Below are 576716 nucleotides of genomic sequence, written 5' to 3'. Positions count from 1 at the left end.
ATTCAAATATGGACAAAACTGGGAAAAAAATTAATAGAAAGAACAAAGTAACCAAATTTATAATTAAATCGATGGAAGAAATGCAACTTTTGGATATATGGAGGAAACAACACCCAAAGGAAAAGGAATATTCATATTACTCGGCTAGACATAAAACATACTCAAGAATAGACCTATTTCTGTTATCAGCTCGTATGCAAGATAGAGTAAGAAAAACAGAATATAAAGCTAGAATACTATCGGACCATTCACCCTTAATATTGACAATAAAGTTAGAGGACATCCCTCCAAGAATGTATAGATGGAGATTAAACTCCATGTTACTCAAAAGGCAGGATTTTAGAGAATTCATTGAAAGACAAATTAAAATGTATTTTGAAATAAACACGGAATCAATGAAAGAAAAGTTTATACTATGGAATGCAATGAAAGCGTTCATTAGAGGGCAAATAATAAGTTATGTAACCAAGATGAAGAAGGACTATAATCAGGAAACAGAGCAGTTGGAAAGGGAAATAGTAAATATAGAAAAAGAATTAGCAATGAAGTGAAGCAATGCCTATGAATAATGCGGATTTCTCAAAATTTAAGAAGGAATCACCATTCAGATGGCAAATGCAAGCAATAAGATACCAAGGTATACAAATAAATAAAAACCTCGGCCAACTATATAAACTCAATTATTATCCACTAATGAAAAAAATTACAGGACGATTTAGAACATTGGAAAGATTTACCACTAACACTAATAGGAAGGATAAACTGTATTAAAATAAACATTTTTCCAAGGATATTATACCTATTTCAGGCATTGCCAATACACCTGACAGAGAAATTCTTCAAGGAGTTAAAGAAAATAATAAGGAAATTTTTATGGAAAGGGGGGAAACCGAGGATAGCACTAGATAAATTAACAGAATGGTATAAACAAGGAGGCTTACAACTGCCAAACTTTAAAAATTATTATAGAGCCGCACAATTAAAATACCTATCAGATTTTTATCAAACAAGGGAAAAGCCAGATTGGACTAGATTAGAATTAGATAAAATAGGGGAAAAGATACCTGAACACATATTATATAAATGGGATGAAAAATTGGTACAATATAAAAGTTCTCCAGTATTACATCATCTACTCAATATTTGGAAGAAGATTCATGTAGAAAGAAATAAAACAAATTATCAATTACCAAAACTAATATTGACGCAAAACAAGTTACTCCCTTTTTCCTTTAGAGAATGGAAGAAAAAAGGGATCAAAAGAATAGAAAATTGTTTTTCAGGAAATAGATTATTAACCTTTGAACAAATGAAAGATAAATACAATATAACTCAAGATACAGTGCTGGCATATTACCAATTGAGATCCTACTTGAAGGACAAATTAGGAAGTAGTCTGAGGTTACCGGAGGGAAGTAACTTTGAATATGTGATTACAGATACAATGATAATCAAAAGATTTTTTTAACAAATATGTATATTAAACTGCAAGAAAAGGAGAATGAGGAAATAAATGGTAAAACTAAACAAAAATGGGAACAAGATTTAAATATAAAGATAAAAAAGGAAACATGGGAGAAGTTATGTTCTGGAACGATGAGATATACAATAAATATGAGGTTACATATATAACTGGATACACAGGCTATACATTACACCTCAAAAGTTAAATAAATGGGACCCAACAGTATCTGATAGATGTTTTCGATGTAAAAAAGAAATGGGAACAACAATTCATGCAATCTGGACATGATAGAAAGTAGAAAAATTTTGGGAAGATCTAAACCAAATATTAAATAAAATTACAGAAAACAATATACCAAAGAATCCAGAGATCTTCCTCCTAAGTAACATAAAAAACAAAGAATTTGGAATTGATTTGGAGGATGCACAAAAAAGATTTGTTAAGATAGCTCTATCCGTAGCAAAAAAATGTATTATGTCAACCTGGAAATCGGAAGATAATTTGAAAATACAACAATGGTATATAGAAATGAATAAATGTATTCCATTAGAAAAAATAACATATAGTTTAAGAAATAATATTGAAATATTTGAACAAATATGGGAGCCTTACATGAAACACAATAGCGAAAACCTACCGGGGACATTCACTACCTAAATTAACGAAAGGAGAAGGAAATGAAAAGAATTGACTCAGTGGAATTTCTTGTTTATTTTTATTGAATGACAACATTGTTTGACTGGTTTAATGTATCCTAGATTTTGTACTTTAAATGGACAGGAGGGGGGAGGTAGGGAGGGTGGGATGGGAGGAGGGGGGGGGGGAGAAAATTGCACTGTATATATTTGAAAAGGAAAAAGTATGTATCATGGTTAATGTGGTTTATGGTGTGAAAAATAAAAAAATAAATAAATAAAAAAGAAAGTGGAGTCACGTGTAGATAGGGTGGTGAAGAAAGCATTTGGTATGTTGACCTTCATATATCAGAGTATTGTGTACAGGAGTTGGGATGCCATTTTGAAATTGTCTAAGGCCAAATTTGGAATATTGTGTGCAGTTTTGGTTGCTGAATTATGTTCAGTAATTGTTATACGGTTTATATGGAGAGCAGATTTTACACTCTGATTCCCAGAGTGTGTGTCTAACCTGTGCTTCTCCAGTCCCCTTTCGAGAAGAGGACTTAGTGTGTCAAAAGTCACTTGGTATAAACCAAGGCAGGGTTTTGGCAGAGAAGACTTTGTGTGACAGAGGGTCACCTGGTGCAACCTCAAAGAGGGCTTCAGGGGTGCAGACTTCATGCTAGTGACTAGGAGGTTACTGTAAGAAGCACCCATGTGAGAAAACCGAAGGTACTCGTTACCACACAAGAAACAAAGGAAAATCTCCTGTATTCACCTGCCAAGGTCTTAAATCTGCTCAGTGACAACAGTCTTATCTTTCCATGTTCGACTCAAAGACCTGTGCACAACTGAACTATGACATTAAATCCTGGAGACCAGATCCTGTGGACTGTTCTTTTGACTGACTTACTTGATGGGACTGACTTGGGGTTTTGTTTTGGTGGTTTATTTTGGGGCATTTGGGCTTAGACTGTAATGGTCTGAGTATTTTTTCACATACACACTATAAATTTACATTGTTAGTATATAGTTGCCATAAAAGTTTATGTTTGGGTATTAAGTTTATTGAGATAATTACATTATTGACAATTGTTAATAAATTTTGAGTTAAATTTAACCCATCTGTTTATGCGTCTTTCGATTGCTGCGGTGAGGCATAACATTATATTAATTCATGAGATGATCTTCTAGATATCATCTTTTGAATCACTGTCTCCTATTATGTTCAATGTTCACCACGTAGTAAATTTTGATATAGCATTGATTTGTGTTAGTTGGCATGAGCTAGAGCAGTATTTCTCAACCAGGGTTCCCCAGAACCCCAGGGTTCCGCAAGAGGTCACTAGGGGTTCCGTGAGAAACAGTGATAAACAGGCTAATGCAATTTTGAGTCATTTTTGTTTAATTTTATATTCGTAATTTTACTATACACAGATGGCATATTGTTGGAAAATCCTTGGTTATTATAATAAAGGCTTCAACCTCTTATTAATTAAAATGAAAACCTCGGTGTGGGGTCTCATAAACGAGCAGTATAATTTTTTTTGCATTTCCAATAAATTTGACAAAAAAGGGGGTCATTTTTTCCTTAAACAAGTTATCTGAAAAAAAATATATAATGTTTACCACATGAACTACGATAATAATATAAAATAGATATTAATAATGGTATATAATAATTGTTATGCAGGGGTTTCCTGAAACATGAAAACTATTTCAAGGGTTCCACAAGGGTAAAAAGATTGAGAAATGCTGATCTAGAGTGAACTCGATAGCATTCATTTTCAACTCAGTTCACAGCACTGAGGAGTGTATACTTCCTGGCATCAGTCACCCTTGAAACTTTGGCATGACTTCCATGTAAAGCTCCTTTAGAACTGATCACACTCTTCATGGGAGCATTCCTGGGACAATGTGGATTTGCACAGAGCTGAACAAGGAACTCCCAAAACTAACTTACTCCACTCCTCAAATATAATCTTCTGGGCTTCCCTGCAACCCATGCCTTTGATCTCAGCATGAAGTGTTCAGCAACTCCCTTTCCTCTCCAGAAAAATGTAAGTTTCCAGTCTTCCATGCCCAACCTGATATTATGATTCCTCAACATTAGATGCTGGTCTTAGATCCCCTTCCAAAAAGCAATTGCTGGTCTTAGCACCATCGAATACCTTTACAGAGCACTAAAAACTAAGCAGCCTCTCACCTACAAAATTCATCTATTTGATTTACTCCAGCTCATCCATATTAACAATTGTTGGTTATGTCCTTCTCACCACACCCTCTTCTGAGCCCAACCTTGCATTTCCAGCCACTAACATGACTCTTGAATTCAATCAGCTGGTGGTAGCAAAAAACTCCACCACTTGTATACTTGGAAACCATTGGGACTGAAAGATATTTCATGCTAAGTAAAATGCAGGAAGTTTCCTCTTGGCCCCTAAACTAGAGACCACCAATAATCCAGCATTCATAGGGTCCCAGGGCTCCAGACCTTAAATCGTCATGTATTACGGTATATTACAGGATTACTAATAAAGTGCACAATAACGGAGATTCATTTTGTTGTAAATAAGGCTACAAGTTTTATTTGTTTCAAAGAACGAAGGGAAGATGAAATTGAGGAAAGTTTCAAAATCTGCTTGAAAGAGAGAGAGAAAGAGATCATTGTGGATATTCCATAAAAGATAGTGACCCCAAACCCTGTTCATTTCACCCCTCAAAAACTGGGCTCCCCAGCAGCTCCAATCACCCAAACCTTTGTCCAAAAGCACAGGCTCTGTCATCAATTGGTCAATGACTGCCTGGGCCCCACCACAGGAATGGAGTCCTTAATTGCAATGGAAGCTTTCACTAGATAACCATTATCTGATTACTGCACCATTCTAGCACACCATAAAGAATGCACCTACATTCTAGGCATCCAGCTTTCAACATCTGTTTCGTGGCTATCATATTTATATAGAAAGAGCAGTCCAAGATGTTCCCTTTATGAAGTATTGCTCTAATGCAGGGCTTCCCAAACTTTTGAGGTCACAGAACTTTTTTGGGGAACACTTAGAATCCACGGAACCCCATCATCAATTACAGTTTAAAAGACCTGGTATATACACAAGCATAGTAAGAAAGTAAATAAACTCACCATTCTCCATATTGAAATCATTTGTTGTTGCCTCCAATTTACATTTAATGGGATGAATGAAATCGTTTCTTGTCCTCACAGATCCTCTTAATGTTGGGCACAATATTAGATAGCTGTATCCTTATGTCAGGAGTGGCATCAAGTCGGTTTCTGTATTTTGCTTGTGTCACTACATAATACAAAAATCTAGCCTCACACATGTAAGTCATGGAAAATGGCAATAGGCAATGCACCGCAGATTTTGCGAAGGATGGATATTCCTCACAGGCTAATCCAGAATTTTATTTAAAAATTTTAAAACCACAGCTACAATGATTATTATTAGTTGATACAATGAATAATTGAAAAAATAATACAAATGTGGTATATTCATATAATTAACAATCCCTCCCTCCCCAGCCCCCCTCCCACCCACCCACCCAACCCTACAAAAGAAAAAGAAAATAGGGAGAATGCCAAAAAAAAGAAAAAAAACTCATTAAACATCATATTGGACCTAAGGGATATCAGTGCAACAAGCTTTCTGAGAGTCCTTCAGATTTTCAAACCAACATATTGTAAGTATGGGCTCCATATTTTCAAAAAGAAATGATATTTATAATGTTATTTTCTTAATCTGTATTTGATTTCCAAGTAATGGCAATGCACTTTCTCAAAACTGCTAAAGCTAACCGTAAAAATTTAGTTTGATACATAGTTAATTTTAATCTAAAACTAATCATTTTAATATCACCCAACAAAAATAACATGGGATCTAGTGGGAGTTTTAACTTTAATATCTTCTCCAAAAATTTTTTTTACCTCTAACCAAAAAGATTTTACTCTCAGAATGAAAAATGAACCAATTTCTTGATCACATCTAAAACATAAATCTGATACTACTAAATTCAACTTTTTAATTTTTGAGGAGTTAGATATAATTGATATAAGAAATTATATTGAACTAATCTATATCTTACTTAATAATTTTCATCATACTATCCTTACAAAGTTGCTTCCAATCATTTTCATCTATTTATCTCCCTCAATCAACCTCCCATTTTAATCTTGATTTATTAATTCCTATTGTAAGAACTGTTTTCTGAAGTAATTTACACATCTTTGAAATAAATTTATTCATACTACCCTTAGTTATTAGGAATTCTAATTATTTTTTTCTAGCTTATCTCAAATTATGACCTATCTTATCAATCAAAAAATCTTTGATAATAACAAAAAACGTATTATTCAGGACATTAAATTTTTCCTTCATTCATTGAAAAGTAATAAATTCACCTGCTTCAAAACAATCTTCTATTCTTTTTATTCCCATTTGACTCCAAGTCCTTAAATATTGATTATTCATAGATAAAGGAAGAAGTCTATTTTGATATAAAGGTGTTCTACAAGAAATTAAACACTTGTAGCGGCTGCTAACGGCAGCGCTACTGAAATGAAGCATGTCCACCCAGCACGAGGGTGAACTAGTAACTGAACTTTAATTGAACCTCTCACACTGCTTTAAGGAGATAACCCACATCCTGCCTGAGGTGTACTGGTATAAGGGAGTGGCGTCATCTCCCGAGCAACGCATGTCACCAAACTTGGGCTTCTCTTGAGAAGGGATGGGGGGCCCATGCCATCTTGTCTCAACTGACTGGGGTGGCAATTCAGCCCATTTAACTATGCGGTGGCTAGGCCTGCTACCCCTTTCCTCCTATTTCATAATTTATTTTATTCCATAATTCAATCAAATGTCTCAAAGTAGGTGTATCTTTAATTCCTATTAATAATTTAGAATTTCATTTATAAATGAAATCCTGCATATAATCTTCACCTATTTTACTTATTTCTAATTTAGCCAAAGTTAAAGTATTCTCTAAATCAAATATTCCATTAATAAATATCAATTTATCTGTATCTCATTGATGTCTCATGCAGCACCTTATCAAACATTTTCTCAAAATCCAAATATACAAGGGAGTGACGTCAGAAAGATAGAAAGTTCCCCTCTATCTACCGCACCCATTATATCCTCAAAGAACTCCAGCAAGTTTATAAAATGAGACCTGCCCTTTCTGAATCCATGCTGTGTTTGCCTAATGGAACCCCTTCATTCTAAATGTCTTGCTATTTAATCCTTTTTTTTGTAACTTTTTATTTATCGCACTATGAACGAACCATATCAACCAAAATATGTACAAATATTTCTCATTAAATATACACAGTGACATTTTCCCTTTTCTGTTATATTTCATGTATGGTTCCCAAATTTGTTCAAACAATGTAATTTTGTCTTTTAAATTATATGTATTTTTTTTCCAATGGAATATACTTATTCATTTCCATGTACCATTGTATTTTCAGGCTCTCTTCCATTTTCCAAGTTGACATTATACATTTTTTTGCTACTGCTAAGGCTATCATAATGAATCCTTTTTGGGCTCTATCCAATTTGAGACCTTATATTATTTAAAAGAAAAATTTCTGGATTTTTTGGTATGTTGTTTTTTGTGATTTTGTTTAATATCTGATTTAGCTCTTCCCAAAAAGTATTCACTTTTGTGCATGCCCAAATTGTGTGTATTGTTCCAATTTCTTGTTTGCAGCGAAAGTATCTATCCGATATTGTTGGGTCCCACTCTTTTAATTTCTGAGGGGTGATATATAGCCTGTGTAACCAATTATATTGTATCATACATAGCCTTATGTTTATTGTGTTCTTCATAGTTCCAGAACATAACTTTTCCAATGTTTTGTTCTTTATCTTTATGTTTAAATCCTTTCCCCATCTGTCTTGAGGTTTGTATCTCATTTCATCATTTTCCTTGCCTTGCAGCTTAATGTACATGTTAGTTATAAATCTTTTAATTATCATTGTGTCTGTAATTACATATTCAAAGCTGCGTCCTTCTGGCAGTCTCAATCAGCTTCCCAATTTGTCCTTTAAATAAGCTTTCAATTGATGGTATACAAACATTGTACCATGAATTATTCCATACTTGTCCTTCAACTGTTCAAATGTTAATAAATTATTTCCCAAAAAACAATTTTCTATTCTTTTGATTCCTTTTCTCTCCCATTCTCCAAAAATTAAGTTGTCTATTGTAAAAGGGATTAGTGGATTTTGCATCAATAGCATTTTTGGTATTTCGTAATGTATCTTTTTTTCTTTTTACATGTATCTTCTTCCATATTTTAAGTAAGTGATGCAGTACTGGTGAATTGTTATATTGCACCAGCTTTTCATCCCATTTATAAATTATATGCTCCGGTATCTTTTCTCCTATTTTATCTAGTTCTATCCTAGTCCAATCCGGTTTTTCTCCCGTCTGGTAAAAAATCTGATAAGTACCTTAATTGCGCAGTTCTGTAATAATTTTTGAAGTTTGGTAACTGCAATCCACCTTCATTATACCTATCTGTTAATTTGTCCAGCACTACCCTCGATTTTTATCCCTTTCCATAAGAACTTCCTTGTTATTCTCCTTAGTTCTGCAAAGAATTTCTCTGTTAAGGGAATTGGTAATGTTTGAAATAAGTATTGTACCCGTGGGAATACGTTCATTTTAATGCAATTCACCCTCTCTATCAACGTTAGCAGTAATTCTTTCCAATTTTCCAAGTCTTCCTGTATTTTTCTTATTAATGATTGATAATTTAGTTTGTATAAGTGGTTTAGGTTGTTGTCTATTTTTGTATTTCTCCATACTCCTTCAATTTCTTGATTGATTTCTCTGGTTCTCTTAAGTATTATAAGATGTCATCTGCGAATAGACTGATTTTATACTCATTCTCCTTTATTTTTATCCCTTTTATTTTATTTTCCTTTCTCATCAGCTCTGCCAATGGTTCTATTGCCAAGGCAAACAATGAGAGGGACAATGGGCATCCCTGCCTTGTTGATCTGCTTAGTTTGAACTGGCTCGATACATATCCATTTACCACTACTTTTGCCAACAGTCCCTAATCCAATTAATATATTTTTCTGGCAGATTAAATTTCTGTAACACTTTAAATAAGTAGTTCCACTCTACCCTGTCAAAGGCTTTTTCTGCATCTAAAGCAACCGCCACCATTGGTCTTTTATTCCCTTGAGCTGCATGAATTAAATTAACACATTTACAAACATTGTCTGCTGTTCGTCTTTTCTTGACAAATCCAGTTTGATTTTGTCTTACTATTTTTGGTGCACAGTCTATTTGCTAATGATTGTTATTATCTTATAATCTGTGTTTAGAAAGGATATTGGTCTGTATGTTGCTGGTGTTAATGGGTCCTTCCCCGTCTTAGGTATTACTGTAATTATTGCTGTCTTGCATGATTCTGGTAAGTTTTCTGTTTCTTCCACCTGATTCATTACTTCCAGGAGGGGTGGGATTAATAACTCTTTAAATGTTTTATAAAATTCTATTGGAAATCCATCCTCTCCCGGTGTTTTATTGTTCGGTAGCTTTCTTAATATGTCCTGTTCTTCCTCTATTTCAAACAGTTTTATCAGTTTACTTTGATCCTCTACTTGCCATTGTGGCAATTCGATTTTAGCTAAAACCTCGTCTATTTTATCAATTTTTTTTTCCTTCATTCTCGGTTTGGTATAGTTGTTTATAAAATTCTTTAAAGTTTTCATTGATCTCTATTGGGTTGTATGTGATTTGTTTATCCTTTTTCCTTGTCGCCAATACGGTTCTTTTAGCTTGCTCTGTTTTAAGTTGCCAGGCCAATATTTTATGTGTTTCTTCTCCCAATTCATCATACTTTTGCTTTGTTTTCATTATGTTCTTCTCCACCTTGTATGTTTGTAATATTTTAGTTTTTTTTTGACTGCCAACTCTCTCTTTTTCTTTATATCCTCCCTTTTCACTAATTTCTTTTCTGTAATTGCTATCTCCCTTTCCAACTGTTCAACTTCCCGATTGTATTCCTTTTTCATCTTAGTTACATAGCTTATTATCTGTCCTCTGATGAAGGCTTTCATTGCATCCCATAGTATAAATTTATCTTTTACAGATTCTGTGTTTATCTCAAAGTATGTTTTAATTTGGTGTTCAATGAACTCTCTAAATTCCTGACTTTTTAGTAGCATGGGGTTTAACTTCCATCTATATGTTCTTGGTGGGATGTCCTCCAGTTCTATTGCTAATAGCGGGGTGAATGATCTGAAAGTAGTCTAGCTTTATACTCAGTTTTCCCGATTCTCCCTTGAATTTGGGCCGATAACAAAAACATATCAATCCTTGAGTATGTCTTGTGCCTACTTGAATAGCATGAATATTCCTTCTCCTTTAGATGTTGCTTCCTCCAGATATCCATTAGTTTCATTTCTCGCATTGATTTAACCATAAATTTGGCTACTTTATTCTTTTTGTTTGTTATCTTTCCAGTTTTATCCAACACTGGATCCAAATTAAGGTTAAAATCGCCTCCTATCAGAATGTATCCCTGTGTATCTGCAATCTTCAAAAAAAAATCTTGCATAAACTCTTGATCTTCATCATTGGGCATGTATATATGGAGCAAATTCCAAAATTCTGAGTATATCTGACACTTTATCATTACATACCTTCCCGCTGGGTCTGCTATTTCCTCCTTTATCTTGATTGGTACATTTTTGTTAACTAGTATGGCTACACCTCTAGCTTTTGAATTATAGGATGCAGCTGCTACGTGTCCTACCCAGTTTCTTTTCAATTTGTTATGTTCCGCCTCAGTTAGATGCGTTTCCTGAACAAATGCTATATCTATTTTTTTTCCTTTTTAAGTAATGTTAGTAGCTTTTTCCTTTTAATTTGGTTATGTATTCCATTAATGTTTATGTTCATATAATTCAACGTATCTTTTTTTCACTTCTTTTCAGCTTCCTCAGCACCCCCATTCCCTTTCTTCCATTATTGTTTTTTTTATCTCTATTTTCCTTTTTTATCTCAATATATGACAACATGCTTAAAACATAAAATACCCCAATAATCCCCTCAACCAATAACATTTTAACCCCAAATGAACCCCCCCCCCCCAACTCTTTGGATTGCCCCTTGTCCCTTGCTGGGCAACCACAACTCCTCCTTCCATTTGGTTTGCGATAATACTCGCAAGCATCAACCGATTTCACAGTGACGGTTTCCCCCCCTCCCCAGCCCTCCCAGAGAACACTATTTTTCAATACATTTAACAAAGCTCTCTTTTTTCCCCTTCTTTTCTTCCTTTCCCTTCTCTTTTTCATCTTTAAATCTCGATATATACATTGTCTCTCTTTTATATTATTACGTATTTTTATATATTTTCTTGCCAGTCTTCTTTCTTGTTACTCCTCTTCATCTCGTCTCCTGACCCACAAACGTTCTGTGAATTCTTGGGCTTTCTTTGGATCTGAGAACAATCTATTCTGTTCCCCAGAGATAAATACTTCAAGTACTGCTGAGAGTCTCAGCATAAAGTTATAGCCTTTCTTCCATAAAATCGTTTTCTCTGTATTAAACTCCTTCCTCTTCTTTAAAAGTTCAAAACTTATGTCTGGTACAAAATTATTTTTTGTCCCTTATATTCCAACAGCTGCTTGTTTTCTCTTACTTTATTCCTTGACCACTCCAGTTTGCTCTCTCTTGTTGTATATCTTAGAAGTTTTATTAAAATGGATCTCAGCTTTTGGTGTGGTTGCGCCTTCGGTACTAGTGCTCTGTGTGCCCTTTCTATTTCTATTTCTTCTTGTAGGTCTGTCGCTCCCAACACCATCGGGATCCATCTTTTTATAAATTCCTTCATGTCTATCCCTTCTTCGCCCTCTTTCAGGCCCACTATTTTTATGTTGTTTCGCCCACTGGAGTTTTCCAACATGTCAATTTTCTGAGATTACAAATCTTGTGTCTCCTTAATTTTTTGTCTCTTTCTTCCAATTTTCCTTTTAATTCATTTATTACCATTTCTACAGCAGTTTCTTGTTCGTCCACATTTTCTACTCTTTTCCCTATTTCTGTCATGATCAACTCTAAACTTTACATTTTGTCTTCTGTTCTTTTCATTTTTCTTTTAATTGCACTAAATTTCAAATGTTAGTATTTCTTTTAATGACCTAATTTGGTCTTCAAAAAAGGCTTTATCTATAGTCTGTCCATTTGCTTTACCTTCTTCTTTTCTGTGCTGATCTCGGTCTTCTTCCTCCTCTTCTTCTGTGTCTTCTTCTTCTCTTCTCTGTGGCTGTGTCTCTTGAGCTCTCTCTGATGATCCACTTCTGTTTCTTTGTCGGGCCCCCTGCCGCAGGTCGACCCGCTGCTGGACGCCCCGCTGTCGATTGCCCTCTTCCAACCCCTTGTTACTTTGCTCACCGCTCTTCTCGACTCTGGGCTTCCCCCAGCTGAGCGCCCCATTCTTGTCTGTCCCTCAGCTGGGGCCCCCTCCCGCCAGCGTCTTCTTGTTTTTTTGTTTGCACACTGCGCACTTTTGTCTGGCTCCATGAGCCATTTCTGTAGTCCACCGGTCGCAAGGTCACTGCTCCTCTGGGCACCTACCAGCTTCAGGGGTCGGTCGATCCTCTTCCTGGGGGCTCCCTGCTCCCGCGTGCAGGTAAGGCCTTTTTTTCCCCCTGGGGATTTTCTTTCTTCTCTTTTCTCTGTTATTCTTGCTTTCTCTTTTTTTTTGGTGTCATCTCCTGGCTCTTTCTTATAACTTTATCTTCTTTTTCCCGAGTTTTGTGTTTATTAAGCTCTGTTTTTTTCGGACTTTTTTCCTTTTCTCTGGAGAGGGCTGGCTCTACTCGGCCGGCCACTACTCCGTCACGTGCCTCCTCCTATTTCATCCTTAATGACAGCTTCAAGCATTTTCCCAGCTAACCGGCCGATAGTGACCCGTCTTCTGCCTGCATCCCATTGTAAAAAGTGGCGTGACATTTGCTGTCTCCCAATCCGCCGGGACCTGCCCGGAATCCAGAGAATTTTGGTAAATGACTACCAACAGTAGTCATAAGGATGAGGGCCATGTAGGGCATGTCCCCATTGCCCCTATCTTCTGGCGTTTGAGACATGGCGACCCTTTGGACCCTTTCCCACATCTCTGCAAAGCTGACCAATAGGCAGCAGGGTGCAAGTGGCGAGGTAGGTAGGGAGGTCCTCCCTGGCAGTCCCATTGAAGCATTCAAAACCTCAGTGTTACCACAAGCTGTGGCAGAGACAAGCATCACCCACTTCCCTTGAGCGCCAAATATTGCAGCAATATGGTTCCTTCTCAACAGTTCGATCACCCAGGAATGAGTTCTCCTGCTGTTGCCTGGGATGCACACCAATAATTGGAATTGTAAGAATTTGGCGTCCAATCGAAGAAGCCCGGGGATCAACTTCAAACCTGGCGACTGTTAGAGATAGAGAATTTAGGTTAAAATGGCTTAAGTTAAAATGTGATGATTAATCATAAAAAGGGAAGCCAGAACGGACAGGGAGCTTACTAGCAGCCAAGGACAAAAGGTTCAGCTGAGTATGTTTTTTTAAACCTATCTTTTCATGGTCATAGTGAGAGACATGCAGGAGACAAAAGATTGATAAGAAGGGTGAGAAACAGAATTTAGTGTATGTAGAGTTCGCAACGTGATAATTAAAAATGCAGTTGTACTTAGAATGCTTTTGTAATACTAACCAATTAAAACAGTATTAATAAGAAGGGGAAGGGCAAACAATAAGGGTATAAAAATCAATGCACTGTATGTATCGGGGCTTAACTGGTGAGAAACCAGTTGAGTCCAACTCTGCAGACTTGTAAATAAAGCTTGTCGTGTCATCAGTTTTAAAGAGACTCATGTGTGAGAAGTTTTATTTCTGACAGCGACCACCCAAAAAATCATTCCTCGACTCTCTTTCGAGTTGTTTACTGCTGGCGGGAATGCTGCTGCCTTAACTTGTGCGCCTGACCCTCGCGTCTGTTTACATTTTATGCAATAAACTATCTTTTCACGGGTCCAGATTTGCGGATCCACTAAAGTGCGAGACCCGCTTTGCTGGCGGAAAGTGGAAATCGCGGATAGGTGCGGACCATGGCGTTGAACCTCCCAGGGCCCAGGGCTCCACGCCCACGCCTTATATAAGGACCGCTGAGGCGACCCGATGGGAGGTTCTGCTGAGAAGCGGCGCGAGGTGAAGATGGGGATCCGCAGGCTCGAGAAGCTGGTGAGTTCGCGTTGGAGCTGAGCAGTTCCGAGGGCTGAAGCGTGCAGAGAGCATCGGAGCCGCGCTCGACACAGCGCGGGAAGGGGCTCTGCGAGCATTGCAGTGCCCAGATTCGGGGGTGCGCGCCCGCGGGCGCGGGAAGGGGGGGATCGCAGGCCAGCGCGGGAAGGACGGGATCCCGCCCGCCCGGCCGGAGCCGCCCTCGGGGCTGTAACGTCCGCGGGACGCGGTTGGGGTCGGGACCGCTGGAGGCAGGAAAACGTGGGGGGGGAAATCAGCCATGATTTGAAAAAAGCAGCAGGGTCTCGATGGGCCGAATGGTCTTGCGCTGCTCTTGGGGCGGGGCAGCCCCGTTGTGGGCCGCGATCGGCCTTCCATTCCCCCCGCCCCAGGTCCTGTGGGGGTGGGGGAGAGAGCGGCGCTGGAACCGATCTGAAGCCTTGGTAATAGGTTCCCTTAATTCTGAGGAGGGAGCAGGTGGAATGAGAATCGGTGTAAAATCGGGCGGTAACGGTTTAATTTTTGCCCCCCCCCCCTCCGGTGTGTTTTTTTTGGGGGGGGGGGAGGGCGCGGGAAACAAAATGTCTCCCCGGGACTGAGCGGATCCGCCATCTCGGCCTCCCTCAGTAAATGGCCGATCTCGCAGAACGTGGCCACTTGGCCTGGAGGGCGGACCTGCCGCCTCCGCGGTGAATGCCCCAGAGCGTTTTTAAGTTAGTTTTTTCTCCCCTCTCTCTCTCTCTGAATCTATTGTAATATGGGGAAAACGCTTAGTGTCGTACAGCTTAGAAAAGCGTTCCCTCGGCCCACCACTCCTTACTGACCCTTGTGCTCATTTACACTAATCATATTTGCTTACCTTGGGGCCATAACTTTCTATGCCTCGCCCAGTAACTATTTAAAAGTCTCTTGCACCCAGTAAAATCCCACACAGTGATGCAACTGTGATTGGGTTATCAGCTTTATTATCAGGGATTGGATCCGAAAGCTGCTGATCTTTCTCCAACCTGGTGATTGCTGCATTTTTTATTAACCGTATTCTGTAACTGAAAGTCATCCCAAATATTGATTGTCAGAAATAAAACTTCTCACACATGAGTCTCTTTAAAACTGATGACACGACAAGCTTTATTTACAAGTCTGCAGAGTTGGACTCAACTGGTTTCTCACCAGTTAAGCCCCGATACATACAGTGCATTGATTTTTATACCCTTATTGTTTGCCCTTCCCCTTCTTATTAATACTGTTTTAATTGGTTAGTATTGCAAAAACATTCTAAGTATAACTGCATTATTAATTATCACGTTCGTTACGTACGCTGTGAACTCTACATTCACTAAATTCTGTTTCTCACACTTCTTATCAATCCTTTGTCTCCTGCATGTCTCTCACTATGACCATGAAAAGATAGGTTTAAAAAAAACATATTCAACAGATCCTTCTGTCCTTGACTGCTAGTAAACTCTCTGTCCGTTCTGGCTTCCCTGTTTATGATTAATCATCACATTTTAACTTAAGTCTTTTTAACCTAAATTCTCTATATAACATTGATGTATTTATTTTGATTAGTGCACAAAGACTAAAAGTGAGGTCGTTCACTTTCTGTTCAGAAAACAGTGGACTTGATAGAGCAAAGATTCGTAACCAATGTTTCAGGCTTGACCCTGTCATTAAGGTGGGGGAAAATGTTGGCAGGCATCCGAACAAAATGGTGGGGGGCGGGAAGAAGGTTGGTCTCAAAGGCAGGAGGTAATAGATGGATGAAGGAGTGTTCAGCACTGAGCAGGGGAGGAGTAATGGGTCTGAATAGAGAGGAAAGGGATGGAGAGCTAAGAGAAAGAAGGCCAGGGGAGAGGAAGGGAGAATGGAGAGTGTGTTAGCAGAAACCAGAGATAATGATGTTAATGCCATCTGGTTGGAGAATGCCCAGGCAGAAAATCAAATGTTGTTCCTCCAATTTACAAGTGGTCTTGCTGGGATAGTATATGAGACCATGGATATACATGTGACTGGGAGTGAGATGCAGAGTTGAGGGGGTGTGAGTTTCCAGGCTCCTTGATGGCAGCAGTGATAAGAGCATGGCCTGGGTGGTGAGGGTCTTTGATGGTAGAGGATGCATTCTAAGACACTGTTTCTTAAAGATGTCCTTAATGGAGTGAAGACTAATGCCCATGATGCAGGCTGAGTTCACAGCCCTCTCTAGCATTTTCCTGTCCTGTGCATTGGTTGGCACCACCCTAGCAGATTATTATGCAATCAGAATCATGAGTAGATGGGGCAGCATCCTTCCATTTAAGTAAAATTGCACCTCTTGCCAAAAGAGAGGCAAAGGAGATAGCATGACTCTGAACTGGAGACTAGAATCATTTCTCTCCCATTGTACCAAAGAGAGCCACCAAAGGATTTGGCACCAAATCTATATTAAATATAGTAGACTAGGTCTGGAAATCCTCTCTTCAGTATTTTTCTAGACTAGGAAAAGTCCAGAACATATGAATTAGTGATGCTTCTCTGCTCTTACACCTGTAACAGCAGGGACTCATATTTGAGTAAAAGCAAGACAATTTCATTTTAGACACATGCCCTATGTACTACCTTAAAATGTAATAAACAATGATGGATCCATAATGAAGGGTATTAACCCAATCCACAACCAATATAGTCAAATTTAAATCCTATTCCCAAGCATTTTTAATTTTAACTAGTGAAGTCTGTTTTAAACATAATTTCTCATAAGTAATAGATATTAAACCTTTACGTGAGAGTATTAAACTAAAAGAAACTCCTACAAAATTTGTTCAGACTCTCTTGGAAAATCAGAAAACTGATTCAAGAAAATGCCAGATTTGCAAATTTTTTTAATTGAGATTTGGGCAGGTTAAATTTAGCAGAATGCAGTTCAAAATATCCATCAATGAACAAATCCATGAAATTTTGAATACCTACTCTATACCATTTCTGAAAATAGCATCATGCAAAGAAGGTTGAAAAGGGTGATTAGATCAATAAGGGTTGAAAGAGAAATTATGAAATTAAAAATGTTTTTTTTTTAATTGTGTTCAAATTCTCACAATGTTTAACAATGGGATTATCTATTAACTTAGTTGAAAGTGGAAGTGAAGGGCTGAGAACTGCTGAATTGGAAAAAAGGGAATTCGGCTCCATTGATAGCTATAATAGGCGGTCAGAATGATTCTGGGGGATGGGGGGACATTGTATATTGACTGCCCGATGATCTAAAATTAGGAGAGCCACACAATCTTTCTTGGATCTCTGTTTAAAAACTTTAAGGTGAGGATGCTTACCCTTGTGTAAGACAATATAGCCAAATCAAGTAAGGCAAAATGATTTAGGAATGAAAATTGGAACAGATTGAAATTATATTTTAAAAAAATGAGTAAAGTAATCATTTTAATGGAATTTGTATGGCCAAAATTATAAGGGGAACATGAGGGGAATTTTCTTTATGCAAAGGGTGGTGGGGATGTGGAATGAGCTTCCGACAGACGTGGTCGAGGTGGGATCATTGGTTACATTTAAGGAAAGACTGGATAGTTACATGGATAGGAGAGGGCTGGAGGTGTATGGACTGGGTGCTGGTCAGTGGGACTAGGAGGGTGGAGATTTGTTACGGCATGGACTAGTAGGGCCGAACTGGCCTGTTCTGTGCTGCAAGTGGTTATATGGTTAACTAAGGTTGTAGAGATAGGTGACCATTGAGTAAAGGGATGCTTCACTTGTTTAAACATGGCCAAGTGAAATCTCCGTAAGATGCTTATGACTGTGATACCAAGATGAGGAAACCTTCATGCATAAGATACAGAAGAGTTCAATGACGTTCACTTGTATGCAAATTCAATTTGTATCCTAAAATGACTAATTTGTGAAAATAATGACATCATATTGGGAAAGGGAGGCAACAGAATCCAAAATGAAAAGTGAGAGATCCTCTGCATAAAGGGAAACCTTTCTGCCGTATTCCCAAAATGTCTTTGCACTCTCCTAATGCAATTGGTAATGGTTCAATCACCAGATCAAATAAGGGACTTAATGGGCATCCTTGATAAGTGCCTTGTTGTAGATTGAAAGGCTGAAATTGTTGTAAACTAGAATTGTGGCAGATGGATGTGAATACAATAATTTAACCCATCTAATAAAATAAGAACCAAAATTGAATTTTTCAAGAATTGTTAACGGATAGGAGTCACGTGATGGAGTAGTGGCTGGTAGGGTAAAACCAGCCCTCTCCAGAAAAAAGTCAACAAAAGACAAAGTTCAACAAATATAAAATATAAGAAATAGAAGATAAAGTTGCAGAGAAGAGAAAGAAGATGGCACCCAAGAAGGAAAAAGTAAAAACGGGGGGGGGGGGGAAGAAGAAAAGCCACTGGAAAAGAAAGAAGGCCTTACCTGCATGAAGGAACAGGGACGTCCGTTCTCCGAGGTTGGAGCCAGTCCTGCAGAGTCGCAACCCCCTGACCGCTGGACTGCAAAAATGACTCTCTGAGCCAAACAAAAGTGCGCAATTGCGCATGCACGAGGAGTCGCACATGAGCAGTGAGCAATCAAAGGTAAAAGAAAACATCAACGGGAGGGGGGCTCAGCCGAGGAGCGGGCAACCACGGCGTGACCAGCTGAGGGACGCCCAACACCAGGGCTCTCAGCCGGAAGGTGAGGATGGCAACTGGAGAGGGAGTGAGGTACCAGACAAGAAAGAAAGTCGACGGGGTGAACGGCAAGAGGAGCAGCAGCAGGAGGCCTGTCAGATGAGCAGCCCAGAAGGGGAAGACCAACAGCAAGAAGAGGCCCGATAAAAATGAAACAAGAAACTCAAAAGACACACAGATGCAAAGAAGAGAACAAGAAGACACAAACACAGGTACAGACACAGAAGAAGAGGAAGAAGAAGACCAAGATCTTCACAGAGAAATAGAAGGAAATCAGATGGATAGAATATAGATAAAGCTCATTTTCAAGAACAAATGAGAGCATTAAAAGAATGGTTGTCGTTAGAATTTAGTGCAATTAAAAGGAAAATGAAAGGAACAGAAAATAAAATGCAAAGATTAGAACTAGTCATGACAGAAATGGGGAAAAGAGTAGAAAATGTGGAAGAATGAGAAATGGCTGTATAAATGGAAGTAAATGACGAGAGGAAAATTGGAAGAGACAAAAAAATTAGAGACACAAAAGTTATCTCAGAAAATTGATATGTTGGAAAATTATAGTAGGGGAAATAACCTAAAAATAGTGGGCCTGAAGGAAGGTGAAGAAGGCACAGACATGAAGGAATTTATAAAAGGATGGATCCCGAAGGTCCTGGGAATGATAGAAATAGAAAGGGCACTCAGAGCAATAGCTCTGAAACCGCAGACACATCAAAAACCATGATCCATCTTAGTAAAATTTTTGAGATACACGACAAGAGAAAATTACTGGAGCGGGCAAGGAATAAAATTAGAGAAGATGATAAACCATTGGAATACAAGGGTCAAAAATATTTTTTTACCCAGACATGTTTTGAATTCTTAAAGAAGAGAAAGGAGTTTAACACGGCAAAATCGGTCCTATGGGGAAAGATGGTTATAAATTCATGTTAAGACATCCAGCTGTGCTTAAAATATTTATACTCAGGGAGCAAAACAGACTATTCTCAGATCTGGGGGAAGCACAAGAATTCGCAGAATGCTTGCAGGACAGAAGGAAAGATGATGTAATAAGAATGAAAAAAGGTGATAAAGTAAATAAAGATGTAAAAAACAATGTATATGTAAAGAAGTAGAGGGAAAAGAGAAGGGAAGGAAGTAAGGGGAGAAAAGGGGAGATCTTTTTTATGTGTAAAACAAAAATAAAGTGTTTTCTGGGGGGGGGTGGAATAACCATCACTGCGAAATCAGTTGATGCTTGCAAACGATATTGCAATCCAAATGGAAAGAAGAGTTGTGGTTCCCCGGCAAGGGATAAGGGGCAACTCCGAGAGGGAGGGGGCATTTGGGGTTAAGGTAAAATTGAGTGTGGGAATTGTTGGAGTATTTTATGTTTTAAATGTGTTGTCAATCATTGAGTTTAAAAAGGGAAAACTGAGATTAAAAGGGGGGTGGAGGTGGCGAGGAAGCAGAAAAGAGGTGTAAACAAGATGTAAGATGGCCACGTTGAACTATATGACTATAAACATTAATGGAATACATAACCAAATTAAAAGGAAGAGGCTATTAAATTTACTGAAAAATGAAAAAAATAGACGTAGCATTTGTGGAGGAAACGCATCTAACTGAAGTGGAACATAAATTAAAGAGAGACTGGTAGGACACATAGCGGCAGTAGCATATAATTCAAAAGCTAGAGGTGTAACCATATTAATTAATAAAAATGTACCAATCAAAATAGAGAAGGAAATAATAGATCCAGCAGATATCATTATGTAATGATAGTGTCAGATATATTCAGAATTTTGGAATTTGCTCATTATATATGCACCTAATGAAGAGGATCAAAAGTTTATGCAGGATATTTTTTTGAGATTGTAGATACACAAGGAAATGTATTGATAGGAGGAGATTTTAACCTTAATTTGGATCCAATGTTGGATAAAACTGGACAAAAGACGAGCAAAAAGAGTAAAGTAGCCAAATTTATGGTAAAATCAATGCAGGAAATGAAACTTATGGATGTATGGAGGAGGCAACACCCAAGAGAGAAGGAATATTCATATTATTCGAGTAGGCATAAAACATACTCAAGGGTTAGTATGTTTTTGTTGTTAACCCATATTCAAGGGAAAGTTAGGAAAACTGAGTATAAAGCTAGATTACTATCTGGTCATTCCCTGTTATTAGCAATAGAACTGGAGGACATCCCACCAAGAACATATAGATGGAGGTTAAACGCCATGCTACTTAAAAGACAGGAATTTAGAGAGTTTATTGAATGCCAAGTTAAAACATTTTTTAAAATAAACACTGAATCAGTGAAAGACAAATTTATATTATGGGACGCAATGAAAGCCTTCATTAGAGGGCAGATCATGAGTTATCTAACTAAGATGAAAAAGGACTACAATCGGGAAATAGAGCAGTTGGAAAGGGAGATAGTAAGTACAGAAAAGGAACTAGTAAAAAGGGATGATATAACAAAAAAGAGAGAATGGCGGACAAAAAAATAAAATACGAAACATTACAAATGTACAAGGTGGAGAAGAACATAATGAAAATAAAGCAAAAGTATTATGAGCTGGGAGAAAAAAAACACATAAAATAATTAGTGTGGCAACTTAAAACAGAACAAGCTAAAAGAAATGTATTGGCATCAAGGAAAAAGGACAAACAAATTACATATAATCCAATGAAGATTAATGCGAACTTTGAGGAATTTTATGAACAATTCTACCAAACTGAGAACAAGGGGAAAGATTATAAAAAGAAGAGTTTTGAACTGCTGAAATTGCAAGAGGAATAAAACAAACTCATAAAACCATTTGAAATAGAGCAAGTACAGGATATATTAAAAAGCTGCCAAACATTAAAACACCAGGAGAGGATGGATTCCTAATCGAATTTTATAAAACATTTAGAGTTATTAATTCCTCCTCTCCTGGAAGTAATGAACCAGATAGAAGAAACCCAAAACTTGCCAGATTCATGTAAGACAGCAATAATTACAATAATACCAAAGATGGGGAAGGATCCATTAACACCAGCATCATATAGACCAATATCTCTACTTAACTCAGATTATAAGATAATAGTGAAATTATTAGCAAATAGATTAGATAATTGTGTACCAAAAATAGTAAAACAAGATCAAACTGGATTTATTAAGAAAAGACGAACAGCGGATAATGTCTGTAAACTTATTAATCTAATTCATGCAGTTCAAGGAAATAAGAACCCAACAGTGGCTGTTGCTTTAGACACAGAAAAAGCCTTCGACAGTAGAATGGAACTATTTAAAGTATTACAGAGGTTCAGTCTACCAGAAAAATATATTAATTGATAAAAGCATTGTATAATGGACCATTGGCGAAGGTAACAGTAAATGGCTATGTATCGAATCACTTTAAATTAAGTAGGTCAACTAGACATTGTTCTTCTTAGCAATAGAACCATTGGCAGAACTGATAACAGAAAATAAAATAAAAGGGATAAAAAATAAAGGAGGAGGAGTATAAGATAGAACTAGATAAAACAGGGGAGAAGGTACCAGAACATATACTTTATAAGTGGGATGAAAAGCTGGTGCAATATAAAAGCTCACCAGTATTGCATCATTTACTTAATATATGGAAGAAGATCCACTTAGAAAGGAAAAAACAAATTACCAAATACCAAAATTATTATTGATGCAAAATCAGCTAATCCCTTTTACAATAGATAACCTTTCCTTTAGAGAATTGGAGAGAAAAGGAATTAAAAGAATAGAAAATTGTTTTTTGGGAAATAATTTAACATTTGAACAAATGAAGTACAAATATGGAATAACTCATGATACAATGTTTGCATACCATCAATTGAAAGCCTACTTAAAGGATAAATTGGGAAATAGACTGAGATTACCAGAAGGAAGCATCTTTGAATATGTGATTACAGACACAATGATAATTTAAAGATTTATAACAAACATGAACATTAAGCTGCAAGGTAAGGAAAATTATGAAATAAGCTATAAATCTAAACAAAAGTGGGAAAAGGATTTAAACATAAAGATAAAAAATGAAGAATGGGAAAAGTTGTGTTGGAACTATGAAGAATACAATAAACACAAGGTTACGCATGATACAGTATAATTGTTGCAGAGGTTATATATCACGCCTCAAAAGTTAAAAGAATGGGATCCAACGTTATCGGATAGAAGTTTTCACTGTAAGAAGGTAATGGGAACAACAGTACATGCAATTTGGGTATGTACGTAACTGAAAATGTTTTGGGAAGATCTAAATCAGATATTAAATAAAATCACAAAAAAATCCAGAGATCTTTCTTCTAAGTAACATAAGTAAGGAATTAGGCCTCAAATTGGATGAAGCGCAAAAAAGATGTATTATGATAGCCTTAGAAGTAGCAAAAAAATGTATAATGTCAACTTGGAAAATGGAAGAGAGCCTGAGAATGCTGCAATGGTACATGGAAATGAATTGGAAAAAATAACATATAATTTAAAAAATAGTCACATTATTTGAACAAATTTGGGAACCATACATGGACCTCCACCCCCTAAAGTGATAAGAAGACAAAACTACTTGATTCAGTGTATAAAAGTAGATGACACATTTTTCATGTTTATTTTTCATTGTGTGAAGACATTATTTTATGGTTTTATTGTATATGTTGAATATTTATTGGTTTTGGAGGGGGGTGAGAAGAGGGGAAGGAGGGTAGGGGGTGAAAAAAGGGAGAAAATACCACTGTATATTTAATCAGAAATGTTTGTATATATTTGGGTTGATATGGTTCAGTGTGAAAAATAACAATTTTTTTATTTATAATTTTTTAACAGATATGACCATTCTAATTGATAAAAAGCTTTTTCTGCATCCACTGATAGAATGCACTCAGGAATTTTCCTGGAGTACAAATAAACTATTTGTTAGGCAACATATACTAAAATAGGAATATTAATTTTTAATAAACTCTGATCTTCAGAAATAACTGATGGTAGAATGTTTTCCATCCTATTCGATAAGATTTTAGTGTCAACATTCAGTAAAGAAATTGGTCTGCAGAAGGAACATTCAATTGTCTTTACCTTCACAATTAAAGATATGCAAGCCTCACGAAATGAATCTGGAAGTTCAATCTGCAGACACCACACTCAAGTAGGGTGTGAGCAATCGTGAAAATAATTTGAAAAATTTCACAGGGAATCCATCAGGTCTAGAGGCCTTTCCAGATTGTAATGAAGAAATTGTGTGCTTCTAAATAAACAATTAATGGACCACTACAACCCTATCAGACTTGACTGATCCTTTATAGAACCACAGAAAATTTCTAACTGGAAATCACGTGGCCAATATTGGTTGAAAATGTGTAACTCATGCTTCCCACTAATAGCAAGTCCCTGCTCTACACATAAGTAAATACTTGAATGTGATTTGGTTTCTACCCCCAAGGCAGAGACTTTAACTACTCTCTCATCTTCTGCCTTTGCTTTTCATTGATGCTGCATGATCTGCAGAGCTTCACCATCACCAATCTTTCCTTCCCACTGCCAACCAGATGGCCAGTTATCAGTCTAATCAGTGGGCTCAGGTTTCACAAGGCAGACACTCATCTGGAGTTTCTTTGGCTTGGCTTCGCGGACAAAGATTTATGGAGGGGGTAAAAGTCCACGTCAGCTGCAGGCTCGTTTGTGGCTGACCAGTCCGATGTGGGACAGGCAGACACGGTTGCAGCGGCTGCAGGGGAAAATTGGTTGGTTGGGGTTGGGTGTTGGGTTTTTCCTCCATTGCCTTTTGTCAGTGAGGTGGGCTCTGCGGTCTTCTTCAAAGGAGGTTGCTGCCCGCCAAACTGTGAGGCGCCAAGATGCACGGTTTAAGGCGATATCAGCCCACTGGCGGTGGTCAATGTGGCAGGCACCAAGAGATTTCTTTAGGCAGTCCTTGTAACTTTTCTGTGGTGCACCTCTGTCACGGTGGCCAGTGGAGAGCTCGCCATATAACACGATCTTGGGAAGGCGATGATCCTCCATTCTGGAGACGTGACCCACCCAGCGCAGCTGGATCTTCAGCAGCGTGGACTCGATGCTGTCGACCTCTGCCATCTCGAGTACTTCAACGTTAGGGATGAAAGCGCTCCAATGGATGTTGAGGATGGAGCGGAGACAACGCTGGTGGAAGCGTTCTAGGAGCCGTAGGTGATGCCGGTAGAGGACCCATGATTCGGAGCCGAACAGGAGTGTGGGTATGACAACGGCTCTGTATACGCTTATCTTTGTGAGGTTTTTCAGTTGGTTGTTTTTCCATACTCTTTTGTGTAGTCTTCCAAAGGCGCTATTTGCCTTGGCGAGTCTGTTGTCTATCTCATTGTCGATCCTTGCATCTGATGAAATGGTGCAGCCGAGATAGGTAAACTGGTTGACCGTTTTGAGTTTTGTGTGCCCGATGGAGATGTGGGGGGGCTGGTAGTCATGGTGGGGAGCCCGGATGGCAGTCTCTTCAATCTGAGGCGCCTGCAAGCTCACACCAAGACACAAGAGAAACTTGTCCGTGAACTACTCTTTGCAGACGGTGCCGCTTTAGTTGCCCATTCAGAGCCAGCTCTTCAGCGCTTGACGTCCTGCTTTGCGGAAACTGCCAAAATGTTTGGCCTGGAAGTCAGCCTGAAGAAAACTGAGGTCCTCCATCAGCCAGCTCCCCATGACTACCAGCCCCCCCACATCTCCATCTGGAGTACCAATGCTGCTTTTTCTCCCATGCTCCTTTATCTCTCTGTTTATCATCTGATCATACATGTATAACTTGACCAAACAGCATTTCTCCAGACCACAGTTCATACACAAATTCACTATACATAGTACATAAAGATCAGATAGATAACACTGGACAACCATTTTTTCCAAATAGTTTGCTTCCTGAAAAAAAAATTGGGGATTATGAAAGACAACTTCAAGCTGAACACACGGTAATTTTAGATTTGCTATATCACGCAAGTTGGAGAACAACAAACTTTTGTTGCATTTAACATTAAGTGTATACTTGCCACAAATGTAGCAGAATGTATCTCTGCTGTTGTGACATTAATGAGAGGTTTCTGCTGCATTGAAAACATTGTTGGAGAAGATCAAACAATGTCATTTCTGTAGCAAAGGCAAAAGGCAAAATTTTCATTTCAATCAGTGTCCACAGAATTTTTTTGAATTTTTTGCTGTATTAAATTATCTTGGAAACAATGCTATTGTTAAGTACACTCACTCACTATATTTCCTGAAGAATGTGTATCACATGTTCAATGTAATACACAGCATCCATATATGTGAGCTACTTTATAGACTCTGCATCTATCCTGACAAAGCATGCCCAGGCCTAAGACAACATTTGTACAGCTTGCTTTGTGGGCAATAAACTAGTAGACTTAAAATATGATAGGAAATCACAAAATCGGTTTAAAAAAAAATATTAAAAGTACGTGATAGGAAAATTTTAAGGTGATTTTCATGATCAGCTGCCCAAAATCCATAAAAATACACCCAACCGTGCTCAGGAAGAAAAATCTTTGTTGTCCAATGTAATTTATTTTTAAATATTGTTCTTGCACAACTATAATTTGTTGCAATTTTGCACCTGTAATGCTCAATACTGCTGCTCCAAAATAGCAAATTATTAACGTGTTCATGATAATAAACCTGATTCTGGCAATGCAGATCTGAAGAGTTTGCTGTAGGCTGTAATCAAGGGCATTTTCTTCAAAGATAGCATCCTATCTAATTAGATCTTTGATCTATTCTTTGCAATAGATGCAGCCTGATAGATCTTTAATACTAATTCACTGGCACTCGGCGTTTGAGCCTGAGATGGCCTTCACGGCTCAGAACAATCTACACATGCCACGATTGTTCAATAATAAACTGAAGATGGCTGTACTTTATTTAAGTCGTGGGCTGTCAGATAATGGAACAGTTTCTTTTGCTTTGTGATGGTGTTTAGAAATTTAAATTCAATTTAGAAATGTAGCACTTTCAGCCCACGAGCTTGTGCTGCTCCAACTAACCTACAACCCCAGTGTATTTTGAACAGTGGGAGAAAACCTAGGCAGAAATGGAGAGAAAGTAAACACTCCTAACACAGTGTGGGATTCAAATCCCAGATGCTGACACTAGCAGCGTTGTGTTAATCATACTGCCCTAACATTTGAACTTGTAGTTAATTCCTGGGGTCTTTGCAATTAAATCGTCTGCCCTATAGATGCTTGGGTGGTCAGTCACATGGCTCTGTGCATTGAATAGTAAATGTAGCTTCTCTTGTTGAATCTGCCACCTTTTGAATCCATTTGGAATTCAATTGCAAATATTAAGGATTTTTCACATTGGAAACCTGCTAAATTGGCATGTGAATGACCTGTTTTGAAATACCAGTGGGGCCATTCACACTGGACCAAGAAAAACCAGTTCTGTGTGCCTTTTCACATTACCAATCCAGTATCAAGGAGCTATCCAGCAGTGATGTCCTGAGTGATGCTATTACGTATTCACAGGCAGTGAATGCTTTATTCTATAAGATTACCCACACTTCACTCCAGTTTCTCTCTGGTTGGGTGGGGGGGGAATGTGGATGTTATGAGTGAGAAAATAGATTCAAGGGTCTCAAAAGCAAGGACTCTAAATGCAGTTTTGTTGTAAATGATTTTATTCCAAAAGATGGGCATGAGAAAATGGTAATGGGATAACACACAGGTGCACAATATATAGTGACCGTGGGAAAGTGGTAGGAATAAAACGTGTTCAAGCATGGGAAAGTCACACTGGCAATGAAACATATGCACAATTTATAGATGAATGTGAGAAAATGGCATTGGCAATGAAACATGTAAAAGTCTAGTTATCATATTCAGTTTGTAAAGGTTGCCTTGGCTGTTACCTGGAGATCTGACTCTCCGCTGAGCACCACACTTTGGACCATGGAGATGGACAATCTGATGGGAGTGCAGGGGTGGTATGGCATGCACGTTGAAGTGTGGCAACCATACCTGTGTGATTTTTGGAATGTGGGTAGGATTGCACCCAACCCCTCCATCCCCCAAATTTCTTTCTTTGGGGGGAAAAAAAATTAGTGGATGGTAAGTTCACGCCAGACCTGGAATGTCAAGATAGAAAAAAAATTACTAGACGCTGTATTGACTCTTGTTTTTTGGTGTACTTTAGGTTGCTCGGGTTATCATCTTGGCTTTGTTACCTTTGGAATATTTCTGTGATCCAATTGTAACCATTGTTATTTTGTGTTTTATTCTCTTTTGTAATTATTATGTGTTTGTTGATGTATTAATTTGGGGTGGGAAAGGGGTGAAGGGTGGGAATGGATAAAAGACTATTATGCTCTGTAAAAGGAGACGAATCTTCTTTGTGATTTTAAAATGCATGAGTCTTGTGAAATCAAAAATAAAATATTCAAAAAAAAAGTGCATAAAAATGGTATCTTGCTAGAATTAATTGAGGATTTTTTTTTAACTCCATACCACAGATGTTCAATTTGATGAACAGCAAGAATAAAAAGATAGTGGAGTGTTCAGTAGCTGACACCTTGTCTACCAAATTTAATGATAATTTTTTTGTTAATTTAGTGGTTCTTGGTTAGACAAAAGATCAGCCTTAAACATTGGCTTGTGTTTTGTGCCACTTTTTTATTGTACTTGAGAGAATTCCAACATCTTTTGGACTTTGTGCTTTTGTATAAATTTTAGATTGTTTGTTCAAGTTACAAAACAGTGTGATAATTTGACTTATCAATGCTTTTTATTGTTACTATAACCATAATCTTGCAGCATAAAAAGTGATCCTGTGGGCTTAAAAAAAAAGGTATAATATGGATACCTCATAACTGGGTGGATAAAATAAAACAAAATGACAATTTCATATTTATAATGGCCAAGGAGACTTTTAATGAGAATAGTACAATGTATTTTGTAGAGTGACTATCACTGAATTCATACTGTGATGCTTTTCAGGAAGATTTTGAAATGGTGCTGAAGGAGTCAGGAAGCAAACTAGTCATTATCGACTTCTCTGCAACATGGTGTGGGCCTTGTAAAATTATCAGTTCATTATACCTTGTAAGTATTCATAAAATTTTGTTTCCAAAAAACCTTAAAATTGTTAAGAGGGCTCCTGCACAAAGAGCTTTGTTTTGCATTCAACAGTTGGTAGATTTTTTTAAAGCCATGTATAAAGAGCCATGGAGATGTTGGATCATGTCATCTCACTGAATGACTAAGCATCAAAAAACTTGATGGCTTACTTCAGTTCTGAATTTTTTTTTTTTTTTTGTTGCTCCTCTTTCCCAGGTTGAATGTGGAATAAAGGTAATATGGGTTCAGGCTATTCCAGGGTAAATGTAAGATTTAACAAATGTTTGAACTTTATACAAAGGTCGATTTGAAATGAGTAAAGGTTGGATAAAAATTTATTGATTCTAGAGTTGATTGAGAGTGACACGGTTGGTATAGTGGTTAGTGCAATGCCTCTACAGTGCCAGCGATTGAGACTGGACCAGGGGTTGAAACCAACACTGTCTGTAAGGAGTTTGTACATTCTCCTTGTGTCTGTGGGCTTTCTCTGGGGGTTCTGGTTTCCTCCTACCTTTTAAAACTTACTGGGGGGTATTGGTTAATGGGGTGTAAACTGGGCTCAAAGGGCTAAATTGGCCTGTGACATTGCTGTATGTCTAAATTTTTTAAATTAAATTTAAGTGAACTGGGGTGGATGAAGGAAGAAATGTGTTTGACTTGATCTGCATATTCTGAGCAAGATGGTGATGCCCATGCTCAGCAGCCCAGGCCATGTGGATTGTGGAGGTGCAGCAGGCTGTCACAGGGTAGTAAAGCAGGAGAGCACCCACCCTTACTTCACCCACAGAGAAGCTTGGGAAGAACCCTATAGGGGAAGGGCCCACAGAACCAGACCAGCATGTGGCATGGTGATTGAAGGACTCTCACTAGTGGCTGTTGGCACTTTTCAGGGAACCAGTTATCAGAACCAGGATTTGAGAGTGCTATTGGTTAGCAGGGCTCCCAAAGGGCCATGGGCACTGACAGCTATTTAATCGCATTATGGTTCAGAACTGGGAGCCAAAGAGGGTGACTTATTGCAGCTATGGAAGGGTTGGGAGCATGAGCGGCATTGGCATCAGATGGTGGCTGGATCCATGGACAGTGTCTCTGAAGGGGCCATCTTTTGTTTCTCTTTCTCATCTCACTAGTGGCACTGCACTAATGGTGTCTCTCTGGGTGCCTTTACAGGGCAAACAAAGGAAAACTCCTTTTGCATGGTAATAAAGGAATCTTGTGATTATTCATCTGAGAGACCAGTTTAATTCCTGGATATAAACAGTACACTTATTATTCAATCTGTTTCTAAGGTTGGTCTTAATATTGAGAATTCTCTCTTCCAGTGAATTTTCAAGTACATGAGCTCTTTCATATTACAGTGCTGTGGTCTTTTTAAATATTCCCATGGACTTCTCCTTCATATAGGTTTTCTTGATTTGTTTTATGCAAAGGGACATTGAGTGGCTTTGAGCTAGTTGCAAGTGAATTTAAAAACTAAACTACAGTTGGATTCCTCTCAGGGGTGTTTGCTTTCCATTTCTGAATTTTTTTTATCTCATTATATGTATGATTGCAAATTAATCTAATTATATTTGGTCTATTTGTGTTGAATTTGGCCGAAAATGACGAGTACAGGGCCTTGATCCCACGATGTTGTGCCAACCTACTTAAACCAAGCCTTGCCTACATCATACCTATAAACCCTCTTATTTTCCTTGCATCCATCTGCCTGTTGAAGAGTATTTTAAATGTCCCTGTTGAAGAAGTCTCCACCACCTCTGGCAATACAATCCAATTCAATTGGTTCTGAGGCTTTTTTCCCCAAATATTGGATCAACTTTTCAATGATTTGTTAGGTTGTTGCATATGGCTTCCATGGAATTCAGTCAAGGAAATATTTTTATCAAAGATCTTTGCAGCCCTTCTATCCAGTAAGTGCTGATAATCCATCTGAGTAAATTTGACACATGTCCATGCCTATGTAGCAGGTTTTCTGGTTTTGCATGTTATTTCTAATATCCCAACATGCTTTTTTTTTCCAATGTTATAACAAATTTCCAGCAAACTGAGAAAGTGTAGAGAACAAGGAACTTGAGGCCCTGGGGAACAGGAAGGAAATAAGTAAATGCCACCTGGTGAACCAGGAACAAAACCATTGGCATTTGTGAATAGTTGGAGAGTGAATTTTTGTAGCTTTACTTTGTTGAACAGGAAAAGGTGGTGTTCAGCAGATCCTGTTTTCTATCCTTTGTATTTAAATAGATTTCCCCTTCAAGTTACTTTTCTGTTTGCATCATTTACTCCATGCAGCAAACTAAATGGCACAAGAATAGGCTCTTCGCCCCACTGGCTGCACCAAGCACAATGCCAACTTAAACATTCTTCCATCAGCACATGATCCATACCCCTCCATTCACTGCATTTTGATGTGTATTGAACAGCCTCTAAATGCTACTTTTAAATTGCTTCAACCCACCACACTGTAAAGAAAGACTTACCTTGCACATATCTTTTAAATCATCTCCCTTTCAACTTCAAAGCATGTTCTCTGGTTCTTAACATTTTTACCTGGGAGGGAAGAAATGGTTCTCTCTCATGATTTTATAAAATGTTCTACTATTTCTCCAAATCCCTTCAAAATGCTTCTCCAATTTCTGGATGTGATTTGATCTAAAGGTAGGTAAGTGGAGTCCAGATCTTGCCTATAAGCTACTATTGGCACAAGGGACTAAAGTAACCTCTTACTATGGATATGTTTCTCATTAGTTACTTGTGGCAAAACACTTTCTTCCCCCAAAAAAACCTCTTTACTCAAAATTTTTCCTTCAGATTCTCTCATTTGAGGTTGGTGATACCTCTTGCTGAAAAAATGCCAGTTTTAATCTTTCATTCCCAATGCTACTCTGATTAACTTCCAGTGTTCCCATATCAGAATTCTGTACTGTATATGCTAAATGTATTTGTTTGATATATTAGAAATTCTGAACAAAGGCCATAATTTAACCTCTAGTCTGTCTTTCAAAACTAACCTGTTTACAGAGTGAGATTGAAGAATAACTAATTTCATGTTCTAATTATGGAGGGCAGAGTATTCCTTGTAGTTTAGGCAAAACTAGAATGGGAGGGGAATGAGTTGGGTTACCACTGCAAAAGGATTTTTAGAGCTGGCAAAAGCATTACTCCAAATTTTCCTTGGAATTTTTGGGGTATATTACTGGAAGTCCATCATACATGTTGAAACCACTTTAAGGATATGATTTTCCTGTTCTGTTTTTTTAAATACATTTTGTTTAAAATAAATAGATAATTTGGAGTTTGACATATTGCTTTTCAAATTGATATAAATGTTAATAATTTATTAGTTTTTGCTGTAGGCACTTTTAGAAAATCCCTACTGCAAAAGGTGTAAATGTGCTTAAAATCTTATGGAGGTGGATATTTGGATCAGAAAAGTTGAACTAATGTACAAGTTAGCAAATGTGTATTCTAAAGGTACTCTCCATAGTAAGTGTTCAATAATAGATAACACAAGCAAAAAGAAATTTTGTCTTTCAACCATTTTTGCTTTTAATTTTTCTGTCCCAGTCAAGGAGGAGGAGAGAACAGTTGTTTCCACATTAACCCCTCCCTTCATGCATTGTACATAATTGAAAATATTTTATTTTTACAGAACCTGGCAGAATCCAATCCAAATGTGGTTTTCTGTGAAGTAGATGTGGATGATGCATCTGTAAGTCACAGTTCACTAGACTGAATATTTTAATTGTATGTATTACAATGAAAAAATTTATTCCCAAATTTTGGGGCCTGATATGGAAGTCTACATAACACCAGTTCCTTTGTTCAGATTTGCTGGCAAACTGCCTTGATCCCAAATGACCATCTCAGCCTTGATTTAAAAGGTTTGCCTATGCTCCCATATTCTAGTCTACAAAAAATTTGCTCTTTTATAGTTTTAATTTTGCTTTGTAAAATCTGAATTAGCATGCCTCAGAACTTCTCCATTGATGCCGATCCTGTTAGAGTTTTAAGATGATGCTTAAATTTAAGCTGCATGTATCAAGCTCTGGAGATGCAAGACACTATTGATGCTGATAACTAAAGGGAATTTAAAATGGTGGAAAAACTTCGTCAAGCAGCATCTGTGAAGCTAAAGGAATGATGAATGTTTTGCATCAAGGTCCTGCATCAGGACTGAGCGTAGAGGGAAGATGCGCACTATATAGAAGCAAGAGGAAGAAGTGAGGCCTGGCTGCAAGTAATTAGTGGAACCAGATGAAAGGGAGGTGAATGTTGAGCAGAAGGGAGGGAATGATACAAAAAGACAAGCAATTAATGGCAGATGGATTCAAATTGGGAACGATGAGGAGCTTCTGTAATGAGGGGGTACAGGAAGGGAAAAGGTGAGCAAGAGGAGAGAGAGACCATGGGAGGATTGCTGGGATTAGAACATTGGGTGTGGGTTACCTGAAACTGAGGAAAATTGCAAAATAAGAGGTGCTGTTAAAGTTTGTGTTTGGCCTTACTCTGGCAGTGGACAAGACAAATAACTTGCAACTAGAAGCTCAAGATGGCTACTGCAGAAACCGTGCAGATGTTAGGCAAATTTTGTCAACTCCACCCTTTTTCCCACCAGTGTAAAGGAGGCCATGTTGTGAGCATAAAAAGTAACAGAGTAAGTTAGAGGTGTACATGCCTCGCCTGGAAGGATTGCTTGATCTCTCTATGGTGGTGAGGGAGCAGGTGTAAGGACAAATGCTCCACCATGGTTGCAGAGAAAATTACCGTGGATGGATGGGAAGGAATGTGTGGACTAAAGAGAGTGATCCCTATGCATAGTAGGAAGGGTTGGGTGCATAATCCCAATGGAATTGGTAGAAATTGCAAAGGATGATGGGCTAGGTGTGAAGTGTGAACTGAGGACCAGGGATATCTGTTCTGTCTGAATGGAGGGTGAGAGCAGTCATGGAGGAAATGCATCATTTACGAAAGGGTCAGTCTGATTTCCAGAAGGAGCAGAATATTTCCCGAGCCCAAGAGTGAAAAATATCCTCTTGAACAAATGTGGAGACTGAAAAACATCACTTGTGTACCTCTCTGCCTGGATCTCTTGATGAACCTTCTTCATCTGGTTCCATCTGCATATTATTTCCTGCCCCTCCCCTTCCTTGGATTCTACCATCAGCCCTTGTCTCACCCCTCCCTATCCCTTCTGCACTATTGGCTATCTTTGCTCTGCCCTCGGTCCTGGACTATCCCTATTATCTGCAGGTTCTGTTGCTGAGTTCTTCCAGCAATTTATTTTTGTTGTATTGACCTCTGTATTAAATTGCAGTTTGTTGCTTTCAGGAAATCGCAGAGTACTGCAAGGTAAATTGTATGCCAACATTCCAGTTCTACAAGAATGGAGAGAAGGTAATGGAGTTTTGGGGAGGGGTTAGATAGTTGTCATAATGGTGTCTGTTTGAAACTTGTGCGCTACAATGTGAATCTCGATAAAAGACCATCTATGATGAGAGAACAAGTTCGAAGGGTTCAAAGTATCAATCCTGAACATGTGTTAGTGCTGAACCGTAAACTTCATTTGCATGCAGAGTGAATACGCAAAAGGATGTGCACACCCAGTAGGAATGCACAAACTATTCACATCAGATCCAAGTTGATTAATCATGATTACAACACACCAGTTAGCAAAGAAATGCAAATGAACTACTCTCTACAACAAATGTGACACTAGTCTCTCCTGGGTGTATGGCACAAATGGGGCCCTACTCTACTGGCAAACACTTGACAAATAGTCTGTAGCATTGCCCACAACTTGCAACCTGGAGTGCAACTCATTGGTGGCTTCAAGGGCAAAAGGTAGTGAACTTGCCTATGTGCTGGGTTTTTAATCCTGCAGCTGGCTTGGGGGGGATGGCCCATGTGACCTGGGAGGGGAGTGGGAACCAATTGGAAGATGTCTATCTGTGGGTGGGTCTGACTTTGATTGACATGGGGAAATGACTTTTGACCTGCCTGGATGGTGCAAACTCGTGGAAAATGTTGTTCTGACCAGCTTTCTGTCTGACCTGTTAGATCAGCCTCTGGGTTTCAGCAACTTCTGCTCATTTGCTGCCCAAAGATTGCTGAACCTGTGCATCTCCAGTGATGTTTTCTCTGTAACAGAAATGGGGAACAACCCAGTAGCCAACTAGGTCTTCTGTTGTCTATTTTCCTGGGTTCCTTTTTCCTTCCTTTGTGTCTAGCTGCCCCATAACTTCATATAAATTTGCATGAAAGAGCCCTTTGGTTTGTCTTCATGCCTGTTTGGATGATCTGGTGGGGAAGGTTCCAAAGTTGTTCTCCCTTACCACCCTCACCCCGGTCATTGATCACTCCCAAGTTTCCATAAGCTTGCCCTGGGTTTGCCTTTAATCTCCACAAGCTGAGGCAGGTTTTTGGTCCAGATGCTCAAGGTGTCTCACTGACTCTGATTTTTATCAAGACTCCATCCAAATGGTGAGGGTTCTGCAGAAAGCCAGTGAAGGAAAAATTGAGAGCTTCATTAGTGTAAACTGTAAAAGTCTGTTAAATTGAAAATGCTCGTACAAGTATTTGCCCTTGAATGGGCCTGGGACGGGGTAGTGTTGAACTTATAAAAATGTTGACTGGTTTTTTCTTCTCCCCCCCCCCCCTGGTTTAGTTGTTCTCATTTTCTGGAGCAAATGGCAAAACTTTGGAAGCTAAAGTGAAAGAGCTGCAGTGATCACTCATCCTATGAAATAATTCGTCTACAGTGTGAAAATGTTTCGGAGTTTCCAAGGGTTCAAGATTGACCTAGCTTGTGCAAGACATTATTGTAAAGTTTGCTAACCTTCCTAGATTGTTGCTTCAGAATATAGATAAGCTAATGCAACAAAAAAAAATGCACATATAAAGATAAAATAGCAGCCCAAACCAGAGTTCTGGAAGAACGATAGCAGTGAAGATGCAAGCTGTATGCCATGAGTTGCGCACGTCATTAGATTGGAACTATGTACAATTTGTTTTGATCGGGAGTGCAACATTTTTCTTCATGTGCTGAGATGCCCAATTAATAGGAACGATGAGCTTATTAGAAGCATCCAGGCTCTTGTAAACCGATCAATTAACTGGACCATTTGAAGAAAATTTACATTCTGATTTTTTTTTTGCCATCCATGGAACCAAATTTAGGATGTGGATTACCACCCCTACTATATTAAACATGTACATGTGCAAAGAGAGACCCATTTATCTCAAGCAGATATGATTATTTTTTTGGAATTGCCTTGTTGCCCAACAATGTTATAGATCATCAATCCAATTTTGAAGAGTCCACAGTCTTGCAAATAATAGTTGATCTTTTGTGCCATTTCACCCTCTATTCAACCAGTTATTTATGTAAAAGTTCCTTGAAGGATAGCAGTAATAAATCAATGATAGTAGAATTAATTGCTAGTTAAACAATCTTCGTCTGCAACAATTTGGATTTGTTGTATTAACTATTTGGGTTCTACTTTCTGATAACTTCAAAAGTCAGCACAGCATTTATCTTTGCAAGAACCAACTCCAGAACAAACTAATATTTAATATAGATTTGATGTCCTGATAGGCAAAGCCTGTAAATTGATCCATTGCCTCCTGAAAAGTTCCAGTGGTTTGATGTGGTCATTGTAGACATGATCAGTACCTGCAACAAATGATAAATTGATTTTTAAATGTTGTTTCCTGCCTCCTACTCTGGGTAGTTTTGAATGTATAGATGATGTATTAAAGAATGAAAACTCAATACATTAAAATATGTTAAAGAATTGAATGAAGTTTTTAGCAATTTAAGATCCTGTTATGTGTTCAAATAGAAATGTCACAACCACTTTCACTAAGCCTGTATCTTCTGAGTGTACCCATCTTATTGGTAAGTGTATTTTAAGACCCTCTTGTTAAATTTGCCTATTGCATATGTGTTTTATTAAACAAAAACATAATTCTTCATTGTTGAATGTTTATTGTTGTCTCCAACTGTTCCAATTGTAGCCTTGCACCTGTGAATGCTTCACATGGTGATGTTGTGTGGTATTTTTTTTTTTTAAAAAGAGCTCTACATATACCTTAGTGTAGCTATTTTCTCTCTCCTGCTAGCCCTTGAGCTCATTCTTTCCCATCCCATCATTGGGGACCCTTGATAACAGTTCCCCTCCACCAGCACCCTGTTCAGACTTGCAGAACTAGTAATTGCCCACAACAATTTTTCAATCCTCCATCATAGCAAAGGTGCAGCTGGAGATGCTCCCACAGCTGAGCCCGCCTTTGTAGGCTATGTGGCACATGATGCAAATGTACATATAATATGCACAACTGCATTGGTGCTATGTCCATGATGAGCTTGTCAATTTTATCCACTTTGCTGCCAGTGACCACCTGTCTTCAAATTCACTTGGTCCCTCTCCATCTGCTTTCACCTTTCTTGATTAGTTTCCATTGTGGGAGTCAATTCACTGTAATATTACAAACCCATTGCCTTCCACAGTTACTGCATTTCCCACCCAGTCTCCTGTAGGATGCTATTCCCTTCTTTCAGTTCCTCTGTCACTGCTTCACCTATTCTCGTGACAAGGCTTTCCATTCCAAAACCTCTTGAGGTTCAGTAAATGTTTACCCTCCATTATTATCAATGCAGCTTTCACCCACATCTCTTCTTTCTTCTCTTTCTTTCCCCCCCCCACCCCAATGTAACAGGGGAAGGGTTCTCCTTGTACTACCTCACTAGCTTCTGCATCTGACTTGCTATTCTCTGCAATTTCAGTCAACTCCAATGGATCTCTCAACTTTTGTCAACTCCCTTGTCCACTCATCCTTCCCCATTAATCACCCCACCCACAGGCACTTTTTACTGCATACCATGTGCTACATCTCCCTCGTTACCAAATAATCCTTCAAGTTGGGCAACACTTCAGCTGTGAATCCAAAGGTGTCATTTAAAGCATCTGACACTCCCAGTGAAACCTCCTCCACATTGGAAAGACTGGGCACAGATTGGCAATTGCTTCAGGAACACCTTCACTCTTTACCATGTGCCAGGATTTCCTATGGTGAGCCATTTTAATTCCACTTCCCTTTCCCATATTGTCTCGCTAGCTGACTGTATGGTCAAGTTGAGGCCATGTGCAAGTTACAATACCTTGTATTCCATCTTGGTAGTCTCCAATCAGAAGGCATTAGCATTGACTAATTTCTGGTAGCTTCCTTTCCGCCACCCCTGATTTTTCTCACCACCTTGCTTTTCCTGATCCCTATGGCTCTTTTAATCCTTCCCACCTGCTTGATCTGCATATCTTTCAGCTTCCCATCTTTCCTTTCCCCTCCACTCTATCTTCATCTACCTGTGTTCTCTTTACAAGCCCAGCTTAATTCTCTGTTAGTGCTTTCCACATTCTTGCCAGCCACTTCTCTTCTACTCTTTCACCTCTTTCTTTTATCAAGGCTCTTGTCTTTCTCAACAGATGAGGATTTTTGACCTTAAATGCTGATTTTTATTGCTTTCCATGGATGCTTCCTGACCCACTGAGTTCCTATAGCACTTTGCAAGTTGATCCTTCTGCTTTTAATGTGATGCTACCAGCCAACACATCTTCCCATCTCTGCAATGTCAAAGAGCTAGTTTGGTGCTGTCTGCACCAAAAACCACTCCCCGTGCCTTTCCTTAGAAGATGCAACACCAGCCTGTTAAATCCCTTCCTACTGCACAGAGACTCCTTCTAGGAAAGATAACTATTTGTTGCTATCCAATTTAGTGTTCTGCATTTGTGCTCACGATGTAGTTGTCTCTGCAATGGGGAAAACCTACCTGCTTCACAGACCAAAACGTGTAACAAAGTACTTTCTTATACCTGTAACATTTCAAGGAAATGTTGAAAAGAGTAAAATTTAGCCAAGTAAGCTCAATGTACTACCTTAAATTGTATAAGCAAATGCTGGGCACACAAAGATGAATTTTCCAATTTTGTGAGTACGGTGTGGCAACCCACTTACCAGCAAGCGAACTGGCTCCTGAAATGGCAGATGTGCTCAGGGAAACACAGAAACTTGACCTGCATCTGAGCTGATATCACTCATAATGTTGCTTTCTGTCTGTGTGACACTGGAGGTGACAGTCTTGCACTAGACTCTACAGTGTATACATCAACTTCCTTGTATATACATCAACTCAACGTGTACACAGATGTCTAGTTGCTCAGTATAGAATACTTTGCTACAACAGTTCCATCACACACATAAATAACAGTTTTCTCAATGTGTAAGAAGGCTGGGGCTTATTTTTTCCATAAATATACATATCAGAATTTTCCATTTTTTTAAATATATAATTTTCTTAACAAAAACAAAACATATCTTTCCCTCCCATCCCAGTCATGGCTTATAATTAGGTTTAAAAAAGAAAATCTTCATTGGGTAGATAGGTCACTTATATTTTTATAATGGCACCTTTTTAGATTTGGCCCTCTATATAAACTAAATATGGTTGCCATATTTTTATAAATACATCATTTATTTTTTAGATTGTGATTTTCTTTTTCTCTATAGGAGTACAACTATTCGTCTCTGTCCTCCATCGTACTACCTGTAGAAGGGAGTTGGATTTCCAAGTAATTGCAACACTTTGCCACTACTAAAGCTATTTTAACAAATAAAATTGGAATTTAGTTAGTTTATTACTTATTACAATAAAATTTCCCAAAAGATAAAAGTTCCAGGTCATTCACGAAGGCCACCCCTGTTATCCTTGTTAGTATTTCAGTAATATCCTGCCAGAAAGGTCTCACCCTTTCACACAACCATGTAGTATGCAAGAATATTCATATTTCTATCCTACACTTAAAACACATTACTGATATTTCAGATTTTGATGTATGCAACTTCTGTGCTTTGAGATATAATTGGTGTAGGAAATTATATTGCACTAATCTTACATTTATAATTGATGTCATACTATCCAAACACCAATCAGATCAGCATCTTTCCATTACTGTGAATCCTAGATCTGACTCCCATCTCTTGATCTCTGTAAACCTGGCTTTTCACTTTAATTTTGGAGAGCAAAGTACATCCAAGATAAAAATTTAGGTATATTTCCCCAGCTAAATTATTTGTTCCATCCCACTAACTTTAGGTGGGGCCAAGTTTGGTCCCCATCTTTCTCTTAAGAAAGATCTTAACTGGAGAAAGCAGAAGAATGTCCATGAGCTACTCCATACATGTTTCAAAGTTGTTGAAAGGACATAAGTGATCCTTCCACATCAACATCTTTTATTCCTTTGTCATACCATGAATTCAATATTTTGTTACCCAGATTCATAGGCAGTAGTTTTCTCAATGATACACCTTTTTTCCTCTGTTACATTCATTTATTTCTTGCCATATTCTAATTGTGTATTAATATAGGTTTTTTTGTTATTGACTTGGCATTACACATAAATAAAGTCCTTCATTGTCTCTTTTATTGAATTCAGTCCTATTCAAATCCACAAAGGGGACTATTTTCTTTAAAGAAAGATGATTAAAAAAATCTTGCCTGTGTTGATAGATAATACTTCTTAAAATCCAGGAGTCTAGGTCCTCCCATGTTAACTTTTCCAGTGAAATTCTTCGTACTCCATCGAGGACATCTACAAGAGATGGTGTCTTAAGAAAACTGCCTCTATCCTTAAGAACTCACCACCTTGCTGCTACCATCAGGAAGAAGGTACAGGAGCCTGAAGTCAAAAACTCAATGGTTCCAAAAACAGCTTCTTCCCATCTCCCATCGGTTTTTTGAATGGACAATAAACCAGAGACACTACCTCACTTTCTCATGCTCTAATTTATTTCTAAATGTAATTTATACCAATATTTGCACAGTGATCCTGCTGTAAAAATAAATTTTGTGACATGTTCATAACAATAAATTCTGATTCTGAGAGAATGGAACATGAACAGGGGATTCATTCTCATTATTCCAATTGTAATTGTTTAATCTATTCCCCTTTTATTCACATCGCCTGTTCTCATCCATGAAATGAAGTGCATGCTCAGCTCCTTGAAACATGATCAGTAAAATGGGTCATTACTAATGTGTTTCTATGTTGGCTCAGGCCCAGAACATCAGTAACATATCTTTACCTCCTATGAATGCTGCGAGACTGGCTGAGTTCCTCCAGCATTTCTGCATGTTTTTGCTAAATAAACCATTTGCATACTTTAGTATTTCACTTAAATAATCTCTCATAATCTAATTGGCTGTATTCAAATAATGACTGGGGTGCAACTGGTCAATCAAAGGTCAACAGTACAAATAAGGTTTTCCATTAAACAATAATTTAATAATGCTCGGCTCTTCGGTTATTAAGAGAGGATTTTCCCATGAATGCAACCTTTCCAGTTCTAGAATCCTTCGAAAGCACTAGGTGCTGCTTTGCGTGCAGTTGCAGCCTGACCAGTAGCCTAGTTCATTTCTGTTGAGCTCTTTCAGATAGTTGGAATTTCACTTGAATGTGCTTCAGTAGTTGAGCCTTTTAATGAAAGCAGAGCATAGGCAATGTGATACAACTTGCATGATTCAGCATTAATTTCTTACTGTATTGTGGTGTGGGGTGCAATTAAATTGAGGAAAAAGATTAGAGCAGTAAAACTGAAACACAAGAAAGATTTATAATGATCACTGGAATGTTGACTCCTTCTTTCTGCATTTGCCCTTCCCCTGAATTGAAGGCCAAAGTCCAGGAGGGCACTGAAAGCAAACTTATACATTTATAGGTTTTTTAAATCTTTGAACACTTTTGTCTATTTGATTTAAAAACAATTAGAATGAGGTAGAAGAGGGATCTTTGCCAAAAAAGATTAATCAGTTCAGCAGTGCTTTCAAGAGTAGGTGGGCCACCGTGAAAATAAACATTCTAGTTAAATAATGTCATGGTTGGGTCGAAGCCGGAATAAGGTGATGAAACCTCCAGGAATGTGCTAAGGTTGGCTACTGGAGGCCAATGGACTGACTTTAACAACATTCATTTACCTTATTTTAATCATAACAGGCTCATTGTTAATGATCTCAGTGTTGCAATTTGAATCAGACAAAATGCAAAGGTTTTGTTGATTAGGCTTTTGTTAACTATGGCCTCTTTGATGCCAATTTCTAATTGGCACATCATGATGCTCACATAAAAATTACTCTTTTCAATTAAAATACACCTTTCAGATTAATTCAAGATAAACCACATCTATTAAAATGTTGAATGTAGCAACAATTTATAGTCAACTATGTTTAAAGTTTGCATAATCTGCTTATATGCATTTTAGTAGCACCTTTCAAACCATCCTAAATCACATGCACTAATACTGTTGAAACACAGAAACCAGGATGTGTCCTCTGCATTTATTTCTTTTGCAAGATTTTAATTGAAATTGAAATTCACATTAAAAAAAATACAGAGTACATAAGAATACATATTAAAAATCAAAAATAGAAAAGTACAGAATACAATACACTCAAAATTTCATCCACATTCTTAATTAAGGTAATATTTTATTATTTTAAAAGAATTGAATCCCACTACTGTTTGCAAAGAAAAGAGAGAAAAATAATTTGCTGTCACAGTAATAAATTACCCTATTAACCAACCTTTGCATTAATACCAAATCAAAGGTTTTGAAAGTAATTTAAAAAGGGTCCTCACAGTGTTTGAAAATTTAAATTCAAATTGAATATTGAGCATCAAATCTCTAAATTTAAACATAATATTTTTTTAATTATCTTTTTTTTATTATATTTTTTTAAATTTAGACATACAGCACAGAAACAGGCCATTTCATTACTGTACATATAAGTCTTATCAGCCTATAACCTTCACACTTAGTGGGATCTCTCCCATCCTTATGAATAACAGATTTAGATTTCCTTCCAATAGGACATCATTATAGTTCTTAGCCAGAATCAGGGAGAGCTCCTCCCTATAACACATGTAGAGTTCTGCTGGAATCCCATCAATCCCCAGGAACTTATTATTCTTTAGTTTATTAATAGTTTTATTTATTTCCTATTCTTTTATATGTGCTGTCATTTTTATCACTTCTTCTTGGGAAAGGGAGGGTAGAGTTAATCTAGAAAAGAATGTTCTTATCTTTCTCTGTCTATGATTTCAGGGGAGTCAGATAGTACTTCATAAAAGGATGAAGATTCTTCTGCTATTTCTTTTGGTTGTGAGGCCAGGTGAACATTTTTGGAGCACACTCAATTAGCTTGCTCTTTACAAAGCTGAAATGCCAAGAGGTGACTAGCTCTGTTTCCCTTCTCATAATATTTTTGATTTGAAAATCTCAGAGCCCGCCCCTTCAGCTTTGTATTGTTATGAGCCCAGAGGACCCCAAAACCCAGCAGCAATAGATATTCATCGAGACAAATGGTTACTTAAACAAAAGTTGTTTTTAATTATCTTTAAATATGAAAACAGAATTACACTTTAACTTATCACTATTAACTTACTTTACCTAACTTAACCCCCTTCTAATTCTAAGCGCATGTATTGTGTGTGTGTAAGTTCAGAAAAGTTCTTTGGTTCACAGTCCAATCTCACTTTTCATTCCTCCAAGTTCACTGGTTGCATGCAATTCTTATACTGTGCACAGAATTTAACATATATAAAGTTCATCAGGCTTTGGTGCTCGAAAGGTAAATGGTTACGGCTCAGGAAGGTTCTTGTTGGCTTTCAGAAAGAGAGATGTGTTGTTCCAGGACATCCACAACTGATGTACTTTCATCAGTCACCTCAGTGTCTGGCCGATGAAACTTTTCCCCTCAGGGTTCTCCAGATGATAACCTATTTCTTCGAGGTCACCACAGAGTTCCTTTTTGTTTCCCTTATTCCAAGTGAAACATAGAAGATAGGAGCAGGAGTAGGACATTCAGCCCTTCAAGCCTGCTCCGCCATTCAATGAGATCATGGCTGATCTTAAAGTTCAGTACCCCATCCCCGCCTTCTCTCCGTAACCCCTAATTTCTTTATACTGAAGAAATATATCTAATTCCCTCTTAAATATATTCAATGAACCTGCCTCTACTGCTCTCTGTGGCAATGAATTCCACAGATTCACCACCCTCTGGGTAAAGAAATTCCTCCTCATCTCGGTTCTAAATGGTTTGCCTATTAAACATTAGAAAGCCAGACCTCTCCTCTTGCATGAACCACAAAGGCTGTGTCTAGGCCATCTTCCACAATGGGACTTCTTGCTAGCCTTTCCTGTTACAGTTCCAACTGCTCTTGCTAGATGAAACACAGTCAAGTGATCTCTTCTTCTATCTCTTACCCTGAGACTGAGAGAAGGCCTGTTTGACTCTCTCTCTCTGCTTGCAGAACCACATGACCCTCTTACAACAGCAAAACTTTCTTGCAGATAATAGCTGCTCCAGCCTGCTCTTTCATCTGTGGCCTTGATAAACAATAACCCATTAGTGATGTTTCTGGAGCACTCTTCAAAGCTCTTGCAAAAAGGTGTGAGAAGCCACAATGTCTCCATTATTTCAAATAAAATCTGTTTTAAAGTGTTTGCATGTGACCTACTCTAACAAACCTTTCCCAATTTATCTCCCAAAAACATTTCAATATACCCTATGGCGGTATGTCAAGAGCTCCTCTAATTCATGTCTTTTTGTCTTAATTCATTTAGGAGTTCTTCATTTTTATTGTTATTTTTATGTACTGACTTTGTTTTACTCTCTAGGTCTGATTGCTTCTTCAACCTGTTTTTTCTTATTCTACTTGATATTTCAATCATTTTACACCTTATTATTGCTTTAGCAGAGTCCCACAAGGTGGATGGTGTAACTTCGCCTTCATCATTGATATCAACACACTGTTTAATTTCCTGAGTCAATAAAGGGCCAGTCAACAGAGAAATGTTTGCTCTCCAAAACTTAAAACATTTTTATTTATTTTGAAACCCACGGTGAGGATTATAGGTGCGTGGTCATTGATTGTTATTGAATCTATTTTACAATCTACTACTTTATATTGTTTAGGAACACAAAACATATCCATGCATGAATAACTCCCATGTCCATTTGAGAAGAAAATAAAGTCCCTCCCCTTTGGGTTTCTGTGTCTCGAAGGATCTACTAACCCCAGCTCTCCTAACATGTTATGCAATATTTTAGATCTCTTTGATTGCATGTGATCTATCCAGCCTGCCTTCAGAACACCATTATTCACCAACAATTAGTGTTAATTGCAATTATGTTTGCAATGTCTCTGAAGAAAAAGGAAGCATCTTCCATTGGAGCATAAATATTCAGTATCAATATATTTTTCCCACTTAGTGTACTGATTACCATGAATATCTCCCCAGTGTGTCTTGGATCACTTTTTCTGCAGAGAAGACCACACTCCTATTGAATAAGATGGCCACCTGTCTCCTTTTCCCATAGGAGGCACTAAATACTTGGGTCTCCCACTCTTTCCTGAGCTTATTATGCTCAATGTCCATCAAATGGGTTTCCTGTATCATTGCCACTCCATATCCAAGTTTTTTTTTAAAGTTGGATAAGAATTTAATCCAAGAACATTATAGCTTACTATCTTGAAATTAGTAATTTTCCAACATTTTGTATTCTAAAATTAACTTTAGGTGTCATTTATGTTTCTTGTTTTCATTGGCCCTTATATGTCTGCAATGCCTCAGACAAAATTTATAGGACTGCATTGCTGGAATGCTGCTCCATGTATGAGAAAACTTTTGCAATACAAGCTAATGCAAGAAAAGAAGAAAAAGAGTGAGAGAGAAAAGAAAGGGTATTTCCTACTTAACCAACCCAACCCAGAACAAATTGGTGTGCCAGTTCTTTGTACAGAAGAGAAGAGATGTGACTAGATCTCTCCTGGGTGAGCCCACATTTTGTGTGATTTCAACTAAATGAGGTTGCTCAAAATTCTTCTTTGGGAATCCTAACAGTTATAAAGTATATATACCCCCTGCTCTGAGTAAACCCTCTCCGGTTCCTCTCTTATTGTTAAACATGGCATAGCCAACTTTCTTTAAAAAAGCAAACCAAGACATATATATACACACACACACACATACACATTTTTCATTGTCTGCTCCATAATGACAATAGCCTTTCATTTTCCATTTGACCATCATTTCTGTATTTGTTTCAAACCTGTCTATAGTTCTTCTCCAGTGGTGCCAAGGAAAACGCGAAGATCTTCCTCTAACGGAGTTGACGGTCCTCTCTTCCCCCTGGTTCTTCTGCTGACATCTTGACCAGTGATCCTATAGCAGTTCTCTATTCAGCTTCACTCTAGGATTCCTATCTTCTCCAGTATGGTTGTTGCCTTGGTCAGCGTCTTGAAAGCCTTAACTCCAGATGCTGGGAATGGAGACGTGATTTTGATGTTTTTCTCCCGCAGTTGCTTAATCACATGTCGTACCTCCTTGCACTTCCTCTGAATTTCTGAAGAGTAGTTTTGGTCGAAATGCACTCTGCCCCCTCGTATGTTATCTGCTGCTGTTTCCAAGCCTGCTGCAACATGACATTTTTCGTGTATAGTCTAAAAATCTAACTATGATAGATCATGATGGGGCTTGCTCCGCTCTCGATTTGTCTACAAGGGGCCTATGTGCTCTCTTTATACAAAAATTTAGGTCTTCTGGCAGATCTAGTGATTTCTTTAAGTGTTCAGTCACATACTGTCTCCTGTCATTTTTTCCCCCCTCTGAAACTTCATAAACCCGCATGTTTTTACATCTCAACCTATTTTCCAGGTGTAAACATTTCTCCGCTAGCTTAGCCTCTGTGTACAGGTCCTTGATAGCCCTCTCATGTCCCATTCCTCTGTGTTTTGTTGAGGTTACTCTGTCCTCTATTTCCTTAAGTTTCCCCTCTAGCTTTTCAACTCGAGCAGTTAATCCTTTCAAATTATTCTCCACTCTCGCTGGCCTCTGTTTAATACCTTCTGAGGCTGCTTTGTGTTCTTTTGTCAGTTCATGAATCTAGGAGAGAATTAATGATTCTTCCTTATCAGGACTCACTGCCATCATGTGGGGGATGTTGGGGTGCCTTCTCCGTCTGCCCCTATTCGTCACTCACTCCGTCTCCTCTGCGCTCATTAACCCTACGTCGGCTCATCACACTCAGTAATTAATACTGGAATTACATCATATCCCTTGGTATTTGTTTTATATATGGCTAGTTTAACAAAGGTTTTTCGATGAGCAAGTCGACCACACAGCTGCCACTTTCATGATGTCATCGGAAGTCTTTAAATGAACTTTTATTGAATTTAGCATATTTAATCACATAATGACGCTGACATATGTGTTAGTTCAACTAACCTAAAAATGTTTTGCCTCTGGATGTTGTTAGTGCTCAGTATCTGATCCCTCTCGTGTCAGTGTCCAACAATAGTTGGGCAGCACTGATGGATTTCAGTTGCCTTGATATTGCTTTTCCATGGTTGCCCTGTCCTGGTGAAACCTTTCACCATGTTCATCACTGACTGCACCAAGATCAGCGGGGAAGAAGTCCAAGGGCGAATGCAGAAAATGAAGTTTCAACGACATACTTCACTTTATGGTTTTGTATGCTTGAAGTGGATTTAAAATATGACAGAAAATCACAAAAATAGGTTATACCTAAAAATAATATGTGATAGGAAAATTTTAAGGTGATTTTTGTGATCAGCAACCCAAAATCCATAGAATTCACCTGAAAGTGTCCAAGAAGCAAAATCTTCATTGTCCACTATAATCAAAGATACATTCTTAACAATGCAGCATATTAAGTATCAGGGCTCGATTTCTGGAATGGTACTTAACTCTGTGATCATCTAACTCTGAGGCAAGTCTTCTGGTGATTAATCCAAAGTTGATACTTTTAATTTTGATTAAGATCAAAATGCACCCCAATCTTGAAAAATATCCTTCAAATTACAATTGTATCATTCAAAAACATATTGCAAAGGATTTCAAGAAACTACTTGAATGAGGAATGCAGTAGGTCAAACAGCATCCGTGGGTAGAAATGGTTACTCAATGTTTTGGGTATAAGTTATAGAAACATATAAATTATGAAAGGGACAGATTAGAATCTGAACTTTATCAATAAGTTCCCAATTCTTTTGAATTCCAGCAGGTGACCCAATGTCTCCTCACAGGTGCTAACCATCTCATCTCCAAAGTCAATCTCCTCTGCACCTCTCCACCTCCAAGTCTCAAGTAAGGAGATCAGAACTGTATGCAAACTGACCATTTTATTTTCAAAAGATTTAAATTAACAGGCCCTTCCAGCTCACAAGGGTGGGATGAAACCAGAACAACAGAAGGAAATCCACACAGACACAGGGAGAACTTACCATCATCTCCTTTCAGACAGTGCTGGATTCCTACCCATGGATGCTGTTTGATCTGTGAATTCCTCCAGCAATTCTTTGTCTGCTCAAGATTCCAGCATCTACAACTTTTGTGTTTATCAATAATTTTTTTTGTTTTTCTCTCCTTTGCTTTCTGTGGATTTTCTCCAGCACTTTTGTGTACTGTATCTGCAGATTTTCTTGCGTTTTTTTCGTTTTATTTCACCTCGTCTCCAGCAGATGGCAGTGCAGATCTGCAATCCTGATCTATGTATGTGGGTCTTGGATGTGTTTAGTCAGAATTTATTCTGTGTTGCTGGCTTACCTATCGGGAAACAGCAATAATTTTACATCTGGCTATTTAAGCCATGTAAATATGTAAGAGACGAACATTGCAATGATAAGGTAAAGTTCCATTCTTGCAATGTAATACTACATTTAGAATGTAACATACATGAAATTCTTTAACGTTTGTCTACTGTAAGGCAGACAGAGAATCACCAGTTTGTCCAGCACCCCTCACTGAAACCTACAGCACCTGGTGTCTCCCTTCCAAGTACTGACCAGTCCTATGCCTGATCAGACAATCCCAGGCATATTCATGCTAATAGATGCTGCAAAGATACTTCTTTCCTGTTTATAGGTAACCTGACATTTGGACCTCATCTGCTCCTGATGTTATTGGAGATTATGGTCCTAGCCCCAGGACATCATTACAGGAGTTCCACAGAGTAGTGTCTGGGTTAACCACCTCATCAATGATCTTCCATCATAAGGTCTGAAGTGTGGGATATTCACCTCTGTTCATTTGCAACTCATCAGAAAATGAAGGAGCCCATGCCCGCATGCTGCAAGACCTAGATTGCATATAGACAAGAGCTGATAAATTGCAAGGACTATTCACCCCACAGATGTGCCAGGAAATGATCATCCAAACCATCCATATGCTTGTCATTCAATTGTGTTGTTATTGCCAAATCTCATCCTCTCAACATCTAACAGGTTAACTGAGCAGAAACTTAATCAAACCAGCTACATAAATTCTGTTCAAAATTACATCAGAAGCAAGGTATATATACTATGGAGAATGTCTGACTTCCTAATTCTAAGAAGCCTTAATAAGGTTGGGGTGGGGGGGAAGAGTTTAAAAATGTGGAAGGAAGGGGTAGAAGATGGAAGCAAAGATGTGCAGCAGGCAATAGATCTGGAGTGGATAAAGAGTATTTGTAACAAGGCAGAAATCAGCCAAATACTATAGAGAAATAATTATTAGTTTATGCTATTTGAGGATGACTAGGACTGGGAATTCAATATTTCAGGCTATTTAAGATTCCAAAAGAAAGAAAAATAAGTGAGGCAGCTTTGTTAATCAGGAAGGTAGTTGTCATGGGGAACTTTAACTTGGGTGAATTAAACCGGTCAAGGAAGGTTGAAAAGTTTGTAAAATGGATCTGCAAAGCCTTTCTTGAACAGCATGGAGTATAAGGAAACATGATCTGTTAGATCCAGGCCTGTGCAATGAGTCAGGTAAAATGAATGATTTCGGAAAGAGTGATCTCAGTATGGTTGAATTTCTCATTCAAATGGAGTGTTCAATAATATGATCTACAACCAGTGTATTGTGCCTATATAAGGGAGACGACAATGGGATAGGGAAAATGTTGGCTAGCGTAAACTGGGAATACAGGTTATGAGATGGGACAGTTAAGGAATAGTATATTCAAGTTAAAAGAAAGGACAGTAAAAGTGGGAAGAGCTAGCCAGGGATAATTAAGGAAATATAAGAAGGCAATAAACTAAAAGCTCATACATTCAAAGTGGCCAAGAGCAATAGGAAATGGGAAGATTGGAAAACTTTAAAAGGTAACAGAACCATTAAGCAAACAATAAAGGAACAATGAATTCTGAAAGTAAACTACCACAAAGTATAAAATCAGATAGTAAAAGGATATATAACCATATCCAATGGAAAACGGTGGCCTAAGTGAGTGTAGGAAGATGAGAGGGGAGAATTAATATTGGGTAATGCAAAAAGGTCTTGAGCATCTATTTAATGTTTAATGTGGCAAAGAGATATTATGAATGCAGTGGGAGGTGAGGACCTTAATACTATCACTCTCACTGAAGAGTTGGTGCTGAGAAAATTAATTGGTCTAAGGTAAGTCCCCTGGTTCTGATGGAATGCATCCCAAGGTACTGAAAGAAATTGAGAAAGTTATAGCAGGGGCATTTACAGGGCTGGATTAAGATAGGGTGGGGCCTGTAGCAGATAATATAATCAGGCCCTAAATTATTTCGGCTGGCTCACGTACAGTCCTAAATAGTGCCAGCTGGTGCATGCCCAGTGAGGGGGGAGTTTGATGGCGGCGCTCCCTTCCCTCCCCCCACCCTGAGAGAGTTTCTGACATTGACTCTGCATGTCCTCCATTTTGGTAAGTTTGAAATAGACTTACTTATTTTTAACAAAATTATGCTAGCTTTCTCAGATCACTAAATATTCAGTGATTACATCCTTGATGAAAGGTTATATTAATTTTTGCTACTACCCCTTTAAGCTTTCATATTTCCCATCAATCCCTCCCCCTAAACCCAAACAACCATTATATAATTCCAGGTTCAAGAACAATATCTATCAGGCTCTTAAATCTGCTGGTACTATGCGTATCCAATCCATAAATTATGCCAAGACCACCTAAAGATCTGTCTACACAATTGAAACGTCACTTTTATTTTTCTTGCACTAACTTCTCTATCCTTTTATTTATTATCTTTTTCTATTTTGTATTTGTAGTGATTAAATGGGTTTCTAATTGTAGTTGGTATATCTTGGCTGCAGAAAGTAAAAATCACTGTGCGTCCATACGTTGTACTGATGTAATATGAAAATAACCTCATGTTATACATTGAATCCAGGACAGAAACAGAAATGTAGGAAGAATAAAAAGAGGTTGTTGCAAATTGGTGGTCAGTGGACAGCACAAACTCAATGGTCTGTGTCTGTTGCTCTGCCACCTGGAAAAACTGTGACATGGTTGTTAGTTTCCCTTTTGAAGCCAGCAGATTTTAACTTCTAAGTCCTGGCGACACCGGTAAACCAGCCCTAAGATGGCTGCGGTTGGACTCTTTGTAACATCCAAACAGAATTCCAACTGCTTGTTCTTTGAAGTCTGGTGTTGGTAGCACTGTTGTTCATTTGAAATTGGGAAGTGGTTCATTGCTGCGATCGGGAGGAACGGGTTAGAGTTTAAGTCATTAATGTTCTAAGTTGGATAATCCACGTAAAAGGATGGCCGTGGCGGTGTATTTTGGCTGCCTGTCATCATTTTGATAATAACCAGTTTATTCCTAATTGTATGCTCATTGCTTTGGATCCACATGCGTTGTGTTAAATGTGCTATATAAATAAATTACTACCACAGTCTCCATTTCCTTCATAAGTTGGGAATCAACAAATTGTGCAGCGGCTATGAGATACCACGCTCCCATAGTCCGTGTTAACATCCCCGATTAAAGATGATAATTGGCTAAAATTAATCTGTTTAAGGTCAGCAATTTTAGCCAATTATCACCTTTAATTGGTGTTATTAACGCAGACTATGGAGTGTGGTATCTCATAGCCACTGCACAAAGATGAAAACAAAATGTTTAAATTAAACACCCAGTCAGTGGTTCATAATTCATAGTACATAAAGTAACAGAGCAAGTCAGCAAGTATATAGCACGGGGCCCTTGAAAATGCAGGACCCATAGCATATGCTACTTTTGCTACTATGTTAATTTGGTCTTGGGCATTTATGGTAATTGAACAAAATTCTATGCACTCAGGGCATGTTGGAAGACAGCATTAATTAAAAAAAGTAAGGCAGGTAATTTTAATCCAGTTAGCTTCATCTCTGTAATCATAAAAATGCTTGAAGATGTTATTAATAAAGAAATAGTGAAACATTTGGATAGAAATTTGTTTCATGGGGCAGACACAGCATGGATTCAAGTTCAAGTTTATTATCACCTGATTGTACATATTCTTCTTTGGCTTGGCTTCGCGGACGAAGATTTATGGAGGGGGTAAATGTCTACGTCAGCTGCAGGCTCGTTTGTGGCTGACAAGTCCGATGCGGGACAGGCAGACACGGTTGCAGCGGTTGCAGGGGAAAATTGGTTGGTTGGGGTTGGGTTTTTCCTCCTTTGCCTTTTGTCAATGAGGTGGGCTCTGCGGTCTTCTTCAAAGGAGGTTACTGCCCGCCAAACTGTGAGGCGCCAAGATGCACGGTTTGAGGCGATATCAGCCCACTGGCGGTGGTCAATGTGGCAGGCACCAGGAGCTTTCTTTAGGCAGTCCTTGTACCTCTTCTTTGGTGCACCTCTGTCTTGGTGGCCAGTGGAGAGCTCGCCATATAACACGATCTTGGGAAGGCGATGGTCCTCCATTCTGGAGACGTGACCTACCCAGCGCAGCTGGATCTTCAGCAGCGTGGACTCGATGCTGTCGACCTCTGCCATCTCGAGTACTTCGACGTTAGGGATGAAAGCGCTCCAATGAATGTTGAGGATGGAGCGGAGACAACGCTGGTGGAAGCGTTCTAGGAGCCGTAGGTGATGCCGGTAGAGGACCCATGATTCGGAACTGAACAGGAGTGTGGGTATGACAACGGCTCTGTATACGCTTATCTTTGTGAGGTTTCTCAGTTGGTTGTTTTTCCAGACTCTTTTGTGTAGTCTTCCAAAGGCGCTATTTGCCTTGGCGAGTCTGTTGTCTATTTCATTGTCGATCTTTGCATCTGATGAAATGGTGCAGCCGAGATAGGTAAACTGGTTGACCGTTTTGAGTTTTGTGTGCCCGATGGAGATGTGAGGGGGCTGGTAGTCATGGTGGGGAGCTGGCTGATGGAGGACCTCAGTTTTCTTCAGGCTGACTTCCAGGCCAAACATTTTGGCAGTTTCCACAAAACAGGACATCAAGCGCTGAAGAGCTGGCTCTGAATGGGCAACTAAAGCGGCATCGTCTGCAAAGAGTAGTTCACGGACAAGTTTCTCTTGTGTCTTGATGTGAGCTTGTAGGCGCCTCAGATTGAAGAGACTGCCATCCGTGCGGTACCGGATGTAAACAGCGTCTTCATATACAACCTGATGAAAGAGCATCTCTCCAGACCATGGTGAACACACAAAAACACCCAATACACAGTACATACTGATCTCATAAATAATCAAAATAAATATATCTATGAATATTTAGATGATTTGCACGGTTATAGAATACTGTGAAACAGTCCCACAGCCTGCGGGAAGAAGCCATTCCCCAGCCTGGCAGTCTTGATTTTGAACCTGATGTATCCTCTTGATGGTAGTGGATTGACGATTCTGTATGCTGGATTGAAAGAATCATCTAAATTTTTAAATTAATTTTTAAAAAACTTAGACATACAGCATGGTAGCAAGCGCTTCCGGCCCAAGAGCCCATGACACCCAATTACCCCCAATTGACCTACATCCCCCATAGATTTTGAAAGGTGGGAGGAAAACCACACGGACATGGGATTATCACGCAAACTCCTTGCAGACCGTGCTGGATTCCAACCCAGTTCACTGGCCCTGTAACAGCATTGTGTTAACCGCTACACTAACCGTCCTGCCCACAAACATATGGCGGGGGGGGGGAGGGTTGGAGGCTAATTGCCGGTAGGGCCAGTTACCGAGCTGTATGTCTGAAAAAAATTCTTGGGGGGGGGGGAGTTGGAGGCTAATTGGTGTATTTGGGCAGCATGGGCTTGTGGGCCGGTAGGGCCTGTTACCGAGGTGTAGGTCTGAAAAAAACTTCTTGATCTCTTTACAGACAGCACTCCCAGCAAATGTCATTTATAAAGCCTCTCAGCTGCTTTAATGGTCCTTTGTATAACTTCCAGTCTGATGCTTTGTAGCTACCAAACTTCTCAACGATGCAGCCAGACAGGAAACCCTCAATTATGCTCCTGTAAAAGGTTGTCAGGATGCTCAGCTTCCTTTGGAAGGGTGGGAGCAGCTGAACGTTCCTGACTAATGAGGAAGTGTTGTGAGTCCAGGATAGGTTGTCCTTAATATGCACACCAAACAACTTTCCACTCTTTACACATTGTGATGTGTAGTGAGGAATAGCTGACCTTCGTCCTCCTGACATCCACAATCATCTCCTTTGTCTTGTCCATGTTAAGACTCAGAATGTTATTCTTGCACCACATTATGAGCCTTTCAACCTCCTCTCTGTAGTGCGACTGAACATTGTTGCTGATGAGGCTGACGACCATTGTATCATCTGCAAGTCTGATGATTCTGTTGGAGCTGCATCTGGTTGTGCAGTAGTTGAGTCAGCAGGCCTGAATAGTGGTGGGCTGAGCACACAGCCCTGATGTCCACCAGTCCTCAGCACGTTGGGACTTGAGGTTTTGCTGCCTATCCTGACAGGCTGTGGTCTTTCTGTCAAGAAGCCTGGAATCCAGTTGCTGAGAGCGGTGTCGGGTTATAGCAGGGAGAGTTTATCCATTAGTGTCTGAGGTATGATCCTGTTGAATGCCAAGCTGAAGTCAACAAACAATCAGCCTACCCTGTATGAGGCGGCATTCTTGAGGTGGGTCAGGACAGCGTGGAAGAGCAAGGCTGTTGCGTTATCTGTGGACTGGTTTGGGCTCTAGGCAAACTGGAACGGTTTCAATGTTGCTGGAAGGTCCACTTTAATGCATTCCATCATCTGCCACTTAAAGCATTTCATGATTATAGACATCAGTGCCACTAGGTGGTAGTCATTTAGTCTGATTACCATCACTTTCCTGGGCACTGGGATGATGGTGGCTGCCTTGAATCCTGTGGGGACAGGGGACTGCCGCAGTGAAATGTTGTAGGTGTCTGATACGACCCCAATCAGCTGCACTGTACAGACCATCAGCACCTGACCAGGTGTGTTATCTACCCTTGGCAAGTCCTGTTTGACAAAATTTCTTGAGTTCTCTGAAGATAATATGAGCCCAGTGGATAGAGAAGAACAGGAAGATGTTGTATACATGAGTTTCCAGTAGGCCTTCAATAAGGTTCACATAAAAGTCTTATCCATAAGGTAAGGATGCATAGAGTTGGGTAATGTATAAACATGGAGAGAGGATTGGGTAACCAATGGAAGCCAAGGAGTGGTAGTCCTTTTACTTGAAAGGCAACTCGCTGGCATCTTCTCCAAGCTTGTCCAACTTTGGCCTTGTCTTTGAAGTCTAGATCTCCTCCCAAAAAAGTTACAGTAAGTTGGGGACAAGGTTCACAGGCACTTGATCCTGATCTGGGCCATATCTATCCAGCTCACAGCGATTGCAGAACAAGAGTTTGATACCCCACCCCTCTTTCCGTCCCGCACCCAAGAAGTTTCGGTGAGACACCTGTTACTGCCCGGTGGTTCCGGTGTCCGCTATGAACTGTTATTGGATCCCTCCCTCCTCTCCCGAAGGCCAGATCTTCAGCAAACTCATCTGACGGACGGCGCATATTAAAACTTTCCTGTGTTTGGATCAAATGGTTCGCACTTGTGGCCCAAGGGTCGAAATGTAGATGCTAGGCTTGAGAAGGTGCCCATTTCCTCCACCCCATTCCCTCCGCCTCCCGCCCCCTCCAACCTCCCCATCTCTGCTCTGCACACTCGCCCGGGTCGCTCTGCGCTACAACGCACGCCCCCAGAACTGGCTGGTTCATTCTGTTAGCCATCGCCAACGACTCGATTCGTGTGGCTTTGCACAGCGTTGCGGAGGGCGATGTCAGCATCGAAGTCGGATAGATTTTCTTATTTCGTTATTTCCTATCTGCTGGTAGGTTTTACTTAATTAAAGCAAGTTACACGATCTCTATGCAACTGTGCAGCTGAGGGTTTCTGCTTTGCAGAATGGCCATTACCTTCTGAGCAAATCCAGACTTGTTACAAGTTGGAAGTCGCTACTTGCGTCTCTATTTCGTTCGCGAAGACGGATTCGCAGAGAGAATTGATTAATACCTTCCAACTGTCCACTGAGCGCGGACGTTTCGCACACTGGTTAGTTAGCAAGTGCCACAAATATTTTCAGTGCCACAAACGCCTGTGGGCTGAGGAGCTAGAAACAGAATGTATAACCAGAATGTTTCTGCGCACTTTCTTCTTCTCCCACCCCTCTCCATTAAGGCGACCCTAACAAGACGGACCCGAGGATGGCATGACCTGGACAACACCGAATATGACTGCTGGCCTTTGGAAAACCCGCATGAATACAATATGATAGACTGTCAAGGTGAGTGCCCGTCTTATTTTCCTAATGCGGGCAATTCCTTAGAATAGTAAACCATTGGTTCTGTACCGGTTCTTTTGTGGGAATTTCTGATGGAATGGAATAGTCAGGGGGTAACTTGACTGGTGTTTCATATGTGGTTCAACATAATCTCCCTGCTCCGACCTCTCTGGCCTTGACCTATGGATCCCTGGATTCTTTTTGTTACAATTATCTCCCTTTCAAGGCTGCTAATGCCTTATATTTAAACCTTTTTGTGTTATAAATGGAAATCCCAGGATGGTTAGGATTAAACAAGCATTGTCTGGCTTCTGTATCTCCAGCGTTTTTGGGATCAGTGCATTGTTTAAGAATGATTCTGCCCTGGTGATGAATTTCAATGCAAAATTTAATTTTTCAATTCAAGGCAAATAGCCTTTTACCAAATGTAAAAGTAACTCTGAGAAATTAATGCATAATGGCAGAGTTAAACCGCTTCCAAAAAGCACAGTGGCAAGAATTGCAAATTAAGGCCTGCATGTTGTTTCACTTGGTCAAAGAGTTGAGTTAATCTTACCACTGCAATGCACATGAATCAAATAATGATCTGTGAGCTGCACATTCAGAGACAGTGAGCTGGAGACAAAATGATGAGTGACTGTTGATCCCTCCCTCCAGCCTTGAAGCTGCGTGTCCATGAGTCTTTATGTAACCGTCTCTGGATGATGCTTACTGTCAACATGGAGAGGGATGGAGGGGAGTTTGTAAATCGTGCACCATTTAATTCTGCAGTGTGAATTTTTTTTTTCACATTGATAGGCGAGGAGTGTTGGCCAAAGTGGCAACTCTGTCTGCCTTACAGTAGACAAAAAAGTTAAAGAATTTCATGCATGTTACATTCTAAATGTTTCTGACAGTAATTACATGTCAGTAATGGAACGTTTACCTTTACCCTTTTCTCCTCCAGTAACTCTGGTCTCCCTCTTTGCATCTGTAACACCTGGCTTGGTTATAACATTAAAGGCAATAATCAGCTGCAATGCACAGTGTCAACCCCACTGGAAACACTCAACAGACTGCAATCCTTTAAATTAAACATGAGGGTAACAATCCATTTAGCAGGGTTACAGTGAGTAGGTTGCAATCAGTAGGTTGTAAAAGGAACACTTTTAATCAGCCACTCAAACAATGTAAAGAACAAAACAGGTTGGAGTGAGAAATATTGGACGTGGCAATGTGGAAGTGATTGATCTGGTGTAGGAGCCGTAGACTGACAGAAGCTATATGGTGGGTCAGTTAAGGAACAGTAGCAGACTTTCAAAGAGATTTTCCCACTGCTCGGCAAAAGTATATTTCAGTTGAAAGCAAGAACAGTAAGTGTGGAGAAAGCCAGCCAGAGATAACTAATGAAAATAAAAACACAATGCTGGGGAAACTCAGCAGGTCACACAGTATTCTTTATGCAGCAACGATAAAGGTACATCACCAACGTTTCAGGCTTGAGCCCTTCATCAAGGTGTGACAAAATGTAGGCAAGCCCTAGAACCAAATGCTGGGGTTAGAGGCAGGGGGAGGAGCATAGGTGGATAAGGGAGGAAGGGCATACCAGCAAGCAGGGGAAAGGGGAAGGCTCTATGAATGGATGTAGAGAAGACAACTCTACATTGGAGAGACTGGACACAAACTGGGAGATCACTTCACCGTGCACCTTCGCTTTGTTCGCATCAGTGACAGGAAACTCCCAGTGGCCAACCATTTCAATTCTGTCTCCCACTCCCATGCTGACATGTCTGTCCATGGCCTCATATGTTGTCATATCAAGACCACCCTTAAATTGGAAAAGCAACATTTAAGTTTCTCCGTCTTGGCTCTCTCCAACTGGATGGCATTAACATCGACTTATCTGGTTTCTGATAGCCTACTCCCTGTTCTCCTTCCCTTCCCATTCCCTCTATCTTCTTTCCTCCATCTCTCCACCCCTTCCCTCTCCATTCATAGAGCCTTTCTCCCCCCCCTCCCCCTGCTCTCACTGTTTGCTGGTGTGCCCTCCCTCCCTTCCTTCTCCATCTATTACCTCCTTCCTGAGGGACTGTGCTCCTCTGCCCCCCCCCACCAATTTGTTCAGGCACCTCCTACATTTTGTTCCTACCTTGATGAAGGACTCAAGCCAAAACATTGGTTATGTATCTTTATCTTTTCTCCATAAAGGACACTATTTGACCTGCTGAGTTTCTCCAGCATTGTGTTTTTACTTCAATCACAGTGTCATGTTTTAATCTTCTAACTAAGGAAAATGTCAAACAAATACCTTATGTATAAGACTAGTGAGAAACTGGAAAAATAGAAAAACTTCAAAAAGCAATAATGAAAGGGAAGGAAGATGAGGAAAGTTTAAAAGCAAAGGAATAGATTTTATAATTATATAAAGCTGAAAAGGGTGGCTAAAGCGGGCATCAGTCCCTTGGAAGATGATACAGGCCTTGGTTGACAATTTCATATCAGTCTTCATGATGAAAGACATGTCTAATGTTCCAAAGAGAGATGTAATGGATACAGTGGGAAATGAGGACCTCAATACACTTGCATTTACTAAAGAGGAAGTGTTGAGAAATCTAATGGGTCTAAGATAGATAAGTCCCCAGCCCTGATGGAATGCATGTCGGGGTACTGAAATAAATGATGGAAGTTATTGTACAGATGTTTGTGATAATTTACCAAAATTATCTGCAATCTGGGCAGATCCCAGCAGATTGGACGACAGCACATGTTACTCCACTGTTTAAAAAAGGATGCGGGCAAAAGGCAGGTAATTGTAGGCCAGAGAGCTTAGTGTCTGTAGTCAGGAAAATGCTTGAAGCTATAATTAAGGAAAAATATAACAGCATAGATTCAGGAAGAACAGGTCCTGTTTTACAAATTTATTGGAGTTCTTTAAGGATGTAACTAATGCAGTGGATAGAGAGGACCAGGTGGATGTTGTGTACTTGGATTTCCAGAAGGCATTTGATAAGGTGCCGCATAAAGAATTTTAATCAATGGAAGGCAGAGAGTTGGGATAAATGTGTGTTTCTCTGAATGCCAATCAGTGGTGAGCAGAGTGCCACAGGTGTCAGTGCTGGGACCACAACTGTTCATGATATACATTAATAATCTGGAAGAGGGGCCAAATGTAGCAAGTCCAAGTTTTCTCATGACACTAAATTGAGTGGAAAAGCAAATTGTTCAGTTGATGTAGAGAGTCTGCAGAGAGATATCAATAGGTTAAGTGAGTGATCTAAAGTCTGGGAGATGGAGGAGTACAATATTGTTAAATGTGAGGTCAAGCAATTTGGAAGGAAAAATAGAAGATCAGAATATTATTTAAATGGTGAAAGATTTCCATTGTTAATTCTATTAGGAGATGTTAAAGGAATTACATTTAAATTAAAACGGAATATATATCAAGTTAAATTTGTGCAAATTGCATTAACTATAGCTACAAAGTACATAACCATATCTTTGAAATCAGTTATCTATTTGGGAATGGAAAGAAAACATGCTGAAGTTTGGAGTTGTATACCACTTGACAAAATAACTTATAACTTATGAGATAAATATATATTTTTGAAAATATGGACCTCATATTTACAAAAGGTTTGTTAAAATATTGAAAACTCAATTAAATATTTAATTTCTTATAGGGTCTCTATATAAACAATATTATGAAATATTATAGTAATAAAACTCCTGTTGAAGTGCTCTGGATCCTTTATTTTTTTCAGTAAGGGGTTAGTATGGGATGTGGAGGGGGGTGGTCTGAGTAGATCTATACTTTTTTTTATTTTTCTCTTTTTTTATACCACGTGTATTAGGATTTGAATTATATATTTGTAAATTGAACAAATTTATTGTGGCTTTAAATCTATAAATAAAATATTACAAAAATGGTGAAAGATTACAGCATGCTGTTGTGCAGATGGACTTGGGAGTGCTGGTGCATGAATTGCAAAAGATTGGTTTGCAAATGCAACAGGTAATCAAGAATTCAGATAGAACATTGGCTGTCACTGCTTGAGGGATTGAGTTCAAGAGCAGGGTACAAGTGAAGGCCGCACCTGGAATACTCCATGCAGTTCTGGTCTCATTACTTGAGAAAAGATGGACTGGGTTTGGTGGCTATACAGAGAAGGTTCACCAGGTTGATTCCATAGTCGAAAGGGTTAGCCTATGGCGAGAGCTTAAGTTACCTGGGTCTGTATTCACTATAATTCAGAAGAATGAGAGGGGATCTCATATTGGCAGATGAATCATGAAAGGAATAGCTAAGGTAGAGTCAAGAAATTTGTTTCCACTGCATCCTAAGAAATGAGAGCCAGATGAGGTTGACCAGGCTTTGACCTGTTGTGCCATTTAGCAAGGCCATGTCAATCTTCCAGCTCACTACTAAACTTGTGCACTTAACACCCTTAATATGAATGGTGTACTGTCAAATACATAAGTACAATATACAGATGCAACAATAATGCAATATCAGTAATGAATTCATGTCCACAAATTCCAAGGGTCCCTGAATCATTGCTTCAACAAATACCTCATCTCTATATTAAATAGCCAGTCCCTTATTTTGAGACAGTGGCCTCTGAGTCTGGAATCTTCTGGAAGGGGAAAGTGGTCCCTACATCCAACCTGTAAGGCTAAAAACTTTGTAGGTTTCAATCGGATCATCTGTAATTCTTTTAAACTCCAATCTTCAGAATTACTCTATTGGATGTGAATTGACTTGGATGTCCGAAAAGTGTGAAAAGCATTTTAAAGAGACAAGATATCCTTCAGTGAATTTTGAAATAGATTTTTTTTAAACACATCAGGCCCTTTGCATCATGAAGCATTTTCTTTCTCCTGTAGGTCTGGAGATGGCTTGGGTCCAGAGACCCTCAGAGAGAGTGCTGAGTGGTGAAGAATTCAAAGTGATGTACGCAGTGACCGTGAACAATCACTTTTATCACTGGGCGGTGGAGAGCGGTGTTCTCTCACATGGGTGAGTGTTTCATTCCTGCCACTTGTTAGTGCTGACATTGCTGGGATCCCACGGCTCCAGTTGTAAGCTGGACAGGAATAGGACTGGAACTCAGTGAGGATTTCATCTACCACCTTCTGGGACAGCAGGATGAATAAATTGACCTTTTCCTTCAAGGTGTTTGCGGTGCTGATGAGATATTCAAGAGTGAGTGCTCGCAGCATTTCAGTTACTGAATCGGTAGGCTCCATATTTGAAAGCTTGGAATTGGAGAAAGAATGTTACACTAGGGCGATGAGGAGAGCCTTGGAGTGTGAGGGGAGTGACTGTTCACGTCCATTAGTGTTTAATGCTGTTTTTGCAACAAAGACTTCCCCAACTGAGCCACAACACCCTTCACTTGAATGGATTTTAAAATGTGACTGTGGAGGCTAACAGAAATCAATAGAAAGTCTACTTTTCTAAGTTGAAAACTTAATAAAGATTTTACATTTCCTTTGTGAATGTTACATTTGTTGAAAATGTTTGCCGTTAACTCGCAGAGTTTATTTTGCAATGCTCAGGAATGCTGAAGAAGCAAAGGCATTTTGTGAAGAGAAGGACTGTCCCTTGAACTGGAAGGATGCCAATGAAGACAACTGCTGTGTGCATCATGCCAACATACACTCCTGCCCATTGGCATTCATGGTTAGTGCTTGGTTTCTCACTGTGTAGGATTCTCTGATTAGGGATATATTGGGCCCATGTTACTACTCTTGGTCATACAACATGGCACAGGCCCTTTAGCCCAACTCATCCATGCCAACCAAATTAGCATTCTGTGTTAGTCTGATTTTCCTGCATTTGGTCCACATCCTTCTAAACCCTATCCATTTACCTGTCCAAATGTCTTTTGAAATTTGTGCCCACTTCTACATCTTCCTCTGGCAGCTTGTTCCAGATACAGACCACCCTCTCAATGAAAAAGTTGCCCCTCAGGCCCTTCTTTCCCTTCTCACCTGAATTTATGCCCTCAATTTGTTTACTCTGGAAAATTGACTGTAAGCATTCATTTTATTCATACCCATTAATATTTTACAAGATCACACCTCAGCCTCATCACTCAAGGGAATAAAGATCCAGTTGATCAACTTCTCCCTGTGTCTCAAGCCCTGCAGTTCAGGGCGTGGAGACTCTTCGGATCACCAATGTAGTGAGTTGTGAGCGAGTGCAGCGAAGAGACTGAGACCACAGGCTGTGAACTCGAGTATCACAGCTGCTTTTATTTGAATCTTGCACTGCAGCCTTTAAGCCTTATTCCGTTCTGCCCCCAACATCCTGATGCATGTGTCCCAATGACACAAGTGTTTACATAACCTTCTGATCTGGACCAGATGAGATGGTCCCATGATGCCATCCTTGCCGTGGCTGCCCTGTTGACCACGCGTGACAAGCAGGGCTGGTTCGCCGCTACAAAAATGTCCATCACCACAAAGGATTCATCTATTTCTTGAGGCTTATAAGTAATAACATTAGTATCAATTTTAATTGCATTAATTGTTCTCGATATTTACTCTGTTTTTAATTGCTAAACAAGTACTTTATGTGACATTTCACCGAATTCATAATATCTCTGTTTTGTTCTTCTCTGTCCTGTAAGTTTGTAATGTATTATACTGAAGTTTTTTAATAATTAACTGTTTATGCTTACCTTCAGAACCCTGTTTTTAAAGATCCTTTTCCAAAACGGTTATCTCTCTTTCTAACTAATCAATCTCTCATATATTCCTTTTTACATTTTTGAAGCTCTAATTTGTCCTTTTAAATACACTTTCAAAGCATCCCATATAATAAACTTATCATTTACAGTGTTCAAATTTACATCATAGAATATCTGAATTTGTCTTCTAACAAACTCACAAAAATCTTTTCTTTTCAATAATAATGAGTTCAATCTCTATCTATAAATCGTTTTTCCTTTATCAGGCATTTCAATCGTTGTTAATAAAGACAAATGATCAGATAAGATCCTCACTTTATAATCAACTTCAAGAATCCTAGCTTGCATTTGTGCCAAGATTAAAAATAGATCAATTCTAGAATAAGAGTCGTGTCTACTCAAATAAAATGAATAATCTTTCTCTCTAGGATGAATCCTCTTCCAGACATCTATTAAATTCAAGTCTCTCATTAATACCAATGTAGCCTTTGCTGCTTTTGTTCTTGTCACTATTTGGGTAGATCTATCCAACAATGGATCAAAACAAAATCTAAAGTCTCCTCCTATTAAAATATTTTCATTTGCTTCTGCCATATTAAGAATTGTTTCTTGAATAAATTTCTCATCATTAATATTTGGAGCATATAAATTTAGGAAAGTCCACAATTCAAAATATATTTGACAATGTAGCATTACAAATCTCCCTGCAGGTTCTATCACAACATTTTGAATTTTTAATTGGAATCCTATTGCCTTAGAATTAAAACGAAGAAGGTACTATATATTCAACCCAATCTCTTTTTAATTTCAAATGTTATTTTTCAGTTAAATGTCCTTTTTGGAGAAAAGCCATATCAACTCCCATTTTCTTAATATTGTTAATTCTCTCTTCCTTTTCACATTCCCATTTAATCCATTAACATTAAACTTTACAAGTTTCATTGTCTTACTCATCTTGATAAATTATATTCAATTCCTTTCATGTTACTTCCGTTACCTCCTCCCGCTAATCTCCTCCCATTCCCATGTGTCAGTACACATTTCCTCCAGCAATAAAAGAAAAATAAATAAACATTAGATAAATGTATAATCCCACAATTATGTGAAAAACAAAACCTCCCTATAGGTGTTGCTTAGATAATGTACATCACTACCCCCCTCCATTTTACAGGTTGTGACCAAGGTCACAAAAACACACATAATCCCACAGTAATCAGTACGAACCACTGCTCCCAACACCCTCGGTATGTTTACTATATAATCTTTAATTAACCAGTTATACACATCTAAAATAATTTCTCAAAAATAAAAAAGATAAAAATCTAAGATATATAGAGAAGAAGAAATAAAAAGATTAACTCTTATTCTTACTTTCATCATACAAACCTCTTCTTTGCCAAGAACAATGAAACAAAAGTAGGAAAAATAGTTAATTCTAATAGAGATAAAGATTCTTCTTGAGGTTGCACTGTCGAGAGACCCCAGGCAAATTCTTCTGCTTGAACAAAATTAGAGAAAAACATTTGGGTCTCCTGGTATGAAAGTTTTCAAAGTCGTAGGGTAGCATAGCATGAATTTATAGCCTTTATCAAAAAGATAGAATAAAATTCTATTTCTATCCCAAATGGATGCCATTTCATTCCCTTTCCCCTCTCACAGAAAGTCCATCTTCTCCACAGATCTGTCCAAGATACATCTACCAATGGCATCCTGGCATCTGATTATACAGTGTCCCCTTGTGTTCCCTTTAAACTCACTTGCAGCCCATTTTGCTCAATTCTTGGGTGCTTAATTGGAAAATTTGTTATACACGTACTCCCCCACTTACAACTGTAATTCGGTCGTATCTCGAAATAGACTTAAGTCGGAATTTTCCCACGCACGTGGAGTACCAAAGTCTTTAAGCAAACTTTTTAATAATTTTTTTTAAATCGTAGATTTGACAATAACAAATTAATGTTTCCTGAAGGTGGCGAATCATTCCACATTCTGGTCCATACTTGCCTTGTTAGTCGGCATTCCAGGGTCCATAGGCTGGGTGTGGCCATCTTGATTCCTGCACGCTTGCACGAATCTTCAATTGACACATGCACAGTGGGTTCGTCCTACCGATATTGAATTTGTGCCCTTAGCTCTTGTGCATGCACCAACCGAATTGCAATTAACAAACCCACCACACATGTGCCAACCGAAGACTCATGCATGCACATAAATCAAGGTGGCCATGCCCAACCTACAGACCCCAGAATGCTGACTAACAAGGTAAGTATGCACTTTTTCGCTCTTACATGCCCCGTATTCCTGTTATAATTTGCCAAATACAACATAACCCGTGTAAATTTTTTAATTTTCTTCATATTTTAAAAAAATAAATCAATCATATTTGAGGATGGATGCAAGTCATGTAGGTCGCAAATCGGGGAGTACCTGCATCAATAAATAACATTGTGTCTTGGGTAAACTTGTACCTCTCACTTTGTTCGTTTTAGATTGGTCACAGTGTTCGAGTTACCGAAAGAAAATAGACACACACCGAGAGCAGTTCAGTTTATACAAGTCTTTATTACTAAATCTAAAGCTGAATTCACACTACAACATGCAAGCCCTTCCCAATTATACTTATCAATGCCTGGACTGGTCCCAATTGCCAAAGCGAGGCGACGACTGCACACTTGTAGTAGGTTGTCGGGGCGCCGGTAACAGCTTCTCCACCTCCCCGGACCGGGTTGTTGGTTTGGAATCTTGAAGTTCTTCTTCTTGCTGAGAGATGTTGCCACCTCTTGGAGAGTCTCAAACTTCAGCAGTGGGACCATGGCTTATATTACCCGAAAGTTGTTTACTTCAGATCTTATTTCTTTGAACAAATGATTTAATTATCTTCAAGGTCTCCTGACAGTCTGCGACCAACAAAAGACAACTGCATCTCTGGGCCTCATGGTGAAAGTTAAATGTGTCTACTAAATATGCATCCTGGGCCTCATGGTGGAAATTAGATTATGTCTGCTGATTTTAAAAAAACAAGCAGGTTCTCAGCCTTGCAGAAGCAAAGGCTGCAAAAGTAAAAAAAAACACAGTTTAAAGTTTAAATCTTCCATTACACATTGAAAAAGTGAATTAGAAGTGTGTAAATACAGAAAAGTGCTGATGAATCCTAACAGGTCCTGTGGAGTCCATAGGAGCTAAAGATATATAACCAACAATTTGGGCCTAAGACTTTGGTCAAGGTATGAGCAAAAGGCAGACAGGCACCTGAATAAAAAAAAAACAGGGCAAGGAGGGAGGATGGTGCAGGGGGAGGAGCACAGGCCAAAAGGCCATAGGTGGACATGGATAGGAGGACAGGAGTGAAAAGCTGAGAATTGGTTGGGGAGGGGGGTGACTCTGTGAGTGTAGAGCTAAAGGGAAGGTGACAGAAGGATAAGAATAGCTTCTCAACCCTTGTCTCTCCCTCCCTCTTTCCCCATCCTTCTGGCTTCTTGGTTGCACAATTAAACAGTTGTAACAGAGATCCTCCACAGTAATGAGACATATCCTATAGCATTTAAGTATCCTGTGTCCCTCAGATGCACTCTCTTACCTTTGAGTCCAAAGCCTACGGGCTTAAGTCCCAGCACATAGACAGAAAAAGCAAGTCATGCATGATGCTCTTTTTGGCTCTGAACCAGTTCTACACTGTGCCTCACAGCTCGTTTCCTTTACTATCTTCTGGTAATTTCATATGTCACTTCCAGCTCTCTTCCCCCACCCCAAGAGCCTCTGTTTTCATTCAGCAACCTGCAGTGTCTCCGCCTATGCCACAATCTCTCCTTGTCCACCCTTCACAAACTTTCCCTGCTCACTCTGCCCTCCCCCTCCACCCAAAACTTTATTGGAACTGGCAAAAACTAGAAAACAATGAAAGGTTACTCCCCTTCCCAGATCTTACCTGCTTCTGAATATTTCCTGTAGTTTCTGCTTTAATTTCAGATTTTCGCCTACACTTTGATTTAATCTTTCCTACAAATTAGATTGTGAGGTTATTAACATATCCTGGTTTGGATAAATTGGCTGATGAATTTTGTGCATGTCATTGATGACTTCACTGGCTGTAAGATGCTTTGAGATGTTGTGAAAGGTGTCACAGAAATGCATATTTTTATCTTTAAACTTTGTACAATTTTGACGATGAACTCTCTGTTCCTCCGTTTTCCCTGACCCTAAAATCCTTGCTCTATCACCAGCAGCCATATCTCAGTAGCTTGTTGCCCAGGATCAGAAATTCCTACCTCCATGCAACCTCCCTCTTTGATATCTGGCCTTTGACCTCAGGTCCAGTTGCCTGTTGCACACCATTTCCAACTGGGCAACAAAATCAAAACATTTTAAGGCTTTTTCCAAAAAGAAGATAATGAATTCTCAACAGGCCCTTTGGGTGACACGGTTAGCGTAGCGCTGTTTCAGGACTAGTGATCTGGTTTGAATCTGGCGCTGTCTATAAGGACTTTGAAGTTTCTCCCCATGTGTGTATGGGTTTCCCCCAGGTGTTCCAGTTTTCTCCAAAAACGCCTGGGGTTTATAGTGTATCTGGTGTATCTGGGTGGCACAGGCTTGTGGGCCAGAAGGGCTTGTTACCGTGCTGAATTAAAAAATCAAATGAAAAGTAGATTTTTTATTTTGAAATATTTCAAAAAGAGCCCCAACCTAATGATGCAACTTATTATTCATTCTCTATTCATCAATGAAGGTGAAAGAGGGGATTTGTGGTCCTTGGATTCCAGATGATGGTCAGATAGTAACTCACACTGTGTCGACAGCAGGAAAAATGAGTCAAATTAATTGGACTGCCAAGGTAAGTTATGAGCATTTAATTGAATGCGCAATGAAGGAAAGGAAAAGATTTGTCTGACTATTAGACTCTGCAAGGATTTATCAGTGTGATTAAAGGCTGTGGACCTTTAGTCACATAGAGGGACTAAGTTAAACTCCTTTATAGAGGTGAGAAGGGATATAGGGAGCAATGCAAGAACAGAAGTGATGCTTTTGTCACTCTTAATGGGATTGGAACCAATGACTATTGCCAGCATCCTTGGCCCAATATTTATTCATCATTCAACATTACTAAAGCCAATTACCTGGTCGTTATTTGATGTTTGTGGGAGCTTGCTGTGCACAAACTCGCCACTACTTTTCCTACATAAGAAGAGAGTGACCACACCATAGAAAAGCTTTGCACTGTAAAGTGCCTTAGGAAATCGGAGCTGCTCTACGGCAAGAGGTAGAAATGTAGTCATTCAATGTGGTTTGCAATGCAAGCCAATCATTTTACTTTATTGCTTTCTGTTGTGAGTTTTAAAAAGAAAAATAATTTTGTTCAGTAATTGCTTGTTAATTCAGGAGGAATCCAGTTTCTTTGGAAGAAATGGAAAGTTGTCAAAACATTGAAGGATGTGTGGGTGTACGTATCCACTCATTTTTGTTTATTGTGTCTTCTGTCTGTAGGTGGTCCTTGTCCATGTTGGGGTAACCTCCCTAATAGCTCACATAAAGGTAGGAAGAATGCAAGCTGCATTGGAGGCAAAAACTTTGGTGCTACCTGCAAAAGGTAATTAAGAGGAAAATCGATTGTGCATTTGCAATAGAGTTTTTTAAAGCAATGCTTAATGAAACCAGAATAATTTTAGAGGGACAATGTTATCTCAGTGGAAAAATCCCTCTTGCAAACACAATGTGGATGGATTTTAATAGGAGATGTAAATCAACCATCCTTAGATTACACTGCTCCAAGATTCCAGCAGCACTGCAAGTTGAAAGGTATGACCTTTTACAGTGAGCCATTAAACTCAAGGGCCAAGTTATCTGAACTGCTGCTTTGTAGGTCAGTCTTCTGATTAATATGTAATGCTCAGTCAATATTGCGAAAGCAAATTACCTGATCATTTTCACATTGCCATTAGTGGGAGCTTGCTGGACACAGACAAGCCACTATAGAACACTAGAAAACAGAAACATGCCGCTTCAGCCCTTTTAGTCGGTGCCAAACCATTTTTCTGCCTAGTCCCACTGACCTGCACCCAGTCCATAGCCCTCCATCCATTGTACCTGTCCAAATTCTTTATAAATGTTAAAATTGAGCCTGAATTCAACACTTCAACTGGCAGCTCATTTCCACTACTCTCTGTGTGAAGAGGTTCCCCCTTGTGTTCTCCCTAAACTTTTCCCTTTTCACCCTTAACCCATGTCTTCTGGTTTGTATCTCCCCTACGTTAGTGGAAAAAGTTGACCTACATTTACTCTGTATATCCCCCTCATAATTTTAAATACCTCTATCAAATCTTCACTCATTCTTCTACGCTCCAAGGAATAAAGTCCTAAACTGTTTAACTTTTCTCTGTAACTCAGTTCCTGAAGTCCGGGCAATATCATTGTTAATCTTCTCTGCACTCTTTTTATCTTATTGGTATCTTTCCTGCAGTTAGTTGACCAAAAATTCACACAGTACCTCAAATTTGGCCTCACCAATGTCTTATACAACTTTACCATAACATCCCAACTCCTGTACTCAATACTTTGATTTATGAAGTCTAATGTGCCAAAAGCTTTCTTTACAACCCTATCCACCTGTGACATCACTTTCAGGGAATTATGTATCTGTATTCCCAGGTTCCTTTGTTTTACCATACTCCTCAGTTCCCTACCATTTACTGTGTATGTCCTTTCTTTGTTTGTCCTTCCAAAATGCAACACCTCATACATGTCTGCATTATATTCCATCTACCATTTTACAGCCCATTTTTATACGTGGTCCAGATCCCTCTACAAGCTCTGAAACCTTCTTTGTTGTCCACAGCACCTCCAATCTTAGTGTCATCTGCAAACTTGCTGATCCAATTTACCATATTATCATCCAGGTCATTGATTTGGATGACAAACAACAGTGTTCCCAGAACTGATCCCTAAGGCACACCACTAGTCACAGGCCTCCAGTCTTAGAAGCATTCATCCACTCCCACTCTCTGGCTTCTCCTTCAAAGTCATTGTTGAATCCATTTTACTACTTCACCATGAATACCCAGAATCTGAACCTTCCTGACCAACCTCCCATGTGGGACCTTGTCAAAGACCTTAATAAACTCCATGTACACAACATCCACAGACTTTCCCTCATCGACTTTCCTAATAACTTACTTGAAAAACTCTACAAGATTGGGTAAACATGACTTACCATGTTAAAAAGCCACGTCAGTCCATAGCTATCCAAATATTTTTATATCCAATCTCTTAGAACACCTTCCAATAATTTACCTGCAACTGACATCAGACTCAGCAACCTATAATTTCCAGCGTTACATTTGGAGCCTTTTTTTAAACAGTGGAACAACAGGAGCAACACTCCAATCTTTCGGCACCATACCCGTGACTAAGGACATTTTAAATATTTCTGCCAGAGCCCTGTAATTTCTACACTACCCTCCTTAAAGGTCAGAGGGAAAATCTTGCCAGGTCCTAGGGATTATCCACCCTTATTTGCTTTAAGACAGCAAGCACCTCCTTCTCTTTAATTTGTATAGGTTCCATGACCTCACTGCTTGTTTTCCTTATTTCCCTTGGCTCTGTACCAGTTTCCTGAGTGAATACTGATGCAAGTAACCCATTAAAGATTTCGCCCATTTCTTTTGGCTCTATTCATAGCCGAACACTCTGATCTTCAATGAGACCAATTTTGTCCCTTGCTATACTTTTGCTCTTAATGTATCTGTAGAAACCCTAAGGATTTTCCTTCACATTGTCTGCCAAAGTACCCTCATATCTTCTTTTAGACTTCCTGATTTCTTTCTTAAGGTGTTTCTTGCATTGTTTTTATACTCAAGTACCTAATTTGCTCCAAGTTACCTCTACCTGCTATACACCTCTCTCTTCTTCAGAACCATATCCCAATATCCCTTTAAAACAAGGAACCAAATGCATGTTAACTTTTCCTTTAACCCTGACGGGAACATACAAACTCTGTACTCTCAAAATTTCACCTTTGAAGGTCCTCCATTTTCCTCACTCATCCTTGCCTGAAAACAACTTATCCCAATCCATTCATTCTAGATCCTTCCTCAAATTTAGACTTTATCCAATTTAGAATCTCACCCTGAGACCTAGACCTATCCTTCTCCATAATTAACTTAAAACTAATGGCATTATGATCACTAGACCTAAAATCTTCCCCTACACACACTTCTGTCACCTGTCTTGCCTTGTTCCCCAATAGGAGATCCAGGATTGCACTCTCTCGAGTTGCTACCTCTATATAATGATTTATAAAACATTCCTGAACACATTTGACAAACTCCAAGCCATCCATCCCTTTTACATTATAGGAGTCCCAGTCAATATGTGGAAAGTTAAAATCTCCTACGATCACAACCTTATGTTTCCTGCAGCTGTCTGATATCTCTCTACAGATTTGCTCCTTCAATTCTCGCTGACTATTGAGTGGTCTATAATACAACCCCATGACTGTGCTTATACCTTTTCCCTTCCTCAGCTCCACTCATATAGCCTCAGTAGACGAGCCCTCTAGTCTGTCCTGCCTGAGCACAACTGTGATATTTTTCCCCCCCAACAAGCAATTTTATCCCCCTATTCTATCATGTCTGAAGCAACAGAAACCCAGAACTGTTGCTTTTTCACTAATGGCCTCAGGCATAATTTCACATGCCAATCCATGCCCTAAGCTTGTCTGCTTTTTCCTACAATACTCCTTGCATTGAAATAGATGAACCTGAGAACATTTCCACCACATACAACCTGTTGACTTGTAAAGGTGCATGCAATTTTCACATAATCTTTTCCCTCCTCTACTCCTCTATCTGCTCTAACACTCTGGTTCCCATCCCCCTGAAAATCTAGTTTAAACTCACCAAAGCAGCACTGGAAAACATTCCCGCAAAGATATTAGTCCCCCTCCAGACCTGTCGGAACATGTCCCGCCGTCCCTGGAAAAAAGCCCAATTCAGAAACCTGAAGGCTTCCCTCCTGCACTATGTCTTTAGCCATGTGTTAAGCTGCATTATCCCCCCACCCCCCCCCCCCATTCCCCCATTTCTAACCTCACTAGCACGCGACATGGGTAGCAATCCTGAGATCACTACCCTGGAACACTCCTCTCCAAGGCAGAGAGTGGCAGGAATGCTGACCTGTTTCCAAAAGGGATTGATTGAAACAAAGATCAGATGTGGATTTAAACAAAGTTGGAGAAACTGGGAGAAAGAAAAGGAAAGATGATCTGAGGTTGAGATGAAGAGGAATAGAAGGAGATTAGTGTGGAGCATGGATTCAATGGTGGAAATGGCCTGTTACTGTGCTGCAAGTTCTATGCAACCCCTGATGACGGAGCCCAGTTACAGTGTTTGAATGTTCCTCTTTCTGAGAGTCTGTGGAGATGATAACTGTGATGAAGAGGAAACATGCTCTACGTGCCCAGCAGACTGTGGTGATTGCACTGCGACCATCAAAATTGCCATAAGTTTCCCCATCTCGTTGGTCTGCACTGGTTTAATCCTCACCATTGCGGTAGGTTTATTTCTTTGATGTTCCACGCAATCTTTCACTAATTTTATCAAACTAAATATATCAATAACAAATGCTAACCTGATGCTTGTAGATCATTAGGATTGTTCGAGTAATTGCTCAGAAGCCAATTCGTCAGGCTTGGGAGTAACATACATGGGAGTCAATAGACAATAGACAATAGGAGCTGGAGTAGGCCCTTCGGGCCGTCGAGCCAGCACAGGGACTTAGTGTCAGGGTGAGAGATCGGCCATCGTGGAGGAACTTCTTCAGTAAACGTGATCATTTGGAATTCCATTCCGCATAGACTGAATGGACACAAGGCTGGGGCTATCAAAGGATAAGCAGACTGGACAGGAAGTTGGACTTGAGATGTCGTGATCTCATTGAATGGCAAAGCTGGCTCAAAGGTCCTGCCCCTGATCTCACTTCCAATGTTTTTTTTTAATCACAGTGGTTTCAGTACCAGAAGCAAAAGTTGTTGTGGGATGAGAGCTGGATAATCGACTTCAATCAAATTAAACAAGGTCCGTAACATGGCCACAAAACTGGAAATGTGTAGCTAATGATTGCGTTCTTTAATTTTAATTTATTTTTAATTTAGTCATACAGCGTGGTAACAGGCCCTTTCGGCCCACAAGTCTGTGCCACCCAATTGTACCCAATTGGCCTACAACCCCCAGTATGTGTTGAACAGTGGAAGGAGACCCATGCAGACACGGGGGAACGTACAAACTCCTTACAGATAGCACAGGATTCAAACTCCGGTTGCTAACCATGCCGCCCATTTGCTGCTGGAGGTGGCACATGTTTGGAATTGTCTGTGCAAATTGCACAGAATGTATATTAGGCTGAATATAAAAGGAAGAGAAATACACAGATTTTGTGTTCAGCCTTAAACTGACAGTGGACAAGCTGCAATGCAATCCTTGCACACCAAGGTTGGTCTTTGTTCATGGATGCTAAATGTGCAAGAGTGTCAGGTACCAGTCATATGCCTGTGCAAATACTGGGTTCCACTACAGACTATTGAATATGCAGAGATGAGTGGGGCTATTGGCTACTGAGCACAGATGAGAAAGGCAAGATTTCCCCCTTACATCTCTTAATTACTTTACTGCGCACATTCCCACAGGAGCCTGCATAAGAATTATGTTTCTTAACCAAAGCTCAGCCTGCTATGGTCATTGTCAACTTTTAAAAATTGATTCTGGGAATATTGACTTCTGATAACTCCTTAATTACACTTGAGAAGGAGAGGTTGAGCTACCTTCTTTAACCACTGCAGGGTGTAGTATAATATTTTTGACACAGCAGATAGGTATGATAGAGTGGTATATCAGAAGGGAGTCATTGATGTGATTGAAGTGAGAAACCGGCTAGACTGGGTAAGGATTGCTCTCCCAAATGGATTCTGAGAAGGTCTGTGGTTTCTTAGAACAGAACTGGTCAAAGACAAGTGGGTACTATGTTATATCTGTAACTGTAGTATTTCTTACTTTGCCTTGGCGAGTCTGTTGTCTATCTCGTTGTCGATCCTTGCATCCGATGAAATGGTGCAGCCGAGATAGGTAAACTGGTTGACCGTTTTGAGTTTTGTGTGCCCAATTGAGATGTGGGGGGGCTGGTAGTCATGGTGGGGAGCTGGCTGATGGAGGACCTCAGTTTTCTTCAGGCTGACTTCCAGGCCAAACATTTTGGCAGTTGCTGCAAAACAGGACGTCAAGCGCTGAAGAGCTGGCTCTGAATGGGCAACTAAAGCGGCATTGTCTGCAAAGAGTAGTTCACAGACAAGTTGCTCTTGTGTCTTGGTGTGAGCTTGCAGGTGCCTCAGATTGAAGAGACTGCCATCCGTGCAGTACCGGATGTAAACAGCGTCTTCGTTGTTGAGGTCTTTCATGGCTTGTTTCAGCATCATGCTGAAGAAGATTGAAAAGAGGGTTGGTGCCAAGGCAAATAGCGCCTTTGGAAGACTACACAAAAGAGTCTGGAAAAACAACCAACTGAAAAACCTCACAAAGATTAGCGTATATAGAGCCGTTGTCATACCCACACTCCTGTTCAGCTCCGAATCATGGGTCCTTTACCGGCATCACCTACGGCTCCTAGAATGCTTCCACCAGCTTTGTCTCCGCTCCATCCACAACATTCATTGGAGCGACTTCATCTCCAACATCGAAGTACTCGAGATGGCAGAGGCCGACAGCATCAAATCCACGCTGCTGAAGATCAAACTGCGCTGGGTAGGTCACGTCTTCAGAATGGAGGACCATTGCCTTCCCAAGATCGTATTATATGGCAAGCTCTCCACTGGCCACCAAGACACAGGTGCACCAAAGAAGAGGTACAAGGACTGCCTAAAGAAAGCTCTTGGTGCCTGCCACATTGACCATCGCCAGTGGGCTGATATCACCTCAAACCGTGCATCTTGGTGCCTCACAGTTCGGCGGGCAGCAACTTCCTTGGAAGAAGACCGCAGAGCCCACCTCACTGACAAAAGACAAAGGAGGAAAAACCCAACACCCAACCCCAACCAACCAATTTTCCCTTGCAACCGCTGCAACCGTGTCTGCCTGTCCCGCATCGGACTTGTCAGCCACAAACGAGCCTGCAGCTGACATGGACATTACTCCTCCATAAATCTTCCTCCGCGAAGCCAAACCAAAGAATATTTCTTAACCTCAGTTGCAGGAACTTGCTGTGTGATTCCTAGATACTGATAGTTCACAGAATTTGCCATCACCTCACAGGTTCCCTGGAGAGTTTGTTCCCTGTTCCACATAATAAATTGTCACAGATAAAATCCAAGAGTGGAGACAATTTCAAACCAAGCATATCTATATGAAACAGAATTCAACTGGAAATAGATGGGAGAGTGCAATGCTAAAACTGCAGGTGGCAGGAATTAATAACCCTGTTAAGAGAGAAAGAATTAGTAACAAAGGTGAAAAACCACCATAAGTCTGAGAAAGGCTCCCATCCCAGCATTCCCTCATTTCTCCAAGACTCCCATCCCAGTATTCCCTCATTTCTCCAAGGCTCCATCCCAGTATTCCCTCATTTCTCCAAAGCTCCATCCCAGTATTCCCTCATTTCTCCAAGGCTCCAAGGAAATAAAACGTCTTTGAGGAAGCAAATCTTGCCAAATCTTCTTGCAGTCTTTCCCCATTTGTTCAATGTAAAAACAGACACAAGATGGAGATGATTTGAATTTGAAAAACATGAGAAAATGGGTGTGATACTGAGTTTGGACTGTTAGTGTGAATCTGCTTGGGTAGGAATCTGTCAATGAGTCCCTCAGACAAGATCCCACCTACCACCAGGTATGTTGCTCTCCTTTCCTTCTCTTTTTCCTTTTTTTTAATTCCTTCCTTTCAAGTGCTCTCCATTGGTCTATGCAACCAGAGAGAATTCTGCTAACAGGATAATCAAACAGCTTGATGATATTGTGCCTAACCCATGCACCCTTCTTGATGGCCTGTTTTTCAACACCCTTGCAGATCACACCATGCTGGGCAGTGCCATCAGCATTCCTAACGGAGCCAGCGATTCTAATGCCAGCTGTATCACCGCTGTCAGCTCTTGTACGGGAGCTGCCGTTGCATCAAGGAAACAACACTTTACCCAGACAGGCATTTTGTAAGTGTACCTATCCAGACCACAAGGGTAGCCATGTCTTGGTTTCCACCGTGTCTCTTAATGACTGTTCATTTTTTTTTTGTTTTATTTTGTTCAATAATGACAGTATGTGTCACTTATATTAGGACCTGCTGAAAGTCAGAGGTGCCATCTTTAAGGTCGGATGTTAAAACAAAGCCCCACCTGACCTTTCAGAAAAGTGTTCAAGATCTCTTGGCACAGTTTTGGCAGTTGTCCTCCAGCCCAACATAGATAACACAGATAACATGATCTTTATCGTGCTACAATTTATGGGAGCCTACTGTGGCCAAATTGGCTGCTGCATTTCCCACATTATGACTGTGACCATGTCTCAAAAAATACTTCAGTGCCTTTAAGGTTTTAGACGAAATTTAACAAAGATAAAAAAGAATTGCAAGTTAATTTTTCACACATTTCAAAGTTTTACAGCACCATATACAAACTGTTGAGTTGACACATTATTACCCCTTTGGCTGATCCTGTTTTAGTTAGCTAGAAGGGAAACCACACAAGCAGGCTATTCAGCCCAACTGCTTTGTGCTGGTGACACAGCATATTTTCTGCCTTACTTCATTTGTCCTTGTAGAAGATCCTTTGGCCCAAAGATCACTGGTTCAATCTCAAACATGTAACTGATTCCATCTTGAAACTTAATGCCTCATAATGTTTTTCACGTCTGCAGAGGAGAATCATGACACGGCCACTGAGGAGAAAAGTTACTGAACTAGGAAATCGTATCACATAAAATGAAACATGAACATGCCAGTTCTCAGAAGATGAGCCAGTACCTGTGGGGGCAAGGTGGGGAGGGGGCCAATGAGAGTGAGAGGATTTACACCTCCACACAAACGCACAAGAACACGAATGCATGCATTTATACACCCTACCACACGGAAAGAAAAGAGTGCAGAGGAAAGAAATTCTTTGCTAAGACAGAGAGATTAGATGACAGAAGCAATAAAGTAACTGATGGGTACAAGGCAAAGCAGATGGTAGTGGACAAGTGGTGCAACAAAGGAAAGACCTGGAGGATGGAAATGGCAGTGACAGAATCATCGCCAGAAAGGAAAGTGTAAATGTTGGGAGCCTGGATTAATCTAAAATGGTTGAACACATAATTGGAAGGCTGTGGAGAGTTCAGATCACCACTGACAGTCATGGAACTGTCAGAGAGGAGAGAGGAAGGGTAGCGTGTGTGGAGTCATTACATTAGTGTTCCTGTGGTGTTCCATTGGTGAGGGTGAGTGCACTGAAAGGAATAGTTGTTCTCTGACACGAGTTTAGCCAGGCGATGGACACTGGTACGAGATAGGGGCTGCATGGTGTTTGGTTCAAGGAAGATAAGGCAGACCCTCAGGTCAGGTTAGATCATTTGATTAGTTTCCTGCACTAGATTATTATAACCTTTTGCTGATTCATTCCTTGTGTGGGATGGACGGATAGTGTAGAATTAATAAGCATTAGTCCTTATGTTAAGATGAATCCAGAGATTACAGATAAATACTAGCCTTGCCAAAGACACTGACATGAGTGAACACGTTCAACATAGATATACCCCCATTCCTTCTTGCTGTGGATTTGCAAATGTTTTTACTATATGATTTCAACGTTGTGTCAGGCCTCATGTGAACCAGTTAGGCTGGACCACTAGCCCTCAGAAATCTGACAATCCATCCTCATTACTCTTTATCTCATTACAGTGATGGTCGAACTGTTGCCATCAAGAAGATAAAGAAAAGAACTTTCACACTTTCAAAATCCATTCGCAAGGAGGTGAAGCACATCCGGTGGGTTGCAAACACTAGTATTCCTATTTCCAGTGTTCTCCATATGATAAGTTCAATCACCCAGGTCATCGGCATATTCATTCTCATGCACTCACCAACCTACATTGGGTCCCATCTAATCCACAAATCCAATTCTTTCACCATTAATTGCTGTGCCATCAGCTGTCTTAAGCAGAGGCTCTGGAATTCCCAATCAATGTCTCCATCACTTCTTTTACTTCCTGAAGTCTATTTAGATCCTGCCTGCTGGACTAAGCTTTTGATCAGCTGAGCAAATATCTCCTTACTTTGGTTTGGGACCAGTTTTTAATTGTGCAGTTTTCTCTCCTCGGGGATTTTTCTTGAACTGAACAGCATTTTATAACTGGAAAGGCCAATAGGTGTGGTGGAGGGTATGCTGTTGGTGAAATAAGATCATCCAGCTCTCCTACTCTGAGGTGCTTTGAAGAACCCAGAAAAGGAGTTGGAGTCAGGTCCCTGAGGGTCTTGGGCTATTTGGAAGACTGATTTTGGGTATTGCTGGCATTTAAAGAGCAAGAAGTTTAAAATGTTTCTTGGATACTCTAAAGCAAGCTTCAAATAGAAGCAGGTGATATGGATTCTTTACTGGCTCTTCAGCACCTTCAGTGGCAGGGGATCACAGTAACTAAAACAAGTGATGAAGGCCAGCAATGGACAGAGATTACATGGATTTGAGTTAAGATTTTGCTAAGGTCCCACACTGTAGGCTTTTCTAGAAAATTATGACATACAGAATCCGAGGCATGTTGACATATTAGATCCATATTTGGAGGCAGAGAGTGGTGTTGGATAGATGTTACATTGACTGGGTGTCAGTAATGAGTGTTGTGCCACAGGGTTCAGTCTGGGACTTTTTTGATTGTAGGATTATATTGTATATAAACGACTTGGATGAGAATTGGGAGCGTGATTGGTGATTTTGCAATGACACGAATATTGGTGGAAGTGTGACTAGCTTAGAAGATTGTCTGGATGAGATCAGCTTGTGGTGGTATGTCATGCGTGATGTCATTACACCACTCGGACACCAGGTGGTTTGTATATAGGCCCAGGGGGATCCCTTCCCCCTCATTCTGGCCTAGGCTTGTACAGAGGCAAGAACAAGGCCTCAAAGCTTAGCTGAATACCAATCTATTAAAACTAGGGTTTTACCTGCACTCTGCCTCGTGTGGTTTGATGCTTGTAGCCTACACAGCTGGAAAGTTTGGCAGAGTAATGAATGTAATAAGACCATAAAACATAGGAGCAGAAATTGGCTGTTCACCCCATCGAGTCTGCCCCACCATTTAATCATGAGCAGATCATTTTCCCCTTTGGCCACTGCCTGGCCATCTTCCCATAACTTTTGATGCCAAAAATGTGTGAGGAAATACACTTTGGGAGGTTAACGTTCCATTATTGTCATGTAACACTACACTTAGAATGTAACATACATGAAATTCTTTGTCTACCGTAAGGAAGACAGAAATTCGCCAATTTGTCAAATGACCCTCATAGGTCAACTTCTGGTTGTTTCTATAAGGATCTAGCAGGGATCTTGGGGTGCAAGTCCATGATTTCTTGAATGTGGATAGGTAAGTGGAAAAGACTGTGGTATCCTTGTGTTTACGTCTCCAGAATGGAGGACCATCGCCTTCCCAAGATCATGTTATATGGCGAGCTCTCCACTGGCCACCGTGACAGAGGTGCACCAAAGAAAAGGTACAAGGACTGCCTAAAGAAATCTCTTGGTGCCTGCCACATTGACCACCGCCAGTGGGCTGATAACGCCTCAAACCGTGCATCTTGGCGCCTCACAGTTTGGCGGGCAGCAACCTCCTTTGAAGAAGACCGCAGAGCCCACCTCACTGACAAAAGGCAAAGGAGGAAAAACCCAACACCCAACCCCAACCAACCAATTTTCCCCTGCAACCGCTGCAATCGTGTCTGCCTGTCCCGCATCGGACTTGTCAGCCACAAACGAGCCTGCAGCTGACGTGGACTTTTTTTACCCCCTCCATAAATCTTCGTCCGCGAAGCCAAGCCAAAGAGATTGGTTAAGACCTCGAGTGTAAGAGTTGGAACATCTTGTTGCATTTGCACTAAAATGAATTAGGTCACTCTCAGAATATTGTGTCTAGTTCTGGTTGTCAAGCTACATGGAAGGTTAAGGTAGAAACACAGGGAATGCAGAAGAGATTCATCAGGATGTTGCTTGGAATGAAAATCTGTAGTTATGAGAGATGGAATGGGCAGTTTATTCTTACTGAAATATTGTTAAAGTTCAGTGCATACCTTATAGAGATTTGTAAAGTTATGAAGGATATAGGTAGTCAGAATATTTTCATGAGGGCACAGGGGTCTAGGACTGGAGTTGTACATGTTTAAGGTGAAAGAGGAAGAATTAGAAAGGATATGTGAGGGGTGAGCTTTTCCACAGAGTGTGGCGAACATGTGGAACAAGGTGCCAGAGTGGGTGATGCAGGCAGATTACAATGTTTAAAAGGTATTTGGGCAGGTATTTGGATAGGAAAGGCCCAATGTTGGCATATGGGATTAGTTTAGTAATCACCGGCATGGAAGAGGTAAGTGGAAAGGGCCCATTTCCATGCTGCATGGTTCTGTGATTCTTTATCTTTCATTGATACACACACACACATTTTCTGTTAAACGGGAGCTTAAAGAAATGTTACACTCTGTGTATGTGTTCGGATTTGACAGGGAGCTCGATCACCCAAACCTCTGCAAGTTTATTGGTGGCTGCATTGCACTTCCAAATGTGGCAATAATAACAGAATATTGCCCAAAAGGGAGCTTGAATGATGTGTTGCTCAATGAAGACATTCCTTTGAACTGGGGGTTCAGGTATGCATTGTACAACCTTCTGATCATTCTCCCTACTCAAGTTGTCACTTGGTCCTTAAATTAATGTTGTATTTAAATGAGGCTTCCAGTGACAAAGATCAACTTCCAATGTTCGACGAGTGGCAGGTGAGGACCTTGGTAGGTCAGTGCTGCCCTCACTCTTTGACTTCTGGATTTATCATAACCAGTGTGCAGACATTCTCTCTCCCCACTCTCTCTCTTTCTTCCCTTCCCCTGTCCCACCCCTTTCCAGGCAGTGTTTAATGTAGTGATTTCAGTATTATACACACAAGGTTTCTGAGATTAACTTCTTTTGCAATTATGGAAATATAGTTTGGTGACTGGGCAGAACCCAGAGGCATGTAATGAATATACTTAGTGCTATCAAATGGAAATGCATTTCAAAGCAGAAAACTTCGAGTGGGATGTTAAACTGAGTCCTTGTCTGCTCTCCCTCAGGAGAAAATTTAAATTGCTCAACAAATTCAAAGAAGAACATTGGGTCCTAGCCAATGCACAACAAGCATGAATTACAATAAATTATCTGGTATTTAATACAATGTCTGTGGCAAGCTGTTGGCATAAAGCTGTTTCTGTCACATATGTTACAATTGTGACAACTCTTCAAGAAGTACTTTATCATTAGGTCAAAAATAAGAATGTCCACTGATAATCACATAAAGTAATTTCTGTGCTTGCATAAACCTATATAACATAGGAGCAGAATTAGGCCATTCATCCCATTCAGTCTGCTCCACCACTTGAAACATAGCTGATTTCCCCTTTTATGCACTAACATTGATGCAACGGGAACTGCAAACAAAATTAGCCTCACATAACAAAAGCTGCCCTGATGGGCACTTGTAAGCAAGCACAATAATCGTGCCATGAAGACATTGAACTGTGTCTGAAAGGGTTTCTCATCCTTCAGGCAGATAGGCTGTCACAGGCATGCTCAGCATTTATTATTCATTCCTATTTCCTGCTCTGCCAACAACTTCTTAGGCTGTAAAGAATTAAATTCAATTGACTTGTTTACCATGACATGTCCCAAAATACAGTAATAATCATTGTTTTGTGTGCTATCCAATTGCGTTAACCCACACTTAATCCCAGCAAATATCACAAAAAATAAAATGTGTGGAATCTTGTATCAGTGAGAAAAGTACTATTAAAAAACAATGCAAGAGCCGCACCAAGGTGGGGTTTTATGAGAAGAAGAAATCATTTTTATGAGAAGCCCATTTAGTAGTTTGATCACAGCAGGAAAGAAACTGTCCTTGTGCCTTTCAACCTGTGTACCTTCTGCTCAACGAGAAGGGCTGAGGGTCCGAATGAGAGAATATGATCATGGTGGGAAAGATATTTTGATATGTTGGCTTTTTCCCCAAGTAGCAGGAAGTCAGTGGAGGGAAGGCTCGGTTGCTTAGAGGCTGAACTATTTACAGTTTAAGTAATGATAATATTGAGAATCTGGACCTTCACACAGGCCAAATGTGAGGTGCATGGCAGCTTCCCTTCCCTGAAGACACTGAATTAGATGGGTTTTACTGTATTCCAGGACTTTTACAATGACCCTTACTGCAAATGACTTTTTATTCTGTATTATGTAATTAACTGGGTTTCCATTCCTACGATGAGATTTGAACTTATCTCTGGTCCATAGTCCAGGCCCTTGGACAGCTAGCCCAGTAATCTACACCCTTGTACCCCAGAGTTAAGGGAAGAGCTGAAAGAGCATTAACTGTGTTAGAGCCTTTTGTGGTTTTGGGATGAATGTTGGGTAAACCAGTGTGCTTTCACCCCAGATTCTCTTTTGCAACTGACATCGCTAGAGGGATGGCCTACCTTCACCAACGTAAGATTTACCACGGCAGGTTAAAATCCACCAACGCAGTGATCGATGACCGGTGGGTTTGCAAACTTGCAGGTGAGCATTGATAAACTATTCAGCCAGAAAACAAGATGGACAACAGACTTTAAGTTTAAGCTTTTAAGTTTTATGTATACCCTGTACAGTAAGAAGGGCTCTTCTGAGTGCAGTGCAACAGATTATCTCTAACATCCATACAGCTGTATAAACAATTACAGAGTTTAGAATTACAATGAAAAAAAATCAATTATTACAAAGCAAGGACAGCATCGAAACCCTTCTGTGGGGTTCATTCAGGAGCCTGATGGCTACAAAGAAGAAATTGTCTTTAAGGCAGCTGGTGCATGTTTCACACTGTTGAGCCTTCTCCCCAATGAGAGGGAGAAGGGAATGTATTTGGGCTGTGATAGGTCCTTGAGTATGTTGGGCACTTATCCCACACAGGGGGAGATGTAGATGGAGGGGAGGGAAGTTTGCTTTATGTTCTGTAGATGGAGGGGAGGGAAGTTTGCTTTATGTTCTGAGCTGCATTCTCATCCTTCTGTAGATTCTTGATGCATCCAGCAAGTAGAAGTTGCCAAACTTCCTTTATCCTCCAACAAAATAGAAGCATTCTATTTCCTGATGTGGTGGTCTCTTTCTTGACCATCACATTAATGTGATGGGTTCAGATCTTGTCACTGGGGATCTACTTCAGAGCCATTGATGTGGACAGGAGTGTGCCCGGTCATGAGATCATTGATCGTCTCCCTTATCTTATCGATATTGAGAGAGGTATTATTATCTTAGCAGCATGCCACTAGTCTTTCAATTTCCTTTGAAAAACATGTGAATTCTGAATATGCTATCGTAGTTATATAGAACAGAAAGAGGCTGTTCCACCTATCACCTTTGAAAGACCCATTTAAACATGCCAAGCACATCCATGAGGAAATGTTATACCAAACCCTGCTTTACTGCCTTTCCAGATCACCATTGTTCTCACTTAAAGGAAACTCTTTATATTTTATAGCTCAGATAAATACCTGAAATTTGTGTCGTGTGTTCATGAAATTTCCTGTCTTTTCTACCAGATTTCTGCTTGCCAAGTTACAGGAAGGAGGACCTTGTTGATCCCCCTACTACGTACCGGCAGAGGTTGATTCAAGTATACGTACCTCCTGAAGCCCATATGGCATCAAGCTTTGAACCCACCCCTGCTGCAGATGTGTACAGGTAACCGCACAATAAGGTCAATCGGCATTAAGCCATGTATTGATGCCTAGCCCTCTTTTGAGTTAGAAGACAGTCGGTTCAAATCCAACTACAGATTTAATTAATTGTCATTTTTAAGTCTAATTTAAAATGTCAAGAAGATTCCAAAACTGCCTTTTGATCGCAATCTCACAATGCATAGAAATCCAGCCGGAGATGATGTGGATGGAGTTGGAGTCAATGGCTTTAATGATTTTCAGAGGAGATAACTCTAGTCAGTTGGATTCAATGGTAACATGCAAAGAAGAGCTGGTGAGTTCTCCAAAGTATTATGGGCAGTTTATGAAGGTTCTGTTGTTAAGAGCTTCAGGTGGTCTACCATTGGGTGAGATGTCAGGTGAGCATAGACAACAATGGCCTCCTGTCAGTGAGAAATTACCTTTCTCCTTCTACTTATTGGTTGCATGCCTCATTGGTGAGAAGGGAGGAAGTCCAACCACAGAGAGATCAAGTAGTAGTGGGCAATTCCCTCCTCAAACTCTGCTTCTTTTCACATCATACTGAAGTTCCACCTGCTTGCAAGCCCAAATGGGTGAGTTTGATGCGTGCATGATGTGAGTGGTGACCATGACCCCAGTTTGGAGTTCCCGCTGTTAATGGATATCCTGTGCCCAGTTTGGGCTCCAGAAGGAGGGAGGTTTGCTGGGACAAATCCTTAGGACGTGGAAGTCCTTCAAACTAAACAAACAGTAGCAAAGTAGTGTGTGATTGCAGTGGAGTGAAACAGGAGTCATAACTGAAATTCAAGTTCATTTATTGTCATCAGATTGCACAAGTACAGCCTGATGAAACAGCGGTCTCTGGTCCTTGGTGCAAACATACACAAACAAACCAGACATAACACACATATGGGCAAGCGATACATATGCAGAACAAATATACATGTGTAAAAATAATTAAATATGTTTAATAAATAGTGGAGTCTCAGAGGGTTAGTGTGAGCAGTTCATTAGTCAATCAGCAGACTCACTGCCCGAGGATAGTACTAAAGATTTGCACGGTGTTCACTTCTAGGATGTTATTCTCATAGTCATAGAGTTTTACAGCGTGCATATTGGCCCTTTGGACTGTCTTAATCATGCCAGCCCAGTTTCCCACCTGATCTTGTCCCTTTGACCTGCATTTGGCTCATTTATCTACAAACCCTTTCTTTTAATGTAGCAGTTAGTACAACGGTATTACAGTGCCAGCGAGCTGGATTTGAATCCCACACCGTCTGCAAGGTGTTTGACCTATGTAGATTTTCTGCGGGTGCTCTGGTTTCCTCCCACCCTGGGTGTAATTTGGCGGCACGGGTTTCACATGCTGGATGGGCCTTCAACCGTGCTGTCTCGTTAAAATTTTTAAAAATATAATCATCTACCTTTCTAAATGCCTTTTAACCATTGGAATTATACCTGTCTCTATCACTTCCTCTGGTAGTTCATTCCAATACACTCTGTTTATTTTTTTGCAGCTATGCCATCATTCTACTGCAAATCGCAACCAGAAGTGACCCTGTGCCGGTAAGTTTAATTCAAAATCAAGGCAGACTCCAAAGCTATTTGGTTTGATCCCTGCAGCGTGCTGCTTCATACTTCATATCTCTGTAAGAAGCAGAGGGACTGGAAGCCATTCACCCATGCCTAGATTGGGTCTTGACTTTATCTTCCAATCCTTTAATGCATGAACAAACCTAAACTCTCAGTCTTGAAGTTTTCATTTGACTCCCAGATCGTTGAATGGGAGCCTTCCACCTTTCCACTCACCCTATTCTGCGGAATTGCCTCTCCTCTTCACCTCTTCTGACTGAAATCTCATGTTCTGGACACCCCATCTGAGAAAATCATCTCCTTTAAATCGTCCCTTAATCTCCCACGTTCAATACTTATCTGTCCAACATCTCCTCGTTACTTACCGTAATTCCTTTGGCTCCCTCATCCTTCAGATGTCGATTGTCATTGATAAGTCTAACAAACTGATTCCCTCAAATCTGTTCTTTACATTCTTTTGGAAAAAGAATTTATACAAATAAACTTGACCATATCGCGTTGACCATAGGGTGACATGGTTAACACAGCAGTTACCACAACGCTATTACTTGGGTTTGAATCCGCTCTGTCTGGATTTGCATGGGTTTCCTCTGGTACTCCAGTTTCTTCCCACCCTTCAAAATGTATGGGGGGGGTGGGGTGTTGTAGGTTAATTGGATGTATTTGGGTGGCATTGGCTCATGGCCTGTAAGGCCCTGTTACTGTGCTGTATGTCTAAAGAGAATAGTATTATTTTTGAGCTATTTCTTTTTTTAAATTTTTTTTATTTTTCATGCTATGAACCATACTGACCAAAATACACACAAACATTTCCCTCTTGAATATACACAGTGTCATTTTATCCCCTTTTCTCCCCTCCCTTCCCTCCCTCCTTCACCCCCCCCCCCCACCCACTCAACGTTCAACCTATATGATACATTAAACCCATTTAACAATGTCATCACACAATGAAAATAAACAAGAATGGGTTAAACTTGACCCCTCTCTCCCTTATGACATGAAGTATCAGCGCAAGTAAACTTGAGCACATGAATGAATCCATGGTCATCCCAAGAATGGTGAGAGGGCACCTATGAAAACAGTAAATTACTCTCTTTGGAAATGCTTTGATTAATTGGCAGAAAATCCAGCCAAATCGTGCATAACAAAATAGTCGGCCATTCGAGCCTGCATCACCATTCAGTAAGACCACGGCTGATCCTCTTATTCCTGCCTGATCCCATATCTCCTAATTCCCTCAGTTTCCAGTTTCAGCCACAAATACATTCAATAACCAAACATCTATAATCATCCAGAAAGTGAATTCACACTCTATCTGAGATGGGAAATTACTCTTTATTTCTGACTTAAATAATCCACTTCTAACCCTGTGGACTAGTTATGAAAGCTCGAAACATAACCAACTACACGTCTCACCTCAGGACCCACATCTGTTGTGGATTTCACATCATTTGCACAATTACCTTTCAGTAATCTTTCAAACCTCTCTGGATTCTCCTTGGGATGTTAATTGTCGCCATCTTGGTATCATTTCTCTGCTCATTAAATTTTCACTCTTTATTAGTTGAAGCCATGGCCCTCAGCAGCACTCATCATACTTCCAAGTAGCAGCAGTGAGCAGTGGGGAATTCAGTAGAAAGGCAGATTGGCAGCTTCACTTCCCACAAGGCATCATAATAGCTATTGGATGAGGATTGGCTGTTGGGCTTACCTCAGCACTTCCCCGAAGACTTTGGATGCCATATTGGTTGTCCCTGGATCTATCTATCTTTTTGGTCTTTATACCCTGTTCTTTATTTTTAATTCATATTTTTTTCAGGAGGTAGGCTTCATTGGCAAGTCCATCACCTACCAGCATCCCTTAATTGCCCTTGCAATTTAGGAAGGCATTGGTGTGTTTGAATTTCGAGATATCAGTGAGGGAATCTTGCCACTTGGTTGCAAGTGTACATGCTGAAGGACACACTGAGGCTTGGCGCAGCCAACATGAAAGCTTTGTGGGTAACAGCCACAGACGAGTTCTTCCACTACAAGGCATTGAAGAGCTGAGACTGGAGGGGAAGCCCCTCAAACAACTACAAATGGTCACGTTGATGGCAATGGTGCTAAATAGAGAATGTAACAATGTACAGTGATGGAAATGAATAGATGTGACACTGAGAAGTGAAAAAGTATATGAGAGTTCTTGGTAAATATTTTATTGTGAATAAAATTACTTTTAGGGGAAAATTGATGAGTCTGCATTCCATGTATCAAGTAAAGGGGCAAATTTCCTCCCCTTCAATCTTGTATTTATGTGATTATTATTAATATGTACATTTTCAAAATAATGCAGATTATTAACTGAACTTAGATCCTTCAGCTGCATGGTACCTGTCAAGTTGGACTGAGCCTTTATTCATTCAGTAATTATCAACTGTCCTTGAGATAAAACTTCCATTCCTAGGGCTTCTTCATTCCCAGGGCCTCTTCATTCCCAGGGCCTCTTCATTCCCAGGGCCTCTTCATTCCTAGGGCCTCTTCATTCCCAGGGCCTCTTCATTCCCAGGGCCTCTTCATTCCCAGGGCCTCTTCATTCCCAGGGCCTCTTCATTCCCAGGGCCTCTTCATTCCCAGGGCCTCTTCATTCCCAGGGCCTCTTCATTCCCAGGGCCTCTTCATTCCCAGGGCTTCTTCATTCCCAGGGCCTCTCCATTCCCAGGGCCTCTCCATCCCTGCCTCTGATGCTTCTGTATTTGACACTGTGGAGGGAAGTTCGTATAGCTTTGAAGGAAGGTTAATGGCTCTGATGAGTGGTTTGAGGGACAAGGTCCTGGGCCAATTCCAAATCAGATGCAATAAAACTCTGACGTCTTTGAAACAAAAATGATTGTTTAAATTATTGACTAACTCATCTCCTTGAATTATACTTCAGAGGGAAGATGGAAATATGGCTGAATGTGGGAAGTGCCTACCTTTACCTGAATTAATAAGTGGAAAATCAGAAAATGCCTGCCCTTGTCCCTCTGAATATGTCATGGTAAGTGAAGCCATGCAGGAAAAGCTGAGCTTGGAGCAAATCCTGGAATTAGTAAACGGCTTTTTCACAAACTTACTTTTGTCCTTTTGCTCCACAGGTGATTAGGAAATGCCGAGTACAAAACCCAGCTCACCGACCCTCGTTTGAACAGGTCACGAAGTACCTGCACAAGATCAATCCCAATAAAGTCAGCCCTGTGGACATGATGATGACTTTGGTACAGATACAGATGCAGAACTGGAATTTATTGGAAACACTCATCCTTTATAATTAGAGCTGAGAAGTTCAAAGTTTTAATTCACTTACCTTAGTTTTCAATTTATATTGCCATATGCAGAAAGGCCATTCAGCTCAACTGCTCTGTGTTGGTCTTATAAGAGCCAATCTCACCCTTCTCATTTCACTATCTCAATTCATCCTTCTATTTTTTTTCTGTTTCTCTCAGAATCTGACTGTACCCCTTGCACTGATAAACTCAAACCTCTCTCCTGGATGCCTTCTCTCATTCTACTCTCCATAAATTAGACGTCATTCAAAAATCATATCATTCATAAACATGCTGAGGAAATCCAGCAGGACACGCAGCATCCATAGGAACAACCTTCATCTGGACTGTGCTCCTTCAGTTCAGATTTCATGCTCATCCAAATTGAATTTTTCTCTCATTGTGCCTTCAGCTCCAGAACTTTCTCCTAAACATCTCCACCTCTCTTCTGCATCAAGATGGTCCATAAAATCTTTTTTTTTGCCAAGAGAGTCATATGCTTCAGTAACTCAACTTAATTTGGATTTGAATGGCTTGGATAATGCTGTTTTGTTCAAACTGCTCATTATCTTGATGAAGGGTTCCAGCCTAAAACATTGACCATTTGTTTTCTCTCACTGATGCTGCTTCACCAGCTGAGTTCCTTTCTCACTGGTGTGTTTATTAATCTCTTCAACCACTCTTTGCAAGGGAAAGTTCAGCATTTACAGGATGCCCTCAGTTAACCCACCTGTTAGTGGCGTTCCATTCATAAACTGGTCTGATTTTCTGGCCCACCACTTATCAGGGTTAACAAGGGTAAGAGGGCTGGGTCTCTGGTTGGAAGTGGGTTATTCTTCACGCACCAGTGAATGAGGTATTAGGGGCCAGTAGTAAGGCAGGGGCTGGTCTTGACACTTAGTTAGAACGCAGACATGAACATGCGCCCAACCCAAGACAAATGAAGTCATCTCTCCGAGTCCATAGTTCTGGCTAGAAATTTAGGTCAGGCTTTATTTCCAAATGTAAAGGAGTTTTGGGGTTGGAACTTGCCCGCTTTACAAAAAGATCTTTAACTGGTTTATATTCCTGTGCTTTAGATGGAAAAGTACAGCAAACACCTGGAAATTTTGGTAGCCGAGAGGACCCAGGACTTGGTCCATGAGAAACAGAAAACTGACCGTTTGCTTTATAGTAAGTCCTTGAAAAAGTCCATTCACATTCTGCCACTAATGAATGGAATACTGATTATTGAATGTTATTTTAAAGAAACTTCTCTCAATGTACGTTATTTGAATAAAACATTTATAAACCAGATTAAAACTAGAAATTATCAATATTAGTTTTTTTGAGCTCAAATGATATCCTCTGATATTAATTTGGCCTCTGTTTCATCAGAAGTTGTAATCATTCTGACATAAAAAAGGACTCACTGATTAAGTTTAAATGTTGATAAAGATAGCATAGACATTATGTGGTTAGAATGTTTTCCTGTCTTTTCTGAGAATCATCAAATTTCATGCAAAGAAAGTACTTAGTCATCTTAAATAATCTGTTTTCTCCTATGTACCTATAATTTTAAATCCTTTAATTTCATCTATAGACTGTATACAATAATCTGCTCAACTCTACTGGATTAAGATTTGAAGTAAAAATTCAAAACCATTCAGAATGAAATCTGTGGTTAGGGAATAGGATTTGCCTGCCTACATTTTGCTCAGATCTTGATGAAAGGCTCAAGCCTGAAACATTGGTTATGTTCCTTTATCTCTGCTATATAAAGTGCACTGTTTGACCTGCGAATTTCTCCAGCATTGTGCTTTATTGAAATCTGTGGTTAATGGGTCACAGCTTCTAGCTTTCAGAGGGCAGCAGAAGGAGGATTTCATTGACAGATTGTAATGCATTTGCATCTGGTTTATGTGACCGAAATATTGTCCATTCCAGGTATGCTGCCAAAGCAGGTAGCCGATGATCTCCGGCAAGGAATCATGGCTCAAGCTCAGAACTATGCCAGTGCCACGATATTCTTCAGGTAAAGGTCTCTGTGATTAGTCTGGCAAATGCAGAAATTGGGAACAGCTATTGGAAATTAACAGTCTTCCAAATGGCCCCATTTTGTAAACTTCTGTGCAGGGATGTCTGGCAGAGTGGGAGAGGGCAAAGTGAGGGGGATTCTATAAAAATAACCTTTATATCCTATGTGAATAGCAAAAAGTCAGCCAGGTGTTAGAGGTCTCATCTTTGAAGTGGAAAGCATCATTGCACATTTATATTCTTGCTGCCATCGTCAGCATCCCTTCCTGCTTGGGAAGTAGGCAATCCTCACAATATCACTGATATGTTAAAGCGTTGTACAGGGGGTATGGAGGATTGGGATTGTTATGACCCATGGTTGTACAGGAGAGACTTGAGTTGCACTCTGGAGGATATTTAGTAAAGGGGTTTAGAGATCTGGATTAGAAGGAGATAAGCTGTTCCCTTTGCTAAAAGATTTGGATGATTGGTAAAAGAATACCAGGTAACAAGAGGAAAGAGAACTTGGATGAAGGAGATGTAAAATAAACCAGATGAAATTGAATTGCTAACCTTGTTTACTTCCAACACATGCTGACCTCCTGAGTATTTCCAGCATTTTCTGTTTTTATAATTTCTATATAATGAATTATTAGGATTTGGAAGGAACTGCCTGATAAGGATTTATTTTTAATTCACATGATTGGGAGAGCCACTATTTATTAACTAAAGCCTAATTGCCACATTTTTGCATCCGAGCAGATTGCAAGACTTGACAACGTTGTGATTCTAAGGTCACATGAACTTCAGAGACAGAATATAGTAAAACTCAATGTGGCAAGCTCAATGGAGTTGGACCAGTAGATTTTGCAGATATTGGATGTTACTCCTTTTACTACCCCACTTTACTTCCAATACACTTTGTTTTAGATCATGGGTGGCCAAACTGTGACTCGTGGAGGTATCTTGGCTATAAAGTGCTAGTGGGCATGGCTTGCAATCATGTGACTATGGCTCATGTGGCCGTGTTGTACGCAATAGAATTAGCAGAGTGTAAGTGTGATCCAGACCACCTGCCCATCTAATGCCCCGGCCGTCTGTCCATCCGAGCGGCTGATACCATGGCCTCCCGCCCATCTAAGCTCCCAATGCCTTGACCATGGATCCTCACCCTCCCATCCAAGCTCCAGTGCCCTGACTGGTTCCCGACACCCCGCTGCCCTCCCATCCAAGATTGCGGCTGCAGATCCTCGCCCCTGCCTCTTGCCCATTCAAACACCCGATGCCCAGCCATTCTCCTATCCGAGCTCCTAAATTTTCCCCTAAAAATTGCTCGACAAAATTCGACTATTACACGAATATATGCAGACTGAATTCATTTTGATTATTAAAACTAATACTAATTAGCAGTTTAAAAAATGCATGTATATATTACATACTGATATATGTATTTCTTAATATTTATATAAAATATTTGTACCAATATTTGCTTGTAAGAGTAAAAATATGTAATATTTTTTCATGACTTGCGGCTCTCAAACATCTGAAGTTTATCATAACTCTTATGTTAAGCAAGTTTGGCCACCCCTGCTTTAGACTTTATGCAGGAGAATGATACAGTGTCTAGTAAGCTTCGTTGCAAACAGTATCAGGTGAGTTTTGCGGAAACCAGGAACCGGGATCCTGGTAGTCTAAAGAGAGCACAGATATCTGGGCTCGAGAGAAGGAAAGGGAGTGCAGGAACCAGGGCCCCACTGAGGGAAAGGGAGCAGGGGAACTGGGCTCCTTTGAGTGAAGGAGAGAGCACAATGGAAGTGCAGGACCCAGGGCCCAGTGGGAGTGCAGGAACCAGTAACTAGTGAGCCAGACGCTCATCCCTTGGGACATCTGAATAGTTGAAGAATGGATTATTGAATGGATTCCCCTACCATTCAAGTGTATAAGGAAGATTCCCTGTAGATTCATAGTTCAAGGAATCTCCTAACTGAATGAAATACTTGCACAACTTGAATGACTGCACGGTTCTTTCTTCCTTTCTAGAGTGCAGTATAGTCAAGGTTTCTTGATAGATCTCTGATCCATTATTTCCTCTGCAAAAAAAATTTCTGTCTGACTCTGATACATAATTTTTTTTATAGAAAGGAGCTCAGAACTCTCCATAACTTGGTCTAACTAATGTTACATAGAACAATGTTGTCAGTGTATGTTTCACAAGATTACAAATTTAAAACTGTGGAGCTCAGAGGCAAATAAAAAAATTTTTAAATGTCTGTCCCAAACATTATGGAGGGCCCTGTGTGGATCTTCCAGACACCTCTACTTTAAAAAATTAATACATTTGCACTGAATTTCTTCCTACAGTATTGAAAGTAATGAAAATAATTTTGTTTAAAATAAATGGGTTAACATGGTAGGATGTCATTAACCAGCTTTTTAGAATCAAACCATCTGCAGAGATATTAGGACAAGTGACCAGAAGCTAAGGGGTGGGTTTTAAGGAATACTTTGGGGAAGGAGAGAGAAGTGGAAAGGCTGTGGGGGTTGGAGAAGAATTCCAGACCTCAGGTCCATACCAACTGAATAACACCAAGCTTCTCAACAGCTCCACTATGTTGTGCCTCCCATATTTTTTCTAGCACTTTATGAAGGTTCATGTCACTTATATATTTCCCTGTTTCTTTCATAGTGATATTGAAGGCTTCACGCAGCTATCAAGCATGAGTACACCATATCAAGTTGTAGAATTTTTGAACAAACTATACACAACCTTTGATGAAATCATAGACAATTATGATGTATACAAAGTAGAAACTATAGGAGATGCATGTAAGTATAGCATAAAATGCATTGTACATCAAAGCAGTTGACTTCATCTAAAGCAACTAAAATTAGTACTCTGTTGCATGTGTGCTTTGTGGAATTTGGTGGATGTGTCCTTGTACAGAAATCTCCAAAATCAAGTTCCATTGAGTCAGTAGAAGTGAGTTTTAGAAGTGGTTTACAACACACAGTTGCTACTTAGACCTGTTGTCCCTGGCCTTAAGCAGGTCCTTTTATGGAATATCAAGAGGGTTCTGAAATTCAGTGTAACACAGCCACGTAATGAGTTATTAGACCAGATGGTGCCATAAGCCACATGGTGGCTCCATAGAGAGAGATTAGTGAGCTGTAATGCACTGGTCAGGGTGCTGTGGCCTTCCACATGTGCATGTTACAGCACAGGATCTAAAGTCTGTTCCAGGTCTTGAAACGTACAAAATTCTGATGGGGCTTAACAGGCTAGATGATAATTTGCCGAATGAGGAATCCAGATCCAGGAGTCACAGTTTTAGAATCAGGTGCATGCCATCTTTGACCAAAAAGAGGAGAAATTTCTGTCCTCGTAGGCTGGTGAATCTTTGGAATTCTCTGCCTTGGAGGAATGCAAAGGTTCTGTTGTTGAATTCATGCAAAACAAAGAGTAATGAATTTATGGACATTAAGGAAGTCAAAAGATTACAGGGACCATGTGATAAAATGGAACTCAGCCGATAAAGAGCCATGATCATTGAACATTCCTAAGGTTTCTGTAACATATTAATTAGTCAACCCTCAGCTTTACACCAACCGTGGCTGGCACGTTATTTGCAGCTCCACTTGTTAGTATGATGGTCAGTGACCTTTATTGAAAATGTAGTTGGAAGTAAGTAGCATTTTTTTATACTTTCATGAATGTTAATATTTTAAATTAATCTCATTGTTTGATTATGTTTTTAATTTATTTTAATTTTTTTTTACTTTGTTCAAATGTCTGCCCATTGTTTTCTAAATGTCTGATCTCGGAGAGATTAAGGAACAATGGAAAAGACCTTGGTCAGCACAAGCTGTTAGAATGCCATCTGGAGAATCCATGGGCTGGGCCTCACCAAGCGGCCGGAGCAGCAGGGTCAGCACATGATGGCATGGTTAGCGCAGCAGATAGCGTACCGCTGTTACAGCCCCTGCGATCGGGACTGAGGTTCGAATCCCCCGCTGTCTGTAATGAGTTTGTACGTTCTCCCCGTGTCTGCATGGGTTTTCTCTAGGGGCTCTGGTTTCTTCCCATCCTTCAAAAAAAAATATACTGGGTGTAGAGCTCGTCGAAAGAACCAAAGACTTGTTGATCCAAACCAAGGCTTTTATTAGCAAAAGACCGGAGCTCTTCACAGGTGGCCGACCAGTCCGGAATGATCCGACCTGGCTAGGGACACAACCCTTTAAGGCCCAAACAATAGGTGTGGCTTAGCTCTCAGCCAATCGCTGTAAGCACAGTCTAGATACAGTAACTATATACACTATGTACATTGGTGATAGATCTGTACTATCACATTCACCCCTTCTTGGAGAATTGACCCGGGAAAAAAAAAACAAAAACGAGGGAGAGAATGAAAAGGAAGGGGTAGGTCAAGGACTGTAGCGGTCAGGGGGTCTGACCATCCGGCGTGACCGCCGTGGTGCCGGGATTGGGGTCGCTGGAGTGGTGTCACCAGCGGCGGTAGCGTCGGCCCCGGGGGTGTCTGTGGCGGCGGCAGCAGCGGCGGTAGCGTCGGCCCCGGGGGTGGCTGTGGCGGCGGCAGCAGCGGCGGTAGTGTCAAGTGTTCCGCACGGGGGCGAGAGGCAGGCCATCACCATGGTTGCGACGGTGGGTTGCCCCTTCCGGGTTCGGCGTCTCCGTGACGTCAGGCGTTGCCGTGCAGGGGAGCCCTCGCTCTCATTGGACGAGAGCTCTGGGGAAGAAGAGTTTGAATGGGATAGTGGCGGTTGGGCTTCACACGAGGCACTGTGTTTGCTGGCGGCCATTTTAGACCTACAGACTGCAGCAAAGTGGCCCTTTTTAAGGCACTTCTGGCACCTGGCTTTTCTTGCTGGGCACTGGGACCTGCTGTGCTTGTCCCTCCCGCAGAAATAACATTTTGGGTTCGCAGGGGGCAGTGTAGCAGCAGCTGACAGGCTGTCAGGGGTAGGGTAGAAGGGCAATCTACTCACATCAGAACGAAGGGTCCAGTCCCTAGAGAGCTCGGTGGACTTTAAGGCTGCATCCTCCATTGTGATTGCAATCCGGGCCACGTCGTCTAGTTTTTCTACCCCTTGCTCGAGCAAGCGCAGCCTCACTTCGTTTGATCGGAGCCCGGCCACATAGGCATCCCGGACGAGATCGTTTGTGATCTCGGCAGCAGTTTTGTCCACACAGTTACAGTCCTTGCCCAATGCCTTTAATACTTGTAAATATGCTCTGCTGGACTCACCGGGCTGTTGCTTCCTCGACGCAAGCACGAGCCGGGCATGAACTCTGTTCACCGGTTGATCATACAGTCCTTTCAGTACCTTTATGGCTGCGGTGTAAGTGGTCTCATCCTGGATGTTCTCGTAGACTCTCAAGGACACCATAGACAGCAATGCTGTTAGACGCTGGTTATCCTCCTCTACCTGAATGAATCTCAGGAAGTTTTCAAAGTTCAGCAGCCAGAAGTTAAAGGCTTTGAAGGCTGTAGCTGACTGTGGGTCGATATCAAGTTTTTCTGGCCGAGTTAAACGCTCCATCCCTTTCAAAAAAAAATTCTTTTTGCTAATAAAATTGTAGAGCTCGTCGAAAGAACCAAAGACTTGTTGATCCAAACCAAGGCTTTTATTAGCAAAAGACCGGAGCTCTTCACAGGTGGCCGACCAGTCCGGAATGATCCGACCTGGCTAGGGACACAACCCTTTAAGGCCCAAACAATAGGTGTGGCTTAGCTCTCAGCCAATCGCTGTAAGCACAGTCTAGATACAGTAACTATATACACTATGTACATTGGTGATAGATCTGTACTATCACACTGGGGGTGTGGGTTAATTGGGCACATGGGCCTGTTACCATGCTGTGTTTGTAAATTTAAATTAAAATTGAAAAGTTACATTAAAATTAAAAATAAAATTGAATAAATTTAAAAGGAAAGTAGGAACTGAGTTAACTGCAAAATGATACAGTCTAGCCCGTCAAGACGGGCAGCCAAAACTTTCAAGGACTTGGGTTTTAAAGGAAGACTGGAAGGTTGAGCAAGGAAATCTTGGAACCCCGCAGCTTGGCAAGGGCACTAATGTCAGAGTACCCACGAAGCACAAGAGTCCATGAGCAGTTTGACAGGCTAGAAGAGGTTACAGAGAAATCCTGGAGGGATTGGCAGTTGATCACACAAGGGTAAACCATTGAGAGATGTTCTAGTACTAGGAGAATCTCAACAAGTCTGACAGCATTCATAGGAAGTAAAAATGAACCAAACTTTCAGACCTGGACCCTTCATCAAGTAATGAGCAAACCAGACAGGCACCTGGATAAAAAGGTGGAGAGAGGAGAGGAGGGATGAAGGGGCAGTGAGGGGGGGGGGGGAGTACATGCTAACAGGTAGGGTGATCATAGCTGGATACAGGTGAGAGGGTAGAAGGGAAAGAAGCTGAGGTGTGATGGGGACAGGCTAGCTCTGACAGGAGAGGGAAGGGGCCAGGGTGCTGAAGGAAAGAAGACAGAGGGATAGGTAAAAAGAGAGACTCAGGGGAGGTGTTAACAGAAATTGAAGGTCGATGTTAATGCCATCTGGTTGGAGAGTGCCCAGATGAAATATAAGTCACAAATGTGCTGGAGAATGTCTTCATTTTAGGGTAGAGTTAGTAAAATAAGCATGCCCTTATTAGATGACATTCATGGATTCCTCTGGAAGTTAAGGGTAACCTTCAGTGACAAAGAGAAATTAATTGTATTATTTTGGTTTACTTTGAGCATATTATATATATTTGCAAATATGTGTAACGGGCCCAGAGGACCCCAAAACCCAGCAGCAATAGAAATTCATCAAGACGAATGGTTACTTAAACTAAAGTTGCTTTTAATTTTTTAAACATTATAAAAAGGATCAAACTTTAACTTATTACCCTTAACTTAACCCCCTTCTAATTCTAAGCACACGTGTATGTAATGTGTATATAAGTTCAGAAAAGTTATTTGATTCACAGTCCAATCTCACATCTCACTCCTCCAAGTTCACTGGTATCAGGCAATTTGTATACTGTGCACAGAATTTAACATTTATGAATTTTCACCAGGCTCTGGTGGAAGCGGTTAAATGGTTACCGCTCAGTAAGGTTCTTGTTGGTTTTCAGAGAGATATTTAGTTATTCGTTGGACACACACAAACTGATTTACTTCCATCAGTCATTTCAGTGTCATGCTGAAGAAACTTGCCCTATCAGGGTTTTCCAAATGATAACCTCTTGTTTCAGGTGTAAGGTAAAACATCATGAGATGGGAATGTGTAGGGAGTTACCCTGTACAGGGCAGTAACAAGAAGGGGAGGTGTCCTTGTACTCCTGTTAGGTAAAACATCATGAGATGGGACCGGAGAAGGAGTCACCCAGTACTAAGGAGTAACAGAATGCATCCTTGTACTTACAAGATAAGAGAGACATTGATGGATTGAGAGGCAGGAAGCTAGCAGGGAAAGGATAGCAACAGTTTAAGAGAGACATTGATGGATTGAGAGGCAGGAAGCTAGCAGGGAAAGGATAGCAACAGTTTTAGTCATTGGACAAGTAATGATATGATGATGTTCTAAGCATGTATCCAAGGGTATAAAAAATCACCATTTTGCTGATAACGGCAGAATGCATTCTCCGACTAACCTGGTTGGTCGCAAGTGTTACAATCCGGTAATAAAGAACAAAGAACCCTGATTTCGACTCAGCCTGGTGTTTGTCTCACTCATTCATGAACAAAGCAGACCTAACACAGGTCACCACATAGTTCCTTATTTCAGGTGAAACACTCTAGCCAGCCATTTCCTCTTGTATGGAGCACAAGGGTTTTCAACAGGCTGAACTCAGAAGTCACATCCTGTCTTCAAAATGAGGTTTAAGCAAGCTGCCAGCTTGTTGTGCTGCAGTCTCCAGAAGCCACTTCAGAAAACTCTCTCTCTCCAAAGAATCACATGTTGTTTAATCTCACTGCTTGTAAAAACCAGAAACTCTCTTAAAACAGCAAACTGCCACCAAACAGATTGCTGGCTCCAAGATCAATTCCTCAAATATCTTCTCAGTTCCCCAAGATGGGCTCTTCTTTTTTCACCTCCTTGTGAGAACCTTCAACAAAGCAGTTTCCATTGTCTTTACAAAGGCCCTGGGCCCAGAGTGTCTGCTTTGAGCAGAGTTCTTGCATTTGAAATGAGATCTATTTTGTGAAGTGTTTGTTTCCGACACTAGGACTCCCACAATCTATCTCTTCCAAAAACATCTATACATAATATAAAATCTGTTATAATCCATCACAAATGAGTATTTTAAAAGTGTTCTATATTTGAGCAGAATTGTCAAAAGCAAAAGGTCACATCCTTCAGCAGTTCAAACAAAGTTGGCAACTCTGGAGAAAATGTTGGTGGATGATTAATGTGAATTAATGTGATCCAGTGATCTGTACACAAATTATTGGTGAATTCATACTAAGGAACTTTTGCAGGTTGCAGTGAGACCAGAGGGCACAGGCTCTGACTTATTTCCATGCCAAGCTGTGACATTGGGCGCACATATGATGCTTGGGGTATGGGATAGGGAATTGAGGAGTATTTTGGTCAGCCTTTTTTAAAAATATTTTTTTATTTTTCACACCATGAACCGTATCAACCAAAATATATACAAATGTTTCTCATTAAATTTACACAGTGGTCTTTTCTCCCCTTTTTTTCCCCCTTTCCCTCCCTCCCCTCTACCCACCCCCTTCAAAACCCATAAATATTCAACATATACAATACAATAAAACCATAAAACAATATCTTTACACAAAGGAAAATAAACAAGAAAAATGCGTCATCTATTTATTACACACGGAATCAAGTCATTTTGTTTTCTTATCATTTTCATTCTCATTTTAGGGAATGGAGGTCGTAGGCAAGCTCTCTCTGATATGTTCCATGTCTGGTTTCCAAATTTGTTCAAACATTGTGATTTTTTTTTTAATTGTATGTTATTTTTTCCAATTAAATACATTTATTCATTTCCATGTACCATTGCTGTATACTCATGCTCTCTTCCATTTTCCAAGTTGATATTATACATTTTTTTGCTACTTCTAAGGCTATCATAATAAATCTTTTTTGTGCTTTATCCAATTTGAGGCCTAATTCTCTACTTCTTATTTTACTTAAAAGAAATATCTCTGGTTTTTTTGGTATGTTAATTTTTATAATTTCATTTAGTATCTGATTTAATTCTTCCCAAAATGTATTTACTTTCGTACATGTGGCATGTAATGTTGTTTCCATTTCTTTCTTACAGCGAAAACATCTATCCGATAATGTTGAATCCCATTTTTTTAGTTTTTGAGGAGTGATATATACCCTGTGTAACCAATTATACTGTATTATGTATAACCTTGTGTTTATTGTATTCTTCATAGTTCCAAAACATAACTTTTCCCATACTTCATTTTTTATCTTTATGTTTAGATCCTTTTCCCACTTCTGCTTAGGTTTATAGCTTATTTCATTTTCATTATCTTGCAGTTAATGTACATGTTGGTTATAAATCTTTTAATTATCATTGTGTCTGTAATCACGTATTCAAAGCTGCTTCCTTTAGGTAATCTCAAGCTGCTTCCGAATTTATCCTTTAAATAAGCTTTCAATTGATGATATGCAAACATTGTACCATGAGTTATTCCATATTTGTACTTCAACTGTTCAAATGTTAATAAATTATTTCCCAAAAAACAATTTTCTATTCTTTTGATTCCTTTTCTCTCCCATTCTCTAAAGGAAAGCTTGTCTATTGTAAAAGGGATTAGCGGATTTTGCGTCAATAGTAATTTTGGTATTTGATCATTCATTTTTTTCCTTTCTAAGTGGATCTTCTTCCATGTATTAAGTAAATGATGCAGTACTGGTGAGTTTTTATATTACACCAGCGTTTCATCCCACTTATAAAGTATATGTTCTGGTACCTTTTCCCCTATTTTATCTAGTACTATCTTAGTCCAGTCTGGTTTTTCCCTTGTCTGGTAAAAATCTGATAAATACCTTAATTGTGTGGCTCTATAATAATTTCTAAAATTTGGTAACTGTAAACCACCTTGATTATACCTCTCTGTTAATTTATTTAATGCTACCCTTGGATTCCTCCCTTTCCACAAGAATTTCCTTATTATTCTCTTTAGTTCCTTAAAGAATTTTTCTGTTAAACGAATTGGTAACATTTGAAATAAGTATTGTATCCTTGGAACCACGTTCATTTTAATGCAGTTTACCCTCCTTATCAACGTTAGCAGTAATTCTTTCCAATGTTCTAAGTCTTCCTGCAATTTCTTTATTAGTGGCTGATAATTTACTTTGTACAAGTGACTTGTTATTATCTAACCTGATCCATATTGTATATGTTGCCATTTAAATGGTGATTCTTTTAAAAATTCTGTATAGTCTGCGTTACGCATTGGCATCACTTCACTTTTATTTGCGTTCATCTTGTACCCCAATATTTCTCCATATTCCTTCAATTTCTAATGTAATTCTTTTACTGATACCCCCGGTTCTGTTAGGTATACTTTGATGTCATCTGCAAACAAGCTGATTTTATACTCCTTCTCCTTTATTTTTGTCCCTTTTATTTTCTATTCTGCCAAAGGTTCTATTGCTAAGGTGAACAATAAGGGGGATAGTGGACATCCCTGTCTAGTTGACCTACTTAATTTAAAGTGATTCAATACAAATCCATTTACTGTTACCTTCGCCAATGGTCCATTAAACAATGCTTTAATCCAATTTATATATTTTTCTGGTAGTTTGAACTTCTGTAATACTTTAAATAAATAGTTCCACTCTACTCTGTCAAAGGCTTTTTCTGCGTCTAGAGCAACAGCCACTGTTGGTTTCTTATTTCCTTGAACTGCGTGGATTAGATTAATAAGTTTGCAGACATTGTCCACTGTTCGTCTTTCCTTAATAAATCTAATTTGATCTTGTTTTACTATTTTAGGTACATAATCGGCCAATGTGTTTGCTAATAATTTCGCTTTTATCTCATAGTCTGAGTTAAGTAGAGATATTGGTCTATATGATGTTGGTGTTAATGAATCCTTCCCCGTCTTTGTTATTATTGTAATCATTGCTGTCTTACATGAATCTGGCAAGTTTTGTGTTTCTTCTATCTGGTTCATTACTTCCAGGAGAGGAGGAATTAATAACTCTTTAAATGTTTTATAAAATTCTATTGGAAATCCATCCTCTCCTGGTGTTTCATTGCTCGTCAGCTTTTTTAATATATCCTGTACTTTCTCTATTTCAAATGGTTTTATTAGTTTGTTTTGTTCCTCTTCTTGCAATTTTGGCAGTTCAATTTTAGCTAAATATTCCTCTATTTTATTATCTTTCCCCTCGTTCTTAGTTTGGTACAATTCTTCATAAAATTCCTTAAAATTTTCATTAATCTCTGTTGGATTATATGTAATTTGTTTGTCCTTTTTCCTTGATGCCAGTATCATTCTTTTAGCTTGTTCTGTTTTAAGTTGCCAGGCTAATATTTTTCTCCCAGTTCATAATACTTTGGCTTTGTTTTCATTATTTTCTTCTCCACCTTGTACATTTGTAATATTTCATATTTAATTTTTTTGTCCGCCAATTCTCTCCTTTTCCTTATATCATCCCTTTTTACTAATTCCTTTTCTGTACTTACTATCTCCCTTTCCAACTGCTCTATTTCCCGATTGTAATCCTTTTTCATCTTAGTCACATAACTTATTATCTGCTCTCTAATGAAGGCTTTCATTGTATCCCATATATAAATTTGTCTTTCACTGATCCTGTGTTTATTTCAAAATATGTTTTAATTTGGTGTTCAATAAACTCCCTAAATTCCTGTCTTTTAAGTAGCATGGAGTTTAACCTCCATTTATATGTTCTTGGTTGGATGTCCTCCAGTTCTATTGCTAATAACAGGGGTGAATGATCAGATAGTAGTCTAGCTTTATACTCAGTTTTCCTAACTCTCCCTTGAATATGGGCTGACAACAAAAACATCAATCCTTGAGTAAGTTTTGTGCCTACTTGTATAATATGAAAATTCCTTCTCTCTTGGGTGTTGCCTCTTCCATATATCCATAAGTTTCATTTCCTGCATTGATTTAACCATAAATTGGGCTACTTTATTTTTTTTGCTTGTCTTTTGTCCAGTTTTATCCAACATTGGGTCCAAATTAAGGTTAAAATCCCCTCCTATCAATATATTTCTTTGTGTGTCTGCAATCTTCAATAAAATATCCTGCATAAACTTTTGATCCTCCTCGTTAGGCGCATATATATTGAGCAAATTCCAAAATTCTGAGTATATCTGACACTTTATCATTGCATACCTCCCTGCCAGATCTATTATTTCCTCCTCTATTTTGATTGGTACATTTTTGTTAACTAGTATGGCTACATCTCTAGCTTTTGAATTATAGGATGCTGCCGTTACGTGTCCTACGCAGTCTCTCTTTAGTTGTTATGTTCCACTTCAGTTAGATGCGTTTCCTGCACAAATGCTATATCTATTTTTTCCTTCTTCAATAAATTTAGTAGCCTCTTCCTTTTAATTTGGCTATATATTTCATTAATATTTATAGTCATATAGTTCAACATGGCCATCTTATATCTTGCATACACCTCTTTTCAACCTCTTTGCCACCTCCATCCCCCTTTTCCCCATTTTCATCACTTAGTTTTCTCTTATTACACTTAATACACGACAACACATTTAAGACATAAAGTACCCTCGCAGTTCCCACATCCACTAATACCTTAACCCCAAAAGGTCCCCCCCTCTCTGAGTTGCCCCATATCCCTTGTCGGGCAACTACAACTCCCCTTTTCATTTGGACTGCGATCTTGTTTGTAGCATCAATTTATTTTGCAGTGACAGTTATTCCCCCTCTCCCCAGCCCTCCCCAGAAAACACTTTTTTTAATCACATTTAACAAAGTTCTCTCTCTCCCCCCCCCCACTCCCTTCCTTCCCTTCTCTTTTCCCTCCTTAGTTCTTTACATATACATTGTTTTTACATCTTTATATATACCTTATTGTCGTTCTTCATTCTTGTTAAATCTCTTCTCCTGTCCTGCAAACATTCTGCGAATTCTTGCACTTTCCCTGGATCCGAGAACAGTCTGTTTTGCTCCCCGGGTATAAATATTTTAAGCACAACCGGATGACTTAATATGAATTTGTAACCTTTTTTCCATAAAATCAATTTCACTGTATTAAACTCCTTCCTCCTCTTTAAGAGTTCAAAACTTAAGTCTGGGTAAAAAAATATTTTTTGACCCTTGTATTCCAATGGTTTATTATCTTCTCTAACTTTATACTTTGCCCTTTCCAGTATATTTTCTCTTGTCGTGTATCTCAAAAATTTTACTAAGACAGATCTTGGTTTTTGATGTGTCTGCGGTTTCGGAGCTAATGCTCTGTGTTCCCTTTCTATTTCCATTTTTTTCCTGCATTTCTGTTATTCCCAGGACCTTCGGGATCCATCCTTTTATAAATTCCTTCATGTCTGTGCCTTCTTCACCCTCCTTCAGGCCCACTGTTTTTATGTTGTTTCACCTACTATAATTTTCCAACATATCAATTTTCTGATATAACAACTCTTGTGTCTCTTTAATTTTTTTTTGTCACTTTCTTCCAATTTTTCTCTTAAGTCATTTACTTCCATTTCTACAGCCGTTTCCCGCACTTCCACACTCTCTACTCTTTTCCCTATTTCTGTCATTACCAGTTCTAACCTCTGCATTTTATCTTCTGTTCTTTTCATTTTCCTTTTAATTGCATTAAATTCTAATGATCACCATTCTTTTAGTGATCTCATTTGTTCTTCAAAAAATACTTTATCTATATTCTGTTCATCAGTTTTACCTTTTATTTCTCTTTGTCCATCTGTTTTACCTTCTATTTCTCTGTGAAGATCTTGGTCTTCTTTCTTTTATTCTGTGTCTGTATCTGTTTTTGTGTCTTCTTCTCTTCTTTGTGTCTGTGTCTCTTCTGTTTTTCCTGATGAGCTGCTTGTATCTCTTTGTCAGGCCTCTTCTTGCTGGGCCTCTTGTTGCTGGTCCTCCCCTCCTGGGCTGCTCATCTGTTGTGCTTCCTGACGTTGGTCTTCTTGTCGGTCATCCCTCCATTTATCTCCCACGTCGGCTTCATCGCTCCCTCTTCTGCTGCCTTCCTCATCTTCCAACTGAGTGCCCTGGTGTCGGGCGTCCCTCAGCTGTTCACTCTGTGACAGCCCACTCCTCTGCTGAGCCCCCCTCCCACTGGTGTCCTCTTTCTCCTTTGATTGCGCAGTTGCGCACTTTTGTTTGGCTCTGAGAGCCATTTTTGTAGTGCACTGGCTGGTGGGTCATGACTCCGCAGAGCAGGCACTTGCCTCAAGGTTCGGGCACTCCTCACCACCACAGCTCCTGTTCCTTTGTGGAGGTAAGGCCTTCTTCTTTCTTCTCCGGTGACTTTTCTACTTTTTTCTTCCAGTTGTTTTTACATTCTACTTGGAAGCCACCTTCTTTCTCTTCTCTGTATCTTTATCTTTTATTTTTGTTATGCTTTACTTTTTCCTAACTTTTTTTCCTATTTTTCTGGAGAAGGCTGATTTTCCCGACCGGCCACTACTCCATCACGTGACTCATTTTGGTCAGCCTTGAGCCTGCCCTGGAAATTTTCCTCCATGCTGCAGTCTCCAAGCAAAATGCAAAGAGTTTGGTGCTTACATTCTCCCCAGTGGAGTCCAATTGAGCCTGGACTGGAACCTAGGCTTGGGTTAGGACTTGCACAATATTTCAGGGGTTCCCCCCCCCCCACCCCACCTACCTAACTGTCTTCCATTAGGGCCGCATGATTAGCATAGCAGTTAGCACAATGCTATTGCAGTGCCAGCGACTCGGGTTCAAATCTGGTGCTATCTGGAAGCAGTTTTTATGTTTTACCTATGTCTGCGTGGTTTCCTCTGGGTGCTCCCACATTTCAAAGGCATATAAGGTTAGTAGGCTAATTGGTCACATGGCCAATTATTTGGATGTCGCAGGTTCGTGGGCTGAAAGGGCCTGTAACCATTGTTGTGTCTCCAAATTAAAAATTAAACAGGTAAATGTAGGGAGAAGGGTGGAGTGATGCTCTGAAGAAGTGACCATGATAGGAAAGACCCCCAACTTCCATTCCTGTGGCTGATCATTGTCTGAACTTTCAAACGAGCAGAGATTCTAATGTGGAGAGTTGTCATCGTTCACTTGAATTTAACATGTAATATCATAGCACCTGCACCTTAAGTATTCATTTCCAAAACTTTGCTGCTTTGGATGTGTCTGGAAAAATCCTTTGGTGTGCCCTCCAGATAATTTGCTTTGTTTTTTAATGTCGTAGATATGGTGGTTTCCGGTGTGCCGAAGGAAAATGGCATTGCTCATGCCAGTCAGATCGCAAGCATGGCCCTGGATTTGGTAGCTGTGTGCAACACATTCAAAATTCCACACAAACCACAGACTAAACTCAAGATCCGGGCTGGAATCCATTCAGGTAACAAACCCCAGATACCAGTGAGCTTGGAAGAGAAGAGAAGGGTGGTACGGACACTATAATGAATACCGCAATGTTATTGCAGTGCCAGCAACCCAGGTTCAAATCTGACACTGTTTGAAGGGAATTTATATGTTCTCCTCATGACTGCATAGATTTCCTCCAAGTTCTCCAGTTTCCTCCTACATTCCAAAGGTGTACAGGGTTAGATTAATTGGTGTATTCAGATTACGTGCTGTATCTCTAAATTAAAATAAAATCCAAGTGATATTGAATGTATAAAAATATGAGGTCATTCACTTTGATTAGAAATTGGAAAACCAGATGGGAAGAAACAAGTAAATATGGTGTGAAACTGTATCTTGATATGTTAGCTCATGGAACAAAATAAATATGCAGTTACAACAAGCATTTAGGAAGATGAATGGTGGCCTTCATTTCAAGGAGGTTGGAATATATGAGTAAGGGAGTCTGGGAGACCACAACTGGAGCAAGGTGTAGTTCTGGACCCTGTAACTGGGACACTGGAAGCAGTGCTGAATTGATTGATGATTGCTATCTGGGATCAGAGGTTGTGCTCCCATTGGATGGGTTTGATGAACCGCCCAGGGCCAAAATGTTAGTTATATATCTTTGCCTCCCATGGATGCTGCAGAACCTGCTGAATTTCTCCAGCACTTTTGTGTACTAACTGCTTGCATTGGAATTTAGATTAATGATCTCGTTAACATGCAAGATTTTGCAAAGAAAGGGAAGTGGATATTGAAAAACTATCAGCCTAGCCATGGCATACAGAACCGTGGGACATAACCAGGATAAGGAGCTGAGCATTTAGAATGGAGGCAATTTCTGTAGAACCCTAGAAATATAGAGTATTGCAGCACAGAACTGACCCTTCGGCCACAATGTGTGCTGTCCATCATAATCCTATTCCACAACAATCTCGAGGTCAATAGGAACCCTTTCACCTCCGACATGAATTTTAATTTAATCCCACTTCCCAGCTCTTGGTTGATCAATCTGCAAGTTATAGGTCTTTGAATGTCACCTGGGTACCTCTTCCTCTGTCACCCCTTTTGGCTGAAAGTTCAAAATCTTCACTGAATGAAAATATTCTTCATTAACTCTCCTCTTATCCTGCTACTACCTAGCAAATGAATGATCCCTGGTTTTCTCAGGAAGATGTCATTCTCCATCCTGGGAATTGTGGATATAGTCACCCACTGAGTATATTCAATGCTGTGATGAAAGTTTCTTTTGAATCAAGAAATATGGGGTCAAATAATTATTAGAAACAATGTCAAAAGGATTCATGGAGATTATATTTCACATACAGGAGAACAGGATGGGAAAATGAACTTTGGGGTCAGGGTCTAATTGACAGAGCAAGCTGGAGGAGTTGTAATTGCTTTTCCTCTTCATGCAATCTTGGTTACAGCATTTCAAAGAAAATCATTATGAATCCCTTTGACATTGTTTTCATCGGGACATTGTCCTATTTGATGGCGTCATTGTGCCTGCAGCTATCAACATAGTGGAAATGTCACTGAGAGGTATTCTTGTTTGGGTCAAAGCATAGAAATGCTGGAGGAACACAGAGTCCATAGGAGGTAAAGATATATTACTGACATTTTGGACCTGAGCCCTTAAGGCTCAGGCCTGAAACATTGGTAATATATCTTTACCTCCTATGGATGCTGTGAGACCTGCTGAGTTCCTCCAGCATTTTTGTGTTTGACGATAATCGCAGCATCTGCAGACTGTCGTGTTTCACTCCGTTCTTGTTTCGGTAACATTGGTAACTAGGACCTGTGGTTGCCGGAGTGGTTGGGACAAAGATGCCTCGTTACTGTCTGTTCGGTGACACCGTAAACACAGCTTCAAGGATGGAATCAACAAGTGAAGGTAGATTGTATTCCGTGCATGCTTCCTCCCAACTTTGTCATCCGTACATAAAGCGATTATAAAACTGAAACCAGCAATTACCAACCGCCACAGACTCGAAACAGAAAAAGAAAGTTGTTAGTACATTGTAACATGTCTCAATCCTGGTCAGTAGAATCAGGAATCACGTAGTTTGTAGTGCAACAAACCATTTGGCCCACTTGGTCTATGCTAGCCACTCCTCACCTTCTTTGTCCTAACTTTGTCCTTCTATTCCTTCATGTATTTACCAGTTAGTCCTCAACTCTATCTTTCCTACTTGTCTCAGTGCAAGATGAGGGAGTAAATGCCACGTTCTCCACTCTCTGGGTGAAGATGTTTGTCCTGTTGGACTGCCCTATCTTGATTAACTCCAGTTTCATGTTCCGCACCAACCTATTCCAACCTGGATATGCTTCAGTATAGCTGATGTGGGAGCAGATCATATTTCCAGGTGTCAACAGCAGAGAAATAATTTAATTAAAGTAGCACCATGCAAGTCAAGCAGTGGACTGAGGGTGGTGAAATGATGAAAGACATTGAGGGTAGAAACTTGGTGAGATGTATGGCGACTTGGGTGATTGGGACTGATGGGCTAGTTCTTTCAAAGATCTGACACAGACTGAATTGGCTTAATGGCCTCCTCCTGTCCCATTAAACCAGGTCCTGAACAGCTTGTCTTCTTATATTTCAGCACTGAAGATACAGTGCAGTTCCAACACATACAGTCTACTTGAGCAGTTTGGAGGATACATCTTAATATGTCGTGGCACATTTCCAATCAAGGTATGTTATGCAATGAATTTTAGGGAACAAATTCAAGTATCACGATGAGTTGCAAAAAGTCCTTTATTTTAAAGAAGGTGAATGATTACACTCGTGGGCCATGCAAGCCATCGTATGTAATTGACATGCCAAATTCCTTGGGCCACTTTTTTGGGCCAAAATTGAGGGGTTTGACTTTTACACAACTTAAACTTTTGACCTCATGAAATATCTGTGTCGTTCAGGTGCAGGGCGCTCGGTGGCAGGGATCAGGTGGTAAGTCTATGGTCGGGGTGTTGGGAGCTCAGATGGGCGGTAGGTTTGGGGAGGACCCGTGGCCAGGAGTTTGGATGGGTGGGACGTCGGGGGTTCAGATGGGCAGGCGACCGGGGAGTGATTCCACGGTTGTCTGTTCAGATGGGTGTGCGGCTGGGGTGTCAAGAGCTCCAGTGGGTGGTTGGCCAGGGCTAGGGTCTGCTGCCGGGGCATCGGGAGCTCTGATAGGCAGGTGGCCATGGCGTTGGGAACTCATATAGGCAGACAGCTAGGGCGAGGGTCCACTATCAGGATGTCAATAGCTCCAATGGGCGGTTGGCCAGGGCTAGGGTCTGCTGCTGGGGCATCGGGAGCTCTGATAGGCAGGTGGCTGGGATGTCGGGAACTCTGGTAGGCAGACAGCTAGGGCGAGGGTCTGCTGTCAGGGTGTTGGGTGTTCCAGTAGGCAGACAGCTAGGGTGAAGATATGCTGTCAGGGTGTCGGGAGTTCGGATGGGTGGGTGGAGCCAAAAATGGGTTGGGGGGGTTGACTTTTTCACAGGTCATACAAACACACTCAATTTTGGGGCCAAAAAAAAGGGGATCAACTATTACACGGTATAATCATTACCCATGTATATACAGTAATAGTTTTGTGTTTTATTGTTATTTTTAACCTCGCTGAGTAAACAAATCTCAAACAATGAATGTTAGAAGCAACCTTAATGATACTACCATAGGATGGCATTTATCCATGTTCTGTAAAATTCAGAAAACTGGTGGTGCTGAACATTGTAGATTACTAACAATACTTCCGTTCACTTTTTATGTACATTACACAATAGTACAAGAGTACATGCTACATTTAAAAGGACTCTGGTTTTTCAAGAGAGCATGGGAAAGAGGCCCTCAGTGATTCAAAGGAAGCACAGGAAATGGGGCCATGGCAATTATGAAGGGAATGCGGAAACCAGAGCCCAAGTGAGTGGAAGGGACCGTGGCAAAAATGACTTGGTGAATCATTCACTGAACTATCAGGGATTCCAAATTGTCGGTTAATGGATATTACCATGGATCAATGAGAATGACTATACAGTCGCTGAGGGTAGTTGAAAACTAGGGTCCAATAGTGTATTTAGAAGCAAATTCTCACCCAAAGGTTGGTGAGAACATGGAATTCACTCCCACTGGTGTGAAAAGCAAAGATGTATTTAAGGGGAAGCTGATAAACAAATGAGGAGTAAAAGGAAGGGAAGAACATATTGACAGGGTGAGAAGAAGATGGAAATAGAGAAGGCTCATCACCAGCAAGGACCAGTTGACCAAACGGCCTGTTGGATGTTTCTCATTTGATGTACTTCTGTGTAATCTGTCTTAGAGCTTCTGTCTTTTGCAGGGTAAGGGTAACATGGTGACCTACTGGCTTGAAGGGAAGCAAAGTTCATCGTCGAACACATCAGCAAGTACACCAACAAAGACGCCACTGAACAAAGCACGACCAGAAAACACGATCCCTGTCCCAGTAGCTGAGAGAGAGATGTATAGTATCATTCCTGGGCTATTGACTACTGATGTAAAACACGAAAGTCTGCAGACACCGTGAATGAAGTAAAAACACAATCTCCAGCATTGTGTTTTAATTGACCTCCGATCTTCAATCCATTACCTGGTCACCCACATGTCCAAAGCTTGAGACACCAAGTAGACACCACTTAATGTTTACAGATACTGCATAGACTGTCTCTGAGGGGGCAAGGTCAAGGGTTCAAATTCCACTCCACACCTCTTGATACTCTTAATATCAAGGACCATGTTACCAAAAAAATATATTTTTAGAAATATAGCACAGTAACAGGCCCCTCCAGCTTAAATTACTTATTGTTGCATTAACCACTATGTGTTTATATTGTTGCCCTCAAGGCTTTGGAGTCTCCAAAGTGCTTTACAGTTAATATAGTATTTTTAAAAATATGTTTATTGTTGTAAAGTAGGAAATTTGTAAGTCAGTTAGTGAACTGCAAGTTCCCAGGCACTAAGACATGCGATTGGGAGACTGGCCTATTTTACTTTAGGACTGGTGCCATCACGCAGGAGAGTAGATTGGACCCAGTTTAACATCTCTTTCAAAAGATGCTCCCTCTGACAGTTCTACTGCATCTGAGGGATCAGCCTGGATTTTCCGCTCCAGTCGCTGGAGTTGGAATTCCAGAACCCTCTGACACAGCCCGATTCGCAACTCTCCCTTGCAACTGTTTTAATAAGGTAATTATCCCAATTTTCACCGTCTCGGAAGGGTTGGACCAGGCTACTTATTTAGTAGAAATACAGACTGATTTTATTTTTAAAATGGATTTGCTTTTTTAGACAGGCATCACTTGAATCTTTCTAGATGCCGTATAATTATCTTGCTGGTGTACACATGTCACACATACACCTATCTGTGTTTCATATACTGAGAAGCCATTTAGCAGTTCTAAGTGTAGGTAACATATTCTTTGTATTTAAGAACACGAGGACCTGTAGAGTATCAGTTGGCCTTCCAGTTCCTTGAACCTGCTCCATTGCTAAGACTAATAAGGTTGTGGCTGATCTTCAACCTCCACTCCACATTTCTTCCCAGTCTCCAAACCATTTGATTCCCACAGTCACCACATACATAGTGCTCTCTCTTGAAGATACGTCATAACCTGAGCTTCCTCCATCCATTGGGCTTGAGAACCTCCTGTTAGGTCTGCTTTGTTCATGAATGAGTGAGACAAACACCAGGCTGAGTCGAAATCAGGGTTCTTTGTTCTTTATTACCGGATTGTAACACTTGCGACCAACCAAGTTAGTCGGAGAATGCATTCTGCCGTTATCAGCAAAATGGTGATTTTTTATACCCTTGGATACATGCTTAGAACATCATCATATCATTACTTGTCCAATGACTAAAACTGTTGCTATCCTTTCCTTGCTAGCTTCCTGCCTCTCAATCCATCAATGTCTCTCTTAAACTGTTGCTATCCTTTCCCTGCTAGCTTCCTGCCTCTCAATCCATCAATGTCTCTCTTATCTTGTAAGTACAAGGATGCATTCTGTTACTCCTTAGTACTGGGTGACTCCTTCTCCGGTCCCATCTCATGATGTTTTACCTAACAAGAGTACAAGGACACCTCCCCTTCTTGTTACTGCCCTGTACAGGGTAACTCCCTACACATTCCCATCTCATGATGTTTTACCTTACACTCCAAGGCTTTAGAAAGAAAATTCTTCTCTCACCTCAAGAAGAATGCCTGCCTCTTACACTAGACCATTAACTCAGATGCCTCACTTTCCAACCAGAGGAAATTACTTATCGTTGTCTAAACCCTTATCAATTTTATACATTTCACTGTGATCACCTTTCATTCTTGTACAGTTGCTTATTTTGGATTATGCCTCAGCACAAAACTAGATCGAATAAGACTATTGAAAGTGAGTTCACATGTCGAAAGGAATCCATCTGCATGTTTATTTATCACATCTTACCTTCAACAATGAGGTTTCTTTGGCCAGCAGTCGAATTGGTTATCTCTAACATTCAGACAGATGTGTAGAGTGTCGTTTACAGAAAAGAAAGATCAACTAATACCAAGCAAGGGCATCATGGTAGCAATATTTAAGGAAGAAATTATCTTTATCCCTGTTTATATGTGCATTTGGGGAGGAGGAAGAAGAGTCCGTGGTGCGATGGATCCTTCAATGTGTTGGGTATCTTTCTGAAGCAGTGGAAGACGTAGATGGGGTCTATGGAGGGGAGGAAAGTTGGTGTTATGTTCTGAGTTGCATCACTACCTTCTGTAGCTTCTTCCAATGTTGAGCAGAGCTTTTCCTATATCACGCTGTGATGCATCCAGCAAGTGTTCTTTGGATGGTTCACCTGGAGATGTTGTTGAGGGTCATGGGGGTTAGGGGGCATGATCTTCCTAAGTGTGATGACATGTTCCATGAAAATGTCGGAATAAAGTGACTTTTTTTTTAAACTGACTTGTATCATGAATATGTACATCAACTGATCTCGTTATTTTGCTCTTCTCACTACAGGCTGTTAAGTTCTGAAAATAAACTTTGTGAATGTCTGGGGGGAGGTGTGGGGGGGGGGGCTTTTACTAGTTTAAGGAAGCTGCTACAGTTTGGAGCCACAGTCCTTAAAACAGATAGGAATAGAAAGTCATCTACATTAGAAATGCAGGACTCCATTTAATTAGCTTTACTTACAACCTTCGAACATCAATTCACAGCCAATGAAGGTTAAAATAAGGAAGTGTAGCAACCAATTTGCACATTGCAAGATCTCAGAGGGAAGTGCAATAATTTTAACCAATATCTGGTGATATAATGTTTCTGATCCTGATTGTGAATGTAAGTATTGGCTTGGTCATTTTTGACATTCAAAAGATTACATTAAAGCAATATTGCAAAAAAATTGAATTAATTTCTAGATTTTTTTCAATACAGAGCCTGCAACTAATGTTCCTATTGTATGGAGCAACTCCATAAAGCTCGATATAGATCCAGCACCTTGTATAATGGTCAATAGGTAGCCTTAGTAATAACTTCCTAAATAACAAAATAGTCATAAGAAACTTAGCAGGAGTATGCCATTTGGCCATTTGAGCATTCACCACCATTGATAAAAAATGACCACTGATCTCACCTTGACTTCAATTTCATTTTCTGCCCAACTCCCATTTAGTCCAAAAATCGTATCCATTTGGCCAAGCCAACCAACCATCCTGAGCTGGTCAAATTTGCTGGTATTTGGCCGATATTCCTCAATCTTTCTAATCCATGGAACTGCAACTTCCTCTGGAAGCTCATTCTCTTGATCCACGGTCCTCTGTGTGGGGGAAAAGAACTGCCTCTCAGGCCCCCTTTAAATCTTGACTCTCCTCCCTAAACCTTTGCCCTCAAATTTTAGACTCCCCTACCATGGGAAAAAAGACTGTCACCATCCACCTTATTTAATGCCCTTTGTAATTTTATAAGCCTCTTTCAGGTTACCACTCAGCTTCTTTTGGTCCGAGGAAAGCAGTCCCAGCCTGGCCAGCCTCTTAAGGTTTGAATTTGTCATTATTTATGTTTTGATTGCAAGTTATTCTTTATTACTTCTGAGTGTTAAAGAAAACAGGGTTATTTTATTCTACAAGAGCAACCAAGTTCTTGGTTGGTGCGATGTGTCTGTAATGATTCTGCAAACAATTATCTACATACCCTCACCTCAGAGGACACTAGTCAACTTTTTGGTCTCTGCTTCTGTAAGAAGGCAATGGATTTTGTCCACTTTTGCTGGTACTTTATTCAATGAGATGATGCAATCAATGAGACTTTGCAATCTGCCTGGAAATGGATTTAGTACTGTCAGACTTGGTGGGGGGGGGGGGGGGGGGGTGGGGGGGGGGGAGGGGGGGAAGAGGGGAAGAAAAAGTCTGACCCAAAATGTTTGACAGTCCATTTCTCTTTATGGATCCTGCCTGAAGTGCTGGGCCTCTTTTGTGCCTCTCTGCTTGCTCGAGATATCAGATATCGGCAGTATTTTGGTTGGTTTCCTTCTACTCAGGCCATTGTGGACAACAAGAGACTTAAGATGCTGGAATCTGAAGCAAAAAACCAACTGCTTGAAACCTCATTAGGGCAACCAGCATCTATAGAGGCAAAGGAATGGTCCACATTTCAGGTCAGGACTTGCATCAGGAATTAGAGTGTGGAGGAAGATATTCAGTGTAAAGAAGAGCAAAGAGCAGAAGGGCAGTCAATAACAGGACATCAGTGCAGGAGGAACTCGCACTGTTTCCTGTGTGTTTGTCATCTGGATGCTGTTTCCAAGACTCAGTGCCCCTGTTCTGGGCAAAATCCCTCAGATACAATACCTATGGTGAACTTTAACTTTTTGGTTTGTTTGATGCGACTACATACACCTTTAATTTACATCCCATTTCCACTTGCATTTTTTGCTTTCCCCCTCTTCTCATTTCTGACAGGAAATAAATTGGATTGGACATTAGTATTGAAGAATGGTTTGCAAATTATTTTTTTTAATTTAAATTTAAATTTTTTTTTAAATGAAGACATACAGCACAGTAACAGGCCATTTCAGCCCACGAGTTCCTGCCACCCAATTAACCTACACTCCTGGTACATTCCGAATGGTGGGAGGAAACTGGAGCCCCCAGAGAAAACCCACACAGACATGGGGAGAGCGTACAAACTCCTTACAGACAGCGTGGGATTTGAACTCAAGTCCCAATCACTGGTGCTGTAAAGGCATTGCGCTAACCATTATGCCAACTGGGCCACCCCAAATCATTAACAACATTCTGAAAGTAAAACACAACTTCTGGATACTTAACAACAATGTGGACAGAAACTTTTATTGGTGAATATAAATTGAAAATATTTTTCTTCGAGTAGCACTTCAGGGATGTTTCTTCAATTTTGAACAATTATACATAAAAGTTTTTATGTATATTTTAAAATTACACCCCCACCCACCCCCCCCCCCCCCCCACCGGCTCATCTGAGACTTAAATGGCCAACTCCTTCTCCCAAGTCTATGTCTCCTGCACTTGACTTCCCCAGTAGGGGCCAGTTCACCATCTACCCTGTCAGCAATTTGTTTGATTTTTTTTTTGTCTTGGGATCATAGATCCATTCTGAACTATATTTTCACATTTCAGAAGTTCCATGGAATCCATCAATAAACAAAGAGCTAGGTATCTGCCCATGGGGAAGGATTTGCATTCTTTTCTGTTTCTTTCACATCCCCGGGATGTCAGAAAACACTTAACAGCCCATGCCATATGTTCATGTGTTGATGTTGCTATAACACAGGAAACACAAAGTGGTTGATATCTGGAAATCTCTCCCAGAGGAGGTGGTGGAGCCAAGTGTAATCCTACATTTAATTTTGAGATACACCACAATAAAAGGGCCTTCTGACCCACGAGTCCACACCACCCAAATACATCCATACAACCCCTACCTCTTTGGAACTGGGCCAACCAACAATCCAGAGTGTTCACAGATATTTTCATTGATGCAGTCAGAGGTTCCCATCTGCTTCAAAAGGGTATCAATCATCCCAGTATCCAAGAAGAATAGTGTGAGCTGCTATCACCCAGTAACACTAAAATCTACTGTGATTAAATGCTTTGAGAGGTTCATCATAGCCAGAATAAACACATAGCTAAGCAAAGATCTGGAGACACTGCAATTCATCTATCGTCACAATTGGTCCAGAGCAGATACAATATTGCTGGCTCTCCACTCAGCTCTGGGTCACCTTGAAAACAGCAACTCATACATACGACTGCTCTTCATCGACTACAGCTCAGCCTTCAACACCATTATTCCATCAGTGCTGGTCAACAAGCTCCAAACCCTGGGCCATCGCACTCGCCTCTGCAACTGGACCCTTGACTTCCTCATCGGAAGACCACAGTCAGTACGAATCGGAAACAACGTCTCCTCCTCACTGACTATCAACACAGGCGTACCTCAAGGATGCATGTTTAACCCACTATTCTACTCACTATACACTCATGACTGTGCGGTGAAGCACAATTCCAATGCTACCTTTAAATTTCCCAATGACACCACAGTTGTCAGAAACAGCAATGAAGAAGTATTCAGGAGGGAGATAAATTAGCTCATTGAGTGGTGTCACAGCAACAACCTTGCACTCAACATTCGCAAAGCCAAGGAGATGATTGCGGACTTCAAGAGGAAGTCAGGAGTTCATGAACCAGTTCTGGGTGTTAACATCTCTGAGGATTTGTCCTGGAGCCTCCATGTTGATGCAATCACAAAGAAGGCTTGTCAGCAGCTATACTTTGTGAGGTGTTTGAGGAGATTCGGTTTGTCACCAAAGATCCTCAAAAGCTTCTATAGGTGTGTTATGGAGAGCATTCTGGCTGATTGCATCACTGTCCAATGCCAACACTCAGGATAAGAAAGAACTCCAGAGAGTTGTTAACTTAGCCTGTAACATCTCGGGCACCACACAAGACATCTACAAGAGGTGATGAGTCAAAAGCAGCCTCTATCCTCAAGGACCCCAGCACCCAGGCCATGCCTGCAGAAAAAAGGTACAGGAGTCTGAAGACGAGCACTCAGCGGTACAAGGTCAGTATCTTCCCCGCAACCATCAGATTCGTGAATGATCAGTGAACCGAAGACACTGCCTTACTTTAACTTTTTTAATTTATTTTCGCATGGTGATCTATATGAATGTTTGCACTGTAAAGCTCCCGAGAAACAACAAATGTTGGGACTTGTTCATGATAATAAATTCTGATTCTGTACTTGGAGGAAAACTGGATCACCCAGCAGACACGGGGAGAACGTACAAACTCCTTACAGATACTGACGGGTTGAACTTGGGTTGCTGGGACCATAATTTTGTTGTGTTAACAGATACACTAACCCTAACCCTAGAGAGACATTTAAATAAGCAAAGCATAGAAAAGCATGACTAGCAGGACTTGCGTACTGGGATAACAACAGATTAATGAGGAAAAGGAGGCATCCGTCCAATATAAATAAATGGAATCAAGTTAAATGGAATAACTTTGTTATTTCTTTTTCCAAAATATTAACTTCAGACATATATTCTTATTTTTAATCTTAGCTGTATAACTTATTATTTGCCCTCTTAAATAAGCCTTCATAGATTCCAAACCCACAAATTTAGTGGTTACAGTGTCTAGAAAAAATGTTATCTGTGTCGTATAAATTCACAAAAATCTTGCCTTTTTAACCTCTATCTATAACCTATATTTTGCTCTTCTTCCAATACAATTGCCGTAACTAAAGGTGAATGATCAGATAATATTCTTGCTTGATATTCAATCTTTTGAAATCTTGCTTGTAGTTGAGAAGAGATTAAAAACCTATCTATACGTGAATATGTCTTATGTCTGAAGGAATAAAATGAGTAGTCCCTAATATCAGGATCCATCTTTCTCCAACTATCAATGAGTTTCATTCATAAAATTCATCACAATTTTAACTACCTTGTTTTTAACCATAATACCACCTGATCCATCCAACTTTGAATCAAATGGGGGGGGGGGGGGCAAGCCACATGATGGCGTGGGGTTAGACTGGTAATCCCTGCTCTCCTCAAAAAAGTTGAGAAAAAGTGGCAAAAAAGACTATAAAAGTTACAGAAAGTATAGGAAAGAACTGTCTAATGACATACAGAAGACATTAACATGCCACCAAAGAAAGTTAAAGACCTTACTACAATACAAGAAATGGACCAAGAAAAAGAAAAGAGGCCTACCTTGAGAAAGGATCCTGGAGCTGTCTGCAAAGTAATATCCAAAGGAGAGAGGCCAGAAGCCAGAGAGATCTTGGAATCAAGTGAATCTCTTGAGGAGCCTGCAGGAATTAACTTACGAGGGAAATTAGGAGGACAAAGAAGGGATATGAGGTAGCTCTGACAAATAAGGTAAAAGAGAATCCAAGGAGATTCTATAAGATAATATAAAAGGAAAGGAGTAACGGAAGAGAATAGGGCTTCTTAAAGGTTAACAATGTTGTCTTTGTATAAACCTCAGTGGATGGGAGAGGTCTCAAATGAGTATTTTACATCTCTATTTACCATGGAGAAAGGCATGGATATGAGGGACTCGGAGGAAGCCAACAGGTATGTGCTAGAGTCTGCATTACAGAAGAGAGGGTGCTGAATATCTTAAAATGCAGCATTTATAAAGGCAAGAACTAATTGGAGAGAATCAGCATGGCTTTATGCAAGGGAAATTGTGCCTCCCAATCTGAGTGTTTTGAAGAGGTGACCAAGAAGATTGACATAGGCAAAAAAATAAAGGTGTAGAGAAAATGGCACCTAAGAAAGAAAAACCAAAAACAACAGGAAGAAGAAGGAAAGACACCAGAAAAGAAAGGTGAAGGCCTTACCTGCACGAAAAAGCAGGGATCCACTGTGGAAAGAGGAGCCCGTTCCCCGAGGTTAGTGGAGACCCCACAGGGTCACGACCCACTGACGCAGGACTTCAAAAATGGCTCACTGAGCCAAACATAGGTGTCCAACTGCACACGACAAGGAGAACACTGACGGGAGGGGAGACCAGCTGTGGAATGAAACTCCACAGCACGAACAGCTGAAAGGTGCCCAACAGCAGGGCTCCCAGCTGGAAGATAAAGAAAGCAACGGGAAAGGGAGGGGTGAGAAAGAAAAAAGGAAGCAAGAGACACAACAGATAACCAGCCCAGAAGAAGAGGACCAACATCAAGAAACCATGAAAAAAAAGACCCAACAAACTGAGACAAGCAGCTCAACAAGAAAGTCAGAAGAGACACAGATACAAGGAAGAGAAATAGAAGACACAAACCAAAGAGCAGACACAGAAGAAGAAGAAGAAGAAGATCACCAAGCTCTCCACAGAGAAAAAGGAGGTAAAATGAATGGACAGTACATAGATTTTAAAAAATTTCAAGAACAAATTAAAGCATTAAAAGAATGGTTGACACTAGAATTTAGTTTTTTTTAAACTTTATTTAAAATTTTATGACATGAATAAAATAAAAATTACATTTAAAGAAATAATAAAAAATAAGATAATAAAAATTAGAATACTACATCATTAAACTACACAAATTAACTCCCCCAATAATTATAACACAACATTAATCATCTAATTTAAAATTAGTCCAACCCTCCCCCCAAACTAAAGAGTGAAGAATTAATTAACAATGTTGTAAATAAAATAGAAAAAACCACACTTACAAAAAAAGGATAAAACTTAACAACCAAAAAAATTACTAACAACAAAAAAAAATATCAATACTAAAATAATACCCTTAAACATATATTTAAATCAAACATAATGCATGTATTTAACAAATGAAATCCACTTTAAAACTAAGTTCAAATATTAAAATCATATATCAACCACATATCTGTTATACAAAAAATCATAATTAATAATACATAAATACAGAATTTCCATTAATACCAAGTTTCCTTTATAATTCATCGAGAGAACAAAAACATCCCTTAGAAAAACAATCAGATAAACTTTTTATTCCCTTCCCCTCACCTTATATAAAAAAGAAAAAAAAGTTCAAACTCTTATAAAATTCTCCATATTCTTCATTTATTACATCTTCAAAATTCTCTATCGAAATTAACTTAATTTTATTAAACTCTTCTCCATCAATGTATTTGTACTTAATTTTCTTCTTTTTCTTCTTATCACCTTTCCCCTCATCTTCCTCTTCATCTAATTCAACATCCTCAATTTTTGACTTATTATCTTCTGTGACATCATCCTCTTAAAAAAGAAAGAAAAAAGAGAAAAAAAAACCCCAAAAAAAGAGAAAAAAAAACCTCCTAATTCCCTCTCAATTACAATCAGAAAACAAAAAGAGTTAAAAAAAATTATTTATTTTTTTAAAAAAATTAAAAAAAACCTTCTCTTCTTATCCCAAAAATTAAAAAGAAAAAAAAAACAGGTCGGAGGTCACAACTACCTCCTCCTGTTTAAACCGCCCAAAGCGGTAACTCCCCCAAAATATTGGGTGTGAGATAACTCACAGATAGCTGATGACTTCTGGAAACTAGTGCCCACCCAGTTCCCTCTCCCAACTCCCATTTCATTAAACTATCATCATTATTTAAACTATTTAAACTCTTCTCAAAAAAAAAAGATAAAAGATTTATTTTTTTAAATCAACGTTACCACTTCGGTCACCATTGCTTCCATTTCTTTTAAAAATCTGGATCCCACCTTACATCTCTACTCTCTTTGGAGACCTTGAAGGACTACATCGTTCCTGAAACTACATGATTAGTAGAGACTGAGCAAAGTCCATAACCTCTTTAGAATTGTCAAAGAACTTTGGCTAATTTCCATCCTAAAAAATCTTCAGTACCGCAGAATACCTGAATGTTGCCTTATGTCTTTTTTTCCACAACCGTTCTTTCACAGAATTAAATTCGCATCATTGAAACATAATTTCTTGACTCAAATCTTGATAGAAGAAAACAGGATTATTCTGAACAATCAAAGGAGATCTATTTTGCTGGGCATTTCTAATAGCCGTACATAAAATTGTCTCTCTGTCACAATAGTTTAAACAACGGATCAAAATAGATCTTGGATTCTGCCCTGAAAAAGATTTTCTTCTTAAAACTCTATAAGCACATTCCAGTATTAAACCTTGAGGGAATTTATCCTGTCCTAACACTCGTGGAATCCATTCAGTAAAAAATTTTCTTGGATCTGGTCCTTCTATGCTTTCTGGCAAACCAACAATTTTCACGTTGTTCCGTCTCGATTGATTCTCCACATAATCAACCTTTTTTGCTAAATTTTTATTTTGGATCTGCAATGTTTCAATTATTCTATTTTCATCTTGCAGTTGATCCTGTGCATCGACTAAACCTTGATCACACATTTCAAATCTTTCAATGGTTTCAAGCTTAAAAGCTCCATTGATGGCGTAGGGGGGTGTGGCAAGATGGCGTAAGGAACAGACGTGCCTTCCAGACCTCTCCTGACTCTGATTTATTGTTTTGTCTTTAAGTGCCCATTAAAGTTCTTTTTAAAGTTTATAAATAATAAGAGGTGTTGGATTAGTGCCTAATGGTTGATATGCAAAAAAAAAGGTAAAAGAAAGCATCAACAGACTGTTAAAAAACTACATTTTCCAAAATTGTCTGAGCCTACTTGTTTACAAGAAGCCAGGACTCAGCGTAGAATGGATCCAGAGGAAGACGTACAGAGTTCGGCATTGAAGCTCTGTTTTAAGCCGGTGAGGCTCTTTGAAGGTCGCATTCAACAGCTTTCAGACCAAAGAGCTGGACGGGTGCCAGTATTTCACACAATGGCCACTGTGAGTGCTGTTACTCAATCTTTGACAGTTGAATCAACTGGGGCGCCACCAGCTGGAGAGTTAAAGAGCTGTCATTCGACTGATACAGCGATGGCGCTGCAAAATGCATCTTTAATTACAACGGTTTTTCCAGACATCGATTCAGTGAAGATGATTAAAGAGATTTGGCTTAAAGATAACTCTGATCTTCAGTCTCCTGGCATTGCTGGGGGGACTTTGAGAGGGATTTTTATACGAAGTCAAACTGCTAGAAAAGATACTAAATTAAGGGAAGGGACAGAAGATCCCGTGGTCTCTAAGGAACAGCAAGACCCCATTATGCCTGAATCTACTTCTGTTGAAATGTCTGTTAAGGATCTTGAAGATAAGATATATTCTGTATCGAGTCACTTAGCTAATTTTGTGAACCTGTTTATTTCCAAGATTAATGCGATGGCGGAAGACACTAGAATTTAGTGAAATGAAAAGAAAATTGAAAAGTACAGAAGAAAAAGTGAGTAGAATAGAGCTGGTCATAGCAGATGTAGGGAAAGGATTAGAAAATGTGGAAGAACGTGTAATGGCTGTAGAAATGGAAGTAAACGACTTAAAAAGAAAATTGGAAGAAAGTGACAAAAAAAGTTAAAGAAACTTTTTTAGTTAGCTCACAAGATGGATATAATGGAAAACTATAGTAGGAGAAACAATATAAAGATAGTGGGCCTTAAGGAAGATGAAGAAGGCAAAGATATGAAAGAATTCATAAACGAATGGATCCCAAAAGTCCTGGGAATGTCAGAAATACAGGAAGGAATGGAAATAGAAAGGGCACACAGAACATTAGCCCGAAACCACAGTCACAACAAAAACTAAGATCCGTTTTAGTAAAATTTCAGAGATACACGACAATAGAAAAAATATTGGAGAAGGCAATGAATAAAATTAGAGAAGACAAGAAACCACTGGAATACAAAGTTCAAAAAAAATTTTTCTACCCAGACATAAGTTTTGAGCTCCTAAAGAAGAGGAAGGAGTTTAATGCAGCAAAATCAATTCTATGGAAACAAGGCTATAAATTTATGTTAAGAGATCTAGTGATGCTTTAAATAGTTATCCTGGAGCAGCAAAACAGACTGTTCTCGGATCCGGAGAATTTGCAGATTGCCTGCAAGACAGAAAGAGAGAAGAAGAGATGTAACAAGAACAAAGAACGACGACAAACGACATACAAGATGTAAAAATAATGTACAAGTAAGAACTAAAAGAGGGAAGAAAAGAGAAGTAAGGGAGAAGAGGGGGAAAAAGAAAGAGGAGGGGTTAAAAAAAATAAAACGAAGAAGAGAAGAAAAGAGGGGGAACTTTGCTGTAATGTGAAGATAAAAATATTTTCTGGAGGGGGTTGGGTGGGAGAGAATAACAATCACTGCAAAATCAGTTGACACTTGCGAACGAGTTCGCAGTCCAAATGGAGAGGGGAGTTGTGGTTGCCCGTCAAGGGATGAGGGGCGACTAAGAGAGGGGGGGGTTAAGGGAATTTTAGATGTGGGAATGGATGAAATATTTTATGTTTTAGAAGTGATGTTATGCAAGTGCATTCAAAAAAAAAGAAAAACTGAGAAATGGAAATGGGGAAAAGGGGAAAAGTGGTGGTAAGGAAGCAGAAATGAGATGTAAACAGAGTATGAGATGGCCATGTTGAACTATATGACTATAAATATTAACTGAATACATAACCAAATAAAAAGGAAGAGGCTATTAAATTTGCTGAAAAAAGAAAAAATAGATCTAGCATTCGTGCAGGAAAAGCATCTAACTGAAGTGGAACACAATAAATTAGGGAGAGACTGGTTAGGGCACGTAACGGCAGCATCATATAACTCAAAAGCCAGAGGTGTAGCTATATTAATCAATAAAAATGTACCAATCAAAATAGAGGAGGAAATAATAGATCCAGCAGGGAGATATGTAATGATAAAATGTCAGATATATTCAGAGCTCTGGAATTTGGTCAATATATTTGCACCTAATGAAGAGGATCAAAAATTTATGCAAGATATTTTTTTGAATATTGTAGACACGCAGGGGAATATATTGATAGGAGGGGACTTTAACCTTAATTTGCATTCAAACATGGATAAAACTGGACAAAAGACTAGCAGAAAAAACAAAGTAGTCAAATTTATGGTTAAATCAATGCAGGAAATGCAACTTTTGGATATATGGAGGATACAACACCCAAAGGAGAAGGAATACTCATATTATTCGAGTTGAAACATACTCAAGGATTGACCTGTTCCTGTTGTCAGCCCATATCCAAGGGAGAGTTAGGAAAATGGAATATATTAGCAATAGAACTGGAGGACATCCCACCAAGAACATATAAATGGACATTAAACTCCATGCTACTTAAAAAACAGGGTTTTAGAGAATTTATTGAGCGCCAAATTAAAATGTATTTTGAAATAAATATGGAATCAGTGAAAGACAAATTTATATTATGGGATGAAAAGAAAGCCTTCATCAGAGGGCAGATAATAAGTTATGTAACTAAGATGAAAAAGGACTACAATCATGAAATAAAACAGTTGGAAAGGGAAATAGTAAGTACAGAAAAAGAACTAGCAACAAGGAAAGATACAACAAAAAGAAGAGAATTGGCGGACAAAAAAAATAAAGTATGAAACATTACAAACGTATAAAGTGGAGAAGAACATAATGAAAATAAAGCAGAAGTAATATGAGCTCAGAGAAAAAACGCATAAAATACTAGCCTGGCAACTTAAAACAGAACAAGCTAAAAGAACTGTATTGGCATCAAGGAAAAAGGACAAACAAATTACATATAACCCAACAGAGATCAATGAAAACTTTAAGGAATTCTACAAGCAATTATACCGAACTGAGAACGATGGGAAAGAAGACAAATAGATGATTTTCTAGCTAAAATTGAACTACCAAAATTGCAAGAAGAGGAGCAAAACAAATTGATAAAAACATTTGAAATAGAGGAAATACAAGATATATTATAAAAGCTACCGAACAATAAAATGCCTGGGAGGACGGACTCCCAGTAGAATTCTATAAAACATTTAAAGAGTTACTAATTCCTCCTCTCCTGGAAGTAATGAACCAGATAGAAGAAACACAAAACTTCCCAGATTCATGTAAAACAGCAATAATTACAGTAATACCAAAGATGGGGTAAGTTCCACTAACACCAGCATCGTGTAGACCAATATCTCTACTTAACTCAGATTATAAGATAATACCAAAACTATTAGCAAACCGATTGGCCGACTGTGTACCAAAAATATTAAAACTAGATCAAACTGGATTTATTAAGAAAAGACAAACAAAGAACAATGTTTGTAAGTTCATTAACCTAATCCATGCAATACAAGGAAATAAGACGCGAACAGTGGCTGTTGCTTTAGATGCAGAGAAAGCCTTCGACAGGGTAGAATAGAATTATTTATTCAAAGTATTACAGAAGTTCAACCAACCAGAGAAATATATTAATTGGATTAAAGCATTATATAAGGGTCCAATGGCAAAGCTGACAGTAAATGGATATATAACGAACCAATTTAAATTAACCAGGTCAACTAGGCAGGGATGTCCACTATCTCCCTCACTGTTTGCTTTAGCAATAGAATCACTGGCAGAACTGATAAGAACAGAAATTAAAATAAAAGGGGTAAAAATAAAGGAGAGGGAATATAAAATCAGTCTATTTGCAGATGACATCATAGTATACTTAACAGAACCAGAATTATCAATAAAAGAATTACATAAGAAATTAAAGGAATATGGAGAAATATTGGGGTACAAGATCAACGCAAATAAAAGTGAAGCGATGCCAATGCATAATGCGGATTTCACAAACTTTAAAAAAGAATCACCATTTAAATGGCAAACACAAGCAATCCAAAACCTAGGTATTAGACTAGATAGTAATCTAGGCCATTTATATAAATTAAATTATCAGCCATTAATGAAGAAACTACAAGATGACTTAGAACATTGGAAAGATTTACCACTAACACTGAGATAGGAAGGGTAAATTGCATTAAAATGAATATCTTCCCAAGGATACAATACCTATTTCAATCATTACCATTTCCCTTAACAGAGAAATTCTTCAATGAACTAAAGAAAATAATAAGGAAATTCTTATGGAAAGAGGGGAAACCAAGGATAGTGCTAGATAAATTAACAGAATGGTACAAACAAGGTAGTTTGCAGCTACCAAACTTTAAGAATTATTATAGAACAGCACAATTAAGATATCTATCAGATTTTTATTAAACAAGTGAAAAACCAGATTGGACCAGGATAGAGTTGATAAAATAGGGGAGAAGGTACCAGAACATATACTTTATAAGTGGAATGAAAAACTGGTGCAATATAGAAGTTCACCAGTACTGCACCATCTGCTCAACATTTGGAAGAAGATTCACGTAGAAAGGAAAAAAACAAATTACCAACTACCAAAATTACTATTGATGCTAAATCAACTAATCCCTTTCACAATAGATAACCTTTCCTTTGAAGAATGGGAGAGAAAAGGAATTAAAAGAATAGAAAATTGTTTTTTGGGAAATAATTTATTATCATTTGAACAAATGAAGTACAAATATGGAATAACTCACGGTACAATGTTTGCATACCACCAACTGAAAACCTACTTAAAGGACAAATTGGGAAGCAAACTGAGGTTACCAGAAGGAAGCAGCTTTGAATATGTGAGACAAAATGAAATATGGGAAAAACTATGCTCTGGAACTATGAGAAATACAATAAATATGAGGTTACACATGATACAATATAATTGGTTATACAGGCTATATATCACGCCCCAAAAGTTAAATAAATGGGACCCAACAGTATCAGACAGATGTTTTCGCTCTAAGAAGGAAACGGGAACAACAGTACATGCAGTTTGGGCATGTGAGAAAGTGGAAAAGTTTTGGGTAGATCTAAATCAGGTATTAAATAAAATCACAAAAAGCAACATACTAAAAAATCCAGAGATCTTTCTTCTAAGTAATATAAGAAGTAAAGAATTAGGTCTTGAACTGGATGAAGCGCAAAAAAGATTTATTATGGCTGTAGCAAAAAAATGTATAATGTCAACTTGGAAATCAGAATAGAGCCTGAAAGTACAGCAATGGTACATGGAAATGAATAAATGTATTCCATTGGAAAAAATAACATATAATTTTAAAAATAAAGTCACATTATTTGAACAAATTTGGGAACCGTACATGGAACACAACAGAGAGGACTTACCGCGGACCTCCACCCCCTAAAATGATAGAATGACAAGACGAAATGAACTGACCCAGTGTGTAAAAGAAGATGACACAATTTTCTTGTTTATTTTCATTGTGTGATGACATTGTTTAATGGGTTTATTGTATTGTATATGTTGAACGTTTAATGGGTTTAGATGGGTGTGGAAAGGAGGGAGGGAAGGGAGGGGGGAAAAGGGGAGAAAATGACACTGTGTATATTCAAGAGGGAAATGTTTGTGTGTATTTTGATTAATATGGTTCATAGTGTGAAAATTTTTTAAAATTTTTAAAATAAAATAAAATATCAAAATTGTGTTGGTTAAATAAAAACATGTTATTGTTGTGTCATCTACAATGTTCCATTGTGTATTTTAACCAATGGAATATTTCTGAAATGAAGAAAAAATTGCAATCCAGAAAATCAAACACCCAATATTTACCCAGCAAGCTCCCACCAATATGTTAATGACCAGACCATCTGTTTTAGTGCTTGATCAATGGATACGAGGCAGAGCTTTTTATGCTCCTCTTTGAAGAGGTGCTGTCTGATATTCTATATCCACATGAGAAAGAAGACAGTATGTCAGTTGACAGATCTTCCCCAAATCAATGAAAAATGAAACTACAAAGGTGTTTCTGAAAATAAAACGTTCCCATTTATATTATGAATAATACACTTTTTTGCTATGTTTCCTTCTATCTTGATTGAAGCTGGCTGAAAATGCTCTTTTGCCCAGCCGAGTCTCAGCTGTAGGTAGGTTCTTCTTAATGGATCAGATGCTAAACCAAAAGTGTTGCCAGCTGTGCAATGACTTGCATTTTCTGGATTTGGGGTTAACTCTGGCATCAGGTCATGTTTTTTGCGTAAATTGGTCCCTGTCACAAGGTTAACTCTCAAGCCTACATTTGGTTCATCTTAGTGAGAATATTTGTGATTGGTCTTTCCTCTGCTAAGTTTACTGGCGACAGCTCAAGTCAAACTGGTAAATGTCCGAGGTCAGTGGCGGATTAACCATTAGGCTAACAAGGTTGAAGCCTAGGGCCCCAGAAGGAAAGGGGGCCCGTCAAACAAGAATAGAAATAAGAGATTCAACAATAGAGATAAAAGATACAACAATAGAAATTTAACTTTAATGGTGACAAAGGGAACTAAGCCACAATATTAAAAGTATTTTAAAATTGCAACAGTTTGTAGCTTTCAATGCTCCAGTTGGTCACCTATTCACTGAAATTAAAAACAACAGGCATGCTCAGAGTGGTGGCATCTCAATGAGGGGTCAATGGCCATCTTCATTACCCATAAACCCCCCCCCCCCACACAGCTAGAACCACTCTGCCTGTGGCAGTGCCAGGGAAACACGCATTCCTGTGAAGAGTAATGCAGTTAAAGCACACACACACACACACACACACGCCTGTCCCGTAGTAAACACTTAAACAAATACAACATGTAGCTAATTGAAAAAGATTTTTTAAAAAGTAAATATTACACTATACTGTCTATTGGAGATACCTGCCCCGTTCGGTTGGTTTTGACTCAGTCAGGAACCAACAGTGAAATCACACACACAAAATAAAGCGCCACGAGTAATTAGATTGCTTAGATACTCTCGTTTATTTCTATATGAGAGCGTATGAATTCTATGTAAACAAGACACATTATCATCATTCAAGCTTTAAAAAACATTCTTATTTTGCTAAGTTGTATCTTTTCCTCACGTTGGCTACTTGCAATGAAATTGCTAGTGTACATCATTGATACACAGGAAATGTAGGGATGGCCTGTCACATCCCAGAAAGAGAGCGGAGAATAACATTTGAACCACCCCTCCCCAAATAAAGCATTTCAAAATTAAATCCTTTCAAAGCACCCCACCTCCCAAAATCACTTGGAAGCAAATCTGTATTAAAATTGATATAGCATGCAATTAAAAAAATAAATCATGCTTTCAATATTGCTAATAAAATATTGAAGTTAAAATATAAATGCAACATTTCAAGCTATAATGACACTCGGTGACAGACGGTACCTTATATTAATAAAAACTGCCTTACCGAGACATGATACATACAAACGGGCAGGTAACACTGAACGCAAAGTTGACAGATTAAAGTATTAATTTCTCATTCATTTATGCCTTGGAGGGATAGGGATCAAGTGCTGGGAAATGGAATTAGCCCAGAAGACCATATTGCATTGACTAGTTGGGATAAATTGCCTGTACCACACTGTTTGACTTTATTAGCATACCATCCAATATGCCTTGTACCCAATGACACTATTCCCAATCTTCATGACGTCCAATGATCACTGGACCCAGTAGTGCATGGCACTCGGATGATGACACATCATTCATTGCCAATGTGCACCGTTAAATTTATTTTCCTGTAGTGGGTTGACAGCGTAAGCATTGTGGATAAATGAACTGTGTTGGAAGGTGCTTCATTGCCAATGTGTACCATTAAATTTATTTTCCTGTAGTGAGTTGACAGCGTAAGTAGCGTCGATAAATGAACTGTGTTGCAAGGTGCTCCACTGTTGGTTTATGGATGAGCTGGTGGAGGCAGGATCTTTCTCCATGTATTTAGATCAGTGGTTCTCAATCTTTATTTTTCCACTCAAATACCAAATTATACACCTTCTTCTTTTTCAATATTTTTATTGGATTTTACAGAAATAGTTAATAAGAAGAAAAAGTAGAAAAATATATATAAAGAAATATACAGAAAAAAAGTTATACAAGAAAAATAAAACTATTATATATGAACTCAATATCATAATGGTCAAACAGCAAAAAGTAGTAAAACACTTAAACAAATACAACATGTAGCTAATTGGAAAAAGTTTTTTTTAAAAAGTAAATATTACACTATACTACAAATTCTAACCCCTTCCCTTCTAAAGTTATAACTTTTTAACCATCCTGTCAAATTGTGCAGCAACCTTGAGGGTTTTATGAACCTTGACCTTAACATCATTCTGTCCTTCACACTGTTCAGAATCTTGCCATTAACCAATTACTCCACCTTCACGTTCGACCTTCCAAAATGCATCCCTTCACACATACCCAGATTGAACTCCATCTGCCACTTCTCTGCCCAAATCTGTATCCTGTTTATATCCTGTTGCAACCTACAATATCTTTTACTCTATCCACAACACTTCCAATATTCATGTAATTTGCAAGCTTACTAAATCTTCCCCTCCTCTTTCTTTGTCCAAATAATTTGTAAAAAGCGCAAAGAGCAGGAGTTCCAGAAATTGTGCCATGGAATCCTTCACTTAGCACCAGTTCCCCGCAGGGCTGTGTGTTGAACCTAATGTATTCTCTTTATACTTATGGCTGTGTCTCTGAGTATTCTCTGATACCATCATAAAATTTGCGGATGACACAACTGTGTTTGAGCACATTTCAAGGGGTAATGAGTCAGCCTATAGGGATGAAGTCCATAGACTGTCAGTATGGTGCTCAGAAAACAATCTGGTATTGAATTCTTTGAAGACGAAAGAGTTCGTAATGGGTTTTTAGGAGGAACAGTCTGGCCCCAGCTCCATTGTATATTAATGGGGACTGCGTGAAAGGGTTACAACTTTCAAGGTTTTGGGAACGCAGTCAAGAAGGTGCTTCAACATCTCCATTTGCTGAGAATCCTAAGGAAAATTAATCTACAGAGAAGTTATTGATGTCCTTCTACCGCAGCTCTGTTAAAAGTGTGCTGACTTTATTGCATTCCCATGTGGTTTGCCAGCTGAACAGCAGCAGATAAGAGGGAACTTCAGAGGGTTATCAATATGACCCAGAAGATCACGGGGTTTTCCTTGTACCCTTTGGAGGTTTTATTTCGAGCTCACTGTATTGGGAAGGCAACCAATATTCTTAAGGATTCTATTCACCCAGGCTATCATCTGCTTGACTTATTGCACTCGGGTAGACAATACAGATTCATTAAATTATGAACACACAGACTCAAGAACAGTTTCTATCCCAGAGCCATTCGAGAATTAAACTCCGCCAATTAGTGTATTTGTATTTTGTATTGTTTTAATGTTGCTTTTTCTTCTTGTTTTTATTATTTTTACTGTTGTGGCAGGCCCAGAGGGCCTCAAAACCAAGCAAGAGTAGAAATTCACCAAGACAAATGGTTACTTAAACAAAAGATGCTTTTAATTATCTTTAAACATGAAAACAGGATCAAACTCTAACTTATTACTATTAACTCAACTTAACCCCCTTCTAATTCTAACTGTATGTGTATGTAATGGATGTGTAAGTTCAGAAAAATGATTTGATTCACAGTCCAATCTCACTTCTCACTTCTCCAAGTTCACTGGTTGCAAGCAATTCTTATTCTGTGTACAGAATTGGCACATTTATGAATCTTCACCAGGCTTTGGTGCTTGAAAGATAAAATGGTTACTGCTCAGGAAGGTTCTTGTTGGTTTTCAGAGAGATTTGTTGCTCGTTGGACACACACAACTGATTCCTTCTGATCAGCTACTTCTGTGTCTTGCTGAAGAAACTTGCCCCATCGGGGTTTTCCAGATGATAACCTCTTTCCTCCAGGTCACCACAGGGTTCCTTTTTATTCTCCTTATTTCAAGTGAAACATTATACAGCCAGCCATCTCCTCTTGAATAGATCACAAGGGCTTTGACCAGGCTGAACTCAAAACTCACAACCCATCTTCAAAAAGGGGTTTCAAACAAGCTTGCCAGCATATAACCATATACAGCACAGAACAGGCCAGTTTGGCCCTAAATGTCATGTTCCAGTCTCTCTCTCTCTCTCTCTCTCTCTCTCTCTCTCTCTCTCTCTCTCTCTCAAGCAGAGCTCTGGCATTTTAAATAAGATCTGTGTTGTGGTGTTTGTGTTTGTTTGTGACCTAACTAAAAAAAAAACACAATTTTTCTCCTTTAAAATATATCTATATAAAATATAGCATAATCCGTCACATTGTTTTTATATGCTCTTGTATGTTGTACGGAATCATCTTTGCGCTTTCTAATTTTGTGGCATTTTCTTACACAACAATAAAGCACTTTCTTGTGAGAGCAGATGCACCTTGGATTACTATCTCAACTAAAAGAAGGTGCCTCTGACAACGCCTCTCTCCCTTAGTATTGCACTGGATTCTCAACCTATTTTAGTGCTCAGATCTCTGGTGGGGCAACAAAAACCACAGCCTTATGACTCAGACGTGGATACAACCTCAGTGAACTCTCGCTCAAATTGCTTTGATTTGCATTATTCTGAACAACAACTGTCCTCCTTTGTTTCATGAGTAATTAATTGATCTTCTGCTATTCATTGTGCTCTTCAAATTACAATTAGACTGATCAACATTTATGGCTTCTGTTAATGGATTTCCATTTCAGTCACTTGGAGCTGGAATGAATAGGCCTTTCATATTCCTCACATATTTTTAATTAAGCAGGATTCTAGAGATACATATTCAAATTTTGATATAAATAGTTTTCTTATTAGACGTAAAAGTTGGTCTTAAAATTCAATTATGCTCGAAATTAATCATTGCATTAGACAAGATCTTTTTGTTTATGCTGATCAGTTGTACTCACTGGCATAAGATGGCTCCAAAACAAGTCCACAATCCTTGCCTTTAAATTAATTAATTTGTTTGATTGAACTCTGCAAGCATTGAAACAACACATCATTCATAACAGAGGCAATAGCCAGCAGTGCCTGGCATGACACTAAATTAGGACACTTTTGGTTGTATTTTTAGACCTTCAGTTAGTAAGGCTAAAGATACATTGGAGGCTTCCTCATGGGTTACAAGGATAATTCATTCCAGGTTTTCTGAGTAAGTTTCCCATTTTTCTGGTTTGGCACAAGATTAGATAATTGTCACAGATATGGTTGCCTTAAGGTTAAATTTCTTGGTTGGCCCTCCAGCAACCTGAAGTGTTGATCAGGAGATCCAAGTTCAAATCCCACCAAGACTGCTGAGTGGGTTAAAATTTGGTTAATTAAATAACCTGGAATTAAAAACTTCTACTGGTAAAGGAGATTACAGGACTGTTGTAAATGCAGATTGCCCATTTGTTCCCTTTTGCGAAGGTATGCTGCTATTCCTTACCTGGCCTTGTCAGTTCGTAACCCCATGCCTATGTTTTTTGAAATAAACTGCCAAGACTCAGTTTAATGGTAATTAGGGGAGGACATGAAATCTTGATACCCATGATGTAAGAATGAATGAATACATTCTAAAACTTCCCATTAATGTAGCTACTTCAGGGATCTGTCAAATTTTCACCTTTGCTCTTACTGGAGATTAGTTCCATTGGAAACACAAATTCTAGCCCAGGTTCAATGTAAAAATGAAGCATCATTGCGAAGTCTGTCATTTTCAGTCTGAAATGATGCTTTGAACTCAAAGACAATACAACACAGAAGCAGGCCATTCATCCCTGTTTGTCCACAATGTCATTTCTGCTCCTATGGTGCTCCTCTTATCCTTCCATCTCACATTCTCAGCATATCCTATTCCTCTCACCCTTGTGAGTTTTTCCACCCTCCCCTTCAATGTATCTCTGCTATAATCCTCAAACATTTCCTGTGGCTGTGAGTTCCACAATCTCATCTCTCTCTGGCTACACAATGTTTTCCTGTTCCTCGTAGGGTTTATCAATGATGGCTTTAACTTTCTGCTTCCAGTTTTCTTTATAAAGTTCTTTCCACTGGTCACCCGTCAGCTTTTTCTTTCTCATATAAAAGATCCTCAGCTTGTTTACTCTTCCCTGATAGTCACAACCACATGGTGCTTTTCCATCCGTGTCATCTCTAACGATGAAAGATTTGCATTTCTGTACCGACTATCAGGCAGACCCAGCCAATGAGATACTTCTCTAAACAAGATGACCAAAGAGACTGCACATGCTGGAATCCGGAATAAAAACAGAGAATACTGGAGGACCTCAGTAGGTTGTCCTGATCACTGGCGCTGAAAAGCATTGCGCTAACAGCTATGCCAACCATGCAGCCCCAAAATGCACACATAAACTCCTTAAACAGCAGCAATAAAATTAGCAGATTTTACTTCAAGGGAATAATCTCCTTTTCCTCAAAATGGCGCTAGGGAATATTTTATATCTTCCTGAAAGTACACTCAGGGCCTTATATTTATCTTCTCAGCTTAAGGAAATACCTTAGATAATGCAGCAGTCCTTCATTACTGCACACGGGGTGTCAGTCCAGAGTTTCATACTCCAGTCCAGCCATTTTCAACAAGGGCTGTACAGCCCTCCCGGAGGTCGTGTCATATTTTGGGGGGGGGGGGGGGGGGCACGCCCAATATTGCAATCATATGTAGTCGGTAGGAGAGAAGTACGGAAGAAACCAACTGAACATGACTGCTTCACAGGGAAGGGGGCCCATAAACTTTGAGTAGAGTCCAAAGTGGGCCATCGCCAAAGCAGAAAAATGAGGCTGTTATTCACTGGTGCAGTGATTCCATGTTGGAGAAGCCATTTTTGCACATGAATAATTAAAACTGAGGTTCCCATTGACCAAGGACATGAACATAAATGACCTATTGAACTCTTTCAAGAAAGAGTTTCTGGGTTCCTGGTATCTCAATCAACAACAGTGGTAGTTATCATGTCACTGTTGTTGGGATTTCACTTTATGTGAAGTTCTCTGTTGTGATTCCAATTCTGGTGCAGAGACTGCATTAAAAATTACATAATTGAATGTAGTGTGCTTTGATGAGCATTGATTTTTTTTTTTAAGTGCTATTCTATTGCAAGCCTTCCCTTCTTTTACAAGTAGCATATAGTGAGACGATTATAGTAAATTAGAGGAGAGATGATTGGAAATTTCCACGTGACCGGTAACCAAATACTGTAAGTGACTGAGATTAATTATATGCACATAATTTGCATTTAATTATACTCCACTCACTGCATTTTTCTTGTGAACTTACCTGTTTTTACTGGGAGAATTTGGTGCAGTTTCTAAATTTCCCCAAATTTTTGAAAGGATTTTTTTTTTGGAAGAAAGGGATGTTTGATACCTGCCCCACATTCAGCTCATTTCCAGGTGTGGTGTTGTCAATAAAGACTTGGCATTTAATGCTCTGGACGTTGACTTTACTTGCATTTCTGGGAATCCATAATGTATCCGTTTTGACGCTAGAGGTTTATTTGCTGTTGTAACTAATCCTGTACAACCTGATACCATTTACTGAACATCAGCAGCCATGTGCTCAGATCCACTTCTGCTGATTCACTTAATTTAATATAATACCTTTCATTTGGTGGTCATTGTTGCTATTGTAGGTATCACTCTGTATTGCCTTACAGCTCTCATTATTAAATGTCATTTGCAATTTGTCTGACCAGTTTGCTAATCCTGCAGATTTTGTTCCCAGATTAGTGACTGAAGTGTGATGTTAAACTATACATCATCAGTATATCTTACAGACAGTAAAAAAAAAGCTTTATAAGACTGTTTGTGTCTCCCATATTTTAGTGATGAGGTAACCACAAAATCCATACATGTCACTTGCCCTCAGTTTTCACTATTTGAGGACATTAAACTCATTGTATTGTAAAAAGGGCCAAAAAACTCTTTAAAACTAACCTTCAATTTACTGGGGTTTATGATCCTGGCGTGCAAAATGACACAATCATAAAAGTGTCACCCTTGAGATAATCAAGATGACAAGGGTGGAGGAGTTGGAGATGAATATTGGCCAGTTCTCCAAATTTGATCTTGATCGGTCACACTACTTGTGTGCAAGGTTGTCGGCTGTTTCGCTTACCTCCTGATATTCAATTGTATTGACTACAAAGCAAAATTCTACCTATTTTTCCCTAGAATCAGGAGGGTCTTGAGCATGTGTTTCCTTAGATTGTTTATGTGAAGGGATTCCTGTGTTGCTCAAGAATGGTGACCTCTCCAGCCGACCATAGCAAATTTCCATCCTAAACCCTTACTCTAAATGTGACCTGCATACTGGTCCTAATCAAAATGCCAAACCCATACCCTCTCCCACACACTCAGTTAAAATTCCCTCTGTTAAAATTCTCATCCTACTCTTAAGCAATTGCATAGATATCCACTTTTGGCATTCTGACAGATGCTTGATCTCCGACCTCAACATAACCCTACAGGGGATAGGTAATGACAAGTAAAACAGGATAAAATGGGAAGAAATATCCAAGCCAAACAGAATTGATGGAACAAGGATCCAATTGCAAATTACTCTGCTGCTTGTAAACTCATACCCTAGGCTCTGGTGAGAATATCATCAGGGGAAATCTACCACCCTACTTTCAGCACCTCGGTCAACCTGGACTTAACCTAAGCAAAATGCTAATGTTAATGCTAACCCTGTTGTGAAATTAGGTGGTCCTCAGAATGGATGAATTTGAATGCTTAACTGAATGTCAGATTATGGCACCATGATGAACATGGAATCTTATGCACTTTTCTGTTCGTGAGTGGTATTGATGGATATGATGCCAAGATTGTTCAACTGACATGGATACGATTCTGTCATGATATTGAATGGTGGAAAAGCTTTGAGGAACAGTATAGTTTTCGTACCTCAAGGTCCTGTTAATTCACCATAGAATCAGGTGCTATGTTGTTACTTAGCTCAACATGCATCCTCTCCTGTGTAACTATTAATTGTCATTGGACCCATTGATTGTAACTTTACTGTAAAGGCCAGGTCCTGACCCAGAGGAACTAATGAGAAGAAGTTATACCGTAAGAGATGGATTAACATTGATTTGTTTAATATTAATTCTAGGCTTATGCCTGCAAAGGGGACTGCAGTTAGTGGGCTTAAAAATGTCAGCTTTTTAGGAGTGAAATGAAGGGCAAAAAGGGCATTTTAGCTTCTTAAATCTCATCTGCATCAATAAAGACAGCGTGTGTTAGATGTCATAGTTACATCAACTATTAGTCAGGAAGTCATTATGTAATTGATTGGTTAGTTCTTAAAGCCATAGATCCATACCCAAGGTCACTGTTAAGAGAAATGAACAAACAATGACTAAAACGTTGGTTCCTGTAACACAAACTTCAGAAACCTCTGATCTGTTCTAATTATGGCCTTCTGAATATCCCAGAATTTTATTGTACCACCACTTCACTAAGCCTCCCCACCTATTAAGCTGCTCCTTGAAGCCTACATCCCTACCCAAGCATTCGGTCAACTGCCTTAATCTAGCCAATGTGGGGCCCAGTTTCAATACTTATTTGATAACTGGAGACCCAATGGACCGCAGATGCCAGATTTGGAAGCTGCTAGGTAAGTGTACTGTATTAGTATACAAACACACTTCAGTACTTCAAACACACTTTAGAAATGAAAGTTGATGTTGTATTCTGGCTGAATTGTTGATTTGACATTACAGTTAAGAAAACTTTGATAACATGCAGTTCAGTTGTCTTGTTTACATTGAAATTCATTCACTGAAGAATAAATTGAGATAAAACCCTTTCAAAGTAGGCATCCTGCATTTGGCAACTCACAGTGGAGAAGTAAACCAGAGAAACATGCTGAAATTTTGAATGGATCAGGCACCATTTATGGAGATAAATGGATAATCAATGTTTCTCAAGAAAGTCTCCTGACCCAAAACACTGACTGTCCATTTCTCTCCATGGATGCTGCTTGGCCTGACCTGCAGAACCTCTTTGTTTATAAAGCTTAACTCTGCACCCAAGAAAAAATATGAAGGGAGATGTTAAGAAAGTTTTTTTTCAGAATGGTGAAATATTTGGTCATTTCTTAAATGTAATTTTAAGTGTATATTTAATTACCATAATAATTATATACAGTGCCCTGGCTCCACGGTTTTAAATTTGTTATCAAACAATCCACACAAGAATAAAGGGTACATTGCAGATTTTATTAAAATGTATCTGTGTACATTTTGGTTCGACCATGCAGAAATTACAGCACTTTTTATTCATCGTTCCTTCATCTCAGGGCACCATAATATTTGGGACACAGCAATGGTATGCATATTCAAGTAGTTGTGTTTAGTAACTTTGTTGCATATCCCTTGCATGCAATGACCGCTTAAAGTCTGTGGTTCATAGACATTACCTGGGGCTGAGTATCTTCTCTGGTGATGCTCTGCCAGGACTTTACTGCAGACATCTTCAGCATCTGCTTGTTTTGAGGGTTTGAGCCCTTAAGGTTTCTCTTCAGCATATGGAAAGCATGCTCAATTGGATTTAGATTGGGCAACTGACTTGGCCATTCAAGAATTTCTCCGTCTTTAGCTTTAAAAAACTCCTTTGTTGCTTTAGCAAAATGTTTAAGATCATTGTCCTGCTGTAGGAGGGAACACCATCCAATGAATTTGGAGGTATTTGCTCGAACTTGAGCAGGTAAGATGTTTCTATATACCTCAGAATTAATTTTGTTCCTGCCATCAGCAGTAAAATCATCAATGAAGATAAGTGTGCCAAACCATCTCACCCCCACCACCATCTCTAACAGAAGAGGTGGCATACTTTGGATCTTGGGCAGTTCCTTTATGCCTCCACACTTTTCCCTTGCCATCACTCTAATACAGGTTAATCTTGGTCTCCTCTGTCCACAAGATCTTTTTCCAGAATTCTGCAGGCTCTTTTAAACACTTCTTGCCAAACTGTAATCTGGCCAATCTGTTTCTGTGGCTAACTGATGGTTTGCATCTTCCAATGTAGCCTCTGTATTTCTGTTCATGAAGTCTTCTGCAGACAGTAGTTATTGACATATCCACATTTATCTCCTGAAGAGTGTTTCTAATCTGTCTGACAGGTGTTTGGGGATTTTTCTTCATCGTGATGAGAATTCTTCTTTCATCAGTAGTGGATGTCTTCCTTGGCGACCAGTCCCTTTTCCGATTTCCTAGCTCTTTCTTCTTAATGTTGTTTTTCCACCTCATAATGGCTTCTTTGACTTTCATTGGCACGTATCTGGTCCTCATCTTGAAAAGTGGCAACTACAGACTCCAAAGGTGATCAAAAACTTAAAAGCAAGCCTAACTCTCTTATACCTGCACCAATGAAGCAATTAAACATAACTGAGTAATCACAAACATTGTGAAGCCAAATATCTTGGTGCCCTGAAATGGGGGAACTATGTATAAAAAGGGCTGTGATTTCTACATGGTAAAATCAAAATGTAAACAAATGACCTGTAATAAAATCTGGAACGTGCACTTTAATCACATGCAAATTGTTTGATTTCAAATTTAAACCTGTGGAGTTCAGGGGCAAATAAAGAGAAAAATCATTATGGAGGGTGCTATAATTATTGATGACAACAACATTTCACTCATTTCCACTGAAAGCATTTGAATGGAACAATGCATGTATAATTTAAGATAGATGGAGTCTGATCTGGTTAATACCAGCTCCAAAGGGAGTGATCCCATAAGTCCCATTCTCTCTCTCTCTCATTTAGTTCCCTGTATCCCTGCAAACTACTCTCTATTACATAGTCCTTTGGATTCTTTTCTTATTAATCCACACTAAGGGATAGTTTATGGCAGTCAGTAAACCTCAGAACTAGTTTGGGCTGTGGGAGGAAATCACAGCACCCTTGTAGTCACAGAGAGAATGAACAAGCAGCACATACACAGGACATCCGGCATTAGGATTAAACCTGGACCTTGGAGCTATCTTAAGTAGTAACTAAATTTAATGCCTAATCGGACAGTTATATAAGATCATGTCTACATGTATTGGAAATAGTGGAGGAATTCCTTGGAGGAACAGAGGCTTGGAGATCTTAGTTCAAAGGTTGCTTGAAGTGAAGTTTGTTGGATCTGCATTTTATACTGAGCCAAGTGTATTTCTTGTGCCAGCTTCACATGTATTCAGTAAAAAAAAGAAAAAAAAGGCATCAGTTGTTTTGAATGTGAGAAGGGTGCAAAAATACTTTTGTTTAATGGGTCAAAGTCATTTCCAATTACACTCATCCACAACACTCATATTTTGCATCTAGGGTACAGTGGGCTTCCTAAGACTGGTGCCTGGAAACCATCTGTATCCACCTATTATCTCTTACCCGTTAACCTGTGTTCCTCCCCCTTTCCCCTCCCTCCCTCCTCTCCTCTTCCCTCCACCCACCTTTTTATTCAGGTACCTGCTTGTTTTTTCCAAATTCCTGACGAAGGGCTCAGGCCCGAAATGTTGATCGTCTTTTACTTCCCAAGGATGCTGCGTGACCTTTTGAGTTTCTCCAGCACTTCTGAGTATTGCACTGGAGGCTTATAAATGTGGACTGCTCCACCTCACACTTCCACACTGATCTTATCGCTGACTACCGACAATGAAAATGCAGAGCTCAATGTACAAAATGGTCAACAATTGCACACATGGCACTAAGACACTAAGAGACTAGTCATCCGCTCGATAGTAATAGCTGCACTCCTTATTCTTCTGAAACTTGGTTGCACTGGGAGGATACTGTGTGGCTTTTTTAGTGCTTCTCATGCAGAGAAATAAAATGGGAGCAGGTTGTCTGGTCATCCAGCCTTGACAGATTTGTTTGCTTCTGACCTGTGACTGTAGCAGGACTCTAGCTTTAGCTCAGTGGTTATTAGCATTATTTCTGACACAGAAAACCTCAATTCTAAAAATTCAGAATGTCTGGCTCCGTTGCACTGCAAAAGGCAGTGTTGCACTATCAGAGGTGCTGTCTTTTGAAAACAATATTAAACTAAAGACATCTGTATTCTCTGTTGGACATTAAAGTGCTCATTATGGTATTTTGCATTATGGTATTATGGTATTGGTCTCTTGACCACAGCCCATGCATCTACCAAAATAACTAAAACAGCTTGTGTAACCAGTGATTCTCAACCTTCTTTGTTCCAATCACAAACCACAAATTCCTTACTAACCACACAGCACCTATGGTATCTTGTTACTTGTGTGAGTGGATTAAAAAAGATGAGAACCACTGGTCTAAGCGAATCTATTTAAGTGTGTTTTTATTTTACAAAAAAAAAATGGCAATAAGATGATAAATATTTATTTGATTAGTATGTAATTCTGCAAGTATGAATTCTGTTGATACAAAAATAATGGTAAATGTTCAGTTAATGGGCATTATAAATGCAATTTCATAATGTTTGGACATAAGTTTTTTTTATGCAAATCGTAAATCTCTGATGCATGGGATATTCTGAGGATCCAAGAAAAGCAATATGAAAGAGCAAGTCTTTCCTTATTTTAAGACCATCCAGATTCCATGCCTTGAATCCTACGCAGTTTCTTGTCCACACCTCATCATGATGTACCCAATAAAGGCAGCATTGTAAAGTTGGAATACTATTTCCATACTATTCTTTGACCATGGAAATGCAAGGATACAGATCACAAATAATGTGATGCCAGGAAATGATTTAGAGGTTGTAATTATGCCGGGGGTGAGATCACAGAGGTTGTTCTCATGACTTACAATGTCATCCAAGCCTCTCAATACAATGACTGGTTTGCTTTCATTCCTGTTTTCACCGTTCTTTACTGAACAGCAATGAGACAATTTGATCAAAGGCAATCAGCAAATACATTGAATTTGTAACCTTTATTAGAGACGTGCTGTCACTAGCATTCATGGCTTAGTAACAATGTCACTCAGTGGATAGGTATTCTGCCTCTAAGTCAGAAAATAAGGGTTGAAATCCCACACCAGAAACCCGATCACAAGAATCTAAGCTGGCACTACAGCTGAGATTTTAAACCATGGCTCTTTCTAGTCATTTCAAATATGTGCAAAGGATTTAACAATGCTCTTCTAAATAAGATCCCTTGTGATATCTAACCCTCAAACAACACTCAGATATGGATGATCTGGTCTTTATCACGTTCCTCTCTGTAGGATCATGCTATGTGCAAATTGGCCACCATGCTTCTTATATTATTGCAATCGTGCTAAATTTTAATGATGTAGACAATGCATCATAAATGTAGACTAGCTGACGTGGCTTCAGTATCTAGCTCTAGTTATTTTAATAACACATTCTTTAAATATGGGCATTGCTGACAAGAGTGACAGTAGTTGCACATCCCAAGAGGGACGATGGAGGCAAGGTGAGCATCAACTAAATTTATCGTGGATCTGGAGTTACTTTGGCCATCTGGGGTTAAGGATGCAGATCAAGCCCAAATCTCTGGTCTTCAGTATACCAAAGGCAGATGGTTTGCTGCTCCCATTCATCCATTGGATCTCCTGCCTGAGCTAAAAATGTGCCTTCCTGCAGGATGTTGTTTTTCCATATCAACTCTCCTTACATTGGGACTGTTACTTTTGGCAAAGGGGAAGAAGACAAATCTAAAACAAGCTGAATGTCCTCTAAAGGTTTGACAGCATCTGTAAAGAAAGAAACAACAATAATTTTCAAACAAAATAACATTCTAGAGGAGTTTGGTGGGTGGGTTGATATTTCTCCTGGCCAAAGTGCCCAAGCCCAGGGTTCACAATCTCAACCAATAGGGTCAGACATTCAGGACACAGATAAAATAACATTTCTTCACATCGAAAATGGTGACCCTTTGGGATTCTCTACTCACTTTGGGCTTTGAAGGCTCAGGCACTGACCCAAGATGGAGATCAATAGATTTCTAGATAGAAACACCAAGGTAAGAGCGCAAGTGTTACCATATTGAGTAGCAGAGCAGGCTCAAGGGTTCACATCGCATATTCCTGCTTCTGTTTCTTAAGTTCTTAATGTTTTGATTATGTGAGCCTTTCCAATGGATGAACAGCTGTGAACACTGTGATTCGTTTGACTCTAATTTACACAGCTTTAGTATCAGCTCTCAGGGAATGATAGAGCAGAGGCCATTTGCCTCATCTGCTGACTCTTTAAAAGGGACTTCCCAGTGGTCTCACTTCAGGAAATGTAACCGAGATGGTTAAAAGAGAACAATTTTGAGGAGTGGAGAGAGATGTACAGCAAGGGAGTCCTGAGCTGAAGGGAAGAAGTTTCCACAGCCCCCATTAGAATTGAGGTGACAAGCAAGCTTGGTTGCTTTTTTGCTGCTTCACAACTCGTACAGGAGTTGACACACACCTCATTAAACTTGATAAACATAGGAAAAATACTTCAGTGATTTAGATACTTTTGATAGGGGCTGACAACATGGCTCACAGATGCAGATGATATAAATATGGTTGCGCCCTCTCACTTCCCTCCCTGATGCAGGACCCCTCTCATCTTACACTTGTATTCCCTTGTAAGCACTGCAGAGAGTAAAAAATAAACTGAAACGTAACCACAGGAGCCCTCTGTTCTGTGCAATAAGAAAGGTTCATGACCCAATGCTGGAACTTGTGCATGTATTTAAGACTTACATTTGGTATTCTGTACAACATGATCCTTTCAGGAAATATCGCAACACAACACTTGGACTGCACACATGCTAACTAGCCAGTCCAGACAGCTGGGGACACCACGTGTTATTTCATTTTGAAATAGGCCAGCTTGAAATATTTATAAATATTAACTAAACAATAAATACTTTCTGAGAACACTACAGCACAGGTCATTTGGCCCTTCAAGTCTGTGTCGAACTATTATTCTGTCTAGTTCCACTGACCTGCACTCCCCCCCATATATCTGTCCAAATTTTTCTTAAATGTCAAAACTGAGCCTGCTTTCACCACTTCAGTTGGCAGCTCATTCCACACTCCCACCACTCTCTGTGTGAAGTTCTGCCTAATATTCCCTTTAAACTTTCACCCTTAACCAATGTCCTCTGGTTTTTATCTCTCCTAGCCTTAGTGGAAAAAGCCTGCTTGCATTTACTCTATCTGTACCCATCATCATTTTGAACACCTCTATCAAATCTCGCCTCATTCTTCTACGCTTGAGGGAATAAAGTCCTAACTTTATTAACCTTCCCCAGAAACTTATTTTTTAACCTTCCCCAGAAACTCAGTTCAAGTCCCAGTAACATCCTTTTAAATCTTATTGATATCCTCTGCACTCTTTCAATCCTATTGATATTCTTCCTGTAGTTCGGTGACCAAAACCGCACACAATATTCCAAATTTGGCGTTTTAGGTTTGTGGTGATATGTAATTACACCTCTAGGTCACCAGGGGTCATCCCAGTGACCTTGTATATAAAGCAGTCCAGAGCTACAGTCTAGCCTTCCAGGTTCATCTTGCAGAGAGACAAGACCTCTTAGTGTACATATTAGTTTATTAAATTGTACTGACAATAACCACACCAGCAGTGCGAGTATAAGACAGCTTTAATAAACTTTAATCTGTAACAGATTAAGGTTTATCTGCTATCTGTAATGAGGGAAGGGGCTGGATGTTGCTGATGGTGGACCAACAAGGCCAAAATAATGAAATGCAGTGTACTGATCAGCACCTTTCACTCCTGCATACTGCATTCGCGTGTACAGGAGCTCTGTTACAGAGAGGGATCTGACCTCTAGTATCAGCCCTGCACCTAACACTGAGTCCAGGACATCTTATAAATTACTGAGCTTTCCCTGGGATGCACTTTGCATCTGGGCCCCCATTTTTATGTCAGCCAAGATTGGTACACCTCAGGCATTTCCATTCATTTTAAAGATTTGGTGGCCTTTATTGAATATGTAAGTAGTAACATTTACCTGGTAAATATTAATTTATTGGTTAAACAAATTAATTAACACCAGTTAGTTGTGCTTTCAAGTGGATTTTTTTAAAATTCTAATTAAATATTTTAGATTTTTAAATTTCTGATCATCATGCACATTCAGGAACAGTATAAAGCCCTCTCCCTGCACAAGCTGTCAGAAGGCCCTCACAATGGGCCAGGAGTTTCCCCTGCTAATGGCCTATTTGGTTCATGGAAGGGCCACAGCAATACTGGTAACATGGAAAAATATGGTCACAACAGATCAGTGCAGCTGCTGGGCTAGTACTGGATGGTGGCTGGTGGGAGACGAGAGTGTCATGTGCTGGCTCCTATGAGATCTGGCCCAACATAAGAGGTTGTACTTGCACTGGAATCAGTGACTCAAGTGGGCTCTTGCTCTGAAAGGCTGCCCAGTGAGGAAAGGCTGAATGATTAGACTGGCTTATACTCCAAAAATTTTCAAAGAAATTCATTGATCGATATGAGGATTCCAAAAGACATTGACTGGGTAGATACTCAGAGGTTGTACCATCTCAGTATATGGGATCAGCTACTAAGGTGAGGAAATGAGGAGAAATCCCTTTAGGCAGATGAGTTGAAACTCCCTGAGATTTTGTATGCAAGGTGGCTGTAGGCACTCATTTATTTATTGAGGTGAATACATGTTTATACATTAGGACAAGGGGAGACTGGGGTGGGGATTCTACAATGTGAATGCATGTCACTAGAAGTAGCACAATAGTTTTATTTGGCCTCATGAAATAGTGAGCAAAGTACTGTCCATTATTTTGATAGTTATAGTTAAAATATCTAAAGAAATAGTTAAGGACAGAAATAGTTAAGGTAGTCATGATTATATCCAATAGGATTTCATGATCTCAGGGACCTCAATGAGATATCTCAGCTTTCCATTTTCCAGATAAAATAACTCAGTGTCTAGGTGGCCAGGGTGGAGTGTCAGGTGTGGCTCACGCCATATAGGTAGGACAAGGAAGGAGGTTTTGATGAGAGATTATGACGATCTTGAAACAAAATTAAAAACTGGAGCCATAAGGGTGATAATCCATGGATCACTATTCGAGCCTTGTGCCAATTGGTAAATAGGTCTTCTGAGAGGGAAATACATAGTGCACGGTGTGGAATAGTAGGAACGGGCTTTGGTTCATAGGTTGTGACCAGCAGTATTGGGAAGGGAAGGAGATGTTCTGCTGGAATGTGCCTCGCCTGAACGAGGCTGGGGCCAGTGATCTGGCAAATCACCTAAATAGGGATATAGACCCAACTTTAAACTAAAAATGAGGGGGGGGGGGAAGGGGTCCAAGAATGGGCCGCTTAATTCATCAACCATTTGCAGTCTGTCCTATTATCTCCCATAACATTGCTCTGAAGAATCCTTGTGATGTTTTACTAATAAAGTGTGAGAGAAGAGCAAATTATGATGGAAAAAAGACCAGAAATGATATGTGTAACTGGATAAGTCATATCTCAAATTATGATGGAAATAAGACCAGAAATGATGTGTGTAACTGGATAAGTCATATCTCAAATTATGATGGAAATATCTCAAATTATGATGGAAATAAGACCAGAAATTATGTGTGTAACTGGATAAGTCATATCTCTTCTGAGGTCACTGCCTCTTCCATCTTCAACACCAACACTGTACACTGCCTTTCTGACAACTTGGATCAACAGAGAGAAGTAATATAAGCTCGCAACTCCACAAAATGTAATAAAAATGTGAAAATATGCTGTGGAAGTAATTACTCGGGTAGTTTTTCTTTTATCTTTCCACCTCTAGAAAACGTGAAAGAAAGATTGATACAAGAAATACTCTCTAACTCACCTGACTTGGGGAACAAGAAGGATTCTGTACATTATAGATTAATTTCTTTTTGAAACCCATGTGTCATTAAAGCTACTGCAACTGCGAGAGAAGATATTTTATCACTCAGATGGCACAGCTAGCAAATTCAACACAGAAATCTAATCCAGTCTTTTCATCTCTCAACCTGTTAGACTTAACTGATCTTAACACATCCCAGTGGGGATTGCAGGAGATCCCAATTAAAGGAAATGAAATAGAGCTTTGGCAGCAGAGAACTATCCCAGGATCAAAGATAGTCAACTTATTAGTTCCCTATTAATGAATGGGCTATTTCTTCACACAAACAGAACTTTTCGCATTTGCAAATATCCTGCAATATTTTACTCAAGGCCATGATTTATAAATAGTAGTCTGTTCTCTGCTGCATCAGTTATTCATGATCTTTGGAAATTAACTTTCAACGTTTATTCTACATTTTCTTTGCATCAGGAGGATATGTTTGAATTTTAAAATATGGGTGTATTTGTAATTTACACCCCACATCATATAAAAGAGATAAATTAAAACTGATTTTCACGTTGCAGGATTCAAGTCAAGTCAAATCAAGTTTATTATTATCTGCTTGCTCAAGTACAACCTGACGCACACACACACACACACACACACACACACAAACACACACACACAGACACACTTGCTGTTTCTTTCAGCATGTATATGGGCATTTTTGTCTGCTCCCCTATGCCTAGTCTGGCCTCTGCTCAAGTCCTCTTAGGCCAGACTATACAATATTGCAGAGTGAAACAGCAAAGACTTCAGATGCTAATACCCCCATGCACACTATGAGACCGGCTGAGTTTCTCCATCATTTCTGTGTATTTTTAATACAATATTACACCCAGACTTTATAACATCAGGAACACAGACAAAGGTAACTTCTAAAATACATTTTTTAAATCCTATCAGACCACCTCTGCTTCCCAGACTAACTTTTCTCTTATTCAGTTTTAATGAGATGCCAAAGGTGAACTGATTCCTTTTCCACAGAGGTAAAACAGGATTCTGTAGACTCCATGGTTATGTGAAAAAAACACACAAATGCTGGAGAAACTCAACAGATCAAACAATGCCTTTATGTAGCTTGAGCCCTTCATCAAGGTGTGGGGGAACATGAGAGATGACTAAACAAAAGGGGGAAGGGGAAGGGGGTTAGTAAGGGTGGGAGATGATAGGTGGAGGGGGAGGAGTCTAGGCTAGGTGGAGAGAGAAAGGAAACAAAGTTAAGCGGAGAGGAAGGAGGAAAAAGGCAAGTTGATTAGTGGAATGCAGTGAACCCAATATTCATGCCCTGGGGTTGGAGGGTGCCCAGATGAAAAATGAGGTGTTGTTCCTCCAATCTGCATGTGGTCAGGGTGGGTTAATGTGAAAGGCCATGGGCAGACATGTGAGCTTGAGAGTGTGACTCAGAATTGAAATAGTTGGCTATGGGGAGGTAGCTTTTGTTGTGGATGGAGAGAAGGGGCTGGGCAAAGTGATCTCCTAATCTGCGACTGGTCTCTCTGATGTAGAGAAGGCCACAGAGGGTGCACCGAATGTAGTAAATGAGTTCTGTGGAGGTACAGGTGAAGTGTTGCTTCACCTGAAAGGTCTGTTTGGGACCTCGGACCATGATGTGGGAGGAGGTGTGGGTATTACACCTCCTATGACCTCAGTGGAAGGTTCTGGGGGTGGGGGGACGATGGGTGGGGAGGGAAAAGTTCACAAGGGAGTCACAAAGGGAGCAATCCCTACGTAAGGCTGAGAGGGGAGAAGAAGAAAAAATGTGTCTGGAGGTGGGCTCCTGTAGTAAGTAACAGAAATTCCAGCAGATGATGTGTTGGATGTGGAGGCTGGTGGGGTGGTAGGTGAGGACGAGGGAGATTCTGTGTTTATTGTTTCTGGGGGCAGAGGGTGCCAGGGCAGATGAGCGGGAAATGGAGGAGATGCAAGTGAGGGCTGAGTTAATAGTGGTGGAGGGGAAGCCACATTTATGGAAGAAGGCAGACATTTCAGAGGCTCTGGACTGGACAACCTCATCTTGGGAGCAGATGCAGCAGAGAAATTGAGAGAAGGGGATGGAGTCCTTGCAGGCCACAGGGTGTGAGGACATGTAGTCTAGGTAGTTGTGGCGCCTTTTTCCACAGATGCTGCCTCAACTCCTGAGTTCCCCCCACCCCCACCCCAGGATTTTCTCTTTTATTACAGAAAATTATTGATTTGTTTTGTTGAGCAACCTCTGAAGAACCACCAGGTGCTATAAAATGCAGGCCTTTTGAACCCTTTCCCTGGAAAGGGTGGAGGGTTTAGGTCTGAATATATACATGGGCAAGTAATCCTGTCACCTCTGACCAATTCGAAGGTCAAATCCCCGCACAAATGGCCAATCGGCACGAAGTTGGATGGTCTGCACCGGGTAAACCAGGAGCCCATCATCTCAGTGCTATATTTAGGAGCTGATGGTGCCTCTCGTTCCCGGCTTGAGTTTCATACGGAAGTGCCTCGGATGTTAGAAAAGTTCCTTTGCCGAGACGCTTACTGGCACTCCTCAACCGGGGAGAAGCCAGATCCGAGATGAGGAAGCGGTTAAAAGGGGAACCGAGACACTGAATACCTTGGCAAATTGTCGGGTTGTGTGCTCTGCTTTGAGGAGTTGCGTGATGAAATCTCGGGAGGAGTCTCTCTCTCTCTCTCTCAGCATCGTTCCTGGTAACTCTTTCGAGGGCAACACGTCCACAAATAGTACTGCAGACACAGACTGTGGCCTCCATTGAGTCCCAGCGGGGGAAACGAACGCACGACCACCACTGCACACACACTAGGCCAATCTATCAGGTTAAACACCTCTGCAGGCCCCGTGTTTGAAGTAAAAACACAACGCTGGCGAAACTCAGCAGGTCAAACAAGGCAGCAAAGATTCAGAGCCAATGTTTCGGACATCAAGGTATTTTAGGTTAACATATCAACTGGATACTGCTGGGCATATTTATAACATCTCCAGGTTCACTAAGAACGTCGCCCAAACTTAGCCAGGTGAATACAGAATGCGTGGCATGAATTATATACACAGATAAACATATATAAACGGACAGGCGTTTAACCAAAACAGGACATTCATCCTCCCGTGTCTCTTATCTGTCCAATGTCCACAGGCTTTCTGATATATTTAACTGGAATAAACTGAAGACATTTGATATATACACACACTATAAATAAGTATAAAAACTTGATACACGCATTATAACAAATAGACGAATCAATTTAAACAAACTGAAATACATCAGGATATCTGGTCAAGGAGACTTGGATAAAGAGTTTGCCCAACTCATTGGCTTGCATACGCACGGAGCTCTCTGGTGCCCCAGTAAGGAGAGGGAGGGTTTCTAAATGATCCTTCTCGAGTTTCTGGTCATTGATCTTTTCTCTCCACCCCTGGTACTCCGAAAAGAGACGATGCCTGAAGAGCTCAGAGTCACAGCCCATCAGACGGAGCAAGGTGGAAAGCGAGGCCCGGTGAAGAACATTTTTGGAACCTATCAGGAGGAAGATAAGAGGGCGTTGGGAGTGAGCAAAAGGGGTGTCGACTCGAGCCGGCTGGTGACAGAATAGTCTCCCGGGTGTGACCCTTCACAATGAGACCTGATAACATCAACCCCAGGACGGGGCTGGTGGTGGCTTTAGTCAGTGTCTTTCTGGTCTTTGGATTCATGTTCACCGTGTCCGGGGTCAGAGGAGAGACTCTGGGGGACGTCCCTCTCATCGCCATCGGCCCTGCCATCTTCTTGCCAGGACTGGCTGCCATCGTGCTGGCTAAGAAGACAGACGGGTGCTCCAAGTGGCCGAGCTGCAGCCATCTCATCAGCACAGGAAGCGGCGACGACCAGCTGTTGGGTGGGCCGAGCGTCCGAAGCAGTTGGCAGGATGTGTCCAAGAACTCCACCCGATCCCACACCCCCGACGCGGAGGAGGGAGGCTTCGCCGTGGACTCCAAGAGCTTGATCCGGAAGAGCGGCCAAGAGGTGGCCAGAAACTACCTGGAGACTTACTACCCGTCCGATGTCTTCAACTACTGCGTTTTCGACCGTCTCTGCTCGAATCGGGACAGCTCCTTCTACACCAATGTATACTCGACCCGGGATAGCGTGGTCTACTCTCCCCGGGACAGTATACCCTACGGGAGGTACTACTGCTGCTACCCTAGCCCCGGGGAAGCCCGCCACGTTAGACTTTGTTGGGACTACGAGACCATCGTGTGAGCACTCCTGGATTCCCGAGCAGGGAGGAACAATTGCGAAGTGCAGCGCCCAATCCTCCCAAACATGTTCCATCGCTTGGTCTATGAGTGGTCTGATGGACGCGCTGGATTTTGAATCAATTCGATTTCCAATGTTTGTACTGTGAATGATAACTACTGTGAATATAATTATATCGCCCTAATGGGCGCTAGGGCAATCCAGTTGTAACTGTTAGCGTGGCTTGTCAAGTGCTCCGATTTCATCAGTAGGCGCTTCACCTCACCATTGCTTGCTCGCCCTTTTTTAAGAGAATTCGCGGCTTCTTTTTATTTCTCTCCCATGCTCAAGTGTATGACAAACCTTGCATGTGTGAACATTGGGAGCTTAGGCTGAACTATAAAGCGAGGGAGGGTTTGTGAAGGGGACGGATGATTGAGCAACTCACTGTGAATCAAGTAAGAGTTACCATTCTGGTGTCGCCGAATGAGATTGATTTTATGAGAGCATTTGTACATCAATATCCTCCATTCGGTGTATTTTTCCCCTCTGGGGGGGGGATTTATCCTGCTTTTTTATTCGTGAAGTTGATGTAATTCTTCTTCCTCCGCACTTTAAACAGGCTCTGCTTTACAGCAACCGCAGATGCTGGAATCTTGAGCAAACGTTGCAGGCCGGGCGACATGCGCGGGGAGAATGGCTCCGTCAACGTCTCAGGTTGGGACCCTTCATCGAGACTAAGAGTAAGAAGCGGTGATATCAAGGGGGAAATGGGAGGAGAAGTTGGGGAGGAGCTAAGAGGAGAGGCTCTTCCAGTGGCCTCTCCCTCCAGCTTTCTCTCCCACCCTTCAATGCTCTATCACCTTTCCTCTCCCCCCCCCCCCCCCCCCATACTCTTCTTACTTTAACCTCGATAAAGGATCCCCATCCCATTTCTGTCCATGGACGCTGCCTGACCCATTGCTTCCCTCTAGCTTTTCCTCATTTAATCTGCTTTCTGAGACCTCTGTTAGCTACTGACAGGAGTTAGACGACCCCCTCTACCTCCTACATATTGGTGTGAGTGCTGCTGTCAATAGATGATCTGTTTTACAATGCTCACTGAGGCTGCAGTTTATAACCTGTTAGGAAAGATAGGCATTTCTGCATGACCTTTCTCATCCTTCTGAAGCAATTACAGCTAACGAAATCCAAATGAAGAGCTGACATCATGGTAATGGAGGACTGTCATAAAAACAATATTTCTTTTTAAATTGACCAAGTTGTTTATTTATTCTTTGTGGGGGGGGGGGGGGGATATATAGGTTTCCAATATGTGATAGGAAGGGAAATCTTTTGAGCTGTCATTTAAGGGAAATTGAGGAGACGACTGGTCAACCCAAATGATGATTTGAAATATTAATTCTGTTTCTCATTCCACAAATGTTGCCTAAGTTGAGCATTCTTTATTTCCTGTTTAAACAGCGAATTATTGTTCAGAAAAACCCAATGATTGAGTTTCTCATGATGTTATATTCAATGAGTGTTTCTTCCAATGTTACTTGAATTTTTCTCACAATGATTTTTTATTATTATATAAATATCCATTTAAGAGGCAGATCCTCCACTTTAATTGCAAGTCCTAAACATATACTGGTCAATGGACTGAATATTAAGAAGGGAATCCAAGAGACAACTGATTAATGCACAAAAGTGCTGGAGAAACTCAGCAGGTCCCACCATACCCATAGGAAGCAAAGTTATATAAACCACTTCGACTACAATCACAGCCTCTGCAGGCTTTATTTTTTCACTCCACAAGAGATGATTGATATCATTACATCTGTCCAGTGCCAGGAATCAAAGACAAATATGTACCTTGATGTGTTTATTTCAATAGGTTGATTATGGGATGGAGGAGAATGTTTATTGAGTTTTTTGGATAATTCTCCACTTAAATTCCTCTTCCCATGGTTTGTGTTTGAACTTGCAAAATCTTGAGATCTGACCTTTTTAATTTGCTTCATTGAGCCTCGACTTCCATTTCTAGTCTGTGTTAGAATTGTCACTTCTTTTCATCGCATGAGTTCCCCCTGGAATAGTCATTGTCTCTGCTCCCATATTTGGTATGCAGCTGGTTTAACCATTCACCGTCAGGCTGGCTGGACCATATAAAACACAATCAGCTCTGCTCTGCCAAAGCCATCACTCACTATTCCATCTTGTAATGCAACGATGATCCCAGCTGGTTTCCTCCCATCAATTATCATTTTAAACTCCTGGTTCTTCCACCCCTACTTTCTACAAGTGGGAGCAGATTATGAATCTCTTTACCTCTATTGATTTCCTTCTTCCCCAGCCTCCACTCCCCCGGACCCATCCTCCAAGAGTCATGGGGCTGAACAGCATGGCTCAACTCGTCCAGATTTCCCATCTGAGCTGCTCTCATTTGCCTGTGTTTGGCATATATCCCTCAAAAGCTTTTATAACCAACTACTTGTCAAATATCACAAATGGACTCACCTCCAGAGGGTTTCTGGCAGCTCCTTCCACCATTTTGATTTAAAAGTTGCCCCTCAGGTCCCTTTTAAGACTTTACCCTCTCACTTTCAATCTATGGGTCCAAATTTTAGACTCCCTTACTCTGGGAAACAGACTGACCATTCACCTTATCTGTGTCCCTTGGGGATTGCTTCATTGAGCCTCTTCTCTCTGTCTGATGCAACAGCAAGCACCTCCTAGTGTCAACCAGTTCAATTCCACACCCCATTGCCACACTGACATGTCTGTCCATGGCCTCATGTACTGCCAAGTTGAGGCCACCCACAAATTGGAGGAACAACACCTTATGCTCCTCCTCAGCCGTTTCCAACCAGACAGCAACAATATTGGCTTCTCCAATTTCTGTTAACCCCATTCGCCCAGACTTTCTCTTTCCTTCATCCCCTGTCTTCCTTTCCCATTACTCCTTTCTTTTCCTTCTCCTCTCAGAGCTAACTTTCTTAGCCCTCTGCCCTTGTCCCCTATCACTTCTCAGCTTACTTCTCCCTCCCACCTGTGACCATTCATTACCTGTGTGCCGTGTTCTTCCCCATTTCCCCCCAGCCCCACCACTTTTTAAATTCAAGTGTTTGCTCGTTCTTCGGCACCCTGAAGAAGGGCCTGAAACATCGTATGCCTTTTACTTTCTATGGATGTTGCATGATCTGGTGAGTTTCCCTGGCACATTTGTGTACGGTTCCAACTTCTGTACGCAGTGCATTGACTGATGAAGGCAAATGTGCCAAAATGCCTTCTTTCATCAGTCGCGATGCGGCCAGAGCTTCTGCAATGGCAGTGCTGCTGGTCCAGACCAGCAGAGAGTGGAGAGCAAAGTCTCAGCACTCCCCCGCAAGGTTCAATGGTCCAGTCCAACTACCGTCGGCTCTGTACATGGCCTGTCCAAGGAACTGACAGTTGTTTATTTTGAAATCCCACGACTGTGGGGTTTGGGCCCACGATGGCAATATCTTTGAGCGGCCGGAGCCATGAAGAGATGCAGACTCCAGAGATGCGTAGGACTGGTGCAGAGCACCATAAAAATGGGGAGAACATTGCCCGTTTGAGAAGGAGAAGCAGAGGAGATAACCCACAGGATGGTGATTTGGCGGCGGACCTGTGAGGGGCTCTGAGGCTGAAGACAATCTGCTGCTGACTCGGGGCGAGAAACCCACAAAGGCTGTGGCGGCTGTGGTCAAGGGATTCACAGCAGGCTGCAGACAGCTGGAGACTGATAGGGTACCAGGTATCGGAAGCGGGATGCGAGAGGGCACTGGATGCTTTCTGATCTGGTCAGAGGTGTGCATCTGGAGCTCAGGTTGCTGATGGTTTGGACTGAAGGCCGCGGAGGCTGCAGGAGGACTGGAGGTGAAACCAAGGACATTCAGTTGCCATGGGGGACTCTCTCTTGCTTCTCTTTCTCAGGCTGTAAGGGGCACTGAGCAATTTTTGCTGATAGCGAATCTTTGTCTGCCTTACAGTAAACTAAAGGAAATTGAGTGTAATATCACATTTTCTGTTTTATTACATGTCAATAAAATAATCTTTTTTTAATTTTTCACACTATGAACTATATTAATCAAAATATACATAAACATATCCCTCTTGAACATACACAGTGTCATTTTCTCCCCTTTTCCCCCCTCCCTTCCCTCCCTCCTTCCCACCCCCCTCCAAACCCATTTAATGTTCAACATATACAATACAATAAACCCATTAAACAATGTCATCACGCAATGAAAATAAACAAGAAAATTGTGTCATCTACTGTTACACACTGGGACAGTTCATTTCGTCTTCTTCTCATTCTATCATTTTAGGGGGTAAAGGTCCGCGGTTGGCCCTCTCTGTTGTGTTCCATGCACGGTTCCCAAATTTGTTCAAATAATGTGACTTTATTTTTTAAATTATATGTTATTTTTTCAAATGGAATACATTTATTCATTTCTATATACCACTGCTGTACTTTCAGGCTCTATTCTGATTTCCAAGTTGACATTATACATTTTTTTGCTACAGCTAAGGCTATCATAATAAATCAATTTTGCGCTTCATCCAGTTCGAGGCCTAATTCTTTATTTCTTATATTACTTAGAAGAAAGATCTCTGGATTTTTTAGTATGTTGCTTTTTGTGATTTTATTTAATACCTGATTTAGATCTTCCCAAAACTTTTCCACTTTCTCACATCCCCAAATTGCATGTACTGTTGTTCCCGTTTCCTTCTTACAGCGAAAACATCTATCTGATACTGTTGGGTCCCATTTATTTAACTTTTGGGGCGTGATATATAGCCTCTGTAACCAATTATATTGTATCATGCGTAACCTCGTGTTTATTGTATTTCTCATAGTTCCGGAGCATAGTTTTTCCCATTTTTCATTTTTTATCTTTATGTTTAGATCTTGTTCCCACTTTTATTTGGGTCTACAGCTTATTTCATCATTTTCTTTCTCTTGCAGCTTGATGTACATGTTTGTTATAAATCTTTTAATTATCATTGTGTCTGTAATCACATATTCAAAGCTGCTTCCTTCTGGTAACCTCAGCCTGCTTCCCAATTTGTCCTTTAAGTAGCTTTTCAGTTGGTGGTATGAAAACATTGTACCGTGAGTTATTCCATATTTGTACTTCATTTGTTCAAATGATAATAAATTATTTCCCAAAAAACAATTTTCTATTCTTTTAATTCCTTTTCTCTCCCATTCTCTAAAGGAAAGGTTATCTATTGTGAAAGGGATTAGTTGATTTTGCGTTAATAGTAATTTTGGTAGTTGGTAATTTGTTTTTTTCCTTTCTATGTGAATCTTCTTCCAAATATTGAGCAGATGGTGCAGTACTAGTGAACTTCTATATTGCACCAGTTTTTCATTCCACTTATAAAGTATATATTCTGGTACCTTCTCCCCTATTTTATCAACTCTATCCTGGTCCAATCTGGTTTTTCCCTTGTTTGATAAAAATCTGATAGATATCTTAATTGTGCTGCTCTATAATAATTCTTAAAGTTTGGTAGCTGCAAACTACCTTGTTTGTACCATTCTGTTAATTTATCTAGCGCTATCCTCGGTTTTCCCCCCTTTCCATAAGAATTTCCTTATTACTTTCTTTAGTTCACTGAAGAATATCTCTGTTAAGAGAATTGGTAACGATTGAAATAAGTATTGTATCCTTGGGAAGATATTCATTTTAATGCAATTTACACTTCCTATCAGTGTTAGTGGCAAAGCTTTCCAATGTTCTTAGTCATCTTGTAGTTTCTTCATTAATGGCTGATAATTTAATTTGTATACATGGCCTGGATTATTATTTAGTCTAATACCTAGGAATTGGATTGCTTGCCATTTAAATGGTGATTCTTTTTTAAACTTTGTGAAATCCACATTATGCATTGGCATCGCTTCACTTTTATTTGCGTTGATCTTGTACCCCAATATTTCTCTGTATTCCTTCAATTTCTTATGTAATTCTTTTATTGATAATTCTGGTTCTGTTAAGTATACTATGATGTCATCTGCAAATAGACTGATTTTATATTCCCTCTCTTTCATTTTTACCCCTTTTATTTAATTTTCTGTTCTTATCAGTTCTGTCAATGGTTCTATTGCTAAAGCGAACAGTGAGGGAGATAGTGGACATCCCTGCCTAGTTGACCTGCTTAATTTAAATTGGTTCGATATATATCCATTTACTGTCAGCTTCGCCATTGGACCCTTATATTAATGCTTTAATCCAATTAATATATTTCTCTGGTAGGTTGAACTTCTGTAATACTTTGAATAAATAATTCCATTGTACCCTGTCAAAGGCTTTCTCTGCGTCTAAAGCAACAACCACTGTTGGCGTCTTATTTCCTTGTACCGCATGGATTAAGTTAATGAACTTACAAACATTGTCTGTCATTCGTCTTTTCTTAAGAAATTCAGTTTGATCTGGTTTTACTATTTTTCGTACACAGTCGGCCAATCTGTTTGCTAATAGTTTTGCTATTTTCTTATAATCTGAATTAAGTAGAGATATTGGTCTATACGATGCTGGTGTTAGTGGATCTTTCCCTGTCTTTGGTATTACTGTAATTATTTCTGTTTTACATGAATCTGGGAAGTTTTGTGTTTCTTCTTTACTTCCAGGAGAGGAGGAATTAGTAACTCTTTAAATGTTTTATAGAATTCTACTGGGAGTCCGTCCTCCCCAGGCGTTTTATTGTTCGGTAGCTTTTTTAATATATCTTGTATTTCCTCTATTTCAAATGGTTTTATCAATTTGTTTTGCTCCTCTTCTTGCAATTTTGGTAGTTCAATTTTAGCTAGAAAGTCATCTATTTGTCTTCTTTCCCTTCATTCTCAGTTCAGTATAATTGCTTGTAGAATTCTTTAAAGTTTTCATTGATCTCTGTTGGGTTATATGTAATTTGTTTTTCCTTTTTCCTTGATGCCAATACAGTTCTTTTAGCTTGTTCTATTTTAGGTTGCCAGGCTAGTATTTTGTGTGTTTTTTCTCCGAGCTCGTAATACTTCTGCTTTATTTTCATTATGTTCTTCTCCACCTTATACATTTGTAATGTTTCGTATTTTATTTTTTGTCTGCCAATTCTCTTCTTTTTGTTGTATCTTCCCTTGTTGCTAATTCTTTTTCTGTACTTACTATTTCCCTTTCCAGCTATTCTATTTCCCGATTGTAGTCCTTTTTCATCTTAATTACATAACTTATTATCTGCCCTCTGATGAAGGCTTTCATTGCATCCCATAATATAAATTTGTCTTTCACTGATTCCATTTTTATTTCAAAGTACATTTTAATTTGGCACTCAATAAATTCTCTAAATTCCTGTCTTTTAAGTAGCATGGAGTTTAATCTCCATCTATATGTTCTTGGTGGTGTGAGAAGCAGAGGTGCCTTCACAGATTTCACTCGAGACAAAAATTGAGAACAAAGAACATTTATTTTACAACAGTGCAAAGTTGGTTGCTTCCCCTTACCCTGGGAATACACACACGTACTGGGGCTTACCCAACTTTTTATACATTCTATTTCAGTACAGAGGTACCTCTCCCCTTAACATTCTTCTGCATTCTGGATTGGTTTGGCATTAGGTAATTCTCCCTACGTGCAGATTGTGTGCCTTTCTTGTATACTTGTTTACCAGGAAGAGTCATGTCTTTGTTCTTATTCATAAATCTCAACCCCCAGGACTTGATAAATCTACCTACTTGCTATAAGACCCCTATTCTATTATACTTGCTTAACCCTTCTTCACACTCTATTCTACTCCATCCTTATTCAACCCATCATAAGTCATTCCTATTTAGCACTTGCTTGACTTCCCTTATCCCATTATCCCTTCACCCCATCCTAATTCTTTCCTATTTAGCAATTGATTTTTCCATATTCCATTATCTCTCACAGTGGGATGTCCTCTAGTTCTATTGCTAATAACAGAGGTGAGTGATCAGATAACAATCTAGCTTTATTTTCCATTTTCCTAACTCTCCCTTGGATATGGGCTGACAACAGGAACAGGTCAATCCTTGAGTATGTTTTATGTCTACTCAAATAATATGAGTATTCCTTCTCCTTTAGGTGTTGTCTCCTCCATATATCCAAAAGTTGAACATTGATATTTTATTGATGCATCCTGTTGTTTCCATTTCTCAGCTTGTCTACTGTTACTGCTAGTCATGGAAACTTCTCCTTCCCAGTATTTATCCCTTTTCATTGATAATAGAGATACATCATTTAAAACATGTCCTTTGTCCATCAAATCCATGATAACCTGTTTTCGTCTCTTCACTCCCATCAATTTTGCTCTCCCCTCATGTATTCTCACACTCATCTGCACCCTAGAGTAACTTATCCACTGACTCACATGGCTTTGCATTTTGAGTGAAAATTATTAGCACCAAGGGAAACCCCACACAGCCACTGGAGAACATGCAAACTCCACACAGATAGCACACCTGAGGTCAAATCTAACCTGGGTCACTGGAGCTAGGATGCAGCAGCTCCACTAACTGTATCATTGAGCTGTCCTTTGGAAATTCTTTTCAAATCTGCTTCCACTGCCTTTTGATGCAGATCATTTCACATCTGAACACATTGCTGCTTTCGTAAATAATGATTATCTTCCCTCAGGATCCTGTTATTGTAATGAAGGATTTAGACAGCTTATGCAAGAAGGGATGCAGTCGCATCAGAAGACATAATCTAAATTCCACCATGGGGCCCAGGGATACAGTTGAATCAGAAAACATAATCTAATTTACACCATGAGGCCCAGGATGCATATGAATCAGTAGACATGATCTAATTTCCACCATGAGGCCCAGAGATGCAGTTGTCTTTTCTTGGTCACAGACTGTCAGGAGACCTTGAAGATAATTAAATCATTTATTCAAAGAGATAAGCTATTTTTGGGTAATATAAGCCATGGTCCCATTGTTGAAGTTTGAGACTCTCCGAGAGGTGGCAACATCTCTCAGCAAGAAGAAGAACTTCTAGACTCCAACCAACATCCCGGTCGGGGGAAGTGGAGAAGCTGCTACCGGCGCCCAGACAACCTACTACAAATGTGCGGTTATTGCCTCTCTTCGGCAGTTGGGACCAGTCCAGGTGTTGATAAGTATAATTGGGAAGGGCTTGCATATTGTAGTTTAATATCAGCTTTAGATTTAGTAATAAAGATTTGTATAAACTGAAGTGCTCTCGGTGTGTGTGTCTGTTTTCTTTCAGTAGCTCAAACACTGTGACCAATCTAAAACGAACAAAGTGAGAGGTACAAGTTTACCCAGGACAGTTATATATCTTAAATCTGTTTTCTCCAGATCAAGAAATAGAACAGTTTTACAGTGGGTCAGAATAAGAAAGAGTACAGGGAGATTTAAGTTAAGTTCACTGCCCCTTTCTGTAATTGCATGATGTTAAATATGATTGGAGAGGAGAAGATTCTTAGAGCCATGTACATTAATAAATTGTGGAAATAATGTCCAAGGTATCCAAGTTTGCTGATGGTGTGAAGATGGGGTGGATGGTGTGCTGCATACAGCTCAGTAACAGGCCCTTTTGACCCATGTACCCTTGCTGCCCAATTACACTCAATTGACCTATACCCTGGCAAATTTTTGAACGGTGGGAGGAAACCTACGCAGACTCGGGATGAACATACAAACTCCTTATAGACAGCGCGGGATTCAAAACATGGTCCTGGTTGCTGGTGCTTTCTTTCTTTCTTTCTTTTCTTTGGCTTGGCTTCGCGGACGAAGATTTATGGAGGGGTAATGTCCACGTCAGCTGCAGGCTCGTTTGTGGCTGACAAGTCCGATGCGGGACAGGCAGGCACGGTTGCAGCGGTTGCAAGGGAAAGTTGGTTGGTTGGGGTTGGGTGTTGGGTTTTTCCTCCTTTGCCTTTTGTCAGTGAGGTGGGCTCTGCGGTCTTCTTCAAAGGAGGTTGCAGCCCACTGAACTGTGAGGTGCCAAGATGCACGGTTTGAGGCGAGATCAGCCCACTGGCGGTGGTCAATGGAGCAGGCACCAAGAAACTTCTTTAGGCAGACCTTGTACCTCTTCTTTGGTGCACCTCTGTCTCGGTGGCCAGTGGAGAGGTCGCCATTTAACACGATCTTGGGAAGGCGATGGTCCTCTATTCCGGAGACATGACCCACCCAGCATAGTTGGGTGCTGTAACAGTGTTGCAATAACCACTACACTAACTATGCCATCCTTAACGGCAATGTGGATGTTTGGAACCTGCCATAGATCGGTTGGATGAACACAGAAGAGCACATGAATGGGCCTTTTGGTCTATGATGATGGTGCCAAACATGATGGCCAGGTAAACGAAATCTCTTCTGCCTGCACACGATCCGTATCCATCTACTCCTCGCCTATTCATTTGTTTACCTAGAAGCCTCATAAATGTTACTTTCATATCTACTTCTCCCACTACCCTTGACAGTCCATTCCAGACACCAACACTTTTGTGTTTAAAAAAAACTTGCCCCGCACATTTCCTTCAAATTTCAGGCACCACCTATAGACACTTTCCAAGTTCTAATGTTTCCCAATTTCAAAATATGTCATCTTCTAGGAAATGTAAGTGACAATATTCTGAATTGCTATCTTATTAATCCAATAAATCAAACTTCATAGTTGCAGCTGTTTAATTTGTTGGTAAAACAAATAAACATTTTGCATAACTTTGTATTGAGGTTTTCACAAAGCATACTGTATAATGATAACAATATTCAACTTTAAACAGATATAAAAGAAATAAATAAAATGAAATGAATTAAGATGAAATTAAAGTATCTCGAGATCTTATATCTCTGTCATAATTCTTTGGAGAATGAGATGTAAACTCCCGGTCTTTTCGGATATTACAACATATTATATCATATGGCAACACTACAAACAATACTTCATTAAAGGGACAGGCACAAAATTAACAAAAGAATAAAAAACACAAGGTTTTGACACCACCTCACCTTGAATTCATCTCCTTTAGTCTTTGACATTTTTTTACCCTGGGGACAAAATTCAGTCTACCCTATTTATGTATTCCTTTCATGGTTTTTTAAACTTCTATCAGACCTCCCTTCAGCCTCCATGCTTCAAAGAAAACAACCCAACTTTGTCCAATCTTTCCCTTTAGCGCATAACCTCTAATCCAGAGAGCATCCTCGGACACCTCTTTTGTCCCCTTTTGAAAACCATCACATTCGAAGCTGCAAGTGCAGCCTAACCAAAGTTTTATAGAGCTGCAACATAACTTCTTACCCTTGTACAAAATGCCTTGCCAATGAAGACAAGCACATCAAATAACCTTTTTATCATGAATGGTGACTGATGAGAAAAAATGTGTAATCATGCACTTCGGTAAGGGGAATCTAAAGGCAGATTATTAACTAAGTGGAGAAAGATTGGAAATGAGAGAAGTTTTCATGCACAAAAAACACAAAAGGTTAGCAGACTGATGCAGTCAATAATTAGGAAGACAAATGGTATATTTGCCTTTATTGGTAGAGGAATGTTCAGAAAGAGTATTGGTACTATTCTACAGGGTTCTAGTAAGACCATTCCTGGAATTCAAGGAATGGTATGATCCCTTTGGTCTCTTTAATACCTGTATTCAATTGAAAGAGTATACTAGTATATCCTTTCAGCCTCCACCACCATCCCCAGCAAGGCATTCCAGGCACCCACAACTCTCTGTGTAGAAAACTTACCCCTGATGTCTCCCTTAAACTTCCCTCCCTTCTGGTGTTTGTGGATCCTGCCCTGGGAAACAGATGCTGGCTGTCCACCCTATCTATGACTCTCATAATCTTGTAGACATCTATCAAGTCTCCTCTCATCCTTCTACGCTCCAAAGAGACAAATCCCAGGTCTTCTATCCTCGTTTCCCAATACAGACAACATCCTGGTAAATCTCTGCACCCTCTCCATAGCTTCCACATCCTTTCTATAATGAGGAGACCAGAACTGAACACAATACTCTAAGTGTGGTCTCACCAGAGATTGTAGAGTTGTAACATGGTCTCTTTGACGCACAGTAAATAACTCGAGAGGCTGAGACCGAGTCACTGATCTACAGACTTTTATTTACAATGGACAAGGACCTCATCCTGTGCCGTGACCTGAGATTTCTGGGGAAGGGTCAAGGAGTTAGAGGCTTTATACAAGGTCAAAAGAGGGAGAGGCCACAGGTACAGTCACAGGATGGGTCGGAACCAGGTAATCAGGTCTACAGCAGTTCAGCATTTCACCACACTCTCTACTCCTGAAATCAATCCTTCTTAATGAATCCCAGTATTCCATAAGCCTTCTTAACTATCCTGTGTGGTGATTTGGAGGGATGTATGGATTTGAACCTCAGTTCATCCACACTCTTAAGTAACTGACCGTTAATCCTGTACTCAGCCTTCTGGTTTGTCCTTCAGCACAATTTCAGGAAGGCAGCTTAAAGCAGGGGTGAAATCACCCACTGAATGAATTAACTCCTTCATTTAGGCACCTGGGCCCTCCTGAAAAGTCACCAAGGCTGATAGTGGGTCAAATGTATTTCACGCGCTTTGAAAAGGACAACCACTTTCTATCCACAGTTTGCTTCACTATTGCAGTGTTTCAATTCTCTTAAGAGAAATATTTGGTTACATTTCATTTTGTTCCATCATTGGATGCATCTTAATCTTTCAAAACATTATTTTGTTTGTCATTATCAGCTGTGCTTTCAAGTGCCAAGACACTGAGCTCTGAATCCTCTACCCAAACCTCTCCACTCCTTTACCTGCCCTCCTCCTCATTGTCTCTTAACTCTCCTCCTCCACCCACCCCCCCCCCCCCCCACCCTGATCCTTGTTGACTTTTCTTTGTTAATGTTGATGATGGGGGCACTGTGCCACAATACAAAGGCTCTATGCTAATACAAATATAAAAAAACGTTGTTGCCATGTCACCCTACTTTTTTTGCTGAAAAAGTAGCTAATTAAATGCTATTGAAATACTTGATGAGATATTACTCAGGCTATTGCAAATAAAGCGGGAGTTGAATGAACAAGGTCTGATATGCAAATGTTTGCTTGTTTATCTGCATGAGGTCATTTTTAATGTAAATGATATGCACAAGCAAAACCCAAGGTATTGTACAGCTCTCACAAACACCCATCTGATTAGCACAACTAATAGATTAAATCCTTATTACTTTGGACATCCTTATTCCCAAGTTACAGTGGTAAAGGGAGATGAAAGCAATGCAGGAAAGGACAAAGGATCGATTTGCATTCCTGTCACATCAAATGGGGCTCTTTGTAAACCTAGGAAACCTAGAAGACATTTTGTACACTGTTAAGAGAAAATAATCTGTTGTGGTGAACCATTGGCCTCAAAAGAATGTAAGAACATAAGAAGTAGGGGCAGGAATTGACCACCTGGCTCAATATCCCTGCTCCACCATTCCGTATGATCATGCTGATCAGCCATGGTCTAACCTCCACTTATCAGCCTCAACTCTCCTGGTATTCAAAATCTATCCGTCTACTCCTTACAAACATTTAATGAGGCAGTGTCTACTGCTTTCTTGGACAGAAAATACCACAGATTCAATGCTCTTTGGGAGAACTTCATACTGATCTACTCCTTCAAATCTTTTAAAAAAATATTTTATTATGGGCAATTTTTAAACCGTAACGGTAAATACATTTCTTTCAATAAAAAACTTCAAAAGTTATACATGTGGTATACAAAATCTCTCCCCCCTCTCTTCCTCCATCCCCAAACCCCCAAAAAAAGAAAAAGAAAAAGAAGAAACAGAAATAGAAGAGAGAGAAAAACTGGAGAATGTCAAAAGAATAAACTATTTAATATAAGACTTTAACAATGCAATGATGCTGGAGGTTACCAAGAGATGGGGCCTTCAGCATTAATACCCCCATTTTGCAAATATGGGTGCCATCTTTTCCAAAATATCTGATATTTATTTTGTAAAATACAAGTAATCTTCTCAACTGGAATGCAGTACTCCCCCAAATCTGAAGGTTATGTCCTCAAATTCTAATCTCACTTGCCAGTTGAAACTACCTCCTGTTTCTATCTTAATTCCTTTCATAATTTTATATGCTTCCATAAGATCTTCCTTTATCTTTCTAAAATTTCATGATTATATTTCTAGATGACTCAATCTCCCCTCATAAGCTAATTCCTTCCTTTCACAAATCAACCTGATGAACCTCCTCTGCATTGCTGCCAAAGCCATTAAGCCATTTCATGCTAGGCCTCCACCTGGAGGTCGGCTATAAGCACAGAAGGAAAACATAAAACTTAGCTTTCAAGGAGTAGTCCTAAAAGGCTGCTCCTACGTTGCATTCATATTGAGAGGTGCTTTGTAGTGCCCTCCAGATCTGATGGAGGAGGGGCCACTGGTGCTGTAGCGCCACCTGTCATAAATACGTGGCAGAGCAATGGCTGTCTTCCCTACCCATAATCCCCTAAGCAGCTGGAACCGCTCTCCGTTTTCCCAGAAGAGTTCCAACTGCATGGGGGATTATGGGTAGGGAAGATGGCCATTGTTTTGCTGCGTTTTGAGCCTCAGAGAGCAACCCCAAAGGCCGAAGCGGCCTGGTGAAGAGCCGGAGTGGCCAGCATGGCTGGCACAGCCCACACTGGCCACCCCCCTCACAGCTCCTGCTGGCTGCTCTTGAACTTATGGTTCCCGCCAGTTACCTTTGCCTTAAGGGAGTCATGGAGGGAGAGGGGTGAGTGGGTGAGGGAGAGAGGGGAGATGGGCTGACAGTGACATCAGACCCTCACCCCCCCATCCAGCCAATTGCAGAGGCTGTACATTCATGTGATGCAGCAGAGCGCTGCACTCCGCCAATTTTCCTTTCCCAAGAGCCGGCCACGGTGCATTCAAGAAGGTAAATCTCCCGATGTAAGGGCAGAGAACCTCTGCCTTTACAGTCGGGATTTTTCATTGTATGAAAGCGCCTTGTATTTCCTTTCTCATGTAAGACTAGAATTGCATACAGTTCTCCAGTTGCTCGTACAGTTGCAGCAGAACCTCCCTGCTCTGAAATTCAATCCCTCTAGCAATGAAGGCCAACATTCCATTTGCCCTTCTTGATTACCTGCTACCTAACCTTTTACAATTCATGCACAAGCACTCCTGGGTGTCTCTGCACAACGGCTCACTGCACTTCTTCACCATTTAACTAATCCAATCTACAATTTTTATCTCTAAAGTGGATGCACGACTTACAGAAGGAGGGAGAAAGAAATCAAAGGATGTTGTGATGGGGTGGGAAGAGACTTGTGTGAAACCCAAACTTGAGGTTTATTTCTGTGTTGCGTCACCTTATGGCATAAGACATGTTCGTCTCATAGTGCCCTCTAATGGTTATATTGATTGTCTTGCAACAGCTGCAAGGTTTACTGTATATTTACAGTCGTACACAATCCAGACTCCCTTTCAAGCTGTCATGTTTTTTTCTAATGGTTAGCACATTTTCAAAATGAATAATTTGGAATAAGCAGAGGTTAGGGCCACAGCAGAGGAATCCACATGAGGCTGTAGGAGGATTTTTGGTCACAGATCTTGATGATGTCTCCAGCAAGTATACAAATTGTCAACCTAAACTGGCCCCATTTGCCTGTGATCAGCTCATCTCTCTCTAAACCCTCCCTACACTTGAGCCTATAAAATATCTATGGAATGCTACAATTATCCCTGCCTCTACGCCAGCCTCTAGCAGCTTGCTCCACATACCCACCACTTTCTGTGTGAAAAAGATCTTTCCCTGCCTCCTTAAAACCATGCCCTCCAGTTTTATACTCCCCCTACCACATCTATGCCCCTTTTGATGTATAACCCTCTATAAGATCACTCCTCAGCTTCCTACCCCCAGGGAGAATAGACACAGCCTCTCAATACAATTCAAGCCTTCCAATCCCAGTAACATTTTCACAAATCTTTCCTACAACATCTCCATCTTAATGATGTCTTTACTCTTGTTGAGTGGCCAAAATTGCACACTAAACTCCAAATGCAATCTCTCTAAATTATTGTCAGTTGTAAGATGACCTCTCAGCACCAGTAGTGAGAGCCCTGACCAATAAAGTCAAGTGTGCTCAATGTCTTCTTCTCCACCCTGTAAACCTGTGTTGCCCCTCTCGGGTGCCATGTACCTGTACTTCTAGGTCTCTCTGCACTACAACACTCCCCAGGACTCAACCATTCACGGTGTAGGTCCTACCCCAGTTGAACCTACCAAATGTAAAAACTCACACTTGACCAAAAAGATTTTCTATGCGAATAGGGGCAGTACACCGATTATGTGTGTGGGCTCCTTTAACAACGTTGGCTCAAGCAGGAGCACACTTGCTCCTCCACTTGCCCAGCAGCGGGAATGCGCTTTCACCTCCTGGCCGGCAGAGGGCAACGGACACCCTGTGTGGGGCTGGAGACGGTGCTGTGGCGTCATCACCATGCGCGACTGGTGATCCGGAGAGGGTGACCGTGGTTTGGAGCTGAGCTAATCTATCGGCAGGCGGTCGAGATGCCGCTGGGTTACACGCCGGAGGAGAAGGCCCGCTTCGAGCAGCTTGTGAAATTGCGCCGCCAATGGCTGAAGGACCAGGAGCTGAGTCCGCGTGAACCCGTCCTTCCCCACGACAGCAAAGGACCTGTGGCCAAGTTCTGGGAGAACTTCCTGCAGCAGCGAAGTCTCTGGCGGATTTACGTGAGTGTCAGATCGTGACCCCCTCCCCTTCCCCGCCGGGGGCCGGAGGGCGACCCCCCCTCCCCTCCCCTCCCCCGCCGGGGGCCGGAGGGCGACCCCCCTCCCCTCCCCTCCCCCGCCGGGGGCCGGAGGGCGACCCCCCTCCCCTCCCCTCCCCCGCCGGGGGCCGGAGGGCGACCCCCCTCCCCTCCCCTCCCCCGCCGGGGGCCGGAGGGCGACCCCCCTCCCCTCCCCTCCCCCGCCGGGGGCCGGAGGGCGACCCCCCTCCCCTCCCCTCCCCCGCCGGGGGCCGGAGGGCGACCCCCCTCCCCTCCCCTCCCCCGCCGGGGGCCGGAGGGCGACCCCCCTCCCCTCCCCTCCCCCGCCGGGGGCCGGAGGGCGACCCCCCTCCCCTCCCCTCCCCCGCCGGGGGCCGGAGGGCGACCCCCCTCCCCTCCCCTCCCCCGCCGGGGGCCGGAGGGCGACCCCCCTCCCCTCCCCTCCCCCGCCGGGGGCCGGAGGGCGATCCCCCTCCCCTCCCCTTCCCCGCCGGGTGCCGGAGCCCCCACTTCCTTGCCCGGTATTGACATTCCTCTGAATTCTGCGTTACCAGTCTCCCTTACATAGTTTACATTTTTTATTTATAAATTTCAGACCTACAAGGCATGTAATGCAGGTTGGTGGACCCTGAGTCGGTTACTGATTCCTGCTTGGCTTGTTCATTACTACGTGAAGTATCATCTTGATGTGAGTACTGATATAAAGGCTTTGCAACCATTTAATTATTGGCATTTCTGTAGGGTTTTTATGGATTTCCCAAAACGCTTTACGCCAAGAAGTTCTTGTTCAGTGGTTATTAGTAGGGAACACAGCAGCCAACATATGCACAAGAAAATCCCCAAAATGAAGTCATATCAAGTCATGCCATCTCACTGGCCCTACTCTAAGCCCTAGAACACCTGGTCAGCAAAGATGCATACATCAGGAGGGCTACCCAGGTGCTGTAGCTTAAAAGCACCTATTGATTGGTTAGAACTTCTCCACAATCTCCATCAGTACCAGAGCACCATAGGGCTGTGTTGTTAGCCCCCTGCTCTACTCACAACAATAATACCAACTACAAATTTGTTGACGATGTCATGGTAGTGGGTGGCATAAAGGTGTCAGCATAGGATGGAGATTAAAAATTTGGCTGAATGGTACAACAACCTTGCATTCAATGTCACCAAAACTAAGGAGCTGATTGTTGACTTCCGTGATCATTGGAGGATCAGAGGTGGAGAGGGTGAGCAAATTCAAGTTCTTGAGAGTCACTATCTTGGAGGATCTTTCCTGGACCTAATGCACTAATAGCATCGTGAAGAAAACACGTCAGCACCTCTATTTCCTTAGGAGTTTGCAGAGTTTGGTATGAGATCAGAAACCCTGGCAAATTTTACAGAGGTGTGGTAGAAAGTGTGCTGATCAGCTGCATCATGGTCTGCTATGGAAACCCAATACCCCTGAACATAAAGCCTTCCTAAAGATAGTAAACACAGTCCAGGACATCACAGGCAAAACCCTCCCCACTATCGAGCATATCTTCAGGGATCACTTTCATCGGAGAGCAGTAGAAATCATCAAAGGGCTTCACCACCCAGCACACACTCTGTTCTCACTGGTGCCACCAGGTAGGTTCAGTTTATTATAGTAATAAAACTGTTATATTACATGAAATTTCTTTTTGCCTGCTGCAAGACAGACAAATTTGGCACTGGCAGAAATTGCCTTAACGCCTCTTACATTTCTTTCAGTCATACTTACAGTCAGAGAAATAGAAGCAAAAGAGAGTCTTCCTCCCCCTCCCCCAAAGAGTCACTGAGATTCACCTCCAGTGCTCTGCTGCTCCACAGCCACACAGAGTTCAGACCAAACCATTGGCATCCCAAGCTCCCAGTTTGAACCTCTGACACAGTCAGGAACTCTTTGGTGCCCTCAGCACCCTTGCCTCCCCAGTTCCAATACCTGGTACTCCTCAAGGCAGTTGGACCCAGTCTCCAGCAGTCCGCAGCCCAGCACACGTCACCTGACAGCAGTCTCCAGCAGCCCACAGGTTCCGTGGGTTCCTCACCTCGAGTCACCAGCAGCCCGCTGCATGCACTGGTCCCTCGGCCTCAGAGCCCCTCACTGGTCCTTAAGAGGTATAGGTGCCACAAGACTTGCACCACCAGCTTCAGGAACAGCTGCTGCCCCTCCACCATCAGACTCCTCAACAACAAACTCCATCTGAGACTCATTTAAGGACTCTTGTGCACTTTACTGATTTTCTTTTTGTTCCCTCTATCTTGCACAGTCAGTTTGCTTACAGTTCTTTGTTTGTTTACATGTTGTACGCTGTGTACTTTTTGCACTACCAAAAGAAGCAGCACTGAGTATTGATCAAGCAAGTCATGTGATCAAAGAAGCAAGATTGATTAATAAGTAACCAGAGATCTGCAAGAGATAGAAAACTGAGTGACTTTGTGTGAAATGGACACTTGTGCTGTTTCTCCTTGTCAGGGGAAAACAGTGATCTGCTATGATCATTGTAATGGTCATTTTTGATTGACCCATATCTAGATAAAATTAGCAGGAGAATTGCCTCATTGGATTCTGGCCATACTGATGGTCATTTTGTCTGACCCTTGCCTGGGTTCTTGGAAGCATCAAGGAAGTCACAAGTTTCATTTCCCCTACACAAGGAAGAGGGGAATTGTGACAATCATTTGTATTAAAGAACATTTCCCAGGAAGCAACTTGACAAGGATTCATGAGTGCTGAACAGTCTGATTACTCAGTGTCTCATCTACTTCATAATTACTTCTGAACATCAGTTTAAAAGTTCTGAGTTTCAACACCGGATTTCTACGGTTGAACTTTGGGAACTGACTATCCAGAATTGTGCCTAAGCTGTAATGGTTTGGGTAATATACACACACACGTGTGTATTTGCACATAGTTGGGGGCTAAGTTTAGATTTAAATTAAGGTGTTATATTGTTACTAGTTATTAATAAATATATTGATTTTAAAAAAGTCTTGGTAAATTTCTATTGCTGCTGGTCTATGATGTAACAGTGGAGATATCTCTGCGATTGGACTACAAAAACAATGCCATGGGATTCAATAAGGGTGAGGTTAAGAAACTTGTACACACATGGGCAATAGTTGAGAACTCCTTTCATGAACAATGATAGATGCTAACTATATTGTTGACTTTAAATGCTGCAAGAGACTTGAGAGATTAGGTGGCTTAATCTGTTTCATGCCATTATTCCTGTTTCTATCTCCATTGAGGTCACAGCCAAGATTGTATGTTCAAGTTGCTAGAATGGGTTTATTATCTCTTGAAGTACAAAGAAGGAATATCTCACCTTCACTTGAAAAGTGGAACGAGCAATGACCAACTTTCAATATTGCCCAGAGGTATCAACCCACAATAACACCTGAAACAATGGAAATTATAAATTGGGGATACAGAAATTAAGAATTATAGTGGAAAAGGATTGCTTAATGGCCTATGTAGTCTTCAGATAGTCTCACAAGAAATGAAAATAGAACATATAAAAATGTTCGACATGGCCAGCTGTTCTTCAAGCCTGCCCTACACCATCATTGCTAGCCCACAAGACGAGACCACCTCTGTTCCCTCTTTCCCACTTGCACTTGTGTCCATCCAGTTTCTTGTGAGAGAGATGTAAAATATACAGGAAATATAAGAGAAAGGACTGTCCAATATGCTTCTGCTCAAGGAATTTGAGTATTTTCTTTTAGGTACGTACAGCAGTGGCCATGACTCTGTACTCTGGAACCTCTGGAGATTTCTCTCTGAACCTCTTCACCTTTCTATCGTTCTTTTAAACTACCACTAGCTATTCTTTTGGTCACTCTCCTGATATCTTCTTATGTGGTTCCTTATCAAAGTTATGTTGATGATCACTGCTCAAGTTTGCAAGTTGCTTACTTTATTTAATATCAGCATGAGTTTTTTTCACTTATTTAAGAAATGTATTTAAATAAGTTTTGCATTTCTTCAATCTGGTTTCTGTTCCACAGGTTAAACCATACGGCATTGTGAGCGTGAAACCAAGGATTTTTCCGGTAAGATAACATTACTGGATCGGTTTAACAAATTTAGGTCAACAAATTCAGTTGTTTATCTTTCTGAAATGGCATAATTAAACCAGGTGCCATAGGCTTCTACAGGACCGACCCCACCAAAGAATATCAGGGCACATTTATTTTGTCCTCATCAATGACAAGGATCTCCCAGTGGCCAACCATTTCAATTCTGCGCCCCACTCCTACGATGACTTATCTGCCCTTGGTCTCATGTATTGCCAAACCATAGCCACCCATAAATTGGAGGAGCAACACCTAATATTCTGTCTGGGTACTCTGCAACCAGATGGCCTTAAATCTCCAGTTTCTGCTAGTCCATTTCCTGTTTCCCCCTCCCTTCCCTATCTCTCTGACTCATTTTGTGTGTAACTTGCATGCTCTTCTTGTGACCACCTGGGTGTCTATTGTTTCTTAAATTGAGACATACAGCACAGTAACAGGCCCTTTTAGCTCACAAGCCCATGCTGACCAATTACACCCAATTGACCTACAACCCCAGTTCTTTTTGAATCATGGGTGGAAACCAGAACACCCAGAGGAAACAAATATGAGGAGAACATAAACTCTTTAGTGTGGGATTCAAACCTCAGTCCTGATTGCTGGCACTACAACAGCGTTGCGCTAACCGTGCTGCTCTCTACCCCTTTCTCTTTCCATTCACAGGCTATCCCCCAGCCATTTTCTCACGCCCTCCCTCCCTTATCCACCTATTACTTCTTGCCTGTGGGCCTGCACTCCACCCTCTGCCCCTCCTTCCCACCATTTTAGTCAGATGCCTACCTACATTTTGCTCATACTTGGATGAAGGGTTCAGGCCCAAAATGTTGGCTCTGTATCTTTATTTTTGCTATATAAAGTACACTGTGACCTGCTGAGTTACTCTGGCATTGTGTTTTTACTACATCACTGGATCTGCAGACTTTTGTTTCATTTCGTTGGCTTTTATTTCTTTGAAATGCTGTAGTATGTGAAGGAGTAGAAAAGCTGGGTAACAGAAATCCAAAATGGAATCATGAAATAGTTGCATCTGTGAAATCCAAGCCAAAGTAAATGGCTTTCAGTTGTCAAACACAGCATAATTAATAAGAAATAGGAGCAGAGGAAGGCCATCTGACCTGCTGAACTTGCTCTGGCTTCCAACAAGATCATGACTGATCTGGCTGTGTCCTCAGCTCAGTTGACCTGCCTTATCCCCATAACTATTCTCTTGCTATGCAAAAATCTATGGATGTGTGTCTGAAATATATTTAATCAGATACCTCTGCTGCTGCCTTGGGCTAAGAATTCCACAGATTCTCCACTCTCTGGGAGAAGTTCTACTTCCTCATCTCTGTCTATATTCTATTTCCCTGAAACTTAAAGCACCATTCCTTTGTTCTAGTCTCATCTACCTTTGGACCAAGTTTCCTGCTTCTATTTAATCTATTCCTTTCATTGTTTTGTATTTTTTGCAATATCTCCTCATTCTTTTAAACTCCAGTGAGTGTTGTCCCAAACAACTTAATCTCTCCTCAAAGGCTAACTCCCTCAACTCTGGAATCATCTCTAAACCTCCTCTTCACCACCTCCAAAACCAATTCAGCTTTTCTCAAGTGAGGAGACCGCAACTGCACACAGTACTCCTGGTGCAGCTTCGCCAGTACCCTGTATAATTGCAGCAGAAGCTATTGCTTTTAAATTCACTCCCTAGAATAATAAAGGCCAACATCCCCATTTGCCTTCTTGATTACAGGTGCACCTACAAACCATCCCTATGTGATTTATCCACAAGTACTCCTGTTTCTCTGCACAGCAGCATACTGCAAACTTTCACCATTTTTTTCTTCTAAAGTGGATAACCTCACATTGAGCATCTGACTGCTCTCTCTATCTCAGCAAATTCTCTGTATCCTCTACTTTTCCACTCAATTCTTTATCATCAGTAAACTTCGACACTACATTTTGTCACCTCCTCCAAATCATTAATGTATATTGTGACCAGTTGTGTGTCCAGCACTGATCCTTGCATCACCTTATTGAATGCCTTCTGGAAATCCAAGTAACCCTAACCCTGTTACCCTCTATTGCACTTGTATCTTAAAAGTACAAGCATGTGCTCTGCTTTTCTGCAGCCAAATAATCTCAAAGAATTCTAAACGGATGGGAAAATTCAGGGGTAATTAGAAGTAAAATATCAAATAATAGATTTTTCTGGTCAGAATTTAAGGATCATAAGAGGGCTTGAGGGGTAGATGGTGAATCGAGAGTGACAGAGAGATATGGGCACCAGATAAGGGGCTTGTCATTTTTTTCTTCGAGATGTAGTGAAATTTCTCTTCAATTCTCTGCTCCAGAAAGTGATGAAGACATGATCATTTGAAGTATTTATGATGGATTGAGAAAGATAAATATTTGAAAGACTGAGGATTATTGAGAACTTGTTGGAAGTGGAGTTGAGGCCAGCATGATCATATTGAACGACAGGTTTGGGGGCCTGGTGGCCTACTCCTGCTCTAGTTTTCTTGTGTTGTTGACTAAAATTCAAGTGATTAGACGGTTGCATTCTGGTTATCACCTTGGGAAATGTATATTGGAATCAAAGTGTGTGTGGAGTAAATTTAATTGAATGATACCTGAATTTCAAAATTAAATTACAAAGAGAAGGTGGGGCAAAGATTATATTCCCTGGCATCTGGATTAAAGGATGGGTTGATTAAAATTTTCAAGATATTGAGGGGAACCGTTGAACTAATAGATGTCTGAAACTATCTCTGCCAGTTGCTCAGTCTCGTATCAGGAAATGTAGTCTAAGCATTAACGAACATCTTTCAGGAGGCAATTGCTTGTCCAGACTTAAATGACCTAGTCGAGGTTTGGAATATAAACCTATTTCTCATGGAAAATGACTGATCTGTAGTCTGGTTTGGTTTTACTTTGACGTATACTGCAAGGTGAAAGAACAGTTTTTCTGTTATATTACAGAAAATCAAAACTTAATTTTTAAATTGTAGAGGCACTACAACTCCCAGAAGACATCGATCCTACTCTGTGATGTCAGTGTGTGATGACGTCAGCTCGTTTTGGGTGCGTGATTTGGGATTTTAAAAAGGTTGCGCGTGTTCTGAACAGTTTATCCGTTTGAATGGCTGAAGAAACGCCTTGTGTGGTTATTTCACCATATCCACTGCAATTCCAGTGGCCACAATTGGCCCCGACAAGTCCAAAAACGTATTTTTGGACAAACATGGATCCTACAGCTGTCACAGTGAAGCTGCCACCTTTCTGGACAGCTGAGCCTGAACTGTGGTTCCAACAGGCTTAAGCACAATTTCACCTTTGCAAAGTTGAGATGGACACCACTTGTTATTACTATCTCGTCAGTGCCCTGGACCAGGCCGTTGCTAAGAGGGTTGGTGACTTTCTATGGGATCCACCACGTTCCAGCAAGATTGACACTTTAAAAGCACTTTTATTGCGGGATATGATATGTCCCATAGGGAAGGAGCAGCCAAACTACTACACCTCGATGGGTTGGGAGACCGCGCCCCTGCAGAACTAATGGACAAAATGATTTTCCTCGCATCTGGTGAAAGTTCCAATCTGCTATTCCAGCAGCTCTTTTTGGAACAAATGCCAAATGATATTGGGCACTTGTTATCCAAGTGTTCATTCGAAGACCCAAGAGCTGTAGCAGCAGAGGCAGATTGAAAAGGACAGCAGGAAAAAACAAGTCTGTGCAACCAATCCCTCCACTCTTGACCCTGTGTCATACTCTAGTGCTTTTAACATAGTACTACCTACAAACAAACAACGCCCTAAAATGGGCAAGCAGTCTGTGGACACCTCATCTTGGTGTTATCACAGGCGTTGGGGAGTAAATGCCCGCAAGTGCCTTCCACCCTGCTCATTTGCAGGAAACACTCAGGCCAACCGCCAGTAAGGACTGCGGGAGTTGGCAAAAAAACCTGCAAGCCTATTGTATGTATGGGATCAACTATCCCAGCGAAAATTTCTAGTGGACATGGGTTTAGAAGTTAGTGTATTTCCACTCACTGGTTTTGACACACGCCATCCTATTCCGCACTTAACAGTTCCAACATTCTGACCTTCAGCACGAGGAAGATGAATGTCAAGTTCAAGAATCATCTTTACACTTGGCCATTTATTATAGCAGCAGTATCCCGACATTTGCTCGGTGCAAATTTTCTTCGGGCTCATTTGTTCCTCATTAACTTAAAAGGGCTTCAGCTAATAGATGGTACTATTTTTCAGACCATTCCTCTGGTTGACGCTTATACCCCTGCTCTGCACCTCCAAACATTAAGTAGGCCAGTGGATGAATACTTCAAGCTGTTGGAAGATTTCCCTTGAAATTACTACCGTACAATTTTCCACCTCCACTGCAAAGCACAGTGTTACTCACAGCATTTGTACTAAGGGCCCACCTATCCATGTAAAAGCACGTTGCTTGCCACCAGAGAAACTGCGTTTAGCTAAGGGTGGGTTTGCCAAGATGGAGGAACTAGGCATAATTCGTAGGCCCGACAGCCCCTGGTCATCCCCATTACACGTGGTCCCAAAATACAATGGAGGTTGGCGACCATGTGGAGATTACAGGCTGCTTAACAACGCCACCATTCCAGATCATTATTCGATACCTCATATTCAGGATTTCTCGGCTAATTTGCATAGAGCAAAAATCTTCTCCAAAATAGACTTGGTGTGTGGCTATCACCAAGTACCGGTGGAGTTGGAAGATATTTCAAAAACAGCAATAATTACCCTGTTTGGGTTGTTCAAATTTTTATGAATGCCATTTGGATGAAAGAATGCTGCTCAATCATTTCCACAGGTGATGGACACTTTAGGACGTAGTATGACCAATGTCCTCGTTTACCTCGACGACATTTTAGTGGTCAGTGTGACCAAGGAGGAACATTTGGAACATCTACGTACTCTTTTTATCCGTCTTCAAGAATTTGGACTGACAATCAATCCAGATAAATGTGTTTTTGGACAAGAAATTATTGATTTTTTTGGGGGCATGGGGTTGCTCTGGAGGGTATGACCCTGCTACCATCCAAAATTGAGGTCATTACCAAATACTCAAAACCTGCTATGGTTAAAAGCCTGCAGAAATTCTTAGGAATGGTGAACATTTATCGTCGGTTTCTTTCGGAAGCAGCTCAGATCATGAAGCCTCTTTTTTTATTTACTGTCCAGTAACGCAAAAACTATCCATTGGACTGAAGAGGTAAACAATGCCTTCTTGAAGATGAAAACATTGCTGACTCATGCCACTATGCTTTGCCACCCACCCGTTCCACAGACGCTTCCAATATGGCTGTCAGAGATGCACTTCATGAATATGTTAACGGACAATGGAAACCATTAGCAATCTTCAGCCACCATCTTTGTGAAGCAGAAAAGAAATATAGTACTTTTAATAAGGAGTTTTTGGCTATTTACTTGTCTATTTGACATTTCCGTTATTTTTTTGGAGGGCAGAGAATTTTTTACTATGTACAGCAACCACAAGCCCTTAACATTTGCGTTTTCCAAGGTTGCAGAGCCCTGGTCAGCACGACAACAATTATCATTCATTTCAGAATTTTCCACAAAAATAGTAAGTATTTCCAGAAAAGGCAGTGTAGTAGCTGATGCACTGTCCTGTTCTGCTCCACTTGAAGTTTTGTCCGTAGATCAAGCTCTGGCCACGCCCCAACAACGTGACCAATGACCATGAGACAAACGCTTATTGGAAAATCACGAACCTGCAATTGAAGGATGTCCAGTTTGGACTTCATGGCAAACTACTCCTCTGATCTATCAACGGGACACCCATGCCCAGTAGTTCCGTCATAATGGAAACATCGAGTATTCGACTCTGTGCATGGTCTCTCACATCCAATTAGATCGACCATTTGTATGGTTTCTGACAGGTTCATGTGGAAGATGGTCTTAAAAAAAGACGTTACACAAATAGCAAGGTCATGCATTGCCTGCCAGAAAGCAAAGGTTCCATGACATACTAAGTCACCACTGCAGTCCTTCTCAGCAATGACTCATCGTTTTGCTCACGTCCACATGGATATTGTTGGTCCGCTTCCTGTTTCAAAAGGATACCGTTACCTTTTTACAGTAATAGGTTTACTCGATGGCCCCAGGCTGAGCCTATGGTAGATGCTACTGCAGACACTTGTACTTGGGGGTTCTAGTTCCTGGGTGTCTCATTCTGATTTACCGGCACATGTTACTTCAGATAGAGGACCACAATTTACTTCCTCGCTGTGGATGAATGACCTTGTCTCGCTTACTCAGTAGAACAATTCATCATACAAATGCCTATCATCCCCAGGCAAATGAAATGGTGGAAAGATTTCATCAACATCTCAAGTCGGCCTTGATGGCTCAGTTAGACGGCCTGAGCTGGGCTGATGAGCTGCCCTGGGTATTACTGGGCTTTAGAACAACTCCAAAGGAGGACCACCAAGCTTCCTCTGCTGATCTAGTGTACAGCGCACCGTTGGTGGTCCCGGGGAGGGGTTTGTCCCCATCTATTCCAACTCCAACGATGATCCTAAGGAACTGTTGACCAGGATGAGGGAGACAGTAGGAAAACTGACCCCTATACAACCATCTTTGCATGGAAAACTCTTCCTTCGTCCCCAAGGACCTCAAAAACTGTGGATATGTCTTCGTCCATAGGGGAACAGTTGGTCAACCTTTCTAGATGCCTTTGAAGGATCTTATAAGATACTCAGACAAACTAGGTTGACCTGTATTTGGACATTGGAGGGAAGCTACAGTCTTTCACTATTGACAGGCTTAAACCAGCTTATGTGACGTCTTCTCCACTACAGCAGCTAACAGTTCGTCACAGAGGTCAACCACCTAAAAGGCGGACAAACCTTTCTGTCAGTTCTGGGGGGTGGGGTTTAGCGGTATTATGATAGCACTACAACTCCCACAAGGCATTGAACAGGCTATGTGACGTCAGCGCGTGATGACGTCAATGTGTGTCGGGTGCGTGATTTGGGCTTTTAAAAGGTTGTGCGGGTTCTGAACAGTAAATCCATTTGATTCACTGAAGAAATGTCTTGTGTGGTTATTTCATCATGTCCACTGCAATTCCAGTGGCCACAAAATTTTAATTTACCATTTACACCATGGTAACCTCCCAATTAATTACACCTAATTGACCAATAATACCAGTATCTTTCGAAGGGTGGGAGGAAACCGGAACACCTAGAGGAAGATCCCGCAGGCACAGGGAGAACATACAAACTCCTTACAGACAGTGCCAGATTCAAACCCCGGTCACTGAAGCTGTAACAGCATTGTTACATTAACCATGCCACTTGAATGCTTAATGTGGAGGTTGATTACACAGTAACAAATGAAAGATAACCAGTTAGCTCAGAAACCAAAGGTAAAAAATTACCTAACGATGGATACATTTTTTCTATAATGAATAATATACACTAGACTTTCAGACGCAGTGGGAATTAGTCAAGCTAACCTGCTCCAAAAGATTCATGCCTGAACCCTTTTCAGAGGTGCAGTATTATAGACTGGAGGAACACTGGACTCTAAGATTTGGTTTCGTTCAGAGGGACAACTCTATAAAAACCATGTTAAGCATTAATGACTTAAAATGAATTACAGTAAAATCCCCATTATATGAAACTCAAACAACTGACAAAAAAAGGAAATAAATGTGATTAAATAAGACTGGGCAGATGGACTCAGTGGGGGAGCTCTGAGACTTCATTGGACACCTGCATGTTTGTCCCACTGAACTAGCAATGCCATCAATTCGCACACATTCTTTCACTGTTGCCACTTGCATGGAGGTGAGTTGGATTGTCAGCATGAGGAAGGTGCAGCGAGGGCCTGAGTTGGAGCTGGCGTTATGGGGATAGGATATGGAGGGGGGGATCATGGCAGTGGTGTTGAGACTTCACTGTCAAGATTCAGATTTTAGTCCCAGTGTATAAGACGTCCTGATTTTGATTGTCCTATATGCCGGCATATACAGTAGATAAAAATAGGTGTTTTAAATTGGGGGGGGGGGGGGGGGTTAATTACGACTGTGGCATGGTTGGCATAGCACAATGTTAGCACAACATTGTTATAATGCCAGCTATTGGAGTTTGAATTTAAATTTTGTAAGTAATAGGAATTACCTGATTAATGTGAACATTACATTAAGATTACAATACTGATTTTTTTAATATTTATTTTTTGCACTGTCTTTTTTTTTCAAGCACCTTATTCTTAATGTAGGTGTATTAGTTAGGCATTGTAAGAGTGAGTCTCAGTCAACTGTAAAATTTTGCATATCTGACATCCACGATCCCATAGATGCAGATAAATGAGGATTCTTCTGTATTTATTCACTGATGTAACATTCTTTTGTTTGCTCTTTCAGGGCGACACAATTTTGGAAACTGGAGAAGTGATTCCACCACTGAGCAATGATGAGCATCCTAAACACCATTAAAGGTTCATCATAGTATCTGATACAAATTATTATATGATTAACTTCAGAGGAAAGACATGAATATAGTTGTTCCTATCTGAAAGACTTATTTATCATTAAAATGCTGATTAACAAGGGTGAAGTTCATTTTATGAACAACTTATAAAACACTGCTCTTGGTTCTTAACACTCACTCTCAATTACAGCCTGCTTACACAACCCTGATGTTAAATTATTCCTCAAAGGCAGTCATGCTTAGACTCCAAGATCTAGAAAAAAAAACCAAGATGAAATTGGCTACAGCTTTTCCCCTACTTATGATCTATGCTTCATATGACTGAAAAAATACTGTATAAATTTTAAAAATGAAGGAAAAATATGTAAATATAAATTATGCTTGGTCGTATGTCCACCAATGCTAATGGCTGTGTGTGTATGATAGTGACACGTCAGACAATATCCTGGCATTTTCTACATCACAGCATCTCTTCTCAGGACAAAAGAATGCTGTACAGGTACAGCAGGCTGTCGGGAGAGCACGGGGCAGTGGGATCAATGTGGGGACTATATGCCATTCTAACATACTTCCGTCTATTTCTCAATCAGAATGGAACTTGGTCATATATCAGGGAATAGCTATTTAGAGATTTAGTTAACAAAGACAAAAATACTTTCAATTTAACAACTTTATTTAGTTCAGTAAAAACATCAATATATATACAAAAATATGTATTTACATTAACTATACAGCACTGTTTTCCCCAATTTAGAAAAATTATGCCCAATTATAATATTTTTGTACAATGTGGAAATAAGTATGCTTTGGTCACAATTTATTTCTAATTCCTGATATAGCCAGACATGCAATAACCTCCATTTAATGTAGTTAAACAGGATCTGGCCAATGGCCAGATTGATTGTCTTTCTGCAATTTGGAGTTAAAGAAGCGTGACAACACCTTAACTCTGTCCCCATGCCATCCACTATTTGCAAATTACTGAACGCACTATTTTTCTCCAGGATAAACTGGTTGTTATATTAATCTGTACCCATGCTTATTACAAAAGACTGCACCTTCCTTGTTCATTATTAGCTTGTGGTTTTATACATTTTTTTCAAGTGTTTATCCATCTTCCCCTGAAGTAATCCAAGTTACGTGCTTCAACCAGTTCCCACATTAACAATTTTACATTCTTACCATTCCTGAGAAAGAAGTATCTGCTAAGTTCCATACTGATGTGACTGATAATTGTCCATCTATTATTATTAGAGTCCTAATATTAAGTAGAGAGCCACATCTTTCTTTAAAAAAACTATCATTATTTTTATCATCATCATTTATATACATATTAGAATTTAAGTGATAGTTTGAGAAGTAAATAAAACCATTTTGCTATCTGAAACAATCATCTGATGCACATGAACAAAATCATATTTGCAATTCTCACAACAGAACTTATTACCAGCTTTGAATATTTTGATTCTGGCTCATGATCTTCCATTAGCATATTGTGAAGTTAGTGCTGAGACTTTTCACCTGGTCTCATGGTATTTGGTCCAGACAAGCAGAATATTCTGAAGTTCTAATTTTGCATTTTCTGCAGATACTGAATAGCTGTCATCTTGGATGCGTAGATAACAAATCCCCAAGAGAGTAAGACGATGAACAAGAGAATCTATGAAATAAGATATAGTTATTACATCAATGAATTTCAGTGACTAAAATAAATAAAGAGAATGCTGAAAATACACACCAGGTCAGGTCACGTCTGTGAGAAGAGACAAAATTAATGTTTAGGTCAAAGACATTTTATCAAGACTGGGAAGAGGACAAAAGAAGCTTGTTAAGTAGCAGCCTCTTTTGCTTTGAGGAAAACAACCTATCCAGTTTTTTTGTGATAAGTGAAATGTTCCAATCCCGTCAACTTCCTGGTGAATCTTCTCTGCACTTTCTGCGCAGTCTCATTCTTGTGACCAAAAACTGCACAGAAGGCTTAAGTTGTGTTCTAACCAATATTTTAGAAAATCAGAACATGACATTTCTGCTTTTTTTTTCTGAGCTATGGTTGATGAAGGAATACATCCCATATGCTGTCTTCATCACTCTATATATTCACTTTTACTAGGGATCTAAGAAGCTGTACCCCAAGTCCTGTTGTTCAACACTCCCAAGGGCCCAACCATTTTCTATAATACCTATCTTACTTGAATCACTTCACACTTGTTAGAATTAAATTCCATATGGCATTACTCTACAGAACATTCCAACTAATCAGTTTCATGCTGTTCCCTAAGATGATTCTGCTATCAACACTATCACTTTTTTCTGTCATCTGCACATCTAAGTCATTAATATATGTCACAAGCAACAAAAGTCTCAGCACAATCCTTGTGGTACACCACTGGTCATGGACTTCCCAACAGAAAAGCAAACCTCTGCCACTGGTGCTCTTCAACTACCTGACAAGGTTATATAACACAGAAGCACCATCTCTACTATTCAATGAGACTCGCCAAGGCAAATAGCGCCTTTGGAAGACTACACAAAAGAGTCTGGAAAAACAACCAACTGAAAAACCTCACAAAGATTATGGAATACAGAGCCGTTGTCATACCCACACTCCTGTTCAGCTTCGAATCATGGGTCCTCTACCGGCATCACCTACGGCTCCTAGAACGCTTCCACCAGCGTTGTCTCCGCTCCATCCTCAACATTCATTGGAGCGACTTCATCCCTAACATCAAAATACTCGAGATGGCAGAGACCGACAGCATCGAATCTACGCTGTTGAAGATCCAACTGCGCTGGGTAGGTCACGTCTCCAGAATGGAGGACCATCGCCTTCTCAAGATCGTGTTATATGGCAAGCTCTCCACTGGCCACCGTGACAGAGGTGCACCAAAGAAGAGGTACAAGGACTGCCTAAAGAAATCTCTTGGTGCCTGCCCCATTGACCACCGCCAGTGGGCTGATATTGCCTCAAACCATGCATCTTGGCGCCTCACACTTCGGCAGGAAGCAACCTCCTTTGAAGAAGACCGCAGAGCCCACCTCACTAACAAAAGACAAAGGAGGAAAAACCCAACACCCAACCCCAACCAACCAATTTTCCCTTGCAACTGCTGCAACCGTGCCTGCCTGTCCCGCATCAGACTTGTCAGCCACAAGCGAGCCTGCAGCTGACGTGGACATTACCCCTCCATAAATCTTCATCTGCCAAGCCAAAGAAAGAAAGAAAGCCCAATATTTCTCATTTCCTATAATCTAATGATCTCACTTGTGAATATATACAAGCAACTTGAGTATTGGTGGCTTTCTTGGGTGGAGGATTCTGAAGATCCACTATCTTCTGGATAAATAAGCTTCTAATCTATCATTCATGTTAACTTAAAAAAAAATGTAATTTAAATTTTTTAAAATTTAGACATACAGCATGGCAATAGGCCCTTCTGGCCCATGAGCCCATGCCACCCAATTGATCTAAACCGTCATACATTTTGAAGGGTGGGAGGAAACCCATGTAGACATGGGGAGAACGTACAAACTGCTTATAGACAGCACAGGATTCAATCCCAGGTCGCTAACACTAACAATGATGTGTGCCCTTTCTAGGGCTTGTGCACTTGCCAGCTTGACGCCAGCCAATGTGCATAGTGGTGTACCAAAGCTGTTGCAGGAACAGTTCAAGGGCTGGTATCATGAAAAATAGTTTAGGAGCCAAAGCTAAGTGAGAAATAAGACAGATAGACCAGAGCAAGGAAGTAAATCAAAAGAAGTGATCCTAAATTTCAAAATTTGAGTTTACAGGCAATCATTTGCATTGGGGGGGGGGGGGGGAAATCCTCAAGTTCAAGTTTACTTATCATCTGATTTCACAAGTACAATCCAACGAAACCGCATTCTCTGGTCCTTAATGCAAAACATGCTCCAGACATAAAACCCATTCAGACAACTCATACATATGCAGGACAAATATATAAAATAAATATTGTTTAATAAATAGTGGATTATGGAATGGTTAATGTGAGCAGTTCATTTAATTTTTCAGCATTCTCACTACCTGTGGGAAGAAACTGTTTCTCAGCCTAGTGGTGTTGACTCTGATACTTCAGTATCTCTTTCCCGACGGGAGTAGCTGAAAGATGTGTGTGGGGTGGTAGGGGTCCCCAACAATTTTGTGCATCCTCTTCAGACAGTGATCCCAGTAGACCACATCATGGGGGGGGGGGGGTCATTTATCCTCTCTGCCACTCTTAATAGACCTGCGAATTGACCTCTGATCTACTTCTCTATGACAATCATACCACACAGCCAGCCAAAATGCTCTCAATAGAGCTCCTATAGGAGGTTGACATGATGGTGGCCAGTAGCCTAACCTGATTCAGTCTTCTAAGAAAGTTCAGTCCCTGTTCTGCCTTCCTGATAAGTGAGGGATGTGTCCACAATAGGTCACTAGATAAGTCATATCTTATATAAACAAAACTATGAAAGGAATAGTTTAGAAACAGGGAGATTGTTTCCATTGGTAGGTGAAATTAGCCTCAAGTAGAATTAACACATTTCAGGAGGAATTGCTTCTCTCAGGGAGGTTAATCTGTGGAATTCTCTGCCCAACGAAGCAGTAGTGGCTGCCTCCATAAATGTTTTTAAGACAGATATTTTTGTAAAATAGAGGAATTAAGGGTTATTGGGAATAGGTGGGTAAATGAAGCTGAGTTCTGAGAGAGACGGCCTTCTCCAGCTCCTGTTCCTTATGCTGAGCATGTGGCTCCTGGTTCCATATGCTTTGCAATGACCCTGCATCAGCACTTTTCTCAATCTTCATCTCCATATCAGGAGACAAACTACCTACAGAATTACCTTGACTACACCTTTTCCCATCCTATCTCCTGTAAAGATTCTATACTTTTCTCTACATTCCTCCCTCTCTGCTCCCAGGATGAGGCTTTCCATACCAAGGCATCTAAAATGTCTTCTTTTAGTAAATGTGGCTTCTCCTCTACTGCCATTAATTCAGCCCTCACCCTTACTTCCTACACATCTGGCCTGGTCCCTTCCCCTCAGTGACCTAACAAGAACAGGGTTCCCCTCTCCCTCACCTACCACCCCATCAGCCATCACATTCAGCATAACATTCTTCCCAACTTCCACTAGCTACAATGTGGATCCCACTATATCATCCCATTCCACTCCTTTTTCCACTGGGTTTGCTCCTTCCACGACTCATTGCTTCCCATCAATTACTCCCACCCCTTAGTACCTACTTATGTGAGTGAAGACATGCCTACACATGCATTTACACCTCCTCCCTCACCACTATTTGGGGCCTTCCAAGGGAAGAAATGTTTCACCTATGAATCTGTCTGGATCATTTACTGCATCCGATGCTCTTGATGTGGCTGCTTCCACATCGGGCAGACTGAATGCAGATTGGGAGATTGTTTCATTGACCACATCCACTCCGTCTGCTGCAATAGCAAAAAGCTCCCAGTGGTCAACCACTTCATTTCTACAACCCATTGTCACACTGACATATCTGTCCCTGGCACTTGCAAATTTGAGGAACAACAAACACCTTATATTCCACCTGAGCAGTCTCCAACCAAACTGCATCAATATCGACCTCCAATTTACATTAACCCCTTCCCTTGACCTCTCTCTTTCCATCATCTCTGTCTTCCTTCTTGCGGCTCCCCATTTCTTTCCCTTCTATCAGAGAGTTATACTTCTTAGCCCTCTTCCCCCATCATTTCTCAACTTCTTTCTCTTCTACCCGCGCCCATCATTTAGTTGTTAGCCTGTGTTCCTCCACTCCACCTTATTCAGCCTGTTTTACGGCACTGCTGAAGGGCTCATCCCCCAAATGTCAGTTGCCTTTTACTTTCTGTCGATGTTGTATGACCTGGTGAATCTTTCCAGCGCTTTTGTGTATCGCACTCAACCCCAGCATCTGCAAATACTCTTGTTTGTCTACACTAGCAAATCTCCTAAGAATTCTGTATATTTCTACGAGATCATTTTGTTCTTATTCTAAACACTATAGAGTACAGGTCTCGTCGGCCCACTGCTTCCTGTTGTTCATACTCTATACTTACAAAGGAATAAATCCAGTCCAGAGTTCGCTTACTCACACGAACCATGATTATTCTGCCAACAAAGCGAGCGAGCTCCACTTGCAAATGAAACTCCTTGGGCAGACCTAAACTGTCACCAAGCTGCGCCAATCCTCCAACCCAAGCACGAAAGAGGTGCAATAACCATTGCTTTCTCTTTGATCTTCTGCTGGTCAGAGGATCCTCACCATTCTCCAATTTGGTCCTCCGGTATCCCGTCGGGCAGCGCGCCACGAATTGCTGGTCCTCCAACCTTCCGCCGTCCGGCTGGTCCTCCAGTGTCCCAGCGGCCCCGTCACTCAGCTTGTGTGATGGTGTAACGCCCTCACAGGCAGCGGCCTGAGAGGTCTGTTCCCGGCCGGTCTGTGTAGCGGGAATAAAACAGCAAATGTGGGCTGACGGATAAATAGGAATGGTTTAGCATATAAAAAGAAATTAAAGGAATCTGAGGAAAATCGTGGAGAGCGGCTATTGGAGGTAAGACACTGAGGTGGGTGGAGGGCGCAGGCCAGATGTAGGCCCTTGGACCCTGAGCTGGGAGTTCAGCCTGTAATCAGCGCTGAGGTGAAAGGGTAGAAACCTGGCAAACTCATTGATATCTTAAACCAATCGACTGATGTTGGTTTAGCATTTTTCTCTCTCTGGCCGAGACAACGGTGGGAATCGTGAGTGGTATAAACTTTAAAATTAAATCCAAGTTTTCCGAGAGATCAAAGAAAAGAGTTGTTTAAGTGTGGTTGGAATGTGAAGCCTTTTCCCACAGGCGGTGTAGATGCCAGTAATTCATTTAATATCAGATATTGGCGGATTTTTGTCAGAGGATTAAAAGGATATAGAACTAAAGCGGATAAATGGGATTCAAATTAATAGAGAGAACAGGCATAGTCTTACCGAATACCACATACATGCAATGATCACCATGCAGATACATGAGCTAATTGATGTAAATGTAAGAAAGGTAATAGGAATAAACTTCGGATTTTTTTTTGCAAAAAAAATATGAAATCGTTTGCATTTTTATATAAAAGTTTTTACATGATCTATGAAGTTATTTCGGTCTCTGGAATTCATGTAATTTTGGGCACTGTATTTGAGGATTTCACTGCTTCAGAGAGAAGACAAAGGAAGTTTACAATAAGAGTAGAAAAGTTATGGAGAGAATTTAAATGTTCAGATTGAGATTGTGTTTTAATCAATGAAGAGAAACAACTTTGGGTGGGCAAGGGAATTAGATTAGAAAGTAGATTTTGAAGTAAATGTCATAAGAACCTTTTTAAGCATAAAAATTCTGGTCAAGTTCTCTGCTTGATGAGAATTTTTGCACTTAAAGGGAGTTCTTGGACAATTAATTCTAGGGTTAATTATTCATTATTCAAATACTTCATTATTTGAAGTATGGTTCAAATTAGCTAACTTGGAATGTCAGCATAACACCAAATGTGCTTTGTAATTCAGTGTTTATTTATCTCACAACAGTCCAACCTCTTGCATATGAGGTGGTGTGACTCTATTGGATGAAAATGTAAATCTTTCATTTTCATAAACGTTAAGGCATACCAAAGTAGCCATAATCAGCTGATTACTCTATTGCATGTTAGGGTGATTGATGGACCGTAATCTAGCTAATCTGAGTGTTAGGGTGGAAAAAGGAATTTGTTAATATTATATCAATATTTGGTAATGTGCCATGGTGCTTAAATATGTCCCTAAAACCTTGGAAGTAGCAATGTAGATACTGTAAGTGAAAACAATGGAATCCTTTAGTAGTGTTTTGGTTTGCATTGTTCCATTACAGAAAAAGACGTAGAGCTGCAGTAGTATGCATTGCACTTTATAAAACTATTGTGAGTAGAAATTGGAGACTAACTCCAAGTATAGCTAACATTTTTATTTCTTTGTGAAATATGGGCATTGATGCCAAAGTTGGCATTAATTCCCCATCCCCAGTTATCTTTGAGAAGGATGGTGGTAAGCTACTTTCTAAGGCCTCTAATGTCTTGTGATGATGACTATCCAGCCAGCTCTCCACTGTTGTCTTGCAGTACTGCTTTCCATTATTATTTACCAAATGTTAGCCAGAAATTCTGTTGCAAAGGCACTTCACCAAAACCAAGGATCAAGTTTTGCATACATTCCCCCAACACCGTTGTCTTCAATATTGCATGCCTTCACAATATAATTAAAAATAGCATTTTTTTCATGTGTACCTTGATTAAGTTGGGCTTTACCTTGCCCCTTACCACTTTTGTCATGCTCCTTTGACATTAAATTGTTAACTTGTTGAATGTATATTTGTGGTTGAGCAAAAATCTCTCTAATTGTGTTTCATTAAAATCAGAGCCACTGTAATTGCTCCCCACCACAATCTCTAGCAATTGTCTGAACTGAACCAGACTTCTCACAACTTTGATGTCATATTTGGTTCCAAGATCATTTTTGGAGCACATCCCTGCATCATCATTTCGATACCTATTTTTATCTCCAAATTCCTGCCTAAGGTGCGGCTATTGAAACCAGCATCCTGGCCTTCCAGACTTCACAATTGCAATGCATTTCCCACCAGATTCTCTCATCCTATTCTTCATACTTTAGGGATTATCCAAACTCTATCCCTACAGCTGCTAACATACATTGGGCTCCAAAATTCACCTTAAAATCGCATTGCCACTGTTTCCTCCTTTAAGATATTCCTTTAAAAGTTACACCTATGGCTAAATTTTTAGTCCTTGTATAGATATGTATTTAGTACATCAAGGCCCTACATTTTAAAAAAAAAAGATATCAAACCGATCATTAATTTCAATTGTGTTGAGAAAGAACACATTTTAAGAATGCACCTACTTTTCTTCGGGTCACCACTTGAGGGACCAAACAGGAAATTATTTAATATCTCTTCCAAATGTTTAAAAAAAAAAGTTTTGCCATGGATAATCTAGTGGAATAGACTTCTAGATAGATGTACTGGTTTATCGGTCAGAACCCAGGGTTCAAATTATCATCATCTTGATAAATGCCAGGTCTTTGTAAACCTTTTGAGCCTAGGAAATCACATTTAAACATTTATTTAGACACATAGTATGGTAACAGGCAATTTTGCCCCTTGAGCTTGTGCCGTCCAATTAACCTACAATCCCTGGTACATTCTGAATGATGGGATGAAATCTGAACTCCCAGGAAAATCTCACGCAGACGTGGGGAGAACATACCAACTCCTTACAGACATCGTGGGATTCAAACCCCAGTCCTCATTATTGATGCTGTAACAGTGTTGCGCTAACCATTTTGCTAACCGTGCCACCCATGGATATGGTATTGTTAACAGTTTTGATGCAGTTTTTAGGCTTGCATGGGTTTCTTTCAAAAGGAAAATTGAGTGTGTATCTTGCATGTGCATCCAGTGCATTGATCTAGACCAATGGTTTTTAAACTTTCTTTCCACTCACATACTCACAATGCCATGGGGATTACTTAAGGTGATATGTGAATGGAAAGAAAAAGATTAAAAACCACTATTAATCGTACCTAATTGACTCATTATGTGGATGGTTTCATAACTCCAAAGGAAATTAGGCCAATGACAATTTTTCTCAAGCAAAAATTGGGTCTAGAGCAGTGGTTCTCACCTTTTTTCCAACTCACATACCACTTTAAGTCATCCCTTACTAATCACAGCACCTATGGCATAGGGATGACTTAAGGTGGTATGTGAGTAGAAAGATAAAGTATGAAAACCACTGATCTAGACCAGCCATTCTCGATGGAGCCACTTAAGGAGGGTCATGGACTGAAATCATAATTTTTTGGAGTTGTTTTTTAAGTAGTCATTAGGAGAGAATTATGGAAGAAACCAACTAACTTTGACTGCTTCACAGGAAAGGGGACCATAAACTTTTGAGCAGAGTCCTAAGGGTCCATAGCCAAATAAAAGGTTGAGAATGACTGATCTAGACAATGCAGTTTTTCTACTACTTCCAAATTTTCTCCTTGTATTTTATATGGAGGCGGGGAAGGCAGTGCAGTTGGGAGTAACCTTTTCATGGCATATATTGCGCAGTCTGCAGATGTGTCTCAGTTTGCAGTAGAACAGAGGGATCTGGGAATATAAGCACATAATTCCCTGAAGTGACATCAGATGTTAAGAAAGCTTTTGGCTTATTTGCCTTCATATATCAAAGAATTGAGTATATAAGTTGGGACATTTTGGTAAAGTTGCATAAGACATTGGTGACGCCAAATTTGGAATATTGTGTGTAGTTTTGGTCACCTAACTACAGGAAAAAAAAAGATTTACTAGGCTGTTGCTGGGACTTCAGGAACTGAGTTATAGGGAAAAGTTAAACAGGTTAGAATTTTATTCCCTGGAGCGTAGAAGAATGAGGGGACATTTGTTAGAGGAATATAAAATGATGAGGGGTATAGACAGTAAATGTAGGTAGGCTTTTTTTTACTGAGAGTAGGTGAGATACAAACCAGAGGGCATCCATGGGTTAAGGATAAAATGGAAAAAGTTTAGGGGAAACATTGGAGAAATCTTCTTCATACAAAGAGTAGTGGGAGTGTGGAATGAACTGCCAGTTGAAGTGGTGAATGCATGCTCAATTTTAACATTTATTAAAAATTTGGACAGATACATGGAGGGCGGTGGATGGGTGCTGGTCAGTGGGACTAAGCAGAATAAAAGTTTGGCACAGACCAGAAAGGCCGAAGGGCCTGTTTTCTGTGCTATAATGTTCTATGGTTCTGTATCTGCGTTGGAAGTACTAATCCTCGAGTATTACTTTGTGATGTACGCAATTTGTCCATCGATCAGGACAAAAGAGAGAAGACTGTAATACTATTATGAACTCCTTAAGTGAAGTTCATTGAAATATACACAGACCTAATGGCCACACCCAAATGGATTGTTTTTCTATGCACATTGTGCCATACATAAGCAGAATTAAATTTAAGGATCCTAGAATTTTAAGCACATGTCCAATCAGGGGATTTCTTTGCACGAGTTCTTAAATATTTGCAGCTAGCCCCAGTCCCATTGATTTTTGTAACATGGTGGGTATCCATGCATGTGATAATTTACAAGCCTTAGAGTAAAACACTAAACCTTTGAGTAAACCTCATCTATTCATCCCTTCCAATTAATCGCCCCCTTGGTACCTTTCCCTGCAGACATAGGAAGTGCCACACTTGTGCACACACCTCCTTCCTCACCACCAAACAGTCCTTCCAGGTGAAGCAACACTTCACTTGTGAATCTGCAGGAATTACTGTATATTTTGGCATATAAGTCGACCACCAAATAAGTTGACCCCCTTATCCAGCCTTATTTTAATGGTTTTATCATATATTGGGCAAATAAGTCGACCCCTAAAAATCACATTGAGCTGTTTGGCGTTGTCTGGCATATAGGTTGACCCCCTCCCCCAAATTGCAATGACTGAGTCGTTGGGCATTGGCTGTGGTTGGTTGTTAGAGGTGCCAGCAAAATGACAAAAGTATGAAGTGAGTTTTAAGTTGAAAGTAATAGAAACAACCAAAAAAAACCAACAAGTGCGCTGCTGCAAGAAAATTTGATATATATGAGAAGTTGGCAAGAGATTGGAGAAAGAAAGAAGAGATTCTAAGAAAAATTCCATAAAGGCAATGTTTGGTGAGAAGAGGAATCACTCATTGGCCAAAGTTGGTAAAATCACTTTGCAGAATGGGTACATGAACAGGGACAAGATTGCTACAAAGTCACACAAAATAAAATAAGAGCATTTGCACTGAAGTGGGCAAAGTCACCCAGAACTCAGTGGTTTTGAGGCTACAGTAGGCTTGTGCAACTGAACAGTAAAAATCTGGTATTACAACAAAAAACAAAATTTACACAGGAACTACCAAAAGATCTTGATCATAAAGTTGCAAGTTTTCACCAGTTTATTATATCTAACTGGCAGAAACAAGTTTGAATTGGCAAATATTGGAAACATGGACAAAACCTCCATGAATTTTGAAATGATAAGCAATAGAACAGTGGAATGGAAAAGTGTGAAAAATGTGCAAACCAGTGGTACAGGCCATGAAAGGACAGGGTTTATGGTGGTGTTATTGAGCATGGCTGATGGGACAAAGTTAAGACCATGGTAATCTTCAAATGCAAACTTAAACCTAAAATAAAATCCCCAGCAGGTATTTTTGTACATTTTCATGAAAAAGGATAGATGGATGAAAATGGTGTAAAACTATGGATAGACAGGCAGCCAGATGGTTAATGCAAGGAACAGAGTTTGCTGACCTGGGATATGTTTCGTAGCCACCTAACTGAGAAGACTAAAAGTAGATGAACACCTCATAACCTCACCTCATGGTGGTTATCCCAGGTGGTTTGACGTCTGTATTGCAAACTCTCAATGTCTGCTTGAAGAAGCTATTCAAAGACCATGTGCGTGAAGAATGGAATCCATGGATGAAGAGTGTAGAAAAATCATTTGCAAAAGGCGGGGCAATGTGTGCTGCATTACTTGATGTCCTGTGTGACTTTATGCTCAAAGCCTGGGATAAAGAGAAAGTAGAAACTGTAATAAAATCATTTAAAAAGTGCAGTATCTCGTGCAGTTGATGGTATGGAAGATGATTTATTGTGGGACACTGACGATGGAACAGAAGCTGCCTCATCAGATACAGATTGGGATCCATATGATGACTGCTTAAACAGTGAGAGTATGGATGTGTTTGCCATGATCTTTGCCTTAGACAATGATAGTGATTTTGAAGGATTCTAAATGTTCTTTAGTTCAACAAAATTTTCAATAAAAATTTGATGTAGTTTTTTTTTGTTTTTTAAGGGTCGACTTATAAGCCGAATCAGTTTCCAAGGGTCGACTTGTGTGCTGAATTGGCATCCAATGTTTTTTTAGTTGAATTTAAGGACTCAAAAGTATATCTTGCGTACAAGTCGACCCCCATATTTTTGAGGCTTTCAAGTCGCGACTTGTTTGCCGAAATATACTACATCCAGTGCTTCCCATTGTGGCCTCCTTTATATCAGGGATACTAGATGCAGGCAGGAAATTCACTTTTCTGAGCATCTTCGCTCTGTCCGCATCACTGACAGGGATCTCCCAGTCACCAACCATTGTGATCCACTTTCGCACTGACGTGTCTGTCAATGGCTTCATGTACTATTAAACTAAGACCACCTTTAAATTGGAAGAGCAACACCTAATTTTCCATTTGGGCACTCTCCAATCACATGGCATTAACATTGACTTCTCTGGTTTCTGTTGGACAACTCACCATTCTTCCTCTCTTCCCCATCCCTCTGACTTCTTTCCTCCAGCTCCCTATCCCCTTACTCTCCATGCACAGGGCCATCGTCCATCCCCCTGTTTACTGATATGCCCTACCTCTCTTATCTACCCTTTACCTCCTGGCTGTGGGACTGTGCTCCTCCCGCACCATTTTGTTTGGGCATCTGTTTACATTTTTCTCATGCCTTGATGAAGGGTTCAAGCTCGAAACATTGGTTATGTATTTATAAATAGAGACATACAGCATGGTTACGGGCCATTTCGGCAAATGAGCCAGTGCCACCCAATTAACCTACACCCCTGGTGTAGGTTTCAAATGGTAGGAGGAAACCAGAGCCCCCAAGGAAATCCCACACAGACATGGAGAGAACATACAAACTCCTTACAGACAGCGCGAGATTCGAACAATGGACCTGATCATTCGCACTGTAAAGGTGTTACACTAGCCACTATGCCAACCGTGCCGCCATATTTTTATCTTTGCTATAAGTTACGCGGTTTGACCTGGTAAGTTTCTCCAGCATTGCGCATTTACAAGCCTTAAATGAGTTGAACATTCAGAAATGCAAGGAGGCTCACAGGGATATTCTGAAAACTGTTGAATATTGTTTGAAATAAATTCATAGGAAACTATTATGTATCCAATCAAACTATAAAACAATTTAATAAACTTTCTAAAAGTTATTTTTAATCATTTTAAATTAACAAGTGCAGAGAAAATTTACAAGAACGTTGTGGGACCTGAGGAGTTGAATTATAGGGAAAGGTTGAATAGGTTATTTACAGGACTTTATTCCTTGGAGTGTCAAAGAATGAGTGGAGATTTGATAGAGGTATACAGAATTGAGGGGTATAGATGAGGTAAATACACACTGAGGGTGGGTGAGACAAGAAAGAGAGACGTGGGTTAAGAGTGAAAAGTGAAATGTTTAAGGGGAATATTAGAGGAAATGTTTTCAATCAGAGGATAGTGAGCATATGGAATGAGCTACCAGCAGAAATGGTGGATGTGGGTTGATTTCAACATTTGAGAGAAATTAGGTTAGATGCATGGATGGAAAGGGTATGGAAATCTTTGGTCCCTATGCAGGTCAATGGGATTAAGCAGAATAATAATTTAGCATGAACTGGATGGACCAAAAAACCTGTTTCTGTGCTGTTGTGTTCCATAGTAGTCACATATACTGAATTGAAATTGGCATAAAATGTTGGAAAAATTGTGGAAAAATTAATTTTCAACTGATATAACAACTTTTTTATTACATTTTAATATGCTGGCCAGATTCCCAATTCATCTCATACTTTTCATTCATCAGTGTGGAAACAAGTTGGAGAGGAAAATTAGTGGGTCATTTCTGCAGCTATGAAAGCTCCCATGGCTTTAATTTTAGAACAAGCTTCTCCTTCTCCAGTTTCTGTTAAACTCATCTCCTGAGTCTCTCTCTCTCTTTCCTTATCCCTCTATCTACTTTCCTCCAGCTCCACATTCCCTTCCCTTCTATCTCCATTCATAGAGCTACCCTGGCCCCTATCACATCTCAGCTTCTTCTACCCTCCCACCTGTATCCACGCATGACCACCTACCTGTTAGCCTGTGCTCCTCCCCCTGCATTTTCCCTCTTTCCTCTCACCCATCTTTTTATTTAGGTGCCTGTCTGCTTGTCTCCTTGGGCTCTAAATGTTGGTTACCTTTTACTTCCTATAGATGCTGCTTGATCTACTTGGTTTCTCCAGCACTTTTGTATATTACACTGCACATTCTAAACTCAGTTTCAATTGTAAGGGTGTACATGGAAAGGGGGAAGAGAGTCAGGAGGGCAGACAGATGTGTCTGATGTGGGGAAAAACTCTAGGCTGGACTGCTCTGTAGCACTGCAGATTATGCTGTTTGGGGGAGGAGGGGGAACCTCTAAAATATTCTGCAAATAAACCACAAAAACTCATAATAAACACATCCTTTCCTATTTATAATGCTGTTATTTTTTTTATTTTTCACACTGTGAACCATTTCAACCCAAATATATACAAGCGTTTCTCATTAAATATACACAGTGGCATTTTCTCCCTTTTTTCACCCTACCCTCCCTCCCCCCTTCCCACCCCCCTCCAAAACCAATAAATATTCAACATATACAATACAATAAAACCATAAAACAATGTCTTCACATAATGAAAAATAAACGAGAAAAATGTGTCATCTAATTTTACACCCTGAATCAAGTTGTTTTGTCTTCTTATCATTTTAGGGGGTGGAGGTCCGAGGCAAGCCCTTTCTTATGTTCCATGTACGGTTCCCAAATTTGTTCAGATAATGTGACTTTATTTTTTTTAAATTATATGTTATTTTTTCCAATGGAATACATTTATTCATTTTCATGTACCATTGCTGTATTCTCAGACTCTCTTCCATTTTCCAAGTTGATATTATACATTTTTTTTGCTACTGCTAAGGCTATCATATTTTTGCGCTTTATCCAATTTGAGGCCTAATTCCTTATTTCTTACGTTACTTGAAGAAAGATCTCTGGATTTTTTGATATGTTATTTTTTGTGATTTTATTTAATATCTGATTTAGACCTTCCGAAAACATTTTCACTTTCTCACATGCCCAAATTGCATGTACTGTTGTTCCCTTTGCCTTCTTACAGCGAAAACATCTATTTGATAATGTTGGATCCCATTCTTTTAACTTTTGAGGCGTGATATATAACTTCTGTAACCAATTATACTTTATCATGCGTAACCTTGTGTTTATTGTATTCTTCATAGTTCCAGAACATAACTTTTCCCATGCTTCATTTTATATCTTTATGTTTTAAATCTTTTTTCCCACTTTTGTTTAGGTTTATAGCTTATTTCATCATTTTCCTTATCTTGCAGCTTAATGTACATGTTCGTTATAAATCATTGAATTATCATTGTCTCTGTAATCACATATTCAAAGCTGCTTCCTTCTGGTAATCTCAGTCTGTTTCCCAATTTATCCTTTAAGTAGGCTTTCAGTTGATGATATGCAAACATTGTACCATGAGTTATTCTATATTTGTCCTTCAACTGTTCAAATGTTAATAAATTATTTCCCATAAAACAATTTTCTATTCTTTTGATTCCTTTTCTCTCCCATTCTCTAAAGAAAAGGTTATCTATTGTAAAAAGGAATTAGTGGGTTTTGTGTCAATAACAATTTTGGTGAGAGGAGTCACGTGATGGGGTAGTGGCCGGTAGGAGAATACCAGCCCTCTCCAGAAAAGAAGGAAAAAAAGTGAGGAAAAAACAAAGCCTCAGACACACAAATCACAACAAATAAAAAAAAATGGCACCAAAGAAAGAAAAACCAAAAACAACGGGAAGAAAAGAAGAAAGACACCGGAAGAGAAAGGTGAAGGCCCTACCTGTACGAAAAAGCAGGGACCCGCCCTGGAAAGAGGAGCCCACTCCCTGAGGTCATTGGAGACCCTGCAGGGTCGCGACCCATCAGGACTGCAAAGATAGCTCACAGAGCCAAACAGAGGTGCACATGTTTGATGCGCACGACAAAGACAACACCGGCAGGAGGGGGGACCAGCTGTGGAGTGGAATTCTACAGCACGAACAGCTGAGAATGACCCGACAGCAGGGCTCCCAGCGGGAAGATACAGAAAATAACGGGAACGAGAGAGGTGAGAATGAAAAAAGGAAACCAGAGACACAACAGTTAACCAGCCCAGAAGAAGAGGACCAACATCAGACACCATATTTAAAAAAAAACCTAACAAACTGAGACAAGCAGTCCAACAAGAAAGTCACAAAAGACACAGATACAAGGAAGAGAAGTAGAAGACACAAACCCTAGAGCAGACACAGAAGAAGAAGGAGGACATCAAGCTCTGCACAGAGAAATAGGAGATAAAGAGAATGGACAGTATAGACAAAAAAAATTTTTCAAGAATATTTAGAAGCATTAAAAGAATGGCTGACACGAGAATTTAGTGAAATAAAAAGAAAAATGAAAATTACAGAAGAAAAAGTGAGTAGAATAGAGCTGGTCATAACAGAAATAGGGAAAAGATTAGATAAGGTGGAAGAACGAGAAACAGCCGTAGAAATGGAAGTGAACGACTTAAAAAGAAAATGGGAAGAAACTGATAAAGTTAAAGAAACACAGGAGTTGTTAGCTCATAAGATGGATATAATGGAAAACTATAATAGGAGAAACAACATAAAGATAGTGGGCCTTATGGAAGATGAAGAAGGCACAAATGTGAAAGAATTTATAAAAGAATGGATCCCCAAGGTCCTGGGAATGCCAGAAATGCAGGAAGGAATGGAAATAGAAAGTGCACACAGAACATTAGCCCCGAAACCACAGCCACAACAAAAACCAAGATCAATTTTAGTAAAATTCCTAAGATATACGACAAGAGAAAATATATTGGAGAAGGCAATGAAAAAAATGAGAGAAGACAAAAAGCCACTGGAATACAAAGGTCAAAAAAAAAATTTCTACCTAGACCAGGGGTTTCAAGCTTGCGGCCCGCGGGCCAACTGCGACCTTCGGGACGATAGTTTTGTGGCCCCGCCTTAATATGAAAGTTTAATGTTAGTGCGGCCCGCAAGTTTGATATGATTGGCACTTTTCGGTGTTGTGTGCGGAGCTGAACGAACCTACCAATCACGGGGGCGGGACATCGGCTGGGCTTATTGCGAATATAAGCATATTTGTGTGCATTTTCTATTTGTCATTATATGCACGCGGCACATGCACAATTTCCACGGCCGCTCCCGCTTCACGCGCTTCAGCAGCCAGTCTGAACCCGGAAGTTGTTGCTCAGCGGGACAGAAAAAGAAGCAGAAAAGACGCATCGGCTAAACACTGAAACAGAGCCACATTTCAAATTTTTGTGGACCCCTTCTCCTTTGATGTGCAAGATGCCCTCCTGTGCTTCAAATGGAGCTCATTGACCTGCAGTGCAACTCTGAACTCAAAACCAAGTTCAGGGAGGTGAGTGGAAAAGCAGACAAGCTTGGGCAATTTTTGAGAGAATTGCCCCCCAGCTTCCCTGAGCTTTCCCGAATGGTCAAGCGGACCCTGTGTCTTTTTGGGAGCACATACTTGTGCGAAAAGCTCTTCTCTGCCTTGAACTTCAATAAGTCCAAGTACAGGTCCAGACTTACTGACGAGCATCTTCATGCCCTACTGAGGGTCTCAACTGCCTTCTCCCTTAAGCCAAATGTGGCTTGGCTATGCGAGAGGAAGAGCTGCCAGATCTCTAGCAGTAAGAAGTAGGCAGAAGAAGACATGTTCATAACAGTTTATGTTCAATGTTCCATTCATGTTCAGAAAGTTAAAGGTTGAAGAACTGTTAATACAGACATTTGAATCTGAATAATAATAATTACATTTCTCCAGTCAGCAACTACATGTGGTTTCTTCAGTCTTCTATATCTGCTGTAGTATTATTTTCATTTTATTTATTTATTACTGATTGATTTTATTTTTTTTCTTATGAATTGTTAATTTATTTATTTTTTCATCTTATTTTGTGTTTTAAAAAAAAAATAAAAATAAAGACATTTGATAACATTGGAATGTTTTTGTAAGAGCTTTTCTTGTGGAAAACCTGATGCGGCCCAGCCTCACCCAGACTCTACCTCCAGCGGCCCCCGGGTAAATTGAGTTTGAGACCCCTGACCTAGACATAAGTTTTGAGCTCCTGAAGAAGAGGAAGGAGTTTAACGTAGCAAAATCGATCCTATGGAAGAAAGGCTATAAATTTGTGTTAAGATATCCAGCGGTGCATAAAATAGTTATCCCGGGGCAGCAAAGCAGACTGTTCTCGGATCCGGAGAAAGCACGAGAATTTGCAGAATGCCTGCAAAACAGAGAGACGAAGAGATGAAACAAGAACAAAGAATGACGACAAACTTCATATAAAGAAGAAAAATAATGTATAAGTAAGATCTAAGGAGGGGAAGAAAAGGGAAGGAAGGAAGTAAGGGGGGGAATAAAGAGGGTGAGCTTTGTTATATTTGAAGATAAAAGTTTTCTGGGGGGCTGGGAGGGAGAAAATAACAGTCACTGTGAAATCAGTTGACGCTTGCAAGCGGGTTCACAATCCAAATGGAGAGGGGAGTTGTGGTTGCCAGGCAAGGGACAAGGGGCAACTCAGATGGGGGGGGGACATTTGGGCTTAAGGGAATTTTAGATGTGGGAATAGTGGAAATATTTTATGTTTTAGAAGTGTCTTACAGTGCTTTCAAAAAAAGAAAACAAATGGATATGGGGGGAAAGGTGGTGATGAAGAAGCAGAAATGAGAGGTAAACAAAGTATGAAATGGCCATGTTGAACTAGATTACCATAAATATTAATGGAATACAGAACCAAGTCAAAAGGAAGAGGCTGTTAAATTTACTGAAGAAAGAAAAAATTGATATAGCATTCGTGCAGGAAACACATCTAACTGAAGTGGAACTCAAGAAATTAAGGAGAGACTGGGTAGGGCACCTAACGGCAGCATCATATAATTCAAAAGCCAGATGAGTAGCTATATTAATCAATAAAAATGTACCAATCAAAATAGAGGAGGAAATAATAGATCCAGCAGAAAGTGTCAGATATATTCAGAATTTTGGAATTTGCTCAATGTATATGCACCTAATTAAGAGGATCAAAAATTTATGCAAGATATTTTTTTGAAAATGCAGATACGCAGGGGAATATACTGATAGGAGAGGACTTTAACCTTAATTTGGACTCAAAGATGGATAAAACTGGAAAAAAGACTAGCAGAAAGAACAAAGTAACCAAATTTATTGTTAAATCGATGTAGGAAATGCAACTTTTGGATATATGGAGGAGACAACACCCAAAGGAGAAGGAATACTCATATTATTCGAGTAGACATAAAACATACTCAAGGATAGTCCTGTTCCTGTTGTCAGCCCACATCCAAGGGAGAGTTAGAAAAAAGGAATATAAAGCTAGATTGTTATCAGATCTCTCACCCCTGTTATTAGCAATAGAGCTGGAGGATATCCCACTGAGAATGTATAGATGGAGATTAAACTCCATGCTACTTAAAAGACAGGATTTTCAAGAATTTATTGAGCGTCAAATTAAAATATACTTTGAAATAAATATGGAATCAGTGAAAGATAAATTTATACTATGGGATGCAATGAAAGCTTACATCAGAGGGCAGATAATAAGTTATGTAACTAAGATGAAGAAGGACTACAATCGAGAAATAGAACAGCTGGAAAGGGAAATAGCAAGTACAGAAAAAGAATTAGCAAGAAGGGAAGATACAACAAAAAGAAGAGAATTGGCGGACAAAAAAATAAACTACGAAACACTACAAACGTAGTGAAGACAAAGCAGAAGTATTATGAGCTAGGAGAGAAAAACGCACAAAATAATAGCTTGGCAGCTTAAAACAGAAGAAACTAAAAGAACGGTATTGGCATCAAGGAAAAAGGACAAACAAATTACATATAACCCAACGGAGATCAATGAAAACTTCAAGGAATTCTATGAGCAATTATATCAAACAGAACGAAGGGAAAGAAGACACTATAGATAAGTTTCTAGCTAAAATTGAACTACCGAAATTGCAAGAAGAGGAGCAAAACAAATTAAAATCATTTGAAATAGAAGAAATACAGGATATATTAAAAAAGCTACCGAACAATAAAACGCCGGGAGAGGACGGACTCCCAATAGAATTCTATAAAACATTTAAAGACTTAATAATTCTTCCTCTCCTGGAAGTAATGAACCAGATTGAAGAAACACAAAACATGCCAGATTCATGCAAAACAGCAATAATTTCAGTAATACCAAAGATGGGGAAAGATTCACTAACACCAGCATCGTTTAGACCAATATCTCTACTAAACTCCGATTATAAGATAATAGCTAAACTTTTAGCAAATCGATTGGCCGACTGTGTACCAAAAATAGTAAAACTAGATCAAAATGGATTTATTAAGAAAAGACGAGCAACAGACAATATCTGTAAGTTCATTAACTTAATTCATGCAGTTCAAGGAAACAAGACGCCAACAGTGGCGGTTGCTTTAGACCAGAGAAAGCTTTTGACAAGAGTAGAATGGAATTATTTATTCAAAGTACTACAGAGGTTCAACCTACCAGAGAAATATATTAATTGGATTAAAGCATTATATAAGGGACCATTGGCGAAGGTGACAGTAAATGGATATATATCAAACCTATTTAAATTAAGCAGGTCAACTAGGCAGGGATGTCCACTATCTCCCTCACTGTTCGCGTTAGCTATAGAACCCTGGGCAGAATTGATAAGAACAGAAAATAAAATAAGAGGGATAAAAATAAAAGAGAAGGAATATAAAATCAGTCTATTTGCAGATGACGTTATAATATACTTTAACAGAACCAGAAATATCAATAAAAGAATTACATAAGCAATTGAAGGAATATGGAGAAGTATCGGGGTACAAGATCAACGCAAATAAAAGTGAAGCGATACCAATGAATAATGCGGATTTCACAAAGTTTAAGAAAGAATCACCATTTAAATGGCAAACACAAGCAATCCGATACCTAGGTATTCAACTAGATGATAATCTCGGCCATCTATACAAATTAAGAAATTAAACAAATGAAGAAATTACAAGATGACTTAGAACATTGGAAAGATTTACCACTAACATTGATTTGAAGGGTAAATTGCATTAAAATGAATATCTTCCCAAGGATACAATACCTATTTCAATAGTTACCAATTGACCTAACAGAGAAATTCTTCAAGGAGCTAAAGAAAATATATGGAAATTCTTATGGAAAGGGGGGAAACCGAGTATTGCGCTAGATAAATTAACAGAATGGTACAAACAAGGGGGCTTACAGCTACCAAACTTTAAGAATTATTATAAAGCAGCACAATTAAGATACCTATCAGATTTTTATCAAACAAGGGAAAAACCAGATTGGACCAGATTAGAGCTAGATAAAATAGGGGAGAAGGTACCTGAACATATACTATATAAGTGGGATGAAAAGCTGGTGCAACATAGGAATTCTCCAGTACTGCACCATCTGCTCAACTTTTGGAAGAAGATTCACGTAGAAAGGAAAAAAACAAATTATCAACTACCAAAATTACTATTGACGCAAAATCAACTTATCCCTTTCACAATAGATAACATTTCCTTCAGAGAATGGGAGAGAAAAGGGATCAAAAGAATAGAAAATTGTTTTTCGGGAAATTAATTATTATCTTTTGAACAAATGAAGCACAAATATGGTATAACTCACGGTACAATGTTTGCATACCTCCAACTGAAAACCTACTTGAAGGACAAATTGGGAAGCAGGCTGAGTTTACCAGAGGAAGCAGTTTTGAGTATGTGATTACAGGCACAATGATAATTAAAAGATTTATAACAAACATGTACATCAAACTGCAAGAGAAAGAGAACGATGAAATAAGCTGTAAACCCAAACAAAAGTGGGAACAAGACCTAAACATGAAGATGAAGAATGAAACATGGGAAAAGCTATGCTCTGGAACTATGAGAAATACAATAAACACAAGATTATGCATGATACAATATAATTGGTTACACAGGCTATACACCACACCCCAAAAGTTAAATAAATGGAACCCAACAGTTTCAGACAGATGTTTTCGCTGTAAGAAGGAAACGAGAACAACAGTGCATGCAATTTTGGCATGTGAGAAAGTGGAAAAGTTTTGGGAAGGTCTAAATCGGGTATTAAATAAAATCACAAAAAATAACATACCAAAAAATCCAGAGATCTTGCCTCTAAGTAATACAAGAAGTAAAGAATTAGGCCTCAAACTGGATGAAGCGCAAAAAAGATTTATTATGATAGCCTTATCTGTAGCAAAACAATGTATTATGTCAACCTGGAAATCAGAAGATAGCCTGAGAATACAGCAATGGTACATAGAAATGAATAAATGTATTCCATTGGAAAAAATAACATATCATTTAAGAAATAACATCTCAGTTTTCGAACAAATTTGGGAACCGTACATGGAACACAACAGAGAGGTCCTACCGCGGACCTCCAACACCATTTCCAATGTTCTAAGTTTTCCTGCAATTTCTTTATTAGTGGCTGATAATTTAGTTTGTACAAGTGGCTTAAGTTATTATAACAGAATGAGAGGAAGACAAAATGAAATGACCCAGTGTGTAAAAGTAGATGACACAATTTTCTTGTTTATTCTCATTGTGTGATGACATTGTTTAATGGGTTTAATGTATTGTATATGTTGAACATTTAGTGGGTGGGGAGGGGGGTAGGGAGGGAAGGGGGGAAAAGGGGAGAAAATGACACTGTGTATATTCAAGAGTGAAATGTTCGTGTGTATTTTGGTTAATATGGTTCATAGTGTGAAAAATAAAAAATAATTTAAAAAAAACAATTTTGGTATTTGGTAATTCGTTTTTTTCCTTTCTAAGTGGTGAGTTGGTGAGCTTTTATATTTGCACCAGCTTTTCATCCCACTTATAAAGTATATGTTCCAGTACGTTCTCCCCTATATTCCCCTCGTCTGGTAAAAATCTGATAAATACCTTAATTGTGCGGCTCTATAATAATTTTTAAAGTTTGGTAACTGCAAACTACCTTGGTTATTACCTCTCTGTTAATTTATCTAATGCTACCCTTGGTTTCCCCCCACCCCCCCCCTTTCCACAAGAATTTCCTTATTATTCTCTTTAGTTCATTAAAGAATTTCTCTGTTAAGGGAATTGGCAACGATTGAAATAAGTATTGTATCCTTGGAAAAACATTCATTTTAATGCACTCTTCTCTCCCTATCAACGTTAGCGGTAATTATTTCCAATGTTCTAAGTTTTCCTGCAATTTCTTTATTAGTGGCTGATAATTTAGTTTGTACAAGTGGCTTAAGTTATTATCTAACCTAATTACCTAGGTATCGGATTGCTTGTGTTTGCCATTTAAATGCTGATTCTTTTTTAAATTCTGTATAATCTGCATTACTCATTGGCATCACTTCACTTTTATTTGCGTTGATCTTGTACCCCGATATTTCTCCATACTCCTTCAATTTCTTATGTAATTCTTTTATTGATATTTCTGGTTCTGTTAGGTATACTATGATGTTATCTGCAAATAAGCTGACATTATACTCCTCTATTTTTATCCCTTTTATTTTCTGTTCTTATCAGTTCTGCCAATGGTTCTATTGCTAAGGCGAACAATGAGGGGGATAATGGACATTCCTGCCTAGTTGACCTACTTAATTTAAATTGGCTCGCTACATATCCATTTACTGTTACCTTCGCCAATGGTCCATTATACAATGCTTTAATCCAATTAATATATTTTTCTGGTAGATTGAACCTCTGCAATACTTTAAATAAATAGTTCCATTCTACTCTGTCAAAGCCTTTTTCTGCGTCTAAAGCAACAGCCACTGTTGGCTTCTTATTTCCCTGAACTGCATGAATTAGATTAATAAGTTTACAGACATTATCCGCTGTTTGTCTTTTCTTAATAAATCCAGTTTGATCTTGTTTTACTATTTTTGGTACACAAACAACCAATCTGCTAATAATTTTGCTATTATCTTATAATCTGAATTAAGTAGAGATATTGGTCTATATGATGCTGGTCTATGGATCCTTCCCCATCTTTGGAATTACTGTAATTATTGCTGTCTTACATGAATCTGGCAAGTTTTGTGTTTCTTCTATCTGGTTCATTACTTCCAGGAGAGGAGGAATTAATAACTCTTTAAATGTTTTATAAAATTTTATTAGGAATCCATCCTCTTCTGGCGTATCATCATTTGGCAGCTTTTTTAATATATCCTGTACTTCCTCTATTTCAAATGGTTTTATTAGTTTGTTTTGTTCCTCTTGCAATTTCGGCAGTTCAATTTTAGCTAAAAACTCTTCTATTTTATCATCTTTCCCCTCGTTCTCAGTTTGGTATAATTGTTCATAAAATTCCTTAAAGTTTTCATTAATCTCTGTTGGGTCATATATCATTTGTTTGACCTTTTTCCTTGCTGCCAATACAATTCTTTTAGCTTATTCTGTTTTAAATAATGCTGTTATTTTTAAGTCAGACTACTTTTACCATTTATAATTTCAACTGTTACAGAGTTCCATCAAATTTGCAGACCCTTTAACTCAACTAGTCTATGTCAATATTTATGGTCCAGAAAAACTTCATCCCACAACTCGTCATTTCATTTCAGCATCATGTTGGTTCTTCACTTTTATCTATCGTCCACTTCTTCATTTTAATTGCTCTATATTGTAGCAAATTCTATATTGTCATTCTCTTGATAAAGTAAGTTTGATCATAATTCCTTTGATCATAGTGATATCTTTATAGCTCTTGCTTTTGGGCTACCTTAAGTATGGGAATATAATTTCCTAAAGGCATCTACAAGTTTTAACATTTTAGGAGAAAAGAGCTCCAGTCTGTTTAGACTAATTACTTTTTAATTTTGGTCCATCTGAATTGTATTTGCATCTTTTCCATTGTCTATAGGTGATTTTTGTGGATATACTTGTAGAATTCCTTCTTCATTACAGATCTAGGGAATAATTTCAGACCCAATTAATATTAAACCATACACCATTTATTTTCAAGCTCATGAAGCTTGTGTATCTATAACCAAGTGAGCCCTGAACCATTCCGAGACGGCTGCTGCTTATATGTTTGTTATCAAGCACACTGGCATATCTTTGCCAGGCACCCTTGATTAGTGATTCACAGCTACCTCATTGCTGCAGGAATTTCTTACCTCAGCCTTGAGCATCTCTGCATTGATCAGCTCAGCAGATAGTAACTAGCACTGTGTTGTCAGTTCCTTTGCAAATATTATATGCAGAACAAGATTAGTTAAAGCCATCAACAGTTAGTTAAGGATGTGAACACATTTAGGCATGCACCAATTCTTGTTCTTTACACAATTCCTCATACTCACTTATATTATGTGATTATGTTTTACATAAGTGATGGTACATTTGAGAAACAATCTGTAAAGTTCATACTGGCAGTTTATTTCAACGATAATTATTTATACAATGTCTTCAATGACCAAAACATCAGAAGGCAGGATTGATGAGTCTCCCCTCCTCATGAATAAAATTTGAAATCCTAGTGCAGGGGTAGCCAACCTTTTAATTTTTAATTTAGATATACAGCATGGTAACAGGCCATTTCGACCCACAAGTCCATGCTACCCAATTAACCTACTACACCCCCAGTACCTACTTGTGGGCCTGTGGCTGTGCTGTATGTCTAAATTAAAATTTAAAAAGTTGGCCACCCCTGTACCTAGTGCATGGAACTTTAGGGACTCATGACTAAAAGCTTGGTCAGAAGTAGATGTTAAAAAGTTTATTGAAGAAAAGGAAAATGATTGAAGAACCAAATTCCAGGACCCTAGGACACTTGTGGCTAAAGGTAGAAGGAGTGGCGTGATTAAATTTGAGCATTGGAGAACAGTCATATTGGAAGGAAAGGCGGGAGGAGCAAAACAATAGAGGGATTTGAAAATAAGGACGAGGATTTTAAAATGAAGTCATTGTCTACCAGGAGCTGGTAGAAGAATTGGAAGTGGTAAAAGTGATGTGCTCATGTTTACATTTGTCATTTCTAACATTTAAAATATCTTCTTATTGAGTTAAGTTGAAAACCTATACATGATAGGTTCCTAAAGAACCAAATACAATATATATATTTATATTGATTATCATATTGTACATTAATGATAGTACATGAAATCACAATCAAACCAGTATTTATTGCCAAGAAAAAAAGACTGACTAAATGGGGGAATAAACAGTTACTGTTTTAGCAGCCTTTGAATCAAGCAGCAACTTCCGGAGGTTCAGCAAATCATACCAATCTTCCGCATCCATGTACCTTAATTAAATTATGGTAACAAACCATAAATGACCCCATGTCTTATCAAACATGACCTTAATTTTTCTGGCATTATGTCTGATTTTTCTCAAAAAGGACAAGGTATTCTGTAACCAATGCAAGCGGGTAGGTGGAAAATCATTTTCCCATTTCAACAGGATTTCTCTCTGGCCAGCAATTTAGAAAATGCTAAAACTTGTCTTTGATTTGACATATATTCTCATCCTTGGAGAAACCAAATATTGCTATTAATGGACAAGGTATAAAATTGATCCTGAAGATATCAGAAAAGGTTTTAAAAATATTTCTCCAAAATTTTCTTAATTCTCACCTATTGGTTACAGAATGACTAATGCCTGGTGTTTGATCTGTTGGGCAAACACGAGTGAATTTCATAGTTTCTTTTGAGTGCCCTTAAAGTAACTTCATTGGAGTTTTTACTTTTTTTTATTTTCAGGTTATGGCATCACCCACAGAGGATTTGGAAGCAGAGAGCCAATTTTCTCCGGAACAGGAAACTAGCAAAATTCAGCATGGAGTGCGGGCTGACGTATCGCCTGATGCAAAATGTCCTATCTGTCTCGATAGATTTGACAATATGTCTTACATTGATCGGTGCTTCCACAAATTTTGCTTTCGTTGCATTCAAGAGTGGTCCCACAACAAAGCAGAATGCCCTCTGTGTAAACAGCCTTTCAACTCCATTTTCCACAGCGTGCGAACTGAAAATGATTTCCAAGAGTATGTCCTGAAGGCAACAGAGAATGGCTCTTTTGGCACCCCAGGTGGCCAGAGGTTTAGATACCGCACCACGCTTACCCGAGAACGCCGCATGGCCCAGCAGTCTCGCAACTCCCCAATTATTTCCCAGTTGCCTGACAATGGGGTGGTATTTGAGGGACTGGGACGACAACCCCGGGTCCAACAGGGCCGTAGCTTACGCCGTATGATGACTCGTGTGAACACTAGGAGGAGGGCACAGTCCCAAGGTGCATCCATTCGGCAAATCCAAGAGCAAGAGATGGTCAACTATAGACGGGAATTGTACCGGTCAGGCATACGGGTCAGGAATGTGCAAGATGGTGGCCGGTACCGTGATGTCTCTGCTGAATTCTTCCGCCGCAATGCCGCTTGCCTGCATCGCCTGATGCCATGGCTAAAGCGTGAGCTCTGTGTCTTATTTGGCTCTCATGGTTCCATTGTCAACATTGTGCAACACATTATCATGTCCAACATTGTCCGGTACGACATGGAAGGAGAGGCATTCCAGGAGGAGTTGAGACCCTTCCTGCTTAGCCGCACCGACCACTTTTTGCATGAGTTTATCAGTTTTGCAAGGGCTCCATTTAACATGGAATCTTATGACCAGAGAGCCAACTATGACTGTCCAGCCCCATCCTATGAGGAAGAAAGTGACTCTGATTTGTCTGTAATTGCAATCTCACCTGTCACTGCTAGTCCTCATCGAGCAGGCAGTCAAATTCCTAATCCCTCCGAGATAGCTCTGAGCCTTAGTCAGGCCACTTGGGACGACGAAACTCCTGGCCCTTCCTATTCTGTCACAGAGACCTTGGAATCTGGGAATTCCTCACCTGATGAAGCTTCTGTTGTTTCTGAAGAAGCTGCGTCTCAGCCTGAATCATCATTGCCTGCAGTGCCAATAAAGGCTGATCCTGGTTCAAAAGAGGACAGCTCAACCCGTTCTGGAGATGACTGCTTAATAGTGGGTTATGTGAAGCCTTTGGCCGAAAGGACTCCTGAGCTTATTGAATTGAGTTCAGATTCTGAGGTTTCGACACCTATCACAAGCACAGAGGTTGTTGTGCAGCCTGTGCATACACAGTTTCGAAGCAGCAGTGTGAGCAGTTGCTTCTTGTCAACCAGGTCATCCTCAACCAGATCCTCCTCAACCAGATCCTCTGTCTCCAGGGACCGATGGAAAAGAAAGAAGTCAAAAAGGAAGAAACGGAGTAAATCAAAAAGAGAGAAGTATCAAAAGAAAAATTCCCATACTGGAGGCAGCACTTCCTCTTCAAGCAGATACAAAACAAAGGCATCAAGTAGAATTAGAGGCAGCTCTAGAGATCGATGCAGGTTCCGATCACAAAGCAGAGACAAGCATAATCTTCAGAGGGACCAACGGTCAGGCAGCACAGATAGAACTATGGTAGCTCACTCCCACAGTAGAAGTGAGCATCGAGCCAAAAACTGGAGCCAAAGTTCCACTAGAGATCAAACTTCTGTAGGTGATAGAGCCAGGTCAGCCAGCCGAGAAAGCTGCACCTATCATTCTCGGAACAGAAGGAGATCAAGGGACAGAGAGAGGGCATCATCTACAAGAAGTCGAACGAAGTCACAGAACAGTGACAGCATGGTTTACAGGCATCGTCCTAGATCACGTTCTTGGAGCAGAGACTATGCTACAGTGAGAGACAGGAGAAGGTCCAGAAGTAGGGAGAGGATGTACAGCTATACAAGAGAATACCAGGAAAGAGACAGGGGCTTCTCATATCAGTGGGAAAGATATAGCTACCACAGTAGATCCCACAGTCGTCATGATGCAGTAGCAAGGAACCGAATTCTCCATAGGAGACCATCACCTTGTTCAGATTATAGAATTCGATCTAGTTCTGAAAGTACAAGCTTTAGAAGCCCAAGTAGTCACAGGGAAGAAGTCTATTATCAATACAGAAATTATCATTCAAGAAGTCCATCGAGTACCAGATCTAGAACTACCTCTGGGCGAACTGATAAATTGAGGCAAGAGAAACCTGGAGGCAAAAGAAAGTATAAGACTCATTATTTGGAAAGTTCGTCCAGCAAAGATGACAACGGTACATGTTTACAGATTGCTAAATTAGCATCAGAGATTCACACTTTGCCCAGAAGGGAAAGCAGCTCTCCGAGGCCTCATTCACAGTGCAGCAGTTACTCAAAAAGTGGTTCTGTGGCAGCTGAGAGTACTAAAAGCAGTGAACGCAGGCTGAAAAGGCACAGAGAGAAGCGGAGAAGTTCCAGTGTGGAAATAGTGTATGAGGGAAAGGCAACAGTGGCAAGCAGGCATCGTAAGCAAAAGAAGAAACATAAGCAGAGGGAGAAAAGCAGTCAAAGGAAAGATTGTACAACTCATTCACCACTTGTCATAACTATTGAAAGTGACAGCGATGAGGTGGTTGTTGCAACTGTGAACAATGACAATAGCACTGTAAACAAAGCCTCTGAATATCTTAAGAATAGTAGTTTTGATCTTACTGAACAACACATCATGGAAACTCTGACTCCTCAGGAACTCCCCAGTACAACAGCCAATACTTTATTCAGGGACACCAGTACAGAATCTTTGGATGTGTGTGGACTCCCCACTGATTTTGACCTTACTACTCCAAAGCCAAGCAAACAGACTTGTCTTAAACAAGAAGTGACCAATGCAGCTGATCATCAGAATTTTGTGGGGGAAGAGCAAGGCAACAGACAACATTGTCCTTCACCGATGACAACTCTTCCTAAAAACACTTCGAGCAGACCGCCTTTGATACTGAAAATCTCAAAGAGATTCTTCAATGGCACTAACCTGTTTAACAGTTCAATGGAAAATGCATAGAAATTGTTTCCTGAAGCAATTGGTTTGAATTTGAAATTCACTCCTCCACCACCTCTCCCCATTCGAAGGAATTTTATTAGATTCATACTGTAGCATCAAGAGGATAACTAAGTGTGTGGTCATCAAGTTTAGCATCAGATGTACTGATTTCTTTTTGAAAAAATAAACAAAAAAAATTCCTTTAACATGACTGCAAATACTGTACTAATCAGTTTTGCGTGCAGATCTTGCTTCACAATGACCAGGAAGGGTATGGTGCCTCTGTACATTGGGGAATTTTATATATCCATTGCATATTAATGGGCTATTGCTGTACAGTGAGAAGTTGTGTGGGCTTATTTATTTAAATGTTATGATTTCATCTTGATTTTATCATTGCCAAAAGTTGATCATACAAGGTAATCCTTTACTTGTTCCAAACTCTCAATAGTCCTATAATAGTCAGGCAGAAAGATTCAGAGATGTTGGTGGCATTTGCACTTCTGTAAATAATCATACCTGATTGTTCAAAACTAATTGTCAAATATATAGAACAATCAAATTGGCTTTTGGCAATAAAGTTTTTTTTTTTAAATCCTTTAACAAGAATGGTTTTGATCAATTTTCTGGTGAAGTTTCTGCAGATCACAATGAGGGATACTGTACCTGCACCCTCCATATGAGCAGTATCTGTTGGATCATGGACCATCTCTGAAGCCCTGAACTCTTTTTATCAGGAACAACAAATCAACGTGGTAATAGTTTTGTGTCCAAACAAGCTGATAACTGTTCTTCACAGAAAGTCTGCAAAGAAAGGAGCCCATTCAGCCCATATAGTTTTTCTGTAGCACTGAAAATTTTTTGTCCAGGTCACTTTTTGAATTCAACAAGTGAATCTGCCTTCATTTCTATTTTTGGCAGTGCATTCAGACACTAACCAATTGCTATATGTTTTAAAAGATGTATATTCTTGTGACATTTGGTGCTTTTGCAGATCATTTCGTTCTCTGTACTGCAGTTTTGATCACTCTGCCAATGGGATCGGTTCCTTTCTATCTGGTCTATCTCTACCCTTCAGGAATTAAATTCCTTGATAAGATTGCAACTTCCTTTTCTTCCAAGAACATCATCCCAAGCCTTTCAAGACAATCTCTAACTAAAGTCCCCTACTCAAGGAGCAAAATCTAAACTGCTGGAGAAATTCACTGGATCAAAGGTCATCTATGGAGACAAAAGAATGGTTAGTTTTGATTCCTGATACAGGATTTTGACTCTCCATCAACTGTCCCTTTACCTGTATTGATTCTAAATTCCTCCAGCTGTTTATTTTGTGCTGCAGATTACAGTAACTGCAACCTCTTGTATTTTTTTCGCCATTCATAATTTTGATTAATCTTTTCTGTACCCTCTTCAAAGCTTTCACATTTCTAAAGTATGGCACCCAGGAATTAGGATTTTAATTTGCTTTCCAAATAGATGATGTAGCTTTAAATTTTTCTGAAAACCAGGAGGAAAAAAAAGTTACGATGTTGAATTCGGGAAGAGAATTGTGTTTGTCATAGACCCATGCAACACAAAAACGGGACCTTTGGTCATACTTGGGGCGGCACTGTTAGCGTAGCAGTTAGCGCAACACTGTTACAGTGTTGGTGATTGAGACCAGGGGTCAAATCCCACACTGTAAGGAGTTTGTACGTTCTCCTCGTGTTTGCGTGGGTTATCCCTGGAGGCTCCAGTTTCCTTCCACCTTCAAAAACATACTGGGTTGTAGGTTAATTGGATGGCACAGGCTCATGGGCCCAAAAGGGCCTATTATCATGCTGAATGTCTAAATTTATAATTTGTTCATGCTGATCAAGACTAATAGAGCAATTTCCATTTGCCTATGTTTGGCACATATACCTTTAAACCTTTCTAAACTACATATTTGTCCAAATATTCTAAGTACCCACTTCTGCAGCTTCCTTTAGCAGTTTGTTAAACATGCATGAGAGATTTTTGTCTATCCAAGAATACCCCCTCATAATCATAGACCTTGTAGTATTGTGTGCAGTTTGGGTGCCAAGCTATAGGAAGGTTGTCATGAAGCTGGAAAAGGTGAAAAAATGATTTACAAGGATGTTGCCAGGACTGGGGAGCTTAAGTTATAAGGGGAGGCTGGGTCTTTGTCCCTGGAGCTTAAGAAGCTAAGGGATTACCTTGTAGAGGTTTATAAAATCACGAAGAGCTTTTACAATGTGAATTTCGGTCTCCTTCCACCCCCCCCACCCCCCTGTATGTGGGAGTCTAGAGGGCATAGGTTTCATTTGAGAGAGGAAAGATTTAAAAGTTTTAAGGGATAACTTTGTATGTTGCCTGTAATTTGTAAGATGGAGCTTGCAATGTTTTAATAAATGATGGGCATTGTGAAATGATATATGTGCTCCTGGGCAAACCTGATAGGAACTTGGTGGAAGATAGCCAGTGAAAAAGATGGTTTAAATATGATGAAGAGATTTGACTTGTAATTGCATTTATGAACTCTTTCAATGTAATGGTAACTGTACTGTAAAATTACTTCCAACCACATCTTGTGACCATGAATGGTGCTAAAAGATGCTGGGTTTTCTTCTGTTCTATCCCATTGTTAATTGATCATGATTACTTATAATAGAATGTTGAAAGTTTAAGTTCCTACTGACAAAATATTGAAGAATTTAAAAGTGAAAGATGGCAACTGATGAAAGTGTGAAATAAACGAAATATGTGGGACTATTGAACAAGTCAATCAGCTTCGGTGCAGAGATAAACAGTTAACCTCTCCTGTCACCAGAACTAGGAAATGTGTTTTAGGTTACCAAAAAGGAGTAAGTAATGAAGATAACAGAAGACCTTATCTGAACAGAGGAGAGACCAAGTGAGGTAAACAACATCTGCAGATGCTGAGGTCTAGTGCAATACACAGAAGTGCTGGAAAGACTCAGCAGGTCACATGGCATCCAGAGGAGGTAAAAGGCAGTTAATGTTTTAGCCCTGATCCATTCATCAGGAATGCTGAAAATCAGACATGCCTTAATAAAAAAGAAGATAGTGAAGGGGGCAGAACACAGACTTAAGAGGTGAATATAGGTAGAAGGTAGAAGAGAAAAAATGAAAAGAGACAGGAAGAAAGCAGAGGACTAAGAAGATTAGTTCTCTGATGGGAGAATTAAGGGAACCAGATAAGATTGAATGATAGAAATTATGGAAGTCTTGGCAGAGAGAGGGTGGTGAAGACTTGTTAACTATACCTGGTGTATCTGGAGGGGGGGATGTAGGAACAGAAGGTAGGGAAAATACAAATGAAAGTGTTGGAAATGTTGAGTGGAGTCGGGTAATATCCATAAAGGGAGGAAAATTAAGACATATTTGTATATTGACTCCCTTAGAAGTAAACATTTCTGATGCAAAAGTAGAAAGGTTAATTAACTGCAACTGTTGAATTTTAGGGTTGTGAGTGTCCAGTCAGAACATGAGGTATTGTAACTCAGGGTTCTGTTGGGTCATTGTTGGAGGCAAAAATACAAAGTTTACTTTATGAGAAGGCTGGTTAATAGCTGGTGGGGGGGGTGGGGGGGGCGGCGTGGCGTAAGTTGAAGATGTGGAAATACGCCTCTCCAAGCGGAATTAATTAAAAACCAAATTTAAAACACTTTTTAAAATTAAGAATTTTGAGATCGATTTGAAGTGATATACTATGGCTACAAAGAAGACAAAAAAACAAAAAATCAAATAGCTAAGAAAACGACTTGAAGAAGTTGGGCCTACCATAACGATTCATCCTCTGGGTCAAGCTCCATTCTCTTCGAGGATGACCCAAGTGACGCTAGTGAAGATCCACGTGACACCAGCACCACTTCTCTGGGGAGCCGGGGAAGATGGCACTGGAGTTCAGAGGAAGACTATTAAACTAAAAATCAAGCAGGAACAATGTGCGTGCGTGGAAGTCTACACATACACAATTGATCAACCGGTGTATACATGGGAACTTACAGAGTCGATTGAACCTGGGCCTGCTGGCATTGCTAGTCAGACCTGTTTATAGCAGTGTTCTTGTTCAGAGCCTAGACCCATTTTATCTTCAGAGGAAGAAGATACTGAAAAGGGAAATAAGAATTTATGAAGAATTGGAGGGAGAGAGAGTGGAAGAAGAAGCCCAACTTACTTAAGGTATGGAGGATGTAAAGTTTGAACACCCTGAAGCTAAGTTTCAGAGTAAAGAATTTTAAGCTTTGAAAACTATTTGTTAGTTAAGTAGGGAATTTGGTTAAACGTATGGATTCACAGTTTGGGTCTTCTAAAAATGAATCTAAAATGCAATTTCATATGAAAGTTAAGCAAGTAATGGCAAAATATGCTGAAATTGTGGAGAAAATTGAAGCTAAAGTCCAGAAATTGAAGATGATATTCAAGATTATCATGATGAAGTAGAACAATGCAAGGATACAGTTAATAAAATGGAAGATTCTTTTATGGCTTGGGAGGTACAAAGAAAAGAACTTTTATATAAAAAAAAATGATGTACTAAAGTATCATAGTTCACAGAAATAAATGTTTAGATTGTTGGGCTACCTGAAGTTTTTGAAGGCTCTAATTCAGTGCAATTTTTTCAAAGCTGGATTCCAGAAATTACGGGTCCTGAAAATTTTCCTAATGGATTAGAATTGGATAGAGCACACAGAGCAAATGGAAAGAAACCATTTCCGGGACAAGTGCTATGCTCGATTTTGATAAGGTGTTTACGTTATCAAGATTTTAAAAAATGTTATTAAGATTGGCAGTTCAAAATGCTCGAAAACAACAAGGCCCCTTAATAGTGGAAAATAACAGTGTTTTTCTATGCGGATTTAAGTATGTCGATTGTTAAAGGAATTTAACCCTGCAAAATTAGTTCTTTGGAAGAAAGGATTTTTTTTTTGTTACACAGCCATACAAAAAGTGTTTTCTGGAGGCTTTGAAATTTGCTAATTCTTTGCCAAATCTTAAACAAGATCAAACTTCAACTTTTAGTCAGGCTACTCAACAGTTTTCATTTCATCAAGATGAGAAGGCTCAGGATGTGCAACAGTTCTTAAAACATCAAGAACTGGTGGAATTAATGACGACCAAGTGAATAAAGATCTCAAAGAAGTCACTTACACCTGAATGAATTATAATTGAAGTTGTGTGTATTCTGATAAGGAGGGGCGGACTTTTTGTCTTCTCCTTCCGTAGCCACGTGCCACTTTGTGGCAAAGGCCACTTTCCGCACAGTAGAGGAAATTAGTACTGTTTTTTTTAAAAACAGGTACTTTTTTTTCTTGGGGTAATGTATTAAATTTTGTATCTTTTAATATAAATGGGCTTAATAACCAAATTAAAAGGAATGTGGTTTTGGCTTATATTTTAAAAAATTAAGGATTGATATATTGCATTTTTTTTAATATGAATTCTATTTAACTGAGAAGGCTGATTAATTAGTGGGGTCATTCTATTCAGTGAATGCATGCATTCTACAAAGAAGTCACTTGATATGTATTTATATCCCAAATATATGGGTGAGCAGCAGATTTAGTACAAGTAAAAGTTAATTCTTGCTTTGCCTGGAAGGGATATTTAAGTTCTTGGAAACTTAAGGTGTAAAGGCCAGGTGTTGCATCCTCTGATTTGATGGGAAGGTGTTATGAAAAGGGGATGGTGTTGGAGATGTAAGAATTGAAGGAAAAGCAGGGTACCGAATGCTGAAAGGGGTAGATATATCTGGTGGTGAAGTTGAGTTGAACATGGTGGAAATTATAAAGGGCAATCCATTAAATATGCAGGCTGTATAATGCAATGCAAAGACAAGCAAAATCCTGCCTTTGCTCTCTGTGGAAGGAAAAAGGACTGAAAGCAGAAGTGTGGGAAATGGAATAGATCTTTATGAGAGACATTGCAACAATGGTGGTGGAAAATTGGCTTACCTGCAGAAAGCAGAGTGTAATAGTCGATGGAACATATTCTACCTGGAGGTCAGTGACAAATGGTGTTCCACGAGGATCTGTTCTGGACCCAGCTGTTCTTTGGGATCAGTAAGTTTGCAGATGACACAAAAGTTTGGAGGTGTTGTGGATGGTGCAGTAGATTGAAATAGGTTACAACAGGATGCAGTTGGATGGACTAGTGGCAGATGGAGTTCATTGATAGCTGATAGAATCAGAATTTGTCATGAACATGTCATGAAATTTGTTGTGGCAGCATTACAGATGAAAATGTTGCTCTAAATTACATTTAAAAATAAATAGAAAAAGAGTAAGTGAGGTAGTGTCTGATTCGTCATCCATTCAGAAATCTGATGGTCAAGGAGGAGAAGAAGTTTTTAAATTGATGGGTGTTCTTTAGGCTCCTGTACCTCTTCCTGGTGGTAGCAGTGTGAAGATGGCATGGCCTGGGTTTGGGTGGGGGGGGTGAGGATCCTTGAGCATAGAGGCTGCTTTCTTAAGACACTATTAATGATGCAGATGTCCTCAGTGAAGTGAAGACTGATGCCTATGATGGCTCTGGCAGAGTACAGATCTCTCCCTAGTCATTTCCAGTTCTGTGCATTGGCAGAATTTTTTCCATGGTACACCAGTAGAAATTTACAAGAGTTTTTAGTGACATATCAAATCTCAGTCTGGGTAAGTGTGAAATGATGCACTTTGGAAGGTCAAACTTAAAGGCAGAATATGTGGTTAATTGCAGGATTCTTGACCATGTGAAGGAACAGAGATTTTAGGGTCCAGGTCCATAGATCCCTCAAGGTTACCAAATGTTGGCCTTCATTAGTCAGCTGTGAGTTCAAGAGCAATGAGGTAATGTTGCAGCTTTATAAAACTCTGGTTAGACCACACTTGGTGCAGTGCATTCTGTTCTGGTCACCTCTTAACAGGAAGGATGTAGATGCTTCAGAGGGTGGAGAGGTAATTTAACAGGATGTTGTCTGGATTGGAAAACACATGAAGCAATGTTGACAGTGCTGGGCTTTTGTCTTATGTCTTATGTCTTTGGATTGACGAAGGATGGATGGTAACAGATTATGAAATTCATCGATATGGGGAACTGGCAGCACCTTTTTCCTGAAGTGACAATAGCAAATGTCAGAGGACATCTGTTTACAATGGAGGAAAGTAGGGGAGATGTCAAAGGTAAACCTTTTACACAGAGTAATGGGTGCCTGGAATAATTACTGGGGTTGGGGGCAAGGTGCAAGTAGGAAGTGGTGGTGGAGACTGGTCCAATAGGGACATTCAAAAGATAGACTGATGGATGTAAGAAAAAGAATATGGATGAGAGGTAGGGAAGGATGAGATTGTGAAGTGGGTTTACATAGGTTGGCACAACATGTGGGTGAAGGGCCTATACTGTGCTGTACTTGTACTCTGTAAAAGGAAGACATAGGACTGAGGTGGAAAGCATCAATACAGAATCAACAGCCAGAGGATTGGAAAAATGGGTTGGAATCTTTAAAGGAAGCAGGGTGAGTGGAGATGTGATTAACACAGCTAGCGGTCTGTGGGTGTGTAAAAATATCATTAACCAATCCCCCGAGAATGAAGCCCAAGGAGCTGAGAAAGAATGAAGGAGAATCTTTTGAGGTGAAAGGGGTTGGGAGCAGAAATTTAATACACTGTACCTAAACCCTTTTTCACTGACACATTGTCCCAGGAATTGACAGCCAATTTGCTCGTTGAAGATTCAGTGGGAAAGCATATCAACGCTGGGGATTGACCGTCTCGGCTCCTACTGACATCCCCGTCAACAGTTAACGCCGGTGTGCCAATTTCACCCAGTTTGAAAAGGACAAGTCATATGTGACATTTCTGATTGAAGATAAAATCTCCTATCCCCAGAGATGACTTGCAGTCAGTGTGAAAGCAGTATTGTCCTAGTTAAAAGTGGCCCAGTGGGAACAGGAAAAATGGCTTCTTTAACCAGGACACTGAATGGCCAATTAGCTGGGATGCCAGTGGGGGAGAAAAGGGCTTCTGGAAAGTAAGGGCCATTATTCTCACAGGTAGCTTTACTAATGCTGTTGGACAGTGTCAGTATCAAAGACATAGGGCAGAGACTGAAATGAAAATCAGATTGCAGAAAAATAGTGAATTGAGTTTAAAAGAATGAAGAAAGAAACATCTGAATCTAAATCAGTCTGGCCTGCCATTAGTGCTGCATGTCTAAATGCAAGGAATAAGTAGAAATGACAGCTATAAATTTTCAGGGAAATTAGAGTACAAAGACCATGGAGTGGGAGAGCCTTAGAAAGCCAGTGGGAGGTTTCAAGTATTGCAACATCAATTGTAGTTGTAATAATAAGGGTGAAAGTTGCCAGCAGTGAGAAAGGGGAGTTGCTGGGGGTTCAAATGATTTAAGAAGTTTCCATCAGTTTGTTTTTGAATTTGGACATAGTTCTCGTGAATGAGTGAGCTAAATGTTGCAGTTATCAATAAGAAAATATTTAGGAAACAACAATCATAGTGGCATAAAATGTAGTTTTTTTTTGGGGGGGGGGGATTACAAATCACTCTAAATTAAAAGTAGTCATTTGCAAGAGGATAGTTTCAATGTCATGAGAACATATCTTGCCAGAAACAAAGATTGGCAGGTAAAACAACATGAACAGTAAAGAGTCTTCAAGAAGCTTGTTCAATTGCAATCTGGATACAGTCCCAGGAGGAAGACTGAAGGAAATTAAAGCCAAAATTCCTGCAAGATCAAAAGATGGAGAGTAAACTAACATAGGAAAAATGGCAAATGGCAGGTTGATGATATAAGTGTTATTCTTTAATTTTAATTTTTTTACAGAATTCAGCACAGCAAGAGGCCATTTTGGTCCATTAGTCCATGTCACCCAATTAAACCCCATTAACTGACAACCCCAGTTACTTTTTGAACAGTGGGAGAAAACCAGAGCCTTCGGGGAAAACCCACATAGCCACTTCCTTACAGACAGCACTATTTGAACCCCTGTCCCAATCACTGCCACTGTAATTGTGTTGCGCTAACCGTGCCACCCATTATGGTAAGTAAAGAAAAAAGTGGCAAAGAAAGGCATGAAATTTAATCCAAAAATCTATAATCGTTTAAACAACAAAGGGTTAGTAAAAAGAGAGAACTCAAATCAGGGACCAAAAGGAGACCAATTCTTGAAGATAGAGTTAAGAAAATGTTGCTTGAGTCTAAATTTAAAAAAAAAAAGGGTGTAGCAGAGATGATGTAAGATAATATTCTGTTTGGGGGGAGCTAGCTAAAAAGCTAGCATTCAGATAGGATGCGTCTGAGGTTGCTGAGGGAAAGTCATGCTAGAGATTACAAGAGTGTTGGCCAAAATCTTCCAAACATCTACAGATGCTTGGAGAATGAAATTAGTTCTATAGAAGAAATAGAAACCGTAAAAGAAACTCTCAGTCTGTTATTTTGAATGAATGCTTCATTTCCTCTTCTACTTTGTCTTAATTGACTGCTATTTGATATTTTTGTGACTAAAGGTCACAATAGATGTGCTGAGATGAAAAGCATGCCACATGTGTGAAGAACATTCGTGGTTGATATCCATGAAAAAGGCAGAGAAAATATTCAGATTTTGTTGTCAGAATACATAAGTGACATCACATACAACCCTGAGATTCTTTTTCCTGCAAGCGAGGCAGAGTTAGTACTTACTGGTCGTGAAAAAAAGTAATTGAACTCACACACGTAAACAAATAAAGGCAAACAAAATTCAATACAGAGAGGAAAAAATAAAGTGCAAAAGAGTCCTTAAATAATGCCCTGATTCAATATGTTGTTGAATCTGATTGTGGAGGGGTAGCAGTTGTTCCTGAACCTGTTGGTAGGAGCCTTGCAGTACCTATACCTCTTTTCTGATGGTAGCAAAGAGAACAGAGTGTGTGCTGGGTGATCTGGATCCTTGATGATTGCTGCAGCATTCCCTGCCAATGTTCTTGATGGTGGGGAGGCTTTTGGGCTGTGTCCACTATCTTTTGCAGGGCATTCCATTCAGAGATATTAGTATCCCCATACCAGACCGTGATGCAGCCAGACAGCATACTTTCCACTACACATTTGTATAAATTTGCCAGGATTTCTGATGTCCTACTAAACCTCCACAAACTCCTGAGGAAGTAGAGACACTGACGTGCATTCTTCATGATGCCAACTGTCCGCTGGGTTCAGGAAAGTTCCTTCAAGATAGTAACTCTCAAGGACTTAAATTTGATCACCCTCTCCACCTCTGATTTCCCCCAGTGATCATTGGATCGTATACCCCTGGTTTTCCCATTCTGAAGTCAGTCAGCTCCTTCGTTTTGGTGACAGTGAGTGTATGGTTGTTGTTGGTGCACCATTCAGCCAAGTTTTTTAAATCTCCCTCCTGTATACTGACTCATCGTCGCTTATTGCAACCCACTACTTTAAAGAAAAGTAAAGGTTCCGTTATTGTCACGTAATAAAACATTTAGAATGGAACAGACATGAAATTATTTAACATTTTTCTACTGTAAGGCAGACAGAGAATCGCCACTTTGTCCAGCACCCTGACAGAAACCACCAGCATCTGGTGTATCTAGGCTGTCTTCCCTCCAAGTACCAGTACTGACCAGTCCTGAGGCTACTTAGCTTCCAAGATCAGACAATTTCAGGCTATTAGGTATTCTGAGCGAATTTGTAGATGATGTGTGCTGAGCCACACAGTCAGGTGTATAACGTGTAGAGCAGGGGGCTAAGAATGTAGCTCTGTGGTGCTAGTTACTGATGGAGATGTTCTTACCAATCCACACTGTGGTCTTGAGGTGAGAAAATCCAGGATCCAATTACACAGTTAAGCCCCAGGTCTTGGAGTTTGCTGATCAATTTTGAGGGGATAATGGTATTAAATGCCAAACTGTAGTCGTAAAAGATCATCCTGATGTATGTATCTTTGCTGTCCAGTGTTCCAGGGTTTTGTGTAGAGCCAGTGAGAGGGTATCCATCATAGACCTGTTGCTATGATAGGTTATTTAAGTTGCAAAAGATATTGGGCATACTATGTAAACAATTAAATTGTCATTCAATATAGCAAAGTGGAAATGTTAAAGCATGATCATCTTTACACCAATTGTGTTTCATATTTTTATCACTGAAAAGTGTTCTATAAAATGCAAGTTACAGGAGAGGTCATTGTCAAAAAATGCTTCTTGTCATTAATGTGAACAAGATCACCCTTTCTCATGATCATTTCATTGCCAGCCAGGATTTCATGATCTTGTGCTTCCAACAGGAAGTTGTAATGACAACAGTAAATGTGGGCATTAGTGCCTTTCTATTTACTGGCTTTCCTCTGTGCCCTAGATTTGGCTCAGTGGCAATATAACATGGAATTGAATATGTAATCAAGGTTACCACTTTGGTGCAAATTTATAGGTGAACTGCCCATCTGTGTTTAGTTTCTGGAGATTGAACGGGCTTTCCATTGATAGTCAATGAAATATTTCAAGATTCTTTTATCATCATGTAATAGAACAGATGTAATATTACAGAAAATTATATTTTGTCTGCCGTAAAGCAAACAAAAATTAGCCATCAGAAAACGTTGCCTGACATTCAGAGAAAGAGTTTAGGTATTTATGGATACAAAATACAAATTATTTTATCACTGAGAACACCAGCCCAGCCATCATCACTAGGGCATGGATATATACTCACCATTCATAACACCAAGGTAAATGCCAGAAGGATGTCCATGGCCACGCGCACTGCCTTTTTCTTCTAACTCCCTACTCCTTTCCCTGTCCATTTAGAGAGCTACCAGTTCCCCATATCACCACAGCTCTTTTCTGCCTTCCCACCCATATCCAACTATGACCTATTGGCCTATGCTCCTCCCCTGCCCCTTTTTCTCTCCACTTCTCCCACCCCCCCCCCCCCCCCCACCTTTTTATTTAGACACCAGCCTGTTTTTTGATCATACCTTGTCAAAGGGTTCAGGCTCAAAATGTTTGATTACCCTTTGCTTCTGAGAGATACTGCGTGACCTGCTGAGTTTCTCCAGTGCTTTTGTGTATTGCACTTAATTCATTGGAGTTGTTTCATAATGATAAATATTGTATGAAATTGCAAAAAAAAACCATTCCGAATTGCTGGTGAATGTTTTATCCTGCATTTTAGTCTGTATATCTGCTTGTGAGTCACCTGTAAGGAGGCAATGTTATGATAATTAATTAGAATATTTTGCTTTAGTTTTCTAATTATGATCTTTATTTTCATGAGGCCTTGATAAGTTATCATTACTAGTGAAATGTTTTACAATCAATGCAATTCTGCTACAGAAACACTTCAGTTATGATTTACAAAACAAAAAAGCACATAGCTGTTTCAATTATTTTATCATGTATCCCCCCACCCCACTCTTTGCTCTCCCCAAGTCCCTGCTCCTTTATCCCCAGGATTCACCTTTAAATCAATTGATAAGAATAATTTCCTGCTAAATAATGGCTGGGGAGCGCTGATCTGCTTCCATTGTTCATCCTGGCCTAATTAATACCATATTGATTACATTTTGAATGTGCTCCAACCAAAATAAATATTAGAAGCAGCACGATTACATTGTTGTGTAGGCACTATGCGAGCGTGGAGAAGAACAACGCACGCACGCACACACCAAAGCCTTGGAAAACAAAATTGGTTTATTGCTGTGGCTGTTGTGCTTATATGGGCCCCAGGCACCAACATCAGGGCCCTGCATCATCGGAGCACTGGCCTGGGATTGGCCGGCATTCCTGCCAGTTTCCTATCTTCCTATTGTGCGGAGGTCACCTGGGACGACGGTGGGTATCACCCCCCCAGGTCCACCAATCGCCGCTTTTTTTCAGCCATTTTGTGGGCCAGTTTGTGTCTCCGCTACAATGTCCCCAAACACACATCCAACTCTGTTTCTTTTGATGTACACTAAAAATCATACAATTTCCATCAAATTGAGAATTAAAAATCAAGCAGCAGATGCTGGAAATGTGAGGTAAAACAGAATGCTGGAAATATTCAGCAGTTCAGGCAGCATCTGTAGAAAGTGAAACTGGGAACATCTTGGATCAAATGCCCTTTATTGGAACTGAGTCATCGCATGTTTTTATATCCGATTAAGAATCATCATTATCAATACAGAAAATTATAGACAAATCTAAATCAGGTTTTTACAGAATATAATTTTGTTTTGGGCATAAATTTAGCATGTCCAAATATTCTGAAATTATGCCCAAATATTTAATTGCAGATAAATATCTTGTAAAATAAATTTGTTTGAGGCTAGTTAGTCAAAATTGTAGCAGATTAAATGTTAATATGATTGCTGCACTTTTCTATCCAGGTTCCATTGTGAATTATGATAATCACAATGGCTCACTTGCTCTGTTCTATTAGATCTTGCATAACATAGATCTTGTGGTAAGTAACTGCTCATCCAAAATACCTGAACTCTACAACCAGTAAAACTCGGAATTTGCAAACAAATCCATCGCTTCGCTCCATGGAATTGCATTCAATTACACTTAATTCTATCATCTCATTTTTAAGAAGGACATCAAGGCCCTGTAGAAGATGCTTGAATGATTCCAGTGACAGATTTCAGATGCAAATTAGACTGAGGAAACTTGAATTGTTCTGCTTGGAGCAAGGAACAATTAAGTTGTTCAAGATCTCTGTGTTTTAGATGACGCAAAAAAGAGGGAAATTATTTTGGGTTTTGATTTTTCCCAAGGCGTTGGATGCCAAAGTTTAAATTTTTGGGCAAAGACACAAAGGGCATGTGAGGAAAAACATGTTTCTGCCCTACATGCAAAGATCACCAAGTGTAGAAGAAATGGACTTAATCTATAGGGAGAAAGGGGAAAAACCTCATTAAAGCTACTGACTCTGAATTAGTGTCTTATAATTAGCATCCACAGACTCCAGCTTGGCTGACTACAGCCTCACCGTTTTATGACACTTCTTTCACAAGTCCAGGTATGACCTGCGGAAGGCCATCTCTGAAGCAAAGTGGCAATTCCGGAGGAAGCTAGAGACAGAAACAGATACGTCAGTTACGGCAGGGAAGGCAGGCATTACAGCCTACAGAGTGAAGGCAAACACTATAGATGCAATACTTCACTACCCGATGAGCTGAATACCTATGCCTGCTTTGAGAAGAACCAAACAGTTCTTACTAGAATCCCTGAAAAGGCTGAGGACCCTGTGATATCTGTCTCTGAGGGCAACGTCAGAACATCATTCAAGAGGGTGAACAGCATACCTGGCAGGGTACTGAAAATCTATGCCAACCAACTTGCCGGAGTGTTCATGGACATTTTCAACCTCTCATTGTGGCAGTCAGAGGTTCCCCTGGGCTTCAAAAGAGCAATAAATCATCCTAGTGCCCAAGAAGAGTAGTGTGGGCTGCCACGAGAGGTTGGTCATGGCCAGAATAAATACGTACCTAAATACAGCTCTGGACCCACTGCAATTCGCCTATCGCCACAATTGCTCCACGGCAGATGCAATATCCCTGGCTCTCAACTCAGCTTTGGATCACCTTGAAAACAGTAATTCATGCTCTTCATCGACTGCAGCTTAGCCTTCAATACCATTATTCCCTCAGTGCTGGTCAAGAAGCTACAAACTCTAGGACTCTGAACCCTCCCCAAGCAACTGGGTTCTTGAATTTCTCATCGGAAGACCAGTCAGTGCAAATTGGAAGCAATGTCTCCTCCTCACTGATTATCAACACAGGCAGACCCCAAGGATGTGTACTTAACCCACTGCTCTACTCATTATATACCCATGACTGTGTGGCCAGGTACAATACCAATGCTACCTACAAGCTTTTCCCATTGAGAGTAGGAGAGATGGATACAAGAGGTCATGAGTTGAGAGTTGAAGGGCAAATGTTTAGGAGTAACATGAGGGAGAACTTCTTTACTTAGAGAGTGGTTACTGTGTGGAATGGGCTTCCGGGAAAGGTAGTGGAGGCAGGGTCAATTTTGTCATTTAAGAAAGAGTTGGATAAGTATATGGATGGGAGGGGGATGGAGGGATATGGGCAGAGTGCTGGTAAGTGGGATTAGAGGAGGGTACTTGGATCAGTGCGGACTAGAAGGGCCAAATTGGCCTGTTTCTGTGCCGTAATTGTTATATGGTTATATGACAACACAGTTGTTGGCAGAATCACAAACGGCAACGAGAAAGTGTACAGGAGGGAGATAGATCAGCTTGTTGAATGGTGTAATGACAACAACCTTGTGCTCAATGCCAGCAAAACCAAGGAGGTAATTGTGGACTTCAAGGGAACACAACCTAGACCTCATTGAACTTCAAATTCCTGGTTGTCAACATTTCCAAGGATCTATCCTGGAGCTTCCATTTTTTTTAAAACTTTTTATTTATCGTACTATGAACTATATCAACAAAAATATGTACAAATGTTTCTCATTAAATATACACAGTGACATTTTCTCTCTTTTCTCCCCCTTTCCTCCCTCCCCCCTTCCCACCCCCCTCCAAAACCAATAAATATTAAACATATTTGGAGCTTCCATGTTGATGCAATCACAAAGAAGGCTCACCAGCGGCTATACTTTGTAATCTGTCTGAGGAGATTCAGTATGTCTTTTGAAGACTCTTGTAAACTTCTACACATGTACCATGGAGAGCATTGTGGCTGGTTGCATCACTGCCTGGTATGGAGGCGGCAACTCTCAGGACAAGAATAAACTCCAGGGGGTTATTAACTTGATCTGCGACATCATAGACACTAGACTTCATTGGGGACACCTACATGAGGCAGTGTCTCAAAAAAGCAGCCTTTATCCTCAAAGACCCCCCCCCTCCCCTCCCCACTAGGGCATGCCGTCTTCACTCTCCTACCATCGGGGGAAAGGTACAGGAGCCTAAAGATGAGCACTCAACAGCACAAGGACAGCTTCCTCCCCTCTGCCATCAGATTCCTGAATAATCAATGAACCAAAGATATCGCCTTACTTTTCGCGCACTATTATTATTGCTTTATTTTACTTCATATTTTCTCGTAATGTCATGAGATGATTATAATATGAATGTTTACACTAAGATGTTGCTGCAAACACTGAATTTTATGACTTGTTCATGACAATAAATCCTGATTCTGATTTTGTCGCTAAGGTGGATCATTCCCCTTTGCACTTCCAACTAAGGATGCAGCAAATATCTTATTTCTGTCATAATCAGCTATCAATGAGGATGGGGAAGCTACCTCTTCTCATTTGTTGTTTAATTGTTCAGCACCATTCACCATTGGTTAAGTAGGACTGGACTGGACTGATCTGTTGTATATGAGATTGGTTCATCACCTGTTTCTGCTGTGAGTGTATATTTAGTATGCATACAATTTCTTCAGCTCATTATAATTGCTTTACCTCATTATAAGCTTTGTTTTTGTTCTAATCTTTGGTTTGATAATGGAACTGACATAGCTCCTCACTCATAAATGATGAGCCCCATTCACTATAGATATAGCCGGGATACCTGAACAGGGTGAAAATGGAGTTCAGGGCCTTTATGACAGACGGCATGGACGTGTCCGGACAGGGAATGGTGAACAGGAAACGAAAGTACTTGTTAATGACTATGAGAAAGTACGTGTTCCCATTCGTGGAGGGGAGGAGTCACTTGAAATCGACACTGAATCATTCAAAGAGCCAGGATGACTTTATCAGGTGCACTTTGCTGGGGTGGTAGAAGTACGGCTTGCACTCAGCGCAGACCTGGCAGGACCTGATCGTTTCCCTGACATCCTCAATTGAGTAGGGTAAATTGCATGCCTTGACAAAATGAGCCATTCGAGTGATGCCTAGGTGGTAGAGCTCATTGTGCACTATCCACAACTGGTCGGTGTGTGCAGAGGCACAGTGTCCTCCAGAGAGGGCATCTGGAGGCTCATTGAGGGAACCAGGTTGGTAGACTGTATCGTAGTTTTAGGTGGAGAGTTCGATCCCCCACCGAGCGACTTTTATCACTTAATTTTACCACATTTTTGTGGTGCGCTGTCAGTCAGAAGCAAACACACAAAACCAAAAGACTGTACAACAGGCTTTATTTGACATAAACTTCCACAGAGCCAGCTGTGAGATTGTGCTGCTGTCAACTCTGAGGGAGTCTTCGAGGGGCCGGCTCAGGCTTATATCCCAGAGGGTGATTGACACCCGACGAGGAGGAGCTTGGTCTATTCAGGTCGGCTGATTGATAGCCAGCCAGGTGTTGTCTTGTCTCCATGCTCTTCTGCTGGTACAGAGGTTGCCCCCTGCAGTAGGCCAGTGGAGTACCACCACAATTTTGTATTGTTGAACATAAATGGACTGTGAGGAGTGTGAATTTCCTCTCCACCAGGTAGTGCTTCCAGTGCCTGATGGCCTCTTTCTCCACTGATGGATTCCGAAGCTCGTGACCTTGTAGGATCCTGGAAAAAAATGCAACCGGCCTACCCACCTGATTAAGAGTCGCAGCCAGGGCTACATCTGAGGCATCACATTCTCGTCCACCGCATGCATGGTGACCTTCACAATGTGGCTTCTGACATAGTTGAAAGCAGTTTGAGCTTCAGCTGTCAGTGGGAAGGAAGTGGCTTTAAGAGGGGATGAACCTTGTCTGTATATTGAGAGACCCACTGGGCGTAATATAAGAAGAAGCCCAGGCACCAGCTCAAAGCTTTCATGGTCCTCTGGATTGGGAGTTCTAACATGGGGCGTATTCTGTCGGGGTGGGGGCCAATTATGCCATTCTCTATCACGTAGCCAAAGATGGTAGGTGTTTAGCCCTGAACACACTTACTGGTGTGTGAGATTCTGGGCTTCAGCTGTGTGGAGGAAATTCTGGAGGTTGGTGTCATGGACCTCCAGAGAGTGGCCACAAATGGTAATGTTGTCGAGGTATGGGAAGGTGGCCTTTAACTTAAATTCGTCCACCATTCAGTCCATCTGTCTCTGGAAGATTGAGACCCCATTTGCGACACAAAAAGGAACCACCCGGCAATGACAGAGTCTCTTGTTAGCCTAAAAAGTGGTGTAAGAATGGATTGGAAACTGGTGGTGAGCAACTTTAAGGTTGATGGTCAAATAAACCTTGTACTGCATAATTTCATTCACCATGTCTAAAATACAAGGGAGGGGGTATGTGTCCAAGAGTGTAAAACGATTTGTAGTTTGGCTATAGTCAATTACAAGCTTGGACTTTTCTTCCCCTTTAGCACAACCTGTGCTCTCTATGGGCTGATACTGTGCTCGATAATGTTCTCATCAAGCAGTCATTGTGTCTCAGCCTTGACGAATGCCTGGTCCTCTGCGCTGTAGCGCCTGCTTTTTGTAGCAATTGGTCTGCAATCAGTGCTCAGATTGGGGAACAGAGGAGGTAGATCTATATTCAGTGTGGAGAGACAGCAAATGGCATCAGAATTTTGAGACCTTCCATTCTGAACCGTAATGGGAGGAAGAGGACTAGAATACTCCAGGGTCACATTTTTAAAGTGACACAAGAAGTCAAGACCCAGAAAAACCAGAGAACATAAATTCTCAAGTACATACATTCTGAACTTACAGAATTCTCCCTCCTGTAAAGGTAAATGAACCATACAATGTTCTTGAATATTTACAAACTGCGTATAGGACGCTAAAAAAAATACAATAATTAGAAGGATACACTTGAAGATTGAGTTTTTGGACTGTCTCTGCATCTATAAAGTTCTCAGTCAAGCCAGAGTCAAATTATGCCCGTTAACCCACACCTTCATCGTGGAGTTGTTCAGTTGATGTGGTATCTCCTGGTCCAACACCATCGCAGCCGGGACTCCAGAGACGCTGTTCTTCTCACTGAAGTCGCTCCCCCTTTCAGATCCTTGTGCAGGGAAGATAGCGGAGACTTCGTGGTGTGGCAAGATGGCCACCCTCCCTCATCTGATGAAGATGGCACCAATTTCAAAATGCAGCAGGCTGCTGGGGTTTCCCACATCACTGCTCTCACTGCATGGCCCCGCACGAAGGCCATGGCACACAACACTGGCACCAGGAGGCCATGAGTTTGGGTTTCAGGCTTGCCTCCGTCGGCCCGTCAGGGGTCACACACATCTTGGACTTCTCAGTGCTCCCCCTCGCCCTGCAGACCTTCACCCAGTGCCCCTTCTTACCACAACCAGAGCAGATGGAATCTTTTGTAGGACACCGAGTTCTTCGGTGCTGCTGCTGACTGCAGAAGAAGCATTCTTTAGCGCCATCAGATCCTCCTGGAGGGTGCTGTCACTGCCTTCCAAGTTATTTACTCCCATTTGGGCCTTCTCCAGTGACTTGGCAGTGGTACATTGTCCGCGCTGCCTTTCTCCAGCAACAGTTGCCTTATGTACTTGGGCTGCACGCCAGTGACGAGTGTCCCGGATCTGCTCTATATTCCCGTTCTTGGGCTGTGCCGTCCTCGTACCCTCAGTTCCTCGCAAGTGCTCATAGGATATGAACAAGATTTTCAGTGGACTCACCAGGCCACTGCTTCCATTGCGAGAGCTGATGTCTCGCTAATACGACATTCTGGGGCCTCATAGTAAGCCTTCAGCTTTTCGACTGCTGAGACACATGTTGTACAGGCCCGATGATCAGGAATTCTTTAGGTCTGACACTGGAGAGGAGCACTGACCTCTAGAGCTCATCCATTGAGTGGACTGTTTATGTGGCCGTCAAGTACACTTGGAAGCACTCCAGCCAGTACGCGAACTCTTCCAGGGCTTCTGGGGACAGAGGGTTGATGAGGAGCAACACGGGCTTCAACAGAGCTTCCATCCTTTACTGAAAAAATTGTAGCATGACTGAGAACACTCAAGACCAAAGAGAGAGTACAACACACTTTTATTCAGTAAGAATAACACGCAATGGTCTTTGGACTGAAGAGGGGTTTTGGCGGGGATCCGGGGTTTGTATTGGGATATGTGGGGGCAGAGTTTGGGGAGGAGCCAGTCCTTAGAACATCACACCAGTAGAGAATTCACATTTCACTGCACAATGGCAGTGTCAGATCCTCTGCTACAAAGATGAGCAAATCATGAAAATCTGTATACACCTTGGTCGAAATAAAAACACAGCAGGTCAAGCAGTGTCCTTTCGATAGCAAAGGTAAAACCACATGACCGACCTTTTGGGCACCAAAGGTATATTGTATTTTTACCTTTGCTATTGAAAGGACACTGTTTGACCTGCTGAGTTTCTCCAGCATTGTGTTTTTCACTTCTACAAAGATAACTTAAACCCCCCCCCCCCCCCCAAAGTGCCTCAGACAACCCAATAGCTAAGGGGGGAAACTGAGAATAGCATTAGATAAATTAACAGAGAGGTACAACCAAGGTTATCAAACTTTAAAAATTATTATAGAGCAGCACAATTAAGGTATTTATTAGATTTTTATCAGACAAGGGAAAAACCAGATTTGACTAAAATCGAGCTAGATAAAATTGGGGAGAAGGTACCGGAACATAAACTTTATAAGTGGGATGAAAAGCTGATACGATATAAAAGCTCACCAGTATTGCATCATTTACTCAATATATGGAAGAAGACTCACTTAGAAAGGAAAAAAATAAAATGCCAACTAGCAAAATTATTATTATTTTTTTTATTTTTTACACTACAAACCATACTGACCAAAATACATACAGACATTTTTCTTTTGAATATATACAGTGTAATTTTCTCCCCTTTTTCCCCCCTCCCTTCCCTCCCTCCCTCACCCCCCCTTCCCATTTATTCAAAGTTCAATCTATAAGATACATTAAACCCGTTAAACAATGTCGTCACTTAATAAAAATAAACAAGAAATTTTTGTCTTTTACTTTTATATACTGAGTCAGTTCATTTCATTGTCTTCTCCTTCTGTCATTTTAGGTGGTGGAGGTCCATGGTAGGAATTCTCTATTGTGTTTCATGTATGGTTCCCATATTTGTTCGAATATTGTGATGTTATTTCTTAAATTATATGTTATTTTTTCTAATGGAATACATTTATTCATTTCTATATACCATTGTTGTATTCTCAAGTTGTCTTCTAATTTCCAGGTTGACATAATACATTATTTTGCTACAGCTAGGGCTATCATAATAAATCTTTTTTGTGCTCCATCCAAATCGAGTCCAAATCCTTTATTTCTTATATTACTTAGAAGGAAGATCTCTGGGTTTTTTGGTATATTGCTTTTTGAGATTTAATTTAATATCTGGTTTAGATCTTCCCAATATTTTTTCACTTTCTCACATGCCCAAATTGCATGTATTGTTGTTCCCATTTCCTTTTTTACAGCGAAAACATCCGTCTGATACTTTTGGGTCCCATTTATTTAACTTTTGGGGTGTGATGTATAGCCTGTGTCACCAATTATATTGTATCATGTGTAACCTCGTGTTTATTGTATTTCTCATAGTTCCGGAGCATAGCATTTCCCATGTTTCATTCTTTATCTTTATATTAAGATCTTGTTCCCATTTTTGTTTAGGTTTACAGTTTGTTTCCTCGTTCTCTTTTTCTTACAGTTTGATGTACATGTTTGTTATAAATTTTTTAATTATCATTGTGTCAGTAATCACATATTCAAAATTGCTTCCTTCTGGTTAACTCAGCCTGCTTCCCAATTTGTCCTTCAAGTAGGTTTTCAGTTGGTAGTATGCAAACATTGTATCGTGAGTTATATTATATTTGTCCTTCATTTGTTCAAAAGATAATAATTTATTTCTCGATAAACAATTTTCTATTCTTTTGATCCCTTTTCTCTCCCATTCTCTGAAGGAAAGGTTATTTATTGTGAAAGGGATTAGTTGATTTTGTGTCAATATTAATTTTGGAAGTTGATAATTTATTTTATTCCTTTCTATGTGAATCTTCTTCCAAATGTTGAGCAGATGGTGCAATACTGGTGAATTCCTATGTTGCACCAATTTTTCATCCCACTTATATAGTATATGTTCAGGTATCTTCTCCCCTATTTTATCTAGCTCTAATCTGGTCCAATCTGGTTTTTCCCTTGTTTGATAAAAATCTGATAGGTATCTTAATTGTTCTGCTCTATAATAATTCTTAAAGTTTGGTAGTTGTAAGCCTCCTTGTTTGTACCATTCTGTTAATTTATCTAGTGCTATCCTAGGTTTTCCCCCTTTCCATAAGAATTTCCTTATTATTTTCTTTAGCTCCTTGAAGAATTTCTCTGTTAGGTGAATTGGTAATGATTGAAATAGGTATTGTATCCTTGGGAAGATGTTAATTTTAATACAGTTTATCCTTCCTATCAGTGTTAGTGGTAAGTCTTTCCAGTGCTCTAAGTCGTCTTGTAATTTTTTTCATTAATGGCTGATAATTTAGTTTATATAGATGGCCGAGATTATTATTTAGTTGTATGCCTAGGTATCGAATTGCTTGTGTTTGTCATTTAAATGGTGATTCTTTCTTAAACTTTGTGAAATCCGCATTATTCATTGGCATTGCTTCACTTTTATTTGCGTTGATCTTGTACCCCGATACTTCTCCATATTCCTTCAATTTCTTATGTAATTCTTATATTGATATTTCTTGTTCTGATAAGTATATTATAACGTCATCTGCAAATAGACTGATTTTATATTCCTTCTCTTTTATTTTTATCCCTCTTATTTTATTTTCTGTTCTTATCAGTTCTGCTAGTGGTTCTATAGCTAATGTGAATAGTGAGGGAGATAGTGGACATCCCTGCCTTGTTGATCTGCTTAATTTAAATTGTTTTGATATATATCCATTTACTGTCACTTTCACCAATGGTCCCTTATATAATGCTTTAATCCAATTAATATATTTCTCTGGTAGGTTGAATTTTTGTAGTACCTTGAATAAATAATTCCATTCTACTCTGTCAAAGGCTTTCTCTGCGTCTAAAGCAACTGGTACTGTTGGAGTTTTGTTTCCTTGTACTGCATGGATTAAGTTAATGAATTTACAAATATTGTCCATTGTTCATCTTTTTTTAATAAATCCAGTTTGGTCTAGTTTTACTATTTTTGGTACACAGTCGGCCGATCTGTTTGCTAATAGTTTAGCTATTATCTTATAATCTGTGTTAAGTAGAGATATTGGTTTATATGATGCTGGTGTTTGTGGATCTTTCCCTGTCTTTGCTATTACTGTAATTATTGCTGTTTTGCATGAATCTGGCATGTTTTGTGTTTCTTCAATCTGGTTCATTACTTCCAGGAGAGGAAGAATTATTAAGTCTTTAAATGTTTTATAGAATTCTCTTGGGAGTCCATCCTCTCCCGGTGTTTTATTGTTCGGTAGTTTTTTTTAATATCTCCTGTATTTCTTCTGTTTCAAATGGTTTTATTAAATTATTTTGCTCCTCTGTTTGCAATTTTGGTAGTTCAATTTTAGTTAGAAATTCATCTATTTTGTCTTCTTTCCCTTCGTTTTCAGTTTGATATAGTTGTTTGTAGAATTCCCTGAAGTTTTCGTTGATCTCCATTGGGTGTATGTAATTTGTTTGTCCTTTTTCCTTGATGTCAATACTTTTCTTTTAGTTTGTTCTATTTTAAGCTGCCACGCTAGTATTTTGTGTGTTTTTTTTCTCCTAGTTCATAATACTTCTGTTTTGTCTTCATTATGTTCTTCTCCACCTTATATGTTTGTAGTGTTTCATATTTTATTTTCTTGTCTGTCAATTCTCTTTTAATTGTATCTTCCTTTATTGCTAATTCTTTTTCTGTATTTGTTATTTCCCTTTCCAACTGTTCTATTTCTCGATTGTAGTCCTTCTTCATCTTAGTTACATAACTTATTATCTGTCCTCTGATGAATGCTTTCATTGCATCCCATAGTATAAATTTATTTTTCACTGATTCCGTATTTATTTCAAAGTACATTTTAATTTGTTGCTCAATTAATTCTCTAAAATCCTGTCTTAGCATGGAGTTTAATCTCCATCTATGCATTCTTGGTGGAATGTCCTCCAGCTCTATTGCCAATAACAGGGGTGAGTGATCCGATAACAATCTAGCTTTATATTCCATTTTATTAACTCTTCCTTGAATGTGGGCTGATAACAGGAATAGGTCTATCCTTGAGTATGTTTTATGTCTACCCAAATAATATGAATATTCCTTTTCCTTTGGGTGTTGTTTCCTCCATATATCCAAAAGTTGCATTTCCTGCATCGATTTAATTATAAATTTGATTACTTTGTTCTTTCTATTAGTATTTTTTCCAGTTTTATCCATGTTTGAGTCCAAATTAAGGTTAAAATCCCCTCCTATTAGTATATTCCATTGCATATCTGTGATCTTCAAAAAGATATCTTGCATAAATTTTTGATCTTCTTCATTAGGTGCATATACATTGAGTAAATTCCAAAATTCTGAATATATCTGACATTTTATCATTACATACCTCCCTGCTGGATCTATTATTTCCTCTTCTATTTTGATAGGTACATTTTTATTGATTAATATAGCTACTCCTCTGGCTTTTGAATTATATGATGCTGCTGTTACATGTCCTATCCAATCTCTCTTTAATTTCCACTTCAGTTAGATGTGTTTCTTGCACAAATGCTATATCATTTTTTTCTTTCTTCAGTAAATTTAACAGTTTCTTCCTTTTGATTTGGTTATGTATTCCGTTAATATTTAAAGTCATATAGTTGAACATGGCCATTTCATACTTTGTTTATCTTTCCTTTCCCTTTCCTCATCACCACCTTCCCTTCTTGTCCATTTCTGCTTTCTTTTTTTGAACACATTGTAAGACAACATTTCTAAAACAAAATATTTCCACTATTCCCATATCTAAAATTCCTTTAACCCCAATAGTCCCTCCCCTCTCTGAGTTGCCCTTTGTCCTTTGTCGGGCAACCACATCTCCCCTCTCCATTTGGATTTGCGAACCCGCTCGCAAGCGTCAACCGATTTCGCAGTGACTGTTATTCTTCCCCATCCAGCCCCCCCAGAAAAGATTTTAATCTTCATATATAACAAAGGTCACTCTCTTAATTCCCTCCTTACTCCCTTTCTTCCCTTTCTTAGTTCTTACTTATACTTTATTCTTCTTTATATATAGTTTGTTGTCATTTTTGTTCTTGTTACATCTCTTCATCTCTCTGTCTGTTTTGTAGTTGTTCTGCAAATTTTTATGCTTTTTCCGGATCCGAGAAAAGTCTGCTCCCTCACTCCCTTTATCAGCTTCACCGCTGGATATTTTAACATAAATTTATAACCTTTTTTCCATAGGTTCAATTTTGCTGCGTTAAACTCCTTCCTCTTCTTCAGGAGTTCAAAACTTATGTCTGGGTAGAAAAAAAATTTTTGACCTTTGTATTCCAGTGGATTTTTGTCTTCTCTTATTTTTTCATTGCCTTCTCCAATATAACCATATAGCCATTTACAGAGCGGAAACAGGCCATGTTGGCCTTTCGAGTCCGCACCTGTTCACTGATTTTGTGCGCCCTCTTCAAGCATTGGTCCCGGTAGATCTTCATTCAATAACGATCGACGAATTCAATGCAGGTATAGGCTTAATCAGAAAAACATGTCATTTCCCACTTAGACAATAGATTTTAGTGTCTTTTCATAATGTATATCATTCATAAAGCAAATTTACAATAAAATATTCAATGGAACAGTTGGAGTGTACAAGCACCAGAAGGAATCTAAACCAAGGGGTTTCTTTAAGGGACCAGCAATGACATGAGGTGGGTAAGAGTGGGGTGAAATACAGAAAAGTGGGTCAAAATCTGATTACCAGTCTTGACCTGAAAATGGCACATTTCAACTACAATCGATTTCTCTCACATCAAACAGCTCGGCCACCTCATCTTGTGTTTCTTTGGTTCCAAGCCAGAACTAGGTAACCTTCATTAAAAATGATGTAAAAACACACAGAAATGCTGGAGGAACTCAGCCAGTCTCGCAGCGTCCGGAAGAGGCAAAGATATATCACAGACGTCTTGGGCCTAAACCCGTCTTCAAGGAACAAACAAAGAACAGGAAGGCACCAGAAGTTTATATTTTCTCTTGTCATATATCTTAGGAATTTTACTAGAATGGATCTTGGTTTTTGTTGGGGTTGTGGTTTAGGGGCTAATGTTCTGTGTGCCCTTTCTATTTCCATTCCTTCCTGTAATTCTGGCATTCCTAGGACCCTGGGGATCCATTCTTTTATAAATTCTTTCATATCTTTGCCTTCTTCATCCTCCTTAAGGCCCACTATCTTTATATTGTTTCTCCTATTATAGTTTTCCATTATATCTATCTTCTGAGCTATCAGCTCTTGTTTTTCTTTAACTTTTTTATCAGATTCTTCCAATTTCATTTTTAAGTCATCTACCTCCATTTCTATGGCTGTTTCTCATTCTTCCACCTTGTCTACTCTTTTTCCTATTTCTGTCATGACCATCTCTAATCTATTCACTTTTTCTTCTGTACCTTTTATTCTTCTTTTTATTTCACTGAATTCTTGTGTCTGCCATTCTTTTAATGTTTCAATATATTCTTTAACATTTTTTTTATCTATGTACTGTCCCTTCCCTTCATCTTCCATTTCTCTGTGTAGAGTTTGATGTTCTCCCTCCTCTTCTTCTGAGTCCAGGATCTGTGTCCTTTACCTCTGTCTCCTCTGATCTTCTTGTTGGGTTGTTTATTTTATTTTATTGGGTATTTTTGTTTTTATTATTTTTATTAAAGGTGTCTTGGTGTTGGTCGTCTTCCTCTGGGTTGGTTATCTGTTGTTTCTCTGATTTCCTTTTTTTATTCTCTTCCTTCTTGTTCCCGTTATTTTCTATGTTTTCCTGTTGGGAGTCTTGCTGTTGTGTTATTCTTGTCTGTTTCAGCTGTGGAGATTTACTCCTCAGCTGGTCCCCCCTCCCGTCGGTGTTGTTTTTGTCGTGTGCATCACTTTTCTTTGTCTCCGTGAGCCATCTTTGTAGTCCTGATTTCGGGGCTTCTACTGACCTCAGGGAGCGGGCTTCTCTCTCCACGGCTGGCCTCCTCGTACTGGTAAGGCCTTCACCTTTCTCTTCCGAGGTCTTTCCTTCTTCTTTTCTTCCCGTTGTGTTTGGTTTTTCTTTCTTTGCTGCTATTTTCTCCACACCTTTATTTTTAATTTGTTATGGTTTCTGTGTTTGTGGCTTTGCTTTTTTTTAATTTTTTTTTGGAGAGGGCTGGTATTTTCTTACCGGTCACTACCCCATCACGTGACTTCCCCTACCAAAATTATTATTGACGCAAAATCAGCTAATCCCTTTTACAATAGATAACCTTTCATTTAGAGAATGGGAGAGAAAAGGAATTAAAAGAATAGAAAATTGTTTTTCGGGAAATAATTTATTAACATTTGAACAAATGAAGTACAAATATGGAATAACTCATGGTACAATGTTTGCATATCATCAACTGAAAGCTTATTTAAAGGATAAATTGGGAAACAGACTGAGATTACCAGAAGGAAGCAGCTTTGAATATATGATTACAGAAACAATGAAAATAAAAAGATTTATAACAAACATGTACATCAAGCTGCAAGAGAAGGAAAATGATGAAATAAGCTATAAACCCAAACAAAAGTGGGAAAAAGATTTAAACATAAAGATAGAAAATGAAACATGGGAAAAGTTATGTTCTGGAACTATGAAGAATATAATAAACACAAGGTTACGTATGATACAGTATAATTGGTTACACAGGTTATATATCACACCCCAAAGGTTAAAAAAATGGGATCCAACATTATCAGATAGATGTTTTCACTGTAAGAAGGAAATGGGAACAACAATACATGCAATTTGGGCATGTGAGAAAGTGAAAAAGTTTTGGGAAGATCTAAATCAGGTATTAAATAAAATCGCAAAAAGCAACATACCAAAAAATCCAGAGATCTTTCTTCTCAGTAATATAAGTAGTCAGGAATTAGGCCTCAAACTGGATGAAGCGCAAAATAGATTTATTATGATAGCCTTAGCTGTAGCAAAAAAATGAATAATGTCAACTTGGAAATCAGAAGAAAGCCTGAGAGTACAGCAGTGGTACATAGAAATGAATAAATGCATTCCGTTGTAAAAAATAACATATAATTAAAAAAAATAAAGTCACATTATTTGAACAAATTTGGGAACCGTACATGGAACACAACAGAGAGGGCCTACCGCGGACCTCCACCCCCTAAAATGATAGAATGAGAAGACGAAATGAACTGACCCGGTGTGTAAAAGTAGATGACACAATTTTCTTGTTTATTTTCATTGTGTGATGACATTGTTTAATGGTGTGAGGGATACTGGAATGTTAGGAGTCCAGAGATACTGGAAGCAAGTGCCAATTAAGAATAAAGTATTATGGGTTAACTTAAGGTGAAGGGATACTGGAATGTGAGGAGTCAAGCAAGTGCTCATTAGAGATGAAGTATTATGGGTTAAATCAGGGTGAAGGGATGCTGGAATGAGAGGAAGGGTTGTAAAAGTGTAATAAACTAAGGATCTTCAAAACAGGATAACAAGTAGATAGCTTTAGCAAGTCTTAGGGATTGATTAATAAGTGAAGAACAAAGACATGATACTTCTCTGGCTAACAAGTTTGCAGGAAGACACATAAACTGATAAGAAGTTAGAATCCACGTGGGCAGAATTACCTAATGCTAAACCAATCCAGGAGGCAGAAGAATGTTGGGGGGAAGGTATCTCTGTATTGAAATGAAATGTATAAAAGTTGGGTCAGCCCCAGTATCTGTGTGTATTCCCAGGGTAAGGGGAAGCACCCAACTTTGCATTGTTGTATAATAAATGTTCTTTGTCTCAATTTTTGTCTGGAGCAATTTCTGTGAAGGTACTTCTGTTTCTCACAATGGGTTTATTGTATTGTATATGTTGAACATTTAATGGGTTTGGAGGGGGGGGGGAAGGGAAGACAATGCCACTGTGTATATTTAAGAGGGAAATGTTTGTACGTATTTTGATTGATATGGTTCATAGTGTGAAAATTTTTAAAAAAAGACAACCCAATAGCTCTTTATTTTTTTTCATTGCAGGGTCACACTTGTCCAGAGCTGTTCAATTTAGCCCTTTCACCCTGAGAGCACGGTGCCCGAAGGGATTCAATACCCGATTGTGGGGATTTGGAGGGGGAAGAGGCGGGCTGAGCCACTCATAAAGCACAAATACAGAGGAGAAAACGAAAGTAAGAAAGAAATGGAAACTAATACTGATTTTAAAAAATGATAAAATACGCAACAATAATTTTTTAAATTCCCTGTGTCCATCATTCGTGTCCCTTATTACCCAGAGGAGGAAATTGTACATTAAATGGTCAGCTTATATATTTCAGTTGTTCTTTCTATTTACTGGAAATTACGTAATGAAGGTGGATACTCTTCGAGTTTCGAGTCCAACCAGTTAAAATTCCAGCAAAGCAAGAAAGAGGAGAGTTGAATTGGTGGCAATCGAGTCAATGTGATTTAAAGGAACCGAAATGACCGACGTTGACCGAGCAAACTTAAAGCATTGGGCAAACTATATTGCCAGCATTCTGCGACCGAGCTACCTCCGAGGGTTTCTCAATAATTTTTTGTCTGCGGGTGAGTAACCTGGTTTTCATGTCAATGCATAAAAATGACCGAGCAGTTTTAACCCGAGTCTTATTCAGCAGGAAACATCGTGACGAGCTGCAGAACCAGGGGTCAGTTCAATGTCGCGATTCAAGTGAAAGCACACAGCTGCCCGGTCTCCTTTATACAGCGACGATAAAGATACATAACTAACGTCTCGGGCTTGATCCCCCGCGAAAACAAATTTGTTAGGTACCCTCTAGCTTTGGCCTGCTGAGTTTCGCAACCATTGTATTTTGGCCAAACCGCATTCAGTTTCGCTCCTGAAGGGCTGGTTGTAACATCATGAACCCGGGCAGGCGCCGATCGAAGAATCCCGAGTGAAATTGCACCTGGTCTTTGTTCACTTATCGTTCAGTCCAATTTCAAGGGGATGACATTGTTAGTAATTTTCCAGTGCCTTGAGATGTCTGCTGCAGCAAGTCCAGGTTCCAGAAGTGTATTGGAGGGTAGAGATTGCCCAGTCGACCAGGTCCAATATCTTGCCCTCCGGTAACCTCTCCCTCCAACCAAATGTTGTACCAGCAGGTTTAAGGTGGTGATGAATTTGGATGTTGTGTGAACCCCATATTAGCAAGTTCTATGGGATACTGTAGTGTACCTGCATTGACTAAAGAGCCAAGATACTGCACACATTACTGTCTTTCAGCTAATGTATCTGGCACAGTAATACAGGTACCAAATCTTTTATCTGAAATTCTGAAAACCAGAAACCGATTACAAGCACCAGTTTTATTTAGGGGGTTGGTGTAGGCTGCAACCATTCAGTTTTCACATTTACAGATTGCATGACACCATCAGGTCCAAACTATAAACAAGGTTGATGCTCTCAACTAAGACCAAGAACAATGATTGTTTATTCAGGGAAAACAGATAGTGGGAGAGGATCATGTGATTGGGACACTTAAAGAAACAGAATTCTGTATTGATCAGCCAGCCATCTAAGGTTGAATGGCTGTGTGTGAATGGACAATTCTGCTGATTCTCCTTCTGGGTCAAAGAAACAGGAGAATTCCTGCATTGGATCATGATCATTGTGATGGTCATTTCAACTGACCCACATCTGGGTTTTGGAAGCATTGTGGCAGTCACATGTTTCATTTCCTCTACACAAGGAAAGGGGGAGTTGTGTCAATGATTCATGTGAAAGGACAGTTCTTTGGAAGCAACTTGACAAGGATTCATGAGTTTTCAACAGTCTGATCACTCAGTCTCTCACCTCCTTCGTAATGACTTCTGAGCATCAGTTTAAAACTGAGTTTCAGCACAGGATTGCAAAGACTGAATTTTGGGAATTTTGACAGATTATGTTATAATGTGTATAGATATGTTTTGAAGGAGATAAATTGTGGGTTTTTTAAGTTAGGTCACAAAAATATACAAACGCTTCACAACACAGATCTCATTTAAAACACCAGAGCTCTGCTCCAGCCAGACAGTCCAGGCTCCGAGTGCCTTTGCAAAGAATGCCTGTAGAGACTTCACAAGTAGGTGTTAATTGGAGATGCTGTGGAATAATAGACTCAGAAGATTAGGTCTGGTACCACAGTCTGTCTAAGTGCAGTTGGCTGTTCTAAGAGGGTCATGCGGTTTTCTCTGAGTGTGAGAGAGAGAGAGAGAGTTCAGTTCAGAAGTAACAGCTGGGACTGGAATATGACAAGCTGGCAAGCTTGTGGAAAACCCCATTTTGAAGATGGGTTGTGAGTTCTTAATAAAGCCTGGTCATAGCCCTTGTGGTCCAAAAAAGAGGAGATGGCTGGCTGTATAATGTTTCACTTGAAATAAGGGAAACAGAAAAGGAACTCTGTGGTGACCTGGAGGAAAGAGGTTATCATCTGGAATACCCCGATAGAGCAAGTTTCTTCCGCAAGACACTGAAGTGGCTGATCAGAAGAAATCAGTTTGTGTCAGATAAGTGTAAGGTGATGCATTTTGGAAGGACAAACCAGAAGGCTGAGTACAGGGTTAATGGTCATTTACTTAAGAGTGTGGATGAACAGAAGGACCTTGGGGTTCAAGTCCATATGTCCCGCAAGTTCGCTGCACAGGTTGATAGGATAGTTAAAAAGGCCTTTGGGTTGCTGGGCTTCATTAACAGGGGGATTGAATTCAGGAGTAGAGAGGTCATGTTACAACTTGACAAAACTTTGGTAAGACCACTCTTAGAGTGTTGAGTTCAGTTCTGGTCACCTCATTACAGGAAGAATATGGAAGCTATGGAGAGGGTGCAGAGGAGATTTACCAGGATGTTGTCTGGATTGGGAAACGTCTTATGAAGCAAGGTTAGCAGAGCGTAGAAGGACGAGAGGAGACTCAATAGGGGTCTACAAGATTATGAGAGGCCTAGATTGGATGGACAGCCAACACCTGTTTCCTAGGGCAGGATTAGCAAACACCAGAGGACATTGTTAAAGTCTGCCTGGGCTGCAAACTTATTTGTGAATAAAGAACACAGCAGAGTACCACAGAACTAGTTTTAATACTTCAATTGTAACACCATGGGAGAAAAGTGATTTGTTCTTTCTCAAAATTTGTACAGAAATGGGTCAATTTATACAGTAAATTAGATCAATGCCTACGCATAATTTATATGTTTTAACTAATTGGAAACAGCTTTCACATAGTCTCCCAAACCCTTTAATTATTTCTTAGCTTCAATTACTTATTCAACACTGTCACAGCTAATGTCTTTCTTGATACGAGAACCATTACAACTGATTTATGTGATAGGGCCTTGTGGGGAAAGGTAAACCTTAAGTGTTTTTTTTTTACTGAAACTGAATGAGAATGTTCACTCTTAGTTAAAAGTTCATCAATAGTTACAATCCCATAATCCTGAGCATAAGTGTTGGCCACATACAATGCAAAAACTCCCAGAATTCTTTACAAAGTCACAAGATAATGTTTAATTAACCACAAATCTTTTACAACATAAATACAAAGTTAAGGGAGGGATATTTAGGGGAGATATTAGGGGTAAGTTTTTCACATGGGTGAAAGAAAAATAGAGGGTTATGGGGTAGAAAGCATTTAGTGCTTTTTTTTAGGAAGGGATATATGGGTCAGCACAACATCGAGGCCTGAAGGGCCTGTACTGTGTAGTATTATTCTATAATACAATGTAAATATATACTACTGCATACATAGGCTAATATGTAATCTGCACAAATAGTGTTGGGTGAGTCTGGAGGCTGTTGCTGGTACAGTTCTGTACAAGATACTGAACTTACACTGAATTTCTGTATGCACACTATAATATACTATACAGCTAGCTGTATATACAATAAATACTTATTTACTCGAGCATTCCTATCAGTGAAAAGCGTTCAGCGTTTGGGTCCATCTCTCCAGCAAACTGTTAGGTGTGAAAAGAATTTGGCTAACTCCTTATCTGATATATAGGTCACTCTCACATTTTCATTAGTTATGTAGCTTTCAGTGGAGCTGATCCTTTAACAGCTTGGAGAATTTTTTTTTGTTTTTGAGGATCGCCATGATTGTCAAGTGTGACATGCCTAAATCGCGAGCAATAGCATTCACTGTTTTTGTATTGTTTAATAACCTTCTGTTTCACTTCCAAATTGATACTTCTCCTTTGCCTCTTGCTATCACCACCACTGGTTTTTCTGCATTTGGGAGCCATGATGCACTTCACAATATATTTTTGAAAGAAAATTAAACAGATAATGCTACAACAATCAAGAAACGCACAATACGCGAGACTGAACTCGATCACGGATGTATGTGTGGTTGGACATTGCCTGAATGGACGTTATGCAGTGGATAACTGTATTTTCAATTGAAATTTGCATGATAAACAAATTTGGAAATCAGTATGAACAGCATCTGCTTCATTAATATTTCCTTCATCAGCATTCTGTTTAACTTCTCCAAAGTTTCAGTCTAGTTGTACAGAGTTTGGCTTTGTACTTCCACGCTGAATATCATTTATTAATGTGTTCCTCATCAATTGTAGATTAATTTGTGGGGATTTTTAAGGTTTCCTCATAACTGAAATTAAACTTGTTATTTAAGACATGATTGGAAGGTGATTTGATGATGAGAATTTATTGTCATATACATAAGTACAATGTGCAGATGCACAGAAATTCATTTTTATTGCAGATAATCAGGTAGATCAACAAGCAATGCATTAAATGATGACAGTCCTATAAACGAGGTGCAGGAGTAGGCCATTCAGCCCTTTGAGCTTGCAGAACTGTCATTATAATCATAACTTCAATAGTCTTTTCAAACCTCTAATATCTTCCACTCTGATCAACCTGTGCTTTTAATGTTCTTCCTCCAAATTAATATTTTCTGCGAGTCTGTCAGATGGACCCAGGCAATTAGAGATATGGTGGAACCAACAGAAATATATTTTCCCAATGCTGCCAATCCTTGTATAGTATATCACGTTGCTTCTTTCTCTTGGGACTGCATTTCATTGTTGGCTTTCTCCAGCAATGTATCTTTGTTCTATTTCAACAAAGACTAACAATGTTTTCTTTCCCCAGTTGATGTTGAAGAGATTTTATCCCTGGAAGAAAAATCTTCCATATCCTCTGTAAAGCGCTTCATTGACTGCTTGATTAAATTAGAGGAGAGAGGATGGTATCGAGCATTCTTAGATGAATTGAAAGCTGTGGGTAAGTAAGTTGTTGCTGGATAAAAATATCAGCCGTATATTTCATATTGTGATATTATAATTAAATGTTATTTTTTAAAATGCTGAGTTGGATTTGGAGAGTTGTCAAGTAGCTTTACAGCTGAGAATCAAGGCTCCTGTCTTCCCGTCGAGAAAGACATAAAAGGCCTCAAAGTTATCTTTCAAGAAAGAGCATGGTAACTTGTCCCAATGTCCTGTCAATATTTACTTCTGACCCAACATTATTAAAAAAATCGTAATGGTTATCAGGTTGCTACTTATGGGAGCATGTTGCGTGCACAAGTTGACTCTATTTCCTGCAGTATACTTCATCGATTGTGAAGATATCCAGAGAATGCAGAAGATGCTATACAAATAACTTTTAATGAATTTTGCAGTGCCTCACTACTAAAGGCAAATTGTCCACCCAAGTACCCAACAAGGATATGCAATCTGAACTTGTCTTGAGCAACACTGCATCTTTAGTGAGTAAGGTCTCCTCATCAGGATGTGTTGCTGCAGCCTCACCATCATGACTTATTGAGGGTAATGTGATGAAATAGACAAAGATATAATTATGTTTGGGGGAATAGTTAAGAATTGAAATGTTAAGGAAAGGGGAATTCATTCTTGAAGAATTTTCTTTCGGGAACAAAGAATTAGTCACTGATGGCGAAGAGGACAAACTGAGATGGCTGTAAATCTTTGAAATTCTTAATTCCAGGGAGGTGGTTCATAAGAACATAATACTTAGGAACACAATTATGCCATTCAGTCTATTGAGTATGCTCTACCAGTAATATCATGGCTGATATGTTTCTCTCTCAATCCCATCCTCCTGAGTCAGGACAGGGAGTGAAAGGGACAGATCATCAATATAAAGAGGTGAGGGTGAAAGTAGGAGTTAGCCAAGTGATGGATGGATCCAGATAAGGACGGGTTGATGGGCACGTGGAGCCACATGGGGGAGGGGTGCTATTAGGAAATGGAACAGAACTGCATAGAAACAGCCCCTCTCTGAACTGACCATGACACCAGATCTAATCCAGGCAGAATCCTGGTAAATATCTTCTGTGCCTTTTCCAAAACGTATTCCATTCTGGGATGCATCAAAATGACATCATTATATGCTACATTCCAGGCACTGAATTTATAGTGATCAAAAGGTCTTATTGAATAAGGTAGCAGATAAGGGGCTGAATGGCCTCCTCTACATGCTTTGTCTTCAGTGGAATATTCCAGGGTTAGCATGGTGTCAATTGAATTTAAAAATGAAATGAATTGATTGGGCAGGATTGAAGGACCCATTCAATTTCTGATGATTCCCGGAGGACCTCAAGCAGGTAACTGAATAACAAATTTACTGAATAACAAAACTTTGCGTACAGCATTTTAAACAGAGCTCATCAAGTCATAGAGATGAGTGTGGAAAGAAGTTTGACAGAGAGAACTTGTTGGCGTTGCAGTAATGCACCCAGCCAGTATTGACTATGCAGTGGGTCACCTGAGTGGTTTTAAATTCTGTATGTATTCTGTTTTCAGGTTACTCTGGTCTGCACGATGCCATTGAAAAAGTTGACTTCTCTGAAATTGAAAAGCTGCATGAAAGTAAAGAGCTTTTGAATCGCGTTTCTCAAACAATTGTTTCTAACATTAAACCAAATGAAATTATTAATTTCATGCCATGTCTGCTACAGAGAGAATGTGAAGAAATTCGCAAGGTATTACAAAAACACTTCAAGGACGTGGAGAGGTTAATGGGCCATTGTTAAGCTTGCCCTTGAGTATTACCTTGGAGTCTCCAGGAATCTTCAATCTCTAGGATTTTTTTGGTAGAAGCCAATTCCAGCAATTTAAACCTATGCCACCCAATTACATACTAATTAACCTTCAACCCTGCATGATATGGAGGGTGGGAGGAAACTGTAGCACCCAGGGAAAACCCACATAGACATGGGGAGAAAGTACAAACTCCTTACAGACTGTTCCAGATTCAAACGTGGATCCCTAGATCTCTAATAGTGTCATGTTAACTGCTATACTAACCATGGATAAAAATCACAGGATCATTTAAAGATAGTATAATTTATTTTTCACTTCAAAATCTTCTGTTAACAAGCTTCAGAAATGCATAGCCCTTTTTTTTTTACATCTCTCTCTCTCAATTATGTTGTTCCAAAACTTGGCACTGCCTCCAGCTGCCTGCACCCTTGTCTAAAATTTCCCCTTTAAATCACTCCATCTTTCTATTTATTTCTTCTCCGTTAAACAATAAATTTAAAGAGTACTACTTTGACCAGGATATTCCCCCTCAGTATGCATATATGCAGCACAGATTTTTGTTTTAGCTTATTTGTTTTTCAAGATCTGGATGTTGTAGGCCATCTCTAATTGCCCTTGAGAAATGTTTGCCTTGAACCTATGCTATCTTTCTGCTAAATGTACTCAGTGCCTTTTGGAATTTGATTATGAAAGAGCAACAATTTGTTTCCAAGTAAGGATGATGTGTGACTGGGTAGAGTACCTGTAATTGATGTACCCACTGCCCTTGCCCTTGGTGTGAAAGGTCCCTTCTTTGGGAGGTCCATCAGCAAGTAACTGCAGTGCACCTTGCAAATGGTTCACATTGAATGCCAATAGTGAATAATAGGGTGTAATTCAAGTGGGTCATTTTTGACCTTGATAGCATTGAGTAACTTGATAGTGGTTGGAAGTGGACTCATCCAGGTAAGTGGGGTATATACTATCGTATTTTTGACATGTACTTTATCAAAGGTGGAAATTGCTTTGGAATGTTTTGCTAATGGATACCAAACCTCTTGCCTGGTCATATAGAGCTACAGTATGATGCGGCTAATCCAGATGAGTTCCCAGGTGGTGGTTGATGTGGAGGGCTCAGGAATGGAAATGATCATGAATGTCAAGGGTAGTTAATTAGACTTGCTCCTGTTGTAGAGGATGCTTGGTTTTTTTTGTGTGTGAATATTACTTACTATTTATAAGTCTGATGCTAAAATATTGACTTGATGTTGCTTCACTGGTTAAGAGCACCCCTAGTTTTGATTTTATGGTGAAAGGAATAAAGTAGATGAAGATGATTGACCCAAGAAAATCCCTGAGGAACTCCTTGAGTGATTGACCTCCAACAACCCATGATCATAGAACCAAAGAACACTAAAGCACCGAAGCAGCCCCTTTGGTCCATCTAGTCTGTGCAAAACTGTTATTGTGCCTAGACCCATTGACTTCCACCTGGACCATATCCCTCCATAATCCTCCCATTCATGTACCTCTCCATATTTTTCTCAAATGTCAAAATCAAGCCCACATTTACAACTTCAGCTGGCAGATCTTTATTTTTGCAAGGATAAATCTAACCATCAATTTTTTTTCCCCTCCCTTAGAGCTCATTAATTTCAACTATGCCTGGGCTCCTTGACACCATCCTTAGAGATGTGCCATGCTGTCAAAGCCACTCTAATTCAATACTTGGATCAAGTAATGAAGTCTAGGACTGAGTGGTCATGGCAAAACTCAGACCGAGTGTCGGCTAACAGGTTACTGGTGAATTACAACAGGGGTTCTCACTGGCATTCTAGACTGTAACCCCAATCACTTTACTCATTAGCCTCTCCATCCCTGCAATCCAATTTAATGCTTTCTGTAAATGACCAAATAAAAACTAAGGACACTGGCTTGTCAATTGTTTGCACAGGTCTCTGAATTCAAGGGCGACACCGCTGGAGCAGAGAAGTTACTCGAATGTTTGAAAAGGTCCGATAAACAACAATTTTTCAAGGAGTTTTGCTTGGCTTTGGAGAAATGCAACAATGATGCAGTGACAAGTCTTTTATGTCCAGACCCAGGTAAAAGCAAAAATTCATTTTTAACCAGTCGTGAACAAAGAAAGATAAAATTCCATGGGAATGTATTTTTTTTTGTTCTCTTAATAGAAATTTTAAGGGGATAAAGGCAGGTTGCACAATTGGTCAGAGAAAAGTCAGATGGATTTCAATCTTGTTATGTGTGCAGTGATACACTTTGGAAGGTTGTACTCGAAGGCAGAATAGCAAGATTTTTAACAGTGTGGAGGAGCAGAGGGATCTTGCGGTCCAGGTCCATAGATCCCTCAAAATTGTTGTGCAAGTTGATAAGGTAGTTAAGAGAGAAGATGGTGTGCTAGCCTTCATTCTTTGTGGAATTGAATTCAGGAGCTGTGAGATAATGTTGCTGCTCTATAAAACCCTTGTTAGACCACATTTGAAGTATTACAATTAGTTATGGTCACCTTGTTACATGAAGGATGTAGATGTGCACAGGAGATTTACTAGGATGTTGCCTGGATTGGAGAACATGACTCGTGAAGCAAGGTTGACAGAACTAGGGCTTTCTCCATGGAGCAACAAAGGATGAGAGGTAATTTAGAGGTATATAAGATTATGAGGGGCATAGATAGGATGGACTGTCAGTGCCTTTTTCTTGGAGCTTGTCCCAGTGTTGAACAGACCAACACAAAGGATAAACCCACTTGTCCTGGGGTAGTGGTGGTGGCTGGTACATTGAGAACATTCAATAGGCACATAGATGTAAGAAAACTACAAGGTTAAAGGTAGTGAAGATTTCAGTTGTTGAGGAGCAGGTTTCTATAGGTCGGAACACCATTGTGGGCCAAAGGCCCTGTACAGTGCAGTAATGTTCTATATTTTAAAATTGAGTTGCAGTAAGAGAATAATCTTTCTGTGGTGTTGATGTGGTTTCCTGTGATTGAATGCTGCTTCAGTTTCTTCCCACAACTATGCATATAGAGTAATTGTTTATTCAAAGATGAGCTAACAGGTATGTAAGAGACAAAATGGAACTGAGAGAATAGCCCTTCTGGGAATTAGCATGAATTCGATTGGCCAAATGGCCCCATGACCACCATGCAACCTTTGTCTTTAATTATCCACTCCATCCTGTTTGATTTGTTCACTTAACCCCATAGTTTTTCTTGCTTCTCTCTCTCTCTGTCTGCCATCAGCCTTTGTCCATCAGGTTTCACCTCTATGTGGTTCACCAATTCCTGTCCCCTCCTGTCTTCTTTCTTTACACAGGCTTCTCTACTTTACTTAACCAGTCTCGATAAAGGGGTTTGGCTCAAAATGTCAACCATTCCTACAGAATTAGCCTTTAGATCTGAGAATCTGAGGATGAAAATTCATTACGACAGAAGGCAGTGGGGTCAAGTCATTAAATACATTCCGGAAGAAAGTAGAGGTATTTCTTGATGTGAAGAGAATTAATAAATATGGGGAGATGGTGATAACACGGACTGAAGTGAATGATCAGCCCTGATTGTGTTGAATGATGGAACAGGCCAAAGGAGCACACGGTTAACCCTGCTACTATTCTATTCTTTGTCCAGTGGGGGAGAAAATCTGCTGATTTGCCACGTAATTTAACCAAGGCTCTAAACCTATTCTTTGAAATAGTTCTCCAGCCTGAGTGCAAGGGCAAATGTGGTGGCAATAAATATTGATCTTGCCAGCTATGCCAGGTCTTGAAACTGAATTAAAAAGTAATCTTCCAAGATTGATGAACAGGATCCTAGATTGATGAATAATGCCATATATAATCCCCCCCCCCCCCCCCCATCTATCTATCTATTTATTTATTTATTTAAAATAATATATTTAGACATATATGTGATTATTATGTATTGTATATTACGTCTGTGCGCACTGTGCTCTGGAGAAACATCTGGTTCGATATGTACATTCAGATTATAATAAAATTGAACAAAGGGCCAAGGTGTGAACATCTCTAGCAAGTGGAACCATAAAATTGTTGTTTGACTCTTGTCTTTTTTTTCTATAGGTGAAATATCTAACAGCTCTGTAACTATTGAGTCTGTGCTACAATATTCAGAACAACCAGAAGAAATGAACACTTGTAGCTCAGCAATCCATGATACAGGTAAATGTGGATTGTATTGCTATTTTGGTGACCTACTAGTGGATTAACATCCTGTGGGGGATGTTTCCATCATTCTCCACAAGCATGAATCAGACATTTGTGGCTCTAGATGATTGTGGTTCTCCATGAGAGTAGGTGAAGGAGCCAATCTAGATCAATAGCAACAAAAACATTGCAACATGCTTCATAGGAGGGAGGGATATCAAACAAAACATGGACATGTGAAGATCCGCCTGAGGATACCAGGGCAGGTCAAACATTTGTGATCATAAGTTATTTTTAAGGAGATGCAAGTGGCAGTATTTCCATCCAGATACACTCAGGATGGGAATTTCATAGCTTAGCACCTTGATACTAAATGCATGGTCTCCAATTAAGTAATGATTGAATAAGCAGTTAACAAGAGCAGAATGAGAACAACTTTGAGATTGAGGGTTGTTACACTGGAGGTGGCTACAAAAATAGAAAAGAGATGGGACAAAATGAGGATGAGAACTTTTTTAACTTCTGGAAATTGACAAGCCCAGATGGGAATCTATCAACGTTGAAAAGATGAATAGATCGGGTTGGGCCTTTCAGAATCTTCTACTTGTTAATGAGAATAAGACTGAAAGTAAAAAAACCCAATGAGGAGGTTAAAAGTACTTTTGACACTCAGTGAGTTTTTATAATCCATAACGTGCAGCCTCAATGGGGAACAAAAGTCAACAACAATTTTCAAAGAATTGGATGAATTCTTGGAAGGAAAAAAATAGGGAGAAATAGTGGAATTGCGATTGGGATTAAATTGGATTGTTGTGTTGAAGAACTGCCAGAGACACAATGGTGGCTGAATGTCTGCCTTCTGTACTTTGTCATTCTGTGGTCTGCTTTAATTTCAAAGTGCTAAAAGCATTGCCAAGGAATTTGTGTCCCTTCCATCATTATTGTTGTTGGTTTATTACAGGCTGCTTCCTTCAATAGACTTGCATGTAAAAATTGCACCATAAATTTAAAATGGGTCTAACTTTTTGGTCTATATGACTTTTTCCTGTCTAATATCAGGCAAAATTCCCTCCCCTCCGTATCTTTTATATCTTTTGTTGCCGAGGAAAGGCAGCCAACATATGGAAGGACCCATCACACCCTGGACACAATGTCTTTTCCCTCCATCCATTAGGGTGTAGGCTGAAGAGCATGAAATTCTGCGCCCACAGACTTAAAGACAGTTTCTTCCCTATAGCCATCAGGCTTCTGAATAACTCCAGAATGGTGCTCTCATACTGCCTTTGTTTTGTAGTAATTGATCTGTTTTTCTGTTGTAGCTCTATACTATGTCATTGTGCTCTTGCCCTACTTTATACAGCTGTATGTTTATTAGAGTTGACATGTCAGTCTGCTTATGGAAGAACCCTTGTTACTGAACCAGGTACAATGTGATCAATAAACTTAATAATTCTAGAGACTAAATAAGTAAATGTTTTTACCTTATGAATATGTAATTATAATAACAAGGCCTAATTTATTACCAGGCTGGATTCATTACTCTACCCAGTCTTTGCTTTGACCAATAGTCCAGATGCTGGAAATAGAACATAAAATAGTTTAGCATAGTACAGGCCCTTTGGCCCACAATGTTGTGCTGACCTATGGATCCTGCTTTCCACATAACCTTCCACTTTAAATTCATCCACATGTTTGTCTAGTATTCTCTTGAATTTCACCAATGTACCTTCCATCATTGACCTAGGAGGTGCATTCCATGCACCAACCATTCTCTGGGTTAAAAACAAAACCTTCCTCTAATATCTCCTGTGAACTTTCCACCCATTTCCTTAAAGCCATTCCCTCTTGAATTGGTGCCCCTGGGAAGGACTAAAATTTAAAAACATAAGAGCAAGGTGAAAATAGATGGTAATGGGCAAATGGAGAAATAAAAAGATGGGTCCAGAAATACTGGAATCATTACCAGCAGCTGGTGGTCTGGGTGCTTTACAATCTAAAAAGGATAAGTCTGTCATAAAGGCTGTCATGTGTGTCATCAAAAGGCAAGGTCTTTTCCCTACAGCTTCAGTTAAGCTCCATTAAAATATCCATTTGTGTTTTATCTCTCTGACCTTATCACAGACATTATCTTTTGTTCTCTCCACTTCTCAGAATTGGTTGAATCAACTTTTCCCACTAATTGAGAGTTCTCCAACCTGTAATATCTTTCTTCATGGTTGCTGTCTGATTTGTTGAGCATTTTTTGTCTACTTTGCTTTAAGTAGCTTAATTCTCTTTTGATTTTGGGATGCCTTCCCGATAAATGAGGGGAAATAATTAGCTTCCATGGATGGTTCAGCTTTACCTTTTCTGTAATATGGGATAGGACTGCATAAGGAGGTGGCCAATGAGGAATTTTTAAAAAAGTGGCCTGAAAATATTGGAAATGTTCAACAAGTCATACAGCATATACAGTTTTGTTTGGGACAAAGACACATTTTTTCTTTATTTGCCCCTGTGCTCCACAGTTTTAAATTTGTAATCAAATTAAAGTGTACATTCCAAATTTTATTCAAGATTTTTTGTATACATTTTGATTTGACAATGTAGAAATTACAGCACTTTTTGTACACAGTTCCCCCATTTCAGGGCTCCATAATGTTTGGCACATTTGGTTTCACAGGTGTTTGTGAGGACTTAGGTATGTTTAATAACTCCATTGGTTCAGGTATAAGTGAACTAGGCTTGTTTCTAAGCTTTTGATCACCTGTGGAATCTGTAGTTGCCATTTTTTAACACGAGTCATGCCAATGAAAGTCAAAGAAGTCATTATGAGGCTGAAAAAAAGAAAAATAAAATAATAAGAGACATCGCCCAAACCATAGGATTACCAAAATCAAGCGTTTGGAATATCATTAAGAAGAAAAAACGAACTGGTGAGCAAAGGGACTGGTGGCCAAGGAAGACTCCAATGCTGATGACAGAAGAGTTCTCATTATAAAGAATAAAAATCCCCAAACGCATGTTAGACAGATCAGAAACACACTTCAGGAGCTATATCCAATGACTACTGTCCACAGAAGATTTCATGAACAGAAATACAGAGGCTACCCTGCAAGATGGAAACCACTAGTTATCCCCAGAAAGAATGGCTAGATTACAGTTTACTGAGAAGTGTTTAAAAGAGCTTTCAGAATTCTGGAAAAAGGTCTTGTGGACAGAGGAGAGCATGATTAATCTGTGTCAGAGAGATGGCAAAGGCAAAGTGTGGAGGCGTAAAGGAACTGCCCAAGATCCAAAGCATACCACCTTTGCCATAGTTTGCATCTTGCAATGTAGTCTCTGTATTTCTGTTCATGAAGTCTTCTGTGGACAGCAGTCATTGACATATCGACATCTGCATCCTGAGGAGTGTTTCTGATCTGTTGGACATACGTTTTCTGGATTTTTCTTCCTTGTGATGAGAATTCTTCTGACATCAGCAGTGGAGGTTTTCCTTGGAATAGCGGTCTCTTTGAAATTACTGAGCTCATCAATGTGCTCTTTTTTCTTAATGATGTTCCAAACTGTTGATTTTGATAATCCTAAGGTTTGGGCGATGTCTCTTACTGTTTTATTCTTGTTTTTCAACCTCATAACGGCTAATTTGTCTTTAATTGGCACAATTCTGTTCCACTGTTAAAAAATGGCAACTAGAGGCACCAAAGGTGATGAAAAACTTTGAAGCAAGCCTAGCTCTCTTATACCTGCACCAATGAAGCAATTAAACATACCTGAGTAATCACAAACACCTGTGAAGCCCAAAGTCCCAAACATTATGGTGCCCTGCAAAAAGGGGACTATGTATAAAAAGTTCTATGTGATCAACCCAAAAATGTTGAATAAACTCTCGAATGTACACTTTCATTACCAGTATATGTGAATTATTTGATTACCAATTTAAAACTGTGGAGCACAAAGGCAAATAAAGAGTGCTGTATTTAAAAAGAAGATCCTCCATCACTGAAGGGAAATATCTCTGGCACATCTTCCAGATGATAATATGGACACCTCACGACATCTGGAGTTATGAGGTTTCCTGGATGTACAAAGAATACATCTTGAAATCCAGGGAAATGGGATTGGGAGCTCATCTCAGAGAACTACTTTGGAAAATATTTTTGTTTGAATCTGCTAAATAGTTACTTATGCTGAGTTAAGTAGCAGCTGCAAAGGATTCTGTTTTGAAACGGAAATTGACTCACCTTGGTAAATAAGTCTGCCTCTATAACTCTTAATTCATTTTCTTAAACTGCACTTGTGTTTCATTTTTTATAGAAAACTATAAACAATATTCAAATGTCATTGAAGATCTAGAATTGAGAGCTTATCAAAAGGAGCTGGCAGAATCTGCAGTCGCAGGAGACAATACTGTAATTTGTGCTCCTACAGGTACAATAATAGGATGAATAATTGTTGTCTATCTTACCTCTTGCACTCTTACCTACTTCCTTATTTTAAATAGCTTCACCTTTGGGAGAAATTGCTTGAACCAATGAGGTGCTGAGCTCTGTAATTCTTACCCAAACAAATTCTATGTACGTGTGTTCCTTTATAATCTATTTTAGCTGTTTTAATAATCTGGCTGTGTCAAATTTGAAAACTTGGGGCTATGTTTAAATGCATGATTTGTGAATGAATGATTCCAGAGTTTGAGGAATTATTAGAATATCATCCATATCTTAAACCTTAATTTTCACTTTTTTTTGAATATTTTATTTTTGATTTTCCAAAGACACATTCATATCCAATTACAAAGTATTACATTCTCTTTTCATGTAATATGATTTACAGAGTCCTTATTTACACCTCCTTACACCCTCCCCTCCCTATTCCTTAAATTATACAAATACCAAAATCTAAAAATACAAATATACAAAAACCACTTAGATACTGTCAAAGACAACGATCCTCCTCGAAGCTAGACGACCTCTAATATTAAATAAAAACAGGTAGGGGCAAAAAACACACATCGTCTGCGCCACATTCCTCATTTCATACTCTTAATTCTTTACCTGCTGGGACGGGTTGTTTCTTTTCTCTTATTTGGGGTGGGGGTAGGGGGGTGTGTGAATTATATCTGTGCACCTATGTGCCTCAGATACGGTTGCCACACTTTAACAAATGTGTCACATCTCTTCCGTAAATTATAGGTGATTTTTCTCCAAGGGAATGCAACCCTGTATTTCCATATTCCATCGTGCGATATTTAGCTGGGAGTCAGACTTTCACGTACTGACTACTGGCTACTGACAAGGCGAGCTTACAAACTGAATTTGGTGTTTGGACAGTCTAAATTGTACTTCCCCAATATCCCTTAGAAGGTACAGCTCTGGATACTGTGGAAAAGCCACCTTTGTAATTTTTTTCAGTGTCCCCAGGTCTTCCCAGAAGAATCTCACCCTTGTACACAGCCAAGTGGTGTGGACAAAGGTTCCAACCTCCACATTGCACCTAAAGCACATTTCCGAAATTTAATGGCTTTGAATTGTGTAATTTTATCGGTGTGAGGTATAACTGATGCAAGAAATTATACTGCACCAGCATGTGTCTGGCATTAACAATTCCCATCAGACTATTCAAACACAAATCTTCCCACCATCGTTCATCAATTGTTATGCCCACTTCCAATTCTTATCTTCCCTTAACCGAAGTAAGCCCGGCTTCGGGCCTTCCCTTTTGGATTATGGAATACATCTTAGAGATAAATTTACACACAATCCCCTTTCCAATTAGAGTCTATGTCACTACAGTCAGGCAGAGTAATTGCTGATCCAAGTTTGTCCCTTAGGAAAGATTGTAATTGCAGAAAACAGAAGAATGTTCTATTCGATAACTCTTATTTAGTCCCTCAACTGCTCATATGACATGAAGTGCCCTTGATAGTAACAATCCTCGATACATGTGATTCCCTTCCGGCACCAAATGTCCAGGATCTTATTGCTTAGAGTCATGGCTATTAAATTGTTTGGGTCAAGGGCATTTTAGGAGATAACCCCACCTTCAATCCAATACGTTGATTTTTTTTTTTCTGGCACATATATTTTATTATGGGTTTATCTTTTTTCAAAATTAATTTGGTATCCATTTGTGTACGTTTTTCTGCATGTAACCCAATTTGGGACAAAGAAGGGGACCTCTCGCTCAAAAAAGTGAGGCAACAAACCTCGCCTGGGACGCCCAGTAGTATTTTTTTTAAATGGCATTTTTTAAGCCCCCCAATTTACATTCCCATGTTAACTTTTTCATGAAGACTCTAAACATCTTACCATTCCACAAAAGGTTTTGACACATTCATTGAGCATTTTAAAGAAATACTGGGGCAACGAAATGGGCAGCATTTGAAAAAGATGTTGTAGTCTTGGCACCTCCTTCATTTTTACACAGTTAATTCTGCCCATCAACGTTATGGTGTTTTCCATCTAACCAGGACCTCCTCGATCTTGCAGAGCAAAGGGTATATATTGCTTAGGTCTTTATCCACTCTTATCCCTAGGTATTTAATACCTTCCTATGGCCACATGAATTGGCTCTATCGTGGATAGGATCTATAATCTCCTTTGGTCAAAGGCATGATTTTGCTTTTATCCAGATTAATCTTGTTCCTGGAGACCTTCCTGTAAACCTTCAGTATGGTCCTCAGTCTGGCCGATGACCCCCTCCCCTCCATCTCCCCCATCCAATTCCACCAAACAAGTTGAATTTGTGTTCCACCCGCTCCACCCTTTATGTTTGGGTCCCGCTGAATGTTTTCTGCCAGTGGTTTAATAGCTAGCATGAACAAAAGTGAGGACAGTGGGCAGGCCTGCCTACTAGATCTACTCAGTGGGAACACTGGAGACACCTGCCCATTTGTGATGATTTTAGCCTGGGGTTTATAATACAATGTCCTTACCCAATTGATAAATGTTTGACCCAGTCCAAATTTCTCCAGTGTCTTAAAAAGAAAATCCCACTCCAATCCATCAAAGATGTTCTCCACATCCAAGGATATGGCCACTCCCAGGTTCTCCCCAGGCTCTTCAATTTTGCTACATTATCCGCTGATTGCCTCTTTTAAACAAATTCATCCTGATCCGAGTTTGCAAATTTTGGCAGATGTTTCACCAACCTATTGGCCTATGTTTTTGCTATAATTTTATAATCTACATTCAATATTTATAGGCCTATAGGAGGAGGGTTTCAATGGATCTCTGTCTTTTTTTGGGGATCATAGTAATGATTGCTTTTGAAAAGATTACGGGAGGATATGTGTCTCCGCCACCTGATCCACCACCTTCAAAAGGAGGGGCAATAAAGATCTTCAAATTTTCTATAAAATTAGATGGGGAAACCATCCTCTCCCGGTGATTTACCTGCCTGCAGAGTGCTCAAAGAATGTTCAATCTCTTCTCTAGAGAAGGAAGCGCCTAACTCCTCTCAATCCTCCTGATCCAAACTTGGTAGTTCCAATGAAAGCAAAAAATCATCTATTTTGGCAGGGTCCCTCCCATCTGATTTATGAAGTTCTTTACAGAACTTATTAAGTGAATCATTTATTTATTTTGGCTTGCATGAAATCTTGCCTTCCCCCATTTGAATTGCATTAATTGTCCTCAAGACTTCATCCACCCTCACCTGCCAGGACAAGACTTTATGGGCCCTTTCCCCAAGCTCTTACTGCTGTTGCTTCACTCTTAAGATCAGCTTCTCTTCCCTTCTCCCTCCGTATTACTCCTGACGCTGCCTCCCGATGTACTGCCATCGCCACTGCTGCTGTCGTTACTGACCTTGTTATCACCGCCACCTTGCTGCCTCTGGGGTGCAGGTAAGGCCGTTCTCCTGGTGCAGCCTGAACCTCCACCCCCCATTTTGGGATGCATGGTCGGGGTCACCTGCCTCCTCCACAGTCTCTCCTGTGCCACCCCTCTCCACCCGCTCTTATGTCTGTCTGTGGGGCCTATCGCCATTGCTACTCCCACCACTGTGGCTGCCGCCGCAGCCGCTCGCACTGCTGCTGTCGCTTTGTCGCTTCCGCTGCTCGTGGGGCTGCTCCATGGTTGCTGGCAAGGCCTCCTTGTTGATATTCTCCCTCTCGCTGCCTCTCTTGGCCCATTCTTGTTGACTCCCATGGGTCTCACTGCATCATGCAGGCATCACTCTCCCACAGTGATGCCTACACTCTTCCTGTTGTCCTCCAACCCGGCAGCCCGAACAGGTAAGTCGTTTTTTTCTTCACGCGGGTGCCTCGAACCGGCCCCGCCATTTTCTTTACCATGAGGTGCCTCTGGGTCACTTTCTTCCTGAATTGTCTTTTTCTTTTCTTTTTTCCCCATGTTTTTAAGTTTTAAACTATTAGCTGATTTTTCTGTCGTTTTTCTGTTTTTTTGACCATTTTCACATATCTCGGGAGCTCTGTGAATCATGTCTACCTCCTACTCTGCATCATTTTACTCCCCAAACCTTAATTTTCACTTGTTGACCATTTTCTGGGAGTTGGTGTAATTTCATGAAATACAATGAGTAAAATGAAAATTGATCAGCCTGCAGATTTCTTAGAATGGAAGCTGTTGTTTCTTTGTGGTAAAGGTGTTTTCTGGCCACAGTGCTGGCAGGTTGGATTGATAATTTGCTCGGAGTCCTTGAAACAAAACTTAAAAACATATGACTATTGTGGTGTGGACATCATTAAGAAAGCTGGCATTTATTGCCCATCTCTAGTTACCTTGGAATATCCAGTGTGGTGGAGTGAATTAATTCCAGTGACAACAATATGCCAAGCATACAGATCATATATTGGCCCGAGCTGATAAGGAGAGCAGTTTTCCTCACAGACAGGAGAGAGAGGACTTTATACAGGTCCCCTTTTGCTGGGTCAGAATGCTTCACAGATAGTGAAAGGCAGACAGTTGCACAATGTAAGAAACATAATTTATGGTTCCTACAGCAAGTTTCAACTCACAAACTGCACTGGGATAATGATTCCGTGCTCTTTATTGGAAGTGATTTCACTTTCAGTTGTCTCATATTTTATTGTTGCTGTATCCATGTGGAACTGGTTGCCATGGTTCTGGGGCTCAGAGGTCATGGGGGAGCCACTGGCACTAACCCTTCTATGGTGCAGCACATTGAGGGAACTCTGCCATGCACATGGTTCCTTATCTATAGGGGAAGCTATTAAGTATAGCTCACATGCTTGTGAGAGAGCTTGGCCATGCTGGTAAGAATGGTGTTCTGTCAGATAAATAGGTTTTTTTCACTTCCTTCTTAAGGGTCTGGGAAAACTATTGTTGCCCTCCACATCACTGAGAATCACCTGATGAATAGGCCCGAAGGGGAGATTCGGAAAGTTGGCTTTTTGGCCACAACGGTTCCTGTCTTTCAGCAGCAGTTGGATTTGTTTAAGAACCACTTCAAGGTGTCCAGGTATGACTAGAAATGGCTGCAGCTCAACCCATTGTTGGCATCACTATTGTAAGGTAAAACATCATGAGATGGGAATGTACGGGGCAGTAACAAGATGTGAATGCATCCTTGTACTTACAAGATAAGAGAGACATTGATGGATTGAGAGGCAGGAAGCTAGCAGGGAAAGGATAGCAACAGTTTTAGTCATTGGACAAGTAATGATATGATGATGTTCTAAGCATGTATCCAAGGGTATAAAAAATCACCATTTTGCTGATAACGGCAGAATGCATTCTCCGACTAACCTGGTTGGTCGCAAGTGTTACAATCCGGTAATAAAGAACAAAGAACCCTGATTTCGACTCAGTCTGGTGTTTGTCTCACTCATTCATGAACAAAGCAGACCTAACACTATCTCTTGTTTTATCTATTCCTTTTAAGGGATGGCAAATAACCTGAAGCCTTAAAACGAAGCACTTGCACCAACCACTGGTGATAAGACTCCACACGAGTCTTGCCCTCCTTCATCTTCGCCTCTCTCTTCCCTCATTTACTCATTTCCTTGCCCTTTGAAAGCATCTAAGCTGTTATATAACTACATGTACAATAGTGATTTCCCCTTTTGACCCCTCTCTGAGTAAAGAAGATGTGACAAATTACATTTTTGGAATCTTGCATAAGTGGAAAGTGTCTTTGGACATTTTATTCAAGATTTTTGAAATCCTCATAGTTATTTATCAAATTAAACAACTTGTTCAGTCTATTCCAATTGCTGTAATCTTCTAATAGAATCGCAGTTTTTCTTGTGCTCCATGCCTTTTATTGAATTCTGTAGAATGCTGAACTATGCATAGTAATCTCATTATACAACTTTGCTAACGTAACTTATATTAACATAACCTCTACTAGTTGCAGAGTTCCTCAAGAAGATAGTTGTTTTGCTCATGTCATAATTTAACATTAAGGAAACAGGCTCTTTGGCCCAACCTATCCATGTTGATCAATTTCTAAACTGTGTACCAATCTGGTCTTGTTTTCCTGCCTTTGGCCCATAACCCTCTAAACCTTTCCTATCCACATGCTTTGCAAATGTCTTTCAATTGTTACAATTGTACCTGCCTCTGGCAATTCATTCTACATAACTACCACTCTTGTGTGTGAAAGGTGCCCACCAGGTCACTTGTAAAAATATTTTACCTCATCTTAAATATATGTCCTCTAGTTTTATATTCTCCTCTCCTGCAAAAAAAAGGCTGTGACTATCAACCTTATCTATGCCTTCAATTTCTAATGCTCCAGGAAGAAAAATCCCAGCTTGTGCAGCCTCCAGTCCCAATAACATTTTCATGAATCATTTCCTCACCATTGAAGCTTCCTATAATTGGGCAATCAAACCTGGACACAATTCATCAAGTATGGTAATTCCCAATGTCTTGTACACGTGTAACCTGACATGCTTGCTCCTTTACTTAATCGACTAACTGATGAAAGCAAGCGTGCCAAACACCTTCTTAACCACCATCTATTTCGGACATCACTTTTAGATAACCAGATGCCTGTATCCCTCGGTCTTGTTCCACAGTTCTCTCCAGTACCCTACCATTTGTTGGAGGGGGCAGTTAAACTAGATTTGCAGTGGGATGGGAACCAAATTGAAAAGGCAGAGGAAGAGGCGTTTGGCGCACAAGCTGGTAGGAAGTTTGTGTCGAAGAACAGGCAGATAGGGAAAAATGGCAGTTATTGGGATGAGTTGTACGATGAGGGAGGAAATGTGATGGTGATGTTCAAAGTGGCAGATGGCGCATGCGCAATGAGCGGGAAGTGTGACGGCGGTGCACAAAGGTTCATGACAGGTAAGGGGGGGGTTGCAGCAGCTGTGCTGGGCCGGGCGGGGAGTGGGGGAGGCGCTATTTTAAAATCAACCCCCCCGGTATATTAGTGACCCTTTTTTTTTTTTAACCCCCTGGGATTTATTGATCCCCTGGGGGTCAATATCCTTTTGTAAACTCAGACAACTTTCCTCACTTTCCACTATACATACTGCTAATTTTGCTGTCACTTGCAAACTCGCTAATAGCGTTAACTACACTGCCAGAGAAACCATCTCCACTACTACCCTCTGTCTCCTACCACCAAAATCATTTTGAATCCAATTGGCTGGTGTACCTTGGATTCCATGTGATCAATCCTTTTGGACCAGCCTAAGATGCAGGACCTTGTAAAACACTTTGCTCAGGTCAATATAGATAGCATCCACTGGCCTCCCTTCATCAATCCTCTGGGTAACCACCAAAAAAACACCCTGTAAAATGTGATTTCCCACATGCTGACTTGCCCTTATTAGACCCTGCCTATGCAACTTCATGTCGATCCAGTCATTCAGAATCCCCTCCAGTTAAGTTATACAACACAGATATCGGGGTCACCAGTCTGTAGTTCCCTGGCTTGTCCTTGTAGCCCTTCTTAAATAGACGGACAATGTTAGCCATCTTCCAGTACGTCGTACATGGCTGATGAGGGTATCCTTGCCAGGTCCTCGCAATTTCTTCACAGCTTCCCACAATGACTGAGGAAACACTTGGTCAGTTCGTGGGTTCCTTGATATGCATTAAGACTGTTAGCACTGCTTTTGTAATGTGGATAGATTCCAAAATGTCACTTCTCAATTGCCACATTTTCTCAGCCTCCATAAGTTTTTCTACAGTAAATACAGATGAGAAATATTTATGCAAGGCCTTATCCATCTCCTGACTCTCCACACAGAGATGACCATGCTGATCTTCCACTACCTAGTTACCTTTCTCTTTTTAATATCCCCCCCCCCCCCTATATTCAGCACGTACCTCCATTTTTATGACCAGGGCATCATTATCATTTGTCAACCAGGATTCCCTAACTTGCCAACCTTGACCTTCACTCTAATAGGAACTTTCTGTCCCTGAGTTCTCTTTATCCTCCCATTTCTTCATCTTACTCTTAGCCTTTCAGAATCAACCGGTGTAAGTTCCTATCTAATGACTTCAATATCAGCCTTGCCTCGTTTTAGGACTTTAACTTGTAGATCAGTCCTTTCTTTATCCAGAACTATTTTAAAACTAATAGAATTATAGTCACTAGTTTAATTTAATGTATACTATTTGAGTTTTTCTTTTACAAAGTGCCTGTTTGGCTGCAGCAAGGAAGAATTTTGGTGCATGTGTACATTTTACTGATGTATTTAACAACAAACTCATTATCATTATCCAGTGCTCCTCTACTAACACTTCAGTCACTTATCCTACCTTGTTCCCGTATAGTAGGTCCAATGTAGCACCTTCTCTAGTAGGAGCCTGTTTATATTGTTGAATAAAACTTTCATGGACATACTTAAGAAATTCTTACTTTCCAAGCCCTTTTAGAATATGGGTTTCCCTTGTGTCTCCAGGGATTTCACCCATTGATTTTTATTTCATACCTATACTCTTTTCAGAGAAACATTTTTACTTCCTTTTCCTCTGCAACCTTGTTGGGTTCTGCACATCAGAGGCTGAATCTCTGCCAGCAACTCCTGGAGAGAACCAGAAAAAAAACTTAGGCACTCACCAGTGGCACTTAGTATGCTACAGTACAGAAAGCAAGCCATTCGGCACTTCTAATCTGTGCCGACCATTATTTCACTAGACTTTCATATATTACAATATATATTTTCTTATTTTTGTTATTCAGTTTGTTCCATTGATGTAAGTGGTTGGGATAAGGTGTGGTCACCATTCGATTCCTTTATCATGTTAGGTTAATGGTGCATCAATCTTTATCTTCCAGCTTTGAAGTTCGTGGAATATGCGGTGATGTGATGGCCACTTCACCAGTGGAGATGCTCATCAAGAAGAACGATATTATCATCCTGACACCACAGATTTTGCTAAATTGTCTCAAATGTGGCAAGATATCCTCGCTTTCCATTTTCACCCTCCTAATATTTGATGAATGCCACAATACAGCTAAAAGTCACCCATACAATGTTTTAATGAAGGAATATTTGGATGTTAAAATGGGCACAAGACCGATTACCTTACCACAGGTTAAGCTTTCAGAATTTTCAGGGTTTTTCTTCTGATATTTACTTCATTGATTAAGATGTATAAAAACAAAAAAAAATGCTAGTACTCTGAAACACTTGATTGATCCCAGCATATATACTGCATCCAATTCTAGCCACTGTACTGTTAGGAGGATGTTGAGACTTCGGAGATAAAGGAGGAGGAGGTTTGAGTAGAGTGACACTGGAGATGAGCGGTACCGTTATGGTAAATAAATGAAAAAAAATAAGATTAAGAAGCGGTTTTACATTACACAGTGTGCTGAAAGGTCAATGGAACAAGCTCAGTTGTGCTTCATAAGAAATAGGAGCAGGAGTAGTCCATCTGGTCCGTCAAGCCTGCTCCGCCATTCAATGAGTTCATGGCTGATCTGAGAATAGGCTCATCTCCACCTACCTGCCTTTTCCCCATATCCTTTTATTTTCCTACAATGTAAAAATTTATCCAACCTTGTCTTAAATGTATATACTGAGGTAGCTTCAATGGGCAGTGAATTCCACTGATTCATCACCCTGTGGGAAAAGTAGTTCCTCATCATCTCCGCCCTAAATCTACTACCCTGGATCTTGAGGCTGTGTCCCATAATTTTAGTCTTCCCCACCAATGGAAACAACTTGCCTACCTCTATCTTATCTATTCATTTCATAATTTTATATGGTTCTAAAAGATCCCCTCTCATTCTTCTAAATTCCAGTGCATGCAGTCCCAGACAGTTCAATCTCTCCTCATAGGCCAACCTTCTCATCTCTGGAATCAACATTCACCTCCAAAGTCCATACATCCTTCCTCAAATAAGGAGATCAGAAATGTGAGCAGTACTGCAGATGTGGTCTCATCAGTACCTTCTAAGTTGCAGCATAACCTCTCTGTTCCTAAATTCAATCCCTCTAGCATTGAAAGCCAACCCTCAACTTGCCTTCTTGATAGCCTGCAGACTAACCCAGTGGTTCTCAACCTTTTTCTTTCCACTCACATACCACTTTAAGTATTCCCCATGCCATAGGTGCTCTGTGATTAGTAAGGGATTGTTTAAGATGGTATGTGAATGGAAAGAAAAAGGTTGAAAACCACTGTTTTAATCATTCCTAATTGACTCATTTTGTGCATGTTTCATAACTCCAAAGGAAATGGGCCAATGACAATTTTTGTCAAGCAAAATACTTCAGTAACAATTGGGTCTAGAGCAGTGTTTCTCAACCTTCCCTTCCCACTCACATCCCACCTTAAGCAATCCCTTACTAAGCACATTATGGCATAGGGAATGCTTAGTGGTACATGAATGGGCAGAAAAAAGTTGAGAACCTTAGAACTAACCTTTTGCGATTCTAAAAAGTAGCAGTTTGAAAGGGAAAACTTCCAGTGCGCGGGAAAAGAACAGGAGAATGGTTGCAACAGGAAAATGCTTTGAAAGAGTGAGGGAGGACTGGATGGACCAATCCTTGTAATTTTACAAGATGTAAAGACTGTCCAGGCACTTTGCAACTTTCTGAAATGAACCTTCTAATTTTCCAGCTTCTGGATGATTGATCTATCCTTGTATGCTATTATCGTACTTAAATCCCTTTCCCATCCAATTATTTTAAAGTGCTTTGCTGATGAGCAGGACTCATGCTCCTTATTACTTCACACCCCCCCCCCCCATTCAATCTTTTGTCCTACACCACTTCTCTCAGCTCTATTTTGAAAATTCTAAACCCACACTCCTCCCACCCCCCAATTCTGAAGGTCACTGACACATTAACTGGTTTCTCCTTCCACAGATGCTACTTTTTCCATCATTTTCAGTTTTTACTGATAGAATGGTTTGCTCCTTCCTTTCCTCCTTGTTTCTCTACTAGTGAACCAGCTTGAAACCTGGTGCAAATCTTCATCAGTGTCGCGGTGAATCAAAAAGTCCCAAAATTTACAGAAGCAACTATCAAACAAAATTTAGCATCGAAATTTGTCAGGTCTGAAGGCAGATGACCAACAACATTTATGTGCAACCTGGAGAAGGAAAGGGAGGTGCAGAAGTTTACAATCAGAACTGGAGACTTGGGCAGGTGAAAGCACACACATCACCCATGGAGAAAGTAAAATTGTTATATGACCTCACAGCTCATGTGAACGAGGTTTGATCCTGACCACAGGTGTTATTTGTGCAGAGTTGGCATGTTTGCTCAGCATCCTTCCGGGTGCTCCAGTTTATTCTCACATGCTGTCAGTAGGTTAATTAGACGTTGTAAATTAGTCCCAGCTGAGTGGCAGGAGAAATGAGGTGGGGTTAGTGGGGATGCGGGAAGTGTCCATGGTGGCTTGATGGTGTAGACATGATAGGCTGAAGGGCTTGTTGCTATGCTTTATGATTCTGTGATATTTGAGGAATAATCTTGGAGAGTTGTACGGCTGGGGTGGTTAACAGAGGGTGGGGTAGTGGAAGGATTTGAAAGCAAGGCTCAATATTTTAAAACCGAGGAATTGGTTAAGCAGGAAAAATCGTCAAGGTCACCAAGCATTGGAGACTGGATGAATGGAATCTGCTGTAAGCTTAAACAACAGTTGTTTTTAAAGGAGGCATATTTATTAACCTCAGGCCCCTCAGTTGCAAAACGTTTGTGTTACAAGGACTTTTTCCAAAACATTTACCCTTGCATCAAGCCATTTTTTAAAATTTACAAACAGCTTTCTAAAATACCAAGAAACTCCTTGTAATATTTGTGTCTAAGTGGGCCCAACTATATGCTTTTCAAATGGGTACATGCAGTCTGTTTGGTAGCACTCTATTCTAGGAGTCAGAAGTCTGCTGCACTTGTGAAGTGCTGAGGGAGTGCGACGCTGCGAGTGTCGACCCGGAAATGATAAACTCAAATTAGGATCGTAGCATGGAAATGAGCACTTTGGCTCAACGTGTCCACGCCAACCAAGCTAGCGCATTCAACCCATATTCCTCTATGCACTTTCATTCTGTACCTCCCTAAATGTTTTTTGAAGATTACAATTTTCCCTGACCTCTCCAATTCCTCTGGCAACTTGTTCCATGTACCCACCACCTTCTATGTGAAGAAGGTTCCCCATGCGGTCCCTTTTTAAACATCTTTTCCTAATTGACTTATTTCTATGCCCCCTAGTTTTAGATTTGAATACCTTCGGAAAAGGAATGTAACTATTTACCTTATCTCAGCCTCTTGATTTTATGGACCTTTATAAGCTTTAGCTTCCCCTTCAGCCTCCTATACTTCAGGGAGAAAAGTTCCAGCCTCTTTTTAAAATTCAAGCCCACTGCTCTCAGCAATATTCTCATGAATTCTGTGTTCACCTTCAGGTTGATGTAAAAGTTATACTCCCATTGACTCTTTCCAGGTTTCAACCCTCTCATCCCACGCTGCAGATGATTTACAGGGACCGATTAACCCAAAGGTTTTTGGATGTGGGAGGAAACAGGAGTGATCGGACAGATATTTGAATAGGACAAATGGGATCAATGTAGATGGGCAGGAAGTTTGGCATGGATGCAATGGGCAGATGGGCCTATTTCTGTGCTGGACCACACTATGATTACACATGGAAAAAGCCTATGCAATTACAGAGGACACACAAACTTCACATAGAGCCAAAGATTTTAGATTCCCTTACATTGGGAAAAAAAATCATGAGGGTTGTGGATAGGGCAGATGGTCACAGACCTTTACCCCAAGGTGGGAAAGCTTAAACTGGAAAGCATGAGTTTAAGGTGAGTGGAAGAAATATAAGGGGGATATATGGAATGTGCTAATAGAGATAGATGCACCAGAAAGTTTAAAGACATTTAGATTGTTAAATGTGAGGAAAGTTTTCGAAGAAACGAGGGTCAAATGGACTAAGGTCCTTAATTGGCATGGACAAGTTGGGTTGAAGGATCTGGTTCCATGCTGTATAATTCTAATCCACAGTGTTATTTTGAAGAATAGGCAAGGAATTATTCCCAGTAATATTTGATCTTTAATTAACATCATAAAATTAAATGATCTGATCATCATCAGCTGTGGGACTTTGAAAGGTTAAACTCCAAATGGAATGGTCCCAGATCTTCTGGTGTCAGCAAGCCCTTGAAACCCACTCTTAGTCACTTTCCACCTCCAGAAAAGCAGTTCTCATGATTGGCAGGACCCTGTCCAATTAAAAATGGACACATTCACAGAACTGTTCTGGGTATCTGTTAATCCCACCCCCCAAGTATACCAGCTATCCAGGAGATTGTCTCCGACATTGAAAAAAAACTCCAACTGTTAACAATGTGATTAAATTGGAAATAAAAAGATTCAAACCTCAACCATAACCATATAACCGTTTACAGCACGGAAACTGGCCATGTCGGCCCTTCAAGTCCGTACCGGTCCACTTGAACAACTCCACTAGCTCCTCCGCAAACTCCTGAGGAACATCTGGTCCTGCTCTCAATTTCTGTTTCTTTATGATCCCAATCCACTTTTTCTAGATCCTTTCTCATTTCCACAGAATTAGTCTTTCTCCAACTTAGAATCTCAACTCGAGGACTAGACCTATCCTTCCCCATAATTAACTTGAAACTAATGACATTATGTTCACTGAACCCAAAATGTTCTCCTACATCCTTCAGCCACCTGACCTGTCTCATTCCCTAGAAGGAGATCAAGTATTGCATCCTCTCTCGTTGATATCTCTATACATTGATTTAGAAAACTTTCCTGAACAAATTTGACAAACTCCAAGCCATCCAACCCTTTTACAGTATGGGAATTAAATCACAATAAAATAATATATTCAAATCAATTTGGTTAAATTAAAAATGTCCTGGCAATTTTGTCCATTAATAGCAATAGGCCATGTAATCATGCCTCATGGGGAAAGTTCCCATTCAGAATCTTGGTTTGTAGTAGTTCAGACTTTGGTAACAAGTTCAAACTTTTGCACAATTGTATCAAATCTGAGAACATGCCCTGAGGTGACAGATGGTTATTTCATTTCAGATCTTTTTCTTTCTAAAAACAGAAAAGGCATTGAATCAGTCATAAATGGAAGAGAAAAGTCTAGACTTGCCTTTGATCACCATGCCATATAATTTTTTTGGTTTCTCCACAGATTGTTGGATTAACAGCATCAATTGGAGTTGGGGATGCCTGCTCAGTCAGAGAGGCAATGGATTATATTTTGCACATTTGTGCCAATCTTGATGCTGAAAACATATCAACCGTCAACAAGAACGTGGAAGAACTGGAGAAATACATTTTTGTTTCAATGAAACGTAAGACCTTTCTGTGCATTTAACAGCTCATGATTTTAAATGGCCAGTATTGAAGTTTAGATTCTGCTCAATGTGTAATACTTAAGACTGCTTCATGTCTTTTATAAGACCATAGTGAATGGAAGAGGGATATGCCATCTGGCCCTTGAATTTACTCCATTATTTGTTGAGATCGTAGCTGATCTTCTATCTTGATGCTATTTTCCATTTCTGTCCCCATATCCTTAGATTTCTAATCATTAAGGGAATAAATCATTCTCCATTTGGAATGAACAAGATGACTAAACCTCACAGCCTTCTAGTGTTTAATTCCAAAAGGCCTCTGAAGAAATCTTGTTGTAACCGGCTTAAATGGCCTAGCCCTTATTCTTAATTGCTCTGCCCTAATCCTCTAGATTTCGCAAATCAGGGGAAAACATCATCCCTGCAAATAACCTGACAAGTTCTTTAAGAAATTTGCACGTTTCAGTGAGGTTTTCTTCATTCTTCTGAGCACTGGAGCAGTATTTCTCTCTCTGTGGTCAGCAGATGGTCCACAGCACTGCGGGAAAGACAAATTTTATTGATACATAAACAGGTAATATGTAAAACAAGGTTGTAATTTTGATTTTTGGAAGACTACACAAAAGAGTCTGGAAAAACAACCAACTGAAAAACCTCACAAAGATAAGCGTATACAGAGCCGTTGTCATACCCACACTCCTGTTCGGCTCCGAATCATGGGTCCTCTACCGGCATCACCTACGGCTCCTAGAACGCTTCCACCAGCGTTGTCTCCGCTCCATCCTCAACATCCATTGGAGCGCTTTCATCCCTAACGTCGAAGTACTCGAGATGGCAGAGGTCGACAGCATCGAGTCCACGCTGCTGAAGATCCAGCTGCGCTGGATGGGTCACGTCTCCAGAATGGAGGACCATCGCCTTCCCAAGATCGTGTTATATGGCGAGCTCTCCACTGGCCACCGTGACAGAGGTGCACCAAAGAAAAGGTACAAGGACTGCCTAAAGAAATCTCTTGGTGCCTGCCACATTGACCACCGCCAGTGGGCTGATATCGCCTCAAACCGTGCATCTTGGCGCCTCACAGTTTGGCGGGCAGCAACCTCCTTTGAAGAAGACCGCAGAGCCCACCTCACTGACAAAAGGCAAAGGAGGAAAAACCCAACACCCAACCCCAACCAACCAATTTTCCCCTGCAGCCGCTGCAACCGTGTCTGCCTGTCCCGCATCGGACTTGTCAGCCACAAACGAGCCTGCAGCTGACGTGGACTTTTACCCCCTCCATAAATCTTCGTCCGCGAAGCCAAGCCAAAGAAAGAAAGAAGAAGAAGAATTTTGATAACTAAAACAAAACAAATTCTCAAAATATGTTCCATTTAGGCTCATTTATGGTCAGAGAGCAAGGCAAAGAATAGAAGCTAAAACCATTGGCAAGGCTAAAGGATTAAATATACTGGACTTGATGAAGTGGACTATAAGCTGGTCTGCGTCAGCATTAAAATATGTCTGTGGGTGAAAAAATGGTAGAGAACCACTGTCTTACTGTCTCAATTACTTTGTCTGCCAAATCTTTGCCACTCTCCCTTTATCTTAAGATAATGGGGTGGAATCTGTATCCAATACTGTTGTCTTTCAATGACTTGGCAAACGAGCACATTCAAGCCTCTTTGACACTAGCCAGTGTCTCAGCATTTAACAAATACCCTGCTTTTTTGTTGTGCACCGACATGGATGACTAAATTTTCCATATTGTATTGCACATTGCCACACTTCAGCTCACTCAGCTTGTCTCTGCTTATAACCTCTTTACACCCTCCTTTATGGTCAGAATAGCATCTGGTTTGATTTCTTCATTACACTGTTTGCTCCCCTCTTTGATATGGATGGTGAAAAACTTGAGACCAAGCACCTCTCCCTGTGGTACATCGTAGCCACAGCCTGTCAAACTGTAAAACATCTCTTTATTCCCACACTTTGTTTTCTGTCCAATAATCAATTCTTTATCCTTGCCATAATATCAATCCTGATTCTGCATGCGCTAACCTTGTGGACTAACTGGCATGGTGGGACTTAAATCCAAATACAGCCCATCCATTCATTCCTTTTTTTAATGTAGTCACATCCTCAAAGAATTGGAGTAGAAAAACATGATTGACCTTTTTAGAAATCCATGTTAACCATACTCAATACTATCATTCTTTTCAGAAGTTCTTTTACTATCTTTCCTTAAAGATCCCAGCTAACATTGGCTGCTCCCTCTTCCTCCTTTCTTAAATAGTGGAGTCACACTTGTTACGCTCCATCCACAAGAACAATTCCAGAATCTTTAGACCCCTGAAAAATGATAACCAGAGCATCCAACATCTGTAAAGTCATCTCCTTCAAAACTCTTGAATGTAGTTCATTTGGTCCTTGAACTTCAACTCAATAACTTCTCTAGAACTATTTTTATGAATAGTAGTTCCTTCAGTTACTCATTCTTGCTTGGTGCTTGATTCCAAATATCTGGCAAACATTGTCAAGTTTATTGCTATCTGATTGTATCATGCGACAAAACAGCATTCTCCAGTCCTCGGTGCAAAACATGCAGACGTACAACCAGATATAACACATACACAGACAGATAATACATATGCAGAACAAGTGTTATATCTATAAAAATAAGGGTGGCCCGGTTGGCCTAGTGGTTAGTGCAACACCTTTATTTACAGTGTCAGCGATCGCGACCATTGTTAGAATCCCATGTTGCCTGTAGGGAGTTTGTGCATTCTTCCTGTGTCTGTGGGTTTTCCCTGTTGGGTGTAAATTGGGCGGCACATGCTCGTGGGCCGAAATGGCCTGTTACCATGTTTACATTTTAAATAAATCAATGTTGTTTTGTAAAATGAGAGTCTTGCATGGTTAGTGTGAGCAGTTCAGCATCTCACTGCCCGTGGGAAGAAGCTGTTTCTCAGCCTGATGGTGCTGGCTCTGATCCTCCTGAATCTTTTCCTCGGCGGGAGCAGCTGAAAGATGCTGTGTGCAGGGTGGAAGGGATTTTGCACACCTTCAGACAATGGTCCCATTAGATTACCTCATTTTGCCTTCCTGATTGCATGGGAGAGTTTAGCCCTGGCTGATCCTATCCCCCGTCCTGAAGGCAGCATCACGACCTCTGAGAAGGGCCTGGACTGCTGCATCCAACCATAGTTTCTGGTTGGCCCTAGTTATGAACTATTTGATCTCAATGCATTTCTTGATGTAGCCAATCACTGAACTCGTGTTCTCTTCTATGTTTATATGACCTTTGTAGGTGGCCACCTCCCTGAAACAGCTCCAGTCCATGGTCTCAAAGCAGTCTTGCAGCATTGCTATGCACCCCCCCCCCCCAATCCCACTGATCCCCCAGCCATTTCCTGATCTCCCTGTGAACTGACCTAGTTTGCTTTGCCAGTGGTCTCTACGCAGGGGTTAGCAGGATAGATTTGTGATCCGAGGTGGCAGTGAGGTGCAGCCTTGTATGCACCAGGAACATTAATGTACACCTGATTCAGGGTGTCTCTCCTCTGGTGCTGGTTCACACGCTGTTGAAACCGTGGTAATATCATTTTCACGTTGGCCAGCAACAATCCGAGCATTGTCAGGGAGGGAAGTCTGGGCTTTGCAGATGGCACAATAACGTCCTTCATGTCGTTGCCCTCATTAGCTGAAGGCAGAATGTAGACTGTGGTGTTAGCGTGGTCAAGAATTCCCTGGGCAAGTAAAAGGGTCCGTATTTCACCATGAGGTACTCTATCTCTGCTGATCAGAAGGTCTTCACAACAGAGACATGGTGCACCAGTTCTCATTGAGGCGAATGTATATTTCCTCTCCTTGAGTCTTGCCAGAAGCACCAGTGTCTCTGTCTGCGAGACAAGGCCATCCAGCTGGATCGCTGAGTCTAGAATGGTGTCCTGGAGCCACATTTCTGTAATCACTGGAGCACAGCTGCCTTGCAGTTCTCTCTGGATCAGATGCAGCCTCAGGTATACCATTTTCTTCTCCAGCGATCTTACATTTGAGAGTAAGATTGTCAGAAGCGCAGGTCTGAAGGGAGTTAATTCTCAGTCTAACCCTGATATCGGCCTGTTTTGCACGCTTCTGCCTTCTCCAGCAGCGCTTCTGATAGCCTCACATGTGTCTCTAGTCCCGTGACCTGCTCCACGGTTTGGAAAATTCTGTGTTCCTTGCTTCAGTCAGTTTAAACCCCGCAGAATCTTGCCGATCCAATCCACTAATTTGAAAATCCTGCTTGCATTTTGTATTTTGATGAGAGTTTCCTGATTGTAGTTACAAAGTAGTGGGTTGGGGAGGAACTGAAATTGCCGCTTAACCTCATGTGCCACCATCTTGGTTGTATGTCTTCCCCAAAGACAGGTGCAAAGTAATTGTTTATTTGCTCTTCTATTTTCTGATTTGCCATTATAAATTTTCCTGTGTCATTCTGTGTCCTCCCTCATCTCCTCCTGCTTATACGATGTTCTATCTTGCCTCTCTGCATCAATTGCTTGGTCCTCTTTTGGTCAATGCTCCCAGTCTTCAGGACCACTGCTATTTCTGGAAAATCTAGGAGCTTCCTCCTTTGATTCAATAATATCATTACTTTCCCTTGTCATCCAAGAATGAATCACTTACCATTTACATATTTGTGCCTTAAATGAATACTGTATGTGCCGTTGTCTAGCACGACTCTGGATAGGATGGCCCCGGAATTTCCTCCTAAAATGTTGGTTTTGAGTGATACCCTTTAAATAAGATGACTAACCCCACCCCCCATAAAAAATCTTGCGCTTACCACTGACCAGTGAATGCTGCTAAAAAGCAAATCACAATATTTTAATAGAAATGATCATTTCAAGTAATGATTCCCAAAGTAGGCGGTGAGGGAAAAGGGGACGTTCCGAACCTTCAGTCTTGTTATTATTCACTCTGCTGCAAAGTTTAATGAAGAAACCCATCCAGTCATTTTCTGGCCAGACTCGGGGAGGCCGTAATGAGCAAAATAAATAGTGAGATCTGGTCTCGGTGGCCGCTATGTTGCACTAACGTCACTACCCCCTACTCAGTGCTGCTGCCGCCACCACCCCACTCCACTCAATGCTACCACTAACCCCCCCCCCCCCTCCACTTTTGTTTGTGGGAGAGGGTGCGCTTGTGATGTTTGGGAACCACTGATTTAAAGGTTTGTTTTATTTGGATATTTTAAAATAAACCACTGTCAGCTCCTGTATCAGGCCGTTTAACGCCTGTGCAGAGCTGACAGCAGACGGATGGACCTCACAGAGGAGCGCTAAGACTTTGCAAACAACTAACGGGGCATGCGTGTGATTGCATTGAAGATGGCGGCGGTGTTGTGACTTCATCGACATCTTTGTATAGGACAACCCATTTTAAGGTGAAAATTTTAAGTTTAGGGATCACCCTAAACAATGGCATATACGGTATTTCCATTAAATTTATTACTTTTAATGCTATCTTAGCCATTCTCACTAATTTTAATGTGTTTGCCCAGTCAACCACAACAAACCCTCCTCTCATACATTCATGTTATCCTGCAAATCTTAGAGCCGTCCAACGTGAAAACAGGTCCTTCATGTGATCAATTTATCTAATGGAGCAAGACCCATTTGCCTGCATTTGGCTCATATCTCTTTAAATCTTTTCCATCTATATATTTAGCTGAAAACTCATCTCTGCAGCTTCCTCTGGCAGTTTGTTCAATATACCCACCATCCTCAGTGGAAAAAGTAACTTTAAAATTCCCCCCACTCTTCATTTTAAATCTATACCCCTAGTTTTAGACTCCCCTACTTTGGGGAAAGGGACATTTTATCTATACCCCTCATTATTTTATACACCTATTAAGCTCCGGGGGTGGTGGGGGGCGGGGGGGGGGAAAATTCCCAGCAACCTTCTGTACCTTTTCCAGTTTAAAAACATCCTTCCTATAGCTTGGCAACAAGAACTGCATGCAACTCTGGAAGGGCTAACCTATGAAGGGGTATTATAGGATAGACAAAGAGAGATCTCTCCTTGTGGTGATGACCAGAGCCAAAGCCATCAATACACGATTATCGTTGATAAATCATTTGGGTAACTCAGAAAAAGCCTGTCTCCCAGATTGGGGCACAGACGAGAATAATAAAGTTGATTCAGGAAAAGTGCATGAGAGGGGAAGGAACAGAAGGATCTGAGGATACTAGGAAATGAATATCTTGTTTCTGTGCTGCATTAATTGTCTGGAATTTCCTTCTAGATCTCATGTTAATAGACAAATGTTACAGAAAAAAAATCTGCGCATTGCAAGAACAGAAAGTGAACAACAGATGAAATTATATCTTTTTTCCTTGTTGCCAACAAAGTGGGAACATAAACAGAAAATGCTGGAAACACTTCATCCAGGCAACAAGTCCAGAGAGAGAAATGGTTAAAGCTTCCGGCCAATGAACTTTTAACAAAGTTGTCCTAATGAAAGGCCGTCACCTGAAACTTTAATTTTGTTTTATTCTGCTTCACTTGCCAATTATCTACAACTTTTGATGTATTTTACTTTCATATAAAATAGGAATAAAGATGTGGTCTGAGTAATAGGTTTACAGTACTTTCTAATCAAATACCAGCATGGCTGCATTAAGCTTACTGTGTTCAGCAGCAAGTTATGGTATTGGCTAGAAAGTATTTCCAAAGTCCTTTCATACACTATAGATAACAGCACCCATGTAAAAATTAGTATCTATGCTGCTCCCAGCTATTATTGTAATGAAAATTTCTATATATAAAAACACCTTTAACATTGAGTATAATCCAATTTACATACACAGAGATACAAGGGGATGTCAGGGTAGATAACTCGAAGTTTAATTCTCGAGGTTGGGGGTGTGCAGCTAAAAATGTGTGCAGTAATTACTGGTAAATCCTGGAAAATTGAAGGGCAATTGAGGACTTGGGGATTTATGGGATGGTTGTTGTGGAAGAGGTAGAGAGGGAAGGAGTGTGTAACTGAGTTGGAGAAGTTATAGAGAAAGGGAAGAGGACAAGGATGGATTTGAAAGTGAGAGCATTAAAACTGAAGCACTGTTCAAGAAGCGGGCAGAGTGATTATGAACAGGACTTGGAATCACGTTGACAATGAGATGGGGAACCTGAAGTAATTATGTGTTTCTATGCAGATAATGAAACAAATTGGCATGGGAAATTGAAATTCTGCTTAAATCTACTGCTTTTTTCAATATTGTTGTTTCTTGGCAGAAACCCGGGAGGTTAACAAGCGCAAGAAGGATCCATTTGCAGACATTATTTGTCAAATGATGGTGCAAGTTGAAGACATGGCCAAGGGAGTATACAACATCAGTAAACTTTTTTTTTAATTCTGTAATCTGCAACATTTCACAGCTTATGGAAGTATGCAACAAAATCTACATCCTAAGTGGTGTACTTAAGTGAGATTTCAGCCTTAGCTTCAGAATTAACATTTTGGGAGTTGCTTAAATGGATGATTTTAACATTTACGGGGAGTTTTCACATTTGCATAGTTTTTTTTGATAGGTCATTTCCTATAGTGAAAGAAGTATTTCCATTTTTGTTTACTCATTGTAGTAGTTTTTGAACCATAGTTAATTTTATTAAAAATAGGAATGGGAATCTCGCTTTGTCTTGTGTCCCTCCATACCCCTAAATAATTATCTTGACATGTGGATTAGGGTGGCTTTCTAAAATGCACCCTTTCTCCTCTCAGTGGTAGGCCTTGTCAATCAGAGCTTTGTTCTCAACAGATAATATATCACACATCCAGAATCAAAATCGTGGATCACAAAAGTATGAGCAGTGGATCATCGAAGTCCAGAAAAGTTGCAAAGTTCTTCGAATGAAGGACATGGAGGAGGAACGAAAGATTTGTCGGACTCTTTTTACTTACACTGAGCACTTGCGGGTGAGTGTTGCTTGTACTGGTATTATAACCCAGCTAATAGAGTGAGAGTGTGTCAAGAACAACATGGTTTTCATATATTGTAGTATTTTCAGTCTCTACTTGACATTTTTCAGCTACACACTTAAAAATGAACATAGTTAGACCACTAATTTACTCATTACTTAAACCTGTTTGATTTTATATTGCTACTCTTTTTCATGTTTTCTGCTGTTTGATCCCCCAGCCCTTGAAATCTTTTCTTAAATTTCTTAACTTTTTTTTCTTGTTTGAAATGCCTTTTATTTCATAACCCTTCTGGACAGCACCTTTAAAGGCCCTGCATGAAGACAAATTGCTTCTCTTTGATCACAAGTCACCTTTATTTATCATTCATACAATGCTCACACAGTAAAGACGAGATGGCATTTCTCCAGGACCATGGAGCATATTTACATAAATACAATTTAAAGACATTAAAATATTAAGACGTATACAGTAAAAGTCCACAGTACACTACACAAGCACGTACAGTTCACTTTCTAAATGCTCAGCACTTTCTTCACCTCTTGATAGGCAAGTGATTGTTTCCTTACCTACTTTGGTTATGTGGTTCTAATAATCACTAACTGTTTTTCCTGTAACTGTATCCAATTCACACCCTTAGAAATACAATGATGCCCTGATTATCAATGATGATGCGCGCACCAAAGATGCCCTGGCTTACCTGGACCAGTTCTTTACCAATGTGAAAGGAGGTGGATACGATGAGACAGAGCAGGTGCTCACAGCATTATTTGAAGGTAAAAGGTTTCTCTATGCTTTAATCAGGCAGGCTTGGTAGATTTATGATTTGTCGCAATTTTTATTGACCTGAAAGATGGGATGCAAGGGGACAAGCTCTGTATGAATCATCCTTCAATATATAACTAAATGTGTGTTACTGAGTAAATCAAAGTTGCTTCATTGCCTTCATTTTAAGATGGTGCTATTTGCTCTAACTGATTATCTTGAGGGCCTTCTGACGTTTTCTTGCAACCAGTGACATCAAATGCCTGTTCACCAAATTGTGGCTTGAAGAGTGTGTGGGAAAATTGTAGCAGTATGGATGAACTGTTCTTAGGTGCAAGGGGAGTCAGCCTCGACAAGAGAGGAGGCAACAGCTGAGGCTCCATTTGCCAGTAGCTGTCCATTCCACAACATGCACCCAGCAGCCTTGGCGAGCACCCCCCAGATTTCAGTAGAGGATGTTCCAGCTATCTTCTTGCTGCCACAGAGCAGGTCACGTAGTTCATTGATGCTTTCAGGTTACAAGGAGACCGTGCTGCACCTTCCTCCACAGCACAGCCTGAGATGTTTTAAATGGTGTGTCTGATTTGTCTTTCTAAGCCTTTTCCTATATTTACCAACAAAAATATTTTTTCATCAATGTAAAATGAATTGAAATGGACCTTTAAGGACTCAAACAATCGTACGCTATTAAATTTAGCTTTCATTAATGGTTAACTATTAAAATTCTCATGAACAACACTTTGGGGGGGGGGGGAGAGAAGTCTTAAATCAGAGCAGGTTTCATGAGAGGATGTCACGTTTTAAAAGCATCAATAACACATCTTTGTCTTTTTGATTCACCCCTGCATCAAACAGTTTTCTTGTTTTTGTTCATCAGCAAAGAGACAGGAACTGTTGAGAATTGAAGCTGATCCAGCAAATGAGAACCCCAAGCTGACTGAAGTAAAGAAGATTCTGTGCGAAGAGTACCAAAACAATCCAAAGACCAAAACCATCATGTTCGTCAGGACCAGAGCTCTTGCTGATGTAAACCCTTCAGCAGTTGAAAACCATTTTACTTCATTTACTGCGTTGAACCGTTCTTTAAATGCATTTACCTTGAGCTTTGTCTGCCCACAGATCAACTCTAGATTCTCCATGTAAACTATAATCCCTCATCTTGGAACCATTCCAGTAAATCACTTTTCCACCCTCTCCAAAGCCATCAATTGTTCCTGAAGAGTGCTTTTTGATCATTATTAAATCTCGTATTAAAGGGTCCAAAATCCTGCAATAGTTTAGACCAAGATGACTTAACTTAGGGGTCCCCAAACATTGTAGATCATTGACCCCCCAGTATGGAATCCCAGTGCTAGATGGGTGGGGGTCCTACCAAAGGTACAAAGAACACATACATCTTTCTTCTACGCTCAGTCCCACCTCCTGTTCTCTCTCAACTTATTCAAAGGCCAAAGCTAAATACAACATGGCGGCCTCCAAGGGCCTCTCTTGTGAGAAGTTGTCCACCCCTGCTTTCCACTGCAAAAGTTCAATCGACCCCCCCCCCCCCCCACAAACGTGCGATTTCGACCACCTGGTATTTATCGACCCTTTGAATAGTCCCATCAACCCTCCCCAAGGGGTCAGTATCAACCACTTTGGATACCCCTGACTTAACTGAATGAGTATATGTATGTCTTGAGGAATTGAATGGCTCCAATTGTGTTCGCTGCAGAAGGTAAACAATTTCTTAATTTGGGAAAAATAATATATTGCACAGAGTTGATCACAGCAAATAAATAAATTTATTCAAATTTTGGGATTTGTATTTGGGGATGTTAGTTATTTGTTTGAAGCTTTTTTTGTTAAGTTAAATTCATAAATTAACAAATGAATTTCCTCTTTAAACACAGGCTCTGAGAAATTGGTTAAAATATACTGAGACACTATCATTCTTACAACCTGAAATGTTATTGGGACGATCGAAGAACACTGGTAATTACAACTTTTGTGTAATCTTCAGATCTTTAATGGCAATGATTTTGTACTTAGTGGAACGATAGTGAAATTTTAAAAATTGTGTTTGTAATGTTGAGAGGTTTTAAAGCAGTAAAGAAAGATTGTGTCTCCACTGGTAAGGAAGGTAGGGGTAGCCAAAGGTCACTGATTTGTTAATTTGAGGGGAAACCGTGAGTTACTGAGAACAGGTAAGGTTGACTAGTTATAATTTTAAAAAAGAAACCAGACAAATATTGGACATTTGGGAAGAATTATTCTTTTCTAATTGCCCTGAATTGAATCAAGCAGTTCAGGGGGTCAGACAAGACAAAAATGTCTAAAGAAAGGATCCCAATCCAAAACACTGGTCGTCCATTTCACTCCATGAGATCCTCTGGTTTTCTCTTCGGTTCCTGACAGATTCACTTCCTTGGTTGGTTTGAACTCTTGTCTCTGGATCATCCAACTGAAATTTTGTCTATCAGACTAGTAACTTTACTACATCATCATCATACACCAGGATGGGATATAGGGCATTGGGGAAAGTGCAGGGAGAGTGGAAATCACTGGACAAATGATTCCACTTTAGGTATCCACTAATTCCCATTGGCAGGTTATTACTGAAGTCTTCTGGTCAACACATTCCACATTATAACAGCATTAACATTCTTTCGCAGCTTCTAGTAAATCACAAAATTCTGTGGACACGCTGGTTGAAGTAAAAACACAAAATGCTGGAGAAGCTCAGCAGGTCAGTGTCCTTAATGTAGCAAACAACATAGAATCTTCCTCATCCTCACCTTCTACCCCACCAGCCTCCGTATCCAAAACATCATCTGCTGGAATTTCCGGCACTTACAATTGGATCCCACCACCAAACACATTTTTCCTTCTCCTCCCCTCTTGGCCTGCCACTGTGCCTGCTCTGTGCACAATTCCCTCCCCACCTATTGTATCCTTGGCATCTTCCACTGTGCCTGCAAAAGGTATAATATTTGCGCCCACACCTCCTCCTTCACCACGGTCTGGGGCCCCAAACAGGCCTTTTATGTGAAGCAGCGCTTCACTTGTACATCCAGAGAACTTATTTACTGCATCTGGTGCACCCATGTGGTATTCTCTACATTGGAGAGACCAGTTGCAGACCAGAAGATCGCTTCACTCAGCACCTTCGCTCCGTTCGCAACCACAGTGACGTCCCAGTGGCCAATCATTTCAATTCTGGGTCACACTCCCATGCTCATATGTCTGTCCATGGCCTTGTGTACTATTCCACCTTGACCACCTGCAGATTTCTAATTTTCCACCTGGGCACCCTCCAGCCACGTGACATGAACAGTGACTTTATTGCTTTCCATTAAACCTGCTTGCCTTTTCTTTCTATTCCCCCTTTTTCCTGTCTTTCCAGTTCTTTCACCCACACAGTCCAGCCATCCCCCCTCCCTCCCCCCCACCCTTTTTGTTTGGATACTTGCTGGCATCAGCTTCTCCAGCATTTTGTGTTTTTATTAACATTGAAATTTCACACCTAAAAATACAGAGTATATTCAAATAGATGTTAAAAGTCAAAAAGATACATTACACTTAAATCATATAATTTCATCCAAGGTACCCTGCATTTTAATCAAACCGATTATATTGTATTAAAATAATATTTTATAAAAAATGAAAATCTAAACCTACTACCAAGAAAGAAGCTGTTTGGCCAAAAAAAAGACAATTCTTATCAGAGAGATAAATTATCTCATTAATCAACAATTCTAACTTCATAACAAATCAAAGATTATGAAAGTACAGTACAACTCCAATTATCTGAAATGATCAGGACTGGGCCTATTTTGAATAAATGATTTTTTTTTTCAGAGAACCAGTCTTTTTTTTTAAAAAAAACAGCCCCGTAGCAACATCAAATCACTGGTAGCAGTGTTTCTACAACAACAAAGTAATGCTTAAAAAGCATTAAAATAAAGTTTAATTCTCACCAAAAGCATGCTGGTCACCGTCGATCACCGACACTTCCCCACCAAGGCCCTGCCTGAGGGTCTCGCTCTTGGCTGGGACCTTGAGGTCTCCGCCGGGAGCCCAACGTCCACAGTCAGTTCAGCTCCAAAAAAAATTTAGATAACTGAGGATTTCAGAGAACCCAATTTCAGATTATCGGAGTTGTACTGTAATTCAAAAAGGGTCCCCACAGTGTTTGAAAATTTAAACTCAAATCGGAATTTGAGCATCTAATCTTCTCTAAATTTAAACATGATGTAGCCATTGAGTATGATTAGGTGGGGTAATGTCCATTCATCTGAGCAACACAGCCAGAAGAGAAATAAAAGCTAATACATGGAGTTCAGATGCCATTAAAGTTCTGTCATTCTTACCAACAATACCAAAAAGAGCAGTTAAGGGATGAGGTTTAAAATTAACTTCAAAAAAAAGTGCAGAGCAGCTTTGAATATGTGATTACAGAATCAATGATAATAAAAAGATTTATAACAAACATGTACATCAAGCTGCAAGAGAAGGAAAATGATGAAATAAGGTATAAACCGAAACAAAAGTGGGAAAAAGATTTAAACAAAGATAAAAAGTGAAATATGGGAAAAGTTATGCTCTGGAACTATGAAGAATATAATAAACACAAGGTTACGCATGATACAATATAATTGGTTACTCAGGTTATATATCACGCCCCAAAAGTTAAAAAAAAAATGGGATGAAACATTATCAGATAGATTATTTTGTTGTAAGAAGGAAATGGGAACAATAGTATATGCAATTTGGGCATGTGAGAAAGTGAAAAAGTTTTGGGAAGATCTATATCAGGTATTAAAATCACAAAAAATAACATACCAAAAAATCCAGAGATCTTACTTCTAAGTAATATAAGAAGTAAAGAACTTGGTCTCGATTTGGATGAAGCACAAAAAAAGATTTATTATGATAGCTTTAGCTGTAGCAAAAAAATGTATAATGTCAACTTGGAAATCAGAAGAGAGCCTGAGAGTTCAGCAATGGTACATAGAAATGAATAAATGTATCCCATTGGAAAAAATAACATACAATTTAAAAAATAGTCACATTATTTGAACAAATTTGGGAACTGTACATGGAACATAACAGAGAGGGCTTGCTTCGGACCTCCACCCCCTAAAATGATAAGAAGACAAAATGACTTGATCCAGTGTGTAAAAGTAGATGACACAATTTTCTTGTTTATTTTAATTGTGTGATGACATTGTTTAATGGTTTTATTGTATTGTATATGTTAAACGTTCAGCATGATGCTGAAACAAGCCAATAAAGACCTCAACAATGAAGACGGTGTTTACATCCGGTTCCGCACGGATGGCAGTCTCTTCAATCTGAGGCGCCTGCAAGCTCACACCAAGACACAAGAGCAACTTGTCCGTGAACTACTCTTTGCAGACGATGCCGCTTTAGTTGCCCATTCAGAGCCAGCTCTCCAGCGCATGATGTCCTGTTTTGCGGAAACTGCCAAAATGTTTGGCCTGGAAGTCAACCTGAAGAAAACTGAGGTCCTCCATCAGCCAGCCCCCCCACATCTCCATCGGGCACACTGAACTCAAAACGGTCAACCAGTTTACCTACCTCGGCTGCACCATTTCATCTGATGCAAGGATCGACAAAGAGATAAACAACAGACTCGCCAAGGCAAATAGCGCCTTTGGAAGACTACACAAAAGAGTCTGGAAAAACAACCACCTGAAGAAACACACAAAGATCAGCGTGTACAGAGCCGTTGTCATACCCACGCTCCTGTTCGGCTCCGAATCATGGGTCCTCTACCGGCATCACCTACGGCTCCTAGAACGCTTCCATCAGCGCTGTCTCTGCTCCATCCTCAACATTCATTGGAATGACTTCATCACCAACATCGAAGTACTCGAGCTGGCAGAGTCCGCAAGTACCGAATCCATGCTGCTGAAGACCCAACTGCGCTGGGTGGGTCACGTCTCCAGAATGGAGGACCAACGCCTTCCCAAGATCGTGTTCTATGGCGAGCTCTCCACTGGCCACCGAGACAGAGGTGCACCAAAGAAGAGGTACAAGGACTGCCTAAAGAAATCTCTTGGTACCTGCCACATTGACCACCGCCAGTGGGCTGATATCGCCTCAAACCGTGCATCTTGGCGCCTCACAGTTCGGTGGACAGCAACCTCCTTTGAAGAAGACCACAGAGCCCACCTCACTGACAAAAGACAAAGGAAGAAAAACCCAACACCCAACCCCAACCAACCAATTTTCCCTTGCAACCGCTGCAACCATGCCTGCCTGTCCCGCATCGGACTTGTCAATCACCAACGAGCCTGCAGCAGACATGGACATACCCCTCCATAAATCTTCATCCGCGAAGCCAAGCCAAAGAAAGAAAGAATGTTGAACGTTAAATGGGTTTGGAGGTGGGTGGGAAAAAAATGCCACTGTGTATATTTAAGAGGGAAATGTTTGTATGTATTTTGATTGATAGGGTTCACAGTATGAAAAATTTAAAAAAGTGCAGAGAAGGTTTGAAATATTTTGTTGCAATATTTCTCAAGATTCTTGACATGTCCAGAGCATAATGAATTAATGAAGCATCTCCAATGTTGCAATTATCATAAGAAGATACATCTGCATAAAAACAGGATAGTCTGACTTTTCACATGTGAGCCCTATGGACTTCTTTAAATTGTAGGAGAGAGTGGCAGGCACATAATGAAAATTGCATTCCAAGTTTCTTCAGAATTAAAAGCTGTAGGTCCTGTTCCCAGGCTTTTTAAATTTTATCTGAAGGAGCCTCTCTTGTTCCCAACAACATATAATAAATGTTAGATATTGAACCATTATAGAAAGGTTGTAAATTAAAAATTGCATCAATTAAATTCTTATCAGGCCTTTTAGGTAATGTATGTATTTGAGATCATAAAAATTCTTTAATCTGTAGATAACAAAAAAAGTTAGTCAAATGGCTCAAATCTTTTTCCTCTGGTTACCAAATGGAAACACACCTTGGCAATGTTTTTAATCAATGTTGAATGTGAAGGATTTAGCTGTTTTATTTCACAACATGAAATGGTTTACTCCTGCACACAACTTTTAAATTAGGGAAAAATAACTGAATATTATAATTGACACAAGGAGGAGTGCTAGTCGTGGATATTGAAAAATAAGAAAACATTTTAAGGAATAGATGGCTTGTGTGTAATAATTTGTCAGATTTGTTCATCTGCATTAAAGTGGCTGAACACAAGATTGTTTATCAATTAAGAAACCTAGCTAATCAAGAAGTTACTTCATCAAGCCAAAAATGTAGGTAAAATTTAAAAAGTGTGCCATTTCTCTGATGTTTTCCACAATCTCTGCTTATACCAAAACATCACGTAGACAATGAAGGAAGTATTTTTGAAGTGCAGGCATTGTTGCCATAAAGTTTTCTGTAGATGGATGGACTATTTCAGACAGCTAGAGCAATTCAAGGACAGAATTCCAGAGCTTGGGTCCTTTCTAATGAAGGCAGTGTTGCTAATGGTGCAGTGATTAAAACTGTGTAAGAGACCATGGAGAAGCATGAACAATGGTATAGGGATTATTGTCAAGATAGAAGAACTTAGAGCTGGACTATTATTATTAGCCTTGTAGAAGATAGTTAATTTAGTTTTTTTTTTAAAAAAACAGGGATGACTCTACCCTCACAGAAGGAAGTGCTGACTTCCTTTAGAGATGAACTTGGAAGCAAAATCCTTGTGGCAACATCTGTCGCTGATGAAGGAATTGACATTGCGCAGTGTAACCTTGTATTGTTATACGAATATGTGGGAAATGTTATAAAAATGATCCAGACAAGAGGTGAGGTTCCTGACAAAGGCTGGTGATACATCAAGCATTCCTATGCAATTTAATACGACTGTTATCGTAAGAACAGTAGTTATGTGACAGTAACAATTAGTTACTAATTGATAGATTTGTTCATTTATAACCAGCATGTTCCATCAATATAAATTACATTGCTAAAACCATAGAATATAGTGTAGAAACAGGCCCTTCAGCCCATCTAGTCTATTATTATTCTGCCCAGTCCCCTTGACCTGCACCTGGACCATACCCTCCCATCCAAATTTTTCTGAAATGTCAAAATTGAGCTGGCATTCACCACTTAAGATGGCAGCTTGTTCCATGCTCTCTGCTTGAAAAAGTTTCCCCAGTGTTTCTTTTAAACATTTCACCCTTAACCCGTGTCCTGTAGTTCCTGTCTCACTGAGTGAAATGACTTATTCTTAAATTTTTTTCTATTCACAAAAGGTGAATGTGTTAGGAGTTCATTTTTTTGTGTTCAATTTGTGGTACATTTTAATGGTAATACTGTGTAACTCTGTTGAAAGAAATGATTTAAAGACAAGTTGTTATTATCACAGGCCGTGGAAGAGCACAAGGCAGCAAGTGCATCCTTGTTACGAGCAAGGAAGAACAGAAAGAGAAAGAAATGGTCAATTCTGTACAGGAAGAGATGATGTACACAGCCATAAAAAACTTGCAACAATTGGACAAGGCAACATTTTATGTAAAGGTAAAAATAATTCAGGAGTCTGGGAGGAAAATGTAGTATTATCCAAAATTTCATGTATGAATGCATTTTATTGCTAACATTACACATTGTAAAATTATGTTGCATTGTGGCTACTTTACTGTGAGAACAGGCTCAAATCTCCAAACTAGTTTTTTTAATTTGAAAATTTCTTTATTAGTCAGTGAAGATTTATATTAATTAGAACTGAAAATGGAATTTACTTAACAAATTTTCAGTTTAAAATGAACTTTTCAACCAGATGATATAAAAACGCACAGCTGAACTCCAGCGAATTGTTGTTTTGCTCCAGATTACAGCATCTGCTGTCTTTTGCAGATCTGGTTGGTTTTATCTTGACGACTTTCTTGCTGAACATTGAAATTGGTTGCTGCCTAGGCATAATTAACCTGGTTATCTTAATTCTGATTAAGAATATTTAGATGAAAAGTATGTGTGGTTCATCTTGTGATGATGTCCTTCCTAATTCATATAGAGAGAGGCAAGTATGCAATGTGTTTTATGACTGATGAAGCACTGGTTATCATTGCCCAAAGTAAATTTTGTGAAGATAGAGGACTCTGTGCATTGGCCCCAACCCCCTTGCTGAAGTTAGAATGTCGAGAATGCATTTGCTGTGAACTTCAGAGCCACACTTCAACTGTAAAAGGGTTGCACATGTAAAGTAGGATCACAGTTTGTACACTGGGACAAATTCTTAATTAAATTAGAATGTAATATTCCACCTGGTTGTCAGAATCTACTAGTACTCTGCACTATAATCAGAGTTGATTTTTGTTAATTCTTCAGATCTATTCAAATCATTTCATCCTTTAAAGCAGTGGTTTTCAAACTTTTTCTTTCCACTCATTCACTTCCAACTTACTAATCACAGCACTATGGTATGGGGATTACTTAAAATGGTATGTGAAAAATGGTTGAGAACCTCTGCTCTGGACCCAATTGTTAATGAAATATTTTGCTTGAGAAAAATTGTCATTGGCCCATTTCCTTTGGAGTCATGAAACTGTGCTCATAAGTCATTTATAGGTACAATTAAAACAGTGGTTTTCAAACCTTTTTCTTTTCACTCACATCCAACTTAAGTAATTCCTTGCTAATCACAGAACATCTATGGTATAGGGATTATTTAAGGTGATATATGAGTGAAAAGAAAGTTTGAAAACCGCTGTTTTAAAGTAAAAATGTGTACAATTACAGGCAAACAAGATATTAAAAAATATATTGCAATGGGTTGGCTGTGTTTTACTTGATCCATTTAGAATCAACTTTTGAGATTTTTTTGTTTGTCTTAATCTTGAGCATCTCTACCAAAAGTTTCTTAAACCTTTACGCTGAGGAAAATACCAGCTTCTCCACCAACTATTTTACTAAAATCCCTTATCCTGAAAACCACCCTAATGCTCCTGGACATACAAATATAACAAACAGAAGTGGGCCATTCACCTCATCAAGCCTGCTCTGCCATTGAATAAGATCATGACTGATCTTGTCATGGACTTCACGTCACCTATCTGCCTTTTCCCTATAACCCTCACATTTTACTTAAATATATTGGTCTGCGTTTTCAATATATTCAATGGGGTAGCTTCCACTGCTTCCTTTGGGTGGGGGTTGGGGAGAAAACAGTTCCTCTTCATCTCTGACCTAAATCTTGAGACTTGTTGCCTAGTTTAGTTTCACCTACCAGTGGAAACTACCTTCCTGTCTCTATTTGCCATTTAATTGGCTTTCCTTAATTCGCATCTAATTTTTAAAAACCTTTGTAACTTTGACATATACAAAGGGATGCATTTTGGGAAGTTAAGCCATGTTAAGATATACACCGTGAATATCAGGGCCCTCGGGAAAGTTGTTGAACAGGAATCCAGAGTAATCCATCATCTCTAGTGCTCACTGCTTCTTCCCACCTCCCCCACCCATCAATCTTGTTAACATTCTTTTACCCTCATAAACATCAATTAAAAGTACCCGTTAAGTCGCCTTGCCTCTTGGCACACATCTTTGCTTCTTAGTGCCTGTTCCATCCATTTCTCCCCATAGGATGGGAAGAATGTGTCCACTGGACAATCTTTTTGTTTCATCTTTTCTGTGATCCAAGTTACCCAAGGTGCTCTGGCATTGGTTTTCCCTTCCGTTCCATCTTTTGGGATTGCACATAGCTTATTTCTGAAACATCCTATTAGAAGATCACCTCAGTCATTCTATAAATCTTTGGTTCCCATTTTACTTTGATTAAATCCTTGCTCCCTTGATTAAATCTACTTTGTTCCTTGTCTTTCTCTATTCCCAATATAAATCTTATGATACAATGGTTCTCCCTCTCCTTTCACTGTACCATTATTTCATTTAATAATTGGTTAATTTAACGACTATTGGTGTTCTACTGTTCTTGCAAATCTGTAGTTTCCCTGCAGACTTTCCTTTCTTTATGGTCCCTGCCAAGGGCATCCTTTTTTTCTGAACACTTAATGGGACATTTAAGCACATAGTTATTTTAGTCTCCTCCTTGAAGGGAATGCACTTCATCTCAGGACACTGGGATTCTGCATCTGCTAGAGCAGCCATTCTCAATTTTCTTTTGACTATGACCTCCTTAGGACCATCTCAAAGTTTATGATGAAGCAGTCATGTTTAGTTGGTTTCTCTGTACTTCTCTTCTACTGACTTAATAAAAAAACATTTTAAAAATGTTACGATAGGTGAAACAAGGCTTTTTTTTTTACTTAAATGTGCTGTTGCCCTTGTTGGGGGGGGGGCGGGGCATAGGGTCCCCACTGAGAATGGCTGTGCTTGATGAACTCAGCAGGTCAAGAATGTCCACTATTCGAGTCGGGATTCTTCAGTAATATCTAATGATAAAATGATCAAAGTTCAGACCCAAAACCTTTTCCCCACTGATGCTGCTGAGTTCTTCCAGCAGATAGTCTGTTATGATTCATCTACTTGACATTGTAATACAAAAACAACCTCTTATAAATACACCCAACAAAATGGCACACTGTGCCATTTGACCAACAATCTAACAAATCCATCATTTTTTTTTCTTTTAGTAATAACCTATATTTTGCAAATGCCATTTAGTTTAGTCAGATTACAGTAAGGGTGTGGAAACTATGGAGAGAATGCAGATTTACCAGGATGTTGCCTGAATTGGAGAACATCATGTAGCAACATTAGCAGAGTTAGGGCTTTACTCATTGGACCGAAGAAGGATGAGAGGTGATGTAATAGAGGTCTACAAGATTCTGAGAGGCATAGATAAGGTAAACTGCCGGCACCTTTTTCCCCAGGCCAGGGGTAACAAACACCAGAGGACATCTGAACAAAGTGAAGGGAGGGAAGTTTAGGGGAGACATCAGGGGCAAGATTCTTTTAAAAAAAACAGAATTGTGGGTGCCTAGAATGCATTTCCAGAACTGGTGGTGGAGGCTGAAATATTCAGGGCACTTAGGAGACTCTTAGACAGGCACATGGATGAAAGAAAAAGAGGATAGGTATATGTTATGTATAGAAGTCAGCACAATATTGTGGGCCAAAGGAGTTGTACTGTGCTGTAAAGCTCTACTTATCATCTCCAAAAAATCTGGTCTTGTAAATGACACCAAAACTTGTGGTGTGACAGCCAGGGAAGTTTGCCTAAGGTTACAAGATACTGATCAACTGGGAAAGTAGGGGGAGGAATGTCAAATGGAATTTGACTTATTCATATACAAAGGGATGCATTATGGGAAGTTAAACCAGGTTAGGATATACATCGTGAATATTATGACCCTAGGGAATGTTGTTGAACAAGAATCCTTGAGGTACAAATACGTAGATTCGTGACAGTGGCAATAAAGATTAACGGTGGTGAAGGCAGCATATGGGAATCTTACTTTCATCAGCTAAGGCATTTGAGTACACGAGTTGGGATGCATATTACAGTTGTACAAAACATGGGTTAGGTGCAGATAAATCAGCGTGGATGCAGTGGGCTGAGGGGTCTGTTTCTATGTTGTACAACTCTATGGCTATCATTGCCAATTCATCATATTCACACAAGTATTTGTACATGTAGCTCCCTAATCATGTTCACCAGATGTTAGACTCAAACATACATGAGTAATATCCACTGGATTCCTTTCTGGACCTTATTTCTCTTAACTTCTAAGTACTAGTGCTCCACAAGCATGCTAGTGCACAAAGATATTCGTTCCCACCCTTTCTGAATAGCCATCTCCTGGTCCAAACTCACAGAATCTCTCCTGAACCATGTATCACGTCACACATCAATCCTTTATTTCTACTCTTCCTGCTCAATTCTTGACACAGCTCTTCATGTTGACACTGATGTATGTAATTTTGGATTACTTCATTCACCCAGTAGAATAGTCTGCAGCCTCTGTGATAATTTTGCCCTGACATAATTGGGGCAGGAGGGATTGACACATGTGGGATTCATGATGGTGGTTACAGAAGCACCTGTCTGTTCCATGCCCCCCCCCCCTTCAAAAAACCATGGGATGTCCTGTAAGGCTGCACTCCGATGTTGCTGTTTCCCCTATGCCGTAGCTTACTCCATGGGGCTGAGATCTTGATTACATTCCACTCTTTCACAGCCTCATCATTCCTTCAATTCTGAATACCAGTTTAAGAGACTTTTTTTTCAATGGGCAACTTATTTTCCCAGTAATTCATTGCTTGTGAAGTCACAGGATCCAGGAAATTCTCAGATGCCCTGCAATTCTGTCATGGCTCTAATTATCCTTCAACCTTTGCCATCATTTAACAGAAACACAAACTGTGATACTAACCTACCTGTGTATTCCTCAGGTACATAAAGATTTTCTACTTTGTCCCGAATCTATAAAATCACTCAATCCTTTTGTTATTCTGCAAATAAATTACTGAAATGGCGTCCCATCTAGTTTCAAATAATTAGAACACATTGAAAGTAATTTCATCTTAATAAACAATGGAATAGTAGGAGGTATTTCACAGTGGACATAATATTTGAAAGTCTGAATGAGAAAATTAGCAAGCATACAGTTCTGAACTGCTCAATTCTCTCCTCCAAGATAAACCTCATTCAGGAAGAAGAGAAGAAAGTGAGGGGATACAAGAGGAATGAAAGTGTTGAGAAGCCATCTGAAAACTATAATCTACTTTGTGGAAAGTGCAAGATTTATGCATGCAGTTCTGATAACATAAGAACCATTGAGGCAAGTCCAGATTTTGTAATATACCACTGACTGTTAATCTTAAAATGATAATGCTTATAAAATACTAAAATTGCAACCACCTTTACAACATGTTTTTGGCATTTTCAACACTGACAGGGAATTATCCCACCCTGGTTTGTAAATGGCCTCTTTCTGTGGCACTCATGGGTAGAAAAAAAATCAAGCTTTCCAGGATGGTGGAATCCATTTTATACCATTTGTGAATGATCATTAGGAACATCTGATCTTATCAAAAGCATGCAAATTTCTCAGCAGAAAATGGCCAGATAGTTAACAGATTCTGGGTTCAAGGAATTTTAAGTGTGTAGATTACGTTTAGAGAAAGATTGAATGTAGAACAAGCTTGAAGAGCCAAATGGTCTGGTTTTGTTCTTATCATTAAAAATGGTGCATTTTTTCACAACATACTTATTATCAGCAACAAGGGATCCCTGGTCAAAAATAAAATTACTAGCTCCACAATAATTCTTCTTCTGGACACAGCAATGCAACTTAAACCTACCTGAATATATTTTGTTTCACACACTGTTTTGTCATTTCTGAATAAGCTTAACAAATTTAGAGGCTATAGCAGCTAATTTTATACCGATGTGGCTGAACAGCATATTTTATTTAATTTCCATGTAAAAAGCTATTTTATAGGATTGATTTATCCACTCAAGTAGAATATTTACAGACCTGTAACTATTAGATATTTTTTACTTGCAAGTTCTTGTAGAGACCTGAATATTAGTGCATTTCATACAAAGTTGAAGAATACTCTGAAACATGTCTGTTCGGCCATTTGTAGACAGCAATTTTTCATAAAGTGTAATGACCAGATAATGAATGAAGGAAAATGCACTGTTTAAGAAGTATATTTATTGCCACAACTGGCCAATTACATCATTCTGTTTTCTTCTTTCAGGATGCACATCACACAGTTGTTGACAAATCCTTCTCAAACCGCTATCAAACCCAACCTCACAAAAAACCTGCGAATGTTGGTTCTTTACAGAAAAGAGCAAAATTGCACTGCAAGGACTGTGGGCATGATTGGGGAATCACAGCAAATTTTAACATGTTTATAGATCTACCAATAATTAAGATCAACAGCTTTATTCTTCAGCATGTGAAAACCGGTGCCCACAATGTGGTGAAGAAATGGAAGGATGCTCCATTTTCAATCAAACAATTTAATTGTGCTGAATTTTGAGGAAATATGGGTAACAAAAAACCCAAACATCAATTTCCTTGGGAAGTTTGATGCCAGTCGGCATCAATTCAGCTGTAAAATAGGACTGTTCAAATTAACCTTTTAAATAATTTAATTATTTATGGAACTACTCATAAGGTGCCTCTCTATGCTGATAATCTTCTGTACATATCCAATCTTGACCTGTCAGTTCCACATATTATATGGTACTTCTCAGTCAATTTGGTCGTTTTCAGGCTATAAATTAAACTTGCAGAAAAATGAAATATTTGTTTTGACTTCTTCCTGCTCCTTTGATTCCTCTGTCTCTTTTAAAATCGTTAAAAATCAATTTAACTACCTAGGCCAGTGGTTCTCAACCTTTTTAAGTAATTCCTATACCTTCAGTGCTCTGTGATTAGTAAGGGATTGCTCAAGGTGGTATGGGAAGGGAAGGTTGAGAATCCCTGAAATATTTTGCTTGAGAAAAATGGTCATTGGCCCATTTCCTTTGGAGTTATGAAACCGTGAACATAACGAGTTAGTTAGGTACGATTAAAACAGTGGTTTTCAAACTTTTTCTTTCCACCCACATACCACCCTAAGCAATCTCTTACTAATCACAGAGCACCTATGGCACATAGAATACTTAGTGGTATGTGAGTGGAAAGGACTGAGCTAGGCATTACTATTACTAAAAAGTTTAATTTGTTTAAGGAAAATTTCCTTACTTTATTGAACTGTTAATGTCCCTATCTCACCAGTCTCCTCTTTTGAGGACTTTAATTGGAACTTGTTAATATTATCAAAAATGAATATTTTGCCTAAATTTTTATATCTTTCTTAATACATTAGATTCTCTCATCTTTTCTTTTGTTTGGAAAAAGAAGTGCCCCTGACTCAAAAAAGGTTTCCTTCAAAATGGAGGTTTGGCATTATTACTGGGCAGAAAATATTAGATATTGCTATTTGGATTCATCCTAATGAATACCAAGGTGCTTCAAGATGGATTGAGGTTAAGTCTACTAAAGGTATTTCCTCCTTTTGATACTTGGAACACCCTTGCCTTTTTTGACTTCCAAGTTGACTGATCATTTGGTAGTCAGATGCACTTTAAGAATTTGGTTACCATAGGTTTTTATTGATTAGCCCTATTCTGCGTAACTTTTTAAAAAACCTTTGGTCCAAGATATTGGTTATACTCAGTGGTTAAGCTTGGAATACCAATCTTTTCTAGATCAAAATATTGACCAAAATTTGGCTTTTTTTGAACCATTATCTATTAAATTTAAAATACCTAAACATCATTTTTTTCCCATTATTTACAGATTAGAAGCTTCTTAAATTCTTTAACGTTGAAGCTTCTCCAGGATTTAGATTTTAACCATATTTGAAAAGTATAAAGATTGCTTTCTCCCCTTTATTAACTACTATTAAGATCTAGGGATAGTTCCCTGGTTGGTATTAACAAATTATTGGAACAAGAAACTACATGGGATTCTATTTTGAATCATTTCACTCATCTTCTCTTTGTGCTAGGCCTTCATTCATACAATTTATAGTCTATTAAGGTTCAGTTAGCTAAATTTTATCTTACTATTTCCTCTAAATGTGATAAATACATAACTGCGGAAGATATGTTATATCATGTTTTGGCTATGTCCTTTTTGATTTTTGGCAAGGGATTAACACCATATCATTAGCTCGTAATATTAATTTTTGGAATGAATGGACCAATGGATTTAATACCAACTTTTTTACAATCCCATGTAGAAGGGCCATTTTGCTGAGTTGGAAAGATGCTCTCTCTCCCAATCATACTCAGTGATTGTTGGATGTGATGGCAAATCTGGCTCTAGAGAAAAAAAAAATTAGGTATTCTACTAGTGCAATGGATCTTAACTTTCTTAATTACTTTCAAAATGTGTAGATTTTTTTTTTAATGACCCAATAGTTATTAGTAGTGGACTCCCTAACTTGGCCAGCAACCCTCATAGGATGAGGGGGGATTTGATGCTTAATTTATGTGGGTTTTTTTCCATTTAATAAAATAGGGTCATATTTACCTAGGTATTTTGCATATGTTAAAACCAATAAAAAGATTGGAAAGAATTTTTTTTTTAAATCTGAATATTCAAAACTTTTGTTTTGAATGTAAATCTATAGATTTGAATTTGTCCTTGAATAATTAAATCATCAAAATATGGAGCCATGGATGTGAGTCCCAAAAACTTAAATTTGCTCACCCTCTTAACTTCTGGTCCTGGATCGTATATCTCAAAGTCAACAGCCACGCCCTTGGTGTTGGTGCACCATTCAGCCAAGTTTTCAGCCTCCCTCCTGTATGCTGACTCATTACCTCTCTTTATACAACCCATTACCGTATCTTCAGCATAGTTGTGGGTGGTGTTATTGTCGTACCGTGCTACACAGTCATAGGTGTAAAGTGAGTAGAGCAGGGGGCTAAGAACCCATATGGATATGGAGGAGATTGTCTCACCAATCTTCACTGATTGTGGTCTGGAGCTGAGGAAATCCATGATCCAATTACAGAGGCGTGTTGAGTCCCAGGTTTTGGAGTTTGCTGTTTTGATGGGATGATGGCATTAAATGCCAAATTGTAGTCGATAAAGTGAATCCTGATGAATGCGTCTTTACAGTCCAGGTGTTCCAGGGCTTTGTGTAGAGCCAGTGAGATGGCATCTGCCATAGATCTATTGCTACTATAGGCTTCAACACCAGCCTTTCAAAACACTTAATCACTGTTGGTGCAAGTGCTACTGATCGATAGTCAGTAAGGCAGGTTGCTAATATTTTTCTTGATGATTGAGGCCTGATTGAAGTAGGTGGATACCATGCCCTGCCAGAGTCGGATGTCGAAGATATCCATGCATACATTAGTAAGTTGGTCACCAGATTTTTAATACATGGCCAAGTACAGTACTGATATTAACTGTTTACTTTTTCCTTACATTTGATCTTCCAAAGTGCAACACCTCAAGCTTTCTTAAATTGATCTCCTGCCCATATCTGTAACTGATCCATATCCTTTTGTATTCTTTGACAGGTGTCTTGTACTGTCCACAATTCCAACCTTACTAGCCCATTCGTGCCCAAGTCATTCATATACTTATACAGCACTTGATAGTGCTGTGTTCAAAACAACACTGACGAGTAATGCACAGTAGTAACCACAATCGAAAAAAGAAAATCAGCAGTAAACATTGCCAGTGAAAGATTCTGTCCTCAGACAAATATTTATAATTTGGCCTTGGCTAAATACCACAAGGCCAGGCTTTATTCCAGAGACCTGACAGCCATGGCTTGTCCCTGACAGTTTGTCCTCCAACATTTCTACGACTGATTCCACCTGCAATTGAACTCGCCCATCGTTATTGAATGAAGATCTACCGGGATCAATGCCTGAAGAGGGCGCACAAGATCAGTGAACCGGTGCGGACTCGAAAGGCCGACATGGCCTGTTTCCGCTCCGTAAATGGTTATATTTCAAATCAGAACTTCCAGATGATGCAGCAAATTGTTGGAAACCTGACTGGATCAGCACATGCATTCTTAAAAATTGTGTATTTTGGTATCGAGCACCTGTTAACTTGACAGACAAGATTTAAAGATCAGATGCTTCTGTAAAATAGGCAAAAGTCCAGCAAACGTTTCAAGGCACACAAAACTTAACCTCCTGAGGCATTTACTTTGAGGGGAAATTAACAGAGTTGAAATATTATAAATAAGTTTAAAAAGGCTTCTTTGGAGAGAACTAAAATCTCACAGCTGCTTTAATGTTGCTAATCTGCATGGCATTCCAATATCCCACTTATTTTTAAAAGTTCACATTTTACTCATTTCTATGGACATGCTTTTCCATATCTCTGAATTTTCTTCACATTTGTATTCAACTACCATCAGTGTTCCTTCAATTCAGACCTATTCCTGGAATTTCCTTGGTCTGTCATAATATTCCACAAGCAATAAGCTTTGGAATTACCCCCTAACCTGGTCCATACATACCTCTTTACCCAAGCTTTTCATCACCCATCTTTACCGGTGTGATCCTTTGTCAAATTTTGTCTAATACTCCTCTGATGAAGCTTGGGAGATTTTACTCTGCATGGGGTATAAATGCAAGTTCTTGCCGAATGCAGGGCTAAATAAGCAGTTTGGCTAGGTTCAGTTGTTGGCTTTTATTCTAGGTTTCTTTGTCCTCTTAAATCTGTTCTGGGTGAAACTGACAACTTCCATTATTCACTGCAATTGCCTCTGTGGATTACAAGGCTACCTTTGAAGGCTCTAGGAATTAACTATCCAGTACATATCAGAGCCAATAACAGAATAGACACGACCAGCTCTCAAACCATGCAGTGATTGGGTTTTTAAATAATGAACTTGTAGCTTTCCTGACTACATTTTCAGCGTGCAATACACAAGTTGTCAAGATATTCAAAATGTCTTTTAACTAATTTCCTTTGGTTATTCAACAATAACTTATATTTGCATAGACCCTGTAGCCCTACATTACTCAGGGATTCCAAACCAAACTAACAAAACAATAACTTGAGAATAATATCTAATCATCTCTTTTACCCAAAAAAACCTTAACATATATTAATAGCTTTATTTTTCATGACATTTTCACACTTACTTAAGCAGCCATGAAAACAATGCATCACATTGGAAAGTACACAAGGGCTAAACATAGAAGAAAAAAGATTATTGAAAAAAATTCCAACATTTTTCTTGAATCCTATTTTTAATAGTATTGCAAAAGGGAGGGGCATTCAAAAATAGATCCCATTATTAAAGCTAACACAAATACAAACAATGTATTTTGATCAGTCACATCAAATAATACATTTTTAAAAATTATCTCATTAATGGATATTATAAAGATAAATCTTCTATCTACTTAAAAAGATAGAGCAAATATACTGCTCCTTCCCAATGAAAATAAATGGGAGTATTAGAAAAAATTATTTTCAATAGTTAGTGCTTTAAATCTGTGCGTTTTCTAACAGAATCAAACAGCCTCCCTCACAATGACTAAATGATATTTAGCTACTCATATCATCTTTCGAATCATGTAATTTAGGATACCACCGTGGTGGAAATAGGTCAGTTCTACATCGGTATCGAATCTCATGGTGGCTTGGAACGACTTGCCGGTGTCAAGCTGTAGGATAGAAAAAATCTGTTCAGACATGTATAGATCTGCAATAATCAAATACATCAGTAATAGCAATTAAAACTGTTTATCACCTATGATGTTGACATTTTCCCCTTGAATATTCTTTAATATTTGAAAATAAATCAGAAGATGAACTACAGTAAAATCCCCGTAATTTGGAATTCAAGCAAAAGTTAGTTCATCAATCTCAAGGGCTCTGGGGCTGAAAGACCGACGCATGCAATGGGTTACTGGTGACTAGAGGCGAGGTACCCGTTGAGCCTGTGGGCTGCTGGAGACTGTTGTCAGGAGACTCACGCCAGGCTGCAGACAGCTGGAAACTGGCTGAAGGGGTAGTAGGTATCAGAACCGGGATACGAGGGTATGCCGAAGACGCTGAAGGGTCCCTGATTGAATCGGGTTCATATCTGGAGCTTGGATTGCCAGTGGTTTGAACTGGACTGTGTGTGGCTGCAGAGGTGCTGGATGCAAATTCACGAACACTCGGTGACTCTGGGAGAACTCTCTTTTGCTTCTCTTTCTCTAACTGTAATAGGCACTTCAGGCAATTTCTGCCAAAATGGCAAATCTGTCTGCCTTACAGAAGGCAAAAACAGTTCCATATAATATGACACTTTTATTACAATAACAATAAATTGAATCTTGAATACATCATCTATCAAAGGCCAACATGGCCTGTTTCCGTTCCGTAAATGGTTATATGGTTTCAAATCCCTTTTATGAGAAAACCATTGCTTTTATGAGAAAACCAGCAGTTTTCTCATAAAAGGGACCTCAGAAGCATTTTGAATGCTGAAAGGCCTGAACAAAGAAGATGTGGCAAGGATGTTTTCCATGGTAGGGCTTTCTAGGACAAGAGGGCATAATTTCAGGATAAAAGGGTATCAATTTAAAACAGAGATGCAAAAGATTTTCTGTAGTCAGAGGGTTGAGAGACTGGAACTTGTTGCCACAGGCATCTGTGGAAGCAAGGTCATGAGGTGTATTTAAGCCAGAGATTGACAAGTATTTGATTTGTTGGCATCAAGGGTTACAATAACTTCATTGTATTTATTGTATGATTTCTTATCAAATTGATGACTGAGGACTAGCTAGAAATAAATGAATGATTCTAATTTTTCAGTTATTAGGATATTATATAGGATATTTTGGACAGCCTAATGCAAGACCAGAAAAGCCTTTGGAAACAAAGGGAAGGTTGGCATTTTGAGTTGAGGCCCTGCATCAGGATTATTTAAAGGGGCCAATATGAAGAGGTGAATGGTAGGGTTGAGACAAGGGCAGGCAAGAAATAGATAGATTCAGGTGAGGAGGGGTTGATGGGCAGTTGAGGAAAGGAAAGGTGGAGATTGCAACAAAGGCTGAGAGGTGATGTGGAGACCACAAAAGGCTACAGATTCTGGAATCTGTCAAGGAAAGGCGGTGATGGGTGGATATATACATACAAAGGGGCAGGGAATAGGGGACCTAGTAGGTTGAGTGTGTACGAGATAGTCAAATAGAATCATGGACATCCAGTCACTATACTTCATTCCCCATCAATCATTCTTCACCTGGATCCATCTGGTGTTCACCAGGTCTTCACCCTCACCTCTTAAAACTGGCAATTTCTCCTCCACATTCATCCTGATCTAGGGTCTTCACCCAAAACATCTCCCATCTTTTTGCCTCCACAGATGCTGCCTGACCTGCTAAGCTCCTTCAGCAGCATATTTTTTGTTCCAAATGTCAGCATCTGCAGTCTTGCTTCTCCATTTGTAAGCAGCATCAGGAGTAAGAAATAAAGTCTAAAAGCTAAATTGCTGAATTTTATGAGGCACTGGTCATTTAGCCCCTTAATCTATTTTCAATCAATCAGAGATGATTGACATTTTTTTTACTCCATTGCTCAAAATTTCCCTGTGATCTCTTGGTTGTGAAAACTGCTCATCTATAAACATAATCCTGATTTCTTCTCAAAATTCAAATTCTTAGGTTTCCCTCAACCTATGAAAATAATTTAGTTGTTCCAATAATGTTAACTAGAAACAAGATTTCACCTTTATCTCCACCTTCATCCTGGGCTTCAGTAACTTGGGGATGACGATGGTGTAGCGTTCACGACCTGTAAGTTGCAGGCTGTCAGTTGACTCTCCAGGGAGATACTCCAGGGGAATGACCCCCATCCCTACAAGATTGCTGCGGTGAATACGCTCATAGCTCTCGGCAAGGACAGCTTTGATTCCCTGATGAGAAGACCACAAGGTTAATCAATTCCTTCAACTTAGTCTGCAAAATTAACTACTCAATACGTCCAAAACATGCAAAGAAACAATCTCACCACCAGCAAGTCATTTATCATTTTGAACTAGATGTTATAGACACCTGAAATCTGGACCACTCGAGAATCTGGATTTTCAAAAACTTAAAACTTTTTAAATTTAGCTTTCGTGTGCTTGCAAAATTACCACAGATGCACAGTGGAAACAAGTGACCATGCTTAATATAGCTAGTCTTAACATATTAAAAAAATCATTTGTATATTGTATTTTACTTTTATATTGCTCATTTTTAAGCATAATTTCAAGCATTACGCTCTTGTAATTAAAAAATTGTTTACATTTTTTATCAAATATTGACTTTATTTTTCTTTAAGACTGCTGGTTTTGTATTTGCTCATGAATAAACTATCAAAATTTACCTGTTCATCTCTTCTTTATTCTTTCTTAAATTTTAATTTTAAAAGTACTGCCTGAGAATCCAAATAACTGGACTGACTCAATCCCCGAGCAGTCCAGATTTTAAGACTTCTACAATGTCAGAATAAAAATCTTGGCATTCTCTACCCAATAGGACTGTGGGCAGGAGTACTTCATGAAGGCAGACCTTTAGCACCTTGTCAAAGACAAATACGAATGGCCAATAAATGGTTAAACAATAAAGTTTGCAGATGCAAGGGTAGAGTGCAAGCAAGCAAGCATCTATAAAAAGTAAAGGATTACCTGTCAGGTATGACGAGGGGGCCAGACCCAAAATGTTAGTCACCCTTTATTCCTATGGATACTATGTGACCTGCTGAGTTTATCCACACGTTTGTGTATGGCTAATAAATGCTTGCCTTTCCAATGAACCAACATCCCATGAACTGATAATAGCTAAGCAATCTGTAGGTTCAGTAGAAATTGGTTTTAACATGGCCATATAGGAGAAGTAGGAAACAGAACTTCCAATTGCAAGACATCTGGGCACGTTTAAAGAAGTAATTTCTTAAGCTTCTTTTCAAATTCACCAGTGTATCTATAACCACACAAGTATATAACAATTCTTTCTTTGGCTTGGCTTCGCGGACGAAGATTTATGGAGGGGGTAAAAAGTCCACGTCAGCTGCAGGCTCGTTTGTGGCTGACAAGTCCGATGCGGGACAGGCAGACACGATTGCAGCGGTTGCAGGGGAAAATTGGTTGGTTGGGGTTGGGTGTTGGGTTTTTCCTCCTTTGCCTTTTGTCAGTGAGGTGGGCTCTGCGGTCTTCTTCAAAGGAGGTTGCTGCCCGCCAAACTGTGAGGCGCCAAGATGCACGGTTTGAGGCGTTATCAGCCCACTGGCGGTGGTCAATGTGGCAGGCACCAAGAGATTTCTTTAGGCAGTCCTTGTACCTTTTCTTTGGTGCACCTCTGTCACGGTGGCCAGTGGAGAGCTCGCCATATAACACAATCTTGGGAAGGCGATGGTCCTCCATTCTGGAGACGTGACCCATCCAGCGCAGCTGGATCTTCAGCAGCGTGGACTCGATGCTGTCGACCTCTGCCATCTCGAGTACTTCGACGTTAGGGATGTAAGCGCTCCAATGGATGTTGAGGATGGAGCGGAGACAACGCTAGTGGAAGCGTTCTAGGAGCCGTAGGTGGTGCCGGTAGAGGACCCATGATTCGGAGCCGAACAGGAGTGTGGGTATGACAACGGCTCTGTATACGCTTATCTTTGTGAGGTTTTTCAGTTGGTTGTTTTTCCAGTCTCTTTTGTGTAGTCTTCCAAAGGCACTATTTGCCTTGGCGAGTCTGTTGTCTATCTCATTGTCGATCCTTGCATCTGATGAAATGGTGCAGCCGAGATAGGTAAACTGGTTGACCGTTTTGAGTTTTGTGTGCCCGATGGAGATGTGGGGGGGCTTGTAGTCATGGTGGGGAGCTGGCTGATGGAGGACCTCAGTTTTCTTCAGGCTGACTTCCAGGCCAAACATTCTGGCAGTTTCCGCAAAGCAGGACGTCAAGCGCTGAAGAGCTGGCTCTGAATGGGCAACTAAAGCGGCATCGTCTGCAAAGAGTAGTTCACGGACAAGTTTCTCTTGTGTCTTGGTGTGAGCTTGCAGGCGCCTCAGATTGAAGAGACTGCCATCCGTGCGGTATCGGATGTAAACAGCGTCTTCATTGTTGGGGTCTTTCATGGCTTGGTTCAGCATCATGCTGAAGAAGATTGAAAAGAGGGTTGGTGCGAGAACACAGCCTTGCTTCACGCCATTGTTAATGGAGAAGGGTTCAGAGAGCTCATTGCTGTATCTGACCCGACCTTGTTGGTTTTCGTGCAGTTGGATAATCATGTTGAGGAACTTTGGGGGACATCCGATGCGCTCTAGTATTTGCCAAAGCCCTTTCCTGCTCACGGTGTCGAAGGCTTTGGTGAGGTCAACAAAGGTGATGTAGAGTCCTTTGTTTTGTTCTCTGCACAATTACAGCAGGGAAAAAGGCCATCTCGGCCCTTCTAGTCCACACCGAACCAAGTACTTTCCTCTAGTCCCACCTACCTGCCCCTTGCCCCTAACCCTCCATTTCCCTCCCATCCATATACCTATCCAAGTTTTCCTTACATGACAAAATGGACCCTGCCGCCACTACTTCTCACAGAACCTCATGCCACACAGCCACCACTCTCTGTGTGAAGAAGTTCCCCCCTCATGTTACTTTTATATTTTTGCCCCTTAAATCATGACCTCTTGTTTCAATCTCTCCTACCCTCAAAGGAAAAAGCCTATCCACATCAACTCTTTCTATCCCTCTCATAATCTTAAATACCTCTATCAAATCCCCCCTCAACCTTCTACGCTCCAAGGAATAAAGACCTAATCTGCTAAATCTTTCTTTTCTAGATTCTGAAACCCAGTTAACATTTTTGTAAATCTTCTCTCTACTCTCTCTACCTTGTTGATATCCTTCCTATAATTCAGTAATCAGAATTGCACACAGTATTCTAAATTTGGCCTCATCAATGCCTTGAACAGACTCAACATTACCTCCCAATTCCTGTATTCTATGCTTTGATTTATAAAGGCCAGCATACTAAAAGCCTTCCTCATCACCATATCCACATGAGATTCTACCTTCAGGGAATGATGAACCATTATTCCAGGATCTTTTTGCTCCACTGCATTTCTCAATAATGTATTTCCTGTTTTGATTATTCCTACCAAAATGAAGCACTTCACACTTCTCAGCATTAAACTCTATCTGCCATCTTTCAGCCCACTTTTCTAAGCCGTCCAAATCCCTCTGCAATCTAAAAACCTTCTTCATTATCCACAATTCCACCTATTTTAGTATCATCTGCATATTTACTAATCCAATTTACCACCCCATCATCCAGATCATTAACATAAATGACAAACAGCAAGGGACCCAATACAGAACCCTAAGGCACATCACTCGTTACCGGCCTCCAGCCTGACAAACAGTTACAACTCTCTGGCATCTCCCTTCCAACCACTGTTGAATCCATTTGACTATCTCAAAGTTAATACCTAGCACTTGAACCTTCCTAACTAACCTTTCATGCGGAAATTTATCGAAGGCTTTACCGAAGTCCATATACACAACATCCACTGTTTTACCCTCATCAACATTCCTGGTCACCTCTTCAAAATATTCAACAAGATTGGTCAAACATGACCTTCCACTCACAAACCTGTGTTGAGTACATCTGATCAGACCCTGTCTCTCCAGATACTTATAAACATTATCTCTAAGAATGTTTTCCATTTACCTTCCTACCACACATGTCAAACTTGCAGGCCGATAATTGCTAGGCTTGCTCTTTGAACCCTTTTTAAACAAAGGAACCACATTAGCAATACACACCAAACCTCTAGCACTATACCTTTCCCTAATGACATTTGCAAAATCACTGCTGCTATTTCCTCACCAACTTCTCTCAAGGTCCTGGGGAAAATCCGTCAAGACCTGGAGTCGTATCCACCTTTATATGCTTCAAAAGCTCCAGCACTTCCTCTTTCTTAATCACTACATTTTCCATAATTACCCTCTTTGCTTCCTTTAATCCACACAATTCAATATCCTTCTCCTTAGAGAATATCGAAAAAAAGAACTTGTTCAAAATCTCCCCCATCTCATTTGGCTCCACGCACAGATGTCCGCTCTGATTCTCTAAGGGACCAATTTTATCCTCACTCTCCTTTTGTTATTAACATATTTATAGACACCTTTTGGATTTATTTTCACCGTTTGCTAAAGCCACCCCGTACCTTCATTTACCTTTTCTAATTTCTTTCTTAAGATTATTTTTACATTCAATGTATTCTCCACGCATCTCCTTGTTTCTTATATTTATTGTAGGTCTCCCTCTTTTTTCGTACCAAGTTTCCAATATCCCTTGAAAATCATGGCTCTCAAACTTTTGACCCTGCCTTTTAATCTAACAGGAACATAAAGATTTTGTACCCACTTTAAAAGACCTCAATTTCTCTACTACATCCTTCCCATAAAACAAACCGTTCCAATCCACACCTTGTAAATCCATTTTCATCTCCTCAAATCTAGCTTTTCCCCACTCGAAAACCTCAATCCTAGACCCTGACCTATCCCCTTCCATAATTACAATGAAGCTAATGGCACCATGATCACCGGATCCAAAGTGCTCCCCGACATGTACCTGACCTATCTCATTCCCCAACAGTAATCCAACACTTCCCCTTCTCTAGTCGGTACCTCTATGTATTGTTCTAAAAAACTATCCTATACACGTTTTACTAATTCTAATCCATCCAGCCCTTTCACAGAATGGGTTTCCCAATCTATATTTGGAAAATTAAAATCTCTCACTCTCCCTGTGCTTATTACAAATATCTGCTATCTCCCTACAAATTTTCTCCTCTAGTTCTCATTCCCCATTAGATGGTCTGTAATACAACCCTATAAGTGTGATTACCCCTTTCCCATTCCTCAGTTCCACCCATACAGCCTCCCTGGACAAGCCGTCTAATCTAACCTGCCTAAGCACCACTCTAACATCTTCCCTGACAAGCAGTGCTACACAACCCACTCTTGCCCCTCCAAATATTTAGCTGCCAATCTCATCCCTCCTGTAACCATGTTTCACTAATCGCTACCATGTCATTCTGCCAAGTGTCTATCCACACCCTCAGCTCATCCATTTTCATTATTATGCTCCTAACATTAAAGTATATGTATTTCAGAGATTTCCTACTACTTATTCTGTTTTCCCCCATCTTTACAAACAACTCTATTATGTTCTTTTTCTATCATCTCCCCTCCATCTTCCTACAGAGCATCTTCCTTCTCTATCACCTGCCTATCCACCCCCAAACTTTGTCTACAAGCTTTCTCTGTTTTCAATCTAACCTTCTCCTTGCTGATCTCCTTCGTTTGGTTCCCTCCCCCCAACCATTCTAGGTTAAAGTCTCCTGAGTAGCCTTAGCAAATGTCCCTGCCAGGATCCTGGTCCTCCTGAGATTCAAGTGCAACCCTCCGTTCTGTACAGGTCCCACCTCCCACAAAAAACGTCCCAGTGATCCAGAAACTTGAATCTCTGCCCCTTGCTCCATCTCTTCAGTCACTCATTCATCCTCCACCTCATTCTGTTCCTGCTCACTGTGGTGCGGCACAGGCAGTAATCCCGAGATTACTCCCTTCGCTGTCCTTCTTTTCAGCTCTCTACCTAACTCCCTGTATCCACTTTTCAGGACCTCTTCACTCTTCCTCCCTACATCGTGGTACCTACATGTAACACAACCTCTGGCTCATCTCCCTCCCACTTTAGGATATCTTGGGCACAAGCAGTAGCATCCCGGACTCTGGCACCAGGGAGAAAAACCACCATCCAATTCTCCTTACTGTGGCCACAGGATCCCCTAACTATTGAGTCCCCTATGACTATTGCCCTCCTCTTCCTTTCCCTACCCTTCTGAGCCACAGGGGCCGACCCTGTGCCAGAGGCACAGCCACTGTTACTTTCCTCAGCTAGGCTGTCCCCTCCAACAGTACTCAAAGAGGAGTACCTATTATTGAGGGTTACAGCCAAATGTAGAATCTTCAATAAAGTGGGACAACTGAGCTACAATTAATGTGAACTTTTTCTTTCCTTTTGTATTAAACTAAATTTGTGACATTTAAGAATTAATAACAGTGTTGTTGCTAATGCATATTGCAAAAGGAGCTTTTAAGCAGGGATAAACAACAGAAATGTAAATGAGCAAGTCAGCTTCTCAGTTAACAAAATAATTAATTTATAAACTTAAAAGGAGTCCAAAAAATTAAAATTTTTAAACCCTCCTCAAGAGATTGTGAACAACACAATTGGTGGAAATTTGCTGAAGTGATCAAGACAATCTGTGGCATAGCTGCATAATGCCAACACACCATTCTAGCCTGGAGTCCTCCAATGTCTAAGCTTGCATGGTCTCGATGGAGGAGGCTAACTTTATCCCAGTCGCTTGGTCCCAGTAACGGCAGGATTGCCCATGGTGCCTTGGATGCTCTTCCTCCCAACTCCCCTGAAAGCTTTGATAGCTAACATGTTTGCAGGCTGTGAAAACTGATATTTAATAGTTTAAATTTTTTTAATTGTCTCTGACAGGGATAATTGAATGAATACAACCACAGCCTAATCCAAAACCCATGTTCTGAGAACTTCTGGCAATATTAGTTAAGAGAGAAACACAAACGACTTTGCATCAGAACTTTTTTGGTTTCATGTATCCACAATATTTTTTTTTAATATAGATTTGTTATCATAATGTATTTAATGAAGACAGTGGGGAAGTTCAGGGAAGAATAAAAAAGGATCAACCCTCACTTTATCGTGATATTACACTCTCCAATACATTTGATATTTAATTGGAGTCATTTGTTTGCTTGCTATTTAACATGGAATAAAATAATGTGGAATGGGTCCGTCTTCAATCTAGCCACTGCTATACTGGAAATTCATCAATAAATGCAACAACACAAAGATAACAGTTACAAAGGAACATTATAATCTATATCACTGCAAATCCATAACTTAAGGCATAATTTTTTTAATGTATAATTTTTTCCTTCTCCTCAGTGACTTTCTGCACTCTTTAAACTCTATTCTTCATGATGAATTTAGATTGCCGTTCAACTTTTATATCATCTCCAAATTACTGCTAATAGCCTTACAAATACCAAAGCTTGCTTCATTTCCTCTAACTTTGCTAATTTTGGAATCAATCTTCCACTTCCCATTTGATTTCACGGCTTTCAGTCTCCTGCCCAGTCGAGAAGGCATTCACTGATACGGTGCAGTCATGGAACACATTTCTCTTTTTGCAATTAAAGATTGTACATTTTCTGTCCAAAGCAAACAGCTCACCTGTAAGTAGGGTCCTTTGGCTGCCCAGTCTCTTGAACTGCCTGATCCATACTCCTTACCAGCCAATATAATCAGAGGATGATTTTCCTGCTGATAGCGCTCTGCAGCATCATACACGTCAAGCTATCAGATAAATTAATGCAATTTACAATTTTTATTTCAATCTGTTTCATTTTGCACACCATCCTGAAACCAATTTTGTCCAATTCAATATGTTTGTAGTTAAAGTTTAAGTTAAATTTCTACATTTATTCAAGAAATGCAAACAAATCACATCTACTCTGTACAGAATTCAAGATGGAATGGCAATATCTGAGAGGCAGAGGGCAATTTAATGCATAGATGTAATGTCTGTCTGATAGCAGCAACATACATCCTTCAGGTCCCCTCTACCAGCCTGAAGAGGAAATATTGCTAATTGTATGCTGAAGGAAAGCAAGGATCAAAAAAAAAAATCACTGATGGCTAGCATAATACCAACCATCATCAACCATCTCAATAATAACATTTGTGTTTACAATACCTTTGCTCGAAATTTCCCAGCATTATTACAGCTAGCAAACTCAATATGCAAGACAAACTCTAGTAAAGTGTAAGCTCCAGTCACTGGGGTTCAATACACTTTTAACACCATTGCTTGATGATGAAAAACATGCCATTTCTCACTTACGGTTTCTCCACTGGGGAAATGAATAGTCTGTGGTCCTTGCTTGTTGAGGAATTTATTAACTAATCGGATATTTGCAAATGTTCCTCTTGCCATAACTGCATCATTGCCTCTACGGGATCCATATGAATTAAACTGTCGGGGGGTTAAACTAAGAGAGGAGATTTTTTTTAAAAATTAAGGTCAATTTCAGTTTTATTTTTAAATTCCAGTTTCAGTAGAATGCATTACAATGCATTCCTGACATTTCCCGATCTTCCATCCCCTTATTTATCTTTGCTCTTCCAAACCCCCACAGCTCCTTCAAATCAAAATGAAGTGTTCAAATTCTTGAAGATAACTTGAACCCTTCTACTAGGTGTACAGTTTTGAAAAACCAACCCAGTTATCCATACCTTGAGGTACCATTTCTTTTATTGGTCTGTGAACTGCAAGCAACCAGTTCACACCCTAATTATTCAAGTGATCTTTATTTCTCAGAACTTTCAACACTCTCTACAGAGGGCTACAAAACACCAGTCCTCTCCAAATTTGCTTTTCATTAAGATATCTGTATCTCACCATCCTTCCCATCATCTCCTTCTTGTCCACATCACACTGCTTAATACTGTCCTAGACCATCACTGGGTCAACATTCACTGGCCTTTCTCCACTGTTACCTCATTCATTGAGGCAATAAAGGAGGAACCAATTTGACCCATACTGCTTTGGATTGGTTGAATACTTCAGTAAGGAAAGAGTAGGGTTGGGATGCAAGGGATAAGGAGATGAAATGGAGGCCCCTTTAATTTAAAAAAAAGATTTAATTTAGGCATACAGCACAGTAACAGGCCATGAGTCTGTGATGTCCAATTTACACCCAATGAACCTACACCCCTTACTCCTCATATCCCAACCCTAGTCTTCCCCTACTGAAGAATACAACCAATTCACTTTTGCAAGGTAAATTAATTCTTCAATAGTATCAGGTGAAGCATTCTGAATCAAAACTCCTAGCAGAAAGAAAAAAGTATTTTCTCCAGTTCTATTACCAACCATCAATCCAGTGTCCATAAGGAAATAGCTTCTCCTTATTTGCCTTATCAAAACCCTTCGCAAGTTGGAACACTTCAGCACCATGTCCTCTTAATCTCTCTTGCCTTTTGTTAAAGAGTTCATTAAAAGAGCACCTTGTGAAATGGCTGGTACAAAGGTTTACCACAATCTCACCAAAAAGGTTTAAAGGGTAAAATGACCTATTTTGTTCTCATCTTCTGATGTTCTAATTTGAGACACTGGTCTTGGTAACTGCTTCTTAAAATATCAGTGGTTAATTCCACAATTATATTTTTACAAGTCACTGTCTCCTGTCACTTTGAACACTTATCAACACAACAGAGATTGAAGCCATCTTTTGCAATACAAGCGTTATATTCACAAATCCTAAGACAGACATCAAAGTTCTACATTAAGTGACATAGCAGATGCAAAATGAATTTTGACTTTAAGGCCAGTGCTTACCCTCGATCAGTTAAATATCGCGCAGCAGGGCTATTTCGTGCAATGTTCCCTGCTGGAGAGATGTGATCAGTTGTCACTGAATCACCCAAATTTAAAAGGACGTAGGCATCAATAATAGATTTAGGAAGCTGAAGATCTAAAGTCTGTGCAAAATTTAAAGAGTACAAGGTTACTTAAAAAAAATCTACTTGTATGATGTACATCATCTACAAATTTGCCAACAATACCATGGAAGTGGGTTGTATAAAGGAAGGGGATGACTCAGCATATAGGAGGGAGATTGAAATCTTGGCTGAATGGTGCGCTGATAACAACCTTGTTACCAAAACTAAGGAGCTGATTGTTGACTTCAGGAAAGGAAAGCCAGAGGTATACAATCCAGTGATCACTGGGGGAATCAGAGGAGGAGAGGGTGAGCAAATAAGTTCTTGGGAGTCACCATCTTGGAGGATCTTTCCTGGGCCCAACACACCAATAGCATCATGAAGAAAGAACGTCAGTGCCTCTACTTCCTCAGGAGTTTGCAGAGATTTGATAGGACACCAGAAACCCTGGCAAATTTCTACAGAGTGTGGTGGATCATGGTGTGGTATGGAAACACTAACACCTTTAAGCATAAAGCCCTCCAAAAGGTAGTGGATGCAGCCCAGGATATCACAGGCAAAACCCTCTCCACTATTGAGTACATCTACAGGAAACGCTGTCATCAGAGGGCAGCAGCAATCATCAAAGACCCACAGCACCCAGCACACGCTCTGTTCTCACTGCTGCCATCAGGAAAGAGATATAGGTGCCACAAGACTCACATCACCATGTTCAATAGGAGCAGCTACCCCTCCACCATTAGATTCCTCAACATAAAACTCATTCAGAGACTCATTTAAGGACTCTTACTTGTGCACTTTATTTTTTTAAACTTTATTTAAGATTTTATAACATGAATAAAATAGAAGATTACATTTAAAAAGAATAAAAGTAAGATAATAAAATTACAGTACCACATCGGTAAACTAAATAAACTAACCCCCCCCAATAATTATTACACAACATTAATAACCTAACTTAAAATTAGTCTACCCCCCCCCCCCCACTTGTGCACTTTATTGATTTTCTTTTTGTTTTCTCTGTATTACACAGTCAAGTTTATTTACATTCATTATCTGTTACAGTTCTTTGTTTGTTTACATGTTTTATGCTGTGTACAGATTATTTTTTGCACTACCAATTAGTGGTAATTCTGCTGCGCCCAAGGAAAAAGGAGTCTCAGGGTTGTATGTGATGTCATGTAAGCCCTCTGACAATAAATCTGAAATCTAAATCTAATCTACAAATCATTCTGAAAATCAACCATGATTGTTACATGCAACCCATTATTAATCTCCAAATTCAGAAATCCACGGATGCCAAATGAGGATGTGGTTTGATGTGGCCTAGATAGTTCAAACTTTCCCAGATGATTGACAGATGTTCTCTGATCAGCCTGATACCCCAACCTCTGTGTTTCTCCAGTGTCAGACTTGTGCTTATGCCATTGGGACTATATACTCAACAGTTGATAGAAATCCATGCAAAAATCACACTGCCTCACTCCCTCTCCAATTCTACAACACCCCTTGGTCTTGCTACTTTGACCAAATATTTAGTCCCCTCTCTAAAAGTCTTTTCTTGTGACTTGCTATCATTTAATTTGATAAATCAAATGCCTTCAGGTATTTTAATACAAGTTCTAGTTACATGCTCGACTCTTTGGCAGAGGGCAATGCACTCAAGCCCTGTTCTGGAGACTTGGGCACGAAGATGTAGGTCAATACTTTCAGTGCACTACTGAGGCAGTGCTGCAAGTGCTGTCCTTGCCTTGAAGGATTAATCCCAAACCCTAGTTGGCACAAAAGATTCTATGGCACTAATTCAAGTAGGATCAGCAGCCTATCCATATTTTTTATGCATCCTTCAATCACATCATTAAAACAGATAATTGGCTATTGTCACACTGCTGTTTATTACATGGATATTGGGTGCTGTATTTGTTGCATTACAATGTGTCTGGACTAAAAAAACAATTAAGCAACAATAAGGTTCATATATCCGAAGATGATAAAAGGCAGAGAAATAGAGGTCCTCTCTTTCCTTCACTGCCCATCACCAGTTTATGTGCTAAATAGATTGAAATTTTCCTCAGTCTCTAACAAGCCATGAGTTTATTTAACTGAAATTAGAAGTATTAAATCATAAAATATTAGCATATTTTCATTTAAGGTATGAGAAACACCACAAGTACATACCAAATTTTCAAAAAAAGGTGGGGATTTGATGTATGTTGACTTTGGGTTCCAAGGGTATAGTTTCTCACTGGGAGCATTCAAAGAATTCCAGGATTCATTTCCTTTCTGTGAGAAAATAAAACAAAGAAATCCTCATATTTATATCAGAATCTCTAATCCACTGGAGGATCATAATTCACTGATGAATATAACATTTTGTGAGGCCAATGACAACCTAAAATCATATTTAATTATTAATTTAAAATATTTATTTAACAAAAAAAAAGTGATAAACTGCTCCAAGGTTGAAAGAAATAAAGTATCAAATCTTAAGGGTAAATCCAAGTAGTTTACCTCAATTTTCTCATAAACCTCCTTGAACATGGCAGGAATGACAAATTTCCTCTCAATTGTTTGCAGTTCTTCCCTGGTTGGCCAAATATCCCTCAGAAAGATGTCCTTACCTTTTGCATTAACACCTAAAAGAGAAATGTGGAGTTCAATTGTAAATACTCAATTATACTGCATTATGCAACATCCTAGAGGAGGAAGCTAATATTTACCCAGCTACAATCTTCTAGTGCACATATAAACCAAATATTAATCCTTTTCATTAATGCTTATATTTCTCTAAATTACAAGTTATTTACCATCTTTTCTTTATTAAAGTGCTACTGCTATCCCAAATGTGGCTCAGTAAAAGACAGCGTTGCTTCTTCGTCAGATATGGGCTCAAGAATCCATCCAGACAAACTGTTATTTCAATGCAGTACTGAACATTTTCAGATGTGCTGTCCTTTGGAAGCAACATTAATCTGAAGCCTAACCTGCCCTGTCTGGTGGCATTGTAGATCCCGTGGCACTCATGCGAAGAGCAGTATCCTGGGCAGGCAGGGGGGTGGGGGGGGTGGGGGAGGGGGGGGGGTCAATATTTCTCAAACAACATAATTGAAATCAATAAACCAGTTACATTTATACTATTCACACATTTCAGTTTTTACTTCTGACATTGGCAGCCATTTAGGGTAATCAAATCCATGCCATTCACCATTAAATTTTCCAGTAATCCATTTTCCCATCAAATGCCCCAGATTCCAGCAGTCCTCTACACTCTGGGGGCAATTTACAGAGGTCAGTAAAGCTATTCAGCCTTTTCAGATGTATGCAATGTATGCAATGTATCCAGGAAAAACCCACACAGTCATTATGAGAAGGTGCAGACTCCACACAGATAGAGGTCAAGATCAAATCCGTGTCACTGGAGCTGTGATCTGCCACCCATATAACCATCATTACAACATTGACTCCATGTTATAAATACTTCACCAGCTGTAAGGTATATTGTGACATCTGATTATGTGAAAGGCACTATATTACTACATCCTGCTTTTTGGGTACTAAGTAACAAACAGAATCTTAACTCAGTGGCAGTCACATTATTCCATTACCCATTTTTGCAGGATTTTGTGTTGATCTTCCAAAGTGTTAAAAACATTGAGCATCCAATTTATGAAAATAATGCTTTATGAGAATAAAGAACTCTACTAAATAAGAGAATCCTCCTCATATATTTACATGGAATACACATACAGAGACCTCTAATCTAGAATAGATCAGTTACAGATCTATTATACTTTCAGAGTTAATAAATTCTAGATACAGTGTGCAAGGAAGAATAAAGGAAACTTTTGAAAAAGAGCAGTGAAAAGGAGAGAAAAACCCCAAAATGTTTTGAACCACCATGAACACATCTTCCACTGCCACACAAAATGTAATCCTGTGGGTCCAATAAGCCATTTTAGAAAGGTTTTGAGAGATATGAAATAAATGGATGCAAACTGTATGAGCTCACTGGGTTAGTATGGATGAACTGGTCTGAAAGGTCTGCATCCACACTCGACTCTATTTGACCAATTGTTAGAATAAACCAAAAGTAAACTGCAGAATTTTTTTTTTTTAAGTCATAAGATTTCTTCTCCAACGAGTAGCTCACCCAATGGTTGTTCTTCAAAGTCCATCTGTATGCTTCCGGCTATGGCATAGGCAATAACCAATGGTGGAGAAGCCAAGTAATTAGCCCGTGTATGGGGATGTACACGGCCTTCAAAGTTTCTGTTCCCAGATAACACACCAACTGCCACAAGGTCGCCCTGAAGAGAAACTACATTACTTACTTCAAATTTGATGCTGGCAACCATTACACAGTTCATTAACTAACCATGACATTTCACCTGATGTTTCTTTAGCTTCATTTTGGCCTTAGAAGAAACAAAAACAACTGTCCTTGTACTCTGCATATTAAGTCATTCAAGCTCTTCTCCTTCAGAGGAACAAAAGAAGTCTGTTCTCCCGAGAGTGCAACACGAGGTGTATCAACAACTTGCATCACATAGCACCTACAGTATAACATGCCTCACTGGTTAAGTTCTTGACAGGAGCATTTTTGAAAAAAAAATTCTGACACCAAGCTACAGGAAGAAATATTAAAACTGATACCCCAAAGCCCAGTCAAAAAGGTACATTTTCAAGGAAGCAACAAAGAGGAGGATGTTTCCATGCTAAGGATCCACAGCAGCTAACAGTGGACTACTTAAAAACTGGACATCAATATGCCAGAATTGAAGGGGTGAAGAGCAAGAGGCAATTGCAAAATGGGGGGAAAAGAGGGGCCATGGAGGGATTTGAAAACATGGATGAGATTTCCTCAACTGGAAGCTAGTAGAGTGGGATCCGGGTTCGGGTCCTGTGCTGTCTGTAGGTTCTTCCTGTGTCTGTGTGGGTTTTCCTCGGGGCTCCAGTTTCCTCCCGCCACTCAAGAAACATACTGGTGGTTGTAGGTTAATTGGGTGGAATGAAATGGCCTGTTACCATGCTGTATGTCTAAATAAAATAAATGTAAAAAAAAAACAAAAAAAAAAAAACAAAAAACCTGGAAGCTAGTATAGCTCAGGATGATGGATGAATAGGAACTACTACAAGTTAAAACACAGGTAGCTGAGTCTTGGATGCCTTTGATGAAAGAGGAAAATGTGAGAGACTGGCCAGGAACAATCTCATGCTTCAGCGATCACAGAAATTAAAAGATCAAATTCCACTCCGTAAATGGTTATATGGTTATCTCTGCTCAATACAGTCAATACATTAATTTACCTTGGTGACAGCTTCCACGACAGTCTCTGGGAGAGGACCGCTGTTTCCAATACATGTCATGCATCCATAACCAACAACGTCGAACCTTCAGAGCACAAAATAAGTTCTCATAAATCACAAGCAGTTAAAACATGAATGGATCATTCCGTTTTCCAGCATTCTTCCATTCAAGAATTGTTTTTTTTCCTGTTGTCATTAGACTCTTAAATGGACCTCCCATTTGTATGATGTCTTGCACTGTTTAACTGTACTTTTTTCTCTTTAAATTTAGACATATACAGTAACAGGAACTTTTGACACACGAGCCCATGCCCCCAATTACACTTAATTGCCCTACATCCCTGATACATTTTGAAGGATGGGAGGAAACTGGAGCACCCGGAGGGAAGCCACACAGACACAAGGTGAACATACAAACTCCTTACAGACACCATGGGATTTGAACCCTGGTCCCTGCCACTGTAACAGCATTACACTAACCGCTATGCTAACCGGGCCACCTGTTTTTATATTCAGACCTCCATTCCCATGTTTCAGAGCCAGAAAGACTTCAATAATTTGAACTCCAAGTTTCTAACACTCAACATCTCAGACCAGAATCCTTTGCCAGATGCAAGAGAGTCCATTCTAATTGCTGCACACATATCTTGAAACTGAATTTGGAACTGCGAGCTTTTCAGAACCTCCTACATGTATTTGCTGGCAAAACCTTCCAAATAGGTCTTGAACATTTTCAGCTATTTTGACATCTGAACTATTTGATCCCCAGCCATTACCATTCATCTCTCCTTATACCTGGCTTCTGCCGACTTCTTCCAAGCGAAGGGCCAGCCCTGATACCCACCCCCCATGGTGCACTGCCCAGCCCGTGCTGAGTCGCCACCGAGAAGAAAGCTTCGGGTCCTGGACTGTGGCTTCCGGATACTGTCATGCCTTGGAACCCAGTTCAAGGCTTGGACTACGGCTCAGCTTTAGGCCCCATGCGTGGATCCAGCCCTACTATGCCATGAGGTTTGGTTTTATTGTAGCACTATGTTTTTATTCTTACTCAACCTGGTATACTTCGTAGAGATCAACTTATCTGGATACTGCACAAAACAAAGTTTCCGTAGACGTGACAATTAATTCAATTAAATATCATCCTCCAGTATGATAGTTCGTGTTGCACGTGAATTGAAAAGACAGCTTTGCAACTTCAGGATGTCTCAAAGGACTTTCTGATGGTTGGGAGTTATTTAGTTTACTTTATACTTTTCTGTGTATTCTCAAACAGTCCAACTATTTTCAGCCAAATTTAACCAATTAAATATAATGCATGCTTTGGTCCTAATCACACAGGAATACTGCTGATTGGCCTGGTGCAACAGTTCCTATACAAACCCATTGGCAGGCAAATCAATGCTGCATTGAGAATAATTAACAGCATTCTTAACTCCCAATCCCATCTACATCCACTGATTCTGACCAACATTCTGCCAACAAATAACAAATGAAATGAAGAATCCAGGGTCATTCACAAATAACAATACACCAGGAAGCAAAGGTATGTTGCTGAGCAGCCTTACATTCTACAGACCTTTCTGGAATTATTCCAGTCTATTAAGTCTGTTGATATAAATTGCAAAAAAAATTCTGGCCATACCCTAGTTTGCTGAGGTAGGGCATGACTCCACTCTCCTTTAAGTAGTATGTAACTACACCACTTCCCGGAGATAAACTGGTTTTGATGTACGGTTTAACAGAGAGACCAGCTTCAACTGCTTTCTTCGCTAATAGTCCTGCAAAGACAAAAAGGTGGCTAGAGAAAGAGAAAAAAATCAAAATTTCTGGAATAACTTACAAGACTGAGATGTTTCTGTGCTCTTGATGGCATAGTAGATTATTCCAGTTTCGCATACTAGCTATTTTCCCAAATGCAGGCATTTCTTATACAAATCAGAGCTATTCAAAATTGGAAAGGATTGTGATACGCCAATGTTGGGAGAAGCTATTTCTTGCAGATTTAAATTAATTCTCAAAAATTGCAGAGAAATTTTTCATAACAAGGATTGTAAAGATCTGGAAAGTGGAGAAGACAAATTCCTTAGAAACATTTCCAATATTCTAGATTTTAGAGAGTAGACTGAGCTATGGAACCAAATTGGACAGATCCTTCGAGAACCAGGTACAGGTTGATGAGACTATGCTGTTAAGAATTTATGTTGCGAATATTTATTTGTACAAATTCACTTCACTGACTGGATTTTTAATAAAAGAAAATTAGTACTTTTTCATCACCAATATTATGAATGAAAACAGGAAAGGTCTGTCAAATCAACATTTCATTCGGCAGAGACAGAACAATTGCTCCGTGACTCAGTAACATCGTGGTCAAGTTACTGAACTACCTACCAGCCTGAGTTCTGAAACACTGATCTGGAAACAATTCAAATTCCATGGCAGCTGCGGAACTTAAATATAACTGGAATTTATCTTAATAAAGATAAAGTATGGATTACAGTAAAAACTCATCTGATTTACCAAAACCGGCCAGTCTTAGCTTGTCTGGCTTTTATGTAGTTTTAGTTTGCCAAAGGGGTTATGCGTAATTGCATAGAAATGGAGACTAAATGTGCCATTTAGAGCAGCTTTCACAAAAAAATTGTAAAATATTTTCCACGTGGAAAACTTAGTAACTGATTTTTAGAATTGTTTAGGGTAGACATATGTGGATAAACAATAAGTCCTACAATGAATGAAAGGGATCTGCCACAGCAAATTTCTTGTGCTGTTGTTTGCAAAATCAGCATGTTCTAAATATTCCTAAATCAGCCAGAGTTGGTCTAAATGCGTTTCAGTTGTTTTGGGCTTTCTTCATCTGCAGTCTTCTTCTCACTGTCAAGGATGTCAGATAACATGAACAAACCACAATAGCATAGAAATATTTCCATTATCTAGTGCTAAGCAGAAAAATGCAAGTGTTACAGGGTTTACTCCTACCTCTATTTATGCTAATACTGTACGTTCTTTTTTCCCATTTTTTTCTTCTCCTGCCTCTGCACTAGCTTAAAATTTGATGTGTCTGAAGAATATCATTACTGACAAAAGTTTATTGATCTGAATCTAACTGCTTCTCTCTATTTCAGAATGCAATCATCCAGAATTATTCTTATTTTGATATACAATCATAAAGCTTGGGAACTTTAGAGTGGGCTAATCTCTTCTCTGAATTCTGTGCTTCCTCAACACAACTGTGGAGTAAGTACCCTGGAATAGATCTCCAGCAACCCAATCTTTTGCCTATCTGATTTCCCATGCCTTAGAAACTATGCAAGATTTAGTTACTACTTTTGTGGGTAAGTGAACATTTAAGGCACAAGGGTCTACAGATTCTGATCTGGAGCAAAATACAACCTGCTGGAGAAACTCAGCAGGTTGAGCAGCATCAGCGGGAGAAAAAGAATTATTGATGTTTTGAGTCAGAACCCTTCATCAAGACACAAGGGAGTCGTGAAGGGTTCTGACCCAAACTGTTAACAATTCTCCCACTAATACTGCTCAAGATTGACCACTTAGTTTTTCCTGAACATTTAGCTGACAAAATTGATCACTTAGCTGTAATCTTGCATTCTACTACTGTGCAGTGCAGTGCACTTGAACTTTGCAGAATTTAAGGGAACGTGATTAGGCACCAGCAAAGCAAGTTATCTCTATTGGTGAGTCTAACCAAAAATCAAATCTTTATAATAACCACAGAATTTACCCACTAGTATTACATGGATGGCCAGAGGGCGGTGTATGCAGAAAAGTCATTGCACACTCACCTCTTTAGTTCACAAGACTATATGCACTAGTCAACCTCAAAACTGCCCTCAATGACAAAAAATAAATTCTAACAGATTTTGCAGCAATTTAGACTACTTTCTGCAGCCTTAAAGGATCCATGAGGGTGACTAATCTAAATTTGGCTGCTCTTCCCCAGTATAATAGTACAATGCACTTTTAGAAATAAAATGTCCATCAATTTGATCGGCACCAATAATACAGGGAATCTACATTACCCCACACGATGTGATGTCAAAGGCAAAACTTAACTACAGCCAAGCTCAGGCAAGTAACCAAGTACTAGAGGAGGCAACCAACCTGCTCCCAACATCACAGACGGATTGCTGGTGTTGGTACAGCTAGTGATAGCAGCAATTACCACTGATCCATGGCACAACTCATATTCCTCTGTGTTGTATTGAAATGTTATTCTGTCATTTTGACGAATTGATGGAATCTGAAATCCTTTAAATCCTTGCTAAAATTGAGTGACAGAGAGAGAGAAAAGACAAAAGACAAAGAAACCTCAGTTTCATGACAATTCTTCAAACTTGATTTTCCATTTAAACTTTCACAGGGATATGGTTACATTTAAGGAAATAAGAAAATACTGTGGGAGCATTTATAATAGTCATTTCATAGCACATCTCCTATTTTGAAGAACTAATTGATAAAAAGAACATACAAAACCCCTATCAGATAGAAACAGTATCTTAATTCCCTTCAGCACATTTAGCTTCTCATGATCAAAGATGTGTTTCTTTGATTTAAACAGGCAGCTTTCCTGAAAGTCAGAAATAGTCAACAACAAACCTTGCACACAAACGTGGTAGCGTTCTTACCAAATAAAGGCAGCATGGGTCAAGCACAATTGTTAAAGGAAAATATAATGTTTATTTTCTTGCATTAGGTAGGAGGAAATGAGAAATCTTTCAGTGTTTGGGTGTTAAATATGCATTCTCTGTAAAATTATAGATTGTACAAATTTGCAAGATGTTTAAGGATTATCCACATATATTAATTCAACCATCCATAAAATTTTACAGCATGGAAACAGGCCATTCAGCCCAAATGCATTCCAGAAAGTGTTTCCTGATGGATTGGAATTGGACAGGGTTCATCGAGCGTTAAGAAGAAAACCTTTTCTTGGACAACCTCCATGAGCAGTTTTAATTAGATGCTTAAGATATCAAGATCAGGAGACGATTTTGTGTCTTGCGGTGGAGAAAGCCCAAATTGATCAGAATCTAATAATGGTTCAAGGTAGTAGAGTTTTCTTTTATGCGGATTTAAGTCAGGAGGTTATACATGGATGTAAGGAGTTTAATCAAGCTAACTTGGTGTTGTGGAAAAAGGGTTTTAGGTCAACATTTAGATATCCTGCTGTTCTAAAAGTGTTCTTTGGGCCATCTCAATTTCAATTTTTTGAGAAAGCTCAAGATGCCTTAACTTTTGCTAATTCTTTACCAGATAATTAGCTGAGTTTTGGTCTTTCCAAGAAACCAGCAATCAACTTTCCTAAAGTCAAGAATGGAAATGACAGTGAACTGCAGAAGATGGAGATGCTACAGCGGAAGACATTATAAAGCAGTTTGGACAATAAACATTTTTTTATTTTCTTTTAGAAGTCCCACCAGGGAGAGGCAGATGACCTGCTGAATTCAAGGTCATCTGCCGCAAGTGGTATCGACCACATCTGGTCGACGGGGGGGGGGGGGTACTGCTTAGCAGTTTGGGGGCGGGAGGAGGGGAATTTTTGTGATTGTATTTGATTGTTAAGTTAGTAAGTGGGGGGGGGGTTTGTTGTTTTTTCTTTCTTTCTTTTTTTGGGGATTTTTATTAGTTTAGAGGGGGAGCTGGTTTAATTGTAAGAGTAAATTTTGTTAAGTGCCACTCTATAGGTGATAATGAATAATTTGACTTTTGCAACATTTAATGTTAAGGGGTTAAATCATCCGATAAAATGGAAACGTGTATTGGATTATATTAAAAAGTTGAAGGTGGATGTAGCATTTTTGCAAGAAACTCACTTAACTGAGAAGGAACATTTGAAATGGAAAAGAGATTGGATAGGACATGTGATTGCTTCATCTTTTAATTCTAAGGCCAGATGAATAGCCTTTTTGATAAATAAGAAAGTACTGTTTATTTTGGATTCCTTTTTTTCGATAATGCGGGTAGGATTTTGGTGGTGAACTATAAAAAATTTTCGGAAGCCTGGACTTTGACGAATGTTTATGAACCGAATGAGGATGATGAAGTATTTATTACAGATACTTTTTTAAAATTTGAACCAATCGAATGGAAATATCTTTGTGGGAGGGGACTTTAATTGTTGTCTACATCCTTTGTTGGATAAATTTCCAAAGACTTTGAAGAGAACTAAAATGGCAAAGAGAATTATTGAGGTAATGAAGAATTTAAATTTGGTGGAAATATGGAGAAAATTGAACTCTACTGATAAAGATTACTCCTTTCATTCGGCACGGCATAATTCATTTTCTAGAATTGGTTTATTTTTAGTTTCAGCTCAATTGCAATAGAGTATAAAAGTAGAACATTGTCTGATCATTCGTTGTTGTTGGTTTCTTGGTTGGGTACTGAGAAGGCAAGAAATACTTATCGTTGGAGATTTAATGAGATGTTATTAAAAAGATCTGAGTTTATTAAATATATTAGGGAACAAATTATTATTTTATTTACAAACAAATCAGGATTCAGTTCAAAGTAAATTTGTTTTATGGAATGCTTTAAAAGCATATTTGAGAGGTAAGATCATTAGTTATACAGCTAGAATTAAAAAACATTATTTGATTGAAAGTCAAAATTCGGAAAAAGAAATTGAAAAGTTAGAAAAAGAATTTCAGAAGAATTCTACTGAAGATAATAAGATCCATTTATCTAAATTAAAATTATGATATAATATATTGCAATCATATAAATATGAAAAAAATGATTCAAAGATCAAAACACCGTTATTATGAGTTAGGTGAAAGAGCACAAGGTTTTAGCTTGGCAATTAAAAGCGGAACAAGCATCAAGAACAATTAAGACATTAGGAAAGATTTGGAGATTACTTATAAACCTTAGGAAATTAATGAGGAATTTTTTAGATTTTATAATGAACTTTATACATCTGAAAGTAGACAAAATACTGAGCAAACTGATTCGTTCTTGGCTAATTTAAATTTGCCATCATTGACTGGGAAAGATATTAATGATTTAGATTGCCCTTTTATGGAATTGGAATTAAAGGAAGCATTGCAATCAATGTCGGGAGGAAAATCCCTGGGTGAAGATGGATTTACAGTAGAATTTTATAAAGAATTTAATGATTTGTTGTTTCCAGTTTAAATGGAAAGTTTTGAAGCAGGCAACTGAGATGGGTTCATTTCCAGAATCGTTTGAGGGCGTTGATTACTGTTATTCCAAAGAAAGATAGAAATCCATTAAAAGTGTCTTCTTATCGACCAATATTGTTATTAAATGTAGATTATAAAATTGTTGCAAAAGTATTAGCTAACAGATTGGCTAATTATTTGCCAAAATTAGTACATGTTGACCAAGCTGGATTTATAAAAGGTCGATATTCAGTTGATAATGTCACTAAATTGATTTCTATAATTAATGTTGCTAGACAACAAGCTAATCAACCAATGAGAGTGGCATTAGATGTGGAAAATGGTTTTGATAGGGTTGAGTGGAAATTTTTATTTAAGGTTTTGGAAAAGTTTCAATTTGGACCGACCTTTACTACTTGGGTTAAAGCTTGATATACTAATCCTACAGCACAAATAATGATGAATGGTCTGATTTCATCGGCTTTAACATTATCTCGATCAACTAGGCAAGGTTGTCCTCTTTCCACAGCGCTGTTTGCATTGGTAATAGAACCTTTAGCTCAAGCTGTTAGGCAAAATTTGGATATTAAATTATTAAAGTAGGTGAACAAGAATATAAGATTAATTTGTTTGCTGATGATGTTTTAATATATCTAACATATCCTAAAGAATCCTTGAGGATGCTGCAAAATTTATTATATCAATATGGCATACTGTCAGGTTATAAGGTTAACTGGGAGAAGAGTGAAATATTGCCAATATCAAATGAGGATTATTTAGATTGTAGACAGATTACTAAATTTAAATGGTCTGATAAGATTAAATATTTAGGAGTTATAGTTAATAAAGATTATCAGGACTTGTATATTTTGAATTATATGCTTTTGTAGAATAAGATTAAAATTGATTTATAGAAATGGAAAGATTTGCCATTAACTTTAATTGGGAGAGTAAATTGTATAAAAATGAATATTCATCCTCGTATGCAATATCTTTTTCAATCTATTCCATGTGTGACTCCGAAGAAATTTTTTAAAGAATTAAATAAAGTAATTCGATTATTTTTATGGATGGGTAAATTATCTAGGGTCTCTATGCATAAATTAACATGACGGTATGAATCGGGAGGACTTCAACTACCAAATTTTCAAAATTATTAAGAAGCGGCACAGTTGAAATTCATTAATAGGTTGTTTAATGTTCAACAATCACTGGCCTGGGCAAAAGTTGAATTGGATCAAATTTTCGAAAAAATCAAATGGAATCCTTTATTGTTACAAAAATATAATTTACCAGTATTAAGACATATACTGGATATTTGGTATAAGCAGGATCAGCTTATAGGTTCTAAAGGGAAAATTTCAATTAAATCACCGTTGTATCAGAATAAATTAATTCCGTTTTCTTTGGATAATCCTTAATTGAATAAATGGAAATTGAAAGGAATTAGTATTGTACAAGATTGTTTTGAGGCGGGTAAATTTTCTACATTTAATAGATTACAAGAGAAATTTGGTATTTCTGCAAATTCTATTTTTGCTTATTATCAAGTTTGGGATTTTTTTGCGAATACAATTTGGTAAGAAATTAACTTTACCAAGTCAATCTAAGTTTGAGATTTTAATGGTTGGCAAGGAAACAAAAGGATTTATATTGGATATGTATAAGTTGTTGCAAGAAAAGATGGATAAAGTTGGGTTAGATAGGTTAAAAGAGAAATGGGAGAAAGATTTAGATATTGAATTGTCTTGGGAGGAATGGTTAAATATGTGTATGGATAGTGTTACAAAATTAATTAATGTGAGATTATAGTATGGTTAATTATAATTTTATTCATCAATTATATTTGACTCCTGAGAAGTTGAAGAAATATGGATTTAGTCCAACAGATTTATGTTTTAGATGTGGAGAAAAGACAGGTACTTTTGTGCATTGTGTATGAACATGCAAGAAAGTTAAACTTTTTTGGGAAAAAGTTATTAAATTTTTGAGAGATTTATTTAAAATCGATTTGCAAATGGATTCAATGATGTGTTTACTGGGTTATATAAATGCTGTTACTTTGGGATTGAACAATTGGCATTTTTGTGGTTAGGGTTAGCGGTTGCAAGAAAATGTACAGCGATAACTTGGAAAAATGATGTGGAATTGAATATACAAAGATGGCATAACGAATTGCAATTGTGTTTATATTTGCAAAAAATAACTTACAATTTGTGAAATAATTATTCTTTTTTTATTAAAATGTGGAGTTTATATTTGGATTCTATGGTTATTGATCTTAAGTAAGAGTTATGAAAAGAGTTGGCACGTTGATTACATAATTTTAAATGTACAATTTTTTTTAAGGCTCCGAGGGGTGAGGGAGGGAGTTAAGATGATGTAGTTAGTTGAGGGAGGGAGGGGTGTGGGGGGGGTTAATTATCATTATTATTATTTTTTATATTTTTCTTCCTTTTTTATATATCTGTATTTGTATCTTGTATTGTCTTTTTTTGTAATATTTTGTAAAATTCTTAAATAAAATTTTCAAAAAAACATTTAAAAAGACAAAAGACAGTGCAAAATGTAAAATAATTTTTTTTAAATCAATATAGTCGTCTTCAATTTTGAAAAGTTCACTTTAATCAAGTAATTCCCATAACTTACAAAATTTAAATTCAAACCCACTGGCATTGTAACAGCATTGCACTAGATGCTATGCTATCCATGCCACTGTCAAAATTAACCCTCTCCCCCAAGTTTACAGGTAAAACCTTAGTAATATATTTAATACTAATAAAGATAAAGACTCTTACTAGGCAGAGATAGGGAGACACTTTGGGAGATTCACCCTTGCTGCATCGACCGGTTCTTCATCCTGGTGTCCAAGTCATATCCTTAGTGCAACCCAACTCACCTCCATGCCAGTGTCCCGGTCAGACCCTCTGCACAACCTGACTTACCTCCACACAAGTGTCCTGATCAGGCCTTAAGCGCAACCCAACTCACCTCCATACCAGTGCCCCTGTCAGCCCATGGGCACAACCCAACTCACCTCCATGCAAATATCCCGGTCAGGCCCCTGACGCAACTTACTCACGCTGGCAACCTGACTCACCTCCATGCAAGTGGCAACAGCAAAAAGAGTGCTCTTGAATTGAGAGGCATTGCCCATTCAGTGAGGCCAGCCTGTGCATGTCCAGTGAAGTCTCAGTGCTCCCCACAGGGTCCATCCACCCACTCTTATTTATTTAAATCTATTGGAGTGACATGAATGGTGTAGCATTTAGCGCAACACCTTTACAGTGCCATTGATCGAGACCGGACCTAGGTTTGAATCCTGTGCTGTCTGAAGGGAGTTTGTACGTTCTCCCTGTGTCTGCATGGGTTTTCTTCAGTTTCCTCCACACTTCATAAAACGTGCCAAGGTGAAGGTTAATGGGGTGTAAAATAAGCGTCACGGACTCATAGGGCTGAATTGGCCTTTTATATTGCTACAAGTTTTAAAAATTTTTAAATATATTTATTTATTCCTTCCTCTTTTTGCCAGTTATTTGAATGCTTGATAATGGAGATTTTTACTGTAATTTTAAGACTTTTGTCTCTAATATCTCAGCCAATTTATTTCACACATTGATATCTTGCAAAATAAAATGCTTATATATCCCAAAATTTCTCAGTCAGCTCATTTATTAAGAATATCAAGTTTTTTTTTAATTAACATTTCATGGGGTGTGGCAAGATGGCGTAGAGTCTAGACGTGCAATCTCGACCTCTCGGGCCAGACTTTTAAATACCTGTTTTTTAACTCTTTGTTTTCAAGTTTAAACTTTTAAAATTTTAGTTTATAGTATTAAGGAATTATTATGGCCACTAATGGTAAAAAGACTAAACCTCAAGTTCAAAATAAGTTACATTTTTGAAGTGCTGAAGATTTGGGGCCTAGACGACTTGATACAGCCCCAGGCTCAATCTTTTCATTGCCTAAATCCCAAAGATCGCCTGTGGGGGCTAAAAAAATACCTATTGCTCATCAAATGAAGGATGGTGCTGGAATTACCCATTCTCCGGAAGAAGGTGTGTGTTCCCAAGAAGTGGACCCTGATTTGGAAAGCCTTTTGATTTCAATGGAGGGAGCACGCAGGAAGACAACTCCATTTTTGGAAATGCATCAGGTAGCACTTCAATCTGAAGAAATAGTTTTTCTTCGCGAGTTGATGAGAAAATAACGAGATACGGGGGGAGACCAGCGGCGACCCCCTGAGGAAGTCGGGGTGCCGTCGCTGGGAGTCCAGACCTGCAGTAAAACTTTTAAAATACCTTCTGTTGAGTTGCAGCAGGAGCTGCAGTTACCTTGTTCTGCCACTATATCAGAGAGAGCAGAGCTGAGATTTACCAATTCACAGTGTATGCAATTAAATGTAGTTATTCAAGCTGTTATAAAACCTTTGTTGACATCTCAAATGAATGAAATGGTTCAAATGAATGCTGGTATAAGTTCAGACTTAAATATGGTTAAGACACGTGTGGATGCATCTTATAAAGAATTTTTAAAACTTCAGACTGCTTTTTTGGACTGTAAGCAAGTGACTTCTAACAGAAAAAGTGTTGAAGGTGGAAAAATCAGTAATTGAATTGGGAGATCGTGAGAAGGAGCTAGAAAGAAAAATAGATTATTTGGAAAATCAAAGCAGAAGGAATAATGTGAAAATTGTTGGTTTGCCAGAAGGTACAGAAGGACAAGACCCTCTTCGTTTTTTTTAAAGAATGGATTCCGCAAATATTAGGGCAAGAATTTTTCTCTGGGGGACTGGCACTGGAAAGAGCCCATAGAGCTTTAAGAAGAATACCCTCAGCTAGTCAACCACTGAGTCCGGTAATAATTCGATGTTGAGTTATTTGGATAGAGAAGCAATACTTCGACTAGCAGTACAAAATGCGAGACGACAAACTCCATTATTGATTCAGAATAGCAGAGTCTTTTTTTATCCTGATCTGAGTGAAGATGTCATTCAACGTCGACATCGATTCAATCCAGTTAAAGAAGTTTTGTGGGGTAAAGGTGATAAGTCTACTTTTCGTTACCCTGCAGTATTGAAGGTGTTTTACGGAGACTATCAATTTCGGTTTTTTGAGACTGATCATGAAGCAATGATTTTTGCTGATTCATCGCCAGATATAAGAGGACAAAGACGTAGTCCACCATTATCTCCCAAAGAAAAATTTGGTAGCTCTGGAGGAGTCACGTGATGGAGTAGTGGTCGGACGGTGAACTCCAGCCCTCTCCAGAAAAGTCGGAAAAAATAAAGTAAAATACAAAGGCACAAAAATAAAAATGAAAGTAAAGTGAGTATAAAGGTGGAAAGAAGATGGCGACGAAAAAAGGAAAATCGAAACCAACGGTAAGAAGAGAGGAAGAGAAGACAACGGAAGAAGGAGAAGGCCTTACCTGTTCGAAGAGGCCCGCGGTGGAGAGAGAAACCCGCTCCCTCAGGTCGGTAGAAAGTGGACTACAAAAATGGCTCGCTGAGCCGAGTAAAAGTGCGCAACCGCGCATGCAAAAAAACACACCGATGGGAGGGGTGACCAGCTGGGGAGTCGATCTCCACAGCCGGCAACGACAGCTGCAGAACAGCAGCAGCAAGAGGAGAACATAGAAGACAACGAAAACAAGAAAGAAGAGAAGAAAAGGACAACAAAGAAACAACAGATGGCCAACCCAGAGGAAGAAGAAGAGGAAGAGGAAGAGTACAGTGAAATAGAAGAAGAAGGGAAAGGCAAGACAAAGGATATACTTTCTCTTATTAAAGAATACATGGAGTCATTTAAAGAATGGCAAGCGCAAGAATTTAATGATTTAAGAAGAAGAATAAACAATACAGAAGAGAAAATGAATAAAATAGATATGACCTTATCAGAAATGGGAAAAAGAATGGACAAGGTGGAAGAACGAGAAGCAGCAGTAGAAATGGAGGTAGAGGACTTAAAAAAGAAATTAGAGGAATCTAATAAAAAAGTTAAAGAGACACAAGAGCTGTTAGCTCAGAAAATAGATATAATGGAAAATTATAACAGAAGAAATAACATAAAGATAGTGGGCCTTAAGGAAGATGAAGAAGGCAAGAATATGAGAGAGTTTATAAAAGATTGGATCCCCAGGATCCTAGGATGTCCAGAACTACAGCAAGAAATGGAAATAGAAAGGGCACATAGAGCTTTGGCCTTTAAACCACAACCACAACAAAAGCCAAGATCTATTTTAGTAAAATTCCTAAGATATACTACAAGAGAAAAGGTACTGGAGAAAACAATGGAAAAAGTAAGAGAGGACAACAAGCCACTGGAGTACAAAGGGCAAAAAATCTTCATTTATCCAGATATAAGTTTTGAACTCCTGAAGAAGAGAAAGGAGTTCAATGCAGCAAAGGCGATTTTATGGAAGAAAGGGTATAAATTTATAATAAAGCATCCAGCGGTATTGAAAATATTTATTCCAGGACAGCAAAACAGACTATTCTCGGATCCAGAGGAAGCACGAAAATTTGCAGAACAATTACAAAATAGACTGAGAGATGAAGACGTGTAACGAGAGTACAAAAGACTGCGAACTAAAAAGACACATAAGTTTTGAACTCCTGAAGAAGAGGAAGGAGTTCAATACAGCGAAAACGATCTTATGGAAAAAAACTATTCTCGGATCCAGAGGAAGCAAGGAAATTTGCAGAACAACGACAAAACAAGCAGAGAGATGAAGACATGTAATAAGAGTAAAAATGACCACGATTTATGTGTATGTGGGTAAAGAGGTATATGTGTGTATATGTATACTGTGCATACATGAATGTATCCGTATTTAGAGGAAAATATAGAGAGTATAGACAAGAATTAATATAAGGGAAGGAAATGGAATAGAGGGAATAAGGAGGGAATTAAAAGAGTGACCTTTGTTACATATGAAAAGTGAAATCTTTTCTGGGGGGGGCTGGGTGGGGAGGAGTTACAGTCACTGCAAAATCAGCTGACGCTTGCGAGTGAATTCACAAATCCAAATGGAGAGGGGAGATGTGGTTGTCCGACAAAGGATAAAGGACAACTCAGGAGGGGAAGGGGAGATTGGGGCTAAAGAAGTTTTAAATAGGAGAATAAGGAAAATGTTGGATGTTTTAGGAATGTTGTCTTATAAAGGGTTCAAAACAAGAAAACAGAAATGGATAAGAAGGAAAGGTAATGATGGAGAAACGGAAAGGGAAGATAAACAAAGTATAAAATGGCTACGTTGAACTATATGACTTTAAATATTAATGGAATACATAACCAAATTAAAAGGAAGAAACTGCTAAATTTACTGAAAAAAGAAAAAATTGATATAGCATTTGTGCAAGAAACACATTTAACTGAATTGGAGCACAAGAAATTAAAGAGAGATTGGGTAGGACACGTAACAGCAGCATCGTATAATTCAAAAGCAAGAGGAGTAGCTATATTAATTAGTAAAAATGTGCCATTTAAAATAGAAGAGGAAATAATAGATCCAGCAGGGAGATATGTAATGATAAAATGTCAGATATATTCGGAGTTTTGGAATCTACTCAATGTATATTCACCTAACGAAGAAGCTCAAAAGTTTATGCAAGATATCTTTTTGAAGATAGCAGATACGCAAGGGAACATATTAATAGGAGGGGATTTCAACCTGAATTTGGATTCAAATATGGACAAAACTGGGAAAAAAATTAACAGAAAGAACAAAGTAACCAAATTTATAATTAAATCGATGGAAGAAATGCAACTTTTGGATATATGGAGGAAACAACACCCAAAGGAAAAAGAATATTCATATTACTCGGCTAGACATAAAACATACTCAAGAATAGACCTATTTTTGTTATCAGCCCGTATGCAAGATAGAGTAAGAAAAACAGAATATAAAGCTAGAATACTATCGGACCATTCACCCTTAATATTCACAATAAAGTTAGAGGACATCCCTCCAAGAATGTATGTTTTTTCTTTGCAGTCTTTGGCTTGGCTTTGCGGACGAAGATTTATGGAGGGGGTAAAAAGTCCACGTCAGCTGCAGGCTCGTTTGTGGCTGACAAGTCCGATGCGGGACAGGCAGACACGATTGCAGCGGTTGCAAGGGAAAATTGGTTGGTTGGGGTTGGGTGTTGGGTTTTTCCTCCTTTGCCTTTTGTCAGTGAGGTGGGCTCTGCGGTCTTCTTCAAAGGAGGTTGCTGCCCGCCAAACTGTGAGGCGCCAAGATGCACGGTTTGAGGCGTTATCAGCCCACTGGCGGTGGTCAATTTGGCAGGCACCAAGAGATTTCTTTAGGCAGTCCTTGTACCTTTTCTTTGGTGCACCTCTGTCACGGTGGCCAGTGGAGAGCTCGCCATATAACACGATCTTGGGAAGGCGATGGTCCTCCATTCTGGAGACGTGACCCATCCAGCGCAGCTGGATCTTCAGCAGCGTGGACTCGATGCTGTCGACCTCTGCCATCTCGAGTACTTCGACGTTAGGGGTGTAAGCGCTCCAATGGATGTTGAGGATGGAGCGGAGACAACGCTGGTGGAAGCGTTCTAGGAGCCGTAGGTGGTGCCGGTAGAGGACCCATGATTCAGAGCCGAACAGGAGTGTGGGTATGACAACGGCTCTGTATACGCTTATCTTTGTGAGGTTTTTCAGTTGGTTGTTTTTCCAGACTCTTTTGTGTAGTCTTCCAAAGGCGCTATTTACCTTGGCGAGTCTGTTGTCTATCTCATTGTCGATCCTTGCATCTGATGAAATGGTGCAGCCGAGATAGGTAAACTGGTTGACCGTTTTGAGTTTTGTGTGCCCGATGGAGATGTGGGGGGGCTGGTAGTCATGGTGGGGAGCTGGCTGATGGAGGACCTCAGTTTTCTTCAGGCTGACTTCCAGGCCAAACATTTTGGCAGTTTCCGCAAAGCAGGACGTCAAGCGCTGAAGAGCTGGCTCTGAATGGGCAACTAAAGCGGCATCATCTGCAAAGAGTAGTTCACGGACAAGTTTCTCTTGTGTCTTGGTGTGAGCTTGCAGGCGCCTCAGATTGAAGAGACTGCCATCCGTGCGGTACCGGATGTAAACAGCGTCTTCATTGTTGGGGTCTTTCATGGCTTGGTTCAGCATCATGCTGAAGAAGATTGAAAAGAGGGTTGGTGCGAGAACACAGCCTTGCTTCACGCCATTGTTAATGGAGAAGGGTTCAGAGAGCTCATTGCTGTATCTGACCCGACCTTGTTGGTTTTCGTGCAGTTGGATAATCATGTTGAGGAACTTTGGGGGACATCCGATGCGCTCTAGTATTTGCCAAAGCCCTTTCCTGCTCACGGTGTCGAAGGCTTTGGTGAGGTCAACAAAGGTGATGTAGAGTCCTTTGTTTTGTTCTCTGCACTTTTCTTGGAGCTGTCTGAGGGCAAAGACCATGTCAGTGGTTCCTCTGTTTGCGCGAAAGCCGCACTGTGATTCTGGGAGAATATTCTCGGCAACACTAGGTATTATTCTATTTAGTAGAATCCTAGCGAAGATTTTGCCTGCAATGGAGAGCAACGTGATTCCCCTGTAGTTTGAGCAGTCTGATTTCTCGCCTTTGTTTTTGTACAGGGTGATGATGGTGGCATCACGAAGATCCTGAGGCAGTTTACCTTGGTCCCAACAAAGCTTGAAAAACTCATGCAGTTTGGCATGCAGAGTTTTGCCGCCAGCCTTCCAGACTTCTGGGGGGATTCCATCCATACCTGCTGCTTTGCCACTTTTCAGTTGTTCGATTGCCTTATATGTCTCATCCAGGGTGGGAACCTCATCCAGCTCTAGCCTTAGGGGCTGTTGAGGGAGCTGGAGCAGGGCGGAATCTTGGACTGAGCGGTTGGCACTGAAAAGAGATTGGAAGTGTTCTGACCATCGGTTGAGGATGGAGATCTTGTCGCTGAGGAGGACTTTGCCGTCTGAGCTGCGCAGCGGGCTTTGGACTTGGGGTGAGGGGCCGTACACAGCCTTTAGAGCCTCGTAGAAACCCCTGAAGTCGCCAATGTCCGCGCTGAGCTGGGTTCGTTTGGCGAGGCTAGTCCACCACTCATTTTGGATCTCCCGGAGTTTGCGCTGAAGATGGCTGCATGCGCGACGGAAGGCTTGTTTCTTCTCTGGACAGGACGGCTTTGTAAGGTGAGCCTGGTGGGCAGCTCGCTTCTTTGCCAGCAGCTCCTGGATTTCCTGGCTGTTTTTGTCAAACCAGTCCTTGTTTTTCCTGGAGGAGAAGCCCAGTACCTCTTCAGTGGATTGCAGTATGGTAGTCTTCAACTGATCCCAGAGGGTTTCAGGGGACGGGTCCGTGAGGCGGGTTGCATCGTCGAGCTTTGCTTTGAGGTTTGCCTGGAAGTTTCCTCTCGCTTCGTCTGACTGCAGGTTTCCAACATTGAACCTCTTTCTGGGGGCTTTATTGTTCCTGGGCTTTGGTTTGAAGTGAAGGTTGAGCTTGCAGCGAACCAGCCGGTGGTCAGTGTGGCATTCCGCGCTAGGCATGACCCTGGTGTGGAGCACATCTCGTTTGTCACTTTCTCGCACCAGGATGTAGTCCAGGAGGTGCCAGTGTTTGGATCGGGGATGCATCCAGGTGGTCTTAAGGCTGTCCCTCTGCTGAAAAAGGGTGTTTGTAATGACAAGCCGCTGTTCTGCGCAGAGCTCCAACAGGAGGCGCCCATTGTCGTTGCACTTGCCGACGCCATGCTTGCCCAGGATTCCTGGCCAGGTTTCTGAGTCTTTGCCGACACGAGCGTTGAAGTCGCCCAGGATGACAACCTTGTCGGCTGTAGGGGTACGTTGGATGAGGTTGCGCAGGTCGGTGTAGAACTTGTTCTTTTCTGCTGGTTCCGCCTGGAGGGTTGGAGCATAGACACTGATGAGGGTGATGTGACGCTTGTTTTGAAGTGGGAGTCGCATGGACATGATTCGGTCCGAGAGGCCTGTCGGAAGGTTTTCGAGTTTGGAGGCAATGAAGCTCTTGACCACGAAGCCGACACCAGATAGGCGTCGTTCATCCGAAGGCTTGCCAGACCAGTAGAGTGTGTAGCCCGCGCCGCGTTCTTGGAGACTGCCTACATCTGCCAGGCGGACTTCACTGAGAGCGGCTATGTCGATGTCAAGTCTGAGGAGTTCATGTGCAATGAGGGCAGACCGACGTTCAGGTCGGTGGCTGTCAGCCTTGTCTAGCATGGTTCTGATGTTACAGCATGCTAGCTTGAGTTTGTGAGCATCTTTTGAGGGGGAGGACGTGGAGGGGGAGGACGTGGAGGGGGAGGACGTGGAGGGGGAGGACGTGGAGGGGAGGACGTGGAGGGGGAGGACGTGGAGGGGGAGGACGTGGAGGGGGAGGACGTGGAGGGGGAGGACGTGGAGGGGGAGGACGTGGAGGGGGAGGACGTGGAGGGGGAGGACGTGGAGGGGGAGGACGTGGAGGGGAGGACGTGGAGGGGGAGGACGTGGAGGGGGAGGACGTGGAGGGGGAGGACGTGGAGGGGGAGGACGTGGAGGGGGAGGACGTGGAGGGGGAGGACGTGGAGGGGGAGGACGTGGACCTGTCCTCGGGCCTGCGCAAAGGAGCTTTTAGGTGGAGTGCAGTGTGCGCAGTACTGGCCCCACCCTTTACACCCATGGTTCGTGTGCCGTGGCCAAGCAAGCTGGGACGTGGCAGCGAGGTCCTTGGGTCGTAGGTTTTATATCGGAGTGGCCTTCTCCTATGCAGGTTTCTTACCCGGGCTGGAGGGGCCTGCCTCCCCTCCTAGGTCGGTCCATACTGCCCGGACCGGGGCCGAGGCCGCCGCAGCTCACCCTGTGCCTGGACTGGGGCCGCCGCCTCCCACTCTCTGCCCGGATCGGGGCCTTCGCCTGCCCCACTCGACCGAGGCCTGGGCCGCCGTCTCCCCCTTGCTCCTGCCCGGATCGGGGCCGCCACCGTCTACCCTTCGCCCGGACCGGGGCCGGGGCCGCTGCTGCTCTCCCTGTGCCCGGACTGGGGCCGCCGCCTCCCACTCCCTGTCCGGACCGGGGTCTCCGCCTGCCTCACTCGACCGAGGCCGGGGCCGCCGCCTCCCCCTTGCTCCTGCCCGTATCGGGGCCGCCGCCGTCTACCCTTCGCCCGGACCGGGGCCGCTGCTGCTCTCCCTGTGCCTGGACTGGGGCCGCCGCCTCCAACTCTCTGCCCGTATCGGGGCCTCCGCCTGCCTCACACGACCGAGGCCGGGGCCGCCGTCTCCCCCTTGCTCCTGCCCGTACAAGAATGTATAGATGGAGATTAAACCCCATGTTACTTAAAAGGCAGGATTTTAGAGAATTTATTGAAAGACAAATTAAAATGTATTTTGAAATAAATACGAAATCAGTGAAAGATAAGTTTATACTATGGGACGCAATGAAAGCATTCATTAGAGGGCAAATAATAAGTTATGTAACCAAGATGAAAAACGACTATAATCAGGAACCAGAGAAGTTGGAAAGGGAAATAGTAAATATAGAAAAAGAATTAGCAAAGAAGGAAGACACAACTAAAAGAAGAGAATTGGCGGATAAAAAAATAAAATATGAAACACTACAAACATATAAGGTGGAGAAGAATATAATGAAGACAAAACAGAAATACTATGAACTAGGTGAAAAAACGCACAAAATCCTAGCATGGCAGAAAGAACAAGCTAAGACAGTTTAGACAGAACAAGCTAAGAAAATGGTATTGGCATCAAGGAAAAAAGACAATCAAATTACATATAATCCAAAAGAAATTAAGGAAAACTTTAGAGAATTCTATGAACAATTATACCGAACTGAAAACGAAGGGATAGAAGGGAAAATAGATGAATTTCTAACTAAAATTGAACTACCAAAACTACAAATAGAGGAACAAAATAAATTAACAGAGCCATTTGGAATAGTAGAAATACAAGAGATAATAAAAAAATTACCAAATAATAAGACACCAGGAGAGGATGGATTCCCAATAGAATGCTATAAAAAATTTAAAGACTTATTAATTCCGCCCCTCCTGGAAGTAATCAACCAGATTGATAAAACACAAAGCTTACCAGATTCATGTAAAACAGCAATAATTACAGTAATACTAAAGCAAGGGAGAGATCCACTCACACCAGCGTCATATAGACCAATATCTTTACTTAACACAGATTATAAGATAATAGCTAAACTATTAGCAAACAGATTAGCAGAGTATGTACCGAAAATGGTAAATCTAGACCAAACTGGATTTATCAAAAAAAGACGCACAACAGACAATATTTGTAAATTTATTAACTTAATTCATGCAGTAGAAGGGAATAAAGCGCCAACAGTAGCAGTTGCTTTAGACGCAGAGAAGGCCTTTGACAGAGTAGAATGGAATTATTTGTTCAAAGTATTAAAAAAATTCAGTTTACCGGAGAAGTATATTAATTGGATTAAAGCATTATATAAGGGACCATTAGCGAAAGTGACAGTAAATGGACATGTATCAAAGCAATTTAACTTAAGCAGGTCAACACGGCAGGGATGCCCACTTTATTGTTTGCGTTAGCTATAGAACCACTAGCAGAATTGATAAGAACAGAAAATAATATAAAAGGGATAAAAATAAAAGACAAGGAATATAAAATCAGTTTATTTGCGGATGATGTTATAGTATACTTCACAGAACCAGAACTATCAATAAAAGAATTATATAAGAAATTGAAGGAATATGGAGAAGTGTCGGGTTACAAGATCAACCTAAATAAAAGTGAAGCAATGCCTATGAATAATGCGGATTTCTCAAAATTTAAGAAGGAATCACCATTTAGATGGCAAATGCAAGCAATAAGATACCTAGGTGTACAAATAAATAAAAATCTCGGCCAACTATATAAACTCAATTATTATCCACTAATGAAAAAATTACAGGACGATTTAGAGCATTGGAAAGATTTACCACTAACACTAATAGGAAGGATAAACTGTATTAAAATGAACATTTTTCCAAGGATATTATACCTATTTCAAGCATTGCCAATACAACTGACAGAGAAATTCTTCAAGGAGTTAAAGAAAATAATAAGGAAATTTTTATGGAAAGGGGGGAAACCGAGGATAGCACTAGATAAATTAACAGAATGGTATAAACAAGGAGGCTTACAACTCCAAACTTTAAAAATTATTATAGAGCCGCACAATTAAGATACCTATCAGACTTTTATCAAACAAGGGAAAAGCCAGATTGGACCAGATTAGAATTAGATAAAATAGGGGAAAAGATACCTGAACACATATTATATAAATGGGATGAAAAATTGGTACAACATAGAAGTTCTCCAGTATTACATCATCTACTCAATATTTGGAAGAAGATTCATGTAGAAAGAAATAAAACAAATTATCAATTACCAAAACTAATAGTGACGCAAAACAAGTGCCTCCCTTTTACAATAGATAACCTTTCCTTTAGAGAATGGGAGAAAAAAGGGATTAAAAGAATAGAAAATTGTTTTTCAGGAAATAGATTATTATCCTTTGAACAAATGAAAGATAAATACAATATAACTCAAGATACAGTGCTGGCATATTACCAATTGAGATCCTACTTGAAGGATAAATTAGGAAGCAGTTTGAGTTTGCCAGAGGGAAGTAACTTTGAATATGTGATTACAGATACAATGATAATCAAAAGATTTATAACAAATATGTATATTAAACTGCAAGAAAAGGAGAATGAGGAAACAAATGGTAAAACTAAATAAAAATGGGAACAAGATTTAAATATAAAGATAAAAAAGGAAACATGGGAGAAGTTATGCTCTGGAACGATGAGAAATACAATAAATACGAGGTTACGTATGATACAATATAACTGGATACACAGGCTATACATTACACCTCAGAAGTTAAATAAATGGGACTCAACAGTATCTGATAGATGTTTTCGATGTAAAAAAGAAATGGGAACAACAATTCATGCAATCTGGACGTGAGAAAGTAGAAAAATTTTGGGAAGATCTAAATCAGATATTAAATAAAATAACAGAAAACAATATACCAAAGAATCCAGAGATCTTCCTCCTAAGTAACATAAAAAACAAAGAATTTGGAATTGATTTGGAGGATGAACAAAAAAGATTTGTTAAGATAGCTCTAGCCGTAGCAAAAAAAATGTATTATGTCAACCTGGAAATTGGAAGATAATTTGAAAATACAACAATGGTATATAGAAATGAATAAATGTATTCCATTGTAAAAAATAACATATAGTTTAAGAAATAATATTGAAATATTTGAACAAATATGGGAGCCTTACATGAAAAACAATAGCGAAAACCTACCGTGGACAATCACTACCTAAGTTAACGGAAGGAAAAGGAAATGAAAAGAATGGACTCAGTGGAATTTCTGGTGTATTTTTATTGAATGACAACATTGTCTGACTGGTTTAATGTATCCTAGATTTTGTACCTTAAATGGACGGGAGGGGGGAGGTAGGGAGGGTGGGATGGGAGGAGGGAGGGGGGGGAGAAAATGGCACTGTATATGTGTGAAAAGGAAAAAGTGTGTATCATGGTTAATGTGATTTATGGTGTGAAAAATAAAAAATTGAAAAGAAAAAAAAAAGAAAAATTTGGTAGCTCTGGAAATGGAATAAATGGCAAAAATGGGAAAAACAGGAATGGAAAGAGTCTACCTCCTTCCGAAATGGGATCTTCGAGATTGGAATCTTCTGGATGAAAAGAAGAATTTTCTTATTCTATTTTTTCTTTTGTTCACTGTTTGACCTACTGAGTTTCTACAGCATTGAGTTTTTGCACTACTTTGCCTGCTGAGATTCCCCAGCATTGAATTTTTACACAGGTTGACCTGCTGAGTTCTCCTTGAGCTCTGTAGATGTTCAAGTCAAGTCCAGTGTACTGCCATCCCCTCCAAAGACTCCATCCACATCTCTTCACTGCCTGGGAAAGGCAGCCAACACTTCCTCAGGAGTTTGCGGAGGAGCTAGTGGAGTTGTTCAAGTGAACCGGTACGGACTTGAAGGGCCGACATGGCCTGTTTCCGTGCTGTAAACAGTTATATGGTTATTATGATACTTTGATGTTACTGATTGTTTGGCTGGGGAGGGAGAGATCTGAACTAAGTTCTTTACTAGTCATCAGTCACTGCTGGGTGACCGACACCCAATTTTTGTTTAGGGGATTACTGCCTTTTGGTGGTTTTTTTTGGTGGGGGGGGGGGGTTTCCTTTTTTTTTCTTTGTTTTTTTTATTTTTATTTTTTAGTTTTTAAGTTGTGATTTTTTTTGTTATTGGAGGGCCTATATACGTTGATTTGAGTATTTATATAAAGATATTATTGGTATTTAGTAATAATAGTAGATATGTCAAAGTTGAGGTTTGCTACTTTTAATGTTTGAGGATTAAATAGTCCGATTAAACGTAAGTGAGTCTTGTCATATATTAAGAAAATGAAAATTGATATTGCCTTTTTGCAAGAAACACATTTGAATGTGAAGGAAAGCGTGAAATTAAAAAGGGATTGGGTTGGGCATGTATATTCTTCATTTAATTCTAGAGCTAAAGGTGTAGCAATTTTGATACATAAAATTTTATCTTTTGAATTACAATCAATGGAGGAAAAGGCAGGATTAAATTGAACTGTAAGATTTTTAGTGAATTTTGGACTTTACTTAATATTTATGCTCCAAATGCAGGTTTATTTCGGATGCATTTTTATGTTTGGGTCAAGCTAATGATAATATTTTAGTTGGTGCTGATTTTAATTGTGTTTTGGAACCTTTATTAGATAAATCTCTGAAAAAAGTTAAAAAATCCAAGATGGCAATCCAGGTCCAAGCGTTGAAGAAAGATCTTATAATACTTTGCAATCTTATCAATTTGAATGTGTGATTAATAGGACTAAACAACGGTATTACGAATGGGGAGAGAAAGCACATAAGGTATTGGCGTGGCAATTAAAGAAAGAACAGATATCGAGGACTATTAATGCTGTTAGACAGAATTCTCTTATTACTTATAAACCTCGTGAGATTAATGATGAATTTTATTCATTTTATATAAAGTTATATACATCGGAAAGAAAACAGGAAACTGGATCGATTGATATTTTTTTAAAATCACAGTTGAATTTACCAATATTAGAGGATGGAGATATACAGGAGTTAGATGAACCATTTACTGATTCGGAAATTAAAATGGCTATGCTGGAAATGCTGAACGGTAAATTGCCTGGTGATGATGGATTTTCGGTTGAATTTTATAAAATTTTAAATGATAATTTATCTACAGTGTTTAGGGATGTATTACGTCAAGTTGGAGAACATTATGATTTACCTGAGTCTTGTTCTAGTGCTTTAATTACAGTAATTTCTAAAAAAGATAGAGATCCTTTGAAAGTATCTTCATATAGACCAATTTCGTTGTTAAATGTAGATTATAAAATAATAGCTAAAATATTAGCGAATTGATTGGCTAAATTTTTACCAAAGTTGATTCACATTGATCAAACAGGTTTTATAAAGAATAGAAATGCTTCAGATAACATTTTGCACGAGATTAGTTTGATTAATAGATTTCGAGAATCTTTAGATCACCCGATGGTGATATCCTTAGATGCAAAAAAAAAGCATGTGATAGAGTTGAATGAAATTTTTTGTTTAAAGTTTTGGAGACATTTAAGTTTGGTCCTTCTTTTATTGGTTGGATTAGGGCTCTATATAGTAAACCAGTAGCTAGAGTATTGATGACTGGATGGGTTAGAATCTTTTAAGTTAATTCGATCAACTCATCAAGGTTGTCCTTTTTCACCAGCTTTGTTTGCATTAGTGATTGAACCTTTAGCAAAGTTGATAAGACAAAATACACAGATACAAGGTATGAAAGTTTTAGATGAGGAGTATAAAATTAATTTATTTGCTGATGATGTATTTAACAAACCCAGCTCAGTCACTTTTGCACTTGAAGGAGTGTTTAATACAATATGGATGTCTTTCTGGATATAAAGTTAATTGGAACAAAAGTGAAATATTACCGGTAAGTGAAGGAGATTATTCAATTTATAAGAATGTTATTAATTTGAAATGGACTGATTGAATTAAATATCTGGGTATAATTTTGAATGTTAATTATCAATCTTTATATAAATTAAATTATGTTCCGTTAATGAAAAAAATTAAAACTGATTTGATTAAATGGAAAGATTTACCTATTAATTTAATGAGAAGGATAAATACAATTAAGATGAATATTTTTCCGCGTATGCAATATTTGTTTCAATCTATTCCGTATTTACTTGATAAAAATTTTTTTTCGAGATTTAAATAAAATGGTTAGGGAGTTTTTATGGAGGGGTAAATTTTCAAGAGTAGCTTTGAATAAATTAACTTGGAAATATGAGTTAGGGGGACTATGTTTACCACATTTTCAAAATTATTATAAGGCAGCCCAACTTAAATTTATTAGTTCATTGATGGATTTGGTACAGCCTCCTAGTTGGGCTAAAATTGAGATGGCAAGTATTTCTGAATTTGAAATACATCAATTTTTGTTTAGGTGGAATATAAATTTGTTACAACAACATAATGTTCCTATACTAAAACATTTAATGAAGTTATGAATAAAGAAAAATAAAAATATAGATTCTAGGGGTAAATTATTGGCTTTGACTCTGTTGTATAATAATTAACTCATTTCTTTTTCAATACATAATCGAAATTTATTGCATTGGAGATTTAAAGGTGTGAAAAATTTGGGAGATTGTTTTAAAGAGGGTAAGTTTTCATCTTTTAATCAGATGAGGGAAGATTTTGGTATTGATAAGAATTCTTTATTTCTTTATTATCAAATTCGATCTTTGGTAAAATGTATGCTTGGTAGAGATATGACTATACCTAAAATGACTAAATTTGAGACTTCTCTTATGAAGGTACCAGAGAAGGGTTATATTTCATTTATGTATCAAATATTACAGGATGGTATGGATAAAAATGGTTGAGATAGGTCTAAACGTAAATGGGAAGCGGATATTGGTTTTACTTTTTCTGAAATGGATTGGTTAGATATTTGTTATGATAGTGTAACTAGATTGTCCCGCATCGGACTTGTCAGCCACAAATGAGCCTGCAGCTGACGTGGACTTTTTTTACCCCCTCCATAAATCTTCGTCCGCGAAGCCAAGCCAAAGAAAGAAACTAGATTGATAAATGCACGTTATGCAATGATTAATTACAATTTTTTACATCAATTATATTTGACACCTGAAAAATTAAAAAAATATGGTTTTAAATCAGATATGTGTTTTAGATGTGGTGATATGGTTGGAACTTTTTTTCATGCTATTTGGTCATGTATACATATACAATCTTTTTGGAAGAAAATTCAATTGTTTTTAGAATATCTGTATAAGATTAAAATAGTTTTAGATCCAACAGTACTTTTATTGGGTAGTTTACAATCTCTGAAAGGCTTGGGATTAGATAAGTTTCAGCTTGCTTTTGTATATTTAGCTTTATCCGTAGCGAAAAAATATTGCTAGTACGTGGAAAGAAACAAATATGATTGATATTAATAGATGGCATAATGAGATGAAATATTGTTTAATAATGGAAAAAATTACGTATGTTTCGCATGATAATTATAATTTTTTTATTAATAAGTGGCTGTTATACTCAGAATATTTACATTTCAATTTATATTGATTAGATTTTAATATGTATATTTAACTTTTTTTTAAATATTTTTTCTTTTTTATGGCTCTCTTTAGGAGAGTTGGCTGAAGGGGGTGTTCTTTTTTTTCTATATATAAAAAAATGTTCATGTTCATAAATTGCTGTATATGTCATATATTATTTGTTTTTTGAATGAATAAATAAAGTTTAAAAAAAAATAACATTTCATTTTTGCAACATTTCTACTTGGTAGAGGGATTAATAATGCCCAAGACACTGGGAAATAATGTTCATAGCTCAGTTGCAACACTCTTCAGGTGAGAAGTCAGGGGATATTATACACAAGACTATCACAAAATCTATTTGCCTTGATTTCATACCCTTTCCAGGTTGTACTATATTTTTTTTAAACAAATATCGTAGGCATTTTGATGCCATCAACAAACCTACCCACTATCTGTGCAGTTTCTGAATAGAGACCAGAGGCACTTCAACTTGGTACTTTCCTTAAAAAGGAATGCATTGATTCCAACATTTTAGCTAGTTTATGCTCAGAACTTTCATTGTAATCCATTTCTATTGGTGGACAGCACCTTTGTACTCACCTTTGCAGTCAAACAACTTTCAAAATCTTGCTTCATATCAGATACTGCCACTTTATCTTGAGGTCGTTTGGGACCACTGCAACAAGACACCACAGTGCTAAGATCCAATTCCACAATCTGCAAGCAATAAAAGAACAAAGTTTGTAAGAGCTAATAGATGAAGCAATCACTCTATGAAAACATTTTCCCCTAACTTTTTAATAACTTTTTTTGGAAATAGAGAAGAATTTATCATGAATCATTATCTGGTTGTGCAGCATCTAAGAAGCATTTCCATAAACTGCACATCATTAAAGTCTACGTAAACTGGTTTTATTTGCTGTTAGCTTTTCCCAATACTTCTCAGAAAAGCATCCATTTAGAGACCAAATGAAACAACAGTCCTTCTCTAATATCATGCATTCTGTGCCTTGAATGAGTTTGCCAAATTAGTCTCACATGCAAGAAGAGATGAGATGGGATTTTTTTCATTTAAAGTTTTAGGTAAATTTGGTTTTGGATTTAATTTTGTAAATTGGATTAGAGCTCTTTATAAAAATCCTAAAGCTAAGGTAATAACTAATGGACAGATATCACAATCATTTAATTTGACTAGATCAAGTAGACAGGAATGCCCCTCATCTCCAGCTTTGTTTGCTTTGGCTATCGAAGCTTTTGCACAGATGATTCGTATGGACCAGCAATTGAAAGGTTTTGTGGTAAATCAAACCAAGCAGAAGATTAGTCTATTTCCAAATGATGTGTTGGTATATTTAACTCAACCACTATTATCACGACTTAGACTTTATAAACAATTGATAGATTATGGAAGAGTTTCAGGTTATAAAATAAATTTAGATAAGAGTGAAATAACAGAATTAGTACAGGGTAATTATCCACAATTTCAAAAAGATATTCAATTTAAGTGAACTGATAGTGGGATTAAATAACTAGGAATATGTATAAACAAGACTGAAAAATATATACAAATTAAATTATATTTATATTATTTAAGAAAATAAATGAAGATTTGAAAAGGACAAATTTACTTATAACTTTAATTAGAAGGGTTATTTGTATTAAAATTAATATTTTTACAAGAATTCATTATTTGTTTCAGATTTTACCAACCTCTGTACCTCAAAACATTTTCAGAATTTAAATAAACAAATTAGGAAATTTCTTTTGAAAGGTAAGATGGCAAGAATTCATTAGAAAAATTAACTTGGAAATATGAATTAGGTGGATTGTTACTTCCTAATTTTAAGAATTATTATAAAGCAGCACAATTAAGGTTTCTTGTTTCTCTATTTGGGAATATTAAACCATCCTGGGTGGAAACTGAGTTAAATAAGATTGGAGAAACTATACCTGAGGAATTTATATATAAATGGGAACCAAGTTTAATGGTTACTGATAGAGATGCTCCATTATTGAAACATTTGATTAATGTTTGGAATAAGGTGAAGTTAGAAAATAATGGAAGTCTTTTGTCATTTAAAAATACCATTAATTAATCCTCAATTTTTTAAATATTTGGTACATTAAAGGAATTTCTAAAATGGGGGATTGTTATGAAAATGGTAGATTGATCTCATATGACCAGTTAAAAATCAAGTATAACATCCCACATAATATACTTTTGGGTTATTTTCAATTAAGAAATTATTTAAGTGAGAAATTAGGACCAGTTTCGGTTTTAAAAGATGTTGATGGAATAGTTAAAAAGTTTATTTCAATAGCATGCATGATGTTATAAGAAAAAACACCTTAATTAGGTTTATTTAAGTCAAGAGAAAGATGGGAACAGGATTTAAATACATCATTTGGAACAAGCCCAGAACACCCCAAAACCCATCAGCAACAGAAATTCAACAAGACAAATGGATACTTAAACAAAAGTTGCTTTTAATTATCTTTAAACATGAAAACAGGATCAAACTCTAACTTATTACTATTAACTTAACTCCCTTTTCATTCTAAGCGCACATGTATATAATGTGTATGTAAGTTTAGAAAGTTCTTTGATTCACAGTCCAATCTCACTTCTCACTCCTCCAAGTTCACCAGTATCAGGCAATTCTTATAGTGTGCACAGAATTCAACATTTATGAAGTTCACCAGGCTTTGGTGCAGTAAGGTAAATGGTTACCGCTCAGGAAGGTTCTTGTTGGTTTTCAGAGAGAGATTCGTTGTTCCTGGACACAAACCGATTTCTTGTAATCAGCCACGTCAGTATCTTGCCAAAGAAACTTGCCCCATCCGGGTTTTCCAGATGATAACCTCTTTCAGGTCACCACAGAGTTCCTTTTTATTTCCCTTAATTCAAGCAAAACATTAGGCAGCCAGTCCCCTCCTCTTCTATGGAACTCAAGGGCTTTGACCAAGCTAAACTAAGAATTCACAACCCATCTTCAAAAAAAAGTATTTTTCCACAAGCTTACTAGCTTGTCATGTTCCAGTCCCAGCTGCTACTGCTGAACTCTAGCACTATAGAACTGAATTCTCTCTCTCATGCAGAGAAAAGTCTGTTTGGTCTCTTCTCTCTCGACTTGCCAAACCAAACCACATGACCCTCTTAGAACAGCAAACTGCACTCAGACAGCTTGTGGCTCCGGACCTAATCCTCAGAGTTCTTTCATCTGTTGCTTATCAAAACAAGAATCCATTAGTGAAATTCCTTGGGCACTCTTCAAAGTTTTTGCAAAGGCACTCTGAACCGGACCTGTCTGTCTTGAGCAGAGCTCCTGTATTTGAAATGAGATCTGTTTTGAAGTGTTTGTATGTGACCTACACTAAAAAACCTGCCACAATCTACCTCATTTAAAACTTATCTATACATAATATAAAATACAACATAATCTGTCACACTTTCCCCCTACAAAGGAATTTTAACTCAAGTTAAAATTTAGTTATAACTAAACTGACTTTAAAAATCACTAAAGAGATAACAAGGCACAATATATAACATGTTACAATAATGTAAACCAATGTTGAGAGTATAGATTTATATATATGATCAATTTTAACAATTTTAATCTGCTATCACATTTTATTTGCACCTCTGATATGATTAATTTGCAGATTATATTCTTGCAATATTAAACTCCAGTTTAACAATCTTCTGTTTTTAGTCTTAATTTTTTTCAAATACACCAGAGGATTGTGGTCAGTAAACATCACAATTAGTTTATGAGAGGTACCAAGATATACATCAAAATTCTGCAGAGCAAATATTATAGACAAAAATATTATATGCCAACAGGTAACACATTATACTCATATAAACCAAATGGACTTAGAAAAGCCAAAATATTCTTTCCTCTCTCAGTTAGAGGCACACACCAGTAATCCTTCAACAAATCCAATTTAGTAAGAAATTTAGCTTTTCCATTTTTATCAATACAGTCATCTATTCTCTGAATAAGATAAGCATTTGTTTTAGTTACTGAATTAACATTCCTGTAATCTGTACAGAACCTAACAGTTCCATCTGGTTTAGGTACCAGAACACAAGGACAACTCCAATCTGAGTTTGAAGGTCTAATAATATAATTTTTTGACATATATTCCACCTCCTGATCCACGATTTTACTATTCTGAATGTTTATTTTCTATATAACATAACAATTAAAGCACGGAAACAGGCCATTAGGCCCTTCTAGTCCGCACCGAACCAAACACTCCTCTCTAGTCCCACCTACCTGCACAATGACCATAACCCTCCACCTTCTTCTCATCCATATACCTGTCCAGCTTTTTCTTAAATAATAAAATTGACTCTGCCGCCACTATTTCTCCCGGAAGCTCATTCCACACCGCTACCACTCTCTGAGTAAAGAAGTTCCCCCTCATGTTACCTCTAAACCTCTGCCCCTTAACTCTTAACTCATGTCCTCTTGTTTCAATCTATCCTACTCTTAACGGAAATAGTCTATCCACATCCACTCTGTCTATCCCTTTCATAATCTTAAATACCTCTATCAAGTCCCCTCTCAACCTTCTACGCTCCAAAGAATAAAGACCTAATCTGCCCAATCTCTCCCTGAACTCTAGATGCTTAAACCCAAGTAACATTCTGGTAAATCTTCTCTGCACTCTCTCCACTCTGTTTATATCCTTCCTATAATTAGGCGACCAGAACTGTACACAGAACTCTAAATTAGGCCGCACCAACGCCTTATATAATCTCAACATCACTTCCCAACTCCTATATTCCATGCAATGATTGATAAAGGCCAGCATACTAAAAGCCTTCTTCACCACCCTATTCACATGAGTTTCTACCTTCAGGGAATGATGTACCATTACTCCTAAATCCTTCTGCTCTTCTGTATTCATCAATGCTCTCCCATTTACTACGTATGTCCTGTTCTGATTCTTCTTACCAAAATGAAGCACCTCACACTTATCAGCATTAAATTCCATCTGCCATTTTTCAGCCCACTTTTCTAAGCAGCCCAAATCCCTCTGCAATCCTTGAAAACCTTCTTCATTATCCACTATTCCACCTATCTTAGTATCGTCTGCATATTTACTAATCCAATTCACCACCCCATCATCTAGATCATTAATGTATATAACGATCAACAATGGGCCCAATACAGATCCCTGAGGCACACCACTGGTCACCGGCCTCCAACCTGACAGACAATTTTCCACTAGCACTCTCTGGCCTCTCCCTTTCAGCCAATGTTCAATCCATTTGACTATCTCAAAATTTATACCTAAAGACTGCACCTTCCTAACTAACCTTCCATGTGGTACCTTATCGAAGGCCTTACTGAAGTCCATATAGACAACATCCACTGCGCTACCCTCATCCACATTCCTTGTCACCTCTTCAAAAAATTCAATCAGATTGGTCAAACAGGAGCTTCCGCCCACAAATCCGTGTTGAGTGCTCCTGATCAGACCCTGTCTATCCAGATATTTATAAGTACTATCTTTAAGAACTTTCTCCATTAATTTACCTACCACAGACGTCAAACTTACAGGCCGATAATTTCCAGGCTTCCTCCTTGAACCCTTTTTAAATAACGGAACCACATGCGCAATACGCCAATCCTCCGGCACTATCCCCATCTTTTGGAAAATTACCGTCAGAGCCTCTGCTATTTCCTCCTTTACTTCTCTCAATGTCCTGGGGAAGATCCCGTCTGGTCCCGGAGACTTATCCATCTTTATATTCTTTGAAAGCCCTAACACTACATCTTTCGTAATCACTATATTCTCCATATTTACCCAATTTGCTTTTTTTATCTCACATATCCCAATATCCTTCTCCTTGGTGAATACCGAAGAAAAGAAACTGTTCAATATCTCCCCCATTTCTCTAGGCTCCACACACAGTTTTCCGCTCTGATTCTCTAAGGGACCAATTTTGTCTCTCGCTTTCCTTTTACAATTAACATATTTGTAGAACCCTTTTGGATTAATTTTCACCCTGCTTGCTATAGTCTCCTCATATCTTCTTTTAGCTTTCCTAATTCCTCTCTTAAGATTCCTCTTACATTCAATGTATTTTTCAAACATCTCCTTAATTCCATGCTTCTTATACTTAATGTATGCCTCCCTTTTTCTTCGAACCAAGTTTCCAATATTCCTTGAAAACCACGGCTCTCTCAAACCTTTTGCCCCTCCTTTTAACCTAACAGGAACATAAAGCTTTTGCACTCTCAAAATCTGATCTTTAAAAGACTTCCATCTCTCTACTACATCCTGCCTATAAAACAAATTGTCCCAATGCACACCCTGTAAGTCCTTTCACATCTCCTCAAATCTAGCTTTTCCCCAATCAAAAACCTCAACCCTTGGCCCTGACTTATCTCTTTCCATAATGACATTGAAGCTGATGGCATTATGATCACTGGACCCGAAGTGCTCGCCAACACTAACCTCCATCTCTTGACCCATCCCATTTGCCAACAGTAGATCTAACACTGCTCCTTCTCTGGTCGGCACCTCTACATATTGTTGTAAAAAACTATCTTGCACACATTTCACAAACTCTAACCCATCCAGTCCTTTCACAGAATGTGTTTCCCAATCTAAATGTGGAAAATTAAAATCTCCCATAATTACAACCCTGTGCTTATCACAAATATCCACCATCTCCCTACAGATTTGCTCCTCTAGGTCTCGGTCCCCTCCGGGTGGTCTATAATACACCCCTACAAGTGTAACCTCTCCTTTCCCATTACTTAATTCTACTCAAATAGTCTCCGTGGACGAGCCCTCTAATCTATCCTGCCTAAGCACCGCTGTAAAATTCTCCCTGACAAGCAATGCTTAGAAAAGTGGGTGTTGTTTTATGGGATTTACTTCTCCCACATCAACATCATGATAAATCAATGATGCCCTTTTTGGCACATCAGGAAATAAATTTGAATATTTCAAAATTAATTATTTCAACTGCATCTGTTTTTATGATTTAAGATGGTCTAACTTTTCCTCCAAATTTTCAAAAATTGCTGAGTTAGACAGGTGCACAGGAACTATGGTTTCTTTAAGATTACCCTGACAAGATTCTTTTTCTATAATCTTATGATCTGTAACTTCTTCAACCTTGTCAACAAGGAACACCTCTGATACAGATTGTTCTCCACGACTCCTCATAAAAACGTTTCAACATATTTATGTGACAAACCGAAGTTTTATTCCTTCGATCTGGAGTGCTTAGAACATAGTTAACATCATTCAGTTTTGATTTAACTACAGACGGTCCAGAAAATATAGCTCTCAAAAGGATTTTCATGTGTTGGAAACAAAATTAAAACTTTAATTCCTGTCTTAAAATTCCTCACTTGAGCTTTCCTGTCAAATAAATGCTTCATTTTGCCCTGAGCAATTTCCAAATTCTCTTGAGCCATAAATTCACACTTTTTGTAACCTATCTTTAAATTTAGAAACATAATCCAGCAAGTCCAACTGCACATCCTCATTAATCCATTGTTCTTTTATCAACATTAAAGGTCCTCTAACCTGATGTCCAAACACAATTTCAAAAGGCCTGAAACCTAATGAATCCTGCACAGCCTCCCTTGCTGCAAATAACAATAAATGAATACCTTCGTCCAAATCTTTCCCATTGTCCAGACAATAAATCCTCATCATATTTTTAAGAGTAGAATGAAATTTTTCCAAAGTTCCCGGAGTTTCAGGATGGTACACAAATGAAGTGATCTGTTTTATTCCCAACTCATAAATCAACTGCTGAAACAACCCAGACATAAATTTAGATCCTTGATCACTCTGGATCTCTTTAGGTAATCCAAAAACTGAAAAATCTTTCCAAAGCCTTTACCACCATTTTGGCTTTAATATTCCTTAATGGTATAGCCTCTGGAAATCTTGACGCCGTACACATAATTGTTATCAAGTACTAACCAGACTTAGTTGTAGACAGGGTACCTACATAATCCACAATAACCCTAGTGAAGGTTCCCCAACAGGAATAGGTTGCAATGGACCTACTGGAGGACCCTGGTTAGGTTTCCCCACAACCTTACAAAAGTGACATGTCCGGCACCAATTTACCACAACCTTCCTCAAACCATGCCAGAAATATCATCTCAAAATCTTATTTATGGTTTTCTTTACAACAAGATGATACCCAAAGGTGTATTAAAATTTCATTCTGGTAATTTCTAGGAATGATCACCTGATGAATCACCCCCCACTCTTCATTAGCAGGAATATCAAGAGGTCCCAATTTCTTCATCAACAATTCATCCTTCAAGTAATATCCACAGGCCATTTCTTTAATCTCTTGTTCACTTACAGATCTTATAGACTTAAGGGACAAAGCAGATTCTGTCCACTGTTGCTGAATTAACTCCTTCCTTGATGAAGAGAAATTCTTACTCTCACAATTAACCTGCTCTTTCAAGACTATTTCAGAAGCATTGGGCAAGACACTGTCAAGTGGATCTTCCTCAGCTCTCATAATTTTCTGAGATAAAGACCTTGTTACAGCACATGCAGGATATATCTCACAATCTTCCTTAACATCATCCTTACAAGGCTGATTTATTAATCTCAAAACTGACCCAACTTTATCCTCAGCCACATCATTCCCTAATAAAAATGAGACTCCTTGCATGGGTAACTTTGAAATTATTCCTACTAAAACAGGTCCTTTAACTAATTCTGAATTCAGCACTATGTTGTGAAGATATATTGACCCTACCTCACCTCCAACACCTCTAATCAAAGTAATCTCCCCCAAGTCAGTCTTTTCATCAAGAGTTAAAACATTTTCCAAAAACAGTGACTGTGCAGCCCATATCTCTAAGAATTTTTAACCTGAACCTGTGATTCATCCTCTTTTACTGAAACCAAGCCCTTTGACAAAAGGTTTGAAAACATCCATTAACACCCTTACCAGGTTTAGAACATCTGCTCTCCTTAAATTTAACTGTCTGAGTACATGCTTCTGGCAAAACCTCCTTTTCTCATCTCTTTTTCAACACTAAACAATTCACAATAACATGACCAGGTTTCTTACAAAAATAACACACAAATCCAAAAGTTCTGTCTTTCCCACCTTACCATCATCTTTTAACATTCTCCCCAGACTTAATTTCAGTCTTACTAGTCTGCTCCATATTAACCTTCAGAACAGGATTACTAATCTGTAATTTATTTTTGTGAATCAGGGCAAATTCATTCTCTAATCTTGCCATTTTCTGCCACATGCCCACGTCTCTCTCATCCAGGTATAATTTAATCTCATTTGGGACACACCTTTTAATTCCCTCAATTAATATCAATTCTTTTAATCTGTCAAAATCATTATATTTTTCCTTTTGAGGTGCACCAATGGTCAAAATATAGATTTTTCTAGAGCAAAATCCATATAAGATTGGTTCCATGTTTTCACCAAACTCTTACATTTTTGTATATATGCTTCTGGAACCAACTCATAAGCTTTTAAACAGTAATTTGCCACTTGCTCTGTAGTAAAACTAGAGTATTCAATTAGTGCTTTCCCCTTCAATACTCTTTGGAGCATAAGAGGCCATTTTTCTTTTGGCTATCTTGAGCTCTCAGCAACCTAGCTGAAAATGTGTACCTATATCACCCTCATCAAAAGGAGGAACTAGATTTACCTCTCTTCTAGCCAAAAACCTCTCCCCAGGAGTTATAGCCTCAATTCTCTTACCTCCCTCCATCTCAATTTTTAACTTCTCTAATTGAAACCGTCTGTCCCTTTCAATTTCCTCCTTCCATTTTTCAGCTACCTCTAACTCATATATCCTGTTGGTCAGCCTCCTCGCTTTGTTGGTCAGCCTCCTCGCTTTGTTGGTCAGCCTCCTCGCTTTGTTGGTCAGCCTCCTCGCTTTGTTGGTCAGCCTCCTCGCTTTGTTGGTCAGCCTCCTCGCTTTGTTGGTCAGCCTCCTCGCTTTGTTGGTCAGCCTCCTCGCTTTGTTGGTCAGCCTCCTCGCTTTGTTGGTCAGCCTCCTCGCTTTGTTGGTCAGCCTCCTCGCTTTGTTGGTCAGCCTCCTCGCTTTGTTGGTCAGCCTCCTCGCTTTGTTGGTCAGCCTCCTCGCTTTGTTGGTCAGCCTCCTCGCTTTGTTGGTCAGCCTCCTCGCTTTGTTGGTCAGCCTCCTCGCTTTGTTGGTCAGCCTCCTCGCTTTGTTGGTCAGCCTCCTCGCTTTGTTGGTCAGCCTCCTCGCTTTGTTGGTCAGCCTCCTCGCTTTGTTGGTCAGCCTCCTCGCTTTGTTGGTCAGCCTCCTCTCTTTGTTGGTCAGCCTCCTCTCTTTGTTGGTCAGCCTCCTCTCTTTGTTGGTCAGCCTCTTCTCTTTGTTGGTCAGCCTCTTCTCTTTGTTGGTCAGCCTATTCTCTTTGTTTGTCAGTTTCTTTTGCCTCTCTGCTTGATCTGCCTCATATTGTTGTCTCTGCAACTCAAAGTTCTGTTTCTCTTTTTCCTCTTCCACCCTCAATTTCTCCAATTCCAATTGCAACTCAAAAGATCTCTCTTCTGGAAAATTCTCCAAGTCTTTCTCAACCAATTTTCCTTCACCTATATAATATTTCACTATAATCCTCTGCATTTGTATTTTCCTCATCCAAGGCCTGACTTTTTTAATGCCTTAGAAATAACCATCAGTTCCTCTTTTCTCTTGCTCTGCAGGTGATGGTTGTGACAAAAATTAACCAACATCCATTGCTGCTGTTTTCCCCACACAAGCTTTAAATTAGCTTGGAGAGAAAAAAAAACAATTAACTAATAAACAACAAAAAGTCCAAAAGTTTAAGATCCCAAAATTATAATTTTCAAGCTGAAAGGACAAGTCCCCAAAATGTTTTGAGCCCAGAGGATCCCAAAACCCAGAAGCTACAGAAATTCACCAAGACAAATGGTTACTTAAAAAGTTGCTTTTAATTATCTTTAATCATGAAAACAGGATCAAACTCTAACTTATTACTAATATCATAACCCCCTTCTAATTCTAAGCTCACGTGTATGTAATGTGTATGTAAATTTAGAAAAGTTCTTTGATTCACAGTCCAATCTCACTTCTCACTCCTCCAAGTTCACTGGTTGCAGGCAATTCTTATACTGTAGTGACAGAGTATTTTGAGGTGGTTTGGGAGGAATTGCTAGAGCAGCTTGTGCACACACATTTTAAAACACAGGATTTTTGCAGAGTGCTTTTTGCAAAGAGCAACAAAGTATCAATATACAGCTTGCCTGGGAGAGCATGTGATTTTTGCAGGCAGACTGAACACTTTTGCTCTCAGAGAGGGAGACAAAAATCAGTTCCAGAAGGACAAACCGGCAAACATTTGGAAGATTGTCTGGTCAAAGGAGAAGGCCTGCTGTCTGAAAGGTGACCTGAAAGAAAGAGGATCATCTGGAGAACCCTGAAGGGGGGCAAGTTTCATTAGGAAGGCTGATTGGAAAGGAAACAGTTGCGGATGTCCTGGAAAAGGAATCTCTCTCTGAAAACCAGCAAAAACCCTCCTGAGTGGTAACCATTTGCCTGTTAAGCACCAAAGACTGGTGAACTTTGTTAATGCTAATTTCTGTGCACAGTACAAGAATTGCCTGCAACCAGTGAGATTGGACTGTGATCCAAAGAACTTTTCTAAGCTTACATACACATTATACACACCTGCGCTTAGTATTAGAGGGGGATTAAGTAGGTTAAGTAAGTTGATAGTAATATGTTAAAGTCTAATTCTGTTTTCTTGTTCAAATATAATTAAAAGCGACTTTTGTTTAAGTACCCCTTTGTGTTGTGGTGCATATCTATTGCTGCTGGTTTTTGGGGTCCTCTGGATTCCGTAACACTGTGCACAGAATTCAACATTTATGAAGCTCACCAGGCTTTGGTGCCCAAAAGGTAAATGGTTACCACTCAGGAAGATTCATGTCAGTTTTCAGAGAGAAATGTTGTTCCTGGACACAAATTGATTTCTTCCAATCAGCCACATCAGTGTCTTGCCGAAGAAGAAACTTGCCCCATCCGGGTTTTCCAGTTGATAACCTCTTTCTTTCAGGTCATCACAGAGTTCCTTTTTGTTTCCTTTATTTCAAGTGAAACATTAGGCAGCCAGTCCTCTCCTCTTGTATGGATCACAAGGGCTTTGACCAGGCTGAACTAAGAACTCATAACCCATCTTCAAAATGGGGTTTTTCCACAAGCTTATTAGCTTGTCATGTTCCAGTCCCAGCTGCTGCTGCTGAACACCAGCACTGTAGAACTGAATTTTCTCTCTCTCTCTCACACTCACTCACTCAGAAAAAAGCCTTTTTTTCTCTCTGCTTGCAAAACCACATGATCCCCTTAAAACAGCAAACTGCAACCAGACCTAATCCTTCGAGTTCTTTCATCTGTTGCTTTTCAAAACAAGAATCCATTAGTGAAGTTCCTTGGGTACTCTTCAAAGTTTTTGCAAAGGCACTCGGAGCCGGGCCTGTCTGGCTTGAGCAGAACTTTAGTTTGATAAATGAGATCTGTTTTGAAATGTTTGTATGTGACCTACACAAAAAACCTGCCACAATTTATCTCCTTTAAAACTTTTCTATATACAATATAAAATACAACTTAATCTGTCACACAATAAATCAACAAATCTGGCAAAATTTATGTAAGGAAGTTATGCCTAATACAATTAATGTAAGATATAGATTACTTCATTATATTTTTTTTAACATCAGTTATAATATTATGCCTCAGAAATTGAATAGAATACATCAAATCAATATTTTAGATGTGGAAAAGATATTGGAACTTTTATTCATTCTACATGTTCAAAAGTTAAACCTTTTTGGATTTCTATTAATAAGTTCTTACAACAGGTTACAGGTGTTGTTTTTCCCGTTGAATCCTGAGTTATTATTGATTTGAAATTTTGAAAATATAATTCCTAAATTACTTTTTAATCAGGTTTTCAGTTGAAATTTGTTAAATTAGCTCTAGTGATAGCAAGGAAATGTATTGCTGTTACTTGGAAATCAGATGTTGCATTAACATTAGAAAGATGCCAAACAGAGGTTCAAAGTTGTATTCCATTAGAAAAAATTACATATAATTTGAGAGGTAAATATTCTGTGCTTTCACAGATTTGAAGCCAGTTTGCTCAAACATTGGGTTTGAAATTATAAATAATCCCTCTGAATCTTCCAGACCGGAGAACTCTTTCATTAAAAATAAATGTTTTTAGTGAAATGTTTTTTGGATCTTTGAGTATCTTCTGAAGCAATCCAATTCAAAATATAATTGTTTATTATGTATTTTAGATGTTTTTTAGTAGGGGTAGTATGGGTTAGGGTTGGAAGGGAAGGATTAGTTGGGGTGTATATGGGTTTTTCTGTAGTTTTTTCTTTCCTTTTTTTTATATAAATCAACATGTATTTAATAAAGTGCTATAATAATGTGATATACGAATTTGTCAGTTGTTACATACGTGTTGATTTTAAATAAAATATTCAAAAGAAAGATGAGATGAGAGTGTGTCATAAATGTAAGTAAAATGTACAGGTACAACAACATTTTTACTTGCTGCAGCCACACAGGTATTTAAGATACATCAACTGCGACAGTATAAATTAAATCATGATATGCCAAGACAAAAAAAAAGATAATAAATAGGAAATGACAAATAAATGAATAAATGAAAAGAATATTTAAAAACTCACAAATGTCAAGCTAGATTGAAGAATGTGTTTGGGCTAATTAAAATAAAAATCGAACTCCAGGTGGAGAAGCCAAGAAGCAAACCAAAATTACAGGCAATGGGACTCAGATCATTGCTCATGCATGGAAGTCCTTTCCATCCCCTTCAAGCTTAAAAATTACTTGTAAATGCTGTAACCATGGACTCAAACACCATAGACAATTGTGTGCATTAGAAAAAAAATAATCTAAAATTTGACTTTAGAGGACTCTCCAAACTCTGAGATTTTAGCTGACTATACAGTGGTAGTTTTACTTGAGTAAACTCCGGATCCTGGGATGAATCACTGAAATCTCGGTACATTCCAACAGCCTTGAGATATCGTTCAATGCAACTCAGCTTATTTTCATCTCGACCTTAAAGAAGGAACAGAACACAGCAAGAACAGTTGGTTTCTAGAAACAGAAAATATTTTCTTAATAGTTAAAAAGAATTCCTGATGTCAAAACACAAAAGGTGGCACGTAGAAAAATCAAAACATTTCAATAGTATTGATGTGAAACTATGCAAAAGTAATACGAGTGCATTTGATAAGTATGTGGTCATTAATAACTTCTCATGTCAATTTTTCCTTCTGTATCAAGTTTTAAAATGTTCGGTCCTTTACAATGAGGGTGCAAATGCCTTCATGTCTCATTTTCCACACAAGGCTTCACTGCATTGCATATTGTCCCTATGGCTATTTCCCAAATTTCTTCTTCTTCTTCAGTTTGTCACAATGATAGCAGACATTCAATCCCTCCACTAGGATGTGGAACAATGATGGAAAGCAATAGCAGAACTGAGGATCTGCCACGCATTCCTGACAAAATGAGATAGCTTCCAGCCACAGGTGTTCTGAACCTCCATTTCAGATATTGTGAAGTGAGATCTGCTTGTTGACCTACCCAAATGCTCTTTTGCATTCAACTTTATCAAAATTGATTATTTTCATATTTGTTTAATATCTTTTTAAAATAATTTATGATTTTCCAAACTTAAGCTCAGGTATCAATATTATCAATATTGTCAATATTAACAATTTATAATTATCAATTCCATACAAGATTTTCTGTACAGTTTAAGCTTTTTCTGTTCCCTTCCCTCCCCTCCTTTACACCCTCCACATTTAACACTTAACTAACCACAGTTACACACAACATTCAGGATGTTCACAACAAAAGCATGAAACATATATCGGGGGTTTATGGGTTTGTCACATCATGGCAGCCAGTCCTCAGGCGGTTTTCTTTTTCTTGAATTTTCCTGGTTTGGATGAGATATCCACCCCCCCCCCCAACCCCTATCACCAATTGAGGGGTAGACAAGCAAGTTAGGGCAATGAGGCCAGATGGTCCCCACTATAATTGTGCTCCTATGGAATTTAGGTATGGTTGTCAAATTTTAAAGTGTTATACTATTTCCTTAAGTTGTAAGTAATTTTCTCCAGGGGAAAACAACTTTGCATTTTTGCATTCCAGCACACTATGCTCAGGCAGGAGTCGGACTTCCAGGTAACCGCTATTGTTAGGAGCCCAGAGGACCCCAAAACCCAGCAGTAATAGAAATTCACCGACAAATAGTTACTTAAATAAAAGTAATTTTCACCCCCTTCTTATTCCAAGCACACATGTATGTAATGTGTCTATAGAGACTTCACAAGTAGGTGTTAATTGGACATGTTGTGGAGTAATGGATTATTGTTTTAAAAGCAACAGATGAACAGGCTGAGAAGTTTGGGTCCAGTGGTGCAGGCTGTCTGGTTGCAGTTTGCTCTTTGAAGAAGGTCATGTGGTTTTGCAAGCAGAGAGAAGAGACCTAACAGGCTTTCTCTCAGTAATGAGAGAGAGAGAAAACTGGTTTCTGCAGTTGTGGCAAGCTGGCAGCTTGTTGAAACTCCATTTTGAAGACAAGTTGTGAGTTTTAAATTCAGTCTGTTGTAAAGTTCTTTGATTCAAAGTCTAATCTCACTTCTCACTCCTCCACATTCACCGATATCAGGCAACTCTTATACTGTGCACAGAATTTAACATTTATGAACTTTCACCAAGCTTTAGTGCTTAAATGGTTACCACTCAGGAGAGGGAGATTCAGAGAGAGATTTGTTGCTCATTGGACACACACAAACCAATCTACTTCCATCAGTCCTTCAGTGTCTTGCAGAAGAAACTTGCCCCATCAGGGTTTTCCAAATGATAACCTCTTCTTCTGCAGGTCACCACTGAATTCCTTTTGTTTTCCTTATTTCAGGTGAAACACTCTAGCCAGCCATTTCCTCTTGCAAGGGCCACAAGGATTTTCAACAGGCTGAACTCAAAACTTACAATCTGTCTTCAAAATGGGGTTTCAACAAGCTGCCAGCTTGCCACAACTGCAACCATGTTTCTCTCTCTTAGAGAAAGCCTGTTTGGTCTCTTCTCTCTGCTTAAAAAACCACATAACCTTCTTAAAAGGGCAAACTACAACCAGACTGCGGCACCAGACCAAAACTTCTCAGCCTATTCATCTGTTGCTTTCAAAACAATAATCCATTACTCCGCAGCATGTCCAATTAATACCTACTTGTGAAGTCTCTATAGGCATTTTAAATGAGATCTGTTTTATGAAGTGTTTTTGTTGTTTATGACCTACACTATCCCCACAATCTCCTTCAAAAACACATGTATATACAATATAAAATATGATATAATCAATTACACTATGCACTTCCTGGCCACTGCAATAATTATGAATTGGATTTTAAATTTGGACATGTTCATCGCAAATCTTATGTCCATTGTGTTTCCCAACAGAAACACCCCATGGTCCTGTGGAAATTTTTTTACCTATAATTTTTTCCAGGGCTTGGCCCAGTTCCACCCAGAAGGGTTTCACCTTGGTTCACATCCAGGATGCGTGCACAAAGGTTCCTGTCGCAACGCCACATCTGAAGCATTGGTCTGATAATTCTAATTTAGATCTGTTTAATTTTTGCAGTGTCAGGTACAGCTGTTGTAGGAAATTGTATTGCACCACCTGTACTGTACATTAATAATTGCAGTCATGCTGGTCTAATACTTCCATATGTTCCTCTTCAAATCAAGGTCTCTATATCACTGCATGCTGGTAGGACCATAGTTGGACACAATTTGTCCTATAGAAAAGATCTTATCTGAAGGTAGCAGTGGAACGTCTTAATTGATAAATCATATTTATTCCCAAGTTGTTCAAATTACATTAGCCACCCCCATTCGTAACAGTCCTCTACGCACCTGATGCCATTATGATGTCTAGTGTCCAGGATCTTGTTACCCACTGTCAATAGTGTTTTTGGGAACAGCCCCACTTTGATTCCTATATATTGGTTAATTTTATTCCAAATGGAGATCATTTGTTTTTTATGGGGATTGTTTAATACCTTCTTCCTAGCTTATACATAAATAGCAAAAATAAAATTTTAAAAGACTCTAGTGATGTTTCTTTTAAATAATACAAACTTATGCAGCCATTTTTTTGGTGTCTAACCTAACGGGCAGCATCCATCTCTGACTCCCTCTAGTAGTCAGGAGCATCACTAGAACTATCACCACATCCCCTTTCTTTAAGATGTTCAATCAAGCAACATTACACACTACGACAGTATTCATTTCAATTTAAACACCAACTTAAACAAATATCAGCAGCACAAACTTTTAAGTGTGTAGTTTTTTCTTTTAGAGATTCAGTCTGTCAGGTGCTTTGATAACGCATGTGGATCTTCTCAACAAAGGTTCATGTGTCAGCTCTGCTGGTCCACTACTGTCCAGCACTGGTGGTGTTTCCTCTGTTGCTGGGCAGGCTAGATCTTCTGCATATGCTTATTCTTGCAGTGTGACTTGTGCTTTCAGAAGGTTCTTTCAATTCTTCCTCCGTATTTGACCATCCTCTGTTCTAACAGTGTAGATTTACTTCCTCCAGAACAGTGGCCTTCCTGTCCCAAGTGTTGGAATCTCTGAGTCTCACTGTGTCATGTTGTGTCAGTGGCCTTGAGCTTCTTACTGACTTGTCATAGTTTGCTTTTTGTCTCCTTTGCAGACACTTTTGTTTGCATTTGACATCTCTGTCCTCATTTGGGTCTGTAGAGAAGGGAAGTGTTATGCGAAGTCTACGTCTCATCAGGAGCTGAGCAAGGGACATGCTATGTTCAAGCGCTGAAACTCAGTAACTCAGAGCCAAGTAAGGATTTGAGCCACCATCGAGTGCTTTCTTGAGCAGCTATCTAACAATGTGAACTCCTTTCTCTGCTTTACTGTTTGACTGAGGATGCAGAGGACTTGAAGTCACATGTCAGAAATCACACTCTCCTGCAAAATTCTGGAATTCTCTACAACAGCAACATGGCCCATTGTCACTGTAAACAATTTGAGGAATTCCATGTCTTGCAAAGCTCGATTTTATATATTTGATCACACAAACGGCAGACATGTTAGGAAGCAGCACCATCTCAGGATAGTTCAATAGATGTCCAAAACCAGCAAGTAACTCATTCCATCCAGATGTAACCAATCAGCCCCAACTTTCTGCCATGGTTCCACTGGTCACTTATGATCATGGGTTCCTTTGGCTGCTTTGTGCGATGTTTCAGACAGGTGACACAGCTTGAAACCATCCTGTCAATGTCAGCATTTATCCCTGGCCAATAAACAGCAGTTCTAGCCCTCCTCTTGCATTTTTCCATTCCAAAGTGCCCCTCATGCAACCTTTTCAGCATATCTTGTCACAGTGATTGAGGAATGATAATGCTGCTCTCTCGGAGTTGAAGCCCATTGACAGCACTCCGCTCCGCTCTGATGTTGTAGTATGGCTGACATTCACCTCTAGGGCAATCTTCATTCAGATTCTTGATGACATTCTGAAGAACTGTGTTCTTTTTTGTTTCAGCACAATCTGCTTGGATTTCATGTCAGATACGGGAAGAGATTCAGTAATCAGGTTCACATGGAGATTCGCATCCATCTCTGTGGAACTCTCATTGTGTGCTTCGCTCTGTGTCGTTGCCCTGGACAACACATCAGCCAACATACTAAGTTTCCCTGGTGCGTACGCGAATTCAAAGTACAGAACCAATGCTTTTGACATAATGCTGTAGCTTCATCATCTGTCTTTGGATTCAAAGCAATACCTCACTGAGATTTTTCTTAATTCTGCTATTAATGGCTTGTAGTCTGCCTCTGTTGGTAGACCATACACATAATTGAGGAATTTCTCAAGTCCATTGACCAGACCTAGACACTCTTTCTCTATCTGTGCCAATCGACATTCAGATGTGGTCATCGTCCTTGATGCATATGCAACTGACCAATCTTCTCCAACAGCCTGAAGTTGTACGGCACCTATTCCATCTTTTGAATTGTCCATAGATATTTTTGTCCTTCTGGATGGGGCATCTGAATGTCAAAAACACCAATTCTATAGTTTGAAGACCATTCTATCATCCCCATTCTTCCTCATGGTTGGCTGTCCACTTGAATTCACATTTACCATGTAACAACTTCCTCAGGTACATTCTTTTGGAAGACCGGTTTGGAATGAATTTACCAATGAAATTGATCATTCCCAGCGCTCTCAAAAATACCCTTTTCTCCCCCCAGTGGGTCTGTGCATCTCTAGAATTGCTTTCATTTTGTTCATCTGGCTCCACACCTACCTCCGACAACTCATCTCCCAGAAAGGTGATTTTCTTCACACCAGACCAACATTTTGCTCTGTTTAGCTTTAATCCATTCTTCTGGATGCATTGTAGCACTTTGATAAGCTTCTCATTGTGTAACTCCTGTGTGGATCCCCTTAGGATTATGTCATCCATGTGTTCCATTGTCTTGTGGCACACTTCAGGACCTGAGTAAATTCCAAAAAGCATCCTCAGACAGGAGTATCTGCCAAATGGTGTATTGAATATTATCTTCATGCAGTTTTAATTTCCAGAAGCCCTGGGATGCATCCAATTTGGTGAAAAACTTTTTGCAATGGCCATTTCACTTGTAATTTCATCTCTGGTTAGAATCTGATAATAGTCCCTCTTTATATTGGCATTCAAGTCTTTTGGGTCCACATACATGCAAATGTCACATACTTTTGACACACACCATTGAATTCACCCATTTTGTGGGCTCCTCCACTTTCTTTATGACCTCCTAGAGACATCATTCAGTCAAGTTCCTGGTTAAGCTCATCTTTGAGCTGGAACCCACCTCGGGGAATGTACTACTGGCTGTGTAGCCTCCTTTAATTGTATCTTATTGGTGAATGGTAGAACAACAAACCCCTTGAAGATGTCTGGAAATTGGAAGTTGATCCAATATTTCCTCTACACTCTTCTGAGCATTGGCAGTGTTAATGTGAAACACCCTCTTGACCAGGCTTAAGTTTTCACATGCTTTGTCACCAAGCAGTGATTCATGTCTACCTGGGACTACTGCAAACATGAGGTGGTGCTCTTTACCTTTAACTTCCACCTTTAATCGACAAGCACCTTTCATATCAATGCACTGTCCATTTGAGGACTTGAGCAGAACAGAATCTGGATGGATGTATGGCTTTATCTTCATTGTCCTGATGTCACACTCACAGATCAGATTGGCCTTTGTCTCTGTGTCCTGCTTGAAAGAAATATTTACTCCATTTGCATACAATGACACAGTCCACTGTCCTGCTCAACTCAGTTCACACTTGGCTGTTCAGTGTTTGTTGGTTTGAAATCTTCCTGCACCACGATGCCCACAAAGAATGTATCACTGAGTGTGCGCCCTTTCACTTCTGTTGTTTCCCTTTGGAAAAACATTGCTTTGCATAGTGATTCTGCCTTTTGTACTTATTACAGTCTTTTCCATAGGCTGGGCATTGTTTTGATGCATATTGAGTGCCACATCATTTACAATTGAATGCATCTCCATCTTTTTGTTGTTTCCTATGTCTCGTTCTTTTTATTTGTACACCCAGTCACAGTGGCTATGGCTATTTCTTCATTTTCACCAGATTTTGCATGCTGCAGTGCTAATTCACTGGCGCGGCATATCTTCACAGCTTCAACGAAGGTAAGCTCTTGTAGTACCCTCTCTCTCACTTTCTTATCAATAATTCTGAAAACAATTTGATCACAGATCATTAAATCTTGTAGCGATCCAAAACTACATGTTCTTGCTTTTAGTTTCAAGTCTGTTAAGAAATTATTGAAGCTCTCTGCCTGCAGCTGCATGCACACGCAAAACATGTACCTCTCAAATGTTTCATTTTTATTTGGTGAGCAATGTTCATCAAACATCTCATTAACCTTGTCAAACTTTGCCCTGGTCACCTGCTTTGGCAAAAATAAATGTGTTGAAAACCTCTCGTGCTTGAAGTCCCACCACGGTAAGTAGCAATGCAATCTTCTGTGCATCCAGTTTGCTATCAAGTCCAATGGCTTGCAGATACAGCATGAATCAATCTTTGAACAACCACCACTCATGGTCGATGTCGCCAGTCCAATTCACAGTATCAGGAGCATTCACACTCTCCACGTTTCTTTTAGATACTGACTGATACACACTCCTGGTACCATGTGATGTTTCTTTTAAGTAATAAAGAAACTTGGGTTCTCATATATTAACAATATTTTATTAGCGACTCACAACTTGCAGTGCCACCATTTTTGCATTTAACCTGAGGTGCAGCATTCATTTCCAACTACCTCTAGTGGTCAGGAGTATCACTAGCACTATCACCACAGACTCCATTAATTTTAGTATATTTTTCCCAATTTTTTTTAAAATAAAGAGCAGAGATTCTTCAACTTGGAGTCGTCAAGACACACAGGACAAACCAAATGGCTCAAAGCCACAAATACTCATTTTCAATTGGTTACATTTCCTAAAAATAAGCAATGGGAAAACTTAGTCTCAGTTCTGCTTCCTCAATGGTGAATAAATCTCTGATGTGTGTAAAGTCCTTAGGAGTTTGTGGAAGTTTGGTATGACATCAGAAACACTGGCAAATTTCTACAGGGGTGTGGTGGAAAGTGCATCATAGTTTACTATGGGGACACCAATACCCCTGAATGTAAAGTTCTCCAAAAGGCAGAGGACACAGCTCGGGTCATTACAGGCAAAACCCTCCCCACTATTGAGTACAGGGAATGTTGCCGTCAGAGACCAGCAGTAATCATCAAAGACCCACACCATCCAGCACATACTCTGTTCCCGCTGCTGCCATCAGGAAAGAGGTATAGGTGCCACAGATTTCCACCACCAGGTTCAGGAACAGCTGCTACCCCTCCACCATCAGACTCCTCAATGACAAATTCAATCAGAGATTCATTTAAGGACTCTTACTTGTGCATCTTATTGATTTTATTTTTTATTCTCTCTATATTGCACAGTGTTTGTTATCTGTTTACAGTTCTTGTTTGTTTACATGCTTACACTGTACATAGTTTTTTGCACTACCAATTAGTCTCAATTTTTGCGCGCCTGCAGGAAAAAGAATCTCAGGGTTGTATCTGATGTTATGCATATACTCTGACAATAAATCTGAAGTCATGGCAGCTTCATTTATTTTACATAGCCCATATTGTACCACAGTATATTAATATGAAAAGTATAATACTTTGAAAAGTAGGTTACTGCAATACAACAACTCAAGAATTTGAAATATATTGCCTGTAAAGACCTTAAAGGTAGATTAAGTAGAAACTCTTAAAAAGAGATTGGATGAAATCAAGAAACTGCATGGGCCAAGCAAAAATGAGAAGTGGTTTATAGCCCTTTCATAAACCAGCATGGGGACATTATATTGAACATCCTGTGTGTCACACAGTCCACAATTCTATTGTTTAATACTCTTCATTACTTCAGGAGCACTTGCTATTGTAGCAAAGCAGTTGAGGAAGACAAGTGCCTCCAGATTATTGCATTGTTAGTTTAAATATTTTCTTACCCGTTTGTTCCAGATACTTTATGCTTATTTTATCCACTGGAAAAAAAGCTGCTGTTGCCCCATATTCTGGGCACATGTTGGCAATGGTCGCTCGATCAGCAATGGATAGCTGTGCCACACCTGGGCCAAAGAATTCAACAAATTTCCCAACAACTCCAACCTGCCGCAGATGCTTTAAAAAAAGTTTCAAAGTGAAAGTTAATTATCCCTTTTAACAATAATTTTCCTATTCTGAATTTAATACCATAACTAGATAAATATGGATGTGGTTACAATTTACTTTATAGAATTTAATGCAAGTTCAACATCTGTGACCTTGAAACATTGTGGTATTGTTATTCATTCTCAATTATGTTAATAGAACACAGAAGCCCAGTACAGACCTTTCACCTCAACCAATGGCACCTAGTCAATAACAAATTAGACCTTCCCTATGTTACATGCATAATTCTATTTCTCTGGCATCCATGTGTCTAACAGTCTTTTAAGTGTCCCTATTGCACCAACCTCCACCACCATCCCTGGCAATACATTCCAAGCACCCACTATTCTGTGTAAAAAAAGTTCCCCTGACATCTCTTCTAAAGCTTTCTCCCCTCACCTTGTACAGATGTACTCTGACGTTGCTATTCTGGCCCTGAGAAGAAGGTGTTTTCCTGTCCACCTGATCTGTGCCTCTCATAATCTTGTGGACTTCTATTCTTCTTTGTTCCAAAGAATAAAAAAGTTCTTACCCTGTTAACCTTGCATCATAAGACATGTTCTCCAATCCAAACATCATCCTGATAAATCTCCTCTACACCATCTCCAAAGCTTCCACATCCATCCTAGGCAACCAAAATGGACCCCAAGGTGCCTCTGTCCTTCCACATTGTTAAGAATTATGCCATTAACCATATATGCTGCCTTCAAGTTTGACCTTCCACAATGCATCACTTCACACAAGAAAAAAATGGCAGTGCTGCCAATGCATTGCCGTTGTTGGTGTGACCCATGGAGGGAGACAGCACTCCCCCGCAGAGACCTACCACCCAGTCCGACTGCCAACAGCTCCACACAGGCTTTAAACTGCCTGTTAAATGACCTGATGTTGTTTTATTTAAAATCCTTCCATCACAGGGCATTTTCGGCAGCATACTCCTTAGTGCAGTGGACCAACAAAGGGCACACATTAGCCAGGAGCTGTTGGCAACTTGCAGACAAGGAAACCACACAGGCTGTGGTGAACTTGAGGTCAAGGGTCTCTTGTCAGACTACAAACTAAAGACAATTTTGTGTAATATTACATTTCTGTTTTATTACACATGTATAAATAGAATCTAATCTCAACTGCCACTATTCTATCCAATTCACCATCCTGGCTATATCCTATGTAACCTACGACAACCTTCTAAACTAGCCACACTACTTTCAACCTTCACATCACCTGCCAATGACCCATCCCTCTACTTCTTGATCCAGGACATTTATAAATATCACAAAGAGCAGGGATCCCAGACATATCCCAGCAGTACTCCACAAATCACTGAACTCTGGGCAGAATATGTTCTATCGACTACTACCCTCTGCTTTCTGCATCTGGATGATGGATTTGATGGTTTTGTAGCCAACGTTTGTGGATGATACTAATGGAGAGGCAGGAGAATGGGGAGAAGAGGGAAAAATACATCAGCCGTAATTGAACACTGGAGCAGACTCAATGGACCGAATGCCCTAATTCTGCTGGTGCATCTTACGGTCTTATTACCTAAATGTTAATAATGGAGTAGAGAATGATTTAGGGTTAAATTTCTACCCACAGTTTCCCAGAAGACGAGAACATAGTGTACTTACTTTTGTGATTGTGAGAACTATATCTGTGGATGTTGCTAAAGAGTTTGGAGATCCTACCAACTTGTAACCAACTACTTTTGGAAGAACCATGCTGATAGGTTGACCAAGCATCACTGCCTCAGCCTCAATGCCACCCACACCTGCAAAAGATCCAGTTTTTCAACCTCAGTTCCACATAATTACAACAACCCTGCACATCTAAGCAGCTGACATTTTTATTCAACAACACACTCCCAGAACATAACCTTGCAGTTTATTGGTAAATTGAGCACCTGGGCTCTATGAAGAAGAACTGGTCAGAGATAGGTTTCAAGGAGCAAGATGTAAAGATGTTAGAGAAGAAATTCCATGGTTCATTAAGTAGGGAGCTAAAAATGTACAGCCAATCATGCAGCCAATGAAATTGAGGATACACATAATGATAGTAAAAACACAAAAATGATGGAAAAACTCAGGAGGAAAGGACACAAAGGGAAAGAGCTAAAGGAAAGGAAACATAGGGATAGGGGAAGGGGAGAGACAGGTGGGGAGAGGGCATTAATGGAAAATGGAGATCAATGTTACTGCCATCTGGTTGGAGCATGTTGTTGCTCCAATTTATGGGTGGTCTCAGTCTGGCAGTGCATGAGATTGTGGACATGGGAATGGAGTGGGAATTGAAATAGGTTGTCACTGGGAGATTCTTGCATTTGCAGCAAAGAGGTGGTGCTCAACAAAGCAATCTCCCAGTCTGTGTCCAGTCTCTGTGATGTAGAGGAGGGCACAATGGCAGCACTGGATGCAGTAGATGATCTCTGAAGATTCGCAAGTGAAGTGTTGCTTCTCTTGGAAGGACTGTTTGTGGCCCAAAATGGGGTTGAGGGAGGATGTGTGGGTGTAGTTGTAGCATTTCTGGTGGTCACAAGTGAAAATGGTGGAAAAGGAGGAGTGGACAAGTGAGTCACGGGGGAGTGGTCCCTGTTTTGTGGAATGCAGAGAGGGCAGGAAAGGGGAAGAGGTGTTTGATAGTAGGATCACGTAGCAGGTGGCGGAAATGGCAGAGGATTGGATGTTGGTTGCACAGGCTGGTGGGGTGACAGGTGAGGACAAGGGGAATCTGGTCCTTGTTATATGTCAGCGCAGAGTGGATCAGTGCGGATGAGGGGGTAACAGAAGATAAGTGGGTGAGGGGCAAATAGATTGTAGTAGAGAGGAAGCCACGTTATTTGAAGAAGGACATCTTGGGTGATCTGGAATAGAAGACCTCATCCTGCTACCAAATGTTTCAGAGACGGAGGAATTGCGAGGAATAGAATTTTTGCAAGGGATAAAGTATGAAGAGATGTAGTTGAGGTAGCTGTCAGAGTTAATGGCTTTATAGAAAATGTCTGACTACAGATGGAGATTGAGAAAGGGAGAGTGTTGCTAGAAAAAGACCAAGCGAATTTGAAGTCAGGGTATAAGTTGGCAGCAAAGTGAATAAAGTCAATGAGCTCATTGTGGGTGCATGAGGCAACACCAAAATAGTCATAATTGTAGTGGAGGTAGAGTTGAGGGGCCTTGCCTGTGTAGGCTTGTAGCATGGATTTGTCCGAGTGGAGTAACTAACAATATTTTACTACCTTCCACTTTCTCACTTCATACTCATATCCTTTGATTCACTTTGTGTCAAAATCCAATCAAACATGGCCTGGAATATGTTCAACTTCCATTTCCCTAAACCCATAAATTTGTTTAAAAATTCTCATCTTAATAATCTGCATGGACACTCATTAGAACGCATTGTCTTAGGCAGATGCTTTGAATCCTAACCCAAATTTTACCCAAATCTCCAGTGTTGCAAATATATAATCTACATTTAACAAAAGCCAATTATATACATCCAAATCAGTATTTATAAATCCTAAAAAGTGGGAATGGAATTCCACAGAGAACCATAATTTTAAACTAGATTATCAAAATGTTTGGAGAAAATTGGCCCCAATCATTTGTTTTAGGGTGAGACTGAAGATTCTTGATAAAGAATATTCCTACAATTTAAAGATCTTTAAACAAAGATTATTGAAAACGGAAAATATGCCTTTAAGCAAATCGACGTCTGCATGGATTTGGAAGAACAAGTAACCACTTTTGAACCAAGATAATAAATTAAATTAATTCTCAATCATAATTCAAGATGCAGCTTACCCCAGCCAAGAACCCCAAGGCCATCAATCATCGTTGTGTGGGAATCTGTACCCACAAGGCTGTCAGGATAGTAGCATCCATTGCGATCAAATACCACCCGTGCCAAATATTCTAAATTCACCTGGTGAATGATTCCTGAGCCTGGAGGAATGATCTTCATATTTTGAAATGCTTTAGAGCCCCACTACAATTTACAAATAAAACACAAAAATATTTTAAATAATTCATAGGTACAAGGACATGGATGCAAGGGGAAACCAACTTTTACACCAGATCAAAGCAAAATGTCAGAAAGGCATGTCATAGTAATAGATAATATAGTTCAGTTATCAACTATAATGCCTTGCATGATAATATAGATTGGTTATCGACTGTAATGGGTGGCATGTTACACATGGCCATGAGGGAGTAAAAAAAAAAGTAATAGTGGAATAAAGACTGGGCATTTTGGAACTCATCCTAAGAGTGTTGACTTTGTTTGACCTCAGGACTTGACAAGGCAAACCAAAAAAAATTTCCTAGTCAAATTTTTCAAGTCATGTGCACTATACAAAATAAATATTATGCTCTGATAAAAGGGAGAAATAAATACAAGCAAAACATATATTAAAAGAACATATAATTACAAATGTTTTGATTTTTCTAGAAATTGACATTTTGTTGCATCACTTTCATTTTTTAAAATTTTTGACTTCACATATCCATGACATCCTAAAAGGGGAGGGTCATGAACCAGGAGATCGTAGTATATGTTGGTAACAATGACATAAGGAGGAAGGAGGAAGTGGTACTAAAAAAATGAATAAGAAAGTTAGGTAGGGAGCTGAGAAGAAGGACTGCAAAGGGAGTAATCTCTGGATTACTTCCTGTGCCACGTGATAGTGAAGGAAATAGAATCAGGTGGAGGTTTCTTTGGCTTGGCTTCGCGGACGAAGATTTATGGAGGGGGTAAAAGTCCACATCAGCTGCAGGCTCGTTTGTGGCTGACAAGTCCGATGCGGGACAGGCAGACACGGTTGCAGCGGAAAATTGGTTGGTTGGGGTTGGGTTTTGGGTTTTTCCTCCTTTGCCTTTTGTCAGTGAGGTGGGCTCTGCGGTCTTCTTCAAAGGAGGTTGCTGCCCGCCAAACTGTGAGGCGCCAAGATGCACGGTTTGAGGCGATATCAGCCCACTGGCGGTGGTCAATGTGGCAGGCACCAGGCGATTTCTTTAGGCAGTCCTTGTACCTTTTCTTTGGTGCACCTCTGTCACGGTGGCCAGTGGAGAGCTCGCCATATAACACGATCTTGGGAAGGCGATGGTCCTCCATTCTGGAGACGTGACCCACCCAGCGCAGCTGGATCTTCAGCAGCGTGGACTCAATGCTGTCGACCTCTGCCATCTCGAGTACTTCGACGTTAGGGATGAAAGCGCTCCAATGGATGTTGAGGATGGAGCGGAGACAACGCTGGTGGAAGTGTTCTAGGAGCCGTAGGTGATGCCGGTAGAGGACCCATGATTAGGAGCCGAACAGGAGTGTGGGTATGACAACGGCTCTGTGTACGCTTATCTTTGTGAGGTTTTTCAGTTGGTTGTTTTTCCAGACTCTTTTGTGTAGTCTTCCAAAGGTGCTATTTGCCTTGGCGAGTCTGTTGTCTATCTCATTGTCGATCCTTCCATCTGATGAAATGGTGCAGCCGAGATAGGTAAACTGGTTGACCGTTTTGAGTTTTGTGTGCCCGATGGAGATGTGGGGGGGCTGGTAGTCATGGTGGGGAGCTGGCTGATGGAGGACCTCAGTTTTCTTCAGGCTGACTTCCAGGCCAAACATTTTGGCAGTTTCCGCAAAGCAGGACGTCAAGCGCTGAAGAGCTGGCTCTGAATGGGCAACTAAAGCGGCATCGTCTGCAAAGAGTAGTTCACGGACAAGTTTCTCTTGTGTCTTGGTGTGAGCTTGCAGGCGCCTCAGATTGAAGAGGTTTAATGCGTGGCTAAAGGGGTGGAGTAGGGGTCAGGGGTTCAAGTTCTTGGATCACTGGGACCTTTTCTGGGGGAGGTGGGACCTGTACCTGAATCCCAGAGGGACCAGGATCTTGGCGGGGCATTTGCTAGGGCTACTAAGGGGGGATTTAAACTAGTATGGTTGGGGGGAAGGGGTCCATGTAAGGGAAGACAGCTTAGAGAGGTTTTGTCAGCTGAGAAAAAAAGGATTGTAGACAAAATTTGAAAGTAGAAAGGCAGTTGATCGAGGAGGAAAGGGATCGGTGCTATGATGGGGAGGGGGGGGTTAATGGAAGCAAATAATAGTGTGGACAGTAAAGAAAGGGATAGGCAGAAGGTAAGATGTGGGAAATCTCTGAAATGCATTTACTTCAATAATAGGAGTATTGTAAGGAAGATGGACGAGCTGAAGGTGTGGATAGGCACTGGCAGTGAGACATGGTTGCAGGAGGGATGTGACTTGGAGCTAAATATTCTGGGATTTCGCTGCTTTAGGTGTGATAGAATTGGAGGGGTAAGGGGGGTGTGGCATTATTTGTCAGGGAAAATATTACAGTGGTGCTGAGGAATGATAGATTGGAGGGCTTGTCAAGGGAGGCAGTGTGGGAGGAACTGAAAAATAGAAAAGGTGAGGTTCCAATTATCGGGGTGCATTATCGACCACCTAGTGGAGAGCGAGAACTAGAGGAGCAAATGTGTAAGGAAATAGTTGAGATGTGCAATAAGCACAGAGTTGTGTTAGTTGGGGATTTTAATTTTCCTAATATAGATTGGGAGACGGCAGTCAGTGAAAGGGCTGGATGGTTTAGACTTCGTAAAATGTGTGCAGGATAGTTTTTTGCAGCCATATGTTGAGGTACCCACTAGAGAAGGGGCAGTGTTAGACCTACTTTTGGGGAATGAAATAGGGCAGGTGATGGAGGTGTGTGCACTTCAGATCCAGTGATCATGGTACCATTAGTTTCAACATAATTATGGAGAGGGATAGGTCTGGTCCGACGAAGAAGGTTTTTGAGTGGGGGAAGCCCAGATTTGATGCAATGAGAAGGGATTTGCAGGGAGTGGCTTGGGCCGATTTGTTTTTTGGGAAGGAGGTAGAGGAGAATTGGAGGGCAATTAAAGGTGAGATTTTGAGGGTGCAGAATCTTTATGTTCCTGTTAGGATAAAGGGCAGGGCCAAATGTTCAAGAGAGCCATGGTTTTTAGGAGAGATCAGGAAGCTGGTTCGAGATAAAAGGGACACCTACATTAAATACAGGAAGGTATGGACGAGATACTTGAAAGATATATAGATTGTAGAAAGAGGCTTAAGAAGGAAATTAGAAAAGCGAAAAGAAGGTACAAGGTGGCTACAGTGAATAGGGTAAAAATAAATCCAAAGGGTTTTTACAAATATTTGAAAAGCAAAAGGAGAGTGAAGGATAGAATTGGTCCACTAGAGAATCAGAGCAGACTAATGTGTGAGGAGCCAAATGAGATGGGGGAGATATTGAATGAATTCTTCTCATTGGTATTCATTAGGGAAAAGGATATGAAATTGTGTAGGATAAGTGAGGCAAAAGGGGTAATTATGGAAAACATAGGGATCAGGAAAGAGGGGGTGTTGGAACTTATGAGGTATATAAAGGTGGATAAGTCTCCAGGTCTGGACAGGATTTTCCCCAGGACCTTAAGGGAAGAGAGGGAACTCTGTGATTTTTCAACAGTCACTGGAGGAAGGTGTGGTGCTGCGGGATTGACATGGTTCCTCTGTTTAAAAAAGGCTCCAGGCGTAGGCCCAGCAATTATCGGCCAGTAAGTTTGACATCGGTGGTGGGTAAACTTATGGAAGATCATCTTAGGGATGGTATGTATAAGTATCTAGAGAGGCAGGGATTGATCAGGGACACCCAACATGGGTTTGTGAGGGGTAGGTCATGTTTGACAAATTTTGTTGATGAAGGTAGAACAGTAGATGTGGTCTTATTTGGATTTCAGTAAGGCTTTCAATAAAGTTCCACATGGAAGATTGGTGAGAAAGGTTCAGGCACTAGGGATTAATGTTGAGATAGTCAGATGGGTTCAACGGTGGCTAGAAGATAGGCACCAGAGAGTCATGGTGGACAACTGTCTGTCAGGATGGAGGTCAGTAATGAGCGGTGTGCCTCAGGGATCGGTATTGGGTCCCTTGTTGTTCATCATTTACATTAATGATTTGGATGATGGAGTGGTAAAGAGTGGGTGAGTAAATATGCTGACGATACAAAAATAGGGGGAAGTTGTGGATTGTGAGGATGGTTTTCATGGACTGCAGAAGGATTGCTTAGGAGAGTGGGACGAAAGGTGGCAGATGGAGTTGAATGTGGATAAGTATGAAGCACTTGAGAAGGATAATCAAAATAGGACATATGCTGTGAAGGGAAGGGCACTGAGGAGAGCAGAGGAACAGAGATCTTGGAATAATGGTTCATCATTCTTTGAAAGTGGATTCTCATGTAGGAGTGAAAGAGGCTTTTGGTATGCTGGCCTTTATAAATCATAGAATAGCTGGGAGGTGATGTTGAGACTATTCAAGGCATTGGTGAGGCCAAGTTTGGAAAATTGTGTGCAGTTCTGGTCTCCAAATTATAGGAAGGATATCAATAAGGTTGAGAGGGTGCAGAGAAGATTTACTAAAATGTTGCCTGGATTGCAGTATCTAGAATACAGAAAAAGATTGAGTAGACTGGATCTTTATTCATTGGAGCATAGAAGGTTGGGGGGGGGATTTGATAGAGGTATATAAAATTATGAGGGGAATAGAGAGAGTAGATGCGAATAGGCTCTTCCCCTTGAGGGTAGGAGAGATTAGAACGAGGGGTCATAAGTTAAGGGTTAGGTGGCAAAACTTTAGAAGTAACTTAAGAGGAAGCTGTGAGGAATGACCTTCCGGAAGAGGTAGTTTTAGCAGGGTCAATTTTATCATTTAAGAGGAGGTTGATGAGTACATGGATTGGAGGGTTATGGGTAAGGAGCAGGTAAGTGAAACTAGTGGAGTTCACTTAAATCGGTGCGGACTAGAAGGGCTGATATGGCCTGTTTCCGTACTGTAATTGTTATAAGGGTATGTGTACATACCACTGTACACAATCTAATCACACCTACATACATGCATACTCACACTTAGGACCCATAACATTTTTTAAAGAAAACATGTAGACATTTAAGAAATTACTGTCAAATGATGAAACATTAAAAACATTGGCATAGATAAATGAGGATTAAAGTAGTTCAGTTTAAATTTGTTATTCTCAAGAGTACTTCCTTTAAGTGGGCCTAGCCAAGACCTGCCAAGGTCCATGATTCACAATAATTATATAATAATCCCCAGCTCTTTAAATTCATTGAACCCAACAAGTCATCATCATTGGTACAAATAAATACCCTGCACATGTCACTAAATAATAATAAAGATGTAAAGTACCCTTTTAGTGATTTATTTCAAATTTATCTCAAAAGATGCCCCCCCCTTCCCCCAAAGAGGCAGACCCAAGCCATTTCAGCCTTTCAGGGTCAACATGGCTGTGAACAACCCACTGAAAATACTGGTCATCAAAATTTAAAATACCAATGCTGGAAATCTTTAATACAGAAAATGTTGGAAATACTCAGCAGATCAAGGCACATTTGTGGGCAGAGAAACAGAGCCAATTTTTCACGTCAGAGACCCATGTTAGACCTGGAAAGGACACAAATAAAACCTGCTAAACCCAATCTGCTGGAATAATCCAGTGGGATAAAACGAATGTTGACATTTTGTGCGGGAGCCTTTCATCAAGATTGGGAATGCAAAGAGTAGCCCGTGCAAAGAGGACAGGATGGGAAGAGCAGGACTGGGGCCCATGTGGGATTGATGGGCCAGAGAGAGGTGAAGGAATTGACACTCTGAATTTCACTTGGACCATTTCTGATTCTTCTCTCCTCTTTCTAGATCTTGCTGTCTCCATCTCAAGAGGAAAGCCATATACTGACATTCAGCAATTTTCCCTCTACTACACCTCATCCCATTGTTTTCTCCCAGTTTCTCCTCCTTTGTCTTCCATTCCAGGACATCTGAATTTTTTTCCCCGAAGCATTGTAGCTTCTCCACTACTATGGTCTATAGCAGTCATTTTCAATGGGAGCCATATGTCCCCCTCCCCTCCCCTCCCCTGGGAGGCACAATACATTTAAGGGGTACCACAGACTGAAATCATTAAAAAATGATTTTTTTAAATGTAGATGGTAAAAGTATGGGAAAAAAACAACTAAACGTATGTTTCACAGGGAAGGGGCCCCATAAACTTTTAGCAGTCCTAAGAAGGCCATAGCCAAAAAAAGGTTGAGAATGGTGAGTCTATAGAACAAACACCTGTATTTCCTGGACTTCTTGGAGTTCCTCTATGAACCCCTCCCTCCACACAGAACAGGGATAGGATTTGTCTAGTTCTCACTTCTCACCTCCTCCCTCACCACAATTGAGGGTCCCAAATAGTCCTTCCAAGAGAGGAAAGATTGACATGCAACTCTGAACTTCATCCACTTCATTCAATGCTCATCTACATAAATTATTCAAAATTCAATTTTCTTTTGATATAAAAATTTTTTTGTTTGGCTATTTTATTCCATTAGTGGACTTGGGGTTGAATAAGTTTCAGACAGCATTTATTTGTCTAATATTGACAGTTGCTCGTAAATGTATTGCTATGTCTTGGAAAGATGAAGTGCAGTTATACTCTATGGTATAATTAGTTGAAGTCATGTATCTATATGGAGAAAATAACATACAATTTACATAATAATTGATTTTTTTTGTTACGATGTGGACATCTTGTATGAAGAATATGAATTTAGTAATATTGTAAATTACTGAATGTTTTTGTTTATTTTTAATGCTTCCTTTGAGGGATCTGTTGTGGGAGGGGGGAGGGGTGGGTTTGTTTTATTGCTTTATTATTAGATTTCTTATTCTGTAAAAGTTGAGCCCAGGAGTGCTTTTTCTGCGGCAAGGGACAGGCTCCCCGTGCCCACTGCCCGGCCAAAAACTCTGCACGCTCCAGCGAAGGGTGGTCTAGGGAAGTCCACAGTCTGTACCACTCCTGGATCCGATTCCAGCCCCAAGTCGTCTGCCCCAGACTCGCCTGAGATTGCCACCTACGCACCCGTCGCGAAAAGACTCGGCAGCCTTCTTGCAGCAGTCCGATTTTGAATTCAGCGACATCATCATCAGAGGAGGAAGGAGGGTCGTCATCTTGCCATGCTACGAGGTCGGCATCATCTTACCTGCACAGGTTGACTCGGGACCATTCAAGGGAAAAACACGGCGTCTCTAGTGACCTGGCATCGCTGGTCATCGACCAGAACGGACCTCACCAGCTCAGCAACTCGATGGTGACATTCGACAACCAAGTGCCTGATTGACATAGGCTCCACAGAAAGTTTCATAGACTCATGATGTAACGGCAGAGTTCACCACTTGGTGGTGTTGCTACACTCCTGTTTGGAGGACACACTAGCTGCTAATCAAGGTCATAGACTCACCACAAGCCATCAAGGTGACCCTTGCGATTAGCCCACCTAAATCACCAGGTGTTCCAGTCCACGCAGCCTACTCAGACTCAGTCCTGACCTTCACCCAATTAGCCCAGGTGAATCACCTCGGCTGACCCCTGCAGTTGGCTTCGAGCCATTGGCCACAGGAATCAATGGGGTGGGGCCCAGCCTGCCCCGAGTGAATGGACCCCCAATACTGCCTTCAGAACTATAAGGGCCACATGCCTCTTTAGACACCTCATGGCACATAATTAGCACCTTTCACATTGGGTTGGGGTGAGTCCAGAGGTCAGGTAGCAAGATCCGTGTCCGTAACAGTTAAGGGGTGGGAGCACGTAGTATCACCTTGATCCTGACTGCTGAATGTGTGTAGTTTCTCCAATCTTCTGTCGGATCCTCCCTTGTTATACGAAGTGTATATTTACCCCTTGAATATTGTGTATAGGTTTGCCTAGCATATTGACCCTGTTGTCCAGTTTGCATCCCCAAAATAAACATGTTCATTGTACTTCAACTCTGGTCAGGTTCTTAACCTGTGGGACCCACACGAACCCAAAAAACACAGACTGTGCAAAAATATAACTTAAAAATGTACCCGTCTAATTACCAAATCTTCCTAGCATCCCAGTCCCATTCGGTGTGTGTACAGAAACATTGTATAGTTCATTTGTCGTTTGAGGGGGGTGAAATTTGTAAATTTCGCATGTACATTTTAGATGAATTGTGTGCTCCAGTATTGTTGGGTCTGGACTTCATGTGTCACCTTAAAAGTGTGACCTTGGGGTTTACAAGTCCTCTTCTCCCAGTAACGGTTTGGAACAGAGGACCCTCAAAACCAGGACCCACTTGCAGCCTCTCCACGCTGAACATCGATGCCCCCCCCCCCCCACCCGTTCCCAAACCTGTCTACCGCCAGCAAGAGCTGGAGGTACAGCACGGCAGACAGGGAGTTTATAAAGACGGAGACCAAATGTCTGCTGGAGGAAGGGAGGATCATTGAACCCAGCACCAGCCCATGGAGAGCGCAAGTGGTGGTGGTAAAGGGGGAAAACAAGTCCAGGTTAGTGATTGACTATAGCCAAACAATTAACAGATACACACTCCTGGACACATACCCCCTCCCTCGCATTTCAGATATGGTGAACGATATTGTGTAGTATCAGGTCTATTCGATCATCGACCTGAAAGCTGCCCATCACCAGCTGCCAATCCGTTCTGAGGACCACCCATACGTGGCATTTGAGGCCAACAGTCGACTCTCAGTTCCGGTGGGTCCCTTTTGGTATTACCAATGGGGAGTCTATTTTCCAGCGGCAGATGGACAGGATGGTGGTCGAGTACGGGTTGAAGACTACCCTACCTCGACAATGTCACTATCTGTGGCCACTCCATGGAAGACCCTGGCGCCAATCTCCAGAGTTTTCTCTACGCGTCAAAAGCCATGAATTTCACTTACAATTCTGACAAATGTGTATTCAGGATTACACAACTGGCTATCCTTGGCTATGTGGTGGAGAGTGGCATCATTGGCCCCGACCCTGATAGGTAATTGGTCCCCTATTAAGAGCTTCACCTCACCGGGACCACAAAAGCTTTGAGGAGATGCCTGAGGTTTTACCTCGTATTATGCCCAGTAGGTCCTTCAATATGCCGACAAGGTTCATCCCCTCTTAAAGGCCACCACTTTCCCCCTTTTGGCCGAGGCCCAGGAGGCTTTTAATTACCTCCGGTTATATTGCAAAAACTTCCATGCACGCGGTAGACGAGAATGTACCTTTCCAAGTGGAAAATGACGCTTCGGACGTAGCCCTGGCCGCTACCCTCAACCAGGTGGGCAGGCCGGATGCCTTTTTCTCATGGATGCTTCAAGGCCATGAGCTCTGAAACCGGTCTGTGGAAAAGGAGGCTTAGGCCACCGTAGAAGCCATAAGGCACTAGAGGCACTACCCGGCTGGTAAAAGATTTACACTCCTCATGGACCTCTGTCGCATTCATGTTCAGCAACGCCAAGAGGGGCAAAATCAAGAATGACAAAATTTCTAGGTGGAGGATTGAACTCTTCACCTGCAATTTTGACATCGCCTACCGGCCAGGGGCCCTTAGCGACCCTCCAGATGCCTTGTCCAGGGGATGCTGTGCTTCCACAAACACCGGTCAACTGCGGACCATGAGTTCTGCCATCTGATCACCCACATGGCTCATTTTGTCAAGTCCCGCATCTTGCCCTACTCAATAGAAGACATCAGAGAAATGACAAGGTCATGTCAGGTCTGCGCTGAGTGCAAGCCACACTTTTTTTTGCCCCGTGAAAGCGCACCTGATTAAGTCATCCAGGCCCTTTGAATGGCTCAGTGTCGATTTTAATGACCTCTCCCCTCCATGAATGGGAACATCTACTTTCTCTCGGTCATTGATGAGTACTCTCGCTTCCCATTTGCCATCCCATGCCCAGATACATTCGCCTCACCCGTTATGAAGGCCCTAAAATATTTTCACCTTGTTCAGGTATCCCAGCTATATTCATAGCGACTGGGGCTCAGCCTTCATGAGCAATGAGCTGTGTCAGTACCTGCTGGTGAGGGCATCGTGTCCAGCAGGACTATCAGTTACAACTCCCGGGGGAAAACGGCAGGTTGAAAAAGAGAACACCACGATCTAGAAGGCTGTCAAACTTGCCCTGAAGCAAAAAGGCCTTCCAGACTTACGCTGGCAAGATGTCCTCCCCATCGTGCTCCACTCAATTTGATCGCTACTCTGCACTGCGACTAATGCTACTCGGCATCAGGGACTACTCTTCCAGTCTGCCTCACTACTCCTGGTCCAGTCCTTCTCAAGAAGCACATGAGGAGAAGAAAGACCAACCCCCTGGTGGAAAGGGTGAAATTGTTCCATGCCAATCCCACATACGCCTACATGGAGTACTTAGATGGCAGGGAGGACCTGGCACCTGCCGGAACAGTGGATCCGCTGCCTCAGGTGCCTCACGACCAACCGAGTTTTATCTCCCCACCTCCACTCAGGGCCTCGGGGACCCAGATGAGCCAGAGCCCCAGCACACTACCCTTCCATCACAGGCGGACCAGGAGACTCAAAGAGCCCAAGGCCCCACAGTGCTAAGGCACTCCACCAGGATCTCCAGACCCCCCGGACTGCCTGAATCTGTAAATAGTAAGTATTGTAAATATTTATCTTCTGTGTCTATTACTGGTTTCTGATTCTTGTTCTCTTTATCCACAGACCCTTAATTCTGAAGGAAGGGGTGAATGTAATGAACTAGGATTCATTAGAAGTGTGTTGTACTGATGACTGGTCCCACCTCCCCTCCTGGGGCTCGTATATAACCTTGGTTTCCCACCTAAACCCAGAACCCCTCTGAAGCCTATTCACGTGTTGTAAGCTAATAAAAGTGTTAGTTCTCCCTCCAATCTACGCCACACACTAACATTGCTCAATCCACGAATCCCTCCAGCAGATGGTATTTAGTTTCAGATTCCAGCATCTGCGGTGTCCTGTGTACCACAATAATACTTGAAAGCTGAAGGAAGGGTGGAGGATTCTTTGATAGGAATAAACCAAGATAACCATTGGGTTCAGCTTTAAACAATGTTATCTGATCATTGAGTGAATGCAAGCAGATAGAGTATGAACATAGACAAAGAATGAGAGTTGTGAAATGCTCATTTCAGAAGGTCAAGGCCAAGCAGGTCAGATCTGTCCTCTACTTCCAGAATCAAATTAAAAATGCAAGCTTAGCTCATATCACAATTATGTCTGAGAAATTCAGTTGTAGAACTCTTGCTGCAGCTTTACAACACAAGAACTCAAGAAATAGGAGCAGGAGTAGGTTAGCTGGCTGATGTGGATTTAGCTCCACTCATCGCCTTTTCCCCATAACCAATAATACTCAAACTATCCAAAAATCTGTATGTTAAATATATTTAATGAAGCAGCCACTATAGCCTCCTTGGGCAGAGAATTCCACAGATTCACTACTTTCTGGGAGAAAGAGTTTCTCCTCATCTGTCTTAAGTATATTTTCCTGATTCTTGAGGCCATGTCCCCTAGTCTCACTTACCAGTGAAAACAATTTTTTTTCTATTTTATCTGTTCCTTTCAGAATTTTATGTTTCAGTAAGATCCCCTCATTCTTCTAATTTCCAGCAAAATTAGTGGCAGGTTTAATCTCTTCTCAGAGGCTAACCCCCCCCTTTAGTCTTTAAAAGATTCTCTTGTTTGTCTTTCAGTTTTGACGGGCAGTCCAACCTGAAATGTTGACTCTTTATTTTCCCATAGATACAGTCTGACCTGCTGAGTATTTCCAATATTTTCTGCTTTTGTGTCAAAAGACTGGGAATTGATTTTTATTTTGGGGCTCACCATTTAGTGCCTTTCTTCTTGTACCAGCAAATTGGATTTTTTCCCTACTATTTTAGTGATTAATCTGTAATTACTTTTAGACTCAAATGCTGGGAAGCAGGAAGGAAATTATAGAATTATCGAGATTATCAAAAATGTGTAAAATGGTCTTTCCCAAGCTTTTACGTGATGTAATACAGTTCAGTGCAGCGCGTGAGATTTTCCATCATCTCTGCTCATTCTCCAACTGTGGGTGGAATTGGATGAGCTTCAGAATTCTGGTTCTTTTCCACCCCTTCCCTTCCATGCTTCCTTAGAATTTCTTCTTTTTGGTTCACAAGCTCAGAACCAAAAATCACTAGGCTTTCCATTCCAGGCAAATGAAACATTAAACATGCATTTTTATTGTTGAACAGTTGACCACACTGCATAAAAATAGGTACCTTTAAAAACTCAAATCTTTCTTGATTTCTTTCAAATTCCAGCTTTTGGTTTTTTTGTAAACTATCTGGCCTGCCAAAAAAATAAAACACAAAATGTTTATCACTTAGTAGAACCACAAGGACAATCCTCAAATTAAGTTGCTGAGGTAAATAGAAGAATCATGCAATGCAGTATTTTAAAAATTTAAAATTCAGCCACCAATCATCATTGATCTATATTGTTCTATGCAACTTCAAAGTGAAAATAAAGATCACGTAAATATTTCATCTAAAAAAACTAATTTCTATGTACCTATTCTGTTTTGCTGAATAATGAGATCCTTCCTGGTTATACTGCAAGGCAAGAAATTGAACAGCACTGTGATGCCATTATCATTAAAGTAAAATCTGCAACTCAACTTTGTAACATGAGCCACAAGCAAGAAAATGGCAGATTAACTTAGTTATTAACCTAATGGCTTCTACTTATTCTATCAAGAATATACTGCTCAAAGTTCAAATTTATTGTCAGAGTCCATACATGACATCACATACAACCCCGAGATTTTCTTCCTGCTGACCAGGTAGAATTTCTATTTATCGGTAACTGTACACTGTACTCAGAAGAGAGAAATGTAAGCAAAGCAGGAAGTGCAAAGAAACTAACTGCAAATACAGAAAATAAATATTCAATAAAAAATAAAGTGCAAACTAAGAGTCTCTGGAAGGAAACAGTCAACATTTCACATCAAGAATGAACTTGAAAGGAATTTTTAATGGCACCTCAGTATGGCAAGACAATATATTTAAGAATTTAATTAAAATGCTGGAAATTAAAATAAAAAGTTAATTTCAGAAAGAAGTCTGCACTTGCATTTTCATGAAATCTGTTTTTGTAAATATAGGTTAACAGCATTCAATTGAGCCTATCAGCAACTTTCTGTTTGTTTATGAGTCTGATGGTGGAGGGGTAGCAACTGTCCCTGAACCTGGTGGCATGTCTTAATTTCCTCTGTCCTGATGGCAGCAGCAAGAACAGAGCATGTCCTGGGTGGTGCAGATCCTCGTTGATTGCTGCTGCTCTTTTGATGGTAGGGAGAGTTCTCCGTGTAATGCACTGGGCTATGTCCACTACCTTCTGTGGGGCTCAGAGATATTGGTGCTCCCATACCAGGCCGTTTAACTGGGGTTAACGAGTTAAAATTCAAGGACAGGTTGCATCGATTAGACCTGTATTCCCTTAAATTTTGAAGAATACGTTAATTAAGGTTATCAGATTCAGATGACGATAAGAGTTGATAGATTGAAAGATGATTATTTACTCTGTGAGGAAGTTCGGAACAAGGGAGAAGAAACTTTAATTATGGCCAAAGCTGTTCAAGATAAACATGAGGAAGAACTTATTTCCACCTAAAACCTACTGCAAATAATTAACTCCATTCTCTAATTCCAAGCCAAATACGCTGCTGGGTCAACTTAATATTTTAAAACCAAGATCAATAAATTTTCATAAGGCAAAAATAATGCTGTTTATTAACCGATAAGAGAAGGAGTTAATAAATAATCCAGTCAAATGTTACAGGCTTGTGATCTCATTGAGTTCTTTGAAACAGCATATGATGTGGATAAACATGGACCAGAACTTTGATTTACAGAAAGCACTGTGAGAAAGTAAAGACTCATGTTGCTGTGACACATCACAGTGCTGTGGCTAAAAAAATGCGTCGGCTAAGAGGAATCAAGAGAATAGGAACTTTTCTGATTAACAAGATGTAGTGAGTTCTGTACTGCAGAGATTAGCTTTAAAGCCTCAATTTCATATTAGTTATACAAATCATTTAGTTCCTACAGTACAATAGCTACATTTGATAATGAAACAAAGATAGGAAAGAAGAGGGTACAAGTTAAGTGAAAGAACAAAGATCTGGCAACTGGTATATGATATAGAAAAATGTGAAGTTGTCTTTTTTTTTAAATAAATAGTTCCTGCTAAAATGATCTGAATAATGAGACAGTCCAAAGGTTTAAAATGCAGAGGGTTTTGATCAATCAGCTTAATTTGCAAAAGATTAGAATGGAGGTACTGTCAAATGTGACTTCCTGAATCTGTCTTGTGCCTGTATGAAGGAAAAATTTCTCTCTCTTCCTTCATGATAACTTGAGACATTTCCCCGACTACAGACATTAAGTCAATCAGCCTATAGTTAACCACCTTTTGCCTACATTTTTTTTTTAGAAAATAGTGACATTTGCTTTTGTCCAATTTTCCAACACTTGCTCAGAGTTGAGAATTTAATCACAATCGCCTCTACTATAACTTAAATTTCCGCAAGAACCAAGACAAAGAAATGCTATGCTGTTTTCTGGGTACTTGCTGCTTTGCCTCAGTCTCATTCAAAGGTTACCACCCAGTGTAGCTATCTTGTCACTTATTGATCCCCTAGGATTCAGATCACCAGATCCTAGCTCCATGTGCAATGCTAGTAAGATTCTGATTTTAAAAAAACTATCAACTTTGGTCCTGGTTAGCACAATGCTGTTACAGCTCCAGCAATTGGGACCGGGATTCAAATCCCGTGCTGTAAGGAGTTTATACGTTCTCCCAGGGGCTCCAGTTTCCTCCCAGCATTTGAGGTACTGGGGGTTATAGGGTAATTGGGTGTAATTGGGCAGTACAGGCTCGTGGGCCGCATTGATCTGTTAACATGCTGTTTGTTTAAATAAATTGATAGCTACCAACTTTGATGAATGGTCATCCCATTCTCTTTTTACTTTCCTTGGAAAGTATCACATTAATTCAAATAGAAATTATTATTTTTTTTTAATCCATTAGCCCATGTTTATCAACATTTTAAAAAAATTAAAATGCATCAATTCAGTTTAACACATTAAAGTCCACAATTGAGGAGAGGAAGCCTAAATGTCTCGCACAAAAAAAACTACTGGAGGGACTCAGAGAGTTAGGTACATCTTGGAAAGAAAGACAGTCAACATTACACATCAGGATTGAACTTCTACTTGAAAGGACTTTTTAATGACTCCTCAACATGGCAAGACAATATTATTTAAGACTTTAATTGAAGTGCTGGAAAAGAAAAAAAGTTAATTTTAGAAAGAAGTCTGAACTTGTACTTTCATGAAATCTGTTTTTGTAAAATAGGTCAACAGCATTCAATTGAGCCTATCAGCAACTTTCAGTAATAAATATGCCTATTTTCTCATTTCTCCAAGGAGTCATTTGTACTACAGTACAGCACATAGATCAAAGCAAGTCTATCTGGGAAAAAAACTGGGAAGTACATAGATCATGTCCATATTAAAATACAAGCAAAACAAGTCATGCAAATCCAAGCTAAAACAGCTATAAATAAATTAATGGATTTAGGAAATGTGAACACAACAGATGGCCTTTTAAAAAAAAACAGGGAAACAGTTTGTGGTTAAAAGGGAGCAAATGCTTGACTAACATACACTATATATATAAAAAAATACATGGTGCATCACTTTTTATGAAGCAACATCAACTATCTGAAGACCACCACCATGGAATCCTAAAGATTCTCATGCAATTCAGTAAACACCAGTTCATAAACAATAGATATTTTCATGGGTCAGAAACAAGTAATTTGCTATTTTTCAATTTTCTGTTGATGCTTTTAGGAACTTAAGCAAGTATACACCATTAGGGCAAAAGAAATGCTAAAAAATACATTTAATATTTGCAGTGCACCAATTGCTCTGACTTTTAAAACTTTGGATGAAAAATTAACTACTTTAAAATTCAGTGCAAAAGCAAATAAATTTGAGTAACATACAAGTATTTTAGTGAAATTACATTTAATTGGTATATTTGTAAAACCATAACAACTTAATGTAGATTATTGATATTTTTAAAACCACATCCATGAATTAAACAATCATTTCAAAATTACTCAATGACTTTTTAAAATATTTTAAGTCTGCCACAGTATCTTGTTCCAAAAACTCAGGAAATACATTATCCAACTTGCTGAGAATGCAAGTTCAAACAGTATTCATCTGATGCTAACAATGTTATCACAGTTACTGTGAATTTTTTTTTAAAAAGGAAGTGGAATAAAAAATAATTGTACTTGCATGAATGTTGGCCAATCATCATGAATTAACAAAATATTATCTTATAATGTAATATTATTGCTTAAAAGGAGTATCAGCAGGTCATACATCAACTCAAATCTGCTCCAAGACCATGACCAATGTTTACACGAGCACCACTTTCAAGTCAAGTTTATTGTCATCTGATTGTACAACTCAACGAAACAGCGTTCTCCAGTCCTCGATGCAAAAACATGCAGACATAACACACATACAGACAAACATTATATCGTAAAAGTATATAAATAAATGTTGCCTTGTCCAAATGAGAGCCTTGGATGGTTAATGTAAGCCATTCCTTTGGTTGTTCAGAATTCTTACTGCCCATGGGAAGAAGCTGTTCCTCAGCTTGGTGGTGTTGGCTCGGATACTTCTGTATCTCTTCCCTGATGGGAGCAGCTGAAAGATCCATGTACAGGGTGGAAGGGGTCCTCAATGATTTTGCATACCCTCTTCAGTCAACAATCCCAGTAGATCACATTGATGGGGGGAGGGAGACTCTAGTGATCCTCTCTGCCACTCTTATGGTCCTGTGGATTGACCTCCAATACATTTTGCTGCAGTAACCATACCACACCATGATGCAGCCAGCCAGTATGCTCTTCATAGAGCTCCTCTGAAAGGATGGCATAATGGTGGCTTGTAACCTTGCCCACTTCAGTCTTTTCAGGAAGTGCTGTTGTGTCTTTCTGACAAGTGAGGAGATGTTGACTGTCCATAATAGCTCACTAGTTAAGTGAACTACAGGAACTTGGCACTCTCCACTCTCTACTAGAGTTGCTGATGTGGAGTGGAGGGTGGTCATTTCTGGTCATGATCATCTCCTTCGTCTTGTCCACATTGAGACTCAGGTTGTTACTCTCACACCATTTCATGAGATCTTCTGTAGTGCGACTCATCGTTGTTGCTGATGAGGCCAACTACTATTGTGTCATCTGCAAACTTGATGACACTGTTGGAGCTGAATCTGGCGATGCAGTCATGGGTCAGTAACATGAACAGCAGCAGGCTGAGCACACAGCCATGAAGTGCGACAGTGCTTAGAGTGACGGTGCTCGATTTTCTGCAATTGATCTGGACAGACTGCTCCTTCCATTAGGAAATCCAGGATCCAGTTAGAGAAGTGTTGAGTCCCAGCAAGGACAGCTTCTCCACCAGCCTCTGTGAAATTATCATATTAAATGCTGACCTGGTCAATGATCAGCATGAGGCCAGGACGGAGTGAAGTGACAAGGCTACACTATCACCTCTGGAATGGTTTCTTCCATAGGCAAACTTAAATGGATCCAGCGTCTCTAGGAGGTGTGCTTTGATGTGTTCCATCAGCAGACTCTCAAAGCATTTCATAATGGTGGAGATCAGTGCCACAGGATGGTAGTCATTAGGCCTATTATTATTGCCCTCTTGGGTAATGGGATGATGGTGGCTGTCTTGAACTCTACAAGAATGATAGGCTGCTGCAGTGAGCTGTCGAAGATGTCCATGAAAACCTCTGTCAACTGTTCTGTGCAGTCCTTCAGTAGCCAACAGGTAAGATGTCTGGTCCTGCCACCTTATGTGGATTCATCTTGGATAGATTTCTCTTCACCTTGGATGTGGCTATACGCGGTGGGGGGGGGGGGGGGGGGGGTGCGTTCATCAGGGGGACAAGGATCTTTCTTTGGCATCATCCTGTTCTTCTCATCAAACCATGCATAGAAGGTATTCAGTCTGCCAGGAAGGGAGATGTCATTGTCCTTAATTCGTAAGGTTGACTTGAGATGCGAAACAGTCTTGATCCTTTGTCACATGCACCTCATGTTACCAGTGTCGCACAGCTGTCTGTGGATCTTCCATGCGTACCCTAGATTTGCCTTACACATGGCATGGGAGAGTTCAGCCTTGGGTGATCTTATTACCATCCTATCCCCTGTCCTGAGGGCAGCATCATGGCCTCTGAGAAAGGCTCAAACCGCTGCATCAAACCAAGGTTTCTGGTTTGCCCTGGTTGTGAAGCATTTAATCTCAGTGACATCCTCAATGCACATGCTGATGTAACCAGTCTCTGAGCTCATGTACTCCTCTATGTTTACGTGACCTTTGTAGGTGGCCACGGCCCTGAAACAACTCCAGTCCATGGACTCAAAGCAGTCATACAGCACTGCTATGGCTACCCCCCCAGGCACATACTGATCTCTCTGCAAACTGGCCTCGTTTGCTTTGCTAGCGGTCTGTATGCTGGGGTTAGCAGGACAAAGATGTAACTAAGGTGGCGGCGAGGTACAGCCTTGTACGCACCAGGGACATTGGTGTACACCGGATTCAAGGTGTTCTTTGGTGCTGAAGTTCACACGCTGTTGAAACCATGGTAAGACCATTTTCAGGTTGGCCAGCAACAGTCATGGCATTGTCAGGATGGGAAGTCCGGGCTTCGCAGGTGGCACAATAAACCTCCTTCATGACTTAGCCCTCATTAGCTGAAGGCAGAAAGTAGACTGCAGCATCAGCGTGGTCAAGAATTCCCTGGGCAAGTAAAAGGGTCTGCATTTCACCAGGAGGTACTCTATCTCTGCTGATCAGAAGGTCTTCACAACAGAGACGTGGTGCACCAGTTCTCATTGAGGCAAATGCACAGTCCCTCTCCTTGAGTCTTGCCAGAAGCACCAGTGTCTCTGTCTGCGAGACAAGGCCATCCAGCTGGATCGCTGAGTCTGGAATGATGTCCTGGAGCCACATTTCTGTAATCACTGGAGCACAGCTGCCCTGCAGTTCTCTCTGAATCAGATGCAGCCTCAGGTAATCCATTTTCTTCTCCAGCGATCTTACATTTGAGAGTAAGATGGCCAGGAGCTCAGGTCTGAAGGAGTTAACTTTCACTCAACACTAAACCCTTTCCCAGAGTATCTCGAAAACCCTTGAAATAGAATCCATCAATTCTATCCGAAATATACACAACATGGTCATTTCGTGCACGGCTTCAAAGAAATCTCTCCTTCAAGCGAGGACATATCCCACTTCATTCCTAAATACTAATCTCTTGGCCTAATATTTTTTAACCCTTATTTTTAAACCTTCCACTCATGATAAATGGTATTTCATCCAGCAACTTGACTACACCTGTCTTTCTATTACCACTGTAAGACTTGTATCTGGTCAGGCTTTCTTACTCTTCTTCAACAAACTCTATGAATTAAATATTTGGGTATAATTCTCAATGTTGATTATCAATCTTTATATAAATTAAATTATGTTCCGTTAATAAAAAAAATTAAAACTGATTTGATTAAATGGAAAGATTTACCTATTAATTTATTGGGTAGGATAAATACAATTAAGATGAATATTTTTCTGCGTATGCAATATTTGTTTCAATCTATTCCGTATTTACTTGATAATATTTTTTTTTGAGATTTGAATAAAATGGTTAGGGACTTTTTATGGCGAGGTAAATTTTCAAGAGTAGCTTTGAATAAATTAACTTGGAAATATGAGTTAGGGGGATTACGTCTACCACATTTTCAAAATTATTATGAAGCAGCCCAACTTAAATTTATTAGTTCCTTGATGGATTTGGAACGGCCTCCTAGTTGGGACAAAATTGAAATGGCAAATATTTCTGAATTTGAAATACATCAATTTTTGTTTAGATGGAATATAAATTTGTTACAGCAATATAATGTGCCTATACTAAAACATTTAATGAAGCAATGGATTAAGAAAAATAAAATTATAGGCTCTAGGGCTGAATTATCGGCTTTGACTCCGTTGTATAACAATCACCTTATTTCCTTTTCAATACATAATCGAAGTTTATTGCATTGGAGATTTAAAAGTGTGAAGAATTTAGGAGACTGTTTTAAAGAGGGTAAATTTTTATCTTTTAATCAGATGAGGGATAGTTTTGGTGTTGATAAGAACTCTTTGTTTCTCTATTACCAAATTCGATCTTTGGTAAAACGTACGTTTGGTACAGATATGATTTTACCTGCCATCTCGAGTACTTCGAAGTTAGGGATGAAGTCGCTCCAATGAACGCTGGTGGAAGCATTCTAGGAGCCGTAGGTGATGCCGGTAGAGGACCCATGATTCGGAGCCGAACAGGAGTGTGGGTATGACAACGGCTCTGTATACGCTAATCTTTGTGAGGTTTTTCAGTTGGTTGTTTTTCCAGACTCTTTTGTGTAGTCTTCCAAAGGCGCTATTTGCCTTGGCGAGTCTGTTGTCTATCTCATTGTCGATCCTTGCATCTGATGAAATGGTGCAGCCGAGATAGGTAAATTGGTTGACCGTTTTGAGTTTTGTGTGCCCGATGGAGATGTGGGTAGGCTGGTAGTCATGGTGGGGAGCTGGCTGATAGAGGACCTCAGTTTTCTTCAGGAATCTGTACATATGTACATATACACATTGGTGATAGAATCTGTACTATCATACAAGTCGAGTTGTGAAACCTTAAAAATATTTTTTGGGGGGGGTGGTCAACTTATACACCAGATAGACTTTTGAAACCTTAAATTCACCAAAAAAAAACAGATTAACGTCAAATCGGTGTATAAATCAGTGCTGGAAGCACCTCCCCACTACCGGCGCTGCAATTCCCAACATTTCCCCACTGCGAGGCGTGGCCTTAACCGCTCCTACCTGCGATCCACTTCTTCTAGGTAGGCTAAAGTTCTTGCTCCCACATGGAGCACAATGTCACTGCTCTAGCTCTGAGGGCCGTCATTGTCTGTTAGGCCTAAGTTTTTTTTAAAAACTTAATTTACAGCTTTGTTACTTGCGATTGGGAAGTTTTAAAATTTTTTGTGTTGCTTCTGGGAGGACCGGACAGCCCAAAAAATGGGGATCAACTTATTTGCCGGATATACATACAAACCTTAAAATTAGGCTGAAAAATGGGGGTCAACTTGTACACTGAAATATACGGTAACTTTTCTTTTTTTTTCTTTGGCTTGGCTTCGCGGACGAAGATTTATGGAGGGGGTAAAAAGTCCACGTCAGCTGCAGGCTCGTTTGTGGCTGACAAGTCCGATGCGGGACAGGCAGACACGATTGCAGCGGTTGCAGGGGAAAATTGGTGGGTTGGGGTTGGGTGTTGGGTTTTTCCTCCTCTGCCTTTTGTCAGTGAGGTAGGCTCTGCGGTCTTCTTCAAAGGAGGTTGCTGCCCGCCAAACTGTGAGGCGCCAAGATGCACGGTTTGAGGCGATATCAGCCCACTGGCGGTGGTCAATGTGGCAGGCACCAAGAGATTTCTTTAGGCAGTCCTTGTACCTTTTCTTTGGTGCACCTCTGTCACGGTGGCCAGTGGAGAGCTCGCCATATAACAGGATCTTGGGAAGGCGATGGTCCTCCATTCTGGAGACGTGACCCATCCAGCGCAGCTGGATCTTCAGCAGCGTGGACTCGATGCTGTCGACCTCTGCCATCTCGAGTACTTCGACGTTAGGGATGTAAGCGCTCCAATGGATGTTGAGGATGGAGCGGAGACAACGCTGGTGGAAGCGTTCTAGGAGCCGTAGGTGGTGCCGGTAGAGGACCCATGATTCGGAGCCGAACAGAAGTGTGGGTATGACAACGGCTCTGTATACGCTTATCTTTGTGAGGTTTTTCAGTTGGTTGTTTTTCCAGACTCTTTTGTGTAGTCTTCCAAAGGCGCTATTTGCCTTGGCGAATCTGTTGTCTATCTCATTGTCGATCCTTGCATCTGATGAAATGGTGCAGCCGAGATAGGTAAACTGGTTGACCGTTTTGAGTTTTGTGTGCCCGATGGAGATGTGGGGGGGCTGGTAATCATGGTGGGGAGCTGGCTGATGGAGGACCTCAGTTTTCTTCAGGCTGACTTCCAGGCCAAACATTTTGGCAGTTTCCGCAAAGCAGGACGTCAAGCGCTGAAGAGCTGGCTCTGAATGGGCAACTAAAGCGGCATCGTCTGCAAAGAGTAGTTCACAGACAAGTTTCTCTTGTGTCTTGGTGTGAGCTTGCAGGCGCCTCAGATTGAAGAGACTGCCATCCGTGCGGTACCGGATGTAAACAGCGTCTTCATTGTTGGGGTCTTTCATGGCTTGGTTCAGCATCATGCTGAAGAAGATTGAAAAGAGGGTTGGTGCCAGAACACAGCCTTGCTTCACGCCATTATTAATGGAGAAGGGTTCAGAGAGCTCATTGCTGTATCTGACCCGACCTTGTTGGTTTTCGTGCAGTTGGATAATCATGTTGAGGAACTTTGGGGGACATCCGATGCGCTCTAGTATTTGCCAAAGCCCTTTCCTGCTCACGGTGTCGAAGGCTTTGGTGAGGTCAACAAAGGTGATGTAGAGTCCTTTGTTTTGTTCTCTGCATTTTTCTTGGAGCTGTCTGAGGGCAAAGACCATGTCAGTAGTTCCTCTGTTTGCGCGAAAGCCGCATTGTGATTCTGGCAGAATATTCTCGGCGACACTAGGTATTATTCTATTTAGTAGAATCCTAGCGAAGATTTTGCCTGCAATGGAGAGCAACGTGATTCCCCTGTAGTTTGAGCAGTCTGATTTCTCGCCTTTGTTTTTGTACAGGGTGATGATGGTGGCATCACGAAGATCCTGAGGCAGTTTACCTTGGTCCCAGCAAAGCTTGAAAAACTCATGCAGTTTGGCATGCAGAGTTTTGCCGCCAGCCTTCCAGACTTCTGGGGGGATTCCATCCATACCTGCTGCTTTGCCACTTTTCAGTTGTTCGATTGCCTTATATGTCTGAAATATACGGTAACTACAATACCAAGAAATGCAAGTAGATATTAAATAGATTCATGCAAATCTCTCCAGCAGCATAGTATCAGGTGGAATAGTGATTTCTGAAGCCATGAATGGAACTAAAGATCACATTTATAAGTAAATTCTCTGATTACTATGCAACAAGAGGCTTACAAGCCCAAAATATTATTTTGCCACTGCTTTTTAGAAGACAAATCAACAAAGCAATGTAAACACATTTGCAAACTCCAAAACAAGGACCATCAACAATTTTATCATTATACTTACCATCTGTTGAAATCTACTTGAATGGAGTGGTCGATAACCAAGTCAGCAGGACAAATTGGATTGATCTTCTCTGGATCTCCTCCTAGCTTTTTCACAGCATCTCGCATGGCAGCGAAGTCGACCACTGCAGGCACACCACTGTGGATAATACACAGGTAAAATTATTTTCAAAGAAATTCTCCATTAACCTTAGGAGTATAAAAGCACATTCAAGTTTTTCTTCAGAACCAGTAGATTGCAACTATGATGTTTCAAAGTCAAAGGTTTTGCTCTTTAAAAAAAAATAAATTATCTTTATTAAAATCACAGGAGCTTTACAGGGAAATTTACCACAATCACTTGTGTGCTCTAATAGCAGATGCTAGCCATCACATTATGGCAACTTATGTCCCGAGGATCCGTGCACAATATCAATCCAAACTAAATGAAAGAGCTTAATCACTACCAAACATTCCAGGTCCCAGATTACCATGCTCAGGAAGTTCACAAATTAGACCAGCAGGCTTCAATCCTTCACATAACTGATAAGGCAAGCTTAGATGAGTTTTAGAATACATAAAGCAGGGGCAGGAGTTGCCCTTCAATCCTGTCCTGCCATGTGATGGAACTGGCACAGGTGTTAAGACTTAAAGGCATGGCTGAACGATCCCTAGGCTCTACTCCTCATTTGAGCCAGTCTTACACAGCCTTAAGTCCTTCAAAATATGATTTATCACCTCTTCAAATATTTCCTGTGACCTGGCTTCCACCATCCTTCAGGGTAGAGAATCCCAGAAATGCATTAGCCTCTGTGATAAGAAATGCTGATGCATCTCATTTCTATATGGAAGCTATACAAGAACAGGCTTGTTTAAATAGGTGAGTAATATGTGAAGTAGCCATTGTGGAAGTGGCCATCGTGTGAGTGGGCTAAAGCTAGAATGGGGAAGAAGCTGAGGTGATGGTACAGGGATAGAGGCAAGGACAACCCTATTGAAGAACAAAAAGGCTTCAGCAAGAAGCTTCAGGTAAGGGCAGGTTAGAAATAGGAGGATAATGCAGCTCAAAACATAGCTAAAGAGAAGCTGAAGAAGGGAGGGGTTCAGATTTCTGGATCATTGGGCTCTCTTCAAGGAAAGGTGGGGCTTGTACCAGTAAGACAATTTGCATCTGAACTGGAGGGCAACTAATATCCCTGTGGGGAGGTTTGCTAGTACTGCTCAGTGAGGGGGTTTAAACTAGTTTGGTAAAGGAATCAGGAGAAGGAAGAGAATAGCAGACAGTGGAATGGTTGATGCATTATATAGTGAGTTTATGAGAAAGGACAGGCAGTGGAGAGACCAAAACAGTCAGTTGGAGGGTTTGAAATGTGTTTATTTCAATGCAAGTATTAGGAATTAGGGAGACAAAACTAGAGCAGGGATCTGAATATTGAATTACGATGTTGTGGTCATTACAGAAACTTGACTGAAGCAAGGATAAGAATGGCTGATGCTTTAAAAGGGATAGGATGGGGAGGCAAAAAGGGGGGGGAATTAACATTACTAATCAGGGACAGTGTCACAGCTACAAAAAGGGAGGATGTTGTGGATCGATTGTCTACTGAGTCAGTGTGGGTGGAAGGGAGTGATCACTGTATTGAGAATAGCCTATAGGCCCCAAATAGCCCTCACGATACCGAGGAGCTGATAAGTCTGCAGCTTTTAGAATGATACAGAATTAACATGGTTGTTGCTATGGGAGACTTCAATTCCCAAATACTGAGTGGCACCTCCTTACTACAAGAAAGATAAATGGGGCAGAATTTGTCAGATGTTTCCAAAAAGGATTCCTGACACAGTATGTGGACAAGCTGTTTTGAGGAGAAGCAAAACTGAACCTAGTTTAGTACTGGGTAATGAACTTGGTCAGGAGACAGACCTCTCATTAGGGGAGCATTTTTGTGAAAGTGACCACAACTCCCTGACCTTCAGCATAGCTATGGACAAGGATAGGAATAGACCAAACGAGAAAGTGTTTAATTGGGGAAGGGCTAATTACAATGGGATGAGGCTTGAATTGGGAAGAATAAATTGGGAACAGATGTTCTTGGGGGGGGGAAAGCATAGAAGTAACATGGAGGATGTTTAGGGACCACTTGTGCAGGGTTCTGGATAGGACGGTTCCATTGAGACAGTGAAAATATGGTACGATAAAGGAACTGTGGTCGACAAAAGAGGTGAGACAGCCAGTTAGGAGGAAGCATACAGAAGGTTTAGGAAGCAAAAGATAGGAAAGGCTCATGAGAATTATATGGTAACCAGGAGGGAACTTAAGAAAGGACTTAGGAGAGCTAGAAGGCCTTGGCAAGGACAACCACAAGGTGTTTATGTATACATGAAGAGCAGAAGCATGATGAGAGTAAAGGACCAAGGTAGAGTCGACTAAGGATAAAAGAGGCAATATGCCTGGAAGCAGAGAAGGTAAGAGAGGTGTAGTATGTCCTAAATTAACACATTGCTTCAGTGTTCACCAGAGAGAAGGACCTTGGCCAATGTGAGGTCAGTAGAGAACACGTTGAGGTTCTGAAAGAGGAAGTGATGGATCTTCTTAGAGACATTGGGATTGATAGGCCGTGGGACAGGATGAGATACAGTAAAAACACAGAAATGCTGGAGGAACTCAGCAGGTTTCGCAACTTCCATAGGAGGTAAAGATATATAAGCAACGTTTCAAGCCTGAGCCCTTCTTCAAGGTAAAAGTAATAAAACAGACAGGCATCTGAATTAAAAAGCTGTGGAGGGAAGAATGGCCGGTGGAGGAGTACAGTGCGTACCAACAGGCAAAAGGTGTTAATTGGATACTGATGGGACACAGAAAAGAAGAAAGGTGAACTGGGGGAGTTGTTTGGGGCTCTTGGGAAAGGAGAGAGAGAGAGAGAGAGAGAGAGAGTCCTCTCTTCGAAGGAAGTTCTGTAATAGTCTCTCTCACTTCTCCCCATTTGCCCTCCCAGCCGCTCTCAAACTTTACAACTACGTACTAACCCAGACTCGCGTCTACAGCCGCATGTCCTTCCTGGCTACTTGTCTCCGCCACCATCTGGTATGGCTTTTCCGGTTTCCATTAGCCTTGAAAAATCTTTCCCCATGTCGCTTTTCCTCTAGCTGTCTCCTTCTCTTCCTCTTCCATTTTTGCTGTCTCCTTTTCCCTAGCTCTACTTCCTCAGAGCCCCAAACAACCATCTCTTCCCCCAGTCAATTCTAATGTTTCCTCTCTCCTTTGACCCATCCATATCCAATTAACACCTTTTGTCTGTTAATCTGTATCCCTCCCCTTGTCCATTCATCCCTCCCAAGCTTTTTAAATTTGGGCACCTGCCTACATTTCACTCCTACCTTGAAAAAGGGTTCAGGCCTGAAATGTCAGTTATATATCTTTATCTCCTGTGGACACTGTGAGAACTGCTGTTTCTCCAACATTTTTTTTTACTTTTTACTACAATCACAGCTCTGCAGATTTTCATGTTTCACTCCAGACTCAATATACCCCAGGTTCTACAGGAAGCAAGGGAAGAGATTACTGGGGCTTTAGCAATGATCTTTGCATCCTCCGTGGCCACTAGGGAGGTACTGGATGACTGGAAAATGCCAAATGTAGTACCCTTGTTTAAAAAGTAATAGGAAGAATCCTGGGAATTGTACACTAGTGAGTCTTGTGTCACAGGTGGGGAAACTATTGGAGATGATTCTTAAGGACAGGATTTACAAGCATTTAGGAAAATATAGTCAGCATAGCTTTGAGAGGGGTACGTCATACCTCATGAGAATGATTGAGCTTTTTGAAGAAATAACAAAAGAACTTGAAGTAGATGTGATGCATTTGGATTTTAGTAAGGCATTTGACAAGGTCTCCCATGGTAGATTCATTCAGAAAATCATGTGGCATAGGATACATAGAACCTGTGTAGATTCAAAATTAGCTTGCCTGTAGAAAGCAGAAGGTAGTAATAGATGGAACGCATTCTGCCTGGAGATCAGCAAGTAGTGAAGCTCTGCTCTTTATGATTTTTATAAATGACCTGGACAAAAGTTGAGGTATGGTTCAGTAAGTTTGTTGATGTCATGAAGGTTGGAGATGTTGTGGATAGTGCAGGTCATTGTTATATGTTACAACAGGACACAAAGTTGAGCAGAAAAATGCAGATGGAGTTCAATCCAGATAAATATGAAATGATACATTTTGGAAGGTCAAACTTGAAGGCAGAGAACATAATTAGTGGCAGGATTCTCAGAAATGTGGAAGAACAGAGGAACCGTGGGGTCCAGATCCATAGCTCTCTCTCAAGATTGCCACACAGATTGATAGGGTAATAAAGAAGGCTTATGGTAGGCTGGCCTTCAATAGTTGAGGGATTGTGGTCAAGAGTCATAAGGTAATTTTGGAGCTCTATAAAATTCTGGTTAGATCACTCTTGGAATATTGTGTTCAGTTCTGGTCACCTCATTACTTGAAGGTGTGGAAGCTATGGAGAGGGTGCAGAGAAGATTTATCAGAATGATACCTGGATTGGAGAACATGTCTTACAAGGCAAGGTTAACAGGGCTAATGCTTTTCTCTTTGGAGCGAAGAAGGATGAGAGATGACTTATTAGAGGTCTAAAAGAGGCATAGAAAGGGCAAAATACAAATACCTTTCTCCTATGGCAGAGTAGCAAACACCTGTACAAGGTTTGGGGAGGAAAGTTTAGTGGCGAGGTCAGGGGCAAGGTTTTTTTAAAAAAACACAGTAGCAGGCACTTGGGGTGTGGTGGAAGCAAGTACAACTGGAATATTTAAAAGATTCAGACAGGCGCATGGGTACAAGAAAAATAGATGGTTATGGGTGCAAGGTCAGGAAGGTTTTGTTTGTTGAGTAGGTTTCTATCGGTTGGCACAACATCATGGACCGAAGGGCTTGTACTATGCAGTAATGTTCTATATATATGACTGGCCCCTTGTGTTTGAATTATGTCCTCTTGTTTGAGACTCCGCCCACCAATTGAAACCTACATTTAGAATTTCTATATCTACCCTTTCATGCCCATTAAGGTCTTGTATGTTTGAATAAGAACTCCCTGCATTCTTTTAAACTACAAAGAATACACATCCAAGTTCTTCAGCTGTTTGGGAAAGGTATTCTGGGAATTGATCTTGTGAATCTCTACTAGTCAAACAAGTTTCCACACAATTAGATAGCAGACTATCAGAGTTTTACCATACATCTTATAAAGAAAGAGACCAAAACTATGTGTATTACTCCAGGCATGGCCTCAGCAACACCCCATACAAACATAACAATATCTCTCTATTCCTAAATCCAACCCTTTAGTCTTTCACTCATTTACAATCACTCTCCATTTAGATAATAGATTGCCTTTTGATTCCTATTCCCATCAATTTTCATATCACTAACAAATTGCTTCCTCCAAGTAATTAACATTCATAGGTGCTGTATCACAAGTTCCTAATCAAGCTCAAATTAGACACTAAGGGAGGCTCCAAATCCAAACATCCGGTGAACAATAGCAGTAAAATGCTCAGTGACCAAACCACATTCATTTCATCATCTACCTAAGTGGAATCTGCTAAACTCTCTCCTTTTGCAGCTGCCTGTTACTTTAATCCAAGTGGTTTTCTTCCTCTGTTCTTTTTGGTCTGTCCCTTCTCAACTTTTTAAAAACATTCCATAACTTCCTCTTCCTGGTTTCTGCCATTTTTATTGCTCATTCTTTTCCCAGCCTAGATTTCAGATTCATTGCTTCTGACCAGTTGTACAATCTCCTTTGCCTGGCATTATCAATTGCTGCAAGCCACTAGCAATTCCCAAGTCAATCCAATTTTCTTTTCCTCTCCATCAAAACACACTTTCCAAAGAATTATGACCACCATTCCCCCCCCCATCAACCTTCTTGAAGGGGAGCTTGTGTGCCTAGAACCTTGTCCCAGCTGAGTACATCCAAATGCCAGATTTCACTCAACTTGTATTGCCAAGTTTCTCCGATCAAGGTTGTGACTGGATTTCCATTTGGATTGACCCTTGTGCTAATCATGGCCCATCTTTCAAACCTCCAACAGTCTCACCCTGATACAAAATCCTAACTGAGGATGGAGGAGATTACTCAGTAATACAATTATACCCAGCATGGGACAGATGTCCCCCTTTTATCTCATGCACAGATTCAAGCTGAAAGAAGATGACACAAATATAAACAAGAGGCACAGGGACTGAAGATGCTGAGATCTGGAGCAAAAAGGAAACTACTAGAGGGACTCAGCATGTCAAGCAGAATCTGTTCAAGTAAAGGAATTGTTATATGTTAAAACCCTGCATCAGGACTGAGAGTGGAGAAGGAAGATAGCTAGTATAAAGAAGAGGAAGGAGAGGGGTAAGGCAACAGCCAGTAGGTGATAGGTAGAGCAAGGAGGGTCAGAAGGTGATAGGTGGAGCAAGGAGGGACAAAGGATGATTGACAAAGTGGGGGGGGGGGGTAGAAAAGAGATGGAGTTGGGAAACAGATGAAGGTGGGTGATTGGTGGAAAAAGATAAAGAGAAAGGTAGATGGAACCAGATTTTTGTGTGGGTGGTGAAAAAAGCTGCAATAACATATATAAATACAAGGAACTAACTGCACAAACTGCCTTTCCATAAATCCACACATCTAATCTTTCACATCACATTTTATTTAAATGTACCCTTTAAACTAGCTTTATGCCATCTTAAAAGGCAAATAACAGAGTAACACTCGACTTCGACCAAAGTGAGACAAGGATTTTTAAAAAAATGTCATAACTGATCAATGATAAAGCCCCTTTACCCTGAAAAATGAATTAAGCTGGAAGGGGTTGAATGGTCTGAGAACTCAATGCTTCATTCAAAACTAGCCATTACTGGAAGAAAAATGAACTATTTGTTATTATTCTTTCATTATTATAATCTGTGGGTTATCCCCATAAAACTGATTGGATAAACATGTTCAAATATTTTCCTTATTAATAGAATACCATTCATTTCAGTATTTCCTATTCAAGTTACTCTTACGTGAAATCTTGCAAGATGACACGAGCAGGCTTAAAAGGCACCTCAACATTTTGATGTTGGGTCACCTTCCAGTTCAATATGTTTTCAACATCTTCTTTCTTTACAAGAAAGCAGTCACAATTTCTGACTGCTGCTTCCAGAAGTACACGGATAGAGAATGGCAACTGTACTGTTGAGAAAAAAGAAAGTATCATTTTAAAACAGGGCATAAAATATATTGGCAGACATATGGATGGACAACAGAACGATGGACATAAAATTAACAAAATAAATGGCTAGTGTAGAAAAGGAAAATAACTTCAGTTTTATTTTAATATTATGCCTTTAACATCCAAAGCCACTTCAAAAGAAGCATTGCCAAGCAGTCTAGATGGATCTCAAGCTGAAATGCCGACTGTCTATTTTCCTCCACAGATGCTGAGTTCCTCCAGAATTTTTTATTTTGCTTTAAATTCCAGCATCTATAATATCTTGTGTTTTAAACTATGCTACCTGGCTACAAAGGGCATTCAGTCAAAAACAGGGATGTGTAGAGAAATTTCAATAGATTTCTTTCAAAGAGACACATTGAGCACACCTTGCACAAACATGCATGCATGCACATCCTTAATATGCTTAACTATTACTGGGGATGGAGGAACATCCTGTAGACCCAGATTTTTCATTCCCTTGTGAAAAGAAACACCTTAAAACCCATCCTAAAAGTGAGAGGAGCGTGGAGGCTAGAAGATTAATTCCAGTCATTAGACCCTACACAGCTCAAGATATAATCGGCCATGGTAGAACGAAGAAATTGGTAAATTGAGGCTCATGGAATTAAACAAATCAGTAGTAGAATGGATCAGAAATTGACTTAAAGTCACAAGGCACAGAGTAATGGTAAACTCTTGTTTTTCAATGTTGTGGATACATACTGGAGTTCCCAGAATTCAGTGCTGGGACAAATGCATTTTTGTATATTATTGACTGAGAAATGTGCAGTTAAATTTTAAAAGATGAAGGTAACAGTTGGCGTAGCAGTTAGTGCAACGCCATTACAGAGAAAGTAATCGGGACCGAGATTTGAATTTCACACTGTAAGGAGTTTGTACGTTTTTCCCCATGTCTGCATGGGTTTTCCCTGGGGACTCCAGTTTCCTCCCATCATTCAAAATGTATTGGGGGTGTAGGTTAATTGGGTGTGAATTGGCGGTTAGGACTGGGGACAAAATGGCCTGCTGCATGTCTACATTTTAAATTTAAAATTTAAATTTAAAACACGGCGAAGATACAAATAAATTGCAAAATAGAGGTATAGCGTGTTATACAAAAACAGGGAAGGAATGCCGATTGAGATTTTTAAAAAAAGCATTGTGCCCTGACCTGACCTCTACATTTTTAGAAAGGATGTGAAGCTGCGAGAAAGAGGCCAGATAAGAGATTCAGGGATAAACGATTCCATCTACAGGAAAACTCCAATAACTCTCCATCCTATTGTTCAGTAATTCTGATGCTTCTAGATCTGGCTCATCTGATTTGATTTCCTATGCTTCTAAATTCACCATTCTCACACTCCTTTTAAGCTCATGAAGACCCAATTTCCCATGCTCCTTCTAATCTAATCTAACCTAACAGAGCTCTGTTCCCCACACTTTAAGCTGGTTTCATTCCCTTAAAACATACTGTGGCTTCATTTCTCAGATTTTTTTTTTTTTTTTTTTTAAACCTCCTGTTGTTTTATTTCATAAGCCTAATTAAATTTACGGTTCACTTAAAAATTTGTTACACTGAATGACACTGCAGACGCATGGATTACGAATTAAGCTAATTTTTGAAATAAAAACTGTTATACTACTGTGCAACGTGTTTTTAAAAAATGAATTAATCTGCCAATCTGGCATCAAGTTATCAGAGTTTTAATGATTCTTCATTCTCCCAGATACAAATAGGTTGAAATGACATTTGACTGAGGTATGCAAAATCATGAATGATTTAGGACAGACAGATAAAGGAAAGCCAATCCAAATAGTAAATGGTGCAAAAACTAGGGAGCATTGGTCAGTGGTACAGTAAATTAAAATGTGAATGGAAGAGTGGCGCATGAATCATTACTTGGCTGATGCATTGTTTGGGTCTCTGGAAAATGAAAGAAATGAGGTAAGGTGCCAAGTGTTGCGTGAGGAAAAACTGAAGGGGAGGAGATGCGAGTGAGTTAGGGAATCACAGAGGGAACAATCCCTCTAGAATGTTTAAAGTAGAGGAGGGCAAAAGAAATGCTTGACATAGAGTGAATTAGGTAAAAATTAAGACAGGAATTAGAAACGTAACCCGGTTTGCCACATGCAACATTTGGTCGGAGCAGATTGCAAAAGTCCACCAGAAATTTGGTTTGTGGGTGTGGTGCTCCCCTCAATAACCGGGAAGAACCTGGTCAACAGGTGCGAGGTGCTCTCAAAACTGTTGTATGTGACACAGGTGTGACCTATCTCCTGCATATTCGGTCCTGACACCATTGTTGCGCAATGTCCCAGTCAGCAGGACTTTGCCACATCACCTATCCTTTGTGGAAATGTTTTTCCGAACCAACATCTTTGATCACAAGGCACCAAATGTCCTGCAGACACTGAGAGAGGACTCAATGAACCAATTGGGATGATTCCCTGAGAAGACTGTCCAGGTCATTTGGTGAATGCCTCATCACCAGAGCTCACAAAGAAGCACCAGGATTTGGCCTGGCTGGCAGTGAGAAGGGCCCTCCCAGTCAGAGCCCTCCCATTCAACCGGAACAATACCCACAAAGCACATATCCCAGAGATGACTGTAATAGAGAGGAGACAGTTGCCCACCACTTTACACAATGCAGATATGCTATGAGTGTATGGAGAAGGATGTGAAACAAAAGCCTGCAGACGCTATGATTGTAGTAAAAACAGAAATGCTTGAATAACTCAACAGGTCTGCAAGGGTTCTTATCATGCTTTATCCTCAGCAGCAGCATGAAAGAGGACTCTGATTTACTGGCTGTTCCTGAGGATGCACACAGAGTCAGTCATTCAGAAATACTGGAAGGTCATCAAAAAGGTGAAAGATGCACTTTGATCTGCCTAAAACCTGTTGGCCTTTCAGCACATGGAGGTGTCAGTGCTGGAATGCTGCGAACTAGCACATTCAAGGCTGCAGGAGTACATGCTGAGGGATGCACTGAGACTTGGTGCAGCCTACGCAAGGACTTTGTGGGAAAGGACCACAGTCTAGAGTCATTCTGTTTCTGGGCACTGAGGGGCTGAGACCGAGGGGAAGCACCTCAAACAACAGAGGGGTAGTATCAACAAGGCACCACAAGGTTGGTAATGGTATAAACAGATATTAATGTAACAATATACAGGGATGGAAATGTATAGATACAAAATTAAGTTTTCTTTTGTAAACAATTTATTGTCGATAGTCAATTTTTGGTATTTAAAAAAAAAGAGAAATTTTGGAGGGATTAGAAACTTGATAGAGCATGTTCGATAGAGCACTGCTGCAAGAAATGGTCTAATGAAAAGAAAAAGGGCATGGATTTATCTTGGACTGTTAAGAGACCCAAATGTTTTTAAAGCACAAAATGCTGGAGAAACTCAGCGGGTCTAACAGTGTCCTTTATATAGCAAAAGTAAAGATACAAAATCGACATGTCACGCTTAAGCCCTTCATCAAAGGCTCTGTTCCCCGCTCCCCCCTCCCCCAGAGTAGGGAATCTGTTCCGCTCCATCCTCAACATTCATTGGAGCGCTTTCATCCCTAACGTTGAAGTACTCGAGATGGCAGAGGTCGACACCATCGAGTCCACGCTGCTGAAGATCCAGCTGCGCTGGGTGGGTCACGTCTCCAGAATGGAGGACCATCGCCTTCCCAAGATCGTGTTATATGGCGAGCTCTCTACTGGCCTCTGTGACAGAGGTGCACCAAAGGTACAAGGACTGCCTAAAGAAATCTCTTGGTGCCTGCCACATTGACCACCGCCAGTGGGCTGATATCGCCTCAAACCGTGCATCTTGGCGCCTCACAGTTCGGCGGGCAGCAACCTCCTTTGAAGAAAACCGCAGAGCCCACCTCACTGACAAAAGGCAAAGGAGGAAAAACCCAACACCCAACCCCAACCAACCAATTTTCCCCTGCAACCGCTGCAACCGTGTCTGCCTGTCCCGCATCGGACTTGTCAGCCACAAACGAGCCTGCAGCTGACGTGGACATTTACCCCCTCCACAAATCTTCGTCCGCGAAGCCAAGCCAAAGAAAGAAGAAATATATTTAAAAGAGTTGGATAGATTTTTGCATAGTAGAAGAATTAAAGGTTATGGGGGAAGAAGGCATGTAGATGGTGCAGAGTTCACGGCCTGATCAATCATGACCTTATTGAATGGCAAAGCAGGCTTGATGGGCCAGATGGCCCTCCACTGTACCTATTTATTAAGTTCTTTTTCTTTTTATAGAGTCCTCAGGTGACAAATGAGATCTGTTCCTATGTCTCCCTTAAAGTTGAATTTGTAGGCAAGTCAGAACAGGTACACATGGTTCTTATTTAGCATCAGTTAGCCAAATGTTTGTCTTAGTACTGTACAAATAAAACATTAAAGAAACAGTTCTTCCATTACCTTCTGATTTGGCTATTGAACAACTAGTGATTACATTTCGAAAGTGTAAGGATATTTTAGGGATATGGAGGAAAGGAATGGAGTATAAAGTTTCTCTTAATGCAGATGATCTTTTACATTTCATTTCAAGCCCTGATATCTTCTTACTCTCTTTTATGTCATCACTTTAAAAATTTAGATAGTTTTCAGGTTATAGATTAAATGTGCACAAAAGTGAGCTTTTTTCCCTTGAACTACTTCATTACTGTATACTAGTTCTCCTTTTAAGATTGTTAAAAATCAATTCACTTATCTTAGTATTACAATTACAAAGAATCAAACATCTTTTTAAGGAAAATTTCCTTACTTTGTTAAAGCAAGTGAAACAGTCTTTAACATAATGGTCAACTTTGTCTAGATCTTTAGTTGGTCATAGTAATTCAATTAAAATAAGTATTTTACTCAAATTTTATATATTTTTCAATCAATACCAATTTTTATCCTTAAATCATTTTTTGATTTGCTTGATTCAACAATATTGTCTTGTATATGGAAGGGTAAACATCCTAGTTTAAATAAAGTACATCTGCAAAAATCTAAAAGAAATGGAGGCATAGCGCTACCAAATTTCAGATTTTATTATTGGGCAATTAATATACATTGCCTTATGTTTTAGTCACATTTTAAAAATTGTGACGACCGTCCATTATGGGTATTACAGCAGACAAGGCTGGTTGGGCCATATCCCACACAAAATAAAAAATATGAATTCTTAGCATCTTCATAGCTCTTTGAAAATAGGTTTAAGTGGATTTTATGATGGAAGGCAGTCACTAAATTGGAACTATTACAACTCTTTTGTCTCCAAGGACATACATTTATTGTGTCCACAGAGAACAACTCTGCAAAGCAGTCCTATAAATAGGCATATTCTGATACGAGTGTACACACGTACGCATAAAGATTAGAAACATTTCGATTATGGCAGTTTCCACATCATTAATAAAGACAACAACTGAAAACAAAATAAACAATCCTTTCCTCAGCAATCTGCAGAAAAATTGCTTTCCTGTCTGACTCTCATATCAAGCAAATGGGCTTACCTTTCAGTCCTACCATACTGATTCAAGCTTATTATTTTTAATAAATTTATGAAGGAGCAGTAAGATTAACCCACTGATCTTCACACAATTTGACAACTCTGGCAACCATGAATTAGCATAAGCCAAAAATCCACACTTTGAGAATAAGGTTGTCAACAGATACACATGGAAATGGTGGGTTGTTTGTTTTTCATTGTTGAAGATTTTTCCTAGCAGTGCGAACAATTGCTAAAACTACCACGACTACTACTAAAGCATTACCAAAGTACTTCTTGGGTGTACATTTTAGCTGCAGTGATCCCTTCATTAATATTGTGAACAAAAGCAATTGTCCCATGTTTTTTGGGTTGTTCTGAGATGGTGACACATGTATTAGAAGTGTGATCTCTTTCATACATTCTTTCACAAAAGAGATACCAATCAAAACAGCATACTTCTTTACATTAATTCAAAATATTAGTGCAGACCCAAGGGAGCAGGCCCAAGGGAGCAGGGAGCAGACACACAGTACTCCTGCCTGGTTGTGATGCCGACAGCCCCACGCAGACTTTAAATGACCTGTAAAAGAGACCAGCAGTGTTTTATCTTTCACATCTGTGAACCCAGAGGTCTGTGCCTAAGATTCAGATTTATTGCCAGAGTACATACATGACATCACAAACAATCCTAAGATTCCTTTTTCCTGCAGGTGTGCAAGAATTACTACTAATTGGTAGTGCAAAAACTGTACTCAGCTTAAGCATGTAAACAAAGTACAGTAAACAGATAACAAATGTAAACAAACTGACTGTGCAGTACAGAGAGAACAAAAAGAAAATCAATAAAGTGCACAGGTAAGCGTCCTTAATTGAATCTCTGATTGAGTTTATCATTGAGGAGGTGCAGCTGTTCCTGAACATAGTAGTGTGAGTCTTGTGGCACCTATATCTCCTTCTTGATGGCAGGAGTGAGAATAGACCTTGTACTGGGTGGTGAGGGTCTTTGATGATTGCTGCTGCTCTCTAACGGCAGCGTTCTCTGTATATGTACTCAATAGTGGGGAGGGTTTTGTCTACGATGTCCTGCGCTCTGTCCACTATCTTTTGGAGGGCCTTACGTTCAGGGGTATTGGTGTTCCCATACCAGCCATGGTGCAGTAGGTCAGTACACATTCCACCACACGTCTGTAGAAATTTGCCAGGGTTTCTGATGTCATACCAAACCTTCGCAAATTCCTGAGGAAGTAGAGACACTGACGTGTATTCTTCATGATGTCATTGGTGTGTTGGGTCCAGGAAAGATCCTCCAAGATAGTGACTTCCAAGAACTTAAATTTGCTCACCCTCTGCACCTCTGATTCCACCAATGATCACTGGATTGAATATCTCTGGCTTTCCTTTCCTGAAGTCAACATCAGCTTGTGATGTAATATTTGTAGATGTATTTGGGAGATAAATTGGTAAAATTAGAGAAGGTTACATACACACACACTTTAAAACAGATCTTATTTGAAATACTGAAGAATTCATATTCAGTGACTTTACAGAAACTATGGAGAATGCTATGCACATTTCACAGGTAGGTGCTAATTGAAATGATGTCATGAGATGAACAGACCATTGTCTTGAAGGAGTCAGGGGGTCTGTGTTGAACATTTTTACAAGACTTCTGACCTTTCTGCAAAGTGCTCACTCAAACGTCATTGAGAGATTTGTTTACCCAAAACAACAGATGGGAGCAGAAGACTAACTCCTTTTGTTTGCTGGAGAATGATGCGGCTGGCAGACAGAAACACTGAACAGTCACAGCTGAAATAAGCAGGAGAAGCTGGATGGAAATGAAACAGAAAGGAATTCTGTGATAGCCTGAAAGAAAGAAGTTATCATCTGGAGAACCCTGATGGGGCAAGTTTCATCAGCAAGACATTGACGAGACTAATGGTGGTACCTCAATTGTGGAAATCCTGGAACAACAAATCTCTCTTTGCAAACCTACAAAGAATCTTCTTGAGCTGTAAATTTTCGAGCACCAAAGCCTAGTGAACTTTATACATGTTAAATTCTGTGCACAGTAAAAGAATTGCCTGCAACCAGTGAACTTGGAAGAATGAGAAGTGAGATTCAACTGTGAACCAAACAACTTTTCTTAAACTTGTACACACATTACATATACATGTGCTTAGAATTAGAAGGGGGTTAAGTTAGGTTAGTTAAATTAATAGAGATAAGTTAAAGTTTGATTCTGTGTTCATGTTTAAAGATAATTAAAAACAACTTTTGTTTAAGTAACTACTTGTCTTGGTGAATGTCTATTGCTGCTGGGTTTTGGGGTCCTTTGGGCTCGTTGCAAGCTCTTTAGTTTGGTGACATTGAGTGCAAGGTTGCTGTTCGTGCACCATTCAAATTGTCAGCAAAATACAAATTCATGGCATCTCCAACATTTGCAGTGGTCCATGGGTTTGTTCTTTGTGGTCTGGGGTAAGTAAAGGGTTATTTAAGGTGGGTGTAAGAAGGTGGAGAACAACAGATCAAATATTCTTTTTATGTCTGACAAAGGGATAGTAGATTCCATTTGTCAACAAGATCCAAACATGAGAGACTGCAGATGCTGATATTATCAGATTCCATAATGCGCAGCCCTTTATTGTCTCTACTCAACACTTCCAAGCCCCTGTCATTATCTCCACCCTCCCAGCTCCATCTGCCCATCAATCCCTCCTCACTTAAATCTACCTATTGCATGCCAGCTCATGCAATGAGCTGCCAGAAGTAGTAGCAAAAGTCAGGACAATTATAACATTCAAAAGATATTTAGACAGATATCTGGTTATTGAGGAATCGGATGCTGGAGGAGTAGCAGCTGTTCCTGAACCTGGTGGTCCAAGTCTTGTGGCATCTATAATTCTTTCTTGAAGATAGCAGCAGGAACAGAGCATGTGCTGTGCAGTGTGGATCCTTGATGATTGCTGCTGCTCTCCTTGAACCACTTTATAATTTCTAAATATTTTCACACCACTGAAGTTTACAGATCAGTGGTTGCCAGATTTAATTGCTGCACTTTTTAATGTTGCATTAAAGAGGACATTATTATTTACAATACTCCAATCCTCAACCACCACCCTATATGCAGAGATGTTTAGAAGATTTGACTAAAAATTGAAATTTCCACCCTTCCTTTCTTCAAACTAGGGTGCACCTCACCTGAGTAAATCTAGCTCTTCCAGAAACAATTCAGATGGCAGAGAACATTTAATGGGTCGAAGGGCCTAACTCTACTTACACATTTTATGATTTAATTGAAATGCTTCTTTATCAATATTTTTAAACTCATTCTGGATCTCAATCACATTTCCTTTCACTGAGATTTCAGCAATATATTTGTTCTTGTTGAAGTGCCCATGTAGTACAATGACCCACCCAATCCCTCCAAGTGTAGATCTTCTGTTTCGCTTTCCTTCTGTTGTTACACATTTATTGTCTTACTGAGAGTTATATAGTTCACATTACATACATCAATATATGATGGCTGAAAACTCAGGAAAAAAATAATTAATTGTGGTGGTTCGCCACAGCAGAGATCGAGCTGGATCATCGCGTGGCGCATACAGTAGTAAACAGCAGCATAACACACTGTAACACATCCCTTAACACAGCAAACCGGCACGGTGGAAAGCTGGTGTAGCACTAGACCAGCAGCCCTAAAATAGCACTGGCCAAGGGAATAGCGTATAATTTGAAGTGGGAGTGGAAGACTTTAAACAAGGGGTATATTCTAAACACAGAGAATAGTGGGTATATGGAGTTAGCAGAAGTGGTAGAGGCAGGGAAAATTCTGATGGGTACATGGCTAGAAAAGGTTTAGAGGGAAATGGGCTAAATACAGCCACAGAAAAAAATTAGGCGGCGGTGCTGCTGCCACTGTAACCGCAGTGCTGCCGCTAGTACAGTCCTGGGAGAGAGGAGACACGGCATTGCTCCAAAGGATTTAACAGTCCAGTCCTTGTGGTGGTGGTTCCATACAAATTGATAGTGTTGGTAAGTAATCCTGCAACTGCAGAGATGTGTGACCAAGATGGCAGCACCTATGTTCATAGCTGCCACAATGGGGTGCAGACAGAGCGAGCAATGGACTGGCCCAGGGCACCAGAGAAGAGAAAAATACCCCCTGTTGAGAAAGAGAAGCAAGGGAGATGACTCTACAGGTTGGTGACCACAGCAGTGAACCTGTGAGGGGATCAGCAGCTGAGGGACCAACACAGACCACAGGTGACTTGCTGTCTGGTGACCTGCACAGGTTGCAGGCTGCTGGAGACTAGCTCATGGGAAAAAGATATCTGAGCCAGAATTCGAGAGGGTGCTCGGAAGGGGCTCCAATGGGCCTTGGGTGCTGAAGGCTTCCCTTCAGAGAGGTTTGGATTTGAACCTCCATATACATTTAGTGTCTCTGAATGGACTGTACTATTACATGTTAATAAAGGAATCTTGACATAGAAAGTTTGGAGGGCATGGACATTCGTCCAAAGAGCCTGTTTCCATGCTGTGGAACATTGACCTTGGAGTTATGAAGTTGCACAGCACAGAAATGGGCTGTTTGGCTGTGCTGTCCTTTCCTCCCCTCCCCCCCCTACCCCCACCCCAATCTACACTCATCCCATTTGCCCACACAGGACTATATCCATCTAAAATGTTTTAAAGGTTGAGAACCATAGAATGCTACAGCACAGAAAACAGGTCATTTAGTCCCTCGAGTCTGTGCTGACCATCATCTCCCTAGTCCCACTGATCTGCTCCCACTCCATAAACCCTCCAGGCCTCTCCCATCCACATAGCTACCCAATTTATTCTTAAAACACATGATTGAGCCCGCATTCACCAAATCAGATGGCAGGGAGGAAATTCCATGTGACATTCTGGGTTGCAAATAATCACAAGAATTAGCTCACTTAACTGAATGCAAAACCTACAAGGAGAACTCAACTCTCGACATACTGTATAAGAAGAAATAGTGGGGGGTTTTTTTATTATAAACACAGTGTATAGTTTAGAGGTTTGTAAATAAACTTTATTTTCCCAAAGGCAAACAGTGACTGCAACACTCATTTTATTCACTGAGTGGATAGTTAAGATGGAGCACTGGGGGTACTGAAAAGGGATCTGCTGAAGATAAAGGAATCTCAATAAAATTGGAATGTTGTTAGCTGCCGATTGTCCTGACTGGGCAAACAGCCAGTAGCAGTATAATCTTCCAACCATCTTAGTGTACTAAAAATCCATGGAAACAAGCAAAAAGCATGCAAACCAGCAAAAAGCATGCAAACCAAAGAATAGAAAAACATACTTGCAAAGAAACTTACAATTTACCATCCCAGAAATATTTTCACCCATAAAATATTGCACCAAAACAAAACTGTAAAAGAGGCACATTCCATCAATGCAAGGGGTGAACTTGTCTGCAATTTCAGAAACTTCTTCACCTTTGACGTGGAAAAAAACTAAGGAATAATGTTTTCTTGCACAAGAAATAGGTTATTTTAGCTGCGCAGAAATTAGCCTGACAATTTTTTTTTAGCAATTTAATAAATACTACAAAAAACCTTGCCATCCAATGATAATACTAGAAAGGGTATCAATAATCTACAAGGGTGGAGGGAGTCACGTGATGGAGTAGTGGCCGGAAGGAGAATACCAGACCTCTCCAGAAAAGAAGAAAAAGTGAAGAAAATACAAAGTTCAAGAAACACAAAACATATCAAATAAAAGATAAAGTTATAGAGAAAAGAAAGAAAATGGCACCCAAGAAGGAAAAAGTAAAAACCACGGGGAAAAAAAAGATGCCGGAAGAGAATGGAGAAGGCCTTACCCCGCATGAAGAAACAGGGAGCTCCCGTGGAGAAGAAAGCCCGTTCTCCAAGGTTGGTGATGACCCCACAGAGTCACGATCCCCCAACTGCTGGACTGCAAAAATGGCTCTCTGAGCCAAACAAAAGTGCGCAGTGTGGTTACTAAGAAGGAGAACACCGACGGGAGGGGGGCTCAGCTGAGGAGCGGGCAAACACAACGTGACCAGCTGAGGGATGCCAGACACCAGGGCTCTCAGCTGGAAGAGGAAAGGGAGTGAAAGGAAAGAAGAGCAGCAGCAGGAGACCCAACAGATGAGTAGCCCAGAAGAGGACCAACAGCAAGAAGCCAAGCAAGAAGAAGCCCAGCAAAGTGAGACAAGCAACTCATCATGAAAGTCAGAAGAGACACAGATACAAAGAAGAGAAGACGCAAACACAGGTGCAGACACAGAAGAAGAGGAAGAAGACCAAGATCTGCACAGAGAAATAGAAGGTAAAACAGTTGGGCAGAATATAGATAAAGTTTTTTTTTCAAGAACAAATGAGAGCATTAAAAGAATGGTTGACATTAGGATTTAGTGAAATGAAAAGTACAGCAGAAAAAGTGAGTAGAAATAGGGAAAAGATTAGAAATTGTGGAAGAACGAGAAATGGCTGTAGAAATGGAAGTGAATGACTTAAGAAGAAAATTGGAAGAAAGTGACGAAAAAGTTAAAGAGTCACAAGAGTTGTTAGCTCAGAAAATTGATATGATGGAAAATTATAGTAAGTGAAACAACATAAAAATAGTGGGCCTAAAGAAAGATGAAGAAGGCACAGATATGAAGGAATTTATAAAAGAATGGATCCCAAAGGTCCTGGGAATGACAGAAATACAGGAAGGAATGAAAATAGAAAGGGCACACAGAACACTAGCTCCGAAACCACAGACACATCAAAAACCAAGATACGTTTTAGTAAAATTTTTGAGATATATGACAAGAGAAAATATTCTGGAGCAGGCAAGGAATAAAATTAGAGAAGACAAAAAACCATTGGAATACAGGGTCAAAAAATATTTTTTTTTACCCAGACATAAGTTTTGAACTCCTAAAGAAGAGGAAGGAGTTTAATACAGCAAAATCAATCCTATGGAAAAAAGGTTATAAATTTATGTTAAGACATCCAGCTGTGCTTAAAATATTTATCCCTGGGGAGAAAAACAGACTATTCTCGGATCCGGAGGAAGCACGAGCATTTTCAGAACGCCTGCAGGACAGAAGGAGAGATGAAGAGATATAACAAGAATGAAGAATGGCAATAAAATACATATAAAAATGTAAAAATATAAGTAAGAACTAAAGAAGGGAAAGAGAAGGGAAGAAAGGAAGTAAGGGGGGAAAAAAGAGGGTGAGCTTTGTTATATATGTAAAAAAAAGTTTTTTCTGGGTGGGAGAGAATAACGGTCACGGCAAAATCAGTTGATGCTTGCGAGCGGGTTCGCAATCCAAATGGAGAGGGGAGTTGTGGTTGCCCAACAAGGGATAAGGGGCAACTCAGAGAGGTGGGGGGGGGGGGGGACATTTGGGGCTAAGGGAATATTGGATGTGGGAGTTGTTGAAGTATTTTATGTTTTAAATGTGTTGTCATACATTGAGTTTAAAAAGGGAAAACAGATAAAAACGGGGAAATAAGGGATAGTGGTGGTGAGGAAGCGGAAATGAGGTGTAAACAGGGTATGAGATGGCCATGTTGAATTATAGGACTATAAAAATTAATGGAATACATAACCAAATTAAATGAAAGAGGCTATTAAATTTACTGAAAAAAGTAAAAATAGACATAGCATTTGTGCAGGAAATGCATCAAACTGAAGTTGAACATAATAAATTAAGGAGAGACTGGGTAGGCCACGTAATGGCAGCATCATATAATTCAAAAGCAAGAGGTGTAGCTATATTAATTAAAGTGTACCAATGGGGAGGAGTCACGTGATGGAGTAGTGGCCAGTCAGGGAACTCCAGCCCTCTCCAGAAAAGTAAAATAAAGACAATGAAAAAACGAAGGCACAAACACAAAAACCAAAATAAAGTGAAAATAAAGGTGTGGAGAAAATGGCAGCGAAAAAAGAAAAGTCTAAAGCAACGGGAAGAAGAGAAGAAGAAAGGACGTCGGAAGAAGAAGGTGAAGGGCCTTACCTGTCCGAGCAGGCCCACCGCGGAGAGAGAAGCCCACTCCCTCAGGTCAGTTGAAGTCCCGAACTCAGGACTACACAAATGGCTCATGGAGCCAAGCAAAAGTGCGCAACTGCGCATGCGCGAGGAGTCGCGCATGCGCGATGCGCAAGACAGAAATAACACTGACGGGAGGGAGGACCAGCTGAGGAGTCAATCTCCACAGCTGAGATTGACAGCTACAACACAACAGCAAGAGGAAGACACAGAAAATAACAAGCAAGAAAGAGAGTAAAAAGAAATCAAAGAAACAACAGATGACCAACCCAGAGGAAGAAGACCAGCAGCAAGACACTTCTAATAAAAATAAGACGACCAAAAATACCCAACAAAATAAAACAAACAAACCAACAAGAAAACCAGAAGAGACAGAGGCAAAAGACACAGATCCTGGAATGGACTCAGAAGAAGAGGAGGAAGAACACAGAGAAATGGAAGATGAAGGGAAGGGCAAGACAATGGATATATTTTTTTTAAAGAATATATGGAATCAGTAAAAGAATGGCAGTCACAAGAATTCAGTGAAATAAAAAGAGTAAAAAGTACAGAAGAAAAAATGAATAGATTAGAGATGATCATGTCAGATATAGGAAAAAGAGTGGTCAAGGTGGAAGAACGAGAAACAGCCGTAGAAATGGAAGTAGAGGATATAAAAAAGAGATTAGAAGAATCTGGTAAAAAAGTTAAAGAGACACAAGAGCTGTTAGCTCAGAAGATAGATAAAATTATAGTAGAAGAAACAATATAAAGATAGTGGGCCTTAAGGAAGATGAAGAAGGCAAGAATATGAGAGAATTTATAAAAGAATGGATCCCCAGGGTCCTAGGAAGACCAGAACTACAGGAAGAAATGGAAATAGAAAGGGCACACAGAACATTAGCACCTAAACCACAACCACAACAAAAACCAAGATCCATTCTAGTAAAATTCTTAAGATATACAACAAGAGAAAATATATTGGAGAAAGCAATGAGGAAAATAAGAGAAGACAAAAAACCACTGGAATACAAAGGTCAAAAATTTTTTTTCTATCCAGATATAAGTTTTGAACTCCTGAAGAAGAGGAAGGAGTTTAATGCAGCAAAAACGATCTTATGGAAAAAAGGATACAAATTTATGCTAAAGTATCCAGCGGTACTTAAAATAGTTATTCCAGGGCAGCAAAACAGACTATTCTTGGATCCGGAGGAAACATGAAAATTTGCAGAACAACTACAAAACAGACAGAGAGAGGAAGATGTGTAATGAGAACAAAAATGACCACAAACTATATGTATGTGTGTATCTAGGTATATATAGATATATATGTATGTGTATGTGTGTATGAATATATTAAAAAAATAGAATAGAGGTAAGAACTAAGAAGGGAAAGAGAGGGAAGAAAGGAAGTATGGGGGGAATTAAGAGAGTGACCTTTGTTGCATATGAAAATTAAAATATTTTCTGTGGGGGGGCTGGGTGGGGAAGAGTTACGGTCACTGCGAAATCAGTTGACGCTTGCGAGTGAATTCGCAAATCCAAATGGAGAGGGGAGATGTGTTTGCCCGACAAGGGATAAAGGGCAACTCAGGAACGGGAGGGGATAGTGGGGTTAAAGAAATTTTAGATAGGAGAATAAAGGAAATGTTTTATGTTTTAGAAATGTTGTCTTATAAAGTGTTCAAAAAAAAAAGCAGAAATGGATAAGAAGGAAAGGTGATGATGAGGAAACGGAAAGGAAAGATAAACAAAGTATGAAATGGCTATGTTGAACTATATGACTTTAAATATTAATGGAATACATAACCAAATCAAAAGGAAGAAACTGCTAAATTTACTGAAAAAAGAAAAAATTGATAAAGCATTCGTGCAAGAAACACACTTAACTGAAGTGGAGCACAAGAAATTAAAGAGAGATTGGATAGGACATGTAACAGCAGCGTCATATAATACAAAAGCTAGAGGAGTAGCTATATTAATCAGTAAAAATGTACCAATTAAAATAGAAGAGGAAATAATAGATGCAGCAGGGAGATATGTAATGATAAAATGTCAGATATATTCGGAGTTTTGGAATTTACTCAATGTATATTCACCTAATGAAGAAGATCAAAAATTTATGCAAGATATTTTTTTGAAGATAGCAGACACGCAAGGGAAAATACTAATAGGAGGGGATTTCAACCTTCATTTGGATCAAAACATGGATAAAACTGGGAAAAAAATTAACAAAGAACAAAGTAACCAAATTTATAATTATATCGATGCAAAAAATGCAACTTTTGGATATATGGAGGAAACAACACCCAAAGGAAAAGGAATATTCATATTATTCGGGTAGACATAAAACATACTCAAGAATAGACCTATTCCTGTTATCAACTCGCATGCAAGACAGAGTTAGGAAAACAGAATATAAAGCTAGAATATTATCGGACCACTCACCCCTGATATTGACAATAGAGTTAGAGGACATCCCTCCAAGAATATATAGATGGAGATTAAACTCCATGCTACTTAAAAGGCAGCATTTTAGAGAATTCATTGAACGAAAAATTAAAATGTACTTTGAAATAAATACGGAATCAGCGAAAGGTAAGTTTATACTATGGGACGCAATGAAAGCGTTCATCAGAGGGCAAATAATAAGTTATATAACCAAGATGAAGAAGGACTACAATCAGGAAACAGAGCAGTTGGAAAGGGAAATAGCAAATATAGAAAAAGAATTAGCAATGAAGGAAGATACAACTAAAAGAAGAGAATTGGCAGATAAAAAAATAAAATATGAAACACTACAAACGTACAAGGTGGAGAAGAACATAATGAAGACAAAACAGAAATATTATGAACTAGGAGAAAAAACGCACAAAATTCTAGCGTGGCAGCTTAAGACAGGACAAACTAAGATAATGGTATTGGCATCAAGGAAAAAAGACAAACAAATCACATATAATCCAACGGAGATTAATGAAAACTTCAGAGAATCCTACGAACAATTATATCAAACTGAAAACGAAGGGAAAGAAGACAAAATAGATTAATATTTAACTAAAATTGAACTACCGAAATTACAAACAGAGGAACAAAATAAATTAACAGAACCATTTGAAATAGTAGAAATACAAGAGACAATAAAAAAACTACCGAATAATAAATACCAGGAGAGGATGGATTCACAATAGAATTCTATAAAACATTTAAAGATTTATTAATTCCTCCCCTCCTGAAAGTAATCAACCAGATTGATAAAACACAAAGCTTACCAGATTCATTAAAAACAGCAATAATTACAGTAATACCAAAGACAGGGAACGATCCACTCGCACCAGCGTCATATAGACCAATATCTTTACTTAACACAGATTATAAGATAATAGCTAAATTATTAGCAAACAGATTACCCGACTATGTACCAAAAATAGTAAATCTAGACCAAACTGGATTTATTAAAAAAAGACGAACATCTTACAATATTTGTAAATTTATTAACTTATTTATTTATTAAAGGAAATAAAGCGGTTGCTTTAGACGCAGAGAAGGCCTTTGGCAGAGTAGAATGGAATTATTTATTCAAAGTACTACAAAAATTCAGCTTACCAGAGAAATATATTAATTGGATTAAAGCATTATATAAGGGCCCATTGGCGAAAGTGACAGTAAATGGATATATATCAAAACAATTTAACTTAAGCAGATCAACAAGGCAGGATGCCCACTATCGCCCTTACTGTTCGCGTTAGCCATAGAACCACTAGCAGAACTGATAAGAACAGAAAATAAAATAAAAGGGATAAAAATAAAAGACAAGGAATATAAAATCAGTTTATTTGCAGATGACGTTATAGTATACTTAACAGAACCAGAACTATCAATAAAAGAATTACATAAGAAATTGAAGGAATATGGAGAAGTGTCGGGATACAAGATTAATGAAAATAAAAGTGAAGCAATGCCAATGAATAATGCGCATTTCTCAAAATTTAAGGAAGAATCACCATTCAGATGGCAAACGCAAGCAATGCGATACCTAGGTATACAAATAAATAAAAACCTCGGCCATCTATATAAACTCAATTATTATCCACTAATGAAAAAATTACAGGACGACTTAGAGCATTGGAAAGATTTACCACTAATAGGAAGGATAAACTGTATTAAAATGAACATTTTCCCAAGGATACAATACCTATTTCAGGCATTGCCAATACACTTGACAGAGAAATTCTTCAAGGGGTTAAAGAAAATAATAAGGAAATTCTTATGGAAAGGGGGGAAACCGAGGATAGCACTAGATAAATTAACAGAATGGTATAAACAAGGAGGCTTACAACTGCCAAACTTTAAAAATTATTATAGAGCTGCACAATTAAGATACCTGTCAGATTTTTATCAAACAAGGGAAAAGCCAGATTGGACTAGATTAGAATTAGATAAAATAGGGGAGAAGATACCTGAACATATATTATATAAATGGGATGAAAAATTGGTACAACGTAGGAATTCTCCAGTATTACATCATCTGCTCAATATTTGGAAGAAGATTCATGTAGAAAGGAATAAAACAAATTACCAACCAAAACTAATACTGACGCAAAATCAGCTAATCCCTTTTACAATAGATAACCTTTCCTTTAGAGAATGGGAGAAAAAAGGGATTAAAAGAATAGAACATTGTTTTTCGGGAAATAAATTATTATCCTTTGAACAAATGAAGGATAAATATAACTCACGATACAGTGTTGGCATACTACCAACTGAAATCCTACTTGAAGGACAAATTGGGAAGCAGTCTGAGGTTACCAGAGGGAAACAACTTTGAGTATGTGATTACAGACACAAAGATAATAAAAAAATTTGTAACAAACATGTATATTAAACTACAAGAAAAGGAGAATGAGGAAACAAATGGTAAAACTAAACAAAAATGGGAACAAGATCTAAACAAAGATAAAGAAGGAAACATGGGAGAAGTTATGCTCAGGAACTGAGAAATACAATAAATATAAGGTTACATATGATACAATATAACTGGATACATAGGCTATATATTACACCTCAAAAGTTAAATAAATGGGACCCAACAGTATCTGACAGATGTTTTCGCTGTAAAAAGGAAATGGGAACAACAATTAATGCAATATGGACATGTGAGAAAGTGAAAAAATTTTGGGAAGATCTAAACCAGGTAATAAATAAAATCACAAAAAGCAATATACCAAAAAACCCAGAGATCTTCCTCCTAAGTAACATAAAAAACAAAGAATTTGGACTTGATTTGGATGGTGCACAAAAAAGATTTGTTAAGATAGCCCTAGCTGTAGCAAAAAAATATATTATGTCAGCTTGGAAATTAGAAGACATCTTGAGAATACAACAATGGTATATAGAAATGAATAAATGTATTCCATTAGAAAAAATAACATAATTTAAGAAATAATATTACAATATTTGAACAAATATGGGAGCCAAACATGAAACATAATAGAGAAAACCTACCAGGGACATCTACCACCTAAAATGACAGAAGGAGAAGAGAATGAAAAGAACTGACTCAGTGGAATTTCTTGTTTGTCTATATTGAGTGACAACATTGTTTGACGGGTTTAATGTATCCTATTTTCTGAACTTTAAATGAATGGGAGGGGAGGTAGGAAGGGAGGGGGGGAAAGAAAACGACACTGTACATGTTCAAGAGGGAAAATGTATGTATCTTGATCAATGTGGTTTATAGTGTGAAAAATAAAAATATTTTTAAAAAAGTGTAACAATCAAAATAGAGGAGAAAATAATAGATCCAGCAGAAAGTGTCAGATATATTCAGAATTTTGAAATTTGCTCAATATATATGCACCTAATGAAGAGGATCAAAATTTTATGCAAGTTATTTTTTTGAAGATTGTAGATACGCAAGGGAATATATTGATAGGAGGGGCTTTTAACCTTAATTTGGATCCAATGTTGGATAAAACTTGACAAAAGACTAGAAAAAAGATTAAAGTGGCCAAATTTATGGTTAAATCAATGCAGGATGCACCACCCAAGGGAGAAGGAATACTCATATTATTCAAGTAGGCATAAAACATAATCAAGGATTGATAGGTTTTTGTTGTTGGCCCATATTCAAGGGAGAGTTATGAAAACTGAATATAAAGCTAGATTGCTATCTGATCATTCACCCATTATTAGCAATAGAACTGGAGGATATCCCACCAAGAACATAGAGATGGAGGTTAAACTCCATGCTACTTAAAAGGCAGGAATTTAGAGAGTTTATTGAATGCCAAATTAAAATGTTCTTCGAAATAAATATGGAATCAGTGAAAGACAAATTTATATTATGGGATGCAATGAAAGCCTTCATTAGAGGGCAGATAATAAGTTATAAAACTAAGATGAAAAAGGACTACAATCGGGAAATAGAACAGTCGGAAAGAGAGATAGTAAGTACAGAAAAGGAACTAGCAACAAGGGATGATATAACAAAAAGAGAATTGGCGGACAAAAAATAAAATACGAAATATTACAAACGTACAAGATGGAGAAAAACATAATAAAAATAAAGCAAAAGTATTATGAACTAGGAGAAAAAACACAAAATATTAGCCAGGAAACTTAAAACAGAACAAGCCAAAAGAACTGTATTGGCATCAAGGAAAAAGGACAAACAAATTACATATAATCCAATGGAGATTAATGAGAAATTTGAGGAATTTTATGAACAATTATACCAAACTGAGAACGAGGGGAAAGATGATAAAATAGAAGTTTTTTAGCTAAAATTGAACTGCAGAAATTGCAAGAAGAGGAAAAAACAAACTAATAAAACCATTTGAAATAGAGGAAGTACAGGATACATTAAAAAAGCTGCTGAACAATAAAACGCCTGTTGAGGATGGATTCCCAATAGAATTCTATAAAACATTTAAAAAGTTATTAATTCCTCCTCTCCTGGAAGTAATGAACCAGAGAGAAGAAACACAAAACTTGCCAGATTCATGTAAGACAGCAATAACTACAATAATACCAAAGACAGGGAAGGATCCATTAACACCAGGATCATATAGACCAATTTCTCTACTTAACTCAGACTATAATAGTGAAATTATTAGCAAACAGATTGGCCGATTGTGTACCTAAGATAGTAAAACAAGATCAACTGGATTTATTAAAAGACGAACAGCAGATAATGCCTGTAAATTTATTAATCTAATTCCTGCAGTTCAAGGAAATAAGAAGCCAACAGTGGCTGTTGCTTTAGACGCAGAAAAAACCTTTGACAGGGTAGAATGGAATTATTTATTCAAAGTATTACAGAAGTTCAACCTACCAGAGAAATATATTAATTGGATTAAAGCATTATATAATGGACCATTGGCGAAGGTAACAGTAAATGGATATGTATCGAACCAATTTAAATTAAGTAAGTCAACTAGGCAGGGATGTCCATTATTTCCCTCACTGTTTGCTTTAGCAATAGAACCAATGGCAGAACTGATAAGAACAGAAAATAAAAATAAAAGAGGAGTACAAAATCAGTTTATTTGCAGATAACATCATAGTATACTTAACAGAACCAGAAATATCAACAAAAGAACTACATAAGAAATTGAAGGAATATGGAGAAATATCGGGGTACAAGATCAACACAAATAAAAATGAATTGATGCCAATGAGTAACATGGATTATACAGAATTTAAAAAAGAATCACCATTTAAATGGCAAACACAAGCAACCCGATACCTAGGTATTAGGTTAAATAATAATTTAAGCCACGTACAAATTAAATTATCAGCCACTAATAAAGAAATTGCAGAAAGATTTAGAACATTGGAAAGAATTACCGCTAACGTTGATAGGGAGGGTAAATTGCATTAAAATGAATGTCTTCCGAAGGATACAATAATTATTTCAATCGTTACCAATTTCCTTAAAAGAGAAATTCTTTAATGAACTAAAGAGAATAAGAAGGAAATTTTTATGGAAAGCGGTGAAACCGAGGATAGCATTAGATAAATTAACAGAGAGGTACAACCAAGGTGGTTTGCAGTTACCAAACTTTAAAAATTATTATCGAGCAGCGCATTTAAGGTATTTATCAGATTTTTATCAGACAAGGGAAAAACCAGATTGGACTAAGATAGAGCTAGATAAAATAGGGGAGAAGGTACTGGAACATATACTTTATAAGTGGGTTGAAAAGCTGGTATGATATAAAAGCTCACCAGTATTGCCTCATTTGCTCAATATATGGAAGATTCATTTATAAAGGAAAAAAAATTACCAAATACCAAAATTATTATTGATGCAAAATCAGCTAATCCCTTTTATAATAGATAATCTTTTCTTTAGAGATGGGAGAGAAAAAGAACAGAAAATTGTTTTTTGGGAAATAATTTATTAACATTTGAACAAATGAAGTACAAATATAGAATAACTCATGGTACAATGTTTGCATACCATCAACTGAAAGCCTACTTAAAGGATAAATTGGGAAATAGACTGAGATTACCAGAAGGAAGCAGCTTTGAATATGTGATTACAGACACAATGATAATTTAAAGATTTATAACGAACATGTACATCAAGCTGCAAGAGAAGGAAAATGATAAAATAAGCTACAGACCCAAACAAAAGTGGGAAAAAGATTTAAACATGAAGATAAAAAATGAAACATGGGAAAAGTTATGTTCTGGAACTATGAAGAATATAATAAACACAAGGTTACGCATGATACAGTATAATTGGTTACACAGGTTATATATCACACCCCAATAGTTAAAAAAAAAAATGGGATCCAACATTATCAGATAGATGTTTTTGCTGTAAGGAGGAAATGGGAACAACAGTACATGCAATTTGGGCATGTGAGAAAGTGGAAAAGTTTTGGGAAGATCTAAATCAGGTATTAAATAAAATCACAAAAAACAACATACCAAAAAATCCAGAGATCTTTCTTCTAAGTAATACAAGAAGTAAAGAATTAGGCCTCAAACTGGATGAAGTGCAAAAAAGATTTATTATGATAGCCTTAGCTGTAGCAAAAAAAATGTATAATGTCAACTTGGAAATCAGAAGAGAGCTTGAGAGTACAGCAATGGTACATGGAAAAAATAATATATAATTTAAAAAATAAAGTCACAATATTTGAACAAATTTGGGAACTGTACATGGAACATAACAGAGAGGGCTTGCCTCTGACCTCCGCCCCCTAAAATGATAAGAAGACAAAATGACTTGATCCAGTGTGTAAAAGTAGATGACACAATTTTTCTTGTTTGTTTTTCATTGTGCGATGACATTGTTTAATGCTTTTATTGTATTGTATATGTTGAATATTTATTGGTTTTGGAGGGGGGTGGGAAGGGGGGAAGGAAGGTAGGGGGGGAAAAACAGGGGAGAAAATGCCACTGTGTATATTTAAGAGGGAAATGTTTGTATGTATTTTGGTTGATATGGTTCACAGTGTGAAAAATAAAAAATATTTAAAAAAATAATCTACAAGGGTACAGTAAAACAGGAAGCCTAGAATCACAATAAAAGATCTTCTCAGCAGTGATACTACAAAGGACTAGCTGCTTCTTTGAGATGATTAGTCCACTGCAGTCACCAAGATGATACTTCTGCATGGTCAATAGTTTCTTGAAAGCCAACGAGTTAGTAAATGCAGACAACTTTCAGATGCAAATTATGAATGAAGTGCTAGTGATCCTGAAATTATAAAAGGTTTTAAATTTAAAAAATCTACTTTTCTACACCATTCTCCTTGCACCTCTTTGTTTATCAGTTTTTGATACCTCAGATTACGGTAATTCAGCTACAGAGGTCATGCTTGTTCTTGATACCATTTGGACAATATTCAGTTTTTTCTATTTGGAAGTATTAGCACCCTTTGCTTCTACTTAAACATGTGACACTACCAATGTTTTAACCTTCCAATACACCAGGATGATACAGGCCTCATATCTATCTTTAGGTGCTAAATAAACTGATTATTAGTGGAAATATTAGGGACAATTCAAAGTCTTGTCTTTGGCACAGAGGAAAGCATGATGAAAAAAAGTATGGCTGTAACAGCAACATCCGACATTTATATGCCATCTCTAACGTACTGAAACATCTCCAAGGCATTTAAGGTTAATATTTTCTAATGAAAAAACAAGTCCAAACCAAACAGAGATTTAAGGAAAAGATGATTAAAGAGCAAAGTAGCAGTGGTAGATTTTTAAGAGCCTCAAAGAAGGGCAAGTGAGGCAGAGTGTCCAGATTAAGGGCAAGTAAGCTGAAAGTAAGGTGGAACATTAAAAATTGTTTAAAAAGAGATTAAGTAGTGAAGCCATCTACAAAGTGCATGGTAAAATATTCCCTTCACTGTGGTCAGCAGTTTATATTTATTAACTTTATGAAATGTGTGAAATAATCTTAGCAGGTCAACAATATGTGTCAAGGTTTCATAAGCTATCAGTTGCAAACAGTAACATTTAAGGGGATTGCAACTTCTTTTACCCAACCTTTGCCCTCCAATTTTGCACAAGAGGTTTCACACACTTAATAACAAACAAATTAAAAATGCTGGATTCATCAAGACAGGCACAAAACAATTAAGGCAAAATCAATTTAAAGATATTATTACTGTCATAATAACTTAAGCAATAAGTTTCGCTTACCATATCTGTCATCTCTTAATTTGGACAGATTATAGAACTTCTTTTCCTTACAATTAGGATCCAAGGGCTCCAACAGTTGTTCATAGGGGTTGCTCATTGTAACCTGTGCTCAATGGATAAAAGCGATCACCTGAAATACAAATTCAAACATTAATGCCTTTGCAAAAAATTCCATCAGTTCACAAGCTTGATAAATATTAAGATGCACTGCAACCAAGTTACAAAGATTAGTAAAACTTACTACTACTACTATAAATCTACAACAAACCCAACAATGTTTACGCTACTAGTATTTTTAGACTGGTTTTGTAATTAAAAATGTGGCAGGCAATAAATCATTATGCACCTATTTAAAGGCATTATGTGAGCCCAAAATGCAAAATATTTGGCATTTAAACCCATGTTATATTGAAAATGTAGAAGGAAATAGAGTAAATACTGTAAGTCAAGTTTATTGTCATCTAATCGTACAAGTACAACTCAACGAAACAGTGTTCTCCGGTGGTACAGGAGTGGGAAGGGAAGGTTGAGAATCACTGCTCTAGACCCAATTGTTACTGAAATATTTTGCTTGAGAAAAATTGTCATTGGCCCATTTCCTTTGGAGTTATGAAACTGAGCACATTACGAGTCAATTAGGTACAATTAAAACAGTGATTTTCAAACTTTTTCTTTCCACCCACATACCATCTTAAGCAATCCTTACTACCGTAAATTTCAGCGTACGAGTGTGACACCCAAAAAAAAGGGTCGACTTATACACCAGAAATACTTTTGAGATCTTACATTCAGCTCAAAATCTAATCCGTGATGATCTGGCGTGTTAAGTTGACCCTTGCAAAACCAAAAAATCTGACTGCGACAGATTTTCAATAAGATTTTTATTGAAAACAACATAATTAGCCCTTCAAAAAAATCGCTATCATTGTCTGAAAACAACAACACATATGGAACCTTTGAAAGTCACTCTCACTATCATCGTCTGAAGCAAAGATGGCAGCAAGTACATCCATACTCTCACTGTTTAAGCAGTCATCATACAGGTCCCAGTCTGTATCTGAAGAGCCAATTTCAGCCTCGACGTTAGTGTCCCACAATAAATCACATTCTGTGCCATCAATTGCACAAGAGATACTGTACTTTTTAAATTACTTTAATCAGTCTCTACTTTAGCTTTGTCCCATGCCTTGAGCACAAAGTTATACAGCATATCAAGTCATACATTGCCCCGCCTTTTGTAAACAATTTTTCTGCACTCGACATCCATGTATTCCATTCCTCACGCACATGGTCTTCAAATGGCTTGTATACATCAAGAGGTTGCAATACAGATGTCAAACCACCTGGGATAACTGCCATGTAAGTATTATGTAGTGCTAATCTACTTTCAGTCTTCTCAGTTAAGTGGTTATGAACTCTGTTCTTTGCGTAAGCCACTTTGCCATCTGTTCCACACATTGTCTATTCATAATTTTACACCATTTTCATCCATCCATCCTTTTTCATGAAAATATACAAAAACACCTGCAGGGAATTTCATTTTCAGTTTAATTTTGTATTTGAAGATGACCATGGGTCTTAACTTCATCCTGTTGGCCATAACACCTCTGTAAACCTGGTCCTTTCATGGCCTGTACTTCTGATTTGAACAGTTTTAACACCTTTCCATTCCACTGTTCTATTGCCCTCATGACAAAATTCATGGGTGTTTCATCCACATTTCTAATATTTGCCAAAGCAATCTGGTGTTTCTGCCAGTTCCATATAATAAACTGCTGAAAACTTATAACTTTATGATCAAGATCTTTTAGTGATTTTTCTGCAATTTTTGTTTTTTTGGTGTAATACCAGATTTTTTCCTGTCCGTGAAACGATTGCACCAGCCGACCGTAGCCTCAAAATCATCACTGAGGTCTGGGTGTGACTTGGCCCACTGCAGTGCAAATGTTCTTAGTTTATTTCACGTTGACTATGTAGCAATCTTGCCTCGGATCACATACCTATTCTGGCCAATGAGTGATTCCTTTTCTCAACAAACTGCCTTTTAGGTATTTTTCTTAAAATCTCATCTTTCTTCCTCCAATCTCTTACCAACTTCTCATGCTCAACAAATTTTCTTGCAGCAGCCCAGTTGTTGGTTTTCTTGGCCCTTTCTATCACTTTCAACTTAAAGCTCACTTCATATTTTCATCACGGTCTGCGTTGTGTCAAATGGACACTCCATGATAGCAATCACCTCCAGCCAACGCTCAGTAGATCAATCCGTGCAATCACGAGGGGGTGGGGGGGGGGAAGGAGGGTCGACGAACAAGTTGGTCAATGGGCCAACTCAGGGATTGTAAGCTTTAAGGGTCAACTTATACACAAGTCAATGGGGCAGCTCAGGCAACCAGAAAATGGGGGTCAACTTGTATGCCGGATATACCATAAACCCCTTAAAATGAGGGTGAAGGGGAGGGGGTGGGGGTTCGACTTGTACGCCGGTCGATTTGTACGCCGAAATATATGGTAATCACAGAGCACTTATGGCATAGGAATTGCTTAAAGTGGAATGTGAGTGAGATTGGGGGGGGGGGCAGTTAGAAAACTACTGATCAATACAAATAAATAGATTTTGTTTTGTGCATGAGAGCCTTGGATGGTTAGTGCGAGCAGTTCCTTTAGTCACTCAGCATTCTCTCTGCCCGTGGAAGAAGCTGTTCCTCAGCCTGGTGGTGCTGGCTCTGACACTCATGTATCTCTTCCCCAATGGGAGCAGCTGAAAGATGGTGTGTGCAGGGCAGAAGGGGTCCTCAGAGATTTTGCACACCCTCTTCAGACTACAATCCTGCTATGGGGGGGGATGGAGGCAGACTCCAGTGATCCTCTTTGCCACTCTTTGATCCTCCAATCCATTTCTCTACAGCAACCATACCACATTGTGATGCAGCCACCCAGGATGCTCTCAATAGAGCTTCTAAATAAGGTTGATGTAATGGTGGCTGGTTGCCTTGCCCACTTCAGTCTTCTCAGGAAGTGCAGTCACTGTTACACCTTTCTGACAAGTGAGGAGATGTTCAGTGCCCAGGTTAAGTGAACTCCAAGGAAGTTGGTGCTCTCCACTCTTTCTACTACAGAGTTATTGATGTGTAGTGGAGGGTGGTTGTTCCTGGTCCTCCTGAAGTCCATGATCATCTCCTTCATCTTGTCCATGTTAAAACTCAGATTGTGACTTGCACTATTTTTTGAGCGGCTCGTCATTGTTGCTGATCTGGCCAATTCCTGTTGTGTCATCTGCAAACTTGATAACACTGTTGGAGCTAGATCTGGCAATGCAGTTGTGGGTCAGTAGCATGAATAGGAGTGGGCTGAGCACACAGCCCTGAGGTGCGACAGTGCTCAACGATCTTCTACTGACCCAGACAGACTGTAGGCTTTCCATTAGGAAAGATGGGCTATACTGGCGCAGCGGCCAGCGGGCCAGCTCTAATACATATTTGATATGATCTTGCGGGCCAAATATAATTATATCACGGGCCAAATTTGGCCTGCGAGCCTGAGTTTGACATGTGTGCCCTAACCGATACTCAAGTCCCATTAACACACCATCCTGTGATTAATAACCCACAGTGGTTACCAGTTGCATTATAACTTTGAATATAACATCATATTTTCATTATTGAATGTTGAAATCCTGCTTTCCTTTCCCCTCTTGTAGCTTTGTAAGAATAAGCGTGATAATAAAAGGTAGCATCCCAAATTCTTCTTACAGGCTATTAGAGATGGGCAATAAATAGCAGAAATCTCAAGATCTAGAAAAAAATATAGCAAAAGAAAAACAGCATTTTCCCTATTCTGACATTTTGCGTGTCCTTAATTCCATCATTAGTTACTGACAAGTGCCAAAGTTGTAAACTTTTGAATTCCCTCCCTCCACATATCCATCCATCTTCTATATATCCCCATTTTTCTCTTTTCCTCAAACCTAGTATTTCGTTAAAGTTTGTCATCTGCCCCAATATCTACTTTTACGGCCAGAGCCGATGGACTTAAAGGCTTAATACTGCTGCAGCATTTAATGGTCTTAACTGACTTAGTGTCAAATTTTGTCTGTAATTGCTTTTATGCAGCAGCTATAGACATTTTACCTTGTACAAAAGACCCTATCTAATGCCAGTATGATCTTCACAATGAGATATCAAATTTACCAATTCTCTCTATTATTCTTATAAGACTTCCCTTATGTTTTTGTAGACAACTACCCTTCTATTTGAAGATCATTTTGAAGTAATTCATAATATATGGAACAGATTAGTTCACCATATAATTTACTGTCACAATCCAAACAAATAAAAAATGCAATCCAAAATCATTAGAAAACAAAGAAACTAAAAACCATATTGAAAGATTCAATTATTTCAATTACACTTTCTGCTGATTGGCTCCCAGGGATAAGATTGTTAGCCTATCTGCCACTTGTTGTTGCCCAATACAAAATATCATTGTTGTGACAGGATTGTGAAATGCCAAAGAATGCATGTCTTTCTTATTGTTCTTTTGTTAGAGTGAAATATTTCTACTTCCATGGAAGTCCACAAGCAGAAATTATTTGTTTGTGATTCTTTGATGAGATGATAGCGATGTTAATTTTTTTTAAAAACCCACAGATCCATGAAAATGCACCTGCCCTTATTTTCATATGATCATGGCTAATCTGCACCAGACCTCACTCTCCTTCTGTGCAGTTGCCGATAGCCCTCAGTTCGCCCATCTTTCATCCTCTTTCAGTAGTGAAGGGATGGTGGCTGATGTATCAATTATGTGGACTGCTTTTTGAGCGCTGTTGGAACCACACTCATCTGGGTAACTGGAGAGTATGCCATCATACACTTGCATTGAACTTTGTGGATGATGGAAGACATTGGTGAATAAGGAGGCAAGTCATTCACGATGGAATGCCCAGCCCATGATCTGCTCTTACCTGAACACTGAATTCTGCAAATACAGGTAATCCACAACCATTGTGTCTCCCCGGTCCCTTTCTCTCCCCTTCTGATCTACCCTGGTCTTCTCATGCACGCATTTTTCCCCCAAGACCTTGCACTCTGTTACCCAGCTTCTTTCCCCTCCCTACATCTACTCATCACACATACTCACATTACTGGGTTCCCCTACCCACTTACCCCACTGTTCTATCTGCCCACCATCCCCCTCTTATTTGGTTCCATTGATCACTTTCCATTCTCATCACATTTCATAATTTGCAGCCCTTTATCATCTTCATTAATAATTTCCCATCCTTCGTCACTATTATCTCTTTTGCCTCCATTGTTATATCTCTGCCCCCCTCTCTCCTCCACCTGGCTCCATCTGCCAATCAACCCCTCCTCATCTGGATCTAACCATCGCTTGCCAGGTATTATATCACTCCTCCTCTCTTTATTCTGGTTATCTCCCCTCCACTTTCAATCTAGATGAAGGGTCTTGACCCGAAATTATGACAATTCCCCTCCCTCTACAGCTGCTGCCAGACTCACTGAAGTCCTCAGTTCTTTTAAATCCCTATCCTGTTAGCCAGTCTTCTATCTATGCCATCATGTTTCCCCTGCTACATGAGGTTTTTCCCTCAACTCAAAATAATCAACAAGGCAGTGTTTTATCCATGTTGCGGGCCAATCATCACCCATGTCCTGGTCTTGCTGCAAATTTCTCCTTGAGAAATTGGTGATGGTGAGCCACTACTTTGAATCAGAGCATTCTATATAATGATGAGTTGGGAGCATGCTGATAGGTTGGACACAATCAAATTTTTGTCTTCATAAAGTAGTGCTTTTGTCCACTAAAGTCAAACTGGCCAACAAGTATCAATCCCATTTTTTCCTCACTTACATGCATATCAGCACCTATCACCCCACCAATTCACCTGCCATTTACAGACCCCATTAATCTACCAACCACATGGTTAGGATGTGGCAAAAAACCAAATTCCCAAGAGGAATCCACATGGACAAAGTAGAACATGCAAACTCCACACAGAATGCACCAGAGATCACTAATGATTTTGGGATGCTGGAGCTGTGAGACGGCAGCTCTGCAGCTGCACTACTCCTGACTCTAAATACATTCCAACAGACACAAGCACTAAAGGTATTATCACTATTTACATATTTCCCTCTCTTTTTCCAACCGAGGTGTCAATGCAGACAAATGATCATTTAAAGTTGAACAAACTTGATGTGAAAGAAAAATGAATAGAAGCTACATCAAGTCTGGTTCATTATGAATAAAAATATTGTTGGATTTTTAACTCCAAATATAAACTGGACAAATCTTACAATGAAAAATACTAGAAAGGTTGGTTTTTACTTAGGTAGTAAAATGTTCAGTTTACATAAGCATTGGAATTCAATGTGGTGCAATGCCCATCTTCACTTTGAAACTTTGACCGAGGGAATAAAGGGAAATCACACTTTGTTGTTGCACTTCTGAATTATTAAAAGAACACCCAAGCCAACAATAAATAAACTTTGCAGGTTTATCAATGCAGCTCAGGAACCTTTAAGAATATTTTATTATTTAAAATTTGATTGATTTCAATACCCCAAACCAAAAAAAAAATCACTACATTGCAGTGATGCAATCCCAAACAAAATGATTAATGTATATTGAGAAACTTAGCAAACAGATAAAGAAATTGAATGTGCAAGCCAATATGACTGACACAGAATCAAACCAACATGTAGTAGAAAGCACCCGGCCAGCTTTTCATTGAGGTTTGAAGTTTTTCCTCCAGCCCCCGAACCAAATGGTTGTTTTCATAGAACCCTTAGATTTCCTTCAGTGCTGCTAACTGATTCATAATTTCCCATTTCTTATTTTCAACATCAGTTTTTTTTTAAATTTTTCAGCCCTGCTCGCACTGCACAAAATACACTTTCTCCTTGCATTTTTGCCCATGGAAAGGATCATGTACCTTCAGCCTTTATTACCCAGCATTGAAAAAGTCAGCAAATTTCACAGAATCACAAACATTCAATATACAATAAGGCCCTTTGGATCAACCCTGCATTAATGTGATTCCACAGAATGTCCCTGTCACTTTGGAGTTAGTGCCTCATAATTATACGATTCCATGATGTACTGCCACCCTGCACTGGTGTCATTCAACAGTATTTTTGAGCATCATCAAACTGGTCCCTGTACCAGTCGCAATGCTGTCATTGAACATGAATTACGTCTTCCATTTATTGGAACTTGTACTTTGTTACTATAGAGGTGTCATTTTAAAATGACCTGTAACTTTGCCCTGCATCGTATCAGGCGCAACAACTTTCCACGCATTTCAGTCATTACATGGGACCTTGCACCTCGCCGTCTGCATTGGTGTTAATGGACATAATCCACACCTCCCCCCCCCCCCTCCCCACCCCACTATCGGTCATTAAACAGACTGCAGCTACACCTGCCTCCTGCACCGAAATCATTGCATGTTCTGCTCGCGTTGGAGTCATTTCACAGCACCCTGCCAGCATGACTGTCATGTTAAGGATTCTGCACCTTCCGTCACGACGTTGCCACTGAATGGGATCCCAGCGCCTTCTCCATGTTCTGTTGCCACAGTAGTGCCCTGAAATCTCTCCTGACACTTTTGGAACTATACCTTCCTTCCGCACCAGTGTCATTACACGGAAATTGCACCTTTTCCTTTCATTTCGGTCATTGCACAACTTTCAGCCCCTGCACTCTCGAGCCGCACGGACCACGCACGCGCATTCAAGGCGCAGCAACAACGGGGGCGGGGGGGGCAACAGTAAACGTGATATTCCCACGCTGGTCGTCAGAATCAGCCCTAATATTGGCTCCCATTACCTTGTGCAAAGATTGAATCACTGACTCTTTCTCCCGCAGCTTCAGAGCAGAATTCTCACTCGACCAGTGACCGTCCGTCAGCACACCTCCGCGCATGTGCCCATCGCCCTTACACCAACCCCACATGCCCGGACGTCTGCGCGTGCTTTGGCCATTTTCAACGTCACCGCGTAATCCGGCCGGTGAACGTGCCCGTCCCCGCCAAGCACGTGGAGTGGGACCATGGAGGTGCTAAATGCTTCCGCTTTGTCTTAGAGAGAGAATTGCATTTCTATTTGCCCCTTTCTCATAACTTTTAGGACATCTCAATATGCTTTTTGCTAATGGTATTCTTAATCTGTCTAGGCACCCTTCAACGAAATGGTATTAACCCACACATGTCAAACTCAGGCCCACGGGCCAAATTTGGCCCGTGATATAATTATATTTGGCCCGCAAGATCATATCAAATATGTATTAGAGCTGGCCCGCTGGCCGCCGCGCCAGTATAGCGCATGCACAGCTAATACTACAAATCCCAGAATGCTTTGCAAATGCATTGGCGTCAGCCCGCTAATCGCCCCCACCTCCTCTCTTTACTTTCATTAACATCTGCGACCTGTCGCCTAACTCACCCCTTACGAAAAATGGCCAAACGAAAGACAGAAAACAGGACCTTTCAAGACAGGTGGGAGGCAGACTATATGTTCATCATTTTAAAAGACAAACCTGTTTGTCATTGAAGCAAGTTGTTATTTTTTTGACTTGTTGGCTTGTGAAAAAAAAAACATTTAAAAGGAGCTTAAAGGCTATAGAGAAATATTATTTATTGAATATTTTATTTCTCATTTGTTAATGCTTCTTCTGGAAAGAGTTTATCCAAAACTATTATTAAACATTTATTTTAATAAGAAAAAGTTTAACATTATATATGTTGAAAGAAGAGAAAACATGCAGATGTTGTTGAAAAATTTCAATAAATATTTAGTTTGGCTCACGACTTAGTCCAAGTTTTTAATTTTGGCCCTCTGTGAATTTGAGTTTGACACCCCTGTATTAACTTATTTCTCTGGCCTCTCCCCCTCTATCTCAGTCTTCTCGATCTGTCTTTTGTTCCCTCTGACTCCTTTGCTCCAGCTCTGCATTCACAGAGTCACCCCTCTCCTGATTAATTCTCACCTTTCCTCTCCGCTGTCTAATTAACATCTTTTGACATTTGGCCTTTCCATTTAAGCGAAGGGTTCAGGCCTGAAAAGTTATGGATGCTGTGAGACCTGCTGAGTTCCTCCTGCATTTTTGTGATTTTACTACAATCAGTGTTGGGTATAGTGGGTGCCATGATGTCACCCTTCCATATATATATATAACCTGTGTATCAGTAGCCATGTTAGTCTAATAGAAGTAAAGGATGAGAAAGCATCACGTCTCCAAGTCTTAATTGTGTGAGTGCATACACAACAATGTGTCTGCAAATTTTCATGTTTCTCTCTATTTTTGGAGTACAGTCACTTTATGAAAGTGGAAACATAACTATTTTGTGCACAGGAAGCACCCACAAACAGCAACATGATAACTAACATTTAACATGCATTAATAGTTTTGACTGAGAAATAAATACTGGTCAAGACACAAGGGAAAATATCATTTGAAATGTTGGGAATTTTTATGGAATAGCTTTGAGAGCAGATTCTCAACCCCCAAAAAAAATCTAATTGATGACCTCAGTCTAGGTTTTGTAAAGATCCTGAAAATAGATAATGGTATCCAAAACTGTTGCCCGTGGCGAAGGTACCATCAAATGAGCTTCAACAAGGGATAGCAACTATTTTATTTTGGATGGAATGCTCAGTTATTTAAATAGAATTGGCTTCCAATTTTAGCAACCAAGCTACAAAGATCAATTCTCTTGGAGAACCAAGGCAAATGATTCTAAGACATCGACAACACATTGCATATTATCGGTAGTAACCTGATAATCCTATTAAATGAAGAGCAAGCAAAGGTACATTTTGGAAATCTGAAGTAAAAACAAAAGGTGCAAGAATTAGTCACCATATTTTTCATTTTAAGTCATTCTTTGGCTTGGCTTCGCGGACGAAGATTTATGGAGGGGGTAAAAAGTCCACGTCAGCTGCAGGCTCGTTTGTGGCTGACCAGTCCGATGCGGGACAGGCAGACACGATTGCAGCGGTTGCAAGGGAAAATTGGTTGGTTGGGGTTGGGTGTTGGGTTTTTCCTCCTTTGCCTTTTGTCAGTGAGGTGGGCTCTGCGGTCTTCTTCAAAGGAGGCTGCTGCCCGCCAAACTGTGAGGCGCCAAGATGCACGGTTTGAGGCGTTATCAGCCCACTGGCGGTGGTCAATGTGGCAGGCACCAAGAGATTTCTTTAGGCAGTCCTTGTACCTTTTCTTTGGTGCACCTCTGTCACGGTGGCCAGTGGAGAGCTCGCCATATAATACGATCTTGGGAAGGCGATGGTCCTCCATTCTGGAGACGTGACCCATCCAGCGCAGCTGGATCTTCAGCAGCGTGGACTCGATGCTGTCGACCTCTGCCATCTCGAGTACCTCGACGTTAGGGGTGTGAGCGCTCCAATGGATGTTGAGGATGGAGCGGAGACAACGCTGGTGGAAGCGTTCTAGGAGCCGTAGGTGGTGCCGGTAGAGGACCCATGATTCGGAGCCGAACAGGAGTGTGGGTATGACAACGGCTCTGTATACGCTTATCTTTGTGAGGTTTTTCAGTTGGTTGTTTTTCCAGACTCTTTTGTGTAGTCTTCCAAAGGCGCTATTTGCCTTGGCGAGTCTGTTGTCTATCTCATTGTCGATCCTTGCATCTGATGAAATGGTGCAGCCGAGATAGGTAAACTGGTTGACCGTTTTGAGTTTTGTGTGCCCGATGGAGATGTGGGGGGGCTGGTAGTCATGGTGGGGAGCTGGCTGATGGAGGACCTCAGTTTTCTTCAGGCTGACTTCCAGGCCAAACATTTTGGCAGTTTCCGCAAAGCAGGACGTCAAGCGCTGAAGAGCTGGCTCTGAATGGGCAACTAAAGCGGCATCATCTGCAAAGAGTAGTTCACGGACAAGTTTCTCTTGTGTCTTGGTGTGAGCTTGCAGGCGCCTCAGATTGAAGAGACTGCCATCCGTGCGGTACCGGATGTAAACAGCGTCTTCATTGTTGGGGTCTTTCATGGCTTGGTTCAGCATCATGCTGAAGAAGATTGAAAAGAGGGTTGGTGCGAGAACACAGCCTTGCTTCACGCCATTGTTAATGGAGAAGGGTTCAGAGAGCTCATTGCTGTATCTGACCCGACCTTGTTGGTTTTCGTGCAGTTGGATAATCATGTTGAGGAACTTTGGGGGACATCCGATGCGCTCTAGTATTTGCCAAAGCCCTTTCCTGCTCACGGTGTCGAAGGCTTTGGTGAGGTCAACAAAGGTGATGTAGAGTCCTTTGTTTTGTTCTCTGCACTTTTCTTGGAGCTGTCTGAGGGCAAAGACCATGTCAGTGGTTCCTCTGTTTGCGCGAAAGCCGCACTGTGATTCTGGGAGAATATTCTCAGCGACACTAGGTATTATTCTATTTAGTAGAATCCTAGCGAAGATTTTGCCTGCAATGGAGAGCAACGTGATTCCCCTGTAGTTTGAGCAGTCTGATTTCTCGCCTTTGTTTTTGTACAGGGTGATGATGGTGGCATCACGAAGATCCTGAGGCAGGATCCTTGAAAAACTCATGCAGTTTGGCATGCAGAGTTTTGCCGCCAGCCTTCCAGACTTCTGGGGGGATTCCATCCATACCTGCTGCTTTGCCACTTTTCAGTTGTTCGATTGCCTTATATGTCTCATCCAGGGTGGGAACCTCATCCAGCTCTAGCCTTAGGGGCTGTTGAGGGAGCTGGAGCAGGGCGGAATCTTGGACTGAGCGGTTGGTACTGAAAAGAGATTGGAAGTGTTCTGACCATCGGTTGAGGATGGAGATCTTGTCGCTGAGGAGGACTTTGCCGTCTGAGCTGCGCAGCGGGCTTTGGACTTGGGGTGAGGGGCCGTACACAGCCTTTAGAGCCTCGTAGAAACCCCTGAAGTCATTACACGTGATAGAAATTGCCATGCTCTTCTTCAAGATTGTTTTAAGGAATTTTGTTTGTATCCTCATGAGAAACCAAATAGAGTACAATTTTATCTGGGAAAAACAGTGTCTCCAAAAACAGTATCACACTGACCTATTGCATTAGATTTTTGTATAGCTTTTCAGGCGGGATTTGAAACTTTAATTTTTAAAAAAACCCTGTCAAGGTTCTCCAGGTGATAACCTCTTTCTTTCAGGTCATCACATTTATTCCAAGTGAAACATTAGACAGCTAGTCCTCTCAACTGAGTTTGTGTCATTGGCTTAACGCCGAGGCAAAGGCAAATTAGAGAGATTATCATGTAATCTCAAGCAAACTATTCATGGGTATTGAACAGTATCGTCAACGTACAGTGTTACCAGCCTCTAACAACTTCCCAAGGGAAAGTAGCGACTATCAAGGCTAGCAACAAAAAAAGACGAGCAAACCATCCGTTGGTCCCATTATGACCTGCGACGGCGAAAATTAAAAGAAAACTTCCCGAAATGTGAAGTTAATAAAACATTAAACACAAGTTTTATCAGGTAAACTTCTCAGTGGCTTTATTTTCCAGTTTCCTTTGTTCTCCTGCTTGTGCTCTTATCTCTCTCTCATACCACGTGACTTCCGGTACATCTCATACATATTCATTATCATGACATCCCTCCTTTAATCAGAAATAAACTTTACCTTCACTTACCAATATCCCTCGGAAACCTACAAACATCGTAACTAATGGTAATACTATAACTCAACTACATAAAATTTACTTCCTACTGCACTCATACATGCACTTTATGATATAAGATTAAAATACTGTCCCAAAGTTCTTATTAAAACTATGGCACAAAGTCTTCGTATCGTTTGGGCACTTTCCGGTTTCGTTTCGGCCTGCCTGTGATATTGTCGTCGCTTCTCGGTTGTTCACTCTCAGCGTCGGAAATACTGCTCGCCACGGCTTCGGGTGTTTCTGGCACTCTAGTCACTTCATCAGGAGTGCTGGTAACTGCCTCTGGAACATCATCAGGTATCTCAGTTTCAGCATCTCGTATTGGCCTTTCAACCTCTTCGCTCGATGTATCTCTGGACTAGTACCTTTTTACACCTGATATATTTCTCTTATACAGGACTCCAGTCGGAGACTTGACTGTCACCATACTGCCACTTCTGGATACGACAGTATAGGGTTGATGGTAATAAGGTGTGTCTAGCTTACCATCAGTTTCATGCCTCACTAGAATATTATCTCCTGGCATGATGTCTGAGTACTTGGCTCCATGTTTTGAATCTGTGTACAGCTTTGCTGCACTTTTCTTTTCAGCATCGTGGTCCCTCATCTCCTGGTCGTCTCGGATTTCCTTTATTTCTGGCATTTTTGTGCGGATTTTTCTCCCAAAAAATGCTTCTGCAGGACTTTTTCCAGTGGTTGCATGAGGCGTTGCTCGATAGACAGCCACATAAGATAGAAATGCTTCTCGCCAATTTTGTCCTTCTGCGTGTGCAATCCTCAATCGTTTTTCAATGGACTGATTTTGTCTCTCTACTTCTCCATTGGCTTGCGACCATTTCGGAGTTACTTTATGATGGTGCATACCTATGGTCCTCATGTATTCCGCAAATGTTTCTGAAATGAATTGTGGACCATTGTCAGAGTATAATGTAACAGGTAATCCATATCTTGCGAATATCTCTGCTAACGCTTGTATTGTTTTTTCAGTGGTTGTGGACTTCAACACCACATACTCATAGTATCTGCTGTAGTAATCAATCACTACCATAATTGATTCACCCGTCGGTAAAGGTCCAAGAAAATCAACAGCTACGTCGATCCATGGTCCTGTCGGAAGTTGCGTATTCCGGATCGGTTCTGGCAGATTACTCCTACTTGTGATTTGACATTCATGACAAGTTTTAACAAATTTCTCTGCGTCTTTATCACAACCTGGCCACCATACCTTGGCCCTGAGGTTTTGCTTGGTACCAACAATACCTAGGTGTCCTTCATGCACTAAGGATACGATCTTTGGTCTCAATCTTTGCAGTATCACCAATCTGCAACCTCTTAATACACACTGTCCGATGCAACAAAGTTCGTCTCTAATGGGAATGTAAGCCTTTTGAGTACACTTGTCCCATTGTCCACTCTGTATGCATTCTCTTACTTCCCTGAGTTCTGGATCACGTTCGGATTCTCTCTTGACTTCCTTCGTAGTCACAGCTTTCGGTGTCGACTGAATAGCTACGAAGCGTACAAAGCTCTCTGTTTCTGTTCCCAATTCTGACTTGGAATGTGGACATCCATCCTTCACCAATCTGGACAGCGGATCTGCAATGTTTGTTTTCCCTGCAATGTGGATTACTTTATATTTGTAGGGTTGTAGTCTGAGTACCCATCTCTCTATTCTGGCACATGGTTTGGATCTAGGTGCATAGATCACCTCTAATGGCTTATGATCTGTGATGAGTTCAAATTCAATGCCGTATAAATATGCATGGAACCTCTCACAGGCCCATACAAGTCCGAGTGCTTCTTTCTCTGTCTGAGAGTATCTTCTTTCCACATCTGATAACGATCTGCTGGCATAAGCAATGATTCTTGGTCCTCCATCATGCATCTGGACCAACACGGCTCCTAAACCAATCGGGCTGGCATCCGCTATGACTTTGGTTGATGCCGCCGGATCGTAATATCCAAGAGTTTTTGCATCTGTCAGGCTTTTCTTCAGCGCTGTGAACGCTTTCTTCTGCTCAGATCCAAAATGAAATGGTACACCTTTCCTGGTTAGTTTCCTTAGTGGTTCTGCCACTGTAGCGAAATTAGGAATGAACTTTGCACAAAAATTGACCAATCCCAGGAAACTCCTCACCTCTGTTGCGTTCTGAGGTGCACGTGCCTCTGCAATAGCTTTCACCTGGGCCTCTGCAGGGTTTAGTCCTTCCCGTGTAAGTCTGTGTCCCATGAAGTCCATTTCTGACACACCGAACTGGCACTTGTTTCCATTCACGGTAAGGCCTGCCTCCTGTAGTCTAGATAGTACACGCCTCAACCGTTTGTCATGCTCTTCCTTCGTTGGTGCATGGACTATGATGTCGTCAGAAATGTTGGCAACTCCAGGAATGCCTTGCATCACTCGATGGATTTCATACTGGTAGATCTCCGAAGCTGCATTAATTCCAAATGATAGTCTCTTGTAACGATACAATCCACAGTGAGTCACAAATGTAGTTACATCTCGGGAACCTGAATCCAGCTCTAATTGATGATAGCCCCATTTCAGATCAATTTTTGAGAATACCTTGCTGGTAGTTAGTTCTTGAAATATTTCCTCCACTGTTGGTATAGGGTGTTGTTCTCTAATTATAGCTTCATTGGCCATTTTCATGTCAACACATAGTCTTATGTCACCCTTTGGTTTGGGCACAATCACTACTGGGCTGACCCATTGCGTCAAATGTTCCACCGGTTCAATAATGTCTTGTTCGATCAATTCTTTAATGTTGGCTTCGACTTTCCCACGAAGTCCAAACGGAGTTCGGCGCATTGGTTGTGCCTTAGGTTTGACCGTTTCATCTACCGCTAGCTTCAATTGTCGACCTTTCAGCTTTCCTACTCCTTGGAAGACTGCGGGGAATTCTTGCTTCATATCCTCGTATGACTGAATTGAATTGACACAAGCTCCAATATGAAGTATTGCCAGGTCTTGTGCTGTGCTTCTACTCAGCAATGGTTCTCCCCTCTCTTCTATGACCATAAACTCTGCTTCGGTGTACTTATCTCCAGCTTCATCAGTTGCAGTAAAACATCCAATGGTCTGCAATGGCTTGCTTGCTGTGTATGGATACAGTTTCTTGGAACACTTCTTTGAGGTACAGATGATCTTTTTCCTTTTCAACTTCTCCCATAAATGTCGATCAATCACATTACTGTCACTGCCTGAGTCTACAATGACCTGCACTGTCACTCCACCAATGATCACTGGGACCTTCTCATGATGTACTTCATTCAACGTAAATTGGTAACAACTCTGTTCCTCCTGGGTATCATCATCATCACCGTCTATCTGGCAAATGGTATCTTTCTTTCCAGGATACTTTCCTTTCCCCCAGGCTTTGCCTTTGGAAGTTGTACTCTTCCTCTTCTGGACTGCATTGGATTTGATTTTGCACTTCTTTGCAAAGTGGTCCTTACCTCCACACTTTCTGCAAACTTTGCCTTTGGCCGAGCAATATGGGTCTTTTCCAAAGTGACCTCGGTTTCCACATCGATAACACTCCACGTCCTGTGTCGACGTATATCTTGGCTGGTTATGGCGATGTGAGAGCCTCTTAATTTGCTGGCTTGAGTTGTCTTTCAGGGTCATGGTATGAAATTGCCCTTCAACAGTCTCTAATGCAGCAGCAATGGTTAAAGCATCGGTGAGTTCCAACTCACTCCCTCTTTCCAGTAGACGTCTTCTGAGTTTATCTGATCTGCAGTGCTGTACGACTTGATCCAATAATTGGTTGTCCAAATCAGCTGGCATGTAATTGCATCCAACAGCTAGCTGGCGTAGTCTCGTCATGTACTGAGCAATTGTCTGGCCATCTTCTTGTTTCCTTCTCCGAAACAAATGGCGTTGAAATGTAGCATTCGGTGTCACTACATAGTGTGCATTTAATGCATCTACCGCTTTCCGGTACTCATCCTTTCTTCCAGTATTCAAAAGTGTCTTAAATGTTTCCCGAACTGTGGGTCCAGCAGTGAAAAGAAGTAACGCCCTCCTGTGCGCTTTTTGTTCAACTGTACCGGTATCTAGAAATAGGCCACGACTGTTGGCGTCGGATTCAAATTCTTCCAGCCATGCCTTCCACTTCACACTTACAGTGCTTACATCACCAGTCGGGTCAAAATGAGCAATTCCACTATGTGTTAGAAAGTCACCGTCTGCCCCAGCCATGAGGAAATATTCCAGCCCCAAAAGTACTGAGACAAAGAGAAAATTCTTATCACCTTGAAGTTGTCTGTAATCCTCTGTAATCTTGTTTAGTCTTTAATTTTCTTCAAGCTTCTTTCATCCTCGTCACCAATGTCACATTTGTGGCCCGAAATGTGAAGTTAATAAAACATTAAACACAAGTTTTATCAGGTAAACTTCTCAGTGTCTTTATTTTCCAGTTTCCTTTGTTCTCCTGGTTGTGCTCTTATCTCTCTCTCATACCACGTGACTTCCGGTACATCTCATACATATTCATTATCATGACATCCTCCTCTTGCATGAACCACAAGGGCTTTGACCAGGCCATCTTCCAAATAGCTTTCCACAAGCTTGCCAGCTTGACCTGTTCCAGTCCCAGCTACTTCTGCTGGCTGTAACTCTGTGGAAGTTATCTGTGTGTTGTGTGTGTGCGTGTGTGTGTGTGTGTGTGTGTGTGTGTGTGTGTGTGTGTGTGTGTGTGTGTGTGTGTCTCTCTCTCTCTCTCTCTCTCTCTCTCTCCCTCTGAGACAAAGCCTGTTTGACCCACTCTGCTTGCACAACCACATGCCCCTCTTAGAACATCTCCAGACAGAAGGCGGCTCCAACAAGATCTTTCATCTGTTGCCTTTTGTAAATAACAATCCATTTGTGGTCTCTTCAGCACTCTTCAAAGCTCTTGCAAAAGCTGTGATGCCGATATGTCTAGCATTAGCAGACATTAGCATCCAGTATTTCAAATAAGATCTGTTTTAAAGTATTTGTATGTAACCTACTCTAACAAATATTTCCCAATTTAGCTCCCAAAAACATTTCTATTTTCTCTGTCACAGTATGAAGATGGATTTTTCTAATTTTAGGTAACCCCTACTTCCATCCGATTCTTTACTTACTCCTGTAATTAGCTTCTCTCTCTCTCTCTCTCTCTCTCACTCTCCTGCTCTCCTTTCCTTTCCAAAACCCCTTCCTTATGGTTTCTTTCTCCACCTGTCTCTCCATCTCCCACACCTTCTGTGCTTTATTCTATCACCTTCCCCAGCTTCTTTCCCCCCTCATATATGTAATTTCAGCCATTCTATCTTAACCTTGATAAAAGGGTTTTTACTTGAAATGGTGACTGCCCATTTCTACCCTTGAATGCTGTCTGACCAGATAAGTCACTCCAGCAATTCTTTGTCTGCTTTTGAATCTTTAATCTTCCAACTCAAAGGTCCTAACAACTGTACTCCAGCTGGCACTAAAAGAGATACAATGCCATCAACTTCAAAAGTAAAATGCCTGCAAACCATTTTTAAAAAGGGTTATAATGAGTCATTGTCCTTGGCAGTTAGCCAGGATACTAAACACAGTTCGTGCAGATTGGAAACCAAAGAATATGAGATTACATAACATGCATGACAAAAAACACTTACAGGTTCTTATCATCAGCTATTTATTTAAATTTGATTTGTTTGTGTCACAGTTCCATTTCATTAAAACATTTCATATTTCAAAGCATCAAAATATTTGGGAGGTTTTTATGTGTTTTATGGAAAAAAATTGTACACATGAACCCCCAAAAAACAATGTTTTTACCTGACAGAATAATTCTTTGAATACTTCCCCCCACCCCAATTGGTTTCGACTCCCCAAACTCTTTAAATGAGCTGATAACCAAGGCTCTATTTTATTGAAGTTTAGCCAGCTGCGCAAGTTACCTGCAATGTCTTCATCTGAGACCCTGTCATTTGAGTCTACTGGTCCCTGTCATTTTTAACATTCCATCCCCCTCCAACCCTATCTTCAAATTCTACATTTATACAAATGAGGTTTGAAGCAAGCTTCAAAAAGATCACCTCAAATTTCAGTTAGGTTACTTGACAGCCTTCAGGTTTTAAAACTAATTTTAACATTTGAGATTATAGCTTCAGCAAACTTTCTTTCAAATAACAGCTGCTGCTAATATTCCTGTTATTCCATTTTATACTTCCTGTTCTTCCAACGTTATATCCCTCATTTTGCAATACTCTCTCTGCTGTTCATCTACATCCATTTTATAAGCAATGTTCAAAATGCTCATTATTCTGAATGAGATCTTGAACCTTTCTCTCTTCACCCAGCCTACACTCCCCCCCCCACCCCCCCGTCCACCTATCATCTCCCATCCTCACCACCCCCCCTTTTCCCCTTTTATTCAGACATCTCTCCTGTTCCCCCACACCTTGATGAAGGGCTCAGGCCCGAAATGTTGGTGATGTATCTTCATCTTTGCTACATAAAGGCACTGTTTGACCTGCTGAGTTTCTCCAGCATTAGTGTGTTTTTTCAAGATTTTACTTTGCTCATTCTGATTAACAAAGGACACAATAAGTGCTGGAGAAACTCAGTAGGTCGTGCAGCATAATGGAAAGCAAAAGGCAACCTGCAGTAGACAAAAAGAACTGGAGAAACACATTGATATAACACTGTGGCTGTTTTGTGCAAATTGGTTGTTACTTTATAACGTTAAAATTCATGTTGAAATGGTTAACGTACTGAGTTCAAGAAAGATACTTCCCATATAAAAGTTGGTTGGTTTGAATAAGGATTAAGGCCTGAAATTTTGGATACATAACTCTACTGCCAATGGACACTATGTGACCTACTGAGTTACTCCAGCACTTTTGTATTTTTACAGTCACAGCATCTGCAGTTTTGTGTTTCACTTGATCTGTCAACCTTTCCTTTATTTCTTTGTTCCATCATTTTTTCCATTGATAAGAATGAACCCCCATGTGGAAAAAAAAAAACCTTAGGGTTCATCCTCATGTTGTGAATACTATTATTACCTCTTCTAAATAAAATATAACTTTTAACCAAACATTTTAACTAAATTGAAGGCAGTTCACAAATAATTTATTTTGTTCTGCTCCCTTTTAGAGCAGGGAGAAGAACTTCAACACTTGGCTCCTTCATGCAGCTGAGGTTGTACATAATGATCTTCATTGTCTGGCTAAATATGTGCATCAGTGAAGGTACCTTAATTACCTTGGCCATAGTCCGGGCGGCCAGATCATTCATTCAGGAAAAGGCTATTGGGATCTCATGATATTAAGTTCAGCATTCCACTAATCCTGGCAAAGCTCAGGCAATGTGGGCTGATAATGTGACTCATTGATTGGCTATGAAAGAATCATATTCTTCTGAACAAATTTTTTATGGCATACATGCTATGGTTATAGTGAGTTGAGTTCAAAAAACAGAGAGCCCTCTCTAAATTTTCAGGTTTGCAGAATTAATAAATGAAAATGCACTATTCACAGTTTGCATCAATAAATATGGTTAGACAGACAGACAGACAGACAGACAGACAGACAGGCAGACTTTTAAATGGTTTCATTTTAAAAGTGGCTAAAATGTCAGAAAATTTTCTGAATCATTTTTAGATTCTTGACAACCTTCAATTTAAGTATTTTACCAGGGATGGAAATTTGTTTTTAAATTCAAATTTATTTGCAACATGGGACAAGGCAATTTTAGCCATTGAAACCCGTGCCACCCAATTAACCTACCAACCCTATACATTTTTTTTAAATTTTTTTTATTTTTCGCACCATAAACCACATTGACCATGATACATACATTTTCCTTTTCAAATATATACAGTGCCATTTTCTCCCCCCACTCCCTCCTCCCATCCCACCCTCCCTATCTCCCCCCCATCCATTTAAAGTACAAAATCTAAGATACATTAAACCAGTCAAACAATGTTGTCATTCAATAAAAATAAACAAGAAATTCCACTGAGTCAATTCTTTTCATTTCCTTCTCCTTTCGTTAATTTAGGTAGTGAATGTCCCTGGTAGGTTTTCTCTATTGTGTTTCATGTAAGGCTCCCATATTTGTTCAAATATTTCAATATTATTTCTTAAACTATATGTTATTTTTTCTAATGGAATTCATTTATTCATTTCTATATACCATTGTTGTATTTTCAAATTATCTTCCAATTTCCAGGTTGACATAATATATTTTTTTGCTACGGCTAGAGCTATCTTAACAAATCTTTTTTGTGCACCATCCAAATCAATTCCAAATTCTTTGTTTTTTATGTTTCTTAGGAGGAAGATCTCTGGATTTTTTGGTATATTGTTTTCTGTAATTTTATTTAATATTTGGTTTAGATCTTCCCAAAATTTTTCTACTTTCTCACATGTCCAGATTGCATGAATTGTTGTTCCCATTTCTTTTTTACATCGAAAACATCTGTCAGATACTGTTGGGTCCCATTTATTTAACTTTTGAGGTGTAATGTATAGCCTGTGTATCCAGTTATATTGTATCATACATAACCTCATATTTATTGTATTTCTCATCGTTCCAGAACATAACTTCTCCCATGTTTCCTTTTTTATCTTTATATTTAAATCTTGTTCCCATTTTTGTTTAGTTTTACCATTTGTTTCCTCATTCTCCTTTTCTTGCAGTTTATACATATTTGTTATAAATCATTTGATTATCATTGTATCTGTAATCACATATTCAAAGTTACTTCCCTCTGGTAACCTCAGACTGCTTCCTAATTTGTCCTTCAAGTAGGATCTCAATTGGTAATATGCCAGCACTGTATCTTGAGTTATATTGTATTTATCTTTCATTTGTTCAAAGGATAATAATCTATTTCCTGAAAAACAATTTTCTATTCTTTTGATCCCTTTTTTCTCCCATTCTCTAAAGGAAAGGTTATCTATTGTAAAAGGGAGTAACTTATTTTGCGTCAATATTAGTTTTGGTAATTGGTAATTTGTTTTATTCCTTTCTACATGAATCTTTTTCCAAATATTGAATAGATGATGTAATACTGGAGAACTCCTATGTTGTACCAATTTTTCATCCCATTTATATAATATGTGTTCAGGTATCTTTTCCCCTATTTTATCTAATTCTAATCTAGTCCAATCTGGCTTTTCCCTTGTTTGATAAAAATCTGACAGGTATCTTAATTGTGCAGCTCTATAATAATTTTTAAAGTTTGGCAGTTGTAAGCCTCCTTGTTTATACCATTCTGTTAATTTATCTAGTGCTATCCTCGGTTTTCCCCTTTCCATAAAAATTTCCTTATTATTTTCTTTAACTCCTTGAAGAATTTCTCTGTCAAGTGTATTGGCAATGCCTGAAATAGGTATAATATCCTTGGGAAAATGTTCATTTTAATACAGTTTATCCTTCCTATTAGTGTTAATAGTAAATCTTTCCAATGCTCTAAATCGTCCTGTAATTTTTTCATTAGTGGATAATAATTGAGTTTATATAGATGGCCGAGATTTTTATTTATTTGCATACCTAGGTATCTTATTGCTTGCATTTGCCATCTGAATGGTGATTCCTTCTTAAATTTTGAGAAATCCGCATTATTCATTGGCATTGCTTCACTTTTATTTATGTTAATCTTGTAACCCGACACTTCTCCATATTCCTTCAATTTCTTATATAATTCTTTTATTGATAGTTCTGGTTCTGTTAAGTATACTATAACATCATCCACAAATAAACTGATTTTATATTCCTTGTCTTTTATTTTTATCCCTTTTATATTATTTTCTGTTCTTATCAATTCTGCTAGTGGTTCTATAGCTAACGCGAACAATAAGGGTGATAGTGGGCATCCCTGCCGTGTTGACCTGCTTAAGTTAAATTGCTTTGATATATATCCATTTACTGTCACTTTCGCCAATGGCCCCTTATATAATGCTTTAATCCAATTAATATACTTCTCTGGTAAACTGAATTTTTGCAATACTTTGAATAAATAATTCCATTTTACTCTGTCAAAGGCCTTCTCTGCGTCTAAAGCAACTGCTACTGTTGGCGCTTTACTCCCATCTACTGCATGAATTAAGTTAATAAATTTACAAATATTGTCTGTTGTGCGTCTTTTTTTAATAAATCCAGTTTGGTCTAGATTTACCATTTTAGGTACATAGTCGGCTAATCTGTTTGCTAATAGTTTAGCTATTATCTTATAATCTGTGTTAAGTAATGATATTGGTGTTTATGACGCTGGTGCGAGTGGATCTTTCCCTTGCTTTAGTATTACTGTAATTATTACTGTTTTACATGAATCCTAGAACGCTTCCACCAGCGTTGTCTCCGCTCCATCCTCAACATCCATTGGAGCGCTTTCATCCCTAGCGTCGAGGTGCTCGAGATGGCAGAGGTCGACAGCATCGAGTCCACGCTGCTGAAGATCCAGCTGCGCTGGATGGGTCACGTCTCCAAAATGGAGGACCATCGCCTTCCCAAGATCGTGTTATATGGCGAGCTCTCCACTGGCCACCGTGACAGAGGTGCACCAAAGAAAAGGTACAAGGACTGCCTAAAGAAATCTCTTGGTGCCTGCCACATTGACCACCACCAGTGGGCTGATAACGCCTCAAACCGTGCATCTTGGCTCCTCACAGTTTGGAGGGCAGCAACCTCCTTTGAAGAAGACCGCAGAGCCCACCTCACTGACAAAAGGCAAAGGAGGAAAAACCCAACACCCAACCCCAACCAACCAATTTTCCCCTGCAACCGCTGCAACCATGTCTGCCTGTCCCGCATCGGACTTGTCAGCCACAAACGAGCCTGCGGCTGACGTGGACTTTTTACCCCCTCCATAAATCTTCGTCCGCGAAGCCAAGCCAAAGAAGAAAGAACATGAATCTGGTAAGCTTTGTGTTTTATCAATCTGGTTGGTAACTTCCAGGAGGGGAGGAATTAATAAATCTTTAAATGTTTTATAGAATTCTATTGGGAATCCATCCTCTCCTGGTGTTTTATTATTTGGTAATTTTTTTATTATCTCTTGTATTTCTACTATTTCAAATGGTTCTGTTAATTTATTTTGTTCCTCTATTTGTAATTTTGGTAGTTCAATTTTAGTTAAAAATTCATCTATTTTCCCTTCTTTCCTTTCGTTTTCAGTTTGGTATAATTGTTCATAGAATTCTCTAAAGTTTTCCTTGATCTCCGTTGGATTATATGTGATTTGTTTGTCTTTTTTCCTTGATGCCAATACCATTTTCTTAGCTTGTTCTGTCTTAAGCTGCCATGCTAGAATTTTTCCCCTAGTTCATAATATTTCTGTTTTGTCTTCATTATGTTCTTCTCCACCTTATATGTTTGTAGTGTTTCATGTTTTATTTTTTTATCTGCCAATTCTCTTCTTTTAGTTGTATCTTCCTTCATTGCTAATTCTTTTTCTATATTTATTATTTCCCTTTCCAACTGCTCTGTTTCCTGATTGTAGTCCTTCTTCATCTTGGTTACATATTTGCCCTCTAATGAACGCTTTCATTGCATCCCATAGTATAAACTTATCTTTCACTGATTCTGTATTTATTTCAAAATACATTTTAATTTGTCCTTCAATTAATTCTCTAAAATGCTGCCTTTTAAGTAGCATGGAGTTTAATCTCCATCTATACATTCTTGGAGGGATGTCCTCTAACTCTATTGTCAATATCAAGGGTGAATGGTCCGATAATATTCTAGCTTTATATTCTGTTTTTTTTTACTCTATCTTGCATACGAGCTGATAACAAAAATAGGTCTATTCTTGAGTATGTTTTATGTCTACCCGAGTAATATGAATATTCCTTTTCATTTGGGTGTTGATTCCTCCATATATCCAAATGTTGCATTATAAATTTGGTTACTTTGTTCTTTCTGTTAATTTTTTTCCCAGTTTTGTCCATATTTGAATCCAAATGAAGGTTGAAATCCCCTCCTATTAATATGTTCCCTTGCGTATCTGCTATCTTCAAAAAAATATCTTGCATAAACTTTTGATTTTCTTCGTTAGGTGAATATACATTGAGTAGATTCCAAAACTCCGAATATATCTGACATTTTATCATTACATATCTCCCTGCTGGATCTATTATTTCCTCTTCTATTTTAATTGGCACATTTTTACTAATTAATATAGCTACTCCTCTTGCTTTTGAATTATATGACACTGCTGTTACATGTCCTACCCAATCTCTCTTTAATTTCTTGTGCTCCAATTCAGTTAAATGTGTTTCTTGCACAAATGCTATATCAATTTTTTCTTTTTTCAGTAAATTTAGCAGTTTCTTCCTTTTAATTTGGTTATGTATTCTGTTAATATTTAAAGTCATATTGTTCAGCGTAGCCATTTCATACTTTGTTTATCTTCCCTTTCTGTTTCTCCATCATCACCTTTCCTTCTTATCCATTTCTGCTTTCTTGTTTTGAACACTTTATAAGACTACATTTCTAAAACATCAAACATTTTCCTTATTCTCCTATTTAAAACTTCTTTAACCCCATTCTCCCCTCCCCCTCCTGAGTTGCCCTTTATCCCTTGTCGGGCAACCACATCTCCCCTCTCCATTTGGATTTGCGAATTCACTCGCAAACGTCAACTGATTTTGCAGTGACCGTAACTCCTCCCCACCCAACCCCCCCCCAGAAAAGATTTCAATTTTCATATGTAACAAAGGTCACTCTTTTAATTCCCTCCTTATTCCCTCTATTCCTTTCCCTCCCTTATTAATTCTTGTCTATACTCTATATATTTTCCTCTAAATATGGATACATTCATGTATACACACTATATATATATATATATATATATATACACACACACATATACCCCTTTTCACACATACATATAGTTCGTGGTCATTTTTACTCTCATTACATGTCTTCATCTCTCTGCTTGTTTTGTAGTTGTTCTGAAAATTTCCTTGCTTCCTCTGGATCCGAGAATAGTCTGTTTTGTTGCCTGGAATAACTATTTTAAGTACCGCTGGGTACTTTAACATAAATTTATATCCTTTTTTCCATAAGATCGTTTTTGCTGTATTGAACTCCTTCCTCTTCTTCAGGAGTTCAAAACTTATGTCTGGATAGAAAAAAAATTTTTGACCTTTATATTCCAGTGCCTTTTTTTCTTTTCTTACTTTCTTCATTGCTTTCTCCAATATATTTTCTCTTGTTGTATATCTTAAGAATTTTACTAAAATGGATCTTGGTTTTTGCTGCGGTTGTGGTTTCGGGGCTAAAGTTCTATGTGCCGTCTCTATTTCCATTTCTTCCTGTAATTCTGGTCTTCCTAGGACCCTGGGGATCCAATCTTTTATAAATTCTCTCATATTCTTGCCTTCTTCATCTTCCTTAAGGCCCACTATCTTTATATTATTTCTTCTATTATAGTTTTCTATTATATCTATCTTCTGAGCTAACAGCTCATGTGCCTCTTTAACTTTTTTATTAGATTCTTCTAATTTCTCTTTTAAGTCCTCTACTTCCATTTCTACAATTATTTCTCGTTCTTCCATATTTTCCACTCTTTTTCCTATCTCTGACATGACCATTTCTATTTTATTCATTTTTTCTTCTGCATTCTTAATTCTTCTTTTTATCTCATTAAATTCGAGTAATTGCCATTCTTTCACTGATTCCATATATTCTTTAATAAAAGATACATCCATTGTCTTGCCTTTCTCTTCTTCTTCCATTTCTTTCTGTTCTCCTTCTTCTTCTTCTTCCTCTGGGTTAACCATCTGTTGTTTCCTTGTTTTCTTTTTACCCTCTTCTTTCTTGTTGTCATTATTGTCTGTGTTCTGCACCTGCTGGTGTGCTGCAGGTGTCTCTCTCAGCTGTGGAGATTGACTCCGCAGCTGTTCCCCCCTCCCGTCAGTGTGTTTTTTTTCATGTGCCTCGCGCATGCGCGGTTGCGCACTTTTACTCGGCTCTGTGAGCCATTTTTGTAGTCCCGAGCCCGGGACTTCTACTGACCTGAGGGAGCGGGCTTCTCTCTCCTTAGCGGGCCTCTTCGGACAGGTAAGGCCTTCACCTTCTTCTTCCGACATTCTTTCTTCCTCTTTTCTTCCCGTTGTTTTCGACTTTTCTCTCTTCGCTGCCATTTTCTTTTCACCTTTATTTTTACTTTATTATAAATTTTAATCTTGTACCTTTGTGCTTTGTGTGTTTTTTTTAACCTTTTCGGGAGAGGGCTGGAATTCCCTGACCGGCCACTACTCCATCACGTGACTCCTCAGCAACCCTATACATTTTTGAAGGAAACCAGAGCATGGGGAGGAAGCCCACACAGTTGAGAACATACAAACTCCTTACAGACAGTGTTGGCTTTGAAGCCGTATTGCTAGTGCTACAATAGAGTGGCTGTCCTTTGTTGTAGACTGTGTCTGTTTAAGCATAAAACATGGCAATTTAGGGTTAGGTAGCATCTCATCAATGCCAGCTATTGAGAACCTCCCTTAAATTCACTAGATTCATTGATTAGATTACCTAAAGCATGAGTTGGGCTCTTTGGACATGTTTGAGAATTTTACTATGCAGCTGGTGCTATACAGTATCATTTAAGTTTTAAAAGAGATCTTTTAAAATTAAAAAGGAATTTGAAAAATGGATGAGAGTAGAAAATGTCAGGGGCGCGGCCTGATGGTGTAGAAGAGAGATTTGTGAAAAACCCATTTTGAAATGCCCTTTTAAATATATAGATATATAAATTTTAATAGTGTATTATTGGAACAACTTGAAATAACTATGAAAAAGGCTAGGGCTCAAATAATGGAAAAAAAAAAGATTTTAAAGCAATCGTTGAGCTTGGAAGAGGTAAAGGCCTACCTTAGAGCCTAATCAAAGTGACTTGGCAATATTCCTCCTCACTCCTAGCAACGACAGCCGGCTGCTCCAAGAATAACGCTGGTGCCTTCTGTGTGCATGCGTACAATTCCTAGTATTTTTCTCCCGGGGTGCTGGTGCTCGCTGGTCCAGTGAGTCTGGCTCAATGGAGGATTGGTCTAAGACCCAAGGAGGGTGGGGCAGTAAAAAAGTAACAGTGGTGGGAAGCAGAGGAACTGGGAGCAGGAGCAATGGAAGAATTTCAAGAGTCAAATTCAGAAGAACTTCAATTTAGTGAATAAGAAGAAATGCAAGAAAAACCTGTTGCAGCTCAGGGTAGGCATTTACCTAAACATCTCAACAGATTTCTTTGGGTTTTACATCTGTTAATAATAAACTTTCAAATGTGATGGAGGATGTGGCAACTGTTAAAGGTGATGTTGCAAAATATGCAAAAGTTGTGGAGAAAGTACAAGAGAAGGTTAAGAAGATGGAAGATAAGATGAAGGATTGTGTTTGTGATGTTGATCAGTGTCAACAAAAGTTTTATACTTTTATAAATGGTCATGTCAGAGATAGGAAAAAGAGAGGATGGAGGATAGAGAAAAGTGATTTACTGAAGAAAATTGACTCATTGGAGAATCAGAGCCAGAGGAATAATGCGAAGACAATGGGTTTGCCAGAAGATTTTGAAGGCTCTGAACTAGTAATTTTTTTTTCAAAAATAGATATCTGATGTCTTAGGTTCAGATTTATTTCTAAATGGATTGGAACTGGGTAGTGCCAATAGAGCATTCAGAAGGAAACCTCTGGCTGGTTAACCACCTTGATCTGTTTTGATCAGGTGTTTACAGTGTGAGGATAGAGAACTGATTTTAAGATTGGCAATTCAAAGTGCATGGCAACATGGAGGCCCATTGATGGTTAAGAACAGAAGAGTCTTTTTTATGTGGATCTTAGTCAAAATATTATTAAAAGATGCAAAAAATTTAATTCGGCAAAAACAATCCTCCGACAGAAGGGTTACAAATTTGCTTTTAATTCCCTGTTGTTTTAAAAGTTTTGTATAGAGAATATGAATCTCAGTTTTTTTGAAGATGATGGTGATGCAATGACTTTTGCTCATTCTTTGTCCGATTTTTAAAAAGGTCGGTCTTCGTCCTCTCAAGTGCAAAAATTGCATGGAGTTGTTAAGAAAAATGGTAATGGTGTCCAGAAGGAGAAAAAGAAGAAAATACAGAAAAATCAACTGGAGGAGATGCAAAAAAAGGAATCAAGTAATTCTGAAGAGATCTTGATTGATGATGAACAAATTAATATAGACTTGGAAGAAGCTTATCATATCTGAACTTTTTGTTTATATATTCTTGTTATTTCTTATTGTAGCTCAACCGACACCATTGTTCACTTAGTGGCTTAGGCCACTACCTGTGTTGTAAAGGGGAATAGTATCTTAAGGAGGGAAGGGGGAAGAGGGTTTTATATATATATATATATATAGTTTTGGGTATGTTTTTGTCTTATTTCTTTTTCTTTCATTCTTTTGAGGAGATTTGGATTAATTTTATAATTTCTATGTGGATGGAGACCCTGCTGCACAGATTGAGATCTTTATGAAATTAAATGGCTAATTTAAAATTTGCTACATTTAATGTGAATGGGCTCAATAATCTGATTAAACATGAGAGTGTTAACTTATATTAAGAAACTAAAAGTTGATATTGGATTTTTGCAAGAAACTCATTTAACTGAAATTGAACATCAGAAGTTAAAAAGAGACTGGGTGGGTGAAGTTTTCTATTCTTCATTTAATTCTAAAGCTAGAGGTGGCAATTTTAGTTCATAAGAATTTGCCATTTATTTTGGAATCACTATATGAGTCCATAGGGAGAGTTTTGTTAGTAAATTGTAAAATTTATTCTGTATCTTAGATTTTGGTGATTATTTATGCACCAAATATGGATGATAAGATGTTTTTTCAGGAGTTTTTACTTAATTTATCATATTTTCATGATCAAATTATGATAGTGAGTGATTTTAATTTTTGTTTGGATCCTTTAGTTGATAAATCTGATAAGGTGATGCCCAGAATGAAGATGGTTAAAAAATTATTTTTGATGAAATAATTTAATTTGATTGATATATGGAGGAAATTAAAAAGAGCCTTTAACAAAAAGGAATCAAGTTTACCCTCCTTCACCTGGCAACGCTTAAGATAGTAAGGGCAGAAGAAGAAAGAAAATTTTTTAAGGAATGAAGGGAGCCAATGGACTTTGTAAGGACTCTGCCATCGCTTCAGGATTAAATATAAATATAAATAAGGGGAAAGAGGGAATCAGGGGAAAGATGGACTGTAAATATTATAATTGGGATGAATACAAAGGGGGATTTTTTTTCATAATGTTAAGATTTAAAGATGAATGTATATTAGAAGTAAGAATGAATATGGGGAGCTCAAAGAAAGGGAGAGAGATGGGAGCATTGGACACATCTCAAAATGGCAGAGGGGATTGGCACCAATAGCTTGGATTATTGGAGCTGGGGGGTAAAGTTAAACTAGGAGGGGTAAAAGAGGAGGGGGCTTCTGGGGTGTTTTTTGTTTTGTTCTGAATTGTGGGTGTTAGTTTTATTAATTTGTTTAGTTCTTGTGTGGAACACAGTCACCTGCGCAAAGGATCCACAGAGGAGAACTGGGATGGAGGTTAAGTATCAGGGGATGAGAAGGAAGGGGAATCATATAATGGAGTGGTCTGGGGATAATGGATAAGTCAATAAAATTCATGAGTTTTAATGTAAATGGGATAAATGGATTAATTAAGAGAAAAAGTGTCTTGGCCCACCTAAAAAATATATAGATGGATATAGTGTTTTTATAGGAGACCAACCTTACAAAACAGGGGCATTTAAAGTTAAAAAGGGGGGTGGGTGGACCAGGTGGCAATGTTCTCCTTCAATTCCAGGGCCATGGGAGTGGCTATTTTGATAGGGAAGAATGTTCCAGTGATGATCAAGGAAGTGGTAGCTGACTTGGTGGGAGATTTGTGACGATGCATTGTCAAATAAATTCAGAACCCAGGAATCAAAATTGTCTATAGAACTGATGGCAGACTTTTCAATTTTGCCTATCTTAAGTCCAAAAACAAGACATCCACGAGTTCCCTCATCGAGTTCCAATACGCAGATGTCAACAGTGTTGTAGCTCTCTCATAATATCACCTACAACAGATTCTGCTTGCCTTCGACCATGCATACATGAAACATGGATTTACCATCAATTCCAAGAAGACTCAAATCATCTAACAACCGTCACCAACTGAGACAAGTCAGTTAGAACCATCAAATCAGCTTGACGAAACAACCCTGGAAAATGTGGACCATGTTCTGTATCTTGGAAGTTACCTCTCATCCAATGTCAACCTTAATGATGAGATCCAACATCATCTAAAATGTGCTGGAACAGCTTTTGGATGTCTCTGAATAAGAGTCTTTTATGATCGTGACATTTGAACGGACACCAAAATATTAGTGAACAAACCAGTGGTGATCCCAACACTTCTGTATGCATTGTAAACCAGGACAATATACCAACAACATCTGAAGGCACTTGAAAAGTTACATCAATTATGTCTTTGAAATATCTTAAATATCAGATGGGAATATAGAAAAACTAAACTCAGCTTGCTAAATGAAGCAAAAACAACAAGCATTGAAGCCTACATCATTAGGAACCAACTAAGATGGAGCAGTCATGTTGTTTGGATGGAAGATGAATGTCTGCTGAAAAATATCTTCTACTCCCACCTTAAACAAGGCAAAGGTAAAAGAGGTGGACAACAGAAGAGATTCAAAGACGTCTTAAAGTTCAACATGAAGAAATGTAACATCGACATCAATAATTGGGAAACCAATGCCAAGGACAGGAAACTCTTGCAAACCATCATCCAGGAAGGAACAGCAACTTTCAAAGCCAACAGATGTGCAGAACTAGAAGAAAAGAGAAATAAATGGAAAGAGGGGCAGCAACAACCAAAGCCCGATCTGCCATCTGGAACAACCTGGCCTGAATGCAGAAGCCAAGATTGGACTTGTAATTCACTTGAGAGCCCAAAAATAGATCAACGGAATGAAGTCCATCATCCTTGACCTTGAGGGATAGCCACAATGATGAAAACTTCAGAAATGACAAAGAATGAATCAATGTATTGGATTGAAGGTGAGGTTGTCTCTCAAAATGCTTTTGACCCCAAACAACTTAATACCCTTGATTCTGGGTAATAAAATCCTGGAAACCAGGTGGTAGAAGGTGGTTAGGTGTATCAAGGATTATTACAAGCGAAGGCAGCTTATGTCATTTGAGAGTTGAGGAACAAACACGATTTGTCTAATAGTACATTCTTCTGCTATCTGCCATAAGATCTTTCTAAGGGAAAAATTTGGACCATCTATGACCTACCTAGATGTAGTTATGTAGAGATTCTAATTCGACAGGGAAATGTGTGTAAATTTATCTCTAAGATCTATTACATATTCCAAAGTGAGGCCCCGAAGCCAGGCTTACACAGGTCAAGGGAGAGATTGGAGTCGGACTTGGGCACAACAATCAATGAAGAGTGGTGGGAAGTCCTGTGTCTGGACAGTGCGACTGGAGTCATCAATGCCAGATAAAGGTTGGTGCAATACAATTTCCTCCACCAGTTGTACCTCACACCACAAAAATTACATAAATCAAAGCCAGAAATTTCAGAAATGTGCTTTAGGTGTGGTGTGAAGATTGGAATTTTTTTCCACTCCACCTGGCTATGTGTGGTGATACTGCTGATGGATAGCTGGTGACTTGCTCCCTGGTAACTCCTCCCCTTGTGATCCTGAAATAAAGGTCGACCTCCCTCTCCCTGTCCTCAGTCAAGCACATGGAATCGGGCCAGCTACAAGCCTAAAATATAATAAAGCCTATCACTCCTCACTCTACGGCATTAGAGTTATTGATAGAGTCTATCAATTTATTATACTTTAAATTTTCCAAATGGGATGGACAAACTTCTGCGACTCGACAGACTAGACCTCGACCCACAGACGTCCGGAGTTCAGGAGTTGTACAAGTAGTGGATCAAGTGCTTCACAGACTTCCTAGAAGCTTCCGAGAACCTCGTGGACTCTGATGAGAGGAAACTCAAGTTACTGCGAGCAAGGGTTGGCCGCCATGCATACTTGGCGATCAGGACTACACAACTTACTTTGCAGCCATGACCAGGCTCCACAACCTCTACAGATCACGGGCAAGCAAAGTCTACTCACGGTACCCCCTGGCCTCGAGAAAACAACCACCCGGTGAGACTCTGGATGATTTCTTTCAGATCCTGCATGATCTGGGGCGAGAATGCAGTGGCAATATCTCTGCCCCGGTATCAGCGGACCAGTATGTTGAAGAGCTGATCCGGGCTGCCTGCGTGACTGGAGTGAGGTCCAATTACATCCACCAGCGACTGCTAGAGGAAGACAGATTGCTGTTGCAGAGAGCCCTCCAGCTCGCTAAGACTCTAGATGTAGCCCACTGCATCACTGAATCCATCGCTGCTGGCAACAGGCTGTCCACATGTAGGCCATTGACGCAGCCATTTTGGGACATGGCGTCACAGACCACCTCCATACAGAGAGGCCCTGACCCCACTGCCGCCACAGTTGAGCATCAAGTGCTACTTCTGCAGCCGGGAGAAGCACCCCCGGTGACGCTGCCTGGCGAGAGAAGCCACCTGCTTGGGACACAGGAAGAAAGGACACTACAAGAGAGTGTGTAAGTCAAAGCCTTCCCTACCAAGCAGCACTGCATGCACTTCCAAGAGTTGGCCATCAAACCTGACTCCACTTCCTCCCGCAGTGACGATGTCACTTCCGGCCTCGAACTGATCGACCATGTGCGCGATCTTACCTGACTCCACTTCCTCCTTCTTCATCCACCTCTCCCAGTGTGACCACATGGCCAATATGGGGGCCGCCATCTTACTGAACTGCCCCCCTCCGACAGCGATGGCAATTGGGTACCAGGGTCCATCATCTTGGATCAGGGCAGCCCTCACCCGATCACCCACTCGAAGATGGAGATCGAGGTAAATGGGAAATGAACTAACTGCCCGTTCGACAGTGAAAGCATTGAAAGCTTCATCTACCCGGACACTCCTCACAAACTTTCTCCCCATCAGACCAATGATCAGCATGATATCAATGGCTGCAATCTGCCGAGATCCAAGGGTATTGTATTGTGTCATTAACAGTTTAAGGTGAAAGTTATGATAATTTCCATTTACTGTTAATATGCACCGATCCTTCTGGGGCTGGACTTTCAAAGCCAGTTCAGGATTGTCACGATGCCATTCGGGGAGGGCTCAACCACCCAACCACCCTATCCAGGACTCAGTGTAGGCCAGTGTCCCACCCCCACCCACCACGCGATACACCCCAGACTCTGGTCCAGCTGCTGCGACCACCACAACTGCCCCCACAATCAACCAAGCCCCACCTCCAATGTAGCCAGCCCTCCCTCCCCAGCCTCAGGACACATGACTGGCAATGGAGCTGACCATTGTACCACTAGCAGAACTGTGCTGGTCACAGAGACAAAGGAGACCACCTGACCAGCTGAGCCTTTAGGACTTTTAACCTGGTGGGGTTTTTGTTTTAAAAGAGGGGGTGAATGTGGTGATACAAATATGGTGAATATGTGACTGTAAATGGGTAGCTGGCACTGATGGCTCGCTCCCTGGTAACTCCTTCCCTTGTGACCCTGGAATAAAGGTCGACCTCCCTCTCCCTGTCCTCAGTGAAGCATTTAGAATCAGGCCAGCTACAAGTCTAAAGTATAATAAAGCCTATAATTTCTCACTCTTCGGTTTTGGAGTTATTGATAGAGCGTATCAGTATGTACAAAGGTAAGATCTTTCTGGGAAGACCTGGGGGGCATTCTAAAAAAATGACAGAAGTGTACCTTCTGGGAGACTGGGGATGTGAGTTTTAGAATGTCCAAATACCAAATTTTGTTCTTGAAGGTCTCCTTGGCGGTAGCCAGGAAGTCAATAGTGGTTTTGTGGAAGTCTGACCCCCTCACTAAATATCACATGATGGAATGTGGAAATGCAGAGTTGCCCTCCCCTGGAGAAAATCACATACAAACTAAGGAAGAAACAAAATGCATTTGTTAGAGTGTAGTAACCTTGCTTGAAATATATTGGCGCTCAGATGGATTGTTTCTCCCCCCCCCTCCCCAACTTCGAAATAGGGGTACTCTAGCAATCCAATCCAGCAGGGAAATAAATGTGATCAAAGTGGGACATGGTGCAGGCAACGTGTTCTTTTCAGTTCCATTTTGAGTTTTTTAAAACTTTATTTTTAATTTAATTGTATCGATGTAATTTAATTGACTGCACTCTCAGTTGTACAAAGGCGGGGGGGGGATGTTGGAGGAATAAATACAGACTTTGTATGTTACATGAAGGTTAAAAAAGATTATATTGTTTGTTTGAATGTTATGAGTCTATGAAAATTAAAATAAAATATCAAAAAAAAGAACCAATCAATCTCTGCCTTAAATATACGCAATGACCTGGCCTCCACAATTGCCAGTGGCAACAAATTCACCAACCTCTGGCTGAAGAAATTCCTATGCATCTATGTGTTAAGCAGACGCACTTAAATCCTGAATTTGTGCCTTCTTCTCTGAGACGCTCCCATCATGGGAAACTATCTTTCTACATCTAATCTGTCCATACCTTTCAGCATTTGAAATATTTAAATGAGATCTCCTTCCCCCCCCCCCCCCCCCCGCCCCTCTCATAAATTCCAATGAATACAGACAGGCCAAGAGCTGTCAAACGCTCCTTGTATGATGATTCTTTCTTTCTGGGTGGTGAGGCACAATTGGCTGATGATATCATGGTCAATGGTAGGTCCCCTGATGGCACCATCTTCTCGCGGCTGCCCTGCCGGTGCAGCGATACAAGCGGGGCTGGTTCGCCACGAGGATGTGCGCCACTGCAGGAGTATGGAAGAATGAGATGGAATCTCATAGAAACATTTTGAATACTGAAAGGATTGGACAGAGTAGATGTGAATAAGATGTTTCCCTTGGTGAGTGAATCCAGGACAAGAAGGCAGTCTTAGAATTAGAGGGTGCCCATTTAAAAGAGAGAGGAGAAATTTCTTTAGCTAGAGGGTCGTGGATTTTTGGAATTTATTGCCACATACAGCTGTAGAGGCCTGGTCACTGGGTGAGTTTAAGGAGGAGATTGAAAGGTATCTAATTAGTCAGGGTATCAAAGGATATGGAGAAAAGGCCAGAATTTGGAACTAGATGTGACAACAATTTAGCTCAGGGTGGAGTTGCGGAGCAGACCTGATGGACCGAATACCCCTCTTCTGTTCCTTTATCTTGTGAAGAGAATGGAAACAAAAAAGGATACTCGACAGTTGTGGCAGGGCCTTAATGACATAACCTACTATTAAACCAAATTCGGTGCAGTAGGAGACAGCAAAACTTTACCCTCAGATTAACTCAATGCCTTCTACACACAGATTGACTGCCAAAACAAGGAAGAACCACTGCACACCCCTATGTTCCCTGTTGATCCTCCACTGTTGGTACATTAAGGATGACATGCGGGTTGCCTTCAGAAGAGCGAATCCAAAGAAAGCATCCAGCTTCGACAGAGTACCCAGGCAAGTACTGAAAAACTGTGCTTACCAACTTGCCAATGTACTCATGGATATGTTCAACATCTCACTCTGACGGGACGGGGCAAAATTTGCAGATATAATAAAAACAGAAATGCTGGAAGAACTTCCAGAACCACGATTCTCCACCCCCCACTACAGACCCCATCTCACACTTTAAACCTTCTTTCTCCTCCTGGACACCTTGTTCTGCCCTTCTGCCTGTTCTGGACCTTTATATTTCCAACTGCCACTGAGACATCAATATCACAGCCCACATACATTCTAATCTCAGCCCCTCGGAACACCTGGCCATCCAAACTCTCAGACTAGGGTCGTACTTTTGTTGTCTGGCGCACTGACTTCCATCCGGACGAAGCCAGATGCCTCCACTTACTTTACTCTCCACTGGACCTCACCAAAACCCATCAAACCACTGTATCATGTACTATATCTGAATTAATCACTTCCAATTATCTCTCTTGCACAGCCTCCAACCTCATTGTTTCCCAACCCTACACTAACTGGTTTTACCTTCTACCCAAGTTCCACAAACCCACCTGTTCTGGTACACCCATTCTGCTCCACCAAACTGATCTCCGCCTACCTCGATTCAGTTTTATCTACCCTGGTCCAGTCCATCACCACTTGCATACGTGATACTTCACATGCCCTCAATCACCTCAAGAACTTCCAGTTCCCTGAACCCAACCACCATGGATATCCAATCACTATATACCTCCAAACCCCATAACTAAGGCCTCAAAGCCCTTAGTTTCTTTCTCGACAATAGACCTACCAGAACTCCTCCGTCACCACCCTTCTCTGGCTGGTAGAACTTGTCCTCACTTTCAATAACTTCTCATTTGACATCCCACTTTCTCCAAGTCAAAGGGGTAGCCAGGGGTACCCACCTGGGCCCCAGCATTGCCTGCCTTTTTGCTGGCCATGTGGAACAGTCCATTCTACAAGCCTACAGAGGCATGGCCCCTCAATTTTTCCTCCATTGATGACTACTATGATGAGCTTGTCGACTTTATCTATTTTGCTGTTAACTTCCACTGTGATCTCGAATTCATTTGGCCCATCTCCAGCAACACTGTCCCCTTTCTCCATCTCAGGAGACAAACTCTTGATAAATGTCATCTACCAACCCACCAATCCCACAGCTACCTTGCTACATCTCTACACCATCCCCTGTAAGGATTTCATTCCTTTCTCTCAATTCCTTCATCTCAGTTGCATCTGATCCCAGAACAAGGTGTTCCATGCCAGATCGTCAAAGATGTCCTTCTTCAAACAATGTGGCTTTCCCCTCCACCACTATCAACTTGGTCCTCACCCACATATCTTCCATTAGCTGCACATCTGCCCTGGCTCCCTGTGCCCCCCACATGCAACAAGGACAGGATTTCCCTTGTTCTCACCTACCAGCCTCCATATCCAACATATCATCTTCTTCTATTTCTACCCCTACTACATGATCCCAGCACCAGACACACCTTCCCTGCTCCTCCCCTCTCCATCTTCCATGGAGACCACTCCCTCTGTGACTTTCTTGTCCACTCCTCCCTTCCCACCAATCACCCCCTTGGTTCCTATTCCTGTGACTGCAGCAGGTACCTTATTTGTACCTCCAAACAATCCTTCAGAGTCAAGCAACATTACACTTGTGAATCTGCATGAGTCATCTACTGCATCCGGACCTCCCACTGTGGTCACTTCTACATTGGAGAGATTGCATGCAGACTGGGAGATCACTTTGTTGAGCATCTTCTCTCTGTCTGTCACAATAGCCACCCATTTCAATTCCCCACCCCATTCACTTACTTGCATGTCTGTCCACAGTCTCAGGCACTGCCAGACTGAGACCAAACACAAATTGGAAGAACAACACCTCATATTCCATCTGGGTATCCTCTAACCTGATGGTAGTAACATCAACTTATCCAGTTTTTGTTAGCCTCCCAGTCATTCCCTGTCTCCTTTCTTCTAGTTCTGTCTCTCTCTCTCTTTTTCCTTTGTCTCCCTTATCCCCAGCTTTGCGTTCAGAGCCAAACCCTCCCCCAATCAATTCTCACCTTTCCTTTCTCATGGCCTCCCCTCCATATCCAACACCTTTTGTGTGTTGGTCTGTTCTCTTCCCCCTGCTATTTCTTTTAATTCAGACACCTGCCATCTTTTTACTCATATCATGAATAAGGGCTCAGGTCCAAAACATCGGTTATATATGGAGAGGCATGGTTAGAGAAGTGGTTAGCGCAATGCTGCTACAGCACCAGCATTCGGGACCGGGTTTCAAAACCCATGCTGTTTGTAAGAAGTTTATACATTCTCCCCATGTCTGCGTGGCTTTTCCCTGGGAGATCCAGTTTCCTCCCACCGTTTGAAATGTACCAGAGGCTTGTAGGTTAATTGGGTGTAATTTGGCAGCACGGGTTCATGGGCCAAAATGGCTTGTTACCATGCTGTATGCCTGAAAATCTTTACGTCCTATGGATGCAGCAAGACCCGCTGAGTTCCTCCAGCATTTTTGCGTTTTTACTCCATCTCCTGCCACCTCCTCCTTGCCCCTCTATCTCCTCTCCTCTCCTTAGGCGAACTTACCTCCATAAAAGATCCAAAGTTGGATTGACTGCTCAAATTCACTCCATCTTCCATCAGCCTAGCGGGGTACACTTATAGGTGGTGTTAACTTGTTCCGCCCTCTGCATAAAAGGATTGCTGCTGAAAGTGGCTCTATACAGGAAGATCGTGTTATATGGCGAGCAATCCACTGGCCACCGTGACAGAGGTGCACCAAAGAAAAGGTACAAGGACTGCCTAAAGAAATCTCTTGGTGCCTGCCCCATTGACCACCGCCAGTGGGCTGATCTCACCTCAAACCGTGCATCTTGGCACCTCACAGTTCGGCGGGCAGCAACCTCCTTTGAAGAAGACCGCAGAGCCCACCTCACTGACAAAAGGCAAAGGAGGAAAAACCCAACACCCAACCCCAACCAACCAATTTTCCCTTGCAACCGCTGCAACCGTGTCTGCCTGTCCCGCATCGGACTTGTCAGCCACAAACGAGCCTGCAGCTGACATGGACTTTTACCCCCTCCATAAATCTTCGTCCGCGAAGACAAGCCAAAGAAGAAAAGAAGAAACAGGCAGATAAGATGATTGATGTCACAGAGCGGCCAGTGGAGCAGTCAGGCTGCGCTCGCTCACTCCGCCCCGCTCCCTCACGCAGCCTGCTCCCCCATCCTGCTCCTTCATCCTGCCGCTCCCCCACTGCTCTCTCACACTGCCCGCTCCTGAAGGGGCTGTCAGGCAGCAAAGCAGGGATGCTGTCAGGCAGTGGTGTGGGGAGGCTATCAGCCATTAGGCCATTTCATGTCGGGCCTCTGCCTTGAGGCCGGCTAGAGGACCAGATGGCAAATTAAGAATTTACCTTTCAGACAGCAGTCATAGAGGGCTGCTCCAGCATCCTATTCATTTCCAGAGGGGCCTCGTAGTGCCCTCTGAAGCTGATGGAGGCAGGGTGATTGGTGCCATACTGCCACCCTTCATAAATACGCAGCAGAGCAATGGCCGTCTTCCCTACCCATAATCCCCCAGGCAGCTGGAACTGCTTAGTGGTTCCCAGAACAGTTCCAGCTGCGTGGGGGATTATGGTGGAGTGCAGATAATCGCTCTCATGACTGGAGGGAGAACAAATGCTTTTATTAGCTTATAACTATGGGTAGGGCCCCCCAGTAGTCTTTGGAAGGGTTCTGAGTTTAGGCGGGAAACCAGGGTTATATGTGAGCAGATGGGGGCAGAGCCAGCCATCAACACACACAATACCAGTGAATCCCAGTTCACTGCATATGGGTAGGGAAGATGGCCATTGCTCTGCTGTATCTTGAGCTGCAGAGAGCAGACCTGAAGGCCAAAGCGGCCGGAATGTCTCTCAGCCCACACCAGCCGCCCCCTTACAGCTCCCACCGGCTCTCGCTGTCTCGACGGTTCCTGCTGACAGCACCCCCTGCCCCGATGGTCCGCTTACCTGTCGGCTCCCGCTGCCCTGCCGGCCCCCGCGGACATCTCCTACTGCCCTTAGGGCTCCCGCTGCCCCACCACGGAAGGAGAGGAGTGAGTAGGGAGATGGGTCGTGGACTGACAGCATCATCGGTCCACCCCTAACCAGCCACTTGCAGCGGTTGTACATTAAGGTCAGGCGATTATCCTTCCCCGGGAAGGGTTGGAATCGGCGCCTCAGAGCTGGCCACAGCGCATTCAGGAAAGTACATCTTTAATTATAAGGGCAGTGAACCTCCATCTTTACAAACGAGTGCTTGGCCTACCTGAAAGTGCCTAGTGGGGTATGGTCGCTGCTGGACTATACATCCCACCCCTTTTGCCCTGAGAATCCGGAGCGCTGCTCTGGACTACATGAAAGGACTGCACTATCCGCCTTTTCCATTGTTGGAACCAAGGGGTTAAATAATAATGGAAAATATGCCTATGTACTATTAATTAATCCATTACTATGTAACAATTTACTATTTACTTCAATTATACAGTTTAATGGAAATATTAATGCAATTAAGAAACAGCCACAGTATGTAGAAAAGTTGGCTGATTATAGTATGTGTAGAATTTGCTGCCTCCAAATACAAAGAGAGAAAATACTTTCATCCCCAAGGTTACACTGCTAATTGTAAAGCACAAGACCGGAGAGAAAACATCAAAAACATACATGGGAGTAGCAGGATAACAGATAGGAGAAGTTAGACAGGATGAGGTTGGAGGAACCAGAGGGACAGTGATTTATTCTGAAACAGGCCAGTGACAGGAAGGTAAGTGTATTGCAAGTATAAGTGATAAGAGTACCATGACTGAGAACGTCAGAGACAAATAAAATGGATAAACCACTTGCGTAGGAACGAGGAGTCATAAGGGTACACGGGAGGTGTTGATTAAACCACAAAATGTTCTGGCCTTGGGGATTAAGATAGGAGGTCTACATCATAGATAATTGCAGAGCAGGAAATTGCTTGAGATAAATCTTAGGCAAGGAACCTATCAAAGAAAGCCAACTTTTGTTCAGTGTAACAATGTTGATTTATATAAACTGAAGAGACTGGACAGTAGGTGTCAGTCTTGGGGAATAGCTCACTGAGCAGGTGACCTATGAACTAACGACTGGACCAGAGCTCTGTTAAGCTTTATTCTTGTCTTCTTTCTTTGGCTTGGCTTCGCGGACGAAGATTTATGGAGGGGGTAAAAAGTCCACGTCAGCTGCAGGCTCGTTTGTGGCTGACAAGTCCGATGCGGGACAGGCAGACACGATTGCAGCGGTTGCAAGGGAAAATTGGTTGGTTGGGGTTGGGTGTTGGGTTTTTCCTCCTTTGCCTTTTGTCAGTGAGGTGGGCTCTGCGGTCTTCTTCAAAGGAGGTTGCTGCCCGCCAAACTGTGAGGCGCCAAGATGCACGGTTTGAGGCGTTATCAGCCCACTGGCGGTGGTCAATGGGGCAGGCACCAAGAGATTTCTTTAGGCAGTCCTTGTACCTTTTCTTTGGTGCACCTCTGTCACGGTGGCCAGTGGAGAGCTCGCCATATAACACGATCTTGGGAAGGCGATGGTCCTCCATTCTGGAGACGTGACCCATCCAGCACAGCTGGATCTTCAGCAGCGTGGACTCGATGCTGTCGACCTCTGCCATCTCGAGTACTTCGACGTTAGGGGTGTAAGCGCTCCAATGGATGTTGAGGATGGAGCGGAGACAACGCTGGTGGAAGCGTTCTAGGAGCCGTAGGTGGTGCCGGTAGGGGACCCATGATTCGGAGCCGAACAGGAGTGTGGGTATGACAACGGCTCTGTATACGCTTATCTTTGTGAGGTTTTTCAGTTGGTTGTTTTTCCAGACTCTTTTGTGTAGTCTTCCAAAGGCGCTATTTGCCTTGGCGAGTCTGTTGTCTATCTCATTGTCGATCCTTGCATCCGTTGAAATGGTGCAGCCGAGGTAGGTAAACTGGTTGACCGTTTTGAGTTCAGTGTGCCCGATGGAGATGTGGTGGTCATGGTGGGGAGCTGGCTGATGGAGGACCTCAGTTTTCTTCAGGCTGACTTCCAGGCCAAACATTTTGGCAGTTTCCGCAAAGCAGGACGTCAAGCGCTGAAGAGCTGGCTCTGAATGGGCAACTAAAGCGGCATCGTCTGCAAAGAGTAGTTCACGGACAAGTTTCTCTTGTGTCTTGGTGTGAGCTTGCAGGCGCCTCAGATTGAAGAGACTGCCATCCGTGCGGTACCGGATGTAAACAGCGTCTTCATTGTTGGGGTCTTTCATGGCTTGGTTCAGCATCATGCTGAACTATGTAATAAACTGATTGTGAAACCGAATACCTTCTCCTATCACTTCATTCAACAAGCACGCTGGACTCAGACGACACATAGACCAAATTGAGGGTAGGATAAGGCCAGAATCCGACACCATCCTTTGCATAAAAGGTAAGTTCGCCTTTTTAAAAAAAACTTGAGCAGGAGATAACGCGGCTTTTGAGCATTAAAAACCCCTCCCCTCCACTGCGACCCCTGCTGGTGGTTGCTGGCTGGTCCTTGATCTCATCCTCTCTTCATGATTGGTGTAGAATGAATTTCCTGTCTACACCGGAAGTAGATCTCCGTGGAAGCCGCGGCCTGTGGCAAGGCTTTGGCATTGTGTTTTTGTTTTAGCAGCAAGAGCGGTGCTGTCGAGCGGACGATATGTCGATAGAAATCGAATCGGCAGAGTAAGCGAGTTCTTTGAGCGTAAACATACAGGGTTTGTTGTCGGCTCACACGGCCTTTGGCAATTTGGAGCGCGCGACCGCGGTGCCGTCAATTGCAAGGTGGCACCGTCTGTGCCTTGTAATGATCTTGTAATAAGACAAATCAGTGAACCGACCAAATGGGTTATTTACAACGGTGGCTGGGCTCGGCTATGTGATAATAACTGGGTAGGCCCCCCCCAGTAATCTTTGGAAGGGTTCTGGGTTTAGGCGTTACAGCAACTCGGGGTTTTCCTTCCAGTTATAAAGACGAATTTGGAGATGAAAACAATCCGTTTGTTGATTCTAGGGTATGTTGTTTAAGATGGAAGGGTAGACTTGAATTTTAAAGTGCCTTTCAGGTCGCTCTCAGGAGTTCTCTTAAAGTATAAGACTTAAACTCTGGTCTCTGCTGTAGGAAGTAGCTAATTTATCACGAACATTGACACTGTGTCTACGCGGGACCATCGAGCATATCTATTAATCCCACTATTTCCTCTCTGCAACAACATTCCAAAGGCCCTGCCATTAACTTTATATATCTTGCTCTGGTTTAACTTTAAATGAATTTGTCTGAGTTAAATTCTATTTGACATTCCCTTGCCCACTTTCCCAGTTGGGAACATCCTTAGACAACCTTCATTGGCCACTTTTGCAAACTTACTCATGGTGCTACCTACATTTTTATCCAAGTTATGTGTATGACGAATAACAGGGACAAAGCACTGATCTGTATAACACACAACTAATCATGGACCTAAAATCTGAAAAACAACCTTCCACTACTACCAAGTCAATTTTGTATTTAATTGGCTAGCTCCATTGGATTCCATGTTTTTAAACCTGGACCAGCCTAACTTGCACTACCTCTCTAAAGTCCATGTTCTGTTCTTGCCAATCTTTGTAGTTGCCTCTTCAAAATACTACACATCATATTAGTGAGATGTGATTTCCCAAGCACAAAGCCAAAAAATTTATGCACAAGAAGATCATGTGATAATGATTAGATAATCTGCTTGTTCAAGAGATGGTGTTGGGCTTAAACCAGGTGTCCTCAAACTTTTTAGACCATCGACCCCTTCATGGAATCCTTGATCGCTCATAGACCCCCCAGGCATATACAAAAATAAATAATAAATGGATAGATACGTGAACGTGCATTTTCCATATGCATTAGTGAGGGAAACTGCAGCAACCCAAACTTAGTTACAACACCCCAATCATCAAGTTACAAATCTTTAAATTAAACAACCAAGTGATTACAATAACATTTTTTTAAAAAAAAAACCCTTTGCTTCTGGCTGGGAAGATGCCGATTCTATTCTAAACATTGGGTGCGGTGCCACCCCCATTGAAGAAGTCACTTCGGGCTCTACATTCTTTTGACCCTAAAAGTTCAATCAACTCCATCCTCCCTCCCCCCCCCACCCTGGCATTTTTCAACCCTATTGACACCCTGGGGTCGATATCGACCACTTTGGAGATCCCTCGCTTAAAGTATTGGGGAATAAAGTCCAGCTCATTATTAAATCAGCAGCAAAGGGACTCTTGATTCCATGTGGGAGAGCAGAAATGCTTTGAGAGAGAAGTGGAATAAACATAAGTATTAAGACAAGATAAAGTGAGTGATGAGGCTTGTGTGGAATGCGACGTCTCAGTTTATTGTTTTGCATAAAATATTAAGTGCTCACAATTCTCTGGAAAGAATGAACAGACTATGGTTGGTTGTTTTCAAGGGAAAATTAAATTGGGTCCACAGGGATTTGGGAATCCTATTACAGCAATCGCTAAATGTTAATTTGCAGGTTGAGTTGGTAGTAACGAAAGCAAATGCAATGTTAGCGTTTTTTTCTTTGGCTTGGCTTCGCGGACGAAGATTTATGGAGGGGGTAAAAAGTCCACGTCAGCTGCAGGCTCGTTTGTGGCTGACCAGTCCGATGCGGGACAGGCAGACACGATTGCAGCGGTTGCAAGGGAAAATTGGTTGGTTGGGGTTGGGTGTTGGGTTTTTCCTCCTTTGCCTTTTGTCAGTGAGGTGGGCTCTGCGGTCTTCTTCAAAGGAGGCTGCTGCCCGCCAAACTGTGAGGCGCCAAGATGCACGGTTTGAGGCGTTATCAGCCCACTGGCGGTGGTCAATGTGGCAGGCACCAAGAGATTTCTTTAGGCAGTCCTTGTACCTTTTCTTTGGTGCACCTCTGTCACGGTGGCCAGTGGAGAGCTCGCCATATAATACGATCTTGGGAAGGCGATGGTCCTCCATTCTGGAGACGTGACCCATCCAGCGCAGCTGGATCTTCAGCAGCGTGGACTCGATGCTGTCGACCTCTGCCATCTCGAGTACCTCGACGTTAGGGGTGTGAGCGCTCCAATGGATGTTGAGGATGGAGCGGAGACAACGCTGGTGGAAGCGTTCTAGGAGCCGTAGGTGGTGCCGGTAGAGGACCCATGATTCGGAGCCGAACAGGAGTGTGGGTATGACAACGGCTCTGTATACGCTTATCTTTGTGAGGTTTTTCAGTTGGTTGTTTTTCCAGACTCTTTTGTGTAGTCTTCCAAAGGCGCTATTTGCCTTGGCGAGTCTGTTGTCTATCTCATTGTCGATCCTTGCATCTGATGAAATGGTGCAGCCGAGATAGGTAAACTGGTTGACCGTTTTGAGTTTTGTGTGCCCGATGGAGATGTGGGGGGGCTGGTAGTCATGGTGGGGAGCTGGCTGATGGAGGACCTCAGTTTTCTTCAGGCTGACTTCCAGGCCAAACATTTTGGCAGTTTCCGCAAAGCAGGACGTCAAGCGCTGAAGAGCTGGCTCTGAATGGGCAACTAAAACTGAATTGCCCAATGTTAGCGTTAACTTTGAGAGGACTAGAATATAAAAGCAAAGATGTAATGCTGAGGCTTTATAATGTATAGGTCAGACCACATTTGGAGAATTAAGCAGTTTTGGACCCCATCTCTAAGGAAGGATGTGCTAGAGTTGAAGAGGGTTCAGAGGAGGTTTAAAAGAATGATCCTGGGGATGAGAGTGTTAACATATGAGGAGCGTTTGATGGCTTTGAACCTGTACTTACTGGTGTTCCCACAACTACCTTAACTACACTTCTTCACACCCAGTCCCCTGCAAGGAATCTATTCCTTTCTCTCAATTCCTGCATTTCTGTTGTAGCATCAACACAGCCCTTAACTGCAGCTCCTCCATTTCCCGCTCATCTGCCCTGCCCTAGATGCAACAACAACTGGATTCCCCTTGTACTCCCAGCCTCTGCATCCAACATGTTATCCTCTACGATTTCCGTCACCTACAATATGATCCCAACACCAGACTCATCTTCCCCTCTTTGTTTTCCATAGGCTGCTCCCTCCAACACCACCTTATTCACTCATCCCTTCCTACCAATTGTCCCCTTGGCACCTTCCCCTGCAGCCGCAAGAAGTGCCACCTTTGTGCCCACATCTCTTTTTTTTCACCAACATTCGGGACATAAACAGAACTTCCAAGTGAAGCAACACTTCACTTGTGATTCTACAGGGATCATCTACTGCGTCTGGTGCTCCTGTTGTAGCTTCTACATCAGAGAAACTGGATGCAGACTGGGAGATCGCTTCACTGAGCAGCTTCACTCTGCCAACATTAATGACAGGGACTTCCCAGTGGCCAACCATTTTATTCTGGGCTCCAGTCCTGCGCTGACATGTCTGTTCATGGCCTTGTACTGTCAAACCAAGGTCACCCTTAAATTGGAGGTGACACCTAATATTCCATCTGGGCACCCTCCAACCAGATGGCATAAACATTGATTTCTCTGGTTTCTGCTAGCCCACTCCTTGTTCTCCCTCTCTTCCCCATCCCTCTGTCTTCTTTCCTCCAGCTCTCTACCACCTTTCTTCTCTATTCGCTGAGTCTTCCCCCTCCCTCATTTGCTGGTGTTCCCTTCCTCCCTTATTTACAACTCTTGCCTGTGGGCCTGTGGTTTCCCTCCACCACCTTGCCCCTCACCCCCTACCATTTTGTCTGAATGCCTGCCTGCATTTTGCTCATATTTTGATGAAAGGCTGAAGCCCAAAACATTGGTTATGTATCTTTATCTTTGCTATATAAAGCACACTATTTGACCTGCTGAGTTTCTCCAGCATTGTGTTTTTACTTCAATTATGGTATCTGCAAACTTGTGTTTTACTTCAGAAGGATGATGTGGGATCTCATTGAAACAATCAAATGTGAAACTGCTGGACAGAGTGGGCATTGAGAAGATGTTTCCAGTAGTGGTAGAGTCGAGGAACAAAGGACACAGCCTTAGAATAAAAGGACATTCCTTTGGAACAGAGAAGAGAAATTTCTTCAGCCAGAGGGTGGTGAATCTGGAATTTGTTGCCAGAAATGGCTGCAGAGGCTATGTAATTGGGTAGATTTTAAGTGGAGATTGATATATTAGTAAGAGCATTAAAGGTTATGGGAAAAGGCAGGAAAATGGAATTTAAAAGAAAAATAAATCAGCCATAATTTGAATAGCAGAGCAGCCTGGGGAATTCAGCTAAAACTAAGATCACTGCACTGTGGAAACTCATCATATTAAAGAGAGGAGCAAGAGACCAGGGGCAACAGTGATAGGAAACTCAGTAGTGAGAGGAATGGATAGGTGCTACTGTGGTCATTTTTTTTGAAAACTTTATTTAAAAGCATTTAGACAACTTACAATTAACATAACAGAAAAAAAAACAATTTTTTGTATGTATAAAAAGAAGCAAAAAAATACAAAAACCCCTCCCACCCCTTCAGCCAGCCCCCTTAAGGGAAGCCAAATATAAAGATAACACAGTGATTATAAAGAATATTTCTAAGTTCATATACTCCAAAAAAGACCACATTTTAACAAAAAATGAATAATTATCATCCAGATTACATGTAATTTTTTCCATAATAATACAATTTCTCAACTCATTTTGCCAGCATGTTATATTAACCTCCACATTATCCTTCCAAGTACTAGCTACACATTTTTGTGCTACAGATAACTCTAAACGTACAAATGCAATTTGAAATTTATCCAACCTTAATCCTTTCAAAGAATCCATATATCCCAACAAAAAGATAGATGGGTCTAATGGTAATTTAATCTTAAATAATTTTTCCAAAACCAATCTGATTCCTTCCCAAAATGGTTGTACTTTAAAACAAGACCAAACAGCATGTAAAAAAGTTCCAGTACAAAGTCCACATCTAAAACAAGAATCCAAATTACTAAATCCATAGTTTTTTTATTTCTCTGGAGTCAAATATAACTGATGTAAAAAATTGTAATTAACCATTCCATAATGTACACTCATCACTTTAGTTACACTATCAAAACACATAACCTCCCAATTATCTTCTGGAAAAATATAGGTTAAATCACTTTCCCATTTAAGCCTAGATTTTTCCCATTCCAGTTTATCCATACTATCCTGTAGCTCTGAGTTGATAATACACAAACAGAGAATTTACAGATACATCAAATTTCTCACTCAATTGAATAATGAAAGAATTATCTTTATGCTCTGAGAATTCCATCTCTTTAAATGTTTATTAAACATTGAAAAAGGTTATATAACGCGGTTTGAATTGGTAATTTACCCTTTGATCCTAAAACCTTATTTCTTTTAACCCATATCCTTAACAAATGTTTTAATACTGACATATCACATTCCCGCAATAAATCCACATTCCATTTAAATATAAACTGATGTATCTCAAATTCAGATATACAAGCCATTTCCAACTCGGAGGTTGGACCACATCCATCAATCTACTAACAAATTTCAACTAAGCTGCATCATAATAATTTTGAAAGTGAGGTAACTGCAATCCCGCTGAAGCATATTTCCCTGTAAGTTTATGTAAAGCTACTCAGGCTAATTTTCCTTTCGATAAAAACTCCCGCACTGCCCTATTCAGATCCTGAAAAAAATCCTTTGAAAGTAAACATAGACTGAAACAAATATTGAATTTGAGGAAAAATATTCATTTTAACACAATTTACTCGACCAATTAATGTTAATGGCAAATCTTTCCATTTAATCAAATCCATTTTAATCCTTTTTAATAAAGGGACATAATTCAATTTATATAAAGACTGGTAGTCGGCGTTTACTACCACTCCCAAATATTTAATTCTATTTGACCACTTCAATTTTATAATACTTTTATATTCTGAATAATCTCCATCCCCAACTGGCAATATTTCACGCATCCCAATTTACTTTATATCCAGATAGCTCTCCAAATTTTAACAAACAATCTTGTAAATATTTCAAAGATTGTTCCGGTTCTGTCAAATATACCAGCACATCATCCGCAAATAAATGAATCTTGCATTCATCCTCCCCAATTTTCATTCCTTTAATCTTATCATTCTGTCTTATTGTCTGAGCAAGCAGTTCAATAGCCAATGCAAATAAGGCTGATGACAATGGACAACCTTGTCGAGTCGAACGCGTTGTTAAATGATAAGGAAATTTGATCGTTTGTCACCACTCCAGCAGTTGGATTTGTATATAAGGCCTTAACCCAGTGTATAAAGTAAAGGCCAAAGTTAAACTTCTCCAACACTTTAAACAAAAAGTTCCACTCAACCCTATCAAAGGCTTTTTCCGCATCCAGCACAACCACCTTATGGTTGGGTTGCTGTCTAAATGTATTGACTTATGTTATCAATCTAAGAATACTATCAGACGTGTTTCTATTTTTAATAAAACCTGTTTGATCTATATGCTGAGGTATATAACTGAGGTAAATATTTTTTTTGAAAACTTTATTTAAAAGCATTTAGACAACTTACAATTAACATAACAGAAAAAAACCTATTTTTTGTATGTATAAAAAGAAACAAAAAAATACAAAAACCCATCCCACCCCTTCAGCCAGCCCCCTTAAGGGAAGCCAAATATTTGGCAAGTCTATTCACTAACACCTTTGCTATAATTTTATAATCTACATTTAATAAAGAAATAGGTCTATACAAAGATACTTTCAATGGATCCCTATCTTTCTTAGGAATCATAGTAATTATAGCACTTGAACAAGATTCCAGTAACAACTGCTCCTCTGTTACTTGCTGCAACACATCTCCAAATATAGAGGATAAATCTTCATAAAATACTTTATAAAATTCACAGAAAATCCATAATCTCCTGGCGACTTTCCATTTGGCATCTCTTGTAAAGCCTCTTTAATCTCAAAATCCGTAAATGGAGCATCCAATTCTTTAACCTCATCCTCCCCTAAAACAGGTAAATTTAATTTAGATAAATAGAATTCGATAGAACTAATGTCCTGCTTTCCCTCAGAAGTATATAATTTTTGATAAAATGAATAAAACTGATCATTAATTTCCTGAGGTTTATAGGTAACTATTGAATTCTTTTTCACAGCATTAATAATTTGTGATGTCTGTTCTGTTTTTAATTGCCATGCTAATACCTTATGAGCTTGCTCACCCAGTTCGTAATAACGTTGCTTAGATTGATAAAGTAGATGCTCATACCGATAAGTTTGTAAAGTATTATAACATAATTTCAACTTCATTAAAGCAGCTTTTTTAACTTCTGTAACGTCTTTCTGAAATTCCTTTTCCAATTCAGCAATTTGTTTCTCTAACATTAAGCTTTCCGCCGCATATTGCTTTTTAACTTTTGTAGTATAACTAATAATTTGCCCTCATAAATATGCTTTCTAGGCAAAATTACTATGTGCTGAATTGACATTCTCAGCCAAAAACAAAGTAATCTGCTCCTTAACAAAAGTAATAAACTCCGGTTTCTTTAATAGCATTGTATTAAACTTCCATCTGTAAGACGATTGTACTACTTCTGAACCTACACAGGAAAAAAATAACATAGAATGATCCGATATAACCCAACTTTTATACTCAACCTGTAATATTCTACCTTGCAAATGTGCCGAAACAAAAAAAATCTATTCTAGAAAAGGAATCATGTCTAGAGGAATAAAAGGAAAAGTCTTTCTCTGTTGGGTTTACTCTCCTCCAAACATCAACCAAATTCAAATCCTTCATCAAAGGTCCTATTTGTGTTGCCCCTTTGATTTCCTTACTTTTAGGAGATCTATCCAATAAAGGATCCAAAACACAATTAAAATCTCCCCCAACCAAAATATTATTATTGGCCTGATTAAGCAATAAAAAAAGCCCCCCCCCCCCCACTTATGTAAATATTCAAAAAAAAGGGAAAAAAACTAACAATCCCCAAAACAAACTACTAAAAAGCAGTAGCTCCCTAAAAATCTGGGTGTGGTAAAACCCATTAGTGGCAGATGACTGAAGGTCTCAGTGTCATCCACAACCCCCCCCCCCACCCCGTCAGACTTTCACAAAGTACTGAAACAAAAATAATCAACCCAATGATTCCAATCCCAATGATTGTTCCAGTTCTTCAATATCAAGAAGACTTTGTGTCAATTCACCTTTCTTCCCATTCTTTCCATGTTTTCTATTCTTCCCATTTCCATTGTCATCTCTTAGATGACAGTGATGACGATCCTCCATTTCCTCTTAAATCTGGCAATGAATTAGCAAAAATAAATTCATCATGATCATTTTCAAAGAATTGAAAGTTCCCATAAAAAACTTTCAACATGACCTATAACAAAAGGCAAATTTATATCCCTTTCGCCACAATACTTCTTTAGCTGAATTAAATTCTCGATGCCTTCTAATAATTTCTTGACTCAAATCCGCATTAAAAAAACCCCTATTATTCTGGACCATCATTGGAGCCTGATTCTGTCATGCCTTCTGCACCGCCATTCGTAGTATCATTTCTCTGCCCTGGTATTTCAAACAGCGAATCAAAACTGCTCATGGCGGTTGGCCTGGAAACGGTTCCTTCCTTAGTGCTCTATGTACTCGATCTAATTCTAGACCATCCGGAAAAAATTGCTTGCCCGACACCTCAGGAATCCAATTCTTAAAAAACTTTACCAGATCAGAACCTTCTATATCTTCTGGAAGACCTACTATTTTTACGTTATTTCTTTGACCCTGATTTTCTAATGAATCAATCTTCTTCAATAATACCTTCTTCTGGACTCCCCCAGTCTACAAAAGAATCCTCCACTTTTTCAATTTTTTCTCTATTATGCTCCACTTGATTCTTACATTCAAAAAAAGCATCTTCAATCTTTTTAAAATTATCTTGTACAGTGTTCACTGATTTTGTACATCTACTAGCATCACTTTTAACTATATTAATATCTTGCTTCATACAAGTCATTTCTTCACATATAGTAGTCATTTTAGTTTTCACTTCCATAAATCCTTGAGTCATCTGAGTAAACATCTGTATTGACATATTTTCCATTTGATGAGCAATCCCTTCCAAAATTGTGAACACAGAATCCAATCCAAGTTCCATCACCTCCCTTTGAGGCCTACCTTCTCTGGTGTCAGTCCCCATTTCTTTCTGTGTAAGTTCCTGTAATGTTGATCTTTCTTCCTCCTCTAACATCATAGATCCTCTTCCAGTGCGGCTGCGGGTTTGAACGCCCATTGACAGCATGTCGATCTTGTCAGCCCACCGTCGTTTGGACTCCCCCACAGCCCACACCTTGTCCAGTAGTTCCCAGACCCGCGACGCACTGCACATGCCCGGAAAAGTCACCAACTACGCAGGTGTGTCTTCCGACGCTACACTGCACACTTCCGGACTGCCATGCAGTATTGCGGGCTCGCGGTTCTGTGTTCGCTTAGCCGATCCACCCCGGGGGAGCGAATCAGGGCCAGCCTAGCCCATCACTGAGCCGGCGCCATCTTGCGATTGCACGATTGGCGCCAGCGTAATACTCAACCTAGCAGGAGTCCTCTGAAGCTTGGGGAGTCCAGTCGACGACTCCGTGGCTTCAACTTGGTAAGTAGGCCTCGATTCTTCAACACTTTTGTAAGATAATTTCTTTTGCAATTGACCTTTTCATTTTTTCAAGTTTGCAGCCATTACAATCCACCAATATTCCAAAGTCTGTAAATATTATTTTTAACCACTTTTAAAAATTTTAAATTCGGGTATTTAGAAGTCTAACTGGGGGAAGGTGGAACCACACGTCTTCCCACTATGCTATCTTGCCACGCGCCCCTCCCCCCCCCCCCCACCACTGCTGTGGTCATTGACATGAATCCAAAATGGGTCTCTGACAGAAATTTTCAAATCTCTCTGATCCCAGAAGAGGTGCTAGGTGACATGAGATGACAGAAGATATATATGGATACGAGGTTTACAATAATTGTTTTGCACCGTTGCAAGTTGGTTTAATGAAATGCACAAACTGAATTGTGTTTTCTGTTCATAGTGTTGTCCGTCTCATCATGCAGTATTTGAAGGAGAACAATTTGCACCGGACCCTGGCAACTTTACAAGAGGAGACTACAGTTTCCCTGAACACAGTAGACAGTATTGAGAGTTTTGTTGCAGATATTAATAGTGGGCACTGGGACACTGTGTTGCAAGCCATACAGTCATTGAAGCTACCTGATAAAACTCTTATCGACTTATATGAACAGGTAAGATAGCAAATGTTATAAGTAAGTTGGTGGAGAGAGTGGATCATTCTTTGTGTTGAGTTGGTTGAGTATTTCTGCATGGTGAAAATTATTCCTGACTGAATGGAGGGAAATGTTCTGTCATTATTTTCTCTTTCCTGCCTTTTGAATTAGAGGTTCTATAATAGTTTGAAGTGTAATATCATTGCTAACAGCGTTTATTATTGAGCATAGTCAGGTATATTTCCATGATCATGGTTTCTAATTTGATTGGTTTATAACTATGTATGTTTACATAGTTCTGGGTCAAGCACCAGATTTCAACAGCACTGTGCCTAAATATGACAAATGGGAAAATGGTCGCAAATAAAAGTTTATTCGAATTTGAATATTACTAAATAGGTCTATTAACTCAGTTGTTTTTTAAAAGATCATCTAATCAAAAATGTATTTTGATTGCTGAATTAATTTTGTTTTGAATGGTTCATGTGAAAAAAAATTGGTTTATATTTAAATGTTGCCTTGAATAATGTTTTCCCTCCAGTGATCTATTTTATAGATTATATAATATTCAAATTTATTTCAGGTGTATTCTTTCTGAAAAGTTTATGACTAGACTTACTTAAAGAGATGTAGCAATTCTCTGACAACAAGCACCAGATTGCAGGAACATTAGTGCTTATGCATAAAGTGGGAAATTGTTTGCAAATTCCTCCAGTCCCATAATTCCAAGGTCTCAGCATTCCTCACACTCTGGCCTCTTCTTGCTCATTGTCAATCAGTTTTGCTCCATGCGTGTTTAGATGTGGCCATTTACAACTTGCAAGCTGAAACAAAGATTATTGGTAAATGCAAGCAAGATATTGGCAATGGGGGCAAATGATTGTAAATATTGAGTGGAGGAAACTGGGGGAACAAGAAGCCAGAAATGGGAGAATTTTTAAAATTGTGAGGATTATAGCATTGATGGAGGTTCTGGAAATGGGGGCAAGATTACAGTAATTTACACACAATGAGAACTTTTAATTAAGTCAAAGTATTCTCGATGTATAGTTAAAAGGTCATATTTATCCCTGAATTCCCCAAAAAATATTTTTCTATTATCATTCAATAATGTGATTAAACTAGGTGTCGGTGCTTCAGTTTTTCAAATGTGTTAAATTAAAACTCTTTTTGCTCTGAAATGATTGTAAGAACCCCAAGGTATTATTTTGAAGAGGTTGTGAAATTTACCATCCAAATTCTATCTTTCCATCTGTGATATTGTCTTCAAACTAAAACGTTTTTTTGTTTCAATGGATACTGACAAGCCTGCCCAGTGTTCCCAGCATTTTCTATTTTTTTTTATTTCAGATTTCTAGCTTATGCAGTTTTTGGATTTTCACATTTTGCAGCTTGTTTTCTTCATTTGCACTTAATTATTTTTATTTGCAACATTCAAAAAAGTAAGCCATGAGAAAGATATTTTATTTGTATATAAGAGCAACAGATATAAAAGTATGAATATGCCATCACACCTCATGATTGATCTGATCTTGGTTTCCATTCCACATGCAACCAGGAAATGTTATCTGTGAATGTCATATCATAACTAGCATGAAGACTTGATTTTCCAAGTTTGAAATGTTTGATTTTTGAGACTTGTGCCTTTTAACATTGGATATACATAGAGAGTTATTTTAATTGGTTTCTTTTCCAGATAAATCATTTGCTTTTAGATGAGTACCACCATTGCAGCCTCAGCAAAATAGCTTAGCTTTTTACTGAATTATTTTTCTTTTCTTAGGTGGTTTTAGAGTTGATTGAACTTCGTGAGTTGGGTGCTGCTAGGTCCTTGCTCCGACAGACTGACCCCATGATTATGCTAAAACAGACACAACCAGAGAGATACATACATCTAGAGAACCTGCTGGCAAGGTCCTACTTTGACCCACGTGAGGTAATTAACTTCTGTTACTTGGCAACTTTACAAGGAGCAGAAAGAGTGGGAAATGGTTGAATATACAATAAAAACACAATGCTGGAGGAGAAACTCAGCAGGTCACACAGCATACTTTATGCAGCAAAGATAAAGGTACATAACCAATGTTTCGGGCCTGAGCCCTTTATCAGGCCTAATTAATATGTCGACAAGCACCCAAATGAAATGGTGGGGGGGCAGGGAGAGGAACACAGGCCCACAAGCAAGAGGTAATTGGTGGATAAGGGAAGGAGGGCACAAGAGAAAATGGGGAGGGGGGATAGCTCTCTGAGTTGAGAGGGAAGGGGGTAGAGAACTGGAGAAAAGGAGACAGGTAGGGAAGAAATGAAGAATGGGGAATGGCCTAACAGAAACGGGAGAACTCAATGTTCATGACACCTGGTTGGAGAGTGCACTGGTGGAATATTAGGTGATGCTCCTCCATTTACGGGTGGCCTGGTATGGCAGTGCATGAGGCCAGACAGCCAAGTCTGCACGGGAAGCCATGGACAGACATGTCAACGTGAGAGTGGAGATCCCTGTTATTGATGTGGACAGAGCGAAGGTGCTCAGTAAAACAATCTCCCAATCTAGGACCAGTCTCTCTGATGTAAAGAAGGCTACAACGGGAGCACCAGTTACAGTAGATGACTCCCGCAGATTAACAAGTATTGCTTCATTTGGAAGGACTGTTTTGGGCCCTGAATGATGGTGAGGAGGACGTGTGGGCGTAAGTGTGGCACTTCCTGTGGTCACAGGAGTAAGTACCAAGGGGGCAATTAGTGGAAAGGGATGAGTGGACGATGGCGTCACGGAGGAAGTGGAGAAGGAAGGAAGGGGGAGAGTAGAAAATATGTCTGGCGGTGGGATCATGTTATAGGTGATGGAAATTGCAGAAAGTTACAGGTTGGATGCATGAGGTAGTAGGTAAGGACAGGGTTGGGGGGGGGGGAGGGAATCCTGTTCTTGTTGCATTTAGGGGCAGGGCAGATGTCTGGGAAATGGAAGAGATGCAGGTAAGGGCTGACTTGATGGTGGTAGAGGGGAAGCCACGTTGTTTGAAGAAGGAAAACATCTCTGATTTCTGGAATTGAAGACCTCATCTTGGGAGTCTGAGAAATTGGGAGAAGGGAATAGAATTCTTACAGGGGACAAGATGTGAAAAAGTGCAATTGAAGTAATTATGGGAGTTGATAGGTTTTTAAAAAATCTCTGTAGAAAGTTTATCTCCCGAAATGGAGATAGAGATCAAGAAAGGGGAGAGTGTTGCCAGAGATGGACCAGGTAAATTTGAGGTTGAGGTGAAAGCAGCGAAGTGGATAAAGTTGACAAGCTCTTCATGGGTGCAGGAGGCAGTGCCAAAGTGGTGGAGGAAGCCTTGTAGTCTTGTAGCATGAATTACACCACAAAGTCAACAAAAAGGGTACCCATGGCTACCCATGCCCACCCCTTTAACTTGGAGAAAGTGGGATAAATCAAAGGATAAGTTACTGAGGATAAGAACAAGTTCTATCAGGTGGGGAGGATGGTGGTGGAGGAGGAGGGCTAATTCGATCTGTTGTTAAGAATCTACAGACTATCTTGTTCAAATGTGAAATATTGTAATAAAATCTTAGGGGTTCTGTTTTAATTAGTGAATTCTCATTTCTCAGTAAAACTGATTTCCTCCTGAATTTTAAAGAAAATGGATATTTGTATTCATTGCTTTAGATAAATCATATGCCAAATCGTGTGTTCAAGATGTTAGAGATCAATGCTATCAAGGCTTGTTTTACTTTGGCCATATGTGATAAACATAAAACTGTACTATTTCAGGAAGGGAAAAGCTTACAACTTGAGTTTATCAGATCTTCCAACAGCAGTATCACGTGCATCCATTAATTCCTCTTTGCCCACTAACCTAATGTCCAGTGTTCTCCATAGTTGTGAAGCTGGCCATGTAGTGGTGGGAATGTTGCCTAATGTTCCTCCTTAGCCTTCTTCTGTGTTAGCTGACGTATCTTGTTTGTTGTAGAGTGGGTTGCATTTGATGTTTTGTGCTGGCAATTGATGAAGCATTAATAAGTGGTGAGTGGCCAAAACCAGGTTCAGGGTTGGGATTAATAGAGGTCAGAAGCACAAAGTCAGAACTAGGTCTGGAGGATGAGCCAGGTTTGTGTCTGGACCCATGGTGAGGAATGTAGTTGAGTTTGGAAGCTGAAACTTGAAAACTGAATTGTGTCTTGTGTATTGAAGATAATTATCAGGTCTGCTTCCATGGTCTTTTTAATTTAAAAAAAACAAGTTGAGGTGACTGCTGGTTACTTTTGTGAGAGTATAAAAGGAGGGTGGGGTCAAGCAGAGAGCCTAGTGTAAGAATCAGACATTGTGAGGGGCTTAGTTGAGCAGAGGCTGTAGGGCTACAACAAGAAAGATGGGTTAAGGATTGTCTTTGCTTTTCTTTTCAATGGTTAAATAGAAATGATGGTACTGAGGGATGTCCGATACTGCTCCTGCAGAATCCTGAAAGTCAGGGAGTCATCCAGTGTCCCTGACAACTGCTGCTGTGGGAAATGCATGCAGCTGCGACTCCTAACTGACAAGATCAAGGAACTTGACTTGCAGCTGGTCCTGCAGCGGATTGTTCAGGATGCTGAGGACATCATTGATAATAGCTTCAATGATGTGGTCTTGTGGAAGGTGAGGATAGGGAAGAACTGGGTGACCACCTGTTAGAGGGTATATCCTGAGAATGCAGGAATCCCCTATATTTGTCCCTCTTAGTAAGTAACAAGTAGACCATTTTGGGTGATGGGGTGGATGACCTACCAGGCAGAAGGCGCAGCACTGTCTCTGGTACTGACTGAAGCTCAGAAGGGAAGGGGGAGAAAAGGAGAGTGATAGAGAGAGGGACTCAATAGAGGAACTGACAGAATATTCTGTGACCAAGATTGAAATTCCCAGATGGTATGTTAACTCCCACGTGCCTGGGTCAGGGATCTCTCAGATCAAGTCTACAGCATTTTTAAAAGGGAAGGCAATCAGCCAGAAGTTGTTCACTTTGAACCAATGATGTAGGGAGAAAACGGGATTACATCAGCAAAGCAAATATAGGAAGTTTGGGCATAGATTAAGAAGTAGGACCTCCAAGATGGTAATCAGTACCACATACCAATAAGGGTATGAATGTCTCAGTAACCTGTTGTGTGTTTGTACTTAGGCTTATCCAGATGGCAGCAGTAAAGAGAAGCGGAGAGCAGCCATTGCTCAGGCATTGGCAGGTGAAGTGAGTGTGGTGCCCCCTTCACGTCTCATGGCTTTGTTGGGTCAGGTGAGTGTACTTCACTTTTGTTACCTGGATCATTGTGGTGAGAGATACCTAATGCTAAGTTGCTTGAAACAAAAATGTAATTTGATTAATTATTGGTATTAATGGGTACATAATTAAAAACTTTGGAAAGCTTTGCCTTCATTTGTGAAAACAAAACATGTTACGGGAGGGATGCACCTAAAAAAGGTCTGTGTTGTGCTTTTCTGGAATGCAAAGCTGCATCATCTGAGCGTGCATCAAGAAAAATGAGTTGTAAAGATATATAATTTAAAAAATGTATTTACCTTATTTATTTCAACACAAATTGCAAGGGCAAATTTCATTCTGTATCTCAAAATTTTGGCTCGTAATTTGTGAATTGAATAATATCAAATTTCAGAAAGATCAAAGGTCATAGTTTCTATGTTCGAATGTGATTCAATTTTCCATTTGACTAATGTTTCTCCATCCCTTGTCTGATTATGGATTATAATTTTTCTCTCTTTTTGTCTCTTTCGCATTGTTTGTTAAACCTTCTTATTTTAACATCAATAAAAGTAGAACCTGAGCTGAGTTGCAATGTCCATATGGCATTAAATATTGTAAATATCTATGAGTTGAAGGTTAACAACTGTATTTTGGATGATACTTGTAATTCTGATGTGATTTTGGGTATTAGTTATCAAACAATTGCAAAAGAAAAGGCAATAATCTAAGGGATTAGATTATTAAACCTGATCAGTAGCCCTCCTAGCAGTAAGAAGAGCTAAGATTTTGGCACGGACCAGAGTGAGATTGAGAGGCTAAGGCTTAAGGAATCAATCTAGGTAGCTGGAATTACTGCTGCAGATCACTGATTATTCTTACTGAATAGTAGTGCTAATTAGCCTGCTGTACCTATATTCCAAGTAAGAGCAACAAATAATTTTCATTGTGATAAGGCAATTTTTTATTTTCACTTATTGTGTTAATAAAAGATTCTACTTCAGAAATTGCTTTTATAGATTTCATTCTGAATGATTTGCTAACTAGGCCACTCCTCACAATTTGCAATGAAGGGATTTTAGACAGGATAGAACCTGGTTTTAACTCATTTTATAGGTGATAAACTTAGCCCAATACTAAACCTATAAGGGCGGCAAGGTTGGCATAGTGGTTAGTGCCATGCAGAGCCAGCGATCCGGGTTCGAATTTACTTCTGTCTGTAAAGTGTTTATACATCTGTGTGGGTTTTCTCCGGGTGCTCTGCTTTTCACCCATGTTCCAAAGATGTACGGGATTAATAGTTAATTAGTTGCATGGGTGGAACAGGCTCATGGACTGAAAGGGTATGTTACACTGCTGAATCTAAAAAAAAATCTACAAATTTTAAAAATATTTTTCCCCTCAGGCATTAAAATGGCAGCAACATCAAGGTCTTTTACCCCCAGGTATGACCATTGATTTATTCAGAGGAAAAGCAGCTGTGAAAGATGTAGAAGAGGAGAAATTTCCCACTCAACTCAGCAGGCACATCAAGGTAAATATTTTTAACAACTTTAGTGAAACACGAGGTACTTGGGTATATTACTAAACAGAATCAAATTTACTCCAGTGGCAAAGATAACAAAGGCAATAAAGCTAATGCATTAATTATATATAATGCATTAATTGAATTCTCTCTCTTTTCTTTCTAAGATTTGATAAATAGTTTTGATTAACGGGAAGCGGAATGTTTTAAATTTAGAGCTCAAGCCAAATAATGTCAAGTTTTCACTTAAATTCAACATTCCAATTTGAAAGGAATGAGCAACTTAAGCTCTAGTAAAGGGGAACTAGGTGTCCTAATAGTTGATTGAAAAGTCATCAGTTATGTTGCTTGTCCTATTTATGCTTTAAACAGTTTGGCCAGAAGTCCCATGTGGAGTGTGCTCGATTCTCCCCAGATGGCCAGTATCTGGTTACAGGTTCTGTGGATGGCTTTATCGAAGTATGGAACTTCACCACTGGGAAAATTAGAAAGGTAAGTCAACACAATGAGTTGTTACTATTAGTATTAAGTATGTTTTTTTTCCATACAGTCCCATCAAAAATCAATCCAACATGTCATTATTGTCAACATTTTGCTCTTTCTGAAGCTTGTAAGGGGGAAAAACTGTAGGAGAAAAGTTAGAGGATGCTTCCTCACTCAGAGAGTGGTGGCAGAAAGGAATCATCGTTCAGAGGAGTTCGTTGTGGCAGGGTCCTTTTTGTCATTTAAGAGAAGGTTGGATCTGCTGGGCAGGTCACGTTTCCAGAATGGAGGTCCATCACCTTCCCAAGATTGTGTTATATGGCGAGCTCTCCACTGGCCACCGTGACAGAGGTGCACCAAAGAAGAGGTACAAGGACTGCCTAAAGAAATCTCTTGGTGCCTGCCACATTGACCACCACCAGTGGGCTGATATCGCCTCAAACTGCATCTTGACGCCTCACAGTTCGACGGGCAGCAACCTCCTTTGAAGAAGACCGCAGAGCCCACCTCACTGACAAAAGACAAAGGAGGTAAAACCCAACACCCAACCCCAACCAACCAATTTTCCTCTGCAAACGCTACAACCGTGTCTGCCTGACCCGCATCGGACTTGTCAGCCACAAACGAGCCTGCAGCTGACGTGGACATTACCCCTCCATAAATCTTCGTCCGCGAAGCCAAGCCAGAGAAGAAGAAGGATGTGTACATGGATATGAGGGGGTTGGAGGGTTATGGGCAGAGAGTGGGAGTGGGGGGGATCTAGTGGAGTTGTTCAAGTGAACCGGTGTGGACCTGAAGGGCCGATATGGCCTGTTTCCGCGCTGTAAACTGTTATATGGTTTATATGCTCTTTCATTTCTGTGCTCTTAAGGTCCAAGAAAAAGACATAGCAATACAGGAATAATTTAGTTGAACGTACTTCTTTTAAACCTTTTAAAATGTTCCCTATATTTATATAGTAAATTAGAAACTGGTTTAGAATGATTTGAATTGCTCTGTGAGTATTCCGGTCTGCTGCTGCGTATCAGTGGGGGAAAAAAAGCACCTGCAAAAAAAACCTCTTACTTTTCCACTGATGTTAAATCAACTAGTTCTTCAGCAGTTGAACACAAGAATAGAGTGTGACTATCATAACCCCAAAACAGATTCAGATGGATATACCAAATCTATTAATAACTTTCTATTTGGATTTAATACATTCTGTTGGTTTGCATAAACTTTAACATGCATGTTTCATTATTGCTGTTCTATAAATTACTTTATATCAAAAGAATACAATGCCTCTTCTCAAAATTGTATGACTGAAGATTAGTATTAGTACTGTTTAAATTGTCAGATGATTGTTTATTAGTTACTGCCAAAGGCTGTTTTGTTAGCAGATGTATGACAAAAGAAGTGAAGGTCTATTTACTTTGTATGCTCTCAATTAGGATTCCATATTAATACATACTTCAGATTTGAAAGATTATATGTTCAGGTCTTGTCTGAAAAAAATAAAACTGGCTGTGCTGCATTCTTGTGTTTTTGTGCGTGGATTTCCTGCCCTTGAATAAACAGAACTTCCTTATCTTTTCGTAACTGCTTTTGTGTCACTTTCTAGGATCTGAAATACCAGGCACAAGATAACTTCATGATGATGGATGATGCAGTCCTGTGCATGTGTTTCAGTCGTGACACTGAAATGTTAGCAACAGGAGCACAGGATGGAAAGATTAAGGTAGGTAGCGACACTGAGAAAAAAATTTTAATGCAATGAAGCACCGAACAGGATTTTAATTTTTGAACTGATCTTTTAAGTTCACTTGTTATGCAGTATTCCAGAAGATGTCAGAGTTGAAGTAAAATTGAAGCTGATGAAAAAGTTGACAGCCATTGTTCCGTTCTGTCAAAACAAACACATCTGAGACCAACAGGCTTAAAGACCATTCACCACCCAAGGTCCATAAAGTCAGTAAACTCAGCTTCGTAAACATGGTGGCTGAAGTGGGTTCCAAGTAAGATTAAAAAGCATGGGTCTGTGCCACCCCCTCCATATCATGGTATCCTTTACCCAAAGGATAGTCTCTTGAGAATAAAATTAAGAACCTGAGGGCAAGGTTGCTGCACAAGAGGGACATGAGGAATTGCTGCATACACTGCTTCACAGAGACATAGCTCACCCCCCACTCTCCAGACTCAGCCCTTTACTCTGAAGGTTTCTGCCTACATTGCTTGGACACTTTCCTCCAGTAAAGGAAGAGGTGGTGGTGTCTAATTCATGATTAATTCTTTGTAGTGCTCAGATGTGATAATCCTAACCCAGAGCTACTGCCCCCATCTGGAAAATCTGGTGCTGAAGTGCTGACCCTTCCAAAACATCTTGTCACATATTCCGATACCTTTTTGTTGGTTATTCACTGGTAGTTCAATCAGCCTAGCTTAAAGAGGCTACACCCAAACTGCCAGCAGCACAACCCCAACAACACCGGGGGATCAGCATCCGACCACTGCTGCACTACCATCAAGGATGCCAATTGCTCCATTCCACACCTGCACTTTGGAAAGTCGGAACACCTGGCTGTGCTGTTCTTCCTTCCACCAAGCAGAGAGGAGCAGAAGAGCAGGGAACCGGCAGTGAAGACTGTATAGAGATAGTTTGGGAGGAAGAAGAGCAGTGTTGTGACTGCCTGGAGTCAGTTAACAGGCAACATTCAAGAATTGGCGGCGAATCTGAACAAATAAGCTGCAGTGGTCACCAACATTATCAGGAAGTATGTGAGCAGGTGTGTTCCTAGTAAGACTATATGGGTGTATCCTAATCAGAAACCATGGATGAACCAAGAGATTCCCAAACTGTTGAAGGCCAGACGTATGATGTTCAGATTAGGGAATTTAGAAATATACAGAAATTCCAGTTATAACCTCCAATGCAAAGATACAGTTCCACGGTGGAGCCTCATAAAATGCCGGACAGCTGTGGCAAACTAACATGCCATCACATCCTGTAAAGCCAAACGCAGTATCATTAACTGCAAAATATCTTTTCCGGACAATGCCTGTGCAAAGAGAAAATAATAAAGAAACTATACGAGTCCCATAGCTCTCAGAGGGTCTATGCTCCCGGTCTGAGGTGAACAGAACCTTTAGGAGGGTGAATCCTCAAAGTGTCCAGCCCAGACAGTGAACTTGGCTAGGTTTAGCTCAGATGGTTAATCTGGCTGTATCTTTAAAATCTGTGCAAACCAACCGGCTGGAGATTTTGGAGACATTTTCAGCCCTTCTCTACAATGGCCAGAGGTCCCCACATCCCACATGCTTCAAAAGGGCATCCATCATTGGTGTCCCTGACATCTATTATAATGAAGTGCCTCGAGGGATTGGTTGTGGAATGAATCAGCCTATCTCAGGAAGGACCTGGGCCCACTCCAATTTCTCTTATCATCACAACAGGTCAACGGCAGATACCATTCTCAAGGGTCCTCCACCTTTGACCACAGGACCAGCTTTGTCAGGCTGTTGTTCATTGACTACAGCCCGACATTCAGCACCTTCAGTAAAACTCATGCCCAAGCTGAAAGATCTAGGATTTTGTCCTTCCTCATCAGCAGAAATCAATCTGTGGACTGGCATCATCACATCTTCCACACTGACCATCACCCACTCTATTCCCTGTGAACTCATGACTGTGCAGCCAAGTTCTGCTCCAATTCAACCTACAAATTCACTGTCGACACCACTGTTATTAACCAAATAACTGAAAATAATGAGTCAGAATACAGGATTGAGATCAAAAATTTCATTGGATGAAACACCTTGCTCTCAACATTGCCAAGACCAACGAGCTTATTGTTGATTTTATGAAGGAGAGGCTGAGGGATCATGCACCTGTCTGCATTAATGGGAAGGAAGTGGAGATGGTCAGAACCTTCAAGTTCCTGTGAGTCCATATTTCAGAAGACCTTTCCAGGACCCAGAACATTTAGGCAACAGTGAAGAAAGCACACCAGGACCTCTACTTTCTAACGAGTCTGAGGAGATTTGGCACGACATCAGATCCTGTATCACACTTCAACAAATGCTCTGTGGAAAATATAGTGGTTGGTTGCATCACAGCCTGGTTTGGGAATTTGGCATGAATCCAAAAGGTAGCAAACATAACCAGATCCATCACAGGTTCTGACCTCCCATCCATTGTAGAAATCCATGTGAAGCACTGTCACAAGAGGACAAGCCAACATCAGAACGAACCTTCACCCTGGTCACAACCTCTTCTCACTGCTCCCTTCCGGCAGGAGGTACAGAAGTCTGAAAACTAGCACCTCTAGGTTCAATAATAGTTTCTTTCCCACTCTTGAGCCTACCTTCTTTTTTCATTAATATCTGCACCATTGCAAGTCACTTTTTGTTTTGCATTAGGATTGCTGTGAGTATTTAAAGTAACATAAGAAGTAGGCATCAAATTGGATAAAGTGAAAATAAAAATTCATTATGATAGCCTTAGCGATAGCAAAAAATTGTATAATGTCAACTTGGAAAATGGAACATAGCATGAGTATACAGCAATGGTACATGGAAATGAATTCCATTGGAAAAAATAACATATAATTTAAAAAATAAAGTCACAATGTTTGAACAAATTTGGGAACCATACATGGAACATATCAGAGAGAGCTTGCTTACAACCTCCATCCCCTAAAATGAGAATGAAAATGATAAGACAAAACAACTAGATTCAGTGTGTAATAAATAGATGATGCATTTTTCTTGTTTATTTTCCTTTGTGTGAAGATATTGTTTTATGGTTTTATTGTATTGTAAATGTTGAATATTTATGGGTTTTGGAGGGGGGTGGGTAGAGGGGAGGGAGGGAAAGGGGAAAAATAGGGGAGAAAAGACCACAGTGTAAATTTGATGGGAAATGTTTGTGCATATTTTGGTTGATATGGTTCACAGTGTGAAAAATAAAAAATTATTAAAAAGTAACAAAAGCAATTTGGCATTATCAGTAATAGATTGGATAAATCCTGTGTCACATCTCCCTCTGATTTTTTATGGTAAATAAAGATTTGAAATGTAGCCTGTACAGATTTCAGCAAAATTAATCTTCCTGACTTGTGCAGATCATTGATAGACTGGTTGATTCCATGTACTGATGGTCTTTTCAAGTGAATTAATTAATTTTGTATTCATTAGTAATTTCTTACATCCTTTCTACATTACGTTCACTTACAATATGGCTTCCTTTGATTTTTTTTTTGCCACTGCATAATTTTAATAGCTCTGAAATGCTTCCTTGTGCCTTTATTTGTGGACTGCTATCTTATCCCTTTCTAGAAAAAGCAAAATTGAGGTAACGGTAAAAGTTGCTTTGCTGTCACAATGTGAATCAAACTATGCCATTGGGTTTTCCATGTCTTCCTGATTCTTGCAATGAATTAAATCCTCTTTTTTCTATCCATTCTTATCTTTACCACATACCGCAGTACTATTCCAGGAATCCATCCTCATCTTTACCACATACTGCAGTACTAATCCAGGAATCCATCCTCATCTTACCACATACTGCAGTACTAATCCAGGAATCCATCCTCATCTTTACCACATACTGCAGTACTAATCCAGGAATCCATCCTCATCTTTACCACATACTGCAGTAAAAAGGTACAAGGACTGCCTAAAGAAATCTCTTGGTGCCTGCCACATTGACCACCGCCAGTGGGCTGATATCGCCTCAAACCGTGCATCTTGGCGCCTCACAGTTTGGCGGGCAGCAACCTCCTTTGAAGAAGACCGCAGAGCCCACCTCACTGACAAAAGGCAAAGGAGGAAAAACCCAACCCCAACCAACCAATTTTCCCCTGCAGCCGCTGCAACCGTGTCTGCCTGTCCCGCATCGGACTTGTCAGCCACAAACGAGCCTGCAGCTGACGTGGACTTTTACCCCCTCCATAAATCTTCGTCCGCGAAGCCAAGCCAAAGAAGAAGAAGAATCCAGGAATCCATCCTCATCTTATTTAATATCTGGTTTAGATCTTCCCAAAATCTTTTCACTTTCACATGTCCAGATTGCATGAATTGTTGTTCCCATTTCCTTTTTACAGCAAAAACATCTGTCAGATACTGTTGGGTCCCATTTATTTAACTTTTGAGGTGTGAATCCATCCTCATCTTTACCACATACTGCAGTACTAATCCAGGAATTATCACTTCTCATGTCTTGTGGAAACAATTAAAATAAAGAACTTTTGGATTCTTATTGTGATTGTTAATCTTCATCTACATGATCATCTTATTGCTTGGTACCACTGTTACCTACATAAAGACTGTACTCTGAATGATCAACAATAGTTTAGTGGCACAGGAAATAAATAGAGTTAAGTGAGGCATGTAATAATGATACGACAGTAGTCATGGGGGACTTTAACTTCCACATAGATTGGGAAAATCAAGTTGGTCATGGGAGTCTGGAAGAGGACTTCATAGAATGCATCCGCGATAGCTTTCTTGAACAGCATGTTAAGGAACCAACAAGAGAAAATGTTCTCCTGGATCTAGTGTTGTGCAATGAGATAGGTAGAGTAAATGATGTAATAGTCAGAAACCATTTGGGAAATAACGATCATAGTATGATTGAATTTCTCATTCAGATGGAAGGGGAAATAGTTAGATCTAAAACTAATATATTATGCTTAAACAGGGGTGACTACCATAGGATGTGGGAGGAATTGGGCAGAGTGGACTGGGAGCACAGGCTAATTAATGAAAGAGTTGAGGAACAGTGGAAGATTTTCAAAGAAATATTTTGTACTGCTCAACAAAAATATATTCCGTTCAGGAAAAAGGGTAGCAAGGTGGTTAACAAAGGAAATAAAGGAGAGTATAAAATTGAAGGCGCAGGTGTACAAAGCTGCAAAGAGCATGGGAAACTGGAAGATTGGGATAACTTTAAGAGACAACAAGGGGTTACAAAGCAGGTAATAAGAAATGGAAAAAGAATTATGAAAGTAAATTGGCACAAAATATAAAAACAGAAAGCAAAAAATTTTATAAATATATAAAACGGAAGAGGGTGGCCAGAGGATGAGAAAGGAAAGCTGGTAGCAAAAAATGAGGAAATGGCCGAGGCATTGAACAAATATTTTGTCAATCTTCACGGTGAAAGACACGTCCGGTATGCCCAAGTGCGGAGTTAAGGATGCGAATGTTGGGGAGGGCCTTGATAAAATAGTTGTTACAAAGGAAGGAGTGATGGAGAAACTAATGGGACTAAATCCAGACAAATTACCTGGTCCTGATTATATGCATCCAAGGGTTCTGAAGGAAATGACAGAAGTTATAGTTGATGCATTGGTGGTCATATACCAAAATTCCTTGGATTCTGAGCAGGTCCCGGCAAAATGTCACGCCACTTTTTAAGAAGGGATGTAGGCAGAAGACTGGAAATTATCGGCCAATTAGCTTGACGTCTGTAGTTGGAAAAATGCTTGAAGCCGTCATTAAAGATGAAATAGTGAAACTTTTGGAATGTAAGGGTTCAATCAGGCAGACGCAGCATGGTTTTAGAAAGGGAAGATCTTGTTTGACAAACTTGTTAGGATTCTTTGAGGTGCGGTGGATAGAGGGGAACAGGTTGATGTTGTATATTTGGATTTCCAGAAAGTGTTTGATAAGGTGCCGCACAAGAGATTTATCAGTAAGTTACAGGAAAGTGGAGTCCGGGGAAGTATATTAGCCTGGGTTAAAAATTGGTTGTCTGACAGGAGGCAGAGAGTCGGGATAAGTGGGAGTTTTTCAGGTTGGCAGAGAGTGGTAAGTGGGGTGCCGCAGAGGTCGGGGCTAGGCCCACAACTGTTCATCATTTACATTGATGACTTGGAGGAGGGGACAAAATGTGGTGTGGCCAAGTTTGCGGATGACACCAAATTGAGTGGAAGAGCAAATTGTAATGAGGATGTGGAGAGTCTGCAGAGGGATATAGTTAAGCTGGATGAGTGGGCAAAGGTCTGGCAGATGGAGTACAATGTTAGTAAGTGTGAGGTTACCCACTTTGGCAAGAAAAATAAAAGCTGAATATTATTTAAAGGGTGAAAAACTACAGCATGCTGTTGTGCAGAGAGACTTGGTAGTGCTTGTGCATGAATCGCAAAAAGTTAGGTTGCAGGTGCAGCAGGTTATTAAGAAGGCAAATGTAATGTTGGCCTTCATCGCTAGAGGAATTGAATTCAGGAGTAGGGAGGTAATGTTGCAACTGTATAAGGTACTGGTGAGACCGCACCTGGAGTACTGTGTCCAGTTCTGGTCTCCATATTTGAGGAAGGATATACTGGCTTTGGAGACGGTCCAGAGGAGGTTTACTAGGTTGATCCCTGGGATGAAGGGGTTGACTTACAATGAAAGATTAAATCGTCTAGGATTGTATTCGCTCGAGTTCAGAAGAATGAGAGGAGATCTTATAGAAACATATAGGATTATGAAGGGTATGGATAGGATAGATGTAGGAAGGTTTTTTGAGCTGGCCGGGGAAACTAAAATGAGAGGACACAGACTCAAGATTCGGGGGAGTAGATTTAGGACAGAGATGAGGAAAAATAGTTTTTCCCAGAGAGTAGTGAATGTTTGGAATTCTCTAACCAGGGAAGTGGTTGAGGCTGCTTCATTAAACATATTTTAAATTTGGTTAGATAAATTTTTACATGATAAAGGATTTAGGGGATATTGGGAGAAGGCAGGTAGGTGGAGTTAGGTCATAAATTAGATCAGCCATGATCTTATTGAATGGCGGAGCAGGCTCAATGGGCCATTTTTGGCCTACTCTTGTTCTTACTTCCTATGTAATACTCACAGCAAGCTAAGCCTTCCAGAAGAGTAATTGCTTGACTTTACTGCCCTATTCTGTTCTGTAACAGTTTTCATTTAACAGTTAACACTGTTCATTTTTCCTGTGTTATGAGAACTCCACTACCAGCTTCCACTTCTCAATTTGCTCTGAAATTCAGAATCTGTAAAAATTTCTCCCAACATAACCTCAACTTCTGAGATCATGATCTCAGTTAAGAAATTTTCCAAGACTTCTGTTATAGTTTATTTATTGTTGAGGATCCCCATATGTAAGTTAACTCTACATCACTAAACTTTTCCTGCATTGGCTGATCTTGATATAAAAGTTAAAGTTCAATTGTTAAATTCAATAAAATAAATTCTCACTTTAACTTGACTCCATGGCATGCATAACCCAAAACGTTGACTACCTTTTGCCTTCCATGGATGCTGCCTGATCTGCTAGGTTCCTCCAGCATTTTACATGATGCTCCAGTTTTTCAGCATCTGCTGACTCCATTGGCATGTTACCTGCTTGAGCAGCAGCTCCCAAGCCTACAGTTGATTTACTGGAGACATGCGGATAAATGTAATCTTTAAATCTTGAGATTATCAATGTATTAGATGAATGTGATGACCAGATATATTTTTATCGCATAAGCATTCATGACTTGGAATTCACTTGTGAAAAGAATGTGGAAGCAGATTCAATTTTCACTCTCAAGAAAGTGAAACAAGAAATGAATCGAAAGTGCTAAGGAATTTGGATTCTGGCTAGCATGACCACAGTCTGCCGAATGTTTGTCTTCCCTGCTCTATCTAGACCAAGGATGAGGTTGGCAGCTGAAAAAAATATTTTAAAATGGGGCTTTATTAACATGAAATAAAGGTATTTTGCAATGTAAATAGAAAAGTTCTTTAGCAACCCTGATAAAATACAAAATTCTTAATTAATATGTTGGTTGCTCCACAGGTGTGGAAGATACAGAGTGGTCAGTGTCTACGCCGATTTGAACGTGCTCACAGTAAAGGAGTGACCTGCCTTAGTTTTTCCAAAGACAGCAGTCAGATTCTCAGTGCATCTTTTGATCAAACAATCCGGTAAGATTTCATTTATTTCACATTTGTTTTAATGTTGTTTTGGATTATGATGTTTGGTGTTAACAAATCAGTAAGTATTCCATCCATTCTCATGGAGATTAATCTCATTCTGTGCTGGGGCACACCATTTGAGCTTTGTACAAAGATTGATTAATAATCAATCTCAGGAGGTTAAAATAGATTAAAACAGTATAAATGTTGAGCAAAAAATAAACTTTTGGAAGAGTTCAGTGGGTCAGGCATCTAGAGGTGAAGAGGCAGCCAGCATTTTGGGTTGAGATCTGCATCAGGATTGAGCATAGAGGCCACTCTAGAAGTGAAAAGCAAAGGGTGAGACAGAGACTGGTATGGGGTGGATGGAAACAGGGAGGAATGCCTCGTCTTGTGGAAAGATGTAACAGACGTTGAAACAGAAAAAGGCATAGTTCCTTACAGGAGATGATGGAGGAATTGTAGTCAAAATAGTTGTAGGAATCAGTGGGTTCATAATCAATATCTCTAGTTAGTTTGTCCTTGGGTTGAGGCATATGTTTAAAATAAAGAGAAGTGTTAGAGGTGGTCTGGGTGAATTTGAAAGGGTGGGTTTGTGCAAAGGTGATACAATTGAAGGGTTCAGCATGAAACAGCTCCAATGCAGCTATCAATGTAGCGGAGACATGCCAGAGTAGGTGTGAAAGAAGGACGGTTCCATGCAGCCAAAGATGGTCAGGTACAGCTGGTGCCCTGTGTGTGTACCGTGGTTACACCTCTGATTTGGGGGGAAAAAATTGGGAGCAATTGAAAGAGTTAAAAGGATGAAAATAATTTCAACTTTCATCATGTAGCCTGGACTCTATGATCCTTTCCCACTGCGCCAGTCTATCAGATTCTTTCTTTCTTATTCAGATGTTCCACCCCTTTCATTACCCACACTCATTCTCCTGCCTGGTTCCATCTGCCCATCACCAATATGCCTATCAACTTACTTCCCCTTTCTCAGCACTCCATTCTGCACATGATTGTACATATACAATCTAATGAAACAACATCTCTCCAGACCACGGTGCACGCACAAAAATACCTAATGATCACATAAATAATTAAAATAAATCTATAATTAAATGTTTGGGGTGACTTCAGGGGATTGTTCATCAGTCTGCTGGAAGAAGCTATTTCTCCACCTGACAGTCCTGATTTCGATGCTCCTCTACCTCCTTCGTGATGGTAGTGGGTTGCAGATACTGTTGGCTGGATGGAAAGGGTCTTGAGCCTTTTCTGGAGCTCTATTTAGGTGATGCTCCTCGTGAATGTTATCGATGGAGGAAAGGGAGACCCATGATCTTCTCAGCTGTTCTAATAATCCTTTGTGTAGACTTCAAGTCTGAAGCTACGTTGCTGCCGTGCCATACAATGAAGCAGCTAGACAGGACATTGCTCCTGTAAAAGGTGATCAAGTTAGGGACTGGTAGCCTAGCCCTCTTTAGCCTGCCTAGGAAGTGGAGGCACTGCTGCACTTTCCTGACTAATGAGGAGGTGTTGTGAGTCCGAGATGCACATCTCGGAACTTTGTGCTCTGCATAATTAAACTGTTGATATAGAGACCTTCATCCTGAGGTCCACAAACATCTCCTTCGTTTTGTCCACATTGAGACTCAGGTGGTTGTTCTTTCACCATTTGATGAGCCTTTCAACCATCTCTCTGCAATGCGACTCAGTTTTTGCTGATGAGAACTGTTGTGTCATCTCCAATTTGATGATTCTGTTGGAAATGAATGTGGCAGTGCAGTCATGAGTTAGCAGTGTGAACAATAGTGAGCTGAGCACACAGCCCTGTGGTGTTCTAGTGCTTATTAGTGTGATGGGGCTTGAGGTTTTGTTACCAACCCATCAAGGAGTCCAGAATCCAGTTACAGAGAGGGGTGTTAAGTCCTAGCAAGGAGTTTATCCACCAGGCTCTGAGGTATGATCGTGTTGATAGCCAAGCAGTCTGGTGTATGAGGCTTCATTCTCTAGGTGGATCAGGACAGAGTGGAGGGTCAAGGGTCATATAATCTGTGGACCGGTTTGGACGGTAGGCAAACTGGAACGGGTCCAGTGTTGCTGGAAGGTGCTTTTTGATGCATTCTATCACCATCTGCTCAAAGCACTTCATGATCATAGATGTCAGTGCCACTGGCTGGTAGTCAATTAGTCTGATTTCCGTCACTTACTTAGGCATGGGTATGATGGTGGCTGCCTTGAAACTTGTGGGGAGATGTTATAGATGTCTTTTACAACTTCTGTCAGCTGAGCTGTACAGACCTTCTACACCCAACCAGGTATGTTGTCTGGAACTGCTGCTTTTTTGTGTTCACCCTGGATAGAATCTTTTGCACCTCAGCCGCAGCTATGCAGGCTGCCTGTTCTTCAGGAGGACACAAGACTTTCTTTGATGTCACCTTGTTTTTCTCATCAAACTGTGCGTAGAAGGTATTCAACCTGTCAGTCATGGAGACATTGTTATCGCTGATCCAAAAGGTTGACTTAAAGACAATGTTTGTTTGAATATCCTATCATGTACCTCATGTGGCTGGTATCACCCAAGTGTCTGGATTCTCTGTGTGTACCCATGGTTTACCTTCCTGATTGCATGGAGAGTTCAGTCTTGATCTTAATGCAATCTTGTATCACAAGCTCTGTGTCTAGCTATTGATTTGCCCTGGCTGTGTAACATTTAATCACTGTTACATCGTCAATCCACTTGCTTATGTTGGTAGTCACCGTGCCTGTATACTTGTTTTTTTTTAAATTTTTTTTATTTTTCACACTATAAACCATATTGACCAAGATACATACGGACATTTTTCTTCTTAAATATATATAGTTTCGTTTTTTTCCCTCTTTTCCGCCCCTCCCTGTCCTCCCTCCCTCACCCCCTTCCTCATTTATTTGAAGTTCAATCTATAAGATACATTAAACCCGTTAAACAATGTTGTCACTTAATAAAAATAAACAAGAAATTTTACTGAGTCAGTTCTTTTCGTTGTCTTCTCCTTCTGTCAGTTTAGGTGGTGGAAGTCCATGGTAGGATTTCTCTATTGTGTTTCATGTATGGCTCCCATATTTGTTTGAATATTGTAATGTTATTTCTTAAATTATATGTTATTTTTTCTAATGGAATACATTTATTCATTTCTATATACCATTGTTGTATTCTCAAGTTGTCTTCTAATTTCCAGGTTGACATAATACATTTTTTTGCTACAGCTAGGGCTATCGTAACAAATCTTTTTTGTGCTCCATCCAAATCGAGTCCAAATTCTTTGTTTCTTATATTACTTAGGAGGAAGGTCTCTGGGTTTTTTTGTATATTGCTTTTTGTGATTTTATTTAATATCTGGTTTAGATCTTCCCAAAATTTTTCCACTTTCTCACATGTCCAAATTGCATGAATTGTTGTTCCCGTTTCCTTTTTACAGCGAAAACATCTGTCTGATACTGTTGGGTCCCATTTATTTAACTTTTGAGGTGTGAAGTATAGCCTGTGTATCCAGTTATATTGTATCATGCGTAACCTCGTGTTTATTGTATTTCTCATAGTTCCGGAGCATAGCTTCTCCCATGTTTCATTCTTTATCTTTGTTTAGATCTTGTTCCCATTTTTGTTTAGGTTTACCGTTTGTTTCCTCGTTCTCCTTTTCTTGCAGTTTGATGTACATGTTTGTTCTTTGGCTTGGCTTCGCGGACGAAGATTTATGGAGGGGGTAAAAAGTGTTACATATTTTTAAATTATCATTGTGTCTGTAATCACATATTCAAAATTGCTTCCTTCTGGTAACCTCAGACTGTTTCCCAATTTGTCCTTCAAGTAGGTTTTCAGTTGGTAGTATGCAAACATTGTATCATGATTTATATTATATTTATCTTTCATTTGTTCAAAGGATAATAATTTATTTCCCGGAAAACAATTTTCTATTCTTTTGATCCTTTTCTCTCCCATTCTCTAAAGGAAAGGTTATCTATTGTGAAAGGGATTAGCTGATTTTGCGTCAATATTAGTTTTGATAGTTGGTAATTTGTTTTATTCTTTTCTACATGAATCTTCTTCCAAATGTTGAGCAGATGATGCAATATCGGTGAATTCCTACGTTGCACCAATTTTTCATCCCATTTATATAGTATATGTTCAGGTATCTTCTCCCCTATTTTATCTAGTTCTAATCTGGTCCAATCTGGTTTTTCCCTTGTTTGATAAAAATCTGATAGGTATCTTAATTGTGCGGCTCTATAATAATTCTTAAAGTTTGGTAGTTGTAAGCCTCCTTGTTTGTACCATTCTGTTAATTTATTTAGTGCTATCCTCGGTTTCCCCCCTTTCCATAAGAATTTCCTTATTATTTTCTTTAACTCCTTGAAGAATTTCTCTGTTAGGTGTATTGGTAATGACTGAAATAGGTATTGTATCCTTGGGAAAATATTTATTTTAATACAGTTTATCCTTCCTATCAGTGTTAGTGGTAAGTCTTTCCAATGCTCTAAGTCGTCTTGTAATTTTTTCATTAATGGATGGTAATTGAGTTTATATAGATGGCCGAGATTTTTATTTATTTGTATACCTAGGTATCTTATTGCTTGCATTTGCCATCTGAATGGTTATTCCTTCTTAAATTTTGAGAAATCTGCATTATTCATTGGCATTGCTTCACTTTTCTTTCTTTTTCAATCTTTTTATTATTATTATAATTTATAAACACATACAGTTCAAAGAGATATAAAAAATACATAGTAAGTAATGAATTAATACAGAGATATTAAACAATAATATTACAGAATAAAAATATATCATAAAAAAAAATTTAGTTCAGTTTAGGGTGTGAACTATCTCTAAAAAAAAAAGATATAATTAATAACAATATATGAAAAAAAAGAGAAAAAAAAACCCAAAAAAGAAGAAAAAACAAATCTGAATTAAAAAAACTTAAAAAAAAAACCTACAGATATAGCTAAACCACGCCGATCACTCCGATCTCATCTTACTGCCCAATTATCATACATAATCATAGAAAGAAAACAGAGCCAGATCAACTCACCACAAATGAAAATATTGAATAAATGGTCGCCAGGTTAACTCAAACTTAGAAGGGGATTCATAGACAGAGTTTCTAATTTTCTCTAAATTTAAACATAGTATAGTTTGGGTAAACCATTGGAAAACAGTGGGAGGATTAACCTCTTTCCAATTCAATAGTATAGATCTTCTAGCCATTAGTGTAAGAAAAGCAATCATACGATCCGCAGGAAGAGATAAATAAGTCAAATATATCATAGGTAATCCAAAAATTGCAGTAATGGGATGTAGTTGTAAATCAATATTCAAAACAGTAGATATAATGGAAAAAATTTCCTTCCAATAATTCTGTAAAGAGGGACAGGACCAAAACATATGTGTAAGGGAAGCTATTTCCAATTGACATTTATCACATATAGGATCGATATGAGAATAAAAGCGATGGAGTTTATCTTTAGACATATGAGCTCTATGAACAACTTTAAACTGTATTAGTGAATGTTTTGCACATAGAGAAGAGTTTACCAGTCGCAGAATTTTATTCCAATTTTCATTGGAAATATGAAGGTTGAGTTCTCTTTCCCAATCATTTTTAAACTTTTCAAAAGTCCCAGAATTTATTTTTGTAATTATATTATATAATTTAGATATCACACCTTTTGGAGGGAATTTTGAATATAGTATATCCTCTAAAACAGTCATAGTCTCCCGATTGGGAAAAGAGGGTAAAGTCGAAACTAAGAAACTCCTAATCTGCAAATATCGAAAGAAATGAGATCGAGGTAAATCATATTTCATGGATAATTGTTCAAATGACATGAAAGAGTTATCCAAGAATAAATCCGAAAAGCATGTTATACCTTTAACTTTCCAGAGTAAATAAGCTTGATCAATTAGAGAGGGATGAAAAAGGAAATTTAGTACAATAGGAGTTTCCAAGATAAAATGACTTAGGCCAAAAAATCTCCGGGATTGAAACCATATACGTAGTGTACGTTTAGCCATTGGATTATCAATTTGTTTATATAATTTAGTAAGAGTAAAAGGGAGAGCAGCTCCCAAAATAGAGCTAATTGAAAAATTTTGTATCGGTTTAATTTCTAAATTTACCCAATGGGGATTTAGAGAAAATTCTGAATAATTCAACCAATACCTTAAGTAACTAATATTAATTGCCCAGTAATAAATTCTAAAGTTGGGTAATGCCAACCCTCCCTCTAGTTTAGATTTCTGTAAATATTTTTTCCCCAATCTAGGATTCTTGTTTTGCCAGATATACGAGGACAATTTAGAATCGACCTTATCAAAAAAAGATTTAGGAACAAAAATAGGTATAGCTTGGAATATATATAAAAATTTAGGTAAGATCATCATCTTAATAGCATTAATTCGGCCTATCATGGATAGGGATAATGGTGACCAATTGGTAAGTAAACTGCCGATCAGGTCCAATAGAGGGAAAAAATTAGTCCTAAACAAATCTTTATGTTTTTTAGTAATCTTAATCCCTAAATATATAAAATGGTCTCTAGCTATTTTAAAAGGCAAACTATCATAAATAGGAACCCATCCATTAAAAGGGAATAATTCACTTTTATTTAAGTTCAGTTTATATCCCGAAAAATTACTAAATTGGGCTAATAAAGATAAAACTGCAGGAATAGAATTTTCAGGATTGGAAATATATAACAATAAATCATCTGCATATAGTGATACTTTATGAATATCCCTGCAACGAATAATACCAGTAATATTGGGTGCTTCTCTGATAGCAATTGCCAAAGGTTCTAAAGCTAAGTTAAATAATAAAGGGCTAAGGGGGCACCCTTGCCTGGTGCCCCGAAATAATCGAAAATATGGCGATCTTTGGGTATTAGTAAAAACCGAAGCAACTGGGGAATTATAAAGAAGTTTAATCCAAGATATAAATATCGGACTAAAATTAAATTTTTCAAGAACTGTAAATAAATAAGGCCATTCTACTCTATCGAAGGCCTTCTCAGCATCTAGTGAAATAACACATTCTGAAGACTTATGTGAAGGAGTGTAAATAATATTCATCAATCTTCTAATATTAAAGGAGGAATAACGATTTTTAATGAATCCAGTCTGGTCTTCAGAGATAATATATGGTAATATCTTCTCTAGCCTTGTCACTAGAATTTTAGAGAAGATCTTAGAATCAACATTCAACAAAGAAATAGGTCTATAAGAAGAACATTCGGTCGGGTCTTTATTTTTTTTCAAGATTAGAGAAATTGTAGCTCTGTAAAATGATTGTGGTAGTTTACCCAATGTGATAGATTCATCAAACATCTTAATCAGCCAGGGAGAGAGAGTAGAAGAAAAAGCTTTATAAAATTCCACAGAATATCCATCGGGACCTGGTGCTTTCCCCGAGTTCAGTGAGAAAATAGTATTATTGATCTCCGAATCTGTAATGGGTTTACTTAATTCTAAGTTATCTTGAGGTAATACTTTTTGGAGTTTCAAATGTTCTAAAAAATTAAACATATTACTAAGGTCTTGAGGGGATTCTGTACTATATAAGGATGTATAAAAATTTTGGAAAGATTGATTTATCTCTTCCTGGTTAACAGTCAGTTCTCCATTCTGTTTGCGAATCTCCACAATTTGGCGTCTAGCTGAAATATTCTTCAGATGATTAACCAACAGTTTACCCGATTTCTCACTATGCACATAAAAATCAGATTTAGATCTAATTAACTGGTTTTCAATCGAAAATGTAAGTAACAAATTATATTCCATCTGCAGTTCAATTATTTGTTTGTAAAGTTCTTCAGTAGGATCAGTCACATATTTCTTATCAATGTCTTTAATCTTCTCAACCAATAGATGAATCTTGTTATTGATGCATTTCTTCAAAGCTACTGAGTAAGAAATAATTTGACCACGAATATAAGCCTTGAATGTATCCCACAATATTCCATAAGAAATTTCCGTAGTGTAATTTGTTGAAAAGAAAAAGTTAATTTGTTCTTTCATAAATTTAACAAAGTCTAAATCTTGCAATAATGTAACATCAAAACGCCAGTGCTTAATAGTAGAAACAGAGTCTTTGAATTTAAGAGAGAGTTGTAATGGAGAGTGATCCGAAATGGCTATAATGTCATACTTACAAGCAGTTACAAGTGGAATAAAACGTGAATCAATAAAAAAGTGATCAATTCTCGAGTATGAATGGTATACATGAGAAAAAAAGGAAAACTCTTTATCTGTCGGGTGAAGAAATCTCCAAATATCAACAGCTCCAGAGTTAGTAAGGAAAGAGTTAATATATGTAGCCGATTTATTCGGTAGGAGCTGTGAAGGTTTCGACCTATCTAGCAGGGGATTCAGACAACAGTTAGAATCCCCACCCATTATTAAATGATATTCATTTAGATTGGGTAAAATAGTAAACAAAGATCTAAAAAACTCAGGGTGATCTACATTCGGGGCATAAACATTAACCATGACAACCTTAATATTGAATAATAACCCAGTAACCAATAAGAATCTGCCGTTAGGGTCTACAGTGATGTCATGTTGAACAAATGTAATAGAGGGATCAATAAAAATAGATACACCTCGAGTCTTAGAGCATGAGTTGGCATGAAATTGTGGGCCTTTCCAAGATTTAAAAAAATGCAGATTATCCTCCTTCCTCACATGAGTCTCCTGTAAAAAAATAATCTGTGCTTTCAGTCTCTGGAATACTTTAAAGACCTTCCTCCTTTTAAACATGTTGTTTAGACCATTAGCATTCCAAGAGACAAAATTAATGTTTTGATCCATTACTTAGGTCAACCCTCCAGTATATAAAGGGTTAACCAAAGATTGATTCGTACAGCCAGAAGACTTGGAAATGTGACTGTTCGTGGCTTTAGTCAAAGAGCCTATGAAGATTTTAGTCCGGAGGTAGTACGGGCTCGAAGACTGTTTAAAGATCTGATGTCCGAATGTTTTGAGAAGAAACTGAAACCTGCGCTCCTGTATCCTGTGAGGCTCAGGATTTCTCCGGAGAACCAAGCTCGTCAAATATTCGACTCCGTGTCTGCAGCACGGAACTACCTGTCGGCTAATTTCCCGTCTAGCGCGACCTCTCAGCCCGAGTGACCGATTAAAAAATGCGGTAGATATCGGTCTTTTTCAGGTTCTGATTTCTGACCATTCGAAAAGTAATAGATCATTATAGCTCTAATTATCCTGTTCATCTTTAACACATTTTTATATATTTTCTTTCTCCTCTGTGAGAAATTTTTTTTTAATTATATAAGTGTATGTTTAATTTTATATTAATCTATACTAATAATATAATTATATTCTTTACTATTTTATTTCTGAGTTACTGAAAATGGCGATTTTTTATTTTTTGTTTATTAAAACTTTTCATGGTTTTTTTTACATTCGCCATTTTCTCTTTGTCTTTCTTCATAAAGTAATTTTAAAATGATTTAACTCTTTATGACTTTGTTTTATCAGCAGGTACTACACAATTACGATTTTTCTTTTATTTCTTTTTAAATATTTTTCTTTCAATATTTAGCATTTGATTTTAGCTTGAGTTATCCTTTTTATAAGTTTAGGTGGTGGATCTTATCTTAATATTAGGAGCTGCCATCTGAAGACATGGGGGTAGGTTTAGTATTATCTCTTTTTTCTCTGATCACTCTCTGGTCAGATGGGGGGCTTTGTGGGTGGGGGGTGGGTTTTGTTTTTCTTTCAGGGGTTTTTATGTTTCATTTTCTTTCGTTTTTTCTTGATTTTTCTTTTAGAGCTACAGATATGGCTGACACGTCATCATTTCCGGTCCTTCCTTATATCTTAATTCTTCTTCCGGGCATTGCTTCACTTTTATTTACGTTAATCTTGTAACCCGACACTTCTCCATATTCCTTCAATTTCTTATAATTCTTTTATTGATATTTCTGGTTCTGTTAAGTATACTATAACATCATCTGCAAATAAACTGATTTTATATTCCTTGTCTTTTATTTTTATCCCTTTTATTTTATTTTCTGTTCTTATCAGTTCTGCTAGTGGTTCTATAGCTAACACGAACAGTGAGGGAGATAGTGGACATCCCTGCCTTGTTGATCTGCTTAAGTTAAATTGTTTTGATATATATCCATTTACTGTCACTTTCGCCAATGGCCCCTTATATAATGCTTTAATCCAATTAATATACTTCTCTGGTAAACTGAATTTTTGTAGTACTTTGAATAAATAATTCCATTCTACTCTGTCAAAGGCCTTCTCTGCGTCTAAAGCAACCGCTACTGTTGGCGTTTTATTTCCTTCTACTGCATGAATTAAGTTAATAAATTGACAGATATTGTCTGTTGTTCGTCTTTTTATAATAAATCCAGTTTGGTCTAGATTTACTATTTTTGGTACATAGTCGGCTAATCTGTTTGCTAATAGTTTAGCTATTATCTTATAATCTGTGTTAAGTAAAGATATTGGTCTATATGACGCTGGTGCAAGTGGATCTTTCCCTGTCTTTGGTATTACTGTAATTATTGCTGTTTTGCATGAATCTGGTATGCTTTGTGTTTTATCAATCTGGTTGATTACTTCCAGAAGGGGAGGAATTAATAAGTCTTTAAATGTTTTATAGAATTCTATTGGGAATCCATCCTCTCCTGGTGTTTTATTGTTCGGTAGTTTTTTTATTATCTCCTGTAATTCTTCTATTTCAAATGGTTTTATTAATTTATTTTGCTCCTCTATTTGTAATTTCGGTAGTTCAATTTTAGATAGAAATTCATCTATTTTGTCTTCTTTCCCTTGGTTTTCAGTTTGATATAGTTGCTCGTAGAATTCCCTGAAGTTTTCATTCATCTCAGTTGGATTATATGTAATTTGCTTGTCCTTTTTCCTTAATGCCAATACCATTCTTTTAGTTTGTTCTGTCTTAAGCTGCCACGCTAGAGTTTGGTGTGTTTTTTTCTCCTAGTTCATAATATTTCTGTTTTGTCTTCATTATGTTCTTCTCCACCTTATATGTTTGTAGTGTTTCATATTTTATTTTTTTATCTGCCAATTCTCTTCTTTTAGTTGTATCTTCCTTTATTGCTAATTCTTTTTATATATTTGTTATTTCCCTTTCCAACCGTTCTGTTTCCCGATTTTAGTCCTTCTTCATCTTAGTTACATATTTGCCCTCTGATGAACGCTTTCATTGCGTCCCATAGTATAAACTTATCTTTCACTGATTCCATATTTATTTCAAAGTACATTTTAATTTGTCGTTCAATGAATTCTCTAAAATCCTGTCTTTTAAGTAGCATGGAGTTTAATCTCCATCTATACATTCTTGGTGGTATGTCCTCTAGCTCTATTGCCAATAATAGGGGTGAGTGGTCCGATAATAGTCTAGCTTTATATTCCGTTTTCCTAACTCTCCCTTGAATGTGGGCTGATAACAGGAATAAGTCTATCCTTGAGTATGTTTTATGTCTACCCGAATAATATGAATATTCCTTTTCCTTTGGGTGTTGTTTCCTCCATATATCCAAAAGTTGCATTTCTTGCATTGATTTAATTATAAATTTGGTTACTTTGTTCTTTCTGTTAGTTTTTTTCCAGTTTTATCCATGTTTGAGTCCAAATTAAGGTTAAAATCCCCTCCTATTAGTATGTTCCCTTGCGTGTCTGCTATCTTCAAAAAAATATCTTGCATAAATTTTTGATCTTCTTCGTTAGGTGAATATACATTTTCTTTTTTTCAGTAAATTTAACATTTTCTTCCTTTTGATTTGGTTATGCATTCCATTAATATTTAAAGTCATATAATTCAACATAGTCATTTCATACTTTGTTTATCTTTCCTTTCCGTTTCCTCATCATCACCTTCCCTTCTTATCCATTTCTGCTTTCTTTTTTTGAGCACATTATAAGACAACATTTCTAAAACATAAAATATTTCCACTATTCTCATATCTAAAATTCCTTTAACCCCAATAGTCCCTCCCCTTTCTGAGTTGCCCTTTGTCCCTTGTCGGGCAACCACATCTCCCCTCTCCATTTGGATTTGCGAATCCGCTCGCAAGCGTCAACTGATTTCGCAGTGACTGTTATTCTTCCCCACCCAGCACCCCCAGAAAAGATTTTAATCTTCATATATAACAAAGGACACTCTCTTAATTCCCTCCTTACTTCCTTTCTTCCCCTTCTTAGTTCTTACATATACTCTATTTTTTTTATACATATATATATATATATATATATATATATATATATCTTCTTTCTTTGGCTTGGCTTCGCGGACGAAGATTTATGGAGGGGGTAAAAAAAGTCCACGTCAGCTGCAGGCTCGTTTGTGGCTGACAAGTCCGATGCGGGACAGGCAGACACGGTTGCAGCGGTTGCAGGGGAAAATTGGTTGGTTGGGTTTTTCCTCCTTTGCCTTTTGTCAGTGAGGTGGGCTCTGCGGTCTTCTTCAAAGGAGGTTGCCGCCCGCCAAACTGTGAGGCGCCAAGATGCACGGTTTGAGGCGTTATCAGCCCACTGGCGGTGGTCAGTGTGGCAGGCACCAAGAGATTTCTTTAGGCATTCCTTGTACCTTTTCTTTGGTGCACCTCTGTCACGGTGGCCAGTGGAGAGCTCGCCATATAACACGATCTTGGGAAGGCGATGGTCCTCCATTCTGGAGACGTGACCCATCCAGCGCAGCTGGATCTTCAGTAGCGTGGACTCGATGCTGTCGACCTCTGCCATCTCGAGTACTTCGACGTTAGGGATGAAAGCGCTCCAATGGATGTTGAGGATGGAGCGGAGACAACGCTGGTGGAAGCGTTCTAGGAGCCGTAGGTGGTATATATATATATATATATATATATATATATATACACATACATACATATATATACATACATATAGTTTGTTGTCATTTTTGTTCTTGTTACTTTTCTTCATCTCTCTGTCTGTTTTGTAGTTGCTCTGCAAATTTTCGTGCTTCTTCCGGATCTGAGAATAGTTTGCTTTGCTGCCCCGGAATAACTATTTTAAGTACCGCTGGGTATTTTAACATGAATTTATAACCTTTTTTCCATAGGGTCATTTTTGCTGCATTGAACTCCTTCCTCTTCTTCAGGAGTTCAAAACTTATATCTGGATAGAAAAAAAATTTTTAACCCTTGTATTCCAGTGGTTTTTTTGACCTCTCTTATTTTTTTCATTGCCTACTCCAATATATTTTCTCTTGTTGTATATCTTAGGAATTTTACTATAATGGATCTTGGTTTTTGTTGTGGTGGTGGTTTAGGGGCTAATGTTCTGTGTGCCCTTTCTATTTCCATTTCTTCCTGTAATTCTGGTCTTCCTAGGACCCTGGGGATCCATTCTTTTATAAATTCTTTCATATTTTTGCCTTCTTCATCTTCCTTAAGGCCCATTATCTTTATATTGTTTCTTCTATTATAATTTTCCATTATATCTATCTTCTGAGCTAACAGCTCCTGTGTCTCTTTTCTTTTTTATCAGATTCTTCTAATTTCTTTTTTAAGTCATCGACTTCCATTTCTATGGCTGTTTCTCGTTCTTCCACCTTGTCTACTCTTTTTCCTATATCTGTCATGATCATCTCTAATCTATTCACTTTTTCTTCTGTACTTTTTATTCTTTTTATTTCACTGAATTCTTGTGACTGCCATTCTTTTACTGTTTCCATATATTCTTTTAAAAAAAATATCCATATACTTGCCCTTCCCTTCATCTCCCATTTCTCTGTGTTCTTCCTCTTCTTCTGAGTCCATTCCAGGATCTGTGTCCTTTACCTCTGTCTCTTCTGGTTTTCTTGTTGGGTTGTTTGTTTTATTTTGTTGGGTATTTTTGGTCTTCTTATTTTTATTAAAAGTGTCTTGGTGTTGATCTTCTTTCTCTGGGTTGGTCATTTGTTGTTTCTTTGATTTCTTATTTTTATTCTCTTCCTTCTTGTTCTCGTTATTTTCTATGTTTTCCTGTTGAGAGTCTTGCCGTTGTGTTGTAGTTGTCTGTTTCAGCTGTGGAGATTTACTCCTCAGTTGATCCCCCCTCCCATCAGTGTTATTTTTGTCTTGCGCATCGCGCATGTGCGAGGAGTCGCGCATGCGCGGTTGCGCACTTTTGTTTGGCTCCGTGAGTCATTTTTGTAGTCCCGAGTTCGGGGCTTCCACTGACCTCAGGGAGCGAGCGGTCTTCTCTCTCCACGGTGGGCCTCCTCGTACCAGTAAGGCCTTCACCTTCCTCCTCCGATGTCCTTCTTTCTTCTTTTCTTCCTGTTGTTTTTGGTTTTTCTTTCTTCGCTGCCATTTTCTCCACACTTTTACTTTCACTTTGTTATGGTTTTTATGTTTGTGCCTTTGTTTTTTCTCTATCTTTTTTTTACTTTTCTGGAGAGGGCTGGAGTTCTCCTACCGGCCACTACTCCATCACGTGACTCCTTGCTGCCTGTATACTTGTTGATGTTCATATGGTCATTGGAGGTGGCCACCTCCCTGAATGCACTCCAGTATTGTGGTTTCAAAGCAGTCCTGCAGTGCTGCTATGGTTTCCACTGGCTAGTTGCTAATCTCTCTGTGAACTGGTTTGATTTGTTTTGCCGTAGTCTGTGTGCAGGAACTAGCAGGATGGATATGTGGTCGATTAGGAATAGCAAAGGACATATGTTCAGAACAGATCTAAGATATTCTGCCCCCTGGTTGCATATTTGACATGTTGGAATTTCGGCAGGACTGTTTTTAAGTTGATGTAATTGAAGTCATCAACAACAATCATGCAACCATCAGGCTGAGTTGCCTGGCTTAACAGATGGCCCCATAAAATCTATTTCAGTGCATCCCCATCATTTGCAGAAAGAGGAATATTAACTGCTGTGAATAGAGTGGCTGTAAATTCTCTGGGCAAATAGAAGGGCATGCACTTCATTAAGAGCTCTATCTCTGGTGAGCAGTGAGCCTTTACAACAGAGACATTTGTGCACCAGTCCTTGTTGATACAGATGCACAACCCTCCTCCTTGGGTCTTGCCAGAATGGAGATAAGGCCTTCTTGCTGGATAGCTGAATCCAGAATGGAATCTGGAGTCGTGTTTCTGTAATTGCCGGAGTGCAGCAGCCCTTCATTTCCATTTGGGTCATATGTAGCTGCAGATACTTTAAAACCCTTGGTATCCGGCATCTATGGGGATTGGTAGATGCTGGATAAGTGAATTTTCTGGTTGCTTGAGATTGCTAGTTTTGCGATTTTTTTTAACTAATGGCAAGGGAGATAGTAGTAAGAAAAACAGAATGTAAAGCTAGAATATTATCGGACCATTCACCCTTGATATTGACAATAGAGTTAGAGGACATCCCTCCAAGAATGTATAGATGGAGATTAAACTCCATGCTACTTAAAAGGCAGGATTTTAGAGAATTCATTGAAAGACATATTAAAATGTACTTTGAAATAAATACGGAGTCAGTGAAAGATAAGTTTATACTATGGGACGCAATGAAAGCGTTCATCAGAGGGCAAATAATAAGTTATGTAACCAAGATGAAGAAGGACTATAATCAGGAAACAGAGCAGTTGGAAAGGGAAATAGTAAATGTAGAAAAAGAATTGGCAATGAAGGAAGACACAACTAAAAGAAGAGAATTGGCAGATAAAAAAAATAAAGTATGAAACACTACAAACATATAAGGTGGAGAAGAACATAATGAAGACAAAACAGAAATATTATGAACGAGAGGAAAAAAACGCACAAAATTCTAGCATTGCAGCTTAAGACAGAACAAGCTAAGAAAATGGTATTGGCATAAAGGAAAAAAGACAAACAAATCACATATAATCCAACGGAGATTAATGAAAACTTTAGAGAATTCTATGAACAATTATACCAAACTGAAAACGATGGGAAAGAAGACAAAATAGATGAATTTTTAACTAAAATTGAACTACCAAAATTACAAATAGAGGAACAAAATAAATTAACAGAACCATTTGAAATAGTAGAAATACAAGAGATAATAAAAGAACTACCAAATAATAAAACACCAGGAGAGGATGGATTCCCAATAGAATTCTATAAAACATTTAAAGATTTATTAATTCCTCCCCTCCTGGAAGTAATCAACCAGATTGACAAAACACAAAGCTTACCAGATTCATGTAAAACAGCAATAATTACAGTAATACCAAAGCAAGGGAAAGATCCACTTGCACCAGCATCATATAGACCAATATCATTACTTAACACAGATTATAAGATAATAGCTAAACTATTAGCAAACAGATTAGCAGATTATGTACCTAAAATGGTAAATCTAGACCAAACTGGATTTATTAAAAAAAGACGGACAACATACAATATTTGTAAATTTATTAACTTAATTCATGCAGTAGAAGGGAGTAAAGCGCCAACAGTAGCAGTTGCTTTAGATGCAGAGAAGGCCTTTGACAGAGTAGAATGGAATTATTTATTCAAAATATTGCAAAAATTCAGTTTACCAGAGAAGTATATTAATTGGATTAAAGCATTATATAAGGGGCCATTGGTGAAAGTGACAGTAAATGGATATATATCAAAGCAATTTAACTTAAGCAGATCAACAAGGCAGGGATGCCCACTATCTCCCTCACTGTTCGCGTTAGCTATAGAACCACTAGCAGAATTGATAAGAACAGAAAATAAAATAAAAGGGATAAAAATAAAAGACAAGGAATATAAAATCAGTTTATTTGCAGATGATGTTATAGTATACTTAACAGAACCAGAATTATCAATAAAAGAATTATATAACAAATTGAAGGAATATGGAGAAGGGTCGGGTTACAAGATTAACGTAAATAAAAGTGAAGCAATGCCAATGAATAATGCGGATTTCTCAAAATTTAAGAAGGCAAATGCAAGCAATAAGATACCTAGGTATACAAATAAATAAAAATCTCAGCTATCTATATAAACTCAATTATTATCCACTAATGAAAAAATTACAGGACGATTTAGAGCATTGGAAAGACTTACCACTAACACTAATAGGAAGGATAAACTGTATTAAAATGAACATTTTCCCAAGGATACAATACGTATTTCAGGCATTGCCAATACACTTGGCAGAGAAATTCTTCAAGGAGTTAAAGAAAATATTAAGGAAATTTTTATGGAAAGGGGGGGAAACTGAGGATAGCACTAGATAAATTAACAGAATGGTATAAACAAGGAGGCTTATAACTGCCAATCTTTAAAAATTATTATAGAGCCACACAATTAAGATACCTATCAGATTTTTATCAAACAAGGGAAAAGCCAGATTGGACTAGATTAGAACTAGATAAAATAGGGGAAAAGATACCTGAACATATATTATATAAATGGGATGAAAAATTGGTACAACGTAGGAGTTCTCCAGTAGTACATCATCTGCTCAATATTTGGAAGAAGATTCATGTAGAAAGGAATAAAACAAATTACCAATTACCAAAGCTAATACTGACGCAAAATCAGTTACTCCCTTTTACAATAGATAATCTTTTCTTTAGAGAATGGGAGAAAAAAGGGATCAAAAGAATAGAAAATTGTTTTTCAGGAAATAGATTATTATCCTTTGAACAAATGAAGGATAAATATAATATAACTCACGATACAGTGTTGGCATATTACCAACTGAGATCCTACTTGAAGGACAAATTAGGAAGCAATCTGAGGTTACCAGAGGGAAGTAATTTTGAATATGTGATTACAGATACAATGATAATCAAAATATTTATAACAAATATGTATATTAAACTGCAAGAAAAGGAGAATGAGGAAACAAATGGTAAAACTAAACAAAAATGGGAACAAGATTTAAATATAAAGATAAAGAAGGAAACATGGGAGAAGTTATGCTCTGGAACGATGAGAAATACAATAAACACGAGGTTACGTATGATACAATATAACTGGATACACAGGCTATACACTACACCTCAAAAGTTAAATAAATGGGACCCAACAGTATCTGACAGATGTTTACGTTGTAAAAAAGAAATGGGAACAAAAATTCATGCAATCTGGACATGTGAGAAACTGGAAAAATTTTTGGAAGATCTAAACCAGATATTAAATAAAATTACAGAAAACAATATACCAAAAAACCCAGAGATCTTCCTCCTAAGTAACATAAAAAAACAAAGAATTTGGACTTGATTTGGATGGTACACAAAAAAGATTTGTTAAGATAGCTCTAGCCGTAGCAAAAAAATGTATTATGACAACCTGGAAATTAGAAGATAATTTGAGAATACAACAATGGTATATAGAAATGAATAAATGTATTCCATTAGAAAAAATAACATATAATTTGAGAAATAATATTGAAATATTTCAACAAATATGGGAGCCATACATGAAACACAATAGAGAAAACCTACCGGGGCATCTACCACCTAAAATAACAAAAGGAGAAGGAAATGAAAAGAATTGACTCAGTGGCATTTCTTGTTTATTTTTATTGAATGACAACATTGTTTGACTGTTTTTTTTTTGTTTTTTTTTTAATTTTTTATTTTTCACATCATAAATCACATTAGCCATGATATACACTATTTCTTTTTCACACATATACAGTGACTTTTTCTCCCCCCCTCCCTCCTCCCAAGCCATCCCCCCACCCCCCCCTCTCATCCATTTTAGGTATACAATCTAGGTTGCATTAAGCCAGTCAGACAATGTTGTCATTCAACAAAAATACACCAGAAATTCTACTGAGTCCATTCTTTTCTTTCCTTCTCCTTCCATCAACTTAGGTAATGTTTGTCCCCGGTAGGTTTTCGCTATTGTATTTAATGTAAGGCTCCCATACTTGTTCGAATATTTCAATATTATTTCTTAACCTATATGTTATTTTTTCTAATGGAATACATTTATTCATTTAAATTTAGTAGTTTCTTCCTTTTAATTTGGTTATGTATTCCATTAATATTTAAAGTCATATAGTTCAGCGTAGCCATTTTATATTTTGTTTATCTTCTCTTTCCGTTTTTCCATCATTACCTTTCCTCCTTTTCCATTTCTGTTTTCTTATTTTCAACTCTTTATAAGACAACATTCCTACAACATCCAACATTTTCCTTATTCTCCTATTTCTATCTTCTTTATCCCCAATCTCCCCTTCCCCTCCTGAGTTGTCCTTTATCCCTTGTCGGACAACCACATCTCCCCTCTCCATTTGGATTTGCGAATCCACTAGCAAGCGTCAACTGATTTTGCAGTGACCGCTATTTCCCCCCACCCAGCCCCCCCCAGAAAAGATTTCACTTTTCATATGTCACAAAGGTCACTCTTTTAATTCCCTCCTTATTCTCTCTATTCCATTACCTTCCCTTATTAATTCTTGTCTATACTATCTATATTTTCCTCTAAGTACAGATACATTCACGTATGCACATTGTCTCTATTCACTCTTATACCTCTTTACCCGCATACATATCAATCGTGATCATTTTTACTCTCATTACCCGTCTTCATCCCTCAGTCTATTTTTGTAATTGTTCTGCAAATTTTCGTGCTTCTTCTGGATCCGAGAATAGTCTGTTTTGTTGTCCTGGAATAAATACCGCTGGGTATTTCAATACCGCTGGATGCTTTAGTATAAATTTATACCCTTTCTTCCATAAAATCGCCTTTGCTGTATTGAACTCTTTTCTCTTCTTTAGGAGTTCAAAACTTATATCTGGATAAATGAAGATTTTTTGCCCTTTATACTTCAGTGGTTTGTTGCCCTCTCTTACTTTTTCCATTGTCTTCTCCAGTACCTTTTCTCTTGTAGTATATCTTAGGAATTTTACTACAATAGATCTTGGTTTTTGTTGTGGTTGTGGTTTAGAGGCCAATACTCTATGTGCCCTTTCTATTTCCATTTCTTGCTGTCGTTCTGGACATCCTAGAGTCTTAGGGATCCACTCTTTTATAAACTCCCTCATATTCTTGCCTTCTTCATCTTCCTTAAGGCCCACTATCTTTATGTTATTTCTTCTGTTATAATTTTCCATTGTATCTATTTTTTGAGCTAGTAGTTCTTGTGTCTCTTTAGTTTTTTTATTAGATTCCTCCAATTTCTTTTTTAAGTCTTCTACCTCCATTTCTGCTGCTACTGCCCGCTCTTCCATCTTGTCCATTTTCTTTCCCATTTCTGGTAAGGTCATATCTATTTTATTCACTTTCTCTTCTGTGTTGTTTATTCTTTTTCTTAAATCATTAAATTCCTGTGTTTGCCATTCTTTAAATGACTCCATGTATCCCTTAATAAGAGAAAGTACCTCCTTTATCTTGCCTTTCTTTTCTTCTTCTATTTCACTGTACTCTTCCTCTTCCTCTTCTTCTTCCTCTGAGTTGGCCATCTGTTGTTTCTTTGTTGCCCTTTCCTTCTCTTCTTTCTTGTTTCTATTGTCTTCTGTGGTCTCTTCTTGCTGCAGGTGTTCTGCAGCTGTCGTTGCCGGCTGTGGAGATCGACTCCCCAGCTGGTCCCCCCTCCCGTCGGTGTGTTTTTTTTCATGCGCGGTTGCGCACTTTTACTCGGCTCAGCGAGCCATTTTTGTAGTCCATTATTTACCGACCTGAGGGAGCGGGTTTCTCTCTCCGCAGCGGGCCTCTTCGGACAGGTAAGGCCTTCACCTTTTTCCTCCGTTGTCTTCTCTTCCTCTCTTCTTACCGTTGATTTTGATTTTTCTTTTTTTGTCGCCATCTTCTTTCCACCTTTATACTCACTTTTCTGTAACTTTTATTTCTGTGCCTTTGTGTTTTCCTTTGTTTTTCCCGACTTTTCTGGAGAGGGCTGGAGTTCACCGTCCGGCCACTACTCCATCACGTGACTCCTCCGTTTGACTGGTTTAATGTATCTTAGATTTTGTACTTTAAATTAATGGGGTGGGGGAGGTAGGGAGGGTGGGATGGGAGGATGGGGGGGATAAAATGACACTGTATATATTTGAAAAGGAAAATGTATGTATCTTGGTCAATGTGGTTTTTGGTGTGAAAAATAAAAAAAATTTAAAAAAACTAATGGCAAGGGTTGCCAATTTTAAACCCAAATTTTTTGCATATTTTCCGCTATTTCTTTGCTGGTTGCTTAAATTTCGGATAACAGTTCATTTCCCAGAAATTATATATTTGCAAATAAAATATTCAGGAGCGCATGCCTAGATGGATTCGCTTTGAGTCTACATGAATGTTGGTATACTTACTGTGGTTCTGCTTCTTTGCGCACTGTTTCTGACAACCTCTTTCCTGAGTTGGTAGACTTCAGCTTGGTGTTAGGGCTTGCTGTCTTCACTAAGTCGTATTTGCATAATACCTTTCTGATCTTGTCTTCAAGCCTGATAGACCTGCAGGTTTTAGTGTTCTTTACATTTAGCAGTGTTTTCCTTTTCCGTTCAAAGACAAAAATGAACAGAACAAGAGATTGCTCATTGTAACACCCTCCACCCTCATCTGATTCCAGCTCTCACTTACCAGCCTATTTTGTACCTCCCCCTCTTTATACTGACCACCTTTCCTCTCCCCTCAGTTCTGATGCAAGGTCTTGACCTGAATCATCGACCATCCCTCTATATCCAGTTGCTGCCTGAATACACAGTTTATTTTTTGCTACAGATTCCACCATTTGCAGTCTCTTGTGTCTCCAATATAAAATCTTGCAAATTAGGTTTAAGTTGCAGCTATTAATCTGTTTAGGAAAGACTTAGAACTTTGTATGCATGGGTCTGTGGAAGAATCGGATGAATTAACATTGATAATAATTAAATTGTCAGTTTTGACATTTTAAGATGAAGTTTAGGGATGGTGACCCCACGTAGGGAACTTGCAATGTTAAAAAGCACACAAATTCTGGTTCTGTTATTCAAACAGGAATATTTTAAAAATTATTTGCCTTATTTTAGAACGGTGATATAGAAGGGTCCAATTTGCAAAGAGTTGTGGAACATGAAAATATGACATGCAAGAGGATGATGCTTTCCAATATTTTTCACTTCTGGTTTTATGAAATTAAAAGAGAAATTTCAGAAAGATTTACCTTTTCATCCTTCTACATGGTTGGTTGCTTGGATAAGGATTTGAGTGAGAGGTTCACCATTAAGGTTGGCACTGTTGGCATGGCGGTTAGTGCAATGCCTTTACAGTGTCAGCAATCAGGACTGGGTTTTGAATTCCGCGCTGTGTGTAAGGAGTTTGTATGTTCTTCCTGTGTCTGCATGGGTTTTCCGCATGAGCTCCAGTTTCCTCCCACCATTCGAAATGTATGGTTAATTGGGTGTAAATTTGGCAGCACAGACCTGTGGGCCAAAATGGCCTGTTTCCATGCTGTATGTCTAAATTTTAAAAAAATATAAAAACTTAAAATACTTGTGTTAATTTTAAATTCTGTTCTTTCTGGTAGGATCCATGGTCTAAAGTCTGGAAAAACACTGAAGGAGTTCAGAGGTCACACCTCGTTTGTTAACGAGGTGACCTTTACGCAGGATGGACATTACATCCTCAGTGCATCCTCTGATGGCAGTGTTAAGGTATTACATAGTACCAGTATGGAAGATGTTGTACACTGGTGGTAAACACATGAATGTGAAAACATGTTAGTCTCAGGCAAAATACAACTAGTTTTGTAGTCAGAGAATCAAGGAATTATACTTTATCTTTAATCACCTGGTAATTTATCTTTTTTTTTAAATTGAAGACTACATTAGTTGTTTATTTATTTGGACCTTATTGTCAAGGCCTATCATTAATTGTCTATCCTGAACGGCTTTCCTGAATTGTCTATCCTGAATTGTCTTTCTCGACCAGGGGTAGGCAACCTTTAGCCCGCAGATCCAAATTTATCTGGCCCAGTGCGCGGCCTGCCCCCTTGGTGTGAGGCTCCACCCCTCCATGAGTGGCTACCCTCCCAGCTCTTGGTGCAAGCTCCGCCACTCTGTGCACAGCTCCCTCACTCTCTACATTGGACACCCCCGCTCTTTTAGACTGAACTCGTGGTGATGTTCTTCCCTCACTCACAAGCCTCTTTCAGGTGGCCAGAATACCCTGATGTAAAGCCACACATTCTACCCGAATGCGGCTGTCGGGAGGCCACCTGAAAGAGCCTGATGCGGCTCAGAGGAGTACTCAGCAACCCTCCTCCGGGAGGTATAATCTCCGCATCTGAGCAGTCCCCTGAGGCTCCCTGAATGCAGCCGCCTGAAAGCGACTGCAAGGTGGCAGGCTGATGAGAATCAGCCGGCAACCCAAATCCCCGCGCCTGATGGTCCCCACTCCCTGCTGCCTGACAGTCCTCGCTGCTAGACAGCCCCCCTTCCCCGCACCTGGCAGCCCCACTGCCCCTGTCCCGACGTCTTGCGCCGGCCGCCCCGGCCCCGACGTCTTGCGCCGGCCGCCCCGGCCCCGACGTCTTGCGCCGGCCGCCCCGGCCCCGACGTCTTGCGCCGGCCGCCCCGGCCCCGACGTCCCGTGCTGACAGGAGCTGGAATGCGCTCTGAGGCACCTCTCCTGCAGCTGTCCCTTTCAGGAGCTATGGAGGAGACCTGGGTAAGTTTAACTGGGTTCCCTTGCACTCTGAGGTAGGCCAGGGACCTGGTTGGAAACTTTCAAATTGCTACATAACTGGGGTTGCTAACTGTGCAAATTGCATGGTTAATCTCATTTTACAAGGCAATTTGAAAGGATCTAATGTGAATCCTCATCTCTCTGCAATCATCTGCCTCTCTGTGTTGGACTCCCTCTCAGAGTGTTGTACTTTCACTCCCTGGGTTGGACTCCCTCTCTTTGTGTGTGGCTCCCCTATCTGTGAGTAAATACCTCTTTGTGTGTGACATGCCCCTCTCTCTCTCTGTGACATTCTCCCCCACTCACTGCTGTCTGTTTTGGGTTTAGTTATTTTGTTTTCATTATCACTAATTTCTCTTTATCTATTTATTCTGTCTGTTTATTTATTTATTTGTTTGTTTCATTTATGGTAGCATTAGTGCGGCCCACCATTCAATCACTGACACACCATCCAGCCCACACATGGTAAAATATTGTCTGCCCCTGTCCTAGACAGATAGAGTAAACAATATTGTTGTTCAAAGACAACAGAATTTATTCCCCAAAGAACTTCACCATAGATTTTTGAACAGCAAGCTGTTGAGAAACACAGACAAATGATTGATGTTTTGGGTCAAAATCCTGCAGCACGACTGGGAGAAAAGAGGATGGGTGACGGGTGAAGAAGGATTGGAGCGGCAATAGATGAATCCAAGTGAGATGGGATTGATGGGAATATGGTGCCAGGTTGGTGGACAGGGCTGGGGGTAAGGCTGGAGAAAGGGATGCAGATTATGGAAAGTGAAGGAAAATGAGGAATGGCATCAGATAAGGGATAATTGGTGGATGGGAACGGTGGGGGAGAGTAATAGCCGAGTCAGCGGGTGGAGACTGTGGAAGATGGGCAAATGGAATGAGGTGGGAAGGACTAGATATTGGAACTGGGGATTGGTTTGGAAAGAATGGGGTGTCTGTAAAAGCCCGTTTGGATCAGAGGAGAAACAAAGGAGCAAGGGCTATGGATGATCTGAAACAGAATTCAATGTTGGGTTTTCAACCACTCAGGCAGAATAAGAGTTGTTTTTTCTCAGGTTTGCGTTTGAACTCACCCTGGCAGTGGAGGGTGCTGAAGACAGGTCGGTGTAGGAATGAAATGGTGAGTTAAAATCACTTGCAAATGGTGGACAGAGCACAGATGCTTAGCAAAGTAGTTTCTATTTTGAGCTTAGTCTTGCCAATGTAGAGAAGGCCAGATCAAATACAACAGCTGCAGTAGATGAGGTTGGAAGAGATGCGTGTGAATCTTGCCTCAGCTGGCTGTTATTGATCACATGAAGTGTTTTTATTAACTCCCTTGCAGATCTGGAACGTGAAAACAACAGAATGTGCAAATACCTTTAAGTCATTGGGAAGTTCTGCTGGTACCGATATCACAGTGAACAGTGTACACCTGCTGCCAAAGAACCCTGAACATTTTGTTGTGTGCAACCGATCAAATACAGTGGTTATCATGAACATGCAAGGCCAGGTATGGTTTATCTCCATTGAAGGCCTTTTTTTTAAGGTCTAGGGTAAGTGAACTGTTGGATAAAAATGGAAGTTTCATGAAGCAAGTTTATGTAAATAACAAATGTTTTTGCTTTCATTCAAAGCTTGAGATGTGCAAAATTTATATTGGGCCAGTGGTTGGTTTCCTAATGGAATTACTTTTTTGGATATTCATTGTCAAAATAGTCATGTTTGGCTTTTCATGCAGTGTGAATCTATGACAAGTTTACATATTTTGCCTTTTAAAAATTTGTCCATCTCATTTATTTTCCTGATCTCTTTAAACTTGCTTTATATTATAGATTTGGTTCATTTTTTTTTTGCAAAAAATGTTATATATTTAGCACGGTGAGGACTTGCTAGATCATGGGCTTGCAATGATACTATCAAGTCATGCATGTTTAGGCTTATAAGTATGTATCATTTGTATCTAGACCAGCTTTATGAAGTAAATTCTGCAAAATGATATTTACTGGGTTAGAAATCTGCATCTTGAAGCAGAGTTCTCTGGTGTGGAGGCTAAAGGTTTAGTCAAGTTGCTTTGAATATCTAATAACTAATGATTAGACAGCACAAATTTAAGGTGGTCACGAAAAGAACCAAAGGAAATGCTAATTTTACACAACTGATTGGTATTTGGAATGCACTCTAGCAGATTAAAGTAGCCTTCAAGATGCAATTAGATCAATTTCATATAAAAATATCTGCTGCAGACACTGACCTAAATGACCACATTCATGTTGTACATATTACAAATTTTATCCAAACTTTTGCTGGATATAAATGAGAATTATCCTGTGTTGCAGATTGTAAGGAGCTTCAGTTCTGGTAAAAGAGAAGGAGGTGACTTTGTGTGCTGCTGCCTCTCTCCACGTGGTGAATGGATTTACTGTGTTGGTGAAGATTTTGTGCTTTACTGTTTCAGTACTGTGACTGGAAAGCTGGAGAGAACATTGACGGTAAGTTTTTTTTCTATAAATCCAAGTGCAGTGAAATTGCATCTTCTTTGAATACAAGATTTAACATTAAAGGCAAAGTGTATGAGGTAGAAACAGAAACATTAACCAACCATTTCTACACTGGATCTTCCCAAACCTCCTGAGTCTATCTGGCTTCTCATTGTTTGCTTAATATTAAAGGTAGCCTGGTTTTGATTGTTCCCCAACAAATACATGTGGCAAAATATTCAAAGGATTTGATACAACACGCATTTTGCTAATCTAGATAAAAGTCTTTTCCTTTGCATTGATAAGTATTTAACTTGTTTGTAGTGACACCAAATGCTTTGTTCAAAGGAATATTCAGAAACAACATTTGACAGCTATGCAAGGACAAATGAGCAACAGTAGGGAGGATTAACATGTCTGAGGTAGAGGGACCAAAGAGATACGAAGAAGTATTTCCAGAACTCAGGCCGTTGAAAGCTGAGGAATGGCTAAATGGCTAATCAAGTAAGATGATCAAGCAGGTTAGTTGGATGAGGGCAGACAGCATAGCTATAGCATGAGCATTGTTCAAAACAAGCATTTTGAAATGAAATGAACCAGGCTATAAATTAAATTAGGCAAGAGGCAGAATCATTGGCTGGCCATAAATTCACCTAGCCCCCATCAATTCCTTTGAGCTTCCTCTCACGCCCCCCCCCCAACCAATCCTCTTACTTCTCCCCAAAATCCCTCTGCCCCCCAACCCTCCACCTCAGACCTCCTGAACCCTCCATGTTCTTCCACCCTCCCCCCCATTCCCTCATCCTCCTCCCTGACATCATCCAAGCCACTGACACTGACCCCTGCTGGGTCTTTACTATCCCTCCAACCTTCTCTTGGAGACAGGATGTTGTCTCAGTAGAGGCCTCATCTTTGTCCCACTTCACCCACATCTCAAATGAGTCCTCACATGCCACGATGCTGAACTCCTCTGTCTCCATCTCAGAGCCTACTTCTACTAGGATATTCTGCCCTTCACTGAAGACCCCTTCTTCCTCCCTTTGGACACCTGGTCTTCAGCCCACTCTAGATCTTTGCATTTCTAACTCCCACCAAGATATTAACCATCTCAACTTCATAATTCCCTCACCCCCTTGAAATCCCCTGCCCTCCACACCAATCCCAACCTCGCCATCAAACACAGACGCAGGTGGTACTGTTGTGGTCTGGCGTAACTAACCTTTACCTTGCAGAAGCCAGACAGCAGCTCAGACATCCTTTTACTTATCCCTTGAACAGGACCCCTCCAAAAACCAAACCATTTCATGCATAATCTTTGACCATGTCACTTTCAGTCATCTCCCTCCCATGGCTTCTAACCTAATTGTTTTTCAACCTCTCACTACCTGGTTCTATCTCCTACCCAAGATACACAAATCTTATTGTCCCAGTAGACTCATTGTTTCCATGTCTCCTGCCCCATTGAATTGGTTTCATCTTACCTTGATTCCATTTTATCTTCCTTGGTCCAGTCCCTCCCTAACTACATCCACATTACCTCACATGCCCTTTGTCACCAACTTCCAGTTCCCTGAACTCAACTGCCTCATTTTCACTGTGGAAATCCAATCTCCGTACACCTCCACCCCAAAGGACTCAGTCTTTTGTTTCTTTTTCCAACAACAGATCCAACCAGTTCACCTCAACCACCACCCTCCTCTATCTGGCAGAACATGTTTTCACCCCCTAACTTCTCCTTTGACTCATCCCACTTTTACCAAGTCAAAACAGTAGTCATGGGTCTCAGCTATGCTGCAAGCCTACACAGGCAAGATTCCTCAAGTCTACATTGCCAATTAGATTGGCGCTGCCTCATGAACCCATGATGAGCTAGTCAACTTTATCCTCTTTGTTGCTAACTTTCACCCTGGCTTCAAATTCACTTCCTCCATCTCTGGCAACACTCCCTTTCTTGCTCTAGACATTTTCTACAAATGCACCAACTCCCAATTACCTCTACTACTTACCCTGTCCCCTGTAAGGATTCTGTTCCTTTCTCTCAATTCCTCCTTCTCCATAACATCTGCTCCCATGATGAGGACTTTCATTCCAGAACCACATCCAAAAAAAGTGACTTCCTATCTACTGCCATCGACTCAGCCTTTACCTACATTTTTCATTTCCTGCACATCTGCCCTTGTTGCCCTCTGCTCCCAGATGGAACAAGGCCATAATTCCCTTTGTCCACACTTACCACCCCTCCTTTTCTTTCCTCCTACCTTTTTATTCAGGTCCTTGCCTGCTTTCTGCTCAAACCTTGACAAAGGGCTCAGATCTGAAAAGTTTGTTATATATTTTGCTTCCTGTGGATGCTGTACAATCTACTAAGTTTCTCCAGCACTCTGTGTATTAAAGGGCATAAAGATAGGTTGAAATTGGATAATGATGGCAAGCTTGTCTGAGAATCAAAGATGCAATCTGGCTCAGTTTTTAGTCAGTTGCAAGATTGAACCTATGTCTGAAGACTTGAATTTCTCATCCAACTGAAGTATTTAATTTGTGTGGGTTCATTAATCATGATGAGACCAAACAGGTAGAAAGAAAATAATTGGTTGATAACAAAAGCATTGGGGAAATTGTTAGCTGTTGATAGTACACAGCAACTGTTGCAGACAGGGTTGTGGGATAAATCCCATTAAATAAGTGATGATATCATGTGTGATTAAGAGCTGTGCTCAGTACAGCCAAGTTCAAAGATGTAGTAATACTATGATTGGAGTTTTAATTGAATGAATTCAATTCTTCAGGTTCATGAAAAAGATGTTATAGGAATCGCACATCATCCACACCAGAATCTGATTGGAACCTACAGTGAAGATGGTCTTCTTAAACTGTGGAAACCTTGAATACTTTTGCCTATTGTAAATTTAACTGTAATTGTGATACTTCAGAATATTTGTTTCAATCTGATGTAAAGCCACCATTTTAGTTTGTGCTAAAGCCTCATGCATTATTTTTGTAGTGTTGTGGATTGTTCAGTGCCACTGAACTTTGTGGACCAATTTAATAAAATGCCAGTTTTGTCCCTGACCAAGTTGTGCTTTTATCTATTACAATTGAGTTTCGTTAATACCATGCCTCAGTGAAATTAGTTCAAACAATTCAGCTTAAAAACAAAACTGCTTTAATTTCTGACATGTTTTTAAAAAATGCAAATTTCCAGAGAGTAGACCTGGACTCTACAAAGCCAGTTGTCACCTACCTTCCATAAAATTAAATTGTAGAAAATGAATTTTAATAATTAGCACTCAATTCAAAGTTAAAGCTAAGCAAAGACATTACCTTTATTTAAATAAAGATTGTAGAATACAACATTCAAGAATACAAGGATTATCCTCCAATCACAGACAAGACAACCATGATGTAAAACATGTACAAATGATTATCAAGGGTCCAGTCTTTAAACCTTCCACAAACACATAATCACAAAAGGCGCTCGGTTTATGAGGTTTGACACTGAACCCCTGTTCTGGGGTGTTCATCCTCATCATCATGGTAGGCCTCTCCATTATAGCGGTGCCTCGACTGCTGTGGATCAAAATCTACCAGATCTACTTGTTCCATGTCATCGGTGATATCAACCTCATGTCGTGGAGGCAGCAGTTTTTCTAGCAGGCCTAATTTATCAGTGTGGATGGAGCCATTTGGAGGAAAATTCACCTAAAGTCAGAAAGAAAAGTAAAAATGTTTTTTTGCTGAAAGCATTTTTTTTTTTACAAATCTATTCCATCGACTTTAAATCATGTGGATTGAGAACCAACATGTTTAATTTAAAGTTGGAAAATATTTTTCACACCCGAGTCTAGCCCTGATCAGGAAGATGCAGAGTTCTGCATACCAATAACTAGAGATTGGTTACATCATTATAAAGAATATTCTCTATAACCAGCCTTGGTCCCAGTTGATTCTTATTATGTTCTCAAGCATTATAATCTTTGTCAGGAATTATGATCAAGGTTTACAGTGCTCCGATACATTGTTCCATTTTGAAATGTTGCAAAAGAATAAATTGTAATATTCTAATGCAAATATACTTCAATTACAGCAACAATACAGTAGCAAATACAGCCACAAGATCCACTCAAATTCTCATTGATTAAGGGAATAAAGTACAAAGATGTGATGCTAATATTGCTCACTGCCCAGGCACTGGAAATTGTCCAACATTCCCAATCTCTCAGCATCTACCCAAATATTGCTCTACAGAAGATCTTAGTCTGCACATGGAAAGCAATGGATATCCCCAATGTATTCATTAATGGACTTCAAGCAGCTATCAGCTAATCTGTCTGCATATTGTGTATCAAATGATAGCAAGTCATTGGAGGTCTGAAACAGCTTTGTTTTAAGTGTGGAATGTCCTATTTCAAAGTGAGAAACGCGTTTATAGGTTAAAAAAAGTTAATTGAATGTACCTCTACTCCAGAGAGACCAACAACAGCAAAAATTCAACTGTTGGATAATCAATTCTAAAAGCTTAGGAAAAGCAATATTTCACATTACCAAGCCTGCAGAAGGATTCAGGCTATCAAATACACAAATGGTTTTTGAAACAGATCCATTAAGTTTAAACAACATTCAATTTTAATTGATATTTATTAAACAACTGGAATCTATCTTCAACACAACTACTGATGAGACCAACCAGTAACTGTTAGGATATTTGTCAGAAATCCTAGAATTTCCCTATGTCATTCATGGCTTGGTCATCAATATCTCAAAACTCCCACCATCACCCCAACCCCCCCCCCCCCCCCCCCCCGAGAACTTCCTCAGGAAGATCATCTTTCCTTATTGTAAGGGTTCATGTCGGTTCCACAGGTTAAGAACCAGACCAAAGTTGAGGTATAATGCACACGTTTATTACGGGGATGCAAATGGGACAACAGGGTCAATATATTAGGAAAATCTACACACAAATACGCAAGGGATACACTTCGATAATGAGGGAGAAACCGACAGAAGACTGGGGAAACTACATGAACACACACATTCAACAATCAGGATCAAGGTGATACTACGTGCCACTAACCCTTGGACTGGTACGGGCACGCCTCTTGCTACCTAACCTTGGGACTCACCCCAACCCAATGTGAAAAGTGCTACTTGCGTGCCACGAGGAGTCCAAGTGGCAGAACAAAGGGGCACATGGCCCTTTATAGTTCTGCAGGCAGTATTGGGGAGACCAATCACTCTGGGCAGGCTGGGCCCTGTTGGCTGCTGTGGCCACTGGCTCAAAGCCAAGTGTAGGGGCTCAGCAGGAGTCAGCTGAGGTGATTCACCTGGGTTAATTGGGTGAAGGTCAGTGCTGAGTCTGGACAGGCTGCCTGCCTAGACAGCAACACCTAGTGACTTAGGTGGGCCAATTGCAAGGATCACCCTGATGGCTTGGGGTGAGTCTTTGACCTTGATTGGCAGGTAGTGTCTCCACTGAACAGGAGTGCAGCAATTCCTTCAGGTGGTGGACACTGCCTCTCTATTACACTCATCTTGAATGAAACTGGAGATCAAGGCATGGTTCGTGGAAAATGGCACCCCCTTCAATGGCATAATACTTCAAAAAATTAGGAAGGGCAACAACTTGAATTTAGTAACATCTTAAAAGTAAATACTAAAGTTATTTGTTTATCACTTTTTGTTTCAGGATCAGGAAATTCAATAGCACATCTACTTTTAATTCCAGAATAATTAAAGATGTAGTATGTAGCAGCAGTATAGAAAATTCATCCTGAAGTCAATAATTTTATATTAAATTAGTAAAAAAAAGTCCCTTTCAATATTGCAGTAAATTACCATTGTTGTAGCCATACAAGATTCTGTTGAATAAGGAATCTTCAATTTTGAAATGCTTTAAATGACAAATTTTAGGTATTTTTTTTTATACAAGGGTTTTGTTCTCAATCTGTACTCCTTTGCCTGTAACTAAAATTCAGTTCTCAACATTTCAGCACCAAGATCAGTGCCTCACTTGCAAACAAATGCATACCTTGAACTGGATGATTAGACGACCCTTTTCATATGGTCTACGATAAATAGGAAATCCCTCATTCAGCACACACTTGATATCCCCATGTTTAACAATGTGACCTGCAAAAAAAAAAGTTCAACAGTACCCATTGAGAGTTCTGATGATAAAAAATTTTCAAGGTAACAACTTTGCTTCCACTTACATAATCACAATTCTTGGTGCGAACTTTGCAAATAAAAACCATTATTGTACTTAACCAAAATTTTATAAAACTTGAGCCCTATTAATCATGTTAAAGCCATGGGAAAACAGTACCAAATGTGCTAACGTAGTACAATATTCTTCCCTGGAATAGGAACCACTTCTACTTACCAGGATGTGATGTGATAATTATAACTCTTTTATCCAATGTTGTAATTGGACGATGAAAGCCACAGAGAGCCTCCACCAGTTCCAGTTCCATATGCATGACAAGGTCTTCCCCTTGCCTAAAAATACAAAAACCAAACTCATGATAGGATTTTTAATATTTCACAGGGCTTAAAACCAATTGCCATTGTTAATTTAAAAGTTACCTGGTGAAGACACTGTGGTCTTTTTGGTCAAGGACTATGATGATATCTCCAGGTTCTAATCCAGGTTCCTGGTCACCTTCTCCATGGAATGTTAATTTCTGTCCATCTTTCATACCTTTTAACCCAAATGCAAGTAAATTAAATATCACTAAATAATGCCATCTTGCAAGAAACTAACACACGAAAATGGGCATAAGCAAATGAATTGCTTTTGCATCATAAATAAAAGGCAATTTAGTTGCTTGCACCTGCTCCAGTGTCCAATAAGACCTTGTCTGATCCTTACCACAATGTTAATTTCCTATACTAATCTAATATGCCACGATTTATCTCATTCAAATCTATTGCTCTGCCCTGAATAATGGTTTGAAATGTGTATATGTGTATTTGATAGCCTGAATCCTTCTGCAGGTAATTTTTTTCTCAGATCTCAATCATGAATCATTCGGAGTTCATTCATTCGGAGTTCCCCACTGAGATTATCATTTTATTTTATAAACATTAGCACATAGTCCCAAATTGATTGTCTTTTGCAGTAGTTCCACATTCCAGATTGAAAACCTACATTGGAAGTGAAAAGGCTTTACTAAACAAGTACTTTTTGGCTGATGTTGAGATAAATAACCTTGAATCTCAAACAGACAAAGATTAACAGGCTTTGAAATCAATTCCAAAGACTGATGTCAATGTTGATAAGGCTTTTTTTTTTAATTTTTATTTTTCACACCATAAACCACATTAATCATGATACATACTTTTTCCTTTTCAAATATATACAGTGCCATTTTCTCCCCTCCCTACCTCCCCCCTCCCATCCATTTAAAGTACAAAATCTAGGATACATTAAACCAGTCAAACAATGTTGTCATTCAATAAAAATAAACAAGAAATTCCACTGAGTCAATTCTTTTCATTTCCTTCTCCTTTCGTTAATTTAGGTATGAATGTCCCCGGTAGGTTTTCGCTATTGTGTTTCATGTAAGGCTCCCATATTTGTTCAAATATTTCAATATTATTTCTTAAACTATATGTTATTTTTTTCTAATGGAATACATTTATTAATTTCTATATACCATTGTTGTATTTTCAAATTATCTTCCAATTTCCAGGTTGACATAATACATTTTTTTGCTACGGCTAGAGCTATCTTAACAAATCTTTTTTGTGCATCCTCCAAATCAATTCCAAATTCTTTGTTTTTTATGTTACTTAGTAGGAAGATCTCTGGATTCTTTGGTATATTATTTTCTGTAATTTTATTTAATATTTGGTTTAGATCTTCTCAAAATTTTTCTACTTTCTCACATGCCCAGATTGCATGAATTGTTGTTCCCATTTCTTTTTTACATCGAAAACATCTATCAGATACTGTTGGGTCCCATTTATTTAACTTTTGAGGTGTAATGTATAGCCTGTGTATCCAGTTATATTGTATCATACGTAACCTCGTATTTATTGTATTTCTCATCGTTCCAGAACATAACTTCCCCCATGTTTCCTTTTTTATCTTTATATTTAAATCTTGTTCCCATTTTTGTTTAGTTTTACCATTTGTTTCCTCATTCTCCTTTTCTTGCAGTTTAATATACATATTTGTTATAAATCTTTTGATTATCATTGTATCTGTAATCACATATTCAAAGTTACTTCCCTCTGGTAACCTCAGACTACCTCCCAATTTGTCCTTCAAGTGGGATCTCAATTGGTAATATGCCAGCACTGTATCTTGAGTTATATTGTATTTATCTTTCATTTGTTCAAAAGATAAGAATCTATTTCCTGAAAAACAATTTTCTATTCTTTTGATCCCTTTTTTCTCCCATTCTCTAAAGGAAAGGTTATCAATTGTAAAAGGGAGCAACTTGTTTTGCGTCAATATTAGTTTTGGTAATTGCTAATTTGTTTTATTTCTTTCTACATGAATCTTCTTCCAAATATTGAGTAGATGATGTAATACTGTTCACTCGCAAACGTCAGCTGATTTTGCAGTGACCGTAACTCCTCCCCACCCAGCCCCCCCCAGAAAAGATTTCAATTTTCACATGTAACAAAGGTCACTCTTTTAATTCCCTCCTTATTCCCTCTATTCCATTTCCCTCCCTTATTAATTCTTGTCTATATTCTATATATTTTCCTCTAAATACGGATACATTCATGTATGCACACTATATATATATATATATATATATATAATATATTATATATATATATAAAATATATTATATATATATATAATATATTATATATATATGTGTGTGTGTATATATATATATATATACACACACACACACACACACACACACATATACCCCTTTACACACATACATATAGATCGTGGTCATTTTTACTCTTATTACATGTCTTCATCTCTCTGCTTGTTTTGTTGTTGTTCTGCAAATTTCCTTGCTTCCTCTGGATCCGAGAATAGTCTGTTTTGTTGCCCTGGAATAATTATTTTAAGTACCGCTGGGTACCTTAACATAAATTTATATCCTTTTTTCCATAAGATCGTTTTTGCTGTATTGAACTCCTTCCTCTTCTTCAGGAGTTCAAAACTTATGTCTGGATAGAAAAAATTTTTCTGACCTTTATATTCCTCTCTTACTTTCTTCATTGCTTTCTCCAATATATTTTCTCTTGTTGTATATCTTAAGAATTTTACTAAAATGGATCTTGGTTTTTGCTGCGGTTGTGGTTTCGGGGCTAAAGTTCTATGTGCCCTCTCTATTTCCATTTCTTCCTGTAATTCTGGTCTTCCCAGAACCCTGGGGATCCAATCTTTTATAAATTCTCTCATATTCTTGCCTTCTTCATCTTCCTTAAGGCCCACTATCTTTATATTATTTCTTCTATTATAGTTTTCTATCATATCTATCTTTTGAGCTAACAGCTCCTGTGCTTCTTTAGCTTTTTTATTAGATTCTTCTAATTTCTCTTTTAAGTCTTTTACTTCCATATCTACAAATGTTTCTCGTTTTTCCATATTTTCCACTCTTTTTGCCAATCCTGATATGGCCACTTCCATTTTATTCATTCTTTCTTCTGCATTCTTAATTCTTCTTTTTATCTCATTAAATTCTTGTAATTGCCATTCTTTCACTGATTCCATATATTCTTTAAAAAAGATACATCCATTGTCTTGCCTTTCTCTTCTTCTTCCACTTCTTTCTGTTCTTCTTCTTCCTCTGGATTGACCTTCTGTTGTTTCCTTGTTTTCTTTTTACCCTCTTCTTTCTTGTTGTCGTTATTGTCTGTGTTCTGCACCTGCTGCTGTGCTGCAGGTGTCTCTCAGCTGTGGAGATTGACTCCGCAGCTGTTCCCCCCTCCTGTCAGTGTGTTTTTTTTCATGCGTATCGCGCATGCGCAACTCCTCGCGCATGCGCGTTTGCGCACTTTTACTCGGCTCTGAGAGCCATTTTTGTAGTCCCAAGCCCGGGACGTCCACTGACCTGTGGGAGCGGGCCTCTCTCTCCACGGCGGGCCTCTTCGGAGAGGTAAGGCCTTCACCTTCTTCCGACGTCTTTCCTTCTTTTCTTCCCGTTGTTTTTGGTTTTTCTTTCTTCGCTGCCATTGTCTTCACACTTTTACTTTCACTTTGTTTTGGTTTTTAAGTTTGTGCCTTTGTTTTTTCTCTATCTTTTTTTAAACTTTTCTGGAGAGGGCTGGAGTTCCCCGACCGGCCACAACTCCATCACGTGACTCCCCAATGTTGATAAGGCTTAACGTGGCTTTTTTTGTATGGATGCAGTCTGATTTATTATTCGTATCCAAGTGTGATGTTCACAAAATGGTTTCAAGTCTGGTTTGAAACAGAAAAATAACAGCAGTAATGGCAAGATACTGGTTGAATGCAGTTGGGTTTCAATCTGAACCCAAGCAAATCTCTCAACTACCAGTCCTCCGATGGCAAGATACTGGTTGAATGCAGTTGGGTTTCAATCTGAACCCAAGCAAACATCTCAAGTACCAGTCCTCCAATGGCAAGATACTGGTTAAATGCAGTTGGGTTTCAATCTGAAAGTCCTCCGATGGCAAGATACTGGTTGAATGCAGTTGGGTTTCAATCTGAAAGTCCGCCGATGGCAAGATACTGGTTGAATGCAGTTGGGTTTCAATCTGAACCCAAGCAAATCTCTCAACTACCAGTCCTCCGATGGCAAGATACTGGTTGAATGCAGTTGGGTTTCAATCTGAACCCAAGCAAACATCTCAACTACCAGTCCTCCAATGGCAAGATACTGGTTGAATGCAGTTGGGTTTCAATCTGAACCCAAGCAAATTTCTCAACTACCAGTCCCCCAATGGCAAGATACTGGTTAAATGCAGTTGGGTTTCAATCTGAAAGTCCTCCAATGGCAAGATACTGGTTAAATGCAGTTGGGTTTCAATCTGAAAGTCCTCCGATGGCAAGATACTGGTTGAATGCAGTTGGGTTTTAATCTGAACCCAAGCAAATCTCTCAACTACCAGTCCTCCAATGGCAAGATACTGGTTAAATGCAGTTGGGTTTCAATCTGAAAGTCCTCCAATGGCAAGATACTGGTTGAATGCAGTTGGGTTTCAATCTGAACCCAAGCAAATCTCTCAACTACCAGTCCTCCAATGGCAAGATACTGGTTAAATGCAGTTGGGTTTCAATCTGAAAGTCCTCCAATGGCAAGATACTGGTTAAATGCAGTTGGGTTTCAATCTGAAAGTCCTCCAATGGCAAGATACTGGTTGAATGCAGTTGGGTTTCAATCTGAACCCAAGCAAATCTCTCAACTACCAGTCCTCCGATGATATAACCACATGCTCAAATTTTCAGAAATGCATTATAAACTTCTCCCAACAATTCATTTTGTAAATATAGCTACTGAAATTGCATTCACTGCTCCCTGTCAAAGGAAGGGTCATACACAGCTTCAAAGCCTAGGATTTGTATAATGGACATCTAATATGATTTAAATATTATGCATGAACCATTTTTTTTTTAATTAAGGAGTTTCAATCAACATGGATTTGCAAAACAAAATCAAAGACACATCACAGATATATACAAAATGCCAAAACCGATATATAAAAGAATCAACTTCTGCACTCTTGTTTATACATACAAAATTACACACCATGCTGAACCTTAAAAGAAAGTAGGAAACAGAAAAATAGGAAAGAGAAAGACCCCCTTCCCCAAAGGAAAAGGGATAAAGAAAAAACTATTTCTTACATCAGGCTGAAGCCCTAAATAGGGCTAGATAAGTCAAGGGAGATGGGAATCAGATTTGGGTATAGAAATTGATCCATTTTGCTGGTCAGACCTTCGTCAGGACAGCATGAGCAATACAATTAATGCAAGGTTTTGGCTGGTGCAATATTTTTTTGTTGCATCTGCTGCATCTTACTCCACAAAAATTAAATTGAAATCTAAATTATACAATTTATGTTTTCAATGCAGTCAAGATATAGGGACCTTTTTGCATTCAACCTGGTCATGCCCCAACACGAGATCCTTCTGGGAATATTTCAGGAATCTCCTGGAACAAAGACCAGAATTCAATACCCTCAGGTATAATTCTGGCACCCTTATATTGGGGAAATTAGCAGATACAAGATCTAAAATGAAGCTGTCAAAATATCAATTGAAATTTGTTAAATTTGCTTTAGCCAGGAAATGCAGAGCCATTACTTGGAAATCTGAAAGCCAACTGAGTCTGACCCACTGGAAGTCAAAAATGCATAGTTGTGTTCACCTGGAGATTACTTTCAACCACAGAAATTGTTACAATGTAGCAGCGCACCAGAACCAGGTTTGGAGGTTCCAAGTGATATCATGTCACAATGCGGTGACGTCAGTTGGAGCGTGCGGGGATTACTGAATTTCGACTCGACTATGTATGATCATTTTCTCGTTCTTCATTTCACACTGTGACACAGTTGCTACATGTTTTTAGAAGTATGGAACCTGTACTTAAGATATATGGGGGTTGACCTTTGATTCTCCCCTCCAGTCTCCAATACCATTATCTCCAGTATCCCATAGCAAAGTCTATGTCAAGACATTTATTCCTTAAGGAAGGAAGCAAGCTCTGGATGAATCACAGTGTTTCATTAGCATATAATTAATGCTTTTGGAAAACAAATGACTTTGTCACATCACAGGAATCATATTCTTGAAGTTTCATGGATAAGAAAGGGAATAGACCAACACAAAAGAGAGAAAAATCAAATCTTTTCCAAGTTGGGTTAATCAAACTTCAAATAATCTTAAATTAATTCTTCAAAGCTTCAAACATGGGGTACAACCCCTTCACAGAACTGCCAAAAATTACTTTGGTGTTCGATACTGATCCTGGTGCAGTACACAGAAGACCCAATATTAAAATCTCTGCAGAAGAAAAAGTGCACAGAGCTAGTTCCTTTAGCATATGGGACAAGAAGCTGAACAAGATTATGATTTTATCCCATTCAATGGTTTTATAGTTACCAATATCTCACCTTTGTCAATATGAACTTCCAGAATCTTCTTTTCCACAACAATTTTTCTTCCACTGCAGATTTTGCATCTATCTTTGGGGCTGATACGCTCTCCTTGGCCATGACATTCTTGGCACACAGACTGAATTTGTTGAACCATGCCTGGCCCAATTTGGTGGATTCTTACTTGCATACCTGATCCACGACAAACAGGACAGCATTCTACTGATCCTTTCTTGCCACCACGACCTAATAAATAGGACAGGCAAACACAGGGGTAAGAATATTATGAATTATTGAAAGGCATACAGACCATTTGCATATCAGTAATAATTCATCAAATTCCATCACAATCATGTTACAAAGCCCACACTATGCAGACCCACCAGTTATCAACATCAGCATTAGGAGTCCAAAGGACCCCAAAACCCAGCAGCAATAGGAATTCATCAAGGTAAATGGTTACTTATGTAAAACAGGATCAAACTTTAACATTACTATTAACTTAATCCAACTTAACCCCCCCCTTCTAATTCTAAGCAAATGTGTATGTTATGTGTATATGTTCAAGAAAGTGAACATACATGTTCAAGAAAGTGAAAATAGTCCAATTATTCACGTCTCCAAGTTCACCGGTATTAGGCGATTCTTATACTGTGCACAGAATTTAATATTTATGAATTTTTCCCAGGCTCTGGTGCTTAAAGGTAAATGGTTACCACTCAGGAAGGTTCTCGTTGGTTTCAGAAAGAGATTTGTTGCTCGTTGAACACACAAACACAAACTGACTTCCTCTGATCAGTCACTTAGGTGTCTTGCTGAAGAAACTTGCCCCATCATAACCTCTTCTTCCAGGTGACCACAGAGTTCCTCTTTTTCTTTATTTCAGGAGAAACACTCTAGCCAGCCATTTCCTCTTGTAAGGACTACAAGGGTTTTCAACAGGCTGAACTCAGAACTTACAACCAGTCTTCAAAATGGAATTTTCAATAAGCCTGCCTTGTTGCAGCCTCCCAAAAAGCTACTGCAGAACTGTAGTATTCAATCCTCCCTCTCTCAAAGGGAAATCTGTTTTTTCTTTCCTCTCTGCTTGTGAAAAAAAAACAGAACTTCTTGCAGGCTAACCCAATCCTTGAAAGATCTTTATTAGCACTGAGCCTGGGCTGTTTATTTTCACCTGCTTCTGAAGTTCATTCCAAAGTAGTTTCATTGCCTTAATGTCTCACTTTCAGCAAAGATCTTGCATTTTAAGGATGTCTTTTGTGAAGAGTAACTCTATTTGTGAAGTGACCTACACACTAATATCCCCCCCCCACAATCTATCTTTAAGACATTTATATACAATACAAAACATAATATAATCCATAACAATTAAGAGTCCTATACACATTCAAAGTTAACTCTGCTTTACTATGATTGATAGCTAGATAAATTATATCCCACAAACAAAAACAGGAAGATGGCCCAGACATTAAGAAACATTGAAGTGTGGAGAGCCAAGACAAGGAGAACCTTTGGGAGGAAGAAAAGGATATAAATGCACCAACATAAATTTAAGTACTAGGCATACCTGAATGCAATTTCTGGAATTTTAGAGGAGCAAGCAGCTCTGGGAAAAAGCTAGTTAAAAGAACAATGGTGGAAACAAAAAGGACAGATTGTCGTGATGAAGACTTCTGCTGAATTGCTCAATTTTAAAACCTTGAAAGAGTTGCTGTAAGGAAGAACTGCATGCCTTTAAATCAAGAGCTGAGAGAGAACTTCAATATGCAGCTCAACATTTAGCAAAGAATGTTTCTACTCAGTGAAAGCATGAATAGGTCTTTTATATCTTGCTTTCCAAATCAAGAACAAGTATTTTAAAAAGATAGTTTAAAAAGCTGGCTTGCATTTACCCATCATACACAGGTATGAATGGTGGTTAAGGCAGTGTTTGACACACCCGCCTTTGTTGGTTAGGATAGAGTACAAATCATTTGTGAGATCATAATTGGGGGCATTGTGCAGTTCTGCTCATCCAGCTAAAGGAAGGATGTCATTAAGCAGAAAAGGGGACAAGAATATTACTAGGACTGGTTACAATGAGAGATTGCACAAGCTGGGGCTCTTTAGCCTGGAGCATGAGGTTGAGACAGGACCTTACAAAAAATCATTAGGGACAGAGATAAGGGAATGATCACAGTCTATTCCCCCACCCCCCTCCCCCATAGTAGGAGAATCTAACACTAAAGAGCACAGATATAAAGGGAGAGGGAAAGGATTTAAAGGGGACCTGAGGGGGAACTTTTTCAATTCAGAGGGTATTGGTTATGTGGAACAAAACATCAAAGAAAGTAGTAAAGGCAGGCACAATTAAGACATTTAAAAGGCATTTGGACATGTATTCTGAGAAACTGAATGGCTTGGAGGGATACAAGCCAAGCACAGGAAATGGGAATGGCTTAGGTAGGCAATGGTTGGCCTGTTCAAGTTGGGCCAAGGGACCTGTTTCTGTGTTGTACAATTATGCCCATCATTCAGTTTTAATTTTTTTTTCAGATCAAATTTTGTATGTGTGGAAATGAATTTCAAACAGTACAGAACCTTCATCTCACAATGTTATGCTGATCCAATATTAATTTACTTCACAATCATTCTAACCCCTAAGGGATTAATGTGATTAATAAAGTGGCATTAGTCTAAATAGATAATTGATTATTGGTACCAATTTAATTGACTGACAACACTGCTACTATAATGATCATTTTGACAAGATCCATACCTTCACATTTCTCACATATAACATTCTTCTGTAATGCTAATTTCCTAGTGGCTCCATTGTACATATCCTCCAATGACACAGAAAGCTGGTGGACCACATTTTTTCCTGGATTTAAACAGAAAATTCCAATTTACCTGTGAATGTAGCATTTTCAATTCATATGCACCACAATCTGTCACTGTCAAAGGCAGAACAAGTTAGCAAGAAAATTACATTTCAATTCTGCACGTGGGTTTAACTACATGGTTTTTCTACAGATTATTTATCTGATATTTACTCAGAAACCACTGTCACTTTGATTTTCTTCACATCAGCTAGAGACCAAATTTCTTAAAGCATTTTCTTCTAACCAAAATACAATCAATGTTTCATAGTTATTGCTTCTTCAAACTTAGTCAAATGTTATATTTTAATTTTGATGACTTTTTGACCATCTTTGCAATACCCCCAAATCCTCATTGACAGTAAGTTCTCAAATATACATTAATTGTTCAGATCACTCAAGTTGACTTACCTCCTCTACATTCATGTCAAAACTATTGTGCAGGATATTCTTTAAAACCTCACCCACATTAAAAGTGAATGTTACAGCTGAGAAATTAAACTATTCCAAGAATTAAAATAAAAATTATATTTTGCCTGAATATAATCAACAAGTCTTAATTTTAGCATTGATTTTTTAAAAATATTTCTGATATGGAAATTGTTTGGCATCCCATTTAAAAAATACAGTAAAAATTACCAATATCCAGCATTCAATCTACTGGAAACTCAAACAACAAGCAAAAAAAATCAAGGAAACAAATAAAAATTTTAAAATAAGACTGGCCGGATGGAGCCCATGGAGGAGTACTGAGACTTTGTTGTACATGCACAAGTTTGCCTCACTCCTCAATGTGCACGCAATTTTTTTTGCTGTCACCACTTGCATGGAGGTGAACTTGCGCAGAGGTGGGGCGGGCCACACCGAGGACCTCACTCCAACACCTGCACGGAGGCTGGGCGGGATGTGCTGAGGGCCCCACAGGGACATGAGTATATTAGAAAGGCTTTATTAACTTGGGGAAGGTGGTTAAATATCACAGTGGCATGGTTAGCATAGCTGCTAGCGAAATGTTGTTACAGCCCCAGTGACCGGGGTTCAAATTTAAATTTTGTAAAGTGAACTTTTCATAATTAAAAACCGCAATACTGTTTTTCAAATTATTTTGCACCGTCTTTTGTCTTTTAAACGGTGCAAGTGTATTAATTCTGCATCACAAGAGTGAGTCTCAGTCAATTGGAAAATTCAGATATCCAACATCTGCAATCCCTGTAGATGCTACAAAATGGGGAATTTACTGTATCACTACTACTTTCTACTTCCTGTTCATCATTACTGACCTAATCTTTCAGAAATTATTGTAAACACTAATCCCCATATTGAGAGTAGAACACTGCAAGATTAATTAAATTGAACTTTTAAACACACCTCAGATGCTGCTTTATATTTCATTATTTGCAAAGTTCCTAACCCATTAGCTTGTTGTATTGGGGAACTGGTATGATATAATTGCATGTAATATCAGGTCATCAAGAAGTTTTAGCAAATGATAACCATGATTACCTGAGTGATTACATTCTACATGAAAGTGATATCAATAGTGGACTATTGCCAAGTTATGCTTCCTTTTCTAAAGAAATACACATTTGTTTTAACTCACTGCAGGTATAGGTAAACCCCGTTGCAGATACTGTCTCCTTACCACTTGTAGCAGGAAAACAAACAGATGTATAAGTTAATATAGGACTTTTCATTGTAAACTCTTATATTATTACATTGTGTCAATACTACAATTCATAAAACCATGATCTCTACCTCTTCTTTCTCTGTGCATTCTGCCCCCTCCGCCAAAGAACATATCAAAAATGTCCATAGGGGAGCCAAATCCACCACCACCGCTACCACCTTCTTTAATAGCTTGTTCACCACCTCGGTCATAGAGTTCACGTTTCTTGGAATCAGACAGTACTTCATAAGCTTGAGAAATCTGTTTGAACTATGACATGGAAGATACAAATTATGTCACAAAGTCAGCTTAACAACTGCAAGTGGCTTTAATGGTTTTACATAATCAAGGAAACTCTGCGACAATGCTTTATTTTAGTAAATTTTGTCAAGTTTAAAGGCTCAGCTTTACACATTAAAAAAAAGTTAATATTTTCTGTGAATTCTAATTTTCATGCTCTTCTGATGAAGATCTATTTTACTACACAATGAAACCACTGTTTATGTGCTTCATTTTTAATTTGGTGTATCAGGCAGCACATTCCTGAAGTAGAGGGGCAAGAATGGGCAGGCCACAGGATATTTTTAAAAGCAAAACAGAGGCACTGAATATCCAAAATTGAAAATCCTTGAAATACTCAGCTCATCAAGCAGCATACCAATGTGATGAATTTGAAATCTCGAATTTCTACATCCACTTGCAAAATAGTTGCAGTTGTTGATTGAGCAGAGAAAGATGGGCTTGGAACCAACAAAGAAAAACAGGCAAAGCAAGAGCCAATACAAATGTCCATGGCTACCACTTGATCCAAGAAAGTCAGAGGAATCAAAAAAGTTGAAGTTAAGAACAAGTTCTGCAAGTTCATTAGTGTATGGAGGGAAACTGGTTGGATCTTTGTTCAAGAGACAGTGCCCCACGATTTTTCTAATAGAATAGCTGAAGTGTATAGAGACCAGCCATTTGGAACCAGGGAATTGGAAGTTACCGAAACGATAAAAGGGCATGAAAGATGTCTCAGATCCAAGTTGAAAGTGTCTGGACAGAGAGAGATAGACTGGAACCGCCACTTAACAAATACAACCAGGCAACTGTTTCAGAAAGCTTCACAGATCACCACACCAGATCTGCCCTCCCCAGCCTCTAATCTCAGTGGTCCAATGCTATCTTGTCTACTTTAATTTCTTTTGCAAGGTAGTTTCATTGTTTGTCTGCTCGTTTTACTGAACTTGCTCCTTCATGCCTCGTGGTCATTTGGTGAGCTAGTTTTGTTTTTAAATTTATTCACTTCTTCCATCTCCCTTTTCCCACCTGGTTCAATCTTCTCATCATCCCTTCCTCCACCTTCTTCACCCCAGCCTCTGTATATATCCCACTCCTCCACATGGTTACCTTTAGCATTCCCTCATCACCCAGTTCCATCTTTTACTTTTGAGCCTCTATCCCACCTCTATTCATACTGGTGATTTTTCCAGATCCCCCATTCCTTCCTGTTGCAGGGTCATAACATGAAGCATCAACTTGTACTTTTATAGATGCTGCTTGATCTGGTGAATTACTCAGGCATTATTTCATTTTCAATATACCAATATCTGCAGACTCACCATTCAACCATCTCACTGGCCCTAAAAATTGTGACTGAATTGTCTCCTACTTGCCCTCTGTTTTGAAATCCAAATTACTGAAGGGATATCCTAGCCAGGAATGCAGAGCACTTGGCAATAGGTAATGATAGTAAAGAATTTGTTTGGATTTGTGTTAAATTGGTTTTGAAAACACACACCTACCTTTTCACCTTCATTTGGATTCTTATCAGGATGGTATTTCAGAGCTAATTTTCTGTAAGCTTTCTTGAGTTCTTCTGCACTTGCATTGGGTTTCACCCCCAAAACATCATAGAATGCAGTTTCTTTCACCATCTTTCACTGTACTGTAAAAAGTTACAGAGTTAACACATTTGATAAAAATACACTAAAGTAACATATGCTATGTTGATGCTACCCTGAATGAATTGCATGAAAAACTCATGTGACCATTTTCCAATATATAGACAAATTCACATTAGACTCCAAAGACCAAATTTTTGGCTTCATGCTCTTGAACCTCCCCTTGTTTACACCAATGGTACTGCTCTAACACCACAAAAGGATTGTATGTGCTATTGCCAAGTCAGTTTTTTTTGCACCATGTTAACTGTGAATATTTATGGATGTTTTTGGTATTTATTGTCTTTTTAAATTCAATTATGTATAATATTGTTTTTATAACATTGTTTAAAAATAAAGTACTGGTTCAGCTGCAGCAAGAATTCCAGTGCATTTGTACATATGCACAATGTAAATGACAATAACCAAACATTCACTTAAATTTACATGAGAAACAAATATTGATTTTTGCAATGCAGCACATATCATCCCCTACTCACCACCAGCATTCTTTTCATGAATGTTCAATGTTAATTAGATGCAAGAACCTATTTGACCTTTCATATTCTAATACACCAGCCAATAAAGTTAAGACCGATCTTTACCTCTGCACCACTTTCCTGTGTTCCTCGATTCTCTGAGAACCCCCCTCCCCAAAAATACCAAACAACTTCCACAGCTCTGATTTAATAGATAATTTGAAGGACTATCCCCCGAGCTAAAATTTCTTATTTTGAGACTTAGACCCCCGCCCCCAGCCTGAGAAATATCAACCCCACATCTCTTGTATCAATCCCTTTAATTATTCTTTACTATATATTTCATTTCTTCTACATTACCTATTTCAAGCCATTACCTATGGCCCCAATTACAGTAGAATCCCTATTATCCAGAATTCAATCAACCAGAAACCCAAACCAGCAAACATAAATAAATATTAAGACAAAGAAGCAACACACAAACATTTGAAGATGGGAGGGCAAACATTCAGCCAAGGGAGCGCCCCACCCGGTTGTGCCCTGACAGCAGGTACGCTTTGAAAAAAGTTGTGTTTGAATAAAATGGCAGCACCCAGGATGAAGAGCTGACTGATGTCACTTGCCACTGGGGCCACTCTCCCAAAATGTCTCCTTACCCCTGCCTATTAAGAATCATATTTATATGTTTTAGGTATATTAGTAAAGCTTGAGGATGGGGGTTAATTATGACAGTGGCATGGTTAGAGTAGCAGCTATCACAATGTTGTTACAACGCCAGTGTCCGAGGTTCAAATTTAAATTTTGTAAGTTATGGGAATTACCTTATTAAAGTACATAATTAAATACAACAACACTGATATTTTTCAAATTATTTTAATTTTGCACTCATCTTTTAAACTGTGCATTTTTAATGCCAGTGTATTAGTTAAGCATTGAATAGTGTCTCAGTCAACCAGAAAATTAGCAAATGCAGCATCCGCAATTCCCATAGGTGCTAGATAATGGGGATTCTACTGAATTAAATTCACCAACTCAATTTGTTAACCCAATCCCAATAGGAACAGTTCCTTCTTTTCCCAATACTAATAACAGTTTCCCATGAATTGAAACCTTTTTTAAAACAATCATTGTACCTCAAAATTCATCTCATTTCCATTTGCACATGTCTCAGGAAATATCCAGAGGACTCACACACACATATCACCCTATGGTTCTGCCTTCCATTCTTACCTATCTACAGCACCAGTTCCACAGACACAACAATAATTGAAATTTTCTCCTTCCCTAATCTAGTTTTAGCTTTATTCCAAAGTATCATGTGCTTTGGGAACTATATTTGCACAAGAACAGTCTTCTTTGGCTTGGCTTCGCGGACGAAGATTTATGGAGGGGGTAAAAAGTCCACGTCAGCTGCAGGCTCGTTTGAGGCTGACAAGTCCGATGCGGGACAGGCAGACACGATTGCAGCAGTTGCAAGGGAAAATTGGTTGGTTGGGGTTGGGTGTTGGGTTTTTCCTCCTTTGCCTTTTGTCAGTGAGGTGGGCTCTGCGGTCTTCTTCAAAGGAGGTTGCTGCCCGCCAAACTGTGAGGCGCCAAGATGCACGGTTTGAGGCGTTATCAGCCCACTGGCGGTGGTCAATGTGGCAGGCACCAAGAGATTTCTTTAGGCAGTCCTTGTACCTTTTCTTTGGTGCACCTCTGTCACGGTGGCCAGTGGAGAGCTCGCCATATAACAGGATCTTGGGAAGGCGATGGTCCTCCATTCATTCACAAGAACAGTACCTTTCCCCTTAAACAGGTTATCCTCCAACATTGCTTTTCACTCCCACAAATTGATGATCTATTGACTAATGTTATGATCAGTTTGCTCATCATCTGTGCAGCATTTGCTCTCATTCACAGTCTACAACAATTTCATACCTGTACAGTGAAGAAATGCACTGTATTACTTTCCTTTCTTATTTGCTGGATCCTAATACCAGGGCAAAAAAGTTCTACTAATCAAGCCTTGGACTACTTTACAATTTGCATGTATTTTTTAGCCATCAAATGAAATCAAAACGCAAATGATTAGCAACTTGCTTGAGAGTTAAGAAACACCAAATATGAATCAAATGACTGAATAAGATCAAATAGGCTAAACTGCCAATACACTTCTACATTCCTGGATGGCTCAGATTCTGCTTATGTCTGTGCAATTCCACTGCAATGATCTTTAACCAAAGGACTTTTTATTGCTCCTTTTAATCATATAATCTAATTGCTAATTTGATTTACAAATAACACAAAATACTGATAGAAAACTAATACTTTGGCTTCTTTTTAGATTCTGCCTAAATTGCTAGAATTATCAATATTATCAGTATTATGTTTCAAATATACAGAATCTGTAGTATTTTCCCCATTTAAAAATTAATACAAAACCTGCGAAATGTTACTACCCTTCTGAACCACTCCACTCTCTTGGAAAAAGTAATTGGTCATAAAGATATATCTGGTAAATCAACATTTTTTTTGTTTTAATGCAAACTCCATAACCTCAATTCCACTCTTGTAAAAATACCAAGGACCATTTCAGCAAAATTCTAAATTTATAGTCAAAAGGTAAGCTGTTGATTTAGAATGTCAAAAATGAGGCCTGACCTGAAAACTAACCAGGGAAGTGAGTGGTTATTGTATTAGATCCAAGGGCAATTGAAATCGAGTCTCCAAATGAGCAGATGGTTAATTTTGATAACGGACTTGGCCTTCCCTAGAAACAGAACACAAAAGACATGCGCTGAGCCTGTCGGTGGGAGTCGTTTCTGCCTTTTCCATGCAGTCCAATCCACATCCTCGCCCTTCCAATTAAATGCTTAGTTTACTAGATGGGTTAGAAATCCAGTACAGTCCAGACCAGGAACTAGGATCACTTAGACGAGCTCCGAAAAGGGGAAGTCACCTTTGTCACAACCGCCCGTGGAGATGGGGGCGGCGAACACAATGACCAGAGCTTCCACCACAAACTAGTTGCTGGAGGATTTCAGCGGGTGGAGCAGAATCAGTGGGAGAAAAAGGTCGGGGCCGAGCCCTTCACCGAGGCGGCAGGCGAACACAATGCCCAGAGCCTCAGCGTTCCGGGCACCCAAGACCGGCCGGGTCACGTGGGTGAAGTGCCGGCTCCCGCGGCCGGAAGTAGGGCTCCCGGACATGGCGGGGGTAGAGGAGAAGGGGAGAATGTCGACGGAAGACTCGAGCCGTGGCGAGGGCGGCGACGTTTAGAAATGAATGAACTCCCAACATCACGAAATTAGCCTTTAATCCCCTGATGTGCAACAATGAATGCACAACAGCACATGATCACGTCGGAGCCACCCTTTAATAACGAAATAAATAACCGACTGGTGAAACATATTGTCTTGCGATTGTCGCTCCCTCGGAGGGACGGCGCGGCCCGCACTGGCGGCCGCAGACCCCTTTCCTCCCGCCAGCTATCGAAGCAACTAAATAACGCCGGGAGCCATCACTTACCCGCAGCCGCTCTGAAGACACCCGGGAACCTTCTGGAAAATTCTCCTCGCTTTTTTTTTGCCGGCTCATCCGGGTACTCCGTGCGGCCAGTCGGTTGGCGACGTCACGACCAGGAAGTCCAGCCCAGCCCAAATCGAGCATGTCCGCCAAGAAAGAGGGGTGAGTGATGGTTGTGAAAGGCTGCGTGTACTGCAGATGCTGGAAATCAGAGGGAAAAAGCAAGAACATTCTGGAAAATGCGACGGAGTTCTTTTTTAAATTCGGTATTCTGCAGATTTATAGAGGGTCATGATCTTAGTTTAAATTAAACGCCCAATCTACAGTGGGGTCGAGCAGCATCATGGTTTGCGGGTTCAACCCATCTGCCGAGTTCCTTCAGTCGATTGATTGTACGTGGCTCTCGATTCCAGGATCTGCAGCCTCGCGTGTCTCCTGTTTTATCCAAAATTGTTTATGGCTTTTTTTTTAAACATATTTAAATAGAAATATTTTGCGGTTGTTGAAAGAATGGTACATTTTTGTTATATTTTGTACTGAAATGAAACACGTAATCTCTGTTTTAGTAGAAAGATTGCTAACTGGGTACCAAAATTGCAGAGGAGCCTTCTCCCAGAGGTTGATAATATAGGGAGCACCATCCCAAATGGGGCATGTTACACAGCAAAAGTCGATATTTGTCGGAAGGTCAGCGGGTTTTGAGCAGCAACTCTCACTTAGTCTCCAAATAAACAATGGTATATTGATCACTGAGCTGCATAAAATCTGTTGAATTACCACAGGCTGTGAGATCAGACCATTTAATTGTTGAAAGTATCATCATAAATTCAGAACCTCCGTCCTCTGTGTCAACAATTCAAAGCATGAAATATATCTTTCTGAAATAGCAAATTATGCCGATTTGCTGCCTTGAGTGATATCTGCTAAATTATCATGGACTTACCATAAATCCAAAACTTCCTGATTCAATACAGTACAAAGCCAAACACAAGATCATGACAGACATCACAGATTCAGAAGAGGCCCATAAAGATCACTCCAATTTTCCATCTATGAGCAAAATGTTCCTGCCATTTTATGAGAAATTTTTAATTAAAAAAATTAAATCCTTATTTAATCCAGAAGTGCTCAATTTAAGTAGGTATAGCTAACAATTATACATAACTTTTATATTTGTTACTGTTTGCAAGATAATAGATTGTACTCTCATATAGCAGTTATCAATAGTTCAACCAATCATCTAAAATTGTACACAATCAATATACTGTATTGGCTATTTTCCAAAGTCCACACACATCAGTTTCAATATATGGTATTTGAAAAGTTATTTGCTAGATTTAAAATTCCAGAGGGAACTGAATGGAGTTAGAATACTGTCACGTTTCAAATTTTGTGTTGATGGGATGAAAAACAACTTCAATCATCATGAGGCAATATTACAACACATAATAATGTATTATCAAAGAAATGGTGGTACTAACCTTCATTGAATGCTCTACAAATTTTCTGATGACACCACAATTGTTGGCCAAATAACAGGAAATGATGAATCAGAATACAGGATGGAAATCAAGAATCTGGTTGGGTTATGACAGAACAACAATATTGCTCCCAATATCAACAAGGCCAAGGTGAATTTTAGGAAGGAGGCCAAGGGACTATGCACCTGTCTTCATTGATAGGATGGCGGTGGAGAGAGTTAGGACCTTTAAGTTCCTGGGAGTCCACATAATAGGAGGACCACTTTGGAGCTAGCACATCAAGGCAACCGCGATTGACTTAGCTGATTTTGCTACCTTCTGTGATCTCAAACAATCAAATGACCAAACCAGGCTGTGATGCAACTGTTGACAGTGCACTTGTATAAGTTTTCTAAGTGTAATTCGAGTGCTTGAGATCACAGAAGGTAGCAAACACAGCTAAGTCTATCACGGCTCCGGCCTCCCTTCCACTGAAGACATTTATGTCTCAAAAGCAGCCAACATTATAAAAAACCTCCATCACCCTGGTCACTACCTCTTGTCACTGCTTCCTTCAAGCAGAAGGTACAGAAGCTCAAAGATTAGCACTTCCAGGATCAAGGACAGTTTATTTCCAACAGCTATCAGGGCCTTGAAGCTCCCCATTTTATATTAATCTGGGACTGCTCCAACACTATAAAACAATTGCACTATTGTACAAGGATAACTGAGAATATTTATTTATCTTTTGTATTTATTGTCTCTTTTTAATTCAATTAAGTATACTATTGTAGTTGCTTTTTTAGTTAATTTTGTAGTTATTTTTACAAAGTATGGTTTCAATTGCAGAAAGTAAGACTTTTGGTGCAAATGTACATTGTCATATATCTTAACCTACCATGTGAGGCCTTGTCAAATGCCTTGCTGAAGTCCGTGTATTCAACACTCATTGCCCTACCCTGATCAATCCTTTTGACACTTCATCCAAAATACTCAAGACATGTGGCATGTCTCCCACACACAAACCAATGATTTCCCACACACAAAGACAAAGATGTGATCTCCCACACATAAAGCAATGCTGACTACCTATCCAAATGTGGTAGGTCTTGTCCCTCAGAATCAAGGGGAATCTTAAGCATGAAAAAAATATGGATGGAAGGGAAATGGACAAGAGGTTCATACGGTATTACTGGATGGAAGAAGGTGGTAGGAGATTCGGAGAAATGGAAAGTGAACTGGATGGTTAGAGAAAGAGTAGGTAAAGAAGAGATAGAAACAATGGAACTGGGTAGAGTTGGAGGGGAGAGGGTATCTAAAATGGAAAATTCAATGTTCCTTCTGTTGGGTTTAAGGATGTCCAAGAGGAATATGATGTGTTGTTCCTTAAGCTTACATTTAGCCTTACCCTGGAAATGGATAAGGCCGAGGACAGATGTGTCTGTGTGAGCTGCAATATACATCCCAGGAGGCTTCAGTCAGTCTTGCTGCAGTGCTGTATGTTGCCCGCAAAGCTAATTATAACCACTACAGCAGTCTTCAGCTCAGGGCTTCACAAATGTTTCACATCTGGCTACTGGTGACAGGCTTCAGGGAACCAGAAATTGGGTCCAGGATTCTTGGAGGTGCAATGGTAAACAGGCATTGGGCACTGATGGCTTTGTAACATTTGGGAATTCAGAACCAAAGTTCAAGGAGATCCAACTTGGACACCTCAATGTTAGGTTCATTTCTGAATAACAGGCCATGCAGCTGCAGAGGTTATGGGGCACCACAAGGGTGGACATGATCCTTCTACTGGAAAGTAAAATAAACATTTTTATGTATTTTGTTAACTGAATCTTGAACCTAGAATGATGAGGGGTATTAAAATTACAAGCACCTGGGAGTTCTAGGTTGAAAGCTCACAGTAGATTAGCAAAGCGGTCGCCCAATCTACATTTGTACTTGCTTTCTTTAGTAATGTGAGGTTCTCAAAAAACAAAGAAATTTATTGAAACATAAAAGTCTATAGACGCTGTGATTGTAGTAAAAACAGATACTGGAGAACTCAACCAGTCTTGTATTGTCCATAGGAAGTAACCTTACACCTCTAATGAATGCTGCGACACTGGCTGAGTTTCTTCAGATTTATTGTCAGAGTATGTAGATGACATCACATACAACCTTGAGATTCTTTTTTCTGCAGACAAGGAAAAATTGCCACATAAAGGTAGTGCAAAAAAACTGTACACAGCATATATATGTAAACAAATAAAGAACTGTAAATGGATAACGTAAACAAAAGTAAATCACAAAATCTGTAGGCACAGTGGTTGAAGTAAAAACACAAAATACTGGAGAAACTCAGCATGTCAAACAGTGTCCTTTATGTAACAAAGGAAAAGATACATAACTGACATTTCAGCTTTGAGCCCTTCATCAAAGATGAGAAAATGCTGGCAGGCAGGCGAACAAAAGAGTGGTTGGGGGTGAAGGGGTGAAAAAGGCAGATGATAGGTGGAAAAAGGAGGGAGGGGACACCAGCAATGAGGGGGAGGAGGGATGGCTGGGTGGGTGGAAGAACTAGACAGACAGGAAAGAGGTAGAGGAAAGAGAAGGCGTGCAGATTTGGTGGAAAGCAGTAAAGTTGATGTTAATGCCTTCTGGCTGGAGAGTGCCCAGACAGAATATAAGATGTTGTTCCTCCAATTTGCGGGTGGTCTGGGTGGGATAGAAATGTAAACAAGGAAATAGATAATTAAAAAAAAATTATGGGGTATATTATATATAAATATCTCTTTAAAAGAGATAGATTGTGGGGATTTAGTATAAACAGAGTAATACTTCACAAAATACATCACATTTAAAATGCCAGAGCTTTGCTGAAAGTGAGACACCAGTGCCTTTACAAAGATAATGAAACTGCTTTGGAAGGAACTTCAGAAGCAGGTGCAAATGGATCAATGTCCAAGCTCAAGTGCTGATAAAGATCTTTCAGAGATTGGGTTTGGACTCTTGGAAGTGGTTGTTTGTTTTTTACAAGCAGAGGGAGAGAGATATATAGAGAGAAAATTCAGTTCTACAATTCAGCAGTAGCCTTTGGAGGCTGCAACATGGCAAGCTGGCAGGCTTGTTGAAAACCTCATTTTGAAGACAGGTTGTGAGTTCTAAAAACCCTTATAGTCCTTACAAGAGGAGATGGCTGGCTAGAGTGTTTCTCCTGAAATAAGGGAAACAAGAGAAACTCTGTGGTGACCTGAAAGAAGAGGTTATCATTTGGAAAACCCATGATGGGGCAAGATTGTTCAGCACGGCACTAAAGTGGCTGATTGGAGGAAATCAGTTTGTGTGTCCAAAGAGCAACAAATCTCTCTCTGAAACCAACGAGAACCTTCTGAGCAGTAACCAATTATCTTTAAGCATCAGAGCCTGGGGAAAATTCATAAATGTTAAATTCTGTGCCCAGTATAAGAATTGCCTAATACTGGTGAACTTGGAGAAGTGAAAAGTGAATGATTGGACTATTAAAGCAAAGAACTTTACTGAACATATACACATTACATACATGTGCGCTTAGAATTAGAAGGGGATTGTTAATAGTAAAAAAAATAAAGTTTGATCCTGTTTTTATGTTTACAGGAAATTAAAAGCAACTTTTGTTTAAGTAACCATTAGTCTTGATGAATTTCTATTGCTGCTGGGTTTTGGGGTCCTCTGGGCTTGTAACAAAAGCAATAACGTGCATAAGCAAGTCCTTAAACGAGTCCCTGATTGAGTTTGTTGTTGAGGAGACTGATGGTGGAGGGGTTGTAGCTATTCTTGAACATGGTGGTGCAAGTCTTGTGACACCTCTACCTCTTTCCAGATGTGAGCAACGAGAACAAAGTGTGTATTGGGTGGTGTGGATTCTAGATGATTGATGCTGCTCTCTGACGGCAGCATTCCTTGTAGATGTTTTCAATAGTGGGGAGAGTTTTGCCTGTGATGTCCTGGGCTGTGTCAACTACCTTTTGGAGAGCTTTACATTCAGGGATGTTGGTATCCCCATGCCAGATCATGGTATGGTCAGCACACTCTCCACCACACACCTGTAGAGATTTGCCAGGGTTTCTGGTGTCATAATAAACCTCCGTAAACTCCTGAGGAAACAGCGGCAAAGACGTGTTTTCTTCACGAGGCCATTAGTGTGTTGGGTCCAGGGAAGATCCTCTGAAATAGTGACTCCCAAGAACTTAAATTTGCTCACCCTCTCCATCTCTGATTCCCCCAATGGTTACTGGATGGCTTTCCCTTCCTGAAGTCAACAATCAGTTTCTTCGTTTTGGTGACATTGAGTGCAAAGTTGTTGGTGGTGCACCGTTCAGCCAAGTTTTCAATCTACAGTCTGTATGCTGATTATCACCTTTCTTTATACAATTCACTACTGTGGTATCATCAGCAAATTAGTATGGTGTTATTGTTGTAGGTGCACTGTGAGTAGAGCAGGGAGCTTAGCACACAGTCCTTTGGTCCTCCAGTACTGATGGAGATTGTGGAGATATTCTTGCCAATCCTCACCAATTGTGGTCTCGAGGTGAGGAAATAGTCAGATGTTAAGTCCCAGGTCTTGGAGTTTGCTGAGAGGGTTATAGTGTTAAATGCCGAACTACAGTCGATAGAGAGTATCTGATTAATGCATCTTTACTGTCCAGGGGTTCCAGGGCTTTGTGTGGAGTTCTTCCAGCATCTGTGTTTTTAAAGAAATTCAACCTACTCGTTCTTATCCATGTCTTCAGGGCTTCAGAGCCTAGACCTAATTTTAAATGGCGGGGACATGTCTGAATTCTCTGTTACAACTGCCAAGAGCTGCCTCACCATTAACAAAGCCCTCATCATTGCAGCCCCGCATTATGTCCAGCTATACAAAAATGGCGACCGTGCAGCTCACTTGCCCGCAATGCGCATGCGGACTCCGTCCCCGTTGCTCTTTAATCAATCAAAAGCTGTGCGCATGCAGTAGGGGGGTTTCGCAGGGCCTGCTGGGAAGTGAGGCATTTTAGCGGAAGTACTGCGGCTGCCAGGATTTTGTTCTTGCAAAAAGAAATTCACACGCCTCTTTGGAAGTAAAGCGATTATTTAAGATGGCGGTTCTCGATCTAGTATAGGATTTTCTGGTCAGATTCCGGGTCGTACCACCTCTGATTTGTAGGGGCGGAGGGTAAAGGGTAAGGACCACAGGAGGGAAAATACGGCCCGAAGCTTCGGTGATAGGACTTGACTTCCGATGGTCGCTGAGAGACCTGCTGAGTTCCTCAATCACAGTGTCTACAGACTTTCGTGTTTCACGCCTGAGGGAGATGAGAGGATGGAGAGGCTTAGGAAAGTATGGAAAGAGTGTTGAGGGGGAAAAATGGGGGGGGGGGGGGTGGGTGGAGAGTAGAGGTTTCTTTCGAATAAAGAGGATGCCCACACAGATGCTCCAAAAAAAATCAGTGTATTTGTAGCACCCCACTTTTTTTTTGTAGCTGTGGTTCAAGAACTTCAACCTGAAGAAATGTGTATGAGTTTATAGCCAGCTATTTTAACATGTAAACCTGTTGGCACATTATCTTCAGATAATGAGATAGACTTGTATTTGTGTATCTGCCTAATGTCCTTTCTAGAATATTCTGTTGAAGCTTACAGATAATTAAGTACTTCATGGCATATTGTTACTGTTGCAAAGTATGGTAGTTAGGTAATTCGTGTTCAACTTCCTACAAACCATGGAGTGACATTGATTAAAGATATATTAGAAATGTTGCTTAAGGGATAAATGTGGCCCAAAAATAGTGTTATGGGTTCTTTCAAGGCTCCATTATCACTTTTGAATTTTAGTGTTTAGGTTTGCCAAATGAGGCTTGAGTTTACAATCTGACTGGGGGAGGATTGCTAACTGATCTACAACTCTATGTAAATATGTGTCAACACTTAACAGTACTTACTAGTGGAATACCACAAAGTTCAGTGCTGAGATCCCAGCTGTTTATCAGCCATTCACAACATTTATTTTTGGCTATAGCTCCCTTTGGACTCTGCTCAAAGTTTATGGACCCACTTCCCTGTGAAGCAGAGGTTTAGTTGGTTTCTTCTGTACTGACTACATAAAAAAAAATTAAATTATGATTTCATTCTGTGACTGCTCTTAAATGTGCTGCCCCCTCCAGGGAGAGAGTGACTGATCTAGATAAAAGAATTGTACGTAATATCTCTATGTTTGCAGATGGCACAAACTGGGTGGTAGCGTGAGCAGTGAGCAGGAATCCAAGAGTGTGAGAAAATGCACGGCAGATGCAATATAATGTAGTTAAATGTGATATTATTCTCTAGCAGCAATGCAGAAAGACAGAATGGATGCTTTGAAAGAAATGGGGCATTTGAGGATAAGAAGCCAAAGGATTTCTGGGAGAGGTACTCAATATTTGCTGGGAATCAAAAAATGAACATTTTATTTTTAGTAAGTTGATGCAGCTGAAAATTATTTGGATAGTTAGGCCACACTTCGATAGAGTTGATTCTAGACAGCAAAACGAAGGTACAAGATTATAGAGTTTAAAAGATTGCAATAAAATTGCATGAATCAAGCTGCAAGAAGAAGTAGCAGCTGAGATTAATGAGGTAGTAAAATTATTTTGCTGTATCAAATGTTCACCATAGGATCAGGCCATTTGGTTCAAATGACTTGTACTACACAGAAACCAGTGCAAAAATTGTTTCTTTCCCAACAGAACTTGGATTCCTCCCATTAAAAAAAAACTATTACATATTTCTCCAATGGCAGGTTCTGTAGTAATTTTAAAGGAAAGCTGTTGTATGTCATTTAAGATTTTGGATTGGATCTGCTGGTGTTAACAGAACATATGAAACCTTGGTGAAAATCTAAATTGTTGCAAAGTTTAATAATTGTGTATTTTAGCAACTTTATGAAATACCACATAGCAAGTAATTATTGAAATAAAGGTAACACCCAGCCACATAAAAAAACAAGCTTAAGATAGTTGTCCAAATGCCTAGTCAAAGAGAGATGGGGAAGTTTATGACGGGAATTTCTAACTTTGGGATAAAGGAGCTAAAGTCAGAAATGCCAGTTGTAGGGCCAAGGACAGAATCAAGTGGCCTGAATTAGATGAGTGATGAAGGGAGCATTGCAAAGTTGCACCTTGTTGCCACGATATTGGTGGACTCCTCACAGTTCCTTAAACCCTTTTGTGTCCAGCACAATGCGGGCTTGTTGGCTTGTGAGTAAAGATGGAAGGCACCAACCGATACACCTTGCACACTTAACCTGTGTGTTTATTGGACGGAGTCAAGAGACCAAAATTACAGATAAAAAATGTTCACGGCAACAAGGTGAGAAGGACAGCATACATCATTGTGAGATATAAAACTGATTTCTCCATTTGGAGAAGTTGTTAATTAGCAACATTGGTTCAGTCCTCAAAGTGGTGAAGAATATTGCAGAGTTAACAGCTGGATGCTTCGTATTTAATTATTAATTTATTGATTTTCTTAGTAGCTTGCCATAATTTTGATAGTTTTTATTGGCGATTTTAAGGAACAGTAATCTTCAAACATATTGCCATGGTCTGTTTAACACACAGTTTAAACTGTGTAGAACGACAGGTGTAGCAACGGGATAGCATTGTTAGTTCATTTATTTTGAGTTTGCCTGGCTTTGGAATTTTACTGGAAAGAAATTTTCAATTTTCAATTTTCTATTTACAATTTTAGCTGTTAATTTACAGCCGAATCCAACTATGGCTCTCTTTGGAGTGTTGATGGAAGATGTACACCTGTTGCCATCTAGCCTCCATGTTGTTGCATTCATGACGCTTATGGCGAGAAGATCTATTTTGCTTAGGTGGAAAGTTTCTATTCTGCCTAGTGACAAACATCAGCTTGTTTAAATTTAGAGAAGGTGTAATAGAAGGTGGAAAGTTTCTATTCCGCCTAGTGACAAACATCAGCTTGTTTAAATTTAGAGAAGGTGTGTTAGAAATGATACCAATATTAAGTTTGATTCTTAAACCTGCTTTAATTTTTTCTATTATTGATTTTTCCCCTTATGTTAATTATTTTTATTTATGTAACAAACATTTTCTTGTTTATTACTGATTTTTAGGGGGTTAGATAATTTAGTTTAGGTTAGATAGTTTAGAATATATATCTTTTCTTCTGTTTTAATAATTGAATAATAGAGCTGTGGGGAATCAATTACTGTTTGTTTATGATGTATATTTGTTTGATTTATAATCTGTAACCTCACATTCTATATATTGGGTTTTTTGTGTTAAACTTAAAAGATCCGTAGAAGTTTCCCAGTGCTAACGGGCGTTGAGTGTTTACAATGATCCATTGACTTAATCATGACCTTTTTCCTGTATTATAAGTGATTGTAGTGTTAAGAATGATGCTGATGGATTTATTTCCTTGATCTATTATGGAGAGAGTAAAAGTTAAATGTAATGCCTGTGGAAAAATAATATTAACTGTTAATTTTTCTGTTCCTTTCAGTGCAGTTGAAAGCAGACTACAATAAAGGATACGTTCTTGTAAAACAGGTATTATATACTTTGTTTTATTCATGTTATATTTATGTATCCAATGAAAATGCTTTTCTTTTTGACGTTTTGATTGGAGAAATTTTCCCTGGCATAATGCTTGATTGTCAGAGAAATTAAAAAGTCAGATGTGAAAATATTTTCATTTGTTGAGTTGTGATTTGAAATGCACTGCGTGAAAGGATAATGGAATCAGATTCAATGGAAGGTTACAAAGGGAGTTGGATAAATACTCGTAGAGGGAACGGCAGCATGAGATGGGTATTTATTACCTCCGAGGAAGATCTGTGTAATGCTGGCTCTACTGGACCTGTTTTTTTTCTCCTGTGCTGTAATTCTTCTGTACGATTTTTTTAAAATGTAATGACAAGCCTTGGTCATGGCCAATTGATCAATTATGAGCATTAAAATGCAAAGAAGAGGAAAAAGTCATATCAGTATGTTTTTTGAAAAGTGTGAAATTGAGAGTTATGGGGAAAACAAAAAGAGTTCAGCTCAGCATAGATGTGCCATGAATTGAATCACATCGGTGTCTTACTCCACCTCCTATTTTGTTTTTTTTTATGCATTTTCAAATAAATTGTAGAGTTTAAATATTTGGATGTTAATCGTGAGGTGCTAAAGGTTATAAATATTCATGTTAAAAATAACTTTCTACCTTAGATGGACAGATTGTGTTGGATTAAAAAAAAAATTTGATTAGATTATTGCAACGTTGAGATACTGTGGATTTGTTTGGGCCTGATTTCACATTTTTAAGTTTTAATAATTGCTTATGAATTCACAAATATACTTGGTGAACGTGCAAGCATTTTCTACATTTTGTTTATGAAATTAGAGTTTAAATAGACTGTTCATACCTGGCCTAAATCCTTCTGATCGTAACCTCCTGGTACAAACCAGTAGGGCAAAGCAGGAGATGTAAATTGTAATGTTGTTTTTTCTTCCCAGCAAATGGAAACATAGATGCTTAAATGTTTATGAATTCATCAAAGGATAGAAATTCGAAGGCTCTGCAGAAAATTCCTGAAAACGTGTTTGCAGAGCCCCTAGTAGTTATGAATCCTGTAAATGGCCTACTGCTTCCAGGTCTTCAGAACATCTTTTTGCATTGACCTTGGACTGCAGCAGTTGGAATAGCAAATGTGTTTTCAGGAATTTTCTGCAGAGCCTTCGAATTTCTATTCTTTGTTGAATTCATAAACATTTAAGCATCTATGTTTCCATTTGCTGGGGAAAAAAAAATTACAATTTACATCTCCTGCTTTGCCCTACTGATTTGTACCAGGAGATTTGCTGGCTAGCTCATTCGAGGAAATAAATAATCAAATAATGCTACTTCATTGTCATCTTTATTGCTTTGTGCATCACTTCTTTAGCTTTCTCTTGGAGTATTTAACACTGTGATGCTGTGAGTGATCAGAAGGTCATATTTTGGCTTCTAAAAATATCTAAGATTATTGCTCAAATTTCAATGCTCTATGGACTGAATGATGCATTTAAATTCCATGTGGCAATTGTCTATATTTGTACTTCTGGCTTCTAGAATTGTAATAACAGTATAAACATTTCCCCCACCTATGCTCCTCAACAAAATGGACAAATATTGGTAACTCTATGGAGATCTATTTCTACAGATAGCTATTGCAAATGGTACCAGTGTGAAATAGAAAATCAGAAGAATTTGTTTAGATGTTATTTCCTCATGCAGTAGTTGAAGCATTAAGAATTCAGAGTCAACTCTGTTGAAATGATGTGAAGGATTTATTTATAAAGTGGATTGCAACTCTGGAATTATTTCCCATAAAACATTGTGGATATTGAGTTTCTGAATTTATTTCAGACTGTTCTCAACATGTTTTGGACATGGGGATTAAGAAGAAATGGCAGATCAAGCTCAAGGAGCCAAATGTCCTTTCTCTATGTTCTATATAAATGTTCAGTAGGTCTAGATACATTTTTTCTTCTCTTTGCCTCCTACAAAGTTAGGGATAAATCCAAGCAACGTCAATTCAGAAGACGTGGGAAAAGACAAGGAAGTGAAGTTGAAACCAGGACAGATTCTTCACATTGTCAATCAGCTGTATCCGTACACTATTCAGTTTGCAGAAGAAAGCTCTGAAATAAAGAAACTGTCACCAAAGAGATCATATGAAGAAATATCTTCAAACAGCAACTCAAGCACACTGAACAAATACATTAAGACTGAACACTCAAGTCCAAGGGATCTAGAAAGAAAGAAAGAGAAGACGAAGCAAAGACAAACAGTGACTCAAGTAAACAGTGCAGAAATGTCAGAAAAAAAGGTAATTCATGTATTAGATTTAAATTGTTGCATGTTACCATTTGAACTTTGCCTTGCCCCCAATTTCCAAATGAACTCCACAGTTTAGGAGCAGAAGCACAGTGAATTGTAGATGCACCATTGATCAAAAGAGCTAGTGTCTTTGGAGAGAGAAATAATTAATTTTTCAGGTCAATGCCTTGCCCGAGAATTTCCTGATGAAAGTACATGGACTTTATTAAGGCAATGAGATATCTGCAGGTGCTGGGGTCTAGTGCAGTACCCAAAAGGTGCTGGAGAATCTCAGTAGGTCATGCAGCTTCCTTGGAAAACAAAAAGCAGTCAACTTTATTCACTTAATTTCTTTTTTTAGTTTTTTTTTTGTTTTTACTTCAGTTCTTGGAATCAATATTTATTTTTGCATTTGAATCCACTATGGCTCAATTACTATCTGCCCATTAATTTGTGATTTAGTTTTGAAATGGGGAGGGGCGGTACACTTCCTCTCAATGCTAGATGCTTGGACATGCATGCGCTAGACTCAATGAATCAGTAGTCTATCATTTTAACAGAATGTATATATTGCAAGGTATAACCATACTCCGTAGTCTTGGTCCTGCTAGCATATTTAAAAGTTTTGTAAACCTAGTTTCCTAATGACTGAGAAACATCTAATATTGTTTCTTAAGGATTTTCAAAGAATGTGGAATCAAGGACTAAAAGTCACTATGCAGGATCCAAAATTTCAGGTACGATTTTTTTTCTCTTGCTCACAAATAAATCTCATCTGAAATAGCTATAAAATTATTGTTTTTATGCACTTTTACTATTAACATTTCAAATAAGATATTGTTTATAAGATTATTTGAAAATATGTGGTTAATTGTCAAAATACATGAAAAATAAGTGAGAGTTGGAACCAAACAACAATTAAAATTCTCCCCCCCCCCAAAAAAAAGTAAGAGTGGCTGATCATGAAATTACCATATACATGAAAATCAATGCAAAGAAATAGAAATGTTGTTGTTTAAAAATTGATGGGTTTTTGGCCTTATCTATCTTTATTAACTTAACACCAAGCCCTAGCCACCTCTGCTTTGCTTAAAAAAAATTAAAATGTCAACATGCTGCATGGTAACAGACCATTTTACCTCACAAGCTCATGCTGCCCAATTAATTTTTGTGCTTGCTGACCGACAATGACTCTTAAATTAATATTCTCAACTTAAAAACAGAAAATTCTGGATACGCTCAGTGGGTCAGGCAATCTATATATGGAAAGAGTTAAAGATGTAAATCCATGGTCTATCAGAACTGGGGAAAAAATGTCAATTTTTAGAAGTCAAGAAGGTGGGGGAAGGGGGTACTTCTGTGTAACCAAGAGAGTTATTGTGCATCTGTTATGTATTGTTGATAGAAAACCTAGGAATAATCCCAGCAGGTCATGCTACACTAATGAAGAAAGAAAAACAGCCAAAATCATAAATAACTGTCCAAAATGGTATGTAGGCCCTTGTTGTTGCAGTGCAAGAGTTCATAAGCAGGTTGGAGTGGGATGGAGAAGTAAAAGAGCAGGCACAGAAATTTGAGGTCACTTCTATGGATTGAATGGGGATGGTCTGCATGTCAATCACTCATTTTGCATTTGGAATATCTAATATAGAGATTATTTGTGGCCAGTTTCCTTTATAAAATGGCTTTGGATTATTTTCTTAAATAGGTTTACACATGGATGCGGAAAAAAAAAATTCCTTTCCTTTTTAGATATATAAAGATGATACTGTTGTCGTAATTAAGGACAAATATCCAAAAGCTCGCTTTCACTGGTTAGTTTTACCATTGGAACCTATTTCCAGTCTAAAGGCTGTGAGGGAGAATCATTTAAATTTGCTTCAACATATGAATAAAGTTGGAGAAAAGCTGGTGCAAGAATGTCAAGATTCCAAAGCATTAAAATTTCGATTGGGTTACCATGCTATTCCCAGTATGAGGTAAGAAAATTTTATTCTCATATTGACTTGAATGCTTGAAAATTAAAGCATGTTTTGCTGTGTTCATCCTACAAACCAAATATATTTTTGGTTTCTTAATCCACGTTGACTATCCTTGAGTAGACTGAACTACTCCAAATGCTCATAGATCCTATCCTTAAGAATCCTCTTCATTACTTTTCACAGCCCACTGACCTAAGACACATCAGTCTATAATTCCCAGGATTCTCCCTATTACCTTTTTTTAAACAAGGGGACTATATTTGCCATTCTCCAATCCTGCAGCACCTCCCCTGTGGCCAAAGAGGATTCAAAGATCATAGATACTGCCCCAGTTATCTCTTCTCTCACTTCCCATAGCAGCCTAGGATATTGTGTCTGGCCCCAGGGACTTATAAATCTTGGTTTTTAATAAAATCAAAATACAAAGTTGTATTAGGGTACGGGAGGAAGAGGGGTAGGGGAAAAATAGACTCTTGTGTACTATTTTTAAAATAAATTGTTTGTTTGAGTCTTTGAAAATCAAAAATAAAATATTTTTTTTTTAAAATCTAACACTCTGTTTCATTAATCTCCACATTGTCCAACACACAGGCCTGCTCAGTTTCGATCTCACCATGATCAAGGTCCTTTTCATTTCCTAAAGTATTCATATAGGACGTCCCCAACCTCCCGCTTCCAGGCACCTGTTGCCTCCCTTATCCTTTAATCATATGTCTGCAAATTGCACTGGCACCCATTTGTGAACTGGCTTTGTATGTCTGCAGAAACAGTACTCACATCAATTCCATTTCTTTGAAAAGAAATGCCTGTTATGAAGTGTTAACAACCCTACCTTCATCAATTTCTTTTGTTACCTCCTCAAACAAACTCAATTAGGCTCATGAGCAAAGACTTGCACCTCACAAAGCCATGCTGACTATCCCTGAGAAGACTGTACTTCTCCAAATGCTCATAAATCCTGGCCCTAAGAATCCTCTCCAATGGTTTGCCCACCACTGACGCAAGAGTCACTGGTCTGTAATTCCCAAGATTCTCCCTATTACTATTTATAAACAAGGGCCTACATTTGCCATCCTCCAATATTCCAGTAACTCTCCTGATGCGAGGGAGAACACAAAGATTATTGTCATTATCCCTGCAATCTCTTCCCTCTCTTCCTGTAATAACTTGGGGTGTATCTCGTCTGGTCTTGGACACTTAATCCTAACTTTTTTAAGTAGATCCAGCACTTTCTCTTTCTCAATATGCTCCGGCACACACGCTTGATCTATTCTGACCTCACCTTTACCAAGGTCCCCCTCTCTGGTGAGCAGGGAAGCGAAGTATTCATTTAGAACCACCCCTAACTTCTCCATCTCCAGGCACATGTTGCCTCCTTTATCCTTAAGCCCTATCTTCACTCTTGTCATTCTTCAGTTCTTCTTGTATGCTTATAAACTCCTGGGGTTTTCCTTCATCCTACTTGCCAAGACTTTCTCGTGCCTGCTTCTCGCTCTCCAAATTTCCATATTGGGTACAATATAATTTTCATGAGCCCTTCCTGCTTCTTAAATCTTGTGTATGCTTCCTTCTTCCTCTTAACTAGTTGCCTCACCTCTTTTGACCACCACGGTTCCCTTAGCCTACCATATTTTCCCCGTCTCAAGGGGACAAACCTCTCCAGAACCCTGCAGATGGTTCCTTAACATCTTCCACATTACTTCAGTGGTTTTCCCCAAGAACATGTGTTTGTAATTTAGTCTCCCAAGTTCTTGTCAACTCCCATTATGATTAACCTTTCTCCAATTAAACACTTTACCATTTTGTCCATGCTATGCTCAAGATCAGGGAGTTGTGGTCACTTTCACGCAAATGCTCCCCCTGTTAACTTAGAACAGATATTTTGTTGAGTATTTTGATTATTGTGTGAAAGTGTAATTAGTTTGGTGTTGAGTGTTCATTGTTGGGGAGGAGGGTAGAGCGGATTAAAAAAAATAAGAACTTAAACTCTTATGAAAAGTTTGTATGAAATTAACAAATAGGAAATGTTTGATTATAGTTGATAATGATATAAATGATATTGACAATTCAGTTTGAGTGGAAAAACTATAAACAAAATATTAAAAAAAAACTTAGATCAGATATAAAGAAGTGTATGACAAATAATGAATATAACACAACCTTATTAGCTTTGCAAACCAAGTGCTTTGTTACACAAAAAGACCTGTGAAACCTCCAGTAGGGTCTTTCTGCAAGAAACCCCGTACGCAGATGGGCACAAGCCTTTGTATATGGCTTAGCTTCCCATTTTACAGCCTGTTTGTGACTATTCACCTGACCTGTAATCTGCAGACTTCAAAACATCTAGCATGAGCTTTGAGAACAGCATGGCCTTGGTTTGCACATCTTGCAGCTGTACTACTAAAAGAAAAATTCCTTTAACAGATTCTCGTATTTTCCCATTTAAAAAAAAATTCTTTAAGCCTTTTTTTTTTATAACTGCTAAAATTTATAGAAAGAAAAGAAACAAAGTAAATCTATACAATCTGCTATAATCTATCATTCCCTCCTTTTTATAATTTCATGATTACATGTTGGATCTAGTTTAAAAGGCCACCAAGATGGTTCTGGGAGATCATAAATATGGAACTGTTTCCATATATTCTTGATGTCATGTAGTTGTTCTCTTCTGTGGTTTGCCAAATGGATGATGTCTTCAGAGGCATCAGTGATGTAGGTGGAGCAGTCCTGCCCGACTACAGCACATCAAGGGCCATCCGATTCTGCAGGGCCATGCTTCGTATAGCTACTACCTCAGCAGTGAGTTCTGAAATGTGGGTCTGCCTATTTTCTTCAATCCTTGCAGTAGTGTTGACGAGCTTTTCTAGGGCACTAGTCATATTGATCAGTTCCTGAGCAGTTTTAGCTGGGGAAAAAGAATCATAAATTACTGCTCAGTTTCAGTCCTGGCTCTTTTTACTTTATCCAAAGGATATCCTCAAAATGCTGTATCGCTGGGTCTGGGTAAGTTAAATAATAACACCCATGCCATCACAAAGATAAGTCCCATTTAAGGTTGCTTCCCCTGTAAAGTAGACAGATTGATCACTTATTTTGGTACAATGGCCTGTTCCTGTCCTATTGTCATTATCCCTGCACAAACAGGTTCTCCCTGTTTAAAATGGGGGGGGGGGGTTGTCTTAGACAGATAGTAGTAGGTCTTATACCAATTGTTAAACAAAAGTGTAACAGGTGGACATTCAGACATTTTTATATGCTCAATGTCCAATTAATGTGGCATTTCCAGGCCTGATATTCTGTCTGATTAAATGGTTTTGCTATCATGGGGACTCTGACCACTGTAGGTCGGCAATTGGGTGCAGGCCCAATAATGAGACATGTTCATAGTTTCACATACATCAGGGCCACATGTAAGTAAGTGTTGTCATGCCATTCTTGTTTAGACTTTAAAGATCATTAACCTGCCTGGAGATTTAATTCCACACCTACTTTTACCTTGCATACCACCAACAGGGCAGTCAGAAAAAAAAAATTAAGATAATGAACATTCATTTCAGCCATTCATTTGTATTGTCCTTTAATCCCTTTGCTTCTGGCAGATTAATGTTGTTCTTCTGTAGAACCAATCCTTTTGCAGTCTGTGATGAATCTAATGAGGCTGTCCTTCTACCTTTACTGCAGTCAGAGTCGTTAGTAGCACTTGCAAGGGGCTCTTGCACCATAGTTCCACCCCAGTTCTTGAACAGGACATAGTCTCCTGCCTCAAGCCGGAGTTGACTCTCTTCCAATTCCTCGCGATAAGCGTGGTGTATCTACAAATGTGAAACGTGAAATATTTTAGTTAGTTCTTTGATATGCTGAATTAATTCTTCTCCCAGGAACAGCAAATCACATGCTGCGATTTTTCCTGGATTGTGCTCCCCAAGGTGTCTGGGGATTATCTCTGCAGGTGATAAGCCACATACTGGTTGTGGGGTGACCTACATTTCAAATAATGCCAAGGGTTGAACCTTTAACCAATTTAGTCCAGTTCCCTCCATTAATTTAGTGAGTTTATTTTTCAACATTCCATTGGGATTCAAATGTGAAGCATGTGCTAATAAAACAGACCCTGTCTCTCAGGCCACAATTCCTGTGGATGATGGGAGCAATGAGATTGTTGCTGATTTATCCTATTGGTTACATTGTTCCTCATTTATTTTGGCCACAAAATGAGGACTGTTGTCTGAACTTATTGTCTCTGACAGACCGAACTGGGGAATAATTTCCTGTAATAGCACCTTTACTACAGTTAGACCAGTATTCTCTGTGGTGGGTATTGCCTCTATTTATCTGGTGAAAACATCTATTATTTACTAAACAATGTTTATAACTAAGTACATGTGGTAACTCAATGTGGTAAGCACAAAAATGGTCCATCTGGCAAGGGTCATATGCATTAAATGGTAGGCTATTGAGATGTGCAGAGCAACAAAGGGATTTAGGAATGATGGTAAATAGTACCCTCAAGGCTGATACTCAGGTAGATGGTGTGGGGAAGAAGGCATTTGGAATGTTGGCCTTCATAAATCGGAGTATTGAATTCAAGAGTAGGGAGGTTATGATGAAATTGTACAAGGCATTGGTGAGGCCAAATTTGGAGTACTGTGTACAGTTTTGGTCACCAAATTATAGGAAAGATATAAACAAAATAGAGAGAGTGCAGAGAAGGTTCACGAGAACGTTGACAGGATTTCAAGGTTTGAGTTACAGGGAAAGGTTGTGCAGACTAGGGCTTTTTTCTCTGGAGCGTAGAAGATTGAGGGGGGACTTGATAGAGGTGTTTAAGGTTTTAAAAGGGACAGACAGAGTAAATGTGGATAGGCTTTTTCAATTAAGAGTGGGGGAGATTCAAACTAGAGGGCATGGTTTAAGATTGAAGGGGGAAAATTATAAGGGGAACATGAGGGGAAATTTCTTTACGCAAAGGGTGGTAGGGATGTGGAATGAGCTTCCGGCAGACATGGTTAAGGCGGGATCATTGGTTACACTTAAGGATAGCCTGGATAGTGACATGGAGAGGAGAGGACTGGAGGGGTATGGACCGGGTGCTGGTCAGTGGGACTAGGAGGGTGGGGATTTGTTACGGCATGGACTAGTAGGGCCGAACTGGCCTGTTCTGTGCTGTAAGTGGTTATATGGGTGTTTGTCCTGCGGCACAAGATATCCCCTTTCTAGGGTTATTTTGTTTCACATGTCATACAGCTTCTAGCCTTTCTCTCTGCTGCCTGTGCTAATATTAGGTGCCACCATGTTTTTAATAGCATTTCACCATTCCCTCCTTGCCAAGATGGGTACAAGTATGAATGTAATCAAGCAAGAGTGGTAAAATACATCATATTTGACCAGCCAATGTTATCCACAATCCAGTGGTTGGATGGGTCTTGCATCCCATGGTTGTTCTGTGGCTGGGGCATCATCCTGCCATTGTTTTACCTGTGACATGTCTCGAAGTGCTGGTCTGTTTGTTAATTCACTGACATTTTCAATGGGAACTTCAAGAATGTGAGTGGTGGCTGCCTGTTGCTGCATCTGCCTTTGCATTGGCCTGAGAGACAGGGTCTCTTTTATTAGCATGTGCTTCACATTTGACAACGGCCAATTTGCTTGGAAGGTTAATTGCTTTGAGCAGATTATGGACAAAAATGGCATTTTTGATAGGCATACTCCGCTGTCAAAAAGTCCCAAGACTGCCATAATGCACCAAAGTCGTGAGCCACCCCAAAAGCATAGCAGAAGTCTGTATAAATTATCTCAATTGGGTCTTTGGACAAGATACACACTTGAGTGAGGGCAAAGAGATTCACTTTCTGTGCAGATACTGATTGTGCGAAGGCTGCTGCCTCAGTTATCAATGTTAGGGTATCCACAGCATATGCTGCACAACGTTGAGCCCTGTCATCAACATATGATGTGCCATCAACAAAGTAAAGATTTTGGGGGTCCTGAAATGGGATATCTTGCAAATCTTCCCTAGATGTGGTCAACCTGTGATTATGTTCCAAGCAATCATGGGTGGGTGCTGCACCTCCATGGGTGGGTCTGTGATGAAAGTAGCTGGATTACTCATTCAATTGTAGAAAGTCAAAGTTATTTTAGAGAAATCTCGTAGCAAGCCTGGATGAGGTATTGGGTTTGTTTGGATGTAAGCAAAACTGCTACTCTATGTTTCGCGAAGATTTGTATTGGTTGATATAAGGTGACATTGGCTGCAGCTGAAACCAAATTGTATACTGCAAGAAGGATGTGAGTACACGGTGGCATGTTTTGGGCTACTGGGTCTAGTTTGGTGGAATAATATACAACTGGCCATTTGTGAGAATCATGTTGCTGTATCAAGACTGCTGTAGCACATGCTTCCAAATCAGTAACATATAGCTGGAAGGAGCGGAAGTGCCTGGAGTACTGCATGCAGTTTGGTAAAAGCCTTTTTCTTCTGGGGTAACGTATAGGTTTGGGGAGCACTTGATGAAACATATGGAGATTACAGGTGAGTGTAGGTGGTTATATTTGGAATCCATTTTCCTCTGTGGGACTTGGGTGGTGATAACGAACATTTCTTGGGGCTTACAAGGAGTATAGACTTGCGTTGTCTTGTTTTGGCCGACAGCTCCTGCACAAGGGTTGGCTATAGTTCGTAAAGGGAAATTATGTTTGACTGGACCCCGTGGATCCTCTGAGACCTCTCCCTCGCAGGTATTCTCAGAACCCTCTCCCGCTGACTTAGCCTGTCTCCTTACCTTGGCTGCATTTGTACTGATTCTGCAATACTAAGGATTGGACTGGACCTTGGGGCTGATTCAGCAATTCCCACTGCCTGGGAAATGGGGCCACAACAGCTGGAATATCCTGATAAAGCGGCAGGTTTAATGATGCTGTGGGTTCGGGACACCAATCTTCCTCATTGTCATCAGGGATGAACAAATGGCTATTGGAAACATATCATACGGGGGCCCAAAATCTTTTATCGTGAATGTTCACTTGTTTAACCCTGGTTTTCTCTTGCCTCTTCCTCTCTTGTTTTTCTTTACCATCAACCCATTCATCCTTAAGGATTTTCCATGATATGGGTTTCCATCAGCCGTACATATCTCTATCTCTTTCTTACATGCATTGTCCCTCCAACATACCAGCATTTTATCATTCCACCTTTTTGCCTCTTGGTCCCATAAATTTATCAATTTCTCACACTTTTATCCCACATTATTTTTCTCCACAACAATTGCACTGCCTTCTCACATTGTTCAACATACCATGCTCCCCCCTATTGGCCAACATTGTTCACCCAAATGTTTAGTTAATGCAGTGCTTCTCAACCTTTTTCTTTCCAATCACATACCACTTTAAGTAATCCCTATGCCATAAGCTTAGTAAGGGATTTCTTAAGGTGGTATGTGATTGGGAAGGTTGAGAATCACTGCTCTAGACCCAATTGTTACTGAAATATTTTGCTTGAGAAAAATTGTCATTGGCCCACTAGGTTAATGCACAACATAATTTTCGTAGAATTTTCTCATTCCCGCGTGCATACATTGCTTGAATAGCTGACCCACTAACACTTGTTAGACCAGTGGCTCTCAACCTTTTTCTTTCCACTCACATACCACTTTAAGTATTTCCTCTGCCATAGGTGCTCTGTGATTAGTAAGGGATTGCTTAAGGACGTATGTAGTTGGAAAGAAAAAGGTTGAAAACCACTGTTTTAAACTTGCCTAATTGATTCATTATGTGCACGGTTTCATAACTCCAAAGGAAATGGGCCAATGACCATTTTTCTCAAGCAAAATATTTCAGTAACAATTGGGTCTGGAGTGGTGATTCTCAATCTTCCCTTTCCACTCACATACCACCTTAAGCAATCCCTTACTAATCACAGAGCACTGATGGGATAGAGATTACTTGAGTGGAAAGAAAATGGTTGAGAACCACTGCTATCATTCATTAGGATCAAACTGGCTTTATTTTAAACTGAAGCTTAAGCGAAACCCTTTTACTCAGAAAGTTTAAGGAACAACAACAATCATTAAGGATTTATCCCGCCCTGGACAATCTGTTCTCTCCACTGCTGTCAGTAAAGAGGTACTGTATAGGTGCCACAAGACTCGTACCACCAGGTTCAGGACCAGTTGCTACCCCTCTACCACCAAATTCCTAAACAACAAACACAATTCGAGATTAATTTTAAGGATTCTTACTTTGCTCATTATTTATTATTGAATATTTTTTCCTGTATTGCAGTTTGTTTGCACTTTTTGTTTACATTTCTCTCTTTGTATACCCATCTTTTCTTGAGTACAGTTGTTCTGAACTATGGGACTGGCTCACAGGAAAAATAATCTCAGGGTTTTATGTAATGTCTGAAACTTCAATTTTTTTATTTGTAATTTTAATTAGCTACTTATAATTTATATCATTCTTAAATAACTGAAGTATAGGCAAATTACAATTTGTAATTTTCGTCTTCATAAAGTTTAGTTTTACAAGGAAATATGTCACCGATATAGCACAAACATGACTAACATCATAATTTCTTCAGAGAGCGAGAACCTTGACGACTAGAGGGTGTTGGAAGCTGTGCTTTGCTTCAGAGGAATTTAAATTGAGGGGCAGTGAGATCCTCAGTAACTGATGAGAGTTTGTAGTACAGATAGAGCCAGCGACAAATAAAAACCAGTACACAGTTAAAAATTTAAAACCAGTACACAGTTAAAAACAAAGTTATGTCCTCCAGAAACCACATAACCACAATTGCACAAGCCACCATTTCTGCTCCAGACAAAAGATTAAAAACTACACAAGACTAAAACTCACTTACACAAAACTACATAATGAGTTTTTTTTTTAAAGTGCTTTTTCTTTGGCTTGGCTTCGCGGACGAAGATTTATGGAGGGGGTAAATGTCCACGTCAGCTGCAGGCTCGTTTGTGGCTGACAAGTCCGATGCAGGACAGGCAGGCATGGTTGCAGCGGTTGCAGGGGAAAATTTGTTGGATGGGGTTGGGTGTTGGGTTTTTCCTCCTTTGTCTTTTGACAGTGAGGTGGGCTCTGCGGTCTTCTTCAAAGGAGGTTGCTCCCCGCCGAACTGTGAGGTGCCAAGATGCACGGTTTGAGGCGATGTCAGCCCACTGGCGGTGGTCAATGTGGCAGGCACCAAGAGATTTCTTTAGGCAGTCCTTGTACCTCTTCTTTGGTGCACCTCTGACACGATGGCCAGTGGAGAGCTCGCCATATAACACGATCTTGGGAAGGCGATGGTCCTCCATTCTGGAGACGTGACCTACCCAGTGCAGTTGGATCTTCAACAGCGTGGATTTGATGCTGTCGGCCTCTGCCATCTCGAGTACTTCGACGTTAGGGATGAAAGTGCTCCAATGAATGTTGAGGATGGAGCGGAGACAACGCTGGTGGAAGCGTTCTAGGAGCCGTAGGTGATGCCGGTAGAGGACCCATGATTCGGAGCCGAACAGGAGTGTGGGTATGACAACGCTCATCTTTGTGAGGTTTTTCAGTTGGTTGTTTTTCCAGACTCTTTTGTGTAGTCTTCCAAAGGCGCTATTTACCTTGCGAGTCCGATGAAATGGTGCAGCCGAGATAGGTAAACTGGTTGACCGTTTTGAGTTTTGTGTGCCCGATGGAGATGTGGGGGGGCTGGTAGTCATGGTGGGGAGCTGGCTGATGGAGGACCTCAGTTTTCTTCAGGGTGACTTCCAGGCCAAACATTTTGGCAGTTTCCGCAAAACAGGACGTCAAGCGCTGAAGAGCTGGCTCTGAATGGGCAACTAAAGCGGCATTGTCTACAAAGAGTAGTTCACGGACAAGTTGCTCTTGTGTCTTGGTGTGAGCTTGCAGGCGCCTCAGATTAAAGTGCTAACAATACAGTAAATGATGAAAAACTAGGCAATAAGCACAGTGGAGGCTATCACATTTCAGAGACTTGGATTTTTAAAAAGTCCAGTGGCTTGAAGAGAACCGCTACACAGCTCCCAAGTCCATACAGCCCCATCAGCTTCGGCAGCGTAATTGTGGAGAGTCCCCCATGGTTTCTTCTCCAACCCCACTATCCGCCACGTGGCCCCGTGCTCCAAGATGGCGCAGCTTTCCGAACCTCCAGGCCAGGTACAGAACAAGGCCACTCCAGGCTCCTGGACACCACGTCCACAGAACAGCCAGCCAGGCATGTGCTGCCTGCTCCAGACACCCTGACATAGTTCCTCAGACCTGCCACAGCATCTCCTCCTCAGCCACCAGCTGAAGTTTCAATTTCTTGGAGCACTTGAACTGGTTCTGGGGCAGTTGGGGCCAGTACAGGATCAATGTCCTAGGGAAATTGTTTGCTAGTGCTGTTGGGGAAGGTTTAAACGATTGGGGCAGGGGGATGGGAGCCTACAAAGAAAGAATGAGGAAGGTGGTACAGAGACCAAAGCTAGAGTTAGGAAAGAGGAAAAGAAAAATAGAGGGCAGAAAAGTCGAAAGCAAAGGTCACTAGATTCTAAAAAGACAATGAGCATAAGGGTACTTTATCTGAATGCCTGTAGTATTAGAAACTAGATTAGTGAACTTGAGACACCAATCAGTACCCAGGGATATAATTTAGTGGCCATCACAGAAATATGGTTGCAAGGTGGGCATGATTGGGAATTAAATATTCAAGGGTATCAGGTAATACGAAGAATTGTCATTGGCCCATTTCCTTTGGAGTTATGAAACTATGCACATAATGAGTCAATTAGGTACAATTAAAACAGTGGTGTTCAACCTTTTTCTTTCCACCCACATACCACCTTAAGTAATCCCTTACTAATCACAGAGCACCTATGGCATAGGGAATACTTAAAGTGGTATGTGAGTGGAAAGAAAAAGGCTGAGAACCACTGTTTCAGTAAATCCCTTCTAATCAAGAATTGAAACTGATTGAGAATTTATTAAGATGCAGATTTTATTGAAATACAAAAAACATGAAATAGGTGTATCTGGTATGCAAGCCCTAAAGCTCATTATCTCACCACTTGTTAAAGCTATTTTTTATTTGATTTTTTTCTTCATTACAGGTAAGTTTTCTTTGTTATTTTAATACACAAAAGTGAAATTCAGCAAGTCACACAGCATTTTTGGGAAGCAAATATTATTACTTTTTGGTCTGAGCCCTTCAAGTTGTGAGCAAAAAAGGTGGGGTGGACAAAAGCACAGGCAACAGGTCATAGGTGGATATGGTTGGGAGGGCAGAAGAGTAAAGCTTAGGTGTTAGGGGGAGGGAATAGCACCCTGAATGTCAAGGGAAGATGGTTGGGGAGCTGGATGAAAGGAAACAGCGACTGGGAAAGAGAGAGAAAGCCTTAACAGAAACCGGAGAAGTTAGTGTTTATGGCACCTGCTTGGAAAGTGCCCAGACAGAATATTAGGTATTGCTCCTCCAATTTGTAGGTGTCTACTGCTTTGCAGTGCATGAGGCCATGGACAGACATGTTGGTGTTGGAATGGGGCATGGATTTGAAATGGTTGGCTTGTGGAAGGACCCTGCTATTGCTCAACAGTATGATCTCCCAGTTGTGTCCAGTCTCTCTGATGTTCAGTAAGCTACTTTGGGAGCACCAGATGCAGTAGATGTTCACTGCAGATTCACAAGTGAAGTGTTGCTTCACTTGGAAGAACTGTTTGGGTTCACAAATGGTGGTGAGGGAGGAGCTGTGGGCACATGTGTAGCATTTCCTGTGGTCATGGGGATAAGTACTAAGGGATAAGAAGTGGGAAGGGATGAGTGGACAAGGGAATCATGAAGGGAGCAATCTCTGGAAGATGGAGAGGGGAGGGTGTGTCTGGTAATGGGTTCATATTGTAGGTGACGGAAATTGCGGAGAATAATATGTTGGAAGCAGAGGGTGGTAGGTGAGAACGAGGGGAATCCTCTTTTTTTGCCTAGGAGCAGAGGAGGCCAATCAGATGAACAGGAAATTGAGGAGATGCTTGTAAGGAGTTGATGCCAGTGGAGGGGAAGTTGCTTTTTTTAAACTGTTGAGTATTTCCAGCATATTTGTGTATTAAACTGCACAGTGTCTACAGACTTGTTTAATTATTTTAGTTATTGTTAGAAAGTCAGACATCCTCCATTACTTAAAAAGCATCATCCAATTTTGTTTTCTATAATTACAGCTCAATTAGTAATGTCCACAAATTAATTCTAATTGTCCCTGTTTTAGTGACATAATTTTCCAGATTAGAAAATTCCAAAGATTCACAACTCTGAAGTAAATTCTCCTCAACTTGGTCTTAAATTTCAGTCTCATATTGTGATGGAGTATATAGATATGTTTTTGGGAGATAAATTGGGAAAGGTTTGTTAGAGTAGGTCACATACAAAAACTTTAAAACAGATCTTATTTGAAATACTGAAGCTCTGCTAATGCTAGACATATCGGCTCCACATCTTTTGCAAGAGCTCTGGAGAGTCCCCAAGAGACTTCATTAATGGATTGTTGTTTACAAAAAGGCAACAGATGAAAGATCTTGTCAGTGTCGCCTTCTGTCTGGAGGAGAGCTTGCTGTTCGAAGAGAATCATGTGGTTTTTCAAGCAGAGAGAGTCAAACAAGCTTTTTCTCTTGGTGTGTGTGTGTGTGTGTGTGTGAGAGAGAGAGAGAGATCACTTCTACTGTGCTACAGCTAGCATTAGCAGCTGGGACTGGAACAGGACAAGCTGGCAAATTGTGGAAAGCCCCATTTGGAAGATGGCTTGGTCAAAGCCATTGTGGCTCATGCAAGAGGAGAGGACTGGCTGTCTAATGTTTCACTTGGAATAAGAGAAACAAAAAGGAACTCTGGTGATCTGAAAGAAAGAGGTTATCATCTGGAAAACCCTGATTGGACAAGTTTTGTCAGCAAGACATGAAGTGTGGAGGTCCTGGAACAACAAATCTCTCTCTGAAAACCAATAAGAACCTTCCTGAGCGGTAACCATTTTCCTTTCAAGCACCAAAGCCTGGTGAACTTCATAAATGTTAAATTCTGTGCACGATATAGGAATTTCCTGCAACCAGTGAACTTGGAGGAATGAGAAGTGAGATTGGACTGTGAACCAAATAACTTTTCTGAACACGTTACATACACGTGCGCTTAGAATTAGAAGGGGGTTAAGTAAGTCAATAGTGATAGGTTAAAGTGTGATTCCGTTTTCATGTTTAAAGATAATTAAAAGCAACTTTTGTTTAAGTAACCATTTGTCTTGGTGAATTTTGGGGTCCTCTGGGCTCGTAACAGTATCATGTCACACCCATAATTCTACATACTCGGGTCAAGCAAAACAGCTTCATGGAACCAACTATAATTTTTTTCAGAATTTTGAGTTTAATTGCATCAGGAATAATAGAAATAATTTTAGTCTGGTTAAACTCTTGGTAGAATTGCAACATTATAATTACAGATATACCCCACTTTTTGAAATTAGAGCATTCTTGGGAAACCTTTCGTAGGCCGAAAAGGTGTAAAGTGAAGACCCATTCACTACTATTGGAGACTATTTTCGTAAAAGTGAAAACCTATTCAAATCCTTTTGTCAAAACGAATACGGCTTTCTTTGTAAAAGCGAGTTTTTGTAATTCAAGTTTTCCTAAAGCAGGGTATTCCTGTATTTTCAGGGTTAGATTAAAAATAAGGCAGAAAGTTTTCAAATATTTAATCACTATTTTGCTCTCTATTCCTTTCCCTTTTACTAGCCACTTGCATCTCCATGTTATCAGCCAAGATTTTGAATCTCCCTGCTTGAAGACCAAAAAGCATTGGAATTCATTTAATACAGATTATTTCTTGGAGTCCAAAGGTAAAATACCATCTAATTATTTCAGTAATTTTCAAATATTTCACATTGTATGTAGTCCCTGAGATGCTAATTTCAACTTCTGAAAGGTCAGAGCAACTGACACACTAATACTTTGAGCTAATCAGTCTGATATTTAAAACTATATTCATGTCTCCTAGTTCTAGTCTCACCCACCATTGGAATCCACCTCCCTACTTCTATCATAATTGTTCCCCTCAGAATTTTGCCCTTTATTTTATCCTTTAAATTCCATTGAGTACAGTCCCAGACTACTCAATCTCTTTTCACAAGCTAACCTTTATTTCCATAATCTCTTCTGTGCAGCCTCCGAAGCCTGCTTATATTTTCTCAAGTGAGGAGACCAGTACTGTACATGGTACTCCAGGTGTAGCATTACCAGTACCCTGTACAATTGTAAAAGAACCTCTCGACTTAAATTCAAACCCTTTCGTGATTACTGACTGCACCCATAAGCCAACTTGTGATTCGTGCACAAGCACTTCCAGGTCACTGCAAAATAGCATTCTGATAGATTCCCTTGTAATGATGTTGGACTAACTGATCTTAGTTACCCCCATTTTACTCTTTCCTAAACCAAGGAGCCACATTTGTTGTCTTCCTTTTGTGGAAACTGATCCATGACCTATGGATGTTTGCTGCTTGACAACCAGTGCATCCACTATCTTTATCATCACTAAATTCAATTCTTAGATGCATGTCATCAGATCCTGCAAAATTATTAGAATTTCTTCCCTTTTAAAGTTAATTTCTTTCAGGTCTTCATTCTTAATGTTTTCACTGTTACTGTGAGGAAAGACTAGGAGACTAAATTTTCTGCCATTTTGTTTCTTAATGCAATTGTATCTGTTTGTCAGGGACCGTCATTACCTTTAGCTTTTTTTCCCCTGTATGTATTGAAGTTTTCACTGCCTTTCCAATGTTCCTTGCCAGATAGTTTTCACACTCTGCTTCTTTATCTCAGTGCACTTCTGCTGAATTCCAAAATTTTCCTGATGCTATGCCAATGTTTTTTGCAACATTGTAAGCCTTTTCCTGTGTTACTATCTTTAAATTCTTTTTATTAAGTTTTGTTTTCACCTCAAGCACTTTAGTCTTAGTGATTATCTGGTCCCTTTGCACAAGAATCCTGCATGTGATTCAGAAAGAGACCAGAATGAGTGAAGCTTATTTCACATGATGATGAACAAAAGAGCTTTGCACGTTAATGTTGCGGCAAGGATTAGAACTCATCAAGTCAACTTTATTGTTCATGCCATGCTTGCACGGAAGGATGAAAAAAGGTTTCTCCAGGATCACGGAGCATATTTACATAGATATGTTAGGAAATCAGTTAATACATTAAAATATTATGGTATTAAGATGTATACACTGAAAATCCATGGTGCACTATGCATAGCTGTACAAAACAAGAAGGTTTTGGTTCAGAATGAGAGCTTTTGATTAATCTGCTAACTTGCATGCACCACCTGAATATTTTATGTAATGCAGACATACAGTAAAAGTCCAAAAATCCAGATGTCAGAAATCTGGACCACCTGAGAATCTAGTCTACTCAAACTTTTTAATTTAACGGCTTTTGTATGCATAAGTGCCACAGATGCACAGCGGCTACAAGCAGCCTTGCAGAAGTCGCTGAAATGTAAGAAAAAATGTTTTTTTATACTTTGTATTTTATATGAATAACTTTTTAATAAACTAGCAAAATTTATCTGTTCAACTCTTTATTCTCTGTAAATTTGAATTTTAAAAATACAGCCCGAGAACCCAAAAAATCTGGTCTGACCTAATTCCTGAGTAGACTGGATTTTAAGACTTTCACTGTACAAAAATGCTGAAAAGCTTTTTCAGTTTAAATTGCTACTAATTTTTTTTCCATTAAACTAGATGTTCTGGAGATGATGGAGCAGGATGGAAAGGTAACAGTCAAGGATGGTGTGTCAGAGCTCTTGAAAATTACTCTAACGTGCCATGTTTGCCGACAGCAATTGTCCACCATTCCACAATTGAAAGAGCACTTGAAAAAGCATTTTCCTTAAAGATTGGCAATTCCATTGTTTCCACATGCTTTTCCAGCATCATTTATTTTCTATTTATTTTTCAGCTGGAGAGTTTAATCAAAATGGTTTTTGGTTTTTTTTGGAAATTATCAATAAAGCTTACAGGTGAACTACATTTTTTCCAAAAATTAACTTTATTCACATTAAAAATTAATACAAAGGAAAATAATGTAGTCTGTTTACATTCTTAGTGTCATATTCTATATATTTTCTGTTACTGAACATGTTATTGTTTATTACATAGCACCATTATTAATTATGTGGCTCCCTGCAGTTACTCTCGCCTCTGACAGGATTCTGTACTGATCTCAGGCCATCAATACCCAGAGAGGAAAGGACTCCAGACTGTGGTTCTTCTTCACAAAGCCCTTGCATTGGCTGAACCAGGCTTTAATGCAGGCCTCAGAAAGTACTCTGCAGCCTGGAACGTGCCAGTCAACACCATTCCCTCACAAATCTCTCACTGTGCTGGAAAACCAACAAGTTCCGGCAGACCATAGAGCATCTTGCACCTAAGTTGAGAAGTGATAAGGGAGAGGGTGAAAGGCGAAGAAGGCTTGCTGTCTTGTATAGGAAAGGAAGGGATGGAAGGCTGTGGAAAAAGGAGACCAAAGGGTAGGGAAAGAGAGTGACCAGAGAAGGAGTTATCAGAAATTAAAGGTTGATATTCATGCCCTCCCCCCCACCCCTTAGCCCTCTCCCCTTATCACTTCTTGGCTTCTTTCTCTTCTGCACTCCTTATGACTTCCTACCTATTAGCCTGTGCTCCTTTCCCTGCACCTTCCTCTTCTCCTTGCCCCCTCCCCCATCTTTCTATTCAGGCCCCTGTCTATTTTTGTTCTTGCCTTGATGAAAGGCTCAGGGCTGAAATGATAGTTACCCTTTACTTCCTATGGATGTTGTGTGACCTGCTTGGTTTCTTCAGCATTTTCTACAGACTTTCTTGTTTAAATTGAGGCCCTTTCTCTGCTTGCCAATGAATGTAAAAGGTTCTGTATTATTTAAACAGGTTATACGGCCAGCATTTGAAAGCTGTTTGTGGGAAGTATACAAAATGCAAATTTGTTGCTCTTTTCCTACATCAGTGTATAATCTTAAAAGGAGTTAATTAGCTGTAAAACATTTGGGATGTCTTAAAATCACGAAAGTCTGTCCAGTTATGTTATTTCGCTGCTTCAATAAAGA

The 576716-nt window shown here is 39.7% G+C and overlaps 10 protein-coding genes and 1 long non-coding RNA gene across 27 annotated transcripts; 8 read left to right on the top strand and 3 right to left on the bottom strand.

The window, feature by feature from the left end:
* The first annotated feature begins 14126 nt into the window (after positions 1-14126).
* LOC138756391 (thioredoxin-like) lies at positions 14127-37094 on the top strand. Of its 2 annotated transcripts, none has more exons than XM_069922894.1 (5): positions 14127-14349; positions 29001-29105; positions 32770-32829; positions 34449-34514; positions 35785-37094. In XM_069922894.1, exons 1-5 carry the CDS (start codon positions 14287-14289, stop codon positions 35845-35847), a joined length of 357 nt encoding a protein of 118 aa, XP_069778995.1. In that variant the 5' UTR covers positions 14127-14286; the 3' UTR covers positions 35848-37094. The 2 variants fall into 2 exon arrangements, with proteins under 2 accessions (XP_069778995.1, XP_069778993.1); XM_069922892.1 differs by lacking the exon at positions 14127-14349 and adding an exon at positions 14485-14792.
* A 19485-nt stretch (positions 37095-56579) lies between these two features.
* On the top strand, positions 56580-111568 carry LOC138753860 (atrial natriuretic peptide receptor 1). Its single transcript, XM_069917753.1, has 22 exons — positions 56580-56742; positions 61603-61719; positions 62259-62401; positions 68137-68241; positions 68892-68994; positions 72814-72953; positions 73405-73477; positions 76451-76589; positions 78311-78397; positions 81119-81262; positions 83071-83192; positions 84209-84350; positions 85846-85894; positions 88836-88940; positions 89038-89157; positions 90285-90378; positions 91132-91219; positions 93887-94026; positions 106611-106763; positions 108570-108668; positions 109381-109472; positions 111103-111568. The coding sequence occupies exons 1-22, from the start codon at positions 56580-56582 to the stop codon at positions 111307-111309; spliced, it is 2625 nt and encodes an 874-aa protein (XP_069773854.1). The 3' UTR covers positions 111310-111568.
* Positions 111569-150842: 39274 nt separating this feature from the next.
* Positions 150843-151659, top strand: LOC138764562 (transmembrane protein 215-like). Its single transcript, XM_069940685.1, has one exon. The coding sequence runs from the start codon at positions 150984-150986 to the stop codon at positions 151605-151607; it is 624 nt and encodes a 207-aa protein (XP_069796786.1). The 5' UTR covers positions 150843-150983; the 3' UTR covers positions 151608-151659.
* Positions 151660-168055: 16396 nt separating this feature from the next.
* ndufb6 (NADH:ubiquinone oxidoreductase subunit B) lies at positions 168056-181044 on the top strand. The gene is made up of 4 exons (XM_069922901.1): positions 168056-168327; positions 168961-169053; positions 172380-172424; positions 180859-181044. The coding sequence occupies exons 1-4, from the start codon at positions 168145-168147 to the stop codon at positions 180928-180930; spliced, it is 393 nt and encodes a 130-aa protein (XP_069779002.1). The 5' UTR covers positions 168056-168144; the 3' UTR covers positions 180931-181044.
* Positions 180859-212006, top strand: LOC138756330 (E3 ubiquitin-protein ligase Topors-like). The gene is made up of 2 exons (XM_069922858.1): positions 180859-180932; positions 208678-212006. Exon 2 carries the CDS (start codon positions 208681-208683, stop codon positions 211819-211821), a length of 3141 nt encoding a protein of 1046 aa, XP_069778959.1. The 5' UTR covers positions 180859-180932; positions 208678-208680; the 3' UTR covers positions 211822-212006.
* Positions 182319-187205, bottom strand: LOC138756416 (uncharacterized). Its single transcript, XR_011353060.1, has 2 exons — positions 187006-187205; positions 182319-182585 (listed from the first exon to the last, which is right to left on the bottom strand). It is a non-coding gene; the product is annotated as an uncharacterized lncRNA (long non-coding RNA).
* rigi (RNA sensor RIG-I) lies at positions 185233-294692 on the top strand. 4 transcript variants are annotated; one of them, XM_069922866.1, is made up of 20 exons: positions 185326-187500; positions 240847-240995; positions 241179-241392; positions 245940-246071; positions 247613-247791; positions 249786-249936; positions 251927-252025; positions 256307-256420; positions 261280-261433; positions 265217-265475; positions 270571-270733; positions 278000-278101; positions 278524-278681; positions 279325-279460; positions 280327-280475; positions 281342-281423; positions 287100-287270; positions 287837-287988; positions 293067-293210; positions 294139-294692. In XM_069922866.1, exons 3-20 carry the CDS (start codon positions 241287-241289, stop codon positions 294424-294426), a joined length of 2739 nt encoding a protein of 912 aa, XP_069778967.1. In that variant the 5' UTR covers positions 185326-187500; positions 240847-240995; positions 241179-241286; the 3' UTR covers positions 294427-294692. The 4 variants fall into 4 exon arrangements, with proteins under 4 accessions (XP_069778974.1, XP_069778967.1, XP_069778963.1 ...); XM_069922862.1 differs by having other exon boundaries at positions 240847-241392; XM_069922873.1 differs by lacking the exons at positions 287837-287988; positions 293067-293210; positions 294139-294692 and adding an exon at positions 282104-282177 and having other exon boundaries at positions 185233-187500; positions 240847-241392; positions 287100-287186.
* A 4329-nt stretch (positions 294693-299021) lies between these two features.
* On the bottom strand, positions 299022-433124 carry aco1 (aconitase 1, soluble). Of its 3 annotated transcripts, none has more exons than XM_069922881.1 (21): positions 432999-433124; positions 425151-425280; positions 400775-400943; positions 393740-393877; positions 382638-382707; positions 370309-370492; positions 368143-368282; positions 366310-366481; positions 357655-357755; positions 344230-344346; positions 320925-321084; positions 318445-318580; positions 316803-316887; positions 315646-315802; positions 314007-314131; positions 313674-313778; positions 311392-311534; positions 309895-310042; positions 309225-309347; positions 301645-301830; positions 299022-299590 (listed from the first exon to the last, which is right to left on the bottom strand). In XM_069922881.1, exons 2-21 carry the CDS (start codon positions 425245-425247, stop codon positions 299480-299482), a joined length of 2667 nt encoding a protein of 888 aa, XP_069778982.1. In that variant the 5' UTR covers positions 425248-425280; positions 432999-433124; the 3' UTR covers positions 299022-299479. The 3 variants fall into 3 exon arrangements, 2 of the variants coding, with proteins under 2 accessions (XP_069778982.1, XP_069778984.1); XM_069922883.1 differs by lacking the exon at positions 432999-433124 and adding an exon at positions 432687-432875; XR_011353040.1 differs by lacking the exons at positions 299022-299590; positions 309895-310042 and having other exon boundaries at positions 301743-301830.
* A 34866-nt stretch (positions 433125-467990) lies between these two features.
* smu1a (SMU1 DNA replication regulator and spliceosomal factor a) lies at positions 467991-524903 on the top strand. Of its 2 annotated transcripts, none has more exons than XM_069922849.1 (12): positions 467991-468108; positions 478460-478670; positions 480436-480588; positions 483809-483919; positions 485289-485417; positions 485781-485900; positions 487492-487608; positions 495661-495788; positions 518201-518327; positions 520700-520867; positions 521694-521846; positions 524621-524903. In XM_069922849.1, exons 1-12 carry the CDS (start codon positions 468083-468085, stop codon positions 524717-524719), a joined length of 1542 nt encoding a protein of 513 aa, XP_069778950.1. In that variant the 5' UTR covers positions 467991-468082; the 3' UTR covers positions 524720-524903. The 2 variants fall into 2 exon arrangements, with proteins under 2 accessions (XP_069778950.1, XP_069778953.1); XM_069922852.1 differs by lacking the exon at positions 467991-468108 and adding an exon at positions 477696-477788.
* Positions 524904-525132: 229 nt separating this feature from the next.
* Positions 525133-546894, bottom strand: LOC138756295 (dnaJ homolog subfamily A member 1-like). Of its 3 annotated transcripts, XM_069922845.1 has the most exons (10): positions 545311-545414; positions 544444-544552; positions 541184-541326; positions 539489-539669; positions 537631-537735; positions 534891-535118; positions 528417-528531; positions 528214-528329; positions 527860-527960; positions 525133-525533 (listed from the first exon to the last, which is right to left on the bottom strand). In XM_069922845.1, exons 3-10 carry the CDS (start codon positions 541313-541315, stop codon positions 525315-525317), a joined length of 1197 nt encoding a protein of 398 aa, XP_069778946.1. In that variant the 5' UTR covers positions 541316-541326; positions 544444-544552; positions 545311-545414; the 3' UTR covers positions 525133-525314. The 3 variants fall into 3 exon arrangements, with proteins under 3 accessions (XP_069778946.1, XP_069778949.1, XP_069778940.1); XM_069922848.1 differs by lacking the exons at positions 544444-544552; positions 545311-545414 and adding an exon at positions 546789-546894; XM_069922839.1 differs by lacking the exon at positions 544444-544552 and having other exon boundaries at positions 545311-545418.
* On the top strand, positions 544950-575646 carry aptx (aprataxin). 8 transcript variants are annotated; one of them, XM_069922827.1, is made up of 8 exons: positions 551776-551851; positions 553984-554117; positions 555282-555328; positions 557314-557634; positions 558302-558361; positions 559377-559603; positions 573350-573453; positions 575359-575646. In XM_069922827.1, the coding sequence occupies exons 2-8, from the start codon at positions 553988-553990 to the stop codon at positions 575508-575510; spliced, it is 1041 nt and encodes a 346-aa protein (XP_069778928.1). In that variant the 5' UTR covers positions 551776-551851; positions 553984-553987; the 3' UTR covers positions 575511-575646. The 8 variants fall into 8 exon arrangements, with proteins under 8 accessions (XP_069778923.1, XP_069778932.1, XP_069778928.1 ...); XM_069922826.1 differs by lacking the exon at positions 551776-551851 and adding an exon at positions 551879-551953; XM_069922824.1 differs by lacking the exon at positions 551776-551851 and adding an exon at positions 551966-552111.
* The last annotated feature ends 1070 nt before the right edge of the window (positions 575647-576716 follow it).

The sequence above is a fragment of the Narcine bancroftii genome, chromosome 1, assembly GCF_036971445.1.
Source record: "Narcine bancroftii isolate sNarBan1 chromosome 1, sNarBan1.hap1, whole genome shotgun sequence".
Lineage (NCBI taxonomy): Eukaryota > Metazoa > Chordata > Chondrichthyes > Torpediniformes > Narcinidae > Narcine > Narcine bancroftii.
The sequence above is the reverse complement of the archived record's forward strand: the minus strand, read 5'-3'. Positions and strand labels throughout refer to the sequence as shown.

What these genes read in the sequence shown, in the direction of transcription:
- LOC138756391 (XM_069922892.1), top strand. Translation starts at nt 14,658, where the DNA reads ATGGGCCGAATGGTCTTGCGCTGCTCTTGGGGCGGGGCAGCCCCGTTG. An exon ending in TTATCAGTTCATTATACCTT is followed by an intron (nt 29,106 to 32,769) that starts GTAAGTATTCAT and finishes TTATTTTTACAG; the next exon opens with AACCTGGCAGAATCCAATCC. An exon ending in TCTACAAGAATGGAGAGAAG is followed by an intron (nt 34,515 to 35,784) that starts GTAATGGAGTTT and finishes CCCCTGGTTTAG; the next exon opens with TTGTTCTCATTTTCTGGAGC.
- ndufb6 (XM_069922901.1), top strand. Translation starts at nt 168,145, where the DNA reads ATGCCGCTGGGTTACACGCCGGAGGAGAAGGCCCGCTTCGAGCAGCTT. An exon ending in GAAGTCTCTGGCGGATTTAC is followed by an intron (nt 168,328 to 168,960) that starts GTGAGTGTCAGA and finishes TATAAATTTCAG; the next exon opens with ACCTACAAGGCATGTAATGC. An exon ending in TGAAACCAAGGATTTTTCCG is followed by an intron (nt 172,425 to 180,858) that starts GTAAGATAACAT and finishes TTGCTCTTTCAG; the next exon opens with GGCGACACAATTTTGGAAAC.
- LOC138756330 (XM_069922858.1), top strand. Translation starts at nt 208,681, where the DNA reads ATGGCATCACCCACAGAGGATTTGGAAGCAGAGAGCCAATTTTCTCCG.
- LOC138764562 (XM_069940685.1), top strand. Translation starts at nt 150,984, where the DNA reads ATGAGACCTGATAACATCAACCCCAGGACGGGGCTGGTGGTGGCTTTA.
- aco1 (XM_069922881.1), bottom strand. Translation starts at nt 425,247, where the DNA reads ATGAGCAACCCCTATGAACAACTGTTGGAGCCCTTGGATCCTAATTGT. An exon ending in CAAGTAGATTTCAACAGATG is followed by an intron (nt 382,708 to 393,739) that starts GTAAGTATAATG and finishes TTTTTTTGGCAG; the next exon opens with GCCAGATAGTTTACAAAAAA. An exon ending in CACCTTTTTTTGAAAATTTG is followed by an intron (nt 311,535 to 313,673) that starts GTATGTACTTGT and finishes AATTTTGCACAG; the next exon opens with ACTTTAGATCTTCAGCTTCC.
- LOC138756295 (XM_069922848.1), bottom strand. Translation starts at nt 541,315, where the DNA reads ATGGTGAAAGAAACTGCATTCTATGATGTTTTGGGGGTGAAACCCAAT. An exon ending in ATCCAAATGAAGGTGAAAAG is followed by an intron (nt 539,670 to 541,183) that starts GTAGGTGTGTGT and finishes TCCATGTCATAG; the next exon opens with TTCAAACAGATTTCTCAAGC. An exon ending in GGAAGTTCATATTGACAAAG is followed by an intron (nt 528,532 to 534,890) that starts GTGAGATATTGG and finishes TTGGGTTAAAAG; the next exon opens with GTATGAAAGATGGACAGAAA.
- LOC138753860 (XM_069917753.1), top strand. Translation starts at nt 56,580, where the DNA reads ATGTATAACCAGAATGTTTCTGCGCACTTTCTTCTTCTCCCACCCCTC. An exon ending in CCTGCCCATTGGCATTCATG is followed by an intron (nt 62,402 to 68,136) that starts GTTAGTGCTTGG and finishes TCATCAATGAAG; the next exon opens with GTGAAAGAGGGGATTTGTGG. An exon ending in TTTGGTGCTACCTGCAAAAG is followed by an intron (nt 68,995 to 72,813) that starts GTAATTAAGAGG and finishes TCTTTCTGAGAG; the next exon opens with TCTGTGGAGATGATAACTGT.
- rigi (XM_069922866.1), top strand. Translation starts at nt 241,287, where the DNA reads ATGACCGACGTTGACCGAGCAAACTTAAAGCATTGGGCAAACTATATT. An exon ending in AACCACTTCAAGGTGTCCAG is followed by an intron (nt 261,434 to 265,216) that starts GTATGACTAGAA and finishes TTTATCTTCCAG; the next exon opens with CTTTGAAGTTCGTGGAATAT. An exon ending in AGGCAACATTTTATGTAAAG is followed by an intron (nt 287,989 to 293,066) that starts GTAAAAATAATT and finishes CTCTCCTCCAAG; the next exon opens with ATAAACCTCATTCAGGAAGA.
- smu1a (XM_069922849.1), top strand. Translation starts at nt 468,083, where the DNA reads ATGTCGATAGAAATCGAATCGGCAGA. An exon ending in CCTCTGATGGCAGTGTTAAG is followed by an intron (nt 518,328 to 520,699) that starts GTATTACATAGT and finishes ACTCCCTTGCAG; the next exon opens with ATCTGGAACGTGAAAACAAC. An exon ending in AGCTGGAGAGAACATTGACG is followed by an intron (nt 521,847 to 524,620) that starts GTAAGTTTTTTT and finishes TCAATTCTTCAG; the next exon opens with GTTCATGAAAAAGATGTTAT.
- aptx (XM_069922822.1), top strand. Translation starts at nt 545,118, where the DNA reads ATGAATGCACAACAGCACATGATCACGTCGGAGCCACCCTTTAATAAC. An exon ending in CAGAAATGTCAGAAAAAAAG is followed by an intron (nt 557,635 to 558,301) that starts GTAATTCATGTA and finishes TTGTTTCTTAAG; the next exon opens with GATTTTCAAAGAATGTGGAA. An exon ending in CATGCTATTCCCAGTATGAG is followed by an intron (nt 559,604 to 573,349) that starts GTAAGAAAATTT and finishes CCCTTTTACTAG; the next exon opens with CCACTTGCATCTCCATGTTA.